At 39.3% G+C, this 432,761-nt stretch overlaps 10 protein-coding genes, 1 non-coding gene and 2 pseudogenes across 48 annotated transcripts; 5 read left to right on the top strand and 8 right to left on the bottom strand.

Annotated features, from left to right (window-relative positions):
- The first annotated feature begins 54,969 nt into the window (after positions 1 to 54,969).
- SLC25A4 (solute carrier family 25 member 4) lies at positions 54,970 to 58,882 on the top strand. The gene is made up of 4 exons (XM_032328883.1): positions 54,970 to 55,207; positions 56,534 to 57,020; positions 57,537 to 57,677; positions 58,602 to 58,882. The coding sequence occupies exons 1-4, from the start codon at positions 55,097 to 55,099 to the stop codon at positions 58,757 to 58,759; spliced, it is 897 nt and encodes a 298-aa protein (XP_032184774.1). The 5' UTR covers positions 54,970 to 55,096; the 3' UTR covers positions 58,760 to 58,882.
- A 10,769-nt stretch (positions 58,883 to 69,651) lies between these two features.
- CFAP97 (cilia and flagella associated protein 97) lies at positions 69,652 to 105,311 on the bottom strand. Of its 3 annotated transcripts, none has more exons than XM_032328880.1 (5): positions 105,230 to 105,311; positions 96,158 to 97,188; positions 80,983 to 81,251; positions 71,614 to 71,764; positions 69,652 to 70,129 (listed from the first exon to the last, which is right to left on the bottom strand). In XM_032328880.1, the coding sequence occupies exons 2-5, from the start codon at positions 97,170 to 97,172 to the stop codon at positions 70,002 to 70,004; spliced, it is 1,563 nt and encodes a 520-aa protein (XP_032184771.1). In that variant the 5' UTR covers positions 97,173 to 97,188; positions 105,230 to 105,311; the 3' UTR covers positions 69,652 to 70,001. The 3 variants fall into 3 exon arrangements, with proteins under 3 accessions (XP_032184771.1, XP_032184772.1, XP_032184773.1); XM_032328881.1 differs by lacking the exon at positions 105,230 to 105,311 and adding an exon at positions 105,099 to 105,220; XM_032328882.1 differs by lacking the exon at positions 105,230 to 105,311 and adding an exon at positions 105,023 to 105,111.
- A 6,164-nt stretch (positions 105,312 to 111,475) lies between these two features.
- Positions 111,476 to 113,280, bottom strand: LOC116581918 (translation initiation factor IF-2-like). 2 transcript variants are annotated; one of them, XR_004282302.1, is made up of 2 exons: positions 113,192 to 113,280; positions 111,476 to 112,163 (listed from the first exon to the last, which is right to left on the bottom strand). XR_004282302.1 is itself a non-coding variant. In XM_032329250.1 (2 exons), the coding sequence occupies exons 1-2, from the start codon at positions 112,915 to 112,917 to the stop codon at positions 112,115 to 112,117; spliced, it is 645 nt and encodes a 214-aa protein (XP_032185141.1). In that variant the 5' UTR covers positions 112,918 to 112,945; the 3' UTR covers positions 111,480 to 112,114. The 2 variants fall into 2 exon arrangements, 1 of the variants encoding a protein (XP_032185141.1); XM_032329250.1 differs by lacking the exon at positions 113,192 to 113,280 and adding an exon at positions 112,322 to 112,945 and having other exon boundaries at positions 111,480 to 112,163.
- SNX25 (sorting nexin 25) lies at positions 112,886 to 233,773 on the top strand. 2 transcript variants are annotated; one of them, XM_032329224.1, is made up of 19 exons: positions 112,886 to 113,320; positions 138,813 to 138,897; positions 150,397 to 150,613; positions 156,572 to 156,744; positions 158,232 to 158,418; positions 174,693 to 174,763; positions 194,977 to 195,158; positions 205,669 to 205,800; positions 208,188 to 208,460; positions 210,970 to 211,134; positions 213,554 to 213,685; positions 215,860 to 216,000; positions 219,028 to 219,141; positions 224,215 to 224,379; positions 224,677 to 224,794; positions 228,430 to 228,496; positions 231,834 to 232,015; positions 232,535 to 232,635; positions 233,177 to 233,773. In XM_032329224.1, exons 1-19 carry the CDS (start codon positions 112,916 to 112,918, stop codon positions 233,255 to 233,257), a joined length of 2,991 nt encoding a protein of 996 aa, XP_032185115.1. In that variant the 5' UTR covers positions 112,886 to 112,915; the 3' UTR covers positions 233,258 to 233,773. The 2 variants fall into 2 exon arrangements, with proteins under 2 accessions (XP_032185115.1, XP_032185116.1); XM_032329225.1 differs by lacking the exon at positions 112,886 to 113,320 and adding an exon at positions 113,556 to 113,723.
- On the bottom strand, positions 137,634 to 137,732 carry LOC116582070 (annotated as a pseudogene).
- Positions 231,927 to 270,737, bottom strand: LRP2BP (LRP2 binding protein). Of its 10 annotated transcripts, none has more exons than XM_032329230.1 (11): positions 270,649 to 270,737; positions 258,661 to 258,746; positions 257,041 to 257,167; positions 256,222 to 256,334; positions 253,016 to 253,129; positions 242,877 to 243,019; positions 242,687 to 242,792; positions 241,141 to 241,364; positions 239,170 to 239,344; positions 236,742 to 236,854; positions 231,927 to 232,035 (listed from the first exon to the last, which is right to left on the bottom strand). In XM_032329230.1, the coding sequence occupies exons 2-10, from the start codon at positions 258,673 to 258,675 to the stop codon at positions 236,789 to 236,791; spliced, it is 1,083 nt and encodes a 360-aa protein (XP_032185121.1). In that variant the 5' UTR covers positions 258,676 to 258,746; positions 270,649 to 270,737; the 3' UTR covers positions 231,927 to 232,035; positions 236,742 to 236,788. The 10 variants fall into 10 exon arrangements, 9 of the variants coding, with proteins under 9 accessions (XP_032185121.1, XP_032185124.1, XP_032185123.1 ...); XM_032329233.1 differs by lacking the exon at positions 270,649 to 270,737 and adding an exon at positions 257,823 to 257,985 and having other exon boundaries at positions 258,661 to 258,748; XM_032329232.1 differs by lacking the exon at positions 270,649 to 270,737 and adding an exon at positions 257,823 to 258,101 and having other exon boundaries at positions 258,661 to 258,724.
- LOC116582074 lies at positions 249,734 to 249,840 on the bottom strand. The gene has a single exon (XR_004282370.1). It is a non-coding gene; the product is annotated as a U6 spliceosomal RNA (small nuclear RNA).
- Positions 270,638 to 281,891, top strand: ANKRD37 (ankyrin repeat domain 37). 9 transcript variants are annotated; one of them, XM_032329255.1, is made up of 9 exons: positions 270,638 to 270,746; positions 270,961 to 271,113; positions 271,981 to 272,072; positions 272,611 to 272,814; positions 275,546 to 275,652; positions 277,864 to 278,013; positions 278,894 to 278,970; positions 281,118 to 281,211; positions 281,612 to 281,891. In XM_032329255.1, exons 1-5 carry the CDS (start codon positions 270,720 to 270,722, stop codon positions 275,586 to 275,588), a joined length of 519 nt encoding a protein of 172 aa, XP_032185146.1. In that variant the 5' UTR covers positions 270,638 to 270,719; the 3' UTR covers positions 275,589 to 275,652; positions 277,864 to 278,013; positions 278,894 to 278,970; positions 281,118 to 281,211; positions 281,612 to 281,891. The 9 variants fall into 9 exon arrangements, with proteins under 9 accessions (XP_032185146.1, XP_032185144.1, XP_032185143.1 ...); XM_032329253.1 differs by having other exon boundaries at positions 280,025 to 281,211; XM_032329252.1 differs by having other exon boundaries at positions 278,894 to 280,142.
- UFSP2 (UFM1 specific peptidase 2) lies at positions 273,399 to 294,698 on the bottom strand. Of its 4 annotated transcripts, none has more exons than XM_032329227.1 (13): positions 294,599 to 294,660; positions 293,804 to 294,054; positions 293,044 to 293,122; positions 290,690 to 290,873; positions 290,542 to 290,608; positions 288,169 to 288,326; positions 287,587 to 287,779; positions 285,679 to 285,825; positions 280,059 to 280,223; positions 279,739 to 279,863; positions 277,890 to 277,966; positions 276,885 to 277,009; positions 273,399 to 273,564 (listed from the first exon to the last, which is right to left on the bottom strand). In XM_032329227.1, exons 3-13 carry the CDS (start codon positions 293,105 to 293,107, stop codon positions 273,478 to 273,480), a joined length of 1,392 nt encoding a protein of 463 aa, XP_032185118.1. In that variant the 5' UTR covers positions 293,108 to 293,122; positions 293,804 to 294,054; positions 294,599 to 294,660; the 3' UTR covers positions 273,399 to 273,477. The 4 variants fall into 4 exon arrangements, with proteins under 4 accessions (XP_032185118.1, XP_032185119.1, XP_032185117.1 ...); XM_032329228.1 differs by having other exon boundaries at positions 293,804 to 294,004; positions 294,599 to 294,615; XM_032329226.1 differs by lacking the exon at positions 293,804 to 294,054 and having other exon boundaries at positions 294,599 to 294,698.
- A 165-nt stretch (positions 294,699 to 294,863) lies between these two features.
- C21H4orf47 (chromosome 21 C4orf47 homolog) lies at positions 294,864 to 312,045 on the top strand. 11 transcript variants are annotated; one of them, XM_032329249.1, is made up of 8 exons: positions 294,864 to 295,105; positions 297,386 to 297,521; positions 299,288 to 299,507; positions 300,496 to 300,633; positions 300,728 to 300,803; positions 303,964 to 304,143; positions 309,760 to 309,929; positions 311,796 to 312,045. In XM_032329249.1, exons 2-8 carry the CDS (start codon positions 297,422 to 297,424, stop codon positions 311,842 to 311,844), a joined length of 933 nt encoding a protein of 310 aa, XP_032185140.1. In that variant the 5' UTR covers positions 294,864 to 295,105; positions 297,386 to 297,421; the 3' UTR covers positions 311,845 to 312,045. The 11 variants fall into 11 exon arrangements, with proteins under 11 accessions (XP_032185140.1, XP_032185138.1, XP_032185130.1 ...); XM_032329247.1 differs by having other exon boundaries at positions 297,342 to 297,521; XM_032329239.1 differs by having other exon boundaries at positions 297,338 to 297,521.
- A 2,683-nt stretch (positions 312,046 to 314,728) lies between these two features.
- Positions 314,729 to 315,702, top strand: LOC116581917 (annotated as a pseudogene).
- A 9,504-nt stretch (positions 315,703 to 325,206) lies between these two features.
- Positions 325,207 to 343,374, bottom strand: CCDC110 (coiled-coil domain containing 110). 2 transcript variants are annotated; one of them, XM_032329292.1, is made up of 7 exons: positions 343,276 to 343,374; positions 342,824 to 342,928; positions 330,400 to 330,467; positions 330,067 to 330,132; positions 328,695 to 328,805; positions 325,847 to 327,956; positions 325,207 to 325,263 (listed from the first exon to the last, which is right to left on the bottom strand). In XM_032329292.1, exons 1-7 carry the CDS (start codon positions 343,283 to 343,285, stop codon positions 325,214 to 325,216), a joined length of 2,520 nt encoding a protein of 839 aa, XP_032185183.1. In that variant the 5' UTR covers positions 343,286 to 343,374; the 3' UTR covers positions 325,207 to 325,213. The 2 variants fall into 2 exon arrangements, with proteins under 2 accessions (XP_032185183.1, XP_032185184.1); XM_032329293.1 differs by having other exon boundaries at positions 330,400 to 330,455.
- A 14,708-nt stretch (positions 343,375 to 358,082) lies between these two features.
- PDLIM3 (PDZ and LIM domain 3) lies at positions 358,083 to 388,057 on the bottom strand. Of its 3 annotated transcripts, XM_032329082.1 has the most exons (8): positions 387,811 to 388,057; positions 378,622 to 378,773; positions 376,926 to 377,010; positions 368,547 to 368,614; positions 363,551 to 363,814; positions 361,817 to 361,941; positions 360,080 to 360,191; positions 358,083 to 358,812 (listed from the first exon to the last, which is right to left on the bottom strand). In XM_032329082.1, the coding sequence occupies exons 1-8, from the start codon at positions 387,901 to 387,903 to the stop codon at positions 358,623 to 358,625; spliced, it is 1,089 nt and encodes a 362-aa protein (XP_032184973.1). In that variant the 5' UTR covers positions 387,904 to 388,057; the 3' UTR covers positions 358,083 to 358,622. The 3 variants fall into 3 exon arrangements, with proteins under 3 accessions (XP_032184973.1, XP_032184974.1, XP_032184975.1); XM_032329083.1 differs by lacking the exons at positions 363,551 to 363,814; positions 368,547 to 368,614 and adding an exon at positions 369,009 to 369,196; XM_032329084.1 differs by lacking the exon at positions 363,551 to 363,814 and having other exon boundaries at positions 387,811 to 388,055.
- Positions 388,058 to 432,761: the final 44,704 nt, after the last annotated feature.

Genomic DNA, 432,761 nt, shown 5'->3' with positions numbered 1-432,761 from the left:
GTTAAAATTAATAATCAACTGGTTATTTCTGAAGCTGGACTGGGGGAAGATGGTAAGGGCGTCATCTCTTCTTTTGACTTTGTGCTTTTTCTACAGTATTTGGATATTTGCAATAAGAATGTACTGCTTTTCTAACTTAAAAAATAACAAAAATTAGGGGCCCCAAAACATGGATTTCTTGCAATGTCTGACTGCTTATCTTCTTTAAGTAGCTGCATTTTGTGAACTTTCTCACATGAAGGTGCCTTCCCAGTCTCAGCAAACTGTAGTCAAGGTTCCAACATTCTGGTGTATATGTCACAATTGGCTACACACATTCATACATCACATCAAAGAAAAGCATAGACGTTTTAACCTCCTCCCATTTACCTACTTCCTCTTCCATTCCTCAGGGGAATCACAGCTAAAAGGGGCCACATCTAAAAATTAAGTATAATATTCGTTACCTGGAACGTATGATAAGAAAAATACTGATCTTACGGCCAAGAATGTTAGATATGCATCTTAACCTCTGAGTCTGTTTTTAAATCTATAAAAGGGAGAGAATATTACGTGCCCTTACCAACTCAAAGACCTATACTACAGGAAATGGTCATTATTAAATTACAACTGTACAGCCAGAAATGATGGCTAACCTCCACGCCACACAGATATTTTGTGTATCTGGAGTTCAAAGTTAGCACATCAGTTTGCTGAAAGAAAATAAGTAAATACTTCAAACTTATATTGAATCTAGAGGAGCTACTTATTTATATTATTCCTGCTTTGCTGGATAATTATCTAGTCTTCTGTAAACATCGGGTCAAACGACCCATAATTATTTTTGCTCAATTTGTTAATAAATTAAATTTGTGAGGAAAGTTCAGGTTTTCTAGCACATTTACAGATAGAGAAGCTAAGCACTGTTAAAAACTGACTTACCTGTGGTCAGCCATGACTCAATTCCTTCTTTCCATTATGCTGCCTATTCTAATTAGAAAGATTTGCTAATTCAGCACTGTCCAATAGGATTACCACATAAGTAATTGCAAAGTATGTGCAAAAAGTAATTTAAAATTTTCTAGTATATTTTAGCAGATTTGATTAAAAGTTCAAATTAATTTTAATATTCTATGTAACCTGATCTATGCTAAATATTATCATTTCAACATGTAACCAATATAAAAGTCATTAATGAGATACTGTAACTTTTTTCCTAAAAGACTAATAAGTCTTAGAATCTGGTATTTCGCACTTACCTAATTTCTATTCAAGCTTTAATAATGGTAAGAATAAGTAGCCAGAAAACATGATTTCCTCTGATTTGATTTCATATGCTTCGTAGTCACATGTAATTGTTAGTACAGATTAAATTGCTCTTACTTCAGTCCAGAGGAGGGTAGGATGAGATATGTGGGCTCTGGAATCAGCCAGCGTGTCCTAGGTCTTGGTTCCACCGCCACTAAATGTGTGACATGGGCAACTCACTTTCCGTACCACATGTTCTTACACGTCAAATCTTTGATAGAGTTGTTGTAAGAATGAAATGAGCTAATATTTAGTGCCTGACAAGTAGTAGGCATTAAATGTTAGCTATTGTTATCGTTGTTGTCAGATGACACACAGGAACAATCTCTTCTTTGTATCCTCCCCCCAGTGAGATTTATAAGAAACTGAACACATTAGATCTATGACAGGGTTTGCTATGTGTTGAACTACATCCCCCCATAGGATATGTTGAAGTCCCTTATCCTCCTATAGCTCAGAATAGGACCTTATTTGGAAATAGGGTAGTTGGAGATATAATTAGTTAAGAAGAGGTCATATTGGTTTTTTTATATGTTGGTCCTTAATCCATTATGACTTATATCCTTAGAAGAAGAAGAAAATTTGGAAACAGAGACATACAGGGAGAACATCACGTGACAAGAGAGCCAGACGCTAGGATGATGCAGATGTAAGGAAAGGAACATCAAGGACTGCCAGTCACCCTCAGGAGCTGGGAAAAGCAAGGCAGGATTCTACCCAGAGTCTCAGAGAAAGCGTGTCCTGCGGATACCATGATACAGAACCTCCAGCTTTCAGAACTATGAGAGAACAAAGTTTTGTTGTTTTAAGTCACCCAGTGTGTGGTACTTTGTTATGGCACTTCCAGGAAACTAATATAGGATTCTTCACCCAAAAGGAAGCACTGTGTCTTACAAACAGCCAAGAGTTGGAAGACTGACAACCTGGCACTTCCAAAGTTTCCCAGAGTCAGTGGAGGCTTCTATATAGTCCGGACAGTCCTATCTTCTCAAGGGCTCTTAGGCTGGTCCTTAACTGCACACATATTCTTTGGAAGGAGGATCCTGCCCTTGGAGGTGGTATCTGGGTGGGACAGCTGCCTGTGAAATGACTGAGCTAAGTCACATACCCAGAGGAACAATTCCATGGGTTCCTTGGGAATTACACTGGTGTGAGCACGTCCTAAAGTCTCCATGTTTTTAAACTGAAGTATAGTTGACAGAGTGTTATATTAGTTTCAGGTGTGTAACAGTGAATCAATAATTCCATTCATGAAGCACTGCTCACGGCCATAGTGAGTCACCATACAACATCATCACAATATTCCTGACTGCATCGTCTATGCTGCACTTTTAATCTCTGGGACCTTTTTTTTTTATATATTTATAACTGGAATTCTCTACCATTTGCTTTTAATGGACTTGGTCGCTTTGGGCCACATTTTTCCTCAAACATGCTATGATGATCAAAACATATTAATTTTAATTGGGTTGAGAAGTTTTTTGTATGTCCTTAAAAACTGGGCACTAAAGGGGGTACACACAAAGAAGTAAAATAAAAATAATCTCAAATGAATTTTTTTATTTTTAATACTCCTGGTCCTGTGAACTGTTCTATAGACTGTTTTCTACAGTTCTTCATCCTCTAAATTAAAAGCTACTTTCTTTTTTTCTCCAAATACACATTAAAAAAATGAAGTTCTCAATCACATATGCATATTTTGTGATAAATTTAGAGAAGAAATAATCTCTCTAAAAGAAATACTGCTTTCCCAATTTCAAAAATGCTTGACTGACTGAAAACATAGAAAATAGTCAATAAATATATATTATACTGATTTTAATCTGATGATTCTGAAGTACTTTATTTCAGTGTTATGATCTGTTAATTCTTCATATTTGCCAGGAAAACACGTTTCTACAATAACATCATTTAAATATATTAGATGTCCCCTCCAAATCTCTGTTTATATTTAGAAGAATATAAACTGCTCCAAGTAGAATGTTAGGCCTAAAAGAACCTTGGGAGAGCTTTTGTCCTAAACTTTTCATTTTATAGATGAAATAACCAGAGCAAAGGAATGTTAAAGACTTGACCAAGGAGGTGCTTGGCCGGCTCAGTCAGTAGAGAATGCAACTCTTGATCTCAGGGGTTGTGAGGTTAAAACCCAGCTCAGGGGCTTTCACCCCATACCACCAAGCAATAAATACAATCATCCTGACACAGATGAGATGGACAGTTAGCAATGAATCAGTGAATTTAAGCAGAATTTAGAAAAAGTCTTTACCATTAAGTGAAATAATGCATGTAAAGCTCTTCACATGATGTGGGCCCATTCTAAATTCTTGTGAAATGGAGTTACTCTTGCTGTTGTATAAATCAGAGGGACCTGGGTTCCCCTGACCGTGTTCTGGGCAAGTCACTTCAACCTTCTATACATCTATTTCCTCACAAGCAAAACGGAAATAATAAAGAGATAAAGGCCTGTCAAATAGCAGATAAGCAGAGGTATTTGTTAATATTAATAATGAACTTACAGTTTGTTTTTTGGTATCGTGCATCAAGGATATAATTAATCCAAAGAGCTGCTCCTGTCATTAACACATCCACGTAAAACGGAAGGGAGGAGGGCAGGCTCACACCAACTCTGTCTTTAGTACCTGTCTACCTCGCTTGTTTGCCACCTCGCGTTGTCTCTCTGGCATTGACAGATCAGCCTAAGTGTCCTTACACTGCTGTCCCGTGGGTGTTCAGGAAACCCCCCTGCCTGCCCGTGTCTATGTCTCTCTACAGGTGCCCCTGGTTTTAAAAACTCTCCCTTCCTTCCCTTCATCCTCCCAAACACTTGATCTTGACTTTATAAGGTAAAGTATACTTAGCAAGTTTAATTTATCCAACTAAGGTAGTGATTCCTGAATCATTTTCTGTGGTGTTCCATGAGAGAAGGCCAAGTAAGTCTGAGAAATGCTACAGAAATCCCACTACCGCAGATGCCCTCTTTTGGATAAGGCCCACCAGTACCTCCTCAGCACTTCTGGTGCCCTTTCACCCTGAGGGCTTTCTGGTACAAGCACCTCGGGCTCCCTAGAGGCCATTCTGACTGGGAGCTCGCTCTGCCAGCTCCATGCGCAGCCAGAGCCTTCGCGCTGCCAAGAGCAGCCCATGACCCACGGCAGGTGGGAACCGACGGGTACATCTACTCTAGCTTCCTTGTTCTCAACTGCCACAGTCCTGAGAGAGGTTCTAGCAGTTTTCCAGAGGTCCATGGTAGGAGAGTGCCCCAGATGCCTACGCCAATGACTCGCTCATCAATACACCCGATCTATATTCGCTTTCTCCCCTTCTGGGTCTCATTTCCCTGATAGCTCACCAGTATTTCATGGGACCGTCTTCGAAATAAACTACTTGCTTTAAGATCTGTTTTTCTTTCCTCAAAAGTTATGACACATGCTGGCAATATTAGAGACTGTGTGAAATCCTTCAGGAAAGGGATTCATTTAACTTTATTTAATCAGAAACTTTATTTAGTGAGTTTCCCAAACTTATTTGGCCATGGGAGACTTTTCATTTTTTAAAAATTTATTTATTTATTGGAGAGAGAGACAGTGAGTGGGAGAGAGCACAAGCCAGGGGGAAAGGCAGAGGGAGAGGGAGAGGCAGACTCCCCACTGAGCAGGGAGCTTGATGTAGGGCTCGATCCCAGGATCCCAGGATCCGGGGATCCCAGGATCATGAGCTGAGCCTGAGGCAGTCACTTAACCGACTGAGCCACCCAGGTGCCCCTGGCCATGGGAACATTTTTAAGGATAAGGGTTTTAATCCTATGAAACTAGGATTTCTCTTTGAAATATACTTTGGGAAATGCTGAATGAAGCATTAATGACAGACAAATTAAAGTATTATCCCTCTCAGAGATATCCACATCTTAACAGCTTCTGCAAATCTGTACTTTCTGACTCAGAGAACTGGGTCCCTTTAGATGAGGAGTTCAGGTTCTACAGCAGACATGATGGGAACTAATTTGGGAAGGGTGTGTCTTGTGAAGCCTCTTAAATCAAATCAGGTTGGTAAGTGTCTGCATACTCTGCTATCAAGAACAGGAAATTACAGATGGCTTTGTTTTGACTCCAGAGTATAGTCCTGAGACTTGGGGACAGCAGGAGGTGTATGGAATGAAGACAGTTACTTTCTAAAACTGCTCTGGAGAAAATAACTATCATTTGGAAGAAGGAGCTCATTTTTCAGTGGTCTCAGCCCAAAACATCAGATGCCTAGGACTGCACTATCCCTTAAGATATTTCAGGGAAAAAAAAAAAAAAAAAGCTATTTCAGGAATAAAATGGTCAATATTTACCAGAATTTTAAATACTTAAGCCTTGAACTACTTTGGAAACTCCATAAAAAGAGGTTCCCTGATCTAGAAATACAGATCGGGAATATTCTGGAAAGCAGTCTTGCTCTGATTTTAACATAAGCATTGGCAACAGCCATGTACTCACTCTACTGTCCAGGCTGGACCCCACTGGAAGGAAGTGGTCAGAAGCCTTGTGAATGGACAGTACTTGGGAGGGGGGTGAGGGGGTAAACAGTCAGCGTGTGTGGGAGCATGTTTCGCACAGCTGTGATAGTTCATCTCCAGGGCCCGACTTCTGCCGCTTACAGCAGTTCTCCTCCTAATCCTGCAACAAGATTTATACTATCTCTTTTGTCATTTCAGTCACATTATCCCCTCTCATGGCCGTTTTCCAGATGTTGAGATATGGAATATTTTAAAATGAACTGCCATGGATCAACGTTAAAACATGCCACTTTTTTTTTTTTTTTTTTTGGTCAACACAGCTATTCTGAAACGCTCTCTCACTTATAAAACATTAATAAATGAGCTACAAATCAGTGAAGAGAAATTTCAAGTAATCTTAGTTCTCCTAGGGGTCCATTCTCTGTATTAAAAACAACAAGAACAGAATAGTGCACAGTGAGAAAGTGTGGAAAAGCAGTACCGATCATCCAGCATGGCCACGAGTTGGAGGGATCTGACATTTCCATCTTCATTGGGGGGGATTCTGTCAAGTAGCAACTCAAACTCCTCACCAGTAATCTCCACACCAAACCTGAAACAAATAGCAGTTAGCATCAGTCACCCCCAAGTTCACATCTGGGTCACCCCTACCCACAATACCCGAAGCATATGGCTGCCATTACCGCTTTGTTACTGCTGCGGTCCTCGAGATCAAGAGCACCACGTGAATATCAGAGGTTAATCAGGGTGTTGATCGCTTCAGCTTTCTCAAAGAAAGAGATTCTACCACAGAAACCCCGCATTGGTGATGCACAGAAATAGAAATACCGGCGTGTTGAATTGTGTGGGATTGTCCTCTGTAAAAAGTTATTCATTACACTAAAACACTGGTATTGCTTAAACAAGCTAACTCTGAAAGGCCTTTCAATTGAACTGCTTAGCATGAAAGAAAAGGTAAGAAAAAAAAGTGCCTTTCCAAAAACAGCTTCCTAATGCTCTTGCAAAAGCATTTCATAATGGCTTTACAGACATTTTGCATACAAATATTTAAAAAGCGGCAGTGTTTATTCATCAGCAAGAAAGTGTTTTCATCTCTCCAGAACAATCAAAACATAATCCTTGAATTACTGGCATAAATAAGAATGACTTAAGCAATAATAATGAACAAGGCATTCATTCATCATTTTGCAAAGCTGATAAAGACCCAGCTGACTTTTGGAAAAGAGGGGGAATAGATTTTCTTTTGGCAATGCAATGAAAGAATAACATGAGAAAGGGTTTCTTTTTCTCCCCTCATTTTCATTAATACTTCCTTGATAATTATAAGACAAAACATAGACACCATCAAGAATAACACAACAAACAAAAAATGGCTTTACGAAGAATTAAGTTATCACATATGTGCATTTCATAAATATGGAGTGTGATAGTGCCTCAGAGGCTTGGATGTCCTTTTTTCACTTGCATAAAATCAGGGATAGACCCAATTATTTAATGAGACACGTAACACTTTCCCCTTTATTCCCTGTTATTCTCTTTTCTTTTTCATTTCCTAGCACTGAAGTTACCAGTACTAATGAATAAATCTTTGGCATTGTCCTGAGAAGATAAAACTAATTCTCAAGTTTTATTTGCACTTAAATTCTTAAACTCAGTACTTAAAAAAGAAAAGAAATGGGTTTTTCCCAGGGATACTGGAAAAAATATCAGACTGAAAGTCAAGAGAACTGAATTCAGTCTATATTTACCACTGCACAGCAATGTAATTATGGCAAAATCACTCGACAGTCAGATTTCAGTTTTCTCAACTCTCTAGTGGTCTGTAAGTTCTATCTTACTTAGTAGTCACAGGATTATGAGAAAATGAAAATAAAAGTGCCTTGAAAAATAGGAAAATATTATAAAATATTACGTATTATAAAAAAATACTGTGTACTGTGCATTATTATTATTGATATAGAGTACAGTTTTAAAAATCTTCAAAAAGGGGCTCCTGGGTGGCACAGTCGGTTAAGCATCTGACTCTTGGCTTCGGCTCAGGTTGTGAGATCCAGCCCCACCCGGGGCTCTGTGCTCAGAAGGGAATCTGCCTGAGGTTTTCTCTCCCTTTTCCACTGTGCCTCCTGCTCATGCTCTCTCTCTCTCTCCAAGTAAATAAACCTTTAATAAAATCTTCAAAAAAATACTAGAATTTATTGCTTAAACTTAAACAGTGACACAAGTAGCCCCTTTTCTCCAGATGCCTTCTTTCTGAGTGGAAAATGACACTGTGGAGAGAACGTGGGCTTTGGATTAATTAGACTGACATTTGAACCCCAGTTCTACCACTTAGCTCTCTGTGGCCTTGGGCAATTTTCTTAATTCCCAGAGCTTCATGAAACTCTGGGAAATTTTATGCGTCCACAAAAAGAAAGGCTACTCAGGAAATTTAAAAAGTTAATACATGTAATATGCACATACTCTTTCTCTCTCTCTCTTTGGCCTTTTTTTTTAATTTTTAATTTTTTTATTAACATATATTGGATTATTAGCTCCAGGGGTACAGGTCTGTGAGTCACCAGGTTTACACATACCTTCTCCAATGTCCATAACCTAACCACCCTCTCTCTGCCCCCTCCCCCTGCAACCCTCAGTTTATTTTGTGAGATTAAGAGTCTCTTATGGTTTGTCTCCCTCCTGATCCCATCTTGTTTCATTTATTCCTTTCCTACCTCCTAAACCCCCCACATTGCCTCTCAACTTCCTCATATCAGGGAGATCATGTGATAATTGGGTTGATTGACTTATTTTGCTCGGCCTAATACCCTCTAGTTCCATCCACATAGTTGCAAATGGCAAGATTTCATTTCTTTTGATGGCTGCATAGTATTCCATTGTATATATATACCACATCTTCTTTATCCATTCATCTGTTGATGGACATCTAGGTTCTTGCACATACTCTCTTTAATGGGAAAGGTATTTGGGGGGGATGTATTTTCATAACAGTTAAACCACCTTCCTTTTATTGATGGGTAAAATGAGGCTTTCTCTAACCACTTTACTTCACTCTCCCCTCACTGACCTAGTTATTATCATTATAATTCTATTTTTATTATTATTTTTCTTATGAATGGAAATTATTCTTACTGCTTTATTAATGACTAGGTATTGTCTGTCCTGTGTCTGTACTTCTAATGTAAACTACATGAAAATAGGTACCTTGCCTGTCATGCTCAGCACCGTATCCCTAGAACTTACAACAATGGCCAGCAAGTGCTCAAAATGTAGTGAATGAATGAATAACTCATGCCTCCAGTATGATGATATGTATTCATAGAAAGAGGAACTTTTAAAAGCTACCCTTCCATTATCCATTCTAATATGACAGGGAAAAATGAAAGTCAGACATGTTTGCTTTGGAAAACATTTTACACTTTTTTTTTTAAAGATTTTATTAATTAATTTGACACAGAGAAATCACAAGTAGATTATCACAAGTAGACGGAGAGGCAGTCAGAGAGAGAGAGAGAGATAGGGAAGCAGGCTCCCTGCTGAGCAGAGAGCCTGATGCGGGACTCGATCCCAGGACCCTGAGATCATGACCTGAGCTGAAGGCAGCGGCTTAACCCACTGAGCCACCCAGGCACCCAAACATTTTACACTTTGAATTAAGTGTAGATAGCCTTTGTTCACAAATTTAACAAGACTTCTAAAAAATAATAAAGCTATATTTATTCATCCTTCTGGCTATTCAAAAAATACTTAGAGACCACCTACTATGTGTTAGGCAGTATATTAAAAGTTTGGAATACAGTGATAAGACAGACCTTACAGCATAGCAAGGAAGACCGTAAACAAGACACTGCAATAAAATGTGAAGAATATTATGACAAGAAATACAGGATTTTAACAGAGCTTTTAACAACATGACCTAACTCAGACTACAAGTGAGGAAATGAGTCTTAAGAAAAGGGTGAGCTGTGAGTTACCTAAGTAGAGAAGAAAAGGGAAAGAGCATTATAGGTAGAGAACAGGCACATTCTGGAAATGAAAAGATCTCAATCTTACTAATGCACACAGTTCAGGTATCAGAGGAGAGAGAGACCAGGTTTGACAGAAAGATGAATGCCAGGTTGTACAGGCATTACAGTAGCCCCTGCTCCCCCATCTGCAGGAAATACGTTCCAAGGTCCCCAGTGGACACCGGAAATGGCAGAGAGCACTGAAACTTATATGCACTGTGGGTTTTCCCATACATACATACCTAAGATAAAGTTTAATTTATAAAAAAGGCACAGTAAGAGACTAAGAGTAATAACACAAAAAAGTAGAACAATTACAATATGCTGTAATAAAGTTAGGTGCGTGTGGTCTCACTCCTAAAATATCTTATCGTAATTGTGCTCACCCTTCTACTTCTCATGATGCTGCGAGATGGTAAGAGGTCTACGTGATGAGATGAACAGAGGTAAGCGATGTGAGCGCTGTGACATCCTGTTAGGCTACTACAGACCTGACAATAGGTCAGGAGGAGAATTACGTGATTCTAGACCATGGTTGATGCCTTGTAATTGAAACCAGTGAAAGTGAAGCCACAGATGAGGGGGGACTACTGTACATGCAGCCACTTTTAAAAAGTATGGGCTGTATTTGAAAGGTGTGAGAAGCTATTTGATGGCCTTTGATGTGTCAGTGTGGCTTGGCTAACAGTCCCCAGTTATCCAATTAAACACTCATCTATGTGTTGCATATTTGGCAAATACGACTGAAGTTCATAATCACTTGACTTTAGGTAAAGGAGATGATCCTAGATCATCTGGCTGGGGTTGACTTAATCAGTTGAAAGACCTTAAAAGCAGAATCAAGTATTCCCTGAAGAAGAAATTCTGCCCATAACCAGCAACTTCAGGCCATGCCTGAGAATGCCAGGCTGCTCTTCCTAGAGCCTGCCTTAAGGCATTTAGACTTTGCCTCAACCGGTGTAAACCAATTCCTTGCAAGGAATCTCTTGGTATATTGGTTCTGTTTCTCTGGTTAAACGCTAAGTAAAATACCACTAAAGGATTTAAAGCATACAGAGACAGACAAACTTGTGTTTTTAAAAGCACTGAGTGGAGAGAGATTTGAAGGAGAGCAATACTTGCACGCTTCGGAAGGAGCAATACTTGCACGCTTACAGAGCACACGAGCTTAACTGACATGGTAAAGTCATGAATGAGAGAAACAATGTGAAAGATGCAAGACTTGAGTTTTTAGTTGGATGTCTAATGTGAGAGAGAAGTCAAGGATAATTCCTAGGTTTCTGGCTTGGATGACTGGGTAGCTGGGGGTGTCATTAACTGAGATGAAGGAACACTGGAGGACAAACAGGCTGTGATGGTGCAAGTGAGGATTCTGAGCTCAGTTTTAAACATGTTGACTTTGGGCTATGAGACAACCAAGAGGAAGTGTCCAATAAGAGGGCCGAGATAAGGGTCTGAAACCCAGGAGAGCCACTGGCTGGAGATATATAAATGTGGAAGTCACTGCTATATAAAGGTGATCTGAGACTATAGGATTACATGTGATAATAAAGGAAAATACATACAGTGAGTTGAGAAGAGGAAGCAGGGCAGAGGCCCTACCTAAGGGACGAGTAGAGGAAGAGTGCTGACAAGAGAACCTAAGAAGTTGTGGGGGGAAAAAAAAGGCAGAAAGGAAGCCAAGAGAAATGATTACAGGAGCCAAGAAAACAGAGGGCTGTGAAGAGGAGTCAATGGTCAGTCACTTCAAAGCAGTCTAGAGGTCAAGCAAACCATGCATTTCATTGAGTTCAGAAGTAAGAAGCCAGGACACCTGGGTGGCTCAGTCGGTTAAGTGGCTGCTTTTGGCTCAGGTCATGATCCCAGGGTCTTAGGATTGAGTCCCACATTGGGCTCCTTGCTCAGCCAGGAGCCTGCTTCTCCCTCTGCCTGCTGTTCCCCCTGCTTGTATCCTCTCTTTTTCTGACAAATAAATAAAATCTTGAAAAAAAAAATAGAAGTAAGAAGTCAATGACCCTCATGAGAGCAGTTCTGGTAGAGTGATGGGGTCCACAACCATATTGTCGTGGGCTGAGTGAGTGGAACTGGAGGGAAGAGACACAGAATATACGTTTCTTTCAAGAAGCCTGGCTCGGAAGGGAAAAGGAAAAAGAAGGCAAGCAGGAAGGAAAGCTGGAGTCAAGGGAGATGCTTGCTTTTTTTCAGATGAATAATATGAGCACTGCTAAATACTGCCAGGGGCAGTATGAAGGCAGAGGCTGAAAAGAGAAAAAGAAGGAATTACTGATAGAGCCTATGAAAGAAAGATCAAGGGACACCTGGGTGGTGCAGTCAGTTGGGCATCCGGGTTCTTGGTTTCTGCTCAGGTCATGATCTTGGGGCCATGAGATCGAGCCCTGCATTGGGCTCTGCACTCAGCATGGAGTCTGTTTCAAATTCGCTCTCTCTTACTCTGCCCCTCCTGCTCATGTGTGTATGCGCACGCTCTCTCTCTCAAATAAATAAATAAAACTTAAAAAAAAAAAAAAAAAGACCACAGGTAGATGGGAGAAAGAATACTTTTCACCAAAACGGGGGAAGGAAGGAAATAATGGATTTATAGGATTTGAAATATCAGGAGCTCCCCCTTTTCTAATTTTACTATGAAGATGCAAGCCTATTTTACTGAGATTAGGGCAGGGGAGGAAAGCAAGTGAGAGGGGATGTGTTTTGAAGAAATTGAAAAAGATGTGAAATATGCAGAGTGGAGACGGAGACACGGAGTTGACTGAGAGAACAGAGTAGGGGGTGACAGAGAAGTGAAGAGCCCAGCTGAAGTTGGTGACAATGAATTTACAGTGATATTCACCTACTCAGTAGTCTGGTTTTTCCCAGTAATCTGGTGCAGTGAAGGTAAAATGGACAATTGGACTTATCCATGTTTGGGAATCTGTTGTACGGATGTGAATAAAAGAAACAAAGCAAGATAGTTTATGATATCGACAAGAAAATGTCTAACATGGGAGAAGAGATTCTAAGCTGGGTTTTAGCTCAGAGAAGGTGGTCAACGGACTAGAACAGATAGAGGATGCTAGTCAGAAATAGGCTGAAAGTATGATTTCATAGGATTTTTGGATAATGACACACACTTTTGGGAGAGTCGAGTAGACATAAGAGTAAAAACTAATATTTACCAAGAATTTAATATGTTCTTAACACTATGCTGAGTATTTTATGTGCATTGTCCCCATATATTCCCTATAACCATCAACTGAGTATTATCATCACCAACACTATCTTGATAGTATTAGAGATCTCTGAGGTGCCTAAAGAGGGCAGGAGAGAAATGGTCTAGAAATGACACCCAAAAGCTTGGACAACGAGGTTTGGGTTTGTTGTTTTTTGGCGGGGGTTGAGATTTTATTTACTTATTTGAGAGAAAGCACAAACAGGGGGAGGGGCAGAGGAGAGGGAGAAGAAGACTTCCATCTGGGCAAGGAGCCCAAAATGACGTGACATGGGGCTCAAATCCAGGACCCTGGGATCATAACCTAAGATTAGGCAGATGCTTAACAAACTGAGTCACCCGGGCAACCCGGACAATGAGCTCTCGAAAGGGCTTCTGGAGAAGTAGTGTCCTTAGCAGAGAGCCATTTGGATAAACTAGATTGTAACCTTTTGAAGAAGTCAAGAACATAGTAGAAGTTAATTCCTCTTGGATTGGAACTTCTGCCAAGCACAGTGGGAGGATGTCAGAATGAGAAGAGTGAGGGTTTGGAAGAGGGAAGCAGCCCAGATAAATATTAGGATAGGAAAACACCGAGAGGGTACATGGGTTAGACAGTTGAGGAGGTTTACATCATGGGTATTATAGCAAGGAAAATGAGTGTGAGGTCACATGGATTCAGACTCTAGAAGAAACCTTCAAACATAACCATCCAGCCCCTATTTTTCTTTTTTAAGATTTTATTTTCAAGTAAACTCTACACCAAACATGGGGCTTGAACTCATAACCCTGAGACCAAGAGTCACATGCTCTACTGACTTGAGCCCACCAGGTGCCCTTGCAATCCCTATTTTCATTTCATCATTCATTCTGTCCCTACAGGCAATGGGTAAGTAGCTTCAATTCTGACTGTAGTCAGATATATTTATCTGACTACAGATATCTGTAGCCAATAGTTATTGGCCACTTACTACATGTCAGATCTTACAAGTATTAATTTTTTCAGTCCTAATACTATTATTATCTCCATTGTATGGTGAAACCTTACATCGCTAGTATCTGATGGAGCTTGAACTTGAACCCTGCTAACGGACTCTGGAGTCCTAAAGCTGGCCATTTCGTTACTCTTACTGTTTGAATAAGGCTGAAATTTCTTCCCTACGATTGTCTTTCCTACATTCTATACTTTCTCTAGCAGAAAAAGGTCCCTCCACAATCCTTCCATAGAAACTTAAACGTTAATGTATAAGATTATGACGTCAATACATCCATAGCTAACCTTTAACACTATACTCTGTGAGTTTTGACATAAGGAGAGTTCATCTTGGACTTTATCTAAGAGAACTTACATTTTTAAGTACCCCAAAGACCTCCTTTACTGAGAAGGTAGTCTTGGGACACCTGGGTGGCTCAGTCAGTTAAGATTTCAGGTTTCAGCTCAGGTCAGGATCTCAGGGTTGTGCGGTAGGCCCCACACCTGCCTTGCACTCAGCAGAGTCTGCTGGAGATTACCTCACTCTCCCTCTATCTCTGCCTCGCCCTCTGTTCCCCTCCTGCTCCCACATGTATGTCTATGAACTCTCTCTAAAATAAATCAATAAAATACTTTAAAAAAAGAAGCTAGTGTTGGGCAGCTGGGTGGCTCAGTTGGCTGGGCGTTTGCCTTCATCTCAGGGTCCTGGGACTGAGCCCCACATTGGGCTCCCTGCTCAGTGGGGAGTCTGCTTCGCCCTCCACTCCTCCCAGCTTGTGCTCTCTCTCTCTTTCTCTCTCTCTCTCTCTGTTCTCTCTCTCTTTCAAATGAATGAATTAATTTCTTAAAAAGGGAGAAGGTAGTCTTTAGGCACAAAGCCCAAAGATACTATTTTAGCACAAATCTACCCTGTTTAAAAAAATCTTCTGTCATGCAATAACTTTATTCTGTCCTCAGAAATATCAGAAACCAGTCTCTGATATTTCTCCCTGAGGACAAAAAACAAGTTACTGACAGGCTTATTACTTTCAATTCCATAACTGACAATATCTCAGGATTTTTTTTAGCTCCATACATTTTTCTGTATACAATAAATAAAAAAGCAAAGAGGCTTTCACACATATAAAGTAAGCAGAAATCCCATTATAGAAATTCCCCCTTTCTGTTACTGAATGGTTTTAAAATCAAAGCACAGTATTTATATACAGAGTACAGAAGTAATAAAAAATAAAATGCCAACAAAGAAGCCAGACTCAGGATTCTATTTTTTTAAAATTTTATTTATTTATTTGACAGACAGAGATCGCAAGTAGGCAGAGAGGCAGGCAGAGAGAGGGGGAAGCCGGCTTCCCACCGAGCAGAGAGCCCGATGGGGGGCTTGATTCCAGGACCCTGGGATCATGACCTGAGCCGAAGGCAGAGGTTTTAACCCACTGAGCCACCCCAGGCGCCCATCAGGATTCTATTTTAATATCGATTTAGCAATTAGATTTTGCTTTTAATGAGTGCTATTTCTAAAAGAGTTAAATAAAAAAGATATGGTATAGGGCCTCACATTAAATGAAGATCTTTTACTTACTCCAACAGGTAACTACAGCAAGAAGGCTCAAAGTTGAAGTGTTTATATATCAATTAGTTTTGAGCATTTCACTAAGGACTTTGTAAATGGCATTCTTCAGAAACAAACAAACAAAAATACAATGTATATTAGCTAACTATGTTTCAAAATAGAGACAATACTATGTCTGCTATAATAAATTTGGGGTTGTTTCATTGTATTTTAGCATTGATTCTTCAGCCAAGTCCCTGGAGATAGGACCATATATTTTCCTGATCGATCTATGTTTAATGGGGTAATTCCATTATTTTAAGTGTATTATTAGATCATACTTAACATTCAAAAAAGTATTTAAGGATGATCTCTTTTCTCTAAAGAAGTGTTTGGGGTTTGTTTTAAGACTTTCTTTAATTTATTATATTATGTTTTTTTCCCAACTAGACCACTTTATTTTTAAAATATAGACAAGGATATATAGTGGAGGAAAAATACTATTTTTCATCACCTCTGTTCCCTTCATTATTGTAGAAACCCTTACTATATGCTCTCTCAGAAATCATCTGGGTACTACTATAAAATACATTCTCAGGTTCTGAAAAAAGTATTTTCTGCCTTTATTTCAAAGTGGACAAATAATTTAAGCTAATGCTTAGGACTATACTTTTCTAACATGATTAGATGTTAAAACAAAAGCACAGTATAAAAAAAAATCACTGATCAAACCCAGGGTGAGTGACGGAAAACCCACCAACCCAGATCACATATGTCAGATCTCTTGGCATATGACAAGCCTGCTCTATGTCCCGAGTAATATGTCTTGTCTTTTCGCTCTCCTGTGCACCCAGTCAGGCAGAAATTACCCTAGGAGACCTACAGGCTTAGGTTTGAAAGGTCCCAAGGGGGCCAGGTGGAACCAAGCCTGAGAACGGAGAATTACTAATGTAACCTGGTATGATAAGCCACAAAGTAGTCCAGGGTCACTCCACACTCCCAGAGGACCTCCCAGCTGCCTCTTGGATGACATCACCTTGAGATAGATAGATAAACATATATACACATATATTTGTATTTATATTCATATTCATATAGACAGAGGTAAGGATATAGACGCACCCACATACCTACACATATATGTGTATATGTATATACATCTAGGGCATCTTTGTTATTGTTTTATTTTTTAATTAGTTATGGTTAAGAAGAGAAAGATATTTAATATTATAAGAGTAGTCCTTTTCTTATGTTAACCAAAACAAACACAAGCAAAGGGATTTGAATAATGGATTTTTTTTTTCTTTTCTAAAAATCTCTTAGCATGGGTAGTAAAGTGGGAAGTCCTGCGTTTAAGTCCTCACTTCTGCTACTTACTAGATGTAAGACTTCGGCAACTCTCTTCATTTCTCACACACTGTTTTTTCATCTGTAAAACCAGCAAGATAATCCCACCTAACCTACCAAACTACAAGCCTATTTCTAGGGTCAAGTTGCTTAATAAACATATAAACTACTACATATAAATCCTCAGGCAGTCTCTTGATGTCAGGCAGTAGTGATATTAACCACACAGCTGGGTAAAGTTTGCATTCACTTCAGCATTAACTGAAAAAAGAAAAAAAAGAAAAAGTGGGTGGCTAGCCTCGTCGCACTCCCTTTGCATTCCTTGTTCTTCCAGACATGGTAAACTCGGTTTCTGCGGGATAGGATTTCATTTCAGTTAGTGAGAAACAAAGCAATTGGACAATGAATAATAGCCCAGACAGGATACAGCGGAAGATTTGCGCAGAAGAATGATGAGGACCGGCTTGATGCTGAGCAGGTGTTCTCCCTAGATTGTCTAGCTTGAGGATGATTGACTTTGGGAGCTACGGCTTGTTCCCAGGTGGGTGAGCCTTAGGGCCACGGGTTTTTCGAGATATGGAGGAACACGTGAGACCCTGTGGGAAGAAGGTAGGGGGATTTCCCAAGCATTAATGTGGGGATCTTACCTTGAAAAATTCTTGTTAACGCACACAAGCCCCCGCCCTATCTCAGGGAAAGAGCGGCAGCTGGCATCTGCGCTGCTCGAGGAATGCGAACCGCACAAGCCTCCATGTAAGCCCGCTGTGCATGCACGTGGCAGCGAGGCATGCTGGGATGGGGAGGTGGCATGCCGGGATATGGAGGGGCATGCCGGGATGGGGCAGGGCATGCTGGGATGAGGAGGGGCATGCCGGGATGAGGAGGGGCATGCCGGAATGAGGAGGGGCATGCCGGGACGGGGCGGGGCATGCTGGGAAGTCATCACGTGGAAGGAGGGAACGTGAAGCCCGGGGCTATCTGAGGAGATGGTCCCAGACACAGGTGTTCAGTTATATCAGAAGTGAAATTGCCCTGGTAGTGTCCATTTTAGAGCTTTTCTTATAAAACAAGACAGCCTGGATTGTTTACAACCAGCATCTCTTTTCCAAAGATGAGTTCCCCCATTGGGTTCCCCGAAGTACCTCAGCTTGGTCCAGATGGCCTGAACGGGACCATGTCCTGCAGCCTCTTCCCACGTTCCCCAGTGTTAACGATCCCCACCTGTACTGACTTCCGCACCCTGGCCCTCTAAGCCGTCTCTGCCTGGGCTCTAACTTTTTACAGCACTGCAGGGAGAAAGTCCTCTGAAGGTTTTCTTCCACCTGGTGTAAATAATACAGGCCCTTAAAAGCCTCCAAAATCATATTTCAAAATCCCAGCGTTAACGGTTTTTTCCATCTTAGACAAATTCTTTTGATGCATGCATTAATTTGGGATGGAGCCCCAGCCCTAGGTGAGTAGATTGTTGATGCAATCCTATTAAATAGAACTTCGACCTGACTGCAACACACAGATTGGAATATAGCTTCTGTGTCATTTTGAACAAAAGCAACAAAGGATTTACACTTTTTCTTTTGTCTCTCTATCTGTCGCTCACTCTTTTTGGCATGTCTGGCTGAGATGTGACAATGTACTAGAAAGGTTCTGGGTCTGATTTCACACTGGAGGTTTTCCCAAATGGTAAGTGCAAGAATATCCTCCCGGGTGAAATTATCACCATTACTCTGTTTTTCATATGTAACCTAACCTAGCTAGTTCAAAATTTAGGGCAATTAGGTCCATCTGTGCAAACTATTATTTCCAAACTATTAGCTTCCAAATTCTGCTATTTTCTCAAAGTCTGATTTTAAATATTCTGTTAAGTTCATTTTAGTATATTTGAAATGTTCTCATTCTCCCCTTCCTGTTAGCCCTTTGTGATTCTCTTGTGAGAAGGCCCATATGTAAATCAAATGCAATTGGAGTTGCCTTATGAGATTTACAAAATGCAAGAGAAGAGCTGAAGGGAATAATTCTACTTAATCAAAAGAAAATATTTAATCATTGAAAAAATATTAATTACCTCAATAGGTAAGTAAAGTTGTTATTATGGATCATGTTTAATATTCTATTTTAGGGCAAATACAGTATCATACAGAACACATTTATGACCATAATCATCACCTGTTAATCTGTCCCTTGTGTCATTTTAAACTAAAGTTTTAAAATGAAATTAAAACTTTTACTTTGGGATCACAACTTCATAAAAATGGAGGTATAGACAGACATAGATTTAGCTACAGATATAGACACAGTTCTGTATGAATTACTTCAATGTTAGTTTTCAGTGCAAATAAATAAATTTTTCTTTTTTCAACTTTATCTGTATTGTTTCTTCTTGATAATATAACTTATTTCTATACTGGTTATTGACTTTTTTCTCCTTAAAACACCATGGAAATTATATGAGTTTTACAGAAATGTTTTGAATAGCATAAAAACTTGTGATATAAAACATTATCCCTTCCACAATAACTGCTCCCTCCATCCTCCAGAAAATAACTAATTTTGGCTGCTTGATGCCTCATCCTTTCCATTTTTTTTCGTACATACATATACTAACATGTATTAATATTTCACAATAAAAGTATATTTGAATACTTATTCTGTTATTTTATTTTTTCATAAGTTGATCTTAGATAAGCTGTACTAATACTCGCGTACTTCATCCTTTTTGAAAAGAGATATGGTGTTCCACTGTGTGGATGTACCATCATTTACGTAACCAACCCCTTACTAATGTATATATTGGTTTTGTTGAATTTCTCCTTACAGGCTTGCTTCTTGAACTATGGTTTTTTTTTTTTTTCTTTTCATTGCCTGTTTACCAACACCCCCACCACTACCACCACCAATTTGGTGTTTTCTAGTGACCCAGAGCCACTGTACTTCTTTTTCATTTAGCCTGTTTTCTGAAATGTTTTTCTGACTTTTAAGTCTTGTCCTTTCCTTTTGAAACTTCTCTTTTCATGCTCTTATTTTTTTCGCATTAAGGACAAAGGTCCTCTTAGAGAAAATCTCTCCTCTCCGGTACAAGTGTGAGCTCCTCACACTCTTTTCCAACCCCAGGGGTGAAGAGAAAGAAGCAGTGAGGATTCCATTTCTGATAAGAAATAAGAGGCTGCTCCTGGCAGGGAGCCTTGTCAAGATCTCCCTATTCTGAGCACTCCATTCCCACGTGAACAACAATGAATGGAGATTTCACCCGCCCACCCCACATTGTTCAAGTTGTCCTTTGCCCTTTCTGTCAAATCTTGGCACCCAGGAGACAGCAGAACATGTTCTGAATTCAACCCTGGGGAGCCACCGATCAATATCACTTGACTCTTCTTACCCACTAGTTGTTCTCTTTCTGTGCCTGACGTGGAGGGATGCCTAAGCTATTCTTTGTCATGGCCCCTTCTCAGTTGGCCCAGCTAACCCCCATAGGGTGGGATGGCTCTCTCCAACCCCTAGAAGAGTGCCACAGGCGGGGAGTAAGAGTGGGGACAAAGTGAGAGGCTGAGTCTCAGGCCATAGGTTCTCTGACTGCTTCAGTTGCGGGGTCAGTGGCTATGGAGAAAGTTAGTATAGTTTACCTCTTTGTGAGCTTAATTACCAAATACCGAAAATATTAACTGTCCACTTGATTCATGGAATACGATAAAAATAAAAATGTATAAAGCACTTTGAAAGTCAGATTCAGCACCGCCCCCCAAAGGACCTGTTTGCATCCTCACCAAAAAAAAAAAAAAAAAGTCAGATTCCAAAGAAACAGAGTTTACTGTTTTACATGTCTCTTCTCTCTTTTTTGGTACATATATTTCAATGACTTCCCTTTTCTTCCTTTTTCTCGTTTCTGGTTTTGTCCGCCATACCTACTTAGCCCTCCCCATGAGTTAGTTCTTATTTATGGAGCACATACAATATATTTATATTTGTCTTCAGTGAGACCTTCTTTCAGCAGAGTTTTTTGTTTTTGTTTTTGTTTTTGTTTTTTTGAGGGGGTGGAATGGGTTCAGAGGGGAAGAAAGACATGACTATTGTCATTTTTTAAAAACCTTTTTTTTTATGTTGCTCAAATTTCTTTTATACCTAAAACATTCTCTGGAATGTTTTTATGATTAAGACCTTCATCCTAAGTGGCAACCTTCAAATAAGAACAAAAACTTTAAAGGGAGACTAAATTCCTGTCTGATTTTAAGTGCTTAGAAAGTTAATTTCTTCCAAGCCATAGATAAATTGGTTAGGAAAACCAAATCAAATCCCTAAACCAACTCAGTGTTTCCTTGACACTGACCAATGTCTTAATCTCTCTGTATTTGAATCTTCCAACTTTAATATCAGTAAAACTTTGATGCCAAATGCCAATTATCTTCTAATACTTAGATAGCAGATTATGGGTTAAGTAAAACAAATCTGACCATGACACTGAACTCCTCAGGAGAAAGGTATTTTAGAGATTTTCAGGTTTAAAACTAAGAAATATTTTAGGAGCTTAAATGGGACAAAATTTCAGAAAATTGTAATTCTCATTTCCCATCATAGTTTATGGCAAAAGAAAAGCCAGAGAAATTCTTTTTTAAATGGCTGTGAAAATTTTTTTTTCAATTATAAAAACAGTCTTCATGTATGTATAAAAGTTCTTTTTTTCTTAGTTGGAAATGGCCCATCTCTAAGCATATCTTACCATCTCTTCCTCTCCGATTTACTTCCTCCTTCCCAAATGCATTTTAATACTGTACCAATGAATTCCAGAACTAAATTATTGTTTTGGCCCTTGGTTCCTGAAGAAGGGAAAGATATGCAAATTTCTCTTTTTATTAATAAATGCATACCTTCTAGTATATTATAGGCAATCTCATAACTCATGTCAACCTGAATATTTAACATCATTTGGATTTTCAAATACAACACTTAACTGTAATAAAAGGAAGCCTGAAGACTCAGTATTCAGTAGAATTCTACGATAATGGACACCAGATTGCAGATCAAAGTGATTATAATGTAATGATCTCACTGAGCATTTCCTCTTTGCTGTTCAAATGACAGAGATTCCGGCCGTCAAGCAGAAGGAAAGACCTCAGAATGTGTGACTAGTAATATGAGGCTGCCAGTGTCCCAAGCTTACAGCCTAAGTTAACTAAAGGCAATTCACATTCATTAAGTTGGAAAATAACAGTGTATTAAAGATTTCAGAAGGGAGCTGAGTGTAAACCATATTAATCACTAGGATAACATTTCAAATAACTATATGGCTTTCATGAGGAGATCTGACATAAGTGGTATCAACAAAATTATTTTTTTTTAAATAGTTTTATTTGACAGACAGAGATCACAAGTAGGCAGAGAGGCAGGCAGAGAGAGAGGTGGAAGCAGGCTCCCCGCTGAGCAGAGAGTCCGATGTGGGGCTCCATCCCAGGACCCCAGGATCATGACCTGAGCTGAAGGCAGAGGCTTTAACCCACTGAGCCAACCAGGCATCCCATCAACAAAAGTATTGATGGTGTGTAAAATTATAGATCAAGCTGCTGCACAATTGAGGTTTGAGGAAGTCACTAACATTCTTTTTCACAAAAGGAGGATCTTATTAAATGCTGGCAGAGGCATGTGGTAAGCCAAATGGCCTCCTAACTGGTTAGATTTTCTGACTTGCAATTATGTTGGTTTAATTCGGCTTGGTTACCCTGGACCCTCTATAAAGTTACCCAGTCTGTACAGGGGATTAGGAAGCAGAAGCATGAACAGCTGGTGCCAAAATAAGTCCCAGACATAATCTCTTTCCCCCATGTCCTTCCCCTTTCTCCACAACCTGCCAAATTCTATATTCAATATATCGAAAATCAGATGAGCCCAGAACTCGAACAGAAGATTATTGAAGAGCGTGAGTTTTGGAGTTAGATAAACCCAGCTTGAAAGACCAGCTCAGCCACTTACTAGCTATGGGATCTTGGTCAAGATATTTAATTTCTCTGAACCTCACTTTCTTCATCTGAATATCTGAATAATGAATATCTGAATAATGAATAAAAATATCTACTTCACAGATTTCACCATGAGGATTTTTTGTTTCTGTTTTTGTTTTTTTTTTTTTTTTTTTAAGCCCAGGATCTGAATGCAGCAGCCAAAAGAAAGTACCAGGAGTATCACTGTTATGTTTCCTGAATAGTCTTTATATGTCTGCTATGTCAAGAGAAAACAAAAGAGAAGGTAGGGTTAATACCTAAGTCTCAGAAAATAACCACTTTTCCCACCAAAGAAGGACTTTGGTGATGATGACATCTGAGATACTGTGTAATATTACTATTAATACCACCTTACTTCATTTTAGAAAAATGCTTTGTAAGTAGAGACCATCCCAAAAGTCACTGGTTGCCAGTTGGATAACATTTGTAGAATTTGAGGGATGGCCCCAAAATAGCCATAAAAATAGCTGGAGTTCACAGCACAAATTAAAATGTGTTCTTCTCAGATTCATGAAAATTAAAACATCTACTTTTCAAAAGGTATCATTAAGAAATGAAACAGCAAACCACATGTTTGCAAAAGGGCTTACATTAAAAATATATAAAGAAGACTTATACCTCAATAAGAAGATAATCCAATTAAAAATGGGCAAAAGGTTTGATCAAATTCACAGAAGATGACATACAAATGACCAATGAACTTGTGGAAATACTTTCAGCTTCCTAAATCATTAGGAAAACAAAAATTAAAATAGTGAGTAAAGACCCTACATGACCATTAAAGTGGCTACAATTAGAAAGACTGACAATAACAAGTGTTGGAGAGGCCATGAAGCAACTGGATTTTCATACACTGCTGGTAGGAATGCAAAATATTACAACCATTCTGGAAAACAGCTTGGCAGTTTCTTATCAAGTCTCATCCAACTCATCAATTCTACTTCTAGGTATTTGTCCAAAAGATTGAAAAAAAAGTCTACAAAGAGACCTATATACACAAAGACCAGCAGCTTTGTCCACAACAGTCCCCAAACTGAGAACAACCCAAGTGTTCATCAACAGGTGAATGGATAGATAAATTATGGCATATGCACAGAGTGAAATACTTCCTAGCACCAATAAAGTACTGACACTCTATGGGTAAATCTTAAAAAACATGCTGAATGAAAGAAGGGAGACACCAAATAAAACACCCTGTATGTTTCCACATATATGTATGAAATGCTAAAAACAGGAGATCTGTTGGGGGAATAGAGGGAATTGATTGCAAGGGAGCATGAGGGAACTTTCTAGAGACATGGAAATATCCTCTATCTTGACTGTGGTGGTAGTTACACTGATACACACATTTGTCAAAATTCACTGAGCTGTAGACTTCACATGGGTGCGTTTTATTGTATATATGTGTATCTGGGTAGTAAAGAATTTAACTTCACCCAAAAAGGGGTCTGGCCTTTTCCTTCAGCTTCTGGGAGGTAGTCTCTAAGCCCTTGGAATGTCGTGTATGATAGGAGTGTCTTTGTTTACCGGGGGACCTTGGATTATGTTCATCATCTAACAATGTGACATAGGGTTGGAGCTGGACGCATCCGATAGCATTTAGGGTAGGAGCTGATCACACCAGGAAGACCAACAAATTTGAAGTAGGTGAGGGCTTTGGGTCACACAGTATTGGCTTAACCAAAGGGGCTGGAGCCTAGAGAATGAAATTAGCACACAGGCAACCACTCATGCCAGCAAAACAGAACCTCAATGAAACTCTGAATGTGAAGGCGCAGGTGAGCCTCCCTAGTTGTCAACATTCCATGTATTAGACACAGAGAGGAGGAAAATAGCCCAGCCGAGACTCCGTGGGGAGAGGACAATGGAAGTTCCGCATTTACTTCTCTTCCTGGATTCTGCTCGGTGTCATTTTTCCCTTGGCTGGCTGTCATCTGTATCCTTCCCCACAACAGAGTGTAACTACGAGTAGGACAGCGTTCAGCGTGCTGTGTGGGTCTGCTAGCTAGCAAGTTATCAAACCTGCACTTGGTGTCAGAAGCCACAGTGGGCTTATGGAGAGCGTGTCTCCATGAGTCTTGCAGTTTCCTAAACTCCTTAGGACTCAGCTCTAAGCTTTAGCAATATCACATCTCAATACGTATTATTTTTTAACGTATGCATGTACATATGTTTGTGTGTATGTGTATATATACACACACATCCCCAATGAAACATTGCTTGGACTGCTAGGAAAGAAAGAATCTCTTAAAAATTTTGCAAGGGCCTTAATATTTTGTGCTCCAGATTTTAAAGACATAGATAGATCTTTATAAACTTAGAAAAAATATGAATGAATGGGCCTCAAATCACAGAATTTATCTGGGCAAAGTGAGAAGAGATAAGCACACCAGGGGTTGTCATTTATTTTTCTCTATGAATATTATTCAAGGGCTGCCTGGGTGGCTCAGTCATTAAGCATCTGCCTTTGGCTCAAGTCATGATCCCAGGGTCCTGGGACTGAGCTCCACATAGGGCTCTCTGCTTCTCCTTCTCCCACTCCCCCTTCTTGTGTTCCCTCTTTTACTGTCTCTGTCAAATAAATAAATAAAATCTTCTAAAAAAATAAAATAAGAATAAAAAATATTATTTGAGTGGTAAAATTAAGGGTCATTTTTGTCTCAATATTTTTCAGCATTTTTCAAATTAATGAAAAAATAAATGTATACTGGGCAAATTTATAAATACATACTAATATATATAAGAAATTCAGAAATATGAAAATTTGACACTTAGAACCTTATGGTCACTGGAAATACAAAACATCTATTTTCATTTATACACAGACTCTTGTTGCAGAGAAGGAAAATACTGTGGTCAAAGCATGTAGGCTTAAAACATTTTATATTTGTATAAAATTCTGTAGAGGAAATAAAATGGAAAATAAGGGGGTGCCTGGGTGGCTCAGTGGGTTAAGCCGCTGCCTTCGGCTCAGGTCATGATCTCAAGGTCCTGGGATCGAGTCCTGCATCGGACTTTCTGCTCAGCAGGGAGCCTGCTTCCTCTTCTCTCTCTCTGCCTGCCTCTCTGTCTACTGTGATCTCTCTCTGTCAAATAAATAAATAAAATCTTTTTAAAAAAATGGAAAATAAGGTGTCATGGAGAAAAAGGAGCAATTAAAGTATCCAATGTAGAAGATGAGCTTGTTTTAGAATTTTTTAAAATAGCTGATAGTTGCTATCAAATCACTATGGTATTTTGCACTCAATTAGATTCATTTTAAAAAATGAGATTATAATTTAATTTTACAATTTCACTATTTATAGTATGCCAGAAGTTAAACCTCTTCAGTTACTTAAACTTTTGTTGAACGATTTTATACATAAACCTAAAAGTTTGTGGCTCCTGTGTATGTTTTCAGAATTATTTGAGGGGTACATGAATAAAAGATTTGAGGGCCACTAGCGTTCACTGTGAACCACATTTGGCAATCAGAGGATAAATGTAATATTCAATCTAAGCCAAGGACACTCTGCCACCTGGTGGCTCAGAAATTTTCATGGTCACTAAGCAGAAATAAAAACCTCTTCTCAGATCAGGTATGATGATAAACTAATTCATGTACATAGAATCAAGGATGTGGATTATTTGATTACAAGGCATATAGGTTCAGAGGAAGAAATAAAATGGTTAGTTCTGAATATTAGCATTGCAAATCCAGAAAATTATCATTGGTAGTCTTTTAGTGGGTAGGAAGAAGTCTAAAATTTCTCGCCTAAGATCAATTTCAGAGATTCTTAAAATTTCAGAGATTCTTAAAGATTTCAGAGATTCTTAAAATGCTAGTCATGTAGTTTTCTGAATTTAAAAGCAACTTTTACTTGTCATTTTATTGTGGAAAAAAAGAAAAAAATTGATAGACTATATGCACTGTATAAAAGTGAAATCTTCAAAGATTCCATAATACTTTAATGAAAAAACATACATGTAAATAGTTATTACCTGCTTTCAATGGCTATCTGAAAATTCCTGTGGACTAATGTTGTTTTCTTCAATTTGTCAACCTTTCTGTCAAAAAATAAGCAAAAAACAAGAAAATGTGGATTTGGGCAAAGTAAAGCCAGTGGCTATACTTCTAACTTCCTGAAAATTCTTCAACAACTCCTCGGACTTACAGGTAATAGAACTTAAAGGTGGTCCCCTTTCTAGGATGTGTGATTTGAACATATACGTGTGTTCTTCTACCACATTCTCTAGATAACTTGGAATAGACAGACGAGAAACTCTTATTTTCAGGATGCAGCTTCACAATCTTCAGAGTTATTGATAACATACAAATCACACTGCAGATGATTTCAGAACTCTCAGTCCCTTTCATAGAAGTGCCAGTCGAAGTGTGTTTCTCTCATATCCCTGTACAAAAACATTTTCAGTTTAATAGGTACCGTACGTAATGGCTGGCTTTGTAATTCCCTAAAGAAAAGAAAGTAACCATTTAGAAACAAAGATAAAGACCAAAGTGGAACATCCACCTTGATTTAATTTTACTTGAAAGTGGTCAAGTGTAAGAGAAAATAAAATTGAAACAAATTTGCTAATTTGACATCAATTCCACTTAGAGTGGAACGGATTCTTCTCTAGTTACAAATCTATAGAAAAAAATTGTAACATAAAAGTCATCATAATCTCTTAAGTTGAAAAAAGGAAACGGGGTCAGGAATCCAGAACAGTCAGCGTTTTTCTCTGTTGCCCTAATTTAAAACTCTGCTTTTTTTCCTCCCTCCTATCCTTTCTTCATCCTTCCCTCCCTCCTTTCTTTGTTCATTTGTTTGTTTGGTTGGTTCCTTGCTTTACTTTGATTAATTTCCCCACTGTTGGGATTTCTTCATGAAAACAAGAGCTCTCTTCTAGAAGTTGGAGGGGTTATTTTGTTTGGTTGGTTGGTTTTGTTTTTGGCTTGCATTACGGATGATCCTTAAAAGAAAAGGTCCAATTTATTTACATCTATTAAGGTAACAAAAGGACATATTAATGCATGTGCATATGGGGGGAGGAGGATGTAACATTACTGCCCCCCCCCCGCCAGCAGGGCTAATGATATTAGCTGCTTTATATGAGCATCAGCTATAAGACAGCCTACCCGAGGAAGGTGTCATGTCTTTTTTAGTTTATTGTTCCTACTAAACCTGTAACCACACTTGAATTTAGTAGGTATTCAAAAAACAAACTTATTTAATAAAATGAATAAATAAGACTATGCCCAAGCTAGCTGAAGAAGCTATTATATTTCATTTTGGTTGCTCCCCGGTAATGTTCACATTATCCAACAAAATTTTAAATATAGCTTCTTCTGAGCTGTCTTGCCTTATAGCTATCTGTTTTGCTTATCATGTGGTTTAGTCAACTAAAAATGAATAGTTTAGAGTAAAAACATATAAAATAATTTAAGTATAATAATTTTTAAAAAATATTTTTTATTTGTTTATTTTGAGAGAGAGAGAGACAGAGTGAGAGAGAGCATGAGAGGGGAGGTCAGAGGGAGAAGCAGACTCCCCATGGAGCTGGGAGCCCGATGTGGGACTCGATCCCGGGGCTCTGGGACCATGACCTGACCCGAAGGCAGTTGTTCAACCAAATGAGCCACCCAGGCGCCCAAGTATAATAATTTTTAATGGTTGATTCAGTGTCTGCAAATGAGTAGCCTATCGGTGACATCTGGCCTGCAGATGTGTTTAATATTAACATCTTTTATAAACAGATGCAGGTGTTAAAAAAATTTTTTTGAAGATTTTATTTGTTTATATTCAGAGAGAGAGAGAGAGAGAGATAGAGAGTGAGCACTAATGCAGGGGGATTGGCAGGCAGAGGGAGAAGCGGACCTGATGCGGGACTAGATCCCCAAACCCTGGGATCATGACTGGAGCCAAAGGCGGACGCTTAACTAACTGAGCCACCCAGGTGCCACTAAAGAACTCTGTTCTTAAGTATACAATAGGCAAGTTTTGGATGGCAGCAAAGTTTTAGATGGACTGATATCTTTACTAAGTCACAAAGTGTTTATGGCTTTGGCCAAGAACTTAATTTTACAGATAAAGAAACTGAAACAGATTGATGACGAGTCAGGAGAGAATGCTAAGGAGCTCTTGTCCTCAACAACAAGTAACACCAAACCCTCCTCAAAACCTTCCATTAAAAACAAACAAACAAACAAACAAACAACAACAAAAAAAACCTTCCATTAAGATTAACACTTTAAATAAGAAAATTTCATATAAAATCTGGTTTCCTCATTCTTCTGTAAAAGTCAGAAGATGTGTCAATATCTACAAATCCTTAGTGACCACAACTGGCTATGGCTGAATGGCCACTGCTCCCTTGAGAAGAAACATACCTGCCACAATCTTCACTACTTTTTCCCCCAAACTGAAGCCAGTTTTCAGGGGCTACTTTACCATCCACTTAGTAGTAGAGAAATATTTCCCTGTTGCCATTTTTCTATCAAAAGAGATTAAAAGGACCACAGAGTTTGAGGGGGAAAAAATGGGTGAATGATTATTTCTTTGTGGAAATTAAACCTATCCCTGCCTGTTTAATCTCTGGACTCTATACCTCTTTGTTTACAGGACTTGCCTGGCCAGTGTGGGCATCTGAATTTGTGACCCCCTGAGATAGCTCACGAAAGGAGCTTTGTCAACATGTTCAAGCACGTAATTCTAGATAACATGTGAATATGAATACAAACAAGATTTCGAGGCATAGCTTGCCTCTAAATGGGGCTCACATTTCACAAATTCACCTGCAAAAACAACTAGGCAAGTTTTGAGAGGCAGTGACAGTGACTCGCCTTACCCCACAGTGAGACATAAAATTGTAGTAACTAAAATCCTACACGTGACTAGCCACCTCAGCAGCTCCAGAAATAGAGCGCAGTCTGTGTGGAGTTTAGAATATGATACAGTTGGCATGGTTGAGTGGTAAAAGCAAAGTGCAGGGGCACCTGGGTGCGCAGTTGGTTTGGCAGCTGACTCTTGGTTTTTGGCTCAGGTTGTGATCTCAGGGTCCTGGGATCGAGCCCCCTGTGGCACTCCCTACTCGGCAGGGAGTCTGCTGGATTCTCCTCTCCTTCTGCCCTTCCCCCTGCTTGCACTCTCTCCCTCTGTCTCCCTCAAATAAATAAATCTTTAAAAAAAAAAAAAAAGCAAAAATACAATAAAATGTATTAGCACATACTCATTTGTGTATGTGTCGTTATATATAGGGGATAATATTTTAAAATTATGAGTGGATTTTTTTCTTTTGTGTTTTGGAGTACAAGCCTTGGGCACTTAAAGCATCTATCTGCCGAAGGAGAAAGACTGGAGTGTGTTTCATGCGGTAGATGTTATCGCTGACGAAGTCAATAACCCTTATTTCTTCCTTCTTTCATGGCGGCAGAAACCCCACAAAAGATGCTGGGGAAATGCCTGATACCTTCCATCCTTGTCTTCCTTCTGGCTGCGGTGCTTCATGTGACATGGGTATGGATAAAATGAACACTAGAGAAATCCGTTGGGATGGCTCCTGAAGAGATTTCTCACCCTGATATAAAGGACAGAGACATGAGGAGATGTCTCTCCATCCCAAAATCTCCCCTTCACGATCAGCCTCTGAGCGAGGCCGTTGGATGAAGTGATGCCCAGAGTAGCTGTGACCCTGACGTGATAAGACAGAATAAGACAGAAGACGACAAGTCTTCCTGCAGATGGTGGAGACAAGGGTCGGAACCCTCTGGCATTGAGGCATTGCCAAAACAACTCTGAAGTCCTTAACTCCCAGAGTTTTTTATCTTGCAAGATTATTAAATGTCTTCATTGATGACGCCACATTGAGTTAGACACCATCACTTCTACTCCACATCCTTCTAGCTTCTGCATTACAGAAAGAACGTCTAAAGGAGGTCTGAGGTAATATCCGATAACTGATACATAACAACAGTGTTACACAGAGAATTATTCCAACTCCTGTCTGCCCCTTGAGTATATCAGCATCCAAGCCCAGAAGACCCAAGCTCACCGGGTTCCCTCACAGAGTAAAGAAGATGGCGGCTGTGTTGGTGACAGTCATCTGGGTTGTGTTTGTCTTTCAATCTGTGACATCCAGTCAGGGAGCAGGTAACCGAAGGCACAGGGAAAAGTGGACCCCCTCCACAATCGCTCTGTCTGGGTTCTGGGAGGGTGCAGCCTCATGGCGGGGGGGCCCCAATAGGGGCAGGATCAACTTGGATCATGGTCAGGTGGAAGGTTTAACCCAAGGTTTAGCTTTCATAAGCCACGTGTGCTGGGGCCTGCGTGCTGACAGGCCTCAGAAGTAACTAAGAACCCTGGCGAGGAAGTTCCCCAGAGGCAGCCACCCTCGCAAGGGCGAACTGACTCTGTAGAGAAAGAAGAAAAGATCTGGCACACAAACCCACAAGGTCTTAGCCTGACTCTTAAGTCAGGGGGACAATGAACAGATTGTACCCGAGAATGACATGATGACTTTTGCCGTTTAGAAAGGTCATCCCTGCAGCAGCGTGTGTGGGTCCCGGAAGAGGTGGGCAGCCTGGAGGCAGGTAGACCAGCTCGGAGGACCCACTGCGGTCTGATGAGGGGGAACAGTACCTCGTCAGAGGCAGGGAGGACAGAGAAGATGGTCAGGGAGGAGCCTCTCTTCTCCTTGGTGACCTTTACGCTCCTTAAGGGTGAGACGAGAAAGAACGGGAGTCTAGGATGCTTTTTGGTTATCTGGTTTGGATGGAGGCTGGGAGACAGGAGACCTGTAAGGTGGCGTCTAACAGGGTAAGTTTGAGGTGGGGCTTACAGTACACGGATGCATCTGACACACGAGCAAAAGAGATGTGAGCTAGACATGTACGTGTGAGAGCCATCACCACAGAAGTGATTTCGAAGGTATGGGTGTGCGTGAAAGTGACTCTAAGAACATATGAAGGAGAATAGCATCGGGGCCGTGCCACACCCGAGGAGTGAGAAGCTAGAACCCGCCAAGGAACCCATACAGGAGCAGCCGGAGAGAAGAGTGGGAAACCAAAAGAATGCGACATGGTATAACAAAACCCAGGCTAAGTGCAGATTGAAGAAGCAGTGGGTGTTCAGTAGAGCTCCGTGTTCCAGATAAACCAAGGACTGGAGAAGGCACATTTTTGTCTGGCAACATGGAGGTCCCCTGAGGCAGCAGCAAGAGTAGCTTCGAAGGGAAGGAGAGCCAAAGCCAGGGAGCCGCGTCGTGCACGAGAGAGTGGGGAAAGCAAAATGCACCTCAGAAAGGGTTTGCCAGGAAAGCATACAAAGGTAGAAAGATGCCAGGAAAGCATACAAGCTTGCAGGAGGGGTTTTTGCGACGTTTATCCAGAACTCCGGCACTTAAGTCAACACAGCATGGTGCAATCACAGAAGTAGACTATGTTGACATTGATTTCCAACTTAGAACCGAGAGGCTGAAAGTAAATGACGGCCAAGGCTCTCACTCCTTTGAGGTCATCCAGTAGAAAGACCGGACAACTCATTTGTCTTCCGGGGACCTTTATGAAAAGAGTCTGAGGAGGCACCTGGGGAGCTCAGTGGGTTAAAGCATCTGCCTTCAGCTCAAGTCATGATCTCAGGGTCCTGGGATGGAGCCCACATCGGGCTCTCTGCTCAGCAGGGAGCCTGCTTCCCTCTCTCTCTCTCTGCCTACTTGTGATCTCTCTCTGTCAGAAAAAAAAAAAAGAGAGAGAGCCTCAATCTTTCGCCTGCAGACCTCTTGCTCGTCCACTGGACCTTGGTTGGTTGATTTTTCACTGGGTGTGCCAGAGTGGGTTTCCCACTCTCTGTGTTGTAAATGAGAAGCCCATGTCAAGCTTTTATCTCCCGAGAGAGGACAGTCCTGCAAACAGGCCCCTGATGTGTGTCTAATGCATACGCAATCAATCTCATGACCCATGACTGAGAAACATAGGACTTCTGACCGTCTATGTTTCAGGAAGCAACACAGAGAAAATTTCTGCCCAATGGAGAAGAACATTTTAGGTGATTCTAAACCTACATTGGTTGATGGACTGGGGAAGATGACAGGATCCCAGCAGCCCTGAGCCCTGTCTATGGCTTGCAGTGTTGAAGCACCTAGATCTATAGTGCTAGTTATAGGACCATATTTAGCAAATGTTACAGTACATTTTAAATTAACTAAAATAAACAGATTCCACATTACTATGCATATTTCGCATCATAGCTATAGCATGGGGTATTTTTTTATTCAAAGAATAAGATTATTTGGTCTCTTGGAACACTGCAGAACAAGGTGTTGTAATGATATAATCTTTTCCTATATTTCAAAGAAACGCAGTTATTTACTTACATGTATATTCACTAAGTTTTGCATCAGGAGTAGAAACTTATAAAGTCATAAAGTAGGACAAAGTGCTAAGCATTCTATCATTTAATAAAAATTCCTAAAGTTATTTTCATGGGGTTTTAAGTACTCTAAGGGTGAATCACAGTGAAACATTTGGGAGTCTCTCGTCCATCAAATCCTAACATAAAATGTGGTGTTTATGTTAGAAAGACTGCCAAAACAGAGTGCAACCTCACACTTAGACATAAACGAACTCCTATCTTCCAGTCATAAACAAAACCGAACGCACCGAGCAAAAGATCCCTCCCAGAGCAGGTTTTGGTCATTCTTTCCCATAAACCAAGGCACACGCATTATATATCACACGGCCCGGTCTCAGCTGGGGTTTGGAATTTCCTTTCTTGGTTCTACCTATTGGAGGGAAGAAAAATAATCCCTTCAGTGTCGGAACACACTGTCAAGCTATTCTAAATCACTGTGGGCTAGAAATCTCTCGAGTTTTCTCCTCATGATTCAAAACCAGTGCAGAGATTGAGACAGGGCTGAAAATCATGTTGACAAGTAAATCAGGAAGAAAAAAAAAAGAATAAAATGTTAATAAAGAACAAGCTGAGTGAGAGTCTCTGTGTCCTTCAAAGCAAGCCCACATTCTGTCCAAGAGGTCTGTGATGTCCTTCTTGGCCTGGAAGTCAGAAGCAGGCAAATTCTCACTCACTACCTGTTTGACTCTGGGTCCCTCTCTGAGCGTCAGTCTCTTACATATAAAATGAGAGGATCTGACTACAGGACTGCGAAGAACTCTTCCCTTTAACTTGGAAAGTCGCTGATTCTTTCTTTTTATTCCACTAGGAAATGCATGTCTTACATGTGTCTCTACATAACAACAAGGCATATAGCAGACTCAAAATACATGGGAACTAATGAACTAGTATTAGTTCTCACTGAGAACAAGAGGATCCTCTTTAGCAATTATTTGAGAAACTATAGCTTATGAGTTCTCTTCAGAGTAGGAAGAGAGAATGTTACATGGTAAAAAGCTTCTGGACTGAAATATTTCTGGTTCTTTGTTAGTGACTCCAGCCCTGTTAGATCTGCAGAGCTCAAAAATCAAAATCTTTCGGAAACCTAAAGAATCCTTTTGTTCTTCATGCCTATAGGATCCCCATGCCCAGAATGCAAAATCTGGACCACCTAGGGAATGCGTTTTACAGAAAAAAAATTGCAGAAGTACAATCCCTAACAGAGAACTTCAGTGTACCTTCTGAACCAAGAAATAACCTGGGCAGAAGATTTTCCCTTCAGATAGGAAATGGAACAATAGAAAATAAAGTTCTATTTAAACACCTTTGAGCAGAAAATAAAGGCAGAGAACACACTGTAAACTGTGTAAAGACCTAACCACCTCTACGACTTATTTTTATCTTCGTGGAGCTCAATTTCATCATTATTAAACCTTTAACCCTGGATGAGTTAATTTTCTATTTTGAGCTTTCTCCTCTAGAACTAAGTAATGTTTGGGCTGGGTGGAAATTGATCCAGATAAATTCTAGAGTCACCTCAAGCTCCTATGATTCTAAATAATACGACTTTTCTAGTTATAGAGGTCACAGAGTTCATATCACAAATTTGTTTTAACATGGAGGAAACTTGAGGACATTATATTTAGCAAAAGAAGCCTGTCACCAAAGGACAAATACTATATGATTCCTCTCATGTGAAGTATCTAAATCATAGAAACAAAAAGCAGAAAAGTGATTACCAAGGGTGGTGGAAAAAGGGAGGGGGAAATAGTGCTTAGTGGATACAGAGTTTCAGTTTTGCAAGATGAGAATGTTCCAGAAATCAGCTGCACAGCAGTGCACATATACTTAACATTACTGCATTGTACACCTAAAAATAGTTAAGATGGCAAACTTAATGTTATGGATTTTTTTTTACCACAATAAAAAATAATTTTGTTTTAGTATGAAAAGAAAGAAGAAATCTAAAGCCATCTCAAATTCAAAGACTTAGAGAAATTTCCTATTAACTGGCTTGTCTACCAGATATGCTCACTATTTATTTTTCAACAGTTAATGAGTATCTACCCTGCGGTGCTGTCTGTTGGGAACAAAACAATGGACATGACAGAGACCCAGCTCTCACAGGTAAGGAGAATAACAATTACATCTAAGGGAAGTAAGTTCCAGAAGAAGGGACACACCGAGAGTAATGGAAGCGTAGAGAGGGGGCCAGGAGGCCAGGGTAGGGATGAGGAAAAGCTTCTCAGCAGGGACGTTAAAGGATGAGAAGATATCGAGGCAAAAAGAAGGCAACAGTGTTCTAGTCAGATGTCCGGGTCTCCTCAGTGGCATGAACAGCGCTGCGGGGTGGGGGGGAGCACCCAGAGAGGAGGTGCTGAGGGCACCAGGGGCGAGATTACGAAGGGCCTTGGACCCCGTGTTCTTGAGCACGGACATTTTCTAAAGGCTGTTGCTCCACTCGGTGGAGATTGTTAACTGTGGAAGGGACAAGATTAGCTTTGAATTCTGAAAGACCTCTCTGGCTTCGGTGCCAAGAACGGGTTGTAGGGGTCACGCCTGCTGGACGGAGCCCATTTAGGGGGCTGCTGGGCAAACATGATGACACAAAGGCACAGCTGTGGTCATGCTGCGTTTGTAGTTTGGGGCTTGAGTTTTCTCCCTCAATACCCCATAATTAGCATTTTCCTATTTCAATTAAAAAAAAAAAAATCTGTGGTAATCCTTCCTAATGGCTGCATGGTACTTCGCTGTCTGGAAATTCCATGATCGGTCTAACTACTCTTTGGTTTTTGAATGTTATTTCCAAGCTTGTTATTCTAAAAGAACTGGGATGATTATTTTGGTACAAGATCCTTATCTACATTTTTAAAATATTTTCATAAAGAGGCGCCTGGGTGGCTCGGGCAGTTGAGCATCCGACTGTCGATTTCAGCTCAGGTCATGATCTCAGGGGCGTGAAGTGGAGCCCTCCGCTGGACTCCACGCTCACCGGGGAGTCCGCGTCTCTCCTCCTCTGCCCCACCCCTTCTTTGTGTGCATGTGTGTGTGTGTGCGCGCGCGTGTGCTCTCTCTCTCTCTCTCTCTCTCTCCCTGTCTCAAATAAATAAATAAATCTTTAACAAATATCTTCATAAATGTTAAGATGATACTAATCTCTTGCCGCAGATGGCAGAAGAGATGTAAAAGAAATGACTGCAATCCAGGCATGCAAGGCAATGTTACGAAAGGGGCGTGTGTGTGTGTGTGTGTGTGTGCATACACACAGCTTTACTTTATCCTAAAAGGCCATTCTAGATTGCAGATCTTCCAAAGAAGGTATAATCTAACACTCCCTGTGTTGCACAGGACATGGGAGGCTGTGGGAGCTCCACAGCACATGGGTCTATCTGGGCAAAAGGTCAAGCGCTGCAGAAGGCCAAAGCTAAAAATAAAGTGTGGCACTGGGAACATTAAGGAGTTGTTTGGAACATTAAGGGGGAAATGAGTCATACTAAAGTAGCACTTCAATATCCTCCCAAGATACTGTGTAACCTCCTCAGCCAGGAAGGTAGACCAGTTCGTTCGTTCTTTCTTTCTTTCTTTCTTTCTTTTTTTTTAAGATTTTGTTTATTCATTTGATAGACACAGGGAGAGAGAAAACACAAGCAGGGGGAGTGGGAGAGTAAGAAGTGGGCTTCCCGCCGAGCAGGGAGCCTGATGAGGGGCTCAATCCCAGGACCCCGGGGTCATGACCTGAGCCAAAGGCAGATGCTTAACAACTAAGCCACTCAGGTGCCCAAGGTAGACCAGTTCTAATGTGAAAGTAATTTTATTTTATTTTGATTTATTTTTTTGAAAGTAATGTTAATAATAATTCTAATAATTTTATTAACAACACAGAGGAGTGTTGTTAATAAGCACTATAGCACTTTTGTTCCCAAAGGCCAAGTTCTCACGGACCATCTACAGATCATGCTGTCCCATGTCCATTAGCACAGGTCTCCAGAGAGACAGAGCCCTGCAGAGGTGAGGAATCTGAGCCTCCCTGCGAATTTATCAGTGGTTAGTGGATTGGAATATCAGAGCAATGTGGAGGGTCTGTAGAGCCTGTGCATGGACATGGAGAGGATTTTGTGCATGGTCCCATCATCACTGTAATCCTGGAAATTTTGCAGGAAGTCCAATAACTAATGCTGGTTGGACTGTTTGTAAGAGTAGATCTCTTCCGGAAATCATTAAAAGATCCTCCTCCAGGAGTGCCTGGGTGGCTCAGTCAGTTAAGCTTTTGTCTTTGGCTCAGGTCCTGATCTCAGGGTCCTGCGATAGAGCCCACATCAGTCTCCCTGCTCACTGGGGAGCCTGCTTCCCCCTCTCTTTGCAGCTTGTACACACACACTTTCTTTCTCTCAAAAAAATAAATAATCTAAAAATAATAAAGTTTTATAAAATTAGATCATTCATAAAATGATAAAAGAATATATAAAAACAAATGCTTTCACACTTAGATCGAGTATCTTTTCTAATTAGATAACTTAATAGATTCATTCTCAGTCTTCGTTTAACTCAGCTGATTCATCCGTTTGGCAGAACTAAAAACCAAAGCGAATTAGGCTGGTTTTGTATTTTGCTTGCACTGTGTCCCCACCTTGCCTAGATATAATGGGATTTCTAAGAATCTAGGAAATTCTCTGCAGAGACTCATAACAAAAGAAGCAGAAAAGCAGAAAACTTTGATAAACTGCAAACTGGATAACTGAGTCAGGGAATGATTTACCTGAATGACAACTATGTACCTGAGAAATTAATAAAACAATCCCATTTACAATTGCACAAAAAAATGAAACACCTGGGAATGAGTTTAAACAAGAGGGAGAAAACCTGTGCCCTGAAAACTATAAAACGCTGATAAAAGAAATGAAGATGACACAAACAAATGGAAAGATACACCATGCTCATGGACTGCAAGAATTCATATTGTTAAAATGTCTATACTACCCAAAGCAATCTACAGATTCTATGCAATCTCTATCAAAATATCAATAGTATTTTTTCATAGAACTAGAACAATCTTAAAATGTATATGGAACCACCAAAGACCCTAGATAGCCATGCAATCTTGAGAAAGAAAACAAAGATGGAGGTACCACAGTTCCTGGTTTCAAGATATCCTACAAAGCCACTGTAAGCAAAACAGGATGGTACTGGCACAAACATAGACACATAGATCAAGAGACCAGAATAGAGATCCCAGAAATGAACCCACGTACATCTGGTCAATCTATGGCAAAGGAGGCGTCCAACTCTTGGTTTCTGTTCAGGTCATGATCTCAGGGTCATGGGATCAAGCCCTGGATAGGGCTCCTCGCTCAGCATGAAGTCTGCTTGAGTTCTCTCTCTCCCTCTCCCACCACCCCTCCCCTCCTCTTCCTCTCTCTAAAAAAGAAAAAAAAAAGGGGGAGAGTAAATGATATTTTGTATAAAGAACCCAGGACACTGTGCAGCAATTAATAGGGCCCCAACAAATGACCTTCATGATGACCAAGTCAGACCTATTCCATAGCTGACCATAATTCAAAGCTGAGTCTAACACAGGGGCTGGGGTGTGGTTGACAGGGGCAAAAGCTGAGGGGAAATTAAAAGAAGGGCTAGGATGCAACCTTTCAAGACACATTACTGAAAAAAAAAAACATTAAAATATGAATTTTTAAAAAAAATATTTTTTAAAAGAAACAAGCACTAATAACCAGTGTCCACCGTATGCCAGGCCCCATACTGGGCACTGGAGTCAGAAATGAGAAGGGAACAAGGAGTGAGAGCAGAGGGTGGGAAGCCTCCTACCCTTAGACCCTTCCAATCACTGCCCATCTGGCTTTAAATGTAAAGCCCAACAAATTCAAGATACAAGGATGTGTTTTCATTGATATTAATGTCACACTTTTTCTTTGCAGTTCCAAGAGGGAAGTGTCAGTATTTGTTCCACAGTAAGTGAAATTTAAAAGAAAAAAAAAAATGAAATGAAAGTTACCACTGCCAAAGTTTTCAAACCCCATTTCCTTCATATGAAAACCTAGTTTATTAAGAATTTCCTTACATTCTGGCCGGAGTGTTGTTTTTTCATCTTCTGCGTTTTTCCCATGGTGTGAGATCCAGGAACCTGTTTTTAATAAAAAGAACAATGGATTGGCTAAAATGTGAACTATATTCCACTACAGATATCTATAAATAGATTCCCACTGACTTGATCCCTTGAGTTGTATTATTTGGATTATTAATGTGAAAGGAGAAGATATAACCCATAAAACCACACACGTCCAAGACACACGCCTCCTGTAATACAATTAACCTTATAAATTCCAGCATAAGCTCTTCGACATTCGGAGCTTGCTTGCACACACTGATAAAAGGCAGGCACTGATTTGTTCATTAAGTCAAGAGCAGACCACCTTTGGGGGGCTTTTCCTTTGACGTCTGTATGGACCTGTGAGGATGTCATCAGCGCCCCCTGGCTTCTATTAAAATGGTCAGACCGGGTAGGAATTCCCGAGGGAAGGGGTTCCTTACCTGCTGTGTACAACTCTTCAAAGTTTATCATGATCTAGTCCTTGGAGTTCCAGCCTGTAAGAAATTAAGATCCCAGGACCGCAGGTTCGAGCCCCGCATTGGACTCACTGTTGAGCGGGGAGCCTGCTTCTCCCTCTCCCCCTGCCTGCTGTTCCTCCTGCTTATGCTGTCTCTCAAATAATAATAAATAAATGAAATCCTAAAAAAAAAAGAAAGTAAAGAAAAGAAAGAATTTCTCTCCACCCTCCTTCATGGAACCCAGCCACCTCCCGGCACAGTCAAGGAGACTTGACCTTTTAGAGTCAGAGAAATATATTCTGCAAACAGAGTGGGGCGATTTACCCTAAATTCTTGAGTGGATTTCAACTCCCGTTATTGCTGATTTGCTTTTTTATTTTTTATTTTTTTAATGATCAGCATTAAATCCTCGCCAGGTTTCCACTCCAGCCCCGTTCTCACCTCCAGAGGCTGGTTATCTTCCCTGGTGTAAGAGGCAGGAGGACCTAGTCTGAGTCTTTAATGCTGAGTACTTCCTGGGACACGACAGAGACAGGTCCCAGGCCTTCGAGCTACATAAGATTTTGGAAGCCATTTCTCTTAGCCAGGCCCAGACACAACAGAAAATCCTTACAGAAAAGTGGTAATGTTGGAAAAATAAAAACCAGCTTAATTAAAGGTAAAGGAAAAAGTAATTAATATAATTACTGCTAACATTCTGGTGTTTGGCATTCATGTTCTTTATCTTGTGTGTATTACTAACACAGCCAAGATTCATATTGTATTATATTATATTATATTATATTATATTATATTATATTATATTCTTATTATATTATATGGTTTTATACAGACAGACACATCCTCATACCTTGTGCTTTTCACCTAACCTTATTATATGAACGTTTCTCATATTATTACAAACTTTTGGGAAAGGGTTATTTTACTGGCTGTGTGATATCCACGGGCTGTGTGAAAGTTCCACACTTTACTTCTTATTAGCCATTTCCCTAGTGGTCGTTATTACATACATTCCAAGTTCTATCATAAATAACTCTCTAGTGAAGACCTTTATGCATCCAGATTTTCTCTATATTTTCATTGATCTTCTTGAAATAACTTTCCATTAGTAGGATAACTGAGGCAAAGAAAAGAAATACTTAACCTTCTTGATATAATTACCTTCATCAAGTCTACAAATGGGTACTCTCTCCATCAGTGTATACAAGTATCAAGATAAGAATTTGAAGCTAATTCTACTTTTTTTTTCTTCAGATTTTATTTATTTATTTGACACAGAGAGAGAGAGAGTATATAAGCAGGGGGAGAAACAGGAAGAGGGTTCAGTTCCCTACTCTAGGGAGCCTGACATGGGGCTGGATCCCAGGATCCTGGGATCACAACTGAGCAGAAGACAGATGCTTAACTGACTGAGCCTGCTGGGCACCCCGAAGCTAATTCTACTTCTTGTTGACTAAAATATTTGGGGCGAGTTATTTAACCTCTCTGAGTCTGTTATCTATGTGAAATAAACTTCAGGTTTGTCCCACTTCCTATTAATCAGGCACTTAGATCATGGTTGAATCATATTAACCACAAGGCATGTGAGGAAGATAAAACTGTACAATATGGGCCGTTGCTTACAGAACCTACTAGACACTACATAATTGAACTGGTAGTAAATACTTAGTACATTTGTTACTGTTACTGCATTTCTGAACAGAGTCAGTGTTTTATCTATTTTTCTATTTTATCCTTATGCAAATTATTTACCATCTCTGTTCTCAGCTTCCCCATCAGAAAAAGTAAGGATAATACCTGTGCTTTTTGTAGAAGGAGTATTTCTTACTAACTATTAAGCTTTTAACTCACAGACTAATGACACACACACTGAATGGAATACGGGTAGGATTAGCCACACAAGTCAGAGAGACGTGGAGGGGAAGAGGAAAGAAGAAAGTAACCTTTACCCACAGCCTGTATTTTATGCAGATTAACTACACACACACACACACACTATCATGAGAGGTGCTTCACAGGTACTCAGATTTTACAGATAAGGAAACCGAAATTCAGTAAGGTTAAGCAACTTTCTCAAGTTATCAAGACACAACACAAACCTGTGTCCTGAAACGCAGAAGGGCACCCTTCTGTTGTATTGGCTTAGTCATCATTAACACTGTCATGGAGTTGAACAATTCATTGCTTTACTAACTTGCACTCTGTTGCTTAGAGAGAAAAGCACAAGGTAAATTCATCTGGGGAATTTATTTTCTTCGTTCTGCTCAAAGGATCCCTTTAAAGGAAGCTGCATTGATAATTACGGTGCATTAGTGACACCAGGGAAAACTAGGATGTGGGTGTGTGGTGACGGGCAGGAAGAGTGAAAGACATTTCATGGCCCATTAGTTTCGTTTGTTTTCAGATTATAAACTATATAAGTTGGAAGGCAGTTCAGAAAGGAGAGACACTGAAGGAAGAGGCTTCCTCTATTCCTGAGAACTCCTTTCACAGGAATATTCTTAGGACTAGTCAGAGTGATACCCCCACCTTACCCCCAGAAGGACTGAAGACACAGGCAAAAAAATTGCCAAGAGTGTACACTAAAAAACATCTGTAAGGTGAGACCACATGAAATTGTAGTTTTGCAGGCCCAAATCCGTCAAGTATCACCATTTTCGTATGGTTCCAACGCTCCCTACGACCTGGTTCCCTAAGTCTAGAAAGAGTGGTTTCTGGGAACTGACTTCAAAAGCGCCACTTTCTACTTAGGGTTTTGGTGAGCTATATTGCCTTTAAATTCTACTCATCACTTTAAAGCTGGAACTTGGAACTATTTTGACAGATATTTCAAACTACGCAGAAGAAAAATACTTAATTGCAACTGAATCTGTCTTCCAAGACCTGTGCTGCTTTTTTCTTCACCCGAAAAATCACATGTATAATAGGTAGAGTAATTGGATGGCTAAATGCATAATACTGGATAGGGCTATCTCCATTACTCCCAGGGTGGGAGGGGGCACTGAATGAGGGACTAGAGGCCCTGCCGTCCTACTCTTTGTGCGCGAAGCTTGGCCAAAGCTACTCGTCCTGTCTGGACTTCAGTTTACATCTATATAAAATAAAGACAATAACTTGCCTTGTGGAGTAATTTGTGAGTCTGGCCTGAAATGTAATAAAGTGAGAAACCGTTATAATTACAAAGTGTGATAAAATTATGAAATATGTTAATAAAGAGTAATTCTGTGGATCACTGAGCATTGTATCTCTGGTTGGAAAGAAGCTTGGATTGTTTTCGGTTACCTCTTGCAGGTTAAAGAGAGAGCCATCTACAAAGACAGGCTTCGCTTGATCCCAATGCAACACCAAAGGCCAAGTGCCTGTGCCTTGTTGACCTGTAAGTGTGGTCAGTGTAGACAGATCCATCTCCTAGCCGAGGCCCTGTAAGATGACTCTGTGGGTTTAAATGATGCAAATGGGGGCGCCTGGGTGGCTCAGTGGGTTAAGCCTCTGCCTTCGGCTCAGGTCATGATCCCAAGGTCCTGGGATCGAGCCCCACATCGGGCTCTCTGCACAGCGGGGAGCCTGCTTCTTCCTCTCTCTCGCTCTCGCTCTGTGTCAAATGAATAAATAAAAAAAAATCTTTAAATGATGCAAATGGGCTCCACACAGGGATTACAAATTACAGGGATTAGCTAATTACAAAGTATCCATTTTATGGTTCCAGTTGTGTGGAGAGATAGCTGAAGACTGGCTGGTCTCCTAGATTTTCCCTACTTGCACATTCAGAGCATTCCGGCAATCCATGTCCGTTCTGCAAGCAGTGCTCGGGCCTTCTGAGATCGGCTTGTGCACAGCGCCAAGACAAAGATGTGGCCACTGCCCTCCAGGGCCTCCCACCTGAGCCTGGGGCCCAGACAGGTGGCTTACAAGGAGGCTGTGGTAGCCAGCAGAGAAGACTAAAAATGCTGTAGGGAAAGGGAGGAGGGAGCAAGCAATCCTACCAGAGGTAGTTTATCCAGAAGGAGGACTTGAGTTAAACTGGGAGGCTGGGAAATAGACTAGAAATAGATGGATTGCTGGAGGCAAGAAACCAGGAGGCGTGATGGCCGGCCATGTGCCAGCTAAAGGGGGAATGTGACTAGAGAGAAGGGAGGGCTTGGGAGGGCTTTGAATGCCAGCTGGGAACCGAGGCCTTAAACTTTACTCTGCAGGAAGCAGGGAGACATCCCAAAGGCCTCCAAGTGGGAAAGTAACACCAGGACGGAGGTCAGTTCTGTCCTTCGAGGACAGGTGGGGAGAGTAAGGAGCCTCTCCCTTCCCGGTGACGCAGGGAGCCTGAAAGACAGGCATCCCTCCCAGGAGACAACTTGACCTAAACTGTGAGCTCCCTGACGGCAGGGTCAGGGTCTTGGCCACGTGTGTTTCCTTGCTGTCAAGCACAATGCCTGGTGATTAAACAAGAGAGAGACAGGAAGGAGGGAGGGAGAGAGGAAGAACGTTTGGGGAATGAATCAGATTCACGCAGAGGGATGGATGCACGCCTGTGCAGGCTGAGCCCGGGCCTCCCAGGGGAAGGGTCTCAGGACCTGCCCCAGCTCCGAGAGAGGCCGGAGAGGAGGGGGCCTCCTACACCGGCCTGGAGAAAGGTGCTCGCAAAACAGAGGCCGCAGCGCCTCGCTCAGGTCGGCTGGAGGAACTAAGCGTGACGCGGCCGCAGCGAGGCACGAAGTCGTCGCTGAGTGAAGCCCGGGGGAGCTCTGCGTCCTGCGGGGCGGGGGACTCAACAACCGAAGGAAGGAACCTCTGCGGCCGGTGAAGGCCGGGAGGGCGCTGGGTTCAGCGAGGCGGGGAGGCTCGTGGTCCCGCGTCTCACGGAAGCTGGACAAACCTCCCCAAACCCCGAACCCCCAAGCCGAGCGGACCCCAGCCGCCCGCGCGCTCACTTACCTGCCGGCGGCTCCCGCGGGCTCCCCCGGGGCACCGTCTGCCCAGACGGCGGGGGTGCCAGAGCCCGGGTGTCCGCCGCCCCCGGACGCGCCGCGCACTCAAGCTGGGCTGGGGGCGGGGCGGGAGGGCGTCCGTCCCGCGGGAGGGGCGCGCGGGAGGGGGCGTCCCCGGGCCCGCGCTCCCCGCCGCGCCCCACCCAGCGGCCGCGAGCACCCGCGGAAGCCCGCGCGCTGCTGCCGGGGTTCCTGCTGCGGCGGTGTGGGGTGCCGCGGGTTGAGAAGGGGGCACCGAGAATGCAGAGCGCGCTCAGAGAGCCGGCTCCCTTCCAGCCGCCGGCGGTCACGCTCCTCGTCGCGCAGCCTCGGCTGCTGTCCCCGGACTCCCTGGCGTCTGTCCCGGGGGATCCGCGAGGCGCAGGGCTCCGCGATGGGCGCCCCACTCGCCGCCGGCTGGAGGTTGCCACCGGCCGCGGCCCCAGGGCGCAGCCTGCCCTCCGCACCGCGCTTCTCCCCAAGCCGAGCACAGAGCCCGAGAAGCGGACCCGCCCGCGGCGACCCCCCGGCCCGAGCTGCCCCCGGACGCGCCCGGGATCTGGTCGCGCCGCGTCGGGGGCCCGGGTGGGGGCACGGACGTTGGGGTCCTCGGAACCCCGGGAATGGGCCTGGCAGGAGAAGGGAACTGCAAGAAAGGAGAAAATCTGCAGATAGCTCCATTCTTTGCTCATCCCGCTCCCCTCTGGATAAATCAAGAGAAACAGCCGAGATTGGCCCAGTTAGGCAGCAGGTCCCACTGCAGAAACTCTTTCTACCACCTGTCTAGCTGTCTCTGTTTTCTGAAGACAAATAATCCTCGCTATGTACCTCTCTACCCAGCTTCTCCGGAAGGTTAGAAGAGCTAAACAGATCTTCTTACCGGGACGTTCTATTAGCATTCCATGTTCTTTGCATTTCCACATCAATTTTATAGAATTCGTTTGTCAATTTCTACACCCAAAACAGCTTGCAGAGATTTTGATCAGGGTTGCATTGAGTCTGTTTTGTCAAACTGATTCCTAAGTATTTCATGGTTTCAAGCCATTGTAAATGTTTTAAAAAATATTTTACTTGATTAATTTAGAGAGCGAGCGAGCGAGCAGGGGAAGAGGGAAAGGGAAAGAATCCCACAGCCTCCCTTCTGAGCCAGCCGGACCTGGGGCTGGGTCTCAGGACCATGAGATCATTACCTCAGCGAAATCAAGAGGCGCTCACTTAACCGCTGAGCCACCCAGGTGGCCTGTAAATGTTATTTCTTAATTGAATTTCCAAGTGTTTAATGCTTGTATATAGAAATACAATTGATTTTTGTGCATTGATCTCTTATTCTACTAAACCTTGTTATTGGATTTCTAGCTCCCAGAACTGTGAGAAAATAAAGTTGTGCTGTATTCAACCACCTAGTTTGTGCAAATTTGATACAGCAGCCCTAGGAAGTGAACACAAGGAGATGGCAATCCCTAATTGTAACTGTGGATCTGTTTCTCCTTGCAATTCTGTCAATTTTTGTCTCATGTATCTTAAAGCTCTGTTTTTCGATGAATAAACATAGAGGACTGTCATGTCCTCTTGAGGAACCAACACCTTTCTCTTTATGAAATGACCTTCTTCACCCCTCATGACATTTTTTCTGTTACAGTTTTCTCTATCTTTTTACTTTTAGCCTACTTGTGTCTTTTTCTTTTTCTTTTTTTTTAAGAAGGGGATTTTCTTTTCTTTTTGCCTAATTGTGTCTTATGTTTAAAGTGCATTTCTTGCAGCAGGCGCCTACTCAAGTCTTGCTTTCTTTTCCCATATGACAATCACTGCTTTGACTTCATGATTTTTGTTTAATATTTTGAGGCTTCATGTGTATGTCTTTTTAAAAGTAGGGAGATTTCCCCCCCTTAGTTTCTGTAATATTGACAGGTTTTTAATAAAAATCAGAGACCTAGAACGGCTACATATGATCTCCCCCTAGTGGCTACATTGAATAATACTATAAAATTCAAACAATTATTTCAGAGCACAACTTCTCCGTGGCAAGCTATGTCCATTATACAGTTGGGATAACCTCGTTAATTTGACGTTAGTGTTTCCTGCACTGTGAATAAACTCCTCATGGTCGCAAGAGATGCCCAGTCCTTACATAGGCCAAGAAGGGAAACTTGGTAATCTTGAACTGGGACAGTATTATAACCACCCAAAATAATTAATAACCACTATGGTGTTATTAATACCTTAATAAGTAATTAAGATAATATATAGTGGTTGACAAGGGATAGTCATGGAAAGTAAGGAATGAAATGATGACTTTCAAAAACATTCAGAGGACAAATAGAAAGCATACAATAAGTGATAAATAAACATTTTAAATATGTGTAGTAATTCCTTTGCAACTTCCTTTGAATCTATAATTATTTCAACATAAAATTTAAAACATATCAACGATCAACGATCATGATAAAGGGAAATGGATCCAAACTTTCTAGCTAAAAGAATAAAAGTATCAACTTTAAAAAAAAGAGAGAGAGAGAGAAAAGAAAATATGGAAGATTACAGAGAACATACATACAACATACAAAATGGGGAAAAGTAAAGGGTTAGAAAAAGATAAACTAGGAGAATGCAGACCAAATGACACCAGGGGAAAAGACTTCAAGGTGAAAACATTACTTCAGATAAAGAGGATCACAACTTAAGATTAAAAGTTAAATTTGTCCGGGCACCTGGGTGGCTCAATGGGTTAAGCCTCTGCATTCAGCTCAGGTCATGATCTCACCCCTGCTGAGCCCTGCATCGGGCTTTCTGCACGGTGGGGAGCCTGCTTTCCCCTCTCTCTCTGCCTGTCTACTTCTCTGCCTATTTGTGATCTCTCACTCTGTCAGATAAATAAAAAAATCTAAAAAAAAAAATTTTTTTTAAAGTTCAGTTTGCCAAGAAAGTATAACAATTCAAATCTTGTATTCCTTTAAAATTAAAGCCCTAAAATATGTAAAGGAAAATTTGACACAGCAGCAAGGAGCAACTGATAAGCCAACCATTAATGTGGCTATGATTTCATATGGCAGATTATTGGTACAGTCATATTTCTGCTAGTATAATTACTCCTCCTACTTTATATGATGAAATTCTGCATACCTGTATTTCATACTGTTCCACGAAAACTATGGTGGGTTAAATGTGCTCCAGTACTGGAAAAAGTTGAGAACTGTTGCACTAGAAATTGAAGCACACTGTTTCCTATGGATTGAACAGCCTTTACTGAACACCTGTTATGTTAAAAGAGTAAGTTGTTTTACTTATTTAGTTTAGCCATTTAAAAACTGCATAAGCTGGCGTGGGGGTTCTGGGTGGCTCAGTTGACTAGATGTCTGAGTCTGGATTTCGGCTTGGTCATGATCTCAGGGAGATGGAGGTCGGTGCTCATCATGGAGCCTGCTTAGGATTCACTGTCTGCCTTTGGTCTGCCCCTACCCCCGGCCCCAGGCTCCCGCGTGCTCTCTCTCTCTCTCTCTCAGAAATGCATAAGCTGGAGTTTCATAGACCTTGATAGTGAAAACCATAGTTTTCTGTAACTCTAGTTATAGTCCTCAAGTTCCCCCCTCCCCCATCTCTCTCTCTCTCCCTCTGTCAATGAAGTCTGTCTCCTTCTTGAAATAATAAGTGCTTGATTTGCCAAGCAACAGTAAAGAATTTCCAAAATTATGATATATCTTTGGTATATTTTCTTTTAAAACAAAGGAAATACTATATAGCAAGCACAAATATTGGCCCAGGAACTCAACTGTGCAAGACAACTTAATTTCTATGAAGTGACTCCATTCAGCCATGTGGTGAAAGCAATTTGGGTCCTTTTTCTCTTTCACTTTGGCAGTGATTTGCATATAAATCCTAGGGATTTCTATAAAGATGGGAAGGGAGGAGCATATGGTCTGGATTTTCACCTATGCATGCGGGCATCAGCTGCCAGGTTCTTATCCCCTTCTGGTCTTCAGTCACTGCTCTGTCAAGGTCATTCTTGACATTTGTCTCATTTCCAAACATGAGGCTCTCCAGGTCTGGCTTGTTTTCAGTTAACTTGGTTGTCCTTGGATACAAAATGCTATTCCGCTGCTCCTGGGCCACAGTGGGGCAGGAGAAACTCATGGGGTCTATGCAGGGTCCTTCAAACAGGCAGACTAACCTACGGGTACTGGAATTTGTTCTTTTGTTCCTTTATACTTGGATGAACTCTGTCTCTGACCTGGGTACTAACACATCACCCAGTCCCTTATCTCCTGGCTTCTTGCTGCCTGTCTGAGCTGGGGGAGAGTACAGCACCCCTATTTCTCAAGGACCCACACTGACATCTCACTCCTTGCTTTCTCCCTAATATACCTCCTTTCTCTCCAGGTTTGGGAAAACTTGATGCAATCTTTGAAAGGATGGGGTGGGCAGGAAAATTCGCTTTTCTTCAGGTGTTCTACAAAATCTACTGTTTATACTTGAAACCTTTCTTTTCTTTTGGAAATTCTAATGCCAAGAATAGTTTTCATTTTCTCTGCTCTCTGCATTTTTTTTTTAATATTCCATTTATTCGCTTGACAGAGAGAGACAGAGGGAACACAAGCAGGGGGAGTGGAAGAGAGAGAAAGAGAGAGAAGCAGGCTCCTCGCTGAGCAGGGAGCCCGGTGTGGGCCTTGATCCCAGGACCCCGGGACCATGACCCGAGCTGAAGGCAGACACCTAACGACTGAGTCACCCAGGTGCCCCTGAATTTTTTTTTTCCCCCTGAAGCAATGACACAGAATGTCTGTCTAGCTGAATGAGAAAAGGATCATGGGATAAAAGCAAGCATATAGGGAAAAAGCCTCATGTGTTAAAATAGCAAAATATTGTTACTCAACCGTGCAGAGGAGCAAAAATGGTCTCACCGATAACATTTATGACACATTAATTGTAATAGTAGCAGGGATTCTCCTGTCAATGAAGTGAAAGCAAGGAGCCCTTGAATCATAAAAAAGGTAGGTGTGGTGTTTTAGTATACAGGTCAGAGACAGACATACAGAATTCACCAAAGTGTTTTTAAAAATGATGGGTTGGTGCGGGGGCACCTGTCTGGCTCAGTTGGAAGAGTGGGTGACTCTTGATTTGGGGTCATGAGTTCAAGCCCCACATTGGGTGTAGAGGTTATTTAAACAAAACTTAGAAAAAAAATTATTGGTAAGTCGCATGAAACACTAAATGCGAGGGAAGCCAGTTCAAAGGGTTCTTAAAAATCAATCAAGTCAACTCCAGGTGAGTAATGGCTTTATTCACAGAGAATGCAAGTCAAAAACCAGAAGTGTCAACGTCGGAAGTAGATAGTTAGAGTCAGATATGTTATTACTACCCATAAATTAAGCTTAATTGTCCAGTAAAATACCAAATATTCTTTTTGGAGTCTTGGATAAAGTAAGGAGGGGATGCTAAGATTATGAATGGCAGAGAAGTCATGGAACTCTCTTTAGCGAGGGGGGTCCTACCTGTGTTAGTGGGGGCTGGAGAGTGCCCCAGGTCCCCTGCCTCTAGCAACCACTGAGCCCCTTTTTCCAGGGATCAGGGCTTTCCAGGAGAAGTCCCTCTCTCTGACCACCTTTTTCTGTTTTTTGTTTTTGTTTTTGTTTTTGTTTTTTTTAATGATTCAGGGACTCCTCTGCCACCGGAAATCACATCCTTTAAATAAGAGTGACTAAAATCTTTCTAACCAAACTTTTTGTTTCATAAGCATGCATAAAATGTTAAAAAGACAGACTGTGACTGAAGTACCCCTTTGAAAGTCATTCAGCTGGGAGGACAACGAGAGACCCGGTTGGACCCTGTCGCCCACAGCACGGGAATCATCATGTAGACACCAGACATTAGCGTCTCTAGGACAATAATCCTAACTTTCTGATTTTCCTGAAGTTTTCAGTGTCGAAAGTGAGAATGCATTAATGCTTGTTGAAAGGTTTTGAAAAAGAAAAAAGTGAATGAATGAATAAATAAATTAGGTGTTAGTGGTTCAGATCATTTCTATGTTGATTGGAAAAGTCGGAGGAAAATGCACACCCAAGGATCTGACCACTAAATGTAAGAAGGTTCTAGAATGAACAATGGGTTTAAAAAAAAAAAAAAAGGACACATTTTGTAGTTTCATAGTTTTGCTTGGCATTAGCTAAAATAGGAACTGGTAGTTGAAGCATTTTGAAGGAATCCTCATGACTTCTGAAGGTATTTGGTGTATATGCTCAACTTTACTATAATGACACCTGATTATAAAGAACTTGTTAATTCCATGTTTATTAGCTGAGCTACCCTGAGCAAACATTGTGAGAAATACTGCATTTATTTTGTTTTGCCTTTTTGAAAACAATGCATCATTGTGAACGTGTCTATTAAATACCTTCGAATGAAATTCAGAAATTCATATGTGGTCTTCCATGATTAAAAAAAATAAATTTTCAGAATTTACTCCTTATTGCTTACTGCTGAAATTTACCATGTGAACACATAGTAAGGGCATGTTCTAATTAGTAACAATTTTAGATCTATACCTACACACATTATCACCGCTATGAACAAATCCTTAAGTGTTTTTTATTTCTTGTGCCTTTTACTCTTTAACAAATCCCATTCTCTATGCCCAGCTTGGTAAAAGATTGAAGACTCTTTAAGAAGTTTCTACTAAAATTAATGAAGACTAGCCCAATACCCTCCTCTCAGGTCCTCCCGGACCCCCTAGCCTCCAAGATGCCGTGCCAAAGAGTTTTCTCTTTGATCTCCCAGATGCCTTGTCCATTCTCATATTGGCAGAAAGCCCCTGAGTGCTGGGATTGGTGGGTAGACACATGTTCTGCTGAGCACCAGTCTCTCCCCTGCCTGTGTAAGTGATACCTGGATCTTGTGATCACAGTCAGCTCATGCTCCTGAGGGCATCTGAGGCCTCTCTTTTCTGAGAAAGTCCGTGGAGGGAGAGAACAGAATATAGACTTCCATGGAAAACCTCTTGTCAAGGATTCCAGCTACAGCTTGCCCTACGTGACGGGATAATTGGACAGAAGCCAAGGAGAAATATCATATCTTCCATTTAGAAAATAGAAAAAATTGTGATTGGTGAAATCAAATGCAACAAAGATGATAATACTTCCTGAATTAGTACGCTAATATTTAATTTAATTTTAGTATCTGTTAAAAATCTTCTAGCGATATGGAGCTAATTGAACCACTTGACAGTAAAAACAAATCCAGACATAGAAGCAGACAAAACCTTTTGTTTTTTAAGTGGTTATAGAATCACATGTAAGTTGTTCTTTTTTAAAGATCAATGATCAAATAAATGAGTCATGGTATGGTGATTTCCTTAATTAAAGCTATATAAGAACACAATATATGACAAACTAGAATTAGTAATCCAAAGCAAATAATGGAGAAAAGAAACTATCTGCTTAAGAATTAGAGTTGGCGGTGGGGGTGGGTGGCATCTGGGTGGCTCAGTTGGTTAAGTATCCAACTCTTGGTTTAGGCTCAGAGGGGTGATGGGATTGAGCCCTGCATGGGGCTCTATGCTCAGCACGGAGTCTGTTTCAGGTTCTGTCTCTTCCCACTCCCCTCCTTACCCCCGTTGCCCATGTGTGTACACGCTTTCTCTCTCTCAAATAAAATCCTAAAAAAAAAAAAAATAGTGTTGGGATACCTGAGAATGGTATGGTATGAAATTAGATCAAAAGAAGAAGAAGGAGGGGCGCCTGGGTGGCTCACTCAGTGAAGCTTCTGCCTTTCCCTCAGGTCATGATCTCGGGGTCCTGGGATCGAGCCCCACATCAAGCTCCCTGCTTGGCGGGGAGTCTGCTTCTCCCTCTGCGTCTGCCTCGGCCCCCCACCTGTGCTCATGCTTTCTCTCCCTCAAGTAAATAAATAATATCTTGGGGGAAAAAAAAAAAAAAGGAAGTAGAAGGAAATAGGCCAGTAGGGCAAATAGACACTGTATCTACAAAAGATACATTTACATCAGAACATGAAGTATGTCATATGGATCTGTTCATATTTAAATAAATAACACTGCTAGAACAGTGTAATAAAAATCTCAAAAGAAAAACAACAAAATAAAACGTGTTTAACACCCATTTATTGCTGTAAATATATAAAGAATTTTAAATATAAATACTCTGCTTTCACACCACAGGTAGTCAAGGAAGATTAAAAATGTATACCCAGGGGCGCCTGGGTGGCTCAGTGGCTTAAAGCCTCTGCCTCCAGCTCAGGTCATGATCTCAGGGTCCTGGAATCGAGCCCCACATTGGGCTCTCTGCTTGGAGGGGAGTCTGCTTCCTCCTCTCTCTCTGCCTGCCTCTCTGCCTACCTGTGATCTCTGTCTGTCAAATAAATAAAATCTTAAAAAAAAATGTATACCCAAGGAAAACCCTGACAAACTACATCAAATCACATGGGTACGTGCAGTTCCATAGCAATTAAGGAGTGCCAATTAGAACTCATAAAATGGCACAAATAACTAAAAGAGGCTTTTTAAAAAGCCAGTGCTGGGGGAGGATCTGTGACCATTTGACGCTGCTGGTGGGTTGCATCCTTTCTGAGGAGCAATTTCTCAATATGTAGCAAGAGCTAAAAATCTTTTTAAAATATTTAATCTACCCATTCCATTTTACAAAACAGAAATGAGAAGGGAGAGTAGTAAAGGGAAAATAAAATTTGTGCAAAGTACATAGCAGCATTATTTTTAATCGTGAAAACAAGAAATATCTCTAACGCACAAAGTGAAATGTTTAGGCAACTGCTCAACAGTAACAGAATGGAACCCAGCTATTATGTGGATTAGTTTGACCCATGAAAGCTGGAAGAAATAAAGCTGACTCAGGGACAGATACGTCCACGGAGAAACTCTTGAGTTTCTTGGGACACTGAACCATCTCTTACTCATAGTGAATCTGCGGGGTCAAACTTTGTTCCTGGTACAGGGTAAATGCTACAGGGCTTGTTGAACAAATCCTCCAATGGCTTTTCTATTAATGCTGAATTCTTGACCTTCTGCCTGCTCTGACCTTGGTAAACTTGCATTTGCTAGCTTTCACGGGGCTCGCCTAGATTTCTGGACTCTAGCCTGCCCAGCCTCAGATAAATGCATACCCTTCGTGGTCCTGGCACCTGACTAGTGACCTCTGCTCTACTGAGGGCTCCATACCCCGGGTGTCAGACAGCTGCAGTTCAATTAACAGTTAACATGAAAGGCTGTGCACTCATCAGCAAGCTTATGAAAAAATAAAATGCATAAACTTTGTCAAATATACAAAAATTGGGAAGAAACTTGTAGGAGCCTCCCCAGTCCTCAGTGCCTAGCATGAAGAGGCAAACACAGACAAGGATTCGACCTTCTCTTACTTGACTCCCAGTCTCCCAGCTGCTTAGACGGGAAGGCGAGCAGCACTGACCCTCAGGAAGCCGCCACCCGCCCGGAGAGCATTCTGCCCAGATTATGTCCCCAGATTCTGCTGACAGCGGAGCAGCACATTGAGCCCTTACGGGATTTACAAAAGAAGCGTCCTGTAAGGCCCGCTGTAAGGCCCCGGTTGTGCCCCTGCACTCGCACTCGGGCTTTGCCCTCTCCCGGTGGCGCTGGAGGCCAGGGACGTTAAGTATTTCGTGGTAGAATGAATGGTTGAGGGACTGAATGAAGGGAAGAGGGGATTCGGGGCAGGTTGCCAGATTATGAGCTAATCACAGCATCAAGTGACGTTAGCATTTATTTTGGAGGATCTTAATTTGCGAGCGCACACAACTCGGAAGAGGCCCACATCCGAGCAGGGAGCGTGGTGAGGGCCGGACAGGGCTGCAAGAAGAAGAAAAGAGCCCGAAATCCCTTGGCCAGGAGCGGGTCCCGTGCAGGCCCGAGGTTAAAGCAAGCCGTGCTTGAGGCATCGGCCCCCTGTCTGTCCCCAGGTCGGCCCCAGCCTAAGCCTTCTGGTGCTATAAATACAGCGGCCCACACGCAGCAGAGACACGGTGTTCCCTCGGCTCGCCGGGACAGATAACATGAATTTGCCCTTTAAACGTCCCAAGCTCAAGGCACAGCCCCCGGCCCACCCCTGCCTCCCGGAAGCGCCTTCGCCCCGGTTGCCCTCTGCCGAGGAGGGGGACGGCGAGGGGGTGTCCAGGCACCTGCCCAGCCAATGCGCGGTGCGCGCCGGGCCCCGGGGTCCCTCCTCCTCTCGCGAGACGCCGCGCGGGGCATATAAGGAGGGCTGCGGGGCGAGGCGAGTGGCCCCTTCGCGTCGCGCGGGGACAGAGAGCGGGTGGCCGTGCCTGGCCGGGCGGAGGCGAGAGCGAGCGCGGGGCTCCCGGAGGCTGTGTGCGCCCGGCTGTCACCATGAGCGATCAGGCGTTGAGCTTCCTGAAGGATTTCCTGGCCGGCGGCATCGCCGCTGCCGTGTCCAAGACCGCGGTCGCCCCCATCGAGAGGGTCAAACTGCTGCTGCAGGTAGGCACGGCGGGGGCGGGGGCGCGGGCGCAGCGAGCCGGGTGCGGCAGGGCGCGGGCTGGGCGCGCGGGACGCGGGCGAGCTGCGGCGGCGAGGGGGAGCGGAGCGGAGCGGAGCGGGGCGGGCCGGCCGCGGCGAATCTGGGCTAGGCCACGGGCCCCGGCCTACGGCGAAGGGGAAGGTGCCCTCTGCGTGGAGGCAGGTCCGGCGTCCCTGGCAGATTCCTGGTGTCGGGTGGCGCCCAGCGTTCGGGTGTCTATATATGGAAACCCACCCCGGGTAGGTTACAGCCAGCCAGAGCCTGCTCCTGGGACGGCACTGACCCTCCACTTAGGTCTCCGAGGTCGACCTCACCTTTCCATTTTCAGGTCCCTTGCACCTTTTGTCCTGCAACCACCTTCTACAGCACAAACCTCGGAATAATTATTGCCCCGAACCTCGCATAGTGTGTCCCATGCACCGTGCTGTAGGCTGACATTTATTTCATTTATCTTTCTGTAAGCTGTTAGGTATTATTCCCACTACTTTACAGCTGAAGAAATAGGTTTTGAGAGATGAACAGTTTTCAGAATAGACTCATGTTGTCTTACCTCATCCCCAAATCTTTTTGTCTGCCGTCTGGTCTATGGCTTCTCTTCCTCCTTCTCATCCTGTCTATGGTGTGTCTCTCTTGCCCAAAAGGCAAGGGCCCCTCAATGAGAAACTCAGCCTCCTCGATTTGGGAGTCAAAATGATCATGAAGAAAAACCCCAGTTGCTCACTCACAACGACAAACCCCTCAATAATTAATTACTTGCGTAATCTGCTAGAAAATTTTCAGGCTCTAATACCCAGTGGATTTATTCTACTTCTGTGAGAGCATCTACTCCTCCGAGATCCTGGTCTCCAGGGAGACCCAGTGAGACTGAGGCATCATTCTCTCCTGCCCGTCCATTGTGTGTGTGTTATATCAGAGCAGGTGCCCTGGAGGGCAGGAATCTTTAATCATTTCTATCTCCGGATAAGCCCCTAGCATAGTTCTCATACCTAGGAAAAAAGCAATGCATAAATGACTCTTTACAGTGGAGTCTTTTCAATTTATTTGGGGAAGAACCTTTTCTCTCAAGTGCCCTGATAATTGAGGCAAAAGCAGATTTTTTTTGGCTTATTATCCCAGTAGCTGATGTACTTCTTTAGTTAATATCTGCTTGATTTCCCCATAGATTTTTTTAAGAAAGAAATTCAGAGTTGTAAACGTTCATTTGCTCCTGTCCTCTTTCCTTTTCCCTCTGCTCTGGCCGTCCTGCCCCAATCCTCCCTCCCTCCATGACCCCCTCCCCCCCGCAGGTCCAGCATGCCAGCAAACAGATCAGTGCCGAGAAGCAGTACAAAGGGATCATTGATTGTGTGGTGAGAATCCCCAAGGAGCAGGGCTTTCTCTCCTTCTGGAGGGGTAACCTGGCCAACGTGATCCGTTACTTCCCCACCCAAGCCCTCAACTTCGCCTTCAAGGACAAGTACAAGCAGATCTTCCTGGGGGGCGTGGACCGGCATAAGCAATTCTGGCGCTACTTTGCTGGTAACCTGGCTTCCGGTGGGGCAGCTGGGGCCACCTCCCTCTGCTTTGTCTACCCGCTGGACTTTGCCAGGACCAGGTTGGCTGCCGATGTGGGCAAGGGTGCCTCCCAGCGCGAGTTCAGTGGTCTGGGTGACTGTCTCACCAAGATCTTCAAGTCTGACGGCCTGAAGGGTCTCTACCAGGGTTTCAGCGTCTCTGTCCAGGGCATCATTATCTACAGAGCGGCCTACTTTGGAGTCTATGATACTGCCAAGGGTGAGAGAGGGGCCTCAGGGGGTGTGGAGTGGGGAGGAAGAAGGTCCCCAGGGGTCTGTAACTCACGAAGGACCGGATATTTATTAATAATCTTGGTTTTGTTCCTAGTCCCTGAGCTAAACCGATGCTTCTGAAGGGGTGGTGTGGTGTGGATAAATAGCTAAAGGAGTCTCCCTGTCCTCTACTGAAATAAACTCTGGCCTTGAGTTATTCAGAGAGGAAGAAGGGATGCCTGTCCCCCCCTTGCCACAGCTCTGTCAGTGACCTACTTGAACTTGGAGCCCCTTCAACATGCCCTGCACCCTGGGCACAACTCTGGCTTCCCTGGACCCACAGGGCAGTCCCCAGCTTTGGCTGACTGCCTGGCTGTGAGGCACCCCCAGGGGCAGGTTCTTCCAGAAGGGTAGGGCATGGAGTTGGAGGTACAGTAGCCTCTTCTCCATCTCTACTTGCTTTTGGCTGAGCTGCTGAGAGAAATCACGTCACAGCCATTTGGCTTCTTGCCTCTGCCTACAGGGATGTTGCCTGATCCCAAGAATGTGCACATTATTGTGAGCTGGATGATTGCCCAGAGCGTGACAGCGGTGGCAGGGCTGGTGTCCTACCCCTTTGACACAGTCCGCCGTAGGATGATGATGCAGTCTGGCCGGAAAGGGGGTAAGCCTGACACCTACTGGTCTAACACGCATTTCTCTGCCCAAGAGAAACACTCTGCAGTGCTCTTCCCAGTCTTCACTGTTCTGGTTAAAATTACGTGTTAAGAACTTAGGAAAGAAGCTTTATAGTCAGTCCCCTTAACACTGAAATAAACAGTGGACAGGAAATAACTGTTATATAATAAATATATATACCTGTTATATAATAAATAACAGTGGACAGGAAAGTAACTGTCCACTGTTCCTTTAGAGAAAAGAGTGTGTTTCTATCAGAGATAAGAACATCAAAAAATGAGGTATTTCGAGGTGAACTTTACTAAGTATCTAATATTATAGAGGCCGTAAGCCCTTTTCCCTTAGAGCCTGAGTACAGAAATACAGGAAACTAATTAATTAGCCGGTTTATTTAAAAATACTGCTTTGGGGAGACGGTGCTTTTGTTGCGTGACATGGCCTGAAGCCATTTTGGCTTCCATAGGTTGAAACATGAAATTGTCATTTTTAGCATCAAAAAGTCAAATATCAGTTGCATTTGCTTCAGCCTAATAGTTTTCTCTCTTTTAACTGTGTTGGGCAATATAATCTGAGACTCTGCCCATAAGATTTTCCGTTCTCATCCATAAAAAGGGGGACCGCCAGCTTAGTACTTCCACTCCACCCCACCCCTCCCACTTTATGGTCTGACCACGTGTGAGTTAGCTGGTTCGTTGCCCCGGTTCTTTACCTGATTTTGGGTGGAAGCAGCAGGACTGACAAGAGACACTGACAGTTATGCAAGGAAGAGGGTGTCCAGCTGGACACCACACGAAGCTGGGGCTTAGCGCTCAAGTGACTGACTTTCCTAACACTGTGTATATGTGTCTTGCCGAGGAAAAGCCTCTTTCCTCCAGAATTACAGAGCCCTTACCAACATTTGTTTCCACAGCGGATATTATGTACACTGGGACGGTGGACTGCTGGAGGAAGATTGCAAAAGATGAAGGAGCCAAGGCTTTCTTCAAAGGTGCCTGGTCCAATGTGTTGAGAGGCATGGGCGGAGCTTTCGTATTGGTGTTGTATGATGAGATCAAAAAATACGTCTAATGTAGTTAAAACGCAAGGTCATTGGTTCCAGATCCATTGTGTGGTTTAATAGACTTTTCCTATGGGAAGTAAAAAGAAAGATCTGGGATAAAACCAGACTGAAAGGAATACCTCAGAGAAAAAGCTTCACTGAGTGTTCATTAAACCACAAATGTATTTTGTATTTATTTTACATTTAAATTCCCACGTCAGATATAAAATAACTTATCATACTTGTATAATTAACTGAAGAACTGATAATGAAGATAACCGAATGTGAAATCTCAATAAAGACCACTTAATGCACCATGTTCTTTTGAGTTCTTATTCATTGCTGTGTGGATTTAAACGTAAGACCACCAATGCACATTTTCTAGCATGACTTACATAACTCGGTGGCCGAGCTTCTGAATGTCAGATGTTCTACTGTGTGTCACAGGAGTACCTACAATGCTTAAAATGTGTGGTTTTCAAACTTTGGCGGCTTTTACCCGCTTTCTTTTTATCTTACCTCAGGCCGTGGTGCTGGGGGCTCCAAGGCGATGGCATGGATCCTGACTTGCGTAGTCCTACCTGATTTTATGCACTTTCATGCAACCCTCAGGAACTCTGAGATTACACTGAACAGTGTTGGGAGTTTTGTGAGGTGAGGAAATGTTCTGTCTTAGGGCCTTCAGAGAAGTGTGCTACTGAGAATTTTATGACAGTGGGCAGTATTCATTGACAATCAGCTAGCAAGCTAGTATTTAGTACCTGTTAGGCTCTGTGGAAGATACAAAAAGACAGAAACCAATTCTGAAAGAAACTTCCATGGGGTTAGGAGAGAGGAATGAAATGGCTGTTATTATATAATGTAATATTTAATATAATCTTGGTTGGGTAGGACTAGAAAGGAGGACATGAAATGTGGGGAGTGGTAGGAGGCAGGCCTGAAAGAAAATAGCAGAGTTAGATAACAGGTATAGAAGGTATCTGCCAGGGGTGCCTGGGTGGCTCAGTGGGTTAAGCCTCTGGTTTTGGCTCAGGTCATGATCCCAGGGTCCTGGGATCGAGCCCCGCATCGGGCTTTCTGCTCAGCAGGGAGCCTGCTTTCCTTCCTCTCTCTCTGCCTGCCTCTCTGACTACTTGTGATCTGTCAAATGAATAAATAAAATCTTAAAAAAAAAAAAAAAGAAGGTATCTGCCAGCACTTCTTTGCGGTAATAGTTTATCAAGACTAGAGACAAAGTCAGTTTTGGATATGACTCTCATAAACTAATGACCAAGAGAAAAGTAATTACAATTTCTAGTTGGAAATTACTTCTGGTCCAGCTCATAGAGCACGAGCCTGTTAGCGACAATGCTGGAAACCAGTCCCTATACCCTAGGCAAAGCTTGAAAGGCAGGCCCATGTGTTTTATGGGTTTCCTGGCGGGTGGTTTGAGGGGTGTGGTGTCTCTGTTCCTCCCGCTCTTCGCCCTCCTTCCCAAGCTCTCCCACCTACTCACTCCTACCTCCCCAGTAAAAAAATCAGCTGCTTTACCACAACAAACAAGGTTCCATCTGCCCTACTGTAGTGCCTGTCTGTGCTGATGGGACAGGCTAAGGCATGCAAAAAGCAAGTTTCTCAGTCCCATCTCAAGGCCAGGTCACAAACATGTAGTGTTAGGGGCCTTCTGGATACATTACCCTCATGCTGCTTTTCATCCAGTGAATGGTGTGAATGGTCCCAGTTCTGTTGCTGATGGAGAGGAGAGGAAAGCAGGGCAGGCTAGTAGGGCAGGAATTTCGGTGGAGCATAGCTCAGAGTAAGGCCAGCAGCCTTTTCAGTATTTGAAACCTTAAGAGTTAGGTGAGGGAGGAGCCATGAAGAGCAGCTGAGACCTGAAAGCAATGGATGAACAGTGGGTGGTCCCAGGCCAACCAAGAACCAAAATTGTTCTTGAGTCTTTACAGGAAATGGGAGAAGTTTATTAAACACACATTATCTGCCACGTGCGAGTGACCCAGATGTCAGCCTCCCCGTTCTGCTAGGGTTACCTCGATGGCACTTAGGAAGTGCAGATTTGCCCAAAGGGCCCCCGAGTCAGTTCCTTGCTACAGTATCGCATTCACTGGTGACTCCTAGAACCAAGCCTCTGTCACGATGCTGTCATCTTCTGGCCGGGGACGTCATAGCTTTACAAATCCCCTCACTGTACCGTCACTGTGCAAAGCTGTCACACCTGAAGCTCTGGGAAGATGGAAAGGGTTTACATTAAGCTAACAACTCAGAACCAAGCGCCGTGCCCTCAGAAATTCCTCACTTTGCTTTCTGCAAAGCTCTCTCCCTAAATGCAGCCCTCCTCTTACCACACCCCCTTCAAAAGTTCTTTCCATTTCTTATGCATTTACAGCTTACCTCGACTGTTTGTGTTTAAATCTTAAACCATTTCCTTTCTGTTTTACTTTATGTAAAATACATAAATAGCACAGCTCGTGCTGAGACAAAATTGACAAATACCTACAACGTGCCAGGCTGTGAGGGAATGGAAGTTCTCTCTGCAAGGGCAGTGGTTCTGATTTCACTGGAGCCCAGAACAGTGCCTGGGACACAGGCCGTGTGTAGTGTTTGTTAAATTCAAGAACAAATGAAGAAAACAGGCACCTACAATCCAGAGTGAGAGAAACAGAAGATTTAGGGGAAGGCGGGTCCTCCAGTTTGGTGGAATCTTGAACATGCAAAGGGTGTCGAGTGGACAAGTGGGGGCATATAATGTAACTGATAAAAATTTCTGGCTGCTTTACATTCGAATTTCAAGTCTTTAAAAGGACCATTTGGGGCGCCTGGGTGGCTCAGTGGGCTAAGCCGCTGCCTTCGGCTCAGGTCATGGTCCCAGAGTCCTGGGATCGAGCCCTGCATCGGGCTCTCTGCTCAGCAGGGAGCCTGCTTCCTCCTCTCTCTCTGCCTGCCTCTCTGCCTGCCTGTCATCTCTCTCTGTCAAATAAATAAATAAAATCTTTAAAAAAAAAAAAATAAAATAAAAGGACCATTTTACAAAGTCTACCATGCTATGAATTCCTTTTAGTTTTCTGCTTCTCTTGAATATCAGCCTTTTCATCCATCTGTGATAAAATTGACCCTTACTGGCAGATTGCGTATTTGCAAACTGGCCTCCTCTTTAAGATTTTATTTCTAACCCCTTTGTGTTCATTCGTGGGTACTGCCTGATACACAGCTGAGGTCAAACAAGGCAAGGCAGGCTCTGCCCTCTTGTTTCAGCTGTCACACTCTAAAAAAGGGTCTTCACATTTTCGTGTTTTGTTGGTGATTTCATGGTTTAAAACGGCCCCCCAGCATAGTGCTGAAGTGATGTGCAGGGTTCCAAAGGGCAAGAAGGCAGTGATGTTCCTTGTGGAGAAAATGTGTGTCACAAGCTTCCTTCAAGCATGAGATGTATACCACAACCTATCAAGTGCTGCTGAAGGGGGGCACTTGGGTGGCTCGTGGGTAGAGAATGTGACTCAATCCCAGGGTCATGAGTTCAGCCCCTATGTTGGGCATAAAGCCTACTTTAAAAAAATGAGCCGCTGGACTTTTAAGCAAGGAACTGACTTCAAAATTCCATTTTAGTACTTTGGCTTCAGTGTGGAGAACGGATGCGGGCAAGGAGATAGCAGTGGAAACAGAGCAGTAGCAGCAGGACCACTTGAGGACTAGGGACTTGGAGTGGGGTTCAAAGGGGGAGGAGACCAGGCTTACCCTCAGGCTTGTCACTGGTATGAAAAGACAAAGGATGAAGGATCACGTTTGTCAGCATCCCCCAACCAGGACACACTGGGGAAGAGAACACTGGGCTGCCGCATTTGACAGCTGCCCAAACTCCTTTAGGCTCAAGATGAGCACAACTCACTTGGCAATTTCACTGTAAGATCTAATAATTATCTTGATGTGCCAGGGTGGCTCAGTTGTTAAGCGGCTGCCTTCAGCTCAAGCATGATCCCAAGGGGTCCTGGGGTCGAGTCCCACATCAGGCTCCCTGCTCAGCGGGAAGCCTGCTTCTCCCTCTCCCACTCCCCCTGCTTGTGTTCCCTCTGTTCACTGTGTCTCTGTCAAGTAAATAAATAAAATCCTAAAAAAATATATACTGTTTTTTAAAAAAAAAGATCTAAGAATTATCTTTAAAAAACAAGTATATTTGTGGTTTATAAAGCATTTCCATATTGGCAGACTAGGTAATACAAACCAGTGCTCCCTCTGAAAACAAAAGGGTTCAAAGTATTTAAAAATCTGCTTGAAGGCACTGGGGAGCTAATAAGGCATGTGAAATTATGGGGCCAAGGCCACGATTTTGAGGAAGACAGCCCTGAGAAAAGAGCCTAGTATTTGAGGGTCACTATTCCCCAGGGAGTATCTTCAATATGTGGAAAACAGCCACAGGGATGAGGAACTAGAAACAGAGTTGAAAACCTCTTGGAGAAAAAGTGACAAAATCCAGATTTCAGGGTCTTCCAAGGAAGAGGAGCCCTGGTAAACATCCATGTTTAGAACCATGTCTAGGACCATGTCTAGGACCCCCAAAGCATGACCCTGTAACAATAAGAGAGTATGGGAAGTATAACCCGTGGCCACTGATGCCCACTCCATCTCTGTTTTAACACGATTTGAGACTTCAAGCACCCTTGCTGCCTGCCAGAAGCAAAAGTAAATCCTGTCTGGAAGAAAACACCATCCAGAGCAGGGGTCAACAAACTCTTTCTCTGAAGGACAAGATAGTAAATATTTTAGGGTTTGTTGGCCAGATGGTTTTTGACACAACACAGCTTTTCCATACTGCAAAAGCAGCCTTGGACAAGAAGAATGAAGGCAGCTTGGCTGTGTTCCAGAAAGCTTGTGTGCGAATACTGAAATGTGAATTTCATATAATATCCACATGCCAAAAATATTTCTGCTGGTTTTAAAAAACCACTTAAAAAGGTAAAAGCCACAAAACAGACACTAGGCCGCTGGCTCATGGGTTATAAAGTTGCTGACCCCTGATCTAGAGTTTCAAGTTTTTTCTACAATTTTTCATATAAACCAAAAATACAATCATAACTTTAAAACATCCTATTAAGGGCGCCTGGGTGGCTCAGTGGGTTAAAGCCTCTGCCTTCGGCTCAGGTCATGATCTCAGGGTCCTGGGATTGAGCCCTGCATCAGGAAGGGGAGCCTGCTTCCCTTCCTCTCTCTCTGCCTACTTGTGATCTCTGTCAAATGAATAAAGTCTTTAAAAATAAAAATAAAAATAAAACATCCCATTAAAATATATATTCTAGCGGTGCCTGGCTGGCTCAGTTAAGCATCCAACTTTTGATTTTGGCTCAGGTCATGATCTCAGGGTCGTGTGATTGAGCCCCACATTGGGATCCATGCTGAGCTCCATGGAGGAGCCTTAAGATTCTCCCTCTTCATCTCCCCCTCCTGAGCTCACAGGCATGCTCACTCTTAAAAAAAAAAAAAAAAAAAAAAAAAAAAAAAAAAAAAAAGAATAAACCTATATATACATTCCAAAAGAGCCCATGGGTTAAATAGTAGAAATCACAGTGGAAACTCGGGGTATTTTGAACATAGTGAAAAGAAAAATACTACATTATCAAAACTGGGAAACAGCTAATGCTATGCTCAGAAGAAACGGATAGCCTTCAATGCATGTACCGGAAAAGGAGACAGGCTGGGGGTCCGGGTGACTCGGGAGAGCATGCAACTCTTGATCTTGGGCTTGTAAGTTTGAGCCCCACATTGGGTACAGAGTTTACTTTAAAAAAAAAGAAAGAAAGAAAGAAAGAAAGAAAGAAAAAGCTGAAAATCAGTTAACTGCATATCCATTTCAAGGAATTAGAAAAATAACAGCAAATTAAGCCCAAGGAATAAAGCTGGCAGCCATTAAGGAAAAGGTATCATTCATGAAAAAGAGACAATCAACAATGCCACGTGAACTGTATAACTAAACGTGAAAGTCAAAACTTCTGGAAAACACTATAGCAGGTATCCTCTTGTATCTGGGTAAATGAAAATTTAATAAAACCCAACATTTAAAAAAAGTACTAAGTATAAAAGATTGAAAAGGGGACTAAAGTAAAATTAAGCATTGTGTTCACATCATTTATAGTGAAAAAACAAGCCAGACTGGGAGAAAAGAACTGTTAACACACCGGGACTGTATTGTATCCAGAACGTGTAACTGCTCCTACAAATCAACAAGAAAAGGACACTCAACCCACAGGAAAACAGGCACATCCACAAAAGATATCCTAATGGCCAATACACATGAAAAGGTGTTTGAGCTCATTATCGGTCAGAGCAGTGTGACTAAATCACGTCATAACACCGCACACCCACCCAAATGGTTAGACGAAAATGACGGACACTGAATGTTAGGTGAGGACACAGAGCAACAGGAGCCAGTTAGTAGACTTCTGCTGTGAGAGTCAACTGGGACACTCGGGCTGGAAAGCTCTATGTGGGCTCTATAACCCAGCAACCCCACCGCTAAGTGCATGCCAACCAACGCAGGCACATGTAATCAGACGCATCTACTGAAGATCTTCCTATCAGCATAATTTGTAATAACCAGAAACCTGGAAGCCACCTCGAGGTCCATCAAGCACTGAATGGACACATAAATCCTGGGCTGGTCACACGCTGGAGTATTGTACAGAAATGAGAACAAAAGAATTACAGCCACGTGCAACCCCATGAAAGGATATCAGCAACGGAAACGTGCTCCGCAGACGCAGGCGGACACAAAAGCGTCTTATTCCTTACGCACGGCCATCAAAAATAGGCAAGACCACACAAGGAAGGGTGTTAGAAGTTTAGACAGTAGTTACCTTCTGGCAGGCAAAGAGCTTCATGACTGGTAGGGAGCCACCCAGGATCTTGTGAGTCCCGGCAACACCCCGACTCTGGATCTGGGTAGTAGTGACGCAGGTTTGCTTTGTAACAACAGATGAGGTTATATTTATGTTTTGTGTCCTTTTCTGTATTTCTGTAATATTCACATGAACTGCAAACACCAAAATCTTTGGAATGCCATTCTCATGTCCCTTTCACATTCCCCAAAATAGAATTTCAAATTAAATCTTCTCAAATTAATGGCAGAATTCAGTTTTTCTGGTTAGTATATATAACTGCATGCAAAGAAGATGTATTTACTTAGTACAAGGTATATTCTTCATGAAATAAATCAGTCTCAGAGTAAAATCAAGAGAACAAAGTACATTGCAAACTTGGAGATCAGCTATAATTTCCAAATACATGAAATAAATGTGTGATTGTTGGTGAAGACTATCACTGTAACATAAATACTGTAAAAATTTAGACCCATAGTTTTAAAAAGTTTTTTGGTGACTACCTAATTTTTTTTTTTTTTTACCATCTTGAAACAGTGGATGTGAAATTAGGTTCCTAGGAAAAAACCCCATGTCACACTATAGTAAATTAATGACGTTACCTCTTAAGTTTTACTCTGTAAAAGAGTAAAACCTTAAAAACATCATCTTAGAATAAACAGTGCAACCTACCTGAACTTACAAAGTATACCCTGAAAGAGGTATAGACACTTAAGACTGTATCATGGTGAGTCCAGAAATCTCTCTCAGTGGCTTAAAAAACAGTCACCAGAACCTTAAAAGCAAATAAAACTTTCTGCTATGACGTAATATTTGCTCTAAGCATCCTTGAACTCCGCAGTTGGGAACCCAAATATACTACCACGGGATCTGCTCAGTGATTTATTCCTACAGCTTTGTTGTTATTAAACCCTCATAAAAAAAGTTCCTAAACTGATGTTTTAGCAGCAAGTTTTAAAAAGGGTATTTCTTATCACTCATTATGCAAGTGAAATGTTGATATGGACACTAAAAAAAACATTCCATGAGGCTCTAAGAGTGTCCAATGCAGCATCATAGCAATTTTACAGAGCAAACTACATGATGTGGGGTCTGAAGAAATGGCCAACGATGTAATTATAAGCAAACTCTTTCCCACATAAATGTAATACTTTCAAAGATATAAATAGCTAATACCCCCTCCTTCCAACTTCATTCTAATTCTTAGGCGTGTAAAGCACCTAAAAGTTATTATTTTAATTTTTAAAAATGGGAACAAGAAAATACAGTTGACACTTCTTAATTTATGGGAAAAAAAAGAAAATACATTTAAGAGATGGGTACAGGATCAAAACTTAGTTATCTTTAATCCTTTCATTTTTCTCTTCACTATGTCAAGCTAATTCTTCAGGCCTTAAAACATGTAACAGATTGGGAAATTAAAAAAAGATATTGATTTTTAAGTTTATTACTAATTTATTCATGGAAATAAAGTAGCCATTATCATTAAGAACATTTTTCGGATGGTATACAATCATGTATAGGTTAAGATTTTGGCATTTAAGATAGTAAACATTTTATGAATTAAAATATAATAAATTCAACTTGTGTCTCCACACTTTTATTGGTCATAATACTTCCCACAGTTTGCGTATTTGAATCTGAAGATGAGAAGCACACAAGCATCATAATGACCTCTTTTTAAAGTTGTCTAGATATCCATTTTGGACATTGGGTCAGTGATTTGAAAACAACTGCATTACACTACATTTATAAGTAAACCAGAAAAACTTTATTTGGAGTAGTAGTGAAGAATGCAGCTTTTCAATGGAGATTGAAAAAAGCAAGGAAATTGTGAGTAACAGCTATCCCTTAGGAAATAATCTTAAGTTAAAAGTCTTTCATAAAATCTTATTAAGATGGAGGCAACATTAGTTTAACATTTGACAGATATGAAAATAATTCCCAATTAGAATCTTGCCTAATAAGTTTAGATCCTGGATTAGTATAATTTCTAGTTGCAGATGTAAATCTTCAAAGTATAAATATTAGGTCCAAGTGAACCAAATATAGAGTAGTGTTAGAGGATCCCTTACCTTTTTATAAGTTCTTGAAAATGAAAATAGTATCCTTATGATTCCTTCATGAAAGTGTCCCTTAAACCTTAACAACTTCAAAGTACCTTGACTTCTAGCAGAGAACAGCATATTCAACTCTTCTCCTTCTATTTTTACTTATCACATGGAAATAACGACAAGAGAATTACAAATTCTGCTTTGAAAAGATGAATATTGTTCTTCCCAACATTCACTTCAAGTTGAATCCCTACTGTCAGCAATACTTAGATTAACCTCCCCATCAAAGCAATAAAAACAAAAGGCATTAAATTAGTATCTAAAATCAAAGTATAGGTTTACCTATAAAATTATGTGTTATATCCAGACATAGGACAGCAAAGGCCATATAAAATATATTCAGAGACTAATGTCATTATGAAAGGAAAAGGTTTTAAAGGTTTCATATATATATACTTTCCCTAACAACTTAAAACTCAATTTTTAAAAACTGGCTTACAATATCAGGCAGGTGTCCAAATGCTGAGTTATAAATTCAGCATTACCTTATCTCTTCATAAAAATAAGTTGTTATACAAACATTCAAAGTGCAATAAGCTAAAAACACAGCAAACTAAAACACCCTTGGTTTAGTGTAACTAAAATTAATAAATTTTAAAGCAGAGCACTAAATGATCTACGAACTTGGTCATCAGAACAGAGCATCAAACAATGAACAAACATTATAGCCCAAAGAAAGCAGCAGAGAAATCTCACAGTCAGGTCATGTTCCCGTGAATATTTTTTAACATCACTGTTCACACACTTTATGATCCTATCCTAGACAAAAATCCATCAATAACAACTTAAGACCAAGAAATTCTGAACTGATATTTAGCAAAATGCAGTTTGGCTTAATGCCCAACGTGGTCAGAAAATAAGTTCAGCAAACACTACAAAGCTTGAGCTAACCTGGAAAACTAAACAAATATTATTGCGGCTACAGATCAAGAATTCATATTAAAAAAAAAAAGATTTAGCATTTAATCCATTACATTCTAAAGGTATACTGAAAAGGCCAGTAATGAAAAAGTGATTATTAAGACAGAAGAAGCAACCACAACTGAGATATACTTTGTTGTATGAAATAAGAGTCCACAGATTGACAGAAAATATTCTGATTTCAAAAGTCAACTATATTACACCCTATTTGCCATTACTAATTCCATTAAGATTACTACGATTTCAAAAGTGGCACTGGCAAAAATGATACTTCAGGATTCAATCCAAAAGCCCAAACCAAATAATATAAGAAATTAGATGACATTTAAAGTAGCCTCAACAAATGTGTGATATTTTCCTTTACCATTTATACTTTAGTTTTCTTTCTCCATTCTTAAAAACAGTAGTTGGAATTTCTAAAGCTTCAAGACCATGCATTTCTTATTTACCTTCTCTTTTGATACAGCAAACACTAAACATAACACAACTTAACAATATAGCCTAAAACACTGTTCTGACACAACCGAAGATCAGCTTCTTGGCTCTTCAAACTGGTGGTGCTATTTTGCTTAACAAGTATTTGCTTTTGCTTATGGTCATCTGGTCCTTGGACAACATATTCACAATGTAGTGGACTGTAGCTCTAAAGTCTACCTCATTTCTCAGCATCATCAGTGGTATTTTACCTGAATGTGTAAGAATAAGGAAGAGGGCCTTCCCAGTTCAACTTCCTAATACTCACAGTTTGAAAATGGTCTGGAATGGTTGATCTAACTCAGCACACTTATACAGAGGTAGTAGATGATTTTGGTGAATCACAAGGACTGCCCTAGCACAAGGGTCTCTCAATTTGCTCACCAAATCTAATCAGGCCCACCAATGAGAACAAATTTCAAGTTCTGTTTCATAATAAGAAAGTGTACAATCAAGTTTTACAAACAAATTATGAGCTGTACTGCCTATATTCTGGAGCAAAGAGAAAAAGTCAAATTTAGGAGCTATGCTCATAGTTCAAAGCTTATTAAAAAAAAAAACACATAAAACAAGAACAATATAGTTAACATCTTGGGTTCAATGTGCAGTGATATCACAACTGTTTTGTCAATATCGGAGCTGAATCAATTTCTATGTCAAGAAAATATACATGCATACTACCATTTCTCTATCAAATACATATGCATCTCATAGAAACACATCCTCATAGGAAACACTGATTTCACACTGTCTTTTTGAAAACAATTTTGCACTGAATTACAATACAATTACAAAACTCATTGTTCATATCTTAAATTAGAGATGTTTACACAGAGAACTGTAGTAATATACAAGAGCACTTCATTAAGAACCGGATGAACAATGCTTAAAGTAAAAAGTTTTTATAACCAAGCCGTACGAACATTAGGGGGCTTAGGTCTTAGTAACAGGCCACTGGACGTGTCAAAAACTGGTCGCTCACTCTTACAACTGAGACCACTGGTAGCACTGGATGTTCTAGAAGCTCCTCCTGAAAATATACGAAGAACAAGAAATAATTTTATTTAAACTAAATACATACATCATCACCTGAAAAACTTCCTTTCCTAAAGTTCAGAATAAATGTTTGTTCCCTCACATGCATTTTTATTAGTCTAATATAATTCTCAAACATTCTCTAATATAATTCTCTAATATAATTCTGTACTTCAGAATTCCCTGTGGAAATTAAAAATATATTAATAAACGTGCCCAGACTCTACACTAGGGGATACTGATTCAGTAGATTTGAGATGGGGATAAAGGTTTTAAAAAGCTGCTCAAGTGATTCAAGTGAAAAAACAAAAAAACTGTATTAACTATTTATGAATTTATTCAACAATTTATCAAATTCAAGGCACAATGCTAAGTATAAATTACTGGAACAAGATCCTCCTATCTTAGTCACTAACTATACCAAGGAAGTGATGCTTGAAGAATGAAATTAATGAACAGAATTACGAGTCATGTGAGTGTTTAAGACTCACATGAGCACTGGGGAGTTGGGACTTCTAAAAAAATTAACATACAATGTATTATTTGCTTCAGGGGTACAGGTCGGTCATCAGGCTTACATGATGCCTAGCACTCATCATAGCACATACCCTCCCCGATGTCCATTACCCAGCCACCATCTCCTGCCCACCCCCCAACCCCAGCAGCCCTCAGTTTGTTTCCTGAGACTAAGAGTCTCTTATGGTTTGTCTCCCTCCCCAGTCCCATCTTGTTTCATTTTTCCCTCTCTTCCCCCCACCCCGGCCCTGTGAGTCCAACTTTCTTCTAATACTGTGTTGTCTTTTTTTATAGTTTAGAATGCATACGTGAAGTAATAGCACAAACTTCTGCATGTGAGGATGTCCAGCCTTTCCACGATGTCACACACCCTACTGCGATGTCACACACCCTACCGCTAAGTGGTCACCGGATGCTACATTCTCTGGGATCCACCACCAGCTGGGTGTGTGCTGATCACAAATCAATAATCAGGAGGGATTATATCTGATGACTCTACAGACTAATTCCTGTTTTAGATATCCAGTATTGAAGACAAAATATATATAAAGGCTGGACGTTACTACCAATAATTCTTAACTGGTTAGGGGGAATGTTTCAGCAGCTTTTAAACAGTGTTATCTACTCATTTCTTCCTTTAACAAATGTAATGAAATTCTCTCCCTTATCGAAGACAATACTGATATTTTCAATTTTTATCTCCCTGTTTCTTTCCTATGTTGCCATTACATGCTGTGCGTGAAGCCTGAAATTAAGTGAACTAACAAAAGACAAGGCATGCCAGTGAAAAATAAGACTGCATTCCAGAAGTCGGCTTATATATATGCTATATATTATATATATGTTATATATAACATAATATGTTATATATTTTGTTATAAAATAAATAACATAATATGTTATATATTTTTAAAAGGCTGAAATACACAAACGTAAGTACAAAATAATTCTGAATATGCTTACTTAATGGGCTGTACTGGCCAAGAGTTGATCTCACTCGTCTTGAGGATGGTGATGAGCTGAGATAACCCATATTGCGATGATAGTCCATCAGCTGGTCAGAACGTTTCATACCAACTGTTGGTTTCACAGCTTCAAGCCTTTTCAATAAAGCCTTCATTTAAAGACAATCAATTTGAAAGTCAATGTTAGATAAGTATCAATAAGCAGTAAGTTATTATAATAACTTAGCAAAAGAGCAGTAAGTTTTTAAGAAGGCAAATACTTTTTAAATAATTTTATTTTAATTCCAGTATAGTTAACACAGTGTTACATTAGTTTCAGGTGTACAATATAGGGATTCATCAATTTTATACATTATTCATGTACTCATCATGGTAAGTGCACTCTTGATCCCCATCCCCTATCTCATCCATCCTCCAACCCCCCCACTCTGGTAACCATCAGTTTGTTCTCTATAGTTAAGGGTCTGGTATTTTTGCTTTTTTGTCCTTTGTTTCTTAAATTCCACATGTGAGTGAAATCATGTTGTCTTTCTCTGACTTTTTCGTTTAGCATTATACTCTCTAGATCCATCCATCCATGTTGCAAATGGCAAGGTTTCATTCCTTTTAATGGCTGAATAATATTCCATTGTATAATGACATCTTTTTGTCCATTCATCTATCAGTGGACACTTGGGCTGCTTCTGTAGTCTGGCTATCGTGTGATAAACACAGGGGTACAGATACTCCTTCAAATTAGTGTTAAATAGGAAAATACTGGATAGAACCTGATAGTTATGAAATAAAGATTTTAAATCATTTTTGAGATACTATATGGAAAATATATACTTTCAGAAAAATCTAAGGGTCCGCCTATCCTGTAAAACCACTGTGATTTTAACACCTGATCACAGGTACATCTCTCTTTTACATTGCCTTATGGTCTTAGGAAAGGTGCTATAAGCTGAAATACACTGAACCACAGAATGGACATAATGGGAGTAAAAAGCCCAGTGTGTTCAACCCTAGAAATTACCATAAACCTATCCAGACTACTATAAATTCTGTTTATGATTCCTGAGCCCTGGCTTTTAACCCGTTCACTTTCCAGCTGGGCCCCAACACTGGGCACTGAAGAGAGGCCAAGTCGGCAGGGCTCTTAGGTCCCCCACTCCTAGCTTCTTTCAGCCCCTCTATGCTTTCCACGTTGCCTGTATTATATACTAAAGATTCTACATCAAATTTAATTTGGAAAAAAATAGAAATAAATTAAAAAAATTTTTACTGGTAAGAAATCTGAAAACCAACTACTCTAGAGTGTAAAACTTAAAAAAAATATTTTATTTATGTATTTGACAGAGAGATAGAGAGCACAAGTAGGCAGAGCTGCAGGTAGAGGGAGAGGGAGAAGCAGGGTCCCCACTGAGCAAGGAGCCTTATCAAGATCTGAGCTGAAGGCAGACACCTAACTGACTGAGCCACCCAGGCGCCCCTAGAATGTAAGGGATATATATTATTCAATATTGTGGTATTTTAATATGATTCAGTAACAGCATCTAATGAGTTACATTCCAAATTTTTCTTTCTTCACATATTAGAAGGTGGAGAGAGTTTCTTTTGCTTGATTTTGCCAGGCATTGTTAAGAAAGGAATATTTATTTAAGCAGACCAAATGGATCAAGGAATTGATTTATGATTGTTTTATGATCTCTCTACTGAGTTAAACTATCTCTGCAGCAAGGTGATCTTTCCTTGAAAAGAGAATGCTGTTGTTCAGCACTCAGATTCCCAGTAAAGAAACCAGCCTCCTGAGTTCAGTCACAGGACAAGTTTTCTCACACAATCTGTTTTTTTCCCTCTGCCTCAACTAAGTTTTTCTTTCTTTCTTTCTTTCTTTCTTTTTTTTTTTTGATGGCAAAATATACATAAAATTTACCATTTTGACCATATAAAAGCATACAGTTCAGTGGCATTTGGTATATTTGTGTCATTATGAACCAGGCCCACCAATCAACTCCAGAACTTTTTCTCAACTTTGTGTTTGTTCTTATCAGTCTCCCGCCTACTCTTCTAATCAGTGTTCTGACTAAGTCCAGAGGTAGAACAAGTCAAAATATTCCAGAGAAGAGCTGTTCAGAGAAAGGAGAAGGTTTTACAGAAATGAACTGAGCCTGGGGAAAAATGGCAGAGGTAGAGAGCACAAGAAACAGCAACCGGACCAACTGAGACATCTCAGCCTGCCAGTTTTGTTTTTGTTTTTTGTTGTTGTTTGCATAAAATGGCCTTTCTCAGTTTTTAGGCTTTCAAGGTCTTTCTCCCTCAGGAAGCCAGACCCAACTAGAGTTAGTAGTTTTCTTTGCTGAGCTGAGAGTTATGATTTAAACATGGTTCTATGTATGGTCTATGGTCTTGCCGCATCATAACATGTTGCCCTTCTCTTGCTGCATACAGAGAAGCTGTATAATTTAGGGGCAAAACCTCCTAAGATTATGCCTTTTCTACCTACAGTTTGTAATTGCTCTGAGCTCTGCAAGACACTGGAAGGGATAGAAAGAAAAAAATAAAAAATATATGCCCTGTATGGTAATTTATAGTTTGGGAAGAAAACACTACTGCATGCCTGAATGAACAAGACATTTACAACTGAGTTAAGAAACTTCCTATGGGGGCGCCTGGGTGGCTCAGTGGGTTAAGCCGCTGCCTTCGGCTCAGGTCATGATCTCAGAGTCCTGGGATCGAGTCCCGCATCGGGCTCTCTGCTCAGCAGAGAGCCTGCTTCCCTCTCTCTCTCTCTCTGGCTGCCTCTCCGTCTACTTGTGATTTCTCTCTGTCAAATTAATAAATAAAATCTTTAAAAAAAAAAAAAAAAGAAACTTCCTATGTATCACATTGCCAATGTATTTTACTGGGCAGAGCAACATTTGCTGTGCTGATTACCCTATTAACTACCTACTGAACTGTGGAGGGTGGGATAGACAGGACAGAAAACTTGTTATTTTCAGCTAACTACCAATTTTGATTTTTTTGCTGGTATTAGCCTCATTTTTTGGATAAACTAATTTCCTAAATTTACTTGGCTAGATGTATTTTTTAAAAAAATTTTAAGAAAACTGCAATGCTTATTCATCAGATGTAAAACATATAAAGGAATTATGATCAAAATTAATTCTAAGGGGCGCCTGGGTGGCTCGGTGGGTTAAGTCTCTGCCTTCGGCTCAGGTCATGATCTCAGGGTCCTGGGATCGAGCCCCTCGTCGGGCTCTCTGCTCAGCAGGGAGCCTGCTTCCCTTTCTCTCTCTCTGCCTGCCTCTCTGCCTACTTGTGATCGCTCTCTCTCTCTGTCAAATGAAATAAATAAAATTTTTTAAAAAATCAATTCTGAGATAATTTGACAATAAGGCAAAGAATACACCCATTCTGTTGTCCTGATAATGATATTTACCAAGTTTATATGCAGAAACTTTGGGAAATAAGAGAGATATTAATGCTATCCAGACGACATGGAAGATATCCCATATTGAGTTTGTACGTCTCATAGGAATATAAGGAGCTAAGCAAAAGCTAAGGGATAGCAAATAGAAATAGCTCCCGCTTATGGAGACTATTAAAATACAAAGCAGTGATTACAGTATAAACCCTAAAGTCAAAAGTAGATACATTTTAATCTAGTCAACAGTTTAGAACTTCTGGGTACAACTTTAAAATGACAGTTCAAAATATTTTAACATTTGTATTAGTGACCAGAAATGTAAGCTATCTAGTTAGAAAGGCCTGGATTTAAATCCTGGCTCTGATACTGATTATCAACAACATGACCTGATATGGATACTAACAATGAAATAATCTCCAAGAGTCAGTTTCAAGCAGTGAGATAATGCATATAGAATGTTCACAGCAATACCTGGCATACAGTACAGTTATTAAATATTAATGCTATTATTAATACTGTTTTATGTATTTTCTAGTTGTCTGACATAAAAGAGTATTACCTTCCTAGCTATGTTATAAATTATATGACAGGGCAATATTTTATATTTTAATATTCCTTCTGGTATCTTACACAGCTCATAGCAGACATTAAGCAAATTTATGTTTCATCAACTGAGAAATGGTAAGATTGGTTACTTAACCAATCTGTTGGTTCACAAAATCTTAGAACTGCTGCTCTAATCAAATTCTAACAATGAATCCCAAAATAGTTTGTCCAAATATTTATTTTCTCTTTAGAAGTATCATTCGTTTTCAAAAGAAAACTAATCCAGCCTGAATCCTAACCTCTTTAGGAAACAGAAAGTTAAAACAAATGAGTATTACGTTAATGTTTCTGCAGCTGTCAGCAAAGGAGAGGGGATTTATCTTTCTGAAGTGATAAAACAAAGACCTTAAAGGACATTAAAGGGTAACAAGCCTTCTACAGTCAGGGAAAACCAGGACTGTTCTTATTTTTCTGTTACTGAAGTCAAACTTAGTTATCACAGCTTTTTTTCTTCTATGAAAGGAGACACAGACAATAACCAGAGAAGAAGGAAACCCAGACTGATCTTAGAGCAAAGGTACTGATTATTCAACATTCACACTTGAATCCTTACACTAGAGATGACTTACTATAAATCTTCATTTTTGTGACAACATTATCACTCTCCCCTTAATTCATTTTTTTTAAAGAAAGAATTTATTTATTTGAGACAGAGTGCGAGCTTGTGGGAGCATGCATATGTCCAAGAGCATGGGGGAGGGGCATCACTTTTACTTTAAAAATATTTTGGGAGCACCCGGGTGGCTCAGTTGGGTTAAGCGTCTGCCTTCAGCTCAGATCATGACTTCTGTGTCCTGGGATGGAGCCACATCAGGCTTCCCACTCAGCAGGGAGTCTGCTTCTGTCTCTACAATCTCTGTCCCTCCCCACGGCTTGTTCTCGCTCAAATAATTAAAATCCTTAAAAATATATATATTTTAACAGAGGAACTTCTGAGTGGAAAGACTGTGTTCTACTTTATTGCCTACATATTTTAATTTCTTTAAAATTGACTAATTACCTATACATGTAATGTATGTATATATGTATATGTATTCTCAGAAAGTAAAATAAAATTAATAAATTAGCTCCATTTGAACTCTAGGCTCTAATCCTTATGCCTTTCTTCAGGAATCTTACTTCCTTCCCTGATCTGGGAAGTACTCCTCACACCCTTTTTTCACAGTTCAGGAAACTGACAGTATATTTAAAATAATGAAACAGGGCGCCTGGGTGGCTCAATAGGTTAAGCTGCTGCCTTCGGCTCAGGTCATGATCTCAGAGTCCTTGGATCGAGTCCCACATCGAGCTCTCTGCTCAGCAGGGAGCCTGCTTCCCTCTCTCTCTCTCTCTCTCTCTCTCTGCCTGCCTCTCTACTTGTGATCTCTGTCAAATAAACAAAATCTTTAAAAAAAAATAATGAAATAATCTCATTTCTTTTAGATAGTAAAGTGAAATATAAACTAAGTACCCTCACTTACCTGCTGTCCTTGCCTTCTGCTAAGATTATTCTGGTGCTCTTTCATGAAAATAGGATTCATATTATATTCAAATGAACATAAGGAAATATGCTTTAACAAGAATATTTTTTAAAAAGAATATTTCAAAATTCATGTATTAAAAAATGAGTCCCCCTTTTGGAAATTAACAAATTCTGAGTCTTTATGTAGCAAGCACGCCCTCTATTGGATAAAATTACTTTTTCTTTTTTATCCCTTTTGTTTATCTCCCTTGTGAATGAGGAGACAATTATTTGCCTCTTGAAACATATAATGAAGACTGTGAACTTCACCAGAAAGATTAACAGTATGCTTTTAACTATAATGCACAGCACACTCAGTTTTATACAGTATCTCTGCCCTTCCTTTCTACCTACTCAGCACAGAACAATTTCTTTGCTAATGTGGACCTAAATAAGGATTTAGTGGGTGGCTGATTATAAGATAAATAAAATCAAAAGTTTACAAAAGCAAGCAGTTAGAAAATGTAATAAAATATCTCATGCGCAATAGCATAGAGATATATAGTTTTGAAGAAAACCACAAAACTTTACTAAGGTAGAATATACGAACGGTTGAATTAAAAAAGAAGAAGGTGGGTCACCTGGGTGGCTCAGTGGGTTAAGCCTCTGCCTTTGGCTCAGGTCATGATCTCAGGGTCCTGGGATCGAACCCCACATCGGGCTCTCTGCTCAGCACTGCCCCCCTACCTGCCTGTCTGCCTACCTGTGATCTCTCTTTGTCAAATAAATAAATAAAATCTTTGAAAAAAAAATAAAAAAGAAGGCGTGAATAAATGGAAGGACACACTACAGGAAGGTAGTATTTTAAAAGTGCCAAATACTTTCCAATTAAAATATAAATTTAACGTAATTCCAACAGAAACTATAATAAATTTAGAAGAAAAATTAATCGGTCATTATGAAGAATGACTGTAGAAACAGCCAAGAAAAGTTTTATTTTGGTTTAGAGAATGAAGAGTTAAACACAAATGTGAAGATGAGTTCTCCCTGCAGTAACATAATGATATTTTATAACAACATGTTTATTTTGCTTTTCAGCTTTAAGTTACTTTTTTCACTTCTGCATGAATTACTTTTTTTTTTTTTTTAAGATTTTGTTTATTTATTTGACAGAGAGAAATCACAAGTAGACGGAGAGGCAGGCAGAGAGAGAGAGAGAGAGGGAAGCAGGCTCCCTGCTGAGCAGAGAGCCCGATGCGGGACTCGATCCCAGGACCCTGAGATCATGACCTGAGCCGAAGGCAGCGGCTTAACCCACTGAGCCACCCAGGCGCCCTGCATGAATTAGTTTTTGATTTAGAGCTGTAATGTCCAAAGTCACTAGCCATATGTGGCTAACACAGCATTTGAAATACGGCCAGTCCAAATTGAGATGAGTTCTAAATGTAAAATATACTAAGATTTCAAAGACCGGGTACCCAAAAAAGAAAAAAAGAAGTAAAATAGCTCATCGTTAATTTTTTACACTGGTTACATATTATAACATTTTGAATTTATTCAGTACATAAAATGGTTTATCAGAATTTCACCTGCTTCTTTTGACTGACCTTCTCAATGTGACTACTAGAAAATTTTAAATTATACATGTGGCTCGTATTATATTTCTACTGTTTTCAAGTATACCAAAGATCTTACTGTCAAATGGGAAAAAATATTGCTCACATAGGCAAACTACTAAGTATGCCAAGTAAAAAGAACAAAACAGTGGTAATTCTTCAGTGTATTAAAATAGCCGAAATGTACAACTGACCTGAGGGATGACAGAAGCCGTAAACAGAAGCTGCTAACAGGGTTCATCCTAATATACAGAATAGCCACTACATAGTAATGGTTTCAACTGTTCAAAAGTAAACCCAGATTCCTCAAAAAGATAAGCAGAATTACCATATGATCTGGCAGTTTCAATCTTAAGTATACACCCAAAGGAACTGAAAGCAGGCACAAACAGACACTCAGATATCAATGTTCACTCCAAAATTACTCAAAAGAGCCAAAAGGTGGGAATCACCCAAATGTCCATGTACAGATGAATGGATATTCAAAATGTAGTGCACACATAAAGTGGAATACTATCCAGCCAGAAAAAGGAATGAAGCTCTGATACAGACTACAACATGAACCATGAAAACACAATGCTTTGTGAAATAAGCCTAACATAAAACAACGAACATTGTATCACTCCATTTACATGAAATCTAGAATAGGGAAATTCATAGAAACAGAAAGTAGATTAGAGGCTACTTGGGGGGAAGGGGAAAAGAGAGTTATAAATAGGTAAAGGGTTTCCATTCGGGTGATGAAAAAAGTTTTGGAAATACAGATGGCACCACTGAACTGACCACTTCAATCAGTTAAAATAGCAAATTTTACGTTCTATATGTTTTACTACAAATCAACAAAATTAAATATATCAGAACCCACTGAATTATGCACCTTAAGTGGTTATGGTGTGTGTGTTATCTCAAAAAGCTGTTTAAAAAACAGTGACCACAAAGCTGGTAGCCTGCATATGCTTCTGTTACCTTGAGCAATTCAAGGTAACTGTGTCCCACTCAGTGTCTCATTTTCTCCTCCATGACAACAGTCTCTACGTTATTTGGTTGCTATGAGGATTAAATGACCTAAAATTTGTAGACTAGTATGGACTACGCAATTACTTGTTAAATGAAATAAGCACCAGAGTAAACCCAAATGTTCATGACACAATTTCAAATTTTCAAAAATCATGAATGAATGAATCTTGAAAAACTGCTAGTCACGTGCAGAAAGCTATACTGTAGCTCATTACCCATCAACCTCATTTCAACTTGTCTTGCTGGTCCCTACTCGTTACCACATGTAGGGTAAGCCTCCTGAAGGGTTTAAGACTTTACTGTTTTCTGTAAATACAACTCTCAGCTCCCCAACTCTTAAAATTAGTGATAGCAAAGAAAAAATTAGTGATGGCAAGAAAACATTTTACAAGAGTTGGTACAGGTTTAGGTAAGCACATGGTGAAATAGGGCATACTGGTGATGAAATATCATGAGGATGGATTCTGCAAACTGTTCCAGTCATTTTAATAATAGCTTTCTCAATTATTTTAGCTCTGAATTTGTACACTTATTAGGGTCTAATTTTAGTTTAAGACAATCCCTGTGGTTAAAATCCTGGTCAGCCCTTTACTCATTCGCTCTATATCCCAGGTTAGTTACCTTATCCCCCTTGGTCTCAGTGATTCTATCAGTAAAAAGGGGATGAAAACAATACCCACCAGAAAGAAATTATTGCGGGATTCAAAAAGCTAATATTTGGAGACACTTGGAACAATGACATTTAGTTCAGAGCCCAGTAGACATCAGCAATTATGATGAGTATAGTTTTACGAAGAAAATCACAGGCTATGAAGAATAGTTTTTATTGAAGATTTTCAAAAGTCCCCATATACCTTAGAACACCGAAGTGTTAACTTTGGAATTTTTAATAATCAATGTCTTTCATACATTCAAGTAGCAGCCCAACAAGGATACAATACAATGGAACAGATATGGCTAGTGAATGAACACTTTACAGAAGATACGCGTATCTGATCCTTGGAATACCATTTCCTGTCTGACTTAACACACCTAGCCAAGTAAGAGAGCTTTCAATATTTTCATTTAATGTTCCCTTAAAATACAGCTTGATGATGAAAAAAAAAAGCACACATATTGTACCTTCTAGCTCATAGCTCATTATGTATTTTATACAATACATATCTATACTTACTTTCACATTATTAAAATGTGGCTGTATCTCATTTCCTGTTAAGTTGGCCTTACAAATCATTACAATTCATTTTCTTTGATGACTAAAAATTTTTAGTTACTTACCAAATTTTCTCTTTCAATCCTTTGCTGTTCCCTCTGTCTGTTGAGGGCACTATGGTACAACTTAGGGGGACGAACAATCGATCTTCTAGGAATCGTACTTTTGCTTCCTGATTTTTCAGCCTGTCTTGACAGTTCTTTCAAAAGCCTCTGATTTTCCCTATCAATCTGTCTCACCTCCTCTCTTGTGAAAGAGTAGTTTTTCCTTGGTGCTACAGAAGGCTGATCAAAGTGATGTTTTTGTGGTCCTTTTTTATCTAATTGCAGAAAAGCTAAAGAAGTGAACAAGAAAAGGAAAAATGACTGAAGGAGCATAGCAACATGGTGGTGTGTACTGATGCTTAACTCTTACAAATGGAAACTATTAATTCATGGAAAGGAATGTATGAAATAGTGTTAATGACATCCAGACTACAACTATGTTGAAAGAAATTCAGAGGCAGCTTAGAATTTTAAGTTTTGTTGGATTCTTTGGGAATAAAAGTTACATGCTGAATGGTGAAAATATTTTATTAAGAAATGTAAATGTTATGAGTTCTATGGCAGGTATAATTTATAGAAAATGCCCTTGTCATGTCCAAGTAATTTTATGTTTCCTTAAGGCAGCTCAGTAGTTGGGGAGGTTAGAAACCTCTGGTTAAGTGCATCAACACACCAATACTTCCAACTTGGACTGTTTTTGTTAATTGGAGGGCATACTTAAAATATAAAATGTTCTCAGCAATGACTGATGGAAACAAGGGTTAAAAACTGGCAAAAAAAAATCCAGAATATGCTGAAACTTTCAAATTAATCTGAAAATACTTTATGGTTTTTAATATTAACATTGAAACAAATACCGCTGCAGTAAAAGTCAAACATTTTATTCCTAATTAAACATAAACCAAAATAAATACATTATATAAAAAATATTTTGCATACTATTGTTAGCAAATGAAATTTTATTAACATGCTTAATTTTTAAATTTCTGTAACAATTTTCAGTAAATTACAATTACCAAATGTTTGTTCAAAGTTTCTAAAAATACCAAACTTGCTGAATGTTTCAGCTTAACTCTGTACTAAAAAGGAGTATAGCCTATCAGATTAACTGACTGGAACATTTGTTAACAGTATTTTTTTTTTTAAGAAGTAACTATTATTAGTTTGCAATTCAGTACCTTTAATTCTTTTACTTGCTTAGCATTTTACACTGTTAAAAGCAGAGGGCTTGAAGGGGAAGAATGCCTCCCTTTAAAAATTGAACCCCAATTTTAAAAAGTAACTGTGCAGAAAAGTCAAATCTTTTGAACAAAGTCAAAAGAACTGGAAGTCTACCTCCCTATGTTTAAGCCAAAGACTATCAAAGATTACAGAAACTTAAAAAACTTAAAAGAAAAAGATTTTAAGAAATGGCTTTTTGAAAGGAAAAATGAGAGAATTACTGGTTGGTAATTTGTTGAAAATCATACCAAGTTAATCGCAAAACCTGAAGAACATATTTAGAAAGATGCAGGTGCGCTGTACATAATTCAATCATCTTGCTTCCAAGAAATGCACATTTTGTAGAATTTAATAAGGTTCCTGAATTAATTTAGCCACATATGAAAGCCTTTAAAATTAAATTTTAAAGGGAATTAAAAGCTATTTTCCTAATGGCATTTAAAAAAAGTTTTTAGAAGCAAAATAAGGCAATAGCAAAAAAAAATTAATAAAGGAAGTTCAATCTAATTCATTAAAAAAAATAGTACTCACTTTCCATGACAGAAAAAGTATACATGGAGTACTACTTATATACTGATACCAGATATCACGATTACATTTTTCTAAAGTGGTTACATGCTTTAGTATGAGGCAACCTCAAATACTTGGCCCATTATTTTTTCAATTAAGATCTAAAAAAGTTTTTTAACTTGAATAAACTTTCAGGAATACAAACATTTATATAAATATGTACATATATATTTAAACTCACGTATTTAAGAAATATTGTTTTCCTAATTTTAACAAAACAATTTTGTTCCAGCTCTCTATAGTGTTTCGATATCATGCCCATCATCACTAGATCTACTTACTAAGTCGGTCATCTAACACAAATCACTCACTAGTGGTATCAGCTGTACTTTCATCTACGCTGAGACACAGCATTTAAAAAAATTTATGTTATGCTATCACCAGAAATTTTATTCCATGCTATATTAAGTCCTTACTAATATGTTCTTAAAAAAAAAAAATCCATCGTAGACATGTTCATGATCCCTATTAAAAAAACAAAACAAAACAACCACCGATGGTTTATTTTTTTAAAGGTTTAAAGAAAAAGTCCAATACTTGTAGTTGGGGGGTCACAATTCAAGGAATAATGATCAAATTTACTAGATTTCTTTGTCTTCTTTATGAACCACTTGTCAGATGAGGAATTCTGTGACATTCTTCCCATCCCCTTCCTTTGAATCTGGGCAGGCCTGTGACTGTGTGGACCAAAATGATACAGCCCAAATTGTGACTTTCAAGGCTAGGGAAGGAGGAGATGCAGTACCCCACCACCCTCCCACCTTGTTTGCTGGAATACTTGTGCTTGGGGCCCTGAGCCACCCTCTGTGTCTGACTAGACTGAGGCTGCCACCTTGTGAGGAAATCAAACCACATAAAGGGGCAATGCACACGCATTATGATCCTAGTCTTCTGAGTCATCCTAGGCTGCTGCTTTATGCATCTAAGCTTTGGGTTTTGTTATCAGAGCAACAGTAACTAATACAAAATCCGGTACCAGGAATTAGGGTACTACTGTAAAAAACCCCTAAAGTACAAGGTATTAGTTTTGAGACCAGGTGACAGTAGAGCTGGAAGGGTCTGGAGGAGATGGTCGATGTAGAGGATGAAGTGGCAGAATTTTAGCAAAACTGTTGGCTGTGGCGACAAGGAAAATGGGGAAAATACCTGCCACTGGTGGATTTGGCTAAGCAGAATCCCATGAAGGAGGCTGAAAGGACCAATGGTTTACTTTATCCATACTAATGAAAGAGGAGAGGGATAGGTTAAAAAAAAAAAAAAGGAAATGATCTATTTTCAGTCAAACTATAGAGAGAATATAAAAAGAACCAGGACTTAGGTGGCCCGAAAATGTATCTACTACTCCTTCCTAATCTCTCCTGGCAGAAGACTGTCCAAATACTCAAAGAGCTATGACTGAGGAACCATGAATGAGGAGGTTTAGCTGTACTTGGACCAGATTTAGACCCTGGATGTCGAGGTGGGACGTGGTGGGGAGTGGGATCTTCAGAAAGGGGGAATGTGTTCTCGTATCTGAAGGAATACAAATCAGCGTGTGGCCATAGGCTGAAGAGGTTTTGAAACCTCTCCATAAACTTGACAGTCCTCCTATTAGGATGGAGGGTATGTGTCCCTCCCTCTTAAATTTGGGAAGGCTTATAACTGTTTAATAGAATATGGAAGGAATGATGCTATGCGACTGGCATGGTCACATTCTGAGGCTAGGTCATAAAAGGTGATGAGGTTTTTGCCTTGTCTCTCTAAACACTGTACTTGGAGCCCTGAGCACCATGTTAAGAAATCCAGCTGTACTGAGGCTGCCATATGTGAAGAAGCCAGGACACATGTAAAGCTGCATGTGGGCCCTCTTTCAGCTGCCCTGGTTGACCCTAAACACCTGACATGTCAAAAAACCAGCACTCAGAGGGCTCCAGTCCTCACTGTCAAGTCACCCAGCTTCTGAGTCTCTCCACACCCCAAGTGTTGGGGTGATTTGATTTTTAGCAATAGTAACTGGCATTTCATCACTTAAAAAAAAAATACTGTGTAAAAGACAAAATACAGCCCATATAGAGGCCATTAATTTTGGTGTGTATAATTTAGTTATCAATCAGTCTTCCACAGTGATTATGGTTTTGCTCATCTCATGATCTAATTCTTATCTACTTTTTATCACAAATTTCAAATCAATGGCTGTTCAATCATTTTTGTAGATTTGGTAAGCTTATAAATGTAAAACACTTCTTTTTGTCCCTTTTGTGCTTTTCCCATCTTGAATTCTATTTTGTAAACGATTAGGATTGATACTTCCATTTTCTCCTCTTTATATTCATTCCTCCTATACTACTTAAAATGTCTTTTTAGTTTGGATTTGATTTAAATTCTTAAAGATGCCCTGATGGTATCTTCTGGTAAGTTAAAACCATCTACTTAAACTGTTTGAGCTCTTTCTCCAATCTTCCTTTTTTAAAATGCTTTTTTGTTGTTTTTTCCCCTCTTAGGAAGATTAACTATGCTAATTCTTTCTCTAATACACCAGAAATGATAAATTCTAATTCTATCCTCCTAGAAGTTCTTAAATTTCTTGGTCTCAGGACCCTCCAAAAAATGTTCATGTGAGTTATATTTATCAATATTTACCATTTTAGAACTAAAAAAATACTTTAAAGACATTAATTCAATCGCTTCTCGGCCTTTTGGCTAATATCAAGTAAAGACATTCATTCATCTGAAAATAAACCAATGACAGGTTAAGATCATTCTTTTATAAAAAGTGAAAAGAAATTAGCGAGGAGAGGGGCAGAGTTTAATAGTCTTGCCAATATTAATGCCTGGCTTAAAACAAGACAACTGGATGCTCATATCTGCTTCTTTGTTCATTGCAGAGTGCTGTCATTGTAGTGTAGCCCCTGCAAAACCACTATGCAAATGTGACAGGAGAACAAGGCAAATCATGCCTTAGTTTTATTAGTGAAAAGAGTGTTGTCCTTGCAGCCTCTCTCTAAAATCACTGAGCTCTGTTTCAAGCTTATGTTCTTCATCTGTGAGTCTGGTGCTTCTCTGCGGATTCTAGCTTTTCTCAAAAGTTGATAAACACTTGGTGGTGAGTTGAGAATATCTGACATTTCCTACTCCCCTCTCTGAATCCTGTTTGCTGCAGCCTGTCAATAAAGGGCTAAGATGTGCCACCAGGGAGGATGAGGCAGGAGCCCATCTCAGGACAGGCAGCCTCTTCTTTACAGAGTAAAACCGGGTCCGGACCTTTCCCTCGAGTAAGGTATTTCACTTCCTCCATCCTGCGTTGGTGTCAGTTGAGCAGTAAGCTTAACCACTTTCTTTACCGATCAGGGTTTCCTTAATCACATTTCTGCCTCTTATATTACTTTTCCTTTTCAGAATACATCTCTAATGAGGTATCTAATTATTTCATACAGAACCTAGGTGGTAAAATTTGAGGAGGAGCATTTCTAAAATGTGTCTATTTTGCCCTCGTTTCTTCCTAAATTGACCTGATTTTACCTATACAAAGACCGAAACACACCTTCAGATCTAGTCATGTCAATTTATTGTTCTGCAAATATCACACTCATGTCATCACCCAATACATAAACTTGTTTACTCCACCATTTCATTTTTTAAACATTCTCTCTGCCTGCCGAGTCAATGCTTTACAGCTCAAGGCCAAAGAACCAATTCCAACCACACCTTTTCAACATAAATAGAGCAAAGAGAAGCTTGGGGTGGGGACAGGAATTCCCCCAAATCAGTCATGTTACTGAGGTAAAAGAAGCTGAAATATTTAGAAATTCTACTAAATTTTCAAGATCTACTTTGAAGTCAGCTATCAGATAAAGTCAAATATCTAATACTACTAGGCTACACTAATCTCCCCTTCTAACAGTTCTTACAGAACCCCAGAACCCTGAATTTAGAATATACCTTAGCAACCTATCAACTGCCTCATTCTACAAATGAAGAAACTGGGGCACAGAATAGTTGCTGCTTGTCTAAGGTCACATGGGTAACACTCAGAAGCCAAAAGTCTTCTGATTCCACTTCTAGAATTTTCTTCCCCTCACTGTGTAAGTAACCAAGTTCAAAACTGTTTCCTATTCTCTGGCCTGTAATTGGGATACTTGATTTTACATTCCTTGATTAGCCATTGTTTCAGAGGCTTAATATTTTATAGTTCAAATTTATAAACCTGTTAACATGTTATTTTAAACCAATAAATAACATTAACACTGTTGGCTTTATAGGCATCCCTCACCATCTGAACTTTGGCCCAATATTTTAATAACTAAATTTTTTTTTCTCAAAACAATAAAACTATTTCATTGCATCTTTGCATTGAAGCTAGTGACAATGTTTAAATTGAGAGGGTGCAGATTACACTGTGTTCCCACCTCAGCTGTTCTCTGATAGGATCCCATCTCCTGCTCATAATTTGTGGGATGTGCTGTGCATTATCACTCTTGTTTTCTTCAGGTTAGGTGGAAAAGGTTGTGAAGAAATTAGCTCAGCCAGAACAGCCCATAGAACAGATGTTGAAAGTGATAAAACATATTGAGAAATAAGTGCAGAAAAGGAATAGCTTGGCCATGCACATATCTCCCCCTCACCAGGTCCAACAATTCAGTTTTATAAGAAAAACAAAGAAAACTTAGGAAATTATTCTTGGATCTGAAAAACAGTGGGTCAATTGAGTATGAATCACAACTCTGAAAAACTGAAATAATACAAAGAAATGCTTTATGCAATAAACTGATAGCTATAATTAGTGTATACAATCTTTTACTATTATAAAAAACCATTGTGGACTGTTGTATTAAGGACTCCAGTAACAGATGGACCAAGTGGCAAAATGCCACCTTTGTTCCTGTGCCTTTAAAAGCTCTGAGCAGTACTTAGAATCAGGTCACTCAGATCGGTGACCCTTATCTTGTAGCATTATGAATAAATTTTCCTTCTACATTTAGCTTAGTTCCTGTGCTGAACAGTGTTTCAGTGCTTCATTTATATTTGGAGAAACTGTTTAGGGATTTTGGGTGGGAATAATACTTAGGCTTTCCACATCCAATTAAGTTTCAAAAATGAATTAGATTGGAATAGTGAGGGATACATCATTTTATTACAACGAAACCAAATAGATTTTTAATGTCTTGAAACTCAACATTAAGGTCCTTGAATCGGGGTTGGTATCACTTCTGCATTGACTAGAAATGTGGCTCTTTGGGTTTTCTACTCTAGATTTAATGAACCAGAATCTGCTTTAAGAGGCTCTCCAAATGACCTGTATCCCCGGAAGAGAGGGCAAGGGACATAGAGAATCTTAAGCAGGCTCCTTGCTCAGTGCAGAGCCAGATGAGGTGCTCAATCTCTCAACCCTTAGATCCTGACCTGAGCCAAAATTGAGTCTGATGCTTAAACCACTGATCTACCCAGTGCCCCTGTATGCAATGCATATTAAAGCTTGAGAAACTCTGGCCTTGTGGATAAACACAAGAGTCTGCTTTTCCCTTTTAGCATACATTTCTACTTTCCTCCTTAAGTCTTAACAAATCTCCCCGCCTCACTTTTAAAGACACCTACCTACCCCATGAAGCCCTGTCCCTAAGAGGAGGCTGACCTCCCTCCTCCTCAGGAATCCTTAGGATTCCTACTCCTAACTTCAGGGGGAATCAGGCCCATAATAACCCTATTCTCTTGCTAATGACTGTCTTACAAATAGGAGCATAACCAATTCTGGGCAATGAGACTTAAGTGAGTCAGATCAAAGCATTCTGAGAGAGCCAGAGGAAGAGACAATTTCCCTTTCTCTGGACATTCTCATGTCTAAATGTAAATACTATAAATTGCCGCAGACATCTCCTACTAGCCTAAGAATGAAGCAAATACCACAGCTGGGGGAACACAGTGGTAGAACCTAGGTCTCTAAGGACATTTTTGAGCCACTGAATTGGCCAACTCTCAAACCTGGTCTATCTCTGGAATTCTTGTTAGGTAAAAAACATTGTTTCATTAGGAATTTCTGTTTCCTGGATCCAAAATCATCCTAATACAAAGAGATGACCATTGACAGTCCTGAACAAAAAGCTCAGGTATCACAAATTATTTTCCATTAGGTGGCTTTTAAAAATCTGACAATTCCAAAAGTGTGAAGTGCTTTCTTTCTACAAGAACCTTGTTATTGGATGTGTCCCCTCTCTCTCACCCTCTCAGTCCTAGGATAGAGTGGTCCTTGTAATTTGTGGAATTAAGAGGCACCTGAGTGGCTTAGTCAGTTAAGCAGCTTCTTCTGCCTTCGGATCAGGTCATGATCCCAGGGTTCTGGATCAAGCCCTGAGTTGGGTTCCCTGCTCAGTGGGGAGCCTTCTTCTTCTCCCTCTGACACTCCCCCCACCCCTCTTATGCTTTGTCTCTCTCTAGCAAATAAATAAATAAAATCTTTAAAAAACACTAGTAATTTGTGGAATCAAAAAGTACTTAAGAAATGGAACAGTGAGCCCTTAAAATGCAAATTATAATTTAGTCAAACAGTATTAAAAAAACACAATAAAACCTGCAAGTCATATTACACATTTTAACTAATTTTCTATAACACTGTTTTCAACATCCATTTATACTGTTTTTAACCTAATTTTATTTTATTTTTTAAGATTTTATTTATTTGACAGAGAGAGAGAGAGAGAGACAGTGAGAGAGGGAACATAAGTAGGGGGAGTGGGAGAAGTAGGCTCCCCACTGAGCAGGGAGCCTGATAGGGAGCTTGATCCCAGGACCTTGGGATCATGACCTGAGATGAAAGCAGACACTTAATGACTGGGCCACCCAGACGCCCCTCAACTTAATTTTCAAGAAAAAATTTTTTTTACAAATTTAATTTATTTATTTGAGAGAAAGGGAGAGCACATGTGGGTTGGGGGTAGGAGTAGAGAGAGGGACAAGCAGACTCCATACTGAGGGCTCAATCTCATAACCTTGAGATGGTGACCTGATAACAGGAGTGCCCCAAAGACAGTTTTATGAGATACTTTATATGCCAAATGTTAGGCTGCTACTTTTAAAGACATGTAAATCACATTTGAAATGAAGAACTCAGCACTAGAAATAGCACAGAAGAAAAAAAGCAAATATATTAAGATGCACATTATTAATACAAAGCATCAGTGACCAGTCTACATTATCTCATCAGATAAAATTTTTTTTTTAAAGATTTTATTTATTTATTTGACAGAGAGAGACACAGCGAGAGAGGGAACACAAGCAGGGGGAGTGGGAGAGGGAGAAGTAGGCTTCCCACCAAGCAGGGAGCCCGATGCGGGGCTCAATCGCAGGATGCTGGGATCATGACCTGAGCCTAAGGCAGATGCTTAATGACTGAGCCACCCAGGCGCCCCTGATCAGATACATTTTAATGATTTAATTTCAAACACCTTCCAATTTTTATCCTACAGAAATTATTTTTAAAAACAAATTCTGTTGCAGTGTCTGGTTGGCTCAGTTGGTAGAGCATGTGACCAATATCAGGGTTGAATCCAAGTCCCACATTGGGTGTAGAGATTACTTAAAAAAAACAGAAACAAAAACAAAAACTTTAAAAATAAATATAAATGAAAATTATGTCAACTTCAAGGAAAACAACTGACAGTATTTTTTGGTGAAAATAAAATCTGAGTGTTTTAGTAAAAATCGGGATTTTTGGCAAACTTGAGTTTGAAAGCTTCCCAAAAGCCTCTTTATGAGATTGGTAGTGATATTAACAACTATAATTTCTATATAGTGTATTATGAAATACGTCATTTGTAAGCTCAACAAACCAGTATTTTCCAAATAACCTATATATTCTGTTATAAAACTATGAAGGGGTAAAAGACACATTCAAAATGTAAGATCAGTAAGTTATACAATAATACACTATGATTTAGTCTCAAATGTCACATTGTAACTAACATTTAAGAAATTAATACCTGTGGAATCTTGGTATCAAAGAATATCTAAAATTAACTGAAAGGGCATTAAAACACTCCTCCATTTTCTAAAGATCTGTGAGGCCAGTTTTTCTTCATGTACTTTAACCAAAATATCACAACAGATGTATACAGAAGCCAGTACAAGAATCCAGCTATCTTCTATTGCCACGCATCAGAGATTGGCAAAAATTACTCATTTTTTTGAAAGACAGTTATGTTTCATAAAACATCCTTATTACCATTATTGGTTTATTACCATTATTCTTAGATGAATTAATACTGTTTAAATTTCTAATGTGATAAATATTAATAGATATAATCCACACAAAAAAAGGCTCTTTGGGGTCCTCAATAATTTTTAAGAGTGTGAATGTTTTTGGTCCAAAGGCCAAAAAGTTTGAAAACTGCTGGGGTAGAGCACTGGGGTTTGCGCTGGCAATCTGGAAGGGTTGAAGACAGGGAAGACCTCAACTTGATCAATCATCAACCTCATGAATCATACAACTGATCTTATACACTAGAAAGTGGCCATAAATTTTTTTTAAAAAGTGAAAATTTTTACAGTGGATGGCTCCACAAAGATTTTCCCTAAAAAAGAATATTAATAAAATATATTAGCAATTGTAATTTTGACTATGGCACAGATGTATCCTGTGTCTTTCAGATGCCAATCTAAGAGGTAATTGTTAAAAATAAGTCAAGTGTCAGTGAAATATATGAAATATGCTTCCTGACCATTGCAGCTATGCAACAACAGAAGTTTCCCTTTGTTCCTTCACTGACAAATACTGCCTATTTTGTGTCAATAGATTTAAAGATTCTAGCAATGACTAAGATCCTACCCTCATGTGGCTTATACCCTAGTGGGAGAAATAAGCAAATCACACTAATTCCAGGGTCTGATAAGTATCCTGATGGAAGGAAACCAGGCTTTTGTGACAGACAGCCAGGGGCAGGAATGTGAAGCTACTAAAAATAGAACGTTGAGAAAAAAGTATCTCTGAGGAGATGATATATATACCATAAAACTCGAAACCAAAGGTGTCTATGCAAAGAAAAAAGGCAACAGCAAGTGGGAATAGCCCATAAAAACAAAGCATCTGGGAACAGTAAGGAAGCACTGTGACTGGAGCAAGGTAATAAAAGATTTTTTTTTTTTAAAGGAGATGCAAAAAATACCCACACAATGTACAGTAATGGTTTTCATCGAATGGAATAGCCTATTAGACTAACTGCATCAAAATTTCTGTGGCACCTAGGCATCAGTATTTGTTTTGTGTTTGTTTTAATATTAGTCTCCCAGGTGACACTAATATATTGCCTGGGATGAGAATCACTGGGCATTGACTCTGTTAGGCTACAATAAGGAATTTGGATTTTATTCTTAACATAAGAGTGAGCCCATGGAAGAGTTAAGAAAGAAACTAGTAAGGCTGATTTTATTTTTAAAAGATCACTCTGGTTGTTAGTGGAAGAAGCAAAGGGGCAAGAACAAAAAAACTCAATCCTGAAAGTTTTAAGAGATTGAGTGGAGGGGGTGGAGGCTTAACAACTACATGATAATGGCCAAACTCCAAGAGCCTGATTTTTCAGACACACTAAACAATCAGTAGGTACACAATCAGAGCAAAGAGAAAAGAAAACCTATAAAAAAGGGGACAAGTGTAAACTCCTCCAAAACACTTTACCCATCTGACTATGAGAATCATTTGATTACCTAAGGGATTTGTTTATACTCTTACATTACCACCATATGTAAATTATGTACCAAAAGATTTATTTTTTCAACTGCATTTCAAACAGAGAATACAATTTACAATTTAAAAATGTTATCTTCAAGTAACTATTTTACAGTTACATTTACTAGAGTAAAGATAAAGTTTCAAGCTATTTTTACTTCATCTGGAAAAAACTATTTCTTTCACACTAAAGAATAATAATAATAATAATGAATTGATATGTCCAAAAATAATAAATTGACGGAAGTACAGCAATAAAAATTTTTACTAATTAAAAAAAGTCTGTATCTTATAAAAATATACCATGCTCATGGATTAGAAGATTAATATTCTTAAAAAGTCACACTACCGAAAACAATCTACAGATTCAGTGCAATCCCCTTCAAAATACCAATGGCATTTTTCACAGAGCTAGAACAAAGCATCCTAAAATTTGTATGGAACCACAGCAAGACCCCAAATAGCTAAACCAATATTGAGAAAGAATTAAAAAAACACAGTATTACACTTCTTGATTTCAAACTATACTACAAACTATACTACAAAGCTATAGTAATCAAAATGGTATGGAGTGCCACAAAAACAGACACATATATCAATGGAACAGAACAGAGAGCCCCAAAATAAGCACACGCATATACAGTCAATCTATGACAAAGAAGACAAGATTATACAACGGGGAAAAGACTGTCTCTTCAATAAATGGTGTTAGAAAAACCAGACAGATTCATGCAAAAGAATGAAACTGGACCATCTTATACCATATACAAAAATAAACTAAACATGGATTAAAGATTTGAATGTAACACCTGAAACCATAAACTCCTGGAAGAAAACATAGGCAGTAAGCTCTCTGACATCAGTATTTGCAGTATCTTTTTTGGACTAGTCTCCTCAGGCAAGGGCAATAAAAGCTAAAATGAATACGATTACACCAAACTAAGAAGCTTTTGTTCAGTGAAGAAAACCATCAATGAAATGAAAAGGCAATCTACTGAATGTGAGAAGATATTTGAATCATACATCTGATAAGGGGTTTGGTTTGTATACCCAAAATATATAAAGAACTTACACTTTCAAAAACTATCAAAAAAATAACCTGATTAAAAAATGAGCAGAGGACCTGAGCAGACCACAATGAAATATTACCTCATACCTGTCAGAATGGCTAAAATGAAAAAGACAAGAAATAACAAGTGTTGGTGAGGACAGGAGAAAGAATCCCTCGTGTGCTATTGGTGGGGATGCAGAATGGTGTAGTCACAGTAGAAAACAGTAAGGGAGGTTCCTGAGAAAATTAAAAATAGAAATAGCATATGATCCAGTAATTCCATTACTGGGTATTTAATCCAAAGAAATCAGAAAACATTAACTTATGGGGCATCTGCGTGACTCAGTTGGTTAAGCATCCAACTTCTGATCTCAGCTCAGGTCTTGATATCAGACTCATGAGTTCGAGCCCCACATTGGGCTTCACGCTGGGTGTAGAACCTACTTAAAAAAAACAAAACAAAACACTAATTTGAAAAGATATATGGACCCCTATGTTTACTGATTATTTATTATTTACAGTAGTCAAAATAAGGAAGCAACCCAAGTGTTCATACATATATGAATGGATAAAGAAAATGTGGTATATATGTACAATGCACTATTACTCAGCAATAAAAAAGAATGAGATCTTTTCATTTGCAACATGGGTGGACCCAGAGGGTATAATACTGAGAAATCAGTCAGAGAAAGACAAGCACCATATGACTTCACTCATATGTGGAATTTCAGAAACAAAACAAACAAAGAAAAAAAGAGACAAAAAAACAGACAAATACAGAGAATAAACTAGTGGTTATCAGAGATGAGGTGGGTGAGTGGATGGTGAAATAAGGAAAGGAAATTCACAGTACACTTGTCACGATGGGCACCGAGAACTATACAGAATTGTTCAATCATTACACTGTACACCTGAAACTTTAACAGTGTGTATTAATTACACTTTAATTTTTAAAAAAAGGGCAGAGACCTGAATAGCCATCTTTCCAAAGATGACAGGATGGCCTACGACAGCAGACAGGTACCGAAAAAGATGCTCATCATAACTAATCCTCAGGGAAATGCAAACCAAAACCGCAATAAGGTGCCACCTCACACCTGTCAGAATGGCTAAAATCAACAATACAAAAACAACAGGCGTTGCTGAGGATGCAGAGAAAAGGGAACCCTCTTACACTGTTGGGAATGTACATGGCGCAGCAGCTACAGAAAACACAATAGAAGTTCCTCAAAAAATTAAAACCAGAAAGGCCATATGATCCAGCAATCTACTTTTGGGTATTTATCAAAAGAAAATGAAAACACCAATTTGAAGAGACATGCACACCCTATGTTCACTGCAGCATCATTAACCATAGTCAAGATATGGAAGCAACCGAAGTATCCATAGCCAAATGAATGGATAAAGATGTGATATATACATATAATGCAATTATTACTCAGTGATAAGAAAGATATCTTGCCATTTGTGGTGCCACGGACCTAGAGGGTATGATGCTAAGTGAAATAAGATGAAGACAAATACACCGTTTGTCTTTCACTTGTATGTGGAATCTCAAAACCCAAACAAAAGAACAATACTAAACAGACTCAGATATAGGAAACAAACTGTTGCTTACCAGAGGAGAGGAAGGGTTAGGGGCTGCGGGGGACAAAAGAGGTGAGGGGAATTAAGAGGTACAAACTTCCAGTTATAAAATAAGTCACAGGGATGTAATATACAGTATAAGGAATATGGTCAACAATATTGTAATAATTTTGCACAGTGACAGATGGTAACTAGACTTATCATGGGTATCATCTCATAATTTATAAAAGTACTGAATCACTGTGATATATACCTGAAGCCAATAGACTACTGTGTCAATAATACTTCAAAAAATTTGTATCTTAAAGGAACTGCCACCTGAATTATGCTATTTCATCAACTTGGTAATTAGTTTTCAAGTAATCCTCTTTAACCTTTTTTTTTTTTTTTTAAAGATTTTATTTATTTATTAGACAAAGATCACAAGTAGGCAGAGAGGCAGGCAGAGAGAGAGAAGGAAGCAGGCTCCCTGCAGAGCAGAGAGCCCGATGCGGGGCTCGATCCCAGGACCCTGGGATCATGACCTGAGCCGAAGGCAGAGGCTTTAACCCACTGAGCCACCCAGGCGCCCCCCTCTTTAACCTTTAAAGTCTGAATAGTTCCCTACAGTTTATTCCAAAATTTCATTTGGTAGCATTTCTTGCCACTTTCTCTGATATGAAGACAACAGGTCAGCTTATTTTAATTTTAGTACTGTTGCCTTTCTTAAAGAAGAAAGTGAAATCTATCTCATGCCCATATCTCTCAAATGTGAAAAACATCTGTCTCCACTTCTCTCATTTCTGTTGTCTATATGGTCCCTCCAAACTTTATGACTTTGTAAGAAACTAAACAAAATTAGGGTAGTAGTTACTAGTCCTCATTCATTAGCTTTTCAATATTATAACTAATGATATTCCAAGTATTTTTAAGGTAAAGTAGGATATTTGGTAAAGTTATTACATCAATTATCCCAAACAATAAAACATATCTATTTTAGAAAAATCAGTGCAAATCACAGTATTTGCTATTTAAGCTCAATATACCATGAAGTTTACTATTTGTCCAACATTTATAGCTTTTAAAAAGAAAATTACCTTTCAAAAGATGATTGAGATCCATTGTGTCATGTAAGGCTTTTTGTTTGTATCTGTGGTCTGAATTGGAATCTAACACTGAAGATTTTGAAGTGAGATCAGGCCCATGTTTTTCTTGCCCTTTTTTGGTTGATTTCAAAGATTTTGAATTATTTTTTAAATCTTCAACATTTCCATAAACTTCTTGACTCACGTTTTCCTGCCTTTTAACTTTTACTTTTTGATCATTTGATGCTCCCAGTTCAAAAGACTGAACAGGGCTGATGTCTGGAGTTGACAGTGGAGTGACATCTGTCACAGTATCTTCCGATTCCTCAGGGTAGTCATTGACTTTTGGTTTAGTACTTGAAGGCTGTATTCCTGCTGATTTCATTCCTGGTTTATATTTCTGTTTTGGTGATAAGTGGGTTACACCGCATAGACGTTTCTTTAATGATGGCGATGAATCAGAAATACAGTTATCGGACCCTGCATCTGAACAATCTGTGCCTGAACTTGAAGATGAGGAAGACAGAGAGGAAGAGGAGGAAGAGGAATTATTTTTGGAATACTTTTTACTTATGTTTTTTTTAAAGTTATTAGATGATTTAGCTGACTTGGACCTGACATGTCTTTTCCCATCATCACTGCTTTCCTCTCCATCTGTATAATAATCATCCTCACCTTCTTTTATAATTTTAGGAATTCTCCTTGGAGTGGGCAAGTGTACTTTATGCCCTGTTGTAGCATCCCACAATTTTTTTGATCTTGGAGTGGTCAATGATAAAGAATTTCTGGTTTGCATATTATCATTTTCTACAGGGTGTTCTTCTGGAGGAATTTCCTCCTTTTTTTCATTTTCCTTTTTTTGTATTCCAAATTTCGAATTTTCCGTATCTTTATCTATTCTCTCTTCAGGGTCATCATTTTGCTTGCCAAAAACTGTGTTACTTTCACATTTCTTTGCTTCTTCAAAGTCACTGTCAAAGAAGGAATGGTCCACTTCACCTTCTGATACATCTATAAACCGATCCATGGTGGTAAAAATATATCTGAAAAAGAGGCCAGTGTTACCATCAAACTAAAGAATAATTTCCCAGTACTTTTCACTTTTTATAGTAATTACATATCCCAAACTGAGAAGTTTGATTACAGAGAAATGACAAAAAAATAGAGCCACCAAAAAAAAAAAAAGTAACTCAGTAAGTGATAATCAGGCACAAGGGTAACAATAAATTGTACCAGTGATGTGAAACTTAAGTTTAGTTCACAAGAGTACTCAAGGCAAGCTTATCACAAACATATACCTCAGTAAATAGCCATACACCTAGGTGAACCCTAAGGAAAATCTGCCTTCTATAAGTACAATTAGAGTTTAGAATAAGAAGGGATGGTGTTAAACCTCCCCCAAATCAGCTAAGCCATCTTGAATTTAGAATTTGACCTCTAATACTATTCTCCACTTAAAAAACAAAAACAAAAACAAACACACACACAACCCCAAACAAAAAAAAAACCCATAAGTCAAAAAACTGTAATGACTTGGAAGGCAGTTAATTCTATTTCTGGAGGTAAAGAAAAACAAGGGCCTAGAAGATCTTACTGCTATCAGAAGGTACAGTATTCAAATATGCCTGATACCGTGATAATACAACAAAGGCTCTAGTTTAAAGGGGTTTCCAGGGCGCCTGGGTGGCTCAGTGGGTTAAGCCGCTGCCTTCGGCTCAGGTCATGATCTCAGGGTCCTGGGATCAAGGCCCGCATCGGGCTCCCTGCTCAGCGGGGAGCTTGCTTCCCTGCCTGCCTCTCTGCCTGCCTCTCTGTCTACTTGTGATCTCTCTGTCAAATAAATAAATAAAATCTTTAAAAAAAAAAAAAAAAAGGAGGGGTTTCCACTGTCCAAGTTGGAAAATTTAGTACTGGAAAACAAAACACACAAAATACTCTTAAAAATAAAAAAGGACTTCCATGGAAAGCTATTATATGATATTCAAAATCGTAATGATATTCAAAAGGGCAAATAATATGAGGTACATTAAAGGAAAGGTACATATAAATTTCTAATAATATACAGCCAAAAATCCAATTGTGCACTCAGTATACTCAAATTATGATTAATTCTACGACAATTAAAAAAACATGTAATCTGTATTCTCAATCAACCATGATACTCTGGAGCCTTTTATTGCTTAAGTGATCCTGCAACCTATAAAACAAGTACAAACATGATTTAAAAATCAACCAAACTCAAACTATCAGTACTAATGCAAAAGGTTAATAAGACAGATGAGAGGTATGTGTGGTAATACATCTTATCATTATTGGGTAACTTACTCTGCCTTAAAGGTTTTGAAGAATTTAAGAGATTCTGACATAATAAACATAAAAACTTAACTATTCAAATCAACTTTTAGATGCTTATTTAATTTAATAACTTACCAGATTTATTAAAAATGTCTAAGTGCTTAGTTAGACTTCCTTTATTAGATATATAAGTATCCCTGGTCAGATGTCCAAGGTACTTGAGAAAATCAAATATACTAAAATTGTAATTGTGCTGTTCATATAAATTAAATTTACCAGTCTGCAAATGGTATAGAATGTTCAGGGAAAATCAAGCTAAGTGAAGATTAATCAAAGTACTAGTGAGTTTTATTTTATTTATTAACATATATTATTTGCCCCAGAGGTACAGGTCTGTGCAGGCTTACACATTTCACAGCACTCACCATAGCACTAATACTCTAATATTCCCCACAATGTCCATAACCCAGCCACCCTATCCCTATCCCCTCCAATCCCCAGCAGCCCTCAGTTTGTTTCCGTGAGATTAAGAGTCTCTTATAGTTAGTACAAGTGAGTTTTAAAATTCTAACACATTATTATATTTAAATTGAGAAAAGATATGTAAGTAGATCTTAAAAGTTTAAAGAAAAATCAGATAACTTATACCTAAACAATAAATACAAGAAATATTATTTCCCATAGCACAGATCAATGCCCTCATAAGTTTCAAAACTCTATCAACAGAAGGATGCCTTCTCCACAAACCCTCAAAGATATTTAATAGGTTTTAGATGTCAAATTAAAGTCTACTCTTTTAATTTATAAAAACTGAAACTTATCTCCTTGGCATTTGGCTATTAATTTTCAGAGCCATAAAAAACCTATCAGCCTTTTAAATCAGTACCTTCACTTCGGAAATTCATCCTAAGAATATAGTACTAAAAAGAAAGAATGGTATGCATTATAGTATTACCTGTACTGAAAAAACTTAAATGGAAAAATACTATGACTCCATTAAAAAAATTATTTACATCAGGGGTCAGCAGGCTACTGTGCATGAGCCAAATCTGACCTGCCATCTGTTTCTGTAAATAAAGTTTTACTGGAACACAGCCACAGGTTTAGATATTGTCTCTGACAGCTATCACACTATACCTGTAGAGTTTAGCAGCTGTGACATAGACTACAATATATTTATCACAAAGCCTAAAATATTTATCAACTGACCCTTTACTGAAAAAGTTTGTGGACCCCTGATTTAGGTGATATATCAGCATGAAAAATGCACAATACAAAACTGTTTATCCATACCGGATTAATAATACAATTTACGCATTTAAATAAAAACCAGGGGGGAAAAGAGCAAAATTAAGTTGACCTGTTTGAAGAAAACCAACTATCTCACTACATTTTTAATATTTCCATTACTGTTTTTATATAGTGTCCCTGCAATAAATTAAGTAGACTGGGAGTCTGCGCAATGAAAAAGAATGAACAGAGTCAGACACAAACTTGGTTTTGCCACCTACGAACTGTATTTCTGGGCACATGTAAAGGATGTTCATCACAGCACTACTGTTTGTAACAGCAATGAGTTAGGAAAAACGCAAAGTCTAATAAGAGGAAAATGAATAAGCAAAATATTGTATATGACATACTATATGTCAGTCAAAAAGGATGAGCTAAGATCTACAAAAATAATATTTACTAAAGAGAATTAAATGAACAATTATATAAAACTTAAAACACACATGATACTGAATTCCTCATGGGAACAAAATTACATAGCATGGGCTGGAAGGACCAGTTCTTAGCTATTAAACAGCTAAGAGTATGAGGCTGTGAGGGAAGAGGAGGAATGAGGGTGAAGCAGCCCATAGAAGGTAAAAATAAAGAACCTGGCATAGGCCTGGGATCATGGGTCGCCACATCACAAAGAGTATGACTGAGGGGCACCTGGCTGGCTCCGCAATTTGAGCATATGACTCTGGGTTGCGAGCTGGAGCCCCAAGTTGGGCATAGTGCCTACTTAATTTTAAAATTATAAAAATAAAAATAAAAAAAGAGTATGACTGATCATTGTCAATCCAACTCTGCTCATCTGAGTTCAAAAAGGAAACCAATAAATCAAAACAGCCACTGCAGGCTGGCCAGCTCTTACATTATTTTGCCATTAAATTCCCAAAAGTTACCCTCTTTTGTAAGGTAATTAACTCTTTGATCCAAAATACCAAGGGATGGAATAAAAAAGGGTTACAGGCAAATTTTTTTTTCTTTCTCACTTTATTACATGGTTAAAAATACCTTTGTGATTTAAAAAATTTGAGGGGGGGTGTTGCCTGGGTGGCTCAGTCTGGTTAAGCGTCTGACTCTCAATTTCTGCTCAGGTCAGGATCTCAGGGTGGTGAGATCCATGATCCCAGAGTTATGAGACAGAGCATGAAGCCTGCTTAAGATTAGCTCTGTCCTGCTCACTCTGCCCTTCCCTCCACCCCTGCCTCCCCGTGCTCTCTCAAAAAAAAAAAAAAAAAAATTGTATTTTGGGATGCCTGGGTAGCTCAGTTGGTTAGGTGGCTGCCTTCCGCTCAGGTCATGATGCCAGGGTTCTGGGATCGAGTCCTGCATTGGGCTCTCTGCTCAGCAGGGAGCCTGCTTCTCCCTCTGCCTCTGCCTGCTGCTCCCCCTGCTTGTGCTCTCCCTGTCAAATAAATAAAATCTTTTAAAAAATTTGTTTTTATGGGGCACCTGGGTGGCTCAGTGAGTTAAGCCGCTGCCTTCGGCTCAGGTCATGATCTCAGGGTCCTGGGATCGAGTCCCGCATCGGGCTCTCTGCTCAGCAGGGAGCCTGCTTCCCTCTCTCTCTCTTTGCCTGCCTCTCCGTCTACTTGTGATTTCTGTCAAATAAATAAAATCTTAAAAAAAATTGTTTTTTTAAGTTTCTTCAAAATTTAAAAACAAATGGTTTTATGGAATTGCCTGGAGCATAAATTTCCCTAGTTTAGTTTAAAAAACAACTCTTTCAGGGTGCCTGGGTGGTTCAGTGGGTTAAAGCCTCTGCCTTCGGCTTGGGTCATGATCCCAGGGTCCTGGGATCGAGCCCCACATTGGGCTCCCTGCTCACCAGGGAGCCTGCTTCCTCCTCTCTCTCCGCCTGCCTCTCTGCCTACTTGTGATCTCTGTCAAATAAATAAACAAAATCTTAAAAAAAAAAAGCAAAACCCTTTCAAAAACAAATCACCAAATCATTCTATCATGCCTCAGAAAAACTTGTTTTTCAGGAAATACACAAAATTACTAACATAACTCTCTTTGGTATTAGTATTACTATTCTAGTACAACTAAGAGCTAAAACATATTTAAGGTTAAGAGGTTTTTATCATTCCCATTTACCAATGAGAAAAATGAAGCAGAGCAAGAACTTGCCCAGAGTCACACAGCTTGGTAAGTGGCAAAGCCAGGATTCGCAGGCAGGCAGGCAAAGTTTAAAGATCATGTTATTAATCACTGTTTATTCTACTTCAAAATAAGGTCCTTAACTAAGATATGGGTTTTTTAAAAAAAATCTTTAAAATACATTGCTATGATATCTATGATTTATCTAATAATAAACTGCAAGATAACAAGATCTTCTCATCAAGGGGACTTTTAAAGGAAAACGGGATCTATTTAGCAATACGGTTTTAGGAACAGTTCTGTGCAGAAAAAGAGGATCTGTACAGTTAAAATTAGATACACATGTGATTGCCACACATTTTGCTGGAATTTATTTGCTATGTAGCAATTTTCCATTAACAAAGTAAACTGGAACAAACCTCATGGGAACCACAAACTAAACCAGTGGTAGCCTTGAGTAAATTAAAAAGTGTTAACCTAGGTAACAAGAATTCAGAACTTTAACTTATGACCCTCTCTATCCCAATCTGAGCTTGTGACCAAACCGCCTGTCCAAAGACGGTAGTGAATTACAAAGGTATTTCTGACAAGGAGTGACAATTGTGGAAGTCACTAAATTTGAAATGTTTCCAACATGCCTCCTCTTTATGTGTTTGGCATATCAAGTCAATTTTGCGATCCCTGATAATCTTGGGTAAGACCTAAGTAAAGTTCCCTATGAAGGTGCATGGCAAAATAATTCAAGTGAGAGCTAATACCCTTCCATACCCTTAGAGCTTCCCAACAGCCCTGAAAGGAAAAAATTTTACCACCTTACATTAGGTATGAAGAGACTAAGGCCTAGCAATTCAAATGGCTTTAATAATTTAAATTGATAAGTGTCAAGTATGCCTCTTATGACTTCAAGCTTTATCAAATTTGTGAATTAAAAAAAAACTGAGATAGACAGTTGAAATTAAGGATTCAAATGGATAAGTGGGAAAAAAAGCTATCACTCACAGAGATTTTATGACGTGCCAAGCACTATTCTAAGCACTCTTTCATTGATCATTTGCCACTGATTACTTTCACTGACCATTTAATACTGGTAATGACAAGGAAACTGAAGCACAGAGGTTAACTGACATGTTCAAAGACCATGTGGCTAGAAAGCAGTAGAGTCAGGATTTGAGTCCAGAGAGTCAGCCGTCTTACTGGTTATGCTGTATTGAAACAAGCAGAGGAAAATGAATAAGCCAAAAACCTAATGGGGAGGTATACTCTGAAACTGCCAAATAATAACACAATAATAGCACAGACACAGAATGAGGGAAGGTGAGGAGGGCAGGTGCACTGAGGCGCCCAAGTTCAAAGAACGTTCACTGAAAAAAGACTTGGAGCTTACCAAGTGGCAAAAGCATGACTGAGAAATCAAAACATTAAAATGCTCTTAAGTCATCCCAGGATAGCAATATGCAATCTTGGGGTAACCTGCATTACATTCTGCTTGGTCAAACTACTTCTTGAATAAAGCAGTTAGCTCTCAGTGCTATGGTGAAGAGTCCAGAATCTAAGTCATGATCAATGTTTTATAGAACAAGGGATTCATAGTTAGTAAAAGTAATGGTTAAGAGAAAGGGTATGCTGTTAAAGGACTGTGATATGAAAAAAGATTTTAGAGCTGTTATTTGTAGTTATAGATGTAGAACTTCCATCAACGGATGTAATCTGTAAGAAACCTGTTCTTAATAAAATTAAAAAAAGAAAAAACAAAACTTGTTCTTTTTTTTTTTTTTTTTTTTAAAGAAACCTTTTCTTAAATCAACATCAGAATTGCTCAAAATGGAATGGGCTACTTTCTAGGATTATGAGCCATGAGTCACTAGATAGATTTTGGAGCAAAAGCTCAATGTCCACTTGTGATGCTACAGAGGGAATTCATGCATTAGGAGGACATGATTTTCCCAACCATAACATTTTATCAACTAGGTCTAAATCCTAACAAATATTTGTAATCCAAATGATTAGATAGTTCTTTGAAATCCGTTTTTCATAGCTAACAGTTTTGTGCCTTATCTCCTTACTAAACTGGGATCTCTAACATTAGACATTCAAAGAATGTTTATCTGATGGGAGTTTGGAGCTAGGAGGCTTAAGATTTTCTGCTATGTAAGCAGAAAATTCACTGCTTTTCCCTGAGCTAGTTCCCTTGACAGTTTTCCACAACCGTTCCACTCCAACACCGATACCCCCACCACACACACCAGAATTAACTATCCTCTGATCTGTATTTACATGGTTGATGTAACCCTCAACGGTTGTTAGGGACCCACCTTACCAAGTGCTCACAGTTTATGAGAGGTGGCGCGTAACACCTGGGAGACTTTTCAGGCATAATACCCAACAGATAGGGTTATTGTAAGGATTTAAGCACTGCGGTGATTTAACTGAATTTATGGAAAAAATTATCCAACCATCCCACCCACTAGGCAATCCTTCCCATAACATTTATTTCAAAGTTAGTGAGATTCAATTAACATTGGAAAATGAAAATGTGGACTTATGACTGTCACGATTCTCTTTACAACATATTGGGAAAGGATAAAAATGAAATGATAATTCATTTAATAACTCTTCTGGGGCTCAGTGAAAACCTCTATTTGTCAAAAGCTGCCGGGGCGTCACTTGGACACTTACCATCTGTATAACTCCCACAGAGCCAGCAACAGATACTAATGCTTTTTAAGATACAAATAAGATACAAATACCAAATAAGAATCTGACATTTTTCAAACTGTCATGTCGTTACTGTGACATCACATTATTTCTGTAATTAGGTGTATAATACGCTCCTAATAAGGTAACCGACTGGGTATGAAAATCCCGGCCCTAAGTAAAAATCCGTTTTCCAGGACTTGAGTCAAGGGTCCGTTCACCACCTCTTCCTGACCACCCCCTTCCCCGCCCCCGCCAGGGCAGCAGAAGATAACTGAGAGGCCGCCCTCAGGCTCCCGAGTTCAGAGTCAAGTCTTCAGAGGTGGGCGGCGCCGACCCGAACCCGGCTCCCAGTTACCCCCACTTCCTGACTCAGGGCCGACCCGGCCCCCGGGCCATCCCCGAACGCACCCTGGGGGTAGGCCGGGCGGTTCCCACAGGGGCCGGCTGAGGTGCGGGCCCCAAGGACCCTCCGGCCGCGGGCTCGGAAGCCTTTGTTGTGGTTACACCCACCACTGGAGAGGCTGGTTGGGCAGCAGCGCCCACGGAGCAAAGGGGTGGGGGTCCCGGCCAGGCCGCCTTTCCTATCCTCCCGCGCTGGATTCCTCACACCGACCTTGAGGACTCGCCGCTGCCTGGGCTCCGGAGACAGGAAACGGACCCCCAAACGGAGGCGAGGGAGGCGGGCGGGGAAGAAGGGGTTGCTCGCGCGCCGCTTACCTGGGTGCTGCGGCCGTCGCCGCCGTCTCGCGCGCCGCCAGCGGCGTTCTAGGGTCGCGCGCACGCGCTAGCGCGCGCACGCACTCCCCACACGCGGCTCCCAGCGGCATGGCTCGAGCTTCCGGAGGCAGAGAGAGCGGAAAGGGAAAAGTGGGGGGTGCAGAGGGAGCGCCGCGAGTACCGCGGGAACTGGGCGGGGGTCAAACGTGCGGCGCGGCGGCTCCTCGTGGCCCCTCGCGGGGGGGGGGGGGGCGTCATAGAGCGCGGTGGGCCCGCCGGAGGCCTAGAGAGGCTCTCTATGCCGCGCCCCACTGCGGGTGACAGGGAGGGGGAAGACAGGCCCACGACTCCCGGGTGGGAAGGCGCACGTGAAGAAATGAGGCTTGGAGGCCGTTAGTTGCCCAGCGCACCGTTAAGGTCTTACCGCTACTGCCCCCACCCCCACCCCCGCTACTAGTGGCAATGCGGTGGACCTAGTTGGTACAGCGGCTAGTTGGGAAAGTGGCTTCAATTATCTTATAAGTCCTTACCAAAACAAGAGCAGTAATAAAGGGGGACAGCTGTGACTTTGTGATTCTTTTTATCAGCAGAACTCCGATCAAAGAACTAGTTGGTTCTACGATTCAAGAGCCGGTAACGCATTCTGACTACTGGTCAACGAGGTGGGTGGTTAAAGGAAGAAAGTGATCTCTGCGGAATATGTTGAAAGCTATCATTTTTTGGCTTCGAACTCCCAGGCACATAGTAGTTGTGATAGGGTAATGGTGCCCCACATAAGTACCCTTCCCAATCCCTGGAACCGGTGAATAGGCCATTTCACGTGGCAAAAGGAACTTGGTGCAGTGGGGTTAAGGATCTTTTGTGTGTGTGTGTGTGTGTGTGTGTGTGTGTGTGTGATTAAGGGTCTTGAGATGGGAAAATCAACCTAGATTATCCAGGGGCGTTCGGTGTAATCATATGGTTTCTCAAAAATGAGAGTCAAGAAGTTTGGAGTCGTTAGTAGGAGTGATGGTTGTAGAAGCAAGGGGTTGTAATGTAGAGCACCGTGACTTCAGTTAACAATACTGTAGTGCGTATTGGAAAGTCAATACAGTAGATCTTAAACATTTCTCATCACGCAAGAAGTTCTCAGGGGCGATGAGGTGGCTCAGTTAAGCCCCCAACTCTTGATTTCGTCTCAGGTCACGACCTCAGGGTGGTGAGATAGAGCCCTGAGTGAGGCTATTAAGGCTTAAGAGTCTTTTTTTTTTTTTAATTTATTTATTTGACAGACAAGAGATCACAAGTAGGTGGAGAGGCAGGCAGAGAGAGAGGAGGAAGCAGGCTCCCCGCTGAGCAGAGAGCCCGATGTGGGGCTCCATCCCAGGACCCTGGGATCATGACCCAAGCTGAAGGCAGAGGCTTTAACCCACTGAGCCACCCAGGTGCCCCAAGGCTTAAGAGTCTTAAGGCCCTTGAGTGTGGAGCCTGCTTAACATTCGTTTTCCTACTTCCTCTGCCCCTCCTCTCTCTCTCTCTATTGCTCCAAAAAAAAAGTTTTTATCTCAAGGGAATAAATACGTAACTATGTGAGGTGGTGGATGTTAACTAGACTTATTGTGGTATTCCTTTCATAGCTGTACATCCTGGACTTACATGCTGTTATATGTAAGTTATATCAATAAAACTAAAAAAAAAATTTTTTTTTTTAAATAAAAAGCAGCAAGAGGTCAGAGTGATGTATGGGGACCTTGAAGCAGGGAGAGCAAGCACCTCTGGAAGTTGACAAAAGGAAGAAAAGGTGTTCTCCCCTGAAGCCTCCTAGAGGTATGAAACCCTGTAAATACCATGATCTTAGACTTCTGACCTCTAGAACAGAAAGAATAAATTTGTGTTATTTTAAAGCACTAAACTTGTAGTAATTTATTATAGCAGCAGTAGACACCTAATACATTGGGTAGTCAATAACAGTTTTTGCATGAAAGTGCAAAGAAAGCGAGGAACTAAGGGTTATCCATATCCTAGGGAGTGTCACTAAGGAACTGACTGTATTTTTGTTCTTTACAATGCGTTTTGTACTTTCGAGTTATAACTACCAGCAAGTACACAGTATCCTCCTGTTCTTTTTATAGATTAAAAAGTAGGATTTCACTTAATTCTGCCTGATGAAATTTTGCTGGCACCATTTCCCAGGGATGATTTTCTACTCTGTGGTCAAAAGTTTGTTATACAAAGGGTTTGAATAAACATTTCTCTGAAGAATATATACAAATGGCCAGTAAGCACATGAAAAGATGTTCAACATGACTAATCGTTAGGGAAATGCAAACAAATCATGAGATCCCACTTCACACACATTAGGATGGCTATTATAAAAATAAGAGAAAAAATAAAAAGGATTGGCAAAAATGTGGAGAGATTGGGAACCTTGTATATTGCTCATGGGAATGTGAAATGGTATGACTATTGTGGAAAACCATGGCAGAGATCAATAAATTGAACTCAGAGCTACCATATGCCCCAGCGATTTCACTTTGGGTATGTACCCAGAGGAGTTGAAAGCAGAGTTTCAAACACATATTTGTGCACCCATGTTCACAGTAGCAGTATTCACCAAAGCCAAAAGCTGGAAATAACCCAAATGTCTGTCAACAGATGGATAAGCTAAATGTGGTATATTCATGCAGGAATATTATTCAGCTGTAAACAGGAATGAAGTTACGCTAGATGCTACAACATGGATGAATCTTGAGAACATTATGCTAAGCGAAATAAGCCAGGCATGAAGGGACAAATATGACCCCACATATATGAGGTACCTAAAATAGGCAAGTCACAGTAACCGAAATTAGAAGTGGGGGGCCTGACTAGTTCAGTTGATGGAGTATGCAATTCTTGATCTTGGAATTGTGGATTTGAGCCCCACATTGGGTGTGAAGATTGCTTAAAAATAAAATCTAAAAAGAAGAAAAAAGAGACTAGTGGGGGTTGGCATGGAGAGGGGAGGGGGAGTTCTTATTTAATGCGTGCGGCATTTCACTACAGGTTGACAAGAATGATCTAGAGATGGATACTGGTGATGGATGTACAACAGTGTGAATGTACCTAATGCCACTGAACTGTATGCTTAAAGATGGTAAAATATTAATTTTTGTGTATGTTTTATGATTAAAAAATAGCAAAAAAGGCTTATATCTTAAGCTTTAATTTTGGCTTTTTCTGAACTACGAATTTGTAAAAATTTTGCCTTTTGCCTGGTTTTCTTTTCCTATAAAGAGCACATCATCAGTAGTCTATATTGAATGAATCAATAAGCAAATGAAATAGATGGTAAATAAGCTTCTTCAGGCCAGAGATTTTAATTGCTTTGTGCCTCTTCATAATTCTGGTCATAGAGGGTCATTAACTCATAAGTGAAAAAAGGCTCTTCCCCATATTCATTAAATCTGGACTCTTACCAGAAAAGATGAAAATAATATCCCCTGGCCCCTTTTCAAAAATTGTTTTTCACTTATTGTAAACCTCTTGGAACAGAATATGGGCTTGACTTTCTGCAGAGAGCAATTAAAAGATCTTTTTGCATAATGGCTGGAGGTTTTTTCATGTATGCTAAACTTTCTTATGAGGAAATGTTTTTTTTTTAAATTTAGGAATTAAGTTTTGAAGGATGAAGTCTTTATGGAGTTGAAGTTTACAACCAAATTGAAATTAAATATAGTTTCATATTTTTTAAGTTTCTAAAGGGGGTACCTTCAAAATATCTAAGTGCTCTAAGAGGAAATTGAGAAAGCAAAATGACTTAGATTCACATTTGAATTTCCTGTACTTCCACAAAGCAGAATTACTGGCTCTCTTCTCACCACCATAGAACTTTGTAATACCTTAGTAATATATATTACATTGCTTTATGCTTTCCCCCAAACCCAGTTAGAATGTGAGCTCTTCAGGGACAGAGACCATATATTTTTTTTTTTTTTAAGATTTATTTATTTGAGAGAGGGGCAGAAGCAGAGGGAGAGAGAGAATCTCCAGCAGACCCCACTAAGCAGGGAGCCTGATGTGGGGCTCGATCCCACAACCCTGAGATCATAACCTGAGCTGAAATCACGAGTGGGATGCTTAACCAATTGAGCCACCCAGGCGTCTGCAGAGACTATGTTTTACATTGTTTTCTAACAAAACACCTAGCTAATATTTTTGTAGCGAATGAAAGAATAAATAGAAGTCACATACTACCTTCTAGAAGTTCACAATATATTGAAGAGCTGGATGAATGCTATTGTACTGGTTTTGTAAGGACATTATTTGTATAATATAGAAAGCAGTTTGTTTTGTCCTTTGACATTACTTTTAGCTATTTGAAAGATGGCATCGTGGAGGAGAATCTTATAATTTAGGTCCACCACCTACTAGCTCTGTGATTTTGAGCAAGTCATTTAATTTCACCGAGTCTCAGTTTCCTAGTCTGGAAAATGGGATTATAAAATTTACCTAATGTCCTTTGTAGAGTTATAGTGAAGAACTTATGTTTTAAACAGGATTTCCGAAAGTTGAAGTTTCCATTAAGGGATACCTGGGTGGCTCAGTGAGTTAGGTGTCTGCCTTTGGGGTCATGATTCTAGGGTCCTGGCATCTAGCCCAGCATCTGTCTCCCGGCTCGGCAGGGCGTCTGCTTCTCCCTCTCCTTCCCTTCCCCTCCACTTGTGCTCTCCTGCTCTCTCTCTCAAATAAATAAAATCTTTTTTTAAAAAGTTTCCATTAAAATATGAGTTGTTTTTTTACTTTTATTTTTTTATTTCTAAATATAGTATCATGGAAGAATATCATTTATTCATTCAAAAATATTTATTAACGGCCTACTCTGTGCAACCCCTATTCATACTCTAATTAATACTCTAATACTAATTTTTATTGTCTGTAGGTATGTTCTCTTTCCTAGAGCAAATAAATGACAAATGAGAGACACTGGCTTCTTTTTGGTAGTATATAAACGCTTTATATAATATTAAATACATAGTGTTAATCTGAAAATATTAAAAATCTTTACCTAATTTATGTAAGTATATTTAATCCATATTGTGTCCTGCCTACTTTTAATACATATCATGAAAAAGTATCAAGATCAGTTCAAAAATTTTTTTGCCCACATGCATTTTGGAGAAATTAGTTAATAATTAAACACAATTTATATTCTTTTTTAATAATCTGCTGCCCAATAATACTGGATATTAAATTTAAGTAACTGTAGAATTTTTTTCATTTTGTTTCATAACTTGAAAATATTAGAATAAAATAAAGCTAAATGATACATCTATATATATAATCACCAAACTCTTTACTGAGAAACATAGTTGTATACTGTCTCCCTTCCGCCTATCTTCCCTAGGTCCATTTGTTCATTTTATAAGTAAATAGGATTAGATTATGAGGAACTATCAATTCCAAGAACAAGAAATGTGAACTTTAACATATTTACAGTGCTAGGTCACAGGATACCACTGATTTTGGTGACCAGCCAGATGATCCACAAGAAACTGATTAGTGTGTTCCCTCAAAGCAAATGGTGGTAAGTTGTTAAACTAATGCAACCAATGAATTATACTCCCCCTATTTAAGCCCATGTGTAGGCCCCTCCCCACTTAATTACTGGATGGGCCATATGATTTGCTTTGGCCAATGGGACATTAGCAAATATAACCTAAGCAAAAGCAAAGCTAAGCATTAGCAAATATAACCTAAGCAAAAGCTTAAAAAAAACGTGGCATTCCTGAGACTGTCCTGAGAAAAAGGCCAACCTGACCTTTTGGAGGGTAAGGACACAGGGAGCAGAGACAAGCCATCTCAACAGAGAGTCCATAGATCACACAGTCCCAGCCTGTGCATCCAGGAGGCCATAGTTTCATTAGTGATCCCAGGCAAGAAGAGCAGAATTGCCCAACTGACCCCAGTCCAAATTGCTGACCCACAAAATCATAAGCAAATGAAATGGTTGTTATTTGGTGGTAGTTTGTTATGCAACAGTAGATAACTGTGGCACACCATATTTCCAGTATGTCTTCTTTTGGATAATAACCTCTTGGATAATACTTTGTTTCAAAAGAATAAATAACTGGAATTTAAATAAAAACTTGAAACAAACAAAAGTATTTGGCAGGTAAAAATCAAATTGCACGGCTCATTGTATGTAAATTATTCTTCATAAAACAATTAAAAAAATTAAAAATAAAAAAAATCCATCAAATATCTTACTTCCTGTGAATGTTGTATTTTTCCTTTGTTGAAATAATGACAGACGATTCCTTATAGAAAAACAGTATAGTCACAGTAATTTGAAAATACATTTTAATGCTTGCTTTTCTTCACTATGCTCCCTGGGAAGCAGGATATAGAGCATTTTATTGGACAACAACAGTGCAGTTGAACTGTTGAAATTCTTCAGGATTGCTATGAGAAGAGAGTTCTGACACTTCGCTTTTGTCTCCCCCATCCTTTATTTCTCACTGTTTTTCTCGTCTATTTACTTCTTCCCCTTCTTCTTTCTATTCCCGATTGGCCCCATCACCCGTCCTTTCAAATCATTAATCTCTCCAGAGTTCCATCATTTCCTTTACAATTCTTTCATCTATCAAAGATACAGCTGCTTCTTTTACTGCTCTTAGTAGTAATTACTAGTATTTAGCATATTAGCATCCTTTCAGTAAACATCTGTATGTTAAGCATGGGATCGTGATAGGAGAATTAGGAAAATAACGTACTCTAGAAATTATTTGGACCTCTTTCGCTCGTGTAGGTAATAACACTTCTATTGACTCCTTGTAACAAAAACATAGGGACTTGGAGCCAAAGTGCTTATGGCAGCTGTGCACACCCTCTGGCCCCAGGCCGACTTTGGGGGCCTTTCCATAACTAGCAATTGCAGGCTTCATTACTCTTCCACGTTCGTCGGATTCTTTCCCTGAAGGGAAAAAAAAAGGAAGGTTGTTGGGGGGGAAACTGCATTAAAAGCGAGGATCAGGAATGCTCGCAGGTGAAAACAAAGCAGAAATTTGGGGAACCCTAAGCTTGGGAGATTACTTGGCCGTGAAGAACGGAGAGCGAGGATTACGGGATCACCTGAGCCGGAGAATTACAAACGCTTCTGACACCTGCCGCAAAATTTTCCATCGCGGACGGTACCCTGCGGGGAGGGGAGCAGGAGCGCCGGCCCGAGCAGTTACCCTGGCGATTGGTGGCGCCCCCTCCCTTGAGGGGCAGCGGCGGTCCGACCCCGCCCCCGCGCCGCGGGTGGGCGGTGGGGGCCGGGCGCGGCCGGGCACCTCCCACCTGTCACTCAGCGGGCCGCGGTCGCTCTCCGCCCCCCGCCTGACAGGCACCTCGGGGCCGCCCCCGCCCCCGCTCCGCCTCAGGCTTCGCCAGCTTAAGTCACAACAAGGTCCGGCTACCTGGGCGCGCCCGGCCGGACGGCTGCGGGGCGGGCGCCGGGTGGCGGCGCTGAGGGCTCGCCGAGAGGAGCTCCGCGGCGTCTGTTGGAGCCGTTCCCTCGGTGGGCCGCCGGCGAGGGCATGAGCGCCGACCGCCCGTGCCTCAGGAGCGGCGGCGGCGGGAGCGGCGAGGGGAGGAGGCGCCGCGGAGAGGCCACCGTCCAGGGCAGCGCCGGGGGACAGCAGGGCAGGAAATGTGCCTGTGCTTAGCGGCTCAGGAGGCAGCATGCACCCCGATGCCACCGACAGCAGCGGCGCCGGCCTCAACCTCGCGCCGGCCGCAGCCGCCGGCGGCCGCCCTGACTCCGGCGCCCCGGGCGAGCGCCGGCCGGACCCCCGGGAAGACGCGGCGGCGCCGGGGGCTCCTGGCGGCGGGAGCTGGCGAGTGCCAGTGGCCGTGGCCGCACTCGCCGCCGTGTGCCTCTCCTGGCTGGGGCCCGGTTGCTGGCAGGCGACCGGAGGCGCGGGGCCGTGCACCGTCCTGCTCAGGCTCTGCCTGTACCTGGGCTGCGCCGCGGCCGCCTTCCTCCTGGGGACCCTGTTCTCCCTCGTCTGCCGGAGCCGGCGAGCCCCTCCGCCCGACTTCGTCGCCGCCTGGAGACGGCTGGCTGCGGCCGCCCGCCCGCCGGGGGTAAGTACCGGTCTCCCCAGTGCCTCGCGCGCCGGGGCCTCCGCCCGGCCCTCCGCGCTTCCGGTGCCCGCCGCCCGTCTCAGAGCCCCGGGTGGCGGCAGCGGCGGCGGCGTGGTTTGTCCTCTCCGCCCCGGCTGCCGGAGAGGAACCGGGCTGGGGTTGGTTGGCCCCGCGGGTAGCTGCGAGCGGGCTCCGGGCTCCTCCGGGCTGGCGAGATGCTCGCCGAGATGCACGTTGTGAGGCTGTGTAGTTGCTCCACAACCACCCCCAGGCACAACCTCGGTAGCTGAATAATCACTCAGAATCTTGGATGCTGCTCTGCAGTTGGCGGCGGGGGCACTCACTGTACGCACGCGCTGCGCCCTACATCGGTCATTGTATTTCTAACCGTTCTCTGGGGGAGGTAACTTTATGACCTTTTACCGATGGGGAAACTTGTTCAGAGAGGCTGACTTGGCTTAATTCTCATCCTGCCAATACCTCTCCTCCCAAATCTGGTGCACTGTGTAGATGAGTGGCGCAGTCCCAGCTAGTTTCTGTGATTTCGAAAAGGGATGTCAGGTATAATTTCAGTTTGCAACAAAAGGAACCGTATTCCCAGTGGGTTGGGGACAGCAGGCGGTGATTAGGGAAGACAGGAATGAGCTCTTCCCTTCTTCGGTGCCAAACCATTGCTTGATCAACGTCCCAGCTTCCTTTGATAACCTTATCTAAGTGAAACTTGATTCTGATGTAGCTTGTTAGCTTGTGTGTTTGGGGCACATTATGCCGAGTCTGAGATTTGTTTCTGCCAGTAATTTATTTAACATGGGTTTACTAAGAGAATTATAACTTAAATTTCATAAGCCAATAGGATACAGGATAATGGCTCTAAACAAGGAAGTGAAGAAATAACATACTCCACAAACCAGTGATAGATGAATACACCATTGTTCTAGGGGATAGAGAAATAAAGTCCAGATTCATTCATTCATTCAGAATTGGTTCTTGGTAGAATCAGTGCTTTCAACAAAAAGCTGGGCATTAGCTGCTGGGACACAGAGCTAGTGGTGTTGCTAATAGCATTGGTGTTGGGAGGCAAGGTGAGCTGCTCTGAAGGTTAGTACTTTAGGGACAGTTACACAGCTTGCACCACTGCAAGAGAAATAGACTCACCAAGGCAGAAACAGATGTCCCTTTCCCTCCTGAGACGGCTGCCTGGTTTAACACCCTGCTGACCAAGAGTTGCCTGACCCCAGCAGGAACAAGTGTCTCAGGATCTACAGAGAGCTGTTCAGATCAGCAAAGAGTAGCCTTGGCCAGATTGAATACTCTGGGTTATGTCCACACAAATTACTGATATTTAAAGTTTAAAGTGTCCATTACATCATAGTTATTCTTACATATATTTAGATGGATAAGCACAGTAGTTTTGCAGATACCATCTTGGCAGGGTTTCTCAAATTCCCTGTCCAATCAAAAGAACTTCATTTAAAAACATGAATTTGAAATCTTAACCAATGGATAGCATAACTTGGCACTCACTGCTTGGCTGAACGATATTGTCATTAAACTGAAAGTGCCGAGCCACTTTAAGCTAAGGGAAATGGCAGTGATTCAGCTTCATAAAAATATTTGTTAGAGGGAACATTGCCTTCTGGGTTTTGTATTTGCTTATACTATGATCTGCTTATAGTTTTGTAAATATCAAGCTCTTCATCAAAATCACCCTGTCCTGAGTCAGTCTCTTCTGAAAGTACTCTTTAGATAATGGCTGTAGGTAAGGAAGTCAGGCATCCTCACTCTGTAAATTCGGTATATTAAGGAAAAGGAGCTTCTGTTTTCCTCGGTGGTCTCAAAAATTAGTAATGTTTATTTCTTTTAAAAACCTTCATGAAACAGTCCTTTTTTTCGTATCTAATTTAGCAAGAGTTGATGGGCAGGTGTATTTTTCCTCTTGATTTTTCTCTATAGTGGTAGAAAATAAGAATCCCGATTTTACTAACTGGTTTATTGATTTATAAATAATGTCCCAATTCTTTAGAGTATTGTAAGAAATTATAATTCAGTCAGTACATATTAAGTGTTTTATATGAGCCAGGTATTATTCTGGAAGCTGGGATTGAATCAGTGAGACACATAAGAGCCCTCCCTACTCCCTGGAGATTATATTCTTATGGGAGATCAGGCCATAAATAAGGCGATATTTTTAGATAGTGATAAATGCTTATGAGACAAAAAGTAAGAGTTAAATGATTAAGAGTTCCTAGTAGGTGAGAGCAGGAAGTTTAGATGATGAGGTCAGGGTCAAAACCTAGTGTATTGCATTTTGCCTCTGAAGGCATAGAAGTTTTATATTGTGGGTTACCACTATTTCCGGGAAAATACATTTCCCCAAACCGCCCCCCTCCACCACCAACTCATTTAGACCTCTGGGTAGATAAAACTTGGATTAACATCGAGAAAGATGATTTAGTAGAGGAATTTGAGAAAATAGTATCTTAAAGGTGACAGAAAACGAAGCAGTATATGTAATTCTTTATGTATACAACTGGAAGATTTCAGTTAATAGAAGTGAAGCATAAATTTAAGGAAAGTAGATTATTGGTTATTCTTTGGAACTTGGATTCGTGTAATAGTCTTAAATGAGAAAAGAAGGGCATTGGGAAAAGCTTTATATTATGATTAAAATGCATATTCTTCACATAAAATCTTGTTTTTTTGACAGTACTGGTGTTATTTACTCAAGCCTTAAGTTGTGCTGCATTGGTTATTTTACCCCTTCTTCTAGTTGTGCTATATTTCTAATTTGTATTTAAGTGTTTTTTTTTTTAATGTTCTGTTCTTTATGAATGGAAGCATAAGCATGTGGTGTAGTATAAAATATGTCAGTTCTGTGGGGGTAGGAGCTGGACCACACAGGTCATCTAACATATGTGGAGGGGGAGGCTGTTTAGTAGTGAACCAAATGGCGTCTCTTATGATACAGTGACTATTTTACTACAGAAATTTTGATTCAGCATGAAGAAAAGAATCCTCATTCGTTCTTACACATTTTGGATTCTTCTAGTATGAGTCCTACAGGTCAGAGGCTGGGATCTATCCTTCTAGTTGCTTATCCTTCCTTCCTCTTTTTTTCCTTCTTGGTCTCCTTCTATAATGAAAAAAAATGTACACACGGTTAAAATAAGCAACCTCAAAGAAGCCCAAACTAAAAGTGACAAGGGTTTTTGTGTCTAGAAGTGTTTAAAATGCTTCTGCCTGTTTCACAGTGTACCTATTGGTTAAAAACTCCCTGTAATTAGCACCCGTGATTGACACCTTTTGTCATTACCTTACACCTAGCAAGAGCTCAAGGAGTGTTTGCGGATGATGACAGAGAAAATTGTTCTCTCATGCTTTTCCGCTCCTCTTAATCCAGTACTAGCATTTACTGGGCATCTCCTATGTGCGTGAATTTTTATTTTGGGAGGGATGGGAATTACTATTGATTAAGGTAGTAAAAATAATTTTCAACTCAAATAGAAATAATATGTAGTAGTATATACAGGTACTAAGGAAGCTTTCCTGTAAGGTCAGGAAAGTCTTAGAGTTGTTATCTGGGCTCCACTTTAGAAAAACTTGGACTTTGTTACAGGCCAGCAGATTGGAGCTGTAATGCCCGGGCTGGCCTGCTCCTGGGGTAAGTGTTGTTAGTCCAGCTTTGCAGAGCAGGCTGTCATAGTATGTTCCATCTTGTGCCAGGCCAGTTAACTTATCTGGCTCAAGAGCCTCAGGTTCACTGGCCACAGTTACTTGACCCTAGTACATCATCTAAGCAAGGCAACAGAAAGAGAAATATGATGAAAGTGAATCAGTAGTTTAGAAAACTAAACTATGTCTATGGACTTTCTCTTTTACATTGTAACTTACTAGATATTTCTTGATTTATGGTTCATAAATTCAAAAAATTCAAAAAAAGTAAGCAATTAATTGATGATGATCAGAAGGCTGATACAAGAAAGTCCACAAAAGTGAATAGTAGCATATGGGAAACAAAGTCCACTGCTCTATGAAGAAAACATTAATGAGAGACTTTCCAAAGTTCAGGCAGATAGAAGAGTTCAAGTGGCTTATCAAATCTAATTAATAGGCATTTCCTGAGTATCTGCTACTTATCTGCTATTGTGATCTTATTAGATCACTTTTTGCCTAGTTAGCTGCTGAGTCCCTGTGTCTGACACATAGTAGGAACATAGCAAGCTCTCAGGAGATATCAATTTTGCCTGAATAAATGGATTATTGTTTGAGACAAGAACAAACTTAACTATCCTACTTCCATTTTGAATTGAAATTTTAACCCCAGCATCCTAGAGAAGGGTCAGAGCCTTGCAATAGGTGTCACCAAGATCTTGGGAAATTGGTCTCTGGAAATGCAGGGCAGTGTTTTTAGTGTTGGGGAGGATTCAGAGATGAACAAGAATCTCCCTGTCCCTGCCCTCTCAGGCTGAGTAGACAGGACTGATCAAGAAGACTAGTGGCATGCCAGATGTTTATAGAGACAGTAAAATATTCACAGAGCAATCCATGGTGTCAGTTGGCTTGAGTAGGACTTCAAGAATTCCTAAATGAGTTCTTTTACAAATACAAAAGTTCTTTGAGTAAAACAAACTTAATTTAGTTACTTGAGGGGAAAAAGGAAAAAGAGACAGTGATTAGGGAGCCTATATACAACCTCTTTGTGACTTTCCTTTATTATGCTAATTTGATAAACTAACCCTCAGTAATTTGATAATGGATAATGGCATAGTATACTTACTGTCTTCAGAATATTTGCATTTTAACCAGGGGATTTAAGTCATGGTGGCTAGTGGGAAAAAACATAATTGAGGAAGATGGCTTTTTGAGAACCCCTTAAATCACAGGGTCCTCCCTAGCTCTCTTTGTGATCTAAAGGTTGTTTTCCTCTAAATTCACATTATTAATAATTTTTAAATTTAATTTTTTATGTAGATTATAAGTTCACATGTTTTTTTAAAAAGCATATACAAGGGTATGCGGTGAAATTTTCTCTTCCCTATAGATAGTTATTATTGATAGTTGTCTATTCTTCCAGATATATATTATGCACATATAAGCAAATACAGATATGTATTTAAAGGGAGAAGTTTTGTACAGTAAATCTGTAATTTACCAATACAAGAACAATGATTACGCATAAAGGACAGTTTTTTCTTTTTTTATATCTTCATTACAAAGGCACTATCCCTTAAGCTTAGGAAACACAAGAAGTTATATATGAATGATAAGTTCAAAGTACGAAGATACAATACATGATTATACCTGGAACAAAAAAATAAATGCTCATCAAAAACAGGATATGAATGCTAAGAAATACAGAAAGTGTGATTTGATTTAGCAAGACTCTAAAGGAGGCAATATTTATTTTAATAATTTATACAAAAAATAAGTCAACCAAACTGCTGACAGAATGCCTGTACCATTTAGGATCTGAGTTGCCGCTGAGTATATGAGATGAATCATAAGAGCTAGGATTGGAAAGTTAGTTTGGGTCATGTTGTGGAAATCTTCAGTCAAGAGAATAGAACTGGATTTTAGTCTGTAGGCTTGGCAGCTACCGACCCAGGAGGAGAAATGCCATGTTAAGTGCAGTGATAAAAAGTAAAAGTTAATTGCATGCCTATGTGGCTCAGTCCTTAAGCGTCTCCATTCAGCTTGGGTCATGATCCCAGGATGCTGGGATGAGCCCCACATTCGGCTTCCTGCTCAGCGGGAAACCTGGTTCTCCCTCTCCCACTCCTTCTGCCTGTGTTGCCTCTCTAACTGTGTCTCTCTCTGTCAAATAAATAAACGAAATCTTAAAAAAAAAAAAAAAGAGATAATGAAGCTGTGTGAATGGAGACGAGAGAATAAATTTGAGTGAGATTTTTTTCTTTGACGTAAAATATCATCATTACAGTTAGGTTTAATTATCTTCTCCAGAGTGTTCCAACATTCTCTTTAAACAATAAATTCAGTCCCAAAAAAAGGGTCCTCCTGTTCACAAAATGGAGACCACAGTTTCCAAGTTTAAATGTTTGTTCTTTTTGGAGCCCACATTTTGGTCCTTTCCCAGGAGATTCATTTCAGTCTTGAATCTCAAGTTTTGTTTTGTTTTTGATGTCACCCTTGTAATTGAATGTTGCCTTCTTGAAAATATCTTAGGTTTTATTTCCCAACCTTATTGTTTTGGGGTAAGGAGTACCCCCAGACTCCTGAAAATGTGAGCTCTTGTAGTCAGAATGGTGCACACAGTTGTATAAAATGGTGACTCAGCAGGTTTAGTGCTGAAGGCTCCCGGCTTAAGAAAATGAACATTGCCAATGGAAGGCTTTAAGTATTAAAATGATAGCATACGAACTTGTGGCTTTAAAAAAAATGCAACTTTGCTTTCGAAAGAAAAATACTGCAAACTTGGAATTTATTATTATTTTTTTTACCCCAGTATTAGGTCCCTTTCCAAATTAGGGTTGGGTGAGTGGGTGGGAATGATGGGAGTGGTGGGCATCTCTTCTAGAGGGTTCTCCTGGATACCTTGAGCCTCAGGCCAGGGCCTGCATCCATGATTCATTTCTGCATCTGTGTTAGACTTAAGGAGTGTGCTTATATAGTTTCCGGAAACACAGTGAAGGTTTCCAGAAGGTCCAGTGGGTTTGGTTGTATTTTGATGGGTTTCCCAGCTCAGGTCCTGCTTTGGTAGAATGTACTTATGAGTGTGAGATGTGCCTGCTCTGTCCCTGGGGGTGACCTGTTCTGGTCAGTTACTATAGGCACTGGTCAGTCCAGTACATTTGTCAGCCATACTGGGGTTTCCATGTCTGAATTGCCATGAGCTGGATGTGAAGAAAAATGTCTGTGGGAGCTCCAGATAAAATGTCTCTGAGGCCAAGGAAGAAAAAGAACAAATAGTACATTTTTAGGGTAAGAGACATGAACTTTTTTAGGCTACTAGGATCTATTTAATAAGCTTCCAGTTTTGGTATAGAATACTACTCTTAGAAAATTAGATAAGTTTCTACAAATACTTATTTCTTTAAAAAAATTTTTTTTATTATGTTATATTAGTCACCATGCAGTACATCTTTAGTTTTTGATGTAGTCTTCCATGATTCATTGTTTGCATGTAACACCCAGTGTTCCATGTAATCTGTGCCCTCCTTAATAACCATTTCTGGGTTCACCCATCCCCCTACCCCCTCCCCTCTAAAATCCTCAGTTTGTTTCCTGGAGTCCATAGTCTCTCATGGCTCTTCTCCCACTCTGATTTCCCTGTCCTTCATTTTTCCCTTCCTTCTCCTAATGTCCTCCATGCTATTCCTTATGTTCCACATATAAGTGAAATCATATGATAATTGTCTCTCTGCTTGACTTATTTCACTCAGCATAATCTCCTCCAGTTCCATCTATGTTGATGCAAATGGTGGGTATTCATCCTTTCTGATAGCTGAGTAATATTTCATCGTATATATGGACCACATCTTTATCCACTGACCTGTTGAAGGGCATCTCAGCATCTTCCACAGTTTGGCTGTTGTGGCCATTGCTGCTATGAACATTGGGGTGCATGTGGCTCTTCTTTTCTCTACATCTGTATTTCTGGGGTGAATACCCAGTAGTGCAATTGCCGGGTCATAGGGTGGCTCTATTTTTAACTTTTTGACGAAACTTCACACTGTTTTCCAAAGTGGCTACACCAGCTTGTATCCCAACAACAGTGTGAGGGGGTTTCCTTTTCTCCACAACCTCTCCAACATTTGTTGTTTCTTGCCTTGTCAATTTTTGCTATTTTTACTGGTGTAAAGTGGTATCTCAGTGTGGTTTCGATTTGAATTTTCCTGATGGCTAATGATGTTGAACATTTTTTCATGTGTCTGTTAGCCATTTGTGTATCTTCTTTGGAGAAGTGTCTGTTAATGTCTTCTGACCATTTTTTGACTTGATTATTTGTTCTTTGGGTGTTGAGTTTGAGAAGTTCTTTATAGATCTTGAATACCAGCCCTTTATCTGTAGATATTTGCAAATGACACTACAGATACAAATACCTATTTCTAAAGTAACCTGCATTTCTGTAGTTCTCAATCACCAGTATGTGTGAGTGACAGTATTTATATATGACTGCCATTGATGGCAGGAAGTAAAATTTTATAGGTGTTTACTTCTGTCTGCTCATGCAGAACCTTGGTCTACATGCCTCTAACTGCCCCTCCCCAGTATTTCTGAGAGTCCATTGGCAGTGTCTTCTATATTTGTGAATAAGCTTATTTGTGTTCTTCCATTCATGGTACCTGCAAAGCATTTGAGAGTGGCTTTTCTGCCATCACTGCTGGAAGTCTGTGAAAAAGCACATTTCCTATTGTGCTACTAGTGTCTCAGTCCCCTGAAGCTGGATATCCAGGTGTGTGTATTTAGTCCTTTTTTTTTTTTTTGTAGTTCATAGTAGCTAAGTGTGTAGCCCTGTTTCTCTTTGGATATACTTCTAAACATTTTTTCCTCACCCTTATTATGGAAGCCGAGGAGCTGATGCTCCTGTTTGCATTTCTTGTGAAGATAGCTCTACCTTGTTGTCCACCTGGCCAGGAGCAGCCCTTGGAGTCAAAGCTAGAGTTCTCTCTGTCTCCAACCTTGAACCCATACATACAAGTCACCTCGCAAAAGGCCTCTTTATCCTCTAAGTCAGCTCTTACAAATACCCACCTGAGGGCTGCATGCAGGCTTTCCCATTTTGTTAGACATGAAGTTAACATTTTAACTATTCCAGAAATTTCACGATGTTTTTTTTGAGGCAATTAATCTCTTTCTCATGATTTTTTTCAGTTTCACTAAACCTTTCTGAGATAACAATCTCTAGATTATCTCAGGAAGTTGCTTTGTTTTCCAGATTTGAATAATGGTTATTCTTGGATCTCTTTTTTTATTATTTTAGGTAGTCTCATCCTTAAGCCCCCTGTAATAACCATCTCTACACTGAGGAGTAGAGATTTATTCCTCTTTTGGGGTCTCAGTCTCATGTATTCAACTGCTTGACTTGGCATTTGCTGTGGTGCCTAAAACTCAGCTAGTTCAAGTGTCCTCATCCCTCTTCTGTTGTCTTTTATGTTCATGACTAACACCTCCTTACATCAGGTACCACAGCCAGAAGGCTTTGAGTTCCCTGAACATCTCCTTCTCCTCACTCTCCATATACCGTCCGTCCATCACCAGGTCCTGCCTTCTTACCTCTTGAGCATCTTGCACCCATCTACTTCTTTCCATCTTTCCTGCTTCATCCCAACTGCCATCATGTCCCACCTAGATGACCGCAGTAGCCTCTCAACTGTTCTCTCTGTCTCCTTGTTGGCATATTAAAAATGCAAACCTAATCAATCCATCTTCAACACATTTAATTAAAATCCACCAGTAGCTTCCTGTTCTTCCCAGCTCTTCAGCGTCACCTGTCTTCACTACCTTCATCCTCATGTTCCATCCTCAGTCCTCAAAAGGCCATGCTTGCTCCTTCACTGGTGACCTTGTATCTAGCTTCCTCTACTTGGAGAAGCCCACTGCCCCCTTGGGTAGTTAATTTCTTTCCCCCAGACCTCAGCTATTGTTTCTGCAGAAATGGTCCCCCTATCTGCTGTGTATACTCTCATGACCACATACCTTTTCTTTATTTTTTCTATCACAACTGTAATTTTAGATGCCCTGGATGATATCTTTCTTCTCTTTCTTGATCTCCATGAAGGCAGAAACTCCCTCATATCTTTAACATTTAGCATGATTTATTTATTTTTATTATTTTTTAAAAGATTTTTATTTATTTATTTGACGGACAGAGATCACAAGTAGGCAGAGAAGCAGGCAGAGAGAGAGGAGGAAGCAGGCTCCCTGCTGAGCAGAGAGCCTGACACGGGACTCGATCCCAGGACTCCGGGATCATGACCTGAGCTGAAGGCAGAGGCTCTAACCCACTGAGCCACCCAGACACCCCACATTTAACATGATTTAATAGGTAAAAGATAAATCTTTCTTGACCGAATAACTGGGAATCAACATAATGGTTTTGGAGCCAGTCTTCTGAATTTGAATCATGGCTCTGCCCTAATAACTATGACTATGGGCAACCTGCTTAAGATTCCTAGACCCCAGTCTTCCTATCTGAAAAATGGAGATAAATAATTTCTAGGATTTGGGGGAACAATGTTATAGTATTTGAAAATACAGATTCTAGTATTTGTAGAAGTGCTTTGAATATAGAAGGTATTAAATGGTAGAATTTACAGTATCTCTTTTGAAAAGAACTTTTTATTATAAAATAAAAAATGCAGATTCAGAGAATCTCACAAAATGTATGGTTGGATGAATGATCATAAAGAGGATACCTTGTAACTTACAAAAACCTCAGAAGCCCCTCTAAGACCCTCTGTATCTCCACCCCATTTCAGCCCCTTCTATTACACCTAAGTGTCTTGACTTCATTAGTAATCACTTCCTTGCATGCGATTATAGTTTTATCACTCGAATATGCATCAGTGTACATCATGGTGTTTTTCTTGCCCATTTAAAAAAAAATCAGGGACGCCTGGGTGGCTCAGTTGGTTAAGCGGCTGCCTTCGGCTCAGGTCATGATCCCAGCGTCCTGGGATCGAGTCCCACATCAGGCTCCTTGCTTGGCAGGGAGCCTGCTTCTCCCTCTGCCTCTGCCTGCCATTCTGTCTGCCTGTGCTAGCTCTCGCTTCTCTCTCTATGACAAATAAATAAAAAAAATAAATAAAATAAAAATAAAATAAAAAAATAAAAAAAAAAAAAAATCAGTTTCCCCTCTCTCCTTTTCTTTCCTTTACAGTTTATCTGTGAAGAACCTGGAGCATCTATCCTGTGGCATGTCCTATAGTTTGGGTTTTGCTTGATTGTGTGTGAATGATGCAGTTCAGCATGTTCTTTTCCTTTGTATGTCCTGCAATTTGGCAGCTGGATCCAGAGGCTTGATTAAACTTGTGTTTGATCCCTTTGGCAGACCAAAGGTGGTGGTGTGATCATTCATCAGGAGGCACATAACCTCATTTTTCTTTTTTGTTATATCAGTAGCTGTTGATGCTTGATACCAAGTTCCACTGACTTGTTGGGGGTGACAGAATGGTAATGTTTTACTTCTGCCATAGAGTGAGTCTGTAGTACAAGCTACTGGAACCTCTTATGTTTCTGGGCAAGGGGTGATTTGCTGGGGTGGACATCTGAGTCCGAGTGAAGAGTGGTGGTCACGTGGCCTAGATTTACAATCTGCTGGTGGTGATCCATTATCAGAAATATGTGGATGGGGGAAAAAAATAAGTGCATGAGGCTTCCAAGAAGGAGATCATGTTCATTTTAATTTCATTCTTTCATTTTTATTTATTGGTTTGAATATTTTTAAAAAGAGACATGTTTCCTTCATCTATTTGGTTACACAGTAGTACAGTTCACATAGAAAAGCAGGGTAAATGCTAGATTTTCCCCCATTGCTTCTAAAACAATGAGTTGATGGTGGTTGGGGGAGGGATAGGGTGGCCGGGTGATGGATGTTGGTGAGGGTATGTGCTATGGTGAGTGCTGTGAAATGTTGTAAGCCTGATGATTCACAGACTTGTACCCCTGGGGAAAATAATACATTACATGTTAATATAAAAAAATTAAAAAAATTTTTTTAAATCTCAAAAAATAAAATAATGAGTTGATTCCCCATCATCCTCTGAAGGTGATTAGTTGTTTTGTGTTTTGAAAAAAAATTACAAAATTACAGATTTGAAAACAATAGATGGGTTTCAATAGTTGTAATTATCTTTTTGAAGCTTAAATAATCCCATCTTTGGCTCTCTGGCATAACAGGATATTTCAGGTTCATCTTGAGCATTTTCTGTTCTCACACCTGCAATTAGCCATTTCTTCAAAAAGAGCTCTGATTTCTTTTAGTTGGATGTGGAATTTCAAGAACCCATTCTGCCTCAGCTCTGAGCAGCACAGCCAGACCCAGATCTAGCTGTTGGAACTTCATTTGCTTTATTTGTTTGTAGGGTGACAAGTGGACCTGATTTGCTTAGACCTGTCTTGGTTTTAGCACTGAAAGTTCTGTGGCCCGAAGGAAAAAAAAAATAAAACCAAAAACTCATTCTAGGTGTTAAGCTCATAGCTATTAGTTTGGTCATTGTTTCTTGGCTTTCTCTTTGAAGAAATCTGGAAAAATATGTGTGAGATCAGTCTTTTGCAGGGAATTCATCCAGTAGTCAGATTTATGTACTCTGTTTGTCTTCTTAAAGTCAAGTAGCACTTATTTTGGACAGTGCTTTAATCATTTTGCTGCTTGCTTATCAGAGCCTACACTGGCATTGTTCACGGGTTCAGGGAAATAGTTTCTGTGGTCTCCATTGAACTCACTGCACTCCAGTGCATGATTGTGAATACAGCAGACAAATATGTGCACTACCGAGTCCCAATGTGAATGTTAGAGAGTGACTGCCTTAGTAATTATTGTAGCTAAACTTAACATTTATTGTACTTACTGTATGCTGGTGGCTATATGTATGTATTACCTAATTTAATTTTTATACCTACCATGTGAGATAGGACTGTTATTTTACAGATGGGAAGACTGAAGTTTAGAGGTTTAGAGCAACTGAATAAAGTACCCAGGCCATGTAGCATGTGGAGGAACTAAGGATTAAACCCAGGTCTCTTTTACTCTGGAGTCTGTACACTTAACCACCTTATTACCTTTGTAATTATTAAAGGCTAGTGTTACCTAATTCAGGTTAAAAAAAAAAAACAAAAAAACCTGGATATTCTCTGAGATGGTTCTAGGATCTGTTTAGGAATTAGTGTCACTTTAGAGCTCTCAGGTTGAATAGAATGGTGTTCCAGCTGCCCCTTCTGTGCTCATGACGATCATTACTAATCAAGTATGGCCATATTTTGTTTATGTTTTTCTGCTGGATCTGGATGACGTCTCAGAATCCCTTTCAATATAGTCTTCCAGGCAACCACTAAATATTTACCAGAGTTGGCACATAATGTGAAACCCATCTGCCATTCTGAGTGAGAACCACCTAGAAGGGCAGTGGTTCCTCTGGATTCCCGGAGCACATTTCTGTGTCTGTATTACTGTCATCACTTTACTATATGATAATAGTCAGTTATAGAGTCTTCTCATCTGCTCTGGTAAAAGCCACTTTTCCAAACTACATTCCATTAATGTTTAATTTCTGGGAGATGCTTTTAGGTATACTGCAAAAAACAAGAGGCAGGATGAGAGCCTTGTTTGGTCACATAATTTCAAAAACTAAGTTCTTGAAACTTGCCTTATTTATTTATAAAAGATGTTATTTAGTTATTTGAGAGAGAGTGATACAGAGAGCGAGCACACAAACTGGAGGGAGAGGCAAAGGAAGAGGGAGAAGCAGACTTCCCACTGAGCAGGGAGCCCAATGCAGGGCTCAGTCTCAGGACCCTGAGATCATGACCTGAGCCAATGGCAGACACTTAAGCTACGGAGTCATCCAGGTGCCCCGTTCTTGAACCTTTATAATGTGCATTATTGTGTTAACTTCTGAGAAGTCCTATCTTAATGGAATCTATTAAACTGTACTTAATCCTGTTTTCTATACCTGACTGATCCCCATATCCCCACTTTTTTTTAAATAATAAAGAGATTATTAAGAAATAATATACAATCTATAGAGGTAGGACAGGCCCAGGGGAGGGCAGGCCCCTGTCAAGCTGCCAGCACCATTTCTTCGTATTTTTTTGCCCTTCTCTGAGGGGGATTAATTCTCAGACTAGTGGCCAGATGACTGTAGTAGGCACAGGTATTGCAGCCACATAGGATGATGTCCAGGGGAAGAAAATCCCTTTTCAGAGCAAGGGAAAAGTTGCCAGAAATGCCTCCTGCAATGTTCCCTTCACATCTTACTGACTGGGCTGGGGCAGGTATCCTTTCCTAACGAATTGTTGGCAAGGGGGACAGGATTTCTGAGGGTGACCTGAGTGGGTCCTTTAGGAAGGAAAGAAGTAATAAAGTCAAAACAATGAGCATTTCACTTCACCTCACAGGTCTTCATGACTAGGGCTAACTTCTCTTAGCCTGTCTTCCACACTTCCATTCATTCTTAAAGCTACCTTCTGTTCCTGAATTTACCTTTGTGTGGTGGGTGTGAGAGCACCCACATGCCCCTCGGAAGGCCACTGCCCCCATCTCTACATGGTCACTTCTGCTTGTTGGTAAAAGTCCACTTCAACTGCCCTTCCGTTCAGTCCGCTTTACCTGCCCTTTGGGTCTGCCCAGTAAACGTTTATTTCAGTGAGGAGAGGGAGAAGTCTAGGTTAATTCCAGGGTCTGGCATGGGTGGCTGAATGGCGTTAGATGCTATTTGCTCAGTTTTGGAATGGGGGAGGGTAATGAGTTTTGGAATGGGGGAGGGTAATGAGTTTTTGCCATGTAGATTTTGAGGGGCCCGTGGATATGTTCAGCCTGCAGTGAGATTTGCTGGTGTGCAATTTCAGGGAGAGGCCAGGATGAAGCAAGTAGATTTGTTGGCAGTCAGGATGCAGGCGGTAGCTAAAACTACAAGGATTGATTGAATGATTGAAACCAGGGAGCCAGAGGGTAGGTGGAGGAGGGGCTGCTCACTGAGGTGTGAGAGGAAATATTCCAGGACAGGAAAGAAAAGCCCAGAGAAGCAGAGAATCAATGGCAAGTAGCATCAGGTGTAGGTTCAGAAGAGGTCCAGAAGGAGGTCAGAAGGTCCAGAAGGTCCAGAAGGTCAGAGAGGTCCAGAAGGAGGACCAAGCAAGAGGTGTCCACTGGGTTTGACAACTGGGAGGTCTTTGGAGATTTGTGCCAGTGGTGTTTTGGGAAGCAAAGGCGGATGTGGGAGCAAAAATTATATTCTTGTGGGTGAAGAGTGAGCAGGAGGTAAGGAAGGAGAGACAGTACATGGACAGTGCTCCTCTAGAAGCTTGGCTAAGGAGGAAAGTAGAGAAGGCAGCATTTATAGGAGTGTGTGTATGTGTGTGTGTGTGTGTGTGTGTGTGTGTGTGTTTGGGGAACTTTTGTTGAGTGGAGATATGTAAAAACATTTTTGGGTTAAAGGGGAATCGTGAAAAGTAGAGAGAAAGGGCCTGAAAGCCTCCGAGCTAGAGGATGATTGATAGGGCAGTGTCCAGGCAGTGGGACCAGAGCACAGGTGGAGGGTTTAGGCTTGAGACTAGTGGGAAGGAGGAACAAAGGGGAGGGTACAGAGAGAGAGCCTCGTAGGAGGTTGGCAAAGAACTCAGATGTTTCAAGCTGACCCCTACTTTCTTGGTAAGTAGGAAGTAAAATTAATTGCTCGTGGTTAAGAGGATGACAAATGTAAAAGGTAATTTTTTTTTTTTAAAGATTTTATTTATTTTGACAGACAGAAATCACAGGGAGGCAGAGAGGCAGAGAGAGAGGAAAGGAAGCAGGCTCCCTGCTGAGCAGAGAGCCCCATGCGGGGCTCGATCCCCGGACCCCGGGATCATGACCTGAGCTGAAGGCAGAGGCTTTAACCCACTGAGCCACCCAGGTGCCCCTGTAAAAGGTAATTTTAAGAGAGGTCGTAAAAGGTTTGGAAACCACCACCACCACCACCACCACTACCACCACCACCACCTCTTGGAGAAAATAACAGGAAGATTTTTTGTTGAGCCCTTACTGTTGTACCTGGGCCCTATACCAAGTACATTCTCATTCAGTCCTCATAGTGACCCCATGAGATACTTACTGTTATCCCCATTTTATGGGTCAGGAAACTGTTTTAAAGAGATTAAGTGACTTGCCAAAGGTCAGGTTGTGAACCAGTGATCCAGGCTTTTTCTGACACTGGGGCCAGCCTCTCAATTTTTATGCTCTCCTGCCGCAAGGGAGAGGAAGCCTAGCAAAAGTAAGTGGGCATATTGTTTTATTGGAGTTAAGGGCTGATGTGGGTTGGAGGCCAGGAGAATGTGGTGACGCCCATTGGCTTGGTTGTGATATATTTTTTAGGAGGACCACTTAGCTCCTGTGATGGAACCAAGAAGGAGCCAGGATATGGAACGGGTCAGGGGGCAGGAATCCTTGATAAGAGTTGCTCAGGTGTCAGCTAAGCCAAGGAAGGAACAGAGGCCAGGAGGGAGCTTAGAGAAAGGGGAAGGATCAAAGAGATTGACAGACTTCTAATGCTCATGCCAAAACCTTCGGTGTGGCTACAAGAAAGGGGGAGTGGAGAGGAAGGTCCTGGAGCTGAGGAGCCAAGACACTGTGTTGTGGATGTGATGTGCCCGGATGTTGCATGTGATTCATCTTCCTATTTCTCTTGTGACTGAGGAGTTGCCTTCAGGAGCTCTCTGGTAAAATATTGTCTGAGGAGAAAGCTTGCATTATACACTATGAAATCAGAGACAATGGGAAAGTCTATGGGTGGGGAGAGTGGGGTTATTGTCTCTTGACTGTTTTGACCAAGTCCAGCTCTGGCAATACGAGTGCCCTTCATGGCATTTGCTTTGAACTATACTTGGGTGATTTTACCAATTAAATGCAATAAGAAGTTAGTTAATAGAGTTGTTTTTCTTTAGAAGAGTATGTCTTCGGCAATTTAAATTTCCAAGAATGGTTTCATTCAGTGCCTGTACTCAGTGTCGACCATTCTAGGAATACAAATAATTTTTGATTCAAGAACTGCATTTAAAACTAGCTCTTATTACTTTAACTGATTTTTCTTGTCTCTTAAAGTGAATAATGGTTTGTTAATATTGTGGAATAGAAATTTTGGAGAAAGAATTTTTTGAGACTACAAATGAAATACTGTAATTTTGGGGGCATCAGTGGGTTAAGCATCTGCCTTTGGCTCAGGTAATGATCCCAGGGTCCTGGGAGGGAGCCCTGCGTCAGGCTCTCTGCTCAGCAGGGAGCTTGGTTTCCCCTTTCTCTCTCTCTGCCTGCCTATCTGCCTACTTGTGATCTCTGTCTGTCAAATAAGTAAATAAAAAATATTTTAAAACATTTTAAAAAAAGAAATATTGTAATTTTCATTTCAGTTAACAGAGCAAAGTCAAAGTTAGGAATAAATCTTCTGTGATTCTGCTTCCACTTAATGTAAAATGATTGCTATGTTCTTAAAATCTTCTGAATAGTAAAAAAGTGTCAGTTTTTTCAGGTGTCATAACTTGTGTTACCATGATCATTTAGCCTTTCTCCGTGTAGTCTAAGGGTCCATAAGTAATTTAGAAATTTTTGTTAAAAATATATACTTATTTCAAAGACACACCTTAAGCTTTCTGAATTAAGAATCTTGGGGGATTGGAACAAGAAATCTGCATTCGAGCAGATTCCTCAAGTGATTCTTGAAAACTGAATTGGTGTGTTTTCAAGCAGTGGATAGCAGCTTCTGGGTATCAATAGGGGCAAAGGAAACTCAGCCGCATGTGGTATTCGTATATGTTCATATACCCACATGTACCAGCATGTCCCCTCTTCTTGAGGATGGAATGGCTGCTGCACAAAGGCCTATCTTTAATACTATGTTTCTTCTCAGAAGAAGTTTTATTCTTTGATTTTCAACATTTATTTTAGATAGGAATGGAAGAAATAATTTGTATGATTTGGATCTAGGCAGGGACAGTTAACTTTTTACTTATCTGTTTGGAAGGGATAAAAAAGTCAGCATCTGAGTAGTTTGCATTTAATTGTGTTTTCAGTTTTATACAGCCAGAATTTTTCATGGCAATAATTCATCTCCTACATTTCAATATCTTGTATATATTTGTTATCTGGGCCACTCTACATGGAGCTCAGCTTTTTGCTTTAAGCGAACTGTGGAAATAGAGATCCTACTGAATCAAATTACTAATGTGATATTTTTCTAACTAGGTATGTACTAAATATTTAATCATCTGTTTTTATTTAAAAGCTAGCCAGCAAATTAATAATGGTATTATAGTGTTTCAGGACAGTAATGGAATATTAAAAAAAAAAAAAACCAATAACCGTGATTGCTTTCATTACTAAAGATCTCTGTGAAAAAAGCAATTCTATGTGACTCATGTATTTCTTGAGTTACATGAAGCAGAGGTAACCACTCTTGACTCCTTTATTATTTGTAGTGAGTGGTTTCAGTGAGAACTTTGGTGAGATGAGAGTAATTTTTGTAATATACTTCAATACGTATGAACTTCAAAATTCTCCTGAAATGATTTCCTGTGTTGACTGTATATTAAGTAACTTTTCTTCCATGACCTGGGCTGGAAAACAAAATGTAGAGAAGATACCAGACTAGGAAGAATATTAGAATTCCTCGGCATAGTCTCCCTCTTTAAAATGGTTTCCTGATCCATAAAATGGGAATAACAGGAACTATCTCATGGTGTCACTGTGAGGACTGAATGAGAATGTACTTAGTATAGGGCCTGGTACAACAGTAAGGGCTCAACAATAGTTCTTTTTTTTTTCCCCAAACCTTTTGCCACCTGTCTTATTTGATTGTGAACTTCCATCAAGAATAGATTAAGGCCTGTGAACCCAGAGAATGTAAGTTCTTTAACTTTGTCTCTGTAGTACCCAGCTAAGTGGCAGCAGACACACAGAATCCTCAGTAAATGTTAGATGATTGAATGAATGGATGGAAATGTGATTCATATCATGGAAACTTGTGATTTCCCTCATGGACTCAAAATTACAGTGGAAGCCAGTGATAAAATGGTTACAGAATTTTCATTACACAAACCTTTTCAGGAATGCACAAAGCTAATGTCAGTTTTCGGTGACCCTTCCTAAGCCAATTTGCTTTTCCTCATTCTCCTCCTGCCAGCCCTAGTATCTTTTCTACAGTTGCCAATTTAGGCCAACTGCGGCTGCCTGTGTACTTTTAAGTGCATGTTAGAATTTCAGTTTCCAAATCTGTTCTGATTTGAAATATACTTAAATTTCTCTTAAAATCAAGTGAAGTGTGTTTTCTAAAGATCTTCAGATTTAAGTTCCTGACATTAGAAAGAAAACACATTTTTCTTCCCATTAGTCTAATTCTTCTGAGTGGAAAAACAATCCTAGATATATTAATCTACTTCAAAATCTACCTCTGCTGATCAATTAATGGAGAAACACTCATTTTTTCTCCTGGAAAGTGGATTATTAACCAAGAAGCCTGCTTGGGACAGTTAGGCCTGAAAGCATGAAAGGTCATACCAGTCACATGTCATAGAACTCATAATTATTTTGGGGGGAAGGAAATTAACATAGTAAAAAAAATTAGACCATGACTTGGAACCATAATAAGAACCTATATTTGTCAACTGCTTTATAATTTTAAAGCACTTTCATATTGCATTATCCTTCTTACAATGCAGAATAATCCTTTTAATATAAATAGAGCAGAAATGATTTAGATTGAATTGAATCTCAGAAGGTGGATATGTTTACTAGAACTCAGCAAGAAAGTGGCAAAGAACCAACCACAGCCTATGGTTCTGGGTCTTAATTTAGTGCTCTTGTCACTGTAATGTCATGTCCTATGCTTTTGCCATAGTAGTAACAGGGAGATGGTGCTCCAGAAAACAGTATATTTGAATTTCATATTTGTTCAGAGAAAAGTTCTTATTTCATACTCCTTTATAGGATCTAGTCTCAGATCTATCCCAACTGAAGAAGTTCTTTCGTTATAGAGATATAAACAGAACCTTGATTCCTACATTTGATGTGTGCAGGCAGGGCTGACCTTTAGCCTGACACAATAATACTTTGATAAATGGTGTAATCTATAGGAGCTACTGATAATCTAATCTACCATTCATCTCTTGCCAAGTTCATTTTAGGTAAAATCACGATAGGGATTTGTATTTCTGGAGGCCAAGCTGGCTTTACTGAGTATTCTGCAGGGTAGAGAAGGCCCTCACTTGCTCCTGTCTCTGTGTCTCTTCCTCATTTCCCTGTCTGGAAATGCCCTGCCGCTTTGGGCTTTCAAGGTACATAGTTTGGAATTGGCTGAAGAGGCTAGAAAGGGATTTTTCCAGTTCACCTTTGCATAATTTGTGCTTCAGAGCACCCCCAACCAAGCCCTCCCACCATGCCCTTTTGTTCCTTCAGTTTGTGCTTAGCTGATAAAAAACTCTCCCTGAAGCACAAAATTCTTGAGGTATACAGTCCTTTGAAGGAAGTCAGAGTCTAAATCCATCTGTATATTTAATAGACACTTAGTATTTTTTTAAGAATGTTTCTGGTGGCACTAAGATCAATAGCATAGAAATGAAAATATTTTTTCATTTAAAATAGGAAAAAATGGTGGAGACAAGGTAAATGTACAAAATAAATAAGAGATTAGTTACATTGTCATTCAAAACCATATATTCCAAATCTTTTATTTAATGAAAGATGTTCATAATGTAGTATTGAGTATGAAAAGCCAGTTTCAGAGCTGTGTGAATACTATGATCCTAATTTTAAAAAAAAGTATGAAAATGAAAAAAACTACCAATAATAATTTGTTTTTATTATTGTGTTACCAGGCTCTCTTATGTTCATGTGTGTTAACTCATTTAATGCTCTCATCAACCCAAAGAGGCAGGTGCTATTGTTGTCTTTATTTTAGAGATGAAGAATTGAGGTACAGAAAAATAAGTTGCCCAAAGTTACTTAGTAAGTGTCGGAGTTACCCGCTAAGAAGAAATATACTGAAATGTCAGTAACGATTATCTCTGAATTAATGGTGTTATAGGCCAATTTAATTCTTTACATCTATAATGTAGAATGTGTCTTTGTTCTTTATGTTATTAGAAATAGCATTTTGAAAAGAAATTAAAGCATGTTTGGGATCTTAGAAAAACAATATGAGATCATTTGTAGGTTTGAATTTCAAAGCTTTTTTTTTTCTTATATGTGAAATAGGAATAATACCTGGTTGGGGGGGGAACACAAATACTACTACTTTCCATGAGTACACTCTCCCTTAATCCTTAGTGTATGTGTTTGACAATTTTCTTTTATCAATAAAGAAAATGAGACCTTTTTGAATTCCTGATTAAACATTATAAAGCACAATCCAGGAAACTGGCTTCTGATCAGACCAGGTTTTGTTTGAATACTCAAATACTTCACCAGTAATAGAAAGTGTAAAGGTACATACACTGTAGAACATCTCCAGGAAATGTACACTTTCCTCCTTTTAAAGTATAGCCTCAGAGATAAAAATATTTCAAGAACAATGTGTTTTATTATGTTGTGTCTTATTTTCCTGTTACTGTTTCAGCCCTTCTTTCTTACTTTCATTTCTACCATTCCTTTCCCTTCAGAAAACCAATAAGCCATCCAACCAACCCACTGGTTAGCCTCAGTTTGTTGAAAGCTGGTAACATTTTGAATTGGGTGCCAGGTACTCTGCTAAGTGCTTTCTGGGAGCAGCAGTTACAGAGTAGAGGACCGTGGTTTGAATGTGGCTCATGGTTTTTGGCCCCAACAGTGTAAGCTCACAGTGTTGGGAATTAAAATTTCTCAGAGATAGCATCTGAGCTTTTTGATTTCTGTTTTTTGTTGAAGAGAGTTGGAAAATCTAGCTATACACCGGGGACAACCCCCTTAACTCATTTATATTCCTTACCAGGCTCCTGTTGTCTCTTTCCATTTTTGGACCCTTGGTACTAGTTATTTCATCCTCTGAAATCTTCTAAGCCCACTGAAGCTAGAAAGGGAAGTGATTGGTCATGGATCCACCCTGAGTAAAATGCGCTTCTGGACAGATTTGAGAGCCCGTGTTCTCTCTGCTCTGCCCTGCTGCCCTCCCAGCTCTGGCCCCTGGCTACTCAGCTTCCGTCTTAGACCTGACCTATTGCTCATGTCACAGTCTTTTGTCAGTGTCTTAGTCAAATGAAGTGGATTTTCAAGTCTTTTGTCATATCTTCTTGAGATAGCCTTTCAAGTTTTTAGTCCCTTATCTTCTGAGGAAGGCTCTGTCTGATTCTTGCATTTCTTTGGTTTTGGAGAAACTATTTTTTGAGGCTGAGGCAGAAAATTATTGGCTTGAAAAGAGGCATGGTTTTGAAAATAACATAGTTTGAGAATGAGTGTATTAGTCATGGGATCCCAGGAGTCGTCAGATGCTGAGAGTACTTGGAAAGGCTCAGCCATGTGACAGCTCCATGTGGTTAATGGTGATGATCAGGGTTTGGGGTTTGTTTTCCTAAGATAAATCACTATTTCGGTACCTTATAAGAAATTACCCATTACTCTTTCAACTCTGTGCAACTGTTTTTCTTTTTAAAGTAGACTAAAGCACATTTAAAAAAACCTTTTTTTTTTTTTCACTGTATAAACATATACTGAAGGAGAACAAGGAAAGCGGCACTTGTTTGAGTAGCCCAGGTAATGGGCATGAAAGCATTTCCAAGCCATGGGCTGCTGGGCCTGGCTTGGTTTGTGTTCCCACAGGAAGCAACACAGTAAGTAAGCAATGTTGTGCTTATAAACAACGGACAATGAGGTACATGTCTTGGCTGGATTCCAGGTTGTTTCTGGTTCTTTAGTTGCTAATGGTGTTGGAGTACCCAGGTCTCTCTACATGGATTCTCTTTGGATGTTGCTTCCTCAGGAAATGGTGCCTGTAGCTCCGACACAAAGACAGTGGACTGTGTTTTGGCAACAGACTAAAAACTGATCTTCAGAAGTGAACAGAAAGCTCATATCTACTCAATAAAGGGTTTATTGATATGCTACTCCTTGATACTTGAAGATCTAGTTACATATATTAGAGAAAAGCTCTTTGGTTTTGCCCTGTCTTTGGGAAACAGCTTTTAAAATAAGCATTTATATGTTAGGATCTCATTTTCTCTCCAGAGAACTCACCAAATGATTAAAAATGAACTCAAGTTCATTTTTTTAAAGGATTTTATTTATTTGATAGAGATCACAAGTAGGCAGAGAGGCAGGAAGAGGGAGATGGGGAAGCAGGCTCCCGACTGAGCAGAGAGCCAGATGCAGAACTTGATCCCAGGACGCTGAGATCATGAGCTTAGCCAAAGGCAGAGGCTTAACCCACTGAGCCACCCAGGCACTCCTGAACTCAAGTTCATTTTAAGCTAGATTTAAATCTTAAAATGAAGACGGAGTTCACTTATTTCAATTACATAAAAAACAAAGTGTACTTTTTACCTGACGGGGTACTGGTTAACCAAAAGCTTTTATGAGTTAATAGTGTGGTATGGATACTAAAAACTTAAATAGAGCTGAGTGGTCAGACTACATTCGAAGTCCTAATTTCTGGATTTGAAATCTTACTGAAGATTTATTTCTAGCACTTTGCTGCAGTGAGAAGAGTACAGACATTTTTATTTCCTGTTTCCCAGTACTGGCATTTTAGGAAAGTGGCTGTCAGGAAGAGGTAAACTTTCCTTGGGGAACGAGGCCTGTGGCAGCACAGATAGGGCAAGTCAGCATTTGCCTTAAAGAACAAGTTTTTTGGGGGAGTCTCTGCCATGTGGAGTTTGTTTTTTCAAACCTATAGATAGAAGGGAAATGAAGATAATTTTGGCTCAACTGCCCTCTGAGCCACAGGAATTTATTCAAATTTTGCATTTGTTGCAGCCAACTGCAACAAATTTCTCCCTGCCTCTTCCCTTCTTCCCTTTCTCTTTTCTTTTTCCATTTTGGTATAAGGATTAGTAAATTGCATATTTGTGATCTAAAAGAAGAAGAGTATGTGTGGTAGTGACTAACTTATACTTGTGTAGTAATTTAGAGACAAGGAGATTCTGGCTCCATTATATCCTTAAAAAAGGAATTTTCATGCATGGTTTCCCAGTTATTTTGGGCCCATGATTCCACCCCCCCACCCCCACCCCCCCGTTTCCCTTACTCAGAGATTCTCCGTCAGGCTGTGGGGATGGGATAGGGATGAAGGACTATTTTCTTTCCAGTAAGGGCCAGTAACCCCTGGGGGATGGGCTGTGGAGAAATCCAGAACCCCACATTAGAAAAACAGATTGAAAAAATAATAGTGATTTTACTGAAAGAGCCAAAATAGAGAACATTGTTCTCATACTCTTTTTTAGATTAAAAAGAGTGAAGGACTTACTCAGCTGTAGTCAGTAGTAACAAACATATGTTTATATACTGCATATTATATCTAAGTATGAAGCAGAGGGAGAAGAGTATGTGGACAGATGGCAAGAAGTAGTAAAGCCATGATTAGGGACAAAAAAGAGTAAAGGTGAGAATGAAAAAAAATTAAATTTTGGAGGAATTTGTAAAGATTGACACATAAGCACAGAATATGCTTAAATATGTGTGCTGCCTGTCAGTCACATTCTTTTTTTTATGGAACACTTCACAAATTTGCATGTCATTCTTGTACAGGGGCCATGCTAATCCTCTCTGTATAGTTCCAGCTAATTCTATGCTTTTAATGGCTGCATTATATTTTAAAATATGGGTGTACCATAATTGAACTCTGACTATTGATATTTGTTTTTTTTTTTCTCATTTTTTGCCCTTGAAGTCAATAGAGCAGTGAAATTCTTTGTATGTATACTTCTTTGCATACGTGCAAGTATTTCCATTGGTTGGATTCCTAGGAGTAGAATTGCTAAATGAAATTGTAGCTCATAGAAATAGACATTTCACCCAGCAATGTATGAAATGAGCAATTCTATGTATCTTTGCCAATATTAGACAGTATTCATCTTTCCCCCTGCTTTGGTCATTGGTCAAATTTGTATTTCTCTAACTAAAAGGGAGGTTACATATTTTTTTCATATATTTATTTATTTGTTTATCTTATATGATCTTTCAGTTTCTTTTCTTAGATTTTAGTTATTTTTCTGAGGAGCTCTGTATAGGTTAAATAATAGTCCTTTGTTATATATGTTGAGATATTATCTCCTGCTCTATCATTTACATTTCTTAGTATATTTTGCCAAACAGGATTTTATTTTATATAGTTGTATTTGTTAGCTTTTTTTTTTTTTAAACTTTTGAATTTTGTGTCTTCTTTTAGAGAGACCTTCTCCATCCCATGATTATACATGGCTTCTCCCTTATTTCCTTTGAACAATATTTTTAGTTTAAAAAATAATGTACTTTTTATATATTTGGAATTATTTATGCATAAAGTATGAGACAAAGCTCTAACCTTTTTTTAATACATGAATATCAAGTTATTCTAAAGCCACTTATTCAATAGTCAAACTTTCTTGTGTTCTTGATTCTCATATATAGATAGATTTGTTTTTGTACTTCTATTGTTCTATTGATTTGTTTATTCTTGCTCTGGCATCATGTTGTTTTGATATCTGGTAGGGAAAATCCTTCTTTTTCAAAAATTTCTTAACTAATGTCAAGCATTTATTTACTTTTCCAGAAGAACTTTATAATCTATTAAGCAACATCTTAAAGCTTATTTAAATGGTATTTCATGGTTTGGTTTTATTTTTATATATAATTTATTCATTTAGTAATCTGTGTCCTTTTTTTCCTTTCTTTACATTTCAGAGTCCTGTGTATGGAAACCCACATGAGTCAGTTCAGTCTAGAAGGGTAGTAATTTCTCATAATATGGACAAAGCTCTGAAAGAAGGTAAGGATTAAATGAAAGCTTATGATTACCATGTAAAGCAATTCATTATGTTCTGAAGGGAAAACTATAATCTCTAACAGATTTATCTATCCTTCTTGTCTGTGTGTAACATTGGGAATTTTTATAATGTCTGAATAAATACATCCATATTTTAGTTGAATGGATGGGATTTAAATATTGACTTGGATTTCCAGGTCACATGAAGCTAACCAGTCATGTAGAGCTAGTTCCACTGTATGAAACAAGGATCTGTTCTCTGTCACCTAAAATAGGTATTAGGAAATATTTTTTCTTTTAGATATAACCTAGAGAAGGTGTGTTGGGGATGAATGCACTCAGGCTTGCTCATCAACAAATCAGTTAAGCAAATTAAGGGATATAGCAGTCAGCCTTCTTAATGAAGGACATGTCAGTAAAACTAGTATTCTGTAATGATAGAAATGTGCTTTAGTTTCATAGGGTTGCTAGTTACATAGTTATACACATTTATGAAAATTAATGTGTTGAAGGTAAGTTGTAAGGGCATGGTATTGTTCCATGTAGAAGTGGAAATCAGGTGTAATTAGAAATATTAAAGTTGAAAAGACATTTTGAGATCAAATTAAATTTCAAATAATATTTTTAAAATCAAATTTCTAAAAACACAATTTCAGTTATAAGTACAGAAAAAAAGTGAGTTTTTAGAGTGAATATGGATATTAGATATAAAGTTGAGAGAAGTGAATAACGTGATAAGTACATAGTAAGTATGTTTACTTTCATGGTTCACAGAAATCACTGTATTAAAATTTGAAGATGAGTGCTATGTAAATACAGAAGCAGTCTGAAATTGTGTGGATTCATAGTTTTAGAACTTTAGGGACTAATTAAACTTTAAAAATATTTCTATTAGTAAAGTATGGTAACTTTGACAAAAGCCAAATGTAAAATCCAATAATTTTAATTCATAATCTCAAAATCATGGTTTAAAAGTAACTAATTGCTTTTATTGAGGTAAAATTTACATACTTTGAAATGCACAGATATTAAGTGTACATAAATTCAGTAATTTTCATAAATGTGTATAACTATGTAACTAGCAACCCTATGAAACTAAAGCACATTTCTATCATTACAGAAAGTTTGCCTTCTGACCCCCTCTAATCAAACACACTTTCCCTTGTTCTAATTTCTATCATTATAGATAAGTTTGCCTGTTCTTAAACCTTATAGAGATGGAATCATACAGGATATAGTCTTTTATGCCTGGCTTCTTTTCTCAGCATGTTTTTAAGATTTATCAATTGTTTGAATCAGTTCATTTTTTGTTATTACTACTGAGTAGTATTCTATTTTACTAATATGACTGTGTCCATATATTTATTCTTTCTTTTTTGGACATTTGTGTTGTTTCTAATTTTTTGAAACACACTGGGTAAAGTTGCTATAAACAAGCATTTTTGTGGACATATGTTTTCATGTGTATGGACAAATTTCAAGGAGTAGAATTACCAGACCTAGGGTAAGTTGTGTGCTTAACTTCATGAGAAATTGACAAATAATATTGTAAAGTGATGATGTCTTTATTTAGACTCTCACTATGTATGACTGTTCCAATTGTTTTACATTATCACTGATATTTACTGTTGTCATTTGTTCTATTTTAACTATTCTGATAAATGTAAAACAGAATCTTCCTGTAACCTTAAATTGCATATCTATGACAACTAATGATGATGAGCATCCTTTCATTGATTATTGACCATTTCTATATCTTCCTTTGTGATGTGTCTGGTCAAGTCTTTCTTTTTTAAAATTTACCTTACAGTTGATTTGTAGGAATGTTTTTAAAGATTGTAGATTCACATCCTTTGTTAGATATAGATACAGTGAATACTTTCTCCTAGTTTGTAAATTCCCTTTTATTTTTTAATGTTGTCTTTGAGCAGAAGTTTTTAATTTTGATGTTGTCTAATTTACTAATTCTTTTTTCTTTCTGTTCTCTAGATAGGGTAATTTTTATTCATCTGTCTTCAAGTTCACTGTTTTTTTCGTTGTTTTTATCTACTTAAGTGTATCCAGTGAATTTTAAAATTTCAAGTATTGTACAAGGTACCTGGGTGACTCAGTGGATTAAGCCTCTGCCTTTGGCTCAGGTCATGATCTCAAGGTCCTGGGATCGAGCCCCACATTGGGCTCTCTGCTCAGCAGGGAGCCTGCTTACCCCTCTGTCTCTGCCTGCTGCTCTGCCTACTTGTGATCTTGCTTTCTCTGTCAAATAAATAAATAAAATCTTTTCAAAAAATTTCAAATATTGTACTTCTGTCTAGAATTTCTTTTCTTTCTTTCTTTTTTTTTTTTTTCAGATTGTATTTATTTATTTGTCAGAGAGAGAGAGAGTGCACAAGCATGGGGAGCAGCAGGCAGAGGGAGAAGCAGGCTCCCAGCTAAGCAAGGAGCCCGATGCATGACCTGAGCTGAAGGCAGATGTTTAACCAACTGAGCCACCCAGGCATCCCCTGTCTAGAATTTTTATTTAGTTCTCTGCAGAGATTTCCCCATTTGCCATTTGTTATTACCATCTTTATCTTTAATTCCTTGAACATATTTCTATAATTGCTTTAAAGTCTCTGTATGCAAAGTCCAAAATCAAAGCCATCTTAGAGTTGATTTATATCCATTGGTTTTTCTCTTAAGTATGTGTTACTTTTTTTTTCTTTTTCAGTTTTTCTTAGGTCTTCTTATTTTTTTTTTTAAAGATTTTATTTATTTATTTGACAGAAATCACAAGAAGGCAGAGGTCTTCTTATTTTTTATTTTATCCTGAACAATGTAGATGCTACTTTCTAGACATCCTAGTTTTATGTTACCTTCCTCTGAAGAGTGTTCGTTTTTGGTCTAGTAGCCAGCTTAATTTTTGACTGTTCACCTTGAGGATACTTGGTTTTATACATATTTTCAGGGCAGGTCTGCTTGGATTTTATCCTTAGTCTAAGATGAATCCCTCAGTCTTGGGACATAGGCTGAAGTCATCAAGTTCATGTTCCTTACACAGTTTCAATGAAAGTCCATGGTCACATCTGTAACAGGGCAGGACTCCATCTCCAGACTCTGTCACTCTGTCTTGGACTGCAGTCAGAGAATCTGCTCAGCTCTTTCAATTCCAGCTGTTGGTGTTTCCTTGCAGTCTTACCTCCATACATGTGTAGGGCAGAGTCAACCATGGGTTTGAGGGTTTATAATCCAGATTTTGTGGCTCCATCTTATTTGTATTTCCTGCCCTTATTTTTAGGTGCTTTGGCAGTTCCTAACTCTGTTTTCTGATATCTTATATTAAAAAAAATACAGATGTTCAGTCTAAATTTGAACTTCCTTGTGCCTCTAAGACTGTTGAGTACTTTAAGGGAAAGTTACATAAATGTGGTTGGTACCAGGGCGAGTCCCTTCTATCAAGGGTAGATTTTCCCTTCAGTTCCTTTCACTCTGCTCTCCAGTGCCTTTATGTATTTATTTAATTTTTTAAAAATTTAAAATATTTCCTTTATTTATGTGACAGAGAGAGGGACAGACAGAGAGCACAAGCAGGGGAGCAGCAGAGGGAGAGACAAGCTCCCCACTGAGGAGGGAGCCCAATGCGGGGCTTTATCCCAGGACCCTGGGATGATGACCTGAGCCCAAGGCAGTTGCTTAACTGAGCCACGCAGGCACCCATCTCTCCAAGGTCTTTAAATAGTTCTTTAATATATATTTTTTAAAGTTCCTGATAGTCTTCTGTAGGAAGGTTTGTCTGGTATAAGCTATTCCACCATCCCTGGAATTGGAATCTTCTGCCTTTCTCTTTTAATTTGGTAAAATACTTATAATGTAAAATTTAACATCTTAACCATTTTTAGGTTTACTGTTCAGTAGTGTTAAGTACAATTTCATCACTATGTAAAGCCTTTAGAACTCTTTTCATCTTGCAAGACTGAAACTCTGCCTATTAAACCACAATACCTGCTCCTCTCTTCCCCCAGATCCTGGTAATCGCCATTCTACTTTCTATCTCCGCGCCTGACTCTAGGTACTACACATAAATGAGGTCATAGTAATTGTTCTTTTGTCTTTATCATATTTGCTTAACATAGTGTTCTCAAGGTTAATCCATATTTGTAGGATATGTCAGAATTTCCTTCCTATTTTAAGGTTGAATTATATTCTATTTATGTATATAATCACATCGAAAAAAATATTTCTTAATTTTTTTAAGTAAGCTCACCATGCAACGTGAGGGTTCAATTTATAACCCTGTGATCAAGAGTCACATACACTACTAACTGCGCCAGCCAGGTGCCCCCTAAAACGACATTTTCTTTATCCATTCATCCATTGATGAGTATCTGGGTTGCTTTCATCTTTTGGTTGTAGTGAATATGCTACTGTGAACATGGGTATCTCTTTAATTTTTTAAGCCTGTAAAGTTGCTCTGAAATTGGGATAGCATGTTTACTTACCAGGGACCAATTTGTTTCAGAAATGTTTATGGAAAAAAAAAAAAAAAAGGGTAAAGGTTGAGGCCTGGTTGACAAAAACCCAAATAGAACAGAACAAAAAAATCCCCAAACAACATTATCTTCAGGCTAATTTCTGTGCAATGATTTATTTTGAAAGAGCAGTATTATCCAAAGCCTTCGGGTAAGAGCTTTAGTTAATTACACTTTTTACAATAATTGTTTTCTTTTCTTTTTTTTTTTTTTTGACTGTATTATTGTTTACAATTTCCTCTTGTTTTAAGCAAAATGATTTTCAGTAGAATTGAGTATTTATTTCATCTACCAAAAGAAAAGCTAAAGGCTGCCATAAAGTTGGCTATGAGAATAAAATGAATGCATCTGGCAGTCGTTAAAAACAACAATAAGCTAAAACCAAAATTTTTAGAAGAAACTTTTGGACATTTAAAATAATGAAAAATTAGAATCTAGAAATACATGTTGAGAAAGTTAAGAGGTTTCATAAGTATTTAGATAACCTGTAATGATTATAATATGCATCTTTGAAGTATTTTAATTTGCATTTCTAAGCCCTGGCACCAGTATGTGTAATTGAAATTCTGAATGTTATTAGCTAGCTATAGTAGACTTGTATTGATAAAATTGAGGGTCTCTTGGTATGCTTGCAGATTTTAATAGCAGGTACACTTGTTAAGGCTGCAGTAACTTGAGTTCAGTTGATATGAAGTGCTTACGAACTATTTAAAAATTTCCCCCTAACATTAGTTTGAAGTAGATAACATAATTATTCCATCTTACCTTTATATTTTCGTTTCAGTCCCTTTAGAATAAGTATTTTAAAAACAGATTTATTCAAAGAGTTGAGTAAAACACAAGGGGTGTGTGTGTATATGCATGTATAAATGTGGGTGGATTTTTCGTCATTGTTACTAAAGTGTGCTTGTGTTGTAGCTCAGTTAAATTAGGACTTGGCCTTAAATCTTGGTAGATTGAATTACAAAGAAGAAAGAAGTAATGTTTAAGAATGTAGCTCAAAATAATACAGTTTGGCTTTCTGTGAACTAGTAAGAATTATTAAAGCTTTGAGGTGTGCCTGGCTGACACATTTGGTGGAACATGCAACTCTTGGTTTCGGGGTTTTGAATTTGAGCCCCATGTTGTATGTAGAAATTACTTAAAAATAAAATCTTCAAAAAAAAAAATTACTAAAGCTAAAAGTGCTAGAAGCTGAATGGCATACCCAGGGAAGATGATTAAAGTATATTATTGCTGTGCTTTGTTAGCTGATTTTTAAGTGTAAAAACTGTATTTTGGGGGTTCAGATATGGTATGAATGAACCATATATTTGAGAAGTCAGAACAGCCATCTTTCTAAACCTGATGCTCTCAAAAGTTTCTCCCAAAGTTACATTCCCAGGAAGACTGACAGGACATACTTTTGAAAATCTTTGAGTATGAAATCTCAGATCTATAGCCCAATTTTTACTCGGCTATCCCGAGTCACCTCAGGGTGACTTGTCCTTATTACCATTAGGTCAGATTCTGGTTCAGCACTCTTTCTTTGTTCCAAGGGACTTAGGCCATGGATGTTTATGACCCCTGGGGCCTTACCTCTTGAGCAGGAAGGCTGTGTCTTGAATTGCTCTGGGGAAAAGGCAGAAGTAGAATGGCTCGTATGGAGCTCTTTCTTTTACACTCTTTCTTTAGTTTGAGTCATTCTTTATTCTGAAAATGTATAGGCAGAGAGTACCTAACATCACCTTATCTAGGCTAACATGATGGCCTTTAAATTGGTCTCCTTACTTACAGTTTTTCCCTACTTTGTTACCCTAAATCCTCTTTTCACATTAATCCTACTAAAATTAAAGTTTCAAACATGTTACTCCATTCTCTGTAATCTGCAGTGATTCCTTTTTACCTGCTTATTTCATTGAGAGTAATCTAGAAAATAGATTTGATAACAGCACTTGAATTTTTGTTGGCTGCTAGAAGAAAGACTCTTTGCTTGGCAATGAAGATAATTATTTTATTTCTCATTTGGTTTGTTATATTACTCCTATTTATCTCTTAGTAGAGACCATAAAACAATTTTATCATGAATTTCTGTGTCTCCTCAAATTGATCCATAGGATACATTTTAAAATATTTTGTTCATATGTGCACTTGTATACAAATCAGTATATGTAGATATGTTGTATATAGTTAGAATCATGGTTCTGTTCATACTTTCTTTTTTTTTTTCTGCCTGACATGGAGCTCAAGCTCATGACCTGAGATCAAGAGTCACATGCTTTACGGACTGAGCCAGCCAAGTCCCCTTGTTTCATACTTTTTATATTTGCTCTATTTTTATAATACTTAGCTTAAAGGTATACTGATAAGCTACTGATAGAGATTTGTTAGTTCCAGGTATATCTTCTATTACTGAGTTGAGTTTTTTTTTTTTTTTCTTGAAGATTTTATTTTACTGAGAGCTGGAGCATTCACACAAGCAGGCAGAGGGAGAAGGAGAAGCAGGCTCCCCGCAGAGCAGGAAGTGGGATGCGGGGTGTGGGGGGGGGGGCTTGATCCCAGGACCCTGAGATCACGATCTAAGCCAAAGACAATTAACTGACTGAGTTACCCAGGTGCCCCTGAGTTGAGATTTTTACCAATGTTCATTTTTATCAATTCCTAACAAAAATGTAGTATCGGAGGAGTATTTTAGAGCTGTATTAATTAGCATATGCAGTGTGTGGTTAACAAGTGTGATGGGAAATTATGTAGATGAATATGCCCTTCACATAAATCCTTAGCATGCTAAGAAGATCTTATTTTAAAGATATTAAGTCTCTTATAATTGCTTTCCCTTCTATAATTTGAAACTCAATTTTAATGAAAGGAAAAATACTTCTATTTCCCAAACGTTTTGGATTGTAGATTTATTTGCTACTAGCTAAAAATTCTGTGGTGTGACAACTTTGTTTAGTAAAAGAGTAAGGGTGAAAGAATTGAAAATGAATAAATTAGCAGTGCTTTGTTGTCAGGGTGGCTCTTACCAGAAGAAGGGTCTAAAAGCTTTGCAGACAAGGCTCTGTGGAGATTACATAATTCAGCCCCCCATCAAAGGAAGTAATTTTTTCTAGGTCATCCTTGTCCATTGGATATCCAGCTTGTTTAAAAGTTTCTTATGATAGGATATTCACCATCTGCTGTTAATCTTGGACAGCTTTAATGTTTTTATTCAGTTCCTCCTTATGTCAAACAGAAAAAAACATTTTCTTATGACTTCCACCCATTCGTCCTATTAGTGCCTTCTGGCACAATTTTTTAAGTGTAGCCATTTGCATATTTTTTCACATAAATGTTTCAAACAAGCTGAATGTCCAATGGAGAAGGATGCTCTTTCAGATTTCTCATGTCTTTTACTCATGTGACTTGTTTGTTCCACCTTCATGCAGGACTACTCTGTGCTGAGTAGGAAGGGTGACTGGCAGATAGGACACTTGGCTTTACCACCTATTTGATTTTGAGCAAGTTATTTCACTTCTTGGAGACTCAATTTCCTTTTTTTCTTTTTTAAAATTAACATATAATGTATTATTTGCCCCAGGGGTACAGGTCTGTGAATCATATGGCTTACATATTTCACAGCACTCAGGATAGCACATACCCTCCCCAATGTCCATCACCCTGCCACCCCGTCCCTCCCACCTCCCCTCCAGCAACCCTGTTTCCTGAGATTAAGAGTCTCTTATGGTTTATCTCCCTCCCCAGTCCCATCTTGTTTCATTTTTTCCCTCCCTTCCCCCCCATGACCCCCTGCCCTGCCTCTCAAATCCCTCATATCAGAGAGATCATATGATACTTGTCTTTCTCTGATTGACTTATTTCCGCTTAACATAATACCCTTTAATTCCATCTACGTCATTGCAAATGGCAAGATTTCGGGGTTTTTTGACGGGCACCTCAATTTCTTGAGAGGATGTAACTCAATTACTGTGTAGTAATTGGTCTATTTGTGTCCATAAATGAGATTATGGGATTATCCTATTCCTGTTTTTGCCCCATTTTCTTAAATATCCAGGTCAGAAACCATTTATGCCTTCTCCTAGTTGGAATAGTCCAACTAGGAATGAGATGTGTTGGGGCACCTGGGTGGCTCAGTTGGTTAAACGTCTGTCTTTGGCTAAGGTCATGATCCCAGGGTCCTGGGATCAAGCCGGCCCCACATGGGGCTCCCTGCTCAGTGGGAAGCCTGCTTCTCCCTCTCCCTCTGGTCCTCTACCTGCTTATGCTTTCTCACTCTCTCTCTCTCAAAAAAAAAAAAAAATTTTTTTTTCTTTTTTAAAAGGAATGAGATGTGGCTACTTTTTGTAAAATCTAGAAAACATAACCATTTATTCAAATTAATATCTGGAAGTGAGCAGAAAAAAGCCAAAACATTTAGGATGTGATTTATTTGTTGGTTTTGCCTTTAGTTTGCATTTTGTGTCCAGTGGCTATCTATTCTACCATATATACTGGAAGCTTTATATGCCAGAATTAAATGCTTATTTAATGAAAAATAAAAGATTGAGTTATTTTCTTTTTCTTTTTCTTTCTTTCTTTTTTTTTTTTTTTATCTATCATCTTTTCAATGCCTCTTAGTCTTTGGCTATAATGGTTCTCCACTATAAGGCTTAAGCTGTCTTAAGTATCTTATCCCACTACTGAGGCCAGTGGTATCACTTTGAGGATTTAGCTAAGCCGTTGTACATGTGTCTGTGAACAAAATTCTTGATGCTTTATGTATGTTTTTGACCTACGGAATTTAAAATGCCATTTTGTGAATTACTATAAATCTGCAATGTAGAAATTCTGGAAATAGGAAAAGCATTGGGTACACTTTCATAGTTGATATTCTGAGGGGAAAAAAAAAGCCATCACAGAATATCAAAACAAGAATTGTGTTTTCCTTGATTTGTGGGCTTTTGCACATATATGGAATCCTTACATAGGATGAACTCTGAGCTGGAGGTTCCATTTGCTATTTAGTTTTCTGAGAAATATGACCTCCTTCCTATCACCTGCTCATCTACCCCCACCAAGCCCACTTAAAACTGGTGTGGAGCAGCCAAGATGAATAAAATGAGCCTGACCTGCCAAACTATTTGAGAATTATGGGTTAGACATTTGTGGGCCAGGTGTGCAGTAAATCAGGATCCCAAGTTACATTTTATTCTACAGGATTCCCAAAGCAAAGCAAGAGGATAGACTATCTGAGATGATGATGGTCATATCAAAATAAAGCCAAATGGTATTTGAAGAAGGAAAGAGAAAACCTTGAGAAATAAGCAGTGATGAAAAAATAGTACAGGTATCCTTATGCTGAAACACAGATATGAGGCTGTGCTTTTCTCCCTTGGGGAACTCATGACTTAAGTCCAGTAACATTTTTATTTTTCAATCTTCATCTTCTATGCAGACTTGAGCTTCCCTGAGCAACAGAGAACTGCTGTGTAGAAATGGCGATTGAGTAATGTGGCTAGTCCAAATTAAGATGTGCTGGAAATATAAAATATATACCAGATGGTGAACACTTAGCATGGAAAAAGAATTTTATTAATTGATAATCTTGATTCTGTATTGAAATCATAATATTTGGGGTTTATTAATTTAAAAATATTATTAAAATTTAACCTGTTTCTTTTTCCTTTTTTAAATGTGGCTACTAGACACTTAAAATTACATATGTGACTCTCATATTCTGTTGGACAGCACTGGTCTAGAGCTAAGGGTTTTTATATCCAAGGCATAAAATTGATCCAGAATTAAGAAGAGAGATACTAGAAATCTTCCACAGAAGGTTGTCAGCCACAGAGCCGGCTGTGATATCTGACTTAATGGATTCTTCTGCATTAGTTGGGGTCTCAGTAAGAGACAGAAAACACATAGTACTTGAACAAGAAAGTTTAATATAAAGAATGATTAGGGGCACGTGGGTGGTTTAGCAGGTTAAGCCTCTGCCTTCAGCTCAGGTCATGATCTCAGGGTCCTGGGACTGAGCCCTGCAATGGGGCTCTCTGCTCAGCAGGGAGCCTGCTCTCCCCAACCCCGCTCTGCCCCCTCCTACCTCTCTGCCTGCTTGTGATGATCTCTGTCAAGTAAAGAAAATCTTTTTTTTTTTTTTTTAAAGACTTATTAACTTGCAAGAGAACTTGACTACTGAGGAATAAAGAGAACTCCAAAGAATATAGGAAGAGCAAATAATGGGAGCACCCACTAGTCCTATGGCCGAGACAGAGCACTTTAAGGAGTGATACGTTTGGGAGTGGGTTCCTTCTTCACCCCAGAGCTGAGATCCAGGCCTCACTGGAGAGGGCACAGCTGTGGCCCATGTAATGGTGGAGAAGTTTGGGGGATATAACTCAGGCTGGGGAAGCCACCCCCAGGGTGCTAGCAGACTTCTCTGGGCAGCTGCCCTCTGAGTGCCATTGGAATCTGCTGGGAGTGAGGCCATCTGGTGCCCCATGTGCTGCTGCCTGCTGCACACTGCAGGAGCAATCAGAGAACACACAGGAACCAGGATGGGAAGAAGCCCCTTCCTCCTCCGCAGTCCCTCCGGCATCCTCTCCCGACAGACTCTAACACGGCATGGGTTGGCAAGGGAATGTTTACATGGTCCATCTCCAGTATCATAAAGCAGGGCAAAAAAGGGTGAATAAATTGATAACTGGCAGACTCGATAAATGGTTGCCACTGTGTAAGACACTCTGTTTTTTGATAAATTTAGATCGGTTGGCCCCAGGATAGAATATTTAAAAATTGGTGTGTCCACAAAAATTCAGGACATATGGTCACCACACCCTCAGAATTTTAGTTATCTGAGAATCTTTTTATTTTGAAATATTCTAGGAAAGATACGTCTTCTCTTGTGTGGTTATCTATTTGCTTTGTATTTTAAACAGTGAATATTAAATAGTGGGTTGTCAGCTTCCAGTAGAAATGTGGTCGTGGTATATGCTTCTTTCTTCTAAGTTTTACTCATTGCTTTGTTTATTCCTGGTAGTGTTTGACTACAGTTATAGAGATTACGTTCTGTCCTGGTATGGAAATCTCAGCAGAGATGAGGGACAGCTTTACCATCTGCTCTTGGAAGACTTTTGGGAAATTGCCAGACAGCTGCGTCACAGACTGAGCCACGTGGATGTGGTTAAAGTCGTCTGCAATGATGTTGTGAGGACTTTACTCACTCATTTCTGTGACCTGAAAGCTGCAAATGCCAGGTAACTGTTCTAACATGAACAATCTCCCCCACCTTTTTTCTACATTAAAATATTTTTCGTATACAGAAAGGGGTCAAAGTCAAGAGAAAACTCTAGAATTTTCTGCCTCTTGCTGCTGTTTGGCTTGAAGTGTAGATATATTGAAGGAGAACAGTTACAGTGTTGTGATAGAGTAGATTTTTTTTTATAACTCTCTAATAGAAAACCCCTTTATTGACTTCTTTAATTTGTGAAAAACTTAATGAAATTAATTTTACCAAGTTGGTACTGTCATGAACTTGTTTGTAGAATCATGAGTACCTAGAAGTAGAAAATTTAAATGTAGTGTTTTATATTGTGAAATGTCTATGAATTAACAATTTTTAGAAAGATTTAGAATTCATGTTTCCTTTTGTGAGTCCTGTGTTGAGAACTCTGTTTTATCACAATATCCTGAAAACTGACTTTTTAAAGGAACTCAATATTGGAGGTTGTGGGCTATAATTAGAAATGTTTCAATGTGAAAAGTGCGAATAGTTAGGCTCGTTAGTTCTTTGTACTGTTCCACTGACACTGACAAGATGTCTACCTATGAAGTGATTCTGCCTTTGGAAGGAAGACTTTAAGGCCATTTTTGTGCTTGTAACAAATCCTTATGTTCAGAGGTTTGCTGGGGGGATCCATTTAATTGCATGTGCTATTCCTGAATGAGTGAGAATGCTGAATTACAGCACTTCTAGCTTGCATGTAAAAGTCGTCTTACTGCAGGAGAGGAGTAGCCTTCTGCCTGTTTGGATGTGGACTTAGTAGGAGGGGGCTCCTTAATTTAATGTGGCCTATTCGCACTGATACTATTCTACCTCTACTTTCATGGGGGAGACAAGGTATCTGAAATATACACACAAGGATGAGTAAACATTGGCATCCTTATCGGGCAGGTGGTATCTCCTATTCTCTGCTGAGAAGCCTGCTGGGCCCTGTGCTGTTGCTCAGTGGGGCCTAGTTGCTAAATGTCCTTGAGCAGCAGCAGCTCCCTGTTCTTGGCTATACTGCCTCTTTCCATGAATCGTGCTTTCTCCCAAAGTCTGTGTCACACAGGCTTATGAGATCAAAATGTGCAGAGCCATCATGGGCCTAATATTTTTCAGTTTGTTGCCCCCAGTATTTTGCATTTTTTAAAAATTGTGACCCATAGTAAGAAATACATTTTATACTGTGACCCAGTTTCATAAAACAATATTATTACCTGCGATAACTGATACTTTTGTGTTAAAATCTTTTTAAAAATGATGTTTGAGATGAGCTGGATTTTAACTTATTCCTTGTGGGCCACAATCTATGATTTGAAAAAAATTACTGTAGTGCAGTGGTTCTAAGATTTTTTTTTTTTTTTGGTCTTGGGATCCCCTATACTCTTAAAGTTATTGAAAACCTAAAGGCATTTTTTTTTTAAAGATCTTATTTTTAAGTAATGTCTACACCCAATGTAGGGCTCAAACTCACAATCCCAAGATCAAGAGTTGCGTGTTCTTCTGACCCAGCCATGCACTCTCAAAAGCACCTTGTTTATGTGGGTTCTATCTCATGGGGTTCTGGGACCAGCTTGTACTGGTTTGCAAGAGCTGACTGTGCACATTCCTTCCCTACTTTGAGATCAGGGATATTACCTTGCTAGCTTGTCATTAGCCATGGCGGGAGTACTTACACTGTGCAATGGGAGAATGCTACAAGTCAGAGATGATTTTCCCCCGGGGGAGCTGGTGGTTAAACATATGCCACCTTACCTCTTGCTATACTATCGGTGTTCACCATGTCAGCTATTAAAACCAAGACTTTTTTTCCCCAAGATTTTATTTATTTGAGAGAGAGAGAGAATGAGAGAGAGAGCATGAGAGGAGAGAGGTCAGAGGGAGAAGCAGACTCTCCGCCGAGCAGCAAACCCTATGTGGGATTCAGTCCTGGGACTCCAGGATCATGACCTGAGCCGAAGGTAGTTGCTTAACCAACTGAGCCACCCAGGCGCCCCCAAACCAAGACATTTTTAGAGTGTACAAATACACAGTTCTCTTGCCATTAGGCAGTAGACTCGTGGTGTTAGCACACATTAGGTAGCCTCTGGAAACTCCACTGTGTGTGTAAGAACAGGGTGAAAAAGACAGATGACATTTTATATTACACAGCGGAGTCCTCAGACCACCCTTTGAAAATTGCTGTTGGTGGAGAAAGCAGCTCCCAGCAAGTATGTGAACTAACAAGGAACGTGAGAGAATGAGGACTCTAGGGTTATACCCCTGGCATCTCGAGAGCTTCAGCGACTCCTTTCAAGTGTTCAGCAACCCCTAGGAGCTCCTGCTAGTTTGCTGCAGTATCTGTTGTGTAAAGTGCTCCTGACTTCTGCCTGCCGGATGCTGTCCAAGACTTGTTGGAACTCAGGGGATGCTCATTTTAAAGTACTTAAATTATGGTTCAGTGAAGGACAGTATTTTAAATCCATGTTTTATTCCAGTGAGAAGATGGACAGATTTAGGTTTAGGAGAAGAGCAAGTGGTTAGAGAAATTTAGTATTTTTATGATGATCTAATTTGAACATGAACATATATATTTCATGGAGACATTTACCAGCTTCTGAAATTACTGCTTTTGTGACTAATATAAAGATATTATGGGTAAAGCATCACAGTAATAGAAACAGAGAATTGATTCCATTTTAGAAATGCCTTCCCTCTGGGCTTCTAGTTTTCTTATACCAACAGTAGATTTTATTCTGCTGATATCTGGGCTATGCCTAGAAGCTGTAGTTGATAATTCTAATTAAAGAAAAAAAAAAGTCTTACCACTGTACTCTGGGATTATAGATATTTGAAGAAGTGCCAGTAGGCTACTGGTGTTTTTCATATAGATGATTATGCCCTAGAAGTGAACTCTAGAGAACTAATATCTGATTATGCATTATCTTCTACAAATCACATAATGAGACTGCTAGACAATGTGTCTAGGTTTGATGGCTGTGTCTGCACTTGCCTGCCCCAGGTAAATAGTGTCCTCATCCTAGAAATCTCCACTGGTGTGCAGGTATCTATTGGCTGCAAAATGACTTTGGCAGCCTGGGAAGCACCCAATTGAATTGGCCACTGTCAGACAAGACAATAATAAATTGCATTAATAAAAGCAACACATACGCTGGTTGACTGTTAGGCAGTTGTGTGGGGGCAGCTTTTCAGTCAGCTTGTGTTTATTTCCAGGCCGACATTCTGTTGCTGCTTTAAGCCCGGTCCAGATCACATTTAAGGCTTGCCTCTGCTTCCTCTTCCTTTGTCCCATCTGTCTTGTTCCAGCATGTTTTAGGAAAATCCAAAACTGATTCTTTTTAAGCTGTTTAATCAGCAGCATCTTTAATTTCACAGTCTCCTTCTTACATTCCCTTTGTGTTTGATTTACTCGTCAAGCATAGTCATTCTGTTTGAGGGGAAAGTGTTTTTTTTTTTTTTTTTTAAAGATTTTATTTATTTATTTGACAGACAGAGATCACAAGTAGGCAGAGAGGCAGGCAGAGAGAGAGGAGGAAGCAGGCTCCCTGCTGAGCAGAGAGCCCGATGCGGGACTTGATCCCAGGACCCTGAGATCATGACCTGAGCTGAAGGCAGCGGCTTAACCCACTGAGCCACCCAGGCGCCCCGAGGGGAAAATGTTTTTTATTCATATATTCTGTCTTTATCTCTGGATTTTTCACCCTTTTCCTCTTTGCAATCTTTGATTCTGGGGTAGCATAGAGTCTGGACTAGAGAGTCAGGCAGAACAGGAGAGTTAGTTCTACTGTTTATTACCTCTGACTTTGGACTATTTGCATAGCCACTCAGATCCTCAGTGTTCTCATCTATGAAATGCTGTTCATAATGCCTGCTCCTCAGCGCAGGTGAGAAGATTAAGTCTTGTTGTACAGGCAAAATTTCCAAAAGGTGAATGTCCTTTTGCTCACTCAAGGAGGGAGAGCCCAGATGCAAGTAGTAGGCATTAGAGTAAACAAATGATCCGTCCACACCAGCAGAAGAAGGCTGCTGCCTGGACACAGGCACGTGGACACATCATGACCCAGAAGCAGCCACGTGCCTAGGGATCTTTTCCTGGGTTCTGAAGCAGTACTCGATGCCCATGAACCGGAAGGCATCATAGGAATATCCGGCTTGGAGTGAGCAGAGGGATTCCAGGGAAGCACTGGCCTCCCCTTTTTCCTCAGATGGACCTTATTTTTTTGACCAGATATCTGGCCTTTTATGCTCATTCAGAAAGTTTTCCCTAACTCAGTTCTAGGAGGGAGATGAACTTGAAGAAGTCTGTTGGCTAGGATCCTTTGATCTGCTTTCCACTGGAACAGAGAAGGGGTTGCGTATACTTTGAGAGGGATTTGATATTATAGAAAGAAGCTTCTGTCATTAGTTTTTTGGGGTCAGATTTCCCCAATAATTGTCAACCGAATACATATTTTAGAGTAAAGTTTTATCCTTAAAAGTGCTTGATGAGACAAGAGTAGCATCTAGATCTTACTATATTAAAAGATCATCTCTAACTGGCAGCATAGCTAGAATTTCAAATAATTGAAGATGCCACTTTAAATGTACTTTACTTGAGCCCTAATAACCCCAACTCATGTTCCCCAAATCAAGAGTCCCATGTTCTACCAACGGAGCCAGCCAGGCACCCTGAAGATGCCATTTTAAAAAAGTCAGCATATGATTAGTATATATGTAAAGGGTTATTCTTAAAACCTGTTTATTTTGTTGGCTTTTCACATTAATATTGAATTTTTCTTGGTTGTCTTAGAAGGCAAAGAGGAAATCTTCCTTTTTTGGAGGATTAGTCTTCTATGGAAGACTAGTCTTCATTCTCCAGTGCAGAAAGAAATTGCAGTCAGCATTCTGGAGGTGCTGGTAAAAGGCACCAAGATGCATTTGTTTCATCGCTGTTTAGCACTAGTGTGATCCCTCCTGCTCTACATAGTGTCAGTACTTCCTCAGGATTGGCCCCTAGTTACTATAAGAAGTCCATAAATGTTCCCTCTTATCTAGAAGGTGTTAGAAGAATGAATGTCCCTGTCTTTCTTGAACTACTACTATCAAGGTACTGTGGGAAAAGGAGGTATAGAAGGTTCTGCTTTCTACTCCTCTTCACTCAGGATCCTCCAAATTAATGGTCCTGGGATAAGGATAGGGTCAGTGCTGATAGGGAAGCCTCTGACCACAGCTGTCAAGACTATTTAGAAAATACTTGGGAACCACACAGAAGGCAATTTGCCATCAATTTATGTAGCACCAGATAAGTCATGGACCTTCTCTTCAGTAGAAAACCCATAGCATTTTTATTCCGTGATTACCTAGTCAGGAAAGCTGGCTAGTGACCCTGGTAACATTTTCTTAGATTTTTTTTTTTTTTGAATAATGAAGCAATAGATCACATTTAAGAAGATGTCTAGAAGACTTAAAAATAGTCCAGTTAAAGAAACACACATAGGGGTGCCTGGGTGGCTCAGTGGGTTAAAGCCTCTACCTTCAGCTCAGGTCATGATCTCAGGGTCCTGGGATGGAGCCCCGCATCAGGCTCTCTGCTAAGCGGGGAGCCTGCTTCCTCCTCTCTCTGCCTGCCTTTCTGCTTACTTGTGATCTCTGTCAAATAAATAAATAAAATAAAATCTTAAAAAAAAAAAAGAAACACATAATTTTCTGGATTGTTGCTGTGATTTGGGAGTTATGTGTAATTGTTGATGCTACTTAAGGTTTGAAATCCTGAAAGAGCATGCATTAGCATTTTTTCTAAATTAGTTTGTGACTGAGAAAATTATTAGCTATTGACATTTTTGAGGAGTGGACACAATTATTAAAACTGATATATTGTCCATTTGAGATATTTTATACTTAATGATACATAACTGAATTGTTTTCAGACCTTTCTTTCCTTCCTCTTCCCCTCTTCATCAATTTCTTTTAGACATGAAGAACAACCAAGGCCTTTTGTGTTACATACATGCTTGAGGAACTCATATGATGAAGTGAAATTCCTACAGATGTGTTCTCGGGTTCTGGTGTTCTGTCTCCTTCCCTCAAAAGATGTCCAGTCTCTCAGCTTACGTATAATGCTTGCAGAAATACTCACAACAAAAGGTAGACTTGTAAATAATTCATATTACTAATGTGATGATTATGCAAACAATTGTTCCATACTAATGTGATAACACTTTACGTATGCTGCCCTTGTATATCATGGGATGCGTGGGAGCTAAGATATTTTCAGGTTTTCCAAACGTGAAGTGTTATTCAAAGACGGCTTTATTTGGCCCTCCATGACAGACAGGTTTTTTATGTAACATGTTGCCAAATGCATAGTCCATTCTGTTGTTTATTTTGACACAGGATAATTAGTCCTTATGTTCTTCACAGGCAAGCATCCATTTGGGATAGCTTTTGAATTATCCAGGTCAATAATATATACATCAATGAAAGAATATCTGTACTCAAACTCTAGTGTGCATTTACTTAGAATACTTTTAAGATAGAAGATTCATTGACAATGCCTATATGTAATTTTGTGAACTTGGAATAAATAAAAAAGGAACTGTACCACAACATAATGTAATTACTAAAGGAATTTTAATGAGGAAGGTGCTTGACCAGAATACGAAAACGGAAGAAAATATGACCTAAGAGAAATTTCTCTTACCTCAAAATCCCAAATAACATTGCATTTGATATGCGTTGATTGTCTCATTTATTATCTGTGGTCATTAGTGGATACCAAACATAGAGAAAAGGGAGTTTTTTGTTTTTGGTTTTTTTTTTTTTTTTTTGGCTTCATGACTTTGAGATCAGCAGCTGAGCTGAGCTTAAGAGCTGGTTGCCTAGCCAGCTGAGCCACCCAGGTGCCCCAGAAATGGGAACCCCCCCTTTAAAAAAAAAAAAAGATTATTTATTTATTTTAGAAAAAGAGGGTATGTGTGAGCAAGTGTGTGTGCAAGTGGTGGGGGTAGGCTGGAGGGGGAGAAGCAGAAGGAGAAGAAGAGAGTCCTCAAGCTGGTTCGACACTGGGCTTGATCCCAGGACCCTGAGATCATGACCTGAGCTGAAATTAAGATTCTGATACTTAACCAACTGAGCCCCCCAGATACCCTGAAAAGGGAACTTTTTAACCTAAAGTTAGTAGGATGAGTTTGTTAGTAGGATGAGTTTGTAGTTGTTATCATTGACTTTTTAACAACTTCTTCCCTGAGGCCTGCTTTTTTCAGTTGTGAGAATGTTCACGTTCATTTGGCAGACAAAACACATGAGCCTTATTAAACTAACTAACTAAATAAACAAAAGGAAAAAATCAGTGTACTTAATTTTGATATCAATGTTAGGAGCTTGGGTTCCAAATGACACTCTTTCGTTATTAAACTTAACTCATTTGTTAAAACAATCACTTGATTGTAGCCATAGTTGGTAGCATACCCAGAGGGAGCTGTGTGTGCACACAGATTTTTGAATATTTGAATTGTTTGTCCCCATTTGGGTAGTTTAAAAACATTTACCAGAAGTGGTTTCAGTTCTGTAAATGAAAAACAGTTCCTTCAAAGAAACATACCTTTTTCAGTGTTGCTTTCTTCTTCCCACAGTCTTGAAGCCAGTAGTGGAGTTACTTAGTAATCCAGATTACATTAACCAGATGCTACTTGCCCAGCTGGAGCGCAGAGAACAGATGAATGAACATCACAAGAGAGCCTACACCTATGCTCCATCTTATGAAGAGTTCATCAAGCTTATTAATAGCAACTCTGATGTTGAGTTCTTGAAGCAGCTAAGGTATTTGATCTTTAATTATAGCATGACAGTAGCTACTTATTATCATCCTCTGCCTAGTTAGGTACTAAAAAAATGTGGTTGTCAGGGAGGCAGAAATAAAGGAAGTCCATAAATCTTACTACTCAGTGACAACTAAATTTATCCAGCTTCTCCTTTAGCAGAGGAATTAGTTTTTTTTTTTCCCCAAGTATCCTGTTTTTCAGGTAATTAGGTTATAATAGATTGCAAGCTGTTTAGTTGTAAGAGTAACTACTTAGCTGCTCAGAAATTTACTTAGAAAAAATGGGAAGGAGATGATATGTTTTTAAAATTATATAATGGAATATTGCATTGATTTTAATTTTTCTTAGAAAATGCAGGCCCATGTTTGGGAATCATGGGTTCTTGACTAAATATTTTGAGGAAACACATTTGAAATATACCTGGGAGTCTCTTTGATGGGGGCATTGAATCTTCCTTGTTGTACTTGAGATATCTTAGGGGTGAATGTGTCTGTTTTTGTATATTTATTTTTTATTGCCATAGTATATGCATAAACAGTATGATTATATAGCAATATATAATTTTTAGCTTTTCTAGGCTTCTGTTTCTGTAGTTCTTCTGTTTTAGTGTCCCCAAACAATAATACATGGGGAAGAAAGGCAACTCCAGTATGTCCGTTTTGTCTCTGATGAGTAATTTTGATGAATCATAGATGGAAAATAAAATATTAGCTAAAACAATCTTTGAACTCTTCAAGGATTTTAGATTTGGGTCACCATTAAGGTGAGTTGTGCTGCTTAGTCTTCTAATCTGAATAATACACTCTTATAAGAGGTGTACGTTTGTAGAGGGTACCATGTTCTTGTAAACTGTGTCCTGTATTAATTTAGGTCCTGCAGATGTATAATGATGGCTTCAGTTGTATGATTGTGTATACAGATCATTTAATTCTTAAAGGATGTAATCTCTAGAGATTTGTTTATGCTTCTCTTTCCATGCATAGTCTTGAAAAGCTATGTGGTACTCATTTATTAGAGATTTATAATCATTTGTGTCTGAAACTAGAAATTCATTTTTGATTATTGTGACCCTTGAGCTAATAAAGAAGGCAAGGGTCAATATCCCAGATTTGTTATCTGGAGTATACAGGTTATACACACTCAAAGGTCATTTCTTATCATGACTTTCTTTGAAATTTAAAAGGAGTTTAAAGTGTCATTCTATGGAAAGTGAAAGAGCTCACAAGGACAGTACACCCTTGTTGCCTCCTCTTTGCCTTAAAACTGCCAACACACACACACACACACACACAAAGTGCTGGTTCTAGAGATGCTGTACAAACTGATACCCCAGTTTTGCTCTACCTGGGTGCTGTTTTACCCTTTGTTCCTGGATACACTGCCTGTGGTATGACCAAGGTCACCCTCTGTGAAATTATAGTTTTCTCTTAATGCATTGTTTGTGAACAGATACTGTTCACAACAGTAGTATCTGTTATAGACAGTATAACTGTATAACTGTATAATAGTATATAACTGTATAACAGATAGCAGGATAACTGTTGTCAACATACTGTGGATAGATTGCGGAGGCCTTGCCTTCCTAAGGACTTTTCCCTGTTAAGCAGTCTTTGAGAATACAGTTAGAAGTGGATCATTGGGTAACTTCAAGGAAGTTTAAGATAACAATCTAGGATCAATAGTGGCAGATAGTTAACTGAATCAGTATTCATTCTACTTCCAGACTTATGAATGTTCTGTTTTGTGTATCCACAAAAGATCCGAGCACTGCACATATGTTGACACAGACAGTGGTATAATAAAAAGATACCAAAAGACTATTTTGTGATTAGAGGGCATTATTTTGAGGCATACTACAGTTCTGTAGTATGAGATGAATGAATCTTGATTAGAATGAATGGTTTATCTTTTTCAAAATGCACTAGTCAGAGGCTCGGGACTATTCAAAATGCTGTAGATATTTTAATTTTGGCAGCTGGTCCTATAGTAGGTAAAGAAGAAACTCAGTAAGAATTGACCTTTAGAAACAAAAGCCCTAGGATGACTGGACAACCTGCTTTTGTCACAGTAGGGGCATTTTGGATTGCCTTCACCTGAGTGGCCAAAGATGAACACTAGGGGTCCTGACATGACATTTTCCCCTTTAAAACATGGTGAAAATAAAAATGGTATGAGCCCTTAAGTCTTTCTGTAAGATCACTTCCTCTTGTTGTCATAAATAGGGCAACACTGAAGTCTGACACGTTGGGTGTCCTGAGAAGCAGGCGCTCTGTTGAGCATGGAGACGCTAAGGGGCAGTAGAAATGCTGAGCTAAAGAGTGGCTTATTCTTTAGACACTGAGATATGATTTATACCCTGTTGAACTCAGCATTTTAAAATACATGTTCCAGTGGTTTTTAGTATCATGTTCCAGTGGTTTTTAGTATCTTCGGACTGTGCAACCATTACCTCTAATTCCAGATTATTTTTGTCATTTTAAGAAGAAATCCTGTACCCATTAGCAGTCACTCCCCATTCTTTCTCTACCCAGCCCTTGGCAACCACTAATCTACTTTCTTTTCTCTGTGGATTTGCCCATTATGGACATTTCATATACATGGAATCATGTAACATGTGGCCTTTTGTGTCTGGCTTATATTCAGCATAATATTTTCAAGGGTCATCCATGTTGTGGTATGTCGCAATATTTCATTTCTTTTTTTGGCTGAATAACATTCCATTGTATCAATATACCATATTTGGTTTATTCTTTTGTCAGCCAATGGATAATTGGGTTGTTTGCATTTTAAAGAATGCCTTTTGAGTTTTGAGTTTTCTTTCTTTCTTTTTTTTTTTTTTAATTTTCTTTAAGGCAGAGAGAGAGCATGAGTGGGGAAGAGGAGCAGAGGGAGAGGAAGAGTAAGAAGCAGACTCCCCACTGAGCAGGGAGCCTGACATGGGGCTTGGTCCCAGGACCCCGAGATCCTGACCTGGCTGAAGGCAGGCGCTAAGCCAACTGAGCCACCCAGGCACCCCCATTTTGACTTTCAAGATACTGAAGCAGCTTCAGTAGTATTATCAGAAGTTTCCTAATCTCTTCCTATCACCCATCCCATATATATTCCTGTTGCATATTTTCCTGTTCTCTTTCCTGTCTTCTACTTTACTTCTGGCTTTTGTTTCCAGCAGAGTTCATAGAACCTATGGGGAGGACACTCAGGAGGTACTTTGAGGATTAGATTATCAAACTCTTAAAGTGCCCACTCTGTTAGAAAACAGAATACATTTTCAGATTTAATTAAGTTGCTATAATGACTGAGTGCAACTGCAGTGACCTGTTTTTCTGACCTCTGTCCCTTTGTAGACCTTCAGTTTCTCATTTACATTTTGGGAGATCTGTTGATGACTTCCTTTGAAGGGCTGCAAATTTCTCTTACAACAAGGAGTTGTATATGTTAGTCAGCATCTACTATGGAATCATGGTAATCCTGAAGAGCACACAGTCCCCTCAACAGCTTGGCAAAGAACCTTGGGCGAGAATACTGTGAAGGCCATTTTTCTCAGTGGTAGCTGTACACATCCAGAGTTACTTTCTGAATTCCCTTGTAAATACTGCATTACCTCTCCCCAACCTGTGACTATGAGACAGTTACTTGGCCTTCGCTGTAGATAAAATTCCAGGCAATTCTGTTTGCTGTAGTACTGGTATATCTTTTATCCAGGGGACAGTGTCCTTACTCATTGTATCTTAGAGTAATCTGAGGGCTAACCTTTCTTCTCTGCTTCTTGCCCAGATTGAACTAGAAAGAGTACCAGGAACAACTCTGCCATCGTAGAGGTTGATCTTTTTGCTCAAAAAGGTGATGCTGCATAAGTTATCTGGTTACTAGTTGTTGTTTATCTGATAGAAAAATTGCTCTTTACATAAGGAATAACATGGAAGACATTAGGAGAAGGAAAGGAAAAGTGAATTGGGGTAGATTGGAGGGGGAGACAAACCATGAGAGACTGTGGACTCTGAGAAACAGACTGAGGGTTTTGGAAGGGTGAGGGTTGGAGGGATGGGTGAGCCTGATGGTAGGTATTAAGGAGGACACGTATTGCAGGGAGCACTGGGTGTGGTGCATAAACAATGAATTTTGGAACACTGAAAAAATAAAATAAAATAAAGAAAAATTGCTCTCTCTTCAATGGTCAGTTTGCTTAGAGGCAAAATTGCTTTTTATCAGACTCCTGTCTAAGACATCGATGAAGCTTATTAGCTTCCTCGCACTAATGGAGCAGTTTCTTTCATCATAGTCTGAACTATTTTGTCTTTCTTGTACAATTAGAGCACTCTGCTGTCTGACTTTATTAGCATTTTAGGTCGCTATCTTCATGTTGTTCTCAGTAAGATTTTAAGATAGGCCGCCTAGGGCAGGGAATGTGTATTATTTAGACTAAGCAGTAGATGAAAACATCCACTTTTATTTCATACATATTTGGGAGATAGGTGCATATTTTCTGAAGGAAATAAAGTCATTAAACTCTGCTGGGTTGGAATGCATTAAAAACAAACAACCAAACCAAAGAAATCTTGAAGGTCATATTTGTAGTTCTGTGATAGTTTGTTTTTTTCTGAGTCAGCATAAGCTGCTTTGGCAATATGATTCTGGAGCTAGAAATTCTCCCTCCGAGTACACTAAACCAGTGGTTTTCGACCTTGACTATATATTAGAATCACCCAGGCTTTTAAAAAAATTATGGCTGGATATCTCACTGTTCTTTGTAGCTACTTCCTTTTTCTTCTTTTCTGGCATCCAAGGTGTCGAAGTGAGGGTGTGGTGGCGGGACTGGTACAACATTTTTAATTTTCCAGTGTCTTCTCGTGGAAGTCATCCACTCTGCTAATGAGACAGGAGCCAGAAATCTAAATGTCCTGTTCATGCAAGATACTAAAGGACAACTGAACAGACTCCCACCACCCATGTGGGTGGTGGGGTGGTGACCACCCTCAAGAAAGGCAAACCAGAGGTCAGAGCAAAGGGGCATCCGGTAGTAAGACCTGACAATTACAGCCACACTGGAGAAAGCGCTGTGTTCCTTTATTTTGAAGAGAAAGAGGGTGTGGGAATAAACATTAAAGTGGAAATGAAAGGTTCTGCCCTTACAGAATCTCCTAGAGGGAGCAGGCAGATCATGGCCCAGGAATACCCCCTGTTGCCTATGTTGTGTAATTCCTCAGTGTGTTTGCACAAAGTGCTCTATGAAAGCGATTTTGCTCCTCCTTGAGAAATATACTTGCCTCCATTTCACCCCCAGGGATTTTTACAGGTAGAACCTGGGCATCAGTGGTTTTTAAATGCCCCCCAGGTACAACTAGAATTGAGAATATCTTTTAAATGGGATATTCTTTCACTTGCTATCAATCTCAAGTCTCGGCTAGGTATCCTATAATTGTTATATTCTAAGTCTTTGAAAACTATTTATCACTGTTTGCGAGGATGGTTACTATTGAGAAGAAGATTGATTAGGGGTGCCTGGGTGGCTCAGTGGGTTGAGCCACTGCCTTCGGCTCGGGTCATGATCTCAGGGTCCTGGGATCGAGCCCCACACCGGGCTCTCTGCTCAGCAGGGAGCCTGCTTCTCCCTCTCTCTGTCTGCCTCTCTGCCTGCTTGTGATTTGTCAAATAAATAAAATCTTTAAAAAAAAAAAGAATATTGATTAATCTAGACACCTCATTCTTCTACCCTGTTTATCGTAATGAATAAAGGGCATCTTATCACTGGTGATTCTGAGACACGTATTTAACCCCAGGTTTCTCAGCCTTGGCAAAAGTGCCATTTGGACCCAGATAATTCTTTGTTGTGGGGGTGGTTCTATTTATTGTGGAGTATTAACATCACTAGCCTCCCCCACTGGATGCCAGTACCAACCCTGTCGTTGTGACAACCAGAAACGTCCCCCAGACATTGCCACATGTCCTCTGGAGGACAAAATTGCCCCTGATTAAAATCTATTGAGTGAGTCCCATGAAAAGATTGGAGATACTTATATTAGGATTAGATTTAGATGAGGAGGCTAGAAAACCCAAAGAATAATGATTACTTGCCAAAGTACAGAGGGGGCTTTTTCTTTCTTCTATAAAAGAAGTCTGGAACAGGCATTCGAAGACTGGTAGGAGACCTCTACCCTCCTGGGGGACCCAGGCTTCTTCCAGCTCACTGCTCTGCCATCCTAGGGATATTCCAGAGTCCTCAGAGTTCAGGGTGTAGTCTAGAATGCCATTCATCGTATCCTAATTCCAGGAAGCACAAATGAAGAGAAGAAAAGAAGGTGGCAAAGGTCATGCATTGGCTGTCTTTTAAAGAACTTCCTGGAAGCTACTACATGATATTTCTGCTTATATTTTTTATGTCAGATATAATTTTTCTGGGAAGCCTTAGGTTCAGTTAAAAATGAGAGTTCTATTACTAAGGAAAAAAGAAACATAGACACAGAATGGGCACATAGTCGTTTTTGCTCTGGTGCTACCTTTTGTATAGTTCTAGCAAGGCAGGATAGCGCTACTTCCCGCACAGACATTGGACAAATACCACTTTCTTGGACTGGACACTTGCCAAAGTTAAAGAGATGCCAAGCAAATGCCCAAGAAGAGGAAACTTCTTTGTTTTCAAGCTACCATATGTTGAATATCTAATATGCATTAAGTAAAGTTCTTACCGTGTGATTGTTGTAACAACTATGTGAATTAAGTATTACTATTCTCATTATGTAGTCGAGAAAGGTAAAGTGACTTGCCCAGGATCGTTTAGCTAATAAGGAACAGTTGGGATTTGAACTCAGCTCTGTCTGACTTGACACCCACATGAGAAGGTGGGTAACCAGTTAGCCAGGTGGGGAGAAAAGAGGATCCACACACGGCCCCAACCTTGTGGAATTTCCTGCAAGTGTGGTGACCAGTCTGTACTGTCTAGGAGACTTTGCAGGCACTAATTCTTGCATGGAGAAGAGTACTGCCAGAAGCCCCATCATTTGTTAGTGAAACAGGCATAGGCTGCCAGAGAAACAAGTCATAATAAAGAAAATTGGGGCAGCCTGTCAGTGCTATAATTTCATCTGCTGCCAGTCCAGTCTTTATTAGATTTTTTCAGTTCTGGATTTGTTTATCTCTGACCCCTTACTTAAAGAGTGACATGGAGAATCTAAAAATAGTAGAGAAGAAATTCTAATAATGAATAAAAGGTTTAAAATTAAAAAGACTTAGTATTATTTCTCTTGGAGAAATGAAGGTAACTTTTTTTATTGAGTGTCTACTGAGATCAATGTGTTTTCTGTTTTACTAGGATAAAGCAAGAGGGAATGGCCATAATGAATAGGTTAATTTAAAGGTCATAGTGAGGGACGCGTGGGTGGCTCAGTTGGTTAGGCAGCTGCCTTCGGCTCAGGTCATGATCCCAGCGTCCTGAGATCGAGTCCCACATAGGGCTCCTTGCTCAGCAGGGAGCCTGCTTCTCCCTCTGCCTCTGCCTGCCATTCTGTCTGCCTGTGCTCGCTCTCTCTCCCTCTCTCTCTTTGAGAAATAAATAAAATCTTTAAAAAAAAAAAAAAAAAGAGGTCATAGTGAACAGTGGAATGGGTTACTGAGGAAGTTTGCTATGTAGTTTTTCTTCAGATATTAAGGGGATGGATTTTATCCCTGAATTTCAGAGATGCGTTTCAGAGGTACATTTGCACATGAAGATTAAAACTCTAAAATTATTAAAATTCCTAAAATTGCTTGCTTCTGTGTAGGTGAATTTAAATTATTTGAATGTTTGGTGCTTCGACCAGTGATTCTGAAGCTATATTGTGAATCATGAGCACTAAAGTTGAATTACATTATAGAGGAACATGGAAAAAGAAATCGAGCATACCCTTCAGACAAACTGCTACACCATGTCAGAAATCAGTAAGCACGTATAAACTGAGGGAAAGGTTAATGTGGGTGGGCAAGGAGATGAGAAATGATGAAGTGTAAAACAAAGAGATGCCTGGCAAATTTTTATGAAAAGAATAAATGAATATAAATTTAGTTTTAAAAAAACCACATTAAAATGCAAGGCTGCTTATTGAAAACATTCAAAAACATCTTTCAGTTTTATAAAAAGTCAAAGTACATTGACTTCAGAATTTAATTCCTTCTGTTGATGTCTGAGAAATAGCAGAGGGCACAGAGGTGGGAGTTAAACATATGGGAGAAAACAAGATATCTTCATTTAGGAGGAAAGATAAGTATTGACAGCATGGAAATTTTGATCTAAAAAGAGGAAATTTGGGGATAAAGAAGCTTATGATCTCTCTGAAATTAAAGAATTCATGATGAGCTTATAATTAGAAAACACAGGCACTGTGAGTAAGGTGTATCTATCTTATGAATCACCGAATTACCATGAGGACCATGAGTCCATTTACATAAATCACTCAGCCCAGGATCTACATATTCCAAATTGTTAGCTACCTCTATTGTCGTTGTTACAATCTCAGGCTCAGGATTGCAAGTAGATTTAATTTCATCGTGAGCACTGATCAATTACTTGTGGCCCACTAGAGTGCAGCATTTTATTTGGGGGTTTGAGGAGGCCCGATAAATAACAATGCTCCTCTCTCCAGCCTGAGACTGAACCATGTTAGGGCTAAGGAATAAGCCAAATGAAGGCCCAAAACTTTGCTCTTATTACTGATAGATGATGGAGAATGTAGTTTATATGTGCAAACAGTGACTCTCTAAAACTGAGTCTCAGAATATGAGACATTCTTTCCCACCTGGCTTGGTCCCTGATTCTCCCTCCCTCCCCATCTTTCTGACAGGTGCAGAGTCCACATGCTCGCTGTCCTTGGAGGCAGAGAACACATGCTCTGAAGAGGAGGAGAACAGAAGGGCTGTGCTTCACATGCCCGGTTCCTTCTCCTCTGTGGTCAGATGAAAGACCTCTTCCTTCTCTAGGGCTTAGAGGAGAGGATGAGAGAGAGCTGGAGAGAGGCCAGGGATGGAGCCCCTGACACTTAGAACAAAACATCAAAAGGAGGAGGTGGGATGGATGGGTAGTGCTCTTTTCTTTAAAACAAAACAAAAGTGCTGGTGCTGGCTCTCTCCTTTGTAGAGAATTTTATGATTCACTAGGTTCTCTGAAGGAATGGCAATGAAGAGTATAAAAGGGGGTGCTGGTAATTTTTAAAAACTGGCTTTTAAGGGAAGGGATCAGAAACCCTGACTTGTAGCATTTGCTGGTTTCTGTGGTGTTAATACTAAGCTGCCAGGATGACCTCATTGAGTAGGAAGTTGTAAAGAGACTGGCTGCAGCACAACGGCTCATACGTCGTGTCTCCACTGTGCCGATACAGTAGACGTGAATAGCCGGGAACATAGATAATAGCAAAATATAATTATTAGGAAATGATTAAAGTATTTTCACCTTTTAAGAAGTATAGTTTAATCGCAAGTTTGTTTCACTTTAATAGTGGTAGGATTTAATTCCTGAGATGTTAACAGGCAGCTCACACAAGTCAACACAGGCCTTGTGAGATGGCTCCGGCACGTTGCTGAGTAGTGGCCATGCACGCTCTGTATTTTGATGACCCTGCACTGGACAGAAATGCAGTTCTTCTTGAGGTAGGTGAGGGTTAATAACACAAAAATCACCCTACACCAACCAGTCCAGATCTGACATAGACTCTACCCACAGGCATGGGCTCGAGTCAGATAGCCCAAATTTTTGCAGACCTGGCTTGTGCTTGGCTTCCTTTCTTATAGGCAGTGTGGCCTTGGCAAATCATGTATACTCTGAGCCTCAGTTTTAACTGTGAAATGGAGAAAGGAGTTTCTATTTCATGAGACTGTTGTGATAATTAAATGAGATTAATGCATCAGCACAGTTCTGAGGACAGACCTGCTAGGCTCCCAATAAAGAGCTAAAAATATAACCGTGAGCAGGAGAAGGCAACAGAATTCTCAGATCCTAACTTGAATAGGCTTAATGGAGGAGATGAGGCAATATAATCTCTCATGTCAGAAAAACTTCAAAGTGTAGAAGAAAGTCATTAGGACATTTTCAGTACAGAACATAAAACTAGGCAACTAAAGATGATATTCAGTAAGCATTCTGAATGAAAATGCTTCAGGCAAGAATTGAGAATGGAATATAACAGCAGTGGTGCCATACATTGGTCTATAAATAAACAGTTTATGGTAATATTAATAGCTGATATAAAAAATATGAGAAGCAGTAGTCGAAAAGAGGTACAGATAGCAGAGAGAAAAATTTTGGCCTCCTTGAGGTTAACTGAAGGACACCAGCTAGTTGCTTTTGTAACATGTAATTTCCATAGACTTCTGGGAACTAGAAAATGAATATACGGTAACATGATATTTTAGGAAATTTAAAAATACAAACCAGATGAAGAAAAATAAGCCACATTGCAAACACATGACAATACTTGATATTTTCCATATATATATATATATATATATACATATACATTCATGTTATATATGTATATATATACATATATAACATGAATTGTGTACACGTGTTTACGTAAATTCTGGATACGTCAGGCTGCTCTGGTCCAGAACTTTCTAACTGATGTGACTCAAATATAGTATATTGGTGTATGGAGATAAAGGTTTCCTCAGCCCTCCAGGTTGTTGGGTAGCGCCTGGGATGGCTGATGACCTTGGCGTTCTGTTCAAATATTATCATTTGCTATGTGTGCCACAAATGGAAAAAGCTTAGGAAGCATTCCTAGTCTTTCTGTTGGAATCAGTTGCCTTATACACATTAGAAAAATGGGAAACCAGTTTAAAAGTGCCGTTAGAGGCAAGAGCCTCTGACTGCTCTGAGTCCTGACTCATACTTCCCCAGTTTGTCCTACAGCTCCCTGGCACTTCCTGCTTAATACCATTAAACATACCCCATGAGAAGAAAGCTCTGAATCTTGTTGTTCTTTTCAGACATAAAAGCTAAAATGAGAGACTTACTTGGTTCATGATACTGGTGAAGATTAAAAATTTGACACCCAGGGTTGGCAAGGCTGTAGGAAGACAGACGACCTCATGTCCTACTGGGAGGAGTATGAATTATTGCCTTTCTGCAGCACAGTTCTATAATGCTGAAAGCAGGTCACAAAATGTGCATTCTTTCTGATACAGTTATTATTGCTAAGAACTTATTTTAAGGAAATAATCATGAATGTGTGATAAAGATTGTTCCAAGAAAGTTTCTTGCAGTTTTATGTAAAATAGAGAAAAGCTTGAAATAACGGAATGCCTAATAATTAGGGCTTAGGGAAAAAAAGTGTCGACACATCTGTACAGTGGGCTGCCACTTAACAATGGTGTTTCATCAGAGTATATAATAAAATTGGCAGATGGTATACATTGAAAAGGCTCTAGGGCTTTTTATAGCATAAATTCAGTCTTACAAAACAAAACAAAACAAAAAATTGTTTGAAGTGAAGTCTGTAAATACTTACCAGATGTTAATTGTGATTGACTCTGAATGTCATGCTTTGTATATTTTCCCATTTTCTTCAATGAATATATGTTATTTTAGAGAAAGTAAAAATGGGTTCAGCATGAGGAGGTAAAATCTGCCCAGCCATTTATCAGGTTGGAATAACAGATTCTAGCTACAAAGTTAACAGGAAACAGTATTTTTTTTTCCAGGTATACATAACAGCTAGAAAGTGTTGTAATGATAACCTCCTTTGAATGACTGCTGCTTTCTTATGCACTGAGAAACTTTGCTCTCTAAAATCTTAGATTTCGCCATTTGAAATTACTTTGGTAAGAGTGACACATCCTATTCTTGCCTGGAGGGTTTCGGCCACTTTGACACAGAGAAGCACCCTCATTTATAAATCGGGTATAGAGCTATAGATAAAGGGTTTTCTGGGCTAACCATTCCATGTTTATTATAACTTTATTGTTTTCAGGAGAGTGAGACCCTGAATCTATGTGAAATGACGATTTACACAGCTCTGCTTTGAACCTGTCAACATGCTGCTTCATTTATAATTTCATCTACACTGCATACTTCCCCAGAATCCCATAGAAGCTATCTTTCCCTTGGTTTGAGGAGACACCCGTGTTTCTTCATGCTTACTGAAATGAGTCAATAAACCTGATTGTGTTGGACTTCAGTGACCTTGGTGGCCTTAAATTTGACTAGGCTGAGGTACTTTTATGATCAGGAAAAAAATAAGGCTACTTTAAAAATTCTTATATATATTTTACAAGCACGCACATACATCATCTCCTTAAATACTGCATATCTAAAGGGTCAACCAACAGTGGTGTTAAGGTACAAAAATAATAGTTAATATTTATTAAACTCTCACTGTGGCTTGGGCACTATTCCAAATATTTTAAAGGTGTTACCTCATTTAATCTTCATGGCAATCCTGTGAGGAAAAATACTGTTACTCTTCCTTTTACAAAAACAATACTACTCTTCTTTTCTCCTGAGTTTTGGAAAGCTTAAATAATTTTTTTAAGGTGACACAGTAAGTGTTGGAAGCAGGATTTGAACACAGGGCACCTGGTGTCAGAGCTAACATGCTTAACTACTCTGCTTTATTTACCTTGGAAACAGCTTTAGTGTAGCCCTCTGAAATCACCATGTCTTTATTTCTTTTCAAATGTTGTAACCAAAGTCCTTCTAAATGAAAATATTATCCCTAGGCTAGCACAAAGTAACCTGTAACAACCTTGAAAACATTATTTTTAAGTTTTAAATTTTTAAAAAACATGTTTATGTATATGGTATTCTAATTTATGTCATTGCGAATTTTATTTTATTGTGTGTGTGGTGGGGGAAGGGCAAAGGGAGAGAGAAAATCTTAAGCAGACTCTGCACTGAGCATAGACCCGGACATGGTGCTTGATCTTATGACCCTGAGATCATGGCCTGAACCAAAATCAAGAGCTGGGATGTCTAACTGACTGAGCCCCCCAGGCACCCCTTTAATTGCTACGTTTAGTATAAAACCTATTTTAAACCATCCACCATATGTAGACACCTGAGACTAGGATTTATTCAGCTTTTGACTCTCCTAAGACATTCCAGCGTATGCACATCCAAGATAGGTCTAAAATAGTAATTAAAAAAAAAATGTGTAAGATGTGTGTAATGAAATGAGGAGACTAATATTTGTGTGTGTGTGTATAAATAACTTAGAAGTCAATTCTAATAGAATTCCAAAGTTGTCCTGAACAATTGACAATAAAAGGCAATAAATGTATGTATTTCTAAAGGGATTATTTTGAAGACCAATTTTGTAGCATTTCAGGTGAGTTTGAGATGGTGGGAAGACTTCAAAAATACAAACGTGCTCTGAGTCTTTATTAATGTAGCTGAGTGTTCAAAGCCAAAGAGAGGTGAGGTGGTAACTCAGGTAAGAGGTGGCTGGTCTTCATGTGACCTTTTTCTTTTCCCTGGGATAAGAGATACTGGGGGTGAGATCTCACCGTAACTGGAAAAGAGCCAAATTCTTGTTAATATTAGAGTTTACATTGGAAAAACACATATTACACTTGTGCAGTTGTGATCAAGAGGATGTTCACAAATATCAGGCCTTCAGATTCTTGAACCAAACTCAGCACCAGGAAGGTCATGCACTCCTCTGGTGAAGAAAGCTGAGTGAGTGCTGACTCTCCCCAGGGAGCTGGCTCCTGGAGGACTAGGAGGCCTGTGCCATCAAGGATAGCCGCCAGCATTTGGATGTACAGCTGACCGCTGAAAAACATAGGGTTGGGATGTTAATCCCTCATGCAGTCAGAAGTCCACATAGAACTTAGAACTTCCCGAACACTCTACTACTAATAGCCTACTATTGACTGGCAGCCTTACCAATAGCATATACAGTCAATCAACATGTTTTATATGTGATATGTGTCATGTACTATATTCTCATAATTAGCTAGAGAAAAGAAAATGTTAAGAAAATCATAAGGAAAAGAAAATATTTATATTACTGACTGTATCAAAAAAATCTGCATATAAGTGGGCCCACATAATTCAAAGCTATGTTGTTCAAGGGTCAACTGTATGTTGTGAGCTTTTATTGAGAATGAAAGTCCCTCATTTCCTGCATCATCTTTTGGTATCAAGTGAAGGTGAATTTTACAAATTCAATAATCATCTTCAAATGCCTGTTATGTGCAAAGCACTGTGAGAAGGGTTTGGTGTACATAAAGATGAGTTGGTTGTGGGTCCTTGGATTTATTCCCCTGCTGTCAGGGTATTAGTAGTCTAGCATAGGAGACCAATGTGGGTATAATTGCTCAAATTGGAAGTAAGATATTAAGATCAGAAGTGGAGGGCAAATTGCTAAAGAAATGGGTAGGAGCAAATACTTTGTTCTGTAGAAGAGAAGGATCTGAGAACCCTGAGAGAAGAATGCTCTGAACTGATATTTAGGAACAGATAGGATTTCAGCAGATAAGGGAGAGAGGTTGTATGCAAGATGGAGAAGAAACAGAGCAAAGGCTGGGGGTCAGGAAAGAGCTGAGTATGTGCTGGGGTATTGCACGCAGTCTGGTTTGGCAGGAAAATGGTATCCAGGAGGGATATAGAAGGCAGTGAGCCTGCAAAGATTATCTGGCATTGGCCATGCTTGTATCCTTAGAAAGGCCCAAGACAAGATAAATATTAACCCGTATTGAATTTTAGAGTAGCAGGAAAGTGGTCAAGAGCATGAACTTTAGAATCAGCAGCCGCAGGTTATCATTTTGGCTCTAGTACTTAAAAGCAATGAGACCTGGTATAGATTTCTTAGTCCACCTGAACAATTTCTTCCTCTGTGGTTTGGGGATAATTGCAATACTTATTCTGAGGATTAAATGAGAGAGAGTAATCTAGACAGATACCCGGTATTGAATGAGAGGACTCTGTGTTAATATTAGCTGATATTTCATAATAATTTTATGCATTCATTTAAGAAATTTAACTCTTCACTCAAATAGCGTGCGTTTCTTCAGTACCATTGATGACTCATTTGTTCCAGAGGATGAATCACCAAGAATATAAAAAGAACAGAATGTTCAGAATATTATTTGTACCTGTTTAGTTTTACAGGTGTTGTATATTAATGTAACTTCTTGCCTTAGTTTGGGTTGGTATAGCAAAGATATCACAGTCTGATTGGCTTAAACAACAGACATTTATTTCTCACACTTCTAGAGGCTGAGAAGTCCAAGATCAAGGGGTTGAATATTGAGCCTCCTTCTCACTGTGACATCACAAAATGGGAAGGGCTTTCTGGGGTCTATTTTTTTTTTTTTTTAAGATTTTATTTATTTGAGAGAGAGAGAGAGCACAAACCAGGGGGAGAGGCAGAGGGAGAAGCCGACTGATTTCCCACTGAGAGGGAGCCCAATGGGAGGCTTGATCCTAGGACCCTGAGATCGTGACCTGAGCTGAAGGCAGACACTTAACTGACTGAGCCACCCAGGTGCCCCTCTAGGGTCTGTTTTATAAAGGCACTCTTCTCATTTGTGAGGGCACCACCCACAAGGGCTAATCACCTTCCGAAGATCCCAGGTCCAAATACCATCACACTGGGAATTAAGCTTCAATGTATGAATTTTGGGGGGAACAAAACATTCAGTCTATAATATTCGCTAGTATTTACTGAGTGCCTGTCATGTGTTTAGTGTCAAGCTAGGATCTGTAGGAGAATACAAGACACAATCCCTGTCTTCAAGAGGCTAATGATTTAGTTGGGGAGGAACAAAAAATAGCATATTTTTGTTATAGACAAAGCCACAGTTTTATCTTATGCTCAGATGTGTTATTTCTTAGACAAGTGTTAGTCTTGAGGGGACCGGATGTACCATTTTTTTTTTAAAGATTTTATTTATTTATTTGACAGAGAGAGATCACAAGCAGGCAGAGAGGCAGGCAGAGAGAGGAGGAAGCAGGCTCCCTGCTGAGCAGAGAGCCCGATGCGGGACTCGATCCCAGGACCCTGAGATCATGACCTGAGCCGAAGGCAGCGGCTTAACCCACTGAGCCACCCAGGCGCCCCCGGATGTACCATTTCTTAAGAGCACAACACATTTCCTTATGAAAATGGGAATTTATATTGCTTTAAAACAGCAATATAAAATAGTAGATAACTAGGAACTATTTTTTTTAGAGTTTATTTTTGCGCACGTGAGAGCCCTGTGTTTTATTTGATTAGTACAAAATACAGTCTAAAACTTATCTCTGAAAACAGCATTTTCTAAATATTCGATCTTTTCTTTTTCTCTCTTTTTAAATATCAGGTATCAAATTGTAGTAGAAATAATCCAAGCAACTACAATTAGCAGCTTTCCCCAGCTGAAGAGGCACAAGGGTAAGAACCAGTTTGTTTTCTTCAGTTATATATTCTAAAAGTTCTCAGTCTACCCTGGTCTTTTCTTTTGTCAGAATGTTGGCAAGTATGAGCATTCTTCTGGCTTATATTTAGGTACTTTCAATTTATTAAAATAATAGTATATCAGCAGCATTAGAGAAAGTAAATATAACTTCATGCTAACAAAAACCCCTGTTTGTATTTCTGTGTTTCTTTGAACTTTATTCATCTGTCATCATAATTTTTCAAAGACTGAAATCACTGGGTATAGAGTGCTTCTGTTTTTAAAGTAAGCATAATTTTACAGTTTTTTCTCATTAAAATTTAATCTTAATATTCATGAATATTTTTAACTTGAAACATAATGATAGTTATTTAAATGACTCCAGTGAGTTGATGTTTCATAATTTCCTTAATCTTTTCCTTTAGTTAAGATTTGTATTGTAAATAGCTTCTCTCCTCCTTCTACATTAAAAAAAAAAAACCGTTCTTTATTTTTCCCATTTGTTTCTCTTCAGGTGAGATTTTCACCCCAGCCTGATAGGAGTAATTAAGGTATAAAGCTGGCTCTCAAATCCCTTAAATTTAGCCTGGGGCTAGCGTATCCGCTGTCATATATGAAGTTGAAGGTCATGCCATTATTTAGAGTGCAGATCTTGATTCGTGTCTGAGAGGTAGCAAACAGCCCTGACCTTGTAGGCTGGCCTTTCCATGAAAATCTGCAGGCCCACTCAAGTCTCATCAGGGAGCAGAATGTTAAAAGGACGAGTTGGGCCAGAGCCTTAAAATGGGGTCCCAGGTTTCTGAGTGGCACAGGGCAACAGGAAGCTTGGCCTGAGGTCTGTTACCTGTGTCTGAGTCACTGACCAAGGTAAAAAGAGGTGAAGGTATAGACTAGGAAGAAGCACTAATTCTTAATCTCTGCCCAGTAAGGAAGATTGTACAAATTTGTTCATTCAAAAAAGGTTTACTGAACACCAGTGAGGCGATGATGATCTAATAATGGACAAAACAAAATCTCTGCATTCATCAAGCCCTAAATTGAGATTGGGAGGCAATCAGACAATGAGCACATCAAATAAACAGTGTTTTAGACAGTGAAACGTGCCCTGGAGAAAAACAAAACTGTGAGATGGGATGTATGGAAGGGAATCCTGGCCCAGCTGGAGGGGGAGGAAGATTAGTATTCAGATAGGGTTGTCGGGGAAGACCTCACCTATGTGGTGACCTGGGCGCAAAGACCTGGGGACCTGAGGGTATCTGTGGAAGGACAGGTGCAAAACTCTGAGGCAGAAGCATGCAGGGCTTGCTTGAGTTGCTTGTGTGGCTGAAAAGGGGTGAAATGGGGGAGATCAGAGTTGGCACAGGATCCCATTCCGAAGGGCCTTACTGGTACTGCTGGGACTTTGGCTTTTAGTCATCATGAGGAAGGAAGTTTATGGCAGTTTACTAGGGCTGCCATAACAAAGAAGCATAGACCAAGTGTCTTAGGCAACAGAGCTTTATTTTCTCACAGTTCTGGAGCCTGGAAGTCCATGAAGGTGTCCCTGGGATCTGCAGTGTTGGTCCTTCCTGAGGACTGTGAGGGAAGGGTCTGTTTGAGCCTTACTTCTTGGCTTCTAGTTGGCCTTCTCTCTCTGTCTTCACTTTGTCTTCCCTCTGCCCTGGTCTTTGTCTGAATTTCCTGGGGGTTTTTTTGTTTCGTTTTGTTTTGTTTTTAATGAATCTTATTTTTTTTTAAAGATTTTATTTATTATTTGATAGACAGAGATCACAAGTAGGCAGAGAGGCAGACAGAGAGAGAGAAAGGAAGAAGCAGGCTCCCTGCTGAGCAGAGAGCCCAATGAGGGGCTCGATTCCAGGACCCTGGGATCATGACCTGAGCTGAAGGCAGAGGCTTTAACCCACTGAGCCACCCAGGCGCCCCTGAATTTCCTGTTCTTGAAAGGACACTAGCCTTTCTGGATGAGGGTCCATGCTAATGGCCCCATTTTCACTTAATCACCACTGTAAAGATACTGTCTCCAAATATGGTCATTCTGAAGCCCTGGGGGTTAGGACTTCGTGAATTTGAGTGTGGGAGGGGGCCCATACAATGTTGTCAGACATTGTCAGTGACACTGCTTACTTTCATGCTTCTATTTGCCGTTTGAGCTGCTCTCAACTGTCTTGGGTATTCTGGCTTCCTTCTATCAAGCATTGGGAAAAAGGCAGACAGGCTGAGTTCATTTGGGGCCTTTGAGCTATTTTGCCTTGGGACAGAAAACAGAGGAGACCTGTTTACTTCTCTGAGGTCACTGTTTAAGAGTGATTATCATCATGTCCACAGAGTGTAATACTCAAACGGATTTTAATCTTCTTGCTTTTTGCAAAAATAAACTGTCAACATTAGTCTTTTATTACTTAGTGTTTAACATGAACATTTAACATGAGAATGTATGCACATTTTAGGTATATAAGGACAAATTCATTGCTAAGAATGTATTCTTTTTTTCTTTTTTTAAAGATTTTATTTATTTATTTGACACAGAGAGAGATCACAAGTAGGGAGAGAGGCAGGCAGAGAGAGAGGGGGGTAGCAGGCTCCCTGCTGAGCAGAGTACCTGATGTGGGGCTCAATCCCAGGACCCTGGGATCATGACCTAAACTGAAGGCAGAGGCTTTAACTCACTGAGCCACCCAGGCATCCCTAAGAATGTATTCTTAATTTGATGTATTCTGGTTGAATTTTGATTATAACTTAAGTATTCAGTTTATTATATGTATTAGTTTCCTAGGACTGCCATAGCAAAGTACCACAAACTGGGTGGCTTAAGAAAGAAAAATGCATTCTGTCACGGTTCTAGAGGCTTGAAGTCCCAAGCCAAGGTGTTAGCGGGGCCATGTTCTCTCTGAATGCTCTAGGGAAGACTCTCTTTCACACTGTTCTCTTAGCTCGTGGTGTTGTCAGCAGTCCTTGGTCTTGAACACATGTCACTCCAGTCCCTGCCTCTATCATTATTACATGGCATTTTCCTTGAGTTGTCTCTTTTTTCTTATACAGATACCAGTCATACTGGATTAAGACCCACCTTAATTAAAATGAGCTCATCTAAACTTAGTACATCTGCAAAGATCATATTTCCAAATAAGGTCACATTCACGGGTACCAGGGTTTAGGACTTCAACATATCTTTTGGGGGGATATAGTTCAACCAACAGTGATATAACTGATATGTTCGAGATAAGTTTTTGTGAAAATGCTAGAAACATTTATTTTCAGTAAGCTCTCTGACTACATTAAGATGTGCTTCATTACTCTTCTTTTGGGTTAATTCTGGTACTGTAGTTAACTTTTCTAAATTAGTCTCTTGGGACACCTGGGTGGCTCAGTCGGTTGCCATCTGACTCTTAATTTCAGCTCAGGTCATGATCTCAGGGTCCTGACATCAAGCCTCGCATTGGGCTCCATGCTGAGCAGGGAGTCTGCTTGAGATTCTCTCTCTCCCTCTGCCCCATCCTTACTTTCTCTCTCTCTAAGATAAATAAATCTTGAAAAAAAAATTAGTCTCTTTTAAAGTCTATAGTAGGGTTCGAAGTAAGAAATAAAATAGCAGCAAAATGTAGGATAGTTGAAACCATTAGGTGATTTCAGCCACAGTGTGTCTTCATGTCCAGAACAAAGAGAATTTCCGTGGAATCCACACTCTGACAAAATGTGTGGGTCTGTATAAGAATGAAGGGAAGCATAGTAGGGGGAGAAAGGGGGTAAATTGGATTGCATTAGAAATTAAAAATGTGTGTTGTATCACAAGAAAGTAAAAAGACAACCTACAGAATGAAAGAATATTTGCAAATCCTATATCTGATTGTATCCAGAATATATAAGGAGCTCCTACAATTCCATAATCAGAAGACAGTGTAATTGAAAAATGGGCCGAGGATTTGCATAGACATATACAAATGGCTAATAAGCACATGAAAATATGCCCTGCTTCATTATATACTAGGGAAATGCAAATTAGAACTAATAGGAGATAACCAGTTTACACTCGGTAGAATGGCTAAAATTAAAAAAAACAAACTGGTATTATGTGTTGGTAAGGATGTGAGGAAATTGGAACTTGTATACGTTGGTGGAAGAGATGGAAAACAGTCTGGCAGTTCTCCAAAATGTTAAACAGAATTACCATGAGACCTAGAGTTTCCATTCCTAAGTATATACCTAAGAGAAATGAAAACGTACACCCACAGAAAAACCTGTGCTTGAATGTTTGTAGTGGTGTTATTCATAATAGACAAAAAGTAGAAACAACCCAATAGCCATGAACAAAATGTAGTATATCCATACAATGGAATATCATTCAGCAGTAAAAGGAGTTGATTCATAAAATACATAAGTGAGTATTACACATACTACAGCCTGAATAAACCTGAAAACATTTTGATAAGTGAAAGAAACCAGTTATAAAAGGCCACATACTGTGTGATTCCCTTCATATGAAATTCCCAGAATAGGCAGATCTATACTGACAGAAAGTAGATTATTGGTTACTTGGGGCCCTCAGCATAGAAGTGAGTATGAGGGCTGGTGGGTACAAGGTTTCTTTTGGGAGTGATGCAAATATTCTTTTAACATTCAGATTGTGGTGATGGTTGTATGACACTGAATATACTAAAAACCACTGAACTGTGTGTGGTAAATGGGTGAATTTTATTTTTATTTATTTTCTTAATAAAGATTTTATTTTATTTATTTGACACAGAGAGAGAGAGATCACAAGTAGGCAGAGAGGGAGGCAGAGAGAGAGGGGGAAGCCGACTCCCCGCTGAGCAGAGAGCCCTATGTGGTACTCGATCCCAGGACCCTGAGATCATGACCTGAGCTGAAGGTAGAGGCTTAATGCACTGAGCCACCCAGATGCCCCAAATGGGTGAATTTTAGAGTGTGTGAGTTATATCTCAGTAAAACTGTCTAAAAAAGGAATGAGAAGGCAGAGACTAAAAATTCAGCTCGTGGCAAAACTAATTTAAGTGAGTGGCTGCCATATTGGACTATAGGACCTAATCAGGAATTTCTAGGAGTTTTTAGCACTTTCAATAACTAAATGAAGCAGCATGTTCAAATATCTAGGCTCGTCTCTGGCAGGCAAATGCTTAGTAGAGTCGAACTTGAATAATAAGTAAAGTTATTTTATAAAAGCTTTTTGGTGAAATGTATTTCTGTTTTTAAGTTTATTCTAAATTCTAATTGGTCCTTCTGGTTTATCTGATTTGGCTTTGAGCCAGAGAATTTCTTTCTCAAAGACTAGGACTCTGCTTCTTGTGTATGTAAAACTAGCTTGAAACAACTTTATAGGCTTAGAGTGTGGGCAGAGTGGTCTCCATTCAAAGGGGACTTCACATTGGGCTCAGAGGACACATGCTGGAGAACTGAGTAGGGAGAACCAGCTCTTGTATTGCTTCACAAAGCAAACTCTCACATTTCATGTACCTGCAGGTAACATATAATAGTGGGGAATTGAGTGTGACCAAAACAAAGATTTTTATAATTATCTTTCCAGGTTAGTCTGTATATCACTAGAATGGTTTGATAGAATATTTACATTATATTTTTATTGACTAGTTCTATTTAAATAGGGTGTTCAATATTTTTATGTTATTTGAGTTACTAGATCTTCTAAATCTTACAACAATTCATTTTTGATAAGTAATTAAAATTTTTCTCCCTAATTGTATTCAGGTTATGGTTAATGATTCAAATCTATTTATGTTCCTATTTCTATAATAAAGAAAACATTTCAGTGTAGTGCCATTGCACATTATAGCTCTAACAAGGTAGAGAAACCATGTAATGCACAATCACATATAAATGGAAATAGAAAAATGAAAGTTCATTGTGTATGAAGTAGATTTCATTTCTTTTGAGGGACAGAGTACAAGTGGAGGAAGGGGCAGAGGGAGAGAGAATTTCAGGCAAACTCCGTCCTGGGCATGGAGCTTGAACTCAATTCCACAGCCCCACGATCCCTAGATCATAATGTGAGCTGAAACCAAGAGCCAGATGCTCAACTGAGTGAGCCATCCAGGAGCCCCTATTTATGAAATCTTTTGAAGTATTTTTGGAGTATTCTCACTGTCAGGGTGATGCAATGTCTGGGAATGAGGTATTCTAGTCTGGGACCTGGATAATGGTAGTGTGAGGACAGGATTGACAGGAAGACTATGAAGGAAAATGGCCTACTTGCTGACTGATTGGATGTAAAGAAGAATCAGAGCATGGGAAATTATCTGCTGGTACAGCCTGCTGACTTTACCCATGAGGAAATGGCTATCTGGAGAAGTTAGAGACCCTAACTTCTAGTCTGCAGCTGTTATAATATTCCATTGCTTCAGACTGGTGAAGTGGTTTAGGGTAGACAAGAAACCTTGTTCAAGTGAGCTTCTCTTGCAAGCTTCCTCATGAAACCTGGATACATCCTAGGACTCAGTTTTTTCAGTCTTCAGATTGAGGCTCTGCATGGTCATACAGGGTTTCTCAGTGAACACATCAGAAGAGTTAAGGAATGTATATGGGGGACTGGTTTTGGACGTTCTGGATGTGCAGGACTGGAGGAGAGGGAAGTGCCTGTTTGATTTATTTTGCTCAACATCAGTCAGAGAAAGACAAATACTATATGATTTCACTCATATGTGGAATTTAAGAAACAGAACAGGTGAACATAGTGGAAGGGGAAAGAAAAATAAATAAGACAAAATCAGAGAGGGAGACACAGCATAGGAGACTTAACTGTAAGAAACAAATTGAGTTGCTGGAGTGGAGGTGGGTGGGGGATTGGGTAGCTGGGTGATGGGTACTAAGGAGGGCACGTGATGGAATGAGCACAGGATGTTACCTGCAACTAAACTCTACCTCTGAAACTAAAAGCATACTATATGTTAATTAACTTATTTTAAATAAATAAATAGTACCCATTTGGCATTTCGAAACTGGGATTCACACTGTGGAGAAAAGATGCAACCCTGCAGAGAAATATTTGCATGTTACCAGTGTAGAGATAACAGTCTTCTATTCATGCTGTCTCCAAGTCACTTATCTTTGCAGAACTGATGCTGTGTTCTCCATTATCCGAGGAGAGCACTGTATACCAGTCCGAAGTGACTTCCCCTAATTCATAATATCATCTGCTGTCTCACTGTATAAGTTCATTAATGTGGCTTCCCTTTTTAAATAATTGGGTTGTTATAATTTAAGTGCACATACTTTCTTGTAAAAGAGGAAGATCAAATTTAGTATTCCCCACTGTCCTTACTTTTTCTTTTAACTGAATATTCAATAACATATCAAGTCTCACAGTATGTGAGATCTAGAGTTTTAATGTATGGCTGGCTCATAAAAGGTACTTTAAAAACTGGTTCTAGGTAGCTCCTGTATCGTTCCTCAAATTGATCTTTTCAAACAAATCTGTCTGTTTATTTTCCTCCCTGTTAAAGTCATTAAGGAAAGTTAAATTTTTAGCATTATAGTCTCCCCAAAACCCAATTATTGAGTTGCTTTTAGTGATCTTTGAATTTTAGGGATAGTGTGCTTTAGTGAAAATAGGCAAAGAATCAGGGAAAAACCTCAGGCACAGAATCAGGCAAAGAATCGGGCAGAGTTGGGGAAAGACCTCAGTCATAAAGTTAACTTCTTGCTACAAGCTGCACCTACCTGGACTGGTTTCCTTCAACCTAGAAAATCAGGCTGTGCTCATTTCTGTCTTCGAGTGACCATGTAGTAATGCTAGGTTGTGTGTGCTGTTGTAAGCACTTTCATTGCCAGTGCTGTTTCTCCTTAGTTTCGCGTTCTTTCTGTGAGTGGGAAGCTGAAGTTTTAAAAAAAGAACGAACAGATGGAAGATCCTACGAATATTTAGAATTCAACCTAGGGTTGAGAAATTTATTTATGAATGTAGTGATATGTGTGTACTATAAATATAGTTTTGTAGTTACATATAAAGATGTTTCTGGCAAGTCTTTTTTAAAAAAGATTTATTTATTTATTTTAGAGGGAGAGAGTGAGCATGAGCAGGAGGGACAAAGGGAGAGGGAGAGACAGTCTGAAGCAGACTATGCTGAAGGCAGAGCCCAATGTGGGGCTCCATCTCATGATGCTGAGATCATGGGAAATCAAGAGTTGGATGCTCAACTGACTGTACCTCCCAGGTGCCCCCCACTTTAAAAGATTTATTTACTCAGAGAGAAAGAGAGCGTGCACATGCACTGAGTGTGGGGAGGGGCAGAGGGAGACAGAATCCTGAAGCAGACTCCTAGCTGAGTGCAGAGCCTGGAGCAGGACCTTGAGCTGAAATTAAGAGTCGGCTGCTTAAGGACTGAGCCACCAAGGCACCCCAACTCTTTTTCAGTCAAAATCAATGACAACTAAGAAATGGGATGAATAGTAAAAATACTTTGAACATATTAGGAAAAAATATTTGTATAACATTGGGAGAAATTACCTGACTGCATGTCCTCTGAGACCTTAAGGAGCCAGCCAGATAACTCGGGATGACAAAGGACAGCCTGGGGGCTATTTTACTTTGTATATTTATGAAGTGTCAAAACAAGGCTTTTTTAAGTCTTCAACAAACTCCAAAAAATCCACATAAAACTCTGCATGTGTTTTAGATTCACTGTAGATTAATATATCACAGATTAGGAACAGATTATCCTCTTTAACAAGGTAGAAGTTTTAATTTTATTTTTGATGGCTCTTTTGGGAGGAGATTTTTATCTTTTCAAGGAATAAGGCATCAAATTATTTTTTATATGTTTACAGAGCTTCAGGGGGTTAATGATATGATATGATATGATATGATATGATATGATATTGATATGATTCTAGGGAAAATAAGTCCTAGAAAGAAAAATCATATTATCAAACTCATTTCCTTGTGTTATAGGTAAGAAAATTTTATTAGCTATAGTTAGGGGGAAAAGATCTTAGAGTAAACTTAAAAACACTAAATAATTTGAAACAATTAGTCTCAGAAGATTTAGTTTGTTCACAATATTTTCTTGCCTCTGACCTTATTTTATCATTCATCCTGACCAAATGTATTGACTGAGACCTGAGTTTTCCCGATTAATGACCTTAACTGCTTGTTGGTCATGGAATTTAGGAAGTTTAGCCAAGTCCAGCTGGCTAACTTCAGTGAACTTTTTTCAATCTTCATTTTGTTTGACTATTTGGTGCATTTGACATTGTTGACTATACTGGCTAACACTTTGTCTCATTCTTACTTGTTTTTCTGCTTGCTTATTCTTCTATGTTGGCCTTTAAATGTTGGAGTTCCTCAGTATTTGTTTCTCACACTCTCATTATTTTATACCTGTATGGTCCAATATAAGAGCTATTAAATTAATTAAAGGTAAATACAAATTTAACTCAGTTCCTTAACATACCAGCCACATTTCAATTGTTTGGTAACCATATGTGGCTACCATATTGGATAGCACAGAATGAACATTTCCATCACCACAGGAAATTCTGTTGGGTAGCACTGCCTCTACCCTTTATCTGGCTAGTCTTCTCTTTCCCTTATCTATATGCTGATAAGTCTCCAAATTTCTAACTACAGAACCTCCATTCTCTACTTTTCTACTTATTCAGTGTTTTTGTTTGGATATCAGAAAGGGACCTCCAAATGAAAATGTCCAAATCAAAGTACCACATAACTGGTCCCCCTCTTAGTTTCTTGTTTCAGTGAATGGGAATACTGTCTGTCCATATATCATAAAGTAGGAGAAATTTCTTTCAACATGTACTATGTCTAGTCCATTACTGTCATACAGATTGTCCTCCTAAATATATCTCAACTCTGTTCTCTTTTACACAACCATCTTCCAGTGCCACTCTTTCTTGAACAGTGGTAATAGCTTCTTAATTGGTCTCCTTCTATCTACTCCTGCCCCTATTTAATATATTTTTTCATATTGAAGTCACAATGATTAAAAAAATATGCAGATGTCATCATGTTACCTTCATGCTTCCAACCATTCATTGTCTTCCCATTGTTCTTAGACATGCAGCCTACAAGATTCCTGCTTGCTCTGGCCCCTGTTTCTGTCTTCAGCCTCATCTCTTGCCATTCCATTCCCTCTCATTGTACTCTAGCCACACTAATGTTTCTTTTTCCTCAACTCACCCTGATTCATCCTCCTCATATTCCTTGCCCTTTTCTCTGATTCTTCTAAGAATGCTTACCCTCTTCTCAGTCTCACTCTGTGTAGGTGATTCCTATTTATCTTTATATTTTATCTCAAATGCGACATCTCTGATCACAGCCCCACTTTTCCTGATTCTGGACAGATAAGAAAGCTCTTGAGTTTTTAGGAACCCTCATATCAGTAGAGAATAATATACTCTGGAGGAAGTCATAATCACCAGAAGTAGGTCTTTAGTCATTCAGCAAATATTTTTTTGAGTGCCATTATGTGTTAGGCACAGCTGTGTAATGAAAAAAAACTGTCTCTGACCTTAAGGAGATCATAGTCTGACAAGGAGACAGGGAGACACACATACAGAATTATAATACAATTCGATAAATGTAGTGAGACTTACCTGTTCAGAATTTAGTGATGGAACAGAAGTGTCGAGCAGGCAGCTCTACCTGGAACAGAGGTCAGGAAAGACTTTTTCTTAAGAGTAGCAGCATTGAGATGGAAAGATTGAGTCACCCTTGTTTTCTTCTGGGTTTATCAGGTGGAAATGGGTAAATGGTACCACATGTCTACAGACAAAGAAGAGAGGTGTGGAATGGGCTCCTGTGTATAAGTTTGTCAGGTGAGACACTGTGCTGGTGCTTGGCATGTAATGAAGAAATAAGGCTTGATAGGAAGACAGGGGCTGATGCTAAAGAAACTTGTAAGCTATCCTAAGAAGTTTGGGCTAAATCCAGTAGAACAGTGGTTTTCAAACTACAGTGTATATCAGGATCACGTGGAGGGCTTGTTATAATGCAGATGCCCAGACCCTACCCCACAGTTTCTGATTCTGGAGATCTGGAGTGGGCCCAGGAGTTTGCAGTAATGCTGCTGCTACTTATCCAGGAACCACACTTTGAGAGCCACTGCTGTAGATTATGAAGAGCCATTAATGTATTAATGTTTATATTTTAGTACCCAACTCTTTAGCTTTTTATTTACAATTAGAACAGCCAGAGTAGTTGAGTAATAGTCTGTTGAAATAAGTGAACTGCTATGGTCTGAATGTTCATGTTTCCCCAATTTTTTAAAAAAAGATTTTATTTATTCATTTGACAGAGAGAAAGAAAGTACAAGCAGAGGTAATGGCCGGCAGAGGTAGAGAAAGCAGGGAGCCTAATGTGGGACTTTTTCTCAGGACCCTAAGATCATGACTTGAGCCAAAGGCAGACACTTAACCTGGCCACCCAGGTACCCCAAGAATTGAGATTTTAAATGACCCATGGTGGCCAGGTTTTCTGCCCCTGCCTTCTGTGTCATGCCGGTCCCTGGAAGGTCACAGACCTGTCTGGCTTTATTGACCACACAGCCTTGCACCTCTTGGCAAAGGCTGGACATGGATCTTGTGTCTCCCAAAATTCTTACACTGAAATCCTAACTCCCCCAAACATGATGGTATTAGGCGGTAACGCCTTTGGGAGGTATGTAACTCATGAGTGTGGAGCCCTAGTCCCACTAGTGTGGGACTCGTGCGGTACTTTTATCCAGAGGCTCCATGGAGATCCCTAGCTGCTTCTACCATGTAAACACATGGCATCTGCATCCTGGAAAGGGCCTTTCACTAGAACCTGCTCATGCTGGGACCCTGATCTTGGATTTCCAGTCTCCAGGACTGTGAGAAACAAATTTTTGTTGTTTATAGCCACCCAGTCTGTGTTAGAGGTGCCTGCACGAACTAAGACACTGGCCAACTATAGGAATTCTAAGTAGTACCGGGACACAGAGATTGTCCCTGCAGTTTGGTGGATATAAGTCTAGGATTACAGTTCCCTTTTTAAAGCCTTCTTTTCTGTTCTTCTGTTCTGAATCCCGAAATGTTATGAAGAATAGTTAAGGTGATTCACGAGTAACATGTATTCAGCTGATGACAACAAAGGACATGATGATGTTGATTTGAGTCTGCTAGAAACTGCAAAGTATAAATAGTATACACTGGGGAGTAATATACTCATAGTATAGGTGGGGAGGCTTTGGTCAAGTTGTGCAACTTTAGAGTTTAAATAGTTTTGGAATTGAATATATCAAGTAGAACTATAGAAGAACTTCAGAAAATATTACATATGTTTATGGTTAAGAACCATAATGCTATCCATTATCCAATATTAGGAATTATTTTAATAAAGATAATATGTACCTTCTTTGTCTGATCTTGCGTTTAAATATGCATTGAAAGAAGGGAGCTAATCTGTAGACTTTAGTGGACTTCTCACTCTCCTTCCTTGTGTTTTTGATGTGATCTGATTTTCTAGCATTGCAGTAATTTGATAAAAACAGATTTATCATGAAAAACAGATTTATGAATGACCTAAACTTAGAAGACACCTCAGCCCATGGCTACCGGGGCCCCTGCCAGGGTTTCTCCCTGCCCAGCCCTCATACCCTGAGTACTGCAACCTCTGCTATCCCTTCTCCAGAATCCCATCTGGCTCCCTGGACCCCCTCCGTCCTCTGCCTGGAGGGACTAAGGGCTCAGGGCACTTCCGTTACTCTCTATATAGTCCCAAAACATTATAGCCAGTCCTCTTACCACCTCTGTACCTCAAGAAAACTTTAATCATCACATATGATGGCACCCACATTTATACAAATGAAGTTTAGGTCCAGAGATGGTAAATAATATGCCTGGTATAATTAGAACTAGTTAGTCACATATAGATTTGGAACTTGAACCCAGGTCTCCTGATTTTTAGTCCTGGTCTCTTCCCACCACACTGCTCACTCTCATGGGTAGATGTTATGAAAGTCTTGTTCAAAACTTAACAAATTATTGGGCTGGATCTCTGTTCTAAGTGTATGTCTTGTGCCTCTTCAACTCATGATTCCAGTTTGGGAGCAGGACTCTCTTAGTCTTGTGTGGATTTAGTTGATATGGCATTATTACTTTAAAAATGTATTGTAAGCATGTTGGAGGGCTTTGAACCAAAGGAAATGCTCGAAGTTTCAGTGCTTGAGACATTTAAAGGAAGAAGAAAAGGTGTACTATAAGCCTCCCTGACCAGGCATGGCTAGGTCAAACTACCAGCCCTCTGTAGTCTTCTCCACTATAACATGAGTACTTCTACCACTAGCTCCTGCTGTGAACTCTGCTTATTCCTCAAGTATGCTTTCTGCTAAAGTGGAGTGACACTTCAGACTGAAATTCAGGTGTTTGATGTGGTAAGAAAATTCCATTTGTTCTTTTTGAAAAAGAACATACTGGCCTCAAGTTGAAAAGTAAGATAAATATATATATTTTAGTTCCTGGGCAACTTCTGAGGTGATTTTCAGATAATTTTGAAGAAATTGCTGATGATTAGTAACTGCTGAGAATTGCTAGTTTCATGTTAAGAAGTCGAGCACCATTTCTCATGGTGGAACTTGACTCTTTCCTAGGTAAATGCATACCTGTTCCTTGAATCCTCCTCTCAAGAGGGTTTATTAAAACTCCTATTTACATGTACCAGAAAGATTCAAATGATTGTTAGTTTGTCACTACGGACACGAGTTGAGGAATGGAGGCCCAATATTTTCTGGTGAGGAACTTTAATTCCTTACCTCAAGGGTCTGGGGGTCAAAAGCAGGCCTGCTGGGGAGGAGAGCCACATGTTGAGGGGTCAGGGGAAAGGGGCAAGTGTGCAGACTTGTCTTAACCATCACAGAGTTTGTACCGCTGTATTAGTACTTCTTTGTGGGGTGGGGGTGCAGGGCACAGTCCCCCCAACCCCCACCCCTCAGGGTGCCAGGGACATTTGAGTGTCCAGAGACCTTATTGGTTGTCCCATCTGGGGGAAGGAATGCTGCTGGCACCTAGTGGTAGAGGCCAGGAACGCTGCTCAGCATCCCACAATGCACAGGATGGCCCCCAGGAAATTTATCCGGCCCAGAATGTCAGCAGTGCTGATGATGAGAACCCCTGCCCTGTTACCCATCAACACCCCAGTCAGCCTGCTGAGAGTGCTGCTGGCAGGAGATGTCTTGGGATTCGGTAGCGTGCTATGAGGAAAGAAAAAATACCTTGCTCCTGACATTTTCTAGGACCTGAAAAAGAAAGTGGGGCCATGTTAATTCACTTTTACTCATGCTATTTCTGGAGTCCTTAGTTTACACTGTAAATGACTTCACTCTCCTTTGCTTCATTAAAACCTGTACCTAACAGTTCTCCCTGGTGTTTGTATTTTACTGCTAGACACTTCACTTGCTTGAGGAAGAACTCTGTCATGCACAGAAGGTTTAAAGCAGAAAGCAGTGGCAGATATTGTCCATAGGTCTCCTGTAATGTCTTCATAGCCAAAAGCATTCACCCAATGTGTAATCTGAATTTCTTTTCTCAGCAGAGGAACCCAATGAACCCATTTCCTTTTGTTCTGGCCTCAGTAGAATCTGGACTATCTGGAAGGAAGAACAGTAAATATTTATAATTAATTGCTTTAGAATATTTGATCACTTGTGTGTTCATCTTGGCACCAGTTTCAAGAACCACTGCCATTCACTGTTTCACCTGCTGCTGTTCATCTTCTTGGCCTTCTTTTTAAAGCTAGGTCAAACAGTTGTGTGATTCACCAGTTTGTAACAATGCAGTGTTCCCTCATGCTCTCCGGAGAGCCAGCCATGTGAATCTGGCTTGAGCGGGGCCACAGTGTGTTGTCACATACCCACTGGCCTTTACTTTCCATGTCCTGAATATTTCCTGACTGAATGGGTTTTCAGGTCACAGAACACATTCATGAGCATCGCTGGATTTACAAGGGTTTTGGCACGACACACACAAGGGCTACATGAGTTCCACGTTAGTCACTTAGCACCGAACGTGGCATTAGTCTTCCGAGGCAGAAATAAACAGAATTGCCTAAGCAACAAGCTGCTGTCGAATTTGTTAGCAACAAGCTTTGTGATCAGACAATGGCATTGTGTTCACGTGAGCAGGCGACATTCAAGTAGAACACGAGAATATTCTTCTCAGCCCTGCAGCTGGGTTTTAGATGAAGGTTTATTCTCTTTATTACTTTTTTTTTTTTAATTTGCTTCTAGTTTTTGTGCTTTTAGAAAGGCTTTTATGCTTTCTTAAGAGAAGAGTTTGGTTGTTGATAAATGTGTGTCGATTCCTTTCTATGTGTGGCTCTTTATTAGCCCATTTTAACCCCAAATTAAAACTCCGCTCTAGATTTATTTTATAAAAGGCAATTATTTTGTTCCCAAACTTTAGGATATTTTAATATGTCTAACATTTGGATTTTAAATATCTATGTTATAAAAATGAAAAATTTTTTCTGAAAAATTAGCTGTTCCAATCCATGTTATTTCATTTGGTTACCCACAGAAAACATCCTAGTTTGTGATAGACTAATTCGGAGGCAGACTTACATTCACCTTTATTTTCCCACTAAGGGAACTCTGGAAATACTATTTTTTTCTTCTTTAGATTGTCATAATTATTATTATTAACCTTGGGTTAATTAATTCTTTGGTCAGGACCTATTAGTTAAGTATAGGACAAGTTAAAAAATTATTATTAAAGTCGAAAGCATTTCCTCGGCGCTCATACAGAAAAGTCATCCTATAATATCTGACAGACCCTCTGGAACAAGGAAATCTGTTGATCTGAAGTCAGCCTATTACCCTTTGTGCTAAGTGCTGAAAAAATATGCTTCTGAAAGATAAAATGTTTTGTGGTACTCATCTAAGCTTTTTCAGTGAATTTGTTCAGCCTGCTTGGGTATTGTTTTAGGGTTTGCACAAATTGACTAAGTGGGACATGAGAGAGGTAGTGATCATTCTAGGGATTGGAGGACTCCAGAAGAGTTCTAGAAAACATTACAAAGTGTTCTATAAAACATTTTCAGGGGCACCAAGAAGCAGAATCCAGCTTCCTTTATTACGGGTACTTCCAATCTGAGCCGACCACATTATGACTCCCTTTCAGAAGGTGTGATCTGTCTGCCTAGGTATATTTATATTTATCTAGTGGTCACCTAGCCCCCGAACATTGCCTGAAACAATCTCACTGTTTCTGTAGTGAGCTTGCTCTTCTCCTTTCCATAGAGGATTTCCCACTTCCCCACTTTCTGCAGGCCTCTGACACTTGCCCTTTTTACTTATCTCACTGTAAGCAGATAACCTCACTCACTACTTCAGGGGAATGGAGACCATATGAGGAGAACGGCCCCAGCTTCCAACCACCAGCCTTCAAACTTGGTTTGTAGGTGTGCCCATCTCTTCTGCCTTCTGTGTTACTGTGGTGGAGGAGGTGGCCTTTTCCCAGAGCCCTCTATTTACCTGTCTTCTGGATGCCACTCCCCATCATCACTTCGCTTTCTCTCTGAGTTGATTCCTTCTCATCAGCAATAAAACCAGCTCATCTCTCTCCCACTAAAAAAAAAAAAAAAAAAAAAGAAAAAGAAAAAGAAGCCTTCCCTCAATCCCAGTCCTGCTTCTACGTTGTGTATGCCAAGCCAGTCCATTATCCACAGGGAGATGACTAAATACTTAGTCATTTTTGAAAATCAATATTGTGTAAATTTTTTGCTTTTACTTGAAATTATATAATGCTCACATAAGGAAACATATCACTGTAAATGCTTTTGAATTAAATCTTAAAAACTTTTTGCTAAGATCGATAACTCCTAAGTGGAACCGTCAGAATTCTGATTCTAGATGTTAAAGAAAATGCTCCACTGTATTTAACATGGTGGTTGCTAGTGATTGACAATAAGAGGTTTGGTGGAGAGAAGGGGCAGAAACAATGTTGTCAGAGTAAAGTGAAGAATGGGAGATGAGGATACTCTGTTTCTCTCCTTTAGAGCCCAAGTTCTAGAGAAGGCCAATACCTGAAACATAGTAAGCACTTAGCGAAATATTAGCTCTATGCTTGTTGACCTCTCAGGAATGCTTGACACAGCTCATTCACCCATTCAACAAATATTTAATGAATTCCCACTGTGTTGCCAGGCACTGCTGTAGGTGCTGGAGACACAATAGTGTGTAAATAAACAAAATGCTGACCTTGATGAGGACCTACTTACAGGATAAATAAGTCGAATATAAGTGTGGTGATAGGTTCTATGGACAAAGTAAAGCAGAGAGGGAGAAAGGCAGGGTTGTAGGCTGGGGTTGCTATTAGAAATAGGGTGCCTGGGAGGGCTCCCCCGAGATCTGAACTGAGGATCTGAAGGAGGTGAGGAAATGAGCCCTGCAGATCCCGGGGGCAGGGGGTGCCGTGAGGGGGTGAAAGGGCCTTGCTGAGGGAAGGCATGAAAAAGCCCTGAGCAGGGAGCCACCCAGTGTGTTTTGGAAGCTGGTCACCAAAGACCATGTATTATGTGAAATGTCCAGAATAGACAAATTTGTAGAGAAAACCCCATAAAAATTCCCAGGGCTGAGAGGTTTGGTGACTGCTAATGGGTACCTGGCTTCTTCTGAGGGTGATGAAAATCTTCAAAAAAAGTGATTGCGGTGATGGCCGCACGGTCTGTAAATATACTAAAAGCAGCTAAACTGTACACTTTAAATAAGGAGAATCATATAGTCTGTGAAGTGTATCTCAATAAAGCTTTTATTTAAAAAAGGCAAGAGCCTGTAAGGAAACTGGTGTAATTACTATGGAGAGCTGGGGAGGATGAGGCTGGAGTGTGTAGGGCCTCTATGCCCTCTTTTAAGGCCTTTCCCTGCGGGTGAAATGGTGTGGGGCAGGGTTTTGAGCAGGGGAATGATGTGACTGGGTTGATACGTTACATAGGTTAGCCTCGGCTGCCATGCTAACTGAAGGGGAGGCAAAGCCGAAGGTATGGTGACCATTAGGAGGCTGTGCAGCACCACACAGGAGATTCTGTTTTCCCTGTGTTGCTGAAATTTCTTCTTTGGCTTCTCTGTAAACCATATACTCACGTTCATCTTCTATCTCTCCTTTACCTTCTCCTTTGCTGGCTTTTCTTCTTCTTTCTCACTATTAAATGTAGGGTTGACTTAGATTCTGTACTGGGACCACTTTGTCTTCTCTGGGTTGTCTCACCTCCTCCTGTGACTTGAGTTGTCATCAACTGCTGAATACTTGTCAACTCCACACCTTCCATCTCCACTCAGGGAGCCAAATGCCCTCAAACTCTGTTCGCTTGTTCTTTTGTTGTGCTACAAAAACCATCCCAAAAGGCAGTGTCTTAAACAATATAATTTCTTCTGTACACAAGTTGGCAGTTTGAGCAGATTTGGCAGGGATGACTCTTCTCTGCTTGACTGCGGCTGGATGCCTCCCCTTCTAGATGATATATGAACATGGTGCCAAGTTGGTGCTGAATGTGAGCCGAGGCTCCAGCCAGGGCTATGGTCTGGGGGGCCTCTCTATGTGGATCTCTCCATTGACTGCTTAGGCCTCCACAAGCACAGAGGCCTCCTGGCTGGGATTTACTAGGTGGCTTAGGGCTCTAAGCGCATGGCCTTTTACGATCTAACTTTAGAAGTCATGGCATTGCTTCCTCTGTAATCACAAACCCACCCTGTGTTCAAGAAAATGGAACATATACCCTATTTCTCAGAGGGAGGTTGTCAAAGTAACACTGACTGAAAAGAGCAGGTGGGATGAGAGATCTCGTGAGCACCTTTGGCAAATATCATCTGCCACATGGTTTGTGGTTGGATTTAAGATCTTTCATAATCATGCTTTTTCTATAATGTTCCCTGGTTCATAAGTGGCCCCACCACCTCCATGGTTGCTCATGGCAGAAACTTGGGAGCGTCTTTGATACCTTTGTTTTCTTTACAGTCCTCAGCTGCCTGTCCTCTCCTGTCTGGTCAATCACAGAGTCCTGTTCTCTTAAAAAATCATTCTCAGATCCTTCCAGTCCCCTCTCCTGCCATTGCTGTGACCCTGGTTTAGGCACCTGCTTCCTCGGTTACTGCAGTGGTCTTCAGCTGGTTTGCCTTCTTACGGTCTTTTGCCTTCCAATTTTTTTTTTTTTAATCCTTCCTGTATAATCTTTAAAAATACAAATCCAGGGCGCCTGAGTGGCTCAGTTGGTTAAGCCTCTGCCTTCGGCTCAGGTCATGATCTCAGGGTCTTGGGATCAAGTCCCGCATCGGGCTCTCTGCTCAGCGGGGAGTCTGCTTCCCTCTATCTCTCTCTCTCTGCCTGCCTCTCCATCTACTTGTGATCTCTCTTTGTCAAATAAATAAATAAAATCTTAAAAAAAAAATACAAAGCCATTTATGACATACTCCTGCTTAAAAACCCATTAGACGCTGTTCAGTGCTATTGAGCTAAAGACCGAAGTTGTTTCTATGGACTAAACAGACTAAACGGCTTTGTGTCTTCTGGCCCCTGCCTCCTCCACATTTACTTTGGATCCCTAGCTCCCCCTTGCATCTGCTGCACTGGCTCTTCCACGCCCTCCCAGGCTCTCTCCTTCCTGCCTCAAGGCTTTCACTTTCACACCTGCTGCTCTCCCTGGGCGCCACATTCCACTGCTTCATTTCATTTGAGTGTAATTTGCTCAGGGAAACCTGGGTCAGGAGCACTGGTCCAGCAGCTCAAGGACACCTGCACATTTTCTCTGTAACCCATCTGCGCTCGTAATTGCTGTTGCTATCTTTGGATTTCTGCCTTGCTAGGCTATAAGTTCCATGGGATCTAACAGTTCGTCTCGGGTCCCAAATGCCTAGCCAGTGCCTGACACACAGTGAGCACTCCATGCTTAGGAATGACTCTGCATACATGATACATGCATATATTTAAATACACATATGCACATGTACATTGATTGTGAGTGTAAGTGTATAGATGAGGTGTTTTTTTTTTTAAATGTTTCATGCCTGAGTAGGATTTTTCGGTGGTATATTTAGAAATTAATGATACTTCTATTTGAGAGTATATATGTCTATATGTGTGTTTAGCATGAATTCTCTTCTTTAGTACCCACTGTTCAAAATATACCACATCAGACACCAGTCTCGTTCAGAGTTGTTACGTTCCCCTTTTTATACCTTGTCCTCTGACTGGGTCCTGTCCATCCATCCCATTCAAGGTAAAGAAACTGCTGCAATGAAAGCTGATCTCCTAAGGGCCAGGAATATGAAAAGGTACATTAACCAACTGACTGTGGCAAAGAAGCAGTGTGAGAAGAGAATCCGAATCCTGGGAGGCCCTGCCTATGACCAGCAAGACGAGGGGGCCTTGGATGAGGGAGAAGGGCCTCAAAGCCAGAAGGTAGAGCTTTGTGGTTTCTGTTTTGACCATTTCATGTTCGTTATAAACACTCATGTAATCTCCTATCTGGTCTTTTAACTTTCTGGTATTTAACATAGGACATACGTTCCAAAACAGAGACTCACACGTTTGCTCACAAAGATCTGTATTACTTGGTGTCCTTGACTTCTGTGAATGGTAACAGGTAGGATAGGTAGGCATGGGGTATATGTGTGTGTGTGTGTGTGTGTACATGCACACGTGTGTTTTCCTAACCCACAAACCCTGAAGCACGCACTTACATTTACAAGGGCCCAATCGAATTACCCACTACCAGTTGGATAGAACTAACCACCTATGGACTAGAAGGCATCTTGTAAATAATTTTACTTAGCTCTCACCACAATTCAGTGAAATTTGAATTTCTTGATATTTCCATTCTACAGGTGAAGAAACAGAGTTGGTTTAAGTGAATTACCTAGGGCCAGGTGGGAAGAGTCAGAATTAGATAAAAACCCAGATCTAGTTGCTTCACAGTCTGAGTGCTTTCTCACTAAGCCATACTATGTCAGCGACTGTTTCAACAACAAAACTTTGGGCTGTCTGATACTGGGTTTTCAAATCATGGAGCTTAGGAAAGTGTCCTAACCCTACCTCAGTACTGTTCTTACTCTCAAGGACCCAAGCTTGTCTTCCAAGACCCAGAGAATGCTAGGGTTGAAGGAAACAGCAGCGGCACTCCCTGAGGAGCTTGTTTGTACCACTTGGGAACAAGACTTCAAGGCAATCTCCAAACCTCTCTTTTATAACATGGCACTTAGTCACAAAGAGGCTACCATCACTATAATTTGACTGGTACAGCCTCTGACCTCACCTGTTTGGGTTTTTAGTCTCTTGATCTTTTCTTACTCAGTTCTTGGTTTGACTTCAGATGCCTATCTGTAACTTTTACCTTCCTTCTCACTCCAGAGATGAACTTTGACCTTTTTCTTGTTCATGGCCCAGTCACCATTAGATCCTCTTCAGGATAGTTTATGCTTGACCTTGGACCAACTAACACAAGCCAGAGTTGTTCTTCTGCAACATCTTGGACAAGTGGCACAAATGCAGCCCCGAGTAGCTCTTGTTTTATGGAAGGGTCTCCCCTTACCGCTGGAGATATGTTTGTTTTGCTCTTAGTAAATACACATTTCTACAATTTTGGCTTTGTGGTCCAAAGTGAAAATCTTGCCTTTTGGTGAATGTTGGAGAGAGAGTGGAATTGGCAGGTTGAATATTGTCCTTCTTTCCCTTTCTCCTCAGCCTCGGGACTCTTAGATAGATTCCTAGCCACATTTGTCACAGAAAAAGTTCTCTTCTTGTGTCCCGTATATTCATTCATTCAACAGACATTTATTGAGGGTCCACATTCTCTCAGTTATAGTGCAAGGTACTAGAATACAGAAGGTATAAGATGGAGTCCCTGAGGGTTGCTGGGGGGTTGTGGGGTAGGGCTGGGGGTGGCTAGGGTGATGGACTTTGGGGAGGGTATGTGCTATGGTGAGTTCTGTAAATTGTGTAAGACTGATGATTAACAGACCTGTACCCCTGAAGCAATAATACATTATATATTAATAAAATAAAAAAGAAGTCCTATACAGTTATGAAATAGAAAGGTAAGTGATCCAATGGAGATTAGATATTTATATACCTAGAAGGCCCATCTAATAGTTTGCCGCCTAGTCAAAAGATGATGTGGTTTTAGATCTTACAGTAGAAGAAAACCTTGAGAAACGTAAAAGAAGATCATTTTAGGAGAACTGAATGTGATTTTAGTACATGTTATCCAGCAGTATTCACTAGAAGTAGACTTAATCTGGTTTTATCTCCATTTTGACTTGTTTCTCCAGATATTTAGGAAAAGAGCAACCTATTACTGTTGCAACAGTTTAATCTCAGTAAATTTGTTTCCTTAGGCTTCAGGCAGAAAGCCTTAGATAATGTTGCAGAATTCTCATGTTCATGCTGCAGTGTTTTCTTCCCAATGTTCACTTTTTTCCCCACATAGGAATGAAATTATATGGTATTTGTCTTTCTCTGACTTATTTCATTTAGTGTAATACTCTGTAGCATTATCCTTGTCCTTGCAAATGGCAAGATTTCACTCTTTTTTATGGCTGGATAATATTCCATTACACACTCGTGTGCTTGCGTGCACTTCTTTACCCATTCATTAGTCAGTGGCCACTTGGAGGGGGCTTCCATATCTTGGCTATTGTCAGTAATGCTGCTATAAACATCAGAGTGCATGTATCTCTCTGAATTCGTGTTCTTGTATTCTTAGGGTAAATACCCAGTAGTGCAATTGTTGGATTCTAAGGTAATTCTGTTTTTAACTTTTTGAGCAACAGTGCACTAGGGTTCTTTTTTCTCCACAGCCTCACCAACAACACCCGTTGTTTCTTGTGTTTTTGATTTTAGCCAATCTGACAGGTGTGAGATGATCTCTCACTGTAGTTACGATTTGCATTTCCCTGATAATAATTGATGATAAGCATCTTTTCATGTGTCTGTCGGCCATCTGGATGTCTTCTTTGGAGAAATGTCTTCATGTCTTCTGTTTGTTTTTTAATTGGATCATTTGCTTTTTGGTGTTGGGTGGTTTCGGGGTGAATATTGAGCCACACTTACAACCCAGGAGAAAAACCCCATTTGATCATGGTGAATGATTTTTTAAAAATGTATTGTTGAATTCATTTAGCTAGTATTTTGTTGAGAATTTTTCCATCAGTGTTCATCGGGATATTGGCCCATGGCTCTCCTTTTAAGTGGTGTCTTTATCTGATTTTGGTGTCAGAGTAATGTGGCCTCATAGAATGAATTTGGAAGTTTTTCTTCTTTTATTTTTTGGAATAGTTTGAGAAGAATAGGTATTAATTCTTTAAGTGTTTGGTAGAATTCACTTGTGAAGACAACAGGCCCTGGACTTTTGTTTTGTTTTAGTTGATTACTGATTGAATCTCTTTGCTGGTTATTGGCCTGTTTAAATTTTCTAATTTGTTTTGGTAGTTTATAGGAATTTATCCATTTCTTCTAGGTTGTCTAATGGCATGTATTTTTTCATAATATTCCCTTGTAAATATTTGTATTTCTGTGATATTGGTTGTTATTTCTCCTTTCTCATTTGTGATTTTGAGTCCTTTTTCTTTATTTCTTGTGAAGTCTAGCTAGAGGTTTGCCAATTTTACTGATTTTTTTCTCAAAGGACCATGTCCTGGTTTTATTATTCTATTCCATTGCTTTTGTTTGTTTTTGGTTTTTGTTTTAGATTATGTATCACTTATTTCTGTTCTAGTCTTATTTCACTCTTTCTTCTAGGTTTAGGTTTCATTTGTTGTTCTTTTTCTAGGTTCTTTAGGTGTAAGTTTAGGTTATTTATTTGTGATTTTTCTTGCTTTTTGAGGTAGGCCTGTATTGCTATATATTTCCTCTTAGAACTGCTTTTGCTGCATCCCAAGGTTTTGGGCTGTTGTATTTTTATTTTCATTTATTTCTATATAATTTTTAAAATTTCTTCTTTGATTTCCTGGTTGACTCATCCATTGTTTAGCAGCATATTATTTAGCCTCCATGTAATTTTGGTCTTTACAGATTTTTTCTTGTGGTTGATTTCTAGTTATAGCATTAGCATTTAGCATAACATTGTGGTAAGTAAAGATGCATGATATAACTTTGATTTTTTAAAATTTATTTATTGAGACTTGTTTTGAGGCCTAACATGTGATCTGTTCTGAAGAATGTTCCATGTGCTCCTGAAAAGAATGTGTATTCTTTTGGTCTAGGAGGAAATGTTCTAAATATATGTTTATTATACATTTATAATATATATATATATGGATATTATATATCCATTGCTGGTCCAATGTGTCATCAAATGTGTCATCAAAGCCATTGTTTCCTTGTTGATTTTATGATTAGATGATCTGTCCATTGATATAAGGAGGGAGTTAAAGTCCCCTGCTCTTAGTGCATTATCATCATAAAGTTCCTTTATATTTGTTATTAACTGTTTTATGTATTTGGGTGCTCCTATGTGGGATGCACTAGATATTTACAATTGTATCTTCTTTTTGGTTTGTCCCATTTATCATTTATTATATAGTGTCCTTCTTTGTCTCTGCTTAGAGTCTTTGTTTTAAAGTCCATTTGTCCGATATAATTATAAGTAGAATATATTATTACTCCAACTTTCTTTTGACATTCTTTTGCATGGTAGCTGTTCCTCTGTGCCCTCACTTTTATTCTGCAGGTGTCATTTTTTTTTTTTTTAAAGTAGGCTCCATGCTCAGTGTGGAGCCCATTGTGGGGCTTTAACTCACAACCCTGAGATCAGGGCCTGAGCTGAAATCAAGAGTTTGATGTTCAACTGGCTGAGCCACTCAGGCGCCCCTCCATCTGCAGGTGTCTTTAGGTCTAAAATGAGTCTCATATAGGCAACATATGGATGGGTCTTATTTTTTTATCCTTTCTGTCTTTTGATGGGAGTGTGTAGTCCATTTACATTCAAAGTAATTATTGATAGATACATATTTATTGTCACTTTATTTCGTTTGTGGTTGTCTCTAAAGATTTTCTCTGGTCTTTTCTTGTTTTTCTCTTTTTCATGGTTTGGTGATTTTCCTTAGTGATGTATTTGGATTTCTTTCTCTTTATTCTTTGCATATTTATTAGTGGTTTTTGATATATGGTTATCATTAGGTTTGTATATAATCTCTTCTGCATATAATAGTCTATATTAAATTCATGGTCATTTAAGTTGAACCCATTTTTTATTTCTCTCCTCCCCATGTTCTAGGTATATGTTATCATATTTTACATCCTTTTGTGAGTTCCTTGACTGATTTTATACTTATATACTCATTTTTACTGCTTTGATGTTTCTTACCTATGTACTATAATTTTTGGTCTCTCATTTATACTCACAATTTCCCCTCTAATATTTCTTGGAGGGCTGGGTTAGTGGTCATGAACTCCTTTAGTTTTTGTTTGTCTGGGAAATTCCTTATATCTCCTATTCTGAATGATAGCCTTGCTGGATAAAGTATTCTTGGCTGCAGATTTCCTATTCAGCCCTTTGAATATGTCATGTCACTCTCTTCTGGCTCAGAAAGTTTCTCTAAAAACGTCCCTGATAGCCTTATGGGGTTTAACTGTCTTCTTTTGTCTTACTGCTTTTAAACTTTTTTCTTTATCGTGTGTTTTGCCAACTTAATTACAATATGTCTTGATGTGGATCTGGTTTTATTGATTTTGTTGGGGATTCTCTGTGCCTCCTCGATCTGGATATCTGTTTCCTTCCCCACATTCAGGAAGTTTTCAGGTATTATTTCTTCACATAAATTTTTTGCCCCTTTTTCTCTTTCTTCTTCTGGGACACCTGTAATATAAATATTACTACATTTGATGGAGTCACTGAGTTCCCTATTCTCATTTTGCGTAATTCATTTTTTTTCTCTTTTATTCACCTTGGTTACTTTCCATCACTCTGTCTTCTAGGTCACTAATTTGTTCCTCTGCTTCTTCCAGCCTGCTGTTCATTCCTACAAGCATGTTTCCCATTTTGTTTATTGAGCCCTTTGTCTCTGCTTTGTTATTCCTTATCTCTGTGTAAGACATGTAAGACACTCATCTTTCACTCTTTTCTCAAGTCCAGTGAGTATGCTTATAATCATTGCTTTAAATACTCCTTAAGACATGTTACTGATATCTCTTTCACTTCGCTGTCTGGCTGTGACCTTGTCCAGTTCTTTCATTTGGGATAAATTTCTTATTTTAAAAAAGATTTTACTTATTTATTAATAAAGACAGAGAGAGAAAGAGAGACAGTGTGTGTGTGTGTGCGCGCGCGCGCACTCGCACCAGAGGAGGGGCAGATGGAGAGAGAAGACTCCCTTTTGAGCAGGGAGCCCAACATGGGGCTCAATCCCAAGACCCTGAGATCATGACCTAAGCCGAAGGCAGATGCTTAACTGACTGAGCCACCCAGGCGCCCTCATTTGGGATAAGTTTTTGTCTTCTCATTTTGTCTACATCTCTGCCTGTTTCTCCTGTTCTTGAGGGTAATGACCTTCTGAAGAATAGGTGTTATAATGTCCTACCATGTAGTATCCTTGTTTCCCAAGCCTGGTGATTCTGGGACTGTCTCCAGTATGTGGTGTGTATATTCTGCTCTTTTATCCTGGCTGCTTTATCCTTCAGGCCAGTTATCCGGAGAGGCTCTCTTTGGCTGTCGTGGGCAGTGTTTGGTCCCTGCACTGAATGTGGCACATTTTAACCAGATGTGCTCAGTCTGCTTGTGAAGTGAGACCTATCACCACTGCCAGCAGAACTACAAAACTCCTGAGTCGGGACACGTGTGAGCAAGTGTTTGGGCTGGTCTTCTTGGGGAGGGGGCCTGCCATGCTGGGACTGAGGCAAACATGACTGTGAGGGACAGTTCCACTGGAGCACAAGCACAGGGGGTGCTTGGTATCGGCAAGTTAGGTAGTGAGTGTGAGCATAGTGTTGTTTCCTGCAGGTGGCCCTGCACTCATGCTGAGGGGTGGGGGAAGAAGATGAATATGGCCAGTTCCTTTGTTCCTAGAGTGGTCTCTCCATGAACACTGCCTCTCTGGGATATCTTCTGAAAGGAGTGAATAACCGCCCCACTGTGTGCCCTAGGTGCTCTTCAGATCTCTGTTTCCATTTTGTATGTCTGCAGGTTGTTTGCTGGCCTTCTCTCCAAGAGTAGCACAGTTCCTTCCAGGCTCTAAGAACTCCAGGCTTTAGGCCCCACTGGTTGCCAGCAGGCACGAAATTTGAAATTTGGCCCCTCTTACTTTCTAAACCAGTTACTGTGGGAATTTGTTTCCCCCGTGCTCCCCCATCTCCATCCTTGTCTGTGACCCTGGCTGCATCCTCACCGCAGCACCAGGATCCATCAGCTCTCCTGAGCCACATGTCTGTATTTCCTACTTTTTTAATGTGGCTTTTTCTCTACCTTAAGTTGTGGAGTTTGTTCTGCCAGTATTCAGGTCAGTTTGGGGGGCATTTACGGTGATTTGGTAGTTATCTAGTTTTGTTTGTGGGACAGGGTGAGCCTGTGATCTTCCAAACCACTGTCTAAGATCAGTTTTCATATCAACTTATATTTGATCCGAGACCCATCCAAAATGAGCACCCATCCAGTGTAGCTCAGGACTCTGTGCTTGAATATGAAAAGATGCCCTGACTTTTTGTTTCTGCTGGAGTTCTCGTAGAGCATTTTTCCTAAATGCAGCTTTCCTTCTTGAATTCCATGCTATTCATAGTTTGCTACAAACACAAATAAAGTAATTTCTTAAAGAGAGGAACTGTTTAATTATGGTTAAGAAGCTGTGCTACAGAGTCAGAAAGCCTAGCTTTCAATCCCATATCTACTGGGATTGACTTTGGACAAGTTAGCTTCTTTGTACTCCATTTGTAAAAATCAGGATAATTGTATGTACTCTTTGGGTGGCGACCATTAAATAATGCACATAATGGGATAAGTACACCACTTGGTATGTGAGCACTCAGTAAATATTTGTTATTACTGGCATTGATTATTATGGGAGTATGTTTAGGGATGATATAGATATAAAAAAATGCAATTGTATTCTCTTCTTTTAAGATAAAACAACATTCCCAAGATCCTTATTCTGCATATTCTCATTAGTACGCTGGAGATAGTCTCATGAGTATATTGTAGATATTGTGTAACTAGAGAAGCCTGGTCCTACATCACTCTTGATAACATGTTGGGTATGTTAGGAACACATTTATTTCTCTAAGGCCCTGAGGTACTTCTGATTGCTTTTCTTTCTGGAGAAAAATTAGCTGGATAAGAGGTAGTAACCCACACAAAACACAAAACTAATTTGCAAAATATGCATCATGAAACTAGATCCAGTTGGACTGGGAGAGACTGAAAAAGCAGTAAATAAAAATTCCTGAAGAGGAATAGATAATAATCTGCTTTCCTGTCTGAAATGCTTCACAACCTTTAGCACATGTGACTGTCTACCAGGATAATATTTTGTCTCCTGCCTAGAGACCATTGACTATGGTGGCATCCCTCCCAGAATTACCAGGTGTTTTAGGACAGAAAGAAAAGGGCTGAACTAACAAATAAATTAAGAGCACAATGTTTGCTGTATGGAAGCCCTTAGTGAATGTTAATTATTGTTCTATCCTCTATAGTTTAAAAAAATGATTATTTTTGTTGTGGTGTCAACTTTGACCTACCCACCTTTCTCTTCATACATCTATACAAAAATCTCAGAATTACTAAAATTAGTTAATCTCAAATGAATTGAAATTGAGTTACTCTCAAATGAATACATTTGACTGAAGTATACGATCTAGTCATCCTGTTCACCCAGACCCATACCCTTAGTGTAGGTGTTACACAGTGAAATGCTCTTCTTTCCTTCAAAAGCAGGAAAAAAAAAAAATGGAGCAGACAATTTGGTTAATCCACCACCCAAGGTAAGAGATCTATCAGATGTTTAATTATACTTGAGATGTATTTGCCATCATGTCCTTATATATATTTGTACTGTTGGAACTGAGCATAAACTATTCCAAAGACCAATAAGAATCTAAAAATGGCTAATCTTTTAGAAGATTTTTTAAAATTAAATTTATTTTTTTTAATTTTTAAATTTATTTGACAGAGATCACAAGTAGGCAGAGAGGCAGGCAGAGAGAGAGAGGAAGGGAAGCAGGCTCCCTGCTGAGCAGAGAGCCCCATGTGGGGCTCGATCCCAGGACCCCAGGATCATGACCTGAGCCGAAGGCAGAGGCTTTAACCCACTGAGCCACCCAGGCGCCCCTTAGAAGATGTTTTGAACTTGGCTTTGCAAATATGTGCATTTGTATCTAACTTGGAATTCATTTTTATCCAAGGAAAATTATACTAGGAAGACTTCCTTAGATTTCATGGAATGCCCTTTCTGCTCAGCTTCTTCTGATACTAAAAACCGATAGCTCTCTGAGTGCTCTGTTATCCCTAGCCAAATTTGATATGGATTCCCACAAACCTCTGTGGACCATGTACAGTTAGAATTTGTGTTTCAAAATGCTTTACTGTTAGTGTTTGCATAACGGTACATGCTGTGATCTCCCAAAGTTGGTAAACTAACTAAATACTATTTGTCTGATATATTTTGGACTCTAATTTTTAGTTATCTGTAGCACAGAATGGCTGTCTCCTTTAATTAGTTACCAGAAATTGTTAGAAAAATGCCTGCTCCTTTCTGCTCACAAAACCTCTTAAGGGCTCACTGTCGGCAGAAGAGTTGAATCTGTGTTGATCGTATACACTTGATTTTAGAAAGATCTTACTGGTAACATTTCCAAAAAATTTCTGATTGTCACAATTTAAATTTTAATAATCTTAAAACATAAATTTTTCTTTTAATTATATTTGATTTATACCCACATGTCTTCTTTTTTTTAAACCTAACTAAGAGCTAAGGATATGGGGTTTCAATTCTTTCTAAAGTAATTTGAGGCATTTCTCCTAACTAATTGAGTTACGAGTAATTATAAAGGTGATCTGCTTTCTCCTAATACGGCAGCCTATGCTCAAGATTGTGCACATTGTGTCTCCAGATGTAGTTTCTCTTTTTCTCTAAGCATGCATGCAAAATGGTAAACAAAGGAGTAGTTTTGGTACATTTTTAAAAAATTTTAAATTAAAATGATGCTTACAAAAGATTATTTAAATAAATCTGAATAAGGCTGGTAGTTTAGCGAATAGTACTGTGTTGATGTTCATTTCCTTATTTTGATCATTATATGTTGTTCATGTAAGAAAATACTCTTGTTTGTAGGAAATGTAGGCTTTATCCAGTGCTAAAGGGCTGATCATGTCTGCAGCTTACTTTTTTTTTTTTTAATAGTATGGTAGCGGTGATGGTGTGTGTGTGTGTAGCAGGGAGAGAATGTGATTTTAAAAGGTGGTAAAATTTGGGGACTTGGGGCAATAAGTAAAGTTAATTGAAAAAAAGATACTATAAACAATAGAGCAAGATATAAAATCATTTTCCTCAGCTGTATAAAAATAAGATGGAAGGCAAAAATGTCAAATTATTCTAGACTTCTAGTTTTTTTTATACATTTCTCTTCAAATTTTCTATTCTGAATATCTGTTGCTTTTAACTGTATATCCCACAGGGCAGGGATTTTCATCTGTTTCATTTCCTAGAAATGTGCCCGATACAGAGTAGATGTCAAAAAGATCTTTTGCTGAGTGTGGATGATTAATTGAAAATTGGTGTTTATTGAATATGTACGTATTGAATCTTTAATAAACTTCTCCATTTACAATTTAGGAAGTGGAGTGAAATACCATAGTACACTATTGACCCTAAAAAATGAAACTCCCTCCCAATGTAAAAACTGATCCATTGAAAGTTAAAGTAAACTGATAATTAAAGTATGATTTTTGATATTTTTCTTAATTTTTTTCCTTACATTTCCTTGATAGATTCTTCAGTTTGAAGATATCTTGGCCAGTACTTTCTATCGAGAGCACTTTCGAACGTACATGGAAAGGATGGACAAGAGAGCTCTGATTAGTTTTTGGGAGTCTGTGGAATATTTAAAGAGTGCTAACAAGGTAGTATATAAAGCATCAAAAGAATATTAATCACTAGCTGATGAAAACTTGCATGTTAGACACTGTATCTGTGTTTCTCTGTGAAGCTGTAAGATAAGTATACATTAAAAGACTATTTAAAACCAAATATAATAATGAATTATTGTCTAGCCCCTAATGGTAAATAAAATTAGATTTTATTTTACAAAAAACACACCTTTGAATGTGTAGTCAAGGGAAAAAGTGACTTAAAAGTGTACCGAAATACTGCATTTACTTTCAGGTAGTTATTTTTTTTAACACATTGTAAAAAGACATCTCTCTCTTTCTCTCTCTCTCTCTCTCTTCTCTCCACACTGCTGTTTATAATGAATTGATCTTGTCATCTGAACCTCAGTCTCATAACCATATTATTTTAATGTCATATTCATGTGTGTAATTTATATGACTGTTCTTCTTTTATTTCATTTAAAATATAATTGAATTAATGGGGCCTGGATGGCTCAGCCAGTTTAGTGGCTGACTATTGGTTTCAGCTCAGGTCATGATCTCAGGGTCCTGGGATTAAGCCTCCCATTGGGCTCTGCACTCAACGGGGAGTTTGCTTGTGGATTCTCTCTCTCCCTCCTCCTCTCTCCTTGCTCTCTCTCTCAAATAAATAAATAAACAAATAAATCTTAAAAAAAAACCAAAATATAATTGAATTAAGAAACACAAAAGAACATTTTTGGTTATAGATGCCTCTTACAATGAAAACCCCAACAATAAGCATTATGTTTTGCGCTCGGCAATGTCTCAATACATTTAACGATTAAAGACTGTGAAATATGTATGTTATATGTGTTTATAACTATATGGGACAGTCTGTATAACATACATATGTATTTTGAGAGGCTTATTAAAATAAGCACGAAGAGCAGTGGGTACATTAAATTACTATTTGCACTTTATATGAGTGTTGGCAGAACTCAATACCAACTTAAAATACATCATAAATCACAAACTACCTCTTTTTTGTTTTTTTGTAAAAGATTTTTGTTTACTTATTTGAGAGAGAGAGGGAGGGAACACAAGAAGAGAGAGGGGTAGAGGCAGAGGGAGAAGCAAACTCCCCGCCTGAGTCGGGACCCTGATGTGGGCCTCCCTTCTGGGACTCCAGGATTTTGACGTGAGCTGAAGGCTGATGCTTAAAGGACTGAGCCATGCAGGTGCTCCACAAACTACGTGGGTTAAGGAATTAAATTCATTCTCATAGTATTTTTAAATTCTCTTAGAAATGCCTTTCATTGTTAATTTGTAAGCCACAAATTACCTCATTTTAACAAATACTGTTTTTGCCCACTTTATTACACGTTTTATTTACTAGACTTGATTCCAAATGACTTTTGGCTGGTCTCAAAGGAATATTGCAAAGAGCAATCTAAAGAATTTTTCTAAACTACTGAAAACGATTCAGAAGATTTCAGTGGAGTAAGAGCATATAACTTTGTCAAATGCAACACTGATTTGGATGTGAAATTTATGGGATGTTTATTAAATTCACAGTCTTCATTTGTTAAGTTGCTTGTCTTCATTTTTTTCTTTTTAAAGATTTTATTTATTTCAGAGAGAGAGAGAGTGCGTGAGCAGGGGGAGGAGCAGAGGGAGAGAGAGAGGGAATAAATCTCCAGCAGACTCCACTCTGAGTGGCAGGCCCTAAGACCCAGAGATCATGACCTGAGCTGAAACCAAGAGTTGGATGCTCAGCCACCGAGGCACCCCTCTCTTTATTTTCACTCCTATTGAAGACTCTGTGTAACATTCCTAGAGTTAATGAGATGTGTCTAGAGGAAATATAAATATTATGTCAGCCAGAAGGGATATTTGCATTTGTGAGCTGGCTGGCTGTGACCTACGTGTAACGTTTACAGCTAAGTCCTCTAATATAAGCTTGATTATAATGCAATAAATCATCATTCTGAAAGAACATTTTTCTTGTTTTCTTAAATTATACAATACTGATTTTTTTTCTCTAGTGAAAAATGGCACTTCCAATTATTTATATTAGATTTTAAAAAGCCAAATTAAATTTAACTGACATTTGAGCTGTGGTGTTCAGATTTACGATAAGGAGTCCATTGCAAGAAGAGAACTGTTGTCATTTTTCTCCTTCCAGCATTTCAGAGACGTTACATTTGTTAACTACTCAACTGAAGTTTCATTTTAAGGAGCCAGTTGTCTTGTCAGGGTCTGCCTCTTGCCCCTTGCTTCTGAATGTGCATACAAAACCCAAAGAGCCGCACTGAAATGTACAGTGTACATTCCTCATGTCTTCCTTCCAGCTGAGAAATATACAAAGTTCTGAAGATAATCCTTTTTGTCAGAGGTGGTATTTCTTACCTTTCTTGTTCATTTTTCTGTCTTTTCAGAATGAAATTCCTCAATTAGTTGGCGAAATTTACCAGAATTTCTTTGTGGAAAGCAAAGAAATATCTGTGGAAAAATCACTTTACAAAGAAATCCAGCAGTGTCTTGTAGGAAATAAAGGTATTGAAGTGTTCTGCAAAATCCAGGGAGATGTTTATGAGACCCTAAAGGATAGGTATTACCCTTCGTTCATTGTCAGTGACCTGTATGAGAAGCTGATGCTGAAAGAGGAAGAGAAAAATGTCTCCCAGTTGATTTCCAGCAAGGATGAACTGGTGAGTCACCTTTAATTTTCTCCTCCCTTCGCAGTGGTTAAGCTTCAAAAGTGATTGGGTAGGCTCATATTGTATAAGCTGAATTTGGTGTGCGCCTTCATCTTTTAATGTATAGGACTATAAGTAGAATTTACCGACTTCTTCCCTTGTTCCTGTGAAAACTGACTCCTGCTGCCTGGCATCAAGTCAGAGACCTCACTGCCCCGTCTCGACCTGAGACACACCCTGAAAATGCGAAGGCAGAAAGCCTGTGGGGTGGGGCATTTGTGGCCTAGACCAGATAAGAGAATCCGTAGAACATGGTGCAGCCTGAGAATAGTCAAAGGATGGGAACATAAGGATAGGAAGAGAATGTGGGTGGAGTTACAGGAAATATTTTGGAGTTAAAAAATATCAAATGTAAGTAAGATAGATGTTCCAAAGAAAACCTTGCTCAGCCACACCTGAAGTCTAATTTTCTTAAACGTGTTGCCATTTAATTGGAGAACTACAATTGCCACCTGTCATTTACTATTAATGATTTACATGGGTTTTAAGATTTGTGAAGGTGCAAAGGAAAACAAAATGTTTTATAGTCATCCTACTTGGAAAGATGGTAATTGATCACGGATTTTTTTTTTCTGCCCAGTGGTATCTCAAGCCCTAGGGAATCAAGTGCTTGCTCTCGATGATATTAGAAGTCAATATCTCTGAACTGTTAAATTCATTCCTTCAGACTTTTTAAAAGATTTGTTACTTAGTTCTTTATACTTTCAGTGTATAACACCACCAAAGTGGTCCAAAAGTCATCACTCATTGCATCTTATTTTTAAGATAGGTCAATTTGTTTAATTTTTTATTATTTATTTATTATTTTTTGGTCAGATTATTTTAACTGTGTTACCTCTCTCCCTCAAAAATTAAAATGGTTAATTTGCAAATGCTGTAGAAGAGGTTATTCAGACTAATTAAAAATGTCAGTACCCAATAGATAAATTGAGGAAGGTCTTGAACTAACAGTTGATATGAAAGGCAAACAGATATGAAAAATTGTCCAACTTCACCTTGGACTCAAGAGTAATATGTATCACTGATCTTTTGAAAGATCCTACTTCTAAAAATTTATCTTAAGATAATAACTAAAGGGTAGAGAAGTATATATATAATGGAGTTTGCTTTAGTACGTTTGGGATAGCAAACCAGCAGAATAAACCCAGAGTAGGAACAGCAGCAGGAATATGTGTTGGTGTACTATCAATTCCCAGGATATTATAGAGCCATAAAAATTAAAATTTTATGTTTTTATTATGTTTAAACTATAATCAATACCCTCAAAATAAGCAGCATTGTGAGTTATATGGAAAAGACAGAATACATGTTTATGTATACGAAGTGTACTATACTATGTCATGATATGTACATTGCGGACAAAGATTTGAAAGACCCTACAAAAATAAAAAGAGCTTGGTTTTTTAGGACTATTAATACTTATTTTTGTCGAAAAAAGTTATTGTTTGTTACTTACTAATTACCAAAAATTAGAAGAAAAATTTCTGGAAGAATGTTAAGGAATATAAACAAAGAAGAAGGCTGTTCTCAGCTGTTCTTTCCACTGCCCTGCACAAATCTGTTTTATATGCTGTCTGTTGGTAGTCTATCCAGATTTTAAAAGTTACACAGTTCTTTATGAATCTTAAGTCACTTTGCTTTTATTTAATTAATTTTAAGTCCCTTTGAAGTGCTAACCATTTTACTTGTGAAATGATCTGTTGATTTATAAAATACATCTTCAAGAGAAGGACTGAACAAAGTATATACTGAAAATACTTTCACTAATGGGGATTTGGAAATTTTATTTTATCTTATTTTTTGAAAGATTTTATTTATTTATTTGACACAAAGAGAGAGAGAGAGAGCACAAGCAGTGAGGAGCAACAGAGGGAGAGGGAGAAGCAGGCTTCCCAAGGAGAAAGGAGACTGATGTGGGGCTCAATCCCAGGACCCTGGCATCATGATCTAAGCTGAAGGCAGAACCTTAACCAACTGAGCCACTCAGGTGCTCTGGAAATCTTATTTTAAAGAGACTTGCTTGAGTTTTCTATAATATTCTTTGGAGCCGGAAAGGAAGCCAAGTGTTTCTCAGTGTCTTTGTCCAGGATTAGGCACGGATCATTTGGTTGGGCTGGACAGAGAACTCAGTTGCATTCCTTTGTTCCAAGCAGATTCCCTTGGGTGTACAATCTGGAAAATAATGGTATGGAATCCACCCCAGGCCCTCCTGCTTCAGGCTTAATGATGTTTCTTTTTTCAGTGCAGTCCTGAACACCAGTTATTTTTGGTTCCAGATAACTTTGATTTGTTACTTTGTTGAGGCAAAGCAGCCAGCTCCTGGGCTTTCTACCATAGAGTCTTTCCTTAGTGGGATCTAGTATTGGGCACAGTGTAATCATATCAAACCTATACACTAGTAATAATGGTTGAACAGTCCAGCATCAGAAGATAGTGTGGTTCATGTGACTTTCTCCCCCAGGGCCCAGGAATTGAGGCTGGTGAGGAAGCTGTAGATGAAGGCACCAGCCGGATTAATGAACAAGCCAGTTTTGCTGTAAACAAACTACGAGAACTAAATGAGAAACTTGAATATAAAAGGCAAGCTCTAAATTCTATTCAAAATGCACCAAAACCTGACAAGAAGGTAACTCTTTTGCTTTCAAGGTTGTATTTGAAAGTTTCCACTTCCCGATTTGATAAAGTTTTCAGTTTATGTTTGCAAATCATCACAATTTCCTTAAAAAGAATTTTAACTGTTAAGTTCCATTGTCAATTTTTTGCTTCTAGTATAGAATGAGAAAAGTAGTTGCTTTTAGTCTTCCGTGGCTTGGGGTTCTCCCCAGTCATCAGCGGTGAGTAGCTCCGTGTTCTCTCACCTGGCTTGCCTATGGTACCTTTACAGAAGAGGGCAAAGCATTTCCTTGTGCCAGTCACAGCCCCAGCTGATGGTAAAAAGCAGGTTCAGAAGGTTTAGGCTGGGAGTACTTCCTGTAGGCTTTTTGAGCAAGGACAGAGTCCTTGCAGCCTTCGTGTTCAGGAGAGTTTGAAGTGAAACTTCTGCCCTCACACCACAGAGTTACATATCCTTACAGGTTTTCTCATGAAAGAGATCCATAGCCTTTTTAAAAAAAAAAATAAAATTAATTATTTTAATTGTTGCAAAATATACATAACATAAAGCCTACCATTTCAACCGTTCTGTACAGATCAGTGTCTGCATTCACACTGTTATGCAACTGTCACTACCATTCCATCGCAGGACTCCTTTCATATGGCAGAATTGAAGCCCCGTACCCATTAAATAATACTTCCCATTGCCCGCTCCCCAGCCCCCTGGAAACCACCATTCTGCTTACTATCTCTTACAGATTTAACTACTCTGAAATACATCATGAGTGGAGTCATACAGCATTCATCCTTTTGTGACTGGTTTATTTCACTTAGTATAATGTCTTCAAGGTTCATTCATATTATACTGTGTGTCAGAACTTCCTTCCTTTTTAAGGCTAAGTAATTTTCCACTGTGTGTATATATAACATTTTGTTTATCCATTCACCCATCAGTGGACATTTGGTTTGCTGCCATCTTTTGAGTATCATGAATAATCCTGCCATGGACATGGGTGTATAAATATCCTTTCAAGGTCTTGCTTTCAGCTCTTCTGAGCATGTACCCAGAAGTAGAATTCCTGGGTCATATGGTAATTCTGTTTTTAATTCTTCGAGGAGCATCCATACTTTTTTTCCATAATGGCAGCAGTATTTAATACCTTCTCACCAACAGTCCATGTAGTTTCTGATTTCTGTATATCCTCACTAATATTTGTTGTTTTTCAGTTTTTTGATAGTAACCATCCCAATGGGTATGAGGTGGTAGTTCATTATGGTTTTGATTTGCATCCCACTAATGACTAACTATGTTGAGTATCTTGTCATGCACTTTTTTTGGTCATTTATATAAATTTTTTTTGAGAAATGTCTATTCAAGTCCTTTGCCCATTTTTTTAATCAGACTTTTTGGTTTTTGTTTTTAAGTTTTTAGAGTTCCCTATATATTCTAGATGTTAATACCTTATGAGATATTTGATTTACAAATATTCCCTCCAACTCCGTGGGTTGCCTTTTTACTGTGTTGATAGTATTTGCACAGAAGTTTTAAATTTTTATGAAATCCAGTTTTCCTATATTTTCTTTTGTTGCCTTTGCCTTTGGTGTCATGGCCAACAAGTCTTTGCTACTTTAGTGTTATGAAGCTTTTCCCTATGTTTTCTTCTAAGAATTTATAGTTTTAGCTCTTATGTTTAGGTCTTTTCTCCATTTTGAGTTAATTGTTGTTTAGGAGTTTAGGGAAGTGTCTCACTTCATTATTTAGCGTGTAGGTATCCAATTTTCTGAGCACTCTTTATTGAAGAGATTGTTCTTTTCCCATTGATTGCTGTTGGCACCACTGTCAAAAATCCTTTGGCCTATATACAAAGGTTTATTTCTTGGCTGTCTATTCTAGTCCATTGGTCTACATGTTTGTCTTTATGTCAGTACCATACGTTTTGATTAGTGTAGCTTTGTAGTAAGTATCGAAATCAGGAAGTGTGAGTCCTCCAACTTTGTTCTTTTTTAAGATTGTTTTGTCTATTCAGTATCCCTTGATTCCGTATGAATTTTACAATGGATTTTTCTATTTTTGCAAAATACATTAGAATTTTTAGAGGTATTGTGTTCAGTCTGTAGATCACTTTGGGTAGCACTGTCTTCTTAGCAATGTTTAGTCTTCTAATCCATGAACATTGGAGATCATTCCATATAGTTATGTCTTCAATTTCTTTCATCAGTGTTTTTTAGTTTTCACTGTAGAAGTCTTTCACTCCCTTATTTAATTCCTATTTTAAAATTTTTATGCTATTTTAATTGGAATTGTTTTCTTAGATTTCCTTTTTAGATTGTCCATTGTTAGTGTATAGAAATACCGCGTATTTTTCCTGTTGATTTAAATATCCTACTACTTTGCTGAATTGTGCAGCATTGCAAGTAGTTTAATAACTCTCAGGATGTTTTCCCTTTGGCAGATTGTTTTAAAGTTGAAGGAGGAGATAATTCTAATAGAGAAAGAACGCACAGACCTACAGCTGCACATGGCAAGAACAGATTGGTGGTGTGAGAACCTCGGAATGTGGAAAGCCTCCATCACCAGTGGAGAGGTAGTTCTTACTGCTTTTCCTCCCAATTAATTTTAAGAGTATATCTTTATACGGAAGATTTTGTCCTAGAGAATTAAGGTTGAGGGTAGAAAACCTATGTTTGTTCTTGTAGACTGCATTTGTCATTCCTTCTCTGCTGTTTTCACTCTGTCACACCTGTGACTGCGAGTTATAGGAGGGCTGCCTGGTATAGATCTGTTTTCATTCCACTTCAGGTTCTCCTTATTCACTGGAATTGTAAGCAACTTTCAGATAGGGACAGTTAATGTCTCTGAATTGACATTTTATTTTTCCATTAACAATTGAAATAAAATTGGAAGGCGCTTTTTGAAAAATTTGGTGGTGAAAATTAAAAATTTAAGTGTCTCTGAGTGCTCCATTCTGCTGATTTCATTCACTTAAATCTCAGTTGCTATAAGATCTTTAATAATGAATATTTTTTCCTTTGAATTAGAAAATATTTTGCTGTTCTTTGAGGAATATGGGTAACAGTTTTCAGAATATGCTATATCCTTTTTGTCTTTGAAAATAATTTCTTTTCAAGTAGAGAAGCATATGGGCATTTACATTGTTAATTTTGACAACTTCTTCATTCCCACCTGCCTTACTATCAGTCCTGTGGAAATCTGGAGTTGAAGGTCAGGTCCACACAGAAACGAGATCATGAGTAACATAGTGTTAATGTTCACACTCTTACTATGGTGTGGGGTGGCTTGAAATTCATAATCTTAAATTCACCTCCAGATTACATAGCAGACAAAGCATGTTTTCCAAAAGCTACTGTGAAAGTACACACAGTACATGAGTGCTTGACCAAGTGCTTCACCATGTCTTCGGTACTTACTAGCACTCCCATCAAGGTAAGCTTCAGGAATTTGCTGTGAGACATTGGTCACGGAAAAGATAGTGGATAAGGCACTGAGGAGTCCCCTGAGAGCCAGAGTTCACAAGGCAGTCCCATGGGGATTATGTGGAAGATATGTCTGCACCATGCCAGAGTCTTCTGAACTCTGATCCAGGCTGACTTCCTTACTAGATGTGTGATCCTACAACAACCGAAGGACCCTGTGCATGCTCTTATCTTCTGCGTCCTCACAGTGGGATAAAGATTCTACCTCATGGGGCCCCGGGCATGCTCCGGGAGTCTTGTCTCCTTTGCCTTCCTTATTCAGTCTTTGTCTCTAATTCAGTTTGTGATACCAATTCAAGCTTAAATTCAGTGTGTTTTGTTTTTTCTCTTAACCTATTTATGTTAAGTATAATAATGGCCTGTTCTGAATTGTGATATTTTATATATATGTTAAGGAACTGTGCTAAGGAATTATCTAAGTTGGAAGGTAGAGGAAATTATGTGTTTCAATGTAAATTTTCATGGAAATTGAAATCCTGGTTTGTTGAATCCAGAAATTAAACTGGGGAAGGCTTTATCCTTTCCTGAGACAGGTTTTGGCATATCTCACACTTGTTTGCTTGCTGTTCATTTGTCTTTTCAAAGAAACACACTTAAGATGTTAATTAAGTCCACTATATTAGTTTTCTTTTGATGTGTAACAAATTACCACAAATTTCATGGCTTCAAACAACACCCATTTATTAGCTCACAATTCTGTAGGTTGAAAGATTAACTAGACTCTCTCATTCTCTACTCATTGCATCATAAGGCTGAAATCAACATACTGGCCAGACTGAGTTCTTTTCTGGAGACTGGGGGAAAAATCCACTTCCAAGCTCAGTCGGGTTGTTGGCAGAAAGTTCCCTGTGGTTGTGGACCTGTCTCTGTTCTCTTGCTGTCAGTGGAAGATGCATCCCCCCCACTCACCCTTCTCCATCTTCACACTAGCACCACGTGTGCAGTCTTTCTGATGTCGTCTCCTGCCACTTGCCCAAGGAATCTCTCTGCTCTTCAAGGGCTTGTGTGATTAGGTTAGGCCCACCCAGGTAATCCCTTGTGTTAATTTCAGCTGTCAAATGTAACATAACCTAATTGCAAGAATGGATTCCATGATATTCATAGTTCCAGGGATGAATACACTAAGGAGGGCATATACACTAAGGGCATATACACTATATATACAGTGCATATACGCTAAGGAGTGGGAGGTCTTGGGGGCTATTTTAAAATCGTGCCTACTGTATCTGCTCACCACCCTTTTGTTGTGTTTGTTTTTCTCAAGGTTACAGAAGAGAATGGTGAGCAAATGCCTTGTTACTTTGTTATGGTAAGCTTACAAGAAGTTGGAGGAGTTGAAACTAAGAACTGGACCGTCCCCAGGAGGCTCAGTGAGTTCCAGAATTTGCACCGGAAACTTAGTGAGGTATGAATACTCATGAATACAAGGTGTAGAATTACTAAGCAAGAAGATATGTAAGAGCTCCTTTCAAGTTTTTACATATAAAGAAACTAATTGACCTTTCTCCTTTGCTGTGGATACTGGCAAAGTGGCATTTTCAGCCTGACATTTGGAAATTAACTAATAGACCAAACCATTTTTGTAGAAATCTTTCAGGACAAAGAATTGTCTGATCTCAATTGAGCCTCACAGAACCTCAGAGCTGAGAGAGGGCTACGGATCACTTAGGGCCACTGGTTTTTGAAGCTGCCAGTTATGACCTTTTAGTGTGTGGAATCAATTAATGATTGTAGCGACAAGAAGAACATAGAATATATTAGATTTCAGGGACACCTGGGTGGCTTAGTCATTAAGCATTTGCCTTCGCTTTGGGTCACGATCCCGGGGTCCTGGGATTGAGCCCCATGTTGGGCTCCCTGCTCAGCAGAGCAGGAGGCCTGCTTCTCCCTCTCCCTCTCCCCCTGCTTGTGTTCCTGCTTTCACTGCCTCTCTTTCTCTGTCAAGTAAATAAATAGAGTCTTTTAAAAAGAAAGAAAAAAAAAAGAAGAATATATTGGATTTCAGCACTAAGAGTAAGGGTCATAAAGTGTTATGGTTGAAAGCACAGACTCGGGATCCACACTGCTTGAGTTTGGATGCTAGCTGTACTATTTAGTAGCATATGACCTGGTACTTGTCACTGTGTCTCGCTGTCTCTCTTCGTCAGTAAAGTACGAATATGATAGTGCCCATGTCTCCTATCTCTCAGAGTTTTTGTGAGAATTAAGGGAATAAATGCATACAAAGCATTGAGAAGAAGGTGCAGCACCTACCAAGCATTATCGTGTTGGTGGTGGTAGTAGTAGCAATGAGCATTGTTTCATAGAACTTCTTAGTTTTATGGGTGGGTTATATTTTATATGTAGATATGCATGTATGTGTGTGTCACATGTTGCAACATAGCATGTATTTCCTCCTGTGAGTTTTAGTTAAAAATGTCAGAAACCTTCTAATCTAGGTCAGTTCGTTTAAGAGGAGAGGAGCTGACCCCAGAGAGTTTGATCAGTCTATCACAGGACCTGTTCCTAGTGGCCCAAACCATATTGGAATCCAGATCATCTTATTTTTCATTCCTTATCCCCCCATCTTTCTCAGGAACTGCATTTTCTCTAACTCTCCTCCTCCTGAAGATGATGGCCCTCTTCCCTGGCATCTGAAGCACTCTTTGGTCACTTCTCCTTTTGTTTCTGTTCATTGTTCTCTGGCTCAGAATGAACGGACACTGGTAAAATCCTGTCGTCACCTATTAGATTGCTCTTCTGCGAGTGAAATGTGTCTGTTTCCTTTAACCTTTTCTCTGAAGGGGATTTAAAAAAAAAAAAAAAAACCACTTGTAATCACTAACTTATGAATACTGTAATTTCTTCAAGTGCTTTTAAAAGGATGGTGGCCAAAATCAAGCGTCCTACCCCAGTACTTCTCAAAGGGAATGCTGTCACAGTTGCAGTGTGGAAAGTGAAATCTCTGTCTTAATAAAAAATTACGTTTTTCCCAAAATGCGTGAGTAAAATTGATCCTACAGAAAAGTGTGTCATTTGCCCTGTAACAAACCGGTGTGAAGCCAAAGTTCAGTATCCATCTAATTGCTGATAAAAACAGAAGGAAGGAGAAAAAGGAATTTAGGGGAGATTTTGAAATAAAATGTATATGGAAAGTGTTCTTTGAAAAAAAAAAACAAGTAGACTGAAGCCTTAGAGGAAATAAACCTTATAAAATTCTATGTCTGTCCTTTAGTCTCATTTTCCTTATCTATAGCTGATCCCTGGAGTTCTTTTCTTACCCTTAGAATTTACTCTCCTGTGACTTTTCATTTTTGTGCATGAACCCTTCCTATTGACAGCAGGGACAAGAAGCACCTTTTCAGGTCCCTGGTGAATTTTAATCTTCCCTTCTGACTCTCACTGCCTCTTTCATTTCTTGAAAATTGTACCCTAAATTTGAGCCCTGATTTGCATGTCTCCTTGGGCACATGCCATTGTACCCCTGATTCTTCTGTGGGCTCTGTGGGAAGGGCTAGTTTTTCCTTCCCCAGTACCCAAGTACTTGCATGCACTTGTTACAAGTGACTTCTCTTGCTGCGGCCAGGCCAGCAGGGTGCTCCTGTGTGTGGAGGATGACAACAGCAGTCAAAGCAGTTGCAGGCAGAGGCTGTGTTCACTGACTTTCAATGCCAGCTGGTTTCATTAAGTGTATTCATCTGGCCCCAGTGCCTTCATGAAGGGCCAGTGTTTGGAAATGGGGGCAGAGTCTGGAGCATTTGGAACCCACTGCCCTCCTAGGGTCTGAGGGCAGACTGGCAGAGTCCTGTGTGGGAACGGGCATGAAGAACACAGAATTTGTGGTCAGATGGATCTGGGTTTTAATCCTGATCTTTAATTGTCTCATATGTGAAATCGGAATAACAATTGCCAACTCTTCGAGCTGTTATCACACACGCCGAGCTTCTAGCACAGTGTCTGACAGAATGTAGGACTGATCGGTGCACAAAGGGGCTGTTATTATTTGTTGATTTATTATTATTCATGTACTTCCATTTTGCAGTTTGCCACTGAAGGACAATAGTCTTTCTTTCTGTTGTTTTTCCAAATGGGATAACTTTTTCACAAAGATGCTGTAAACAAAGCACGTTCTAACAGGAAGATTTTCTTCCTGTGAGCCAGGCGTCCACACCTAGAGTCTTGTGCTTTGGTGTGTGTTGTGTGAATCTACCTGAGCAGCCTGGCATCTGCACTGGCCAGCTCCCAGGCATTCGGAGTCCTAGGGATGAGCTTTATCTATTTTCATCAAATGTCCCATTCCTCTCGATTCCATGAGCCTGATTAGAACAGGTTGCAAACCTCAGAGGAACAACTATAGGAGGAAGGTTGTTTTGTTCTAATTATAATTCTAAACTTTTTTTTTTAACATGAAAATATGATTCGAGATGCTAACATTTAATGTTTTCTTCCACAGTGTTTCCCTTCTTTAAAAAAAGTCCAGTTGCCTTCTCTCAGCAAGCTGCCTTTCAAATCTATAGATCACAAGTTTATGGAGAAGTCAAAGAATCAATTAAATAAGTTTTTACAGGTAAGCAACTGAAAAGTTTTGGATACGAAAGGAAAAATTCATTATTGGGGTTAAACTGTCATCATTCTAAGAGCTTGCTTGTTTGCTTCCTGGTCTTATAGGTCGTGCCAGATCCTCAAAATATCTTTGGTTTGCTTGTTTGTTAATAATTAAGGTATGGGGGTGCCTGGGTGACTCAATGGGTTAAAGCCTCTGCCTTCAGCTCAGGTCATATCTCAGGGTCCTGGGATCAAGCCCTGCATCGGGCTCTTTGCTCAGTGGGGAGCTTGCTTCCCCCTCTCTCTACCTGCCTCTCTGCCTACTTGTGATCTCTGTCTGTAAAATAAATAAATAAAATCTTTTAAAAAAAGAAAAAATAATTAAAGTATGCTATGCACACACAAAATATAAATACAGAAAATATAAAATATGTACAGTACAGATACCATGTGTGCAACTTGTCCTTTTCTGCATACTGAGCCCACCCTGTAACTAGCACCCAGGCCAGTACTTCCTTCCTGTCATGGCCTTCGTCCCAGGGTGGTGGCGATCCCAACTACTAATCACACAGATACAGTTGTCTTTGAACTTCCTGTAAATGGGGTCATGCAGTGTAGGCTCCTTTGTGTCTGACCTCTTTCACTCAACAACTGTGATCAGAGGATCTGTCCATAGTGCTGTTCTGGTTGTAGATTATTTGCTTTCACGACTGTGTAGGTTTTTCACTGTGCAAACACACTACGGTCTATTCATCCTACTGTTGACGAGCATTTGGACCATTTTCAGTGGAGGCTATCTTGAAGAGGGCTTCTATAGAATGGTACTTAACTTGTGGTGAATCTGTGTTGTGTGGTACCTCTGGGTCTGGGTTTCTTCGTTTGTCCAAGTGGTTGTGGCAGTTTTTACACTGTGACCACAGCGCATCAGGGTTCTGATGGCTCTCCCTCCTCCCCCCCAACTCTTCTCTGCCTGTTTCTCTTTCGTCCTCCTGATGGGTATGTGCTGGTATCTCACTGTGGTTTTAGTTTGCATTTCCCCTGGCGGCTAATGAAGTGGAGCACCAGTCTGGGTGTTACTGGCTACTCGGATAGTTTCTCTGATGAATTGTCTGGTCAAGTTGAGTCTGCTCTTCCGTCATGTTGCCCATCTTTTCCACACCGCCTTGTGGGACTTCTGCATGGGATTTAGATGTGAATCTCTTGTCAGACCACTTATGTTGCAAATACCTTCTCCCTTTCTGTGGATGGCCTTTTCCGTCTCTTAATGATTTCATTTTGTGAACAGAAGTTCTCAATTTTAATTTAGTCCACTATATCAATTTTGTCTTTTATGATTATGCCTCTGTGCCTCTTAAGAAATCTATGCCTACTCCAAAGTCCTAAAGATACTCTCCTGATTTTCTCTAAATGCTTTATTGTTTGTCTTCAGTCCATTTTTAGAGAATAAGGCCAAACATATACTACCCTTGATAGCAACCACTATTTATTTTTCCTTAGCTGGTCCCTCTGTATTCAGAATATGGTTAATTTACTCAAAGCATGGACCCCAAAGCCCATATAGTCTTTGGAGGCATGGAACTTTGCATCATGAAACACTTTTTGGCTATATAGTGGTAGCCCATCCCATAGATGGCCTGGGATTTTTAAATAATAGATGTTGCCAAACTCTTAGTGAAGGCTTTATTTTAAAACATAGTTGTTCAATCAGAAGTATGGGTCATTGTTAAAATAGATTTAAGTCAGAGTCACTTTGAAAGTGTTAGTCTCTTTTTTCTACTATTCCTATCTTCCTCTCTCTCTCTCTCTCGCTCTCTATATTTATATATGTGTGTGTATTTTATGTATATATGTATCCTAAAGTTTTTCCAAGATGCAAATTATTTTATTCCCCAAGGGAAACTTTCATTTTATAATAAAATAATATATAAATATGTGCGTATATGTACATATAATATAATGTAACATAGAGTAAATTTCCCTTAGGAAATAAAACAATTTATACCTTGAAAAACTCTCTGAGTTTAATTATGGCAGAACTGGATTAGAGAATCGCCAAAGTTTATTTAAATGCTCTTACATGAGAGTTTGAAACTGAAATACTACCATTTTGTTGCTGATTCAAAATATCTAGGAAATAATTAAACTCACTCCCACAGTGTACATGATTAAATCATTTGGATGAGCTGACAATCTCGTCTATGAAATAGAAGTGTATTTTTCAAAATTCAGGACTTCTCAGCTTAAGGTGTGTAGCTTTGGAACCCTCCAGCTGACTCTCTTGTTTCCTTCCAGCCTCTGCTGTCGGGAGGGTCTCTGTTTGTCTGGCCTTTCCTGCTGTCGCAGACCCCACACTCTGGACCTGCACTTTCGGGGGCACAGGAAGGGCGCAAATGTGCCTTTATTGGATTGGTGGTTGTGAAAGTGGGTTAGTGAGTTCTGCTGTTGTGCCAAGAGAAACTGCACTTCTGAGACCCTGCCGATAGGTTGTGGGGACATAACAGGCTGCAGCTAAGCCAGATGAAACAGTGGTGTCTTTTGTGTGACCTTTTGTCTTTTAATCAAGAGGATTTTAAGTCAGGAAATAATAATTTAGATTGTTTTTTCATTTCCTCAAAGACTCTTTGATAAAGCCCTAACCATTGAATGTATTTAGGTAGGTTATACAGCAGACAGACTGTCGTTTCATAATTGTTGTCCCACCAACCGCAAACAGGAAAAGTAAGGTGTAGAATGCTTCGTCTTTTATTGGGTCCACAGGACCGTCCAGAAAAAGAGATTCCACTGAGTGTGTGTTTACTTGATTGCTGATTTATGACAAATGGTTTTCTAGTGAAGCATACGAATCGCACAGATACCTAATAACCTAGCTACTCATGGCACCTGGGTGGCTCAAGTTGGTTGAGCATTTGTCTTCAGCTCAGGTCAGGATCCCAGGGTCCTAGGATTAAGCCCTGCGTCCAGTTCTGCTCTGTGGGGAGCCTGCTTCTCCCTCTTCCTCTGCCTGCTGTTCCGTCTGCTTGTGTTCTCTTTCTGTGTCAAATAGATAAATAAAATCTTTAAAAAAAAAAATAACGTAGCTACTCATTCCTGGCCATACTGTTGCTAATATCTTTCTTCATTCCTGCTCACATAGGCACACCACCTTCCCCAGCCATTCCCCTCCTGTGGTGCTCTGTCCTGCTTCTGGGTGTGCATGTGCTGTGCACTCTTCTTGGAATGTCTTACCCCTTTCTGCATCACCCACTGAAAGGTCATCTGAGGTCTTTGCTAGAATAGAATAACATGCTATAAGTATTTGGAGGGAAGGAGTTGGAAATGGGATGCCATCCCCAGAGAGCTTAAAAATGATAAAACCCTAATTATATCTTGTCCCACAGATATCTGTGGGAATTTCTCACTTTTCCTATGTACTTAATCTGATTATTTTCCCTCGTAATAGAATGTAATTTAGGCCAAAGTCTTATCACCACTCATGATCTCTTTATTTATGTTGATTGTAATAAGTTTGAGGCTTAACATTAGTTAACATTTCCTACTATTTTATAAAATAATGCTGGAGTATAGGTTAGCTAAAGGACATCAAGTTAGGGGGAGGATATCTCCTGCCACCTAGTCCATCTGTACATATGACTGAACATTTGAACTCTGCAAAAGGAATAAAGGCCTATTTATTGGGCTCCAGGGCTGGGGAAGGCAGTAGTGACACCAGCTCCCCATTCCCCTTAATCTCCTTCTCTCCATCTGGGCAGAACTTGCCCATTTCCAGTCCAGTCTTCTGCAGGACAGAGGAAGCTAACAACCACTGGAATGTTGATCGTCCCTCTTGGAGCCCCTGTCCCCAGTGTGGCAGTACTGGATGTTCTCACAGTGCCTGTTCTAGGGAGTCATAGAGTTCATTGGATTTCAACCTTCATCTGAACAAATGCAATGTGATTGTCAGGGACCAAGTCCTCTGAGACTAGATCTTAACCTCTTCTGCCACCCCAGGCTCTGATCTGAAGTTCTGTGTGCTCCCAGCGTCCCTCTCCCCTAAGGGGATTACATCATCAGTGGGGCACTGTTTCCCACTGGTCTCATTATTCCTAAATGCTTTATCCTTTTTTGTTGTTGTTGTTGGTTTCAAGTTTTCATATAAATTCCAGTAGCTAACATACAGTTTTATATTAGTTTCTGGTGTACAGTGGAGTGATCCAACACTTCCATACAACACCTGGTGCCTATCACAACAAGTGCCCTCAATCCCCATCACCTCTATCACCCAGCCCCCCAAACCCCCACTCTAGTAACCATCAGGTCTCTAGAGTTAAGAGTCAGTTTTTTGGTTTGCCTCTCTCTCTGTTTTCCCTTTGCTCATTTGTTTTGTTCCAGATATGAGTGAAGTCATATTAAACACTGTATCTTTTAATACTAGACATTTAGACATTCTTGTGGTCATGTTGTTAATCTTACTGTCCTATCAGTATGCTTGGACATAAAAGTTAATTTATGTTCTTCTTTCCTATCTCCAGAGGCCAGATAAGTACCCAAAGAACTTAAGGACATTTCTAGTCTTGAACAGTTCTGTAATTATGTGAACAAGCACTGCTTAGAAGATGGCAGCGCGGGGAGAAAACTCCTGCCTGGTGTTCGGTGCCATGTGACAACTCAAAGTGTCTTTTTTCAGCTGATGTACAAAGTCTGAACCCAGCCATAAAAGGGTGGTTGAGTGGTTTCCTTGTGCAGTGTGTGAATGTGTAAGTTGTTCCAGTGCCACTGGATGGAGTGAAGTTGACATTCGCAGGCAGTGGTCCCTGGTTCTGTAAGCTGATGCAAAGCTGGACGTCTTCTTGCACTGAGCAGTTGTCCACACAGCCTCTCCCACAAGCAGGATGATTAGGGTGCTTCAGTTAACCTGCAGGGGTTGCTTGCAATTAAGATCATTGGAATTCATCTCAATGCTCTGTTTCAGGGGGAGAGGGAAATGGTTTTGGGTCTGGAATTATGAAAAGAAATCCCCAATGCAGTCCTTCGTGCCTTACTTGCCCCTGTTTGTGGTGGTTTCCGGCAGCATGGACGTATTCCTCCCTAAGAGTAATGCGCCCTCTTTCCTTCCCAGAATCTGCTTTCAGATGAAAGACTGTGTCAGAGTGAAGCACTTTATGCCTTTTTGAGCCCTTCTCCTGACTACCTCAAGGTTATTGATGTGCAGGGGAAAAAATCCACTTTTTCATTATCCTCATTTTTGGAAAGACTTCCTCGTGACTTCTTCTCCCATCAAGAGGTGAGCTATGGAAAGGTCATGCCATGTTTGCAGCAGATTTAGGGGAATGTCTTTTTGAGGGTTTCTTGAAGTATTTTAAACCTTGGCTAAGGCTTTAACATCAAGCTTTTCCCTGAGGTTAGACACACATTTTGGCCTGTGTTGAGAATGCATAGATTTCTGCATGTAGAAAAGTTGACAGAGTACTTAAGGTTGAAATGTGAGCACATAGTTGGAATATACACTTGAAAGGAAAGAACAGCTCTACCAACTTTCCTGGATAATTGATCTGCTTCCTTTGATCTTTCTGAACCCCAGGAGGAGGCGGAAGAGGACAGTGACCTGTCAGATTATGGTGATGATGTGGATGGGAGGAAAGATGCCTTGGCTGAACCATGTTTCATGTTGATTGGGGAGATCTTTGAACTTCGAGGAAGTAAGCTTCTTTATTATTATTTAATGTTATTGCTGTTAAGTGGTTACACACACACACACACACACACACACACACATTCTCTCTCTCTCTCTCTCTTTCTCTCTCTCATAAGATCCCTCTCTCATAATGTCCTTCCTGAATCAAATGTGTAGTTATATCCATTCATTCATCAGCAAATACTTTCAAGAGCCAACGAGACACCATGGTAGAATCTGAAGCCATGACCTTAAGGCAGATAATTATCTCTGCACTTGCAGAACTTTGGGTGAGTTACTGTATACCATATTCCTCTGAATATAGATAGAATGCCTTGAATTTCTTCTCTGTGATTTAGCATGGCCTCATTGCTTTATCCCCAAAAGGTATACAAAAATTAATTTTGCATAGCCAAGGAAGGAGCGGTGTTGTTCAAGGTGAGGTTTGGTGCTGGTAGGGTGTGCTGTGGTGAGGGACACAGGCATGCTTCAACCTTGCCCTTCAGCTACACCTTTGTTCCCATAGACGAGTTGTTACCACTGGAAGGGTGGGGGGGGGTCTGTCCTTCAGGGGACATTTGGTGATATCTGGAAACATTTTGGTTGTTACAGCTTGGGGAATGGTACTACTGGCGTCTTGTGGGTAGAGGCCAGGGATGTTGCTAAACTTCCTATAATGCACAGGTCAGCCTCCCACAACACAGAGTTGTCCTGTCCAAAAGAGTCAGTGCCCAGTTGAGAAGTGTTACCCTCGTAGTACTTGAGGGAGATGTACTTAGAAGAAACAAGAGCAAAAAGAGGGTGAAAATACTCTCATTAAGACCCACACAGGTGCTTCTCTCCCAAAATGGTCCTTGGGTAAAAGGTCAAACCATATTACTTGGGCATGTCTTGAGTCCTAAATAGGACCCTCTGTCTACACACAGCTTCCATAGGCCCCCAACACAGTGTACTCAGTGTCCCTGGAGCCTCAGGACTAGCTAGAGCTAGGACAGGTGCCTGAAGGCACACCTCCCCACCTAGAAGAGAAGCACAGGAGAGGAGTCAGGGTTAGCAAAGCGCAGTAATGCCACCAGCCAGTGCTAGATGTGTTGCCCTCTGTCTGACTGCCCTGTGCTCTGTCTGCTCAGATTAGCATCTCTTCCCTTGGGGTGAAGAACATGGGCTAGGAGTTTTAAGTGCCAGAATTAATTATTTTGGCCATCAATAAGCCAAAGTTAAAACAACCAGCAACACTTTGGGAACATATGTTTTAGATACCACTCTGTAGGAGAAACAAAAGTATATCAGATATAGAGTCTTCCTTCGGTGAATTTACAAGAGTTCCAACAATGTGCTTCACGTTAAGTAGTAAACCCAAGTCTAAACTAGAGGCCTAGACTTATACATAAGGGGGTATTCATTTTGGCATCATTTCAGTAATGAAAAGTTGGAACTAAGCGGAACTTTAGAAATGGGAGATAGTTAAATCAAGAAATATCCATGGGAGAATATCACCCAAATGCTAGAGATGCTTTCAGATGAAAAGGCTCTCCCTGTTCCATATTTGAGACACCCTAAGGTATAAACTGATGTTTGCCTTGGTTCAAGGTAGGCAGAAACAGCTAGTTCTCCACCCGAAGTCTGACTCTTGAGATCTGGCCCATTAAATCGTGAATCCTCCCTGTTCCCCAGAGTGGAGGAAGCAGTGTTTCAGCTTTCGGCAGTGTGCTCTTTGTGATCCAGAGACTGAGAGACCAAGTCTTGTCTTTGCAGCGTGGATTTCCTCCATCACAAGCCTGCTCAGAAGCATATTTGGTTTTGCCTGTGACATTTCAGAGGGGAATAAATAGAACATCATTTATAATGAGATGTGATATCGTTGCCATCAGCAAAATTCTAGAGTAGCTGCAGCTGCTTCTGTCTCTGAACAAATGAGTCCTTGGAAGAAATACTAGGGCTGTTTCTGTGTGGTTTGGGGTCTGGGGACCAGGAGAGGCTAGGAAGAAAGTAGTAAAGGCACAGTTCAGTGTTGGGAGAGAATTTGCACCAAAGACATTTTGTGGTTCCTGCTCTAGTTCAGTGTACAAAAGGGCATCAGTGAGACAGCCTTTAAAAAATCAGTAACTGTCGCTGATCTGTCAGGCATTCTTCTGACAGCTGCCTATGTCCTCAGACCCTCTGCATGGAGCTCTCTGCCCTAGAAAGCCAGAGTGAAGTTATCAGCACTGGCAGGCATGCTCCTCCCAGCCGAAATGACAGCCTAAAGTGAACACGTCGGCTTGCTCTCAGCGTGCTCTGAATTCCATATAAAATTAAAGGCACTCTTGAAGCATAGTTCTGATTCCAAGACTTGACTCTTACTTGAAAGATTAACAACACTACTTTAACTGGACATTTAGGTCCATCTAAAAAGTTAGAAATAACTCTAGAATTTTTTCAAGTCTGTGTTAATTGTTGATTTTATTTGGGTGGTTTTCCTTGTACAGAGGTGTTTGTGAACTTAGTTCTTTCAGGTTTTCCTAATTGGGCAGGAACCCTGAACTCTTATAGCTAAGCCTGAATTTCTCATTTGCTTATGTGTGAATAGCTAAACATTTCAATGAATGGAAATTTATATAGATGGAAAAATTGGTTTAGATTCCAATTTGCAGAATGGAAATATCCTCATAGCATTTCTTTCTTCTTTTTTTTTTTTTTTTTAAGATTTTACTAATTTGTTTGACAGAGTGAGACCATGAGAGGGAATACAAGCAGGAGAAGAAGGAGAGGGAGAAGCGGGCCTCCTGCCAAGCTGGGAGCCTGATGTGGGGCTCGATTCCAGAACCCTGGGATCATGACCTGAGCCAAAGGCAGACGCCTAACGACTGAGCCACTCAGGCATTTGTTTGCCTTCTTTTGGCTTATATTCATATTTGGTACCTGTAAAAATATCTCTCCATGTTAGTAATAAGAGTTTAGATCTATAAAACCTTTCACAACGCTTGCATAAAATATCAACAAGATCCTTAAAGCAGAAAACCACATGTTACTCTTTCCTTGAACAGATGAGGAGACTGAGGCTCAGAGAAGGTGGTTTGTGCCCAGCAGCTCTGCGAGGTGGCCCAAGAGAGCGCTGACCCCACCTCTCACTCAGGGACCCAGCTCTTCGAAGTTCACCTTTCTTCCAAAGGCATAAAATACATAAAAATATGCAGTGATCTACAAACTACTATCCAAATGGGAAGTTAGACCCACCCATTCATTAATATTTCAAAATATTTGTCAATATTGAACGACAGATGTTTCTCATTCAGAGCAGTGTGTGAGAAACCAGACAAGAAATCTAAAATAGGCATTGCAGTGTCTGCTAGCAGAAAACAGACGTCTAAGTAGCCCGGAGACATGTGAAATAAAGTATTATTTCCACTTGCTAGCTCAGCTGGTTGTTCAGGCATTGAAAAGCTATAAAAGCTTAGGTTTTCTCTCATCAGTTGCTATGTAGAAAATGAAAGCTTAGGAGAATTTTGGGGGGCAGAAGTGTGCTAACCTAGACCCAGATTCTGCAGGTATCATAGTCTTGACTTTGGTGTCAGGACTTGGATTGTGTCAAGTGATAAGAATTTATGCTTTTTTGCAGCTATGAAAATGTCATCACTGTGATACACTGTGCAAATTCTTTTCCTCTGATTTCTATTTCAGTGTTTAAATGGGTGAGAAGAACATTAATTGCTCTCGTTCAGGTCACATTTGGAAGAACCATCAACAAGTGAGTTACATGACATTAGTATTTGAGTTCATGCCTTACTTTTTGCCTTAATGGTCAAATTATTAAACTCGTGGTATGGTAGCCAGTGATCTCTCTAGCTGAAGGTTTTGTATTTTCTCATTTTGTTGCTATGATTCTAATATTGGATAGAGAGACAGGTTTCTGAAATAATTTCTCCCATAGAATGCATGATGAACTAGATGATCGAAGCTTCAGCTATCTTCAGCATTCTGGCTGAAAGGGCCGGAAAGTACCGTTCTGCAGGGGCATCTGGCTGCCTTAAATTGTGGAGTGTGAGACTCTTGTGGTTGTGAGTTCGAGCCCCATATTGAGTGTGTAGAGGTTATTTAAAAACATAAAAAACAAAAGCAAAAACAAAAAAAGTTCTGTGACGTTCTCTTTTGATCATGATGACCAGTTGGGGTATCTTGGATACAGCGTTTTTATGTTATATCATGGGAATCAGTTTACGGCTTAGACTCTAACCCGAAATGAAAGTAGGATGAGCATCACATGACATATATTTATTTGGAGGGAAATGCAAACCATATGTTTTCTTTTTTTCCAAGTTGGGGTAACATTAAAATAGTAATTGCTCTTACAGTTAATATCTTAATATCATCCATTGAGATATATGTGTATAACATATAACAGTGTTATAAGCCATATGTGTATTCTAAGCTATACATAAGAGTTTATATCCAGTACTCTTCAAGAGATAACATGACTTACTGCACAATAAAAATGTGAATCACTTATGCTAAAAGATAAGGGGGAGAAATCACAGCAAAATATTTTCAAGATTAAATTATTGGATTTTCCCATGAGAAAGATAAGTTGTCAAAACCACCCCAGTAAACTCGTACATATGTTTATCATATAAATCATAACTTTTTAAAGAAAACATAGTGAAGAACAGGTTATCTTCTGACTCATTCACAAATAGAATATAGTTTCCTTTTGGTCATAAGCAAAAGTTCATTTCAATTTCTGAGATCTTTAAAAAATGATATTAGTGTCTTATTTAGTTTGCTTAGTTATCTAAACTTTTGTTTTAATCAGAAACATGGCCCGTATAACTTACCATTTCAGTCTAACACGAGCCTCTTAACTGTTACACAGACAGGCCTTAGATAAAGAAAATTCCACCACGGCCCTATATTTCTCAGTACTCTGTACTTGCTAATTTGTTTTCCTTTTCAGTTTCAGCAAACCATGCATACTTTCCTTGCTCCTATCTACCATAGTGGCTCTTACTTAAAAATGAGCAGCCGTGGTTTGTGAGCAGTGAATACATTTGGCATTTACTTTCATGGGACTTGGAGGAGAGGCATAATGTAGAGGGTTTTCAGGCTGTTCATTTCAGTGGGCTTTTTATCAGGTAGAGAAATGATGGAGCACCTGGCCCTTTGCTATTTTTGCCGTTAGCAGAGATGACACATCATAAAATTAAGCAGCAGTACAATATGTGCCTCTTGCCTTGTACCAACTATAATTTCACATACCAGAATTGATTCAAAAGCTTCCTATGGTTTTGGCTAATTGAGAGTCAGACTTAAATTGGTAGAAAATACTTAGGTGATGGCCTTTTGTGAGAGTCACTTAGCTAATTTTAAATTGCAAATTGAAATTTTCTTACTTAATTTCTTCATGTAGTGCCAGTGAGTGACTCAAAGCAAGACTACAGAAAAAACAAGCTGTCTGCATTTTCATGTAGATTTTTTTTAAGGTAGGAGGTTGGCAGGTTCTCTCTTAAAGCAGAAGTCCCATTAAATTAATTATTTTATTTGGTCTCGATACAAATTGCTCAGGTATTGGTCTCGATACAAATTGCTTCATTTGAGAGAGAGCACATGCATGGGGAGGTGGGGAAGGGCAGAGGGAGAGGCGGACTTTGTCGTGTGCAGGGAGCCTGACGAGGAGCTGGAGCCCCTTGTGGGCAGGATGCCAGGATCGTGACCTGAGCCAAAGGCAGACGCTTAACCAACTGAGCCACCCAGGCATCCCTGAATTTCCCAGTTCTAAACAGTATAGGGAAGTATCGTAGGAGACATGTAGTTATGAACAGAATTAACATAGTTTTGACTCATGTTGGAGTTTATAGACATCAATAGTAACTGATTCCTGTGCAAAGTACCAGGGCTTGAAACCTATATTTCAGATACTATTTCTGAAAGCCTTACATTGTCTCTTTAAATAGTTAGGAAGTCAGATATTCTTGAAGGCTTTTTGATTTATTATTATTATTCATGAATTGAATTTGAAATTTCAAGATTTTCTGGCACTGTCAAGATGATTCTTTCCCCCTTTCCCCCTTCCAACCTCACAACTGTTCTTGGGCTCTTTGAACTGTGTTACTTGTCTCTTGACAGCAGAAATCCTGGAATGGGTTAGCATTTTACTAATGACTAATGAGATAGGGCTATGCGGAAAAGCTGCATAACCAGATAAAAGCCATTTATTTGTAACTGTGCAAGTCAAATGTCTGCCCAACTTTTATTCCCAGAGAAGTGTGGAATACTCTAGCAATGTATCTTTTCAAAGGCTTCCACTTTAAGGTGAAAGGTAATATATGGGGGCATCTGGATGGCTCATCAGTTAAGCATCTGCCTTCTGCTTGGGTCATGGTCTTAGCATCCTGGGATAGAGCCCCACATGGCTTCCTCCTCGGGGAGTCTGCTTCTCCCTCTGCCTCTCCTCCACCGTCTGGCTTGTGCTCACTCTTGCGCTCTTTCTCTCTCTCTCTCATATAAATAAAATTTTAAAGAAAAGAAAGAAAGGCAGTATCTTTTTTTCCCCTTGCCTGGTGAGCATGTGAAATGCTTACCCTGGGTCGGGGCACTCTGCCTAGCATGATGTGCCATAGCAACACCAAGAGACAGCTAGTGAAAAAGCCAGGTTCTTCCCCCAAGACTTCAGGAGCTCAGGAAAGCTTTCCAGACCACTTTTAACAGTCTTAAAATGATTATGTTTTCAATTTATACCACCCCATGGAGAAGTTAGTGAGTTAAGTACTGTGCACAGTTAAAGTAGCTGCAGGTTTCAAACCAGTCGGTCTCCTCTGGGTTCTTGTCCTTACCGACTGCAGGGTACTACATGGCAGACATTTGGAGAGGTCGGTACCAACAGAAAAGTGAGCTCTGGGAATGATTGGTCATCCAGTACCGCCAAAATGAAGAATACCTTTCAGAGCCAGAGTTTAAAAATCCAATTCCTAGTTTATTCATCAAACATTTAGATCAGGCTGTATCTTCACCTACCCATTGATAAATGCCTTTTGAGAATAGAGTATACAACTTTTAAAAACCTCATCCAAGAAATATTTTTCTCTTAAAAGACAAATCCGGGACACAGTGAACTGGATTTTCAGTGAGCAAATGTTGGTTTACTACATCAATGTTTTCCGGGATGCTTTTTGGCCAAATGGGAAATTGGCACCACCGACCACAATCAGAAGCGAAGAACACAGTCAGGCCACAAAGCAGAGGGCACAGCAGAAGTTGCTTGAAAACATCCCAGGTGAGACCTGGCTTCTGATCCTGAAAAATACAGGGATAAAGGGCGAACGTTAACCCTAGTAAGGCGTTTTCCACTTACATCTCTCAGGAAACCTTATTTACAAGAAAAATGATCACACTTTTTTTTTCTTTTAAAACATGTCCTTTGCTAAGAAATTATACTGAGAATCTTAATAAGAACAGTACTGGTTATAATGCTTTCTTTTACTTAGAAAAATGTTTTAGAACAGATAATAAATGTTGTGCTTTAAAAATCCTGCCAAAGTACACTGTTCAGAGAGATTAATTTTTTAATTGGGTAGCAATATATTAAAATTGTAGTTTGTATAAATGCCTTCTGTTGAAAATTCTAAATAAAGCTATTTTCTCTTTAAACGTTTGAAAGAACCGATCATTCATGTTCCTCATGCCCCAGTGCCTTTATTTGTTCCATATACATCATGTACTGTTTCCCTCACTGGATATGCATAGACTGTGTACTTTATTGGTAACAGCACAGAATGTAAACTTAATCTTTCAGATACGCTTCAGAGCCTTGTTGGACAGCAAAATGCCCGGCATGGTATAATAAAAATATTCAATGCACTGCAAGAAACAAGAGCCAATAAGCATCTGTTATATGTGAGTAATTTAAAGCCAACCAGAGGACCAGCTATTAATTCAATCTGACATTTCCATTCACAAATGGGAGTTCATTTTAACCCCTTGTGTACTTAATCATTCCTGTTACTTGTAACTCTGAACCCATTATCTACTCAGCTTCATTTTTGTTTGTCTGACTGTTCAGTTCAGTTTGGAAAAAGAAAAAGAGTGCCTCCAGTGTGTGCAGCTTTCCCATCCTGTCACGGGAGAGATGCATGTGACATTTTTGCATGACTGTTTAATTTTATTTCGGGAAAGCAAACTGTTTCCCAGTCATCCGTCTGATTATAATTATCAATATTAACTATTGTTGATGGCAAAGAGACCATGAAATCAATCAGTCTGATACTAAATGGAGTTTAGATTATATTAGTCCCATTTATTGGAGAATAACTTGTTCATGGAGAAGCATCTCAGACCTAAAATGAGACTTTCTCTTAAGACATAAAAATTATGAGTAAACCCTTAGAGAAAAAAAACTCCATATTTTCCTACTTTTTTTTCTTCTTTCTTGGTTCAGGTGCTGATGGAACTGCTGCTAATTGAGTTGTGTCCTGAGCTGAGAAGTCATTTAGATCAACTAAAAGCTGGTCAAGTTTGAGACTGCACAAATAAACCACCAGAGAAATGTCTGTGTAACAATAGACATGAAATATTTTCCTCTTTTCCACAGAGGGCTTGGTTGAGAACCATATTGATTTTTATGTTAGTTACCTCCCTCTAGTTTTGTGTGAAGTGAGCAGAATTTGTTGGGGGGGATACTTAATGCCGTCATAGGCAACAGAAAAACACACTTCTGTAACTATTGTTTTTATTTTAATAATAAGATAAAGTTCAACACACTGATTGAAATAAAAATGTTAATATGTGATAAGAACGTAGGAAATATTTTAAATATTTATGAAAACAGTTTTGTTTTAAAATGAAGAACTATGACTATTGTACAGCTACTTTCCTCACTGAGGACTCTGAACATTCCTGTATTATTTCATGTGTACTAAAGAACATTGTTGTGCAATGCTTTGTGGAAAGTTATTGTGAAAATTTTATTGTCTTTATTTTTACCAAAGATTTCCCATAGTTTGAAGCATTTGAAGCAATAAAATACAAAAATGGATCACTAAGCTTTATGATGTGTAAGGTACATACATCTCAAAAAACGAGGTTGAAACACTTCAGGCAGTTCAAATATTTATCAGATACCTTTTTTGGGAGGGGGTAAAAAGCACTGTGCACATAAATACTTCCGCAAGGAAGTACAAAGTTGGCTGCCTTTCTCCAAACACAGAATGAATATGTGAAAATTACAGTTTTTAGTGTGAATGCGAAGAGCCGAATTCATGTGTGAAGTGATCTGTTGGGAAGTGGGATAGGAGCTTTGAAGGGTGTGCAGCGATGAGACAGGGAGACGCGGATGGGAAGTTACTTCAGGGACCTGAGGGACTTGATTTCATCATCAAGTCTTGTGGACTCTTCGGAGCCTTGTGTGAGATCCAGGGTGTAGGTGTCACTTTGTGTGACTGTTAATAGTGGGGCCATGAACATGTCAATCACTTTTCACCATCTATTATGCAATATTAATAAAACACATTCCCTTCTATAACTGTCCTTCACCCTAGCCCAGGAACATTGAAAACAATACAACTAGTTGGCAAAAATTCAGTCTGAAATCCATGAAAGGAAGTACTGTATATATACTAAAGTGGTATTGATTATGGCATTGCTAGATCCTACCTGCCAAGTCCTCAATATCGAATGTAAGAATGAAAGGTGAACAATTAAAAATTAGTAAACCAAATTTCATCTTTGGGATAAAGATAGTCACAGCTCTTTGATCGTTTTTTTCAAGCCAGGAGGATATCTGACGCTTCAGGATGAATAAGAGATATCCTTCAGTCAGATAAGAGAAGCAACCTGAGATCACAGAACCCCAGGAACTCATCCTAACACAGTCACTGGTAATGTCCACCTTATGCGTAATGAAACCATAGCTGTTAAAGTGTATACTGAACGTGAGAAAAACCACTATTTTGAGTCCTCAGTCTTTTTTAAGATAAATTTTAATGTTTTTGGGAAGTATAAGAAATAGGAGCTATAAGAAATCGTAGGAGTTTTTTGGTTTCTTTCTTTCTTTCTTTCTTTCTTTTTTAAGATTAAGGATCTGGAACTCACTCAACTCACTTCAACTCACTTGAGTTAAAGAAACTGACCTACTGACTACTCACGGTGTATACCACGGTCTGCAGCAGTGGTAGTTTACAAGGGCTCCCTCATGCCACAAGTACCAGCTTAATGGTAACTACAGTAAACTGAAACTTTAAATTTTATGTTGGATTCACTGAAGATAGTTAAGTGTAACATTTCACCCCATATGACACCTGTCAAATTCCTACATTGGGAATTTCTCAGACCTATGTTTTAATAGCAGTTACAAACCAGTCTTGACTTTGGGATGAAGAAAAGAAAGCATATCTATTAAGTGTGCAGTTAAAGCCAACAAGCACCGCCGTATTACATTCCTATTTTAGGATTCTTAAAAGCTTAAGGGACTGGATTCAGTGTGGAGAAAAGAATACTGGTTGGGAGTTTAGATTGTCAAATGGCTGAAGGAATATTATATATGGATGGTATTAAGAACAAGAGTGAAGTAAGTGGGCTTATATTGTAGAAAGAGATTTAAGCTAAGTATTATGAAATCTTGTTATGGACTTGAGCTATTGAAACATTAGTGGGGGAGAACAGAGACTCTTGAGTAGAGATTTTTTAAGAAAAGGATTAGATTTCAGGGATGGTTTAATTTTCTCTCTCTTAAGAGATTTAAGGGAGAAGTATGTGATCTTTTGAGGGTATCACACAGACCTAAGTCTATGGAAAGTGCTTTTCTTTATATAGAGACAAAATGAAGTTGAAGTAATATAGAAAAACCAGAGTACAAAACAAGAACGAGCAATTTCTGCCAAACAGAACTTCTTTAGTGACTGGTACCTGCGTATTAATTATACTAAGATGAGACCTTGTTTAGATCCTCTTTTGGGAAGGATGATTGCGATTTATAAAATAAAGACACATTGGTATGGTGTGTTTTCAGAGAAGGTGTTGTGAAGGTATCTAGAAGACACTGTTTCCGGTGTGTTTGTTTCACAGATGTACACTGCTACACCATCTTCTCCATCTGGATGGTACTATTTAAATGATTAACTTTTGTCTTCACAGATCTCATTAATGTAAGGAAAGCCTCTTGCTAATTTAAATTTTTAACATATTTACTGTTCTTATATTGATAGATGATTTGAGTTTTTTTTCATATTTTATCTTGCTTTGAAATGCATCTAAATTTTTTTAAACCTAGAAAATGAGTCCAAGCACAAAGAAACATCTAGCTTAACTGGTTATCTTATCAGGAATATAGCAGTGGTTTTACTCCTTAAGATCTTTAAGGGGAGATATGGAGAGGCAAGATTCTAAAACTTACTTTTTTTCAAGTTTTAATAAATTAACCAATTATTTATAAGAATATCTTTTAAGAATACAAGATGTCCCAAAAGACTTAGTGCAGTCTTAGTTTTAATTTCTTCAGAAGTATAAATGCTACACAAATTTATTTAAAAACATTATTTGAAAATTTCTTTAAATTTCTTTATTTCATATTAGTTTAGTGCATCTTAAAAATTTTAAATGACAGCAAATTAAGATCAGTAATCTGTCCAAAATCCAGAAAACTAAATAAGGGTCAAAGAAATTTAAGGAATTAAACTTGCAAATGGTGTTTTTTATGTTTGCAGCATATATCTGAAGGAATTATAGCTAAGAAGACTACACTAAGCCTTTTAGACACTCTATTGAAAGAAAAGAAAGAGGTATTTGTTTATGGAATGGTTTTCCATATTTGATGTTATCTCGGCCAGTCTGTAAGCTAAGAGCTGGATCTCTAAGGACTTTTTTTGCAATTTGATCCTATAGCTGGGTTTCAAGTTGCAAAATTAGAGATTTAAGAATGAAGGTAACATTTCTTTAGTAAAATACCCAGGATAATGTAACTTGGGATGCAGAAGATAACCAAACGTTGCTCCTGTAAAAATACACACATTCTACGGTGTTAGGGTTGATGATCTTTGTTGAAATCCATTATGGTCTAAATTCTTTGACGAATAAGTAAACAGTGAAGTTCATCTGCCAATGCAGGATTGAGACGACAAGCCTGAAAGTCAAAGATAAAAAGTCCGTAATTTAGATACATTTTGAATTGTTAAGGTCTTACTAAAACTTAAAGTTTTAGGTTTATTTTTTAAGAACTACTGTGAATTTCAAGGGAATTTCTTAGTTATGACACATTTCTATTTTGATTTCTTGATAAAAGAAATTCAAATTAGTCTATGCAAAAAAAAGATCATACTGAAAATAACCATGTTATTGTTACTGTCACTTGAAAGAGAAAATTTTATGAGTGTGAAACAATCAAGGGAATTTACACACTGATGATAGTGTTCTAGGTTATGAATTATTAAAATAAGTAACATGGAAAGCATTAGCATTTGGCCTCAAACTTGCTATTATCTTATTATATGAATAGCAGCAACTTTATGATAATTTTATTTTAAAATAACATTTTATTATGATAAAGTAAATAGCGAGAAGTAATAGTGCATGTAACTGCACAGAAGGTCAAGAATTTGGAAGAGACATCGGAGGTTATCTCATTCACACCTGACTCCTTTTTCCTTCAGGACCCATGACAGTTGGTTTGCTTGGTTGCTAAGTCACCATCTTATAGGGAAGACTTTTGTTTTTATTTCCCAAGCAGTTGTATTAGGTTTTTCTTTATACTAAGCTAAAATATCCCTCTGTGTACTTTAGAATCAATGAAGGGGTCCTAGGAGAATATATGAAGCTGGTTTTGTGGTGACCCAGAGAGGCAAAGTAGTTGGCATTTGCCTCATATGACAGGATTCCAGACCCTTCACTGGCATGCTACTTTTGAATTTTCTTCATTTTTAAAAATCATATTCTGTAAAATACAATGCCCAAAATTGAGTAATGGGGGTATTATCTCCCACCATGTGCAAAATAGTTTTAAGATTGCAGTCTGCTTGTTTTGCTGTTTTATTTGGGATTAATATATACCACATTTCAGCATATTTTTGACCCAGAATTTTCTCTGCTTATATTTCTTTAGAAAGGACATGATGGATACCACAGAATCTGAAATTGACTTGGTTTGGAAATTGGTATAATACAGAGCATTTAGATTTTTTAAAAATTTAAAGATGACAGTTTTTCTTACTGGTAGAATGGTGTAGTGGTAAATCTCTCAAACAGCAGTTGTCTTTGTGTACTGTGTTCCTATGTTTATGTATCAATATGGCCTTAATACTTTGGAAATTTTAATTTGAAACAATTTAGGGTTTCCAAAGTTGCCTGCACATTGGAGTCCCCTGGAAGGCTCATGACTTAATTGTTCTGAAATAACCTGGGCTTTGGAATTTTTAAAAGATCCCCAGGTGATTTTATTTTATTATTTATTTTATTATTATTATTATTATTTTTATTTTTAAAAAGATTTTACTTTTTTTGAGAGAGAGAGTGAGAAAGAGCACCATCATGGCGTAGGAGGCAGAGGGAGAGAGAGGAGATTCCCTGTTAAGCAGGGAGCCAGGGTGATCCCAGGACCCCAGGATCATGATCTGAGGCAAAGGCAGATGTTTAACCCACTGAGCCGCAAAGCCGCCCCCCACCCAGGTAATTTTAATGTAGACAAGTTTGAGAACCACTACGACCCTATGGTCAGATTCAGGCAAAGGATTTAGAAACCTGTTCCTTCCCTTGTTCCCCTGCTCCAGGTAAACAGCTTATGTACCCCCACGAATTGCTTTATAAATTTTAAGAAGACATAATTCTAGTTTGGACTTGATGGATGTCATGGACCTAAGGCATGCAGTTTTTATTATATTTATTTTTTAAAAAATTTTCTTGCAGTTACTATTCATAATGATTCCCCCTTTCCCCACCTCATTCCCACTTTTTAAGTTGCTTGATTTTAGAGGTGAAATCCGTTTGGAATCTACATCACATGAAATCAAACAGGAAAAGTCTCACTTCAACTGATTACCTCAAGCTCACGAATATTCCTCCTAAGTGTGGTAGATGTCATACATAACATTTTTTAAAACTACGTATCTTTAAGGTACTAAAATGAGAGTAGATTCACACTTCAGCGTGAATATTCTGGCTTTAAGGTCTCTCTCCGCGCTGGGCCTTAGGCTGTAGAGTAGCAGAGTGAGAGGGAATAATATGCCTCAAAATGGGACTTCCATCATCTAGTTCAATTATGCTAATAAGAATCTGTTGAATTATCTGCAAACAATTCATGTGTCTGACAACCTCTCCTAGACAGGTTATCTGCACAATGGTTAAGTAGGAAAAAAAAATACTAATCCATAAATATGTTCAAGGCTTAACTACCAGTTTGGAAATATCTGTTTGGGTTCATTCATATAGATTCTCAGGCTTACTTACTTTAGAATAGTAGTGTTTAGCTGTTGCTTCATTCTTTGTGATACCCAAGCCAAGCTGAAGGCATCGGGCATGGTAGAAAGATGCCATGGCCATGCCTCTGATGATGAATTCTGGGAGACAGTCCGTGACCTGGGCTATCATGGGTATGTCGTGAACCTCATCATAGTCAGCAATCCTGTTGTGATGTTTAATTGTGAAATTATAAAAAGACATCGCTTTAGTTTTACATTTTTACAAATGACATATTCAGAGATACAATATTCCTTGCACCCAAAGTGATTTCCCAGTTTTTCCCCGTTTGAGGATTAAGTTGTTTGTTATTGGTGAAGGGTAAATATAATAGAATATTTATATATAACATATACATTTAGATGTTATATATAAATTATACATATGTATAATTCATACATATTATATATATGTATAATTTATATATAATAGAATAAATAGAATAAAATAAAACCAGGGGAAGAGGAACTACCAGAGTGGTTATGTCACAGCTTCTCTGTGATAATACTTGTCAGACTTAATAACCAAAAGGTTTCTTTTTTTTCTTGTAATATTAATATTTTAAACTCAATATCACTTTGCAGATTCAAACAATGGGGAAAAAGGCATTTTCTATTTCTTTGGGTCATTTATTCAAACATTAACCTTAAATTTGCACTAAGTCCCATAGGATCAGAAAACATACTAAGTAACCAACACATCTGTCTTTGGTAAAAATGGGCAATAAAAAGAAGTCCTCCTTTATCATTCTGACACAAGCATGGAGAGTTGTGTGAGAATGTGAGCTACTCAACTCAATGTCACCTGTAAAATTATGGGGAATAGGAATGCGGATAATAATGAAAAGTCTGAAATATTTTAAGAACTATTTAAAGTGTTGGTGTTAACCAGATGGGTACTTGAAGATTGGGGACTTTGAGAATCGCACTTTTTTTTTTTTAATTTTTAATTTTTAATTTTTTTAAATAAACATATAATATATGTTTATCCCCAGGGGTACAGGTCTGTGACTCGCCAGGTTTACACACTTCACAGCACTCACCATAGCACATACCCTCCCCAATGTCCATAATCCCACCCCCCTTCTCCCAGCCCCCCTCCCCCCAGCAACGCTCAGTTTGTTTTGTGAGATTAAGAGTCACTTATGGAAGTGGCCTGCTGCCTGGAAGCCATGATATTGGGGGATGAAGGGTGGAACCAGCTCTTTCATCCTACATTGTAGATGGCTGCCCCACCCTGGGCGAGGCCAGAGTGGGGCCCAGGGAGTGGCTCAGTCAGGCATTATTGGGAGGGAAACACATCATCATGGCCTTACAGCCTTTCTAGAAGACATCCAGGTTTGTTTTTCCTGGTACATTACTTTTTGTAAGTTATGAGCAAATAAATGTAGGAAAGCACATGGGCTCAAAGAAGAGAAATCTCCATATATTTTATAAGATGTTAATGTTGACATTTTTTAACCATTACTCTCATTGTACAATCTTATCAAGCTACCTTGCACCTGTGCAGTTCTAGAACATGTGGCTGAAGAGTCTAGAAGAAATTAAAACATATTTAATAAGCATTTCTTATATGCTAAACTATGTTAAGTACTTTATATACACTATTTTTATAATGCTATTGAAGCATTTTCTTCTTTATTAAAAAGGAGATTGATGCCCCAAAAAGTTAAAGTTGATGAGGATGATGCAGCTGGCATATAGAGCAAATAGCGCTGAAATCCTGAAGACCAATGGCATAGAATTATACTATTCAATAAGGTAGCTGCTAGTTACAGATAGTTATTTGAATTAATTAAAATGCAGTGAAATGTTCAGTGCTCAGTGGCACTAACCACATTTCCAGTGCTCAATAGCCATCCTTTCCAGTACTGCAGCAAGTTCTATTGAACAGACCTGGCACAGAACATTTAGTAAATGCTCTGTAACATTTACTGTAAATATGTCCATCCAGCTTATTTACCTTTTGGAAAATGAAACACACTTGGTAAAAAATTTCATTTTGTAGTAATACTCCACGAGATTCCCTTGAGCATAGACATTTCCACGTTCTGCTGCTTCCCTTAAGCACTGCAAGGCAGCTTCAGTATCTTGGCGGATGCCTTGTCCATAAAAATACATTAATCCAAGTGCACCCTGGGACTCCAGATTTCCATTGCCACATGCTTCCGAGTGCCAATAAAATGCCTAAGAAAAAACACAACTTCATTTATTTATTATTCACCAGGCAGAATTATAAGGGAATACTGGAAAGAAAAAAAAAATCTCTCATTATAAGGTAGTAGTATTAATTAATCTCCTGGAATAGTTCTAGCACCTTGAGTATATTTCAGGTTGGTCCCAATTTCACATACCTAGAAGAGAGTGCTAAGGTGAGCCCACCTGTCTTCTACCCACCGTGTAGGTTAGGCCACAGTCTAGACTGCAGCTGTTTCAGGATTCACGATTTCTCATTTTTCCAGAGGAAGGACTGGGAGGGTAGGGAATAGGAGGTAAGTGTCTGCTGGGCTTTGAGACACCTGCCATGAGGCCCTGCAGGGAGAGGAGAGCTGCCAATGCTGAAGGGCAGTCAGGTCCAGGTGGACCTCCGAGATGGCGCCTATTGAGATCAGAGGCAACCAAGGTAAAAGCCATGTGTGGCCACGAGCACACGTGCTCAATGTGCAACTGCAGTGAATTTAAATTAGTTCAAAAAATTATTTCCAAGTAGCTGTTCAGTTATCCAAAGTGGGTCTTGGTTGCTATGTGCTTCTTTTAAGTTTTTCCTTAATGCCTCCTACAAGTAGGACTTGGCTCTACATTTCCTTCTCCCTATAGGATTTCTTTGAAAATGTTTCAGTGATTGATGATTAAAGAGATTGTATTTCTGTAAAAATCTTAAATAGATTTGATTTGTTACTAGGCTTTTGTTTTGGTTTTGGGTTTGGGTTTTTTTTTTTTGGTATTTTACTTATTAGCATCATAACTTTCTTAGGACAAATTAATTTATTCACATGTAAAAGGATTTGGGCTATATTTCAGGATTCTCTTAGCTTTCATGGTATAATAATATTTTGTGTGTGAGGCTTTTTATAGCATGCAAAATTCTCGCACATCTGTGGACTCCTTTGGTAGAGGTGGAGATGAGTAAAGCATGAAATGAGCTTTGAGATACTAAAATGTGAACTTTACATTTTAAAGAATTATAAGAGATCTTTAAAAATAAACACTCATTCTTTACCATCCTCCATTCAAAAAAGAAATAGCAGGGGCGCCTGGGTGGCTCAGTGGGTTAAAGCCTCTGCCTTCGGCTCGGGTCATGGTCCCAGGGTTCTGGGATAGAGCCCCGCGTCGGGCTCTCTGTTAGGCGGGGAGCCTGCTTCCTCCTCCCTCTCTCTCTCTGCCTGCCTCTCTGCCTACTTGTGATCTGTGTCTGTCAAATAAATTAATAAAATATTTTAAAAAAAAGAAATAGCAAAATATTAATCTACATGTGGTGCTAGCATTAAAGACAAATAGATCAGTGTTACCTTTTCTAAGTCTTTAGGCTCTTTTGTTGAATAATACAATCCTAGGATACTTTGAGCCTTCACACTAGCTTTAGGATTTCCATTGTCTGCAGCAAAAAGCCACAGTCTGAAAAAGAAAGGCAAGGCAAGTTATTCTTTGTGTCAGCATTTGATTTAAAAAAAAAAAAATCTTGTTTTCAGGTAAAACTACCTTTCAGCTTCCTCATCTGATTGTTTGATGCCTTTCCCTTCATAATAAGCTCTTCCAAGGTTGTAGGCAGCTGCAAACTGTAAGTGCCTTGCTTTGGGACATGGAGAATCAACAATTTTCTTCATATATTCCACTCCTTTTTCCTTCCACAAAGGAAAAGAACAAACAAAAAAACCCTAGTTTTTAGTTTTATCCAAACTAAATTCTTTCTCCCAATAATACTGTAAAGTGTTCACCCTCTGACATGATGTTTGCTCTCATGACTCTGTGCCCAGACAGGATGGTTGTGCTTTAATCTGCAGAGCTGGAAAGAAAAGAGGGACGGAGGGAGGGAGTGGAGATCCGTCTACTGAGTAGGCGTTCCCAGAGTTCCAGGATATAAGGCATTTCCCTCACTCTATAGCTTTCAGAGTTGCTTTATGTTTCAATATAGTTTCCTTTCTTCTCTCCTCCTTCCTACCTTATCGCCCTTATTCTGCATGGGCACAGTTTTTAGTACTTATCAAAGTACAGGAATATCTGTAACTTCTTCCACATTTATAATTAGAGTACATTTGTGAGCCCCAAACACTGTTTTCTCTCTTTAAGCACACAAAGTATACTCAGTGATAATTTACATCCAATATGCTAATCTTCATATGATATCTGCTTAGTCGCAAAGAGCACAAGACACTGCCCCCTCCAGAAATCCATCAGACACAAATTTTCAAACATCACTCCAAAAAAGAAAATGTTTGACCATCAAACACATTGCTTATACACTACATTCTAGCTTTCATCCTTCACTGCTCTCTCCAAGTTCTGTTGCTGGCTGAACACCACAATAATAGAAAATAAAGATGTTTGCCTTCTAGTGAGTCCCAATTTATAAGGATTTATTTTTGTGAATGTGTCACATGGGTATTTGCCTTTTCCCCCAAACCTAATAGTAAGAGGGAGCTTACTGGTAGTCAAGTGATGTGATTGTGTAAATCCTTCCACAGATAGCAATGTCTAAATCTGGAGCAAACATTAAAAAACATTAAAGTAGGTTCCAAAAAGCCCCCCAGCTTTTTAAAGACACTGGAAAGTTTACCAGAGGACACATAAGTTGAGAGATTATTCTTTTTTTTTCCCTTAAATTAACCTATAATGTATTATTTGTCCCGAGGGTACAGGTCTGTGATTCATCAGTCTTACACATTTCATAGCACTCACCATAGCACATACCTGTCCCAATGTCCATAACCCAGCCACCCTCTCCCTACCTCCCCACCCCACAGCAACCCTCAGTTTGTTTCATGAGATTAAGAGTCTCCTATGGTTTGTCTCCCTCCCGATCCCATCTTGTTTCGCTCTTTCCTTCCCTACTGGAGAGATTATTCTTAAAAACTGCAAATAGAAGGGATCCATGAAGTTCAGTGAACCCCAGGCTGGATAAACACAAAGTACCGTTCCTAGGCATACATCATAGTCAACCTGCTGAAAGCCAAAGAAATTTTGAAAGCAGCCAGATAAAAATGACACATTAAATACAGGAGAACAACTACATAATTAGTATTTCAGAAGACTAAAATCACACTGTGCATCTTTTCTGACTACAACAGTATGAAACTAGAAATAAATCAGAAGAAAAAAGGGTGGGGAATACACATGGAGGTTAAATAACACGATACGAAACCACCATGGGTCAATAAAGCAAAGAAGTAATCAACAAAGTATGTGGAGACAAATGAAAATGAAAACACAATATCCCCAAATATTGGGACACAGCAAAGACAGTTCTAAGAGGAAAATATGTAGTGATACAGGCCTACCTCAAGAAACAAGAAAAAAGCTCAATCTAACCTTACACCTAAAGGAACTAGAAAAAGAAAAACAAAGCCCAAGGTTTGTAGAAGGAAGGATAAAGATCAGAACAGAAATAAATACAAGACTGAAGAAAAATGTCAATGAAACCAAGAGCTAGTTCCTTGAAAAGATAAACATATGCCAATAAATTGAACAACCTTGAATAAATTCCTAGAATCATCCAATCTTCTGAAACTAAATCAAGAAGAAATTAAAAATCCGAACATTACTAGTAATGAAATTTAATCAGTAAAACACTAACAAAAAAGTCAAGGAACAGATGGCTTCACAGGTAAATTCTACCAAACATTTAAAGAAGAGATAATACCTATCCCCCTCAAACTATTCCAAAAAAATAGAAGAGGAAGGAAACTTTCCATGTACATTCTGTGATGCTAGCATTAACTGATACCAAAACCAGACAAAGACACCATAAAAAAACTGCAGACTAATATTTCTGATGAACATAGATGCAAAAATCCTCAACAAAATATTAGCAAACTGAATCCAACAATACATTAAATCAAGTGGCATTTATTCCAGGGATGCAAGGATGGTTCAATATTCACAGATCAGTGTGATAACATCACATCAGCAAAACAAAGGATAAAAATCATATGATCATCTCAAGAGACACAGAAAAAACATCTGGTAGAACTCAACATCCATTCATGATAAAAACTCTCAACAAAGTAGGTTTAGAGGAAGCATACCTCAACACAATAAAGGCTATATATGAAAACTCCACAGCTAACATTTTACTCGCTGGTGAAAAACAGAACCTTTCCCCTAAGATCAGGAATAAGACAAGGATGTCCAGTCTTACCACTTTTATTCAACATAATACTGGAAGTCCTAGCCTCAGCAATCAGATAAGAAAAAGAAGTATTCATTTTTTAAATAAGCAAACTGTCACTGTTTATAGATGACAATGATACTATATGTAGAACATCCTAAAAACTCCACAGAAAGCTACTGGAAGTCATGAATCAGTAAAGTTTCAGGATATAAAATTAATACTCAGAAATTAGTAGTATGTCTACATTCTAATAACAAAGTAGCAGAAAAAGAAATTAAGTAACTCTCATTTACATGGGTCACCTGGGTGGCTCAGTTAGTTAAGCCTCTGCCTTCGGCTCAGGTCATGATCTCAGGGTCCTGGGATTGAGCCCTGTGTCAGGCTTCCTGCTCAGTGGAGAATCTGCTTCTCCCTCTGCCCTCCTCCACTCCCACTCATGCTCACTGTAAAATAAAATCTTAAAAAAAACTCCAAAACTTCCAATTACAGTTGCACAGAAGATAATAAAGTACATAGGAATAAACTTAACTAAAGAGGTGGAAGACCTATGCTGTGAAAACTATAAAACACTGATTAAAGAAATTGAAGATGACACAAACAAAATGGAAAGATATTCCACACTACTGGGTTGGAAGACAACATTGTTAAAATGTCTGTCTTACCCAATGCAGTCTACAGATTCAGTGCAATCCCTATCAAAATACCAACAACATTTTTCACAAAAGTAGAACAAAAAGTACTAAAATTTGCATGGATCCACAAAAGACCCTGAATTGGCAAAGTAGTCTTGATAAAGAGCAACAAAGCTGGAGATATCTTAATTCCAGATTTCAAGGTATACTACCAAAGCTATAGTAATCAAAACAGTATGGTATTGGCACAAAAATAGACACAGAGACCAATGGACAGGAGATAGAGCCCAGTAGTAAACCCACAATTATATGGTCAATTAATCTGACAAATGAAGCAAGAATACACCATGAGAGAAAGACAGTCTCTTCAATAAATGCTGCTGGGAAAAGCGGATAGTTACATGTAAAAGAATGAAATTGGACCACTTTCTAACACCACACACAAAAATAAAAAGGTCCAAAGACTTATATGTGAGACCTGAAACCATAAAATTCCTAGAAAACAGGCAGTATTTTCTCTGACATTGTCCATTAGAACATTTTTCTAGATAATGTCTCATAAAGCTAGGGAAACAAAAGCCAAAATGAACTATTGAGACTACTTCAAAATTAAAAGCTTTTGTAGCACAGAAAAGGAAACCACACACAAAAGAAAAAAGCCAAAAATCTACTGAATGGAGAAGTTATGTGCAAATGGTATAGCTGATAAGCAGTTAATATCCAAAATATATAAAGAACTTACCCAACTATGTCATATACACAAATAATCCAATTAAAAATGGGCATAAGACCTGAAGAGCCATTTTTCCAAAGAAGACCTAAAGATGGCCAAATCAGAGATAATTCAAATGGAAAGATACCCAACATCCCTCATCATCAGGAAAATGCAAATCAAAACTACAATGAGCTATCACTTCACACCTGTCAGAATGGCTAAAATAAAAAAAGACAAGTAATAACAAGTGTTGGTGAGGATATAGAGAAAAAGGAACATTTGTGCACTGTTGGTGGGAATGCAAACCGGTGTAGCTATTGTGGAAAACAGTATGTAGGTTCCTCAAAAAAATAAAAAATAGAAATACCATATGGTTCAATAATTCCACTATTGGGTATTTACCCAAACATAATGAAAATAGTAATTTGAAAAAATATATATGCCTCTGCATTTATTGCAGAATTATTTACAAAAACCAAGATATGGAAGCAACTTACATGTCCACAGATAGATGAATGGTTAAAGAAGATGTGGTGTATATGTATTTGTATGCAGACACACACCTTAAATTAATACAATGTTATATGTTAATTATATCTCAATAAAAATGGCAGGGGCAACAATAGTAGTTGTGAGTGACTTCTCATGGGAATTAATGAAGGCCAGAAGATTTGAGAACAGCATTTTTATTTTTATTTATTTATTTATTTTTTAAGGTTTTATTTATTTGACAGAGATCACAAGTAGGCAGAGAGGCAGGCAGAGAGAGAGGAGGAAGCAGGCTCCCTGCTGAGCAGAGAGCCCGATGTGGGGCTCGATCCCAGGACCCTGATATCATGATCTGAGCCAAAGACAGAGCCTTTAACCCACTGAGCCACCCAGGTGCCCCAAGAACAGCATTTTTAAAATGTGGAAAAGAAAAACTCGACCAGCAAAAAAATTCATAAAAAATGAAGGCAGATAAAATAATGAATACTGTTATGCTGAAAATAAATAAATTTAATTAAAAAAAAAAAAGAAAAAGAAAAGACAGCTTCTGGTTCCAAAAGGAACAATGCTATGCAGACAAAAATAAAAGCTGTCTTCCTGATTTAGCAAAAAAAAAAAAAAAAAAAATGAAGGCAGATTAACAACATTTTTAGATTACCAAAATCAGAGATAATTCATTATCTGCAAACTGTACTATAAGAAGTGCCCTTCAAAGGAAATTCTTCAGGTTGAAAGGAAAAGAACATAGTGCCAGAGGTCTACACAGGTTGATAGGAAGGAATAAAGAGTTCCAGAAGTGGTAAGTATGTAACAAATATAAAAGGATACACACACATATATATATACATATGTGTACCTAATTGTTTTCCTCCTAGTTTCTTCAAAAGATATGACTAAAGCAAAAATTACACTTTTATATTTGGGGATTTATAATATAACGTAAATTTAAGAAGTATACTATGACAACACTAAAGATTGGGGGTAGGTGGGTAAATGAAAGCACACTTATTCAAGGTTCTCTTGTTTTACCTGAAGTAATTCTATATAAACTCCATGTAAATTGTGCTAAAAGTGCATACTGTAATCTCTAGAGCAACTATCAGAAAAAATATGACTAGAAAATAAGTTCAAAAGGCAATCAAATTGTTTCATCACCATTTCTCACTGAGTTGAAATAGCAATTTTATGATGTGCTAAATACTCCTATATCTGTGTCCATCTGTTTCTGGACTCTTGTTCTTTTGCTCTTTGCCTTATTCCTGAACAAAACCCAAAAACTACATTGCTTTAAGTACCATGGCTTTTTGCTCCTTCATATGAATTCTTTAATCAGCTTGCCACATGCCATAAAAAATCTCATAGGGAATTTGATTCTGATTACATTTAATACACAAAGTTAAATCTGGGGAGTGGTTAGAGGTAAGACTTAGGAAAGTGGTGTCTCTGGGAAACCAGCGCTGCTGCCTGACGAGACAGTGAATTTCATAAGCTCCTGCAGTCTGGCACTGAATTACATTCCAATGTTTACTGCCTGATGCTATGGAAAGTATTTAAAAATCTTTTTCGGATTTTATGAAATAGGAAGAGAAAGGCTACATAGGTAAACTTGTCCACACCACAATTTTATCTCAGCCAAAAATTTGGTTGCTTTACCCGTTTTCCCCCAGTGCTATTTCCAGGTCGCATTTGTAGCTTCCTCAGTGTGTGTGATCTTTATCTCTGTGGGGGTGATAACGACCTGTGAATGCTCCCTGAAGAAAACGGTTCAAATCTACCACGCCAAGTATATACAGTTCAATCAGCCTCTGGACCAAATGAGTATCAAGAACAACTTGGTAAATTAATAAAAGAAAGCGATAAAAATTAAGAGTGGGCTACTGCAGGTTAAGAGTATAATCAAGCTAACAGTGTCACTCTAGGTGAGGAGGGACCTGCAGAGGCCATCTTGATGCTCCTCGGGCCTCCGTATGTAATCACATTCGAGCCATTCTGTTCGAAATTGCCCTATGCCAACCCATTGAATCTCCTAACCTTCTGGCTCCTCCGCTTCTTCATGTTCTTAATTCCCATGTTTTCAGCTGATTCTGTATCTGTGGCCATACTCATGTCTTTGTTCCTGTTTCCCTCTTTGGCCTTCTCTGCCTACTCAGCTGCACTCAAGCAGCTGAGCATGGTCCTTCTTTAAACTCGTGATCACACATTTCAGAGCGAGCTCTCCGCCCTGGCAAACAGTACTATCAATTTGTCTCATCAATTATCTGGCCCACTTACCTGGTAGAGAAGATACGATTTCAGACTTTATCCTTTGTCTTCGCACTTCTACGGCTCCCTGCCCTTTCCCTCATTCTCAGTTCATGGCTTCACCTTTTTAAATTTTTTATATTTTTATTAAAAAAAAATGGAGTGGTTCAAGACTTTGTATGTCATCCTTGTACACAGAGACTATGCTAATTTTTTCTGTCCTTCCAATTTTAGTACACATACTGCTGAAGCAAGCATATGGCTTCACTTTCTGCACTGAGAAAATAGAAAATCAAAAGAAACACCAAATCCGTGAATTTACCCAGCTCATCATTTTTTCCCTCTATACTAGATCTCGTGTATCGACTTACAAATATACTGTGGCATCTCTGTTCTGGGAGGAGGCCCCCTCGAGTCCATGATCCCTTCGTTATTGCATATGCATCTGTTCTGCTTTATGGTAAAACTCAGTGCTTCTGTCTGCCTTCTCACCTGCAGTCTCCCCAGCCCCCTTTGGCCTGCGTCCCCTACCATTCCACTGCAAAGGCTGGTCAGTCTGTCCAATGAGATTCATCTTAATGTGCCTAATTCTAAGTGCTCAGTTTCCATTAAACTCACCACAGCAGAATTTGAGACAGATGATCTCTCTCTCTCTCTCTCTCTTTTTTTTTTTTTTTTGGTAAAGATTTTATTTATTTATTTGAGCGCATGAGAGGGGGGAGGGTCAGAGGGAGAAGCAGGCTCCCCATTGAGCAGGGAGCCCGATTTGTGTGGATCCCAGGACCCTGGGATGGACCTTGATCTGAAGGGAGATGTTTAACCAACTCAGCCTCATGTTGTTCCCTCCATCTGAATGCCAGTCCTGACATTATGAGCTGTTCTTGTGTCCTGAGCGTCAGCACCTGTCAGCGGCTCTGTGAAAACAAGTCCCGCCTTGTGCCTAGCACACGCACCTGTCTCCGTCCAGGACTCACAACTGCACTCGTAGTTTTCCTCAGACTATGCGCTCCTCTTCGTACTGACCTTTGCTTCCCCAAGCATCTCAGACTCTTCCTGCCTCGTAAATGTTTGTGGAATGAAGGAGTGAGTAAAGAATACAATGAATCCAAGTAAACTAGAGCTGGATAAGTCACAAGAGTACACACCTCGGGGATGGTAGAGCAGGTGCTCACGGCGCGAAAAACAAAGGCAGATATTTTTTAAGCTGCTTTTGTGTCTTTTAAGGCAACTCCATTGATGACGATGACCCCCATGAATGGTACCAGTGCACAAAGAAACGCCACTGTCTTAAGTGGTAGGATCTGTGTGTGTTTTAAGCATCGGGTTTGTAGGTGAACTAGAGGTGAGTTCAAAGGACCCGAGAGATGCTTACTTATCTAGGGAGAGACAGGCAGTTGGTGGTATGGATGTCAGCAGGAGGCTCTGGTGTGAAGACAACAATCTGGACATCTTTGTAAAGTCTAGGGAGTGTTAGCCATGGGGCAGGATGAGCTGAGAGAGTAAGTGGGGGCAGCAGAGGCCTAGGTTGTTCTTCTTTTTTTTTCCCCCTCAAAGACTTTATTTATTTATTTGACAGAGAGATCACAAGTAGGCAGAGAGGCAGGCAGAGAGAGCATGGTCACCCAGGTGCCCAGGGACCTAGGTTCTGACATACTTCAACACTTAGAAGAGAAGCAGCTAGCAAAAGACAGGGGAGGCTATGAAGAGATGAAGAGGGAAAGTTGTATTCCAGACACAAACAAGATTTGATGGAAGATTGGGGCACCTGGGTGGCTCAGCTGGTTAAGCATCTGCCTTCAGCTCAGTGTCCTGGGATCGAGCCCCGAACTGGGCTCACTGTTCAGTGGGGAGTCTGCTTCTCCTCCTTCTGCTGCCTGCCACTCCCCCTGCTTGTGCTCTATCAAATAAATGAATAAATAAAACCTTTAAAACAACAACAAAGAACCCCCCAAACAGTAGAAGATGATGGTAAGAGTTTTTTAAAGCACGGGAGAGAATTTAGATACCAAGAGGAAGATGTTTCAAGAGGGGTATGGTCAACTGTGTTCAATTCACAGTAAGGGCAATGTAGTCCTGTATTCGACATGTTACTGTGTTTTTAACAGGCTAAATTATAAATAGTTTAAAATAAAATATCTTGTATTTAATGGAAATATTCATTTTTTCATCATTTACTTATTTCATGTGCTATGATTACAAAAGAATACAAATGAAGAATTTCAGGAATTAAAGTGTAGTCCCCATTGTTACCTTTATACAACACAAAGTCAGGAAAGAAGACACGTGCCTTCCTTTAGAAGTTATTCAGTTTCTTGACAACTCTGCAAGTTAGGTGGACAGGTTTTATCTTGTGTGCTGCCTCCAGTGGATTGAATTGGTAATGTCACCTTCAAGCTATGTATTGATAAAAGTCCTGCGCTATGTCTGGATTCAACTATTAAGGGAGCTGTGATCAGTTATCCAGGATGGCCAAGGGTGTGGGGAAATGACAGAGGTATCTCTAACTTGGGTTTATTTGTCCTCATTTTACAAATGTGGAAACTGGAGTCCAGAAATAATCTCCCCAAGACCATACTGCTTATAAGCAGTGAAGTGAAGAGTAGAAAGCCTGTGACTTTTCACAAATTGTTAATAGACCATTATGGATAGAGAAGTTTTGCTAATGAACACAGAGAAATGAACTTCTGAGCATCTTTGAAAAATTTAAAAGTAAATTCCCAATCTTTATTTGATAGTATGTGAAATTTCCTTGTAAGAGGAGACATAATAAATAAATAAATAAATAAATAATAAAGCCCATAAGGAATAGAAAAAATTATAAAACTGATCTCCAAACCTCATAGCTCAGTTTATTCTTTCTTTTATCTTCAAGCATGCATAAATAAATGAGGTCTAAAATATTGATACACATCAATTATGCAGGTATTTAAATAATAATATAGATCATATTTATTGACAAGGAGAAGGACATTCAAAATACATTGTTAGGAGAAAAAGGATATAAAAAACATATATAGTACGGCCCTACATTGAAAAAAACGTACACACACAAATATATATATATATAATTTTTTGCATGGGGTAATACATGGAAGCATATACTTTAAAATAATAACCAGGGTCATATTTGACAGTAGAATTTGGTGATCCTATTTTGCTTATTTTCTAACTTTCCCCATGGAATAAATTCTTAAAGGAAAACATTTTAAAACAAAAGTGTTATTGACAGTCAATGTTAGCAAGGAGGGGGTGAAAAGAAAATTTGTGTTTCACATAAATGTAAAAATGACTACTGCTATGCCTTAAATACTAAAAGGATAGATATTATTAAAGTATAAGTATAGAAATATATTATTAAAATATAATTTTAATTCTATCAAATAATCCGTTAACTATGAGATCTTTAGAGACCGTAAATAAAACAGTAACTTACAGCATCTGTAGGTGTCCCCAGCCCATCATAATACATCACTCCTAGCTGGTAAGTTGCTTGATGGTCTTTCTCCTTGATTTCTTCAAACTGTTCTAATGCTTCTTCATACCATCCCTAAAAGCTCCCAGGAAATATTGAATTACTTTCATTATTACCTTAAAGTAATCCCAAATACTTAATTCCCACTTAAATCTGGCTAGGAGCACCAAATATAACAAAAGACGGCAACAAATTTATGGAATTTGTAAGTATGGCATCGACAATAGTCAGCGCACTATAAAATCAATTAAATAGACGTGAATATGGCAACTGAGGGTGACCAGGAAGAATCTGGGTGAGATTTCTCTTTTGCTTTCACTCTTACTTTCGGGTATGCCAAACTTCTCTTGAAATGATAGCGCAGCCCTCTTGAATCCATCCTACCATATACCCTCACCACTTCTGGAGTCTGAGAAACTTCAGAGCTGGGGCCAGAGCATCAGAGAAAATGTGAACATCAGGATATTCACTATCATTAAATATCCACTACTTGGATGGTTCATGTCCTCCAGGGTTGCAGTTCTCCAGCTAGGGAGAAGACATGGAACAACAAATGTGATTCTCTAAAATTATCTTTCTCCCAGGCTTCCTTTGGAAACCTGCATGTTTTAAGGCTCCTCAACAGTGCTATGATCTGAAGCTATGGTGTGAGGGACTAATGGGGCTGATATCTTACTCCACAAGGGAAAATATCTTGCACTAAAGACTGAATCCTTTGTAATCATGGAAAGAAAGTCTGTTACTAAACTGGAAAGTTATTACTTAGGGAGAGCAGACCAGAGAAAAGCAACTTCTGGAAGGCACAACAGCCACTGAAATCCTTTTTTTTATAAACTATAATGAATCAACAAATTGACAAAACCAATTAAAACTGCACCAAAATACTAATAAATACTGATTTTAAAGAACACATAATAATGAGTTAATAACCTAGCTGTTAAGACTCATTCTCCTTTCTGGCTAATGATTGGCCGAGATGTGAGGGAGCTGGAAAAGTTAGAATATGCTATAGGAAGAAAGAGAAAGGAGGTCCTTTTAGTTTTCGTGATTTTTAATACCATCTACATGCTGGAAAATCTTAAATATATATTTTCAACCCAGACTTCTCCTTGGAGACCTAGAGTCTTAATGTGTAAGTTTCTACTTTGAAACCTGTCTACATAGATGACAACGGACATCCGAAACACCATGTGTATGAAACCTGAACTCTTGACTATCTTCTCAAAGTCACCCTCCCCATTCTCTACTTTTCAGTCCATGATGCTATTATTTGTGTCTCCAAAGTAAATCCAGGACCCAGCTTCCACTGCACCATTCTGGTCAAGACCAGCATCCTCTCTTGCCTGAAGTAGTATGATTTCCCCCTAAACTGGTCTTGGTTTCATGCCTGCCTTCTAATCTGTTCATCATGGACTCAAGACACTTGAGTGTTTTCTTATTACAATTTAAACAAAGCTGATCTAAAGCCATTCTCTGCCTTGCTTGTTACCACATTGGTCTCAATTCCTAGAGCTCACAGAGCACGCCCTCATCTCTGAAACACTGCATTTTCTCCCCTTTGCCTGGGATGCACTTGCACTGGGCTGTTTGCACTGCTCATTTCATTTTTTTCAAATTAGTTTCTTTTTTGTTTTTTTAAGATCATTTATTCACTGGAGAGAGCATGAACGAGCGAGAGCAGGAACAGCGGGGTGGAGGAGAGGGAGAGGGAGAAGCAGACCCCCTGCTGAGCAGGGAACCCGATACAAGGCTTGATCCTGGGATCCGGAATCATGACCCGAGCTGAAAGCAGACACTTAACCAGCAGAGTCACCCAGGGGACCCTCTTCAAATTAGTTTTAACCACAGGTCCACCCTCTCCCTAAGTTAATCTCTTAACATACCCAGTTAACTGTTCTCATAGTACTCCTTCTTATTTGTAATGACGTATTCATTTATTTCCTTCCCCTAGTAGACTAAGTTTCATGAAATGGGGACTATTCTGGTCCCCTCATCATGATATGGTCTGAACTGAGCATCATAATAGTTAACACCTATAAAACACATATTAGGTGCCAGGCCCTGTTAGTAATACTTCTACAATGAATACAATGGCTCTAGGACACACACATTACCCACCTTTTACAGACGAAGAAACTGAGACTCTAAGAGGTAAAGTCTTTGTGTCCAAGGCTGCACAGTTAACAAGTACTAGGAATCATACTACCTGATGCCCCGAGCTGAGAGATCATTCTCTTAACCTATGCTAGCCTCATCGTGACAGGTGCATGATGAGCCCTCAACAAATATTTGTCGTCAGAAGGAATGATGGGGCAATCAGATTTAGGGGTAAGTGGGATAGAGGTTAACAGCTGCCCAAATAGTCAGTGAGTGGTGAAGGGATTGGGGACAGCTGGTCCGTTTCCACATGTCCCCGTGGGGGTCAATGAAGGACTGCTGTTATATATATTATATGTTTTACACAGTTTCGCCTACATCTGTGCCTCAGGATGCCTCAGTGTAATGTGGAGAAAGAGGGCAGCTACCCTCCTACCTCTGGGGAGGAACATATGAAGCCTCTAAGTGCTAGGTAAGAATCAGCATCTTTAGTTGTTATTCATAGGAAAAGAATTTATAAATGATATTATTTGGGGCAAAAATATAAAAGTGATATTTTTAATTTCTAATGTGAGAATGGATTATATACCGGAATGACTCCTATAAATGACTTTTATTAGAATGACTTTTATGGAGGAAGGTCAAATATCTCCTTAATCTTGTACTTAAAGCCATAACCATGCTTATGGAATTTACCAGAACTCCCTCTGCATAAAGGAACTCTACAGGGAATTTTGCAATGAGGATCCTACAACAGCATTATATGAAATGAAAACTGGGAAAAATGAAATAGATAAAAAAACCAGAGAGGGAGATAAACCATAAGAGACTCTTACCTCTATGGGACAAACTGAGGGTTGCTGGAGGGAAAGGGGATGGGGGGAGGGAGTAACTGGGTGAGGGACATTAAGGAGTAACTGGGTGAGTGATGTAATGAGCACTGGGTCTTCTATGCAACTGATGAATCACTAAATTGTACTCCTGAAACTAATAATATGCTATATGTTAACTAAACTGAATTTAAAGACATTTTAAAAAATGAGAAAAAAAAACCAAGCAGGAAATAATACCTCTTCAAAATATAGTTGGCCTCGGAGAAAATATGCCATAGCATCCCCTCTTCTTATTCTTTCCTTCAAGAGCTGCAATGCCTTATCCACCAAATTCTCATGGCTGTAACGATCTGGTTTTAAAAAGGTAAAGAATTCCATCTTTATCCCTATGATATGAATTTCCACTCTTGAAGTCGTGAATTATATAGAACTCATCTGGCACTGTTTATACTAGTTTCCTTCCTGGTTCTCATTTATAAAACTGGCCTCCTTAGCTCAAGGGAAAAAGATGATGACAGCACCTAACACTGCACCTGGTATAATCATAAAATAAAATGTTTATTGGTTTCCAAGCCCACCTGGTTTACTAATGGGAGCTTGAGCACCGCAGTCTGTGTGCAGATCTTTAGGCAAAGCTACCCTGTGGATGAGTGAAATTCTTAATTTGAGCGTTAATTAGATCTACTCTAACCAAATGAGCTAGTGCCATTCCCAATTTAATATCTGTAAATCTATGGAAATAAAGTGGTAGCTTTCAATGCCGATTTGAAGTAAAGTGTGGCATTGTTTTCTTTAACAGAAGTTACATCTGGCTTCTCTTTTGCAGAAGGGTGTCCTAAAGTCTTAAGAGTAAAATCAGGATTGGAATCTAATTATGAGACTTCTCCACTGAGGATTGGTTACCAGGTGAGCAGCAATTTCTCAGATTCCTGCAGGAAAGCTAGAAAGGATTAGAAAGTTAACCAGTTCCTTCAGAGCAGTTTAGGCTCCTATTTCTTGTCTTTTTTGCTCTGGTGTACAAAACTGACTTTTAGTGAGAATATTATCAGAATGTACCAGTCTTTTCCTTCCTCCATTGGAAGAATTTTGGGTTCTTAGCACCATACCGGGATAGAGAGGTATAAAAAGGGTTCTTGGGCAACTTTTCACTGGTCAACTTCATCCTGTTTCCACAATGTGTATTCTGTAAACAAGAATAAAAAAAAAAAAAAACAAGATGGTAGAAATGTCTTCCTCCAGAAAAAAATGCAAAAAGATTCCACTCTCAGTTGGCACTCATAAAATGCAGCCTCCCCACATTTGCCTAGGGATGGGGCAGCAAATTACAAGCTCAGGGATGTGCACATTCTTTCTGAGGAAACCAGGGCCATCCATAGCTAGGAGAGGCACAAGCATCCTCCATTCTATTTCCACAGCTTGGGATGAAAGAGGAGGGCCATTGGCAAGTCCTCGCTAGCTGTGAGTTCACATCTGCAGTGGCTTGTGACATCACGACACCTGCCACTCGCAGGAACTGAGAACCCTGCCCATAGGCAGAGTTCTTTTTTTTTTTTTTTTAAGATTTTATTTATTTATTTGACAAAGAGAGAGAGAGATCACGAGTAGGCAGAGAGGCAGGCAGAGAGAAAGGAGGAAGCAGGCTCCCCGCTGAGCAGAGCGCCCGACGTGGGGCTCGATCCCAGGACGCTGAGACCCTGACCTGAGCCGAAGGCAGAGGCTTAACCCACTGAGCCACCCAGGCGCCCCCATAGGCAGAGTTCTTGTGCACTGGTACTTTGCCTCCTTACTGAAGCTCAGGATACACATTCATTTCAAACTAAAGCATTTGTCTGTTTTACCTGGGAACACACTTTATTTTAGCTGTGTTGTTCAGTTTTATCTTCCCGTCTGCATTGGATTGCCATGTTATAAGATGGATCAGAGTCGAATGGACAATCAAAGCCTTCATATAAAATGTAGAGGCCACCTCATTGGGGATGAAGGAGTCCAGGTTGGCCCAGGCTGAGGGTAGCGAGACAGCAAACTCAGTTGTTGCTATGCTTTTTTTGTTTACTCCTTGGTGTTCTAGGGTTACAGCTGACTCCAGCCAATCAGGGACAAGCTTCCAGTAACGGTTCCTGATTGGTGGTGAGGAAAAGAACTCAAGAGACCTTTAATGTGATTGGAAAGAGGCATTTATGCTATTATGTGAAAGGATTTGGGGCAATAAATTGTTTCATTAATAAGAATGAAGTGCAGAAAAGGGAGATGATTCAGTATTGAGGGGGTGGGGGGAACCACTGCAGTATCTTTGTCATTTTGAAAGAGGCATTTAATCTTTTAAAAGGTCAACTTTCTCATCTGTAGTTTGAACTATTAGTTTGCGCTAGAGGATTTCCAAATGCCTGTTGCTAGATATATAAAATTTTTTGATTATATGATTCCCAAACCCTTTGTTTCAGTGAATGTGAAAGTTTCTAGTGAGCTTCGAGGTGAAGCAATAATAGGTTAAGTATGTAGAAGAAAACCGACTCAAATAGGATGATATTATCAATTTACTGAGAAACTGGTTACAGAAGTTTTTCTTTTTCTGAAGACATCATCCTGTGTGCTATTGTATCTAAAACGGCTCAGAAAAACCTTGGCATATTCAGGAAGGTCATAGGAGATGAAGCAAGTCAAGAAACATTTCCCTACCTTCTTTGAACTCATGTTGCTCTCTGTGGTTACAATACTGCACAGGGTTTTTGTTGTTGTGGCTTAAAAGAAGCGTTGCAGGGGGTCTAGAAAACACAAGCAAAGATTGATTGAGCTCTCTTAAATGCCAGGTTTGTTCTAAGTGCTTCACAGGCAGTAACTCCTACAAAACTTTATGAGATAGGAGCTATTATGAGGCCCTTTTAACATATGAGAACAGGGAGGGAGTTAAGTAACTTCCCTAGGGTCCTAGGGCTAGGACGTGGGACAACAGGGACACCCCAGCACCCCTGCACCTCGTCATTATTCTATACTATTCTCCCCAAACTGCTGATCTTTCTAAGTGCCACGACTTCTGTAAGAGAATACATCAAAATTTAGTACTTCATAATTTTAGAAAATGAGATCTAAGAAGATTTTAAAAAGGAAAGTCTGGGTTTATTTCTGTCAAATCTTGGGGTTAGACATAAAATCATCATTTGAAACTCGACAACTGTTTGCAGAGCATGCTGTGAGTTTAAAGAATTTTCTAATAAAAATTGTAGACATTAAATGATGATATAGAATCTGAAAGAAATCCACAGTCTTAAAGGGAAGTGTCGGTGTAGTAGATGCTGATGGTGCCCTTCCCAGATCCTCCTTACTACTTAGTGCCCATCTCCAGCTGCGGGCAGTATTAATTGAAAACAACTCACAGCTGTTCCTTCTTCCTCTGCCCCCCTGCCAAATATGAGTCCCCTCAGTCCTGGACACTTCGCTCCCTCCTTCTCAGAGACTGATCCCTCGAACGAGCCCTTGGAAGGCCAGTTCCTACGGAGAGACACAATCTGACACGAGTCTTGAGCATTCTGGCACATCCTTGCTGTGTATGTCAAGAACACAGGCCATGACTTCTTTCCACATGGGCCATTTCTCAGGGTTGTGTTTGCAGTGAGTACCCTTGAGGGATAGGGTAGTAACTCCCCACAGATAAAGAACGGGCTTGTTTCTCTGAGAAGTACTAAATCCTCCCCCCTCCTCCATTGCTTAGTTCTGTTCTCTTATAATACAGCCTACTGAATACATGCATCTATCGCCGGTCCTTTGTATGACCTCTGTGGGAATTAGGGGTCATAGGGAACCAGTTTCAGCAGCACGCGGACAACTCTAGCTAATGCTTTTACTATGAGTGAGAAAGTCATTTATCTCTGACCCAGGACTGTTGTGTGTTCTGCCAAGATCCATGCAACATGTTGCATGTGAGTTATAAGTAGACTAAAACCTCAGGCCTGCACAATTCTTGGTATGCCTTTGCCTCAAGGTGAGATGAACTCAGAAATATGATATGTTCTCTGTGAGATCAGAATGAAGATCAGAATGAAGATCAAAATGAAGTTGCCATCTGAGCCCACATTCCTATTTAGCATTCCCTCCTTGCCACCAGATTGTGCTTCTTTTACTCCCCCTTCCCTGAGAGTTACCACCCCCCTAACCCCCACTGCCCCCTCGCCCGGCCCGGCCTAGCACTTGAATAAAAATCCCTGGGTCAGACTCTGCTTCTAGGGAAACTGACCTAACAATAGAGATATATGGAGGAAGAGGTATTTTATTCCTATTTTTCTTTTCTTTTTTTTTTTTTTAAAGATTTTATTTATTAATTTGACACACAGAGAGATAAGAAGTAGGCAGAGAGGCAGGCAGAGAGAGAGAGAGAGAGAGAGAGAAGGAAACAGGCTCCCTTCTGAGCAGAGAGGCCAATGCGGGACTCGATCCCAGGACCCTGAGATCATGACCTGAGCCGAAGGCAGAGGCTTTAACCCATTGAGCCACCCAGGCGCCCTATTCCTATTTTTCTAAAGTCGTCAAAATAAAGGATAACTTTCCTTCCAATAAACTTTTAGACACAGTATTCTGTGGATAGTATGTACAGTATAGTATATGAATATTTTGATAAAATAATACATCATTGGTAAGAGGACTAAAATTAGCCTAATGATGAATAACCTTATTAAAATGCTGGATGACGGGAAGCAAAGAATGATCTGAGAGTAGGGGGAGTCCATAGAGATGGAGACGGAAGTTCTAGCTACTTCTCTGTCAGCAGAGTGGCACCAGATAGAATTGTAGGACAGAGCTGAAGCCAAATGAGTATTTCAGGCCCGCTGGGACTCCTCTGTGGTTATGCCTTAGCAGGGATTCGAATTCAAATGAAGATAAATACAAAAGATAAACGTGAAAAGCCAGGGGAAAAAGACAACAAGTGTTTAGAACAGAGAAATCATTAAGTCTTAATGATAATGCCGATAGACTTCTATTTAATTTTTTTAAACTTAAAAATTAAAATCTAAAAAATTGAATAGATACAAAATAACTTTTGGATATATGTGTAAAGAATGAAGTAAAATAATACGATTAACATCCATTGCTGCCATTTTAATGTTTAAAAGATCCATTACCTTTAAGTGTCCTGTAGGCCCCTCATTTAGACCTCATCCTTCCTCCCCTCTGAGCCCCCCTACCCAAACATAAGCGACTTTTCCACGTTTCCTAGCTATTTGTGTTTTCTCTTCTGCTAGTATCTGCTTCTGTGACATTTGTCTTGTTGAGTTGTAGTCCTACGGATGTCAGGCGGGTCTCTTATAAGTAGGCTTCTTTAGATTTGTTGATTCTTTTTTTATAACCAGGCCGATAACCTTTGATTATTACCGGTACATTTAGTTCTTTTACATTTATTTTAATCACTGTTGAATTAGAATGATTCTGTACTTTCAATCCATTTGCTTTATTCATGTTTCTTTTTTTCTGTTAATACCTGTTGTTGGATTTATTGAACTGACTAGTTATTTAATTTGCCTTGAGAATATTGAACTTCTGAGTCGTGGGTTGGTGTCTTTGAATAATTCTCAGACATAATGTATTATAGTTTCAGGTTCCTAAAGCTCCTGTAACAAATTAGCACAAACTTTGTGGCTCAAGACAGGAAAAATTTAGTCTTTCATAGTTCTGGAGGATAGAAGTCCAAAATCAAGGTGTTGTCAGGGCCATGGTCTCTCTGGTTCTATGGAAGAAACCATCCCAGATTTCTTTCCTAGCTTCTGCTGGTTGCTGGCAATATTTGGGGATCCTAGGCTTGTAGGCTCTGTCACTCCATCTTGATCTCTGTCTTCACATGACTTTCTTTATGCATCTCCTCTACCCTGTTTGTCCTCTGCTTATAAGGACACCAGCCCCTGGATTGGAGCCCACCCAAATCTAGTATGACCTCAACTTCACTTGATTTTTTTGTAAAGATCTTTTTTTCAAATAAGGTTACATTCACGGGAATCAGGTTTTATAGGACTTTGATATATCTTTTTGGAGAACACCCACTACATTCTTCAAATATGGCTTCTGCCCCATTCTATCCTTCTTCTCTTTCTGGCATTCTACTTAGACCTTCCTCCCATATCTCTTATTCTGTTTTTCACATTTGCCATCTGTTTATCTCTTTTGCCACATTCTAAGTAATCTCTTCAGCACTCTTTCCCATTTTATTAATCCTTTCTTTAGCCACATCTGGTCTGCTGCTAATATTTAAAATCTTAATATTAGATATTTAAAAATTTTTTATTGAAGTGTAACATAAATACAGAAATGTATATGTAAGTTTCCAGCTTGATGAATTTTCACACAGATCAAGAAAGAGAAAATTACCAGCACCCCAGAAGCCTCTCTCGTACTGCCTTCTAGTTACTACATAAACCTCCATGTAAATACAATATTGCATAAGTGATTTTTGCATGCTTTGTATACCATATAAAGGGAATCATTCACTGTATATTATTTTGTGCCTGGCTTCTATTGTGCAACACAGGGGATTCATCCATTTTGTAGTGTTAGTTGTAGCTTTTTCCTTCTTGTTGCTGTATAGTATATTACATTGTGTAAATATACCATAATCTATCTCTTGCACTTGGTGGACATTTGGGTAGCTTCTGTTTTGGACTTCTGAGAACAGTTCTTCTACGAACATTCTTCAGCCTTTTTTTTTGTTTGTTTGTTTTAAATCCCGTAGCCATCTGTATGCATTTCTCTTGGGTATAAACATAGGAGTAATAATTGCTAGGTCAATGGGTATGCATGTTCAGCTTAATTGCCAAATAGTTTCCAAGTGCTTGTGCACCAATTACTTTTCAAAATTAAGTGCTTGTTTTGGATCTCTGGTGGTTTAGGTAATCTATGGTAAGATTCTTGGTTCATTTAAGTTTTCTGTTGAAATCACCTATTCAGTTAGGGCAATTTATCAGAACTCCTGGTTAAAAGTTTTTAGTAGTCTTGACTCCAACAAATCTGAGAGAGCCTTCAATTCAGGACTTGTTCATCTTGTACAGCTGAAAGTTTGTACCTCTGCCTAATACCCCGCCATTATTCCCACCCCAGCCCCTGGTAACTGCCATTCTACTTTCTGCTTCTGTGAATTTAACTATTTTAGATCCCTTATGTAAGTGGAATTGTGCTGTATTTGTCCTGTGTCTGGCTTATTCCACTTAGCATAATGTCCTCCACGTTCACCTGTGTAGCAAAATTGGCAGGATTTCTTCCTTTTGAAAGACTGAATGATATTCCACTACATGTAAATACCACATTTTCTTTATCCATCTGTCAATGGACTAAATGTCTTGGCTTTTGTAAATAACGCTGTAGTGAACATGGAAGTGCAAATCTTACTTTGAGATTCTAATTTCATTTCAAAACATTCAAAAGTAGGTTTGCTGGATTATTTGGTAGTTCTAGTTTTAATTTTCTGAGGAACCTCCATACTGTTTTCCTGAGTGGAAATTTACATTCCCACCAATAGTGCAGCAGGGTTCTCTTTTTTCCACATCCTCACCAACGCTTGTTGTCTTTTGTTTTTATGATAAAAGTTATTCTTAATCTCAGGAAACAAACTGAGGGTTGCTAGATCAGAGAGGTGTGGGTCATGGGGTGGCTGTGTGATGGACATTAGGGAGGGTATGTGCTATGGTAAGTGCTGTGTAAGACAGATGAATCACAGACACATACCCCTGAAACAAATAATACGTTATATGTTAATAATTTTTAAAAAGTCTCTTCTAATGGATATGAGGTTTTCTCATTGTGGTTTTGATTTGTCTTTGATGATGAGTGATGCAGAGTACCTTTTCATATACCTTTTGGCATATGTATGTCTTCTTTTGAGAAATGTCTATTCAGGTCCTTTGCCCATTTGTATTTATTTATTATTTTTTAAAATTTTAATTCCAGTATAGCTAATGTATAGTGTTTTATTAGTTTCGGGTGTAATACAGTGATTTAACAATTCTATACATTACTCAGTATTCATCATAAGATGTACTCTTAATCTTCCTTTGCCCATTTTTAAATTGGGTTATTTATTTATTTATTTTGCTATTGAATTACACAAATTGAAGTCCAATTTTTTTTTTCTTGTTTGTGGGTTAGGTATCGTATCTAAGGTAGGAAAACCATCGCCTATATCAAGATCACAAAGATTTACCACTTTATCTCCTTCTAAAAGTTTTATTGTTTCAGCTATAGGCTTTTGAGTTATTTTGGTATACAATGGGAGGAAGGGGTTCAAAGTAAGTCTTTTACATCTAGATATCCATTTGTCCCAGTACCATTTGTTTAGATGACTATTATTCCCTCAGCTTCTGTTATACTTTTAACTAAGTAGTTTTGTTTTGAAGTACATGTATTAACTTTTTTATTTTTTTAAGATTTTATTTATTTGACAGACAGAGATCAGCAGGCAGGGAGGCAGGCAGAGAGTGGGGGGGAGGTAGGCTCCCTGCTGAGCAGAGAGCCTGATGCAGGGCTAGATCCCAGGAGCTTGGGATCATGATCTGAGCTGAAGGCAGAGGCTTAACCCACTGAGCCACCCAGGCACCCATGTATTAACACTTTTACAGGCAACTTCGGCCTTTAAATTTTGTTTTCTGAACAATCTATTTTGAAAGGTAAAAACTTTTTAGAGATAGAATTGAATTTCTACTTTAAGTGGTAAATCAAATGTATTAAATTCAGAATGGAAACTTCCATTGGTATATGGAAAGTAGTTTCTATTTACAACTTCTATTTGTATATTGTCAGTAACAGGTAAAGTAGGTAATTCTCAGATCAATTTTGCAACTATTTTAACAATGTAACTAAAATATTAAAAATTATTTTAATTTTGTTTAGGTGAAGGTGGCCTTTATATTCTGAAATAGAGAGTATCTGCCATTATGTACATACCTCATCAAGCAAAAAATGGTTTCATTAGGAACTTGGCTTCAGAAATGGTAAAGAACATCAGGGACTAGATTTTCCTCATCTTCTTTATATGATAAAAAAAAAATGTAAGGAGCATGTTAAGTGGCTAATATTGATAAGTGGAGAAAACTTACCACCCAATATGGTCAGTAAAGTGTCAGGAGATCTGGTGTCAGGCGCTTAGGAGAGGAATCAGGCTATTGGGGCTACAGAGAATAAATGTGAGCCTCAGCCATGCTGGAGGTGTCCCCCATCTCTGATAATTCACAGACTGGACCCCAACAAACTGAAGGATACAATTAGAGAATGAGGGACAAAGTCAGAGAAGGGCTTGTGAAATTGTTGCTGGGCTCAGGATGGTGAGGAAGAGATGAAGTCTTAGATGAAAAACCGCCACAAAGGAGGGTGGCTAAGCGCTGCAGTCCCTGGTGAAATTGAGAGTGAATGCAGGACCCTGCATTATTTACTGCTGCAGAAAGGCACACACTTATTTAAAGTTCTTTTAAAATCCATGTATAACACTGAAATTCCTATCATAGTAGATAAACAACGTTATTGGTGCCCATAAAAATAGAGTTAAATAAGTGTCCTGGGCAAAAATGCAAAGGCCTGTTTATTGTTATTGTTCCTTTCATTACTGTTGCCTAATAGTCATTAAAAGAATAGTAGTGTTCATATATTAACTGAAAGCATAACCTGTACACATACATGGAAACTTAGAAAAGAATATTATGAACATTACAGAGATCTCCCAAGACAATACTGAGTCAGGCAGTGGCCTTCTGTTTTTTTATTCACCCCCTCTTCCAGTTAGGTCTAATTGTTTATTTAAAACAAAAGTGCTTTTTTTTTTTTTCATACCCTTCCTTTTTATGCCCTGAAATGAGGGGGAAAAGAAGTGTAGGAAAAGGCAGGATGTCTTTTACTACCAGATAAGCACTGGGTGGAAGAGCCGCATAGCTTTTTTTCTCCCAATTTACCATGTTTTCTGTGAGCAAATAAACCAATTGAGGAAAGACTGATTTGTTAAAAATCTTGGTAGTTACGTGAGATTCACATGCCTCACCTGTCTTGTTCCTGCTGTGTGGAAACCGTTTTTGGCCAGTTACGGTTACCAGAGTCTTTCCTGAGGGGAGTCACTCAACATCCAAAGGTGAATGAGGCCACTTGCTACGATGAGCACTGAGTGTTATATGTAAGTGATGAATGCTAAATTCTACTTCCGAAACCCAATACTAAACTACATGTTAGCTGAATGTATTTAAATAAAATTTACACAAAAATTTAAAATCAGGGACGCCTGGGTGGCTCAGTTGGTTAAGCAGCTGCCTTCGGCTCAGGTCATGATCCCAGAGTCCTGGGATCGAGTCCCACATCGGGCTCCTTGCTTGGCAGGGAGCATGCTTCTCCCTCTGCCTCTGCCTGCCATTCTGTCTGCCTGTGCTCGCTCTCTCCCCTTTCTCTCTCTGATAAATTAATAAAATCTTTTAAAAAAAAATTTAAAATCAATTTTTATTTAAATAAAAATTTGAAAAAATATAATGCACTCTATTCAGCTACTCTCTTTATATTGCTTAAATGAAAGAAATACATTGCTCAATAAATACTTTTACTGCCAGCATTTATTGTGTTTAGTCAGTTAAATAAGAATAGATACAGGAATTAATAAAGAATATATGATCACACCATATGCATTTTAACTTATAACGTGTAAATATATGTCACTTTGGAATCTTCTCATCTAGGGTCAGAAGCAATTTCTTTAACAGAGGTTGAATGTTGAGAGTTTAGAGTTGTCTTTTTTTCATAAACCATAGGCATATGAATTCCATTTTATGTACCTTTGGAGTATGAGTTTAAAAATGTCCATGAAACAGTCTGAATGTAGAGCTATTTCTCATCTTTTATGGTTGACTTATCCTCACCTACTTGGAGAACATTCTTCTTAGAGACTGGATTTTGAAAGCATTGAGTTTAGTTTTCTTAAAAATCACAGCTCTCATTGTTCCTATTTCACCAGTTATGTAATATTTAGTTATATTAGATGTTAAAAATGATCTTTATAAATGTGGAAAAAATTCAAAGTGATGTGAGCCCAAGTAACTGGGCATTCTAGAAACAGCCTGATAAGATCTCACAGTGATCAAGGCAATATGCAGTGTGTTTTGCAGGGGAACTGAAGTGTATTGGTCAATCAGAACAAAAAACAAGTACTGTTTGGTTTTGAAGACTTTATGGATTTTTTTGTGTGCTTTTGATTAAAACTAGCTTCATAAGGTTTTAGGTATTGTCTATCATTACTGTATTTGGAAAGAGAGTTACTTAAAAGTGAAACTAAATATTTGTATACACAAAAACTTTAATAGTCATGGTCTACAGAAAGAAAAAGAATACATAATGGTTTAATTTTAAGTTGCCTCAAGTCCTCTTTTTAAAAATAAACTTTATATTTTAGAATAATCTGGGATTTATAGAAAACTGCAAAAATAGTACACAGAATTGCCCTAATTTCCTCTACCGTTTTTTTTTTTTAAATTTGTTTTTGGCAAATACTTAAAATCTTATTTGAATATAGTTGATGTTATGTTAGTTTCAGGTTTACAGCTTAGTGATTCAACTTCACTATATGTTTCACTAAATGAAAGAGTTGTTTTTCTATGGATTGTAATAATATTCTCTAATGACTTTCTTTTGGTTTTAAGAAGTCAATCTTAGGGGTGCCTGGGTGGCTCAGACAGTTAAGCAGCTGTCTTCACCTGAGGTCATGATCCCAGGACCCTGGGCATAAAGCCCCATGTAGGGCTTTCTGCTCAGCGGGGAGACTGTTTCTCCCTCTCCTTCTGACTGCTGCTCTGCCTGCTTGTGCTCTGTCAAATAAATGAATAGAATCTTAAAAAAAAAAAAAAAAAGACGTTACTCTTAGTAACTTCAAATCTACCAATGATGACCAAAATTCTTTAAAATTTAGATATAAGAATGTGGTCTGTGGAATCAAATGACCTGAGTGCCAGCTCTATCCCTTCATAATGATAGCACCTTAGATAAGTTATTGAACCTCCCTAAGCGTCAATTTCCTTTCCTGTAAAATGGAGCAGATAATACCTATCTGTATTAATCTTGGGGCATAGCAAGTGCTCAATGTCTATTTTAAAAATTGAAATAGACATTAGTGGTCATTTAATTTCTTATTTGTAAATCTTTATTTTACATCACTGCTCTGTACCATATTCTGCAACTAGACTGAATTGCATATAGTTCTCTTAACATTGGAAGATACTTTATACTCCCTAGAAATACTCTTTGCTCATGGGCTACCTGGCAAACTCCTCCTACTCGCCCTTCCTCAGTCCACACATCTTTCATTCATTCATTTGGTCATCATCCAACTTTTTTTGTAAAACATTCACTCTAAATGGCATCCTCTTTCTGGAAACACATCTACCAGCAAATTTAACATAAACAGAATTAACATTACTTGGAAAAGGGCCTGTTGAATATATATCTTAGATCATTTTTCTCTTTAGAAAACTGACCCCGTTTGCTCTGTGTTGGGTAATAACTCCAGCTGCTTGCTGGTAAGATAGTATTTCTTCCCCAAATGTATTTCTTCTGTGTATTTTGGTGCTCCACAAGCTTTATTCATTTTTAGAAAGCTTTTAGGTCCATTACTAACAATAAACCAGATACTTAACTGAGACAATTTTTCTGAAACATTGTGAGCAACGGACAGGTAGGAAGTGATTAAAAGGAGAAAAGCTTTAACAACTATTCACAAAATTCCTTTTCCTTGTCAAACTCACGTATGTAACAAGAAGTTAACACTAATTACCAGACTTAACACTTGCTGAATAGAATCTTGTTTTAAATAAAAAGGATATAATATGGAGGCATATTCATCACACCGATATGCCATTGCACTCGTTAACTGCAATTTATGGTTATAAGGCTATGAAGTTCTCTGATAATCCCGCTTATCATTTAAAAATTCCTGAAAATGAATTCTTACGTTCATTTTCATCTGTGTGAACCTGAAGCTTAATTATTTGCTTTAAAAAACAGTCCTCACCTAACTGATAAATACGAGAAAAGGAAAATTGGTAGTGATCATGTGTTCTCACAGATCTCTGACATTCTTCAAATATCATAAAAAGGGTATTTTGAATAGTTTCAATATCAAAACTATAGAACACAAGCACGATTCTATGTGTTTGAACATAAATACACACACACACTTATGTTCAGGTATACACATGAATATGGAAAACTACCCTTTGGGTCAGTGTATAATAAATTACCGTAAAATTATTTTATGGCTCTTATTACAAAATAAACAAGATCCTGCAACCAAAATGAGAACTCAAAGGCCGCTCACTGAGCTCGAGCTCCAAGAGCGTAAGAATCAAGTTTCCTCATCCGTTTGCTCTCAAAGGTATCAGCAGGGAGAAGGGAATCCCCGAGGATGTTAAGGAAAATGAGTGTATGGCCGCAGCTTTAGTTTCCGGCGAGACTGATCCGAAAAGCGCATTCAGGTCACGACGGTCAAGAGACGACGGACGTGGGGACGGCTACGCCCTGAAGGCAGGAAGTCGGCGGCTCGTGTGGCCCGGACCGGAAGCCTCCAGGGGAACAGAAGGAACCCGCGCCCCCCACCCCGCCCCCCGCCCCGCGCCCGCCGCGGCCCCCTTCCCGGCTTTCCCCTCCTGGCCGTAAGCGAGGGCCCCGCGGCCCCGCCGGGGAAGAGCCTTTTGGGTCACAAACGTCCTTGGCCTGCGTCCCTCCGACTTTCCTTGAACACCCTCCCCCCGTCGCCACAGTGAGGGTTCGGGCTGAGCGTCCTCGTCCTTGATGCAAGCTCAAGGTTAACAGCCTGGGCTCTCAACCCTTCCCCAGGCGACGAGCCCAGGGGTGCTTCAACCTGTCCCCAGAGGGGACCCAGGACAATGGTTGGCGGGTTTTTACCGGATTTCCCAGGATGGGCGTGGTGTCACCGAAAGGGCAGGGTTTGAGAAATCGTTTAGGTTGGGGGGGGTGTCAAAGCAGTCCCTGTGGTAAAAGCCATCACCTCAGTTCCCTCAGCCGCCCCTCCGCCCCCGCAGCTCCCGCCCTCCTCCCTAAAGGTCCAGGGCGTCGGTGACAGAGGAGAGCTGGGGGGCGCGGGTGAGATTTTGAACGTGAAGCCAAAGGAACTCTCATCCCTCCTCCGGAGCTGGAGGGCGGAGGACTCGGCGCCAGCACCACGCACAGCGGCTTCCAGAGATGGTTGCCAGAATTCTCTCGTTTCCTGGTTACGTGCGTGCTCGCAGAAACGAGAACCTTCGCCCGCGACTCCCGCTTCTCCATAGGGACCAAAGGGCTGGGCACGCTAGTGTGAGACGTGCCAAACACAGCAAGCCTCATGGCTGCAGCTGGAGTCCCGCCGCCTTGCATTCCCGGCGGCGCAAGCGCACTGAGGCTCCGCGGGCGCTACTTAGAGCCCCGCCCCGGGGTGGGCGGAGCTGGCGCCTCCCGGCTGGCCAATCGGCGGGCGAACCCGCGACTTCCACGCCAGCCCGCCTGGAGGTGGCACGTGGCTGTGTTTGTGTACGTGCTGCTCCGGCAGGGAGGAGAAACGCCCAGCCGCTGGGGTGAGGCTCCTGGGGCGCGGCCGGGGCTGGGGCGCTGCGGCGAGAGGCCCGGCCCTCTGGCCCCGGCGATCTAAATTCTCCCGCACTCGGGTGGGCTGCACACTCTTACCTGCCGGTCCGCGGCGCCTGGCCCGCTGCTCTGCGCTCCCCAGACGTCCTGTCCTCGGCCGTAGGCGGAAGATGCTGTTGCTTGATTGCAACCCGGAGGTGAGACGCGGGCGCCTTCCGTCCTGCAGGCTTAGCTTCCCCGGGTGTCTGTCAGCTCGGGAGCACTAGCGAGGGGGGACTGACCACTGAGCGCTGCCGAGTCCACCCCCTTCAGAGTCAGATTTGGGGCGTGGGGTAAGATTTCCGACAGCGGGAGAGCGCGGGGCGGGATAAAGGCCAGAGGGATGCTGGAGCTGCTGTTCTCCTCCCGCAGGTGGATAGTCTGAAGCATCTGCTGGAGGCCGGGGCCTCGGTCAACGCACCCCCGGATCCCTGCGAGCAGTCGCCTGTCCATTTGGCCGCAGGTGGGGGCCTGGCTGGCTTGCTTCTGTGGCAGCTGCAAACTGGCGCTGACCTCAACCAGCAGGTAACTAGGTTACCGATTGTTGCTGTGGACCGCCCCCCTCCCCCGCCAAGATCCACAGAAACGTTTCGCAGACGCCAGAATATTGTTTCCCTTGTTACAAATGTGACTATCGCGCGATGTCTGATAGCAGTCTAAAGTGAGGCACTCAAGGAATGTACAGTTTTCTGGGAGCCGCGTTAATAAGGTGACACGTGAAGTTAATTCTGTGATTCGGCACCGCTGACCTCAGTATTTCAATATTGACTTAGGGGACTTAGATTTTTCCATGGTCTTTTCAGACATCTCAGTCTGGCGTGTATTTTACGTTTACAGCGCATTTCAGCTTAGTCTGGCCACGTTTCAAGGGCTCGTCAGCCAACGAGCTCTGTGGCTCCTGCTGGGATCCTGCGCAGCACACGCAGGTCTGCAGTTCATTTCAAAAGGAACGGATGCTGCATTACCAGATGAAAAGTCTCAGTACGGAAATTATTTAAATAACAGTTGTGATTAAAAAAATAATAAGTAACAGTTGTGAGGCAAGCTCACAACTATTACCGTTTTCTACAGAACTGTTTTGTGGTAGTCTGCATCTCCCATTGAATATTAAAGTAGGGTGAATTTAAATTGTTTTACCTTTATAATACTCTACTCTGCTTTTATACACCTAAATTTTAATGTAGGTAGTTGTGGCTGCATGTGTTTTTATTGATGAAAACTTTGTACTTAATAGAACACCAGGTGAACTTTATTGAAAAAAAAACACCAAATTTAAAAAATTTAGTACAATGTTGTTCTAACTGGTTCTCTTCAACAGTGATTTGACTCTCCCTACCGACTTCCACAGAAATGGTTTTGGAAGAAACTAAAATGTGCTGTCTTATCTTTAAGGATGTCTTTGGAGAGGCTCCGCTACACAAGGCAGCAAAAGTTGGAAGTCTGGAATGCCTTAGCCTGCTTGTAGCCAGGGATGCCAAAATTGAGTGAGTATAAAATCAGTGACTTAAAAAATTTCGTATTTTCTTGGATTAGGCTAACAGATCCTTGAAGCTTAATTACATGCGCTTTTAAAAATGATGCTTGCCTAATTGACAATTTAGAGTATCATTTAAATGTTAACTTAGGTTGTTAATGATACCTAATACTATTGAATTTAAGTAAAAAAAATGGATCCTTAGCAGAGGTGCAGTTCTGTTCTTCTGTTGTGGCAATATTACATCTTAGTTTTGGTTTGGGATAATCCCTTCAATAAAAGTTCTCATTGACTTCCTTGGAGTATTACTTACTAGATGGAGCACAGAACACTTCCATTCACTCAAAAATGGAAGGTCCACTGTGTGCTGAACTCTGCTAGCCACTCAGGATGCAGTAGCAAGGAATATCGGAATTCTCTGACTGCTTTACCACTTCTGTTCTGAAACCAAGATTTGTATGAACCCAAAGCTCTTTTGTAGAAGGATATATTAAAAAGGCTAAACAGTTGTCAGTTTTTATGTAACTCCGTTTTTGTCTTAAATTCAGTTTATGTAATAAGAATGGACAAACAGCTGAAGATCTTGCTTGGGCCTATGGATTTCTAGAATGTGCCAAGTTTCTTACAACAATTAAATGTATGCAGACAATAAAATCAAGTGACCGATCCAATAGAGATGATTGTGTTCCAGTGCTCAGACAGAAACGAAGCTTCGGAAGTGTAGAAAATACGACTGGAAAAAGGAAGTGTTGGTGAGTAACTCAGTTCTGTTTTCCTCCTCCCTCAGGGATTGCTTATTCGGCGCAGTTAGTTATTTCAGTCTTGGCAGTCTTATTTCGAAGTGTGTCTTTTTCTTTTTGTGAACACATGCTAATACTGGTTATAGTAACTACTGCTAGATTCTGGAGCCCAGAAATCATCTTGCATGATGGAAGGCTAGGGAGAAAACCTTTTTTAAAAACTTTCTAACTCACTATGTTTAACCACAGATTCACGTTGGTTCTGAAAAGGTTTGAAGAAGGCCCTCACTCCGTGCAGATCTACTGCTCAGCTACAAGCTATGGCTTTTGGCTCACCAGGTGTATATCTCAGCTCCTTCTAAGAAGGAGGAAAACTTTCTTCTAAGTGAAGATAACAGTTCAGGATACATGTTTTTACATGCCTGTAATATTTCGGTTGTGCCTGCTTTGTCTTTTAAGTTATTAAAGAATGTCTAAAGAATAAACTTTTGTTTGTGTAGTATCTAACAGCCTTTGAAAAAAATTGTAGTTTATTTTTTACTTTTTTAAAATTGTAGTTTAAAATTGTAGTTTAAACCATCAGACCACACCCAGGATTCTCTTTGAAGTTAAACTTAGTCTTTATTAACAAATCTATAATACAACTTTACTACAGTCTTCGAGTCCCAAGATATTTTAAAAAATATTTGGTCGCTGAGGAAGACATAAATTATAATAAGCGTCTTTGTTCCAAAAGTCTGGGCCCTTCCATCCACACCAGCCCTAGATTTGGGAAAAGGGAAAGGAAAACCTTTTACTAAATGATAGGATTACATGATCAAAATTGTAACATTTTACAGTCCGGTTCTGTCAGCTGAATCCTGGAATATGACTCTAACTTACAAAACTCAAAGATCTGAACTCCTATAAAGCATAGAAAAGTAACATACTTGGGTCCATTTCAGATGGAGTTAAAAAAAAAATTAAATTCTACAGTACTTAATCACAGAAAAGATAAAGTTCCCTTATGGTAGCTGTTACTCCAAATAATCACATATTTACTGAGTCTAAGTTTTATAATTCTGGCAGTCAGCAGCAGGTGATAGAATTGGCAATCTGTTTCTCTTGGGAGGCCACTGAAGGCCGTCTTAGGGACCATACTGTGCGTCTTAGCTACGAGGAAAGTGGCAGGGAGAGATCTGTGCCAGCCTCTTGAATTGCCCTTCACTGTCCTCAGGCTATAATCCTTCCACTTCCCATTCTTTTCCCCAGCAGAGAAAATTACTTTCGAACAAAATCTGTGAATCCAAAAGTACATCAAATTTCTTCTCGGGCCATTGATCTATTTTCTTAAAGACCCAGCTAATGACTAGTCTGAGTTACATCATTTTGAAATGAAACGCTTTGCTGGGAGTTGGCCAGCTAGAACTCTTAAAATAAATACCACTGGGTGTGTGACAAGTAGTGTGGTCTCATTCCTTAGCCTAACTCGGAAGCTGCTGCTCTGTATCCTGGCAGTGACCTAGAGCTAAAGTTCATGGTTTCTACAGAAAATAGTGTCTTAGCTCTATTTTTTAGTGTGGAGGTTGGAGGGTTTAGAGGAACTCTTCACTGTTTGCATTTTTCTTTCTTGGACTGCAAAAATTAGATCTACATTCTAAAAGTTCAATGAAAGTAAAAAAAAAAATCCTCCATCAGTCCTATTTCCCCACTCCTAGGTAACTACAAAAAAAATCTTTTATCTTTGAGACCTGTTTCTTATGTAAATAACCTTTTTTAGCCAAACCTTTTCTAAAATTTAATGTCTTAAAATCTGTTATCTTAATGATGAATAAAGGCTTTTACTCTCTGTTTTCATCTTTCAGCCTTTTCCAGGTAACCAGGCTCAAATCATTGTAAAGAGAAGTGGGTAGAGTGGGTGCCCAAACCAGAAACTGATGGGAGTAGACAGGGGAGTATGGTCTTTTTCTTTGAGGAGACTAGTCTGGGAACTTCAAACAGGAAAGTTCCAGAGGAGGGTAAAGAGAGGTCAGGCAGAGGCAGAACTTTCCCTACAGTCCTTGCTAGGCGGAATGTTTGTGAAACCTAATCCCAAAGTGCCGGTATGTGGAGGTGGGGCCTCTAGGAGAGGACTAGGTTGAGAGAGGGGAACGCATGAAGGGGATTAGTGCCTTCATTAAGGAGGCCCCAGAAAGGTCCCCCACGCCTTCCACTCTGTGCAGACCCAGTGAAAGAGACTGCTGTCTGTGAGCTAGTAAGTGGTGCTCACCAGACCGAACCTGCGGGTATCTTGCATTTCCCCACCTTCGGAAAGGCAAGGAACCCATTTCTCTCGTTCATAAGCCGACTGGGCCATGGTGTTCTGTTACAGTAGCCCAGGCTCTAAGACACTGCTCTCGATTCTCAAGTGAGAGTAGTGTTGACTCTCACAAGGTCAGGCCTTGGCTTCAGGGCTCCTTATACGTGCTAAAAGGGCAGAGGGTTTTCTCCAATTGAAAATTCTACAGAAATCTAATTAGCAAAAAAGAACATTAGGAGCCTCAGAAAGTAATCAGGGACAAAGCCTTATTCAACTGCTTCAGGAAAGCCTATCTAGACCACTCCATCTACTGCAAAGTTCCTCAAACCAGCCAGAAAGAAGTAATTTTATTATCTATATCATATTTCTAATTAAAGTAATGGACGCTTCTCACTGCCTCTAAGATGAAAACTGAATGCTCTGCTTCTCTGCCTGGCTCAGTTTCACCCCTGCCCATCCCTCCAGCCACACCCCTTCGCAGGCTTGGATCCTGTTGGAACTGGCGTAGTTCTGGGAATGTGGCCTGCGGTCCTTTCACCGGCTCTAAGGGATCCCTCTAATGGATCAGCCTGGTAAACTCTATTTTTTTGTTGGGAATAGTTTTTGGATCTCTCTTTTCTTCAACTCTAGACTAAGAGCTCCTTAAAGACCTTTATTAATACCCCTACTGCTCCAAGCAGTGGGCGGCACATACTGGCACTTCATGCCGAGTGACCCAACCCTTGACTACGGAAAGAGGAAATACTGCTCCCACTTTGGTGTGCAGCAGGAAACATTTCAGAGACTTACAAGTCCAAATGCCTTGAAGGATAAAAGCAGGACACATTATCTCCTGTTGTATTTATAGTCTTATCACTGGCAAAATATTTTACTAAACTGGGTTATAAAAGCATTCAGCTACACACACACTAAGCTCCTGACTACTAAACCCCTCATTCCCGGGGCTTTGGTAACTTCATGCAGTTACGTCTGCTTAACTTCTGAAAATGTCTCACCAGTGACTTTCCAACTGTGCTTTTAAAAAAATGGCCTAATTAAACTACAACTTCAAAGTTCACAGAAAGCTTTTTATAAGGTATTAATGATGTTGACTTAAGTGACAATATGAGAAAAATGAAGGGTAGTGAGTAACAGTAGGATATATTTATGGGTTTGTGGCTGAAAAGGTTGTATGCTTTCTTTGTAATTTTAATATATTTAGCAAAGAATACAGAAGCTTAAATTTAAGTTAATTATGTCTTATTATCCTTTGCTTCTAAAGTTTTAGAATGAGTTTTCATATGTGAGAATTAGTTGTCTATACATTAAGTTAAATTTACAACTCCTTTAACTGGTACTGTAAGTATCAATATTCTCACATTTGTCTCAAATTCAAATCCTTTATAGAATGAGAATAAATTATATGTAAATAAATTAGAAGTATCCTCCATAATGTCCAACATACTGCTTATTTTTGGTTAATAATACAATTACAGAGGTTATTTAATCTACTCTATTTCATTACATTTGTTTATGCAAAGCTGTAACATGTGCAAAAGAATGTATTTCTAAGCTCTTTGTTCCATTATTAAGTTTAATAACTAGGAAAGTCTTCATAAATCTAACCTGAATTTTGTTCTTTGCAATTCACTTTAGTTCCCTCTTCTCCTCCCTATGCAGACAGACAGTCCTCACTGGCCTACAGTACCTGCGGGGAGGGTGCATCACAGCCCTGGGTCTGTAGTTCTGTTAAAAGGCCTGTTTGCTCTCCTTTGCGTCTGGATTCTTTCCCCTGCATCTAAATCTGTGTTGAACAGATACTTACCTTTTCCAAAATAACTTGTAGATCTTCAGCGCCTGTATAATGTGGATCTAAAATCAGAAATTTTATCTGCCCTGTAATCTCATTCCACGCCACTCCTAGTATTGTGTGGGCCAAAACTCCTCCCCCTATAGCAAGGGAAATCAGAAAAAAGAGGGCATATGTGAATCTCAACTCCCTAGTCAATTTCAATTTAAAAACATTATTTGGCCTGTTAATCTAATATAGCATTAAAATTGCTAGCCTAGATTATAAAAGATTACAGATCACGTCAAGTGTACTCTGAGAAGATAAAAGTGTTACCTTTAAAATCAGAAAAGATGCAATCATATTTGTAACCACATCAGGTTTCTATTCCACTGCCATATCCGTGGAACTGGATCTAGAAAGGGCTACGAAGGATCACAGTTGCCGCTGTGAGGCCTCTCTCAGCAAACGGGCAATGCGGCCTCTGTTCCGAGTACGCCCCGAGGGACAGCCCATCTACCCATTCAGGTCCTTCTGATACTCTGCTGAAATCTGTCTGCCTGCATATCTTACATACCAGTCTTAGCTTGCCTTCTGTCATCCCAGATCAAGTCTTGTTCTCCACAGAATCATCAAGGTTTAGACCAACTCATCTAATCCTCTTTATAAACAGAGCCCAGAGGGTGAAGCAATTCATGTAATGCTACACAGCCAGCCGCGTTAGAGACCGCACCATGACTTACTGGGCTCAACTGAGTGACCATGGCCTCTTTTATATAGTGTTCTTGATTCTTTAAATACTTCAACAGTTATATCACTTCTCTTCTCAGCCTTTACTTCTGGCTATTACATCTTTTTTATAACTTTCCTCCCACCTTGAAAATTGAACAATAAATATCCAGAGGTCAGTATGTACGGTATAAAAGCTAATTTTCAAATGTTTAAAAATGACTGATTTTATGTGACATTATTTGTATCAACAATAAATTTTATATATTCTTCTCTTTACCCAAAGAGCCCAAGATGTCCCAAGCATCTTACCAATCATGACTGGAGTTCCTTCAGTCCGGAAGTGATGAGCCAGCTCCCGTCCTCGAGAGGCCATTTCACAACCTTGGCTAGAAAGAAACCATCTTCCATCAGATGAATGATTTCTCATACTAAGGTCCATTAAGGAGTTGGGAGCCAGTGTTTTCTACTGTTTTGTTTTCTTTTTTGGTTATTGAAAAAAAACATGATAAATTTAAATAACATTAAGTGGTAGGTAACTGACTTGAGAGCAACCAAAAGCACCATAACCTTTCAAAGTATTTAAGGCCACTTAAGACCTTGCTTCTTTGCTTCTGGAATTGCATAACGAAAGATTTTTTTTTTTTTTTAAGATTTTATTTATTTATTTGACAGAGAGAGATCACAAGTAGGCAGAGAGGCAGGCAGAGAGAGAGAGAGAAAGAGAAGCAGGCTCCCTGCTGAGCAGAGAGCCCGATGCGGGACTTGATCCCAGGACCCTGTGATCATGACCTGAGCCGAAGGCAGAGGCTTAATCCACTGAGCCACCCAGGCGCCCCTAACAAAGGATTTTTAAGGGAAGAGTGAAAGTGGTCACCTTGATGACCACAGGGCTCTTATGGGTGGATTTAATGTCAGAAGAATGAGTTTTAAGTCCTGGGTTCTTGTCTTCTTACCATCAGACTCAGTCTCCCTCCTCATCTTTAGACTGGCACCCATCACCCCTGCCCTATCTACGTGACAGGAGATCTGGACTAAAACAGACAAGAGCTGTGAAGCCATAGTGAAAACTACAAAATGTTTTCAAGTATGACATATTATTTTAGGGAATATTTCAATGTCCTATACAATTTGTACTTTGGAGACGAGAGAAAGCTGGCCAGATGAAGGGAGATCCTTTTTTGGATTGGAGGTCCCAGCTGGTGGCTAATTCTAAGCTCTTGCTTAGTAAGAAACGTGTAAGGTTTTGATGTGCCAAAACGTTCCCTTTGCAATCATCATGTGCTTCACTATTTAACCGATCATTTATCTGTTAGCTCCGGTTTTCACAGGCGGTCTAAACTGCAGCTGTGAAACCAGACATTCTGGGACATAAGCACATGGACAAAAGAGGGTAATGTATCTATTGAGGTTACTGTAATACAAAATGTATTTAAATTGAGGTTACTGTAATACAAAATGTATTTAAAACACAAGTTCACTGATAAGGAATAACTTCTTATTTAATTAATATTAGCTCATATTTTACTTTTATTTTTTTAAAGATTGATTTATTTATTATTACTTTTTTGAGATTTATGTATTTAAAGAGAGAGAGAGAGTGAATAAGAGAATTTCCCAGGGTGGAGCCTGACCCAGCACTTGATCCCAGGGCCCTGCAATCATGACCTGATATTTGCTCATATTTTCAAGCTAGAATTATGGCTAAACTGTATTGGGAAAAAACGAATATGTTATTTGGACACATTATTAGTTTACTGACCTTTTAAGAAGAAAAAGGGCAGGAGGTACACAAAATGGGCCGTCAAAGATCAACATCTGAATCTCTCCCTTCAAGATATTTTAAAGAGTTGAAGATAAAGAAAAAAGTTGATTTTCTGTAACTCCAGTCATAGCTGACACATTTCCAAGTGTTCCTTTTCTCAGCTAAATTAACACCATGCAAGTATACGTATCGCCAAGTTTACTCATCCACTCAAAGTCTTCAATAGCCAAAAAATGTAGCGTTTAAAAAAAGATTTGTAAAGCAGTGAGGCAATGTGGGGGAGAGAGTAAAAACAGTGTGGAGGAAGAGGAAGGAGAATCCATAATTTTCCTCTTTTCTAATAAAGTGACAAACTTGCTTTGAAACAATGTCACTAATTTCTTAAGGTGTCCTCACCTGACAAACAGTATTTTGGAAGTTACGCCAATCAGTTGGTTCAGTACGAGCTGTACCTCGATCGATCCAATCCACTGCCGTGATCCAACAAATGTTGCTGGTTTGTCCCCGGCATCAACTAGAGCCTTTGTGTATTTAAAAACACAAAAAAACCCATACACAAGACAGCTATTAAACAACTACATTTAGGACCTGTTCCCTGATTACTAGTATGGTTTTTTCCCCCCTTCAAAACAGAAATAAGTCTGTACCATGAGGTAATAATCATTATTACTGGTATATTAAGGGCTAATGAAATGTACAGTTGATTAGAAGCGTACCTGCTGAATCTCCCTGTGTGTTGGAATGGATCTCTCTGTGTAGCCCTGGTGCCTGAACCAAGAGCAGATCGTCTGCAGAGATCGGTAAGCACAGCCCCAGCCACTGTCATCCACCCGATCCTGCATATAGTGATGATAGCCATAGGTGCCCTGGACCACATGGATCTGTATAAAAAGAAGAAACAGAGTAACATACTAACTTAAGATAGACGCACATATTCTACACAGACATCCAAGCCAAGTTTACTGTTCTCAGAGCCAGACTGTTACTTCAGTTCCTTACAAAAATGCCTTCAGAACTACATTTGAACATTATACTTTCCTGGCTTTTCAGCAACTGTCCAAAGTCATTACCCTGGGCTCTCAGGCCTGGCAAATCTTGCTCCCTGGCCGCCTCTCCAAGGTCATCTTCTACCACTTTCCCCTGTAGCTTGCTCTGCTTTGGGTTCGGATCTTCCAGGGGCAATCTGAAGCCAGAGCCTTATGATTTGCTCTGCCTGGAACATTCTACCCAAATAATGTGCAGCTCGGCACCCTTACTTCGTTCAGGTCTCTGCTCAAGTATCAGAGACGGTCCATCATCAGCCAACCTGGAAATGGCATGCTTCCCTCCCTCACCACCCACCTCCTGCCCTGGCCGGCACTCTAGCTTGCTTTATTTTTTTATTTTCAAAGCACCGCTTGACACCTTACTTGTTACTTTTTAAATCTCCTCTTAACCACACTAATATTTGAGTTTAATAAGGGCAAGTACTGTGCCTTATTTATTTCTGGACCCAAGCTTCTACAGGGGGTGAGGCAAACAGTTAATAGTCAATAAATGTTTACTGAATAAATGATGAAGGGAGGAATAAATGAATGAAGGGGCCATATAATGGGACATATGAAGAATATTCCTCCAGTCTTGTAAACCTGCCACCATTGATTATAGCCCAGGTATGCTATTTAAATATCCTTAAATAAAGGCCAAGATCATGTAACTTCTTTCTTGTAGTATAACATTAAGAATACTCATGTGTTTTTGTCCCCCAAAACTGGTAATATTTTTTTAAAAATCAGGTAAGAAGAGGCACGGACAAACAGAATCCTCATCCAACAATTAGCGTATTTTCTTCTCAAGCACAGACAGAACATTTTTAATGACAACATTGTGGTAGGTGGAAAAATGACCCCCAAATGATGTCTATCTCCTCATCCCTGGAACCTGTGAAGACTATGTTATAGGGTCGAAAGGCAAAAAAAAAAAAAATGGGGGGGAGGGAGGCGCCTGGGTGGCTCAGTGGTTAAAGCCTCTGCTTTCGGCTCAGGTCAGGTCCCAGGGATCCCTGGAATGGAGCCCCACATCGAGCTCTCTGCTCAGCAGGGAGCCTGCTTCCCCCTCTCTCTCTGTCTGCCTCTCTGCCTACTGTGATCTCTGTCTGTCAAATAAATAAATAAAATCTTAAAAAAAAAAAAAGGGAGGGGGGAGGCGGGCTCTTAAGTTGTGATTAAATTAAGGAACTTAACGTATGGGAGAATTTTCTTGTACCAAGGTACAATTTTCTTGTACCAAGGTGTGCCCGAAACGCAACTCCTACAAGTATCCTTGTGAGAGAGCGGAGAGGGGACGCTGGCGCAGGAGAGAAGGAAACAACATGAGCACAGAGGCCGATGGGAGCGATGTGGCCAAGGAGCGCTGGCAGCCACCACAGCTGGAAGAGGCACGGGAGGGATTCTCCCCAAAGCCCTTGGAGGGCGCCTGGCCCCACTGACACTTGATTTCAGCCTCATGATAGGGATTTCAGACTTGTGGCCTCCACAGCTGAGAGAATACATTTTTGTAGTTTCTTTCTTTCTTTCTTTTTTTTTTTTTTAATTTTATTTATTTGACAGACAGAGAGGCAGGCAGAGAGAGAAAGAGAAACAGGCTCCCCGCTGAGCAGAGAGCCCGATGCAGGGCTCCATCCCAGGACCCTAGAATCATGACCTGAGCCAAAGGCAGAGGCTTCAACTCACTGAGCCACCCAGGTGCCCCATTTTTGTAGTTTCAAGCTACCAAATTTGTGGCTTCTGTAGCATCCTCAGGAAATGAATGTGTCTCAGTAAATTTCAGAATCTTTATTACATAAAAATTGTTTCTGATCAGTATGCAAAGGAGTCAGAAATCAGTAAAAAATATATATATGTACCTACATATATAAATAAATTCTAATATATTTGGATGTTAAAAAAAACTCTGAAATAACACATGGATTAAAGATGAATCAGGGGCGCCTGGGTGGCTCAGTGGGTTAAGCCTCTGCCTTTGGCTCAGGTCATGATGGTCATACCTCAGGGTCCTGGGATAGAGTCCCGCATCAGGCTCTCTGCTTGGCGGGGAGCCTGCTTCCTCCTCTCTCTCTCTCTGTCTACTTGTGATCTCTGTCTGTCAAATAAATAAATAAAATTTTGGGGGGGGGGGGAAGCTTCTGCCTTCGGCTCAGGTCATGATCCCAGGGTCCTGGGATCGAGCCCCACTTCGGGCTCTCTGCTCGGCAGGAAGCCTGCTTCCTCCTCTCTCTCTGCCTGCCTCTCTGCCTACTTGTGACCTCTGTCTGTCAAATAAATAAATAAAATCTTAAAAAAAAAAGATGAATCATAATAGAGGTGTAAAAACACCTAGAACTGAATAAAACTAAAATACTTGAAATTAAAACCTGTGAAAATAGTGCTTTGCTTGAAATTTAGAAACTTAGAGAATAAAAAAGATAAACAATATCCAAAATGCCAACTTAAGAAGTGAGAACAAAAACAACGAATCAAAGAAAGTAAAGGAAGGAGAAAGTGAAAAGGGCACGTATCGCAGGGAGCACTGGGTGTGGTACATGAACAATGAATCTTGGAACACTGAAAAAATAAAATTAAGTTAAAAAAATAAAATTGATTCCTCCCCGCCAGAAAAAAGTTAAGAGCAAAAAATTAACGAAACAGAATATAGAATTTATAATAAAGGGGGTCAGCATAGCCAAAATTTTTTTTTTAAAGAAGGCATAAAAATAATATTTTTATTTTATAAAAAATAAAAAAATTAAAAAAAATTAAAAAAAAATAAATAAAGAGACTGAAACCGGAAAAAAAAAAAAGAAGGCATAAAAATGATACAAAGAATGAAAAAAAAAAACAACCCATCACTACAACTATGGGAGAGACTAAAACCTAGGTAAAGAGAACTTAGAAATATGAAAAAAGTCCTATAACCATTAATAAAATTAAATTTATTAACAATGTTCTCATAAAGAAAATGTAAGCACAGATTATTTTATACGTAAGCTTTACCAAATGATCAAAAAAGATCATGCCAATCTTATAAAAACTCCTCTAGAAAATTAAAAAAAAAAAACAAAGGAATGCTACCCAACTCTTTTAATGAGCCAGTATATTATTGACAGAAAAAAAAATAATGTGAGGAAATTCAGAAGCCAATCTTATTCATGAACACAGATGCAAAAATCTTAAAAATGTTAGCAAATGAAATCCAGCAGAGAACAAAAAGTAATAATGAATCAAACCAAAGTAGGTTAATCCCATGAATGCAAATCTATTACCATTTGGAGATTTGTGCTATAGTGTTTAGGGGTAAATACCAGGCTGTCCGTGGCTTTCTCTGAAATGGCCCGGGTTGGGGGTGGGGGGTGGGGTGGGGGGGTGGGTGGGAGAAGGTGAAATGAAGCAAAATGTTGACGGCTGTTGCACATATATAACAAGAAAGAGGTACAGCAACTTTCCTATCAGGGTTGGCTGAATAACAAAATATCTGGACAAACCATACACAGTTTGTTACATGGCAATAAAGAAGTCGAACCACAGTTCGACACAATACCATGACGAACTCTTGGATACTTAACAGTGAGTGCCAGAGCGAGTTGTAGAAGACCAAATATAAAATGACCCAGTTTTTTATAAAACTCAAAATGAGCAAAACTGTAAGTGTTGAGGAAATATGCACCTATGTGGGGAAACTATTTAAAAAACAAAGGAAGTGAGTGATACAAATAAAACTCAGGATACACTGAGTTCCTTTCAGGCTGTGGGGAGGCAGAGGAGTGGAAAAGGAGGGAACACACAGGTAGGCTGGTAATGTTCTAGTTCTTAAGTTGGGTAGGGAGCTCTCTGGTATTCATCTCCTTACTGTGCTTTACAATTTATATATATGTTATATGTACACATCAAACATCATATACTGAATGTCTTAAAATATGTAAGTGCGTCTTATATCTCCATAATAGAAATAATAAACCCATTTCACTGTCAAAAATCAATCAGCATTTATTTGGTACGTTTTGAATGTCTAGGCACTTTGTAAGGAACTATTAAGATTTAAAAATGAATATATGACACAGGTACACCCACCCTATCTAGAGGAGTCCCAAATATAGTCTGAGAGAAGACGTTTATGCAATAATCGAGAAAACCACCAAGAGTTATGTTGTTTGTTAAAGACTCTACACTTTGTATGGCCTATCGTGACACTATGACTGTGACAGAGCAAGGTTCTTAACCAGGAAAGAGGGCTCCCAGGATTTCCTCCCATACAAGCAAAATAAATAAAATGATTTTCTATCATCAACAGGATGACTAGAGATAGAGACTCATCTGTCCACACGACCCGGTAAGCACCCAGCCAGGGTCTCTCCGTGGGAAGCCCGGCAGTCCGTGGCTGCTGCGGGCGGAACTGCTGTCCCCAGCGCCCTCTGACGGCCACGACTAGAAGTGGCTTCCGCAGTCCTCTAGGCTGTACCATGTATTCATTTTTCATTCTTAGGATTTCCTTACAAAGTGCACAGAGACGCATGAGATACTGAATAAATGCCAGGACATGTTGGACAATTAGGTTTCCTCTCAGGAGATCTGGGGTGTGAGAGGTGCCAGTCGGGGGCGGGAATCGGGCTGAAATGAGCTGGGTGGTGAGCTGCTTTAAAGATGACAGGAAACAACTGGAAACAATGAGGAAACAGGCTGAGAAAAGACAGGGTAAAAAAGCAGGCCACTTCAGATCAAAGCATACCCCTGGAAAGAGTAAACATCCCAGTAAGGAAGCAGCGGAGGCCTGAGACAGGAGGCCGCCAGTCACAGGGCTGCTAAGAGGCCGGGCTGTGTAAGAACTCCTGGGCTGGGTGCCCATGGGACCCTTTCTTCCCAGCCCACACGCACCCTTAAGGAACCGCTCCTCGTGCCCCACCAGCCACACTTCTTGGAGCTTCCGCTGGTGGGAAGCTGCCAATTGCACCCAGGCACCTGCTGCAGAGAAAACGTGCCGCAGGGCCTTACCGAACTTGGCTGCGGCGTGCTGTGGGTAAACACGCTCTTTACTTGGCATGATTTCTCAGGCTCAGGGTGAAAATAAATGGGGAGACGCCTTTGAATAAATCAGGGAATGGAATTTTAGTAGAAAGCTGTGGTACATGCTATCTATTTCTGACCTTTTCAGACTATTGTGAATACTGCTATTAAGCAACGATTATTAAAAGAAAGGGGTGGTAAATTTTGTTTGAGAGATGACATACATTCGGAATCAATCCTTAAAACTTCTACTGGATACACACAAAAAAATCACCACTGACACTGGTCATCAGTCGACTCCATAAATAATTATTAAACTCACCATACCAGTCTCTACGTTAGGTGGATTGAGATAAGTATGTGGATTTCTAATGTAACCATCTTTGTATGGCTCATCTGGAAAGTGATAAGCATTAGATCTTCTGAAATACGGTCTGTCGTGAGGCAGATTGAAGAGGTCATGTAATTCCTAAATGAAATCAGAATCAATAGAAAAGAAGAGAAAAAAGTTAAATAACTTAGACTCCTTGCTCGTTGGTAAACAAACTCAATCTAAAGACATAAAACAAAAATAACTATATATTGGCTATAAAAGTTATCAAACACACTTATAATATAATTCACAGAGGTCGAAAAGGGTGGGATTTAAACTAAACCCAAAAGAGAGTTATGTATGTTTTTCCGTGGATATGGGTAGAAACTGGAAGGGATCACAGAAAAAAGGAAAATGCAGTTGAGCCTTGAACAATGTGGGGATTTGAGGCACTGAGCCCTCACACGGTCAAAAATCCACATACATGTATATGTATTATATACTATATTCTTACAATATAGTAAGCTACATAAAAGAAAATGCTATTACAGAAATAGTAAGGAAGGGAAAGTACATTTACAGTGCTGTATCGTAGTTACTGAAAATAATCTGTGGGCCAGCGGACTTTTGCAGTTCAAACCTGTGTTATTCAAGGGCTGACTGTAATTTGTCAGAGTGAGAGAAGTAACAATTTCAAATTACTTATTTATTATAACGCAGTCTATTAAAATACATCCAGGCTGAAGTCTGTTTTGGAAACAGCCTTGTAAATGAGTAAATTAGAATTAACAAGGATAGAATAACATGAAAGTATTCTGCAAAGTCATGCTTAGAGTACTTAACAAATACAAGGGGTGGTGATTAAATTCTGGAGGAGAGATGGGTGGTAGGAAGCCAACCAATATGGCATCAAAATTAAAATACGCATACATGTTTAAAGTGCAAAGTTTTCCCAACTGCATAAAAATGTGACCCTTCTTTGTAAAGTCTGACATTTTCTTTTTCATGTCTCCTAAGTACTCTCACAGCTGGAGTGGGATCATCTGGTGCCTCTACAGGTCAAGTCCACCAGCACTTACAGACTGAGCAGAGGGTCACAGCACTCTGCCTCCTCCCAGGGACAGATGAGGGAGATGTTCCTGTTCACATCAAAAATACGCACTCCAAAACTAGCCAATTCGTTAATAAATTTCAGTTCTTTGAATGCTGATCATGCTTTCCTCAAACTGCCTCTAATAAAACCCAAATAACCCTGGGAGGTGGGGGTGGGGTGTAAAGTATTACTATAAATCCTCATTAAAATTAGCATAAATCCTAGCTTTCCTTCCCTAACCGTGATCTTGTCTCTTCTACAAATCTGAAAGCAAGGGACGGGAAAAGGAATTTATTTATAAACACTCAGCAGCAGCTCAAGGCATGTAAGCATCTTTTCATTTCTGTATCTCATTACGGAAAAATTTCACAGAACATATGAACCATACTGAGTGTCTGAAATCAAAATGTTACATATGGTTTAGCATATTTTTTCATTAATATGCTTTTAAAAAAGTTCTAATGTTAACAGAAATTAAATAACATGTGAAGACGGTAGTCTGATTCCACTTTCATGTTAAATCACAAAATAAGTTCCATTTATTTGAAATGTTTTAAGTAAATATAAAGTGAATGAATGTCTTAATTTTTCTAAGAATAAGTGTATTGGCTTTACCTTTCTTGCTTCCTTTTTTTTTTTTTTTTTTAAAGGATTTTATTTATTTGACAGAGAAGAAAAAGCACAAGCAGGGGAAGTAGCAGAGGGAGAGGAAGAAGCAGGCTCCCCGCTGAGCAGGGAGCCTGACCCCAGGATGCTGGGATTATGACCCAAGCTGAAGGCAGATGCTTAGCCGACTGAGCCACCCAGGCGCCCCTTGGTATTACCTTTCTATAGGCCTGCAGCTGACCATCTGGAATTCCTGATGGATATGAAACTGTTACAAGATTTTTTTCCCCTGGCAATAAAAAGTGCAGTGGTTCAGGGACCACAATAGATGTTCCTTTCATATACTTCAAAATACATTTCTCCATGTCAGTTAGTTGATTATGAATTGCATCAACTAGAAGTTTACGAACTCTGTGGAGGGAAATATTCAAGTACGTTAACGAAAGTTATAGTGGCTATGATAAATTAGAATGGAGAGTTAATACATCCCAAATACAGTAAGAAAAAACTTCACTGGACCAGGATTATTAAATGAAGTCTAACTTTATGCAAAATTAAGTATACTGTATATTTCCTAGGTATAGGTAATGGGAAAACCTTATAGGTTTTGCACACTACCCTATTTCCTCTAAATAAACATTTAATTACTAGATGACTCAGTTTAATAACAAACAAGGAATAAATCATAGTAAAGATAACAATAATCCTGGATATATCTACGTGATATTTAAATATGGGCTCTGATCACTCTGGGGAGGAGGGCTTATATAAATGTGTCAGTAGCAGTACAAAACACTTACTTTCCCCATGTTTCTTCTGGAGCAACAGACAGAACTACATCTACAGGTAAAGTCATACTAACGTAGTGGTGTCCTCCGCTTTCTCTTTCAATGATGGGGGTGACAGCTCCCACAGAGATTGACATTTCCAGCATAAGATCGATGTTTACTATTTGATGCTATAAAGAGAAACAGTAATAGTCAACTTATAGCATACTGAACGTTAAATATAAAGGGCAAGTGACTTTTTAAGGGCCATACAAAGCTGTATTATAGTAAACTGTTTAAAAGCACAGATCTTAAAAAAAAAATCTCCTCTGCTCCAAAATAATTCGCAGGGAGGTGGAGAGGGAGTGAGGATGAAGAGGAGCTCGGACTGACCATTTGTCGATCACTTTGTTTTTTAAGCATTCGTGTGTGTGCACGTGTGTGTATGTGCGCGTGTGTTTATAAGTATTAAAGCTGGTACACGTTCACCAGGATTACATATATTATTCTACTTCTGTACAGACTTAGAGTGAATAAAAAATCCAATGAACAAGATATAATAACCATACACCAAAGGAACTTTTAAACATACATTAGAACTATAAGCCCCTGGCCTAAAGACACAGAGAACTATAAACAGATACTGAACTGTTAGTAGGTTTGATTTTTACAGTGGTATGGAATAACAACTCTGAAAGTACTTTGTTTGAATGTTTTCTGTTTTGAACAAATCTGGCAAAATAGTGAGTATACTAGAAGCCAAGTTTCTCAGAGGCAAAAAGTTACAAATTCAGTGAGGCAGAAGTAGAACTGGAAATACAAATATGATTTACAAAGATAAATAGGAACGTACCGTGGTATGTGTGTGTGTGTCTCTGTGTGTATAAATATGTATACATGTATGGTACGTATGCATATGTGTGTGTGCTCCTCAGAGAAATGCCTGATCCCTGGGCTGGAACAGGGACAGTGGTACATAATGTGCCTAGATCGTCTTGTGGAAGAAGTAGGAAGTACTCAAAAATACGTGTCAAAAGGACATTGGAGCAAGCCTGAAGAAGCATTCATTGACCAAATCTTGGAAAATGTGAGCATCCAAAGATTTTAACTCATTGCATAAAATAGGAACTCATGCTTCCATGCACGTAATAAATAGGGAAAAACAAAGCTCTCCTTACGGTACAATGTCATCTAAGAAGTATAAAAGGAAATGATAGCAAAATCACTTTGCAACCATCAGGTTATCATCGGATTCAGACAAAAATTATTGGTTAACACTGAAAGTGGTGGGTAAAACTTTGGGGAGGAATAGGATAGCCTCATCTTACCATGAGATACTTGCTACTTACAAGGGAAAAAACAGTGCCCTCACAGAGAAGAAAATGAGCAGACACCATGGGAAGGAAGGGATCAGAGTTAACATCACCAATACTAGAGGCCAACTGATAGCACATGCCTCTTCAATACGATGTGCTGAGGAGGACAGGACATTACTTCAGGCGCATTCCTACCAACAGCGCACCACCTCAATCTAGTCATGAGGAAGCCTAAAACAAATCCCATCTGAGGAAGTAATCGACCCGTACTCCTCAAAATGTCAAGCTCCAGCTACACGTAATTCTCAGATCACCTGATCTACAGCCCACAGTATGTTCTGTAACAGCTCATGTGGATGTCTCACTGGCGTCTCAAACCACGTGACCAAAACCGACCTCATGACTTCCCCATCGCCCATCTTAACCCAAGAAAGAAAATGGTCATTCCATTTCCAATTCCTTTCCAAGTATCGTCCATTTTATCCCCTAAACATCTCCTGGATCCCTCCTCTCCATTACCACAGCTGCTGGCTGAGTTCGGCTTCTTCTGAAGTGGCCCCCGCCTCGCTCTCTAACCTCATGTCCACCCTATTTTCCCATAACAGCCTGGAAAAACACTGCAGTCGTATTAACTTCGTAAAACTTCCTCCCTTGAAGTAGCTCCATTATTTATCTCCAGTGCTTGCCAACTTTGTGGCAAATGGCCGGTGCTCAATAACACTGGTTCAAAAAGCACCAGAACTAAGAACAGTGTGAAGAAAGGTAAATCATTTATTTACTATCTCACAGCACCATGTGTCTCTGTCATGTTTTAGAGTGGTTCATTTTTATTTTAAGTAATTTGAAAATATACTCGAACTGTGTATTTTTGTGGGAGCACAGAAAGCATCCCCCAAAATGTATGTATTAGGATATGTATGACTATGGAACAAAAGCTTAAACATGTAAAACAGAGATATAACCTCTGACAAGTCACTCTTGTCATTTTTGACCTCAAAAATCTGATCTGTAAAAAATAAGAGAGTTGCATTAAATAACCTCTAAGATCTCATCACTCTGGTCCAAATTCAAGGATTATAAATTTGCTTACCATATCCGATGACTTCTTGTCTTTCTTTCTCATAAATTTTCGTTTTATATCTTCTTCCTGTTCAAAGCTAGACGTTTAATACACAAAGATGTTTACAATATGAAATGACATTTTGAAAACATTTCTAGCAATTTTCAAACATACTCACTGAATAAAGCGCATTATGTTCTTACAAGCAGAGCTATCACTCAGTTCTCCTGGAATGGTGTTTACGTCACTATTAGGCCATATATATACTGAACTGTGGCAAATTCTGAACACAAGGGCATTTGAAGAAAGCTTGGTTGACAGGTCACTCAGCACATGTTTTAGTGCTTTCTTGATAAATATTTCTAAATTAAAAGAATATAAATAGAGGTTAATAAAAAAAATCTTAAACTTTTCAACATGAATCGTTCCAAACACACAAAAGTACAACATAGGAAATTGACTCCCAAATAACTATTCTCTAGATTCAATAATTGAACATATAAAAAGAAAATTTATGCCTTTCTTTTTAATAAATTGAGATTAAATTCACAGACCATAAAATTCATCCTTTTAATGCATATAATTCACTTGCTTTTAGAAGCTGACAAGGTTTATAACCATCACTATTTCCAGAACACTATCATCACCCCAAAAGAACCCTATACTTATCAGCACTCATTTCCCATTCCTCTTACACTGACCCATAGCAACCACTAATCTACTTTCTGTCTATATAGATTCACCTATTCTGGAAACATCCTATAAATGGGATCACGCATTATGTGTTCTTTCATGTCTACCTTTCATCCTGTCTAGTACTTTCAAGACTCATTCATATTGTAGTATAAATCAGTACTTTATTTCTTTTTATGGCTCAATAATAATATCCTTGAATGGACACAATATACTTTGTTTATCCATTCATAAACTGATACACAAGTGAACTGTCTCTCTGCTTTCTGGCTATCATGAATAATGCTATGAACATTTGTGTGCAAATTATTGTGCGCACATATCTTTCTTAGGTGATCACTTAGAGTAGAATTGCTGGGTCACAGGGCAAGTCTATGTTTAACCTTTTGAGAAACTGCCAACCTGTTTTCCAAACAGTTATTTCACCACTAATATAAGAGGATACCAATTATTTTCAAAATACCACATAACTTATAGCAGTAAAACTGTTGAATGAAATTCAAATTTCTTTGAAGTTCTTTTTATCTTTGGACTCTGTCCCACTAAGAGTAGTGTATTCTAAAGTCAAAGTTTTTTCTGTGTAATGTGTCATTAACCTGAAACTTTTTTTACTTCATTTTCAGGGATTTCTTTTTAATTTACTATAATCTTTGGATTATGTAAAACATTTTCATGGTTCAAGAAGATATATTTAAAGACAATACACAAATACTTATTAAAACTTTATATTCTTAAATCCTAAACCTATTTAATCTTGTGATTAAAACATTTATTTAACTATCACCCTGATATCTTAAATAAATACCTTGGGGCTGTGGTAGAGAAAGATTACTTATTAACAAGAGAGATTTAAGACATCTTGGTATGTTTCAGAAGACCAAATTTAAAGATTTTCAGCTACACTACAAAAAACAAACATAATTCCTGGATTATCTTCTGTTTATCCCCAAATTTACTTTCATTAATTTGGGGGTGGGGATTCGAATGGACCAAGATTGAGAGCAATTTTTTTAGCATGAAAGGATGAGTCAGAAAGAACATTCTGCATTTTCTCTCTTCCTATTTCTGTGGGGCCAGGAAATGATGGCCAGCTAGGGACCTTCCCGTTCCTTATCTTTCTGATCTTCTCTGTGGTTTCTGATGCCACTGATCACACTTTTCCTGAATGATTTTATTTCATATCATGGTGTTAATGATCCTTCAGAGATATTCTTTCTCTCCAGTCCCGACCACCCACCCTCCCCTAAATTTCAGATTCAAATTACCTGAATCTGCACTTGATAGACTCTGGCATCTCAAATGAAACACCTTTCAAACACAACTCATCTACCTACCCTGACATCCTTTACCTCTGTTTGTGGCCTTAGCCCAAGTCAGAAACGGGAAGACATCCTAGAATTTGCTTGATACAAACTCTGATATTTCTCCCACAGAATTCTTATACCATTATAAAACAACGTAACTTTCAAGAGTGTAGGCTCTGGAGATTCAGGGTTATATATAGGTGCAAGTCTGCAATGTTCAAATCTGCCTGTCTTGTTTGCACTGTGCTCATTGTGGATATTTATATTTATTGTGACAACTGTCTGTCACTGGACAGTGAAGTTTCTTTTTTTAAGAAAGGGGACATTTTTTTCTAATTTGCACAGAGAAGCCTCACAAACAAGCAGTGGTGCTGGAACATAGTGCCCAAGTTTAAATCCGATTTATAGAACTCACTAACCATCTGATTTGAGTTTATTCTCTCTCTCACTCAGTTTCATTTGCAAAATGAAGAGGATCCCAGTATATTTCATCATCAATTTATAATAAAAAAGAAGTTTTTTTGGTCAGACTTACCATTAGCAGTAGCTAGCTGAAAAGCTAGATCAAGGCCTCCTCTTATTCTGAAGAGTATATCCATAGTCTCTGAAATCACCTGAGACAAACAGAACCAAAATTCCGCTGTAAAACAAAACAAATTCATCTTCATACAAATGAGAGTCAATTCTACTTCTGGAAATTTGTCCTAAGGAAATAATCGAAGTTCAGCAAAAATTTAACTTCAATGTTGTGCACTTCCCACACTGTTTTCATCATAGCAAAAAAAAAAAAAAAAAAAAGGAAATCTTCTAAACCAGTAAGAAGTCAGTTAAATAAAGAACAATACTACCATATAAATATTAGGCAACCATTTGAGGAACTGCTCTATGAAGTGTTCTACAGCTGCCATTTAAACAAAAAATATTTAATGACAATGAAAAATACAGAAGGCAAAAGTGAAAAAGGCAAGAGCGTATTTAATGCTGCATGATTCTGCACAATGTAACTAATCACTGAGGACTTCTGTACTCTTCTGTAAAATAGGAAAAATCCGTTATATCATAGGGTTGTTGCGATGATTCCACAAGAGATCTCAAGCGAAAGGACCACAACCTCCCTAGGCTTCCGAATTGAGATCCTCTTTGAAGAAATAACATTTAAGGCTGAGATGAGAAGGGCAAGTAGGTACGAGTATGAACAACTAGAAAGGAAAGTTGGGGGTGGAGGTAGGAGAACCCACTGCAAGCAGGGGCACAGGCTGGTGAAGACCCACTTGGAAGAACACTTAAAAGCCTACCACGGATCAGTTGAGATCTGACGAGGGCAAGGACAGGGATGGTAGGAGGGGCGTGAAGGACAAGTGACAGGCATGCAGAAATAGCATGCAGAGGATCTGATTATTGATCAGATGTTCGGGGGTTGAGAAGGGGAAGACGACAAGGATGATTTCCAGGTTTCCGGCATGCCCAACACGGTGGATTTCCTGATCCGCGGATATCTGGAAGAGCGGGTTTGGGACGAGCGGAGGTGGAAACAGTTTTGAACTTGCTGAATGTGAAATACATAGGAGTTATCCAGGCGAAGGTACAATTAGTAGATAAAGATCTAGAGCTCGGAATCCATTTCTAAAATCTGGATCTATAACTTGGGAGGAAACGCAGGATGTAAAGAAAAGCATCCTTGAAGACCACCACATCCAGGAAAAGGCTCGGAAGACCTGGCCGGACGGCTGGGAGGGAAACGCGGGGGCTCAGGGAATAGAGGATCTGAAGAAAGTGACTCCTATCTTTCCCAGGTCCGATACCTCTTCAAACCTTCAAGACAACAAATAATCCCTCGGTCTCAACATGATTCCACAAGGAGGAGACGCGGGGAGCGAAGGTCCTACAGTGGCTGAGCTGAGATAGTCTAGGCTGTGCGGGACAGTCTCCTTCCGGCTCTAGCAGGGACAGACCGAGAGAAAGGAGGCCCAGCCCACCGAGCTCGCAGCTGCTACCGTGGGTCCTGCCAGGGCAGCTCCTTTCAAGGGCTTGGACTCACGGAAACTACGAAAGTCTGAAGGGAAACGCAGGGGTCTACTGCATGTACTCACCATGTCTGCTACGTGGCTCTGACAGCGGCGCTGACGTCCGCGCAAGGGCTCCGCACGCTAGCCCGGAAGTGGCGTTTCCAGGGGCGGAGCCTGGGAAGACTAACTACAACTCCCAACATGCCCCGCAGCAACGTCACGGGGCGGACCTTACCACGGCTTCTCGCGGAAGGAGAAGTCTCTTCCCCCTAAATTCTATTGGTTGATTCTTTCTCATTCTACCCATACTCTAAAGTCTTTACGCACGCCCCGCACTCTCCACGTATCCTTCCGTAGCGTACTTAGAAACGAGTTCTCCCGTTCCCGAGGCAACGCGTCACAATAAACAGCTGCGGCCACGGTCCCTATAGGCAGTGCGCGGAGCGTTCCGAGGCGCTTCGCAGGGAGGCGTCGCGCGCAGGAGTTGGCGCGACGTGGCTTGTAGCCCCTGTCGCTCCTGTGGCAGAGTTAACGCGGACCCGACCTCAGACGACCTGGTGTCGGCTGTCGGACGGGGTGTCCTTCTGAGAGGTGACTTGGTCCTCGGGGCCGCAGGGTGTTGTCCTTTATACGCGTCCCTACTCAGAGCCTGTTTCCTTCATGGGAAGTCATTTTCCTGTCGCTTCAGTGTTCCGCCCCTCCTCCACCGCCCCGTCCCCGCAGCGCTTGAAGCTTAAGGGAATCGTGCCGAAGTCAGCTTGTGGTGCACTTCATCCTGCGCTCGCCGGCTTAGGTTGTAAGCAACCTGGGGCCAGGATCCGTGGTGCCCTTTGAAATGTTTTCCTAGCTTCTGTCCGCGAGCTTTACGCACAGGAGGGGTTTGCGAAGTGTTTGTTGAAGGAACGAACGATTCTGTAAATGTGGGTCACGAAGAGTTAAGTAGTGGGAAGATTCAAGGCGGGAACTTCTCCTTTCCTTTTCCCCTCTGTGGCTCGCTGGGTCGTGTGCCAGGCGCTGCGCAGACGCTGGAAACACTGGGGTAAGGAAGAGCCAGACTCTCCCCGGTGCCTGCCTTCGTGGAGCCAACAGTTTAGTGGAGGAAAACAGCTGTTGATTAAAGGATGCCCACACGTTGTACGTGAACTCATAACCCGTTAGATAAACCATGGCGAGGGCTTGGGAAGGGAAGTACGTGAGAGATAATTAAAGAAGTGATCAATGAGCTACACAGCCCGAAGGATCCGTGTTAGCTGGGGGAACTAAAGGAGTCAGCACGGTGAAGTACTCGCAGGAAGCGAAACAGCAGGTGCCATGGTCCTGTGGCTGCAGCGAGCCTTATCTGAGAACTGAAAGAAGTCAAATGGAGCCCAGGTGCCAGGGAGTGGGGTCCCCCGTGGTGACAAATGTGGGTGATAGCGGACTTTGCGAACCATTTAAAGGATTTGAGTCCGTGAAACAGCAGTGGGTTGGAGCTTTGAAACAAGCCGCAGATGAAAGTGATACACCCCTAATGACTGACGTTTGCTTTGAAAACAGACCTGATCAGGGGAAGAGGAGGAAGGGTGGGGGTGTGGGGGGTGGGATGGAAGCATATCTTCTTAATGCTTTTGTTTAAACGGAATCTCGCGGCCTTGATAGTACACGTTAGCAATGTTGATGCTCAGATGAGCCCCAGTTGCCTGTGAACACACAGGCAAGTGTGTTTAGTGTCACTGAAATTCAAGACAAAAGAGTCTTACCGAGGATTATAAATTGGGAAGCACAAACCGTGTCTGTTTTATTCAGTAATGTTAAGCCCAGTGCATCTAGTTGGTACTTAAAAAAATATTATGTGAGTGCCCTGGTGGCTCAGTCTAAGAGACCCACTCTTGATCTCAGCTCAGGTCTCGATCCCAGGGTAGTGCATTCAATCCCCCTCTTTGGGGCTCCACACTAGATGTGGAGACCATTAAAAAAATAATATATATTTTAAAAATATAATGATGTATATAAATATATTTATATATAGATACATTTATAAATAAAAATATATTTAAAAATATATAATGATGAAATGGAAGCAAATATTCCTTAGCTCTTGGTTTTCCTTTCCAGAACCTGTTTAATTAAAAAACATCAAAATAAATACTTGAATGTTTAATGTGGTATTTCAGAAGGAAATTCACAATTGCAGTTTGCCCTTTAACAAATACTCTTAATTCATTGTGGATTATCATTTGTTTTGTTGTTCTTAATTTTTATCTTGCCTAGACAATTGTCCTTTCCCATCCATCCCCTTTGTGAACTAATTTTGCCAGTGACACATTTCTTGTATTCATTCAAAGTTTAGAAAAGAACTATAGGATAACACATAATGACCGTACGTGTTGTGGATTCTGAAAAACTCTTGTAATTTCCAACATCAGAGACAACGCAGTATGTTTAAATTATTTGCTCTAAACTGAAAGCGTCCTCTCTCCTTATGTAATTGATTTTTAAATATACTTTGAACTTCTCAAAAGAAAGATTTTTTTACACAATATTTGTACTATACTATACAGTAACAGTTTTATCATTTACAACAGATGAATGGCAATGTGATAGATGCTGTCATACACATTTGTTCCTATTTTGTAGATACATCAGCCAGAGAATCCAGGGGAGGGTTCATGGTCATAATTTGAATGCTATTATTCCCCTTTAGTCCCACAAAGTAGATTCTTTCCCCACATAGTTTAGGACCATTGTTTTACAGTGAATGCTAATTCCCAGATTGCAAGTAATTTGGACTGAAATTTAATAATTGTCTTTCTCCTGAACTTTTTTTCCTGGATTTTTCAAAAGAAAGTAGGATTTTGCTATAAAGAAATAACCATAGTGAACCCTCTGAAGTTGTCAATATAGAGAATACCACCACAAGAAGGAACCATGCCTGTGGAAGGAGGGAAAACGGATATGGAGAGGATTGGCCTCTTCAGTGAGATGGAATATATTACTGTTGGTGATAAATATGTGTCATCATTTAATCGTAAGTATATCTGGTTTTCTTTACAGCCTAACAGTGGGTACTTACTATATGAAATTTGGGGGTTAATATTTTATTTATTTATTTATTTATTTTAAGATTTTATTTACTTATTTGACAGATAGAGATCACAAGTAGGCAGAGAGGCAGGTAGAGAGAGAGGAGGAAGCAGGCTCCCTGCTGAGCAGAGAGCCAGATGCGGGGCTCAATCCCAGGACCCTGGGATCGTCACCTGAGCCAAAGGCAGAGGCTTTAACCCACTGAGCCACCCATGTGCCTCATGGGGTTTAATATTTTTAAATGGTATTTTTTATTGTTCTGTATTTTAGAGCATTAAGTTTAAAATTGAATAAAATTGTAAAATTTCAATAGCGAACTTAATTAGAGAACTTAATTTTATAAGAACAGGAAGCTCCTTTCACTGGGATACCCTTCCTTTGTATATTCTGTGTCCTAGGTAATTTTACTTCTTTCTGAAGGTGCAGAATAATTTGTTTTTAGCTTATGGTTTCTCAGATGGGACACTTTCTTATGCAAGCAGTATTTACATTTACATGCCAAAAGGCCATACATGACTTGCTTTCCTGAAAAGTAAAATACTAAGTGAATAGCTAAGGGATTTTTAGAAAAGTCATAAATAATAAAGAGCTAAAGTAAATAAACATTTTAAATGACTTAGTTAAATTTTTGGTTATTCAGTGACTCCTTTGTTACAAAAAGAATACACTGACGTGAAACATCTCCAAGATATATTGTTAAATAAAAAAAAAAAAAAATCAAGGTGCAGAATTGTTTATTATATATTATACTAAGCATCAAAGATGGAAAAGTAAATGAAAATATTCATTGGGATTTGTTTAAACATTCTCTGGAAACCAAAATACCATGATTTCCTGTGGGAGAGGAACTGGATGTACAAGTGTGGGAGGAAAATTTATTGTAAAAACATGTTATTGGATTTGGAACCATGTGAATATATTACCTTTTCAAAAATTTCAATTAAAAAACCAGTGATACAAACTCAATTTAAATAACTTGCTGATTTAAGGATTGTTTGCAGTTCAAAAAAATTTTCAAATTACCGAAGGACTTCCCAGATTGAGGGCTCCTAGATCTAAATTTCAAAAGAAGCTCTAAATGTAAATAAATAAGGCTTTTTAAAAAAAGGCTGTTATAAAAACAGCCTTCTAAAAAAATTGCTGGGCTACTACTATTTTGTTGTATAAATATATCACATTTATTTATCTGCTCTCCTGTTGATGCACATTTGAGTAGTTACTTGTTTTTTAATATTCTGAATGAAACAGCTATGAAAATTCTTGTTCACATCTTTTAGTGAGTATAAACCTCCTGTGTGTGGAGTATGTATCCAGGAGGGGAATTGTCTCAGTTTGAGGATGGAACACCTTTCCATTCAACCTAAACCCCCAGCCCCGCCGCCAACAAGTACTTACTGATAATCTCACACAGTGTTTTCTAGTTTATGGATAGGGAAACATTGGATTAAATAATTTTCAGGGTCTTTTTCAGCTCTAAAATTCAGAGTCTATAACCAGGACCTAATTAATAAAATGGTTTAATGGAAACCTCTTAGGTCTTATTGTGAATGTACTCTAACACGGAGCTTTCAGGGAACGTTTCAAGACAGCATTTAGAGCTCAAAACTCACTGGGCCCAATCCCACAGTTTGAAACTTTTCTCAGTTATTTTTCATGTTCTTTAATTATTAGTGAGCTCAAAATTATGATATTCCTAATTTATTTTTAAAGGACCTTTTAATGAGGCTGCAAGCAAAAATAAACAGATGCTACCTGGGGGATCCAAAGAAATGTCGAATCTCCAGGCTGGTTATTTTGATCCCCATTTTGTAAGGATATTTGAAGGTGAAGGCTATGTAAGTCTGAACCAAGTGAGGAGACGGCGTATGATGGAAGAAGCCAAAAAAAATCTAGGCAAAGCCTTCCTCCCTAGTAGTGGAGATAAAAAGCCGTAAGTGTTTGGGGAAAAGTCATAGATATGTCTCCTGTCCTTTTCTCTACTCTAGCTCAAATTGTGTATTATTCTGGAGGACTTAAGAAGTATGATCCATTTTTTAAACTTTTATACTTGTTTTGGAGGTGGAGACCGTTATATTGGGTGATACAGGTTGACAGGTAGTTCTAAGTAGATCCTCATCTCATTAGATTTTTGACTATGTCATTGCTCTCTATTAGTTCATGTAATAAAAGCCGGCTAAATAATGCAAATACATTTGTTTCAAAACCTTGAAAAAACGACCTTGGGTCATCTGTGCCCTTTACTCTTTTTTTTTTTGGCTTTGTAAAAACTTTTAAAATGTATACATAAAAATTATAAAATTAAGAGAAGCCCTTTTTTTGATAAAGAAGATAATTTATGAAGATGTTATTTAAAAATCATGGTGAAGATACATGCATAGAGTTTAACAGTATTTTAGTTGTGACAGTTGTTAATGTGAAGGTCCATTTTTTTCTTACCTTTAAACCACTAAACAAAGAAAATCATGTAGTCTGGTGTATCATATTATATATAAGCTTTATGATATGACATTAATGCACATTCTGTAATGTCTGTAGAATTTGTGGTGAGGATTGGTTGAAGGCCCAATTTTGTGCTTAATTGTCCTATTTTTTTGAGGTTAGTAAAGCTGTAATCTCCTGAATTAATGGAAACTATTTTCACTTCCTAGAGATTATGAAATTTTGTTTATATGGAACATTTAAAATAAGCATAAAAAATAAAAACGTTATCTCACCAGAAAATTTGTGACTTTGGAAAATGGGGAAAATTAAAAACTAAAAACGTTGGTTGCTTTTTTCTTACCAAAGTTAGGCAAGTCAGTTCCGTTGCATATATTTTGTTCCTTTTTCAGTCATTCTTTAAATAAATTGTGATCATATATGTATAACACAAAATTTGCTGTATTAATTTGCCTCTTTTTTTAAAAACTGTATTTAAGTTGTGGTTTAGGAAGCTACTATGGCACATTAGGTGGTCCCGTGCCATTCTTCAGTGCACAGTCAAAACCCAGAGAAAAATATGAGGCACCTGGAAAGAATTTATACACAAACCCAGGAAAGAAAGGAACTGGATATGGGTAAGATGTTTTTCATACTTTCATATAATTTGTTTTGAACTTAAATTTAAATTTCTGAATCCTAAAATCACCATTACTTAATTTCCTCCCTTAGCTATGCAAATATTACCATTGGTAAGCAGTTTTCACACTCTGCTGATTTCTATGATGCACCGAAACTAAATTATAAGGTAAAATAATCTATTTTTAACTTTCTTCAATCTTTCTTAGTTGACCTAGAGAACTCATTTGTGATCTAATTATGCATTGTTTTATTTTATCGGTGTTTGTTTTACTAGGGCAATGGTAGACCGATACTTATGATTTGTGATAATTTTACCTTTTTGATATTGATATCCATATCTTGCTATATATCTTCTCACTCTTCCCAGGATGAGCTTTTAACTCCTGGTATAGTTTATCACATCGACCTTATATCTCTCTCAACTAGCTATGAGACTTCAGTTAACTTGGCCTGATCAGCTATGTCCTATTTTGAGTAGAAGAGCCATGTCTCAAACCTTAGCCATATTTCCACTACACCCTGGTATCTTGTGGCTAATGCAGTAGCGGCAGTATCTGCGGCCTAGTCGAGCCATTATGATCAATGAATGCAATGCAGGAGTGATAGGGAGAAAGGAGAGGGTCAAAGGTAGAGAATGGGTGAATACCTACAGAAAAGAGAGTGATAGGATGGGAGGAAAGTACTCTATTTAATGATAGAAATAAAAGCTAAATATACTCGTATATGCCTCTATACTCATTTTATATAATATTTGACTTTGAATGAAACATAGTCTCTTATATAGACAAAGCCTATATGGGAATGAGTAGGAGAAACCTTATAAATTTTGGAGCAGTATCAACATAATTTAACAATTTCAATAGAACTTAGAGGAAGCTGGCATTAATGAAAAGTCAAATTCGTTTGGACATTAAACAATAGAACTTAAATGGCAACATTTTATTAGTTTTTGTTGTTGTTGTTGTTGTTGTTGTTTTAGGCATGCAGTTTTCAACAATTTTTCCGTGGTGACTTTAAGCAGCAGTAGGGACACGAGATAGAAGGATAGTGGCCATTTTTGCAAAGGGGTGTGTCCAAACCCAGGAAAAGTTTTCTATTAAATTGGGCAGAACCTTGGTCATTTAACAAGCATCTTTGTTGCTATGTATGGATTATCACAAAATTATGTATAAGCTACTTTTCATCTGTAGGAATAGTAATAACATACAAATATACACAAAGCAGTTTTATCAATGACTCAGTAGTCTTTTTTTTTAAGACTTTATTTATGTATTTGAGAGAGAGACAGCATGAACGGGGGAGGGGAAAGGAATAAGCAGACTCCCCACTGAGCAGAGAGCCCAACTCAGGACTTGATCCCAGGTCCCTGGGATCATGACTTGAGCCGGAAGGCAGTCACCTAACCGATTGAGCCCCAGTAATTAGTCTTATCCGAAACTTTATGTGCATAAAATACTTTTCTCTCCTAATAGTAAAGTTCTGCTCTTATTTTCAGAACTTATTATTTAAAAGTCAGAAATTTTATGTATTTTTTTAGAATTTTAAAGAGATTACCCTGTTGCATTCTTGCTTGTTTCTGACAAGAAATCTGCTGTCATGCTGATTTTTGTTGTTCTCTGTATGGACTTACTGTCCTCTCTTCTTTGGCTACTTTTAAGATTTGGATGTTTCTTGTTTGAGTAATTTGATTATGATGTGCTTTGGTAGTGTTTTCATCTTGCTTCTTCTTGTAGTTTATTGAGCTTCTTGGACTTGTGGGTTTATAGTTTTCATCAAAGTTGGAATATTTTCAGCTATTATTTCTTCAGTTATTTTTTCTGTTCTTTTATCTTTCTCTTCTCTCTCAGGGACCCCTTTTACATATGCATTAGATCTCTTGAAATTGTCCCACAGATTATCAGTGCTCTGTTTGCTTTTTTTTGTTTGTTTTACTTTTCTTTTTCCTTTTCTGTATTCCATTTTGAATTGTTTCTTTTTCTATGTTCTTAAGGTCACTAATCTATTCTTCTGCAAGATCCGGTATGCTTTCATGTGTGTATTTCTAATCTCACACATTGTGTTTTTGCTCTCCAGAAGTTCTACTTCATTGGTTTTTTAAAAAAATATATCTTATATGTCTCTATAGTTAGTATACGGTTTGATTATTGTTTCAATTTCCTTTTCTGTTAATTCTAACATCTATGTCAGTTCTTGGTTAATTTTGAATTACTGGTTTTTCTTCTTTGAAGTCATATTTTTCTACTTTGTATTATTAATGATTTTTGATTGGATGTCAGGCATTGTGACATTTACTTTGTTGAGTGCTGTATGTTTTCTTATATTATAAAAATTCTTGGGCTTTGTTCTGGGATGCAGTGAAATGACTTGGAAACTGTTGGAATTTTTTCAGGTCTCACTTTTAAGATTTGTTAGGTGGGATAGGAGCAATGCTCAATCTAGGGCTAATTGTCCCTGCTACTGAGGTCACCCCTTTCTGCGTGCTCTACCCTGGGCCCTAGCAGCCATGTTTTCCAGTATAGCTGATGGAACCAGAACTGTTGCCAGCCCTGTGGTAAGAGCCAGGCACTGTTACCTCTAGTCTTTTAAGGTGGTTCTTGTTTTGCCTTTGAGTAGTTTACTCATATATAATTTTTTAAAAGATTTTATTTATGTATTTGAAAGACAGAGATCACAAGTAGGCAGAGAGTCAGGCAGAAAGAGAAAGAGAGAGAGGAGGAGGCAGACTCTCCACTGAGCAGAGAGCCCGATGTGGGACTCAGTCCCAGGACCCTGAGATCATGACCTGAGCCGAAGGCAGAGGCTTAACCCACTGAGCCACCCAGGCACCCCCTATTTACTCACATATATGTGCTGATTTGTACTCAACTGAATACTACAGTGCAGGGGTTGGTAAAACAAACACAATATTCTAGCAAAAGGTGATCTTTAAAGCATTGCTTTATGGTACCTGCATCAGCATCACCTGGGGTGACTGACAAAACTACAGATTTGAGGATCATCTAGCAGACCAAGAGGATCAGAAATCTTTGAGAGAAGAGCTTGTAATTTGTATTTTAAATAAATTATCAAGAATTTCCTATGAAAACTAACATTTGAGAAACACTACCCAAAAGAATAAATTGAATGGTTATCCTTACCACTGTGGTGTGGAAGAGGTGGTATCTTTTGTATCATAGAAACAAAACATAACAAATGAATGTTTTAAAGTGAACCTAGCAGTATATATTTAAAAAATCTACATGCATGTTTTAAAATATAAAAGAAAAATTTAACTGTTACTGCTAATTTGAATAATTTGTTACATAGTTGCAAACTCTGATTTACAGAAGGAGAATGAAGAACACCACCGTTTAGTTAAAGGAACACCTTTCAAGTTAAACCTTTACCCAAGGGAATATTTTGATACCAATCCTTATTCGTTTGAGAAAACTTTACCACCAATTAAAAAAACAGAGAAGAAAGAATTACTTTCACACCCCTTTAAGCCCTCTTCTCCAGGTAAAAAGGTAAGTTAAAAAAATTTTAATTAGAGATTATTACACATTATAAAGAACTGTTGCTTCTTTCTGTCAAATCATTTTATTAGCCATGTAAATAACAAACTTCCGTCTATGATTCACATTGGTATTGTGCACAGTAAGAATTGTGAAATTTATTTTAACAAAATTATGAAAAGTCACAAAGCCTGGCTAGTATAGGGAATAATGGAGTTCTTGAAATAATTATTTATGACTTTAAGTGTATTTCGGTTTACAATGAATTTTCTCAGTGCCTCTCTAGATCTTAGGCACAAAACCACGAAAATCCAGACCATCTTTTAGTTTGTGAAATGGTGATTAAAATGAATTCTTTCCTACTCTGCTGAGGTTTACAAGTGTGAATAAAAATAAAAATGCTTCTTATAGTTTACAAACCTTAGTATTCTGTGCATTGCCTGTTCATTTTCCCTGCAGATTTTCTATTGGGATATTTGTCTTTTGTATCGATTTATAAGATCTTTTAATGTGTAAATGATATTTTGCCATTTGTGTTGAAAATAATTTTTTTTAGTCTTGAACCTTTGACTTCATTTATGGTATTTTGTGCTATTCAGAAATTTGATAATTTGATGTGGTCAAATTTATCAATTCTTTGTGCTGAGTTTTATGTCATTCTCAGAATCACTTTCTTTAACACCAATAGTATAGAAATATACATTTTTTATTCCTTTCCTTCTATTAGTGTTACACTTTTGCATTTAAATCTTCATTTGAAATATGTTTTGACATGAGCAAGGTAAGGATTCAGGTTTTGTCTTTCTCAAAATCCAGGGTTTTTTTCCCCCCTCAGAGATTTTAGTCATTTATTTGAGAGGAAAAGAGTGTGTGCAAGTTGGAGGAGGGCCAGAGGGACAGGGACAGTGGACTTCTTGCTGAGCAGGGAGCTGGACTTGATCCCAGGACCTTGGGATCATGACCTGAGCTGAAGGCAGATGCTTAACCGCTTAACTTACTGAGCCACACAGGCGCCCCTCAAAATCCAGTTTTTAAGGCAGGGGGAAACTTTGGGGGAGGATGTGCTCTGTATCTTGATTGCAGTCATGGTTTCAAGGGTATATACAACTCTCAAAAGTCATAGAATTGTAACTTTAAATGGGTAGTTTACTGACGTGAATTAGACTTCAAGAAAATTGGTTTTAAAAAAAAAAAGACACTAATATCACTGATAGAATAATTTTTAATACCACTGCTTTGAAATGGCACCCTTGTCAAGTCAAAATTCCCATTTTCCCCTTCAATTTTCATTTTGTTTGATGTTTATTTCTACCTATACCAAGCTACTTTTAATTACTATTACATTTTGATTTGGTATGGTCTAGTTTCTTCTTGCTACTCTTTAAAAAAATTACATTGGCTATTCTCCCACATTTACTCTCTAGAACTTTGAGGTTATTTTCTAAAGATATGGGGAGAAAGATGATGTTTGGTATTTTGCTTAAAAGTTAAATCTTCAGATTTTTGGATGTATTAGCATATTTATGATTTGAATCTTCTCATCTAGAAATAAACTACTTATAAAAACCTTTAGTACCTTGTAGAATTCTATATTTTACTTCACACAGGTTTGTATACCCTGTATTTTATGTATTTTAAGGCTCTAGTCAACAGGTTTTTTTTTTCCCATCATATATTCCCTTATGTAATTTATCTTTATAAAAACATTTGATAATTGGCTATTTCATTAAGTTTTCTTATGTTCTAATGGGTATTACTTGATTCTCTTTAGATTTTCAGATATATGATTACATTATCTGCAAATAATTTTGCTCCCTCCTTTCCAGTATTTATAGCTCTTAAGTCATGTTCTTGTCTAATAGCTTCGGTTAGCAGTGGTGGCCATCCTTTGCCTTACTCTTGAATTTACTGAATTACTTGAATTTTTTCTAGTGTTTCATGTATATAGATGCCAAAAATAGGGATAAATCAGGAATGTATGTAGAATTATATTGAATGTTTTGGTGTAATCTACTTAGACCATTTTTTTCTCTTTTTGACTTGTTATAAGGTGAATAATAATAATAGATTTCTTGGGATGAATTCCACTTAGCCATGTTGTATTAATCTCTAAGTGTACTAGTTTATTTTATTTGTTAATATTTTAAGTATTTTTGCATCAATAACATTAAGTGTAACTGGTCTGTCCATTTTTTTTTGTATGCTTTGATCTATTTTGTTATGAGTAGATGTTAGCATAGATTCAAAACAATCTATATGTCCTCAGGTGGAAAACTTGAAATATTAAAATTATATCTTTTAATTTAATTTTCATGTATATTTGGCTTAGATACTGTAAGATAAAGAATGCCTTCTTAAATGGTTTATTATGATTCTGTAGAGTTTTCTTAGTAGCTATATATAATAAAGAGATTAAAATTGTGGCAAATCAGCTTAAAAAGTCAAGGAAATTATTTCTTTTATGCACAGGTCAAAAAATAATTTTGATTGACTTCTTTTAGTAGACTATAAAAAAAGTATAAAATAGATCACATTTTCCTCTCCCTTTCTGTTTCTATGTACTATTCCTTATTTTTTAAAGTTTTTATTTTTTATATCTTTTTCATCATTTACTGATATTTAATAAACTAATGTTATGTCAGCCTCCCAGTTGGACAGATCTTAGCTTTGGCCTCTTCTCTGAGCATCCTCTTGTTCTGAGCCCCCAGCTCCTTTCTGTATCAAAATATATTTGACCTAAGTCTTATTCCCTCAGTAATAGGTTCACTCCTTAACTAGATGATAGCCTTATCTGGTAAACTCTTACTAAAATATTAATAATTGACAGGAATTTGGAATATTACCTTTTTGTAAACATTTGCATTTTAATAGAGAACTCTTATAAATTACAGTGTCTTGCCCCTTAAAATTGGCGGCAGGGAGACTGCTGGTATTTGAAAAGTACAGGCAAACTTAGTTTTATTGGGCTTTGCTTTACTGTGCTTCACAGATACTGTTTTTTTTTTTTTTTTTTTTTAACAAATTGCAGGTTTGTGACAATCCTGTTTGGAGCATTTCTATTGACACCATTTTCCCAACAGTATTTGCTTACTTTGTGTCTCTGTGTCACATTTTAATACTTCTTGCAATATTTTGAACTTCTTTACTATTAGTATATTTGTTATGGTGATCTGTGATCAATGTGATCTTTGCTGTTACTATTGTCATTGTTTGTGCGGGGGGTAACAGGAATACCGCCTATGTAAGACGGTGAACTTAACTGATCAGTGTCGTGTGTTCTGACTGCTCCATGGACTGGCCATTCTCCCTTGGAATTCCCCCTTCCCCGAGAACCAGCAATATTGAGATTAGGCCAATTAATAACCCTGCAATTGTGTTCATGTGAAAGGAGGAGTTGCATGTGTCACTTTATTATTTTTTTTTTAGAGCGGGAGAAAGAGACAGAGTTGGAGAGAGAAGGTACAGAGGAGAGGGAATGAGAAATCTCAAGCAGACTTTCTGCTGAGTGCAGAGCCCTATGAGGGGCTCGATCTCATGAACCTGAGATCATGGCCTGAGCCAAAATCAAGAGTCGGAAGCTTAATGGACAGAGCCACCCAGGTGCCCTGCATGTCTCACTTTAAATCACATGCTAGAAATGATGAAGACATATTGAAAGCAGAGATAGGCTGAAAGGCTAGGAATGTTGTGCCAAACAGTTACTCAAGTTGTGAATGTAAAGGAACAGTTCTTGAAGGAAATTAAAAGTGCTACCCCAGTACACATAAATGATAGGAAGCAAAACCCGCTTCTTCCTGATGGAGAAAGTTTTAGTGTTTAGAAGATCAAGGCTGCCTCAACATTTCCTTATGTCAAAGCAAGGCCCCCCCTCTTTCCTATGAAGGCTGAGAGAAGTAAAGAAGCTGCAGAAGAAAAGTTGAGGCTAGCTGAAGTTGGTCCAGGAGGTTTAGGGAAGGAAGCCATCTCCGTAACATAAAAGTGTAAGGTAAGGCAACAAGTGCTGATACAGCTGCAGCAAATTACAGCTAAGAAGACCTAGCTAAGAGAATTCATGATGGTGGCTACACTCAGCAACAGATTTTTAATGTAGATGAAACAGCCTTTTATTGGAAGAAGATACCATCTATGACTTCGAGAGCTGGAGAGGAGAGTTCACTGCCTGGCTTCAAAGCTACAAAGGACAGGCTGGCTCTCTTGTTAGGGGCTAATACAGCTGGTGGCTTTAAGCTGAATCCAGTGCCCACTTACCATAACCAAAATTGTAGGGCCCTTAAGAATTATAATAAATCTACTCTGGGTTCTATAAAGGGAACAACAAAGCCTGGATGACAGCACATTTGTTTATGACAGGATTTACTGAATATTTTAAGCCTACAGTTGAGACCTACTGCTCAGAAAAAAAAAAAAAAAAGATTCAAAATATTACTGGTTATTGACAATACCTCTGGTCACCCAAGAGTGATGGCAATATACAATGAGATTTGTTGTTTTCATGCTTGTTAACACATCTATTCAGCAGCCCATGGATCATGGAATAAATTCAACTTTCAAGTCTTATAATTTAAGAAATACGTATCATAAGGCTATAGCTGTCATAGATAGTGACTCCTCTGATGGATCTGGGCAAAGTCACTTGAACGCCTTCTGGAAAGGATTCACCATTCTAGATGCTATTAAGAATATCGATAATTCATGGGAAGAGGTCAAAATATCAACAGTCTGGAGGTTGATTCCAACCCTCATGGATGACTTTGAGGGGTTCCAACTTCAGTGGAGGAAGGAACTGAAGATGTGGTGGAAACAGCAAGAAAACTGAGGAGCCCAGAGATGGGACTGAACTGCTATTATCTCATGATCAAAGTTTAATGGATGAGGGGTTGCTTCTTATGTCTGAGCAAAGAAAGTAGTTTCTTAAGATGGCATCTACTCCTGATGAAGATGCTGTGAAGATTGTTGAAATGACAACAAAGGATTTAGAATATGACATAAATTTAGGTGATAAAGCAGCAGCAGGGTTTGAGAGGGTCGACTCCAATTTGAAAGAGGTTCTCCGCTGTGGGTAAAACATTGTCAAGCAGGTTGCGTGTTACAAGGAAATCATTCATGAGAGGAAGAGTCAATCAATATGGCAAACTTGATTGTCTTATTTTAAGAAATTGCCACAGCCACACTAACCTTCAGCAGTCACCACCTGGTCAGTAAGCAACCATTAGCACATCAAGGCAAGAATTTCCATCAGCAAAAAATAATGATTCACTGAAAGCTCAAATGATGTTTAGTAATTTTTGCTTTTAGCAGTAAAACATTATTAAAGTAAGGTATGTGCATTGTTCTTTTTGACACTATCCTATTACACAGCTAATAGACTCTAGCATAGTGTGAATATAACTTTAAATGTACTGAGAAACCAAAAAAATCATTTAACTTGCTTTTTGTGATATTCATTTCATTGCAGTTGTCTTGAACTGAGCCCCCAATATCTCTGAGGTATGTCTGTATAGACAACTTTCTTTAAATGTAAAACCAACTCTGTAGACAATACACAAATATATTTGAACTTCCTCAAAATCTAATTTTGTTAGAAGTAGTTTACAAAATTACATTAGATTGTCTCATTTTTATTTGTAGGCTGGTGGAATGAAAGCAGGAACATTTGACCCTTACCCTTCACATTCTGCTGACCCTTATGTGGTTAAATTGGCAACCCAGATTTCCAGCAAAGATGCTAAGATTTTCCACCCACCAGGTGGACCAAAGAGCAGACCGGTTGAAAGTATAATGACTTTGAATGTCAAAAGGTAGTAATATGTTATCTTAGCCTGTAAACTAAGAGAAACTGTTTTTGACTTTTTGACCCCTAATATCTCTTATTTATACATACTTTAAACAATGACATATCTAGGTGTCTTTGAAAATCTCAGCTCCTTTTATGTAGAGGCTCTCCCATGTAGAAGATTCCCCATATTCTGAAATTTCTAATAGAAAAAGCCCAATTTATCTGTATAAACTATTCTGTTCATTATTTTTAAAGCAAATCTGTAGTATCATTATGAGTTGTTTGAGGCTGTTTAGATATTTATAGTTCAGTTAACAGTACAGTTAACATTGTTTTTCAAGGGGTGTTTTTGATCTTTGTTAAATTATTATCTTTATGTGGGCTTCAGGCTCTCAGTAATTATGAGGAATTCTAATGACACTTAAGACCTCTTAAGTTTGAAATAATCTTTTATGAAATCTTCTAGGAAATATTTTGGTTAGTTAAAAAAGCTATCAGCATCATTTTATGATACTTTAAAGAAAAGTATAGTATTAAAGTATTTTAAAAGTTCAATTTTACCCAAGGTTTGAGCACTCTCAAAACTGAAAAAAGTTCTCAGGAGTTCAAAATGTAAATTAGAGAAGGACAGTCCATCATTCCTTCTTTGTTTGTGTCCAAGATCATGCATAAGTGGAAGAATTGATTTGATTACCTTTCTATCTATTCACTGGAAAAGTTTTATTACAAATTAAGCTAATTTATATATTTCTAACTTCAGTGTAACCATACACTAGATTAGGTAAAGGACACCAAATTCATAATCTTTTCTTTCATTAAAATATCTCAGTACATCTGTATCATTTGTGAGCAATGATTATAATGTAAATCTTACTCTCCTATCCCCAAAATAAGACTGCTCATCATTATTTATGTAATCTGTTGTCTAAAGGCATAATGTTCTAAGGGACTAGTTGGTGCAAATGTGAATATATAGAGTCCTTCTCTCATGTCCTTTGATCTTCATCCTTTGGCAAGCCTCTTTTCTATCAGTACTCTGCCCAGCTCTATCTACGTAATACAGAACCAGAGGGTAAAAGCAGTATTTTCTTCACCACACTTACCCTCAAATAGATGGTATTTTTTGTGGAGGTGGGGGAGGGGGGCAGTTGCAGGTTTTCCGAGTGTTCTTTTGTATCCATAGAACAGACCTGAGAAAGTTCTATGATAAATTTGGTTGTAGCAGAGAGAAGAATAACTGATTGCTCTTTTGGATAATCAGAAGTTTATCTTATGTTTAGCAATTTTGAGTTTATTGATACTTTTTATATTATTGTAAATATTATCCAAAAGCAAGTTTTAGCTTTTTTTTTTTTTTTAACCCCAGGTTTATTTATTTATTTAAAGATTTTATTTATTTATTTATTTTAGACGGCTTGCAAGTAGGGGGAAATGCAGAGTGAGAGGGGGAGAGAGAATCCCAAGCAGACTGCACCAAGTGCAGAGCCTGATGCAGGGCTCCATCCCACAACCCCAAGATCATATGACCAGTCAAAATCAAGTCAGATGCTCAACTGACTGAAGCACCCAAGCATCCCTTACCCTAATTATTTATTTGTAGGCTGGTGTCTGCTTAAGATTCTTTCTCTCTCCCTTTGGCCTCCCCTCCCCTGCCTGCCTTTCTGCTCCACCTGCTCACATACATGCATTCTCTCTGCGCGGTATTTAAAATTGGTCCTCCAAACTAATTTTTCCCTCTTAATTTATATTTTAAGTGACAATTTTTAATCTGATGAGAGAGTTTGGTTTTAGATGATTAATTTTTTATTGCAAAACTTTTTTTATAAGAATATACAGATATATTACCTGCACCTAAAAAATTAAATGTGCATTTATTTTCCAATTTTAGGGCACTAAATACGAAGAACTACAAGACTGCTTCAGTACAGTCCTATTAGCATCTGGAAGACAAATAGCTTTCTAGGTTGTGACTACCAATAATTCATTATCGAGTGCTAACTATTTGCAAAAAACATAAGATGTGGAACATATCTCAAACATTTAAAAGATATTTAAGCCTGAAATTCTAATATTCTTCCTTGCTTTAGTACTATTACTTAACAAGTAAACAGTATTTCTTAATAATTTAATATATGGTTATTGATCTTTGTTTAGATATGTGTTCTGGGGAGAATATAATGTTTACCTTCCATAAAATCCCTAAGTGCTATCATTTGAAAGCTTAGTCCTAATGTTGAAGAATTGCAAGCTTGGAAAGCCAGGGTGAAGGCTGGGGCTGGTGGGATAGAAAGAACACATTAAGTTCTTACCTTGTGTTTCTTCCTGGAGGTACCTGAAAATTGGAATGACAGCTTCTCCAAGTGTCACAGCCCATTAAAGCATTCTTAACATCAAAAAGAAATATGGATCGACTCCTATTGCATAGATTAATGTATACACTTTATAGAGTGAGGTAAATGTCTCCTTTTATGTGGTTTCATGCCTTCTATTTATGGTCTGTGTAGAACTTCGTATTAGCCAGTGGCAGCCCCAGGATGAGTTGGAGAAAGGGAAAATGGGGAATGCCCTTTTAGTTGAGTATCTTATAAAAACACAAAGTTACAAGGTGGATGAAGTTTGTCTTTGGTGTCCTGTCATGCGCATTTGTAGCTGTCCAAAGCTGCCTCTCCTGGAACATCTCCCTCTAGGTCTTATTTCCTTGTTCCCAGATTATCTCTTTTTCATTTGCCCTACCACTTTAAAAAATACCTGTTCTTAAAAGATATGATTTACAGACATACTGTAATTTACAGTAAGGTCTTTATTAACAATCCTTATTCAATTGGGGGTGGTAGTGGTAGTATTTAAAAAAGGAAATTTGTTATCTCTATTAATGTAATATATTGGGGAAGTTATTTTTGATCGATGGTGATTTCCTTAGTACGTGTCCTTTTGCCATTCTAGACTTCTCAGAGCTGGAAATCAGAATATATGAAGGCTGCAGTACTCTTCTTTTCAACCTGCTTTTTTTTTTTTTTTCGGCAGGGGGGATTTATGTCAATTCAGCTGAATCTGGCTTTTAAAAGGATTACAGATCGTACAGAAAATTTTTACTGTTGTAATATGTATCTATTACACACACACATATGTATACACATACATACATACTTTGGGGGGGAATGTCTCCAATATATATTTATTTTTATATCATTTATTTTATTTTTTAATATTTTATTTATTTATTTTTATATCTCATACTATTTACTTTTTTCTAAAAGAATATTTAAAATCTTTATTTCCTGTGCAAAAGACAGTGTAGATTGAACATCCTGAAGACATTATCCAGGATGTAATGTGACCCAGAGGGAATACATTTGTCTTTAGGAATAATTTCACCAGGTGCACATAACTGAATAAAAGTCATATATATTGATAACTGTTTCTGAATAAGCCTTATAAATGTATTAATTCTTTTGCAGTGAGATATATATTTTCAAATTTTATTAAAATCTAAATAATTGCTCATTTACACTTATACCTTTGTTAGCTATAACTAATTTTTATTGATGTGCCTCTAATGGCAGTACACACTTCATATAATATTCATAGTTGGGAATGCTCATCTAATACCTTACTGGAGGGTGTAAGAAGCAGTATGACAATTGGCAGATCTTATTAAGAGTTTACATAAATGCATTGTGTCAATTTACAGAAAAGCAAACACAGAAACCAGTTATAGGAATAGTGAAGTCTGTGGAGAAACTAAGATATTTGAAATGATAACAGAGGAACACACACACACACTTGATTTAAGGGGCATAAATTAGGATGGTCACTGATTTCATTTTTTAAAATTTCACTTTTTTTATTTAGAGAGAGAGTGCGCATGTGCGAGTAGAGGAGGGCAAAGGGAAAGGGACAGAGAGAATCTCAAGCAGACACAGCACTGAGTGTGGAGGCCCACTCGGGGCTCCATCTCATGACCCTGAGATCATGACCTGAGCTGCAATCAAGAATTGGACACTTAACTGACTGAGCCACTGAAGTGCCGCAACCTTTTGTTATTTATATTTTCTTGGTCATAGAAAAAATATGAAAAGAGTTTCAATTTATTTTATGAGGCTAATAGAACTGAACAAGGATAGCTGGGAAGGAAAATAATATTTTTCACTCATTAAAAAAAACAGAATCAAGTACTAGCCAAAGGAATCCACATTTTAAATGATCATAAAATAAGATTGATTATTCTATGGCTATATGATAGCTTGACATTATTGGATCTATTATTATAATTAACTTAATATATTAAAATGGAGAAAATACATGTTTTCCTGATAGATGCTGAAAAGCCATTTGACAAAATTAAATACCCTTTCCACTTAAAACCTCTTAGGAGGTGAGGATTAGGAAGAACCTTTCTTACTTTATAAAGGATATCTATCAGAATTGTAACTAACATTAAGCTGGAGCCATCAATAACTCTAACACTATTGGAAAATCCAGTTAATGCAATAAGACAAGAAAAAATTCCTGAGGGGAATAAATATTAAAAAAAGAAATACAATATCATAACTTGCAGATGATATAGTTACCGATGATGTAAAAAGAAATTATTGAACAATATTAGAAATAATAAAATAGGCCAATAAACAGGATGTATATAATGATCTGCAAAAAAGATAAGTTTTTTTTAAAATATGACAATTAGAAAGTGTGAAGCTATTGTATTTACAATAGAAAATAAACTATGGAAATTTAAGATTAAAATGCAGCTATAAAAGAATGGCCTATCAGAGCTTCCAGACGAGCATCTCTCCCGGTTTCCTGGAGTTTCCTCGCAGCATGGCCCCCAAACGCCAGTTTGAGGCTCCTGCCTCAAACGAAGAAACCGAGACAGCCTCCTGCCCCCAAGCCAGGGCAGACGTCAACATCCCAGCACTTGCATAAAGGAGAAAAAGAACAGCAAGAAGCAATTGAACATATTGATGAAGTACAAAATGAAATAGACAGACTTAATGAACAAGCCAGTGAGGAGATTTTGAAAGTAAAACAGAAATATAACAAACTCTGCCAACCATTTTTTCAGAAGAGGTCGGAATTGATTGCCAAAATCCCCAATTTTTGGGTAACAACATTTGTCAACCATCCATAAGTGTCTGCACTGCTTGGGGAGGAGGATGAAGAGGCGCTGCATTATTTGACAAGAGTTGAAGTGACAGAATTTGAAGATATTAAATCACGTTACAGAATAGATTTTTATTTTGATGAAAACCCTTACTTCGAAAATAAAGTTCTCTCCAAAGAATTTCATCTGAATGAGAGTGGTGATCCATCTTCAAAGTCCACTGAAATCAAATGGAAATCTGGAAAGGATTTGACGAAACGTTCAAGTCAAACACAGAATAAAGCCAGCAGGAAGAGACAGCGTGAGGAACCAGAGGGCTTCTTCACCTGGTTGACTGACCATTCCGATGCAGGTGCAGATGGGTTAGGAGAAGTCATCAAAGATGATATTTGGCCAAATCCATTACAGTAGTACTTGGTTCCCGATATGGATGATGAAGAAGGGGAAGGAGAAGAGGAGGATGATGACGATGAAGAAGAAGAAGGATTGGAAGACATTGATGAAGAAGGAGATGAGGATGAAGGTGATGATGATGAAGCTGATGATGAGGGGGAGGAAGGAGAGGAGGATGAAGGAGAAGAAGAAGGAGGATTGGAAGACATTGATGAAGAAGGAGATGAGGATGAAGGTGAAGAAGATGAAGCTGATGATGGGGGGAGGAAGGAGAGGAGGATGAAGGGGAAGATGACTAATGGAACACTGATGGATTCCAACCTTCCTTTTTAATTTTCTTCAGTCCCTGGGAGCAAGTTGCCGTCTTTTTTTTTTTTTTTCCTTTTTCTTTTTCTTTTCTCCTCTTGTGCTCATTGAAGTCTCCTTTTTCTCTCCCTTTATACCATGGTTCTCAGCTTATTTTGGGGGGAAATACCTTGAGCAGAATACAATGGGAAAAGAATCTCTACCCCTTTGTGTTCCAAATTCATTTTTGTCCCTTCCTGTCTCAACAAAAACAAAAACTTTATGGAATCAACACCACCGTGCTCTGTGGGAAAAAAGAAAAACCTTCTGCTCCCTTAGCTCTGCTGGAAGCGGAAGGGTGCCAGGCCCCTGTGTGGTAGTGCATAGAATTCTAGGTTTTTTCCTCCTTTCTCTGTATATTGGGCTCAGAGATTACACTGTGTCTCTATGTGAATATGGACAGTTAGCATTTACCAACATGTACCTGTCTACTTTCTCTTGTTTAAAAAAAAGAAAAAAAAACTTTAAAAAATGGGGTTATAGAAGGTCAGCAAAGGGTGGGTTTGAGATGTTTGGGTGGGTTAAGTGGGCATTTTGACAACATGGCTTCTCCTTTGGCATGTTTAATTGTGATGTTTAACAGACATCCTTGCAGTTTAAGATGACACTTTTAAAATAAAACTCTCTCCTAATGATGACTTGAGCCCTGCCACTCGATGGGAGAATCAGCAGAACTTGTAGGATCTTATTTGGAATTGACATTCTCTATTGTAATTTTGTTCCTGTTTATTTTTAAAATTTTATTTTTGTTTCACTGGAAAGGAAAGATGATGCTCAGTTTTAAATGTTGAAAGTGTACAAGTTGCTTTGTTACAATAAAACGAAATGTGTACACACACACACACACACACACACACACACACAAAAAGAATGGCCTGAACAATGTATGATGTTCCAGGGAGACTCAATATGTAAACATTCTATTTCTACTACATCAATAGATTAAATGCAATTTAGTAAAAAACCCTACAGAATTAAAAATAATAAAACTTCAATAGCTACTTCTAAATTTTATTTTGAAGACAAAATATGAAAATACCGGTAGGAAAATTTGGAAGAGGATATTTGTTCCAACCAAAAATATAGTATGGGACTACTTATAACATAACTACAACATTAATAGGGCATTTAAATTAAATGCCAATTAAAACTGGCAGGGAGAACACATTTATTTGCTGGCATTCTTTCTCTGACACTGAAAATATAACATTAAAATAATGGAAAATTATTTCCATTTCTAGAAAAATGTATAATGTAAAGGGATCATCAGAGAATAAGGAGTTTCAAAAAAATACAATAGACCAGAAAGAAAGAAAGAGCAAGCTAGAAACATTTAACTTAAAGTGTGTTTAGGAAAGACTTTCTCAGTCTATTTCTTTTTTTCTCCCACCTCTTTTCTATTCTCAGTGCTTTGGGCAGCCAAGAATTTTAACCCCAGATAAAAAAACTAAAAGATCTTGCCTCTAAACATTTGGAAGATTTACCTAAGGAAAATTAGGGCTACAAGAGTAAGGTTTTTATTCTGGCATTATTCTCATAATAATACTTAGCGTGGTGATTTTTCTGGAGGCCTCCATAGCCTAAGAGTGGCTCTCTACTTAGACACCTTCAAGTGAAGAATGGCTAGTCAATAGCTGTATACACATACCCATAGCCACAGGCAGCTTTTCTAGAGATGAGGGAGAGTCAGTGGAAAAACATTCCTACAGATTTACTAGCTACCTAGAAAAATCACTGCTATGTTCTGTTCATTCATAGGACTTTCTAAACTTCCCAAACTTAACTGTCCCAAATTGCCTTCTGGCCAAGGTAGAATAAGAGGGGCTGGACTTATTCTCCTAACTTAAACAATTGAAAACTGTACAAAACATACACAACCCCTCTTCTTAGACATTGGACACAGTACAAGACTGATCAATGAGAAAAAAACAACTGCAGTTGCTTTTTATTTGGAGGCACCTTCTGGACTGGAGATGATGGAGGGAAACCTCAAAGTATGGTAGCCTTGCTCGGGTGAGACAGAAATTGGAACTCAGGGAGTCTAAAGTGTCTGGAATTTATGGGGTAGAGTTCTAGAGAGGAAAGAACTACATAGGAAAAAAGTTTAGAATTGTGCACTGGAGTACCCTTAATTCTGCTGACACCTAAGGCACATGGAATTTAACCCCATGAAAGAAGGCAAAGGACAACTAGGGACTTGTCAGTTAAGTGGTTCCACAGCTTGTAGAGCACCAGGCATCATTTGAGAATGGGAAGTTCCTATCAGCCCATGGAGGGTCTATGTCAGTCTCTTAGGGCATTCAGTTCCAATCCCAGAGGATCTAGACTGTGATAAAGGTTGCACTAGACCCACCTTAACAAAAGTTTCAAAACAAGTCTCTAAGGATCAAAATGAAACAGAAGTAACTAATCTCAATAGAACTACCCCCTTTTCTGTAAAGGGGACAACTAACAATATGAAATATGGTGTTTGCCTTCTAATAAAACACTACTAGACATGCCAAGAAGCAGGCAAATAACCAGAAAAAAAACTTAGTCATCAGAAACAAGCCCCCAAATGGCAGAGAAGATGGAATCAGCAGCAAGGATATTAGAATAGCTATTATAACTATGTTAATGTATTTAAAGGAAAATATGAGCACAATGAGGAGAGAAATTAAAGGCATAACCAAGACCAGATGGAAAATCTAGAGATGAAGAAGAAAATATCTGAAATGAAAATTTTTAGTAAATGGGGATAATAGCAAATTAGGCATTGCAAAAGGAAAAAAAAAGAAACTAGTGAACTTGAAGATATAAAAATAGAAAACGTTCAAAGTGAAACACAGAAAAAAAAGACTAAAAAGAAAATGAAAGGAATGTCAGTGAGCTCTAGAACAGTATCAAGTATCATATGTGTTATCAAGTCTTAGAAAGTGGCATAGAGAAAAGGATTTAAAGAAATAGTGGCTGAAAGTTTCCAAATATGAATAAAGACCCTAATCTAAGATGCCCAAGGAATAATAAGCAGGATAAACAAAGAAAATGCACACCAAGACACATCACAATAAAATTATTGGAAAGCAGTGATAAAGAGAAAAATCTTAACATCTGCCAGAGAAAAAATATGAGAATTCTTATCAGAAATGATGCAAGTCAGAAAAAGAATGACAACTTCAAAGAGTTCAAGGAAACTGTCAATTCAGAATTCTATATTCTATATATATATATAATATATATATATTGTATATTCACTGAAACGCTTTTTTCCATTTCTTTTTTCCAAAACACTAAGGTAAAATAAAGACTTGGATTACAAGAAATGTTAAGGGAAATTTTTAGGTAGAATAAAAATGATCAGATGGAAACATGGGTTTAAAAGATGCTGGAAGAGGACATGACTGGCTGGGTCATTGGAGCATGTGACTCCTGATCTCAGGGTTGTGAGTTCGAGCCCAATGTTGAACATGAAGCCTACTTAAATAAATAAATAAATAAATAAATGCAATTAAAAAAATTTTTAAAAAGGATGCTAGAAGTGATAAATAGAAAAACCTTTTAAAAATGATTTTATTTATTTGACAGAGATCACAAGCGGGCAGAGGCTGGCAGAGAGAGGGGGAAGCAGGCTCCCCGCTGAGTGGAGAACCCCACACGAGGTTCAATCCCAGGACCCTGAGATCATGATCTGAGCCAAAGGCAGAGGCTTAACCCACTCAGGCACCCAAATTTCTTTTCCTCTCTGGTTTAATTTCTTTATAGAGTCAGAGATAACTTACTATTTGTAGTAAAACTATTAAAAATGTGTTGGGTTTATAACATAAAAATAAATTCTAAATAACAGTAGCACAAAAATGGGAGGAGGGAAATAGAGATACAAGAGTCTTCCATTGTGTATGAATTGCTATAGTATCATTTGAAGAAAATCAGTAGTTAGCTAAAAGTATATGACTGCAGGAAAGCCTTTAAAAAGCCAACAGAGGGGCACCTGGGTGGCTCAGTGGGTTAAGCCGCTGCCTTCGGCTCAGGTCATGATCTCAGGGTCCTGGGATCGAGTCCCGCATTGGGCTCTCTGCTCAGCGGGGAGCTTGCTTCCCTCTCTCTCTCTGCCTGCCTCTCTGCCTACTTGTGATCTTTCTCTGCCAAATAAATAAATAAAATCTTTAAAAAAAAAGCCAACAGATTCCTGATAAGATAAATTGGAGAGAAAATGTAATCCTAAGTACTTAATCCAAAAGAAGGCAGGAAAAGATAAAAGGAATAAAATAGATGGGATAAATAGAAATCAAATACATAAAAATCAATTGAATTAAACATATTGATAATTACATTAAATGTAAATAGCTAAACACTGCTTTTTGAAGGCATAGATTGTCAGGCTTGGTAAAAAGAAAGACCCATTTATGTGCTTTCTAAAGTAAACCCACTTTCAATGTAAACATGTAGGTTAAAAGTAAAAGGATCTACTTAGGTTTTTGGCAGCGGTGTTAGCACAAATATTCTATTATTTTGTAACTGTTTTAAGTCTTTAGTCTTAATTCTGTATTTAAATTGTTACAATGCTCACCTTTACTTCTTTTTTCAAAACCCAAATTCATTCTTTTTTTTTTGCCATTTGTATAATTTTATAATAAAGGAGAATGTGAGACCATAGTTTTTCACATTTGTGAGCATCATACTTTTTTAAAATTAATTTTTATTTGAAAGTAGTTGGCACACAATGTAACATTAGCTTCAGGTTTACAACATAGTGGTTTGACAAGTTTAAACATTATGCTATGCTAACTACAAGTGTAGCTACCATCTGTCACCACACCATGCTGTTACAATATCATTGACTATATTTCTTATGTTGTGCCTTTTATTCCTGTAACTTATTCATTCCATAACTGAAAGCCTCCATTTTCCACCCCTCTTCACACATTTGTCCCTTCCCCCTGCCTTTTCTCAAGATTACTTTGGCTATTCAGGGTCTTTTGTGATTCTGTGCAATCTGAGTAATTTTTGCTCTCGTTTTGTGAAAAATGCTATTGGTATTTGATAGAGATTGCATTCAATTTGTAGGTTCCTTTGGGTGATATGGACATTCTTTTAACCCAAGCTCATTTGTTTGTGTCATCTTCAATTTCTTTCATCAGTGTTTTATAGTTCTCAGTGTGTAGGCCTTTTACCTCTTTTGTTAGTTAAATAATATCCTAGATATTTTATTCTTTTTGGTACAGTTGTAAATTAAGTTATTTTCTTAATTTCTCTTTATGCTACTTCATTATTAGTGTATAGGAATGCTGCCAATTTCTGGGTGTTTTATATCTTGCAAATTTACTGAGTTCATTTGTTACTTCTAACAGTTTTTGTTATTTTTAACATTTTTTTGGGTTTTTTTTTGGTGAAGTCTTTAGGGTGTTCTATGCATAGTATCATGTCATCTGCAAATAGTGATGTTTTAACTTCTTTACCAATATGGATGCTGTTTATTTCTCATCTGATTGCTGTGGCTAGGACTTCCAGTACTATATTGAATAAAAGTGGTAAGAATGAACATCTTTGTCTTGTTCCTGATCTTAGAAGAAAAGCTCTCAGTTTTTGTCCATTGAGTAAGATGTTTGCTGTGGATTTTTAAGAAATGGCCTTTCTTATGTTCAGGTGTATTTCCTCTAAACCCAATTTGTTGAAATTTTTTTTCCATCATAAAATGATATTGAATTTTATCAAAATTTTTTCTGCATTTATTGAGATGATCATATGATTTTTATCCTTTGTTTTGTTGGTATGGTGTGTTAGATTGATTTGTGAATATTGAACCATTCTTGCATCCTCAAAATGAACCCCACTTGATTGTAGTGAGTGATCCCTTCAATGTATTGTTGAATGCGGTTTGTGATTTTTTAAGTATCTTTAAAAAAAAATTTCACTTATTTGAGAAAGAGAGAGAGAGGATGAATGGAGGAGGGAGAGAGGAAGAGGGAGAAACAGACTCCCTGCTGGACAGAGAGTCAGATGTGGAACTCGATCCCAGGACTCTGGGATCATGACCTCGGCTGAAGGCAGATGCTTAACCAACTGAGCCACCCAATTCTCCCTTTGTTGAGGATCTTTGTACCCATGTTTTCTTTTTTGTGGTGTCTTCTGCTTTTAGTATCAGGGTAATGTTGGCCTCATAGAATGTATTTGGAAGCTTTCCTTTCTCTATTTTTTGGAATAGTTTGAAGGAAATAGGTTTTAACTCTTCTTTAAATGTTTGGTAGAATTTACCTGTGAATCATCCCAGTCCTGGACCTTTATTTTTTGATGATTGATTACTGGCTAAGTTTTATTACTAGTAATTGGCCTATTTGAATATTTATTTCTTCCTGATTCAGTTTTGGAAGACTTTTGTGTTTCTAGGAATTTATCCATTCTGTCCCAGTTTATTGACATATAATTTTTCATGATATTATCTTATAATCCTTTGTATTTCTGTGATGTCAGTTATTCTGTCTTTTTTCTGATTTTATTTATTTGGATCCTTTCTCTTTTCTTCCTTGATAAGTCTAAGAGTTTATAAATTTTGGTTATTTTTTCAAAGAACCATCTGTTGGGTTTCATTGATTGTGTGTGTGTGTGTGTGTGTGTGTGTGTGTGTGTGTGTATCTGTCTGTCATTTATTTCTGCTCTTTTGTTATTTGCTTCCTTCTACTCACCTTGGGTTTTGTTTCTCTTTTTCTAGTTCCTTTAGGTGTAGGGTTAGGTTGAGCTTTTACTTTTTTTTTTTCCCCCTTGTTTCTTGAGGTAAGCCTGTATTGCTATATAGTCTTAGGACTCATTTTGCTGGGTCCCAAGGGTTTTGAATTATCATGTTTTCATTTGTTTCTGTGTACTTTTTAAAATTTATTCTTTGCTCCACTGACCTACTGGTTGTTCAGTATCATCTTGTTCAGCCTTCACATGTTTGTGTTTTTTACAATTTTTTTCTTGTGATTTAGTTCTAGTTTCATACCATTGTAGTCAGAAAAGATGCATGGTATGAATCCAGTCTTCTGAAATTTATTGAGGCTTGTTTGGTGGCTTAATACATGATCTGTTCTGGAGAATGCCACATGTGAATTTGAAAGGAATGTGTATTCTGTTGTTTCTGGGTGGACTGTTCTGTGTATGTTACGTCTATCTGGTCTAATGTGTCATTACAAGACACTGTTTCCTTATGGATTTTCTGCCTGGATGATCTATCCACTGATGCAAGTGGAGTGTTAAAATCCCCTGCTGTTATTGCATTCCTGTCAGTTCTCCTCTTTGTTAATATTTGCTTTATGAGTAAGGGCTCCTGTGTTTTGTGTAGATATTTACAATTGTTATGTCCTCTTGTTGGTTTGATCCCTTTATCATTACATAATGCCCTTCTTTGCCTCGTGTTAGTCTTTGTTTTAAAATCTATTTTGTGTGATATAAATATTGCTACTCCGGCTTTCCCCCTGCTCATGTCCGTTTGCATGGTAACTGTGTTTCCATCCCTTCACTTTCAGTTTGTGTGTCTTTAGGCCCAGCAGGGCAGCTGAAGCGGAAGTGGACACAAGCCAAGGTGTCCCAAGATTCTCTGTGCTGATGGCACCCTGACAGGACTGCTGAAGCTGAAGTGGGTATAAGCTGGGGTGCCCTGGGATGCTCTGAGCAAGGTGTGCCCAGAGTAGGGGGAAGCTGAAGCCTAGGTGTTGTGCACAGGAGGTCCCTGAACTCACCGCCCAGGGGATGCTGTGACTGGACAGCTGAGCTCAAGTGGATGCACTCGGGGGATGGGGGTGAGGGTTGGGTCTCTATGTACAGAGGACACCTTGGCAGGATAGTGAAGCTGATGTAGATATAAATGAGTGTTCCAGGACTATCTGTGAGTATCCTGAAGGGACAGTTGACTCTGAAATGGCGGACAGGCCAGGAGGTCCTGGGATGCTCTGCAAAGGGGGCGCCTTTAGCAGGACAGCTAAAGCTGAACTGGGTGCAAGCCAGGGTGCCCCATGTTCTCAGTGAGGAGGATCTTCTGGCCAGGCCGCTGGGACTGAGTCTGGTACAGGCAGGTGTGTTCTGGGGTGCCTTGCATAGGGGTACCCTGTGGGGTGGCTGAAACCAATGCAACACCAGCAAACGTTTCTAGGGTGCTCTGTGTGAGGGGCACCCTGCCAGACAGCTGTGTCTGAGGCAGACATCCACTCAAAGGTTCTGGAGCGCTTTATACTTAGGGAGCCCTAATAAACTGAAGGCGAGTGTGTAAACCTGGTGATCCCCATTATTCCTGGGGATAAAAATATATGTTTATAAAAAATAAAAAATTTAAAAAAAAACAAAAAAAACTGAAGGCGAAGTGGTGAGGGCCTCTTGTGTTCTGGGGTGCTTTGTACCTGTGTCACCTTGGTGTGAGGGATGGGGCTATAGTGAATGCTATTCAGAGGTGTCCTGGTGTGCACTGTCCTTTGGCTGCCTTGGTGGGGTGGCTGGAGCTTATGTGGCTACAGGTCTGGGGCTCACTGAGAGGGCAGGTCAGCCAGGATACCTGGACCATGCACTGGTCCATGCTTTCAAGGGGGAGTGTAAACCATATCCACCAGACCTCCCACCCAGAGAGTGTTCCAGCAGCTTCCCTAGCCTCTGGTGGAGTTCTAGTGCTATCTCATATGCCAGGCGCAATGTTAAACTTCATCTTTTTAAAGAAAAGAAAAAGGGGGTAAGGGGGAAAAAGAAAAAAAAAGAATAGAAATAAAAGGCAAAAACAAATATAAACATTTTTTTTTCTTAATTTAATCCCCCCCCTCCATGCCCAGGTGCAACTGGGGTTAGTGTGGGCTTGCAGTTCCGGGGCTTGCTGTGGTGTTGAGCAGTCCCTCGGCTTCAGGGAGTATTCCTGTGGTTCCTTTGCCCTTTTATTTTTTTATCTTAAAGATTTATTTATTTTAGAGAGAGAGGGAGAGAGCCTGCATGAACCAGAATGAGCATGGGGGTAGGGGTACGGGGGGGCCAGAGGATCTCAAGCAGACTGCCCACTGAGCATGGAGCTCCACGTGGGGCTCCAGTCCCGGACCCTGAGACCACGACCTGAGCCAAAATCAAGAGCTGGTTGCTCAGCTGAGACACCCAGGCGCCCCTCCTTTTGCCTTTTAAGCTATAGCTTTTTTTCTGTGTCCCATCACAGCTGGGGCTGGTGTGTGCTTGTGGTCCCAGGGTTTACTGAGGCAGCCAGTCAGGGCTACCAGACTCTGTTGTCATCTGTGCTTTTAAGGTGTCATTCTTCAGTCCCATGACTTGGAAAGCTTTCGCCCAGCTCCTCCATGGTTTGGCAAAGTTCTAGAACTACCTTTTATATGTTAATTGCTCTTTTAAACGGCTTGAGATTCTCTCTCTCCCTCTTCCTCTATCCCTCCCCACCCCCCAGATGTTCTCTCTCTCAAATAAATAAATCAAAAAATAATTTTGTGGAGAAAAAAGTACTGGACAAAGGATTTTGAAACATTGATTTTAGAAATTTATTTACATATCTTGGATGGAAGCAATTGATATAGTTGACTTGGAATTCCTGGAAAAAAAAGAATTTTTTTTTAACATGGGAGTGCCAAGTATACTTGATAAAACAGAAACAAAATCTCTGCTCTCTGTCAAAGTTGCTGTGTGCATATACAATGTAGAGAAGTGATACAAGTAACAACATGAGTCTTAACAAAAGAGAAAAAATCCTATCTCTCTCTCTCTCTTTTTTTTTTTTTATTAATTTTTTTTTTATTTCCAGCATAACAGTATTCATTATTTTTGCACCACACCCCGTGCTCCATGCAATCCGTGCCCTCTATAATACCCACCACCTGGTACCCCAACCTCCCACCCCCCGTCCCTTCAAAACCCTAATGCGGGGCTTGAACTCGTGACCCTGAGATAAGACTTGAGATCAAGAGACAGACACTTAACCAAATGAACCACTCAGGTGCCCCCAAAGAGCAAAGGTCCTAAATAATTCCAGTATATAATAAATTGGATACAAATCTTATAAGACTAAATTGTATTCATCTTAAAAGTTTCCTTCTTATTACTGTACTCTGGCTAGTGCTCAGTGGGTGAAAAAAATCTTAAATACATCTCTACTAATTCACCACAATATTACTTACCTTTCAAATCAGGAGCCAAAGGCCTACTCCTAGGACTGGAGGTGTCTTCATAAGTATCGTAGTTGTCCAAATGGAATTTCTCTCTTCTTGAAATATAACCCTTTTTGGATGGGTCCTTCTGTTGACTACAGATTTTTTCACTTAGATTTAAATACTCTCTTTGAAGATTCCGCATCTCAAATTCTAAGGTATCCCTTTCATTTTCTATACTTCTTACATAGTTTTCTAAAAGTATTTTATCTTCTGCAAGTCTACTGATGCTATTTTCAAATTTTATATTTTCTTTACTATGTTTTTTTAGTTCTTCTTTTAGAATCTGATTATCTGTTTTAATTTCCATTACCATTTTTGATAACATTTCACATTCAGTGCCCATTTCTGACAAACTATTCTTATAAATACTTGCTTCTGATTTTGCATTTTTTATTTCTTTCAGAAAATTCTCCTCTGCAGTAGATTGGTAGGTTTGAATATTCTCAATTTCTCTTTCCATCATTTGTCTAGCAGCAATAGATTCTTGTAATGTTGTTTCAAGATTAAGTTTTTCATTTTTAACTGTTTCTATTATTTGAAGAAGCGTCTCTTGTTCAGTTTTTGCCAACCTTTCTTTCTCTTTTAGCTGCATTATCTCTAGTTGATTTTCCTTCAGTTCATTTTCAACTGAGCTTCTTTCCTTTAGAAGCTGGTATGTTTTTTTCTCTAGCATTTCCTTTTCATCTTGTATCAATAGAATATTTGTTTTCAGTGATTCCATTTCCATACTCATTCGATTATTTTCATTATTGACAATGGCCATATCATTTTGGGTTTTGTGTTCTTTACTTTTTAGTTGATCTAATGTTTCTATCATTTGTTGCTTCTCCAAACAAAGTTGACTGTTTTTTTCCTCTAGAGTTTTGTTTTGTCCTACAAGAACATTATATTTACTAATTAATTTTTTCAATTCTTTAAGACATTCTTTACCATCTTCTTCTGTTTTAGTTAACTTGGACTGAATAGCATTCTTTTCTTCAACCAGATTCTTAAGTTCCTTTTCATACGTTTCGATTTTCTGTATCAGAGATTGTGTAGTAAAGACAAGAGGTTTTATTTTGTTCTTAAGGGTTAGATTTTTATTCTCCAGTTCTGTTACTTTTTTCTGTATCTGCATAGATTCTTTTAGGTAATTCTGTAAGTACTGAATTTTTGCAACACACTGCTCAGTAACAGAATTGACTTTGGATGTTTTCTCATTTTCAAACATTATTGGTCCTTGTTTTGATAGTGGTCGTGTCTCTTTGTCTTTCATTTCATATTTTGTTGGGTCAAAGAATGACAGTGTATGCCTTGGAACTCTGGAATGGAATTTTAAATCTGTAATATTCTTGCCAGTGATAGGAATTTCTTTACTGTTTTTCTCATTTCTCTTTCCCCTGTGCATTTCACTCTTGGATAACCTTTTACATTTCCTGCAAAAATTCACATGGAATTTTGATACGGTTTCCCTGAATGGGAGTAATTTGTTTACTAATGCCTCTAATTCTGAAATTCTCTTTGATTTTATATCTTCATTTAAGTTATTTTCTATATTTTCTTCCTTAATAAAGTTAGTTTCTTCTTTGTGACTGTGGGACAGGTCATATTTACCATTTCTTGGAACATTTGTGTCAGTTTTTAAAGTCTGAAGTTCATTTGTAAGTGCCAGTTCTCTATCATGTGACTTCTGTAGTTCTTCCTTCATTTGTTTGATAGAATAGCAGATATCATCTAAATTTTCACAAAATCCATGCTTGAGGAAAGGCTCAGTAATTTTGGATTTATCCAGAATTACTGTATCAGCTTGAGACATCACATTTTGAGGTGCATGAGGTAGAAAACTATAAAGGTTATTATAATTCTTTAATATGTCAGAATTTTCTGAGGGGTTCATAATTATGTTTGAAGCTGAATTATCTGTTGAAGTTCTCCAAGTTAATAGGTTCTTGAAATGTATTTGGGATGGAATATCTATACCTTGACAGAGATTGTTAACAGTATCACTGCTGAATTTTTCTTCTGTTGAATGAAAAGTGTTGGACTCCTCAAAAGGATGAATTTTCTCCATAGAAAGGACTTCTTGATTCTCTATAGGCTAGTGACAATAAAAAAGCATAGTATAAATGTACTATCATTTGCCACAAGATAAGAAAATCAAGAAAATATTTTGTGGGGGATTTATTTTTACAGCCCAGATGAACATTTTATCCATTTCTATAGGCAAAGAAGCCTAATGAATATGACTCATTTTCTCCAGAAAAATCTAACAGCAGTTATTTTGAGATCTGTAACTCTGGTCTTCACAGATTGCTTAGAAATTATATTTATTTCCTCAGAGGCTGACATACATGGGCCAACCCTTCAATATCAGAAATAGAAATTTAGAACCCGTTAAGAGACCATTGTAGATAGATGGGGAAGATAGAAGCAATAGGTCAAATGCAATAGGAAATTTAAGGAAGACGAGTATTTCCACTTTGGGCTATTTGTCAACCTTAGCTTGCATTCCTATTTCAGATGACTCTAGGGCTGTGTCTATTCTAGAAATGTGAGTTCTAATCACTGTAGACAGAGTGACTCTGGTTCCAGCCTGTTTCTAAAGAATTCACCTCAGGTCTTGGTCAATCCTAAAAGTAGAAAAATTCTTAAGTGGATAGACAGGCTAAAAAAATCTGCCTTATATTTCAATTTACTTGGGAATATTTTAGGTATTCCTCTGACAGTCCATTTGACCCTTGAAGAAGGTTAAAAATGTAAAGGTGAAGATAATCTGATTGTAGTAACGTTTTTGAAGTGACTGAATATAGAAATAGTTTTGTACAGAATAACATACCAAAGCTTTTTCAATGCATGTGCCGAATACTAGATTTTTTTCTGAGCTATATTGTGGGTTTTCTACTTCAATAATACTTTTGTTCAAGATTTCACTGATTTCAGACTGTACCTTTAAAAGATAAATTGATGTTATAATTTGATTTAAGATTTATACACTTATAAACTTATAGTTTATAAACTTCTAAACATATGAAACATATGAATGTATAGGGATAATAGATACTATAATTAAAAGATACCTTTAAATTTCCTGGACCTAAAAATTCTTTCCCATCATATAGAATATAAAACAAATGTATTTAATTTATAATAATCTCTATCATTAAAGGAACTTTTAAAGAAAATTAAAAATTTTAAAGAAAATTATGGCTTTATTATATCATATGTATATTATATATATGATATATTATTATATGGCTTTATAAGAAAAACTTACTTTAGTAAAATGATAAAATTTTATGAACTACATTCAAGTAATTTTGGATTTTGATTTTTTATATTGTTGAATAAAACAGAGACTTTTGATCTCTCTCATCAGAATTGAATCTTCTGTCCCCGCAAGGAGGAGTCTGTCTTCTCTTGCCATTTCCCTGCAGCTGCTTTTAGTATAAGAATATTACGATGAAGTTTATATTGGATCTTCAGTGAGTATGTGTTGCGTTATGCACCGCCAGTATCCAAACCCTATCCTTCTGTTAGTACTATCCCCCATTTGTTCTGGATGAAGTCCATGTGCCTTTGGTGATCCCACTTTCAGCTGCGTATGACTGAGAGCTAACCAGTCAGAACACTGCCTTCCTTTCAACGTGATTTATTTATTCAAGCACTGCATATGACACAATCTCAGGCAGTCAGAATCAGGCCAAGAATTCAGTATAAGGGAGAAAAAAACATTGTCTCTTTGCCGACTGGAATCTGGAAGGATAAAAGCCTAGAGCTTCTAGAAGCCCTTTTGGTACCACATGGAATCTGAGAATGCAGTACAGTGGAAAGTAGAACCAAAATAAAGAGTGAGATGGTTTCTGATGACCAAAGGCCTGATCATATGGATTAAGCCACTGCCAAGTGAACTGTCCCTAGGATTTTCAGTTACCTGTGCTGATAAAATATACTTTTTCCCTGGGTCAATTTGAGTTAGATTTCAGATCACTTATAATGAGAGTTCCCTTTTGTAGGCTATATATTGGTAGTATCCAAATTCAACTATAATAGAATGTAGTTTCCCTCAAATTTTGAGCCTGGAATATGTTGTGGCCTTATTTTATTACATTCTACATGAACGAATCAGTTGGCTAGTGGTCATTAGCTTGGAAATGTGGGGTGATATCTTAAGTTTGGGTATTTCCCAATAGAGATTAAAAGAAACATACCATGCTAACATTCTGCAAAGTCTGAATTCGGAGAGCCTGAAATGATTCCAGCTGATGCTGAAGGGCCTGTAATAAAATGAAACATGGTATGAAATTGAACCATTTTGAAATTGCTATTATTTCTTATATATGTTCCCCAAAGTTGCCTATTATCAGAAATGATCACATGAGGGTCAAAGGACTCACATTCTTAGTCATTCTTGCTAATTCTCCAGTGTATTTTCATGAAGATTTTTGTGAAAAATCCACATGCATTTTGGAAGTATTTATTCTGAAAGAGATCAGCCTTTATACAGGTATTTGGGGAAAAAAACAAAATGAAAATGAACTTACTTTCAGTGCTGATTGTGGTTGTATTTGATTTTCCGATTCTGATATGCAGCCATATTCTAAAAAGAAAATTGAAAAACCATTATGATCTAATTCTTAAGTTTTATTTTTAAACAACTGTAATAGAAAGTAGTCTCCTAACTTTCTTGGATAGTGAGACAGAGATATGAGAATTTGATGTCCATATTAGGACATCAAAGAACCCAATGCTAGTCACATAATAAGGTCAAGAAATAATTTTCACTTGGCTTAAAATACCTACTTGAGGTTCTAATAATGGTTTTACTTTTATAATAAACTATTAATTTGTAATGCCAAACTTGGAACTCTCAAAAACTCAATTATCTTTGTTTCCGCAATATAAACTGCATTAAAAAAAAACTAAAACTAATAATCCTGTAATGGGAGACCTTTGACAAAGTACTGTGTAGGTCTCAGTGTCTATGAAATGGCCATGTGATGTTTTTCCTCATCTTGGAAAACAAATTGGACTTACCAGCACAATTTTTGTCATGCTCCTAAGCAAAGAACTATAAAGATCCATGTGTTCCTTCCTAGAAAATAGGTTATGGACCTCTAACAGGGGAGAGACTATAAACTGTTTGCAAATTTCCTGACATACACCTCTCTTTGTCCAAATAGGTTTTTTGCTTGCTTTGTAAATTTTTATTAAATAATTAAAAAAAACATTCAGTGTCCCAAATGAAATGAGAGTTATGTTGGAATGTTCCCCTAGGCTGACAATTTCTGCCCTGAGAGAAGTTTTCAAAAGAGGTCAGCACATCTCTCCTTTGGAATGACAGTCTGCCAGATGTTATAGGAGCTGGTTTGCAGAGTATAGGACCCCTCCCACCCCCATCTGGCAACTGGCATCATCCCTGAGAGGTTCAGAGCCTGGAGCTATTTGCTTAATTGAAGAATCCCACCTTCATCAGAGGGCAGGGAGGGACAGTAAGTCTGTTTGGATGTTGCTTAGCTTTGTATCTTACTAGGAATAAAACAGTAGTCTGAAATGTTCATCTTAGAGAGATTAAAAAAAAAAAAAACTCAAGTGAGATCTGGAAAAATGCAACAAGTCATCCCAAAGTTTTTCAGACTCTAAGAACTTCTAAATGAACTCAAATTGCAAATCCAAACCAATATATTACCTAGAAGCCTACCACCCAGAATCAACCATTATGGATTTTAGGTACTCTCCTTTTAGTCAGCTCTCTATGCATATATGCAGAAAAAAAGAAATTATTTTAGAACAGTGGGATCATATTATACATGTTACGTTTTTAAAAAATTTTTTATTTTTTATAAACATATATTTTTATCCCCAGTGGTACAGGTCTGTGAATCACCAGGTTTACACACTTCACAGCACTCACCAAAGCACATACCCTCCCCAATGTCCATAATCCCACCCCCTTCTCCCGAACCCCCTCCCCCCAGCAACCCTCAGTTTGTTTTGTGAGATTAAGAGTCACTTATGGTTTGTCTCCCTCCCAATCCCATCTTGTTTCATTTATTCTTCTCCTACCCACTTAAGCCCCCATGTTGCATCACCACTTCCTCATATCAGGGAGATCATATGATAGTTGTCTTTCTCTGCTTGACTTATTTCGCTAAGCATGATACGCTCCAGTTCCATCCATGTTGTCGCAAATGGCAAGATTTCATTTCTTTTGATGGCTGCATAGTATTCCATTGTGTATATATACCACATCTTCTTGATCCATTCATCTGTTGATGGACATCTAGGTTCTTTCCATAGTTTGGCTATTGTGGACATTGCTGCTATAAACATTCGGGTGCACGTGCCCCTTTGGATCACTACGTTTGCTCTATGACCCAGCAATTGCACTATTGGGTATTTACCCTAAAGATACATGTTACTTTTGATAAGTAGTATTAAATTTATGTTTCTTTTTAATAGAACAAAGAAAACTGCAGTTAGTTGAAGATATCACTATTACTCAGATTTTTTTCACTACATGAACGATGATTATTTCCTATAAGATTCCTTTAAGCTAATGAAAACATATCATGAGAAGGACTAACAGACTGGAATTTTTATATTTTTTTAATAATGCGTACTTCCTTTGTATTCAGTGTTGATTTTTTCCCTGCCAAGAAGGGGGAATAAATGATGAGAAAATTAGCTGTAATTATACTTGCTCTCACATTTACTTCCCACATTTCATGATATTTGCTTATTACATTATTTTCACACTGTGATGTTCTATGATGTTTTACATTTTGTTATGTGACCTTAATTTCCACAAAGCTATTTAAACACAAAGATGGGACATTATTATTGTAAATATTTTCAGCTTTCAACTTTATTCTTAATGGATTTACTGTTCAAAATTCCATCTCCTTTCTACCTCTGCAGCATCAGTTTCCCCTTTCCACACAGGTTTCCTTTGTCTTGTTAGGAGGACTTAGAAGTTGAAGGCTAAGCACAGTATTTCTTTCTAAAACTGAGTATGACATATGAGTCAAAAGAAATTTAAAGACTCAGTAAAGGGATATAGAAAATACAAGATTTTAAAGACAGAACATGAGATTTACATACTGCTACTGCATATATTTCCTTCTCTCCATCTCGTCCTTCTTTTCTGACTATAGTATGACTGCAGTTACCATGATGCTTCTTTTCGTATGGCTCAGTGAAACCTGAGCAACTCTGCTCAGAATTTCTATTTTCTTTGACATATTGTAGATATTTTCTCTAGACATTCTTCTTGGAGTCTATTGGTCTGTTCCTCTGAGATAGAGTTGCAGAGCCATTGTGTTTTCCGATCTGTTTTCTATAGCTTAAAAATTAGGTGAAGGGGTCTGGTGGAAAAGATATCATTTGGAGCTGTGAAAGCCTCCGTTGGAGGATGTGATCTCTGGCATTTTGTTGTTCCCTGAAACTGGGTAGAAATCTAGAGGAGATATATCTTATTACTGTAGGGAGATAGTCTCCTGATTGGGATCACTCCCTCAATTCAAGATGGAGTCCTGGAACTAGGACTGCCACGTAAGATTGTAAAGGTTATTCACTACACAGGCGCTCCTGGCCAAAAGATACATGTGGGCTGAGATGTGTGCCATGCTCTACTACACTCAGCTGACTGGTATCCTATGTGGGTTTACATGTGCCCAGAGTTGGATATACCTTTCTCTAATCCATGCAGAGGCACCCCATGAGCTAGCGGCAGCCCTACTCAGAACTTCTTTCTGCAGAGCAAAGTAAGCCCCTCTTGATCAGTGTCCAGATTTACTCATCTATTCTCTTAGCTGTTCCTCTCTAACCAACCTAAAGCCCAGTCAGCAGAAAAGAAGACACAGGTATTTCTTCTTTTTGTATTCACAGTGGGAGGGACATAAATGAGTATTTTCAGAATTTTGACTTGTTTTATTGCTTCTGAAAGTCAGAAGCCAGTCTGTAGTTTGCCTTGTCAGAATCTCCTGGTTATTGATTTATTTATTTATTAGACAGAGGTCACAAGTAGGCAGAGAGGCAGGCAGAGAGAGAGGAGGAAGCAGGCTCCCTGCTGAGCAGAGAGCACGACACGGGGCCTGGGATCATGACCTGAGCTGAAGGCAGAGGCTTAACCCATTGAGCCACCCAGGTGCCCCAGAATCTTCTGTTTTTATCTTTGGCCTCAATTTTCCAATTTTATGTCCTTCAGGTGCTGCTGGTGAAGTTTTTGCTAGTTTTCTAATTTTTTTTTTCTTTTGTCCATTTCTTTTGGTACTGGAGGGGGAAGATCTGGGGTCTTCCTTGACTCTAAAATCTCTATCTGAAAGTCTAGAATAATTTTTAAAAGTTAATGATTTAGTTTTTGTTTGTTTCATATTTAGTGATTCATTCCTTCAACAACATCATTCATTCAAATATTGACTGTCTAGTGTGTGGTATGGCCAATTGTAGGTACTAGAGACACAGCAATAAATAAGACAACCAAGACTCCTATGGAACCTACTTTCTGGAGAATGAACAGAAAATAAAAAGCAAATAGAAATAAACAAGATACTTTCAAATAGTGGTAAATAACACAAAGAGGATAGGCTAATGTGACAGGGAGGATGGGGACAGCCCTGGAGAGGTGGTTGGCAGAGGCCTATCTGGCCTGGTCCCTGGCCTGAATGTGGTGAGTTTTAGCTAGGGGTGCTCTGGACTGCTTGTGAAATGAAACCTGTCACCACCTCCACTGGAACTGAGGCCCTTCAAAACTCTCTGGTCAGGAGACATGGTGTGGGCAGGGGTATGCGCTGATATTCTAGGGGTGGGACCTTCTATGCTGGGGCTGAGGCAAGCATGTTTGAGAAAGGCAGTTCTGCTGGCTTCAGCCAAGATTACCATATGATGAGAAGAGGCCAGCCATGTGAACATCTGTAGGAAGAGATTTGGAGCAGAGGACATGGCAGGGTCCTGAAGTATAACATGTTTGCAGGAAGGAAAGTCAGTATGGCTGTGGCTTAATGAGCAGACGGAAGCCCATTATGATTAGAGGTCAGAGGGGGAGACAAGGGCTAGATTATGTAGGCCCTTGTGGGCCAACCTGAGGGGTTTGGCATTTATTTTAAGTGAAATGGGAAGCTTTAGAGTGTTTCATTCATGAGAATGATTTGCTCCGAAAACAAACATATATAGGTCACTCTACAGCATGATAATGGGTTATAAAATGGCAATGGCAGAGGTACTTCGGTAATCCAAGTGAGAGACAAAGTTGTCTTGGACTAGAATGGCAGAGGGGAAGATGCAGAAATGTAGGTAGATTTAGGATAGGTTTTGAAGATAAAACATTCCTAGGGGATTAAATGTGGCCAGAAGAGATGAAGGAAGGATGCCTCCTGGCTTGTTTGGTGAAATCATACGGATGATGAGTGCTGATGTTATTTACTAAAATGGAAGAGAATGGAGTAGGAAGATGTTTTAGGGAAAACTTTTAGATATGTTAAAGTTCGGTTTTCTGTTAGTTGTCAAAGTGGACATCAAAAGGCAGTGGATAGTCCTGTCTCTTGTTCAGAAGAATGGATATGAACACTATATTGGAAAATATAGATGTCACTGCTGGCCTAGACAAGGGCAGTTTCTGTGCAGTGACAGGCACGAAAGTCTGAAAGAAGTGGCTAGAGAGAATGAAATGTGAACATTTGTGGGCATTGAGTATAGGCAACTCCTCTGAGTTTTACTGTGGAAAGAAAGAGGGTGGCTAGAGGAATAGAGTGCATGTTAGAAGAGATGTGAAGGTCAGGACGTGCCTGCTTCCTGCTGGAATCATGTAGTAGGAAAAGGGAAGAATAACTCTGGAGAATGAGGGAGATTAATTGCTGAAGCCAAGTACTTGAGAATTCCAGGAGAGCTAGGATAAAGGGAATGAGCTTTGGCTGAGCAGGGACAATTCTTCCATTGAAACTGGGGACAGCAGGAACAGGAGCAGGAAGATGGTGGTGGGAAGGTGGTGGTGGGATAGGAGGATCCCAGGCTCACTTTGTCCCATGAACACAACTAGAAAAAAGGAGAAAAGAATTGTACAAAATGAGAATAGATTTAGGGAAATCAGTGACTCTAAATGTAATAATATTCATATTATGGGAGTCCCAGAAGAAAAGAGAAAAGGGGACAAAAAATTTATTTGATGTAATAGCTGAAAAATTGCCTAATCTGGGGAAGAAAACAACATCCAGATCCAGGAGGCATGGAGATCTCCCATCAAAATCAGCAAAAGCAGTCAACCACCAAGACATATTGTAATTAAATTTTGCAACATATGGTGATAAAGAAAAAAAATCTTAAAAACAGCAAGACAAAAGTCGTTAACTCCTATTCTTCTCAAACTATTCCAAAAAATAGAAAAGGAAGGAAAATTCCAAATCCATTCTATGAGGCCAACATTACTCTGATACCAAAACAAGATAAAGACAACACTAAAAAGAGAACTACAGGCCAATATCTCTGATGAGCACAGTTACAAAAATTCTCAAATGCTAACAAACCAAATCCAACAATACATTAGATCATTCACCAAGATCAAGTGGAATTTCTTCCTCAGTTGCAAAGGCAGTTCAATATTTTCAAATCAATCAACATGATACATCACATTCATAAAAGAAAGGATAAGTGTGATCACTTCAGTAGGTGCAGAGAAAGCATCTGACAAAGTACAACATCCATTCATGGTAAAAACCGTCAACAATGTAGGTTTAGAGGGAACACACCTTAACATAGTAAAGTCCATATATGAAAAATCCACAGCTAATATCAAGCTAAGTGGGAAAAAACTGAGAGCTTTTCCTCTATGGTCAGGAACAAGACAAGGATGTCCACTCAAACCACCTTTATTCAACATAGTATTGGAAGTCTTAGCCACAGCAATCACACAACAAAAGAAAATCCAGATAGGCAAGGGAGAAATGAAACTTTCAGTATTTGCAGATGACACAATACTCTGTGTAGAGAAAACCCTAACAAATCCACCAAAAAGCTGTTAGAACTGATAAACCAGTTCAGTAAATTTAAGATACAAAATCAACACACAGGAATCTGTTGCATTTCTATACATCAATAATAAAGCAGCAGAAAAGAGAAAGCCAGGAACCAATCCAGTTTACAACTGCACCCCAAACAATGAGACACCTGGGAATAAACTGAACCAAAGTGGTGAAAGACCTGTACTCTAAAAACTCTAAAACACTGATGAAAGAAATCAAAGATGACACAAAGGAATGAAAAGACATTCCATCCTCATGGATTGGAAGAACAAATATTGTTAAATGTCTATACTATCCAAAGCAATTTCCATATTTAATGCAATCTTTATCAAAATACCAATAGCATTTTTCACAGAACTGGAACAAACAATCCTAAAATTTGTATGGAACCACAAAGGACCCTGAATAGCCAAAGTGATCTTGAACTAGAAAAGCAAGCCAGGAGACATCACAATTCCAGACTTCAAGTTTTATTACAAAACTGTAGTCATCAAAACAGTATGGTACTGGCAAAAAAACACACATAGATCAATGGAACGGAATAGGAAATTGATAAATAAACCCATAATTATATGGTCAATTAATCCTTAATAAACCAAGAAAGAATATCCAGTGGGAAAAGGAGAGTCTCTTCAAAAAATGGTGTAGGGCAAACTGGACAGCTACATGCAAATGAATGAAACTGGGCCACTTTCTTATACTTCAACATAAATAAATTCAAAATGGATTAAAGGCCTAAATGTGAGACCTGAAATCATAAGAATCCTAGAAGGGAATACAGGCAGTAACTTTTTTGACATTGGCCATAGCAAATTCTTTTTAGGTATGTCTCCTGAGGCCAGAAAAATAATAAAATAATAAAATAATAAAAATAATAAAAGCAAAAATAGACTATTAAGACTACATCAAAATAAAAAAGCTTCTGCACAGCAAAGGAAACCATTAACAAAACTAAAAAGCAATCTACAGAATGGGAGAAGATATTTGCAAATGTCATATCTGATAAAGGGCTAGTATCCAAAATATATTTAAAAAAGTATACAAATCAATACCCCCAAATAAATAATCTAATTTAAAAATGATCAGTTAACACAAATAGACATTTTTTCCAAAGAAAACACACCGATGACCAACAGACACATGAAAAGATGCTCAACATCACTTATCATTAGGGAAATGCAGGTCAAAACTACAACGAGACATCACCTCACCTGTCAGAATGGCTAAAATCAACACAAGAAACAACAGATGCTGGTGAGGATGTGGAGAAAGGGGAACCTTCTTGCACAGTTAGTGGGGATGCAAACTGGTGCAGCCGCTATGGAAAACAGTGTGGAGGGTCCACAAAAGATTAAAAATAGATCTACCCTATGAACCAGCAATTGTACTACTAGGTATTTACCCAAAGAATAAAAAAAATACTAAGTCAAAGGAATACATGCACCTTGATATTTATAGTAGCATTATCTACAAGAGCCAAATTATGGAAATAGCCCAGGTGTCCATCGACTGATAAATGGATAAAGAAGTGGTGTGTATACATATATATGGGATACTATTCAGCTATAAAAAAAGAATGAAATCTTGCTATTTGCAGTGACATAGTGGAGGTAGTATTATGCTAAGGGAAATAAGTCAGAGAAAGACAGATACCATATGATTTCACTCATGTGGAATTTAAGCAACAAAACAAAGGAGCAAAGGGGGAAAAAAGAGACGCAAACCAAGAAGCGGACTCTGAACTCTAGAGAACAAACTGATGGTTACCGGAGGGGAAGGGGGAGGGCGGAGGGGGATGGGTCACATAGGTGATGGGGATTAAGGAGGGCACTGGTGTGACCAGCACCAAGTGAAGTTTGGAAGTGTTGAATCGCTGTATTGTACACCTGAAATTAATATTATACTGTATGGTAACTAACTGGAATAAAACTTGACAAACAAGAAATGGAGGACAGCGGATAATATGGGTACACAAGCAGGTAGGTCAGCAAATTTTAAGTTTGAGGGTCATGGAGTTTGGATCTGATTGCTGCTTGTTTGTTTGTTTGTTTTCACACAGTGTGAGATTATGTAATGAGTTTAGAGGTAGTGGTGAAGGGTTTTAGAGATTGAGGAAACAATAAGAGTGAAATAGTTATTTGGAGTAGTTTTGATTTATTGCTTTCTAAAGGCTATCAGAAAAACTTTTTGTTTTTTTATGAGTTTTGGAGACATTGGCTACCACTTATTCCCAAAGGAAAGCTAATCTTAAAATTCAGTAATACTTAAATAACCACATAGAATTATATGATTCTAGAATTGGAAGGGAAATTACCAAAGAGGCACAGGAGGGGGAACACAATCACAGGTCATCACTTATTAAGTCTTTGATAAACATGCAATATTGAGAGGTGTGTAGACAAAGTGAAAGATATGGTCCCAGCCCCGGAAGCTGATACTCTACTGGGAATGCAAGAAATAGTATTCATATTATATTGAATTAAATTGTCTAGCTGTCTCGTATTTAAATGTGAGGCGTGAAAAACAAGATAGTTTATCAGTGGGATGGCTTTCGAAGTACTTAAAGATATGGGGAATTTATTCTGAAACCTGCAGAGGATTATGTCATAGTCAGCCTACAGGCACACCTCATTTTATTACGTTTGGCAAATACTGTGATTTTTTACAAATTGAAGGTTTGTGGCAACCCTGTGTCAAACAAGTCTGTTGGTGCCATTTTTTTCCAATAGCATCTACTTATTTTGTGTCTCTTGTCACATTTTGGTAATTCTCACAAAATTTCAAAAATTTTCATTATTATATTTGTTATAGTGATCTGTAGTCAGTGCCAATAACTTGCTGAAAGCTTAGAGATGGTCAAAATTTTTTAGCAAAAAGTATTTTTTAGGGCGCCTGGGTGGCTCAGTTGGTTAAACAACTGCCTTTGGCTCAGGTCATGATTCCGGAGTCCCTGGATGAGTCCCACATCGGGCTCCCAGCTCCACGGGGAGTCTGTTTCTCCCTCTGACCTTCTCCGCTCTCATGCTCTCTCTTACTGTCTCTCTCTCAAATAAATAAATAAAACCTTCAAAAAAATAAAAAAGTATTTTTTATACTTCATACATTTTTATGTACATTTAAAAAATAGACAATGCTATTGCACGCTTAGTAGACTACAGTAATATAAACATAACTTTTATAGACACTGGGAAACCAAAAAATATAACTCGCTTTATTGTGACATTCTCTTTATTGCAATGGTCTGGAACCAAAGCCACAATATCTCTGAGATATGTCTGTGTTAAGTGCATACCTGTAGCTAATAGATGAAGGAGAACAAACGAGTTTTTAAAATGCAACATAGTAATTACTCAGTATAAAATGTTAAGTACTCTGTAGCCAAAGCTTTGTCATTCTCAGATTCAAATGCAGAGTTTTGCTCTGACAATATAAATTCGTTCTAGAAGGAAACTGTTTTACAGAGCCTAATGAGGTGTGACACCGTCTGCTTGGGGCTTTGTCAGGGAAGCTACAGAGTCAGGCTGCCTGTGCTTGAATCCTGGCTTTGCCATACACTTGCTATGAGGGACAACACAAGTAGTTACCTAGTTTGTAGGTAAAGCCCTTTGCAGAATAGAATGCATGGTACCAACTAAATGCTCAAAAAATATTTATTCCAATCACTACTGCAGAGACAAGGGTATTATGGATATGATAATAAGTCAGGAAGTTTCAAATTTCCAGTGGCAATGGAGGGGAGGGGTGGCTGCTTGAAACTCGTCAATGTTTCCCATTTTGTGCTCAATAATGCGGCAGATCCTGAGGCAGAACCACAGTGCCCCGCCCCCCCACGATTTCCTTGCTGATCCTCTCCCTTCGCTTTCCGATTTCACCCCAACCGTTCCTCAAATGTGCCAGGCATTCTCCTACCTCAGGGCCCTCACGAGTTGCTGTTCTCTCTGCTCAGATGCTCTTTCCTTGGAAATCTGCTCTGATTACTCCTTTACCTCCTTCAGGTCTTTGCTCAGAAGTGATCTGCCCAGTGAAGTCTCCTACCACCCTACTTAAAATAAAATCGCACACTCCTCCCCACCTCCAATACTCCCGCACCCTCTCTGTGCATTACTTTTCTCCATGGGATTGACAAGTCCCATCGTACACACAATCTCATTTGTTCCTTCCAGGAGAAGGTAAGCTTCGTGTAAGCAGGGATTCTGCACATTTTGTTTGCTGTTGGATCCCCAGCACTTAGGACAGTGCTTGTTCAAAAATATTTGTTAGACGAATGAATGGATGGATGGTTGGATGAATGAATGAAGACTTGGGTAGAACAGGGCGCTAAAAGCCGCACACGGTGAGTACTGAAGTTTCAAAGCATCCTTCACATCTTCATTCCAACCAATCAAGGATTACATAGGCTAACCACTTGCTCTTTTAAAATTAAAGAGACCTCAGAAATACTATAGAGTTTCTTTAAACTTGGCATTATTTATACAAGTGGGGTTAATATTCTGTTGGTTAGTACTCAGGGAATGGATCACATGGTGACAATGAGGTATAGATAGAACAGAAAAAGAGGACAGAACAAAGCCATACCTCCTAGTTTTGCCATCTAAGGCAGCACCTGAGTTTGAATCTATGCTCCTAAAAATCTGCCCTTGCTAGACCTTGCACTTGTAACCCATCTGTTTTAGCCAGATGGACTGTGGCTCTTAAATAAATGTATGTGCTATTTTGCACGCAGCTTCATGTTCTGTGATGTTGGCGTCTTTCCCCAGAGCCCTGAATCTCACTCGTGTTAGGGAACACAGGATCTTGCCAAATTAAAGTACATCAATTTCTTCTCACCTTAAATACTCTCTTCGAGGTAAAGATGGAGCTGTCGCAGCCTCTCTATTCCCTGTGAAGACTCTTACTCCCATGTTCAGGTTTTCCTATGCACAAGGATGCCTGCATGTCTTTGTGGATGGTGGGGCACAGAAGAGTTCTGGCAGGTCACTGCACTGTCCTGCTGGCCTCCTCTGGGATGCTGCTTATACTGATGGCTCCTGGGCTTCCAGCTGTCTTTGGTCTACTCAGATGTGGCTGCTTTAGCTCTTCTTTCAGGGCCCCTCGATAAGGCATTTGTGAAGATCCTGAGTTTAGGAAGGTGCAGAAATCCTGCCCTGATCTCAGGTCACTTCCTTCAGTGCCTCTGTGTCTGGATTCCCCATTTGCCACGTGTGGGTTTTGGGCAACCGGGGGTCCTAACTTAGCACATCTCTTTAGATACCGCCTTCTACCCAGAGTGCTCTGTTCCTTCCCTGGCTTGTCACACTGACCACCAGGCTCTTCCAAGAGGTGTGTAACCTCCTGGAGCTTCTCTCAAGGAAGTAAGAATGCCGGATTCTCAATATGATACCCCTAACTGGGGATTTACACATATCTTATTTGTGGTTCATGGGGAGCTTGGAATTGTAGCTCTTTGCTTATTTCAAACAGCCTCCCTATACAATATCTTGTAGTCCACAAATATTTCCTGTAAAAAGTATTTTCTTTTGGGAAAAGTGTGTATCTTTTTATCATCTGCCTAAAATATTCTTCTTTGGTATTCAGAGAAGCAGTACAGTGTAGCACGATAGGTAAGGCTGGACTCTGGAGACTCCCTGCTGAATATGGCTTTGTCACTTGCCACCTGTGAGACCTGGGGAGGGAGGTTAGTCACTCTGTGCCTCAATTTCCTCATAAAATGTGGATGATGGTAGTACCTACTTCATAGGGTTGTTGAGAGGATTAAATGAATTGATACACTTAAATGCTTGGAAACCACATCTGGCACAATGTAAGTGTGCTGTGTTAGCTCTTTTTAGTCCTATAATAAAGTTCCCGATAGTACCTGTGGACTGGAAGCGCACCTGTCAGGCCCGTGGATTTAGGCAGGGGACCCCTTGTCTATAGTCAAGGGGCAGAAACATCACTGCAGTGGAGATATTACCTGTCTCACTGCCACCACTTTCCTTTACCCCGTCAGAGGAATTTAGGATCTTGGACGCTGAAAGGAGAACGCAGTCAACTTCGTCCTCTTCCTCGTGATGCTTCTCTGCAACAGAACCATAGGTGGCTTTCAGCTTGGTTGGGAGAAGGGAGGCGAGGCGTGTGATTCGGGACGCGGGCGCCCGAAGCGGCCACGGGAGGGCGCGCTGGGGCCACGAAGCGCGGCGGGACCGGGAGCCTCCGGGGCTGGAAGCAAAGGCTGGGCGTGGGGATGTAGGCGGCGGTTTTCTCCCCGGGGAGAGCAGGGTGCTCGGCTGGTCGGGAAGATCGGCTCTCCAGAAGGGACCCGCCTTGGTGCTGAAAGGGCCGGGCCGCAGGGGGACGGCGTCCTCCCCTACCCGTCCACTTCCCAGGGCTCCCCCTCAAGAGACAGCTCCCCAGCCCGGCTCTCACCAGGGCTCATTTCTGCTGCTGAAGGTCTCCTCCCAACTGCCTTCCCCCACGCATTCCGCCCAGTAGCTCCGCGCCGGGGCAGCCCGTTGCCTGGTAACCGGGGGGCAGGCCCCTTCGAGCCGCGGCGGGGCACGTGCGGGGTCGGGGTGGTGGGAGGCGGAGGTGCGAGCTGGGGTCCCGGTCCCCGGACAGGGGCGGTTTGCTGTGCCCTCCCAAACCAGGGGCCGGTCTCCCTGGGCAGTTTTCTCCTGCCGCCGCCTTCGTGACCACTTGATCTTGATCGTAGCTGGACTCTTAAGGCAGCACCTGTTGGACCAGAGCTGTGGGGACAAAGGCTCCAATGCTTGGAGACAGGCAAACACCTAGGAACTTTCTCCGTTTTTTATTTCATTGTTTATTTTGCTTCATTCCTCGTTTTTCAACCTATCCGCCGGAGTAGTTTCAGCGTTTGGGGATTTGAACAGTCCAAAATCAATATTGTGAAAGGACTTTTGTTTTTTTAAAAGAAGACCCCGATTTCCAATAATGATCTTAAAATAATAATGAAATGTATGAAAATGTGCACATTAAAGCTGTCTGCACTGATCTCCATATGTCAAAGCTCGCTTATTTCCTGTGCACCTGGGCGAACCACTTGCAAAGATGGATGTTGTGTTGGAATCTGGAACTCGTTCAACTAAGGGCTCGTTCAACTAAGGACTGGCGTAGCTGCAGGCGATAACTTTGTGTAGAACAGAAAATGACGCTCTTTAAGTAAAAGTTTTGATGAATATGTAGTACTTATTTTGCAAAGGCAACCATTACGGATAGAATATAAAATAATTGAAAGTTCAAAACTTAAGTCACAATAAGGAATTTAAAGTCATGATACAGTAATTTATAATAATTATATGTTTTGCTTTCATGGAAATGAAACTCATTATGGTAGTCAATGTTTACTTGCTGTGCTTTCTCGTTTTTCTAGAAGAATTTGAGAGTCTTTCTTGTGGCATTGTAGACAATTTGAGTAAATTGCGTTTTTGAGAATTTATGTTCTGCATTGATGAATATAGTGACAAAATTAACCCCCCATCTACAAAAATTTTCAGCAATGTGTAGTTTAACAGACACATTGCTGAAAATTTTTGTAGATGGGGGGTTAATTTTGTCACTATATACTCTAAATAATTTACAGTATTTTGAAGTGAGGATGTAGATAAAACACCACCACAATTTAATAAGTTAATTTCAATACTAATGAAATTTCCATAACAAATGCCATGTTTCATGTAACTATCAAAACCAATAATATGTTAATATAATGTAATGTTCTCTCATAACTCTAATTTGTCTATGTGATATATGTAGATTATGATGGCAAATGAATATTTGTTACTATACAGAAATTTCTTGGGGATTTAAATGGGAGGATTTTGCTACACTATTTAGTATAGAATATGAAAAGAAGATGGTAACTTGCAATGTCAAACTCAAATTTACGAGGTGCCATAATCTCATACTTTAAGATACTTCCCAGTCAGAAAGCAATTCTTAGGACAGTTTATTTGAGAAGTTAAATCAACAAGACCTTTGGATTTCAAACATTTTTCTTTTGTAAACTAAATCGTATCTATATTCTCAGAAGAAAAAAATAATGTGTCAAAAACTTATTGTAATTAACATAAAAAAGCCTATCTTTGGAGCCTACAAAGTTATAAAAATTAATACATTAAGAAAAATCTTTTAAATAATAAAGATGTCTATGATGTAAGTAGCATCCCCTCAGAAGAGGCCTCTTGTGTAGGGCCTCCCACCAACAATTACACATGGAGACCCTCTCTGGTGAGAGAGAACCTGGAAATTCTAATAAGAGAACACATCTCTGGGGCGCCTGGGTGGCTCAGTGGGTCAAAGCCTCAGGTCATGGTCCCAGGGTCCTGGAATCGAGCCCCACATTGGGCTCTCTGCTCAGCAGGGAGCATGCTTCCCTCTCTCTCTGCCTGCCTCTCTGCCTACTCGTGATCTCTGTCTGTCAAATAAATAAAATCTTAAAAAAAAGAGAGAGAGAGAGAGAGAGAGAGAGAGAGAACACCTCCCTAAAAAATGAGGGTGGATGGTAGACATATTTCTTTGGGGGCCTTCACTGCATTTCTGAATGTATGTTGAGGAAATCTTATCTGAATACTCAGGATCACTTAAAACCATTGTCATCTATCACAGCCAGTACTTGAAACTCCATTCTGAATGTGATTCAGTGACTTCCCCGATGTGAGCATGAGTTTACTTCTCCAACAACATTGTTCTGAGGATTACTGGGATCTTGTGTGAGGGTCCCACTACAGCAGGTACGGACGATAGCTGTGTCGGAGGACGACCATAATAGCAGCTCTAGACCTCAGAGTCTAAGGTGAGAGTTCATAAATAGTGTTGTTAACTTTTCCTTATTTAAAAAGATTTGATACTTCAGTTGAAAAAGATTCAACGATTTCTAGCTCAAATATCAGAAAAAAATCTATATTTTAATAAGTAGGGAAGTGTACTCTCTAATTTGTATTGTATATCAACTTTCTTGATGCATTTGTCCAACTTCTAAAAATTTTACATGGTTGCTAAGTAAATGCACATTTAGATGGCCTGTAAAATGTGAAGTCCTCATTATGTTTTATTTATTAAATTATTTTTTGATAAATTTAATAATTATGGAAAGTGCAAAGAATGATGTAATAACCCTTTGCTTCTATCTCCCAGAATTAACAGTTATAATTCTATTGATGTATTTGGCTTATATTTATTTAGACAAATTAAAGCGTTACATAGTCGTGAACTCCCTACCACTGCCTATCCTGTTCCTCCGTCCCCATGTTCTTCCCACAAGAAACCACTATAATGAATTTAGAGTATAGCCTTACAGTCCATTCTTACATTTTTATAGTAATTACATGTGTGTTCTTGAGTAATGTAGATGGTTGCTCTTGTTTGTTTTAAAAATTTTCATGAATGATATAATTTTGTTTTATTCTGCAGCTTGCTCCTTTTACTCAAAATTATATATTTTTTAGGTCTCTCTGTATTAAAAAATTAGGTCTGTAATTGAGTTGTGAAAATGGGCTTAAATATCTTAGTTCTGTTGTTGTTTTTGACTTTTTGGTTTCCTATTTATTTATTTATATACTTGTTTTGATTTTTAAAAAATACTTTGTTTATTTTTGAGAGAAGTGAGAGAGAAAGAGAGTGAGGAAAAGAGAGAATGAAGGTGATAGGCAGAGGGAGAGGGAAAAGGAGGCTCTGCTCCCTAGAGCCTGGTCCCAGGGGCTCAATCCCAGAACCCCAGGATCATGACCTGAGCCAAAGGCAGACACTTAACTGACTGAGCCACCCAGGCGCCCCGGTGTTTTTTTTTCTTTTTTAATTTTTGAAATTATCATCCACTTAAAGTAAAGTTGGAGCTACATGTTTCATTTTTTCTTGAACCTTTAAGAGGGAGTTGCTGACATGGTGTCCCATCACTCCTGAATGCTTTGATATGTACTTATAAGGACATTCTTCATTAAGAGCACAATATGGCTATTAAAATCCAGAAATTAGCACTGATACATTACTACTATCTAACCTTCAGACCCCACTCAAGTTTCACTGATTCTCCCAATATTGTCCGTTAGACAAAAGGGTCCAGTTCAAACTCTCGCACTGCACGTAGTTGTCTTGCCTTTAATTAGAGTCTCGTAAACTCAGAGTTTCCCATTTCATTCGGTGGGAATGGATTACCTTCTGTTGCTAACATGATTGATGTTGTTGCTTAAATTTTCCTAGAGGGGTCAGTGTACATTACATATCTGGCTTCTATGTACATTTGACATGTCCCCTTTATTACTGGAACATTTCTTCATTTTTTGCCTAGACAACCATATGTTCCCGTCTCATCCCATACTTTCCCTGCCCTAGCCTTGAAATCAGCCCTTCCCTTGAGGAACCTTGGTTTGTTTTTAGAAGAGAATGGTATTGTATTAGAAACCAGGAAGTGAGTGTTAGGTGTGAGTGTTGCTATCTGGGTATAGCTGCTCCAGGCCATCTTAGTGGATAGAGCTGGAAAACGCCTGGATACACATGCACACATACATACTGACATCTATACCCATACTACATCCGAACACACGGACATTCGCATCCATATTTAGTTCTGTATCTATCTCCATATATATTGTAATTTCCCTTAATCAACAGTGAGAAAGTTGACTCTCATTATCTTTCCTATATTTATTTATGTGAGCAATACCTTTGTAGATACCCATTCTCTCAAGGCCAGTCTCTCAGCAGGTCCCATGGAGATGTCCTTGCCATCCACTTGGGTTCTAATACCCTGCACTGCCTCTTCCCTCCTAACTTTGCCTTTGACTTTGAACCCTGTATTGGGCCTGTTCTCCACTTAGATACCCTCCTTCCCTTCTTGGGCTCTGTGCACACTATGCTGGGCCTCCCGTCTGTGTAGAAGACTTCCACGTCCCCCTGAACTTTGACACCATGCGCTAGCCAGTCCCACACTAGCCAGTCCCTCCTCACTCGGCTCAGGCTCTGCTGCTTACTGCTGCCAGTGCTCCCCCACACATGGTGCTCCCCTTTCCCTCTTTGGGAATGGACACCCTGTGTTGCTTTTGCAAGGTTGTGAAATGATTCATTCTTTTTTTTTTTTTTCCCTAAAAGCTGGATTGTTTTACCTTTCATATTTAGATTTGCTAATTCATCTGGAATTGATCTTTTTATAGAGTACGAGGTATGTGTCAATATCCATTTTAAAAATTATGGCTATCTGATTGACCCACCATTTATTGTAAAGAACATAAGTTTTTTCTTTTCTTTTCTTTTTTTTTTAAAGATTTTTATTATGTTTTTGACAGACAGAGATCACAAGTAGGCAGAGAGGCAGCCAGAGAGAGGGGAAGGGAAGCAGGGAGCTCCTGCTGAGCAGAGAGCCCAATGCGGGGCTCGATCCCAGGACCCTGAGCTGAAGACAGAAGCTTAACCCACTGAGCCACCAAGGTGCCCCATAAGTATTTTTCTTATATGTGCTCTCACTCTACCATCTTGACCCTAAAGTTCCTCATTGCCAAGTTGTAAAGTCAAGTAAGATTATTTGCTTGCCCAGAATATAGATTAGAATTCGATAAAAGGGAGAGTATATTGAAATTTCCTTTAGACTTCTCAAATGGGGAAAACCTCATTCTTCTGAGTGAGACCAGGACGACCTGGTCCTCTGAGGCTCTCATGAGCCATTGGCTGCTGTTGAGTACTCAGTGTCTTCTACAACACTCAGATTTTCAATATATAGAAATGAAGTGTCATGATGTACAGAAAAATCTGTAAATTATGCATTATGCTTGCGGAGCCTACCTGTCTCTGTTCCTGCTCCTGTGACACTGAATGGCTCACTATCCCATCTGAAATTGGTAAACAAAGCTTATACTTCGGAACACTTAATGAGGGATGTTCAATTTCCTCCCTCCCTAATGTATTTATTTCCCCAATAATTAAGCTCTTGGTGAAATATTCCTACTTATACTAAATGGCATTGAGAATTGTGGAATTTTATGAAGAAACATCTTCTAGATGGGTATAGGAGAAAACTGAAACATGGGAAGGTTCAGGATCTTTTTAAAACTCTGTAACTGATCATTGACAGACTTCCTGATTCTGACACACCGGTTTACCCAAATCAGCTTATTTTAATGTTTTCTTTTCCCTATAACAAATTATAGTTTTATGAGATGGGACAACATGTCATTTAAATTTTACATAAGTATAGGCGAAGTATAAATATAATACTAGAGCTAAAGTTTCTATTTCCTGCTGTGATATCACAGTTCACCCTGCACTTTCTCGGTGGGATGAGACTGTTTCTTTTCTTTTCTTTTTTTTTTTTTAAGATTTTATTTATTTCTTTGACAGAGACAGAGAGATCACAAGCAGGCAGAGAGGCAGGCAGAGAGAAAGGGGGAAACAGGCTCCCTGCTGAACAGAGAGCCTGATGTGGGGCTTGATCCAGGACCCTGAGACCATGACCTGAGCTTGTAGGCAGAGGCTAAACCCACTGAGCCACCCAAGTACCCTAAGACTGTTTTGTTTCGTTTGGCCTTCTATTAGATAGACAGAGGAGCATATTCGGTCAGGAGATATGCTTTCTCTGGTCACACATGTCAGTTGATTCAACAACTTCCCTGAAAATGTCTGATTTTTTTTTTTTTTTTGATTGTGGAATTCATTGCTAATGGACAGAATTAGAATCTGTGCTGACAATGAGAAAAATCTGTGAGTCACAGTATTTCAAAATCTTCAAATGGTAACTCCTCCTAGAGAATCCACTTTCACCTGTTGACTAACAGCTGCAGATTCAAGAATCTGGAACAAATTCAAGAGCACGGCATAAACACAAGCTAGCCAAAGCTTTTCTTAGCAATCTATTACTGGACTAAAATACTTCTTGTTTTTTTAAATTTTTTAGCCTCAGAAGATCTTTTTTTTTTTTTTTAAGCCTGAGATCACAAGGCTATCAGTCATAGATGAGATCTACAGTAGTGTGAAAAAGTGATCAAACTTCTCGTAGGATATAATAAATTTGGGTAATTTTTCCTAAGGCAAGTGCTTTGGCCAGAGAGGCAGACCGACGTGCTGGTGACTTCGGAAGTCTACCTTGCGTAGCAGGCCTTTGACAGCTCAACGCTTGCTCCAAATGCAAACATTTCCACTCTGCCTTCTCTAAGTTTCCTTTAGTTGATTTTAACCTAGTATCATCTGTATAGAATGAATCCCACAATTCACTAAGGATGGCCAATAGCTTTGGCCCTTAGGAAGTTGTTTGCCGTTTTAAGAGGACTTACTAATAGCCGGCAGGTGGCGATGCTGAGAAAGTGGGTTTGGTCTAACTCTGAGACATTTGTGTGCTAAAGGGATAGATGTAGGTCACTATCAAGGTAGCTTGAGAAGGAATAGTTGTTAGGGAGAGAGGTACTTTCAGGATGGTATATGATACTTGAGCATACTTGCAGGCTGGAAAGAGTCAGTGACAGAGTGAGAGACAGAATTGGAAAAATAAGTTGGGAAGAGAACTTGAGGAATAAATTAATGGGCATGATTTGGACCAAGAAGATGATAGAGGACCAACAGTCTCTTTGACCATGTGAAGGTTTGGCCGTTTTGTCAAAAATCAAAAGCCAATTAAATGAGCACAACTACATCAAGCCAGAAGATTCATGAATTAGATAACTATTCCTGATAGTCCCAGGAGAGCCAGTGTTTCACACTGAGACAGATCAGATTCATGAAGTTCACTAGAACTTTTTTTCATTTGAGGAGAGTAATTTTAAAAAGCTTGAGTTCATGCAAAGTAATTGCACCAAAGACTCACTGGCAATATTCTGTTATACCCAATGGTGAGTTCAAAGCAGTTCTTATCTACTCTAAGGATTTAGAAGACTAATGAAATTAAAGTTGATCCCAAGTGAAAATTCAAGCAAAGGCAAAGAATGACAACAGCAACTAAAACTGTAGGTTATAATCTTGTAGCTATAAAGAGGACTAAGTTCCCTTTGCTGACTATATGTATTTTATTTGAGTGTGTAGTTTTTAATAGAATGTTTACAAAATTCATGACATAATACCAGTTATATTTATGCATTGTTTCTAATCCTTATGACTTAGCCAAATAAACATTTTACAAATGAGGAAAATATCAGAGAGCTTAATTTTTGTACAAGGCTACACAATTAGAAAAAATCCCATTTCAGATCATCAATGTTCCCTAGTCATAAGTAATATGTTTAGGAAATCTTTAAATCTATGAATTCTAAGCACTATTATATTTCTTTCTCTCTGTGGTTTTATTTATTTATGTCAGTATTATAGTCAATGTTTGTTTTCTTTATAATAAAAAATAACCTCTTCTATAAGTGCTAGGAAAAGTAGTATGGAATAATAAAAATAGTAAGTATTTAATAATAATAATATTAGTAATAACTAGTAATAATAATAATAGTAAGGGATTTTATTAAGTAATGAGTAAGTAAGAAGGTTGTCATGGAAAGAGCTCTGAAGAAGGATCTTGATTCTAACTGTAGCTCTGCGCCTGGGCTTTAACTCCTTAATCTTCAGAACTAGGGAGTTCTGAAGATTGGGTGATCTCTGAGATGATTTCTGAGACTCTACCAGCCCATACAGTCCAGACCTGCACTTGACACTGTGTTTATCGGTGTTAACCGGCTGGCCGATCCGTTCAGTGACAGCGTACTATCAGTGTGGCCAGGTTCTTGGTTCAAATTAGAAGTTTCATTCTATTCCAGTGGTCATGGACACCACCTCTGACTCACGTCACAGCTCACAGCTGAAATCAAGCAAGGAATATGGGTGTTTTATTGCAAATCCATTTGCTCTGTTGGAAGTACACATTAATGGTATCTTCATACAGCAAAGGAAACATACTATTTTTAAAGTGTGACCAGTGCAGCTTCTTTAGTGTCCAAAAACTCACGAAGCAGTTTAGCATCAGGAAGAAGGGGGTCACGTACTTTGAGGAATGAAAAGCTTTGTAACATGAAGTAGTGTTCTGAAAGGGTCATAGTTGGGAGTTTGGGGAGCTCAGATAGCAGCAGCTGGAGCCCAGATGCATGAAAGGGCAGGCTGAGCAACGTGTGTTACTTATGGTCATGACTAAGCCTAAAGCAGGCTCTTCATCCATGTGACATTGGCTGCCTGACCTTGGTGCTTTTATAAACCGGAGACATGCGCACACATGGGTACATGTACCTGTGGTGACTAATCCACATGCCTGTGTTTTTCAACCCCCCCTACTTCAGACAAGGAGGCAATGGGAATTTGACCTCATGAGAGGTAGTTCTCAAACTTACAACATAGTTTTTGCTTTTGGTACAGAAATAATAACGTGTATACTCCTTCACCAGGTTGAAAAACTGAATAAATAAACAAATGGAATAATTTTCATCCCCCAATATTTGGCTTTTCATTTAATCTTAACTTAAATCCATTTATGCTTGCTGCTTATGATAAGGGTAGCAATTAGGACTTAAGAGCAGATATGGTATTAGTCTTTGAATAATGGACAATGGAATTGTGCTTTGGGTGTTCATAAATTAAAACATGCTGACATGCTTTGTTCCTAGAGAAAGAAAACATGTTGTTGGACATTCTCTGTATATTTAGACAAAGTTTTCAGGTAATTAAAAAGGTAATGTTGATAGCTGATTTTATGTTCCTCTGAAATGAATGTTTGGTAATATTACTAGAACATTCAAAAGGAACTGTTTATAAGCAACCACTTCTTATAAAGGTGCTTTGTTTTAAAATTAAGTCCAGTGAAGCATTCTAATTAGCTTACAAATGTCCATTTGTAAATGTGCACAAAGTATTCAAAAGTCCATATTGTTATACCTCATATTTAACACCTCTTACTCGGTAGGTTTTCAAATAAATATTTATTGAGTGCTCTCCAAAATGAATAGACTTGAGAGGATGGTCTTGAAATGGTCCTTTAAAGGAGATAAGTGGTTTATTTACTTGAATTATCTAAACATCTCACTCTTTTTTTTTTTGAATCACCTTTTTTATGCTTATGATTCAGATGGCACAGCATACGTAGTACAAGAACATCAAATTCTGATGACAGATAATAGAGAGTAATGGCTATAATAGCATTTTTTCTAGGTGAAAATAAAATCTGTTCAAAGGTCAATTTGACAACTTTTGCAACTCCAGTTGTAATAAGAAGAGACTGAGATTTGCATTCTGTTTATCTTGGAACGTTCCCCACGTTGGACACACTGGAGATTATCTTTCGAAGAGGTGCATAAATTGTCTGTGTGTCATATTAACGAATATGTTTTTACTCTGCTTACACAGGTGCAAACACCTGTGATAACTAGAACTGTTTTTTATTCAAACATTCATCCCGGTAGAGAGTGTAGCACTCTACCGGGATGAATGTTTGAATCCCGTGTTTACTCTGAAAAAACCTGTAATTTAGTTAATCATGAGTCCAAAGTTCATAGAAGCCCAGATCTCAACCTTAATGGATGGTTTCATGATCATTGTTAGCTTTAATAAGCTTATAAATGTAAACACAGTGACTAGTCTCTTTACTAAGAAAATGTGTTATTCTGTGAGCTAAATCAAAACTGGTTGGCATTCTTTGTTCATGGCATGAATTCCTATGTAGGGTCTGGTATGAACTTATTGAGAGACAAAATATTAGTATAGGGGGATAAAATGTGTTCTCATTTTTTTAAAGTTTTAATTCCTTTTCATTTCAACAGTGCTATTTTTATTTTATTTTGTACTTCATATATTAAAAACAATTTTCATATTGCATTCATTCTTTTTAAATTAGGTTTTATTTTGATTTCAGTTAGTTAACACACAGAACTCATCACAGCAAGTGCCCTCCTTAATTCCGTCACCTATTTTCATCCATCACCCACTCCCTCCCCACAGATTGTTCTCTATAATTAAGAGTCTGTTTTTTACTCTCTCTCTCTTTCTCTCTTTTTTCCCTTTGCTTATTTATTTTGTTTCTTTAGTTCCACATATGTGTGAAATCATACGGTATTTGTATTTCTCTGACTGATTCATTTTGCCTAGTTATACTCTCTAGTTCTATCCATGTCATTGCAAATGGCAAGATTTTATTATTTTTTATGGCTGAATAGTATTCCATTCTCTCTCACTCTCTTTCTTTCTCTCTCTCTCTCTCACACACACACACACACACACACACACATATATCTTCTTTATGCATTCATCAGTTGATGGACAAATTCTTTCCATAATTTGGCTATTGTTGATAATGTTGCTATAAACCTTGGAGGGCATGTGTCTCTTCACATCAGTATTTTTGTATCCTTTGGGTAAATACCTGTTTATACAAAGTGTAATTGCTGGGTTGTAGGGTTGTTTCCATTTTTAACTTTTTAAAAAATTATCAGCATCAGGGAAATACAAATATATTTTTAACTTTTTGTGGAACTACCATAGTGTTTTTCCACAGTGGCTGCACCAGTTTGCATTCCCACTGGCAGTGTAAGTGGGTTTCCCCTTCCTCTGCATCTTTGCCAACATCTGTTGTTGATTTTAGCCATTCTGACTGGTGTGAGGTGGGATCTCATTGTAGTATTGATTTTGTATTTCCCCGATGCCGAGTGAGGTTGAGTATTTTTCATATGTCTGTTAACTCTCTATATGTCTTCTTTGAAAAACTGTCTATTCACATATTCTGCCCATTTCTTAACTGTTGGGGCCAATTTAATGTTAAAACCTGTTGAACTATTAGGGCCTGCTTAGCCAGAGTAACTCCATATTGCCTAGGTAGCCATATTGTTGTTTACATCCATAGACTTCATTCCGGGAATAAACAAACAGCCCTGTAGTTGCTGGTATGGTTCTGGGTATCGGTTCCGGGAGTAAACGCCTTAACAATAGAAGCCACATACCTTGGGTCTGCGGTTATGCCCTATAAAACCAGTCTGTCAGATCAGGAGGGGGTCGCTCTCTTCAGAGGTGGCCCTGGCCGGTCAGTCTGACTTCTAATGCTTGGCATACAATAAAACTTCACATAACTTTCACTTTGTCTCAGTCTTGTTCCCCTGGCCGATCAGTCTAACTTCTAATGCTTGGCATAGAATAGGCTTTGCATAACTTTCACTTTGTCTCAGTCTTGTTCCTTTGATAATGGACCCCCAACATTAACTGGTTTATTTATTTTGGGGGGTGCTGAGTTTTATAAGTTCTTTATACAGTTTGGATACTAGCTTTTTTTTTTTTTTTATCAGATATGTCATTGTAAATATCTTGTCCCATACAGTAGGCTGCCATTTATTTATATCTTAATGTGGTCCCTATAGTTTATTTTTGCTTTTGTTTCCCTTGCTTCAGGAGACCTATCTGGTAAGAAGTTGCTATGGACAATGTCAAAGAAGTTACTGCCTTGGTCTCCTCTAGGATTTTGATGGTTTTAGGTCTTTCATCTTTTTGAGTTTGTTATTTTGTATGGTGTAAGAAGGTGGTTCAGTTTCATTCTTTTGCATTTGGTGTCCAGGTTTCCCAACACCATTTGTGGAAGAGACTGTCCTTTTCCCACTTGATACTGTTTCCTGTTTTGTCAAAGATTGATTGACCATATAATTATGGGTTTATTTCTCAGTTTTCTATTCTGCTCCATTGTTCTATGTGTTAGTACCACACTTTTTTGATTATTACAACATTGTAATATAACTTGAAGTCTGGAATTGCGATGCCTCAGCTTTGCTTTTCTTTGTCCAAGATTGCTTTGGCTATTTGGGGTCCTTTGTGGTTCCATACTAATTTTAGGATTGTTTGTTCAGTTCTGTGAAAAAAGCTATTGGTATTTTGATAGCGATTACTTTCAATGTATAGATTGCCTTGAGTAGTATAGACATTTTAACAATATTTGTTTTTCACATCCATGAGCATGGAATAGCTTTCCATTTCTTTGTGTCACCTTCAATTTGTTTCATCAGCATTTTATAGGTTTCAGAGTACATGTTTTTCACCTTTTTGGTTAGGTTTATTCCTAGGTATCTTATTATCTTTGGTGCAATTTTAAATGGGATTGACCCTGAATTTCTTTTTCTGCTACTTCACTATTGGTATATAGAAATGCAGCAGATTTGCTGTATTTGTGTATTCATTTTGTATCCGTTGACTTCACTGCATTAATTTGTCAGTTCTAGCAGTTTTTTGGTGGAGTCTTCAGGGTTTTCTATTTATGCATTAATCCCTAGTTATTAATTCTCTACATGTTGAAATTTCTAGATTTAATTGTTGAAAGAACAATTTTTATTAAATATAATGAACATGAAACTTCAGGGCATGCTTCACAGGCCTTGGTCGCTTAGTCTGAATTACCAGATTTCAGCCATATCTCTCTTGAATTTCAGATTAGAACTGTCTTATTTTAAAAAAACAAATTTTATATTATATTATTTTATTTATTTGAAAGAGAGAAAGCGAAAGAGAGAGAGAGAGAGAGAGAAAGAGATTGAGAGCATGAGCAGGGTGGAGGGGCAGAGGGAAAAGCAGACTCCCTGCTGAGCAGGGAGCCCAATGTGGAGCTCCATCCTAGAACCACCAGATCATGACCTGAGCCATAGGCAGACCTTAACTGACTGAACCACCCAGGCACCCTTATACTACCTTTTTAAAAAACTAATTATTAAACATGTGAACCTAAGCCATTCCTTATTATTCTACTGTATACTACTATACGATATACATTAACATGCAATATAATGTCTAATGAACACTTTTATCACATATCTTTCATTATTTAACCTCTTTTTAGTACAGTACACAGGTCCTCAGCTGTGCTTCCTGACCCCAGCTGAGGTGTTGATTAATCCTCTACAGATAACATCTGGCAGAATTTCACTGGAAAAAGCCATGAGGTGTGAGAGGGAACAGCTCTGGGGATTGAATATTTCTCAAACAGATTCTATTTGCTCCTTCTGATAAAGTCATTCCATCTTCATCCCCTAGTCCAGAAATACTGGTGCTATTAATTTCCACACTTTTGCAAGACCCTGGAGGGTGTATTGGGTTGGTTTTCAGTGTTCTCCACTGCTGCTTTGGATTTCAGCTTTCTTGAGTTTTCTAAGTCAATTACCATTTATTTCCCTAGCTTCCAAACTTTTAAGTGTAAATCTTTCCCAGAACAAAATACTTTAAAATGACATATGAACAAAAAATATAGTCTATTTTGGATACATTCATTTCTTTGATCTCTATGTTTCTTATTTATTTTAATGTTGCTCCAGTTGCAATCTCAAAGCCTAACAGGCCAAGTAGGTGTTGTGGTTCTTCTCACTGGATCCAAACCTTAGGTCAGAGTTAGAAATAACCAGTGAAGTCTGGGGGGATTCCAGAGCAATACAACATGTGCTCCATCTTCCATTTTGGGACAATAGGAGATTACCTGCTCCAGACCCAGAAGGTAGGGTATAGATATAGAGGGTTGGATAATAGGGTAGAGATGACTTTGTGACCGGGGGTGAGACAAAGGGTGCAAGACCGTCCCTAGCTCCCCTTCTCCACATCCTGCCAGTTCCCCATGGTTTTATGTGGAGGGGACATTTTCAGAGTTTCCAATGTATCCCCAATGAGGAGCATGGGAAGTAGGTAAGACATGCAAGTTAGGGGTGTTGCTATGTGGCTACCATAGTGAGAGGCAAAGTGACAAGACAGAGCCAGGGGCCAGATAGAATTCAGTGAGATGCAAAGGACCCATTACTCCAGGGAAAGCTGAGCTAAGACTTCTGGAGATGATGCTGGAGGTGGGTTTATTGTCTGCTCCCAACCATGTGGGGAAAACAGACAAGTGAAACCATGGATTTTAGCAGTGGATCCAATAGGATCCCCTTACTCAGAAGGGCCCTGAGCCTGTCTCCTCTTGGAGATGCCATCTTGGGAAGGAAGAGGCAGCAGTGATGAAATTTTGAGCATAAAGAAACAGACTTGAGGGAGGTCTGAGCCTTGAAGGCACTGACTATTTCGTTTGAAGAAACATTTATAAAATGTAAGACCATTTCAATGCACAAAAAATTGTTTTTTATGGGAAGGGACTGAATTACCTTTAGCAAATTTAAATACCCCTCCACATCAGCAGAAATTTATGGGCTCCTAAGAAAGAGTAAGAACTAAAGATGTCACATTTTTCTTAAAATATCTGAGTTGTTAGTGTACATGTCAAGATATGATTGGGCCCTTTTGTTGGAATGTTGATTTTATTTGAATTCATTGAATGCCACTTCATTAGGTATTTTAAAAATATTTATGTATTTATTATGTATGTTGCATCTGGTGGTATAATTGTTTGAATATGAAACTAGAGAAATCTAGGGAATTTCTTTCTGACATGCACTATAACAGTTAAAACAGGTAACAGACAATTGCAGGTTGTGTTAGAATACAAGACTGTCAGTTGGTATTTACTACAGTTGCAAAATCAGCTTGTTAAGGAAAGATAATCAGACTCCCCCAAATCTCTTGATGTCATAATATAAATATAAATTGTGGAGTATGACATACAAAAAATTTAATGAGTTAAGTGTGACTAAATTATTGCTAGCCCAAGAGGGAGAAAGCTGCAAACATAGCTAAGTGTACATTTCCACGTCCATTTACAGCCGGCACATGTCTCCTGCTCCCTTTTCTTCAGTAACAATAAGAAAAACGTCCTAAAAGCCTTGGTTTTAGGTTTGGAGCCAACAGTTTTGCTATACTTCTGCCCAAAGCCATGGATGTCTTCCTGTGTAAGCGTGCTTGAGTGTGTGTGCTCCGGTCTGTATAAGACGTCATTAAGCTTTGGGATAGAGAGTAACTGTGTCGTAGCCCTCTGGGGGCCTCGTGCGAGCCCTTGCATGAGTTTCGCAGTACAGCTCCCCCTCCACGAAGAAGTAGCCCTTCTGTTTGAGGTTGAGGTTACAGTCGGCGCACACGAAACACTCCGGATGCCGGTACTTATCCCGTGCCTTCACGACAGCACCACTGTTGAGGAAAAGGAGGAGAGTGAAAACCAGAAACGGAAAACATGGTACGAGGGCGGTAACAGGGCCGATAGGGCAGGTGTGATCTGTTTCATGTGTGGGCAGTAGCCTCCCGGGGAAGCCGGCACAGCTGTGCGAGTGAGGTCCCGGTCGGGGAGAACCAAGACAACCGTAGTAACACACCACGGTGTTCTCTCGGATGTCGACGTGTGAGTATTTGCCCGATTTTTCAAACAAGTCGCTTCTATATACGTTATGGGATCTTCCTTCATGATCTATGCTGATTCTTTCCTTGAAAGAGGAAAACATCATCTAGATAAGACTAATACCTCTGCCAAGGATTCGGATTTTGACTACGCTTGCCTACACAACTAGAGGTCCCTCTAATTGCTTCCTATCTTGCCACTGCAGCCTCCTGTCCGTGGAGCACAGAGGAAACAGCAAAGGGCAGAGCTGGAATTTCCATTTCTGTAGACTCAAGTCTACTGTCAAAACAGTTTACTCCAACTTAGGAGCAGTAATTGCTTTCGGTACCATCCTAAACTCGTGTGTTTCATGAGATCCTCTTTGCTCCCGAGTTGCGGGTCCTGTGTCTGTCTTTCTTTCTGTGTCACATTCCCCTCCTTGTTCTAACCAGGTTTCTCTCCCGCTGCCCTCCTGGGATGACTCCTGGGATCACCGCACACACGGTATCGCTGGGTGTGAGCTAACAGTGGAGGCGCAGAATAGAGGGGGCAGGAGAAGTGACCACGTGGGGCGTCTGCAGGGGAGAGACTGAAATGATCTGGAGATTTGAACCAGCAAGTGTCACTGTGCAAACACAAGGGACCTTGAAATGGAAGTGGACTGCATTTTTAAAAGCTAGACTTCAATATTTGTGCAAATTAAGAAACTGAGTAAAGATAATATGTTTTCGTGAACCACATGATGACCCTCATGTTTGGTTACCTCAGTTTATACCAAAGAGGAAGTACTGAAAAACTATACATTAACCAAGGGAGGGCATTTTTGAAGTGAAGCTATGCTTCTTGGAAGCAATTTTTTAAAAATAGGCCTGGAGGACTTTTTTTTTTTTTTTTTTTAAATGAGAATATATGTGAAATTCGAAGTCCAGATTGCTGACTCACATCATATGCCAGTTTTAGGGTACGTTGAAGGGATTCTGGTCAAAATGTGCTAAATGTTGGACACAGTTCAGTTCACTGATTAGAAACGGAGAGCGGGTACCAAGATTTATAGCGAAGGCCTGGGTTAAAAATGAAACTTACACGATGCCGCTCCCACATTTGTCACAGAGCGGCATCTTCTGAGCGCTGCCAGCACTGCCGTGGGCTTTGGTAACGGGAGCTCGCACACTCCGGGTTCCAGCAGGACGGTCGTCTGAAAAACAAAGTGTTTCCATTTATGGCAAGGGAACAGCTGGCTACAGTTTGTACTTCGCTTCTATTTTAAGGTGTGCACTTTAACCCAAGGAATTCTCCAGTTGCGCCAGCTCTCTCATTTCAAAAGGAGGAGGACAGGTTCAAGCATCACTTGTTCGGAAGGAGGGCCCTTCCAGAAAGAAGTCGTTAAAATTTGTTGTTGTCCTTGTTGGAGGGAGTGGTTAGAAAATGCCGAAAGGAGTGGAAAACATTTGGCATTTTTTTCCTTCTTCTTATTGCCATAAAATACACAGAACATATAATGGACCATCTTGACCACTTCTGAACGCGTAATTCAGTAATTCAGTAGCAGCAAGTACCTAGACAATGTTGTGCACCCATCACCAACAGTTCTTTCCAGAACTCTTTCATCCTCCAAAAACAAAAAACCAAAAACCGTCTGTACCTATCAAACAGTAACTTCCCACTTCCCTCTTCCTCCCAGATCGCGGTACTTCTATTCTACTGTCTGTCTTTAGGACTTTCCTATCCTGGGTACCTCACAGGAGTGGACGCATGCAGTTTTTATCTTTCTGTGTCTGGCCTATTTCCGTCGGCATGTTTTCAGGGTTCATCCCTGTTGCAGCATGCATCAGAATTTCATTCGTTTTTGAGGCTGAATAATGCTCTGTTGGATGGACAGACCACATTTTGTTTATCCGTTGATCGGGTGATAGACAGATGTGTGGTTTTCACTTTCTGGCTATTGTGGATAAAGATCTGTGAATATTGGTGTATGAATATCTATTTGAGTCCCTGCTTTCAATTCTTTGGGTATATACCCAGGAGTCCAATTGTTGGATAATACAGTAATTTCTGTGTTTAACTTTTTGAGGAACCGCTATCCTGGTTTTCACAGTGGCTGCACCATTTTACATTCCCTCAACCATGAACAAGAGTCCCAGTTTTCCCACATGCTCTCCAACACTTGTAAATTTTTTGTTTTTTAAATAGCCAACTTAATAGGGCATTTTGCATTTTTGTGCAACTTTTAAAGGACAATGTGTATCTTTGTGGGATAGAAAAACATTGATAAGATTATGACCCCTGAGGACAGCAGGAGTGGGCTAGAGATTCAGCCTTATTTCTTACTGGCTGTGTCTCCTCGTACAAATCTCTCTCTGTGGCAGTTTCTCATTTGTTGAAAGGGAAAATCAATAGTCCCTATCTCACAGGTTATTGGGAGGACTAAGTGATCAAGCACACAAAATACTTAGCACAGGGTTTGGAACACAGTAAGGGTTCATCTCAGTGTTATTTTAAAAATTTGATGATGCTGACACCCTGGAGTGGAGGGAGGCTGAGAAATTTAGCGATATCCATTTAAAATTCCAACTTACGATTTTTGAGCCCAACTAGCCCCTTGAAGACTATGAATGGAATTTATCTCTGGTGTCCTTTTATCACTGGGTTGGTGGCTACTTGGATACATTCTGGGAGCTCCTTTTCTAAACCAAGCACTGTTCAGATCTTCCTCAGGGAAGATTCATGGGATCACTGAATTAAATCAATGCTGAGTCTTTCATTCCGCAGTATGTTTGCTCTCCTCCCCCTGTCTGTACTGTTCCATTCATGGCTGCTCACCATCGTTCACTAATTCCTGGAGCACTCTGAAGGAGCCCGACTGGCGAGGCTGAGTAGGCTCATTCCGATTGTCGTGGAGCATCCGGTATACGTCAGACTGGGGAGGCACTGAGGCTGTGGGTTCACTGAAACACAGGACGGCACGTGAAGCAGTGTCAGAAGCCGTGTGAGGCATGGCATGTGCAAGAAAGCACAAGACATGACTAAACGATAATCACTGCATTTGCAATAACTCCTGAGCCAAGATTCAGTTAATCTCTATACAGTTAAAAATACGGTATGAGTTCACGTGGGTCAACTTCATGATGTCGTTCATTAACCTGGGAGTCACATCAGCACTTCTTCACCTGGCAGAATGCGTCAGAGGGCAAGTACAATGCGATTCTTTGGGAATAGTGATTTAAAAAACAATAATACCCTTGTCTGATGGATATATCATTATAATGTGAACAAAATGAACTTTTCTCAGAAAACAGACAATATACACATGGGAAGAAATGCAGGAGTGAGCCCAGTTTGATTATTCTCAGTCATAAAATTGTCAATAAAATTCAGATTCATTTCTGATATTCAACTGAAAAGTATGGTTTAATTTTGTCTTTAAGGTTAATTTGTGAACTCCCGAAAACAACAAAGGTATCGTTTTGCCTATAAGCTGAAGAAATTTAGCTTGTATGTGAAAGTCTATAATGTAGAAACTTTCATATATATGTCAGTTATATTGATTACATTATGTTTTTTAATAGCCATATTATAATTCACTTATGATAACAGTGATAGCAGCTTTATTTTACTATTCTACAAATATAATTCATGATGAACAATAAGGAACTGCCACAGTAATACTACGTCAGACACTAAATGCTTTATTATTTTATGTCATTTAATTATAGTATCTAGAATAGGTAGTTGCTATCTCCACATATTTTTACTTCCTGTATCACATTTAAAATCATCATCTTATATATCTGAAATTCTTTGCAAAAGGCTTTGAGATGCATTACATGGTTATTATCCCGTTGTATTCATCCCAAGAGATATTTGGGGATTTAGTTACATAGTACTCTAAAATATTGTAAAACTTTCATTTATAAAAAGTGGTTATATAATATTGAAAGTAGTAGTAAGATTTTATCTTATAATAAGTCCTTTTATTTGAAAAAACTTGATGGCAAAAGTACTTGGAGCAAATACTCATAATAAAGATGAAATTAGTCAAAATAGGGACCAATGGAAATTAAGTATTTACATTAATAGCTTGGAGCTTATAAAAGCTTTTTCATGGTAAAAATGTAAAAATGACTACCTCTCCACAAGCTACCATTAAAAGAGACAAGAGTCTCCGAACCTCCCATTCCTTACCAATTTTTGACCCCCAAAGAAGCAGCAGGAGTATACTAGATTATAAGTCACTTTTGAGAAGTATTGTACCAGACATTTGTAAAGAACATTATAGCTTCTAAAAGACATAGACATTTTTTCCTTCCCTGATTTCTTCTTCTTCTTCTTTTTTTTTTTTTTTTTGCTCTGTCACATAAAGCTCTATTTAGTTAATTCTTGAAATCACTTTTATCTTTAGGTCTAGATATTTGCAGTACACCCCTAGTATTCTTTTTCTTTAAAGCTTTCCACCCAGCCTTCTTTCAATTATGACACTATTAAAAGACACCAGTAAAGTTGACATTGCCCATGTGTTTAGTTAATATGCCCATGGTTCAGAAAGACTCGCATTACCTCATGGAGGGTGCTTCCCCTAGAGCTGTTGAAACCTGACCCTGAAGTGTTTCCATAATATTGTCATCTGAGTACAACTGCATAGGTGTATTAAACTGAGCATGTACAATCTTCACACCGGGAAGCTCCATTTCCAAAGGAATGTTAGGGGCCATCTTAGCAGCAACTTTCAAGTCACCTGGGCAAATAGTACTAAGAGTACTGACAGAAGAAGGGGTGCTACGTCCACTGCCACCGTCAATACCGGACGGAGTGCTGCATCCACTGTGTTAATGACCACGTGACACAGAGGTGACACAGGAATCAGAAAAATCCAGACACAACACAGAGAACAAGTACAGAGAGGTTAAAAGGAATTGAAGACAGAAAGGAAGAAGTGAATTAAATCAAATTCAAATGAAAAATCAAATGGCTAGAATGTATTTTACAAAGGGAAGACATTTCAAGATTCACGATCGAAAAGAGTGCAAGAAAATTAAAAATTACAGGTGATATTGCATTTTTTGGCTCTGTTCTACTAGGCAATATGTTGAGGGTTACCCACAGAGTAGTACGCGAGGTAGAAAAGATGCAACTATCTTTACTTTTTTAAAATAGGCCAAACAATTTTAAAACTTGCCCACATCACAAACAGATGATGTGGGGAAATGACACTGGTGGGATGCTCTTTTACATTTATGAGCTGCGGTATTTAAAATCAAAATATTACTGAGTGATTCTTCACAGATAGTAAGGGACTATGCAGCATGAAGATTCAATCAAATATTTAGGCTAAACATTTCAAAATACGAAATGTGTTTCAGAAATGCAGTTATGCTTTCATTGTAGAATAACTAGTAACTTGAAGGTTCTGTGATAAAGATTATGTTTTAAAGCTATTTTGTAAATGCCTTATAGTTGAGATTTTAACTCTTTCTACTTTCATTCTCTACTTTTGTGAAGAATACATGTTAATAAACTGTTCAGTCATTTAATACAGGCTCTAGAAACAGCCAATAAATGCTTGTCACCTTGAAATTAATTGATTAGAGGGTAGATAAGGTGGTCTTAGACTCTTTGGATATACCTAGGGCTAAGCTCTGTTTCTGCCATACATAGCTATTTCCTGTAATAATTTTGGAGGCTCACATGTATTTTCATGCATACTTCTTATTTCATTTTAAAGATCAACTGAGGGGACTTATTATACTTATTACTAAAATATGAGAAAAGCCAGTCATGCAATTTCAAGAACAACTAGGTAGATTTCATATTCTCTATGAATCTGGATAAGAGGCTAGTCGCAGCTGACATGCCAATGACTGAAGTCATTTTTCTACATGCATTTTAAGGGCAGCGTGAGAAATGCATTTTACGAGAAAATGGAATATACTGAGATTTTGTTTTTAAGCACAGTCATTTAAGACTAAGCCAAAAGAAATGTTAGTATTTGTAAACTTTCATCACGCTTGCAGGTTAGTGTTGCTATAAACACCAGACAGAGAACAATTTATATGATGTGTTTATCTCAAAGTCCGTTTTCTCCTAGTGCTCAAGTATGGCCCTGGCGTTTACTCTTTAGGGCTGCGAATGCTAACCTTGGCCCCATATAGACAGCAAAACCAAATGGATATTAGACCCCAATTTTGTTGACTTCATCAGTGTGGTAGCCTGCCTAGTCTGGACAACCCATGCCACAAAATGGAATTTTAAACGTATTTGTCTCGTGTTACCAGTTCAACCAACTGCATGGCCTAAATGAGGCGAGTGTATAGGGATGTGCTCCTTCACTTCCTGCCTGTTAAGAGCCTATTTAAAACCCAATCTCTAAGTTGTTTGATCACATACAAAATGCCCAATGGCTTATTTACCATTTTTGTAGGCTCAACACTGTACTATCTCCTGAAATCGACCTCAGTTGGTTAAAAAAAAAAAAAAAAGTCAATTTTCAGTTATAGTGCAGTTTACTCAGGGTTATATTGATTTGACCTAAGTGCAATGAAGCATAGTAAACTGTAATTTTGGGATTTGAAACACTGGGTTGACTCTTGGGAGAGTTGGGCTTAAAATAGTGAATCTTGTCAGCAAGCATTTATAGCTACTCTGACCCTACGTGTGCCATGGGGTAGATAGCTAAACTATGAGCAGTCAGAACTTACAGACAGACCTTATTTTGTAGTTGTAATTAATAAGTAATCTTGCATATAACATGTTTGTATACACAGTTTTATTTCAGCAAGGGTGGTGTCTTCTATTGCTTGGTTTCTTTATCATTCTATTTAGGGACCTGTAGTTATTGAGGAGATAGGAAGTAAACCTTAAGCAAACAAGAATGATCTCTTATAAATTTTGGGGACAGTTTCACAAGATCTCTTGAACTGATGATTTAAATAGTTTTCATGGACTCCAGTCACTTTGGTAGTGCCATGGGTCACCATGACCTATTCCTGTGACCTGAAAAGATAGGGAGTAACGAGATTTTTTGACTTTGACTTAGTGACTTGGCAGGACCACTTGTCAGGTTGATGATACACTCAATCACTTCTTGCCTCCATAGATCATCAGACTGAGAACTAACTTCCCTGGCCTTATACAGACTTTCTGGGAAGAGCTTCTTGAAGTGACTTGTCCAAAAACCACTCACAAGATTCTGTCATTTGGATCTATAAAATAAAAGTTTTATATTTACATATTTGCCTATGAAGATACTGCCTTTTAAATATGATTCAATTATGAGATAATGAAAAGAACCATAACTAGCAGTGAGGCCCTAGGGAGATGAATGTATGAACAATTTAGCATCTGCTACTCACTTTGGATTAAAAAGTTGTTCATTGGTGGTGTAGGTGTAGCTTGGTGTGTAGACACCTAAAATGCCACCTTGACAAAGAATCGTTTGGTAAGAACAAGAAATTCAGAAGCTAGAGTAAATAAGGAGAGGACACAGGAAGAAAGGAAAAGTAGTACAGGCATTTTTACATTTCTTTAAGATTAAGTGCTGGTGCCTGTCTTTAAAGCAAACCTTTTTACCCCCATTCCTCCTCTCTCCTTTCCCAAATTTAGCTGTATGAAGAGGCACCTTACAATGACAAAAGGATGAGGGGCTTGTTAGGATTACCATTTTTGAATTAAAATGCAAATATAAAAGAAGGCCATTAGCTACCTAAATCTGACTTTCCCTGAATTTTTATGACATTAAATGTCTTACTAGTCTTTAGAGGCAAGATCTGTGTTACTCTAATGCCTCCTGAAGTCCTATAATTCAGATTAGTGAGCTTAGAGTTAAACCAGCCTCAAAAGAATGCAAGTGTATTAATTTTACGATGCTCCTTTAGAAAGTTGTATATATATTTATTCAGTGGTAACATAGCATTTTTCCTCTTAATCTAGTGTTATGATATCAGGGGTGGGGCTGGGAAGCTGTTGAATGTGGAGAAATAGGGAGAAAATTCAGAGGAAAATAGAATGGAAGCCAAGGAATAAAAAAGAGAAGTAAAGAAAGCTTGTGCAGAGTTGAATGAATGAGAGAGGGGTGTTAACTCTTGTTTCTTCTTGCCATCAGAAAATATTATCAGGTACTCTTAGGATTTTGTTCCTTCATCTAATGAACATCGATGGAGCATTTAGTCTGTCCCAGCCTTGTTTCTAGGTGCTGGGAAGATAGAAGTTGCTCCATTCTAGTGGGGGGGAGAAGAGGGGAGATACACTTGGTAGTCACTGGCTTCTTAACTTCGTTTCCTCATCTTCCACTCTGTCTATCCTGTCTGAGTCTGATATCACAAAATTGTCCAGCTTATTTTGAGATAATCCTCTGGCCCCGACTCCAGTTTATGGGAAGTTCTGCGTAAGGAGATCATATATCCATTGATGACTGACCATCCAAAGCAGGTATCATAAACTTGGATACCCCCAGGGGCTAGTAGGGCTACACATGTATGAAAATGGGCCCAGTATCAGGAATAGTGGGCATTTTGACAGGATGGAGAGTAGATGTTCTATCTTAAGGCATTTACTTAAGTTTTTCTTTTTTTTTAACAACGGGAGGATTATGTAAAACACTGTCTATAAATTGCATGGGCCACAGTTTGGGACACTGGATATAGATTAGTCAATAATCCTAACCACCAACTTCCTTCTTCAGGGCTGACTAATGGAGCTGAGGTCAGAGGAATAGGTTTGAGGTTTCCCAAAGTCACTCTTTCTCAATGTGCCAACACAGGACATTAATTTCTCCCCCTTGGGTTGGAGTACAATTTCTAGAGAAGAAATTTATTTGAAGAGGATCATCTGACCATGATCTTTTTCTCTGATTGACAGCCGTGAAGCGCTTCCTCCTTCTTATTGAAGTGTGTACACGGTTATCCATGAGGGTAACCAACACATCTCCCTCTCTCCCAACTCTTTCCTTCTACTTACTTTCCCCCATGTAGAAAAGCTCCTTTTCAAGTGACTTCTCTTCCTTTGCAAGTATCCGCAAGAAGGCAGAGTTATTGTTATGTAAGAGCTAGGAAGGGTGGGATTACCAGCGGGTTGGTGGAGCAGTGGGAAGCAGGTGTTGAGGTGTTGAGGTGGGCTGCTCAGAGAATGTCAAACATGGAAGGGCTGCCCCGGGGCTCCCACTGGGCCCACGTGCTTCCCTTACTCCTGACCAGGGGCGGGTTTCCCGGTTTGCTTCTGTTGGCTGGGCCTTCCTGACCTGGGAATGGGGTACATCTGCTTGCCTCAAAGGTCACTGTGTTCTGGAAGGGATCCTCAGAACAGCAGGGTATTAGTTATAAATATACGTGGTGATTGCCTAACTTTTCACAGCCCTATAATCCTGTCAGTATTTACTTTGAGAAATGGAGATTAGTGGCCTCCTATACTCTGCGAAGTGAGTTTGTTTTTCTTGCTTTTGAAATAAGCTTCACGATGAGCAGAGTCACTCCAAACACCTATGTGTTACTCTTCTTAGTGATTAGTAAGGATTTACTAAAGAAACATGCACTACAGACACCAAAATCTCAGAGCTTATGACCTGCTTCGGCCTGGGATAATGAAAGGTTTGGGCCGAATATTGTGCTTGTGTTCAAAGTAGTTCACATCCTGTAAAAACAAAGGGTTAAAAAGTTCCTCAGTGGAAGACAGTTTTTTTTTTCCTTTTTTCTTTTTTTTTTTTTCTCTTAAGATAAAAGTAAATGAATGATCACTGTACAGAGGATTATTTACCACCACCTATTGACATGACTGAGAAGGGTGACAATGGAACCAGAGCAATTTCTTCATTTTAAGCATCTGTTCAGTAGGAATGTTCAGGAACTGGCAGATTGGACTCCAGAACATTGGAACCATGTTCTGGATGCTTGTCTTTAAATTAAAAATCTGATTGTGCCTTCAGGAAAGTAAAAATAAAACAGCAAGAGCTGGACTTTGGGAAGGAGAAGAAACCATACTATCACTGTTAAGAGCATGGTGGCCAGAAACCGAGTCAGATACTTACTGTTGAGGCGAGCTAGGAATGAGACCTCGCAGCTGTCCGTGAAGCGCGTCTTGTATATTGCTAGTAGAATAGAGCCCAATTGGTGAGTTATAGGAAGCGCTCACTACCTGTCTTTTGTCATCAATGTTTGCTGCTGCAACAAAAGGCTGGGCCCTTCTGTTGTGCGCGGTACCAATAGGTTTGAACTCCTGTACAATGGCAGACAAAATACACAGAGCCACAGAATGCACAAGAAAGCCGTTAATGAGCAAACCAACAGCCATTGTTAATCAAGGCTTCTTTCCCCTACAGCAAGATTCATGGCAATGTTCAAGGAGGAGGTGAGTATAAACCTGTCTGCATTTTCTGTGAACTTCACATGTGTTGTACTCAGCCACCGCATGGTGCAAAGGAATCTATCTTATTTAAATATTATATTATAAAAGAATTTGACCCTTATACCTTTCCTCTGGTCCTACAAGTTTTTACATCTATAGCTTTTAAGAAACTCTCATTAGACGTATCTGAAGACAGAAATTCCATGTCAGAAATGAGATTTGGGATTTAGAATAATTATTATGCTTCACATTTTCTCAAGTAGAGCTTACATTTGATTTCTCTTCTATTAATATCTTGATAAAACTTTCTCCATTTTAGGAAATGGAGTAGCAAAACGATCAGAATGAGAGGGAGCATTTGTGAATCACTATACTGAATCACTTTAACTAATCCAAGTAAAAGTTTTGTTTTTTTCTTAATACCTACCACAAAGAACAAAATTCTTTTTGTTCTTTTTCTAAATTTAAATTCAATTAGTCAACAGATAGTACATCATTAGTAAAAAACAAAATTCTTAATTTGCAGTAAGGTCTAACCTTAAATTTAGAACAAATAAGAAGAACTGGAAGACTATTTTTCCTATGAGAGAAGGTTTTCCAATTTTTATATAGACTTATAATTTTTAAAGTCATTAAATATGTTTTCCTTCTAAGTAGCCGAAGAAAACCAAAAGCGAAGGCTAAAATACACACAAGCTGACTCTTCTTCCAAATCTTTTCATTTGGCAGGATCAGTAAGAATAATCTTTCCAATATTTTTCGCCCACACACTCACATTGACTTCATTTACTTTTGTGAATGTGCCACCAGTTTTTCACACAGATTTCAACTAGTACAAACACTTATGTGTCTTTGAAATGTTACTGAAAAGATGCTGTTTTTATTAAGAAATAAAAAGGTCTTGTGATATTCTTGCTCATATCATTTATTTTTTCTCTCCTTGTCATTATAAATGAATAGATGGTGAGATGGTCCTGTTCTATTTGAAAAAGACACCCTCTTCCTTTCTTAGGGGGTGGAACCAGAGTTTTCAGGGAGATTCTTGTGCGTGAGAACACCAACAACTTCTGGAGGGACCCATGCTCCAAAATGCTTAGTTCTGGTTCTGAGCAGGGAGTCATCACAGATGGCCCCTGTTCCCCCATCCAGGTCTATTGGCAGAGTTCACTTGAAAATTGTAACAGACAAGTGAGGTGCAGCTTTGAATACTAGTGGAGTCTTTGACTCCAGCTGCCCCAAATCTCATGGTACTTGAAAATCTGTGAGGTGATAGAGAGCAGCAGCTTTTTCTCTCATCAACCTTGGACAGCACAGTATAGCAGCTCTTGAATTTGAAAGGTCTGAGTTGAATACAATAGCCTGTGGTCCTATAGTGTGGTTGGATTGACTAATGTCTTACTGATTTATTATTTTTACCTCCAGAAGAGTGGCTCACTGCCTGAGTTGGTTGGGTGGCAGTATGGCTGCTGCTATTAGGTAGCAGAATGACCAAAACAACCAAATGTGGCTTTAGAATAACGCTGAATCCCACAACCTGTGAAAAGTTGTGTAGTCAAACATTGATCCAGGGGTACCATCTGATTGTTTTGGCTGATTTAATAATGAACTTTGATTGTCTTTTTGTGATTAACCATTCTGATTAGCCATTATTATAGCATGAAAAAAAAAGTGAACTGGAAATAATTGTTAAGTAATGACAGTGGCCGTGATTTAAGCCTTTGTTCCTCCTTTCGATATAAAAGAGGACAGGAGGCTAATTGCCTCATTTAGTTTCGGTGTATTTTAAATTTCTCAGGCTAATTAAATGAGTCAGTCGGGCAGAACTGAAGGACTCAAGCTTTATGGAATTAAAATTTTTTTTTTAAGTATGCCTTAAAGATTTCTGTAAATAGAATTAAATATATAAAAATTAGTTAATGTATAATGGTTTTGTGGGGAAAATGTCTCTGCCTTTATTACTTCTTTGTCTTAAAATGAAAAATAAATATGGATGATGACTGTCCTATAAATGAGGCAACTTCTCTGGAAATATTTATGCACTAATAATCTCTAGTAGTGCTTCCAAAAAGCAGCATATGAGTTAATGAGCTCCAAGCTTTTTCTTTGCTATTTTCAGTTTTGGTTTTATATTGCAAAAGTTGCAAATGTGTAATTTGTCAAAATTAAAAAAAAAAGCCCTTCTATTTTTTGCATATAATCATAAAATATCATAAAAAGGAAGTGTTTCTAAGAGAGCCTTCAAACATTTGTATTTAGGCTTTGCAAAGCATTAGTTTATGGGCTGCTAGTCATTCCAAAAAAAGCACAATGAAGTGTATACATCAAAGGTAAACATTTAAGTATGGCACGGAGAGGCAACATTCTATCCAAATCTTACATCATTGTTGATGGTCAAACAGAATCAAGAGACAAAAGCAATGAGAAGTTTGCTATTCCACTTTAATTCCTTTTTACTTTTTCAGGAAAATCAGTCGTCTCAGAAAATACCAGTAAAAAAAATTATATACCAGTCAATGTAGTCCAGCTCTTGTGTTTATTTTTCCCAGACAACAGCATCCAAGTGACTCTCATCTCTTAGGAATTCAAGAAGTACTTACTACCCTTAATTAGTGCATTTTCAATGGTATTTTAAAATGTCATTCCTTGAATTATATTCCTTATATTAAGGAATAACATTCTGAATTCATAAAATACTCGAGCTGCCAGAGTCAGAGCTAGGTAACTGGGTAGAGATTTGGTGAGATCAGGGAGAATGTAGGTCTTGACTACCATCTCCCAAGCCTTAGAATGACCTCACCAATGACAGCGTTCAAAGACATGACCACCTTTCAACTTCTTACTGGAAGAAGTTGTCCAGAGATAGAGATTCAGTTCAAGAACTGAGGCAATTACCAGCTCCAACAGAAACAACATATTTGATAATGTGCATATATTTATTTATTTTAAAAAAAAAACAACAACAGTGGTGGGATAATAAGGTATACAAACTGTATCAAGCAATCATATACTTGACCAAGCCACACGAGTGATGGTATCTTATCATGTTTGGAATTTATGAATAATCACCACCCCTACCTCAAATGAAAAATAAAGTCACCCTTATAAATCCTCCCCACCTGCCCCCAGCAATCTGTTTCAAGTATTCCCCATATATAATAGGAGAAAAGTTTGGGGGGAATGGGGTTTACAAAACCTTGTTTTGTGTAGTTCACTTTCCAGTTATTAACAAATTATAGGATAAAGGTATCTTTTTGAAAATATAAATAACTTTAACCTGTATCTCACTTGAGTTTGTGTATTATTTCTATATATCTTTATCATCAATCTTCTTTGGCAAGGATGCAGTCTTTTTATGGAAATAGGCACAGCTATCTTCTCTTTTAGGAAAGAATGATATTTGTTTCTGAAAAGCATCTTTCCTATATGGGATAGCTATGTTATAATTTCGAGTCGTTCAACTAACATTAAACAAAGAGGAGGGTAATGTTTTATTTGAGAATGCCAGACTTGGAGAAGGACCCCGAGCTCTAAAAACGTACCTTTAGTCTAGAGCAAGAATGCTTTGCATAGGAAAATGCATATGTCTGCTCATAGGCCATGTTCGGGATTGTATAGAAGGCATTTATTCAATCCCTGGGAATAACTTTTTATATGTACATATATAACTTCCTATAAATAAACAAGTAACATTTATTCAAAGGCTAGGAATACTTTCTAAGCTTCTATTTAAGCTAAAAATCCAAGTCTAAACTGACAAAAACAAAATTTATTTAATAAAAAGATGGACAAATGAAAAAAAAAAAAACCTAGGTATTAAAATTGCTTGCCAATTATTACTATAACTATGTAAAAAAAAGTCTCCAAAGCCTAAATCTATGCATAGAGAAAAGACTGGAAAGAAATACACTAACATGTTGTTATTTGTGGCTGGGGTTGGATGGTAGGATATAATGTGGTTCTTTTCTCCAAAGGATATATATTATTTTTAAAATGAAAGAGTATTATATAATATATATTATATAATTATATATATAATAGCAAAAGTCACAAAGCTTGCAGTTACAGTTTCACTCGGTTTGAGAAAGAAGAACTCAAATAACTGTATTGCTCAATGGCCCTTTCTCTTTATCTACAGTAGGATCTGAAAGCTTGATGTAGTAATGGCATGTGTTTCTCAGATGGACACATCTTTGTTGTCCAGAAAGTTGCTTTATTTGCAGAGTGTCCATTTTTGGGGTGGGAGTGGGTGGGGGGGAAGACCTCCTTTGCAACACCTCTTTTTGCATGGCTTGTGTTAATTAAAAAGATAAAATAAGACAAATATAACTTCAGTTTAGCTTTTTTCTGCTCTCACGCTCCAAGTTAAATTCACTGCTTGTATTTTTTTTTTTTTTTAAACATGGCATTTTGTTAAGTTTATGCTTTGGCATTTTGGATAGCAAGGGTTTAACTATGCTTGTAGGGAATGTCCGATCTGAAGTGCCAAGTTAGGTGAACTCATCATGCAGAAATCTGGCCTGAGGATCCTAAGGACGGGAATCCTTTGGCCCATTAGGGGAAGAATTGAAATGGTTCTTATCTCGGAGACATTCAAATACTGGCCTCTTGGAGGAGGTGCCAGTAAGAATTAGTCATGACTCAAACTAAAGGAATGTTCAAAGGCTCTGTCCTACTGGCTTCTGGAGCCTTTAACCCAATCTTCACCATTTTTCTTTTTTCAAACCTATCTCATCCTTTATTTTTTCCCCGTTTGTACTATCATACATGTCCATAGTGCCCTACCCCATAAGGTAGGGCATGTGGACTAATACATGATTGATGAGAGGCCAGAGTACTTAAAATTGGGTCTATTTTTAAAAATCCAGTTCTTGGGACAATCATGGTCATAAGTTAGTACTTATAGACTTATAAAAGGGGCTTCTACTAGAATGAAACTCAGACAATTGCCCTTAAACTCCAGTTCTGGAGAGATATTAACAAAACACAGGCTCCCATCTTGGTCTAAGTTCAGCCGTGAGTAATAAATACTTGGTGAGTCACCCACATGCCAGACACTGTGACATGGCCAGGGATCCTTGGGGATCTGGTACTTTGGTCTGTCAAATAAAATTTGGTCAGATCTGTCTCATTGACCCCATGCCTTAGCATCTCATATTGGTGAAACTGGATTTTAAAAATTGGAAGAAATTTTGAATGAACAAATGAATGAATGACTAATTTGCAAAAGGGTGCAGTATAATTTTGGATGTGTACTATATATATATGGAAAGGAATTTCAGAATTTTATCCGTTTTGTCCTGGTGATAATAAGAGATTGGGTGGTCAGTGAATGCATATGTACAAGCCTTAAGCTTTCACTTCTTTCCATTGTTTCTTAAAACACCACATGATCTCTTCCACGTCTTGCCTCTATCTGATGACGCAGTGAAGGTGGGAGGAAGCTGTGGGCTTGGGCATTACTGTAAAGGACAATCTCCAAGTGACAGCTCTGCCTGGAGAGCTTTGCTTTTTCTTCTTCCAATTTTTTCTTCTATTAAAGATAATGTTGGGGCGCCTGGACAGCTCAGTGGGTTAAAGCCTCTGCCTTCGGCTCAGGTCGTGATCCCAGGGTTCTGGGATCGAGCCCTGCATTGGGCTCTCTGCTCAGCAGGGATCCTGCTTCCTCCCCTCTCTCTCTGCCTGCTTCTCTGCCTACTTGTGATCTGTCAAATAAAATAAATAGAATCTTAAAAAAAAAATAATGTTGATTGGAGGTATTATTATTATTCACCAATCCACCTCAGATGCCAGGGGGTAAGCCACCATCAGCATTCAGACCCTTTCGCCACAGTTATTACCAGTTTTGTCTATTTCATCTTTCGCTCACTCTTCCTGAAGAGCTGGGCTCTCACCTGACCTAACTCCCATTCAACCTGCACGACCACTCTTGCCATACAACAGTGGGGGCTGGTGGCAGCTGAGCACCATTCTGAGAACTGGTTCCCAGGTGTGGTCCTGGGCAGTGTTAGAAAATGCAGTTTATCAGTAGAGCCTCTGTTCTTTTCATTCATCAGCTGTTTAATTGAGCGCTTGCTGTGTGCCATGCTGGGAGACTCCCGAGTAAAGAGAACAGACCAGCAGTTCCCGCCTGCACAGATAGTCCATAACCTGCTCACTCCCTAGAGGGCCCGTTTTCTTCTCCTCTGCTCTTAGTGATTTTCAGGCTCAGGCTCTTCCTTTCCTTTAGTCAAAAGTCTAGGACAAGGATTCAATAAACTCACGCTGTTTAAAGGTTAAGCTATTCAGGATGTTTCTTCTCCTGGGGGGATTGTATTTGAACTGAAAATAAAGTTTTAATCCAAAGCAATTTTTAATGATCCTTCTCATAGTAATGTGGAAAGCATTCCTGGTCTCCAGAAAGTCCTATCACACGGGCAGCCCCCCATCTCACTGTCAGGAAAGGCCAGAGGCCTGCGCATCACAGCCTGGTAGGAGGGGGCAGGTATTACCAAGAGCTCCCACTACATTGAATATCTCTAGGAGCAATTCGATGTGCCAAGGTCTTTTTCTATGGTATTTTATTTAAATCTTTGAGAAGCCCTATGAGATACAGTTACGTGGTACTCTAAGTGTATTTTATCAAGGAGAAAGTGGAGGTAAATTCATGGAGAAAGTAGAAAACTGGAAGCACAAATTCAGGTGTTGGTGATCCTGGAAAGGGAAATGCTGCTGAAGCACAAGTTGCAAATACGTTTTCATGCATTTTCCACAGATACATGGGAAAATTATAGTTTGGGAATATTTGAAATATAATACACTTAGTATGAATACTTGTTTAAAAAGGGATGCCTAATTTATATATCTAAACTTGGGAAACATCTGGCGAAAGAGAGGTTCTAAAATCCTTGTCTTAATTACATTTTCCCACACAGCACAACTGGGGGTTGCTTTCATTACAGGGATTTTTTTTTTTTTTTGAGCTTTTTGAAAGTAGACATCATCAGATAAGCTTCAGATTATTAGATTAATTTAGCTCATTAGAATTGCCTCAAGGGAAAATCCTCTATCTTTTGTAATTTTACTACATGGGCAGAATATCACCATGATTACATAATACAAAACCCTTTTTGTAGCGTAAACTTAATTATAGAACACTAGAACTGAGAATTTAAAAAGGATGTAAAATAAGGTCTGGACGAAGACCTCAAAGAATTGAAGTTTACAATAATTATTAGATTGGAGACACCTGTTTCAAATGGTAGACATTAATTTCGTTTTGCTTTGTTTTAATATGTTAAACTTCTTGGATTAGGTCATGGTCATTTGGCAGAAGTCCATCATAAAGAATGAAAAAATAACTGGACTGTACGTAGATAGAGCCAAATTTGTCCTGAGAACTTGTTTGTCTTTTAACAAGACGCTTGCCTAGGGACACTTCTCTTTTCTCTTGATATAAAAAGACATGAATAATATAAATTAATCTCACAGGGTAAAGACAGACAATCGTTCCATCATGTGGCTTATTCCAGTTTTCTGTATTTGTCATTTATTCCTCTTGGAAGGCATCCGCATCATTTAAAAGGAAATGAAACATGAATATCATTTACTCTACAACTCATACCTGTGGTTCTGATTCTAAGTTGATTTTGAAAGGATGAGCCTTCCCATCTTCAGACACCTGTGGAGACCATAAGCGAGTTTCTGCCCTGTGAATAAAAGAAATTTTGTAAACTCCAAATTCTAACATTATTTCCGGTTTTAGCATACTTTAATCTCTCATTATTGTGTATGAAAATACTATTGAGCCTTGATGATTTAAACAAAAGGAATACTCCTTGCTCATTATTCTGTATTCTTTCCTCTAATTAGTTTTTTTACTTTTGGGGAAACTTGAATGGATAAAAATTGCATGGAGGACTACCATAGACTGAAGTGTGTGTCCCCCCGCCCACCCCCACCAACCAAGTTCTTATGTCGCAACCCTACCCCGCAATGTGATGGTATTTGGAGGTGAGGTCTCTGGGAGGTAATTAGGATTAGATTACGTCATGAGGGTAGAGCTGTCATAATAGGCTTAATGTCCTTATATAAAGAGGAAGAGACCCGAGATCTCGGTCTCTGTGTCCACACGCCAAGAAATGTCATGTGAGGACGTAATTAGGAACCTGATTATGCTGCATCCTGGTCTCAGACTTCCAGCCTCCAGAACTGTGAAAAATAAATTTTTGTTTAAGTCACCCAGTTTATGGTATGTTTATTGTAGGAGCCCGAACTGACTAAGGCAAAGACATCGTACAGTTTCTAGAGAGAGTAAGTCTGCTGTATCTGCAAGGAACAGTACAGGAGAGGAAGATTCTGGAGGCAGATGACCACAGGGCAACCTCCCTAGGTTTCCTCTACTTCCCTCCCATCCTACCCAGGCCACCATAGGAGACAGTGAATGGTATGCCAGGGGGATTTGCTGCTGGCATGAAGGAAATGAGCTTTATCCAATCTCATGTCCTTCTCATGTATCTCTTTGGGACCATGTGCTCCTAAGAGACTGTGTGCTTGGCAGGAACACTAGTTATAAATAAATAGGGAAAGAGTCAATTTCACCCCTGAAATGGCAGATTGGCTGATTGGGCCTTCTGAACCACAGCAGGGAAAGTAGGGAATAAAATAGCAACAGGATAAACAACACTAATAACCACTATAACAAAACATTATTTTCACAATTCAACTTCAGATCGGGCCTATGATGGCCAAAGATCAGGGTCAGTTTCTTAAATTTGTTATAAATGTCTCATTTCTAATATTCTCACTTCATGTGCACTCTTTACACCTTGTCAGATTCTTCTGGGTTGAATTCTGTACAAAACAGCCAATGGCATAAACAGTATTAGCAACCAGTTTTCAATATGCTCACATTTTTGCAAGTCAAGAGATTCTTTTAGGAGAATCTTTAAATTCTATTCCATTCTCTACCACATTCAGAACAGCAATACAAGTAGCTGTTCTGTGCAGGGTTTCTGTGGCCAGTACCTTTCGTGGTTCTATTTTCATAGTCAATTCACAAGAAAAAGAATTCTTTTAGACTCTTCCCTTATTCTGACCTTCCAGAAAATTCTTTTCAGAAATAGTTTTTTAACAGTGACTAGACTGTGAAGAACAGAATAAAGTGGCTGATATACTTAAAAAAAAAAAAAGCTGGTGAAAATTCAGAATTCTGGGTCCTGTGAAACTCTTTCTTACAGGGAGGAAGAAATCATTTTTAGTTCTGGTTCAGGATCTTCTGCAAAACAGATCACATTTTAACACCATTAATTAAAAAGTACCTGTCAATTTTGAGACACAGCTGGTGTGCTGCTGCTTTAATCCTGTCCTGCGCATCAGCATGAGTCATGGACTCTGTACCAAAGCCATCAATAGCCAAGATGACATCTCCAGGACACAGGTTGGCAGCTGCTGCCTTGCTTCCTGGAGTAATCTGGAAGAAATCATGGCATCATTTAAAAACCAACATTCTGCAATATCTTGAGTTTTGTGCCTGACATTTATATTTCAGCTTGGTAACATTTAAAAAGTTTCAGTGGGCAGGGAATTTTAAATCTAACTTGAAATAACTCTTCAATGATCAACTGTGTTAGCTCTATCTTTCCACCATGCTAAATAATTTTGTTTCTTACTAACCACACTTCATCTATCATGACATCTCTTACTCTCTTCTAAAGCATCTTCCTTAATACCTGTTTGATCTTATTTTCTTTGTTTTAAATAAAATAATTTATTCTTTAGGGTTTTTTAAATCCATAACTCCCTATTTGGGAGTACAACTTTACCACATTTAGGGACCTTTTATATTTGAATTGAAGCTACTGTAGCATCCTTATAAGTAGTGATCTTTAAAATTCACATGAAGGGGCATCTAGGATGTAGAAAATTAGAAAGAGAATCACTCTTGTAGTAGGTAGAAGATACCATATAAGATATAAAATTATAACTTTTCTTGAACTATTCAGAGAGCTGAAGTTGCAGGGCAACCAATGAAACCTGGAATCTAAGGAAAGACAGGTGCCTCCAAGGAAAGTCAAGATGTAAGCAAATTGTAAAACTTGTGTCAGAGCACAGAGGAAGATGGGGGCACCATTTTGGTCATAGAGAATTCAGCTAAAATGATGAGCTATCAGTTAACACTGAGTGTCTAGAACTCCTGAGGACTGCAGACACCAGAGAAGTTTGTATTCAGACACAGTGTCTTCTCCATGAATGAAAAACAAATTGAACAAATAAAAAGCAACTAACAAGATGCTAGATTTTCATTAAACCTAATCAGAAATTACATTAAATATAAGTGGTATAACCACATCATACTCTGTGTTTTAACAAAGATTGCCAAACTAGGTAAAAAAACAAGATCCATTTTTACGTTGTCTGAAAGAAACCCACATGAACTTCATTTTCTTTCTTTCTTTCTTTCTTTCTTTCTCTTTCTTTCTTTATTTCTTGTGGGGGGTGTGTGGGGAGATGAAAAGAATACTTAAGGATCTGGGAAACATATGGTTATTAAATGTTTAAAAGATACCAAATTTGAAATTATTAATTACTACACTGAGTATTCAGTTTTTGATTGCTATTCCTACTCCTATTTTTTTTTTTTTTTGTAAATCCTAATTATTTACAACTGCCTAATAGTCCTTACCTGGTCTTACCCACCTACTTCTCTAACATCATCTTACACCATTCCTGCTCCCCTCCACCCACTGTGCTGTAGTTATTCCAGATTCCTTTCAGTTCCTCAAATAGACCAAGTGTGTACCCTCTTCAGGGTTTTACATGCACTATTATTTTTGCCTGAAATGTTTCCCCCACTCATCACCCAGTTGCTCCTCCTAATCCTTTAGGTCTAGGCTTAAATGTCACATTCTCAAAGAGACTTCCCCAAACATCTGAAGCAGCTTCTCCAGACACCGTCCATCATTCTCCACTATTAGATTTTATTCATTTTCTTCCTGAAGACAAGTTGTACTTTAGTGTTTGTTTATTGTGCATTGTTTGTGTTCTCAACTTGACTGGAAGTTCTTGAGGATATGTATAATATTATGTATATTTCTAATGTGTCATGGCATATATTCCAGTATTTGGAATTAATGGATAATTGAAAATGAATGAAAGGGTTATTTAAAGTAGATCTCATGAAACGAAAAGAGCTAGTCCTTATATTACTATTACCCAAAGGATTACCTATATACCCAAAGATTATAGCTATTAATGTCAACCCATCATTGTTGCATTTGCAAGTTCCTACTGTTCAGAGCAGAAGAATGTACAGAACTTGACTTAAACCTCCAACTGCTCCAGGAATAAGATTGTTCCTAATATTTTACTTGAGGATCATTCATTCGTTCATTTTTTTCTCTATTTACTTAATTAATCTAGTTATTGATTCTATTTAACTTCGTGGCTCTAAGGGATAGCCAAGATTCATCTAAATGAATAAAATTGCAAAGGTCATAAATTATCATGTGTCTGAGACCTTCAGTCTCATTGCTAAAATGTTTATTGCACTCACTTCATTTCTGTGATCATCTCACTGTAGTGATCGTGATTATTTTCCAATAAGAACAGTTGGTAGAAGCTTGATGAAGACAATGGAGATTATTATTTCCCAGCCTTTGGGAGACATTTCGTAGCTGCTTTCCATTTGGAAATTCTCCTAAGTCCAGAACTGTTAGGAGAATAAAAGTTTCCATCCCCAGTGTGACTTGCAGGGATAAAAATAATCTTAAACTTTAAATTTTCTCTAGCTATAGTTTGTCAAAATCAGTACTATCTATTTTTGAACATCAGAGACCAGAAGTCTATTCTTTGAGTTAAAAAATGGGAAAGAATGGCTCAATGTGTTTTCTTTTAAAACCTCACCTAGGTTTTCTAATAACCTTAAGTAGATTTGTTATATAATGCTCAATCTTGATTTAGAAAATCCTAACATCATTTTTTTAGCTCTGGTTGGGATCAATGGAAGGTAGGGTTGTGTGTGTGTCTGTCTAGGAGTTTTAAACTGAGACATCTGGTGTATGTTGAACTTCGATTCTGAACATTATTAAGTTTCATTAAGCATATGAATATATAAGTATTAACACTATCTTATATTTACTCTAAATATCATATTTGTGAAGCTCTTCCTAATAACTTTGACCACTGCAACAACTTTAGGACAACCTGGACAAAGAAAACTATTTTTTCAAAGGAGGGTAAATGTCCAAGTAACCTCTGGCTCCATATTAACATGGGAACAGCAGTTTGGCTATGTCAGCAATGGTTTCAGAAGTCAAATAAAAAAGGTGGTTGGGGGAGCCTGAGTGTCTAAGTTGGTTAAGTGTCTGCTTTCGGCTCCGGTGTGGTTCTGGGGTCCTGGGATTGAGCCCCAAGTCGGGCTCCCTGCTTGGCAGGGAGTTTGCTTCTCCTTATGCTCTCTCTCTGTCTCTAATAAATAAAATCTTTAAAAAAAAAAAAAGGTGGTTGATGGTGATGCCAGAACCCACTTCTGACTTTGTGTTCAACCTAGTGACTGATGTCCTTAGATCTCTAAGGGGGTAGTGGATAAGGGGAAAAAAAACAAAAAAGGATTGAGAGAGAGGGATGAGGGAGAAGGAGAACATATGGTCCCTTTACCTCTGGTTCTTAAGTTCGGCTAGGCTAATGATAAGAAAATGACCACTAAATTGGTCTGGTTTTAGTAAGTTAAACTATCTGTTTAGACGTAAAGATATGTTATTTCCCATTATTATTTACATTATATTGTTACTATATTATGTAATCAGTTTATGTTATTGTTCATAGTTTGTTATTAACATTTTTCCCTAAATCAGAAGAGAGAGCTACAGTGAGGCAAAGGGTTTTTCAATTGATTATTTATTATCAGGCTCATTGGAGTCTCACATATCATTGAAAATGGTACTGCCATATCACTTAGCACATGTTTTCAAATTTGTCTAATTGGAGAAATCATGTGGGTGTCCTTGCTGGACATAAAGACTCCCACTCTACTCCAGATGCCTGGAATCACAAATCATAAGCTCTAGGAGAGGAACTAGGCAATTTGTGTTATTCACATCAACCTATCATTTGGGTCCATTTGGAAAAATAAAAAACTAAATCACAGATAAAGCATCTATAATATTCTATTTACCATGGGAAACATGAGGGAAGCACAAGATATGGCCCTGGTGAGACTTCTTTTTTAAGATTAATCTTGATTGTTTTGAAAGAGAGAGCCAGGGGAGGGCAAGAGGGAGAGGGAGAGACCAGAATCTCAAGCAGACCCCCTGCTGATGGTGGAGCCCTATGTGGGGCTCCATCTCACGACCCAGAGATCATGACCTGAGCTGAATCAAGAGTTGGCTGGGAGCCATCCAGACACCCTGGTGAGACATTTATGTTAAGAATAAAAGTGAAATAGTTATGGACAAGACAAGTATACACTGAAGGGCTATGTTGTAGGGCATGGATTGAAATAGGGAGAAAGCCCAATGTTGAGTTGTCCTCTGTTGTCTACAAGTAAACTCCACCTTGCATCTAAAGCCTTCTAGAGCCTGGCTCTAATCTGCATTTCTAGGGCCATACCTCATATGGGTTACTTCAGAACCTCTGCAAGTAGCACCTGAGCATCGGTAGTTTCATATGTTTTCTGGGTGACTCTAACGTGCAGCCAGCATCGAGAGCCGTGGCGGTATTGTTATTATTATTGACACTGTATTCCTGAGAACTAATATCTCATGGAATTCTCAAGACTCTCTTTTAAGATGAGAAAATGGATGTTCTCAGAGTATAAGAAACTTTCTTAGGGTCTAGATGCAGTAAAAATCTGCAATTCCTCATAGGGCTAACTCTGCAGCTCGAGATCTTCCACTGTCTTCCACGCCACTGAGGCAGGGAATCTCTGTCCTGACCCCTCCTATCTCTTTGGCTGTGCTTTTCTCATGGAGTCCTGGACACATTGTGTGTTGGTAGTTTAGGTACAAGTATGTCCCTCTCTTCTTATATTTGAGCATCTCAGGGAGTAGAAACCTGTTAAGTTATAATTGTATCCCCCACAGTGCCTTCACTTAATAGATATTTGTGGGATGTAGGAGAGTTATGAACATATGAACCAGCATATCCATGCAGACATGTCTTTGGGATAATAAAATTAAATAGATTTTCCCATCAACTTTCTTACTACATTTGAATCTTGCTGAAGGATTGCATTCAGTGTAAACACTTCTTTCTAAAAAAAGCTCGAATTTCAAATATAATTTGTATTAAAGTCATGTACTTTTCTATGTTCAAGCCTGCAAAACTTGAGAGTACAGTAACATTTTCTACATTGGTACCCAAGCCCATAGAGTGTTTCCAGTTACAATGATCTTGGCCCTAAGTGTGCCCTGAAAAGGAATGAGGAAAGAAGTAGTGGGGGAGAAGAGGCACTGAGTGAGAAAGGACATACCAGCATCAGATGTATGTAATAATCTTACATCATATACACAAAAGAAACTTGCACTTGATTCCAAATTGGACCATTTGTGAAAACAAACCATCTGTAACTTGGCTGTGATGGTAGATCCACCTTCTGGGTGGTCCAAACACTTAAAAAAGAAAGAGACTTCTTAGAATCTTCGTGGCAGAAAAAGAAAAGCTGCTTACTTAGCGATGTGAACCTCAGATTTATTCTGTGAAATGCGGAGACCAGTTATATATGGTGTTTGCAGGAACAACCCCTCCACATCCACAACTCAAATTTCTATTGCACAATGTGTCACATACCTATTGCCTACAAAACTGCTTTTCTACCAAACATGTGTATCACAAGCCATTGCTGATTTTTTTTTTTTTTTTTTAAGAATGTCTGGTGATTGGTTTACCTTACTTCTGGTGTCTCTTATGATACGGATTCACCTGGTTGATTAATTAGATTGTAAATTATTTCTATGATGGACACTTCGGACACTTATTAGGACACTTTGTCCTAATTTTGTGAACTGTAATTTCGATCGCTGGAGAGAGTTACATTTGTAAACCCCTCACCCAGCTCTGCTGGAGTAGAGGCCCACTGTCTAGGAGCACTTGTATTTGCGAAGTGTGAGGCAGGGAGGGAAAGTGATAGCTTGCAGGAAGACAAAAATTGTTTGGCTTGAAGAATGTATCTCATTTATAGGAATTTTTGTGGTATTAAGTTCAGGCATTCGTTTCTCAATTCTTTGCATACTTAAGAGCTTAACTAAAATAGATCAATGAACAATAAAGCAATTCTCTTTTTTTTATTGTGGAATATCTTTGAGGATATAATCTGTACCTATTATGATAATAATAGCTATATAAGAAGTGAACAAATTTAATCAACCATTCATATTGTGTCTATATTTCTGTCAGATAGATGATGCACAGCACTAACCATCCCCTAAATTTGAAAGTTCCTGCCTTTAGGGAGCATGCAATTTGTGGGATACAGATGTACTCAAACATCTGTGGTACAAGGCATGATGTAAGGAGAGGTTGTAGGGCAAGAGTTATGGTAACAAATGGTAAAATGCTTATTATGAGATGAAGGCTAGGGAGTGATACTTGATTGAGTTTCCTAGGCAGAGGACAGTGGGGTTGGGTGGGGAGGAGAAATCTCTAGAAAAATGGTAGTGGGTGTAGACAGATGGAGAAATTGTAAATCGGCTGGGATAGTGACATGACTGTCATTGAGAAGAAAGGGAGAGAGAGGGAAGAGAGAGGGAGGAAACAAAGTTGGAAACATGAGTTGGGAAGAGGATGAAGGCCATGACTGTGCTCAGAGATCACACATTTTATTCCCTTTAGTTGGTGTTGCTGTTGAAGGAATTTTAAGAACGGGCAGGATAGATGCCACCTAGCATTTCCCAAAGATGGCTGGTGAGAAATATGCAGAGTGAACTGGAGAGGGGAGACAGAGCTAGGCATGAAGTCATGGAAGCTTGAATAGGGACAGTTATAGGAACAAAGAGAAGTGGTAGATCCTAAAGATATAGAATCAGTAGGACCAGAGGATGATGAAGTGGATGGCACAACACATGTATTTGGAAAGATCTGTACAATAAACAGATTTTGTTTGTTTGCTTTTTGTCTTACACATGTGGACTTCAGAATGCAGGCTTTGGAGGCAAGTAGAACTAGTGTCAAATTCTGTCCCACCACTTGTGACCATCAGCAGGTTAGTGAAATTCTTGAAGCCTCATTCTCTCATCCACAAAAAGAGGTATTATTACTGCTCGTCTTACAGAATTACTGTGAGGTTTAAGGGAGTTAGTCCATATAAAGGTTCTATGAGACATTCGTGGCAAGCAAAGGAGTACAGTAATACACAGACAATCTTATTCACTGCCTTTTAGTATATACAACAACTATAAAATGGAATTTTACTATTTAATTACAACATTGATAATTAGCTTTGTGTAAGGTCTTTTAGTTAAACTTTTTGTAAGTGATTTTAACTTCTTATAATTTCAGTGGAGACATTCTCAGTTAGGTGTTCACTAAGGCAAAAAAATTCGAGAGAATATGCTTTCATTTGTTCAACACGACTCTGTTATGTGCGTGGTTTGGAGGACTCTTGGAATACAAAATAGCTGAATTTTACTTGCTATTCTTGAGTTAAATTAATTGAAGAGAAAAGGCATAGTCAAATGAAATCAGCACTTATAGTCAGGCATTATTATTGAACCATGTCAAAATGAGGGATATAAGTTAGTAATGAATTAGACATTCAAATATGAATTGGCTTCCCAAATAATAATTGTCATATCAAATAAATTTGCCAAAATAGCTACTGTGGTCCAACACAATATATAAGCACTGCTTTAAAATAAACATTGTTTATAATGTCAACAACTCAATATTTCAAACCTGTGATTAATCATATTGAGATGTTACATATTAATAACAAGACATTTCTTTTATAAATCACTTAAAAGGTTTTGGTAACAATTTTTTTTTTTTTAGAATTTACTATAATTATGATTTATCCTTTGTTTGATTTATCCTATGATTTATCCTTTATCCTTTGTAATGAGCTTCAAAAGCTCATTTTCCTTTAATCTAAACAAATGAAAACTATACTTCAGAAACTTTAAAAATATTTCTTAGTAGAGATAATGGAAACTGTTTTGGTTGGTAAATCCATAAAAGGCATTCGTTGCTTGGCTCAGATCACTGAACCATTTTCTGCTTAATTTACTTAGGAACAGTCTGGGGGTATGTTAGCTTTTCATGTCTCATACAAAAACACATGTCAGATGTGTTTATATGTTTTTGAAAAATGCAAAACAAAGCTTGAAATGTTCCATGTTATGTGTATGTACGGTACATGTTTTGAGATATTTCAAAAAGACATTGGTGCCCAAATCTCCTAGATATATGACTTGAACAGAATTTAAAAGGTCTTACCTTGTTCAAAAATCTATATGAGTAAATCAGATTATAAAACATACATTTATAAAATACAATATAAGCAGTAAGGAAAAAAGAAAACATAAGAAAAGTATAATATTCTGGAAGTTTATGCTTTTAGATTATGTTTTATTGATAACTGAAATAACAATAACTTTCTATTAAGACAAACACTTGATTTAGAAAAAAAAAAAAGTCAACTAGACCAACTAGAAATTTACTGACAGGACAGAAATCCCCAAATGTCCTTTTTCTTCTTCTCTTTTTTTCTAATTAGACAATACTCTAGGGAATATTAAGTAAGGGAAAGTTGACTCTGATAGTAAAGTACTATTTTTCAGAGTTTTTCGGCTGACTGGTGACTTTCCATCAGGTAAACTAAACTATCTGGCACGTTTTCTTTGTAGTTTGAATTATAGGTGATGATTCCTAAGCCAAACTCCCAGCTTTGGAAAATATTTTTTCAAAATGCCTGGAAACCTAGGAAAACACATTAGTAATATTTTCCCTGTCTGGGCTGATACGAGCGCTTCCAACTTGGCCGACCCAGATTGTGCCCTGGGATCAGCACTGCGCTGAAGTTCTCATCCATAGGAGAAAAGCGCTCAGGTGTGCGTCTAGCTCCGAGGAGCAACCGCCACTGTCAGTCATTTCTCCTTTCTTTCTGGGACCTCATTTTTTTTTGTTCCTGAAAGGAAACGGGGGTGGGGTGGGGGTTGGAGGGCAGAACACCCCCACCCCCGGCCCCGCCCAGCCTCGCAGTCCAGCCTCCTGTAAGCCCAGGAGAATCAGGCTGTCAGTTCACCTCTCCTGGAAAGTTGCTGGGGAGGGAGAGGATGCAGCCAGAGACCACTGCAGCCGACTTCCCAAATCCTCTAAGTTGCTCTGAATCCCCCCAGCTTCAGTTTGCCAAGTTGCTGCCGCCCCTCGAACTGTGGGCCCGAAGGGGAGGACCCCACCCCCCCCCCCCGCCACCAGCGCACCCGGGCCTCCTCACTAGCCAGCCACTCCGCAATCCAGGGAGACCCGTCGCACGCCAGTCCCCCACCTGCCGCGAAAGAACGGAAAACACCTACCCTGGTGATGACCAAAGGCTGGTTGAAGTCTATGCCCCCTGAGAGTCTGAAGCCCCAGGGCGCAGGGCCCGGGAGGACCACGTTCTGGGGCATAGTGCTTTCGGCGCGGCCTCCAGCCGGAGCGCCTTGGCTTCTGGGGACCGACTGGGGCACAGCGAGGGGCGGCCTTGCCCACCGCAAGGGTCTCCCAGCGGCACAGACACTGCGCTGCCCAGAGAGTGCCCTCGCCCAGATTGCGGCCCGGGAGCTTTATCCTCGCTCCTGAGTGACGTCACTGGCCTACCCTCCTCCCCACCCCCTCCCACCAAGGAGAGCTCCAACTTTGGAAGAAAGAGACGCGCCAGACCCACGGGAGTTTACAGACCAGCACCGGCTGGGTGCAGCCTCCCAGACCTTTCCGCGGGCCTGGAGGAGGCTTCGGGTTACAGCCTCCAGGAGTCTCTTAAAGTGACACCTGTCCTCCTGTTTATCTTGTGCTGGGAGCTCAGCAGCGCGCTCCATTCAAAGTTAAAAGCAGTGAAACCACAGCTTCTATGCTTCCAGTTAAAATAAAAGCTTCGTAAATGCAGTGAGTTATTTAGCAATTTTGAGTGCGCTTATTAGCTGTGTGACCCAGGTGAAATTACCTGATGTCCTTAAGTCTCAGTTTCTTCATCTGTAAAACGGGAGTACTAATTGTACTTCTCTGGTAGGGTGACCTGGAGAATTCCATGAGCTACTTTGGCACGGTGCCTGGCACAGAAGCAATAATTGCTAAGCGTTTCTGCAATTAAGTACCCACAGTCGCATATATTTATAGGTAGATATAATATACATTAATACATATACAAATAGACTCAAAATTTATTTTTTTAAAAACAAAGCCATGTAAAAGTGAAAATGTCATACAAACATACTCAATCCAATGAAAGATCTAAAAGTACACATGAGAAAACCATGCATCACTATATTCAAAATGTTGTGTATTTTTGATTGGAGCAATTGTCACCTCCCTCAAATTCAGTCTCTAAAGTGAGTTTTTGACCCATGGGAGGTGAGTGTAACAGAAACCTAGGAGGTGAGAGGGTCCTGTGTGGGCGCTCCAACCAGAGGGAGGGTGCTGAGTAGAGTACAGTGGTCCAAGAGGACCCCCAGACCAGATGAAAGTGCCTGGAGGAAACAGAGAGACAGGCATTCACTGAGCATCTCTGGGGTCCAGGCGTTATAGTAATAGTTGTGCTGGTGTCACTTGACCTCATCCTTGTGACAAGTCCACTAGAAGGCTATTATCATTCCTATTTCTCCCCCAAGGTAAGGAAATAGTTTCTTAGAAGTTGAGTAACTTGTGTGAGATCACAAACCCACGTTCACGGACACGGCTCTCTGCCTGGTGTAGGTATAAAGGTCAGGAAAGTCTGGGGAGGGTCTTTTCATAGTCCCATGCCTCAGGGTGGAATCAAGTGTTTCTGGCATTGCACCCCAGGATGTTCTGACTCACCAGGCAGGGGAGAGGGAGGAGGGTAGAGAAGTACAAATGCTTTAAAAACACAACAGTGGGGGTCTTGGACTTGTAAATTATGTAAAAAGTCCCAGGGGATACTTGTTTTCTGGTCTCAAAAGCATTTTCCAGTGCCCCGCCTATGTTGGGTTAACGGGGAAATAAGCATCATACATTCTTGTTGACTTTGTCTGTTTGGGCTGGCTGTATCATTGCAAATCACGTTTCCTCTGTCGGTCACTGGCTGTGTCTGTGTGGTACACACACACACACACACACACACACACACACACACACAGGTCAATTCAGAAAGAAAACATCAGGCAAGGTATTTGGCATAGTGTAATTGCAATAATCAATCTTTAATACCTCACCTCATGAGTTGGTTTATATAATCAGCAGATAATATGCTTTTTGTTTTCTGCCTTTTTACATGTCATTTTGGTGCCATTTAGATATGAGCAGCATCTATACAACATCAATATAATACCTGATGTGTTCTTTGGGCTTTGCAGAGGGAACGGAAATCAGGGACTAGAAATGGACAGTTTTCCTATATCCTACTGTTCCCTGAGGTCAGCAAGAAAGTGTTCAGAAGTGATTGTCAGAGTAGGGGGTGGGAATAGCTGTGAGGGAACATTATAAGGAAGAAGCAGTGGCCCGACCCTAATCACTCTCAGAGGTTTCTGCCTCTGGTTTCGGTAGTATTCTAAGAAGCAGTACTTTTTGGATGACCCGTCCATTTTTTCTTTTTATATCTCTCCTTTTAAAGAATTATGATAGTAGAGATAAAAACATAAGGACCGACTAAAAAAAGAAGGGATTACGATAGCGAATTTATGATTCTGTTAAATATGACTTTTGTGATTATTGTTTTGAACCATGTTTAGAAAGTTCTTGAACATTTTCTTTTTAGAGGAGGGTCAGTAAAAATTGTTCATTCTACTCTTATATAATTGGAAAACTTTTCTCTTGGTAAAAAAAACCAAATCATGTCTCTTAGTTTAATTCTCAAACCTACAATTTTAACCTGGAACTCCCATCAATTTTCTGATCTTGTTTTTCCTAACTACCTACTGATACATATATAACCCAACCTGTTCAAACCCAAACCCATCATTTTCTTTACTCACTTCAAGCTAATTTCCTGGTACCCATGCCTTTTAATTTTCTCGTTTCTGTTCATTTTTTCTACTATTATTTCAGGTTTGTAGGATAGATACGAAAAATTTTGCCTCTTCTTTATTTTCTATATGTCAAATATCACTATGTATTGTGGTTTATTCATTCATTTTTTCATTCATTCAACAAGCATTCACTGGACATCTCTGACATGTCAGGCACTGGGGATGCAATGATGAATAAGGCCCACTTTCTGTCCTCTAGGAGCCAGTGACAAAACAAGGGAGATAGAGATTTGCAATGATTTGCAAACGTGTTTTGCAATGACATAGCCACATGACCACATTATGGGGTAATGTTGGGACAGTGTTCTATACACTGATGAAGAGTGAAGTAATCAATACTTCTTGGGGAAGGTGTCAAGCAGTGTTTCCAGAAGAATTGATGTTAGAGCTGGGTTTTGTAGGGTTAATAAGAATTCTCCAGATGACTGGGAATTGAAAGAGGAAAAGGAAGGAGATATTCAAGGTAGAAAAAGTTGTATAGTATGGGCAGCGGCAGGGAGGAAAGAAACAGATGGAAAATTAAGAAATGAAAATTGGTACGGATAGATCTTAGCATTCTGGATAGGGAAGGAGACAAGGATCATAGTAGTCAGAGACCAACCATATCAGAGGATGTCATCTGTTACACTGACACTTTGATTTTATCCTACTGGGGGTCTTTGAAGAGTTTTAAGCAACATGTATAATAATCAGATTTGCATTCTACAAGCATCATTTTGGACATTGGGAGGATGAATCACAGTTGCAAAAGATAGGAAGCAGGAAGTCCAGTTTAAACTTACAGAGGAAGATGTCGATTAGGGCAGTGGGGCTGGAGACAAAAGGGCAGATATGAGAATCATTGTGCTCAGTTCTCAGCACAATCTGTGGACAGATCTCACCTGGGGAATTAGTGGGGTTAGGACATTTGAGTGGCTTCCAGACTTCTTCATTTGGGTATTATGTGGACGTTGGAATTATTAGCAAGGAGGAAATACATAAGTACAGCAAGATAGTTTTATTTTAATGAGGTGTGGCAGATTAAAGCACAGTTTTGGTAATGCTGAATTTGAAGTAACTGTGTAATATCTGCTATCTAGTATACTGGTTAAACATCTAAAATTTGGAGCCACATTGCCTGAATGATATCCTTGCTACATGATATTGGGCAGATTATTTAACATCTTATTAAAATGATGATTACCATAGTATTTGTCCCCTGGAGTTATTATGAGGTTCACACGAGTTAATAAGTACAGAATATTTAGAATTTACTGTTATTAGGTCTTTCCTAGTGTATGTGTTGACCAGTTGATGAAAATGTGACCAGAAACTCATAGGAACTTAACCCTGTATTTTTCCTAGGAGCAGTGGCTCAGTATTTGCTAATTTGGTGTTTGCGGCAGCTTTATAGACCATAACTCATGTGAATAATGAGAACCAAATATAATGTCATAAAAGTATGATGTGCATCATGTCACAAGATGTAGCCATGTGCAGTAGGAAATCCACAGCATGTCCTGCTCAGCTAAATGCCCAACCTCACTATTTGGAGCCCAGGGTGAAGAGACTTGTGCATTTATCCTCTTACCTCTTTGTCCTGATTTTGTCCCGATTGTTGGGAAGTTTAGGCACATGTCATCTCTAACACTTGTTTTTGTTTTATTTAATTATTTTTAAACTTAAGAAAAAAAAAAACCAAATGAAAAACAAAAAAACAACCCAGTTCATCTGTTCTCCCTTACCTCGCTACTCTCTGCCTCTGGAAATCACCTGAGCTTGGTTTTCATTTCTTTTTGTTTTGTTTTTCTTTGTTTTGCTTTTGACTTCAGATATAAGAGAGATCATATGGTATTTGTCTTTCTCTGTCTGACTTACTTCACTTAGCTTAATGCTGTTAAGGTTGGTTCATGTTGTCACAAATGGTAAGATTTCATTATTTTTATGGTTCAATAATATTCCACATACGTATATATGTACACACACACATATGGCAATTTCTTTTTTCACTCATCCACTGATGGACACTTAGGTTGTTTGCATAGTTGGTGATTGTAAATAATGCTGCAGTGAACATGGGCGGGGGGCAGATGCCTTTTCAAATCAGTGTTTCTGTTTTCTTCGGATAAATACCAGAATTGGAGTTTCTGGATCATAAGGTAGTTTTATTTTCAACTTTCTGAGGCACTTCCATACTGAATAGTTGTATCGATTTACATTCCACCAACAGTACACAAAGCCTTCCTTTCTCCACATTCTCACCAACACTTATTTCTTGCTGTTTTGATACTACCTGTTCTGAATGGTGTGAGGTGATATTTCACAGTGGCTCTGAGCTGCATTTCCCTGATGATTATTGATATTGAGCATCTTTTTCATGGAGCTGTTGACCATCTACATGTCTTCTTTGAAAAAATGTCTTGTCAGATTTTCTGCCCACTTTTAATTGGATTGCTTGTGGGTTTTGTCTGTTTTTGCTATTGAGTTGTATGAATTCCTTGTATATTTTGGATATTAGCATCTTATCAGATATATCATTTGCCATTATTTTCTCCCATTCAGAAGTTTGCCTTTTCATTTGGTGGATGGCTTCCTTCGTCATGCAGAAGATTTTTGGTTTGATGTAGTCCCACTTGTTTTTTTTTTTCCTTTTGTTGCATTAGCTTTTGATGTCAGATTAAAAATCATTGCCCACAATCCATGTCAAGGAGCTTACTGCTTATATTTTCTTCTAGGAGTTTTATGGTTTCAGGTCTTATGTTAAGTCTTTAATCCATTTCGAGTTATTTTTTGTTATATGGTATAAGGTAATAGTCCAGTTTTTTCTTTTGTGTGTCACTGCCTGGTGTTCTCAGCACCGTTTATTGAAGAGAGTGTCCTTTCCTCATTGTATATTATTGGTTCCTATGTCATAAATTAATTAACCATTTATATGTGGGTTTATTTCTGGACTCTCTATTCTGCTCCAGTAATCTGTGTCTGTTTTTATGCCAACACCATACTGTTTTGATTACTATAGCTTTGTAATACAGTTTGAAATCAAGGAGTGTGATGCCTCCTGCTTTGTTCTCCTTTCTCAAGACTGATTTGGCTATTCAGGGTCTTCTGTGGTTCCATACAAATTTAAAGATTGTTCTATTGTTGTGAAAAATACCATCAGAATTGTGATGGGAATTTCATTGAATCTGTAGATTGTTTTGGGTAGTATGGGCATTTAAATGGTATTGATTCTTCTCATCCATGAGCTTGGAATATCTTTCCATTTATTTGTGTCTTCTCCCATTTCTGTCACTGTTGTTCTGTCACAATACACAGTTCTCTTACTTCCTTGGTTAAATTTATTCCCAGTTATTTTTTATGCAATTTTAAATGGGATCATTTTTTACTTTCTCTTTCTGATAGTTCCTTATTAACATAAAGAAATGCAGATTTTTGTTTATTGATTTTGTAACCTGTAATTTCACCAAATTTACTTATTAGTTAGTGTTTAGGGTTTTCTATATGTAATATCATGTCATCTGCAAATAATGACAGCTTTACTTCTTTATTTGCTATTATTAGTAGTAATAATAGTACAGTAAGCAATTTGATTTATAAATAAGAGCAGTTGGGTATAAAAGTCTAGAGATCCGGGTTTGAAGATGAATATTTTGGACCAATAACAGAATCTGTTGCTGTGAGTGCCAGACTTTTTTTTTTTTTTTTTTTTTTGACATTCTTCGTTTTGAGAAGTGGAGTTTGTATCCTATCCTCTTGAACTTGTGTAAATGTCTGACTTATATTTCCAATAAAATATGGTGGAAGAAACATTGTGCCCTCCGATGCTAGGTGGTGTAATTGCTGCCTTATTGATTTTAACATTTAGACAGAAGTCTTAAGCAGCCACGTGAAAGCTCTGAGGTGCCATGCTGTGAGAAAGGCCTAGATGTTGTTACTATTACTGGTAGCCCCAGACTAGATACCATTCAAGAAAAGATACCTTCTTCCAAAATGGATTCCTAGAAACACACAATCTTCCAAAATTGAACCAGGAAGAAATAGAATATCTGAACAGACCAATTACTAGTAATGAAATTGAATCAGTAAACAAAAACTACGAAAAAGTAAAAATCCAGGATGAGATGTACTCACAAAGCTAATACCTATTCTCCTCAAACTATTCCAAAAAATATAAGAGGTAGGAAGCTTCCAAATACATTCCACAAGGCACACACACACACACACACACACACACCCACACACCCCAAAGGCATATACACACAACAGAGTATTATGCAGTCATAAACAAGGATGAAATCATGCCATTTCCAACATGGATGGACCTAAAAGATATCATTCTAAGTGAAAAAAGTCAGATTGTTTAAGACGAACACTGTATGATTTCCCTATGTGGAATCCAAAAGAACCAAATGAATAGGTTAACAAACAAAAAGTAGAATCAGACCTACACACATAGAAAATAAAGTAATGACTGCCAGGAGGGCTGGAGGGAAGGAGGAAGAACAAAATAGCTGAAGGAAAGCAGTAAATACAGGCTTCCAGTTATGGAATGAATAAGCCAGAGGAATAAAAGGCATGGCATAAGGAATATAGCCAATGATTTTGTAAATGATGAATTAGGACAGATGGTAGCTGTACTTGTAGAGAGCCTACCAGAATGTATAAAGAAGTTGAAACACTATGTTGTACATCTGAAACTAATGTAACATTGTGTGTCAACTATACTCAAATTAGAAGAATTTTTTTTAAAGATTTTATTTATTTATTTGACAGAGAGATCACAAGTAGGCAGAGAGGCAGGCAGAGAGAGAGAGAGGGAAGCAGGCTTCCCACTGAGCAGAGAGCCCGATGCAAGGCTCAATCCTAGGACCCTGAGATCATGACCCGAGCCGAAGGCAGAGGCTTAACCCACTGAGCCACCCAGGCACCCCTAGAAGAAGATTTTTAAAAAAGATTCCAGTTTTTTAAAAGATTCCAGATTTTTAAAAAAAGATTCTAGTCTTTATGTCACCCCAGCCTCCAAGTCCTCCCAGCTCAGGTTATGGACATTGTGGAGCACAGAGGAGTCATCCTCACTTGTATACTTTCAAAATTGTTGACCACAGATTCCGTGATAACCATATTACAGTGGTTGTTTTAAGCCTCTGAACTTCCAGATAATTTGTTACACAGGTATATTAACTGATATGGGATGGTATCACCCAAGGAAACTAGGGGTGTGAAGCAACACTAAGATGATTGATGATTAAACTTAGAGGCACAGCAGAAACAGCAACAGTTCAAGGGCAGGAGTAGAAGAAGAGGGTTTTCCTCTTATAAAACATTTAAAGAAACCGCTTAAAGATGACATGGAAGACACATGAAAAAGTTCAAGGAGAGATGGCAAATATCTCAGGGTGGTGGAAAGCAGAGCTATGGTCAGTGCTGTTAGATCTGGTAAGTGTGACTTTCTGGGTCTCAGGGGAGGGCCAGAAATGGTGAGACGGAGGCAGATGTATGGTTTGAAGAAAATAGGAGGAGGGTATGAACATAGACCATCTTTTCAAGGAATTGGTAAATGAAAGGAAAGGGGGGAGCTGGGGTGTCCTTGGAGGGAATGCAGGCTGAGAGAAAGAACTTTATTATTTTTTTAAATGGGGAGCTTACTGATGTTTGCTGAAGTCAGAGGGAAGATTTGGAAGAACTGAGGGAGAGGGTTGCAGATGAAGCGCAGCTGGGGATTGACACAAGAGGTGGAGGTCTAAGTCTTAAAGAGGACAGACTCCTTTTCTTCTGAGAGGAGATGGCGTTCCCATAAACTGAGGCATGTGAGCAGCCCAACTGATGATCTAGTTGTCTTCAATTTAGATGCTGCCTGAGTGTTTCAGGCCCTCAGTACCTTCATGTCTTGTTGGTGGTTTAAGCGTTCTGAGTTTGCCTCCTTGGCAAAAATCTCCCCCATTCTCTCTACCTTACAGACTACTGCCAGATTGAAATGCTGTACTGTATGGTGGCTGATATAACATAATAATAATAAAAAATAAATAAAACCACAATGAGAGAAACATCTTTATACATGGGAGCAATAAAAAGAGAAGCTGGGTTAAAACATAACAAATAAAGGATGTTATGAATTTAAATTGCGTACGTAAAAATAAACATGTAAAAAAGAAATACTGTCTCTCTCTTGGTTGGGAACCTACAACAGCACTTTTTATCCCCAGCTTAGAGGCCAATTCTGCTGATGAAGGGCTTGGAGGGCCTTTTGTCCTGTGATGTGTGTGTGTGTGTGTGTGTGTGTGTGTGTGTGTTTGAGAGAGAGATTGTATTCAAATTTGGTTTCCTCATCATACAGCGGTCACTGCAGAGCCTGGCCAAGTGGACTCTGACTCCCCTTCCCATCTCAAGTTCCTTCATTTCGATGTTTTTCCTGTCTGTTTCTTCCTTTCTTCTCTCTTCTCTTCTTTTCCTTTCTGCCTGTCTTTAACGGAAGAGCACGTCTTTGTTTACATCTGAGATCACCTTAGCCGGTGGTTCTGCATTTTGATGATCATTAAAAGAACCTCAGTGCTTATTAGAAATGCAAATTCTGGATTCCACTAACGAGATACTTGAATTCAGTTTCTGGGGTCAAATTCATTGTGGGTGGTCTATGGACCACACATTTAGAAAAAGTAATTAAATACTATATATGTGCTGTTCTTCCTTTCTGTAATGTTCTCTTTTCTCTATCACGCCCTACTCCCTTTGCATATTTTCTGGAAAGACATGCTTGACCACCTGCCTCTACATCAAAGTTTGTTTTTATTTAATTCTTCTTTCTAGTCCATATATCACAATTTTAAACTGAGCTATTCTCCAATTTAACTGAACACCTGGCAGTGTGGCGGGTGCTGGGATTACACAAAGCAGCAGGGCATGATCGGAACTTTGAGAGGCACGTCATCTCACAAGGATGATGTTCCCATGGAGCTATTTTTGCATGGCCAACCTGACGATGGGCTCCTCTAGGACACAGGCTATTTAGAATCTACCACAACTGCCATCCAGTGCTGGGCCCTGAGGAGGTGATCAGTAATTATTGGTGGGTAGAAACAGGTTTGGTCTTGAGATCTACTGGTTGGGGAAGCATGCTCTTCCTTGTCAATTCTTTCCTCCAAGTAGTCCTCCCAGGAGTACCTTCCTTGACAATTGCCATTATTATGTTCATTGTATCCAGTTTCCTCTCCCCCAGCTTCACCTTGATGTTGCTGTATTTGCCTGTACTTGCTGGTTTGGCTGTGCAAAGCGGCGCATCCAAGGGCCTGGGCAGTCAGCCAGGGCTCCCAAGCCCTTCCATGCATTGTGTCTGTCTTCCTCTTTGGTAGGAATCCGTGTGATTTTCATGCTTTGGAGGATTTGGGCCCTTGTGAAATCTCTTCTGGGGAATTAGCCACATGAATTCCATGCTTTGTGTCTGCCTCCAGTGTTGGCAGGAGGCTATATTGTTTTGTTCCCACATCATCACACTCCTAGGGACGCGGTGATGGTTCAGCTCAAGTTCATTTGGTATTCCCCTTTGAAATGTCACCGAGTTTTCCCACTGTTTGCACTGAATTAACTAATAACAATCAAGGGAATCATTAGTATGCTGGAAACATGAACCGAGGCAGTGTGGGCCGAGCATCAGATAAAGGCCTCTCCTGGGCACCCACCCCTGTGACTGCTGGTGGCCGCCATTTTAGTGCTAGTACGTTTACATGGAGACAGAGTGTGTTGGTTAGAGAGGGGAGATCTTAACATGTTTTCCTATCGAAGCAGCTTAACGTGGGCATTTTCATCCTTACTGGATTGCCTTCTGGATGGACTTCAAACTGAATGAGGGCATGTTGCTTCCTGCCACTGGCAGGCTGAGTAAGAGGCTTCTTTCTTCGTGCACTAATTACCTGTTTCTGATTCTGGGAAAATAAACTTGATCAGAAGATCGATCCTGATGTGTCAGGTGCTGTGCTGAACATTTAACATGCTAATTATTCCTAATTCTTAAAGCAAGCCTGCAAAATAGATACTATTATCCTAGGCTGTCAACTAGGTGAGACGATAAGGAATTTGCCTGAGATCTTACATCCAGTAAGCAGCAGAACTGGATTCAAACCTAGATTGCCCTCTTTCTGCCTCTCCCTGATTCTTTTGCTGTTCTGTGTTGCCTTTTAAGGCACATTTGCTGAGGTTTGTTGACCCCGGAGCACTTCTGACAACCTCTGTAGACTGTCTGAGGTCCCTGAAAGGCCAGCAGCTCTGTTCACACTGAAGTTTTGTTTTCTGTGGGGACTTAGGTAGCGTCACAAAACATGGCGGAAATGGACTCCCCAGAAAGCCGAAGTCAGTCTCACTCACTGCAGCCTGTTAATGCTGCTTTCAGGATCCTAGAAATTCCTGTTTCAATGTGTCTCAGAATATCAGACTCTTCATTTTCAGTTGAATGGTATTTTACTTGATAGGGTTAACTGCCCTCAGTTTCTCTGTAGATGTACCTTCACATGTTTAATGACACTGGAGAGTAATCAGAAGGGCCGGGATGCATAGTTACAATAAAAACACATCTGAGCCCATTCTTGAGTAACAGAGCACATGTGTTTTGGGGCTTTTCTATTTGGAGTCAGTTTATCATCACTATAAAAACATTTCGGATGGGAATGGAGTCAGTGGAAACTCTGGGGACTGTACAGGGAGCTCTAGATTGAGATGGCTGAATGCCTGGCCTGGGTTTAGTCACTCAGGAGGTTTGAAGTGAAGCCTTAATGCTAGAATGTAATCTATCACAGATGCCTTGGCCATCTCCTTGAGCATTTCCACCTGTTTCACCACTGGGAGTCATGGCTGGTCTCCTAACAAATAAAACGTGTGTGTTCTGTACTCAACATGTCAATTAAGTCAGGGGAGAACTGGGTCCCGTATGTAGTCATCTTAATGGTGTCTGTTTTTTTTTTTTTTTTTTTTTTTTAAATTCTTGAACTTAAAATGAGAAATAGGGATAAATAACTAAGGAGTAATTTAGATAGTGCATATTTAAATTATGTGGAGAATATTATCCCAATCTAAAGTAATGAGCTTAGCCTCCTTTAGGTGGAAGACATGTTGTAGAGTGGAGGAAAATTAGTACTTCTGTCCTATTTTCCCCAGTTTTCTGGCGACACCAGGAAGGAAATGGACATTGTAGGTTCTGAGTCCTGGCCCAAGTGATAATGGTGATAATGGAGGGAAAGTCTTCACTCTACAGCAAAGCTATCTGTGAGGAAAATACACTTGCTGTTCCCCTAGAATAATGAAATCACTAAGTTTAAGACATGCACTTGGATGTTCATGGTACAAAGTAAAATAAAACTCAATGAAGTTTCTGAACCTAGGTTTTTGTTAAAATCATTCATCTCTTTGGATCCTGTCATACCACAATATTCTGGATTTTCTCTGACATGTATCACTGGATGCTCCTTCTTAGTTCTTTCAAAACTGCCTCTTAAAGGTCAGTGGTTCTTAGGCTCATGCAATGTTTTGGAATCTCATTACGTGTTTTCATTAAAACCCATAGCTTTTTCTGCTTAAAAATTAAGGCCTACCTCCCCCAATCAAATTTATATCCGATCACTACCATTTTCATTTTTCTGGACATGAGATCCAGATATCGAAGAGTCTGTTCATCTCTTTCTCTCAGAGCAACTTAAACTCAACTTGTCCAAAATTCAAATCTTTTGCTCCTCTCCCTTCCTCTCTCCTCTGTTGTGATGAAGAGGAGCACTGTCCCCAGGAAGTTACTTGAGGCTCAGATCTGAGCGTTATCTTCCACTCCTGCCCTCAGCTACCGCCCTAATCCATGACCGCTCACCAGTCTCATGGACTGCTTCCGCACGTTGCTAGCTCTGGTATCAAAACCCCTGTCCCTAGGTCTGTTCCTTTAGTTCAGGCATCTCACATTCTTCCTGGGATGACTCGCAAACTCTCCTCCCTTCTTTCCTTGTCCTTGGTTTCATGACCTCCAATTCACTCTGCAGACTGCTGCTGAAGTGATTTTTCTAAAATCTAAGAGTAATCATATCCCTTATTTAGCTGTTTAAAATTCTTCAAGGACTCTCCAGTAGCTTCCAGAATAAATGTCAACTCCTTAGCTTAGCCACAGGGCTTAGCTACTCTGCCTTAAACCAGATCTCTGGCCTCAACTTCCATATTCCTGACCAGACACCATTTTTCCAGCCAAGTAACACTTCCTGTGGCCAACGGAACTCACTGAACTGCTTAGTGTTGATGAGTCTTTGACAGTGTTGTTTCTTTGGCCTAGAATTCATCTCTTCATTCATGTACTAAGTAATTTATTCAACAAATATTTGTCAAGTATTTATTCTATATCAGACACCGTGACACCGTGACACAGCAGTGATGAACAAGAACATGACAGACAAAGGTCCTGCTCTAATGAAACTCACATTCTCCTTGGAAAAGATAGTGTAAAGCAGACAATGAATTGCAGATGGTTTTGGAGGCTATGAAGACAAGGAACCAAAGTAATGAGATAGCAAATTACTAGAAGGTGTATATGAACGTGTGGGACTTCTTAAGATGGGGTTCTTTGGGAAGGCTCTCCTAAGGAGGGCTATTTGAAAAAAAGATCTCTGCTGGGCAGGAACAGTCATCAGGTCTGGGGACAGCATGTGTAAAGGACCTGAGTCAGGAATGCCCTGGGCATTTTCAAGGGATAGTAAGAAGCCCAATGTGGCTATAGTTCAGACGTTGAGGGAGAGGGTTGTAAGTTTTTATTTTATTTTATTTAAAAAATTTTTAAAGATTTTTATTTATTCATTTGAGAGAGGAGAGAAAGCACAAGCAGGGGAAGGGGCAGAGAGAGAGGGAGAAGCAGACTCCCCACTGAGCTGGGAGCCTGATATGGGGCTCGATCCCAGGACCTGGAGATCATGACCTGAGCTGAAGGCACACACTTAACCATCTGAGTCACCCAGGAACCCCTAGTTTTTATTTTAAACAGAGGAGTGATCTGATCAGGTTCATATTTTAAAAAGATTATTCTAAAATAACAGTGTTGGCTGGATGTAGAAAAATTGGAAACCGCATATACTGCTGGTGGGAACATAAAATGGTGCAGCCACTGTGGAAAATAGCTTGGCAGTTCCTCAGTAAGTTACTTCACAGACTTACCATATGATGCATCAATTTCACTCCTAACTATACCCCAGATAATTGAAAATTGGTGTTCAAACAAAAACTTGTACATGAATATTTATAGTCATTTATATGTAATGTAATATATATCATGTTATTATATTATATATTATATAGTTATATAATTTAATATATTAATAATATATGAATATTTTAATATACTATTTATTATATTATATACTATGTATTATAATATTAATAAATATAATATTTATATAAAATAATATTTATAGCTATTTATATTTAAATAGCCAAAAGATAGAAACAACCCAGATGTCCACCAACTAATGGATGAATAAACAAAATATGATATATCCATACAATGGAATATTATTCAGTCTTAAAAAGGAAGACAGCACTGATAAATACTACAATATCGATGAACCTTGAAAATATGCTGAGTAAAGAAAGCCAGACACAAAAGGTCACATATTGTATGATTTCATTTATATGAAAGTCCAGAATAGGCAAATCCACAGAGACATAAAAGGGATTAGTTGCTGCTAGGGGCTTAGGGTGTGGGAGATGGGGAAAGATTATTTAATGGGATTTCCTTTGGAGGTCATGAAAAGATCCTGAACCTAGACAGTGGTGGTGGTTGTACAACATGTTGAATGCATTCAATGCCACTGAATTGTATATTTGAAAATGGTTAAAGTGGTATGTGTTATGCCATGTGTATTAGTTTGGACTACTGTAACAGAATGATTTTAGATAACACAATACCATAGACCGGGTGTCTTAAACAACAGAAATTTATTTTCTCACAATCCTGGAGACTGGGAAACCTAAAATCAAGGTTCCAACAGGGTTGATGTCTGATGCTATCCCCTTGGGTTGGAGACAGCTGCCTTTCTTCCATGTGCTCAGGTCGCTTTTCCTCAGTTGCCTTAGAGAGTGAATGGGCTTTCTGATGTATTCACTTATAAGGACACTAATCCTATCAGATCAGGATCCCACCTTTATAACCTCATTTAACCTTAATTACTTCCTTACCTCAAATACAGTCACATTAGGGGTTCACACTTCAGCATATAAGTGTGGGGCAGGGCAGTGGGGGGGTGGACCACTGTTCAGTCCATAACATTACTGCAATCACTTATGGAGTGTCCTTTCTGGGAGAGACAATGCCAGTGTATTCCAAATACACATTGTATATCATGCTACTGCATTCACAGCTTCTAAAGACACTACGCTTCTTAAAGGTGAGGCCCATCTTAATCGCTTTTCATTTCCCATGTCTGATGCAATGTTTGACGCATAGTAGGAGCTAATAAATGTTGAATACACAGCTTCAGCAGAAATTTAATGTTCCTTCTTCACCTTTCTTTATAAGAGAGTCAGAGAGTATAAAAGGGTCTCCAGATCTTCCTTGCCATCAAAGGTTGACTATCAAATAGTTGACATTATATATATATAAAAACATATATGAATTATATATATATGAATATTAATATATAATATATAATATATGAAAAAATATATATATATATGAATGTTGGAGAAAATCTGGAGAAACTGGAATTATTGTGCACTATTGGTGAGAAGGTAAGATGGTGAAGCCTTTAAGGAAAGTAGTATGGTAGTTCCTCCAAAAATTAAAAATAGAACTATTATATGATCCAACAATCTACCTTCTGAATATATGTCTAAAATCAATAAAATCAGGATCTCAAGGAGCTACATGCACTTCCATGTTCACTGCAGGGTTATTTGTAATAGCCTAGTTACGGAAACAATCTGAATATCCATTGGCAGCTGAATGGATGAAGAAAATGTGGTGTATACATGCAACAAAACATTATTTAGCCTTTAAAAAGAAGGAAATCCTGCCATATGTGACAACTTGGATGAACCTGGAGGACATGATGCTAAGTGAACTAAACCAGTAATAGAAGGACAAATACTGCATAATTTCATTTATATGAGGTATTGAAAATAATCAAACTCATAGAAACAGAGTAGAATGGTTATTGCCAGGGGCTGTGGGGAGGAGGAAATGAGGTACTGTTCTTCAATGGATATAAAACTTTAGTTTTACAAGATGGATAAGTTCTAGGGATCTGCAATTCAACATGTGATTTAACAATGATGTTGGCTTAAAAATTGGTTCAGAGGGGGGATCTCATTCTAAGTGTTCTTGCCACAAAAAAAAAAAAAAAAAGTAAACTTAAATCATGGAAGAGATTGGATCCAGAATTCACATATAAGTATTCAGCCTAAAGAATATGTCCAGTGAGGCAACTAGAGCTGTTTCATGTTTTGATAAACTCATGACTATGAGACTCAGTTGGAATTTGTATTCTTCTCTGAAGGTTTTCTAAATTCCTGCAGTCATGGAGTGATAGCTTCTTGGCACTGATTGCCTGAAAATCATCTGGGGAAAGAAAGCTGGTGTGTGTTTTCAGTTCTTGGGATAGTGAAAGGTAGCAATGTTCTTGGGGGTCATCTCTCTCCTTGGCAAATTGGAAAAGGTAGATATAAATTATACATTTCTTCAGATGCAAAAATGAATGCCCATCAAGAGGTTATGGACCTTGGGGAGTTTTCTACCAATGGTTATGGGTTTTGCTGTTGTGTGCATATGTTCTCATCTAGTTTACCTATAACTAGGGACCTGCATCCTTTTGGTGTTCGGCTAGTCTCAGGGCTGTCATCTGAGAGCATAAAATCAGTTGAAGCTGCTTCTTAATATAACAGTTGAATTCTTTGATTTGCATTATTAAAATTTCCATTCTTCAGGTAGAAAATTGACCAGCTACAGGTTACAAACTTCCTAAAAATTAGACTGTGAAAGGATTTAAAACCTATTTTGAGATGTCTCAGATATCTTGAAAAATGTTAGTGACGTATTTCTCAAGATAGTATGCTGCCTAAAAATATAAGCAAAATAGTTTGAACATTATGCTAGTTGGCAAGTAAAACATAAATAATAAATTGTACATTTATCTGGCAGCATGATATTTAAAAGACGCCAAGACTGGAAAGAAAAATTTGTATCTATGGGTGTCATGGAGAAATGAAATAAAGACGCCTGTCATTCATGGGCCATGTGTGACTCTATCTAGTGGAGATATGCTCCTTTGTCCTAGGAAAATGCTCTGTTATCTCTTCCTCTCATGGGTTAAATTTAGCCCCCTGCCCAACTTACAATGTCCTTTGAATAACACAGGGCCTCCTTGGAAGCAAGATATCTTTTCAGCTAAATATTTTTTAAAGGTGGATGAGATGGTGATTGACTCAAGAGGTTGGTGGGAGGTCTCACAGGCATTCCTAGAATTGCAGGCATGTCCAACTTCATTTTACAGAACAGTTTAAAATAGAAGACACAGAATTAGTCTGTCTAGGAGCTTTAATATTGCCTGGTCGTCCAGCTGTGATGTGGAAGCCAGAGACGTGTCTACATTTAGAATCCTCAGGGGTAGGTCTTCTTATGAGTCTTTTGCTGAGGCCCTCAAATTAGAGAAGCTGTGTTTTTGACAGAAGAGTCTAGAGAGTCTGAAGATATTTACGTTGTTATACCCAGTTAGGAAATTCAAGTTCAATTGATTACTGCAGTTTTAAACAAATTATCAGGAACAGGGGAACTTCTTTCATTGATATTAGGTTTCTTACCATCTTCTATTATTATTATTATTTTTTAAGATTTTATTTATTTATTTGACAGACAGAGATCACAAGTAGGCAGAGGCAGGCAGAGAGAGAGAGAGAGAGAATGGGAGGCAGGCTCCCTGCTGAGTGGAGAGACCCATGCGGAACTCAATCCCAGGACCCTGGGATCATGACCTGAGGTGGAGGCAGAGGCTTTAACCCACTGAACCACCCAGGCGCCCCTTCTATTATGTTTTTTTTTTTTTTTAAAGATTTTTATTTATTTATTTGATAGAGAGAGATCACAAGTAGGCAGAGAGGCAGGCAGAGAGAGAGGGGGGAAACAGGCTCCCTGCTGAGCAGAGAGCCCCTTGCGGGGCTAGATCCCAGGGCCCTGAGATCATGACCTGAGCCGAAGGCAGAGGCCCAACCCACTGAGCCACCCAGGTGCCCCTCTATTATGGTTTTAATGGGCTGTATCTCAGGATTAGGACAGAGGTTTTAATTTATTTAAAGAAGATCATGGGGTTACTTCTAGGGACACAAACAAAGAAAATGAAGAAAAACAAAGCAATCAAGTGGTTCAAATAGAGTAGATAACCTATGCTTTTTGCATTCAGGTATTGAATTTCTAGGTTTCTTTACCACTTGGCTTGAATAAAGATAAGACCAGTTCTCATTGTGTTTGAAATAAATACTCTCAATAAAAGAAAGCAGGTATTTGCAGACGGCATGCCTAGGAATTCATCATTATCTGGGCATGAGTGAAGGACTTGTGAGCCCACCAGGCTTTTGAAGAAATTGATCCTAAGGGAAGAGTTCAATGGATGCTTTAACAGTGGAGGAGTATATCCAGTCGTTATCATTCCAAATTGACCATATCAATGTATTTCTAAGCCCTAAAGCGAGGAGTGATTTCATGAACGATTAAAGCACACAGACTGCTAGTTACTCTGGGGCCAGCAACTGGTATTTTAAGAGGGCCACTTCCTTACTCAGTAGCATCCTGCGGTCTGCTGGAGACCATAGGCATTAGCCACAGTAACATTGCCTCTGAGAGGGAGCACATAGGTGTAGTCCCACTGCCCACTCCCTTGGGAACTGTTCTCTTGGGATCAGTGACTTCAGTGGGCATAGGCAGAGCGATGTCTCTGAGTGCTGGTGATTGTGACTGCATCATGTTTCATGGGCATACACCACCACTTTTGGAGTAAACAGTTGTTGGAGCTGGACCGCGTAAAACGAAGGTGGAGCGCATGAGAGATACTCCTGGGAAGGTAGAGGAGAATTGGGGAATTCAAGGGAAGTTGGAGGGCCTATAGAATTGTCAGGGCAGAGCCAGTTTTGTAGATTGCAGCCTTTAATTGTGACCTGCTTTTTATCCTAGTTTAGAACGACCTGGGAACGAGATTTCATTACTCTGGGCCAGGTATTCTGCTTAAATTTTGATGTGTCGAAATGTTAGTTGTTTAGAGGAAACCAGTGAGTAACCAAGAAAGGAAAATTATAAAGCACTCCTTTCTTTTCTGTTTTCTTTCCATCTTTCTTCTAGTCATATTAAGATTTTTTTTAAGTTCCCTTAATTTCAAGATTTCCAGCTTAATTTTGCATGAAGAGAAGCTTTTGTAAAAGTAATCATTCTGTTTACATTCCTCCCACAAATGTAAAAAGAATGTAAGTGAGGATGAGTTTTACTGAAGCCCAAGGATGGTTGGATGGATCCCTTACAAATCCACGGTGGCTGGTAACTCTGGAAATTGAGCATCCCTGTTTTCCATCCTGTCATTTGCTCCTCAGTGGCTCAGCTCCATGTTGGTCATTACGATCAAACGTCATCCCCGAGTTTGGCAAACAGCTGCCCTATTTGGTTTAGGTTGAAAGCCTGTTCTGGCAAAGATGGATCTACTCACTTCAGATGAGAAAGTTTAGATAGAAGTGGTGTGGCTATCTGTCAAAGCTGCGGGGACCGGAATGAAGGCTGCAGAACGTGTACCTTGTGACCTGGACCCGGGAGTGCAGATGAAACCTATAGGGTCAGAACCTATGTGCTAAAGGATCAAACTTGGAGCTCTCAAGCCAGCAAAATCCAGTCATGGAACAATTGCACAGCCTTGGATCTAGCTATGTCCCATCATATCCCCTGAAAATCCTTACATGTGGTAAAGGTCATTTATGTCTCAGTTCTTGTACCAGAGGATATATTAGCCTGGTCCCTCATAAAATTTCTTGTCCATGTGTCATAGAAATAGTAACTTAGTATCACTACTAGAAACATTCTGGATAATATTGTATTGGATTAGTCCTTAAGTAGCCATTATGAATCTACCAGCTTCTCTCTTATGTGTTTAATAAACTTTGGTGTGTCTAACATTGCATAATGGCAGATAAAAATGAAGTAAGAAGTGACATTCTCTGACCTTGAGAAGACAAGATGTGCTTGTATAAAATAACCTGTGGGGAACACACATGTAGAATGAGGGTTAGCAGTTTCAAAAGTTAAAGACAATTCTGAAAAAAAAATCGCAGGGGTGAGAAATAGTCAGGGCAGGATACTTGAATGTCCTGCACAAAACGAAGGAAATGCTTCATCTTAGTTGGAAAAGAGGATTTAGCTGTATAGGCTGGTAAGCATTAGAAAAAATATGTAGATAGAGAAAAGCAGGTAAAGGAAGAGGCAATGAGAAGCTTGGATAATGGTTGTAGTAGTAGGGGAAAGTAGGGGAAAGACAGAGTCAAGATTGGCCTTACGTGTTCTTGTTAAGGTTGTTGGAAGGAAACGTTGGCTAGATTGGATGGCTCCATCTGATGGAAGCTCTTAAACATCTGGCAAGGGCCTTTGGGTTGTCATTCTCTCATTTGCTTATTCATTTATTTATCAAATGTTTATGTGTTTGGCACTGGACTAGACATTGGGGATGAACAGGACTGATGCCTGAAGGAATTCCCATTAGGGAAAAGACACACGCGAACAGCCATACAACATAATGGTTCTAAAGAGGTCTGTAGAAAGTAGCCTGGTAACAGAGCAGAAGGATTAATTTTGCCTGGAATGGAGGCAAGGCTAAAAAAAACTTCGGGGAAGTGTATGTTCTTAAGCAGGTGGAACTGATGGAAAAAAATCCGAAGCCGATGAAACTGACAGAGTGGCCTATAGGTTGCTCTTGCAGAGCAATCCAGACACAATGAGAAGAGCGTCTGTGCAGTAACAAAAACTGCAATGGGCACCAAGGAACAAGGACGGAAGCAGAAGCCCTTTAAAGATGGAACAAAGCTTGGGTGTGTAGTAGACCGAGGTTTGGGCTGTTGGAAGAAAGGCCATGACGCAGAGCAGCTTGGTGCTTACCACGAGAGCTGCTGGCCGACGTCCGAGTCCTTGCGAGGAGCACCACACTGTGTGAGAAGATGGCCGGACTCCCACCCAAGTTCCCTTTTATGGGACAGTATTCTTGGTCACTCTCTTTGCTGGTCCAGTAATACCTCACGCACTTTTTTTGTGCTTCTCAATCTATGACTATCTCCCTCCCATCCTCTTCCACCCCTGAGTGCCCTTATTCTCCTGGAGAAATCTTATTCATCCTTCACACCCTTCTGTACCCTGAGGAGTTACTCCTGTAGGTAAATACCTCCACTTCGTATGTAACTCAGCTTTGGCCCTTATCTTCTCATATTTCCTCATTTACGTGCAGATTTCCTCTATAAACTGTCCATTCCTTAAGGACAGGGATTGTGTCTTATTTATAGCAAAAGCAGGACTGAGCCTAGTCTTGGCTTTGTTTATTTATTTTTTATTTTATTTATTTATTTGACAGAGAGAGAAATATCAGTAGTAGGCAGCGGGGGGTGGGAGTGGGGGCGGGAAACAGGATCTCTGCTGAGTAGAGAGCCCCATGCAGGGCTTGATCCCAGAACCCTGAGATCATGACCTGAGCCAAAGGCAGAGGCTTAACCCACTGAGCTCCCCAGGCGCCCCCTAGTCTTGGCTTTAAATCCCTGCTTTACTACTTACTAGCTCTGTGAACATGGTTAATCTCTCTTTACCCATGTTCTTCATTTATAAAATAGGGCAAATAATATCTATCTAATAAGGTGACTAGTTAAAAAAAACCAAGATAATATATGTAAAACATCTGTCAGAGTGATTTGTTCATAAAGACTCAATAAACATTCATCTTTTCCTTCCTCCATTCTCATCGTTCATACTCGCAATGCTTAGCATCGTGCTGGGCACATCCTAGGAACTCAATAACTGGTTGAATATGCAGACTTTAAAATTTACTGAGTGCATATCACATTCCAGACACGGTTATAAGCACTGTGGATGTGTATGAACTCATTTAATACTCTCCATAACACCACAAAAACATCATTAATATCCTCATTTTACTTATGAGGAGGCCAGGACACAATAAGGTAAATACTAACTCAGGGGATCCCTGAGTATATGGAATCCATGCTCTTGCCTTAACCTTTTTTCTACTCATTGATTCCATGTAGTTAACATATGATATGGAACCTTCTGGCAATTCTCTGGCCCATAGAGAGCTCCAAACAGCAGGGTTGCCATATGTCTTGAGTAAATCCATTTCTAGTATACTTCTGCAGAGACTTTGAATACTTTTAAATTCTTCAGAAATTAGTTCCCATAAGAAGGAAGAGCTAGTTCTTTTTTTTCGTGGAAACTCCTCCACTGGTATGGACATCCATTCAAATTAGTCTGTGAGGTAATTAAGTAACATATTCATCTGAACCCTACTTAGATGTCAAGCTGTAGAGTTATAAGACATGGGAGTTGCCCCTTGGTGAATAACTACTGCCCTCACCACACAAATGCCATTTTGTGAGCTTCAATCTGGCAGCCCTAGGAGTAAGCTACAGCTTACTGCTATAGCTCCATTTTGTAGCTGAAAACTGAAGCTCATAGATGTAACTAATCTTCCCAAGGTCATAAAGCCAGCATGTTTGCACTAAGGCCTTCCCAATTCAGGTTTTACTTAGAGAAACAAGAGCAGCATAATTTGAGAAGTTGGTGATGGCTTCAGAATGGTTTGTCCTTGGTTTGTCTCAAGAGGAAAGAATCGAATGTGTATGATCAGTGCTTCTCAGGGTAGAGGCTTCACTACCTGTGTGGCATTCAGGAGAACCTCATGTTATTTCAAGCTAGCCGTAGTGCAGAGGAGAAAAAAAAGCAAAAGGCACAGTGCAGGATGTCTTGGGTTTGAGGCTGGCTTCCCCACTCACGTCACCTAACTCCTTGATGTATTACAAAACTAAGAATAATAATGACAGTCACCTCAAAGCATTGTTGGGAAGATGACATTTTGATGGTACTTCACTAAGTTAAGTTGCTTATAAGCAACTATCTATTTTTCTGCCCAGCTTCTATGAGACAGAGAGAGGCATTTACTTACTGGTGGGAACGTAAATAGAAACAATCCATAGACATGAAGCGGGAGACTCCTGAAGAAACCGAAAGGGAGCCATGAGTAAGAGGAGCCAAAAGGCTGAGAAGAAAAAGGTGTGGGCTATTTATTACCAGAATGGTGGGAATTGCCACCTTTTTATCCCTGAGGGGCAAGAAGGTAATCCAGGGTATTACTTTCTTACTGCTGAATTACAATGACCACAAACTTAGTGGCTTAAGACAAACAAATCTATTATTTCACAGTTTCTGTAGGTCGGAAGTCCAGGCATGACTTAACTTGGTCCTCTGCTCAAGACCAGCAGAGGGGATCTCATTCCACTTTTCTACTGTGGTGTCTTCTAGAACAATGTTATCAAGGAGCGACTACCCTACCAGACTCACAGTCTCTCCACATTCAAGGGGAGGGGTTATACAAGGTGTGTACGCCAGTGGTGTTAATCTTGGGAACCATCTTAGAATTCTGCCCGACACACACAGGCACCTGAATCTTCTAGTTCTTGAGCTCTATTCTAGCTTCCTGGGCTCTTTGTCCAGTTCCTAGCTCCCTCATTGCTAAATGCTGTAATTCCTCGAATGAATCAAAAAACTCTATTTAATACACAGTGACAGGGAAAGATGAGAAAAACTATCTTTTTTGATCTGAGAAGTGAAAAATTTTAGTGAAAAAGAAAAAAAAAACTATGTTTCAGACATTTTCTTTTAGTTACTCCTGATAAATATATTAGCACTGAATTTTGATTTGAGTAAAAGCATGATTACATGGCCTAAAAACTATAGTTACCCTAAAGTCAGACTTTTTTCCTTAAGAAAAATAGAAGGTTTCAAAATCAATTCATTTTCTGACTAGTATTAGATGGAAGAATATTTTTCTATAATAAATTTCTCCTTAACATTAGTTAATAAGATTACAATAGTTTTCTCTTTTTCCTCACTCACTATGTAATTTTTCAATTTGTGGGGAAGCCAGACAATGAAGTTCTTGGTAGGAAATGAAGCATTATATACATATTTTCTCAGAAGAGGCCCCCACAGACAATACTACTTACAAGTGATGAAACGCTATAACCTTATGACATCTAATTTTGGTTGTGTTGTAGTGTATTGACTGATGGAATCCAATTTCCTTTTTACTTTATTTAAACCTATCTTATGGTTCAAAAGCTTAAAACTGAGCAGACATGATTAATAAGACTAAAGTGCACAAAGTACACATTCCTTTCCAAACTGGAAAGTACATACATTCCTTTTCTCCCCTAGTTGGCTAGCTGAGCACAGACTGTACTTGTGATTAAGTCAAGAACAAAGTCATAAACTCCAAGTATGCAATATTAAAAAGTCAATTGATATATGTGACTTTGCACTTAGGTAAGATTCCCTGGGAAGTCAGTAGCGATGCTAGGCAGGGAAGTGACTGTGGCTCTGTTCCCTGGTTCGGGTCTCCTTGGGACCCTTCTTCCCTGTTGGCCATTAATGTGCTGCAGGAAGGAGTCAACCAGATGGAAATGCCAGCAGGCCTCTGGCATTAGGGAGAACATGGAGCGGGATAGGCTCCAAGTTTTCCAGTGTTGTTGATGTTGCAGTGGGTTTGGGTCTCTTTCCCTAGGATGCTGAATCTCAGCACCATAGGACCAATCTGCCCAGTTTGTTCTTTTGTGGTTTCTTTCAGCCTGTAGGCAGTCCAGATACAGGTGACAAGAGCACATCTGCTTCTGTTTTCCTCCTGGCAGGACAGTGGTACTTAGGTGGCATATTTGCACATCAGGTAGGCCCATAGGATTTCTGGGAAGAAGGAGCCTCGGAGCCAGATGTGAGCGCTTCTGACCCTATAAGCCTGGCTTTGCACCTTCAGGTCTCCTGGTCACCAGCATCTCTGCCTCCTCATGGGTCACCAAGGGCACTGAATAGACTTTCTATTCCTGGGGGCTCCTCATGCTCATGTTCAGTCAAGAACATCTCATGCAAAACTCCTGGGTCCCAAACCTATAGTTCTTGGTGACACATCTCTTTCCGTTACCATGTAACGCCATTTGTCCTTTAGCACATACACTATGACGGAGTGACCAGACAGTTGTCTACTCAAACTCCTCCCCTAACTTTTAATTTTTCATGCTCAGCAGTAGTCTATCCTATGATATCCCACAGGTTGTTTATCCATATCTGTTGATGAATATTTGGGTTATTACAGTTTTAGGATATTATGAATCAATCTGCTGTAAACATTTCTGTATAATTCTTTGTGTGAACTTACGTTTTTCACTCCTTTTGGGTGAATACCTAGGTTTAGATTGGATCCTATGAAGGTGTATATTTAACCTTTTAAGAGACGGTCAGATGGTTTTTTCTCAGTGGTTGTACCATTTTGCATTCCTACGAGCAGTGTATGAAAGTTCCGGTTCCTCCATGTCCTTTCAACATTTGGGATCATCAGTATATGTGCATTTTCTTAACGAGTAGCTTCATGTAAATCAGCAGTTGCATATGTGTACAGTTATGTGTATTACAAATAATCCTAGAGAGTTTTTGTTTTTTAGTGACCCAAAGTTTCGAGACCTCTCTCTTTCTTTTATTTTCTTATGTTACGTTAAATTGGATACTTAGGAAAGAAAATCCATATTCTTTTAGTCACCAGGGGACCTTTGAACCCACTGTAGTTGATGTTTACAAAATGCATCACTTTTGGTTTTCTGACAGGAAGAATTTTTTGTTTCTTAACTCTCTAAATTATGATTGGGAATGGAGAAGGAAAAAAAGTGATTAAAAACTGAATGTGGGAAAGGGGGAAATAGGTTGGAGTATGGTGATTTCCACAGTAGTTCCAATTATATGTAGTCGTATTGATGTCCAAACCATAGCTCCACCTCTAGATTTCGAAGGCTGGGTAGCCAAATTGGGCCTCACCACATCCGCTAACCTCTAGTGTGCTTTCTTCTCCGTTGTCTACGTTCTACTGTTCCTCCAGCCATGTTAACAGGGCCTCCTAAGAGACCAAGATCATAAGAAGCTGGCAGTAGCCCTGACTCATTTTTTTCTGCCTTACTATTCAGTTAGCAGCCCATAGAGCAGCTGGAGTGGGGGGAAGGGGTCGAAGTCCTAGGTGGGTAGGAGGACATGGGCAGGGTGAAGTGCCATCTGCCGTGGTGTCTACTTTGGGGGGGGGGTCTTCAGTTCTCGAGAACGCCCCCAGACCTGGTGATGGTGTCTAAGAATGTGTGGGGCTCTAAGGTAAGGTGAGTGGGTGAAAGTGGAGAGAGAGGAGAAAAGGAGGAGGAGGACAGGAAGAGGAAAGAGACGGGAAACAAACACTTGTGACCAAGGAAAAGAGCTTTTTACTTTTATTTTTTTTATTTGTGTTTTTAAGAACTTTTTAAAAATATGAAAACAGTATGCAATAAAGTTTCCCATTTTTACACGAAAAATACCCACTATAACCTCTGCCTAATCCTGCCTTGGCCTTTGGTGGGGGAACAACAGTACCACTGATGGGAGCTGTTATGCCTGGATGCGTCACAGCATTCTTACCTAAATCACAGCCGGCGCAGGACCGAGGAGACGGGGACCGGACGGATGAGTCCTGGCGTGAGATCAGAAGCCTGGCTCTGGGTCTAACCAACCTCGGCTTCAGTTTCCTCATCTGTGACACAGCAATTAACAATTTTACTAAAGGGTTATTGTGAAGATCAAAAAGATGGTGTGAAAACTGGCATTCAGCGAATACTGAGTTGTAGTACTTTCACGTTTCCCAGGTTTTTCTAAAAGATTTTATTTATTTATTTTAGAGAGAGAGCGAGCATGTGTGAGTTTGGGGGGACGATGTAGAAGGAAAGAGAGAATCTCAAGCAGCCTATGTGCTTGAGCCCCATGTGGGGCTCGATCCCAGGACCCTGAGGTCACACCAGAACCCAGACCAAGAGTTGGATGCTTAACCAACTGAGCCACCCAGGCGCCCCTCATGTTTCCCAGTTATGAAAACAATATTTGTGAGAGCTCAGTTCTGAACAATCTCTTGTCACATGTCTTCAATAGCATAATGGGAATATAGAATTGAAGAAAGGTTCTTCTGAATGTCTTTTACTTTAACTCTTTTCATTTTTATCAAAATTAGCTAGTTTTAGCAACATTTTCAGCAAAATTAGTACTAACACTTGCAGATAAGCAGCCCTTGAAAGATCAGGTCTTACGAAAGTTTAATTCTTTCCACTTAATCACTGAAGCTTATTCTACTTATCTTCTGTGTAGATTTCATACTGTCCGGCCTCCCACAACTAGACCAAATCTGTCTTTCCCTCTTGAGGATCTTCCACAGTTTTTCTTCAGTAAAGCCTGTGATGAGTTTCATTAACAAGATGCCTGCTGTTTCCATGCCTACAAGTCCTGTTTTCCAAACTGGCTGTTCTCACGCTGGCAAGAGTGAACTGATTTAACTCCAGAAACATTTTAAACTTCCCTGAAAGCTTCAATGGCCAGGAGTGCTCCCATAGATACCCTGCAGTGTTCACTTATAGGGTCAAGGTTCATGCTTTCTTTAACCATACGATTTTCTGTAGTTGTCCGAACCCAAACAGCCATCAGAGGCTGCTACAGCTGTCATCCAAAAAAGTCTGTCTTCCCACTGCCCCTTCTTTCCAGACTCTCTAGAATGCTTTGATCTCCAGCTGCTTTTTTGTTGTTGTTGTTGATGTTGGTTTCCCGAACTTTTACCTGTTCTAGATGAACATGTAATGCTTGGGCTGCCTTGGCGATGGCTTCCCAGGGCGTCTGACCCCGAAGACTAAAAATAGCAAGATGAGGCCCACAGCATTCTCTGAGGAAATGAAATCGAGCAACGTAACTGGCTTATTCTCGGTTATCTTGCAGATAGCCGTGTGACCAGACGTCTGCAAATGGTGGTGAGATCATTTCTAGTCGCCTTTTAATCTGCTGGCTGCTGGCTTCTGAAAGCTTCTCCATAGTTCCTTTTTCTCCCCCAGGCCAAAGGCAGCCAGCAGATTGGAAACTTTCCATGTCGGTTTGTCATTCTGACTTTCACGAATCACTTTGGAAGGTTCTTTTTGCTTTCTTCCTTCATTTCAGACTCGGTTTTCTGAGGGGGGAGGGGAAGGCAGGGTTCTACTTGCTCACAGTGGTTGCTAAGAAAGCATCTTCTCTGTTTATAGGCCCCTGACAAATAGTGACAGCTGAGAGACAAATATGGTGTTGTGTTTGCAGGAGGTGGATGGAAGGGGGCCAGCAATTAGCAGCCTCCGAGCATAAGCGCTCACAATGAGGTCTTTGAGAGCGTTGGCTGGCATCATGCTTCCACAGATTGCTTGAAATCATTTAAAAAGGTGTTTGCCTCATGCTTTCAATGACAAACGCATTTCCAGAAATCAGCGTTGTGTAACTTGAGAAGATTGTAAAATGGCATAGTCTTTTCTTTCTTAAAGAAGCTTTTGCTTAGCAGGAGCCAACTCTCCGTAGGACTTGTATCCATTTTCAGAACAGGATTCTTTTAGCTTTGGGTCAGAGGCTGGAGGTATCACACACCGACAAAGGGAAGCCAGGAGGATCTGCATTCACAATCACCTTCCTTGACTCTTTGAGGGGATTTACTCCATTCTGGTAGTGTTGTCCCAGAGCAGGATGATGTCAGTTGGGCTAGAAATTAGAAAAACATTATGCAAGGAGAAGACAAAGGTGGATTTCTGTCTAACACTCATATATAATTGGGTATTTGAATTCTTCATTTTATAGTTCCGGCATCAAAGAAACAGTTGTCTGGGATGCGGTAGAGGCCGTGACAAGATGCTCATTGAAAAGGTCTAGTGGGAATAGGATGGGCATTTAGTCTTTACTCAGGGATGATGTTGAGAGGTTAGAGTTAGCAATGGCTGATGCCGGCGACAACGGTGGGGCACTCTTGTAATGTTCTCTACACTGTATCAACTCATTTCGTTCTCGGCACAGCCCCAGCGGGCAGATACTATTATAATCTCAACTTAGGAGGAAAGAGGGCATGAATAACTTGTCTAAAATATGTAGTAAGTGGTGGAACTTGGGTATGAATCCAGAAAGCGCCATCCGGAACCAGGGCTCACTACCGCTGCACGGTATTGTCTCTATCCGGTTGCCAGTGGTTCTCAAAGTCTCGGACTTCATTCCGCATCCCTCAACAGCTGATCCACAGCTGTCTCTGGGGAGACTGCCCCGAGAAAGCTTTCTCACCGAGTTAGTAGGGAGAATGCCTGGCTTGTTTCCCTTCCTTTCTCCTCCACTTCCTCTAAGGGAGCATCATGTGTGTAGAATCCGGAAATGACTTCGAAAGAAACATATGGAACTTCGATGTGAAAAGAACGGCAAAGGTTTAAGGTTAATTTTTTTTTCCTATTCAATACACAGTAAAAATCTGAACTTTTCCGTTGAGTACCACTACTCCACATGTTCTGTTTTAACTGGATTTATTTAATCTGGTGTCCAGACCATGTCAGAAATGATCTGTAAGTACATGGCGTCAGGGCATCAACCCGTCATCAGTGAAGAAAAATTTAAGTTCCTGTGGAAGAGATTTCAATCCCGTTGAAGAGCTGAGATACCTATAGGTCAACATAAAACTGAGGAAGCAGGGCTTGTCCTGGCTTTCAGGGTGAAATTCAGACTGCCCGCCCACAAGCCTCTAGCCACCGGTCCATCCTTCTACAGGTGATTCTGCAAAGGTGCTTCTCTCTGCCTTTAATTCCTTTTGCGGAGAGTTGTAAGCACTGGTTCGGAATGAACCAAGTTGCCTGGAGTCAGACCACAGCTCTGCCATTTACTAGAAACTTCTATTGTAAATTTTCTTTTCTTTTCTACCAACTCCGGTGATTGCACAATATCCACTTATTTAAGAACAAACTTGAGGGGTGCCTGGGTGGCTCAGTTGGTCAAGCCGCCAACTCGATTTTGGCTCGGGTCATGATCTCAGGGTTGTGAGTTCAAGCCCCGAGTTGGGCTCTGTGTTGAGTGAGGAGCCTGCTTAAGATTCTCCCTCTCTCTCTCTCTCTCTCTCTCTCTCTCGCTCTCTCTCCTTACTCCCCCCTTCCTGTGCTCGCCCTTGCATGTGCATGCATGCATTCTTTCTCTTCCAAAAAGACAAATAAAAAATAAAAATAAAAACAAACTTGAGGGGGAAAAATTTAAAAATGAAACAAATCTGAAGAGCAAAATGCTCAAAACAGTAAATTTCTATAAACAGGAACCTACTTAAAAGGGGGAAATGGAGACCTTGCTTCCTGTTTATACTCACTTGTATTGTGTTATTGGTAAAATTTACACATTATTATTTTTATTTATATATTTATTTATTTTTAAAAAGATTTTACTTATTTATTTATTTGACAGACAGAGATCACAAGCAGGCAGAGAGGCAGGCAGAGAGAGAGGGAGGAAGCAGGCTCCCCACCGAGCAGAGAGCCCGATGTGGGGCTTGATCCCAGGATCCTGGGATCATGACCCGAGTCAAAGGCAGAGGCTTAACTCACTGAGCCACGCAGGTCCCCACCCATTATTATTTTAAAAATGAAATCTAGCTAATTGGAAATAACAAAGTTTAAATGACTTTTAATGTTTACTAATTAATGAGGGAATGCTGATTAACACTCATTAATTAATATTTACCAATTGATTGATTAATAATATTGTTCATGTGAGAGAGGTCTGAGGGAGGCCTTGAGCAGCTCCTCACCCGGACAGTGAGGGGGAGCTGGGACTTCTCACGTACGAGAGATGACACGTGTACAGTGGGTTATCACGTAGCTTTAAATGCGCGACCGGCAGCAAGATTCACTTGTTGTGAGAGCGTAGAGCAAGGAGTTGGGTTTGGGGAAATGTCGGTGTAGTGAGGAAAAGTTTACAGAGGAGATATTTTGGCTAAATTTTGATAGAGGATTTGTTCATCCATTCAAAAAGTATTGTTGAATATTTACTATATGTTAGATTCTATGAGAGATGCAGGGTGGACAGTGGGGAAAAAAGGCCCAGGTTCACCCTCAGAGTGGACGCAGAGGTGCTCAGAGGACTGTGAGCTGCCAGAAGCCCGGAGCTTGGCAAGAGGAGGCTGTCCTGGCCGTGGTCTGGATTGACAAGAGGCGATGTAGGACTCAGGTGTCAGCCGCGAGAGAAGCCGTCATCTGCCACAAGTCCTGTTGGGACCGGTTGTCTTGAGGGGGCACTGATCCAGAGCCCAGCATGAGGCCAGCTCAGGAGGGCAGCCCACCCCTTCACCATGGCTTGGAGGACTCGTAAAGTTTCCCCTGTGCCCAGATCAACTTGGGAAGGAGCAAGAAAGGGGAGAAAAAAAAATCTGTTAGCGAGTGTACCAGAAGCTTCCTCAGTCTTCACCAAAATTAAATTGCCTTAAACTAGAAACACCTGAGATACTACCGATTGTGAAATTTGAGCTAAAGTAAATTTTGACTGCCCCCCATTGGGGTTGGAATTCATAGGGGCGGTTTGGTTGATCATATAGACATGATTCAGCTGATACAAAATATCTAAAATGGGCATACCCAGAGAGACAGAAAGTGGATTAGAGTTCACTGGGGACCGAGGGGAATGGAGCGTGGGAAGCAATGGCTAAGTGGTGTGGCGTGTCTTTCTGGAGTGACAATAATGTCCAGGAATTAGATAGTGCTGATGTTTGTACGACTTTGTGAATATACTAAAAAAGCACTCGATTGTACACTTTAAAGGGATATGGTATGTGAATTTATCTCAACAAAAAATACATGGAAAAGATGGTTAATAAAAGAAAATAAGGAAGCTGTGAGTTTTCTTCACACATCTAAGCAGTGGTATGAGTAACGTCCCTTCCATACGGGAACTGTCAACCAAACACTGGTCTTCCAAACATCCTTTATATTGTTTTGCCAAAATAATAAACGTCATAAAAAACTTAACTGGGGGTCAGAATGCAACTCAACTATCACTTGAAGCAAAAAGTACTTCTTAGATAACAATGCAAAAATAAAGTGATCTACAACATATATGAACTCACTTGAAGCAAAAAGTACTTCTTAGATAACAATGCAAAAATAAAGTGATCTACAACATATATGAACTCAATTGAGATGACGTGTTAAGTTCAGATACTTTTGTGTAAGTGTTTTTGTTTTTTGATCTTGTTCACCCTTTGAAGATACGATAGATGTATATTCTATATCAGAATACTGGTTGAAAACATATGCTTTGGACTTCTTACTGCCATTAAACATACCTATTACTCAGTACAAATTTTTGAGTTTTTAAAATTTCCCCTCTTTAATTTTGGTCTACTTATTGCTAAACAGAAAACACATATGTGGAAAATAAATTGCTGCCATTCTGTTTTAAGAGCAAGACTGAAAGTGGGCCTTTTCTTGTCATGTTTTTATCATTCCTCTGGTTGTCTTGTTTGAAGCCTCATAGTCCTCATGGATTCCAACCCTCTCCTTCAACCCCTACATCCAATCAGTGGTCAAGTTTTGCTTACTGTATTTTTGTAATCCTTCTCTCAATTATGTCCCAACCTGGATCAAGATGGCTGCTGGCTTCTCAGCTTCTGTCTTGCTTCTCCTAAAGCCTCCAGGGTCATCTCCCTAAAGCTTCAAGCCACCCAGACCCCTTCCCCCACACACTCTCGCCGTGGCTCCCTCGAGCCCTCATTTCTTTCCACACCTGGTGTATCTTTCTCACTATTTCATTTCCAACATTTCTTTCTCTTCATATTCTATTTTGTCTGCGTGAAGGAGAAACTTTACATCTTTAACTGAAGAAGAATCATTCTTTTTTTTGAAGCTCCCTAATCATTTTTCCTCTAGTATTGAGAGTTAATCCCTGTTAGTTTCCTGAAATCCTTTCTGAAACAAGACGGTAGAGAAATGAACTATGGACTTGGTCTTGATTATTTATCTTGTTCTCCTAAAGGTTTAATGCCCAAGGCTGGAAGATTGTGTGTACCATAATTAGGTCTTTTTGAGGCAATTCGAGTGTATAGTGAAACGGTAAATATTACAAATAAAAATATACAGGACATTTTCATTTTTATCGTCCAAACCTTCTCTGTATTTTACATTGGTTTTTCTGAATTCCTTCCTTATATTTTAGCTTCCAAGTGTCTGTTTAAGCCTTTTTCTCCCTCTCCTAGTGTCTCCCTGTTTTATCTAGGTATATCTCTTTTTTTCAAATAACTTTATAATGGAGATAAAGTTATAAAATATTTTCTTATTTGCTTTATTGAGTCAGCAACCTTTACTTCCTCTTCCCTGAGTATTTATTTAAGTGTAAATTTTCATAGATGTGCTAGGATAAAGATGAAGGTAATATTCAATATTAATATTATGTGATTTAAAATGAGAATGATGTAAGCTGTTACCTTGCAAGCTATTTCTTGAAAAAGGCTTCCTACTTCCCTTTATCAAAATAATAACTGAGCATTGAGGGCACCATTCAGAGTGTTTTTCACAGTGCCCAGAAGAGACCCCTGTATACATCGCTGGATTGGGGGTAGGAGGACATGGGGTATCGTGGACGTAAAAGAAAAGCAGGGCCATATTCTGTATGGGAAATGATGGAAAGATGGAGAAGGAGAGAAAGAATGAAAAGAGTGGGGTGTTTTTTGATTTCCTCTCTGGAGGCCTCTGCTTTAAGGCTAATTAACTTCAAGAGCAATGTAGACCGATGTAGCTTACTTAGCCACATCCAAATAAGCCGGACAATGCAGCAGGGTCAGGCAGAAAGGGAGCTCTGGGATTTAGCTTTTCCAGGCTGCCTTCATTCTTTACCTCATGGGGATGTAGATTTGAGAAATGAAGAATCCATGATGGTGCACACGATAGCAAGGTGAGGTGTCCCCACAGCAGAGCCCGGGTGTGTGTGCTCGCCGGGCCAGAGGCTGCAGGAAGGGCATGGCAGATGGTCAGGAGTCTGGAGCCTGCAGGGGTTAACGTGAGGCTGAGTCAGCCATGAAGTGATCATTCCTGACCAAACCAAGGGAGATCAGATCACCCTTTACACCATCCTCAGATTTCAGCCCCGAAGGCCAGGAGATACCCAGGGGATAAAGGACACAGCCCTGGAGACCAGAAGAGGTAGAGAACATTGTGCCAAATCCCCCAGATCTTTCCCACCACCATGAGAATGTTAAGTTCTCTTTCTTCCCATTCACTTGGGAACTATCTTGGGAAGGAAGCATGGGTGAGGAGGCTGTTCTGAAAGATCAAGTATTTTTATCCTGATGAGGGATTCTTTCCTAATATGAGGCTTAAATCCTTGGACTTGCTTACATTGAAACAGGATTACACATTAGGTCTATTATATATACACTGTATAATTATATATATATATTGGGTTAGTTATATATATGTACATAACACATAAATATATTATAAGTAAATATTACATAAATTATCTATAATATGTATTTCTATTAACCGGAAGATGGGAATCTGGAAGCTAAGAAATGACATATTTTAGGCTTATTTAACTTTTGTGTAATTTTAACTTGTGTGTAATTGAAAAATAAAGGTAACCATAATCACTAAGATATGGTCATAGTTAATATTTTTATGAATATTTTTCTAGTCTCATTTCAGCATCTATGTATTTGTGTGTTAGGTTGACCCCTATGAAGCGATGGTTATTTGACTGTTTGGCAGTTTCATAGGGCCAACTTAATGCATTTATCCTTGGTATACACACGCGTACACATACACCCTTCTATTTTCTAGGTACATGGACACATATGTAAAAATATATATTGTTTTTACAAAAACAGGATCGTATTGTTTTGTAACATTTTTTTCACTTAACAATGTATTGCGAATATGTTTATGGATCATTAAATTTTGTTCCATGAACTCTTTTAAAATGTTTACATGGCATTTCATAGTAAGAAGTGCCACAATTTACTTAACAATTCTTATTGTTAGATATTTAAGCTTTTAAAAATTGATTGATTTCAATTTTGTTGAAAAATTCAATTTTGTTGTTTAGTTATTCATATGCTTAGTACTTTCATGTTTTTTGGTCTTTATCTGTTAAAAAAAAAGAGTCTCTTCATTTCCTTTGTTTTGTGCTGTACGCTTCACTGGACCTATGTGGGTAGAGGCTGAGCTCACAGTCTGACCTCTCGTCCCCAGTTCCCACTCCCACTCCAGGGCAGGATTGCCAGCCTCAGAACCAGTGTTAATGAATTTCCACTCCTTTAAAATCCATATCCAGTTGCCACAGAGTCTTCTGGTCTTTTTTCTAAAATATTTTCCATAAGGATTTCATGGGTAGTGTAGAAATGAAAGAATCTTGATGATTTGGTTGATTTTCTCCATGTTACCAATGAGGATATAGGCATTTTTGATATTCCAGTAACTTCTACATGTCACAGATCATATGAGGACAGAATTTGGAGCTCTATAATGCCAGGCTCCAGCCTTCTGGTCTGGTTGCATATCTTATCACCCCTCAGTCCTACCAGGCTTTCTGCTGTCTCTACCATAGACTAGATCTTCGTGTTGGAACCATCAAAAGAACCAATGGCTGGTAGGACTTCACCTAATTTTTCTGCTCTGTTCCCTCTCTATTTCTAGTTTTATCTCCATTTTGATGTCACTTCCTTCTTTAGAACTGATTAGATTAGGGTGAAAAATGACAACACCTGATTCATACAACACAACATTTTCTTTGAAAATCTTATTGGCTTCAAATGTATTTTTAGGGGCATCTGTGTGGCTCAGTTTGTTAAGTGTCTGACTCTTGATTTTGGTTCAGGTCTTGATCTTGGCTCGGGGTCATGAGATGGAGCCTTGAGTTGGGCTCTGCCTTTAGCGGGGAGTCTTCTTGGGGTTCTCTCTCCATCTGTACCTCCCCCTGCTCTCTCTTTCTCTCTCTCAGATAAGTATTCTTATTGTCCTCTTGAAACACCCAACTTCTACAACTCGGGAGTGTAGCCAAGAGGAGTATAGAACAGTAAATCCAAATGTTTGATGCCAATTAGCATCAGACAAAATGGTAGCTTCAACAGGAGAAAAGGTTATGGAAATCACCTTTATTTAGTGCCAGCTACATGCTAGATTCTGTTTTTATATTTTGTCTCATTTCCTTCTCAGATAAATGCTATGTGATTTTTAAAAATTGTACCCATTTTACAAGCGAAGTGAAGTTATCGCCAGTGTAGGGCCACTTCCTTAGAAACTCAAGTGAGTCTGCATTTGAAAAATATGCTTTTCTGTTTTGTAGGATTGGTGACAGCAAAGCAAGGCATTCACTCTTTGATGCTTATTCTCTTTGTAAACTGGATTCCAGAATGATCCACAAATAATACCCATACACGGTCAAGGAGGAAGCTTAGACACATTTGGATTGGAAGTTTACAGTGTGGCCCTTGTTGCTGCTTTAAATCTTTTCATATGGGGAAAAATGTCTCCTGAGGTAGGAAGATTACTCATGACCCCATTTAGGAAATAGGTCATCTCATGTGTGCAGCATCAGTGTTGAGAAGTATGTTGTGGTTTTCAATACAGCTGTCTAGCAATTTATCTTTGATACTGAAAGAAATACCATGCCCATTAATCCATGGGCAGATGTCTGCTGAGTTTGTTTTCATATCATCTGACAGCTGACCAAAGGCATAACTGTGTGTGTAGAGGGATATTGGATGAGTGGGAGGTCTAGATAACACGAGCTTAGAGTTCATGAGCGTTTTAAGATTTCTCCAGTAGGAGACAGAAGAAGAAGAAGAGAGGATTTTAGAGGCCTTGATGTACATACTTCCAGTGAATAGTATCACTCTTTTTTCTAAGGAGTAGATCAAAGATAAACTTGCTAGTTCCAACTCATATCCGTCTGCCAGTAACTATGTTTCTTTGCTAAAGGCTTAGCAGGGGAAAATGCCAATAATTCTAGGGAGAAGCCTATGCTATCAGCCACGCTGTAAGTGAACAAATCTTAGATTTCTGGTCTGATCCAAGATGACATACACAGGTTGTGAATATCTTGATGTCTGTGTGTGCACTTTCTTCTGTTTTGAATCAGACATATTTTATTGACATTGAGTCACCAAGAGGAGTCCAGTGGCATTATCTGAAAGAGTCATTACTTGCTGTGTCAACAGCTTTGAGTGTCAACCCCCCCGAGGCCCTTAGTTGAGATGTTGGTGGCATTCAGTCAGGAATCTTCAGACTGGAATGCCTTGCGTGCCAACTTTGTGTGGAATTTTGGTTTTGAAATCCTATTCCCTGTATCAAAGCTCATCTGCAGAAAAAAACCAGTGGCATTGGCTCAAATATAGTCTAATGTCTTTGAACAATGACAATAAAAATGTGCTATTGGTTGGTATTACATTACAGACCCAATAACATCAATATTTACGCCACTGTAAATTTGAGGCCAATTTTACTTGATATGATTAAGTCATTAGAAAAGGCATACTGATTCCTTGCCATTTTGCCCAAGGGAATTTTTCTGGAATAGTATTATCTACAAATTCTTGAGCTTCTAACTCATCATGGCTTTAATACTTGTACCCTAAGGAAGAACACTGACATTTCATGATTATGCAGTTAACTTCTGATATTAATAGCTGTCAGTTCCTATCTTTTTGTATTTTAACCCCGTCCATAAAGATATATACATATATATTTTAAAATGTATGCATTTACACATTTTATAAATGTTTACATATTCCTATGTATATTTTATACACTCAGCGGCAAATAGGAGTTGATGAACTATTTCAATGTCATCCTCCATTCCTTGTGGAAGGGAGACAAGCAGACTGCTGACACTTTCTTTAAAGGCTCTTCTGAGTGTGTATTTGAGATGATTTCTTGATGAAGCATCGTATCAAGAATATCTGATGCCACGATATAAGTTAAATAGCTGGGTCTTGAGGAATTAACTGCAAGCCAGAAACCTCAAAAGAGTCTGAGGGCTTGGGCTATCATCTGAAACGATCCAGGCACCCATTTATTGTTTTTGTTGTTGTTGTTGCTGTTATTTTTTGCCTCATCAGCTGACCCTTTCCGAGTTGTCCAGTTATCATTAGAAATGCGGTGTGCCCCACTGAGGGGGTGGCCGTCATGGCAGCACCTTCGTAAAACCTAGGGACCCAGGGTTCTGAAAGGCTAACAAGAGAATAAACCAGAAGTCCCTGGAGCTTGCGGAGACATAAAAGGCTTTGGGTAGCTTCTCAACAGACCCTGTGCGGACAGTTCTAGCCACCAAGATGACTTCCGCAAATTTGTTGAAATGAGATGGTGCTTCAGTTCCTGGTCTTACATTCTCAAGATACAGCAAAATGCTGTTCAGTGACCTGTGACTCCATAAAGTATGTTCCTGCTGAACCTTCTGAACTCCCTGGAGGTACTCAAGTTCTGCGTGATGTGCAGCCATGTAAAAGACAATGGAGCAAGTTCATATCAGAGACAGGGACCCCTTTCCTGTGAGGGATACTGCCCCTGACTCAGACAGAGCCCTCTGCTGGAGGGTGAGTGGATGGTGGGTTTTCTTGTTCATGTGTCATTAACAAGGAGTAAGAAGGTATTGCTAAATTTTACCTCCTGGGGACCTAGTATTTTCTTCCTGCATTATACCACTGGCTATTTTTTGTTAAGGTGGCTCTGGGTGTGTCTGTGTGTGTGCACACTTGTGCTTGCCAGAGGAAGGGGGTCTCTTCTTTCTGTGAAGGCCTAAGCCAGAACTACTCAATAGTTATCCTTTGTTATATCTTGTTTTTATATGCACATTCCAAATTGAGGACAGGGTTAGCAGGAGGGGGAATTGCAGTCATTACCTCTGGACCGAGATGTGTGTTCTGTGTTTATCGCCCACTGAGAACTGAGGAGCACAGAAGGAGAGGCCCTCTGAGAGAAGGCCTGGATTATTTTTGTAGCACTGCCATACCTGGGTACCACAGACCAAGTGGCTTAAACAGCACTTTTGGGGGCTACAGGTCCAAGAACAAGGTGTCAGTAGGTTTCGAGTCTTCAGGAAGCCTCTCTCCTTGGCTTGTAGGGAGCTGTCCTCTCTCTGGGTCTTTACATGGTCTACTTTCTGTGCTCCTTTGTGTCTGAATCTCCCTTTAAGGTAAGAGCACCAGTCATACTGGATTAGGGATCACCCACATAATCTCATTTTACCTTAATTACCTCTTTAAAGGTCCTACCTCCAAATACAGTCACGTCCTGATGACCTGGTGGTGAGGGCTTCAGCGTATGGATTGGGGAACATAACGCAGCCATACCAAAGACTGAGCTCCTCGTTTTCTAGTTAAACAGTCCCTATCACTGTAGATGCTGACCAGAGATGAGAATAGTCCCACTCTTTTATTTACTAGCAACATAGATGGGACTCTCACTGCAGATGGTGAGAATGAGCAGAGCAGCACAACTGGAGGCCCCAAGTGAAGCCTCCAGAGATGGTGCGTCCAGGTTCCCACTCAGAGCCCAGGCTAGCCTTGTCATTAGCTCCCTGTGGTCTGCACGTCTTCTGGAAGGAGGTGGAGTCTCTCTTCCCCAACCAGGAGACCTATGAACAGCTTATTAATAACTGAACTTCTCTCACCTCTTGACAAAACTCCACTGTCTGTGGGATCCCCTGTAGGAGAGGACGTCCTCTGTTCCCAATGGGCTCAAGCGGCAGAGCAAATGCTCTCACCGATGAATGTTTCTGTCAGCATTTCTTTGATTCGCACCTCATCAAATCTCACCTGTTGTCTTACTCCATATGTACTTTCTTTTAAAAAAAATTTTTTTAAAGATTTTATTTATCAATTTGTCAGAGAGAGAGCATGAGGGAGAGCACAAGCAGGGGGAGGGGCAGAGGGAGAACCTGACTCTCCACTGAGCAAGGAGCCCAATGTGGGACTCGATCCCAGGACCGTGGAATCAGGACCTGAGCCGAAGGCAGCCACTTAACCGACTGAGCCACCCAGGCCCCCCCCCATACATACTTTCATATGTATTTTGTTCTTACTTCCAAAATTTGGGAGGAGGGACTGCTTTCTCCCAAAGGACCTGGTATTGCCAGATGTAGGGAAAATACAGAGACAATTCAAATACGTGTGCACTTTGCTAACCCCCAGGATGGTTTGGATGCTGTATCCCAGCGATCTGAAGTTCACATATATCTGAATGTAATATCTCTCTTCCTATAGCCACTCCTTAGCTATAAAAATGCATAAAGCATGTGATGGCTTATGGTAGGGAGATAATAAATATTATTTTCCTTTCCCTCTTCCTCTTTTCTTTCCTTTTTGTAGTAATTTCTCAGATTGTGACCAGTTTTCTAGCTCAGTGGTAGTTCTGTAATCCTTGCCTCTTGGTTTCGAATTAATTGCATGTTCATAAATCCTGAGGATTGATTTTGACTTTTCCTTACTCTTTTTATAAACTTTGGTCATGTCCAATTGACTTGAAAACCTGATTTCTATTTTTTTTTTCAAATATTAACATTAAGTGCAGGTTATAAAATAGTATTTACGTTCAAATATGATCCCACTTCTGCCTACATACTAGATACTACACACACACCAATACGCATGTGCAGAAAACGATCTGGAGGGATATATTTCAAGCGTAACCTTTTTTAAAAAATGATTTTAAAGATTTTAATTTATTTATTTGTGAGAGAGAGAGAGAGAGAGAAAGCACAAGAAAGGGGAGGGGCAGAGGGAGAAGCAGGCTCCCTCCTGAGCATGGAGTCTGATGCGATGCTCGATCCCAAGACCCTGGGCTCATGACCTGAGCCAAAGGCAGATGCTTAACTGACTGATCCCCCCAAAGTATAATCTTTACTCTAAATGGACCTGTTAGTAATTCTTTGTTTCTTCTTTTTGCTCATTTGTATTTTCTAGTTTTTTCTATAGTTTGTCTGTTGCCTAAAGGAAATAGTGCTTTAAGAAGTCATTCTCAAGCTTCTTGTAGAATCAGTGCAAGATTTGACACTTGTCTACTGGTGGTGGTCATGGCAGCAGGAGTTTTGTTTGAAATGGCACTTATTTTTAGAAGACACAGGGACTCCAACTGAGTCACCCATCGTATTTTAGGGAAAAGGATGAAACAAGACACCCCAAAAGAACAGGTGAAGATTTGCTAGGCAGATTTCTGTCTTGTACTGCAAGTTTTTTGGGTCAAGATATATGTATGTGGATGAGCTCAGATGGAATTTTCCTGAGCCGAGTGGCTGAATTTAGCAGTGAGCTAAGGCTTAGCAAGTCATCCAGTGGAGAATGGCTAGTGTACCCTGGGACTTGGGCTATTGAAAAGACGTCCAGTAAGCACACTGTGTTCCTAGAGCATGCCGGGTTTATCTGTCTCCAAGTGGCTCAACAATACCAAGCCCTTCCCAGAACTCCACCTGCCGAGCAGCCAGCTTCCAAGCAGTCGCCTCTAGGGCCGTAATGAATCACAAGGCATGGACAGGCTTGTGCTCAATTAAAGCACTTTGGTAATCAAAGTTACATCCTCTCTGGTCACTGTGTGCTTTTAGAAACCAAAGTTAGCTTTCCTCCGGGAAACACTGGCACACTAGACCGAGCACATACCTGTCCCTTGTCGTCCTGTGCACCACGAGGGCCTGTTATGGATCACTGGCTGCTCGTGATGGAAGAGTTGGTGAGAATGGTGGGGACGAAGGTGGTCAGTGGATGTAGCTCTTTAACTATGGGTGCACGGTTTGATCAACAGGATATTTAGCCCCATGCTTGGATGATCTAGAAGAAAGAGCACAGGCTCGGGAGATAGATAAACCAGATTCTGAATTTAATGTCCATCCCGTATTTTGTATAAACTTTTTGGAGCCTCAACTTCCTCACCTATAAAATGGTCCCAAAGCAGATGTCCTTTTAGATTTGTCTGAGGAGAAGTAGAACACATGTAAGTTACCGCTTGGTAATACAGCCCATGTTCAACACTCCTTTCCCTCTGGTCAGTTTTCATGTTTGTTGCTGGCAATTGGCATAGACCAGGGGTTCACAGGGTTTTTCTGTACAGAGATAGTAAATATTTAGGTTTTGTGGGGCACGAGGCAGAATGGAAGATATTATGCACATACTCACATAACAAAAAAGAGCAAATTTTTACCAATTAATTGATGAAATTCAAAATATAACAGTATCAGGGTAAAATTCTTATAATATAGATCTACCAGTGAAAAAGAGAAAGGAATTCTTTTTCTGGGGAGATAACATCTCACTTAATTGGGGTTCAAAATTAGTGTTCCCTACCACCAAATAGATAGCCAATGTATATCTATACAAACAATGGGAATAACCATGGTTATTCCTAATTTGCAAGCCATAAAAAAAGAGGTAGCAAGCTGAATTTGGTCCACAGGACTTAGGTTGCCAATCCCTGGTGTAGACCATTCATTCATAATACCAGTCTCTGCTTGTACTCTGACCTAGTCATTCATGATGAGGAAATAATTTGAAACCATAACTGATACATAAACAATGGTTAGAAGGCTACAGTCCGGAAAGGAGAATGAAATGATTAAATCTTTAAATAAACAGGCTTTTGGGAGCTGACAGAGTACTTAGTCTTTTTGATTGAGTGATTCTTTAAAGAATATCTCCTTTTGTGGCTAAAATCTGGAAAACAGTAGGAAGAAATGCTCAGACCACACAAAGTGACCACCTACACAGAGAGATCAAGCAGAGAAAGTTCATGGAAACAGTTACTCAAACAGGTTCTTTTCGCTTTCTGTCAAATAAGAAATGGACATATATATGCTAGCTTTTAGCGAGAGTGTAGTTACTGGATGGATTAAAATTTGGCCTATCATACGGGAGGGTCCCTTGCTGCTACTCTTCCACTGACCTGGGCCAGTTAATGCTCAGATGTGAGCCACAGCAGATAAAGGCAGAGAAGCAGACAGTGTTTTCCATGGCCTGGCCATGTGGGGTTCACAACAAGAGATCCTACTTCACATACTGGGGGGGCTTCGGTAGCCTAAATGAGATGCCGGAAGTAATTTGTGGTGTATGTTGATGAGTGTGTATTGGCATAAAATCGAGTAAGATATGTTACTGAGGATCAAATGACTCTAAAGCAAACAATAGTTCAAAATTCCATCCAGAATGCTGACATCCACAATGAGAAAGCCTGGCAGGAGGGTCACACAGTGGCTGCTGCTGCTCCAGACCTCACAGCAGTACTTGGATGGCTGTGACAGAAGTCTCGGCGAACCGCAAAGGTGGAGAAGGGTTTCTGACCTCAGGGCTTTGGTAAAGCTGCCGTGGTATCTCAGCAGATTTTACAGAGAAGCACAAAGTATTAATTCTCAAGTAAAAGAGGAAATCTAGATTTTGATGCATGTGCCTTTAAAATCCCAGATTTATATTTTTAGAATGCTGATCATTTGGCAAGAGATGCACTGGAGGAGAGCAACAGGGTACCTGAGTACACACAGACAAGCATCCTGATCTTATCGGATTCTGATTCACCTAGTTAAATGACCCACAAATGCTCTGATGGAAACATGTGCAAAAGAATATTCTGGAGCATATTCTTCACACAAAGGGAACACATTTTAGTGAAAAGCTAATATACAGTGGAAATTTTCCATTGAAATAGAAGAGATCAAGGTGGGCATCAAGGAGAAGCAATGTGACAAAAACACTTCTGAGAACTGAATTGCCAACAGAGAAATGTACGGGTTTCTGAATATGTGAGACAAAGATGTGGGGGGAGGTGAACACATAGAGCCACAAGCGTCCAAGGTCTGTTACAAAGGATCCAAGTATGATAAAGAAGATGTGAGGGTGTGTGTGTGTGTGTGTGTGTGTGTGTGTATGTGTGTGTGTGCATACACAATCTATCTATCTATATATTTATATATAATCTATTTATAGATATATATATTATATTTATATAGATAGATATATTTGCAGAACGATATAATGGAATTATATATAATGGAATGGAATATATTTATGTAAGTATGTAGTGGAATATAAAAAATATATAATGGAATATTACTCAGTCATCAAAAGGATGAAATCTAGCCACTTGCAATGACGTGGATGGAACTAGAGGGTAATAAGCTAAGTGAAAAAAGTCAGCCAGAGAAAGACAAATAACATATGTTTCATTCATATGTGGAGTTTAAGAAAGAAAACAGATGAACACAGGGGAAGGGAAGGAAAAATAAAATATGACAAAAACAGAGAGGGAGGCAAACCATAAGAGACTCTTAACTCTAGCCAATAAACTGAGGGTTGATGGAGGGGTGGGGAGGTGGGGGTGTGGGGTCCCTGGGTGATGGATATTAAGGAGGGCACTGGGTGTTACAGGCAAATGATGAATAACTAAATTCTACCCCTGAAACTAATTATGTCCCATATGTTAACTAAATTAAATTTAAATAAATTTTTTTTAAAAAGAAAAAAGGATCCAAGTAGGAAAGCTAGTTATTTGCTATTTGTGTGAGAGTAAAGCACATAATTTAAAATTCCCTGAAAGCGTATGGGTCTTACGAGAGACTGCCATGCCAGTGGTGATAAAGCTTTTTAGGGCAGGAATTTTTAAAAATTTAAGGTGATTGAATTGAGACAGTGCTTATAACTTCTTGCAAGTAACTTCTTCTTAGAAAACATAGCTGTTTTTGAGGCATAAATATTATGTGTTGTTTTAGCTGAGTAGTAATTTTCAGTCCGAGAGTATTCAGCAAACAAGTCTTAGTGGCAGGTTTAAAGAACATTTCTTCTCTGAGATGATGCATATACCTCTTTTTTCCATTTGTGTATCTAGAGAACATAGAACAAATGCATTTTCTCTTGGTGTGTCAAAGAAATTGAGGTAAACTACACAATTTTCTTAAGGATAAATGTCGAAAAGAAAAACTGAAGTATACTTCCAAGCAAAATTTATTAGGTGTCTATTCAAGAAAAACACAATGACCTTCGCTTGTAAGAATTCAAAGTCAATTACCTGAAAGCCAGGTATGAACATTTTTTTTTCTTTTAAAATCAGATACAGAGAGTAGAAACAGTAATTTTTCTTAAATATGACAGGCAACAGATATTGAAATCTTTTCTCATAAATGGCATCAAGGATAATTACTCATTTATCAGCAAAGCTGCATGCACTTGACTTAATTTCAAACCCAAAGCCTTTAAGATATA

This window comes from Mustela erminea, chromosome 21 (genome assembly GCF_009829155.1).
Source record: "Mustela erminea isolate mMusErm1 chromosome 21, mMusErm1.Pri, whole genome shotgun sequence".
Lineage (NCBI taxonomy): Eukaryota > Metazoa > Chordata > Mammalia > Carnivora > Mustelidae > Mustela > Mustela erminea.
This window is presented reverse-complemented; position numbering and strand designations above follow the sequence as displayed.

Coding starts and splice junctions, on each gene's coding strand:
- SLC25A4 (XM_032328883.1), top strand. CDS start 55,097: ATGAGCGATCAGGCGTTGAGCTTCCTGAAGGATTTCCTGGCCGGCGGC. Junction 55,208..56,533: donor GGGTCAAACTGCTGCTGCAG/GTAGGCACGGCG, acceptor TCCCCCCCGCAG/GTCCAGCATGCCAGCAAACA. Junction 57,021..57,536: donor AGTCTATGATACTGCCAAGG/GTGAGAGAGGGG, acceptor CTCTGCCTACAG/GGATGTTGCCTGATCCCAAG.
- CFAP97 (XM_032328880.1), bottom strand. CDS start 97,172: ATGGATCGGTTTATAGATGTATCAGAAGGTGAAGTGGACCATTCCTTC. Junction 71,765..80,982: donor GGATTGAAAGAGAAAATTTG/GTAAGTAACTAA, acceptor CTTTAAATGAAG/GCTTTATTGAAAAGGCTTGA. Junction 70,130..71,613: donor TGGCCAGTACAGCCCATTAA/GTAAGCATATTC, acceptor GTATATTTTCAG/GAGGAGCTTCTAGAACATCC.
- SNX25 (XM_032329224.1), top strand. CDS start 112,916: ATGCACCCCGATGCCACCGACAGCAGCGGCGCCGGCCTCAACCTCGCG. Junction 224,380..224,676: donor ACTTCTTCTCCCATCAAGAG/GTGAGCTATGGA, acceptor TCTGAACCCCAG/GAGGAGGCGGAAGAGGACAG. Junction 232,016..232,534: donor GTTGCTTGAAAACATCCCAG/GTGAGACCTGGC, acceptor TTAATCTTTCAG/ATACGCTTCAGAGCCTTGTT.
- LOC116581918 (XM_032329250.1), bottom strand. CDS start 112,917: ATGCTGCCTCCTGAGCCGCTAAGCACAGGCACATTTCCTGCCCTGCTG. Junction 112,164..112,321: donor TTTGTAATTCTCCGGCTCAG/GTGATCCCGTAA, acceptor TTTTCCCTTCAG/GGAAAGAATCCGACGAACGT.
- LRP2BP (XM_032329230.1), bottom strand. Junction 253,130..256,221: donor GCCAACTATATTTTGAAGAG/GTATTATTTCCT, acceptor GGGAGCTTTTAG/GGATGGTATGAAGAAGCATT. Junction 236,855..239,169: donor CTAAACACTACTATTCTAAA/GTAAGTAAGCCT, acceptor TTTGACTTTCAG/GCTTGTCGTCTCAATCCTGC.
- ANKRD37 (XM_032329256.1), top strand. CDS start 270,720: ATGCTGTTGCTTGATTGCAACCCGGAG. Junction 272,073..272,610: donor GCCAGGGATGCCAAAATTGA/GTGAGTATAAAA, acceptor TCTTAAATTCAG/TTTATGTAATAAGAATGGAC. Junction 272,815..275,545: donor ACTGGAAAAAGGAAGTGTTG/GTGAGTAACTCA, acceptor CCATCCCTCCAG/CCACACCCCTTCGCAGGCTT.
- UFSP2 (XM_032329226.1), bottom strand. Junction 288,327..290,541: donor ACAAGAAGTCATCGGATATG/GTAAGCAAATTT, acceptor TTCTCTTTATAG/CATCAAATAGTAAACATCGA. Junction 279,864..280,058: donor CACACAGGGAGATTCAGCAG/GTACGCTTCTAA, acceptor AAATACACAAAG/GCTCTAGTTGATGCCGGGGA.
- C21H4orf47 (XM_032329249.1), top strand. CDS start 297,422: ATGCCTGTGGAAGGAGGGAAAACGGATATGGAGAGGATTGGCCTCTTC. Junction 299,508..300,495: donor AGTAGTGGAGATAAAAAGCC/GTAAGTGTTTGG, acceptor ACTGTATTTAAG/TTGTGGTTTAGGAAGCTACT. Junction 300,804..303,963: donor CACCGAAACTAAATTATAAG/GTAAAATAATCT, acceptor TCTGATTTACAG/AAGGAGAATGAAGAACACCA.
- CCDC110 (XM_032329292.1), bottom strand. Junction 330,468..342,823: donor AAGTGGTGGCAGTGAGACAG/GTAATATCTCCA, acceptor ATGGTTTTTCAA/TTTTCTTTTTAGAATATGGC. Junction 327,957..328,694: donor CATGCATTGAAAAAGCTTTG/GTATGTTATTCT, acceptor TATTGTCACTAG/CCTATAGAGAATCAAGAAGT.
- PDLIM3 (XM_032329082.1), bottom strand. CDS start 387,903: ATGCCCCAGAACGTGGTCCTCCCGGGCCCTGCGCCCTGGGGCTTCAGA. Junction 368,615..376,925: donor ACTTAGAATCAGAACCACAG/GTATGAGTTGTA, acceptor TTGTTTTTACAG/GATGTGAACTACTTTGAACA. Junction 360,192..361,816: donor CCAGGAATTAGTGAACGATG/GTGAGCAGCCAT, acceptor TTTGTTTTTCAG/ACGACCGTCCTGCTGGAACC.